The following is a 546,598-nucleotide window of genomic DNA, read 5'->3' as shown; positions in this document are numbered from 1 at the left end:
TTTAATCACATAATTTCCAAAACCGTTTCACCAAAGAGATTAGAGAAACCGTGTGTTTCTCTCTTCTCCTCAGTTCAGCTTCATGACTTTAGATTACATCTTAAGACTCACCTTTCTTTAGAAATTTTCCCAACTTACTGCTTCAAGAATATTTTTAAAAACAGTTATTTATTAAATACCTGCTACACACTCAGCACCTTGTGGTGGGAAAGGCAAAGATGTATGAAGCACAGTCCTTGCTCTCGAAGAGTTGCCATCTAGTTGGAAAGATGGGACACAAACACAGAGAATAAAATTAAGTATTAGGTTGGGTGGAGCAGGCTACCTCTAGTGGTCAGCAGAGTCAGAGGAAGATTTCCCTATGGGGTCAATAGGCTGAACTAGGAAGGTTAGTCCTGAACAAGGCCCTAGACTGAATTTAGGTTGGAGTAGACATTATAGGTGAGTAGTACAGGAGGAGCTGTGTAGGGCAGGTAAGGAGACTGGCCTGCCTGGGCAGAGCACTCGGGCTGCGGAGCTGTGGAGGTTACATTACATGGGCAGTAGGAGCAGTGGCTATAAGGTTTGGAGCACCAGACAGAGCACTGTAAACTTATTCTGATAGACAGTGGGAAGCCTCCAGAAGTAAGAAACATGCTGATGGCAGTGCTTGGGGCAATTTCTTTTTCCTTTCCTGGCACTGGTGTATAGTATTAGAATAGACAAGGAATACAGGTCAGGAGGACAGTTAAATGGCTGTTGCCATAGTCTAGGCATGATGTGATGAGGGTAGGGATGTGGAAGAGTTTAGAAAAGTGAATGAATTGAAGACATTTTATATGGGAAGAGTTGACACTATTTAAAGAATGGTTGGGTATGAAGTAGAGGAAAAGGAAAAAAATCAACTGACTCTTAAATTTCAAGTTCTAGGCACCAGTAGCACCATGGAGTCTTTAAACAGAAATAGGTTGGCTTAGACTGGGCATTAATTTATGGCACGAAGGATTGTATGTCCAGCTTTAGAAAAGGCTTCTGCTTGTCCGTTGGTAACCTCTTCTCTTGAGATTTTGTTTTGTTGATATTAGAATGCTAAGTGGTAAATTTAAAGGTGAGAAGAGAATAAATGATAGGTTAACAATTTAGTCTTGAAGGATATACGGATTTTCTTCTAAGATTAATGAACTATTTATGTTCCAGCCTAATTAACTGGTTAGCATAATGTTACCAAGACAAAGATCATGTGTTTTGTTGTTGTTTTTTGTTGTTGTTGTTGTTGTTGTTGTTGTTCCTATGTCGACTAGTTAGCTTTGCTCTGCTCTTTGGCAATAGATTTTTGCTCCTAATTATGAACTCACCAACATACAAAGTCATGCTGTTGACACCAGGGAGATTGGGAGTTTCAGAGAATGAATAAATGCAAATGAATTTCTGCTTCCAAAGAATGTATGTGATTATCCCTGTACCCACATATACCCGCACACATCCAGACACAAACATACAAACGCAAATCCAGATCTATGCCTTACCTACAGTGTTAGTGTATTTTTTTAGAGCCTTGACTATGTATTTCTTTATTGACTTCTTTACTCTTTAATGGTACATGTCAGAGAAGAAAGAAGAAACAACTGAAAATGAATGAAATAGTGTGTCTTAATACTTAAAAGGTTGGGTTAGGTTGGGTTGTAGAGCATGGGGTAGAGATAAACAAGTCTTCTTTGGCTGCAAACATTACTCTGGCGAATTTTATCTTAAGCATATGACATATGATTGCATACACTTAAATTTTAAACTCCTTGGCAAGGAAATTAATAAGATTAATTCTTTTAATAAGCATGTTGGAATCTATTTTTGAGACTGTTTCTAGGTTCCCAGATAAGTATAAAAGGAGCATCAAGTGTCTCTAATACCTTCATCAGTTGTAAAAGACAGAAAACAATGATTTTTTTCTTCACATTTGTGGAGAAGATGACCTCTTGGTTGGTCTGTGTGAAAAAGCATCATCAAATAGTAATGATAGCCATGTTTCCCTGAGAGGAAATAAGGACTTTCCAGCCCACAAACATGGCATTGCCACACACAGACCTGTCAGCAGCCTTGGCTTCATATGACATATTCCTACATCTCTCTCTCTAGGGTTTGGATCCCAAAGGAATGGCAAGAGAAAGGGTGAGTTGAGGCACTTGGGGCCAAGAGAAGCCAAACAGTGAGTTGATACCTTAAAGAACAACAAAGAGACCAAGTTGGTTAAGACAAAGTTAATCATTGGGTACAAATGGTAAGAGAGGATTGGAAACTGGCCAAACCGGGGTAGAGTGGAGCCAGAACAAGATTAAGGAGCAAAACGAGGGGATTCCAGGTTTACAGAGTAGGATTGCCTGTGACTTGTTTTTATTGACCGCTGGCTGAACGCTGCATGGGTAGTTTGGTTTGAGTTAAAGAATGGAATAGACAACACTAGATCCATAAACTTAATTGTAATGATATAGCTTTACATTGATTTGATTCCATAGTTTCTGGTCTCATGTTAAAAATAAGCAAATAGTAGATGTAGCAAAAAACTATGTCAGACAGAGAAAGACGAATACCATATGATATCACTTATATGTGGAATCTAAAAAAAATGATACAAATGAACTTACTTACAAACCAGAAATAGACTTTCAGACAGAAAACAAACTATGGTTACCAAGGGAGAAAGAGGAGAGGGAGGGATAAATTGGGAGTTTGGGATTAACATATACACGCTACTATATATAAAATAAACAACAAAGACCTACTGTATAGCACAGGGAACTATATTCAATATCTTATAGTAACCTATAATGGAAAAGAATCTAAAAAAGAGTATGTATATATGTATAACTGAATAACTTTGCTGTACACCAGGAAATAATATCACGTTGTAAATCAACTATTCTTCAAGTAAAAAAAAGAATAAGAAAAATACACACACATACATACACAAAGCTAAGACAATTTATTTTGGTTTGTGTGGAACATTCTCAGGCAGATCTGGGAGAAGGTATTTACCACAGCTGTTGAGAAAATGTTCCATTATAAGTCAATAGAATTTCCTATTGCTGAATGTGGAGAGGCATTTTGAATAACTTAGTTGGCCAGGCTGTTCTCACTGTCCAGATTAGGATGTCCTTAGTCTTCGTCACCGTTCACTTATACTGGCACTTTCCTTGTGTGTGTGGTGATAAACAGAGACCCCTATTAGAAATGAAAGTATCTGGCCAGTCCACATATTACAAACTGTGAGGAAAGAGTGGGGAAAGCACTAGCTGGGGAATGGGGCTGATTAGGACTTAACTTCTAGTCATGGATCAGCCACAAAATAACTAAGTGACCTTAGTCAAGTTACTTCTCTGGGTTTGATTTCCTCATGGAAAACAGTAAGGAGGTTAAAAGATAGGTGGCAACTCCATTGGTTTGACTGGTACTCATACAAAGGGGTTGATTGTACTTGTCTACCCACCTTTAAGTGTGTTTAAAAATGTCCGTAATAAAAAGTGAAAAAAAGTTGGCATGCACATAAAAAACAAATACAAATGTCATCCTGCCTCCTTCCCCTCCACCTAAAATGAGGAGGTTGAACAAGACGATAAAGTCCCTTTTATTCTAAAGTTCTGTGATTCATTTTGTAGTTGTACAAGATGGAGCCAGGATTGTTTCAAGCTGTTTTGAGTAGGAGCCTTATGCAATCAAAAATTTCTTCCCTGGAATGGTTTTTCAAATCAATATTACATTCTTGATCACAGTTCTTTGGTCAATTTACATGGAAATGTATATGTATTTCATGGGCTATGCTGAGTGGCTTGGCATGTTTTACGGTGATTTATAGTCTTTTCATATCAAAATCAATGTCAGGTCTCCAGATGTAGTTTGAAGGTAATATATTCACGTGAACACTTTCAGAATGGGCTGGAAACAACAGCCTTTTGGATAACTACATGATTTCCCATAAAGACATCCTTTATGGACAGGTTATTCATGTTCAGTCTTTGTGAAAATTTAAATTTCTCCATCAGTTATTCTGTCCATAACCAGCGGACCATCCATCCATCCATTAGACCATCCATACCATTAGACCATCAACTAATGATTTAATCACATTGCAAAGGGGAGTTGGATAGTTTTTCTTACATTGAAAAGTTCTAACAAAGTGCTGCACTTACTACGGCAGTGTTACCGGCATCAGCAATTCTACCCTTTCAGATTTATACGTAAGTAGGGAGTCATGGGCACTGAATAAAAGACTCACAGTAGCCTACATGGCAATGGAAGTGACAGAAAAGGCTTATTTTTAGCAGAAAGACCTACCAACAGCCTGATGATAGAACAAACTGTCAAGGCTTGGTTTTAGGATTATTTTGGAAATTCTTGCCATCTATGAAAACTACAAAAGCTTTTTTGTCAATTTGAGTGCAGTTTTTTTTTTTTTTTCACTATGGGACATAATTTATGAGCAGGGCTCTGTGACAGCTGGCATTTTGTGGCAAAGCTCAGTTCCAACATTATTAGATGAAATGTTAGTAGTAAGAAACAGAAATTTATATTCATGCTAATCCGCTAGCCCAGAATTTGAAGTCAAAAGTCTCTTGACATTTTAGAAATTGTCCTCAGGCAAAGACTGCCAAGGAGAGCTTTTCCTTTTAGGTAATGAGATGACTTGGCAGTACCTGACTTCTGTGAAAGGAAAATATGGTGGAAATAAAGTAGCAGCAGGAAGCCTGAAAACTCGTTTTGTTTTGAGGGATGAGTACAAGTTGCATAGTTATGGTTTTCTGTATCTCTTGCTTTCTGCTATATTTGGAAATGTTGCATGGCTGCTTCTCAAACTTAAACTTTGATCTTCTCATCACTGGTCAGAGAACATGCTATAGAAAAAAAATCAAAGAATTCCTACTCAGAAGATATGGATTTAAGTCTTGACTTCTTCATAGGCTATATGATATTGGGGAAGATCATTTACTTCTGTGAGCCTCCGTGTCCTCATCTGTTAATTGGGAATCATGACAAGATCAACCTCACAAGTGATAAATGAGATAATATTTATGAAAACTTGTATCACAAACTGTAAATACTGTATAATGATTGTAATTGATTATATCATTAGCAAATCTGGAATCTTAGCAAAGTCTCTCTAAAGCAATTGAATATGTAAGGGGCAAAAAGAATTTCTAGGTGAAGCATTCCTTAACTGGGAATGCTCTTCACAGACTGAGAACTCTGTGTGTGTTCCCTCTAGTGTCCTGTGTTTGTTGTTCTACTTGGGCATGGTCACACTTGCAAAGATCCCAAGAACAATATAGAGTTGATACATTAGGAATGTAACGACTTTAAGGCCACATTCCCACGCTCATTTCCCCTCAATCTTGCTTATCATCATTTGTTGATGTATAACCAGTGTAATCCTCTAGGTATGTACAATTGATATCCAGGCTCTGCATCAACCAACCAACCTACCTACCTACTTTCTTTTTTCTTTTCTTTTCTTTTCCTTTCCTTTCTTCCTTTCCTTCTTTCCTTTCTCTCTCTCTCTATCTTCCTTTTTGTTGTTTTTAGAGGAGATTAAATGAATTGAAGAAAAGACTTGATCTAGATAGGCTGACCCATTTCTTTCTTGTGTGTGTTTCAAGTTCTTCTAGAATACCTTGGGGAATTTGTTCAGTTTCTATAGCTGGACTATCTCACTAAAGTGCACCCAGGGGCATTAGTTACTAGTCTTGTGAAGTTGTTCCTCTCAAGGAAATACCTCTTCTAATGGGTCTCTCCCATTGGGAGGAGCCACATTGTATAACCTTACCTCTGGTTTTAACTACGTGAACAGTAAGAGCTTTGTAATCCCTCGCAAAGAGAATGGCTGATGATCTTAGCATCTTTGATATACAGTTTTATGAAAAAATACTATAAAAGTTTTCTTTATTGAGTGTGGTTTTTATCACTGCTGCGGTGACTTTCACTTTATTTATGGACGTTTATAAGTAGTGTTCCAAGTTCAGCTTTATGTTGGGCCATCTGCTTGGCTACCTTCAAGATCCCTCACTGCCAGGTGAATGGCAGTGAAAATTCTTGACATTATTTTGGTGACTGTAAAGAGCATACTTCAGTCAGAGTGGTCTTTCCTCCCTGTTTTAAACTTCCCTGCTTAGGTAAGTAGAACACAGTATGACTTTGCTCAGTGTGAATAAGGGTTGGTGTTTCTTAACTGATCGTCACATACCCCGCACACCTGTGTTTTGCTCACCCTGTTCTCTTTGTGGGCAGCATTTGTGTTCTGTCTTCCGTGTTACTTCCTATGAGGCTTAATGATTATGCAGGCCTTCCGTGGGTCATTACAAGTGTCAGATTGGTTTAGCCAAGTGGCCCTGACTAATGAACTCTGCATACAAGATAATCTCTTAACAATGCTGTCTAGGAAAGTCTTCTCATTTTGCGAAATAGCTCTGAGTGCATGCAACCCTAAACTCACTGCGCGGAGGAACAGAAACGCAAAACTACTGAGCCTAATAATGATTTCCCACATACATCATGGTGCTAGTAAGTAAGAAACATCAGCAGGGTCATAGGTACTAGGGTGGTTACCATTCTGTCTCTTGTTTCCTGACTTACTCTTTCAATAGTTGTCAGAAAAGTCTATAAAACTCTTTTTGATCATCACTGGCTAAGTGTAACAGACTGTATACGGGTGCTGCTCCTGAGGAAGTCGATTCCTCAGTAGGGACAAAAATGACAAGAATTAGAACAAAGGACATGAAAAATTAGAAAGTTATATGGAGATCTAGACAACCTTGTCTGAAGAAATCTTTTTTTTTTTTTTTTTTTTTTTTAATTCTCCTCACCCAAAACCTCATACACAGTTTACAGGAAAAGAATGGGCTTCAAGACTATCATAAAGAAATAAAAAATTATTAGAGAGGAAACTAATCCTGATGGGAAACACATGCTCTCTTGTTTTTGCCGTTTGGGTAGGTTCTGTGCTCTTGGTGCTGCACGTACTGTTTGAAGCAGAAGGAAATTGTTGTTCTGAAGTTTATAAAAGTCAGATTTAGTCATGCGCAGGGTTGGGGAGTTGGGTGCCCCCTGAGCCTCCCATCTCTGGAATACGTGAAAGAACAGGGGATTTTGCCAAGATCGGCTTTGCTTCCAGACTTTCCTTCACCACATTCCAGAGCAGAGAGAGTGAGTGGTGTTGGACCCGACCCACTGTCAGGATGTTTAGGATCACATGACACCATGCCGTGAGTTAGCAGGACTGGCAGTTCCTGGACTACTTTTATTTATATCCCATTAGGAGTTTTTTGGTGTTTTGGGGAGTTTTGGTTCTTTAAGAACAGATTTTATTCAGAGTATTAAGTATTAAAACCTTTCTTTTGTAATGAGCAGTTGTTGAAACACTTTCTCTAATTGCCTAAGCTCCTCCGTGGCTGTGATTTAAGCACATTTGGAAGCTGTTGCACTTGTGTCATGCCATCAAGATAGTGTTTACTTACTCATCTAGTTTTTATTGAGTAACCAAAGGAAAATTAATATTTTGGTAAGTACTTGGACAAACATATTAAAGGTTAATAAGTCTGAGGTTCTGAAAGATACCTCAGTTTTAGCCAGAGAAGAGCTTAGGCACTAGTATAATCAGAGTTATACAAACACGCTTTTCTTTTTTCTTTTGTGTGTGTGTGGGTATATATATATATATATATATATATATATATATATATATATATATATATAAATATAATTGAAGTATAGTCAGTTTACAATGTTGTGTCAGTTTCTGGTGTACAGCACAATGCTTCATTCAGTCACACATGAACCTACATATATTTGTTTTCATATTCTTTTTGCCATAAGTTACTATAAGATACTGAATATAGTTCCCTGTGCTATACAGTATGAACTTGTTTATCTACTTTATGTATATTAGTATCTGTAAATCTCCAACTCCCAATTTATCTCCCCCCCCACCACCACTGGTAACCATCAAACATGCTTTTCTGGTAAATGAGGAGATGTTGTTTGTTTTGACATGCCACAGCCGGACTGCAATATTATGCTTCTTGTCACTTTTAGAAACTTCCGGTACCAAAAAGAGAAGATGTACGTAAGGGTTCCCATAGGTATGAATGGAGCTGCTGGAAAGTAGTTCAGCTAGGAAGTGCGGCTGTGGAGAATGTGCATGAGAGCTCAAAGAGCCATGGCCCGTGAGTCTAGGAGTGGGGTTCACACACTGGGAATTAGGAACTCATCCAGCCTTCACAACTTCATGATGTGCCTGAATACTGTGCAATTAGAATACTTTCTTCATCCAGGAAATCAGGTCCACTGACTGATGGTTCCAGCATAATCACAAGATTTCTAAAACTTCCAGGACCAAATATTAACTAGGCCCTTTCTTGGAGGAATTACCACACTGACAGAGAAGCAGCCACCAGCCCAGGCCAGGCCTAGCCCTGAGTATCTTCATTCAGCAAGAGTTTATGGAATGCCTGCTAGATGCTGCTAGATGCCAGGCACTGGGCGAGGTGCCGGAGGAACAAGATGGAGGAGCCACAGTCTGACGTTGAGGCGCTCACAGACTAGGTGGGTGATGGATGTGTTCATAACTAATGATGAGTAAGGGTGATAGATCCTGCCATAAGGGTGTGAGTACAGTGCTGGGTGGAGGCACAGGAAAGAGAAAGTTAAGTGCTGGTTGACAACAATGAAGAATTTTTGCATTGGAATGGTCCTTACGGGTCCCTACTTCTACCCAATGCAGAACACTGTATCACCCAGCATCCCTGGCAGATGGTCACTTAGCTTGTGCTAAAGCCCCCTCTGAGGCAGCTCACTGCATTTTTGGGCATCTCTGTTTAATTAATTGACTCAAACTAATTTTGTGTGAGCACTTACTGTGCTGAGTCTGTTGTATCTGTTACCTCATTTAATCCTTCCCCAGGAGTAGGTACTTCTAATATCCCTCTATTCGGATGAACAGCTGAGGCTCACAGAGCTTAAGTAGTCTGCCCAAGTTCATACATCCAACAGTGGCTGGAACAAGCTCTTAAATCCACAGTCTGACTTCAAAGTTGTTCTTGATCTACCTGATACTCTCATAGATTCCTATTCCCTCATCTGCTGAGAAAAAGAACAAGTTTAATTTCTCTCCCTCATGATAGCTCTTCAAATAAATATTCCAGCAGAACATGCACTTGTCCCTGTGCCCCTTCCTCCCACATCCAGCTCTTCTCCTGTCACTCATTCTCTAAATTCTTTCAGATGTTCCTCCAAAGACATACTTTTCTGACCCTTCACCATCCTGGTCACTTATGGGGGCTCTCCTCTGTAATGGTGGCTTTCCTGAGATGATGTGTGCAGAATGACAGAGGCATTACAGATGTAGTCTGTCTACTGTGGAGTAAGGTAGGCAGCTCATCTCCTTACCTGAGAAGTATTCAGTGTGGCAGCAGCTGCATCACTTTTTTGGCTCAGGCTTAGTTTATTGTCAATATAGTTCACGGGTCTATTTCCTGCCCCCCACCTTTTGGCCTTAATTACATTTATCATTTGTAACTATGCCTCATTTGCAGCTTATTTTTTTGAATGTGCTCAATTCACATGATGAGTAAGTCATACCTTAAAAGAGGAACAGCCAGAAACAATTCATCTTCACCTACATAGAAGCTGGTTGGTGCACTCCAAAGAGGTAGGTGGCTAAGCAGTTTGCAAGGGCTTTTGTTTGCTCCCTCGACTCCTGAGTTTTTCTCACACTCACGAAGGCATCCAGTTAACTCCTGATGAAAGCCTGGGTCGTCTTACTCTTCAGGGAGGACAGGACATACTCTCCCAGGCTTGTGGCTCCTGCTCTTCACCATGTCCTGTGGGATCTTGTCTTCTTGGAGCTTCCATGAGGATAGGGAAGCTGGAGAAAGAGGGCATGTGTTCTGCTGGCAGGAGGAACTTTGCCAAGTGTTCTGAAAGACCTGTTCCAAATACCATTTTAGGAAGATGGCTTAAACATTCATTGGAGACTTATTTGAGGGCATCAGTCAATCTTAATATTCATTAGTAACTTGTGTAAATGTTTTAGTGGTGATTAAGACTTGAAAACTTAGATATCCAGTCTTAGAAAAGTTGCAGGGCCTCTGGTAATCCTGAAGTGCCACTGCAAGGTTTAGATAATTTGGAAAATTATTAGATTTTCAAGGTGAGCCAGATTTTAAATATAAAGTCTAGGGGCATCTGATAATATTTCAACAAAAATTTTTATAGTCACTTGAAACTGAATGGCTTTAAGCATGAAAGTATGTGTTTTGAGAACAACAACAACAACAACAAAGGCCACGTAATTATGAATGGCAATTTTTTTACACTGATTAAAATTTGAGGAATACAGTTCATTTTCCCAGGGCTTTACATGGTAGAGAGAATCACCATGGAAAATGGCTGTATTTCAAATCAAATGTTATGCTCTACATTCACGAGTTATTGAATCAAACCTAGAAGAACCATCTTTATGAACCATATTTTGATGCTTAGTTTTAATACTTTGAAAATGACCTCAATAAGTTGTTTGAAAATATTTTTATAGGGGCGAATGCAATCTGAATTCTAAAGAACAGCTCTTGCTCATGTTTATCTTTATGTTTCTTCATTGGGATAATTTGTTCTAGATCATTGATTCACGAAGTGTAGTCCCTGGACCAGCAGCATTAGTACCACCTCAGAACATGTTGGAAACGCAGGTTCTCATATTAGAGTTCTCTTTTCTCCGTATCCTTGCTAATATCTGTCTTCTTTTTGATGATGGCCATTATGACAGGTGTGAGATGATATCTCATTGTGGTTTTGACTTACATTTCCATGATTATTAACAATGTTGAACATCTTTTCATGTGCCTGTTGGCCATCTGTATGTCTTCTTTGGAAAAAAACGTCTATTCAGGTCTTCTACCCATTTTTAATTGAGTGTTTGTTTTTGTGCTCTTGAGTTTGATGAGTTGCTTATATTTTTTGGATATTAACCCTTTATTGGTCATATCATTTGCAAGTATTTTCTCCCATTTAATAAGTTTTCTTTTGATTTTGTTGATGGTTTTCCAGTGGACAAATTAAGGTTTTCTGTATACAGTATCATGTTATCTGCAAATAGTGACAGTTTTACTTCTTTTCTTCCATCTTGGATGCTTTTTACTTCTTTTTCTTATCTGATTGCTATGGCTAGGACGTCCAATACTATGTTAAAAAGAAGTGGCAAGAGTGAGCATCCTTGTCTTGTTCCTGAATTTAGAGGAAAGGCTTTCAGCTTTTCTCTACAGAATATAGTGTTAGCTGGTTTGTCATAAATGGCCTTTATTATGTTGAGATATGTTCCCACTATACCCACTTTGGTAAGAGTTTTTATCATGAATGGGTGTTGAATTTTGTCAAATGCGTTTTCCATGTCTATTGAGATGATCATGTGAATTTATCCTTCCTTTTGTTAATGTGTATCACATTGATTAATTTGCAGATATTGAACCATCCTTGCATCCCTGGAATAAATTTAAAAGACTTAAGTTTTTAAGTACAAGTATGCTGTCAAATGATACTCAAACAGATTTTTAAGAAAGAATTATCACTGTGTTACCTAAGGATTATGCTTGTTCTAAATATCACAGGCACTTTCAACTGAAGAACTATTACTTGTGACATATATATATATATATATGCTATAGGCATATGGTAAAATAACAGTACATTTTATAATAATTGATTACAATTTATTGTTTTTTCTAAAAGGGAGATTCTAAGAACTCCCCCCCCCCATTTTTAGCTGCTATGACACTTTACATACTATAAAATGTAGTATTTCCCCACTGTCTGACATAGTGTTGTGTCAAGCTGACCATTCTTACTCTGCTAGAGAATTCTTTATTTTTTTTAACTGACCTGAGGCTTAGTTCTTTTTATATACCATCTCCAGGATAATGAGGGTCTGTAATTAAGAGAAGCTCATAATGAGTCTATTACTCTTTGTGGAGATAGAGAGAAGAAAGTATTTCCATTTCATAGCCAAGGAAACATACATAGACAAAACCACCACAAAAGAGTGGATAGGATTCAAATTGTAAAGTAAAGATTTTGATTTCCATAGTAAAAGTGGAAATTTAATTTCCAAAATTAGTTTTGGAAACCTAAAGATATCACTTTTATTTGGCTAAATTGAGAGAAAGACAAAATGTGTTCTTTAGACCATTGCTGTCTAGTAGAAATGAAATGTGGGCTATATATGTATTCTTAAATGTTTTAATAACCACATTAAAAAGTAAAAAGCAATAGGTGCCATTCATTTTAATAATGTATTTTACTTGACTGAAGGTGTACAAGATACTATGATTTCACCATGTAATCATTACATAAAGAATGAATGGAATATTTTACAGCCTTTTTTTGTAATAAGTCTTCAAAATCACAGCACACCTCAGTTAGAACTTGTCATATTTTAGATGCTCAATAACCACTTGTGGCTGGTGGCTACCATATTAAACAGGACAACTCTAGAATCTCCTTTTTCTACCCTTGCCGGCCACTCCCACTCCCTTTCCCATGCAAAATACAAAATGTCTTTGCAGACATTGAGTTCTCTGTCTTTTAAAGTGTTTGTGCAGAGGCTAGGTAACCACTGCTCAGTGGGAATATTGTGAATAAAGACCATCAGATGGATGTTTGGACAGGAAATACCTTAAAATCCCTTGCAACTCCAAAGTTCTGTGATGCTGTGATACTGAAAAATGAATCATGGAATTTTGAGTTTGGAAAGAACTTTCTTCCATGTTAGCCATGCAATTTCCTGCCATTACCTTCTGATTTGTAATTTACCTTTTCTCTACTTCTAATATGAATAAAATGACCATATGCAGAATGCTATGTAGTTCATAAACCCTCTTATAAACATTAATGTTTATTTCTTCAATCATTTAGTAATGACATATTGAGTCTCCACAATGTATTAGTCGCTGTGCTGGAGCTGGAATGCATTAACCACAGTGGGTGAGAGAGGCATGACCCCTGTGCTTATAGAGTGTTTGAGCTATCCTGTTCCTATTCTTCCTTATCCCTGGTTTCTGGAATCCCTCTCCTTGTTTGGCTTGAATCACCAGGAGCCACAAACCTACTGATATGAAAATAGTGGTCTGATTTTGCTTTCTGATATGAAATGTCAAACCTCCCCAAAGGGCAGTTTTCAGTGAAGAGAAAACTGAGGTTGGGTTCACTGCTTCTCTGGTGTGATCGAGGCATTAGAAATAAGGGATCTTTTTTCAGCATTTAAGAGAAGTAGAATCTGCTGTGGTTGAGCTACATGTCACCTGGAATTGTAGTTTGCATTAAAAACTCCTTTGCTCTCAGCCAACTGCCAGGCAGACACTTAATCTCCTTTGATTCTCTGCTGCACTTTTTTATGCCCTATCCAAAAATTCTGAAAGAATTAAAGCTTCTTCTGAGCCATGGTTCATCAGTTATGATGTTCCTGCTTTAGAGAAAGAAAAAACCCAGAACCTTCTGGTATCAGAAAACCCGGAGTTTATCCCAATAGGAAAAAAAGTAAGGATTTATGACCAAGAAAGACCATTTATTGAAGTATTTTATGGATTTGATTATAATTCTGCCTAGTAAGTCTGAAAATTCTCCATCTCAATCTTATTTAGTTCTTTAATGATCTCAGTGTATTTTGTGAATTCAGTTTCTCAGTTTCTAGATACTACTGGCATGTCTTCTAGCAGCTGCGTGTTACCACCAGAGAGCAGCAGAGATTGGCAGTTAGTTAATGAGTATCCTAAATCCCAAAAGACACAGGAGCTTGACCACTTGATTTAATCTCATTAATTAAATGACAAAGAAGAAAAAGAGGAGGCTGAATAATAACCAGAACTTTCATTGGCCTGTCTTCCCACCCTTTCACACTTTCTTTCTCTGAGGTGTGTGTGTAAGTATGTGATTTTAATAATTTATGACATTGGTTGGGGAGAGTGTTTTGACTTTTCTACAGGCTTTGGAGATATGGGTCAAAACACAACTCTTATTCCACACTTATCCACACATAGACTGATCAATGAACCTGAAGGCAGGGAATCCAAAATTTTGGGAAGTGCAGTGCTGTTCCTCTAGACCAAGGGTCATCAAACTACTGCCCACGGGCCAAGTCCAGCACACTGTTTTTGTAAATAAAGTTTCTTTGGAACCCAGGTACACCTTTTGATTATGTCTTATCTTGGGCAGCTTTAGTGCTATAATGACAGAGTTGAGTGACCAAAGGAGACCATATGGCCTATAAAACCTAAATTATTTACTATCTTGCCCTTTACTGAGAAAGTTTTCTAACCTTGCTCTGCACTATATTTTGTTTTAAATTTAAATTATGGAAAGTATGGAGAAGCAGAAGGAGTCCTGGATTGGGACTTTCAACTATTGTTCTATTCCTAATTCTGCTACTTGGGTGAGTCCCTCACCATATCTAGCCCTAGTGTCCTCATCTGTAAATGGCGTTGGGGTGGGGGAGGTTGAACTTGGGAACATCTAAGATCCTTTCCAGATCCAAAGTTCTATGGCTTTTTGGTTGCCTTTGTTCTGACAGGTATATGACATATAGACAAGAAGTTTTTTCGGGGGTTATCATTTTTCTTGGTCTATGTTCCCCAGGCTCTACTTTTAATCCCATAGGATTTGTCAGATGACCGGGCCAGCTTGCACTACATATCAGGAAAGTCTGGAGTCAGACCTACATATCCTTGGAAATTGTGTTCATTTCACTTAAGAGAACAGGGGAAACAGTGAAGTCAGTGCTTAGATTCCTTACTGTAGCTAAGCAGGACTGCATTTTTCTTTTTCTGAAGTGTACATTTTGACTACGTCTCCAAACCTGTCTTTTATTGACAAGCTCTCTCTTTTTTTGGGGGGGTGAGTATAGTTATTAAATGTTGTACTAAATATTAACTCAACAATGTCTATAATTTTGCTCTTGAATATCTTGTTGAAATGTCTAGCAATCTGAATCAGTATTGATTTCCAAAATGTAAAAATGAAGAGAAGTTTGTGAAGTGAAAATTTAATACCATAAGTGGTTTGACATTTTAGATTATTCTATTTTTGATTTACTTATTGATTCATTAATTTAGCAACTATTCATTTAGTAATCTAATTAGTGTTGATAATACAGCAATGATATGGGAGGTAATTAAGTAGAAGTTACTCACTGAAAAATTTAGAAAACATAGCAAAGTGTAAAACAGAACCTAATTTAATCTAAGTATTTATATCTGCATGCTTTTTTCAAAACGTGATATTTACATAGCTAACATCCTTCAATATTAAGCCTAATATTTGTGTTTCTTGATTTATTTACTTATAATCTGTAGAGTATTTCTTAGCAAGATGACTTTTTGGCATCTAAAAATCACTTCTCAGGTTTTTGTGCCCCACATTTCTGATGTCTAGGAGCCTTTACAGTGCAGTTGTTTATAAATGTGTTATTACCTATATCACCTTAAGGACCTTTAAATCTGTGTTGCTAAGATGCTAGTCAAATTCTGCATCAAAGAAGGAAGAAGCTTGCTTTAAGAGGTAGTGATTATTATCTAACCATGTGCTCTGGTCCTTCATTTATGGGGATGAAGCTGTACCCTTAGCCACTGAAAGCCTTTTTAGAACAATTGGCTGGATGGAGCCCCTTACAGGCACACTCCCTTCCTTGTTCTTTCCAGGCTCAGAGATGTGTATGAAATATTTGGAGTTGAAATAGTTGAGTTCAAATCTCTGCTACTACCTAACTGGGTAGTTTTGGCTGAATCACTTAACTCTCTGAATGCCTTTGTCCTCATTTCTAAAGTAGAGGTAAAATATCGCCCTGCCTATCTCACAGGGTTGCTGCTGTGAAGGCAAAAAGGTAATGTGAGGGTTTAAATAAGAGCATGATGTCAAACCCTGATACCCAATGCAAGTACAAACTCAAGCTGGGGTTAAAATGAAGCCCAGCAGTCAGCGTGTAACCACAGCCCACAAGGATGGACAGTTGACTTTGGGGCCTTCAAACCAGTTTAGTCAGTTGGACCAACTGGCTTTGCCAGTCGAAGTTTACAAATTCACTAGAGTAGACTATTAAGTTCCTCCACTGATCAAATCAACAAATACATGTTTGATGTGAACTATGTGCGCGACACTGGGCTTGTGTTGTAGAAGAGCTAAAGAAGCTCTCTGCCCATAAGAGCTGCCTGTTCAGAAGGTAAAGGTATCAGCCAAGTGTAGCAGGAAAACAGAAAGCACGTTAGGTTCCCAGCAGAGGGATTTATGTGTTTAAATTTTTACTTTGAAGCAGTCGTAAACTTTCATGATCTTGTCACTTTTGAAGATTATAGGCCATTTATTTTGTAGAATATGTCTGAATTTGGCTTTGATGTTTCCTCATGATTAGATTCAGGCTACACGTTTGGTGAGAAAACACAGGAGTGATGCTGTGTTCTTCTGAGTCCAAGCAGGTGGCACACATTTTTGATTTTTCCTGTTATTGATCATGTTCACTTTGATCACTTTCTTATATGTCTGTCAGACTTCTCTACCATAAAGCTAATCATTTCCCCTTTGTAGCTACAAAGTATTTGAGGAGATCACTTACTTTGGAACTAGGTAAGTACCCTGTTTCACATCAAACTTTAATTAATCCATTTATATCAATATAAAATCTTGGTTTCATAATTTGTTCAATGAATTATAATGTTATCATTATTTTGATGTTCAGATTGTCCCTAATTTAGCCAGAGGGAGCTCCTTCATGCTGACTTCTGTGTCCTTTGGGCATGTCCCCTTCAGTCAGACCTGAGAGCCAGCTCTCTTTGTGATGTGTTCAGGCCTGGCCTCTGCAGCAGGTCAAAGGCCTGGGAGCAGGGATTCCGCATGTCGTTTGACTTCCCTCCTTCACGAGCAAGCATGGCCTCCTGCTTTGGGCCTCAGGTTTATGGAAGTCTGGTGTTGGCTCAGCACTTGGATGGAGGAGCAAAATGATATATAAACAATATGCTGCTTGTATGACAGTCAAAATGCTACCCTCTGTTCATGGGACAATATTCCTGTGCTCCTGCATAGAGAAAAAGAAAAACAGTGTTGTTATTATGGTTTGGTAGTTTATTTGAGTATTTTGCTGTAAAATGTCACCTGCTAAGGCTGAGTAAAGGTCAGCTTTTAGGTTTAGGTTTATATTGACCAAGTTTCTCACACATCCTATGTTGAGGATTAATTATATACATTCCAGAAGGTTACTCGTCAAATACTGGAGATTAACATCACAGACCTTAGGAGATAGTGTACAACGGAAGGTATGCAATGTTGCATCACGTGGCAGACACAGTACAGTTCTAAAGAGTGGACCCAGAAATCCCCAGGGGATTGAACTTTATGGAGTTTGGCCTCAGTATTGAATATATTGCTGACACATGCTATGTGTTATTTCATGCTTGTAATTATATGTAATTTGCTACACAATGCTTTGTTGGTATTAACCTGACAAGTTTTGGCCTATGGGGATTTGAGATGACATAGAACTTTTCCCTCCAGGTACTCGGATGTGAAACGTGTCACTGATGTTAGGAAAGGTGACAGGACAAAGGCTTGGGGGTCTTGAACTAAGAAATAAGAAGTGGGGCCTAGAGCTTTAAAAAAAACTATTTACGTTCATGACCATTTACATAAACCAACTTAATGGGCTCCCTGTAATTAATAATGACTATTCTATTTTCTTTGTGAAAGTAGGAATTGATTTTCAGATGCTGTCATTCTGCATATTTATTATTCAAGTGAAAATATTTTGTTTTCTTTTTCTTTCTGCCTAGAGTATCCTTGCCCTTCTTTCTTTTTTGAACCCTCCACCCCATTGATCATGATCTCACATGTCAGGTGGGTGAATGGGGAACATCGTCAGCTTTCTGAGTTCACAGATTGTATCAGCAGGGATCGGTACAGTAACATCAAATGCCCTGGTGCTGTTTGTCTCACATGGTACCTGAACCCCAGGAGGAGTATGAGCCTCAGGGTACATGTGTCATCTCTTGTTGGAGTGCCAAGTTTACTAAGATGTTTGGGAAATAACACAGTTTTTATATTAAAACATTCAGATTTATTACAGAGTAGAATATGTAATCTTCATGAGTCAAAAATATAGGACGTAATTGTGCCTGGCTGCCTTTTTTCAAGATGTAACCAAAAAATTATAATATTTAGAGTGTAAACTTTGGACACTTAAAACCCTGCTAAACCTTGGACAAGTTACTTAACCTCTTTTCTTTTCTGTTTCCTCTTCTATAAAATGGGGCTGATAGTCATGGGTAACTTACAGTTGGTAGAAAATTAAAGGTGCTTAGATTAATGTCTGGCACATAGTAAACACACAGATTTTAGCTGTGCTGCTGCTGGTGGTGATATGATCAGAGCATCAGAGGTAAAAATGAATGCTTCTCAGTCCCTAGGGGTGGATGTGCAGCACTGCTCTCGAGAAATTAAGTCCACCTCTGCCTTCGCCTTTATGGGTCTGGCGTTCAGAACCTGCTGAGCAATTAGCCCCAAGCACAGCTGTGAAGGGACAGTTGCCCTTGGATTCAGTGCTGCTTCCTGCATGGTACATAGTCTCTGGGCCACTAGGAGTTATACATTATGACAAAGAGAGAAACTTGGACCGGAAGGCTGGATTGGTCTTTGGGTGGGGCAAGGATGAAGAGTCAAAGGCTTTAGCATGAGTCTACAGGTGGTTCAGCTTCCTTAAGAGCAGCATATGAGACTGAGGTCAAAGGATTAGATCAGGATGAGAGACACGAGGCACACATCCTGTTACTTTCCTCTCCTGTGGCCGTTACAGACCCTACTAGCGGATCACCACACTTTTCCCAACAGAGCCTGAAGTGTGGCTTCAGAATCCTTCTCAATATGATGTGCCAGGTAGACATTACTAAATGATGACCACTTGATAAGTTTGGGGGTTTTTTTTGTGTGTGTGTGAGTGGCTCTTGAGAAATTCCAGGAATTTTAGACACTATTAGTAAGGAAATTTAGCAACAGAAGTAGCCTCAATAACTCAACTGCTTGAATGAGAGGTCTTCCATGACTCAACATATTTTAATCTCTATTTCTTCCAAACAACTGTTTTAATTCAGCTTTGAGGATGAAAAGAAGTAAGATAAAACTAATGCATATGGAAGCTGGAGTGACAGATACCAATGTCCTAACTTTCCCACTATATTTGCATTTTAAGAAGAGTTAATAAAAATGAGTGGATGTTACGCTGGAACTCCATCCAGTGTGTTTTTTCATAAACTTCTGCCTGATTCTGTCTGGTTGGTATTTTCACAGTCACTCACATCACTGCCAACAGAGGCTCAAGGGAGGAAAGCTCAGATCACGGGTGAGAAGGGTAAGGTCACATCCCTGTGGTCAGTGGGTGGAGCACAAACATGAAATGTTTTTACTTTTTTCCAGTCATTTCCACCAGCTTCATTAGATTGAATCTCCCTTCCCTGCTGTGTAGTAAAGAATTTAATTTTGCTCAGAGAGAGGTCTGGCCTTTGCCCTTGACTCCTGGGAGGTAATCTCTAAGCCCTTGAAATATTCTGCCTAATAAAAGTGTCTTTGTTCATCTGGGGACCTTGGGCCACACCAGATAACCTAACAATGTGATCTGTGGTGGGGATTTTGTGTCAGGTGGTATCAGCCCACTCTCTAGAGTGGCTGGAGAGCAGGTCAGCCAGGTGAGCCTCAATAAAGACTGTGGATGCCAGAGTTTGGGTGAGTTTTCCTGGTTGGTGCTACTCAATGTGTATTGTCATACAGTAGTGCTGGGAAAGGTAACACTGTGGATGCACTGGAGGGGAAGACTGGAAGCTCTGTGTGTAGAACTTTCCTGAACTCTGCCCCAGGCTTCTCTTCACTTCGCTCTTTTAATCTGTATTGCTGCATTGCAACAAAACGAAACCATGTACCTAACAGCTTTCAGTGAGTTTCATGAGTCCTTCTAGTGAATTATCGAATCTGGGGGTGGTCTTGGGGACCCCTGAACTCTGCAGTTGGTACCAGAAGTGAGGATAGTTTTGGGGACTATTCCCTAACCTTGAACCCACTAAGTGGCAGTTTCCTTCATGATACATTGGATAGATTCATTAACTTTTCAGATCCTTTGGTTACTGAGAATCTGTCAAATTTAAAGTTCTAATTTTAAAGTTTCAAACTCTCCCATCACTAGCCAGATTTGTGCTGGAGGAACTTGAGGTGAGGCGGGTCTTGGTCTTTTCTCCTAGTCCTGCACGCCTGTTCTTCTGGGATGCTGCCTTTTCTCCTTCTGACTCTCTAGCTCCTCAGGTAGATTGGGACCCTGATAAAAGAGAAGTCAAGGGACAAATGTCACACTGTGTTGGCTGTCCCTGCCTTTCCAGCTGACCCTGGGCAAATGCTGATACCTTCTATGGGGCAGGTGTTGCAGATGCTAGTTCTATTTTCAAGAGGATTCCCAGTTCTGCTTTTAACATGAGTTAAATATCATCCCAAACTATGCTGTGTTTTTAAAACTGAATACAAATCAGGAAGCCATCTGGAAAAACTGCTATTAACTCTCTTCAGAAGGCCAGACATCCTCCTGCGGAAGTGAAAAATCCAAGTAGTACAAATGAAAGGTACTCTCAGGCCTGAGAGTATCCTGAGCTCCTGTGAGAGCAACTGTGGACCTTCATTTTAGTTCCTATATTTAGCCTTCTGCACACAGGAGGTGCCAAATAAATGTCACTAACTGACTGCCGGAAGGACTAGGAGAGAAATTGGAGGTACTTGATGGTGTCAAACTTTAAAGTGGGAAAAAGCTATTCCATCCCATTTGGACAGTTTAGGGCAGCAGTAGGCTTGTGTACCTAAAGTATTACGTTTGTGTACAGCTCTCATATTTTCTTGCTGGGTGATTTTAGATAAGTTAACTATTTTGAGCTTCATCTCAATCTCTGGTGAAATAAGAGAATACAAGAACCTGATGTTTATTATGGAGGGATCCAATAATCTAATGGTGTATGTGGAAGTGTATTTTGCAACGTGCCATTCAAATTTTCCTTCCAGTATAATCTTAGATAGCTTTCAGGGCAAGTGTGAGGGCGGCTTGACAGGGAGGAGCAGGGCGGAGGAGGCAGAGTCAGGCCCAAGGCCTAGGGCGCCCCCCCGTCCCTCATCTCAGTCTCCAGAGTGTAAGCTGAGACTCTGCTCTTTCTGTCTGTGTGACCCTGGGGGTGGTTTCATATATTTTCATAGTACATTCTGGACACCATCTGCCTCAGAACCACCTGGGGTGATTGTTAGACACCCTCCTGCAGGCAGATCCCTGGCCCTCCCATCTGGATCCACTGCAACAATCTGACGCTGGAGTCAACGCACCTAAGTGAGTCTGATGCACATTCAAGTTTGAGACCTGCTGCCTTAAGCTCTTTGAGACTCAAGGTCTTCGCCCATGGAAGAGCATGTTTTATTAGATATTCTCAGGTCCCCTGGAGGGCACCAGAAGAATAAAGTTCACTTATTTCTTCATGATTTCAGAACTGTCATATTTTTGCCCTCAACCAAGATATCAGCTTATTCATTTTAAAGATTAAATGTATAGGTCCAGGGTGGAAAGTAATCAATGAATGGAAATAACACTTATTTTCTGGAATGATTTCTACTATTTTAGAAATGGAAATATTCACTATTTTTGGCTCCAGCCAAAAGGTTCATCTGCTGATGAATTAATCTGCGATGCAAGGCACAAGATGTAACTAACAGAATCAGCAGACATGCAGAAAAGGCCGTCTCGTGGTTCGGTCTGTTGGAAGGAACCCTCAGACATCGTGGAGCAGCACAAGTGTACTTAGGACAGAAAGGAGCACGTAGGGGACGGCTGACAGCAGACCAGGGACTGTCTGAATGCAGTGGAAGGAAACCGGATCCCCGCAAATGCTCTGCTTCAGCCTGTGGAATCGTTCTTTTCTCATTATCATCACCAGATGATAGTTAGGTCTTCCTTGGCCCCGGAGGCGGAGCTGGAGCTTACACTCACGGAGTGATCAATTTTCCTGAGGCAAATTCCTGTGCTGCCAGAAACAAGGGACAGTTTCCAGATGACTGATGCTCTCTCCTCTACAAAGCCCAGTTTTCCTCGTATGATGACCATATGTCCTGGATTTTCTAGCCAAGACTCAATTTCATGTAATTTTATTCTTTTCATTAAAATGATTAAATCTCTAATGAAATCTGACATAATTGATCCTCATTTATAAGACCATAAATAAATAAATAAATAAATAAATAAATAAATAAATAAATAAATAAATAAATAAATAAATAAATAAAAAATATATATATATAACATACATAAAGTCACAAATCAAAAAAAAAAAAGAGACTCTCCTTGTCAGATCAGACTTTCCAAGTTTGGTTCAGAAATCACGGCCATCTGAAAGGTCAGGAAAAAGGCAGAAATACTCAGTGGTGCTAAAGTGGGTACGTAGAAGTCCTTAACAGTGAGCATATCAGATGGATACAGGATAGTACTGTCTGCAAAGATAGCATCGATTTATTTTTATGTTTATTTTTAAATTATTTTTAATTGGAGTACAGTCAGTAACAATGTGTCAATCTCTGGTGTACAGCACAATGTCCCAGTCTTGCATAGACATGCACATATTTGTTTTCAAATTCCATCTCTGTAAGCATGTGTAAATACGGCTGCTCTTAGCTGGTGCTCTTCTAAAAGTGCTTTTGTTAGCAGAGTCCATTCTTTACAGCTGGGGAGCCACTCATGGTTAAAGTCATATTGGCAGATCGATTTAAGAGATGTAATTGTCCTGGAATTTCAATGGAAATATGTCTCCTGGAATTTGTAAGTTCTACTTTTCACTAAAACTTGAAGTGTATTTACATAGAAACACTAGTAACTAAAATATAACTACAGGCCATAGCAGGAGTATTAACTTATGTGTGAGTTTTTCTTCCTTGTGGTATTATGTTCCCACATAGCCTAGACTTCAAAAGTATGTCATTTTGAAAAATTTTCCAGTCTTTTCAATAACAGCACAGTGTTTACAAGAACCGTATTTATCTCCCTGTAATTTTATCAGCTAATAGAACAGTTCTTGAGAAAGCTGATTATCTTTTCTATGACATTTGGATTGGTGTTTTGCCATTTTAATTTGAGCTTATATGTGGCATAAAAATTGATTATGTGAAAAGGAGTGGGTTGCCATTGTATACCCAAATTGTGGTGCTATAAATAAGAAAAATCTCAATTAAACAACCTAACCTACCACCTAAAAGAATTAGAAAAAGAACAAAATTTTGATTGTGAAAAATAAAATAGAGAGAGAAGAAAGTAGCGAGACATGCCCTACTACCATTGGAGTCCTTTTCACGGATCTGTCTTTGCCTCCCATCTGTTGCTTTCTCCTGCCATATTTATGACAAGACTGACCAGCTATTGTTGGTCTGAGTTCCTTTTATGCTCTTAGATCCTGGACAGCACACCAACTACTTTTCGTTTCTTCTTCTTTAGATCTAAACTGAGCAGTTGATAAAAGGTGAATCACTGGTTCCAGATGTCAGCTCTAATTCATTTTTAGTTCCTCTCCCTCTTGGTGCTCTTCAAGCTGTTGAATATTTTTCCCTTTTGCTGGGTTTTGTAGATGACTATGATCTCTGAACCAAAAATTGAAAAGTGTGATCTGACAAGGGATGTCTTTTTTTGATTGGTGCATGGATGTATTTGAAATGTATTATAAATGGGGACAAACTATGTCCGATTTAGTTATCAATTTAATGAATTAATTTTTTTTTTTTGGTGCATGTTGGGTAAAAGGCCCATTCGATTCTTGAATTTCATAGGTCTGTGTGGAGGTGAGCCTTGGCTGTCCGCACGACCCTGGGCCCTGATGCCCTCCCTGCTGATGCTGTGCCACACCTGGGGCAGAGATACCTATGAGGCTGTCCAGGGTCTTTTCTCCTGCAGTTATTCCCTCTCTGGCCTCTGACCCCCTGCCAACCCCAGTGGCCTTACCAGGAAGCAGAAAGTAAGCTCCATTTCTCCTTTTCTTCCATCCCAATGCTAGAAGAATCCTTCTCACATCTAAGGGGCAGGGATAAGATTCTGCCTCCAAATTTTTGCCCAAGATATTGTGGCTGCACACCTAATCTTTTTCTCACCCTGGAATACAAAATCCAGAGAGGCTCACTCTCTACTTCTGTTTTCTGTGCTGCCAAAAATTTCCCTTGAGGCAGCCAGCTGGCTGGATGCTGAGATAGCAATGAGCTATGATAATCTCAGTATTTCAGAAGTCCCGCGCTGCGTTGCTGTGTGTGAGCTCTCTCTTTGTGTCTTCAAATTCCACTTCTGTCATTTTTCACAAGTGACTTTCCTCCCTCTGATACATACTCTAGAAACTAAGAATTAATCTGTAGTCCTGAGTGAGGCTTCCCTGAGGAATCTCCTTGCAAATGGAGTTTATTTACTGCTGACTGGTGTAAATCCTTCCAGACACCATTTTCTTCATTTTGGTCTTTTTTGTAGAACTTAAATTTTTGAAAGAAAATTAAAAACAAGTTTATGGGTTGAATCACGTCCCCCTCACCTCCTGCCAAATATATGTTGAAGTCCTAACCCCCATACCTGAGAGTGTGACCTTATTTGAAAATAGGGCTGTTGCAAAGGTTAGCTGAGATCATATGGGAAGAGTGGGCCCCTAATTCAGTACAACTCGTGTCCTTATAAGAATACGGCCATGTGAAGACAGAGTCAGAGGGAGGATACCATGTGAGGACACAGGATTGGAGTGATGCATCTGTGTGTCAAGGGATCCCGAAGATGGCTGGCCAACCACCAGAAGCTAGGAAGAGGCCAAGAAGGATTCCCTGCAGGGTTGAGAGGCAGTGTGGCCCTGCTGCCTTCTTGGTTTCAGCTCATGGCCTCCAGCATGGTGAGAGGACACATTTCGGTTGTTTTAAGCTGCTCAGCTTGTGGTGCTTTGTTATGGTGGTCCTAGGAAACTAAAGCATGAACCATTGATTTAGAATGTAGATATTTTGGGGGTTTAAAAAAAATCAAAGTTTAACACAGTAGTAAAGTACATAAAGTAAAAGGGCACACATGTTAAATCTATTGTTCAGGTTTTTAATATGTACATTTCAATAGTTTCTTCCATATACCTGTGCAAGTGTCATCCAGACCAATAGATAGAATATCTCCAGGACCCAAGAAGCCTCCCTTGGGCTGCTTCCTAATCCATCATTGTCTATGACGTCAAGAGATGACCGCTATTTTGACTTTTGATTTCCCTCAAAATATTCTCTATACATTCTACTTATTCTTGAGCTTTATGTCAACAGAATGATAAATATGTGCTCTTTGAGTCTGGCTTCTTCTGCTCAACACAATGCCTGTGTGATTTATTCTTGTTGTGTGTGCGCCTACAGTTCATTGACTTTAGATTTAAGAATAATATGGCTCTCCATATTACTTTGGACAGAAATGAACTCCTTGGTTTTACAATGTTTTGTTTCTTCCATGAATTGATTTAATTTTATGATAGAGTTTAATGATCTGGAAATGACTGAAGCTGTCAGCATAAGAGAGTTGCAATGACTCTGATTTAAAAAAATTAAATAGACATACGTTTAACATCTGCCACTTGGTAGAATGTAAGTAGAAACTGTAAATGAATGGTGCAAGAAGAAATATAAATGTGAATTGCATGCATCGCCAAAAAAGCCCATGGGGAGACCTTGCTTAATTCTAGAAAAAATCAGGAGAAAAATAGAAATATTTTTTGGTTCAGAAGGCTTAGTAGATCCCCTGTGACCCAGCAGTTACACTTCTAGGAATTTATCTCAAGGAAATAACTAGGTGTGCAAAAAGTTTAGCTACAAGGATATTATATTTACTGTTGCTAATGGGGAGAGGAGAGCGAGAGTGCAGGAACTGGTGGCAGGAATGAGCTAAACCCTCAGTAAACGAGGAAGGTTGGTTAAATAAATTAAGGCACATGTGCAAGTCAAAACCACTTTATTGTTTTGTTCCCATCTCTCCTCAAATTTAGTGCATTTTCATTTAAGCTCAGCATGAAATATTTTACAGTGCTTTGATGAACAGATACATACTGCTATATATAAAATAGATATATATGGCTTATAACAACCTAAAATGAAAAAGAATATATATGTATAACTGAATCACTATGTTGTGCACCAGAAACTAACACACATTGTAAATCAACTATTATTCAATAAAAAAATTACCTATGTGTTTTAGAATGTTGCATGTATATATGTTTATTGGTAAAGTTGTTATTAAACAATAGATATAGGATAATCTCATTTTTTATAATGATATTATGTAAATACAGAACAAAGACTGGGAAGCTAAATACCAACCTGTAAGTTAATAGCATTTACTTCTAAATGGTAGGATTATGGGTGACTTAAATTTTCTTCTTTGTACTTTTGGTTTCCCAAACTTGATAGTTTTTTTTTAATTGAAGTACAGTCAGTTACAATATGTCGATTTCTGGTATACAACACAATGTCCCAGTCATGCATATACATACATATACTTGTTTTCATATTCTTTTTCATTACAGGATATTGAACATAGTTCCCTGTGCTATACAGAAGAAACTTCTTTAAAAAATCAATTTTTATATGTAGTGGCTAACATTTGTAAATCTCAAACTCCTAAATTTATCCCCTCCCATCCCCTTTCCTTAGTAACCATAAGATTGTTTGCTATGTCTGTGGGTCTGTTTCTGTTTTGTAGATGAGTTCATAGTGTCTTTTTTTTTCTTTTTCTTTTTTCTTTTTTTAGATTCCACATATGAGTGATATCATATGGTATTTTTCTTCCTCTTTCTGGCTTACTTCACTTAGAATGATGATCTCCAGTCCCATCCATGTTGCTGCAAATGGCATTATTTTGTTCTTTTTTATGGCCTAGTAGTATTCCATTGTATAAATATACCACAACTTCTTCATCCAGGCTTTTGTTGATGGACATTTAGGTTGTTTCCATGTTTTGGCTATTGTAAATAGTGCTACTATGAACATTGGGGTGCATGTATCTCTTTGAATTAGAGTTCCCTCTGGATCTATACCCAGAAGTGGGATTGCTAGATCATATGGTAAGTCTATTTTTAGTTTTTTGAGGAATTTCCATCCTGTTTTCCATAATGGCTGCACCAAACTACATTCCCACCAACAGTGTAGGAGAGTTCTCTTTTCTTCACATCCTTTCCAGCATTTATTGTTCATGGACTTTAAAAAAATTTTTTTTAATTAATCTTTTTTTGGGAGAGGTAATTAGGTTTATTCATCTACTTATTTAATGGAGGTACTGGGGCTTGAACCCAGGACCTTGTGCATGCTAGGCATGTGCTCTGCCACTGAACTACATCCTCTCCCCTGTTCATGAACTTTTTAGTGATGGCCATTCTGACTGGTGTGAGGTGATACCTCACTGTAGTTTTGATTTGTATTTCTCTGATAATTAATGATACTGAGCATTTTTCATGTGTCTATTGGCCGTTGATATTTTTGAAATAATAAAATTATTTCTTAAAAAAAAAGAAAGAATTGGAAATAACTACCTGTTTTAAGGCTGTATGCACTTTATAACAGATTTGATCTGAAAGCGTGATTTGTAATGAAGCTTTGGTTCATTAGAACATCCACCTGAGATAACTTTAATGTGGCTCCCTTCTAGTGTATGTTATTTCATACAAGCAAAGCTTAACTTTCCTTTTTCTTGATTATGTTTTTTTGAATGTCTCAAGAAAAATCCTACTTTTTAATTGTAAAAAAGTGCAATGTGTATTCAAGTTGAGTGTACCATATGAACCTCATGAATGAAAACGACTTTTTATTTTAATGTGATGTAAAGAACTGGATGGAAAGATCAATCCACATGACCCACCCCACTGCTCTGCCTGCTTCTGGAAAGAAGAGGCTGTCTCCATCTTGGAACTCGGGAATGAGTATACTTACACTTACCACGGGGGAGGATACACTGAAGCGGGTAAGGAATTGGAAGAGGTATTTCTAGGCATTTCAGCTTTGAATAGTTCAAAGCTGGACCCCAGGCCATAATTTCAGAACAAGATTGAATGTGAAGAACAGAGACTACCAGGTCCTGTGGGAGCACAGGTGTCTGGGGCAGAAGCCTGGGGTCAAGGAATACACAGACAATGGACCATGCGGATAACTCTTAATTTGAAATCTGGGTTGTGCATTGGCCCTTTGTCATCTCTAATGCTTCTTTTTTGTATCCTTTAAAAATATTTTGTATATCTCTCTTGTCTCTTAGAGACAGAAGCAGATGTCTGGTTTGGTAAGACTCTCAACATCTGGTGTTCACTACAGTCCTATGAAATTTATTGGTTTTGTTCTCTACTGCCCTCAAATTTAGTGTGTTTCCACTTAAGGTCAATTAGACCTCTTGTATCCATCATATTAGTCTCTCAGGCCCTCTTTATCTCTGTCTCTATCTCTCTTTCACACACACACACACATGCACACACACATGCACGCATATACCCCTAAAGCCAGTCCAATGGAGATATTAAAGACTCAGATTTGCTACAACCCTAACTATAAAAAAATTTATTTATGGCTTCACTACTTCCCATTTAATTTCTTCATCAAACACTACTGTTCTTCAGATCAGGACTAAGAAAACAAAACCTTTCCCCTCCTCATTCGCAATCTGTTTTGTTTATTTGTTTCCTGCTGTAAACTTCCCTCCCCGCAGTGGACATGCTGATTCTCATATCCATTTTCTTCTGAGTCAGAGTTGGTGTCTGCATATTGAGACTGGACCATGAGACTTAGGCACCAGGCTGTATTAAAATGAGCTGCTAGAAGACAAACACACATGCATTTAGATGCACTTTTACCCAACAGAATTCTCGAGAACTATGATGCAGTTACCACCTTGGCTTGTGTGACCAGGAGGCCAAGGGTGGCTAGCCCTGCTGTTTGATGACTGCAGGTCTCTTTTCTGTTGGTATCAGGTTCATTGACCGAACTGATGATTACTAGTGAGCAGGGGACTCGATCTTAGGGGTCCTTCCTCTGCAATCCTGCTCTTAAGTGCTTCTGGCAAAGAACCCTGTATATGCTATTGTAAGGCATTCTCCATGAGCTTTAGTTATTTAGAATTCAGACAAGGAAATTTGCTTGACCTGTTGTAGTTTTTTTTTTTCCTGTGAGTTGCATTTTTTATATTTTTACCATTGATGTCTGCTTTTGTAATCTTATCTCTTCTTTTTCCAGTTGATTTTCCAGTGAATGTGACCAAGTTTGTGGTTATTTTCATGATCTACAGTGGCCAGATTTAGCAAGTAAAAATAAAGTGCATCCAGTTAAATTTGAATTCCAGATAAACAGAAAATAATTTTTAGTATATGCCATGCAATTTTGGGACATATTTGTACTAAAATATTATTGTTATTAATCTGAAATGCAGATTTAACTGAGCATTCATAGTTTATCTGGAAGCTCTGTTTCCATCTGACTTCAGAGCCTGTCCCTAATTGATTAACACCTTCTCAAAGAACAACTCAAGAGAGCAAGTCCAATTAGCCATTTTGTTCCCTTGGTGGTTACAGGTTGTTGGGGCAGAGAGTTGAAACCTCTGATGGAAGTGAGGACCACCTGTGGAACTTGATATGCTCTCCCCAACTTCCGGGACTTTGTACATGATGCTTTTTATGTCTGGACTTGCCCTTCCCTCTTCCTATCCCCCAACTCTCACTGCACCCTGTTTTTTTTTTCTTTTGGTGGGGAAAGGTAATTATGTTTATTTATTTACTTGTTTTAATTTATTTTTTAATGGAGGTACTGGGGATTGAACCCAGGACCTCATGCATGCTAAACATGTGTTCTACCACTGAGCTGTACCCTCCCCTCCCCTGCTCCCTGGCTCTTCCTCTGCCTTGCCTGTCTACTCCTTCTTTTAGGTTCAGTTCTGAGGCCATTTCTTTCCTCTGAGAAGCTTTCCTTGACTGCACAAACATGAGGAGGAAGTGCCCGTCCTCTGCGTGTTCACAGCACCCTCAACCTGCCCACCAGGGAACCTGCTCATGGCACTCGGTCTGTGAGGCGGGACTGTGTCTATCCAGGCCATTGCTGTATCCTCAACAGTGTCTACCATAGTCCCTGAATGAAAGAATGAATGAATGAATGAATACATCTGGAGGACTAGGTGTGGGGAGGGGTGGCTAGGTGAACTAAAGAGTCTCCAACAAAAAATTTCAGAAGAGAAAATGAAGACAAAAATGCTTGATTCTGGGAGAATGGAGCAAAGCCAGAGGGGAGGAATGATTTTAAATAAAGCAAATGCCTTTCATTCATATTGTTCTCCAGCCTAGACTCTATGGGGTCACACTTAAGTCCCAAGGTAAGGTGACCTCAAGAAAGAGTCAGAGGGAAGAGCTCTTCTGGGTGTTGACTGCATAAGTCAGCATTGGCTGTGTACTGGCAGCCACTCCAGGCACAAAGGTGGTGACGGTGGAGCTCACAACTCTAGATCCTCCAAGACAGGCACTTTCGCTTTTAGTGAGTCTGAGCAGGGCCGAGGAAAAGGGCAGACGTCCCTGGCATATACGAGCATTAGTTCCTGTAGCCCCTGAAGACTCCCAGAATTCTTTGAGAGTTATCTTGAGGGGACCAGCGTTTTGGCAGAGTTGATGCAGAACAAAATCAATTCTTGTTTATAACAGATGATGACCTTATTTTTACCCCGGGTTGGTGTGGCCTGGGAGACATTGACTATGTCCATATTTGCTAGCTTCTTTGTTTAGAATACTCATAAATAAAGATGATGGCTATTTCTTCCACATGCACTCTGCAGGATCATTCATAGTTTCTCTTTGCAATTAAATTGCAGACTCTAAAAGGAGTGGAGAATTTAATGAGGCAGAGGAAAATCTGATAAACTGGCCTTGTCCTCCCTTGGAGCAGGGTTATGACCATATGTCACATAAGGGTGTTATTTACTAGTATTTTTAGGAGAAGTGATTTTCTTCTTCTAATAGAAGACCTTTCAGATAATTATCTGTGTTTGCTTCTAATTAAAATAGCCTACAGTTGCACAAAATGGGAAAATTATGACCCCTTTTCCTGCTTTGAATTTAGACAAAATTGAGTGAATAGAGGACAAAATTACATCATGAACACATTCTAATGTCCCTTGGAATTGTATGATTTTTCTCTTTACTATAATAATGCAATGCCAACAGTTATATCTTCCCACTGAGACAGTAAATTTAAGGAGAAACAAATTTTTAAATATTTGCTTTTGGCTATAATTGAAAGGGAAATATTTGTAATAAGTGGACAGACGAGAGTTAAGATACTTAAGGTGAGAGGACTTTGTCAGCATCTCACTTTCCTCCCAAATCTATTTGCAAGTGTGAATTTACATAGAGGCTGTGGATCCTTTGGAAAAAGAGGCTGGAACTCAGACCCGCTCCCAGGTTCTCTTGACTTGGGCTATACATCATAGCCTGCTGGAGACTTTTAATCTACTGATCCGAGATGACCATTACTAGCCAATTAAATCAGAATCTCTTGGATGGGCAGGCATCACCTTTTAAATAAAATTTCCCAAGTGATTCTAATGAGGACACAGATGTGCAGCTATACAATATGCTAAGCAGGGAGACATCATACCATTCCTTCCTAACGTCTGCTTCTTTCTGCTTAAAAGTTCTTATGTGTATATCTTGCCTTCCCAACTGTGTTGCTGTCTCCTTGAGGACAATTACCATGTTTTAGGTTTATGTTCCTCTATTACCATGCTGGGCACACAGCATATACTTAGTAAATGCTTGCCTGATGGATAGAGACAGATTACCAATTTGCCATATCATCTCCCAGACTCCTCTTTCTTTTCAGAACTAAAAACAAACAAACACAAACACATCTCAACTCTGTACACCAGTGATGGTGATGGAGGTTTTGTCTACAGTGGAAGAATGACATGCCACTGTAGGGCTTTTTATTGCTGCATACATTTCTGGGCATAGACTACTGACTGCATAAACTATGGTTGGCCTGATGGAGTCAGGAGACTGGGTAGGAAGGTGAGAGTCAATGAGAGTATCAAAACTCACTCACTGAAGGCCTTCCATTCTTTTCAGAAGTAACTAGAGAATGGTGGATATACAGATTGTGTGAGATGTGACTCTGTGTTTACTAGAGCTGAAGCTTAGCATAAGGCTTCAATGAAGCCCTTAATATCTAATGTTTCAGCCTTTTTCTTTGGGAAAAAAGACACACTTTTTGAGAACTAATGTTTTCATGAAAGTACTACACCATAACCTAAGTGCATATTTCTCAACAAATTAAATTTCGTATGATTGCAACAATGGAGTAATACAAAGAATACTTTCAGAATTATTATGAAAAATATTTGTCCATAAATTATGCCATCTTAGTGTTTAATATTATCATTAAAGAGCAGAGAGGTTTTGCACAAAATAAAATGAATAGGAAACTTACCAAATGAGAGAAAATATTTGGAAATCATATATCTAATACGGGGTTAATACCCAAAATATGTAAAGAACTCATACAACTCAATAGCAAAAAAAACCAATCTGATTAAAAAATGTGCAGAGGATCTGAATGGACATTTTTCCAGAGAAGACATACAGATGGCCAACAGGTACATGAAAATGTGCTCAACATCACTCATCATCAGGGCAATGAAAATCAGACCCACAATGAGATATCACCTTACACCTGTCAAAATGGCTATTATCAAAAAGACAACAAATAACAAGTATTGGTGAGGCTGCGGAGAAAAGGGAATCCTTGTGCACTGTTGGTAGGAATGTAAGTTGGTACAGCCAGTGTGGAAAATAATCTGGAGGTTCCTCAAAAAATTAAAAATGAAACGACCAGATGATCCAGCAATTCCACTTCTGGGTATTTATCTGAAGGAAATGAAAACACTGACTTGGAAAGATATATGTGCACCCTCATATTCCTCGCAGCATCATTTATAATAACTAAGATATGGAAACAACTTGTGTTCACGGATGCATGAATGGATAAAGAAAATGTGATGTATATATTATTCAGCCATAAAAATGAATGAAATATTGCCATTGTGACAACATAGATAGACCTTGAAGGCCTATGCTTAGTGAAATAAGCCAGAGAAAAACAAATACTGACTGTATCATTTCACTTATATGTGGAATCTAAAAAAGCTCAAAACTGAACTCATAGATACAGAGAATGGATCAGTGGATGTCAGAGGCAGGGGGTGGAGAGTGTGAAATGAATGAAGGTGATCCAAAGATACAAACTTCCAGTTATAAAATACCTAAGTCCTGGCAATGTAACGTATAGCATGGTGACTATAGTTAATAAAACCATATTGCTAAGAAAAACCAAAGTTGCTAAGAGAGTAGATCTTAAGTTCTCATTACAAGAAAAAAATTGTAACTGTGTGGCGATAGAGGTTAATTAGACATTGTGGTGATCATTTAGCAATATATACCAATATTGAATCATTATGTTGTACACCTGAAACTAATATAATGTTATATGTCAGTTATAGCTCAGAAAAGAAGGAAAGAATAGCTAAAAGTACATTGGAGAATTATTTTAGCAGGAGTGACTACAATAGTGGGTCATGGCTACTTATGCCCGTTTCCTTTCCTGAAGTAAGGAGAATTTATAAGCTGTTAAACTTTTTATGCTCTGCATAAACTGTTATAAAAGTTTCAGATGTGTATTGAATTAATTTTTTTAACCACAAAAGATTCCAGAGAGAGTGGAGAAATGAACCAGAAATATTTTATTTCAAAAGCAACTTTCATTAATTAAAATGTCATTAACAATAGTTCAGTATATAAAGTTAATAACTTCTTTAATGTAACCATGTGTAGTTTGTAGACCCCAACCTATTTACCTGATTAATAACTCTGTTTTCCCTTCAGTTCCACTTAGTCAGTGTAGGGGAAAGCACAGATTTTTTCCCCTTTGGCTTGTGTTTATAAAAGAACTCCTTGCAATCTGCTTTATGTGCATTTACACATATGAAAAGAGGTGAAATATATTACAGAGCCTTTATTCTTATATATTAACTATGTGAAATTTAATTTCCTACCCATCAAAAAAATCTTCCCTTTTAATTAGTTATTAACTTCTCTTGTTCTTCTCATAATACACTCCTGAAATACCTTCCTACCTTCTACAAAATTCTATGAAACTTTTCATTATGTGTTAGGAAAACACTATTCTGGATCCAGACCTTCAAAGGCTTTTAAAAAAAGCAGTTTATCATCAAAATTAAAAAAAAAAAACAACACTTTTGTACCTCAAAGGACACTGACAAGAAAATAGAGACAACCGCAAAGAAGACAAAAAATATTTGCAAATCACATATCTGAAAAGGAACTTGTATCTAGAATATATAAAGAGCTCTTATACTCAATAAACAGAGGCAAATAATCCAATTAAAAATGGGAGAAGAGTTCAAATAGACATTTTTCCAAAGAAGATTCACAAATGACGAATAAGCACATGAAAAGATGCTCAACATTATTAGACATAAGGAAACTGAAAGTCAAAATCACAGCGCGACACCACTTCGCACCCACTAGGGTGGATGGTTATAACAGAGAAGACTGACAGGAAGTGCTGGTGAGGATTTGGAGACATTGGAACTCTCACGCATTGCTTATAGGATTGTAAATTGGTACAGCCACTTGGGAAATCAGATTGCCTGTTCCTTGAGTCGTGAAACATGGAGTTGCCACATGAGCTAGCAATTCCACTCCTAGGTACCTGATACCCCCAGGGAACTGAAACATGTGGCCACACAAAACTTCTACACCAGTGTAGACATAGCAGCGCTGTTCATAATAGTCAAAAAGTGGAAACGACCCAAATGACTGTCAACAAATGAATGGATAAATGAAATGCCACGTTATTTGTACAATGGAATATTATTGGGTCATGTTATGGACTGAATGTTTCTGTCTTTGCTCCTCCCCACATTCATACACTGAAGCCATTGCCCACAGCATGATGATATGAGGAGGTGGAGCCTTTAGGAGGTAGTCAGGTTTAGATGAGGTCATGAGAGTGGAGGCCCCAGGACAGGATTAGTACCCTTATAAGAAAAGGAGGAGACACTAGAGCTTCCTCTCTCCGCCATGTAAGGATCCAGTGAGAAGCTGGCCATCTGCAAGCCAGCAAGAGGGCCCTCACCATGAACCAAAACTGCCAGCACCTTTATCTTGGACGTCACAGGCTTCAGAACTACGAGAAATAAATGTTACTTAAGCCGCTCAGTCTATGGTGTTTTGATATAAGCTGCTTGAAATGACTAAGACGGTCATGTAAAGGAATGAAGTGCTGATATATGCTACCCATGGATAACCCTTGAAAACACTGTGTTATGTGAACGAAGCCAGACACAAAGGCCACCCCAAAGGGGGCAGGGGGGAGGAAGGGAGGCGGGGAGGAAGGGAGGCAGGGAGGAAGGGAGGGAGGGAGGGAGAGGGAGAGAAGGAAAAAAGAGCAGAGAGGGAACAGGTCCACTAAACCACCCCAAATTAGCTAATAGAGATTTAATTGGCATTGCCACTCATTTCTTCCATAGGAGAGATTATAAGGTTGTCAAAGCAGACAACCTTTTGCTCATGCAGCACCACTCTTTGTCTGCCTCTCACAGGTTGGGTCAGTAGCATTTGCTTAGACATGTGAACTGGGAAGAAATTTCAATAGAGGCTGAAACTGGTGTGGTAATACCTGAATGTTGTGAGCGTTGCTTTTTAAAAAAAACCACACTGATCTAATGTCTGTCTTTATTTAAAAAAAAATTTTTTTTTAGCAAGAAAAAGAATCCAAGGAATTAGATTCAATCCAATACAGAATTGACCCTTGAACAATGTGGAAGATAGGGGCATGGACCCTCCATTCAGGCAAAAATGCATGTATAAGTTACAGTTAGCCCTTCTTAGGCTCCCCTGTATACGTTGTTCCTCCATATGTGTGGTTGCACATCTGTGGATTCAGTCAACCACGGATTGTGTAATACTGTATTATTAACTATTGATAAAACCCACATATAAGTAGACCCGTGCAGTTCAAACCTTTGTTGTTCAAGGGTCAACCGTACTAGGTTCTTAGTTCTAAAAGCACTTGCAACAAAAACCAATTTTCTTTTTGTTGGGGATGGTAGTATTTCCTAATTACTGAAATTCCTTGTACCATGAAAGATTATGGACAAGTGTCATGAGGCTGCTTAAAATTTTTTTAAAAATTTCTTTTATTGTGGTAATATTCAGCATGAAATTTACCATTTTAGTGTACACTTTACTTTTCAGCGTACGGTTCAGTGGCATCAAATACATTCACATTGTTGTGTATGAGGCTACTTTTTGAAATGTATCTTTTACTTGGTAAGTTTTTTCCTTCAGAATAGAAAAGTGACATTCAAAGTTCCTGCACATGCATTGAAGTGAGGTCTTCTGAAATATATATATATAGAGAGAACTCTGACACCAACAAGATAAGGCTGAGTTATTTCACCTACTACTGCTTAGGTAAAGTCTGGATTAGCAAATTCTGGATGAAAAAAAGATTTCAGGTTCCAAGCATCTGTCATAACCAACGTCAATGGAAAATTCTTTCTTTGAGATTGCCCTGATTCCAGTATACTGTTTAATCCGCTTGGCCCATCTGTGTCATACTTGTTAAATTCTTTTACTAAATCTGGGCAGACATAACTATAGCACTCCTTTACTGCCATAGCTGTTTCCAGTGGTTGCTCTACAGGAATTCCTACTTCTTGGCCTCTCAGCAGTTGCTGAATGAAATACATTACAGCTTGCCCTGTGATTGGAACGTGCCTACCTCAGCTGCCAATCACATGTCCTTTAGCTACAGGATGGACAGGAGCGGCACCATCTTAATACCGGTCACCCTCAGTTTTCCTACTTGTTTGGATGCTCAGGATGCTGTTAATGCAGGCACAGCCTCCATGGCTGTGTATCAGCCTGGACTGAGGGACTCAAACAGGATTTCAGTAGTATATTCTGTTTTCTGGAGCATTTAATCAAGAGAAAGTAATGACCTTCAGGTTCTGCTTTAAGTATTTAGAGAACATTTGCTCCATAAACCTTTCCATTAGGTGACAGTCTTAAACCATACCATGGTGAACTGGCCACTTCACGGTACGTGTGGCTTTTTTCTTTTACTTCATCCTTTTTCATTTCTAATTTTATTTGGGCTCTCTTGCTCTTTTTTTTTAAAAAATGAGTCTGACTGAAGGTTTATCAGTTTTGTTTATCCTTTAAAAAACAACTCTTCTAAAAATCAGTTTCATTGATCTTTTCTATTTTTTGTCTCTATTTCTGCTCTAATGATTATTTCTTTCCTTCTTTTAACTTTGAGCTTTGTTATTCTTTTTCTAATTTTGTTAGATGGAAAGTTAGGTTGTTTATTGGAAAGTTAGGTGGTTGATTCCTTGTTTCCTGTGGTAGGCCTGTATTGCTATAAACCTTCCTCTTAGAACTGCTTTTGCCCTCTCACCAGGTGACACCTGATGCACCTGTAGAGGAGTATTCCTAATACAGAGGTCTAGACATCAAGCTTTAGGAGCAGAAAACTCCCATGAAAATATCATACCGGGTTTGTACATTAAATGATTATTTCAGAAGACAAGTACGTACGTATTAGTTCACATGTGCAATCAGAATAATTAGTCAATGAGGAGGAAGGAGTTAATGCAGCTGGACTGTGACCCAGTTTCCCCCTGATTACCCTGGGGTGCTCCATGTAGGATGGGGGGAAGAAGGCAGGTAACTCTGTGTAATCTCCTAGACAGTATGATTCTGGACCTCCAGCAAAATACACTAATGATGTATGCTAGCAGGAGGGTCTTCTCTATGGAATGCTCTCAGCAAGATGTCCTTGAATATTGACATGAAATCTCGGGTATAAAACAGAGATGTATCGTAAACAAAGTATTCCCTCACTGTGTGAGATAATCCCATAATCCTCCACCGGAGGACTCATCTATCACTCGGGGGCAGGGAACGTGCGTTCATCATAAGAAGAAAGGGGAGCCACCTTACTATCCCCAAATCCTTTCTGCTTTGTCTGAACCCTTGGATTTCCTGACTCTTTTACGTCATTATAAAAACTTGATACTGGGTAAGCTCTGGATTTGTGTGAGTCTGAGCCTGTGCCTTAGCTCAGGCAATAATCAAATAGAGCAAAGAAAATGATCCCAAGTAACCATGCCTGTCTTCTAAACCCACTTTCTATCCTTAACTTTTTCAAAAAAATTAATTTATGGAGAAAAATAAAAGAGGAAATAAAAGAAAAATTTTGAATCGATGTTTTTAAGTGTTCAATGGATTAATTTTCTATTTTTCTACTGTGGTTATATATGTATATAACTTAAAATTTACCATTGTAGTTACTTTTAAGTGTACAATCCAGTGGCATTAAATACATTCACAGTGTTGTGCAACCACCATCACTACCCAATTCCAGAACTTTTTCATCATCCCAGACAGGAACTGTGTAGCCATTAAATAATAACTCCCAGTTCCTCCTCCCCTAGTCCCTGGTAGCTCCTACTCAGTGTATTGTCCCCATGAATTTATCTGCTCCAGGTACTTCACGTAAGTGGAATCATACAATATTTGTCCTTTTGTGTCCAGCTTACACCTAGTGGAATGTCTGCAAGGTTCATCCGTGTTGTAGTATGTATCAGGATTTCATTCCTTTCTAAAGGTCAGTTATATTCCATTGTATGTGGTTTGTGTAGTCCACATTTTGTTTATCCTTTAATCTATCAGTGGACATTGGGTTATTTCCACAGTTTGGCTATTGTGAATGATGCTGCTATAAACATTAGTGTGTAAGTATCGGTTTGAGTCCTTGTTTTCAATACTTTTGGGTGTGTGCCCAGAAGTGGGATTGCTGGATCATCTAGTAATTCTATATTTCACTTTCTGAGGAACTTCCATACTGCCTTCCACAGTGGCTATGCCATTTTGCATCTCATCAAAGCAATGCAACAAGGATTCCAATTTTCCCACATCCTTGCTAACACTTGTTTTTTTCTTTTATGATTGCCATCCTAATGGGTATATCTTTTAGCTAAGTCTCATTAAATAACAGGTTAATAATATTTGACTACTTCCTGATTTGTTCCTATGAGCAGCTAGTTGCATCTTTCTGGCCAGTCTTGCCTCTGCAACAATATTGTCCGCAGAGAAAAAGTACCAAGACTGGACTGCTTAGCTATCTCTTTGGGATATCATTTCCCTCTTGTCACCTCCAGCCAGTGTCTTTGGGAATTGATGTGTGAATCATAGAAAAGCTTGTTGGACAACTTGGAATTCCATAGCATAATTTTCAATCAACAAAACCAGTTATGGAACAATAAGTCTGCTTCAACTTTCTGTACAAGGTCGTTCCCTAGTGTGTCCTCTTACTCTGGTTTGGCTGTTCCTGCAGGTGAAGAGAGATTTAACATGTCTGGCCTGACCCTTCCTCTGTTCATTATTCTATTCTTTTTGGTATGATTTACCATCTAGAAAGTTAAAAGGTATGTTTGTTTAAGGAAAGTGATTTTTATTTACTAATGTAACAATTGCTTATATCTCAAATACAATATTCAGTAAGTATCACAGAGAAAATTTGAAATTTGTATTGCTGATTGTTTAAGCCGTCATTGCCTTAAAAGTGCATGCACATTCTGAATGTCACAGATTGGTTTTTTCATTATTGTCTGCTCACTTTAGATCTTTAGGGCCTGTCTGCTTCTGTTACTGCTGAAGCCCAAACATTCAGACTGCAGTTGGCACTGCAGAGACGGGAAGCCAGGCTGGGGCCTGTTCTCCCTCCCGGTTGTTGATAAAGCTGTCAGCCAGGTTGCGGGGGCAGAATTCTGGCGAGACTAGTGCTCACAATTTCTTAAGCAGAGCCAACTGGCAACAGATGTCATCCAGGGAATGAATACGACACCCTAACTACCTACTACAGAAAAATACACACACACATAATAATATTTCATTTTGATTTTTCTGTGATATAGCATGAGCTACAGAAATCTCTAAATAGGGTCAATTAGAAGAAGCTGAATACAATATGTCCTTTGCTTAACTTTTTTCTTTTTAATAGAAAAACTGCTAAAGGTCTTAGGCCTGCCTTTCTGGCACTTTACCTAAACAGCTAGTTTTAGAAAATCAATCTGATGGAACTGGAAATAAAAAGTTAGATCCCTCACTTGAGAAATTAGGGTCTTGAGTTGAAATAAAAGTTTCTAGAGACACTGGCGATTTTAAGAGACTCTAAAGTAGTTTGTCAGCTATTGAAAATGCCATTTGAAGTGTGGCCCAGGGACCACCAGTGTCAACACCAAGGGGAACTTGTTCAAAAGAACAAATATCAGGTCCCTCCCCAGCCCTTCCAGAAAAAGAATCTGCATTTTAACAAGATCCCTAAGTGACGTGTAAGCCCATGGAAATTGGAAAAGCACTTGTCTAAAAGAATACTGTTGGCTCGTGAAAAACCCGGGGTTGGGGGGAAGGTTAGAGGCGCTGACCCTCGGGCAGTTGAAAATCCATGAATAAGGTGTAGCCAGCAGCCCCCGCCCTCCACCAGTAGGCGTGGTCCCACATATCTGTGGTTCTGCATTTGGTGTTCAACCACCAGCAGATTGTGTAATACTGCAGCCTTTCTACTGAAAAAAAAAAAAAAAATCCAAGTATTAAGTGGATCTGCTCAGTTCAAACTCTTGTTCACGGGTCAAGAAACCGTATTTCTGTGTTTCCATACAAATTTGAACTTTTTTTTTTCCAGTTCTGTGAAAAACGTCATTGGCAATTTGATAGCGATTGCATTGAATCTGTATGTTGCCTTGGGTAGTATGGCCATTTTAACAATACTGAGTCTTCCGATCCAAGAACACGGTGTATCTTTCCATCTGTTTGTGTCATCTTCAATTTCTTTCATCAGTGTCTTAAAGTTTTCGAAGTACAGGTCCTTTGCCTCCTTTGGTTGGTTTATTCCTAGGTATTTTATTCTTTTTGATGCAATGGCAAATGGCATTATTTCCTTAATTTCTTTTTCTGCTATTTTATTGTTAGTGTATAGAAATGCAATTGATTTCTGTATATTAATCTTGTATCCTGCAACTTTACCAAATTCACTGATGAGCTCTCGTAGTTTTCTAGTAGCGTCTTTAGGATTTTCTACGTATGGTATGTTATCTGCAAACAGTGACAGTTTTACTTCTTTGTTTCCAATTTGGATTCCTTTTATTTCCTTTTCTTCTCTGATTGCTGTGGCTAGGACTTCCAAAGCCATGTTGAATAAAAGTGGTGAGAGTGGACAACCTTGTCTTCTTGCTGATCTCAGAGGAAAAGCTTTCAGCTTTTCACCATTCAGAATAATGTTAGCTGTGGTTTTGTCACATTTGGCCTTTATTATAGTGAGGTATGTTCCCTCTATGCCCACTTTCTGAAGAGCTTTTGTCACAAATGGATGTTGAATTTTATCAAAAGATTTTTCTGCATCTATTGAGATAATCATATGGGGTTTTTATTCTTCAATTTGTTAATGTGGCGTATCACATTGATTGATTTGTGGATATTGTAAAATCCTTGCATCCCTGGGATAAATCCCATTTGATCCTGGTGTATGATCTTTTTAATGTATTGGTGGACTTGATTTGCTAGTATTTTGTTGAGGATTTTTGTATCTATATTCATAAGTGATACTCTCCCATAATTTTCTTTTCTTGTGATATCTTTGTCAGGTTTTGGTATCAGGTTGATGGTGGCCTCATAGAATGAGTTCAGAAGTGTTCCTTCCTCTGCAGTTTTTTGGAATAATTTCAGAAGGATAGGCATTAACTTTTCTCTAGATGTTTGGTAGAATTCACCTGTGAAGCCATCTGGTCCTGGACTTTTGTTTGTTGGGAGTTTTTAAATGACTGATTCAATTTCAGGGCTGGTAATTGGTCTGTTCATATTGTCCATTTCTTCCTAATTTAGACTTGGGAGATGGTATCTTTCTAAGAAGTTGTCCATTTCTTCTAGGTTGTCCATTTTGTTAGCATATAGTTGTTCACAGAAGCTTCTTATGGTCCTTTGTATTTCTGTGGTATCAACTGTAACTTCTTTTTCATTTCTGATTGTATTAATTTGGGCCCTCTCCCTTGTTTTCTGGCTAAAGGTTTATCAGTTTTATCTTTTCAAAGAACCAGCTTTTAGTCTCATTGATCCTTTCTTGTTGTTTTAGTCTCTATTTCATTTATTTCTGCTCTAATCTTTATGATTTCTTTCCTACTAAATTTGGATTTTGTTTGTTCTTCCTTCTCTAGTTGCTTTAGGTGTAAAGTTAAGTTGTTTATTTGAGATTTTTCTTTCTTCCTGAAGTAGGCTTGTATCACTATAAGCTTCCCTCTGCGAACTGCTTTTGCCATGTCCCAGAGGTTTCGGATTATGGTGTTTTCATTTTCATTTGTCTCTAAGGGTTTTTTGATTTCCTCTTTGATTTCTTCGGTGATCCATTGGTTGTTTAGTAGCGTATTGTTTAGCCTCTACATGTTTGTGGTTTTGCAGTTTGTTTCTTATAGTTGGTTTGTAATCTCATAGCCTTGAGGTCAGAAAAGATGCTTGATATGATTTAAATTTTCTTAAATTTACTGAGGCTTGCTTTGTGGGCCAACATGTTCTCTATCCTGGAGAATATTCCATGTGCACTTGAGAAGAATGTGCATTTTGCTGCTTTCAGATGGAGTGCTTTGAAAATATCAATAAAGTCCATCTTGTCTAATGTGTCATTTACAGCCTGTATTTCCTTATTGATTTCCTATCTGGATGATTTGTCCATTGATGTGAGTGGGGTCTCTTTAAATTTAAAGGGAGATTTCCTTTGATTCAAGTTACAAACTGTTTAAAATGCACGAGATGCTCCTTCTCCTCTTAACATGTAATTAAGTAAAAGAATACCCTAAGATAAACTATTAAATACTGTGTCTTCATTAAGTGGCTACTAATTAAGTTTTGGCAGTATATTAATCGAAATACTGTTTCCAAGGCCTTCTAAATTTCTCTACAATTTGCCCTATATCAGTTGTAACCTTAAAGTGAGTTTTCAGGGATATGATCCATTTTATGTAGGTTGGAGTGGATTATAAATTGGTATACCTTTCTGGATTATAGCCTAATTTCAGCTCCTCCATAGCCACTGGAGAGAGTCTGAGGAAGGTTATGAGATACATTAATAGGTTATTGTAACATCTTCTTAACTAGTTTAATAAACTTAAAGATTTAATTATTTTATTTTAGGTTTTATTTTTAGATTTTATTTATTCATTCATTTATTTACAAAATATTTATTAAGAATTGGAAAATTTTTTTTTCTGAAAGATTTTTTCCCCTATTCTTGAAGTGTTTTAGAATTCAATACAAATACAATTTGCATGAAGTAAAAACTTAGCAAATTAATTGAGGATGGAAAAAATACATTTTATTTCTTGTCTATTACTATTCAATATTGTGTTTTCTATTGAATTTCTATATGAAACAATCATACATTAAAACATACATATCAAACAAGGTAGTTTTTAATATACCTCTTTTAAAATTGGGGCGATAATTTACATTTCACAATATTTAGAATTTTCACCACTAGGTGCATGTATGTGACTTATTGCCTATAATATTAAACATGTTTCATTTTCATTCCATGGCTTCAATAAATAGCTCTGACATTGGAACAAAGGTTTAAGTCCATGTGTAAAGTCTAGCAATACTGGGGTCTTGACTTTTCTAACTAATTTTTGACTAGAAGTGTCCAAGGATGCGGATATACTGAAATATCTTTGCAGCTTCAACTTGGTCAGTATTTCAAAGTATGCTTTACAGAGCAATTCCAGTATCTTAGGAGGAGTGTATTAGCTCATGAAGGAATGTAAAGTTCCAGTATGTACAGAATTGCTTTACTGTTTAACTAGAAGACCAAAGATAAAATTGAACACCATGTTCTCTTCCTCATCTTTTTTTGGTAATGATCATCACATTTTAGCAAAATTAAGAAATCTCAGATTGTTTCATGTGCTGATAGTACTGTATCATGGCCCTGAACAGGTACACACACATGTGTCCTGCTCTTAGAAATAGAGAAAAGGATACAAGGTCATTTGTGATGAACATTCTAGTCCCAGATTATTCTAAAGTGTTTGCTGACAAAATTCATGCTAGAAAAATCATTTGGCCACCATGACAGTTGTGTGTGAGCTGCTTGTTTTTAAGAAAATATTCACAGACATTAAGTTGATATTAATTTCAAGATATTTTCATTGTTTTGTGCAATGTACAAGTAGAGACTGATGTGACTAGAATTTTTGTGTTTATAGAAGGGATAGAAGAAGAGAGAGTTCATAAACATTCCCAAGTAGTGTTTGCGATTTTATTAACTCTCACAACCTTTCCTAATGTCTCTTTCCTGGAAAAAATAAAGCATCCCAACAAGCAAAAGTTAATTGCTCAGGTTCATATTGCTAGACAACACAAGTTAGAAAACAAAGAACTTTCAGTTCTGACTCTTTGTAAACTGCTGAATGTTTACCATGTTCAAAGACTCTGGAATCTAGCTTCTTCTAACACAGTGGGCTCAGTGTAGAGTCTGAGGAAGTCCTAAATATTAGGAGGATGGAGAAACTCTGTGTCCTAGCACGCACCTCAATACTTCTTGTATGTCATCTTATATTTGTGAGGATGAAATATAATGAGCACCCTCTTGGGAAATAATGAGCTTACTAAGCACAAATTTCCTGACTCTTCATATTTCTGTGACTTGCTGGGCTGGAGGTTACAAAGGTCTGACAGTGTATCAAACATGGGCCATCAGCTTTCAAGGGTTGTTCATCTCTAACTCAAGGTGGTTCAGCTCTGACCCTCAGCCCATAAATATTACCACCATGTCAAATTTTTGTATAAATCCCAAACAAGTTGACTTTACTGTTTAATTCTCTGCAGAGGCACAACATCAGTATGAGACACCTAGAAAATCAACAGGCATTTTCTTGGTTGCACTTAAAAAATGGTTTTCTTAAGAAGATACACACATTTCTGATATGAATTCCAGAAGTGGAAAAACAATTGTTCTGAAAGTCAAATATGTAAAGACAGTCAATAAGATATATTAGTATATCTTGTCCCTTTAGGAACACTGCCACTTTCCCCTCAAGTCCAATTCTTTTAAGTTAATATAGTTTAAAAATTGAATTTTGGAAAGGAGTAGTTGACATTTGATAATTAAATATGTATATGATGGAAGCATGAAAAAAAAAAAACCCAAGAAAGACAATGGCATTGCTTTATTTCATGGAATAACAGCTGGGATGCTCATTTACTGTCTTTTTTAGGCTAATAAAATTTATTCTAAAACAGCCTTCCAATACCGCTATGAAAGCCAAAAGTATACTGGTTTTTTTTTGCTAGAAATCAAGTGACTTCTTGTAATGCTATTTTATGGAATCGGCTGATTATTTTACCATTTGGGCATAGAGATACAGTCTCAAGAGCTGTAGAAATTCAGCTACACCAAATTCAAATCACTCATGCTGTGCTGTTGAAAACATGTAACTCTAAATACGTCTTCCTTTTGTTGTTTACTAAAATCAACACACAAGTCTGCTGACAAGTGGCAGAGCATTTGACTGCAGAAAGTCAGCTGACAATTACCTGGTGCTTTGCCTGGTTTGGGGTGCTCATCTTTTGCCCATACTTACCACTGATGGTTTTTGAGCCCCAATAGTCCCCTCTCACCTCGTCATTTTTTCCCTAAAGGACTGTTGGTGGAATGAGGAGAATATAACAGGCCAGCCATTGATAATACATGAATTAGCTTGTCCATGGTTTGATGGAGAATAGGATAAAAATACTAGATACCTTAAATGTTAAAGAGCTCTCCTTGGGGGTGATTACACATTAACTTTATCACACATTAACTTTTGTGAATAAAGATATAAAGATATTTGGAACTTTTGCCACATGAAGCTGATGAGTACAGATCTGGATTTTATTACTTTTGTTTGAGTCTTCATGATTATGTATGCAGATAGTCCCAATAAGAGTATGAATTATAATGCCTGTCTTCTTGCTATTGTTGACTTCAGCATATGTCTTTTCATTAATTAGAATAATTATAATGATAATAGTGGAAACTAGTATTTATTTAGTGTGCTTACTATCATGGTGGCCAGTAACTATCATATTTTACATATATAAATTGAGTAATATCCTTAAAGTATTTATAACAGTGGGGAAGATGAAGGTGAGTACTGTTACTGTCCTCTTAGAAGAGATGAGGAAACTGAGGCACAGATAGGTTTAGTAACTTTCCCAAGGTTATACAGCTAGAAAGAGGTATAGTCAGGATTTAAATCCAGAATCTATTCTTTTCACCATTATGTTATATCGCTGTTCGCTCATGGACAGACCATGAGTGAATGCTACCCCTGGCTGGTGTGGATATTGTCTGCTGGCATACTGTGAAGATTCACACTGGGCACTGGCATGGGGATGCTAGTAAGTAGAATACATTTCCTGCATGATATTCTTGGAATGGAGGTGGTAAGGAATCATCAACATGGTCACGTGGTGACCTCAGCTCCTTCTATCCCTCACTCAGACTACCAGCTCGTGGCAGGAGAGTCACAGGTCGGCAATCTTGGGCTAATGGCATGTGCATGGATAACTCTTGTTCACACTTCCCTAGACAGTGTGCTGAAGACAAAGCACGTGGACACCATGACAGCTCCAGCATTACTTGGCAAAATCTCAGGAGGATAGAACAAAGATTTGAAATGAAAATTGTGCAAAGAATAGAATTGGTTAACTGTTTGGGCTTAGAGATTAACTTTTCTTTTATCCCCCTTAGTAGCTGCTGGGTAGACTCTGTGGTATAAATGAATTTAGAATTTGTCAAATTAAAAATTATAACCTTTCACTTTAATACAATATCACTTCCCCTACCCTAACCCTTTTTCATCTGGCTTGGCCCTTTTGAATTCAATTCAGTTAAAGTTTATTGACCAAGTTTCAGTATAAGCAAAGCTCTGTGAAAAATGTCATGGGTATTTTGAAAGGGATTGCATTAAATCTTTATATTGCTTTGGGTAGTATGGACATTTTAACAATATTAATTCTTCCAATCAGTGTACATGGGCTATCTTTCTATTTCTTTGTGTCATCTTCAGTTTTCTTCATCACTGTTTTCAGAGGTCTTTCACCACCTTGGTTCAGTTTATTTCTAGGTATTTTATTCTTTTGATGCAATTTTGAATGGTATTTTTTTTTTTAACTTCCTCTTGTGATGATTCACTGTTAGTGTACAGGAAAACAATAGATTTCTACAAATTAATCTTATATCTTGAAACTTTGCTGAATTCATTTATTAGTTCTAATAGTTTCCAAGAGTTTTTTTTTTTTATAGAACTAAAACAAATAATCTTGAAATTCAAATGGTACTACAAAAGACTCCAAATATTGCCAAAGCAATCTTGAGAAAAAAATTAAAGCTGGAGGTATCACCTTTCCAGGCTTCAGATTATACTACAAAGCTACAGTAATCAAAACAGCATGGTACTGGAACAAAATACACACATAGATCAACGGACTAGACTAGAGCGCACAGAAATAAACCATGTACCCACAGTCAATTAATCTGCAACTACAGAGGCAAGAATATACAATGGAGAAAAGACAGTTTCTTCAACAAGTGGTGCTGGGAAAACTGGACAACGACATGTAAAACAATGAGATTAGAATATTTCCTTACACCATATACAAAAATTAACTCAAATGGGTTAAAGACCTAAATGTAAGACCTGAGACCATAAAAATCCTAGAAGAAAGCATAGGCAGAAAACTCTTTGAAGTAAATTGTAGCACTGTTTCTTTGGATATGTCTCCTAAGGCAAAAGAAATAAAAACAAAAATAAACAAATGGGACCTGATTATACTTAAAAGCTTTTGTACAGCAGGAGAAATCATTCACAAAATGTAAAGGCAAACTATGCAGTGGGAGAAATATTTGCAAATGAAATGACTGACAAGTGGTTAATACACAAAGTGTGTAAAGAGCTCATACAACTCAATATAAAAAAAAAATCAATGAAAATGGGCAGAAGATCTGAATAGACATTTTTCCAAAGAAGGCATACAGATAGCTAATGAGCACATGAAAAGATGCTCAACATCTCTAATTATTAGAGAAATGCAAATCAAAACCTTGATGAGATATCACCTCGTACCTGTCAGATATCACCTCACACCTGTCAGAATGGCTATCATCAAAAAGTCTACAAATAACAAATATTAGTAAGGATGTGGAGAAAAGAGAACCCTAATATGCTTTGATGGGATTATAAATTGGTGCAGCCATTATGGAAAACAGTATGGAGGTCCCTTAAAGAACTGAAAATAGAACTACCACATGATCCAGCAATTGCACTCCTGGATATATAACCAGGAAAAACAAAAACACTAATTCAAAAAGATACTTGCACTCCAATGTTCATAGCAGCACCCTTTTTCAATGCCCAAGATATGGAAGCAACCCAAGTGCCCAAAAAGAGAAGAATGGTTAAAGAAGACTGAGATATCTATATATCTATATCTATATCTATCACATGATAGAATATAACTCAGCTATAAAAAGAATGAATTTCTGCCACTTGCAGCAACATAGATGGACCTAGAGAATATTATGCTTAATGAAATAGAAAGAGAAAGACAGATATTTTGTGATATCACTTATTTGTGGATTCTAAAAAAAAATACAAATGAATGTCTATGCAGAAGAGAAGTAGACTCATGGTTATAGAAAACAAACAAGTGGTTACCAAAGTAGAGAGGAAAGGGAGGAGTGGCAAATTAGGGCTATGGGATTAAGAGATACCAACTACTATGTATAAAAATAGATAAGCAACAAGGAGATATTGTATAGCACAGAGAATTATAGCCATTATTTTTTTCTTTTCCATTGTGGGATTTATTACAGGATAATGAATATACTTCCTTGTGCTATACAGTAGGGCCTTGTTGTTTATTTGTTTTATATATAGTAGTTTGTATCAGCTAATCCCAAACTCCTAATTTTATCCCTCCCCCACCTCTTTTCCCCTTTGGTAACCATAAATTTGTTTTCCATGTCTGTAAGTCTGTTTCTGTTTTGTAAATAAGTTCATTTGTATCATATCTTAGATTCCACATATAAGTGATATCATATGGTATTTTTCTTTCTCTTTCTGACTTACTTCACTTAATATGATAATCTCTAGATCCATCCATGTTGCTACAAATTGCATTATTTTATTATTTTTTAATGGCTTAATGGTATTCCATTATTTAGATATACCACAGCTTCTTTATCCAGTCGTCTGTCGATGGATATTTACGTTACTTCCATGTCTTGGCTATTGTATATAGTGCTGTTATGAACATTGGGGTGCTTGTATCTTTTTGAATTAGATTTCCTTCCAAATACATGCCCAGGGGTGGGATTGCTGAATCATACGGTAACTCTATTTTTAGTTTTTTGAGGAACCTCCATACCATTTTCCATAGTGGCTGCACCAAATTCCATTCCCACCAACAAGGTAGGACGGTTCCCTTTTTCCACACCCTCTTCCTTTGGAACTCTTGACAGTAACAATTAAAAATAATATCATTTGGTGTGGGTGGAGCAAAATAAATGTTGTTTGAGTACTTACCACCTCCTTATGAGAGACTTAAGTCTCTGAAGACAAAGACTCCCAAGAGAGAATAAATTGGTCACGAACAGGCCAGATTGCCTTAATTCACCTGCCAACTGCAAGGCAATTTTCACGCAACAAGAGGCACCTGGTCATGGATCAGATCAACAGGGCAAAGGTCATCTGCCTGGAGGTAAAAAATAAAGGAATCTCATGAAAGGCACACTCTAAAACAAAATACAACTCTCAGCACTGAAAGCACACCCATCAGGCTATTTAGGATTTTTTCTTTTGCTCTTAAGAAAACCTATGATGAATGGGATCCCAGTCATCTAAATGCTCTAAGGGTGATCCTCCTTCAGGACCTCAGCCAGTTCTGTGTTAAAAATTTATGATTCCTCCTCACAAGCATTTTTGACTAAATGAGACAACCTTACTAAAGATAATTTAGAATTTCAGTGGCCATTATGGGGAATTTTTGATCCTCCCAAACTTTTTTTTTTTTCCCGGACTAAATTAGAAGGCTTTGGCAATAGAACTAAACAAACTTAATGGGAAAGCTATTTTTATTGGTCCCTAGAGGCTTCTAAATGTATTCAGGATTCAAAAATTACCTCTTTACAAAATACGATTTCCAAGTTAATTGAAGCAAATAAACAACTGAAAGGAGATAAAAAATTATTTGCAGCCTCTTCCTGGGTAGCACCAGCCTAAACTTCCCTTAACCCCACTGCTCCACCTCCTCTGTATACACCTTTGCCCTCTTCTAAACCCTTCCCTTTATTTGAACTCTCCTTCTTCTCTAATGCTGAAACCTTACCAACTCTCCCTTTAAAAATTAGGTCTTCTGAGGATCCTACTAAACCATTAGCTTCTTTTTCTTCTTTTTTTATTGGAGTATAGTTAGTTACAATGTGTCCATTTCTGGTGTACAGCATGTTTGTCATACATATACATACATACATTTGTTTTCATATTCTTTTTCATTATAGGTTACTACAAGATATTGAATATAGTTCCTTGTGCTAAACAGAAAACATTTGTTTTTTAATCTATTTTATATATAGTTGTTAGTATTTGCAAATCTTGAACTCCCAGTTATCCCTTCCCACCCCTTTCTCCCCTAGTAACTATGTTTATTTGCTATGTCTGTGAGTCTGTTTCTGTTTTGTAGGTAAGTTCATTAGTGTTAAACCATTAATTTCTTACATCCCATGGACCAAAGCTGAACCTAGAGCTATAACAGAAGATTTTCCTAAGGTAACTGAGGATCCTCATAGATTTGCTGAAGAATTCAAGACTGTAATTCAGACTTATCAACTTGCCTTATCCAATCTTTATCAATTCATCCACATGCTTGTTGGAGAATGTTAAGCCTGGCACTGGACGAAAACTGCTAATTAGGAAAGTACCCAATCTTTAGAATTCCCAATAGGTCAACCACCAGCTCTTTTATATGACCAAGCTCATGACATAGCCAAAAGGTGGCACCTTGCCATCTCAAGAGCTTTCCCAAACTGGTAGACTGGAAAAAATTCCAACATGTGCTCAAAACCTTGCCAAATCTGTTTATGATTACTACAACAGACTGCAAATTGTCTTTAAAGAAAATTCTGGACTTGCTGTAGATATTAAATCCACCAGGGTGGCCTTTAAATCAATGTTTATAAATGGTTTAAAAAGGTCTATCTCTGTTAGTCAAGAGAACTTGCACAGAATGGGAAACAGTGTCCACCTCTGATCTTGTCAATCTAGCCTGCACCCTATGAGATGATTCCAAAGAGAGGCAATGAAAATTTTAAATCTTCAACTTCAACAAATGGAATCTCCCAAGAAAACTCTCTCTACCGGACCCTGTCATTATTAAAAACAACAACAACAACAACAACAACAACAAAAACTGACCATTGGAAAAAGGCTTGCTACCAATCAAAAAGGTCTAGACAGTTATAGCTTTCCAAGAGCCAAGGGTCAGACTCATCCCAATGATGGGACTCCGAGGAAACACAGGGACTTTTTTTCCCCAGTGTACCATTAAATAGGCTGTGGGAAACTACTCACTAGATTGAGGACAAATCCCTTAAAATATTAATCAACACAAAATGTTAATCAACAACTCTATCAATGCTCCAACCCCACTAAAACTAGATAATCTCTTCCTCAGAGGAATACATTTATTAAAATAGAGTCTCAAATGAACCACATGTCCTTATGTCTAAATCCTTTTGCTTGGGGTCATTGTAAGACAAACATTCATTTCTCCTCCATGAATCATCTCCTGTCCACTTACTAAGACAAGATTTCCTAGAAAAATATTGTGATGCCATTTCTTTCTCTTGAAAGGAGAAATAACTCTTAAGTTCAAAGCCCTTGAATTTAAATCCCTTGAATCTAATGTCCAAGAAAATCCAAACCCTTTTTCTGTCATAATGTACCTTACAAACCAGGGAAAATCAAACTTCAGATGTATCCCCATTATTAGATTTAGTGTCTGCTACTCTGTGGGCAAAATCCTCCACAGACACAGGCAGAATTCATCTTGTCCCCTCTATTAAGATCCAAACTAATTCCTCAAAGCCTCTTCCCAGAATTGATACCCTATAAACAGAGAAGCTTTGCAAATATTAGCTAGTATATATAAAACAGATGAACAAGCTATGATAGGTTTAAGACTTACCGTAGAAGACTAATAAAGCACAGGGTCTTACTACCCCTTGCTCCAGTCCTTTGACTGACTTTGATAGATCACCTATTAACCCTTAGTTACAAGAAACTCCCTTTAACAAATGTTAATTTCCTATGGAATATTGATGATTCTTACTTGAAAGATGAAAATGGTAAATATTGTTCTGGATATGCAATATCAACTCCTTTTGAGGTTATGGAGACAAAGAACCTCAGCTTTGACCACGTTAGCCCAGTGGGCCAAATTATGTGCTCTTACTTGAGCATGTACTCTATTGTAAGGTAAAACTGCAAACATCTATACTAATAGTTGACGTGCATTTGGAGTAGCCCATAATTTTGTAATATTATGGAGACAAGGTTTCCTTACTCCCAGCAGAGACAAAATCTTTCCACAGTGTGGTCCCAGGAGATGAAGACATCAAACATTGCACCATACAACCTGATATTTCATCTATTGGAAAAGACATCTCCAAAATGACGCTATTCAATCTGACCAGAAAGACCCCTACCAGGTGTTATTAACAAAACCCTGTGCAGCCAGTCTTCAAGGAACTCATGTGACTCCTGGATTCAGGTGTCATATCTAAAGAAAGTGCCACAACCTGACTGGTCCTGTACACGAACTCGTTACCTGAAATGGAAAATTTCTAGGGACTGAAGTGGTGTCTAAAGTAGACATCTTACCCAAGATATCCAGACCAGGGCCTGTGCAAATTTCCTTATTTTTAAAATCTTTCTTCTTTTTACTCTATGTTTAATTAAATCGTATCATTCAAGCCTTCACCTGTTCTTTCCCTAGTTTTCCTACCATCTTCTTGAGTTTTAACACATTGCAATTTCTCTGCTATTCCCAAATAAACTCATCTTTTTGATAATTTTGAGCTTGCCTCAGTGTACCTCTTTATTTAGGTCATTAGAGGCTAAGCAGCCAAGAACAATGCCCCTAAATTATGTCCCAGGAAGAGGCCCAGTGCTAATATTGCTCCACCATCATGAGCGCCAAGCTTTAAGCACTGAACCTCTATTCGTAGCACCAAAGGTGCTGCCTCTGGATATCAAAACCAGTACCACTATTTCTCCTACACTAGAAAGTCCATCTTTCTTCACCTGCTGCTCCACTAGGAAAGGTCACCCATGGATCTTATTCCCTTATGCCACTAGCTCTCAATTCAAAGTCCAGAGTGGGCATGTCTGACTTGTACATTGTACAGCTGACTGTGCAGTACAGCTAACCTCTAGCTTCAAGAAGCCCCCCTGCCACTGCCACCTCTCTCTAAAGGTTTTGTTGAAATCACTTGGAATTTCAATTTGGATTTTTAAAAATATTGCGCCCTATGTATTTGGAGGAATACTTTCTTAATTGTATTAAAATTACAGCCATATTATCAACAATTATTTAGAATTAAGTAATTTTTCCTCCACTGGTCTCATTGTTCTCTGCTGTTTTCTAGATACTATCTTGCCTTTAAAAAAAACCTTTTGGTAATTAAAATTTCTTTTTCTGAGAGACACCCTAAAGGAATACTTTTCAGTAAGAATGAATGAATAGTAAAATTTTCAAGTTTTCTACATCCAAAAGTGTTTCTCCTTTGTCCTTACATTCAAATGACAATTTGGTTCTATTTTGAATTCTAGGGTGATGAATTCTTTAGTGATTATACCATTTCTGCCTAGTAGTAAGTTTATAGATAACTGCCCTTGGTTTATTTTTCCTGTCAGTAATATATTTATTTTGTCTTTTCATTTGTTTGATTTATCTCTTTTTTTTGAAATTCAGAAATTGCACTAGAACATATTTTGGATATATTTTCTTTCACTATATCTTCTGATTATCAAAGTTCCTTTTTGCTCTGTACACTGGTTTTTCTTCAGCTCAGAAAAACATTTTTTTTTTCTGTGATTTCTTTTATAAGCATTTCTCTTCCATCCTCTTAGTCCTCAGTCCTCTCCAGAATCCCTAAGGTACGATGCTCAAAGTGTGGTCCCTCCAAACATCACTTGCGAACTTATTAGAACTGGGAATTCTTGCCATCCTTGAGACCAAATGAGCCAGAATTTTTAACGATGGGGCTCAGAAATTTGTGTTTCAACAAGCTTCTCAGATGATTTTGATACATGCTAAAATTTGGCTCTAGAAAGCCACTGACCACTGAGAGATAATAATAGATCATTGCTGTGAGGGTAAGTAGCCAGACTGAGCTGTTAACAAACAGTCTCCATCAGCTGCATCTATTTCTGGACAGACAGGATTGCAGAGCTCGTTTTCTGTTCTACTCTCTGATGCTCCAAGCTTAGTGCTCTCTATATTCTGGTGACAATGCTTTTTCTGGTTGTGCTTTTCCTAAGAAGTGTAATCCTCTTGCCTTTTCCTATACACCTGATGCCCTTTATTTTGAACTATTGTCAATAGCCTTTACTGCTTCTGCATCTGATAGAAACTAGATGGGTAGATACGGCTGGAAGACTGACTTGGATCGTGTTGGGAGGGTTGTTGTACGATGTTTGGCCAACTCACAGTACTCCTGAACTTCACTGATATGGGAGACGGGGAATGTTTGGGCTGTTATTCTCACACATGCAAGTTTGAAAGTGGTGTGTAGGTTGATTTTAAATGAGATAAAGTTTCACTATTTTATTCCAAAGGTATATAAATTAATCACATATAGATTGAAATGCAAGTGTACTGCTTAACATTGATTCTTGGTAATTTAATAATATTGCCAAAAGGCTTTTTGTAAAGCTCCCTTACAGAAGATAAATGGGAAGAGTCCAACAGGTTTTTAAATTCTTAAGTATTTTGATTACTAAAATGTCAGTATAACAGTATCAGCTTGTGAGTTATTAAATAGGATGACTTATAAATAGGATGAACATTCATTTCCAGTGTGGAGGAAAGGAAGATATGAGCTATGGGTGTAGGTAGTTTTTCCTTAGCTCTGTTACTTGCCAGCAGTCTGATCTTTGACAAGCAACATTTTCTCTAAATCTCAGTTTCCTTCTCTGTAAAATGAAGCTAGTAATACCTGTCTTACCAGATAGTTTATTAAATATGACATTTTCATTAAAAAGTTCACAAATGATAATTGCTGAAGAGGGTGTGGAAAAAAGGGAGCCCTCCTGCACTGTTGCTGGGAATGCAGTTTGGTGCAGCCGTTATGGAAAACAGGATGGAGTTTCCTCAAAAGACTAAAAATAGACTTACCATATGATCCAGCAATCCTACCTCTGGGCATATATCCAAAGGGAACTCTAATTAGAAAAGATACATGCACCCCAGTGTTCACAGCAGCACTATATACAATAGCCAAGACATGGAAACAGCCTAAATGTCCACTGACAGATGACTGGGTAAAGAAGCTGTGGTCTATTTATACAATGGAATACTACTCAGCCATAAAAAAACAATAAAATAATGCCATTTGCAGCAACATGGAAGGACCTGGAGATCACCATTCTAAGTGAAGTAAGCCAGAAAGAAAGACAAATACCATATGACATCATTCATATGTGGAATCTAAAAGAAGGAAAAAAGAAGACACTAATGAACTTATGCACAAAACAGAAACAGACTCATAGATACAGTAAACAATCTTATGGTTACTGGGAGGAAAGGGAGTGGGAAGGGATAAATTGGGAGATTGAGATTTGCAAATATTAGCTAGTATATATAAAACAGATGAACAAGAAGTTTCTTTTGTATAGTGCAGGGAACTATATTCAATATCTTGTAGTAACCTATATCAAAAAAATATGAAGAATATATGTATGTATATGTATGACTGAAACATTATGCTGTACACCAGAAATTGACACAACATGGTAAACTGACTATACTTCAATTAAAAAAAAAGATAGATATGGCATTTTAAGGAGAAAAGTACAACAGAGTGAGGACTCTGCACTCAAACTTAGGTTTGAATCTAGCTCTTCCACTTAGAAGCTACTTCTTAACGTCTCTGTATTAGTCAGGGTGGATTTGGCTTCTCTGCAGTAACAAGCAAACTCCAACTCTTAGAGACTTAACATAATGAATTTTATTTTTTACTTGTAATGCAAGCCAGGGATGGAAGAGGGGAGGGTTCTGTTCCATAGAGTCAATCAGGCTGATGATAAAGGCACTGCCATAATTAGCTGCATCTGGAAAGTGGAGGCTCCACACTGGCAGTAGGAAAGAAGAGAGGAACTAGAGAATGTATGTAGGCTTTTTACTGTAGGGAGTAACACATGTTTTCACTTATATTTCACTACCTGGACTAGTGGTATTGGTTCGTCAAATGGTATTACCTCTTAAACAGATGTTATGAAATTGCTCTCATTTCTGTATAACAATATGCTAGTATAACAAAATATTTGGAAGGACCTACATTTATTAATTTATGGCAAACTTTTCAGCAAAGTTCAACTAAAGGAAACTTCCACTTTTTCTCAACATATTTCTATGTTGTTTGAATGATTTTGAAAACATTATTTAATAAAGGGAATAGAATTCTATAACTAAAACACAAATGACTCAAATGTTACGTATTGTTTTCCCAGTTAATCTTGTCATGCTGCTTAACTGAAAGAAGACAGGGATATATAGGGAAGAAAATGGAACATCTGGTGAACTTTACTGTCTGTGTCAAGTTCTCGGTCCTGATTTCTCATTTGTAAGATGAGTCTGATAATGGTATCAACTCCTGTTACTTCTGTTTAGAACAATTCCACACTCACCTCTTTCAGGTCTCCCCTAAAACATCTTCTTTTCAGAAAGGCCTTTTCCACTTCTTTTGTGTAAAAGAGCCTCTCCAGCCCCCTCCCCCACCATATCCTCATTGTCTTCCTCACCCTCCCTCACTTTTCTACACTTCATGACTTACCACCATCAGATGCATCACATATTTACTTGTTTATTTGTTCGTGGCTGTACCTCCAGTATGAGCACAGGGACTGGACTACAGGAGACACTTGTATGTATCTATGCCTTTTTTGTTTGTTTACAAAATTCACAGCATTCTTTAAAAAAATTCATGATACAGATGTATATGGATAAAAAGTAAAATATTTGTTGAGTGAATGAATAGATACCCCATGTTGTTACTGCATGGATGAGATGGGCATGGGAAACCCTTAGCACAATCCCTGGCACACAGCAACTGCTCAATAATTATGTTGTTTAAAATTAATAATTATTTTTATTTTTGCTAAAAATAACAATTTTATATTTTTATTAAGTATTATAATTAAAATCCACTGCATAATTTTTGGGACACCATAAGACTCACTAAATGTTAGCTCTGATTATGAATAAGAATCATTGAAGAGCATATAGCCCAAAAGAACAGGTGCTCAGTTACTGATAGTTGATAATTACCAACTCCTGTCCTCTCCCTACAAACTCTCCTCTCTGCTGACGGCTGGTTCTCCCTAGGCCAGAGGTGTTTTGGACCCTTTCCTCAAACTCACCACTGATTCTATAAGCTACCTCCCCAGTCATGTGCAAGTGACAGTAACCTTCTAATTTGTCTTTTGAATAGTTTTTTTAAATGTGCATTTGTTATGCTTGTATGCAGAGTATAGCCCTTCAAATTTAGTGGCTCAGGCAAAGAAAGCTTTTTTTTTGTAGTATATCTTAACAGATGCAATTAGAGCAGGTATTTTAGCAAACCACATGCATCCTCAATTAAAAAAAAAAACAAAAAAACAAGAGCTTCCCTTTGCATTTGCCTCTGGTGTATATGATGCTAAAAGCCTCTCTTCAGTTTCTGCAGCTAGCTTAGTTAATGCTATTAGTTCTAAATAACACAAGTGTTTGCCATTCCCTGGTCCATTCTGTTGTCCACCTGACTTTATTATCTCTTGTTCATAGATTTTAGCAGTTTCAGTCTTCCAACTTATTTTCACTTATTCCCGGACTTAGCAGCTTTCAAATTTCAAATTCAGTACATTTGATTTCTTGTTCAAAAGAATTGTATACATATATATTTCTTTCTCTTCTTTTCTATTAAAGCATAGTAGATTTACACTACTGTGTTAGTTTCTGGAGTATATATATATATAGCTTACTGTAAGCTTTCTGAGAACAGGATCTGTAGCCTGGTACCCAACACGTAGCATTAGGTATTTAATAACAGTTGAGGATGAACACGAAATGATTTATTCCAAGGGATAGGCTCATGGTAAGTTTCACGGAGGAGATGATATTTGGGCTGAATGGTAAAAGATGGGCAAAATTTCAATAAGTAAAAAGATGAGGAAGATAACAAGGACTTTCCAATTGAGGAAACAACATCATCAAAGCATGTATGTGTAAAATTTCCTAACATGTTCGGGGAGTGGTGAGTAGCTGGATGTGTCACAGTGTTAAGTACCTAAAGAGATGTAATGGGAGACGGGGCTCAGGGGGAAGTTTGAGAAAGGTGTGGCAACCTGAGATTGAGGATGAGTTTTCACTTTGGTCTGAACACTGGGGGGCCACTGAAGGCATTTAAGGAGGGAATATAACCCTCCTAGGTTATAAAGAACCCAGGAGGTTATTTAAAAATTACAGTTACAAATAAACAAAATAAGAAATGAAAATGGAGAAATTACAGCCAACACCACAGAAATACAAATAACCATAAAAGAATACTATGAACAGCTATATGGAAACAAATTGGACAACCTAGAAGACATGGACAAGTTTTTAGAAACAGTCTACCAACACTCAGTCAAGAAGAAATAGATCATTTAAACAGACTGATCACTAGAAGTGAAATAGAATCAACAATATAAAACCTCCCTGAAAACAGAAGTCCAGGGTCAGATGGTTTCACTGGGAAGTTCTACCAAACATACAAAGAACTCCTATTGATCCTTCTTAAACTCTTTCAAAAGATTGAAGAGGAGAGAATACTCCCAAACTCATTCTATGAAGCCACCATCACCCTGATATCAAACCAGAAAAAGACACCATCAAAGAAGAAAATCACAGGCCAATATCATTGAATGAATGAATATAGATGCAAAAATCCTTAACAAAATATTAGCAGACAGAATCCAACAACACATAAAAAAGATCATACACCATGATCTAGTTGGATTCACTCCAGGGACACAAGCATGGTTCAACATATGCAAATCAATCAATGTGATACACCACATCAACAAAAGAAAGGACAAAAATCACATGATCAGCTCAATAGATGTAGGAAATGCATTTGATGAAAGTCAACACCCATTTATGATAAAAGCTGGAGTGGAAAGTGAGGCCAAGCTGGGACCAGTTAGGAAGCTCTAGCAACACACCAAGCAAAAAATTAACATGAAGAGCTGGATTAGGGCAGTGGCAGAGGCAGGGGAGAGGAAGAGATCACGGGGGTGAGGGGGGCAAATATCACTGAAGTGTAGTTGAAGGGATTTGGTAACCAGATTGGCGTGGGTTGAAGAGAATTTCTTTCACTTCAATAGCTCAAGCCTGGGTGACTGCGAGGTTGCTCATGCCATTACTGAGAATGAGGACTCAGAGGAAAAGCACATTTGGTCTGTCTTCAATTTTGCAAATTGAGCTTGAAGTCCAAAGGGCACAACTCAGTGTCAATAGCTGTCAGGAAGTTGGAATTTGAGTCACGCCCTCTGAAGAGTGTGTTATTCTTGGTTGCAGCCTACAAATCTCGTCTGGTCTAAATTTGGAGTGAATAGATTACTTTTGAGTGGTAAAACTGTGAACATTACAAAGACTCTCTAAACAAGTAGTAAAATTTTTATGGTACATTATAACACTCAATATTTTTCTTTGATTCTTTTCTGCCATGCCATTTTAATCCTTTCCTTCTCTTGTTGCTTCTTGAGGACCATTAACTGGGGGAGTAGTACTTTTCTTTCTGAGGTTCTTGCCCAATTTGGTGAGGTCCAAAGGAACAATATGTTAGGTACAATTTGAAAAGTTTTGCTCTGTTCTTAAGCTGGATCTAAAGGTTCAGGACCATGCATCTCTGAGGTATATGGCTCTGCTGTCTAGTGCAGCCTGCAGGTGTTTACTGCCATCAAAATACGTGACTGTGCCTCTAAATCAGGACAACCAGATGGTATTGCATAGTCCACTTCTAACAAAAGCAAATTTTGAATACAAAACCCAGATTTCAAAAACAGGCCTGGGCACTGTCCCTTCACTGCAGCCCCTGTTTGAAGCCAATGTCTCTCCTAACGCTGTCTTGGGGCTTTGCTATCTGTTTTTGTGTTTACTAAGCATTTTTGATCTATCAGTATACTTAGCTTTCCTGTTTTGTTAATTTACTATGTTAACTATTTCTTTTATTAAAGTATAGTCGGTTTACAATGTTGTGTTAATTTCTGGTGTACAGGATAGTGATTCAGTTATATATATATACACATATATATACACACACACATATATATATATATATTCCTTTTCATATTTTTCATTATGGGCTATTACAAGGTATTGAATGTAGTTCCCTATGCTATACAATAAGACCTTGTTTATCTATTTTATAAATATTTTTTATATGGTAGTTTGTATCTGCCATCCTGAACTCCCAGTTTATTCCTCCATCCCCCCTACCCCCTGGTAACCATAAATTTGTTTTTTATGTCTGTGAGTTTGTTTCGCTTTGTAAATAAATTCACTCGTGTCATTTTTTTTTAAGATTTCAGATATAAGTGATATTAAATGATTTTTATCTTTCTCTGTCTGACTTCACTTAGTATGATAATCGTTAGGTCCATCCATGTTGCTGCAAATGGCATTATTTTATTTTTTTATGGCTGAATAGTATTCCATTGTATACATACCACAGCTTCTTCTTTTTTAATTGAAGTATAGTCAGTTTCTGATGTGTCAGTTTCTGATGTACAGCCTAATGTCCTAGTCATGCATATATATACATATATTCATTTTCATATTGTTTTTCATTAAAGTTATTACAAGATATTAAATATAGTTTCCTGTGCTATACAGAAGAAATTTGTTTTTTTAACCTATTTTTTTATATAATGGTTAACCTTTGTAAATCTCAAACTCCCAAATTTATCCCTTCCCACCCCCTTCCCTGGTAACCATAAGATTTTTTACTATGTCTGCAAGTCTGTTTCTAGTTTGTAGATGAGTTTATTAGTGTTCTCTCTTTTCTTTCTTTCTTTTTTTTTTTTTTTGGATTCCACATATGAGTGATATCACATGGTATTTTTCTTTCTCTTTCTGGCTTTCTTCACTTAGAGTGACCATCTCCAGGTTCATCCATGTTGCTGCAAATGGCATTATTTTATTCTTTTTTATGGCTGAGTAGTATTCCATTGTATACATATACTGCAACTTCTTTATCCAGTAATCTGTTAATAGACATTTAGGTTGTTTCCATGTCTTGGCTATTGTATATAATGCTGCTATGAACATTGGGGTGCATGTATCTTTTTGAATTAGAGTTCCCTCTAGATATATATTCCCTCTAGATCCATTGCTGGATCATATGGTAAGTCTATTTTCAGTTTTTTGAGGAATCTCCATACTGATTTCCATAGTGGCTGCACATAGCTACATTCCCACCAACATTGTAGAATGGTTCCATTTTCTCCACACCCTCTCCAGCATTTACCATTTGTGGACTTTTTAATTATGCCCACTCTGACTGGTGTGAGGTGATACCTCATTGAAGTTTTGATTTGCATTTCTCTGATAATTAGCAATATTGAGCATTTTTTCTTGTGCCTATTGGCCATTCATATGTCTTCATTGGAGAATTGCTTGTTTAGGTCTTCTGCTCAATTTTGGATTGGGTTATTTGTTTTTTCTTATTAAGTTGTATGAGCTGTTTATATATTCTGGGGATTAAGCCCTTGTCAGTCTCATCTTTTACAAATATTTTCTCCCATTCCGTAGGTTGTCTTTTTGTTTTGTTTATAGTTTCCTTTGCTGTGCAAAAATTTAATTAGATTCCATTTGTTTGTTTTTGCTTTTACTTCTATTGCCTGGGTAGATTGCTCTAGGAGAAGATTGCTATGATTTTTGTCAGAGAACATTTAGGAGGTTATAGTGTCTTGTCTTATGTTTAAGTCTTTAAGTCATTTTGAATTTATTTTTGTGTGTGGTGTGAGAGAGTGCTCTAACTTCATTGATTTACATGCAGCTGTCCAGCTTTCCCAGTACCACTTGCCAAAGAGGCTGTCTTTTCTCCATTATATATTCTTGCCTCCTTTGTTGAAGATTAATTGACCATAGCTATATAGGCTCTCTATTCTGTTCCATTGATCCATATGTCTGTTTTTGTGCTAATATCATGCTGTTTTGATTACTGTAGGTCTGTAGTATTGTCTGAAGTTTGGGAGGGTTATTCCTCCAGCTTTGTTCTTTTTCTTCAATATTGCTTTGGCAACTCTGGGTCTTTTGTGATTCCATATACATTTTAGAATTATTTGTTCTAGTTCTGTGAAAAATAGAGCAGTTCTAGTTCTGTGTCCTGGGTAATTTGATAGAGATTGCATTAAATCTGTAGATTGCTTTGGGTAGTATGGCCATTTTAACAATATTGATTCTTCCATTCCAAGAGCATGGGATATCTTTCCATTTCTTTAAATTATCTTTAATTTCCTTAATCAATGTTTTATAGTTCTCTGCATATAAGTCTTTCACCTCCTTGGATAGATTTATTCCTAACTTTTTTTTTATATATATGATTTTAAAAGGGATTTTTTTTTAACCTTTCCTTTTCTGATATTTCATTTTTAGTGTAAAGAAATGCAACAGATTTCTGTATGTTAATCTTGTATCTTGCTATCTTGCTGAATTTGTTTATCAGTTCTAGTAGTTTTTTTGTGGAGTCTTTAGGGTTTTCTATACATGGTACACATTAACTATTTTTAAGTGTACTGTTCAGCAATGATAAGTACATTCATATTGTTGTGTAACCAGTCCCAAGAACTCTTTTCCTCTTGCAGAATGGAAACTCTATACCCATTAAACAATAACTCCCCATTTCCCCTGCCCTACTCAGCCCCTGCCAGTCACCCCTCTGCTTTCTCTCTTTATGAATTTGACACCTCTAGGTACCTCATGTAAGTGGCTTCATACAGTATTTGTTTTTTTGTGTGTGTGTGATGCTTCCCTGGTTTTGATCCATTGCCTTTGATCCATCTCCTGGGATTTGAACTCGTCTTAGGCTTGGTCACTTTGTGTACCCATCGACACTATAAAGGCCTTGACTCCAGAACCCCACTGGCAGCATTCTGCGCCTGTGCTCCTGCTCCTAAGGGAAACTGATATGCTGTGAGAGAATGTTTCAGCTACATAGAATTCCCCATGTCCAGTCTGCTCCTCATCAAATCATGGATCTGGAAGGAACTCAGCAGTCAGACCCCTGTCTTATGGCAAAATGTGCTGCCCACTCCCAGCTCTGCAAGCAGATTAAACAGCCACTGGCAAGAAAGCATCTTGCAAATCAAGAGTCCAAGAATAGTAACTCAGAGTTAGAATATCGCCAATGAGAAGAATACCACAACAGACGTTTAGTATTTATATTGTACTTTTCTTCTGAAGACAGTAACGTGCTTATCAGATATTACCTTAACAGTGAAGCAAGTCCTTAAGAAAACTGCAGTCTGACAACTTAAGCTCCCCTAATAAATGTCCCATTGGGTGACCTTATTTGATTTGAAACTGAAGGTGCTATTCTTGAAAACTTGGAAAGGAGTCTCAGTCATTGAAGCTGATCTTTCGTATCAGAGGAGTCTCTTTAAACCAGAGCCATGGTGGATCAGATTCATGGCTCCAGCAAGAATCTGAAGGGTTAGTGCACTTACCCAGCTCGAGCCCACACTGGGAGTGGGAGAGTATCTTGTTTTTTGAGCTCTCTGGATAAAGCCTTTACTACCTGGGCACTCCCTCATGTCTGACTGGTTCTTCATTATATCCCCAGCTCTTATCACAGTGTCTAATACACAGCAGGAATTCCGTTAAACATTTGCCAAATGATAAAAAAGAATGCATATGAGGTCATTCTTCTTTATTTTTAAATCTCCAAATCTTTTGTTTCTCAATCTGCAATTTTATCCCTTATCTATCATTATTAACCCTTAGGAAAGTAGCTTAGTACCCTTAAATAAAGAGTATTTTCAAGATTCCAAAAAGATTGAGGAGGTACAAATGGTGTCTGAAACCCGTATCTTCTACCTAAGTAACTTAGGCTATTAGGTCCCTGAGATTTCTTGTGATCGCCCACCAACTTAACTTACTCAATCAAACGTACTGTTGGAAAGCTGGTGTGAGCATTTTAATCGTAGGAGGAAAAGATAGAGAGAGAGACCAGGTCTCAGTTGTCTGTTTTTCTTTTTAATGGAAATACCAGGAACTGGAAATACACTGGGGCTGAAAACATACTAGATTCAAGGAACTGGTTAAGATAGATAACAATGCCTTTGAAGGGAGCCAGGAGCCCATTTCACTTTCAACTGATATTCTCAATACAGCCCAATTGGTGGGCAAAGCAATTCCCAGTGGGGACTTGGAAGGAGGTTGGAAACTCAAAAGGGAGAGGCAGAAGTGTGACCTGGCTCCCTGGATCGCTGGCCTGGAGCCAGATTCTCTGCTCCTTTTCAAAGGTGGAATTGAGGCTGAGAAGAACTCATAGAGAAGAAATGAGAATCTTATTTCGTTTGTTGTTTGGTTTGCTGTCGGTGGTGGTGGCTTTTGGAGAGAAGTGTAGCCACATATTATCCAAGCAGTCATGGACTAATGTGGGCTCTGTATTCCGGGCTGTAGCGCAGGGCTGACGCTGCTCACCACAGGTCTCACTCTTCCCACAGCCCAGTCCCCTTCCCTGCATGGGGTTTGGAGCCACTTTCTATATATACATCATCAGTCTTCCTTGTTAGTTTGGTGGCATGTTATTCCAAGACATATGAGAGGAAACCATTCTTGGGGAAGTAGGTGCAGATAGTAATCTGTAATAACACTTTTAATAAGACTCTCATTCCTTGTTCCAAGTTAATTTTTGTTTAAATTTGGCATCTATATTTCTCCACTGTGACTGGTTTTGGATTGGGGGATTTTGAGGAGTTGAAATCATGCCTATGAAATTCTCAAGATATAGTGCCTAGTACAGAGTTAATTCTTTGTTGAGTGTCAATGAGAGAGAAATGCAAAAGGAGACACGATGTGGTCTTTGTCTGGCAGGAGCTTTCAGGGTAGTTAGAGAAATAAAACAGGCACACATATGACAGTTAGTGAAAAAAGCTCTATAACATGAGCCAATTGTTTGGTATTAACAATAAGCATGTCTAACAAACTAATTAACAAATGAACCAAAAAATCATTTGATTGGAACTCCACTGAGGAAGGAAACTATGGCTGGATCCCAAAAGATGCGTAAGTGTGGTGATTATCTCTGTTGTTTTTCTCCCAACACTCACGCCCCCTTCTTATGATAATAATTCTCTGAGTTTGCTTTGGGGAAATTAACTGTCCCTTTGCCACTTTCAATCCATGTGTTTCTGGTGAACCCAACTCCACTCTTGGATCCGTGGGCATGATATGACCAACACTAAGCCATCAGTGACTGCCTCTTCTCTGGCCATAGCTGATTCAGGAATAAACACATGATCCAGTTCAGGTCGATCAGAGTTAATAAGACTCAACATAAGAATTTTTTGAATTATCAAGGATGAAGCTTCTCTTAATTGCAGCCATTTTGCTGTCATAAAGAACAAGCATGACTGAGAGTAAAGCCAACTTAGCGTAGGGAAGAGCTGAGAGATGGAGAGAAACAGCCTGGTGACTTTGAGTTGCTGAATCCAGCCGTGCTTGAAACACAGATTACTCTACATTTATATTATGTATACCAGTACTTTCTCTTTTTTGCTTAAGACACCTGGGTTGGGTTTCTGTCACCTACGATCAAAAGGAACCCGATTTGAGCTGTAGGACCAGGAGAGGCAGAAGGATAAAGCAATCTATTAAGAGGAAGGGTCTGAGTAAAGGGAAAGAGGCATATGATGCCCTGGAACAGCGTAGGGAGGCTTTCATGTTGGGAACAGAGGTTGATGCTAAAAGTAACCTTGGACATTTAACATAGGATCAGTTCATGAAAAGTCTGGAAGTCAGTCCTGGAAGTTTAGGGTCAGTGTGAAGACAGTGGGGGAGCTACAGTGAGGTTTGGATACAATGCTATATAGATCCACTCTTGGTTGACATAATTTCGTTTTCATCACTCCTGGGAGTATCTGAAATATGGATGAATGCTCATCATAGATTTACACTGATCAATGTTAAGTATGATAAAACTAGATTTACATGTTAGTTTTGGAGGAATTTGTATTTCTAGAGTATTGTTTTTCCTATCCAAGAACATAGCACACATCTTTCCATTTCTTCATATCCTGTTGTGTGTATTTCAATAGGATTTAACATTTTTGTCATTTAAATCCTTGTCAAATTTACTCCTAGTTATTTTCCCTTGTTATTGTCATTAAGAATGAAAATTCTTTCCCATTTTCCTTTCTCAGTGATTATTGCTAAACAGGGAAAATTTGTAGATGTAAACAAATTATTCTATACCCAGCCACCTCACAAATTCATATAAATTCTCTCCTGGTTTTTTTTTTTTTCTGTTTCTTTTTAAAATACAGTCTTGTCAGCAAAGGGATTATCCTTGTTTTCCCAATGATTTTTACATGGTATTTAATTTTTCTAAAACTTGTATGGCATTTGTTAGCATCTTCAGAACAGTGGGTAGTAATAGTGGTAGCCCTCCTCTCTGTCCAGTTCTCAATATTAAGAAAAATGGCTTCATTTTTTCGTTATTTATGATATCTGCTGTTGATTTTTGATAAATAACTTTTATTATATTTAAGAAATTTCCACTTTACTTACTGTCTCTTTTAGAAATGATGGTCTAATTTTGGTCTTCTTCCCTGGATTTATTGACATCACACGGTGTTCCTCCTGTAATTTCTTGATATACTTTATTATGCTGGTGGATTTTCAGATGTTGAATCTCCCTTCTCTTCTTGGAATAAGTTCTATTTGGTCATAATGTATTGTTATTTCCATGTTTTGATGAATCCTATTTGATAATATTTCAGTTCAAAGATTACCAAAAAAATGGGTCTAAAATAAGTATTTCTAAATGATCTACGTTAGAACATCTTTGTCAACTTTCCATGTAAACATGTAAATATTTGAAGTTGTACCTGTGTTGGGTTTCCCTTCCTACAGCCACTGGAGAAATCTTGTCTGGGCCTCAAGGCTTACCTCAGTGCTGTTCCATCTGTGAAACCTTTCCTTTGTCTTGACCTCTGCTGCATAAAAACACTTCTTTTTTTGTAAGTTTTTTAAAAAATTTGCATTCTTTTCTGTTGAAGTATAGTCGGTTTACAATGTCGTATCAATTTCTGGTGTATAGCATAATATTTCAGACATACATGTACATACATATATTTCTTTTCATATTCTTTTTCATTATAGGTTACTACAAGATATTGGTTATAGTTCCCTGTGTTATACAGAAGAAACTTGTTGTTTATCTATTTTACATATAGTAGTTAGTATCTGCAAATCTTGAACTCCCAATTTATTAAAGGATAACTTGGGATAAAAACACTTCTTATGCTAAATCTTCATGACATATTGTAGTGTCAAAGCATGATTTTCAAAACCTTAATATGACACTCATGTGAGTACACATTGAGCATTTGTCAAAGATTTACTTAACTCTTTGCGAGGGAACCAGCAGGATGATAAGCTGGTTCAAAACATTCTCTGTTTGATCAACAGCGAATTATTGAGTTCATTGGGGATGTACTAAAATAAGTTGGCTAAGTTGGAGACAAGTTGGTTAATGTCCTGAAGGGCAATAAAATCATAATGTGTAGGGTTATTTTTTTCTACTGAACAGAGGTCATTTGCATCTCTTCCAGACAAAAATTGATAACTTATTATACAACCTTGTAGAATCATATTAAATAGCAAGTCAGAGAAAGGTATATTCTCCCAGAGAAAGAAATAATCCTTGAGTGGGTCTGTTAGATGATGTTCACGGATGACATTGAAAAGATATGCAGGCTTCCTTTTGCCAAATTTCTACATTTTGGATATTTTTTTTCTTAACAGTAGTAAATTCCGTTGTAGGTACAATCTACTTTATGTTTCCATTATTTGCATGTCTGACCCATACCGGCACGGTGTAGAAAAGAGTATGTGGGTCTTGAATATCTCACAGAATTTAAGGTTTGAATCTTGACTGTCTAGGCCTGGCCCTTATCCCTGTGTGGTTTGTGCTTTTGGAGGAGGGGTCTGGGACAGCTGGGAGGCACAGTAAAAATACATGGAGGGCTTGGGGCACCAGGAGAAAGCACACATGGCATGTCTCTGGCATTCTCACATGGCAGCAACTCAGTATGACCACAGTCCACCAGCTTGAGGACACAAATGGCCACCAGGAGATGGCTAAGCCTAAGTTTCTGTTTGTGCCTCCATTGCTTACGTGGGACTTTTCAGACACTTACTAAGGGACTCTCTCCCTCAATATTTCTGAGTTTCCCCCAGAGGGGGGCCCATTTTATCGCAGAGCAATGTAACAGCCACAGTCATCCCAACCTATTCTCCTTCTGGGCCTTGGGCTTCCCTCTGGGTGGCGTTTGCTCCTGATGTCCCGTGAAGCTCCTCGTGGCCGTGGAGAATGTTGGAGAACGGAGAAACCAAGGGAACGCTCTTCTGATGCCCCAAAACTAAGAAGCTGTCTTTGCTACCACTTCCAACTGCAAGTCCCCCTTTCCTCCCATAACTGAGTGTCTTAACAGAACAGGTCCATCTGACCCATAGAATCTGGGGAGGCAATTTACTCAGGGATTGTGTACTTGGGTTCACATGCACGTTTACATGCTTTAGGGTAAAGAAGATTTTAAACGCCTGTTATTCAGTTATTATTTGAGTGCTAATTAGTACCCGTTGCTATAGGATAAAGATTTAAAAAGGAATATTCCTGGCCAATAAGAAACTAATTCAAACTATCTAGTTTAAGTAGGCTAAACATATTAAAAGGTCAAATGATTTTACAAAACCTATGAAATGTTGTAGGATGTAAACCCAGCCCAAGGCATTTGTTGTGAGGTTGTTGGTAGTGACTGGGGAACCACATTCCTGTCATTGGAGACAGCACTGAAATTGAAGGATGTTTTTCTCTCCAGAGGAGAAAGTGAATAGGGTTTATGTATTGAGAGCGAAGATGTTTGTGTGCTTATGTACAAAATATCTGGGAGTTCAAGCTGAAATCTTCCTGCCCCCCCGTGACAGGGTGTTTTTGTTGTTGTTTTAGCTTTTACCCGGCAAACATATTGCGCTGAAAAACAATTCAACAGCTCTCATTGTACCAACATGAATGGATGCCATGTGCCTTGTCTGATCCTGTAGTCCTTCACTCTTGCCTTCAGAACCACAAATATGCCGCTTCTTTAGCTATTTAGTCATTGCATTGTAGCCTATCACTAAGGAGAACAGTAGATTTAAAGTTCTAACGATTAGGTACGAAGTTATGGAGAGGAAAAGATGTTGGCGTGTAAGAGGTTTTAGGGTGCAAGGGGACTCAAAAGTATAGCTTCTGAAGTAACTTCTAACAGAAACCAGATCTGTCCTGAACGAAGTGTGTCTTTACTTTTAGAATTATTGAGTAGGACTGTTCAGGTTAGAAGACGGTGCATCTTTGAGAAAAGAATAAATCACCATTATTATTTTTTTTAAAGGCTTCCTATTGCTGCTGAGGAATCAATACCTCCCCTTTGTTTTATGATGAAATATTATATAACTGGGAAACTTAAAAAAATAGGGTCTTGGTGTCACTTCAGGTGAATTGAATTAGAACCTCTGGGGTAGGTGCTACTCCTCCTGTATTGTATGTTTTAAAAGCCCTCCAGGTGAGTTTGATGTGCTGCCGGGGTAGAGCATTATGGCACTACCCTAACTACTGCCTGAAATGGCCCTATGGTCACTTCATTGTCTTGGAAGTCATTAGGGTGTTATGATGCTAGTTCTTTAGCACAGCATCTCACAGTTGGGTAACCCAGACACTAGTCCCTTAGCCCACCTTATATGTGGGTGGTATAGCCAAGGAGCAAAACATCTGGCCAGGTCTATATGCAGAATTCTGACGAACTTCCAGTCCTTTACTTTGACTGACAGCCTCTGAAATTGTGGATCCTACCTGGTGATAGAGAATCATCTAGTTTACTTGTCTCTGTGCCTCATTTATAGGAATGCCTCCTAATAGGCATTTGTTTATGGTAACTTATGTGGTTTAGAAAACAAATTCCATAGTCAACTATATCTTTCTGTGTGTATGTGATTTTTATCTTTTATTAATTGAGCTTTTTCTGCTCCAAGATAATATGGATCTGTAGTTTCTAGTGGTACTTATAAAAATCTTTTTCATCTATATCTTAAATCACATGAAACATATTTGAGGTGGTCTTGTATTTTCTTCCCTGAAAAGTTAGCCAGTGTTCCAATATCGTTTATTAATGTCTCCACCAATTTCCCATTGATTTGAAATGGCACTGGTCATTTTTGTTTATGTTTGAACCTTTCCTTTAGGTTTTCTATTCTGCATCCTTAACCTTTTATTGGTTCCCAAACTATGTGTTGTTTCTGACTTTGAAGAAAACAACTTTAGTGTTCAATCATTAAATAAGATGTTGACATGGAAAATCTGAGATTTTTATCCCAAGAAGGTATTAGTCTTCTTCATTTTCCAAGATTTGTTAAAATCTATAATGATTTAATGAATTTTATAATAATCATATAGTTTTTCTCTTTTGACCAACTGATGTGATGAGTTATATTAATAATCTCTTAATATGATGCCATTCTTGCATTTTGGGGGATAAAATCAGCTATGTTACTATGTAAATTCTTCTAACATGGGGCTGGACTGATGTTTCTGAAACAGTTTACTTTATAATGAAATTAAAACATTGTTTGACAGAACCCAGCAATAAGTGGTATTGGTAATTTCCATAGAAAATGAGTTTTAAGATTATAAGGAGTGAATGGATAGTGAGGAAACAGGCAGTAGGTTTTAAAAAACAAGTTAGGAATAAAAATGAATTGCTAGTTTAATCCTTCTCAAGGCTTATAAGTTGAACTTGTATGTTGAAGGAGCAACACATTTAAGGCATAATCAAAAGTACTTTTATTCATGTACCATCCCTCATCCATTCTGTGAAGACAGTTTTCTCTTTACCTCTGCTTGAAACCTCATGCTCAAATATTAAGTGTTTTACTCCTATTCAAAGAGTCTCATTTCAGTGAATAAAATACTGAGAATCATGAAACAGTGAGAACAAAATTAAAACTTCTCCATCTGAGTTCCAGCCTTCAGTCAGAGTGCTGGGATCTGGTTGATTTTTTTTTCCTTCACCATGACAGCTTCTTTTTCCTCCCCCTCACTTTGCAGTTTAGTCTCCTAATCCCTCCAGGTTTGAAATATGGGGAATGGAGCAAAGGGTAGGGAGCAAGGAAGGTTTTACATGACTGGCCCCAATTTATGAAGACCGTGGCTTCCTCTAGCTGTCCGTCACAGGGGGCTCTGTGGGGCTTCACCAAACTCTAGCAACACCTTATCTGTGGTTCAATAACTAATACATTTTCTCTAGCTGGTTACTTAAAATTCCTCCTCCTTGTCTTTAAAATTCTGGCAGTGCAATGTTAGCCTTTTTGTGATGGGGTCCTCACCCCTCCAGACAGCTCTCTCGGGCAGGTTCTAATTCCTGACCATCCCTAGCCCAGGAGAAGCGCTAACACTGGGATTGCAGACTGGGATGGACTGAATGTCCCCCACCCTCAAATTCATATGTTGAAATCTTAGCCCCCAGTGTGATGGTATTAGGAGGTAGGGCCTTTGGGAGGTAATTAGGTCTTGAGGGTGCAGCTCCCACGATGGGACTGGTGGCCTTATGAGAAGAGACACTGAGAGCTTGCTTCCTCTTTCCTCTCTGTGTGTGAGGATATAGTGAGGAGGCACCATCTACAAGCCAGGAAGAGGGCCCTCACCAGACCTGGACTAAGCTGGCTCCTGGGTCTTGGACTTCCCAGCCTCTAGAACTGGGAGAAGTCAAGGTCTGTTGTTTAGGGCACTCAGTTCATGGTATTTTGCTACAACAGCATGAGCGGACTAAGACAGGCCATGCCTGCTCTGTCTTCAGAGCAGGGGCTCCAGCCTCTCGCTTTTAGCCTGGTGTTTGACTCTACTTTGTTTCCCAAACCAAAGGGACACATATCAAGCCCTTTGTGAAATAAAACTCATGTTTTATGGCAAGACAAGAAAAACTTAAACACAAAATTTCTTCTCTGCCCTATGGCCTCTTCTCTCCGCGCTGCTGTGCACTGTGTACCTGCGTTACACATGGAGCAAAACTCCTCCATCAGCAGAAACACCTGCTCAGCCATAAAGAATAACGTTCTCCTAGCACCAACAAGACAAATCCTTAAAAGATAACTAACATTCCTTCTTGATCTTTTAAGGGGTGACCATGTATGCTAAGATCTGGATTGTGTAAACTGTCAATAATATGTCATTTAATGTATAGCCCTCTGTCTCAAAAAACTTAAATAACTCTGCCTAATCTTTTGATGGGCAGAATAGTTCTCAGAGTTTTCTGAGGTGCTCTTCCTGAATTGTAATCCTCCAATTTGGCTCAAGTAGAATTTTCCATTTCTTAGATCGACTGACTAATTTTTCATCTATACCTTCAGGTGGTCTTCTTGAAGACCCTCTCTTGAGGTTTGGGGAGAGATAAGGACCTACTTCCCTAGGCTTATAACCCACCAACACTTCTCTGTAATGTTGGGTTTTTTTTTGCCATTACCTTCCTATTCTTTTCTAAAAGGCAGGAAGTGTTTGGTAAGCCAAGAGTTACACCACGGGTTCTTCGTTACCTCTTTAAGAGCCCCGCACAGCTCACCTGTTGCTTGGGTGTGGCAGTCCTGGGCACCTATCTCCCCGAGGTCTCAGCCAAAACAGACATGAGACAGTCCTGTCTTAAGATCCCGCTTACACAACAGAATATTTGTCATATTACTTCGTATTTGGTGTTAAGTAAAGACAGCCTAGCGAGACAAGAAGGGTCAGTCAGGGACAGTCAGGGACGCAGGCTCTGAAGCTCTGAGCTAACTCAGTCTTGTCTTATCTGAACCACATCAGAATCTGGTGGTTTGAGCCTGCACTGCCTCTTTCTCTTCCTTTGCACCAGTCACAGCTTCCTCATTCCTTCTGTTAGTTTTTGCCAGACATTTTTTGCAGACGCCACTATTGAACTTCGTGTGTCCATTTCCACTTTCCTTCTGGTGAGTCTTCTACTCACTGATTAGCTCCTTTCACCTGTTTCTGAAATCTGGTTTTCAAAGTGTTTTCTGGAAGACCATTCTTGAGCGAGAAGCCACAAAACCAGTGTTCTGTCATTCTATTTATTTGGTGAATGCTGCATGCATGCTAGATCTGTCTTTGGTGACTGACAGTGCATAAAGCACATCTGAGCGCTTGAGGAGTTCTGTAGTAAAGAAATTGGTTGAATTTTTTTAAAGCCAAGCACCTCACAAACTTACTTGATTCTAGATGGTTGTCACCCCCACTTGTCTGGTGGGACTTGTGTTCTCCCCAGGAAGCACTTTGGAAATGCTGATTTATGCCATGTTGCTGCTTGGGGCTTAGCTAGATTGTTGTCTTGCATTGTAGGTGAGGTCAAAGGGGAGTCAGGGAAGACTGAGGGATTACCACCTTCTTATCAACTTCTCCTGGTTACATCCTCCAGCTTTCTCTCACATTGCACCCTATTAATCTTTCTTTGTTAATTTCCTTTCATTGTTTCCATTTTAGAGTTCTATTTATCATAGAAACTTCCTATAGATATTAATAATTGTATCAGTTAGTTCCTCAGAATGATAATTTCCGAGGTTTATTCTTTAATATCTTATTAGTCATCCTTTTAGAAAAAACATTTTAAATTATGCTTTTACTAGAAAGTAGTGTTTATTTATTTTATAAAAATTAGCAAGTACAGATAAGCAAAAGAGAAAATGGTCACTTCTAATCTTATCTGACCTAGAGATATAACTGTTCACTGATATATATTTATATATATATTAAATATATGTGATATATATATCATATGATATATATAACTGATACATGTTTCTAGATTATCTTCTGTGGATGCATAGAAGTCCACTCTGTACATATTATTTTTATGTGTGGATGTGTCAAATACACATCTATAAGACTTTTATAATGGCATAACCTTCTAGTAGAGTATGTAGTTTAACTGATTCCCTACTTAGGTGTGTCAGATTGCTTTCCAGTATTTCACAATCATTGACAACTCTGGTGAAGATTTTTATGCCTAAATCCTCACAAAACATCTTTGATTATTTCTTTAGTTTCCATTAATTGGAAATAATTAATGGACTTTTAGGTAAAGAAAATGCACAAAACTCTGAGTCTTTTGCTGTGTATTCATAGAAGGCAAACCAGTTTATTATTCCATGTAAGTAATATTAATGTGTTTAAAAGACTTTTCATTTTAATGCATATCAGATATTTCCAACAGTGTTACCTCTCTCAGGTTGTTAGCTCTTGGTTAAGAAAGGATGGTGTGAAAGAGGAAGCACAGAATTCCACAGATTTGGGATAAAATCAATCTATGTGACTTAGCGTAATTTATTTAAACTCTCCAAGCCTCAGTGTCTTTGTGAGTAAAACTGGGATAAAAGTTTCATATAGGCTTTTTTGCTGGGGGGTTGAATTTTGCACACAGAGAATGTCTAAGTACCTTATACATACACGTAGATCACTTGTAGAATAGCTTTATATTCTAATTATATGTCATCCTTTCTCCCATTTAGTGATCAAAACCCTAGAAAGAATCATTTTCTCCATCTTAGACATACAGAGGACCGGCACTCATCAAATGCTTTCACCATCAGAGACAGGCAAAGTCATGCTCACCAGGAAGAACACTAGCATGAGGAATGCTGCTTTACTTGTGGGAAAATGACAATAGCGCTGACATCTGGACTCTGGTTGTCTCCTGTGATATTATGATATAATAAGAAGTACATGTTTGGTCTTTGTCCCTATTCCTGCCACGGATCTTGAGACCCTTACTTCCTGAGATTTAGGGCTGAGAGAAGCAGCTTTCGTTATTCACGATAAACTTTCACCATACCTGACTTTATGCTAATGAGGTGAGTCTTGGAGGTGCAGTGGTTGCCAGAGGAACCAATCAAGCGATTAGAGGTTTGAAACTTTCAGCCCCACCCCCTGACCTCCTGCGAGGGGAGAGTCTGGGGACTGAGTTAATAATCAATGGCCAATGATTTACTCAATCATGCCTATGTAATGAAGCCCTCATAAAAACCCTAAACAAAGGGAGAGCTTCTGGGTTGGTGAGCACGTTGAGGTGCTCGGAGGCAGCACTCCCAGACAGGGCGTGGAAGCTCTGTACACCCACCCTTAGGGCTTTCCCTGGGAATCTATTTCATCTGGCTGTCCCGAGTTACATCCTTCATAATAAACTTACAATAGTAAGTAAAGGATTTTCCTGATTTCTGTGAACCATTCTAGTAAATTATTGACCCAAGGAAGGGATTGTGGAAACCCCTGACTTACAGCCAGTAGTTCAGAAGTAGGGGAGGCCCAGATTTGTGATTGGTGTCTGATGTGGGCAGTCTTGTGTAATTCCATGTTTCATTTTTTGAGGAACTGCCACATTGTTATCCATAGTGACTGCACCGTTTTACATTCCCACCAGCAATGCACAAGTTTTAGTTTCCTCACGTTTTTTGTCAACACTTCTTTTTTTTTTTTTTTTTTTTTTATAATAGCCATCCTAATGGGTATGAAGCAGTATTTCATTATGGTTTAGATTTGCATTTCCCTAATGGTTAGAGTACTAACAGTACTGACAATAGCTAAACATTTTTCATGTGTTGTTGGCTATTAGTATATTTTGGGGGAAATGTCTATTTAAAGTCTTTGCCCATATTTTTAATTGAACTGTTTTTTTTGTTGTTGTTGCTGTTGAGCTGCTCTAAGTCATTTTAAAAGGGGTACTATTGAATATCTTTTTTAGACAAAACTCCAGTTTCCACATAATATTAATTTTCTGGAATTTCCTTATTATGCTTAAATGTCATTTTTCCTGTCAGAATTATTCTCATTGATATTTTTATGATTACTGGGAAAATGAGATTTTTGTCCTCAGCATCTGTGTTATGAAATGCTGATGACTGTACTTTCTGGCATGTGTTCTGATTAGTTGGACAACCCATTTTGGCTAAACCATATTTTAAGAAGTTCACATTTTAAAGGGTAAAATCCATATCTTCTGTCTAATTTTCCAAATTTAAAAAATAGTGATAGCCTCCAATTTCATATAACAGCAAATCTGCTTCTTTCCAAACTGGGTGTGAGAAGAGGAATAAAATATTATGACCATCAGCTGGGAAACAGTTCATAATCAGAGTGTGGTTTTGGTTTTTTTGTTTTTTGTTTTTGGCCTGAGTAGATAACAGAAAAGACTAAAATACTGAGAAGATAAGATTGAGTATTGACCTACGTGTTAGTTTCCTCTGCCTGCTGTGACAAGTTGCCACAACCTGGGTAGCTTAAAGCATCGCAGATTTATTTTCTTACAATTCTGGAGGCTCAGAAGCCCAAGTGTTTCACTGTGCTGAAATCAAGGCGCCAGTGGGGCCACTCTCCAGCTGGACACTCCAGGGGAGAATCTGCCCCCTTGCCTTTTCCAGCTCCCAGAGCAGCCTTCTTTGCATGGCTTCTTCCTGCATCAGCATCACATCTTGGCTTCAGTTGTTGCACTGCTGTCTTGTTCTGGTGTGTGAAATGTCCTTCTGTCTCTCTCTTATGATAATTCCCATGATTGCATTTAGTAGACACCTGGATAATCCAGGCTACTCTCCCCATTGCAAGATCCTTAAATTAATTACATCTGTAAAGATCCTTTCTGCCATATAAGGTAACATTCACAGGTTTCAGTGATTAGGATGTGGCTTTATTTGAAGAAATCATTTTCCAGCCTACCACAACCTATAAGTGACACTTGGGAAATTAAAGTGAAAAAGACAAAAATAGTTGTAAACATCATAGATGTCATTGAATCCTAGTTCTGTGCACAAAATTAAAGTTTAATATGATTCTCCTGTTTTAATCATACCAACTGCCTTGCTTTTTTTTTTTTTTTTTATAGTTTTGTTCTTAACCATTTGCTGTTTGCCTTCTGTTCCATGCTGCTGATACAGTGCAGAGCAGAAGCCAAGACATGGAAACAACCTAAATGTCCATTGACTGGATAAGGTTGTGGTATATTTATACAATGGAATACCACTCAGCCATAAAAAAGAATAAAATAATGCCATTTGCAGCAACATAGTTGGACCTTGAGATTGTCATTCTAAGTAAGTAAGCCAGAAAGAGAAAGCAAAATACTGTATATCACTTAAATGTGGAATCAAAAAAAAAAAGACAAACTTATTTATAAAATAGAACCAGACTCACAGACATAGAGAACAAACTTGTGGTTACTGTTGGGGAAGGGATAAATTGGGAGTTCAAGATTTGCAGATACTAACTAATATATATAAAATAAATAAACAACAAGTTCATACTGTATAGCACAGGGAACTATATTCAATGTCTTGTAGTAACTTATGGTGAAAAAGAATATGAAAACGAATATATGTATGTACATGTATGACTGAAGCATTATGCTGTACACCAGAAATTGACACAACATTGTAAACAGACAATACTTCAATAAAAAATGTATATACAAAAAAAGTTTATCAGTGACTATTGAGCCTAATCTTGGAGCATTTCTCTTCAGTTTTCATCCTTCACATTTGCTTTGAGGCACGCAGCAGAGCCCACTCATTAATAAACAAAATTCTCTTTAAATGCCTCTTTAAACACTCACTCATCTACTGGCTCGTCTTCTTCCATCGTAATCATTGCAACCAGTCCGTCTCTCTCCTTTGATGTCTCTTTCCCTCCTAACCCATGATATTGAATTCTTTGAGGTTCTGTGCATATCTGTTTGGTTTCTTCCCAGACCCCAGAGTCTTTTTTCTCTCTTGTTAAGGAGACTTGCAAACATTTACATTTAAACCTGAATTCTAACCATGTGCTTGTGACAGTCATCTGTTTCCTGCCCTCTTACATATCATGGACACAGAGATATTCTGATGGCATCTCCAATCCAGCATTTATAAAAACAAAACTCATCTCTCTCACTCTTCTAACCAGTTTTTGTTTTAATTTCCAAGCAGGTCAATGACACCACAATTATGCCAGAAATTTTGGTGTCATTCCTTAGAAGTAGGCATTGTTACAGCCTTTTGAAAACTGATTTTGGTTTGGTTGTTTTTCCCTCTGTAGTCTACAGCAGTGCTACTCAAAGTGTGGTCCATAGATCAACAGTATTAGCATCGCCTGAAAGCCTATTAGAAATGCAAATTTTTGGTCCAGTCCCAGACCTTCTGAATTATAATCAGTATTTTAACTGTGTTTTAGCAAGCTCTCCAGCTGAGTCTAGTGCACAGTGGTGTTCAGTAACCACTGGTCTAGAGTTGAGTGTAGACTGGCATCACTCCAGGCTTAGATCACTCCACCAGCTTCTTACTAGGTGAGTCTCCCTATTTTCAGTCAAATATTTTATGGAGAATTATTTTCTTTTTAATTCCTATTATTTCTGTCAATCTTATTTCATATCTTACAGTGTTATGTATTTGATGTGTCTGAAATATGTGGAAACTGGCCCAGAGGACATGTTCAAGGGGAACAGACATCTAGAATTGATTAATGCACTTCCAGGTTTTCATTCCTGTTTTGAGCAACAGGCTGTGGCAGGTTCCCACCCCACCCTTTTCTTTTCTTTTCTTTTTTGTAGTGCTCCCAGCTCACTGGACTTAGCTCCTTTTGTAGTAAACTTCAAATCTAAGAAAGCTGGTGACAGGAAAGAGAATAGGAGAAAGGACAGGGAGAGGACTGTCATCCAAACAATAAATGTGTTTGCAAATATGAGTAGGAATTTTAGCGTTGAGTGTATTTCTGAGGTTTGTCATGTATTAGTTGTTTTTTTTTTTTTAAGGAAAGTCAATAAAATTTCCAAGCCTTTAAACCAACCCCTAGCTTTCTTCATGCAGCTAGAATTCATGGCTGTGGCTTATTTGAGATAATCTCTCCTTTCCCATTTTTCAGTGTTAGTTAAGGCCAAGGACACAAGGAGGAGGTCCTTTTCTTAGATTATTGGCACTTGGAAAGAATTTGGATGGAAGGGAGAAGGTCTTCAAATAACTTAATTCCACACTTGGTATCTGCCCCATCACTCCTGAATATACTGATTTAAATAAAATTTAGTACTCCATGAATACCCTTTATTAAAAAAAGGAATTGAACATTTGTCAGTGTTGAGATACATGCTGGAAACAGAATGCAATGATGCTTGAGAGGGACTCTGTCCTGTTGCTCACAGTTTAAAGTGAGAGACAGACTAGTAAACAGACATTTAAATTTCAGCCCATGTCCATGTAATTGGCCCAAGACCTCTCTGCTTTTACAATGTTAGAGAAGCTCTTAATTCTGCCATACACATATTAGAGGTTCAGCACTGTGAAGACTGTCCTCTGACTGGCACGTCAACTGTTCGGGGAGAGTTGAGCAATAGGGCAGGAGGGTTTGTGCCGGGAAAATTGCAGAGACAGAGGTCTGAGATCGTTTTCAGTTATAAACCTTATTGACTTATTGTACGAGAAAAAAAAAAAATAGGAGTAGGGCTCTTACCAAATCGTGACTATTTAATTCCCCATAATTGTAAGTTTAATGATTTCAGCAGTGTGTTCAAGTAAGGGAGTTGAAATGATGGATCAACTCATGAATTCGTAGAATAATTTGAGTCACTCTGAACCAAGATAAAATTGTTGAAAGGTGTGCTGAGGTGGCTTACATCTTTGGCTGTTTTAGCTTCAAAAGCTATTTCAACTTGTGAATTTTCTTAGAGTTTTCTTGATGAATTAGACCGATGATTCATTCTTTTTCAAGAGACCGGTAAACTAATAAAAGTGAAACAAAATCATTTATTCAGAGGTTCCATCCTTTAATGAATGAAACTGTTGATTGCACATTGTCTATTAAACAACCAATAAGAATTTTATAGCTTGCAATCGAGACAGTATAAAACCATTGAGAACAATAAGGAAACAAAGTTGAAGACCCATGATCTAAAAAGAGGACCAAATGTTCTTTAAATAGTGCAATAACATTTCCTTCCTTCCTTCCATCCTTATCATTAAAGTGAAGGACCAAGGATTATCCTTTACAAATTTCTGAATTTGGTTAAATGTTATTCTACCCTAAATCTTTCTTGGCCACTTATAGGAAAATATGATATAGAACCAATTTTTCTTACATTTTGGCACTAATGTGCTTAATTCAAGTGATAGGAATGAGGTCAGATTTTAGATATCATTTCATGCACATATATTAGTTGAATCACATTTTAGTGTATCTCCCATTGATTTTAGGTACTACATTTATAAATCAATCTCCAACATTTATAAAAGACCAATGAGTATACAGAACACAATACTAGGGATGGGGTACATGATTGGAAAACAGTCTTTCTCCTAAATTCACAATGTTCTTGAGAAATTTAAATTGATGAGTAAAACCATGGAGAATATACATTTCTACCTGAAATAGAAACATTCAGTGGGCACTCTGCTAAACAAGTGGAACAATGAACAAAGTTATGCTCAACCATGAAGGCTTGAGAATAAAATCTGTTGCCAGTTTGCTTTGCTGAGTATCCACCATCTATCCAACCACACAGGTTGGTAGAGTTCCAGGCTGATGTTTACATAAAGTTGTATTTATATGACATTTAAGAACCATTGGCATGAATCTCTTTGAAGTTTATTGTAAGCAGCATAAATCAAATAAAATCTTATAAAAAAATTGTGGCAGCTTTCAGCTTCTGCTGGAACATTTCAAAAGCCCCACTTTTTTGGTCTCAATATAGAACCTCTGGAAATCAGAGGATGGTAAGTAGAGCTACCTGATATCTTAGGGTATCGTTTCATGCTTTTATTTTTATTGAGGTATAGTCAGTTTACAATGTTGTGTCAGTTTCTGGTGTACAGCACAATGCTTCAGTCATACACAGATATACATATATTCATTTTCATATTCTTTTTCACAAGCTACTACAAGATATTGAATATATTTCCCTGTGCTCTACAGTATAAACTTGTTTATTTTATATATCCCAGTCAGTAGTTTCATGCTTTTAACTCTATTTAATCTCATCCTCAACCCCACTTCATAGCAATCATTTGTCTTGTCATATCCTTTTAGAATTTTTTCAAGTACCTTAATCTTTAAAAATATTAGTTTCTGCTAATGTAGTGTTTTAGAACCTCTCTTAACCTTAGTCCTTTTGTGATAGATCTTATGCTCTTCTTTAATGCCATTTGAAACTCTAAAATAAAATACTATGACAGACATTGTTAGTAATAACCAAATATTCTTGCACAACTCTACGTTTCCCAGTTTCCTCTGCAGTCCGGGTGAGGCCATGTGATTCCTTCAGGCGAAAGAAACATAAATAAAGAGATGGTTTCTGGGCCAGAGTAGTGGAGGACCGACCAATGTGCTTCCATCATCTCTTTCTCTCCTGTATCTGTGTAACTGGAAATGGAGAAATCCAAGATGCTGGGATTGCAAGATTGAAGAGCCTGGGGCCCTGAGTCACTGTTTGGCCAGCTGGCCTGCACTGCATTGACATGAATGAAAAATAAACCCTTGTGGTTAAACCACTGAGATTTCAGGTTTTATTTGTTACTGAGGCATAACCAAGAATTACTTAAGTAACATCAGTATCTTGAATAACATATTAATCAGAGAAATGGGATAAAAGGCCACTTCACATGCCTCTTTCACAGTCACTGGATTCAAATCAGTGAGTTTCTGAGTGGCACTTCAGGACTACTTCCAAACAATGAAGTATTTTCTGCCTGGTGATAAGGATTTAAACTGCCTAAGGGAGCTGGTTCCCACTTATTTTTAAAAAATATATTAGGGTCCCATACTACTGATGACAAAAAAAACCCCTTATTAAAAATAATTTAAGCTATTGGTTTAAATGACTGAAAGTTACTCTTTCCAAAGCTTTGCTTTTGTATAATTTTTCTTTTTCAATTACAAAAGCAGCATATGCTTATTGAGGGCAAAAAATTTTAATAAATACAAAATAATAAAAAATTCCCCAAATCTCTCATAATCTTATACTCCAAGAGACGAATGCTAATATTGTTGGGTAACATTTTGTTACAAGCTTTCTGCTTTGTGTATGTAGGTACGTGGTCTTATTTTGAAGACTTGCAGTATTATACTATCTCCTTTTGGTTTTTCATTTAATTGTACCATAAACTCTTCTCCATGTTATTGAATATTCTTTGTAAATATTATTTAGGGTTTTATTTTGAATTTTAACTAGGAGTTCCACGAAATAGATTTCCTTTTGGTTAAGACGGTGGGAATTTTCAATCTGTTTATTTGTAGGATTGGTTCTGATAGCCACATTGAACTTCTGAGAACAAATGTGTGGAAGTAAGACCCTATGTGCTTGTGTGAGTGTGTGTATGTGTATGTACACACACACACATAATTACACACCAAATAGATTGACTGGTCTGACAATTCTAACTATCATCCACTTAGAAAAAGATGACTCTTATTTTAGGTATAGAGGAATTTGAAAAGTAGTTAACTATTATTTCAACTCAAGAAGCATTTATTGAGCATCAGTTTATGCAAGGTACTGTAAGTTAGACATAAGGAGATGATCACTCCTGCTCTAGTTTAATTCTTAAATAAATAGATTCTTGGCTTCATGTCTATTAGATTTGAAGAAACACCAGGCACGAAACTTGGATAAATTACACAAGATGCACTTACCTGGGTGATACAAAACAAAGTTAGTAGAGTCAGGTTACTCAGCAGAGACTCACAACTTTCTCCAAAAATAGGCACAAATCTTCTTGTCCCATGACGTTCGGAAGCCCCTGTGAACGCAGAGTTGCAGATGGTGAAGTCTGAGTGTGCAGAGCTACATTGTACTTTATGGAAGCATCACTCCTCCCCTTGTGTTCTTGCCTTCTTTGTAATGTTGAATTAGGCTACAGACTGTCTCAGCTGGGCGAGGCCAGCTTCAGGGGCGTGTGATACGTGCAGTTAGCTGCTTGGGATCCACACTCAGAGTGGGGTCTGTACTTGGGATTTCATGCTCTATTGGCACCATCTTAAAATTCTGGATAATTTATCTCTGAGTTTGTGTTTTACAGGAAAGTCTGATGGAACCATGAAACCTGCACTGGGGACTTGAAACTTTGGCTCATGTAAAGTCCCATCTCCTACCACCTCTCTGCCTCCCCAGCTTGGGTTCTCTGCCACCTGTCCCCTTGTCCCCATTTAGTGACTGATGTTGCATTCTGTCCTCGGTGGGGACCTTGGCACGGAGAAGGCCAGTTCTGGGCACATGTGCCCCACCCAGTCACAGGGTAGGGACCTAGGCACTGGTTACAATCCACAAGTGTTATCTGTGTCCAAGGGAGAGTAACGTTAAATAGCAAAATAACAACAACAAAAAACCCACCATGACAGGTCAGTTGAGAGACTGCAGAAGGAAAGAAAATGTTTTTACCTTGATTTCTGAACAAGGGGCCTCGAATTTTCATTTTGCACTGGGCCCTACAAATTACACTGCTGGTTCTGCATCTTGGTCAGGGGTGGGCCGTCAATTTTGGAGTTATATAATATTTGATTGCCAGACTAAAGTCTACTCAAGCCATAACAGACATTTCACCCTTTATTTGAAGCACTCTCTTTCCCCTCTTCCAGCCCCAGGCTAAACAGGCCTGACCCAAAACACTTTCCTGAATTCTAGGAGGCAGAACAAAGATGAGGATCAGTAAATTCATCGAGATGTCTCTGAATGTCATACAAACGGGCTGTTAGGCTAGGAATAGGACCTATTGGGCATTATCTAAAATATTTGTATGAAAAATCCTGTATTCGTGTCATGACTTCTCCGTTGGTCTGAAGTTAAGATAATATATCCATGAGTGCTCTAACATCTCTGCTTCGTGAACAGTCTTTATGGCTGTAGATGTATAAGAAAAAAATGAACAGAACATATTTTAAGCTAAAAATTGGGGGAAATCAAGTCTGAATTGGCATGAAAGATTGGCTTCTGAGCCATATACGTATTTTAAAGCCAAATCTACCATTTATTCAGGCATCTAGTCATTCAAAAAATATTAATTGATTCCCTTGTATATCAAGAGCTCTGCTGGGAGCTGGAGATGGGCTGGCAAGAAAAGAAGATGTGACTCCTGACTTCACGGAGCTTACAGACCAAAGGGCAGGAAGTGCATTCATAAAATAACTTCATGATCGAATGTGAAATTACAAGCCAAGATAAATGAGTGGAAAGAAAGGAACAGCCTATGGGAGCAGATAACAGAGGCACCTACCCTGGTATAAGTCGGGAGAGGCTTTCCTGTCAGGTAGAGGTTAAGCCAAAGCTGAAGACTCTGCAGGTAACCAGGTGGACATGGTTGGGGAGGGGAAGGCCTGGGTAAAGGTACTGTGGCAGGTGGGGCAAGTAGGACCATTTGAAGAATGAGAATGTCAGCGTGGCAGAGCTCAGAGAGTGAGAGACTTGTGTGCAATGAGCTGGTGCAGTAGGCAGGGGCAGACCGTGCAGGCCTGGTAGGACATGTCAAGAGTTTTGGTCTGCAACCTGGGAACAAGGGGAAGACACTGAAGGAGATTTAGCAAGGGCTTGGTAGAACTAGGATTGTGTGCAATATCAGACTTATGCTTTGTATAACATGACTCTCCCTGCAAATGGGGAAAAATAGTTGGAAAGAAACCCTAGGTGGATGTAGAAAGACCTGTTAGGAGGCTGATGCAGTAAGCAGTAAGAAGAGGGGCATTCATAAAATAACTGTGTAATTACAAACTGAGATAAGTACTCTGAAGGAAAGGAAAAGCCTCTAGGAACAGAAAATAAAGGAACCTACCCTAACATAGTTCCGGTGAGAGACCATGGCAGCCTGGATTAATGGGTAATAGTGGAGAAAGAGTTGTATGGATTCAAGAGACATGTAGAAAGCAAACTCAGTGATGTGTTGAATATAGGAGCAGGGTGGAGAAGGTGTCAAAGACAATTTTGAGTTTTTTGGCTTGCATACTGTGATAAGACAGTGGGGCCATTCATTGAGATAGGAAACAAAGAATCAGGTTCAGGGGTAAATATTATGAGATGAATTTTGAGATGCCACAGTCATTCAAGTGTAAGTGTTGAGGGGTTAGTTGTACATAAGGGTGAAATTTTACAGTATTGGGCTTATAGATGGGTGATTGAAACCTGGTAGATAATTATGTTCCTCCAAGGGGAGACAGAAAAGTGCTGTTTCTTGACAACAAAGGGAAGAAAGCATTTCAAGAATGCAGGACTGATTTAAGGTGTTGAATGTAGCCTTGCAGGTGAAAGAGGAGAGCATCTGAAACATCAGGGTCTTTACTCATATTAGCAAGAGCTGCTCGGATGGAGTGATGGAGTGGAAGCAAACTGGAAGAGTTGGGGAGTGAGCTGGGAGTAGGAAAATGAGACCACTTCAGCCAGTGTGTGCGGTCATCATAGACAGAAGAGAAGACGAGAGCTGGAGGGGGATGTGAATGGCAGGGCTTTAAACTGGTGAAACTTTGAGGATGCAAACATAAGGCTTTTGACACGACCGCTAAGAAACAAAAATATCCATGCTTATAATTTATGCCTAAGGTCCGCTGGTTTCATTTTCAAATGCACCTTTCCTTCGAACCTTCGATTGTAACTTGAGCTCTTTAGCACAGTAAGCATTCTTTTAATACTAACTCCATGACATTCATGATCACATGCCTTGTCCCTGGAGGTCCAAGGTGAACGCTGCACAAAGTTTCTTACAAAAATAAGCAAAATATGAATATTTCCAAATTGTTTTCACAACAGTGTTGTCTGATGCAATTCCCAAAGGTTACATCACTGGGTTTGAAGAAAAATTAACTTTAAGCTTTTTGTGATTGCACGTATTTGCTCTTCTAAACCATATGCTTTAAGAGCCAGTCACAATAAATGAGTAAGGTTTTGAATAGAGTTGGCAGAACTTTTTTCTTTTTAAGATGTGTTATGCAGTTAAAATCACAAATAGCAGTGCTTTTTTCAACTGTGTTTTCAGATAACTGGTTAGAAACAGTGAAGAAAGCCAGGGATCAGTTTTCAACTTCCACAAGCCTATTTTAAGTACTGTCTGTGAACGCCACAGGCGTTTTCGCATTTCTACTCTTTCGATTATAATCGATGGAGTCAGGTTTACAATTGTAGACACGTTTTGGTGAACTTTCTCATTCCTTCCACCCCATTATCACTACGGCATTTCTCTCTCCTTTCTTTTATACTTTTACCAGAGGTGCTCTGAATTTAACTGGGATGCTTCTAACATTTTTTCTTTCATTTCTGTTTTCATCTTCAAACTTTTGTTGATATCAGTTCAATTCTTACATTTATGTAAATGCCTCTCAAATTCATATTTTACTACAAATTTTTTTCAGACGCTGTTACTGCTTGTTGTGTTCTTACTGAATCTCCCAGTGTCTTTATCTTCTTCCCTCAAACCAGTTACCAATTTCCCATCTTGGTTTTCTGTTTCTGTGAGGTCCCTTTCCTGATTACCTGGGCTCAGACAAGGTCAAGGTCAGCCTTCATTCCTTTTCCCTTTGCCACCAAACCAATGAGACATAAAGCTCCTAATTAACTCCTTTCAAATAAACTACTTCAAGTACATGGCATCAGAACAGTAGAGAAAAGCTTCTGAAAAGCAGTAGTTTTCTGTTTACCCCTTCACCGCCTACACTTCCATTATCAGAGGAAATATACTTTGACTATTTTTTATTCTCCTAGTGGTTACTTCAAAAACTGTAGGTAACATGCTTATAATTGTATTTTTTAATTGATCTACCAACGTCATGTCTGTTGACTCCCCAACATAAGACATGTCTTTCAATTTATTACTTCTCTCTTCTTCTGCTGTTTTAACATTTATATTTGTAGTTTCGATTCTCTTATTTTTTTACTTTTGTTATTTTTACCTATGTAAGCATCTATTTCTTGTCATTCACTTTTGATATTGTTTCTTTGTAAATGTATGTATATAATATATACATATATTATTGTATGTGTGTGTGTGTGTGTGTGTGTGTGTGTGTGTATCTCCTCACAGCTGGGGTCCCATTACATTTCTTTCCCCACAGCTGCGATGTTGTTATTCCCAGACCCTGAAGGAACATGTGCTTTGTTTCCAAGTCTATTGAATTTTATTTTTTGTTTGTTAAGAAGAAATGATTATTAAGAAATTAAAGTAATAGTATACATTATGCTACTACATAATTTATATACTATTATCTAATGGTATACATATGTATATTTGAACATTAAGGCTTCATTTTTTAGAGCAGTTTGAGGGTCACAGAAAACTTGAGACGGTGTTACGGGTATTTCCCATATACTTTCTGCCTCCTCACGTGCATAGCCTGCCCTATTATCAGTGCGTCCATCAGAGGGGTATGTTTGTTGTGACTGATGAACCTACAACAACATGTCATTATCAGCCAAAGACCATACTTTACATTATGGTTCTCTCTTGGTGGTGTACATTCTGTGGGTTTGACCAAATATATAATGACATGTATCCACCATTATAGTATCATACAGGGTAGTTTCACTGCCATAAAAATTCTCTGTGCTCTGCCTGTTTATTCCACACTCCTCCCTAATCCCTGGCAGCCACTGATCATGTTATTGTCTCAGTAGTTTTGCCTTTTCCAGAATGTCATGTAGTTGGAATCATACAGTATGTAGCCTTTGCAGATTGGCTTCTTTCATTTAGCAATATGCATTTAAGTTTCCTCCACACCTTTACATGGCTTGATAGCTCATTTCTTTTTAGTGGAATAATAACCCATTGTCTGATGTAATGCAGTTTATGTATTATCCATCCACCTACTGAAACACATTCTGGTTGCTTCCAGGTTTTGGCAATTATGAATAAAGCAGATATAAACATCCATGTACAGGTTTTTGTGTAGATGTAAGTCTTCAGTTCTTTTGGGTAAATACCAAGGAACAAGATTGCTAGATTTTATGGTAAGAATATGTTTAGTTTTGTAAGAAATCACCAAACTGTCTTCCAAAGTGGCTATACCATTTTGCATTCCCTCCAGCTATGAATGAAGTTCTTGTTGCTCTGTACCCTCCAGCATCTGGTGACATCAAAGTAGTGTCAGTTGGAACTGGCCATTCTGATACGTGTGTAGGGGTATCTCGTTGTTTTAACTTGCATTTCCTTAATGTCATATGACATGGCTATATTTTCACATGTTTATTTGCAATTTGTATGTCTTCTTTGGTCAGGTGTCTGCTAAGGTCTTTGGCTCATTTTTAAATTTTTTGTTGCTGTTGTTTACTTATTGTTGGGTTTTAAGGGTTCTTTGTATATTTTGGATAGCGTTCCTTTATCAGACATGTCTTTTGTGACTATTTCTTCCCAGTCTGTGCCCTATCTTTCTACTCTTTTGACAGTGTCGTCTGCAAAGCAGAAAAATTTAATTTTAATGAAATTTAGCTTGTCAGTTCTTTCATTGATTATAACTTTAGTGTTGTTTTTAAAATGTCATTGCCATACCCAAAGTCATTTAGGTTTTCTCCTATTTTATTATCTAGGAGTTTTATAGTTTTGCATTTTATTTTAGGTCTCTGATCCATCTTGAGATAATTTTTGTGAGTCTAGACATCTGTGTATTTTTTTGCACGTGGATGTCCAGTTGTTCCAGTACTATTTGTTGAAAAGACACCTTTTTTCCATTGTATTACCTTTACTCCCTTGTCAAAGATCATTTGGCTATATTTATTGTGGTCCTAATTCTGGACTCTTTTCTGTTCCATTGATCTGTTTGTCTATTCTTTACCAATACTACATAGTCTTAACTTACTGTAAATTTATAATTAATCTTGAAGTTGGGTGATGTTAGTACTTCCAGTTTTGTTCTTAAATATTATGTTAGTTATTCTGGGTCTTTTACTTCTCCCTATAAACTTTAGAATAAGTTTGTCAATATCCACAAAATAACTTGGTGGGATTTTGATTGGGATTGCATTGAATCCACAGATTAAGTTGGGAAAATGGACGTCTTATCAATATCAAGTCTTCCTATCCACAAAAATGGAATATCTCTTCATTTAGTTAGTTCTTCTTTGATTTTGTTCATCAGAGTTTTGTGGTCTTCCTTACAAGATATTGTACATATTTTGCTAGATTCCTATCTAAATATTTTATTTTGGGAGTGCTAATGTAGGTGGTATTGTGTTCTTAATTTCAAATTCCATTTATTCATTTCTGGTATATAGAGAGTAATTGATTTGTGTATTAATCTTTTATCCTTCAACCTTGCTATTGCTACTTATTAGTTCTCGGAGATTTTTTTGTCAATTCTTTTGGATTTTCTACATAGATTATTGTCATCTGTCAACAAAGACAGTTTTACTTCTTCCTTCCCAATCTGTATACCTTTTATTTTCTTTTTAAAATTACATTAGTTAGGACTTCCAGTACAATTCTGAAAAGGAGTGGGAAGAGGGGATATCCTTGCCTTATTCCTGTACTTAATAGGAAAGCTTTGAGTTTCTCAGCACTAAGTATGATGTTAGGTGTAAGTTTTTTTGTGGCTTTCCTTTATCAAGTTGAGAAAGTTCCCCTCTATTCCTAGTTTATTAAGAATTTTAATCAGAATGAATTTGTTAAATATATGCATTCAATGCTATACATTTCCCTCTAAGCCTGGCTTTTGCTGCATCCTAGAAATATTGTTAAGTTGTGTTTCATTTTCATTTAGTTCAAAATATTTTTTAAAAATTGTGGGAGTTCTCCTTTGACCTGTATGTTATTTAGAAGTGTGTTGTTTAATCTCCATGTATTTGGGGATTTTCCACTTATCTTTCTGTTATGGTTTTCTAGTTTAATTCCATTGCTGTCTGACATTGTGTGAATTTTAGTCTTCTAAATTTGTAAAGGTATGTTTTATGGCTATCTTGTTGTCTATCTTGCTGAATGTTCAGTGTGAGCTTGAGAAGAATGAGTATTCTGCTACTGTTGGATGAAGCAGTCTGTTGATGTTGATTATGCCTAGCTGATCATTGGGGTTTTGAGTTCACTTACTGATTTTCTGCCTGCTGGGTCTATCCTGGAGGGCTGTTGAAATCTCCACCTAGAATAATGAATTCATCTATTTCTCCTTGCAGTTCTATCATGTACTTTGCTTCATGTACTTTGCCCCTCTTTTGTTAGGTTGATACATGTTACGGAGAATTGGAGAACTTGGAGAATTGACCCCTTTATCATTATGTGTTGCCCTCTTTTTTCTGATAGATTTCCTTGCTTTGAAGTCTGCTTTGTCTGAAATTAATACAGCTATTTCTGCTTGTTCTCTTTTGATTCATGTTAGCTTAGTATATCTTTCCCCAACTATTAACTTTTAATCTGTATGTTCCTTATAAAGTAGGTTTCTTGCAGACAACATAGAGGTGGGTCTTGTTTTTTGATCCACTCTGACAATCTCTGTCTTTTAATTGGTTTATTTAGACCATTGAAGTACAAAGTGATTACTGGTATGTTTGGATTAATATTTACCATATTTGTTACTGCTTTGAGTTGTTGCCCTTTCTATTTCTGTCTTCTACTCTTTTTCTGCCTGTTATTTTAATTGAGCATTTTATATGATTCAATTTTCTCTACTTCTTAGCATATGTTATACTTAAAAAAATAATTTTAACTGGTTGCCCTAGAGCTTGAAATATACAACTAATCCATATCCATTCAAATAATACTGTATTCCTTCATGGACAGTGTATTTTATAATAACTAAATAATGCCAATTCCTCCATTCCATCACTTGTATCATTGCTGTCATTCATTTCACTTGCTTAGAAGCATACATAAGCAAGCATACAATATGTACATAAACACACGTGGTCGAATACATTGTTGTTATTGTTATTTTGAAAACACCATTATCTGTTAGATCAATTAAGAATAAGAAAAGTAAGAGTTTCTGTTTTACTTTCACTTATTCCTTCTCTGATGGGTGGTCTACCTTTCTTTATGTTGATCTGAATTTCTGAGATGAATTTTTTCTTCTCCCTGAAGAACTTTTCTACTAATCATTTCTTGTAAGGAGGCAACAAATTTCTCAATTTTGTTTGTGTGAGAAAGTCTTTATTTCTCCTTCATTTTTGAAGGGTAATTTCACAGAACAGAATTGTAGGTTTTTGGTTCTATTCTCTCAGCAATATAAATATTTCATTCTGCTCTTTTCTTGCCAGCATGGTTTCTGAGGAGAAGTTGGATGTAATTCTTTTTTTTTTTCTGCTACAGGTGAGGTGTTTTTCCTCTCTGGCTTCTTTCAGGATTTTTTGTTTATCTTTGATCTTCTATCATTTGAATATGATATGCCTGGGTATAATTTTTTTTGGCATTTATCCTGCTTGGAGTTCTCTGATCTTCCTGCAGGGTGGTTTGATGTCTGACATTAATTTGGAGAAGTTCTCACTTATTTCTGTTTCAAATATTTCTTCTATTCCTTTCTCTCTTCTCCTTCTGGTATTCCCATTTATGCATGTGTTACAATTTTGTAGTTGTCCCACAATTCAGTTTTTTTTTTTTTTTCAGCCTTTCTTTTCTTTTCAGTTTTGGAAGTTTCTACTGGGATATCCTTAAGCTCAGAGATTCTTTCCTCAGCCATGTCCAGTCTGCTGATGAGTCTGTCAAAGGCCTTCTTCATTTCTGCTACAGCATTTTTTATCTCTAGCATTTCTTCTTGTTATTTTCCCCTCCTTAGGATTTTCATCTCTCTGCTTACATTGCCCGTCTGTTCTTGTATGCTGTCTACTTTATCCATTAAAGCCTTTGGTGGGTCTGAGCTGATGTATTAAATTAACAATATGCAGATTACAACCTGTTGAATGAGGCACAAGCCACCCACATGAGGTTGGCATGTAGCTCCCTCAACATCCAGGCTTCCATTTTGGGGAAGTGAAAACCATGGGGATATTTTGACTGAAGTTGCAGTTTTAATACACTCATGCAAAGCAAGTAAAGTCACAAGATTTATTATTAACAAATCTCAGAAATGAGGAGAGTGGTGTGTGTTAATGAGCTAGGGGAATGGTCTTCTATCCCACGTCATAAGCAAATAGGAGAAAGGAGGCAGCACCTATCACTTATAAGGTGGTTAGGGCTAGTGTAATACCCTCATCTTGTATTGCTCCTTTAATAATTATATAGTGTCCTTTTTTTTAAATCGTTATGGCCTTTGTTTTAAAATCTATTTTGTCTGAAATCAGTATTGCTACTCCTGCTTTCTTGTCATTTCCATTTGTGTGATGTATCTTTCTCCATCCTCTCACTTTCAATCTATGTGTGTCCTCCCTAAAGTGGGTCTCTTGTATGCAGCATATTGTAGGTTCTTGTTTTATTATCTAGTCTGCCGCTCTATGTCTTTTGATTGGAGCACTTAGTCCATTGACATATATGGTAATTATTGATAGATGTGTGTTTATTGCCATTTTGAACTTAGTTTTGCAGTTGATTTGGTATTTCCTTTGTTCCTTTCTTTTTCTTTTTGTGGTTTGATAATTTTCCTTTGTATTATCTTGGTTTCTTTTTAGTTTCTGTGACTCTTGTAAGCTTTTGGCTTGTGGTTACCCTGTTTTGTATGTGTGTTAACCCATTACTTTATCTGTTTTAAACTGATAGTGATATAAGCTCAAACCCATCCTACGGAGAACAAAAAAAAAAAAAAAAAAGAAAAAGAAAAAGAAAGAAAGAAAGAAAGAAAAAAGAAAAAAAAAAACACTATATTTTCTTGCTCCCCTCTCCCACCCTTCATGATTTTGATGTCCTCTTTAACAATGCCATGTTTATTCTGTTGTAATTCATTGTAGTTATCACCTGTCCAATTATGGTTTTCTCATTTCTGTAGCATCCTGCTTCTTTTCTATTCAGAGTAGACCTTTCAATATTTCTTTTAGCATAGGTTTAGTGTTGCTAAATTCTTTTAGTTTTTGCTGTTAAGTTACTTATCTCTCCTTCTATTCTAAAGATAGCCTTGCTGGATAAAGTATTCTAGGTTGCATCTTTTTCTCATTCAGGACTTTGAATATATTTTGCCACTCCATTCTGACGAACAATGTTTGTATAGAGATATCAGCTGAAAGCCTTATGGAGGTTCCCCTTGTAACTCACTCTGTTTTTCTCTTGCTGCCTTTAGAATCATTTCTTTATCTTTAACCCTGACCATCTTGATTATAATGTGTCTTGGTGTGAGTCTGTTTGGATTCTTCTTGTTGGGACCCTCTGTGCTTTCCGTGGTTGGATATCTGATTCCTTCTTTAGGTTTGGGAAGTTTTCATTCATGGTTTCTTTGAATACCTTCTCAATCCCTTTTGCTCTTTCTTCTCCTTCTGGGACCCCTATTATGCGTAGGCTGGCATGCTTTATATCATCCTATAGGTCCCTTATATTGTTTTCATTTGTTTTTCTCTCAGCTGCTTTGATTGGGTGACTTCTGTTGTCCTGTCTTCTAAGTCACTTATTCGTTCCTCTACATTATCTAGCCTGCTTTTTACAAACTTTAGCTCAGCTCTCATCTCAGCAAATGAATTTTCCATTTTTAATTGGCTCCTCTCTATAGTTTCAATTTCCTTTTTGACGTATTCTCTGTCTCTATTCACAATCTCTTTCAGTTCCTTCAGTACTTTGATCACTCCTTTTTTGAAATCATGATCTAGTAGACTATCAAGGTCAATTTCATTGATCGTTCTTTCAGGGGATTTCTCTTGTTCTTTAAACTGGGAGTGGTTTCTCTGCTTCTTCATTTTACTTTTATCTCTGGCACTATGGATTATGGAGTATCAGTTATCTACTGTGGTCCTGAAGGGTTTTGTTTGTTTGTTTAATTAATTAATTAATTTGTAGTGGATGCAGAAGTAAAACAAACAAACAAACAAAGAACCAAAACAAAACAACACCAAGAACAACAGAAAAGTTTTTAACATTTTTTATTGATTTATAATAATTTTACAATGTTGTGTCAAATTCTAGTGTAGAGCACAAGTTTTCAGTTATACATGAACATATATATATTCATTGTCACATTTTTTTCTCTGTGACCCACCATAAGATCTTGTATATATTTCCCTGTGCTATATAGTAAAATCTTGTTTATCTATTCTACATTTTGAAATCCCATCTATCCCTTCCCACTGCCCGCCCCCTTGGCAACCACAAGTTTGTATTCTATGTCTATGAGTCTGTTTCTGTTTTGTATTTATGTTTTTTTGTTTGTTTGTTGTTTTTAGATTCCACATATGAGTGATCTCGTATGGTATTTTTCTTTCTCTTTCTGGCTTACTTCACTTAGAATGACATTCTCCAGGAACATCCATGTTGCTGCAAATGGCATTATGTTGTTGGTTTTTATGGCTGAGTAGTATTCCATTGTATAAATATACCACATCTTCTTTATCCAATCATCTGTTGATGGACATTTAGGCTGTCTCCATGTCTTGGCTATTGTAAATAGTGCTGCTATGAACATTGGGGTGCAGGTGTCATTTTGGAGTAGGGTTCCTTCTGGATATAAGCCCAGGAGCAGGATTCCTGGGTCATATGGAAAGTCTATTCCTAGTCTTTTGAGGAATCTCCATACTGTTATCCACAGTGGTTGCACCAAACTGCATTCCCACCAGCAGTGTAGGAGGGTTCCTTTTTCTCCACAGCCACTCCAGCATTTGTCATTTGTGGATTTTTGAATGATGGCCATTCTGACTCGTGTGAGGTGATACCTCATTGTAGTTTTGATTTGCATTTCTCTGATAATTAGTGATATTGAGCATTTTTTCATGTACCTATTGATCATTTGTATGTCTTCCTTGGGGAATTGCTTGTTTAGGACTTCTGCCCACTTTTGGATTGGGTTGTTTGGTTGTTTCTTATTAAGTCATATGAGGTGCTTATATTCTGGAGATCAAGCCTTTGTCAGTTTCATTTGCAAAAATTTTCTCCCATTTCGTAGGTTGTCATTTTGTTTTACTTATGGTTTCCTTTACTGTGTAGAAGCTTGTAACTTTTATTAGGTCCCATTTGTTTATTCTTGCTTTTATTTCTATTGCTTGGGTAGACTGTTCTAGGAGAACATCTTTGAGATGTATGTCAGATAATGTTTTGCCTATATTTTCTTCTAGGAGGTTTAGTTTATCTTGTCTTATGTTTAAATCTTTGATCCATTTGGAGTTTATTTTTGTGTATGGTGTAAGGGAGTATTCTAGCTTCATCGCTTTACACGCTGCTGTCCAGTTTTCCCAGCACCATTTGCTGAAGAGACTGTCTTTATTCCATTGTATATTCTTGCCTCCTTTGTCGAAGATTAGTTGACCAAAAGTTTGTGGGTTCATTTCTGGGCTCTCTGTTCTGTTCCATTGGTCTATATGTCTGTTTTTGTACCAATACTATGCTGTCTTGATGACTGTAGCTCTATAGTATTGTCTGAAGTCTGGGAGAGTTATTCCTCTAGCCTCTTTCTTTCTCTTCAGTAATGCTTTGGAATTCTAGGTCTTTGACGGTTCCATATAAATTTTATTATGATTTGTTCTAGTTCTGTGAAATATGTCCTGGGTAATTGGATAGGGATTGCATTAAATCTGTAGATTGCCTTGGGCAGTGTGACCATTTTAACAATATTGATTCTTCCAATCCAAGAGCGTGGGATATCTTTCCACTTTTTAAAGTCTCCTTTAATTTCCTTCATCAGTGGTTAAAGTTTTCTGTGTATAATTCTTTCACCTCCTTGGTTAGATTTATTCCTAGGTATTTTATTACTTTGGGTGCTATTTTAAAGGGGATTGTTTCTTTATTTTCTTTTTCTGTTGATTTATCATTAGTGTAAAGAAATGCAACTGATTTTTGAACGTTAATCTTGTAACCTGCTACCTTGCTGAATTCTTCGATCAGCTGTAGTAGTTTTAGGGTTTTCTATATATAGTAACATGTCATTGGCATATAGTGACAGTTTTACCTCTTCTTTTCCAGTTTGGATCCCTTTTATTTCTCTCTCTTGTCTGATTGCTGTGGCTAGGACTTCCAAGACTATGTTGAATAGGAGTGGTGATAGTGGGCATCCTTGTCTTGTCCCAGATTTTAGTGGGAAGCTTTTGAGTTTTTCACCATTGAGTACTATGCTGGCTGTAGGTTTGTCATATATAGCTTTTATTATGTTGAGATACATTCCCTCTATACCCATTTTGGTGAGAGTTTTTATTATAAATGGGTGTTGAATTTTATCAAATGCTTTTTCTGCATCTATTGAGATGATCATGTGTTCTTTGTCCTTTCTCTTGTTAGTGTGATGTATTACATTGATTGATTTGCATATGCTGAACCACCCTTGTGTCCCTGGGAAGAACCCCACTTGGTCATGATGTATAATCTTTTTTATGTGCTGTTGGATTCTAGTTGCTAATATTTTGGTGAGGATTTTGCAATCTATGTTCATCAGTGATATTGGCCTATAATTCTCTTTTTTTGTAGTGTCTTTGCCTGGTTTTGGTATCAGGGTGATGGTGGCTTCATAGAATGAGTTTGGGAGTATTCCCTCCTTTTCAATCTTCTGGAAGAGTTTGAGAATTACTGGTATGAGTTCTTTGTATGTTTGGTAGAATTCCCTGGTGAAGCCATCTGGTCCTGGACTTTTATTTGTAGGGAGATTTTTTATCTACTGTGGTCCTGAAGGGGTTTGTTTGTTTGTTTAATTAATTAATTAATTAATTTGTAGAGGATGCAGAAGTAAAGCCAAAAAAAAAAACCAAAAAAACAAAAAAGCAAAAAACCCAAAACACCAAGAACAGCAGAAAATTTTCTTTAAAAATTTAAAAGAAAAGATTTGAAAACAAAAGTATAATCAATAACCAAAGAACAAAACAAAGAGAAATAAAAATCAAACTGAGAGAAATTAAACAAATCAATTAAAAATTTTAAAAGAAAAAAATTTAAAGGGGATTTAGAAAGTAAAAAGAATAAGTAATTTTAAAAATTAAGAAAAAAGAGAAAAGAAGAAAAAGGAGGATGTGTTCCTATGTTGACTGTTCGCTCCTAATAATTTTGCTGTGAGGTCCTTTTGAAACATGGGTGGTTGCCAAGTCTTCCTTCTATGCCTTTTGTCTGTTACCCCTTTGCTTGGGGGTGTGGCTGGTATTGTGGCCACAGCCTGCCCCAGCTATTGAGCGGGGCCTCCTTACTGAGCGGGTTTTGTGGTTGTTACTGCTCCTGCCCTGGTCTGCTTCACAAACTCTGCTCGCTGTTTCCAGAGGGCCTCAGGTCACGCCCCAGTTTGTGCAGCTCCCAGCTGTTGCAGCGCGCAGTAGGTGAGCAGGTTGCACCCCCCTCCCAGTACTGCGTCCTGGCACAGCACCCGTGCACCGTATGAGCCCCTGTTCAGTGCCGCTTGCCGCACCGCCTCGCGTCCATGCGTCGTCTGTGCTCGGTAGGCGGGGTCGCAGGAAACCAGCCTACCAGCCACACCAGCCCTCGCCGCGCTGTGTGCCGGAACTCCACTCCCTGTAGGTGTGTCTTAGAGGCTCGAGTTCACCGAGGCACGGGGCAGAATGGTCCCCTCTGCCTGGGGCTGTAAACAAATCTCAGTCCTGCCTATGAGACTGTGGGGCCACTAGGTAAGGATTCGGGTTTCAACCCCACCTCCGCCTGGGAGCTGCACACCGGAGAATATGGCGGACGCGGCTGAGCCCCGCCCCTCTTCTTCAGAGAAGAGGCCGGCAACGGTGCGGCCGCTCTGCCGAGACAAAGGCTGTGGCACCCCTCCTCCCAGGGCACATCAGCAGTGTTGCTTGGCTTTTTTTTTTTTTTTTTTGTATTTTATAGGGGACCCAGGCTGTTCTGCTCTGTATCTCCTCAGGGCTGTGGCACACAGCACACTGCAGTGCCCCAAGGTTGCCTCTGTACAGCCAGCCCCAGTCCTCCACCCGGCTTGGGCAGCCTGACGCGTCCCACCCCTGCTGGTTCATGTCTAGGGCTGGGGGGGTCGCAGGGACCCTTTGTGCTTGTTTAACTTAGTTCTGTCGGTCAAGGGCTATTCTGTACAGATCCAAGCCTTGGAAGTTCCCCCTCTGTCCTGCTGAAGGTGGGTCCGTGGATGTGAGTTTGGTGTATTTCTGGGAGACAGTGAGCTGCGAGCGTCCTTCTACTCCGCCATCTTGGCTGCCTCCCTCTAGTTATTTTAAAAGGTGCTCTGGGAAAATCTCAGTAGAAAATTGTGGCAGGAATCCTAAGCACAAGTCCTTATCTAAATGTCCAGACTCTGGGTATGAGAGTGGTTGTTATACTGTTGAAATAGTTGAGACAAGCAACTCAAAATAGCTGTTTTCTCATCACAAGTCTTTAGCATAGAAATTATAGTTGTTTTAAGTGGCTGGTCTGATAATTCCAAATCCCTGCCATGTTTACTTTTAATACTTGCTCTATCTCTTCTATTTTTTTGCATTTTAGTATGTCTTGTAATTAAAAAAAAAATAGCCAGCTATGATGTACTAGATGAAAGGAACTACTGTAAATAGGCCTTTAGTAGCATGGGGATAAGATATGGGGAAAGGGGGAGCATTCTATAGTCCAGTGATTAGGTCTCAGTCTTTTAGTGAACTTGTCTTTCTGGACTGTGAACTTCACAAATGCTTCTTTTCCCCAACCTTAGGTGAAACAGTATGGCCTGAGCAGTCCGGGGATTCCCCTTCTCCCACATGGAAGACTAGAGACGGCTGGAGTTGTGCATTTCTTTTCCGCCAGGTCAGTTGGGCTCTGATAAAACTTTAGCAGGTTAGTCTCTAGTAAAATAGTTTCTCTCGAGGGCAGACCTTATTAAAAAGAACAGCATGTTCTGGGCTGGTTCACATTGGTTCCTTTCCCTGTACCCTGCTGGAAGCATATGGGGATTTTTTTCCCTCTGGTATTTACTATAAGAACCTGGTCAATATCCTAGAGATAAACCCATGAAAATATGAGGCTCCCCTATGACAGATCTTCCTCAAGTGTTTTACTGTCCAATTTGTTCACTCAGAGCCTCCAACAATTCATCAATTATAGTTCTGGTTTTTCTACCATAGCACTGGTTCCTGTAGAGATTTCAGCTTGTGAGTTTCTGCCTTGTAAGTTGTGCTTGTCTGAATTCACTTTGTCAGTCTTTCCAATTTGAGGGGCACAGTTTGCCCCATGGTTTTGCTTCTCTTGTTCATCTAAGAAAATTTGTTAATATTTCAATTTGTTCGACTTTTTATTTGTTGTTAGGATGGAGTAGTGACTTCTAAACTCCTATGTTATACCAGAAACCAGAAGTCTTGAATTCTCTTTTCTTATACTACACCAGTGCCTTAAGACTATTTCCTGTTTCAGTTTGCTGCATATTTAGAATGTGACTTGTTGAAAGGAGGAAGCTTTGTGATTCTTATCCTGCATTATATTTTGAAACTGAGACTTAATTCACACATCATAAAATTTAACCTTTTAAAATATTCAATTCAGTGGCTTTCAATGGCTTTTAGTACATTTACAAAGTTGTGCAACCATCACCACTATCTAATTTCAGAATATTTTCATCACTCCAAAAAGAAACTTGTTTAGCAGTCATTCCACATTCCTCTCTACCCCAGATGCCGGCAACCGTTAATTTACTTTCTGTTTTTGGATTTGTCTATTTTGGGCATTTCATATAAATAGAATCATACTATAATATGGGTTTTTGTGTCAGGATTCTTTGACTTAGCGAGATATTTACACCCATGTTGCGGCATGCTCATACATATTGTAGCATGAATCAGTATTTCATTAGTTTTGTGACTAAATACTATTCCATTGGATGGATATACTATATTATGTCTATCTGTTGATCAGTTGATGGGAAATTTGGATTATTTCCATGTTTTGGCTATTACAAATATTGTTGCTATGTATATTTGTATAAGTTTTGGTATAAACATAGGTTTTAATTTCTCTTGGAATCGAATTGTGCAGTCATATAACTCTGTTTAACCTTTTAGTAACTAATTGTTTTCCAAAGCAGCCGCATCATTTTACAATCCCACCAGCATTGTTTGAGGGTTCTAGTTCTCCACACTCCCACTAACACTTGTTCTTGTCTCTTTTTTCAACTATAGTCATCCTAGTGGGTGTGAGGTGGTAACCCACTGTGGTTTTGATTGGCATTATGCTAACGACTAATGACATTGAACATCTATCTTTTTTGCATTTCTTGGACATTTCTGTATCTTCTTTGGAGAAATTTCCGTTCAGATGCTTTGTGCATTTTTTTTGAGGGGGGAGGTAATTAGCTTTATTTATTTATTTATTTTTAGAATAGGGACTGAGGATTGAACCCAGGACTTTGTGCATGCTAAGCATGTGTTCTAGCACTTGAGCTATACCCTCCCTGCTCTTTGTGCGTTTTTAAATGGGTTGTCTTAATGATAAAATGTTAAAAGGGTTTTTTTTTTAAATATATATTCTAGATACTAGTTTCTTATCAGATGTATGATTTGCTGTTCTGTGGATTGTCTTTTCATCTTCTTGATAATGTCTTTTGAAGCACAAAATTTCTAATTTTAATCAAGTCCAATTTATCTGTTTTTTTCTTTTGTCATTTGTGCTTTTGGTTTCATGTCTATGAAACCATTGTCTAATCCACGGTCACAGAAATCACACCTCTGTTTTCATCCAAGAATTTTACAGTTTTATCTCTTAGGTCTTTGATTCATTTTGGGTTAATTTTTATATATTGTGTGAGATAGATGTCCAACTTCATTCTTTGGCATGTGAGCATCTAATTGTCCCACTGGGTGAGCTCTGAGTAAGGTCAAATAAGGACATCTTTGTAAGTGGGGTCTTCCAGGGGATGACCAGACAGGTCAGAGAATGACAATTCTCTGTGCGGGGGGGGGGGGGGCCATGGAGTGGGTTCCAGGTTTCTGGTTTTCACCGTGATCATGGTTGCTGGTTTTCAAGGATGCTGCAGAGCTGGAGAGTGGGCGATGAGAATAGGGCAAGTTAAAGTGCTACAAAACTCAGTATATTTACTGATATCCAGTCACTCGTTTTGAGTAAATGCTCCCTGGATTACTTCAAGGCTTTGGTTAATTTCAAGAGTTCTAAAAAAGTTGATTTTGGCATGTTTCACCAGTGTTCTCATTGCTTTTATGAAGGAAAGCTTTTTCAGATGTCCTTACTCTGCCATTTTTCACTGATGTCATCCCTGCTCTAGTAGTTCTTTATTACATTCTTACCATTTTCTAATCTCTTAGTCATATTGAGTCTCTGCCCCTCACCCACTTTGGAGATCGAAGTCTGTCCTCCTTATCCAGTCTTTTGACATTCTCCCTGAGCCTACAGCATGGATTTGATCCTGATTCTGGATTGGATCCACTGTTTTCTAGATATAGTACCTTGTTCTGTCTTTCTTTGATCTTCATTTTTCTGAAAAAGATTCTTAAGTAATTTCTTGAGAAGGTGATACATGAAAAGAAACAGGTGTGTATTCTCGTGTTTGTGAAATATCTTGTTCTTGCCTTGACCCTTGATTGTTTGGCTAAGTATTGAATTTTAGGTTTAAACCTTTTCCTCAAAAATTTGAGGGTACCGATCCTTTCTGTTTCTCTCATCTATTGCTACAACAATGATGCATAACAAAGTACCTTAAATATAGTAGCTTAAACACATCCAAACATTTATTACTGCTCCCAATTGCATGAGTTGTCTGGGCAATTCTTTTGGTCTCAGCTGAGATCCTTATGAGTTTGTGGTTAGCTGAGAGTAGCTATGTGACTGCTGATTTTAAATGGAATCATATATTTGGGGGATTGACTAGCTGTAGGCTGATCTAAGATGACTTTATCTGGAGTGACTTAGCTGTTTTCCATGTCGCTCTCTTATTTTCCCTGCAAGCTGGCTTGAATATGTTCTCATGATAGTGGCAGGGGTCCAAGAGAAAAACGACATAATAGAAGCTCCTTTTCAAATCTCTTTTGCTAACACCCCATTGTTCAAAGTAACTCATGTGGTTGAACTAAGAGTCAGGTGATAGAAGACTACAAACTTACTAAGCAAAGGGTTTGATACAGTGAGATTATTATTTTGAGCCATTAATGCACTTAATTTATCAGTGTTCTAGCACACAATGTTGCTGATGAGAAGTCTGGTGCCAGTCTAACTCTTGTTCTTTTGTTCTTGTTTTAAGATTTACTCTATCCTTGATCTAAAATTTCACAATAGCATATCCAGGTACATTTTTAAAAAATATTATTAAGAAATAATTTTAATGTATACTTGGTGGGTCCTTTCAGTTTGAAGATGTGTCCTTAAACTCTGAAATTATCCCCTTTGATAACTTTTCTTCTCACCATTTTCTTTTTACTTTTTGAGGTTTCTGTTAATTGAATCTACTGGATTGGTTCTCCATGTCTCCTGTCTTTGCTATGGTCCATATCTTTGTCTTCTTATTCTGGGAGATTACTAAAAGTTTGTTTTCCAGTCATCATACTAAATATTTTATTTTGGCCACTTAAATTTTTTTCTAAGAATGTGAAAAAGTATATATATATATTTTTCATGTTCATTCACTATGCTGTATACCAGAAACTAACACAACATTGTAAGCTATACTTCAATAAAAAAAAATTTAAAAATTTCTAAAAGCTCTTTTTTATTCCCTTCCTTTCTTATTGCTTTATGTTTTAGTGTTATGGATGTAATTTCTGAGTAAATTATAAATTTGCTTTTGTCTTTAAAAGCCTTTTTCTTTTATACCTCGAACTATTGTTCCTAACAAAGTCTTATAATTGATATTTTTTGTTTTTCTCTCTCTCTTTTTTTTTTTTTTTTTTTTGAGGGAGGGAGGTTCTTTCTGTTTTTATAAAGTTGGCTCTCCTCATATATATACCTGGTAGTCCTCGGATCTTCATTTTCATTCATGATTAAAGTGTAGGAATAACTAGCATGTGCCTCCTTAATTATTTTGTGAATAGCTTTATTTTCTAGTTAAATGTCTTCTCTGAATGAAAATTCTTACCAAGAATCTATGTGGAGTGAGTAGCTTTTTATCAACTGTCTTGCTTTATTTAATATGAGGGCATGGAGTAAGGACAGTGCTGTAAAATGGAACAGCCCCTACTCAAACACACAGGAAACTTTTTATCCTTTCTGTTGCTCATTGGACACTATACTGGTTTGTATAGTGAAGTCTTCCTGTCTCTTAGGTATCTAAGTAGACTAAAGGGTAGGAACTCTATTAAAACATACTTTACCTCACAAAATCCTGATTTGCACAAGACAGTTTGGTAATAAAATTGATTAACTAACCTGTTTTCAGAAGACTTTAATACTTAAGCAAGCTTCCTTTTTCTACTAGAAAATATTAACTGATTTACTTGGTTAAGAAAAAAATCTCACTTCCAGTTTGCTCTAAATTCTTTTTCTTACTAAAATCCCCTAATTAGTTTAGGTATTTCCCATTCCTATAACTAAATTTATTTTGCAACTTCAGAGTTTCCTAGGATTTCCCGTATTGTCATAGATATCTGCAAGACAATCTGGGAAAATTTTTGACGTAGGGGAAGGAGAACATGAAGAGCTACTGAAATTCTCATTATTTTTAACTGTGTTTGGAATTGAACTTTATTGATTAGAAATTAAGTTTCAATTACTGTATGATATGTACCCATGGAAATCTTAAAATCAGTGTTTTCTAAGTTTTTGTTTTTTCTCTTTTTTGTAAAGTTATTTTGGAAAAATTCAATAATATACAGATGTAGGGAGTATTATCATTAGTTTATATATCCTCACCCTGAATTATCAACAGTTCCCAGTTTTGTTTCATCTACCCTCTGCTACTTTTTTTCTTCTGGAGTATTTTAAAGCAAATTTTAGTTATTATTTTATTTCACCTGTATTTTTTTTTCATAATCACTATGGCACGGTCAAAACAAACAAAATTGAAATTTCTTAATGTCATCTAATAATATATAATTAAGTTTGTCTTGTATCTTAAAGATATCTTTTTTATTTTTTAGAATTAGGATTCAAAAAAGATACATTTATTGCATTTGGTTGTTATGTAAGTGCCTATCTGTGTCAGAGTTCTTTTTCCCTTGTCAGTGATGTGTTAGATCACTGCCGCTCAGGCTTTAATTTTTTGCCTTAGGACTCCTTTACACTCTTAAAATTACAGAGGACTCCAAAAAGCTTTAATTTATGTGAACTCTTTATTAATTTGTTTAATTTGTGTTTAATTTGTTTATTTATTTAATTTGTTAATTGGTTAATATATACTAATTAGAAAATAAAACAGAATTTAAAAACATATTAATTGAAAATATTTTAAATAATCTTTTTCATTTAGAATAATAGTAGTAAACCCATTGTATGCTAACATAAATAAAATAGTTTTATGAAAAGAAGTTATTTTCCAAAACAAAACTGATTTAGTGAGAAGTGTAGGTTCCCACTCTTTCACTTTTTTGCCAATCTCTAATGTCTGGCTTACTAGAAGGCAGCTAGATTCTATATCTACTTCTGCTTTCAAACTGCTGCGTTATGCTGTTTTGATTGAATATATATGAGTATATATATATATATACAGATGAGCAAATATATATATATATATATATATATATATATATATATATATATATATATATATACATATATACATATACACATATATTAATCTAGCCCCAGTTGTGAAGTCCTGTAGCTTTTGAAGAACTCCACAGTATACTTGTCAGACAACAAAAGTGCAAAAAGCAAAATAATATCTTAGTGTTATTCTAAAAATAGTTTGACCTGGCCGATTATATGAACAGGTCGCAGGGACCTTGGGTGGGCTTCTCCTTACACTGAGCCAGCATGGCTCTCCCCACTCCCCCCATCACACAGAGATATTTGTCTTGCTCTGCCCCATTTAATGGCTTTAGGACTGAAGTGTTTGGAAAGAAGCTATAGCAGGACAGTACAGAAATCTTGAACTTGACTTATAAGTATTGAGGTTGATTGTGGTATTGATGAACTAACTCTGAAACTTCTATGTGTATCATATGAGAGAGTATATGATTTAAAATACTGACATAGGGAACAAGGGTTCTTGCTGTAAGGAGAAGGAGAGACAATATGGAATTGGAAAAGTGAGGAAGAATCTTGTGTTAATGAATTTGAATTGGAGATCTCATTATGAACTAAGCAATATGAATTTATAATATTTAAAAAATGTATTTCCTAATTCTGCCCAATAGAAGGGCAGGAAGCAGTAGCACCACAGTCCCAATGAGCTTACTTGGTGCCCAGATCTTGTCTTCTGAATTCCTGCTTTGGGGAAATGCCTGATTACAGTCCTGGGGGAGGGGCGCACAGGTGAGCCTTGAACACCCTGTGGTGCCAGTAAGCTGAGTGTGCAGTGACAGGTAGGACCCCCAAAGGATATGGGAGCTTCCTGGAGGGGCTCCCACTGGACTTAAAAGAGTGTTTTACTATTACTTAGATATTTCATATTTGTACATACTTACCAACTCCTTGTATCTGTGGCTCTTTGTACAACTATAAAAGTAAAAGAAATTTACAAATAAGCAAATAATATTATAAAATTGAATATAACTCAAATGAACTATTTTAATGTGCTTATTTTATTGAAACTAAATTACCTTTTTTTTAGGTGTAATGTATTTACTTTGTGTATTTGAGCTTCAATTCTACCAATGCAGAGACTGCCTGCTTGTATAAGTATGTTGTACAGAATATCATTAATAATTTCAAAGCTTTTCAAATAGTTCACCATAATCAGACTTCACCCTTCACCAAAATTCTAGCAAGAAACAATTCTAGATGCCATTGTAAATAACATATCACTTTAAAGTTTTCATGTTGATTCAAGACAAGATTATCATTGTGTTGTTATTGAATTCTGTATTACAGTGGCATTTAATCAAATTACTAGAGAAAAAAAATCTGAATTTCTTGATTTTTGCAGATGTTGAAAATAGTAATAGTTTAAACACTGCTCTCAGGTTGAGGTCAATCTGTAAATACTAGAAGTGATTAATGCATCCCTTTTAAAAATGACATGACTGTAACTCAGGTTTCCTTATTCCTTTTCTTGATCCTTAACTGGAAATTTTAAACTGTTGAAAACTTCTTTTATATTAAGTTCGGATGTGATTTGTCTCTTGCTTGGTGTGAGTACATTGATGCTATTCCTCATAATTTGTGACAATTAATACATTTTGCCACCATACCATGTTGGTTTTGTATCAAATAGCCTTCAATGTTAATCTCTTAAACTGAAGTCTGCTTCTCTGAAAGACATGCCTTTCAACTACAGATTTTCTTGGTAAAAGGGAAATTGTCTTTATAACTGGTAACAAGAATTCAATGTGAAAACAGTGCAGAGCAGTTAGCTTGACATTAGATGGTAGCAACTAAAAGCAGTTAGCCATGCTTATCTCCATATACAAAGTTAAATTATGTGGTCATTCGTGCTCCCAGGATCGTAATTCTTGGGGAGGCAGTATTCAGCTTTGAGGTGGTTTTTTGGATGATGCAGAGAAAAAAACACATGTTTTAAAAATTGCCAAATAAAAAAAATAAGCTTTAGAAACATTCCTAGAGTGCTTGGAGACAGTTCACAGTATCCTCTATTGCATGCATGTGCGCGCGCATGCACATGAGAACCACCCCCCCCCCCCATATCCACAGAAAAATAAGACTTTTGGAGATACACAAATGATGTGAATTTGGAACGATGTTTGGGAAAGGTGTTAATTAGGCCTGTTTTCTCATGGTCATAATCCAGACACCCCAGTTAATTAGACAGAAGCACTTCCCGTTGACATTCATTCACCAGCTTTCTGTATTGACTGTGGCACTTTCCTCCTCTGAGAGGCTTTTTCTAGTGCTGATAGCGTACTGAGCCTGTCCGCAAACCGCGGGCTGCTCTCTAGCACTGCCTCCACCAATTAAACTGTTCTGAAATCTTTTAATTCCAGTTTCTGTATTTTATTATACAATCTAGTATATACTTGTTATGTTATAATTATATACATCTAGTTTGATGTATACATCAATGAAATAAATATTGGAATGAGAATTATTTTTAAGGAAACTAAGATGAATGCTTTGGATGTTTGGATGGAAAACCATGGCACTGTGCTTGCTGCCTAATTAGGTGTGAATGAGGTAACTGAGACTGGAGGGAGTGATCACACTAATCTAGAAAGCGTTTTCACTCCTACTGCTTGACAAGGGACCCTGTGTTCTTTCCTGCCCTGAGACTCATTGGAAATTTGAATGTGATATTGTGATAATTTTCTTTATATATGAAGATAGGTAAATAAATGTATATTTTCATGTTTTAGTTAAAATGTGTAAAGTACTAGTCAATTTTTGATTGCCCACATCAATCAACTTTTCTTTAAACAGCTACCTACCAGTCCTGAGCATATCATATAGTCCCATTACCTCAGTCTTTAGTCCCAGCTGGAAAATAAAAAGTGATGTTAGGATAGTTTTTCAGTTTTCTCAGATGAGCTTTTAAAACACATCCTAGTGTTTGCTTTTTTTTTTTTTTTTTTTAAGAAGATGATACACCCATTTGGTCCCTGAGAAGGGAAAGGAAGAAATTAGAAAAGACTGCAGTAATCCAAAAATGTTGTAGATGTGTCATTGTTCTTTACTCACAATAGATGCACAGTGAAGATTTGATTGGTTAGAAATGAGTAGAGCCAAGACATTTGTTTTAAAATCTAAAAATATTTGGAAATTCTTCGTATCTCATTCTGAGGCTGGTCTTTGAATAGTTGTATTCCAGTCTCCTCATGTCTTCTGACTTGTACTGGAGAGACCTGTCTGAACAAGGGATAATCTTGCTGTGTGCTTATGGCTACAGAGAAGTGAAAACTCCTCTTGGCTGAGGACTTGGGCTTTAAAGAAACAATCATGTGATGAGTACGATTCTGTAACCCCACCACCTCCTCTGTAGAGCCCACGTTGTTCTGACTAACACCCGTGTAGGTATTTGAAGGTGTGCTGTCCTATGTCCTGCTTAATTAAGTAGCAGAAAGTCCTGTAGACTCACAGCCGAGGTCTTTTTAATAATTCTGAAATAATACTGGGGAGATTTTATCTCTGAAAAATAAATACATGCATGACTCACCATGTGAAAATGGAAGGTACTTTTTTCTCATGTTGGAAATCAGTGGAGTTTCTCAACTCTGGTTTACTTTTCATAGGCTATAATATCCCAGTTTTGAGAATTTCCAATAACTCAGATTACAGCACAGCTGCACCGTTTGGAAAGCAGCTGCCTAAGGGGGTGGATCTTGTCATGCTTACTTTAAAGGATGTTTGTGGTTATTTGACCAAATGAAGAGCTTAATCAAGGATAAAACTTTGTATTCTGTCTCTCCCTTCTCTATATGCTGCCTAATGTTTTTTATTAAATGACTTGTGCTGATCATTACAAAGACTTGGTTAATGTTAAAATAAAAATATTTTAATCCTTGGTTGGACAACTTGACATTTTCCCCTTTCTCTCCCCCATTCATCCCTTGAGAGCGGAGAGCAATTACAAACGTATCTTTTTGCAATCAACATAATTATTTTGTTGAACGTATTTTTCGGTAAATCGTTGTGCTTACCTTTGGAAAGAGCCTGGGATAGAATTTTCTTAAAGCCTTCTTTGTGTAATATATTTTTTGAAAAAATAGACTCATTTTTTTTAGAGCAGTCTTAGGTTCAGCATTTTGGAAAATGTACAATGACGTGTATCCACCATTGTAATATCATACAGTGTAGTTTCACTCTACTAGGAATATAAAAAATCCTCTGTGCGCCACCTATTCATCCCTCCACACGCCCCTCCTCCCAGCAACCACTGATCTTTTTTATTGTCTCCATAGTTTGCTTTTTCCAGAATGACATGTAGTTGGAATCATACAGTAAGTAGCCTTTTCAAATTGGCCTCTTTTACTTAGTGATACACATTTAAGTTTCCCCCATGTCTTTATGTGGCTTGCTGGTCTTTTCTTTTTAGTGCTGAGTAATAGTCTGTTGTCTGGTTGGGCCTCAGTTTATTGATCCATTCACCTACTGAAGGACATCTTGGTTGCTTCCAAGTTTGGGCAATGGTGAATAAAGTGGCTATAAACATAGGTGTGCAGATTTCTGGCTGGACAAAAGTTTTCAACTCCTTTGGATAAATACTAAGGAGTGAGATTGCTGAATCATATGGTATATGATTTATAAGTATATTTAATTTATAAGAAATTGTTAAACTGTCTTCCAAAGGGGCTGAAGTATTTTACATCCCCACTAGCAATGAATGAGAGTCACCGGTGAAATATATGTTTAAGTACATCTATTTAAAATTTTATAAGAACCTTATAAAATGAGTATTAATGAGGTTAATACTCAAAAGTGATCAGACTCAAGGAGATTGACTGTCCTGAGGCTAAGAAACTAGTCTTAAGTCTATTCTTTCTTCTGTGCCATACTGCCTCTGCTAAATATAAGCCATGACGGACACATAAAACATTTATAAATCCATTAAGCTGAACTATTTTTCCTAAATGATCTTGAAATATAATCAGACGTTCCATGCACTACTCTATGTACGTTGAAACTGAGGTCTAGCTTGCTGAAGTCATATGTTCACGGTGACACAGCTTATTAGTAGTAGAGCCAGTTTTGTCCCAAGTTCTCTTGATTTTGAATTTTGGTTCGAGTAAGGCTGATTTTCTTTTCTTTTCTTTCTGGATGCACATGTACTTTATTTCTTCTGATTATCTGCCAGTTTTTCATGGACTTTCACATTGAAAAGCAAAAATATTTTTGAAACTGTGTATTTTTTTTTTTTTTGGTATATTTATTCCCCAAATAAACCTCTTCTTTTCCTGCTACTGGATGCAGATGCAGATGTAGATGAATGCTCCCTTGGTCAGTATCAGTGCAGCAGCTTCACTCGATGTCATAACATACATGGTTCCTACAAGTGTAAATATAGATATACTTTTACGAGGGTGATGGACTGAATTGTGTGTGTGAGTAATCCTCGTCCTCCAGCTCTAAATCCCAGTAGGAAGTACAGGATTACACAAAGGCCATTACTAGAGAAATCAAGGAGAAAGATTAGTTATGAAAGAAATATAACTTTCATAGCTAGTAATACTAGTCTGTGCTTTCCACAAACTATAAAATCAGTTGCTCAGGTATTTTAAAAAATTTAAGACTCAGTAATGCATTCTAATCTTAAAAGCATTCAGTTTCTTGGCTAAAATCCCACAGTAGCTTCCCTTTAGCTGGCAAGAAATTATTGAGTCCTCCCTGAGAATTTGATTTTATTATAATCAGAAATAAATGTATCTTTAAGACTGATTTTCAAATATTGCTTATGGGATTGTCTTGCTACATTATATTGGCTTTATTTTTTAAAAGTTTTGTTTATTTGCTTTTTTTGTAAAACAAAGTTGCTATATTTGATCATATATATCATTTAATTTACAGATAATCGATATCTGAATAACTTGGGAAACTTGAGCATTTTATTTTGTAAATTTATTTTTAGAGGATGCTGGGATTTATTTTTATTTATTTTTATTTAACTTTAGTTGATTTACAATGTTGTGTTAGTTTCAGGTATACAGCTTCAGATTCTTTTCCATTTTAGGTTATTACCAGATATTGAATATAGGTCCCTGTGCCATGCAGTAAATCCTTGTTGTTTATCTATTTTATATATAGTGGTGTGTGTATGTTAATCCCATACTCCTAATTTATCCTTCCTCCTCCCTTTCCCCCTTTGGTAACCATAAGTTTGTTTTCTATGTCTGTGAGTCTGAGCATTTTCAAGTGAGAACTCACACAGAAAATTTTCTAGTGTATGCATCATAAAAACAAAGAGAAATTATTCTAGTTGCCACAACAGATTTTTCCATTTACTTAGAACTCCGCCAGTGTGGCTAATGCTTAAAAAAAAAAATCAAATATTCATATTCCTATTCCTGCTTTTCTACTGCTGTCTGTTTCTCACATCCAAGTTCAATAAATATTTGTTGGTCATACACTTTGTGCCAGGCTGCATGTGAGTGAAAGTATATGGTATAATTTGTATCTACTCAACTCTTACAGCAACTCTGCAGAATGAACATTAAACTTCTGGGAAAATAATATGGCTTCCTTTCTGTTCTTTAACTCCTAATTATCCCATGAATGTTTTCCTTCTTACTTTTTTGGGGGGGGTGAGGGGAAGGTAATTAGGTTTATTTGTTTATTTAATTTAATGGAGGTACTGGGGATTGAACCCAGGACCTTGTGCATGCTAAGCATGCACTCTACCACTGAACTATACCCTCCCCCCTACCACTGAGATATACCCTCCTCCCTGCTTTCCTTCTTGCTAATGGGCTTTGCTTTGATGCTTACTCTAATTTTCATATTTTATATCTTCAAATAAGATGGCATCATTTCCCCTCCATAAAATGTATCCTACTGTGATTGATGCCTTGGTTTACTGAACCTCAAAAAGATTCTACACCAATTTCTTTCACAACCCCTACATTTCAGCTCTAAGTCCTCCAAGCCAGCATATTTCTACCACATAGCACTTGATCAGCACATTAGGATTACAAATAGATTACGGAAAAGAACTCCAGTACTGATGATGATAAACATCACTTAAAAGTAACTTTCAGATAAAAACTAAAAAAAAGACTTGATGATTATTATGATATGTTAAAGAATCCTAAGTAAAAAAGATGAATTTTCTATTCATCTAAAGATGAATGAGTAGAAAGGGAAGTGCTAGTACCCATTCTGTTCTCAAACTCAGATGGGTTTAGTCACCCACTAGATCGAGCACTAGTTAGGAAGCAAGCAGTAGTGCTTGAAGCTCATGTCTTTTCTAACCTCAGTTCCTTCATCCATGGCCTTGGAAGCAAGTTCTTACAGTCCTGTAATGTCCTCCTCACCCCCCAGGCCAGGTGCTGCTTGGCTGTTATGCTGTCATAGTCCAGGGACTTTAATCCTCAACCTGACTATGAGTATAGTTTAGTATGTGTATAGTGTCTTGTTTATTTCTAAAGGCAAAGGAAGAAAGCTGGTGACCTTTCTGTATTCTCACATCAACAGCCACGAGGCATTTTAATTTAAGAGGAAACAAAATCTGTGACCCACTTCTAAACAATTGGGACTGATTAACCTCTGTTTAAATTCCCCTAACTTAAAATAAACAGTCTGAAAATAAGTTCCCAGACATTTTCCGGTGGGAAGTAGAGAAACTTATCATGTAAATACAGAAAATGAAAAGAGGTATTAACTGCATAAGTGCTGGTGCAAACTGGGGGAGAGTTTCATTTAAAAAAGTTCTCTTGGCTCTCTTGCGTAAAGATCATATCCTCATCTCACCTGGTTTCAGCCATAGATGACTTTTGCATGTGAATGAAACCAAAAAGAATCTTGACAAGTATCTATATTTTACATGTGTATAACTTCACAAGGAAAATACATATTTGTTCTTTGTGGAAACTGGGGCTGCATCTCCCAAGTGTGGAGAGTCAGCCATAGTGTTAAATCCAGAATCCCTAGTCAGGACTGATCTGAGAAGATCTTTAACCTAACCCTCCAAACACTTGAATTCTTATTGGACATGGAGTTTGACAGCATGTGGCATTCTTCACAGTGTTCTAGTTTGCACAGTTTGGGGCCATGGAGAGTCCTAGGTCAAGAGTCAGGAGGCTTGACTTGACTATTAACTAGTTGTATGACCCAAGCAAGCTGTTTAACCTCTCTGCCTCAGTCTCTGCTGAAGAATAAAGAAAAGGAGGGGAACCTGTCTTTGCTGGGGCAAAAACTCCATATGAGTAAAATGTGTTGTAAGTCATATGCTTCTATAAAAACTCAAGTAGAATTAAGACATCACCATTGAAGAGGTTGGCTTAGTTGATGATGCTATTATGAATTTTCATGGCAATGCAAACATAGTAAGCTTTTCCTTTAAAAATTATTATATCTATAAATTGAATTTCCTTACAGAATAAGGACTTAATGCATTTTTTTGATAGAACATAGTATATTTATAATTATTTGAGGAATCTTTTGATTATTGTTTATGTGTATTTATTGCTTACCAAATATCTAATTAATCTATTCAGCACATAGCATTTTATATCACTAATATGATTGCTTGTCAGTTAGCTAAGGATAATTTCAGTTTGGAACCAAGAACTCAGACTATTGTATTAACTTTTTTCTTTTGCTTTAACTTACTTATTCTAACTTTTCTTAGTTGAATGTCATTTGACCAAGTGTTTTAGAGGCTTTTCTTCACAGATATTTCAAAGTATAGCTTTTTTAAAAGTCTATTTGAAACTTATCAAAGACTTTTAAAGTGTAACTCAACAGCCTATAATGAATTATTAGCATTTTGTTGATAAGGGAAACAGTAGTAGATTGAATCTATCAGAGGAAAAGATGGGATTTATATAAGAGGAAGTGGCAAAGAGAAGGAATAAAAGCCTTCAGAAACCACAGATTGTTTTCTTTTCCTTGGTCAGGATGTGGATGAGTTGATAATGAGTAAAGAAACTTTTCTTTTCAATTGCTCATGGATTCTCCAGAAGACCTTGGGTATTTCCCTATAACAGGTTGCTCTGCATTATGTCTGTTAGAGACCTTCATTAGCGTCTCCATCGCGGTTTCGCTAAGTGTGCTTCATTTTTCTCATCACGTTTTTCGTGATCGATCGCCTTTTAAATATAGCTTCAGTACTTAGTTGTCTTCGTTTCCTATTGTTGCTGCAACAAACTACCACAAAATCAGTGGCTTAAAATGATTAATTACTTAAAATTAAGTTCTATCTGATCTATAACATTATAGTGGCTTCAAGTGTACAACATAATGATTCAATATATATACATATACATTGCAAAATGATCACCGTGTCTAGTTACCATCCATCACCACATGTAGTTACAATTTTTTCTATGTGTGATGAGAACTTTTTAAGACCTACCCTCTTAGCAACCTTCAAATATACAACACAATATTGTTAACTGTAGTCACCACGCTGTGTGTTATACCCCAGGACTTAATTATAACTGAAGTATATACTTTCTGACACCCGTCATTCACTGCTCCCCCCCCCCCCCCCCGCTTCTGGCAACCACTAATCTGTTATTTAAGAGTTTAGTATTTTTTAAAGATTCCATATAGAAGTGAGATTATGTGATATTTTACATTCTCTGTTACTTATTTCACTTAATATAATGCCCTCAGGGTCCATTCATGTTATTGCAAATGGCTTTTGTTCTTTTTAATGGCTGAATAATATTCCCTTGTATGTGTATGTATCTATATATATACATCTGTATCTATATATCTCACATTTTCCTTATCCATTCATCCTTTGATGGATACTAGGTTGTTTCCATGTCTTGAGTGTTGTAAATAATGCTGCAATCAACATAGGGGTGCATATATCTTTTTGAGTTAGTGCTTTTATTTCCTTTGGATAAATACCCAGAAGTGGAATTGCTGGATCATATGATAGTTCTGTTTTTAATTTTTTGAGAAACCTTCATATTGTTTTCCAAGTGGCTCTACTAATTTACTTTCCCACTAACAGTGCACAAGAATTTCCTTTTCTCCACATCCTTATTCACCCTTGTTTGTTGCTTGTCTTTTTGATAATAGCTCTTCTAACAGGTGCAAGGTGATATTTCATTGTGATTTTGATTTGTATTTCCCTGATGATGAGTGATGCTGAGCATCTTTTCATGTTCTTGTTGGCCATCTGTATGTATTGTTTGGAAAAATTCAATTCTGTCCATTTTACAAATCAGATTGTTTTTGATATTGAGGTATATGAGTTCTCTATGTATTTTGAATAATAAAATCTTATTAAATATATTATTTGCAAATATTTTTCCTCTTCCATAGGTTACCTTTTCATTTTGTTGATGGTTTCCTTTACTGTGCAGAAGCTCACTCTTTCTTTCTTTCTTCCTTCCTTCTTTTCTTTTCTTTTCTTTTCTTTTTACTTCTTCCTTCCTTCCTTCCTTCGCTCCCTTCCTCCCTCCCTCCCTCCCTTCCTTCCTTCCCTCCCCTCCCTCCCTTCCTCCCTTCCTTCCTTCCTTTCTTAATTTTAGATTTAGAAACATGCAGTTTATTTTTCAGTTGGACTTCCAGGCTTTTTACATAAAACAAACAGAAAACAACAACTATGTCACCTGTGTTTATGAATATGAGCTTGCTCTGATTTTCATAAGACATAGGGAATTCAGTCTGCTTCCCTCTGATTATTGAATTATACACAGGCACATGATGTACTGGAAAGCACTGATTTGGAAATCAGGAGGCTCCAATCCTGTATTATTCTTAGTTTGGGCTCTGTAATTTTGAATGAGCTGCTTCCTTTCTTCAAATCCTAGTTACTTTTTGTACAATATATTCCTGTAGCTTATTTTATATGTAATATACTGTATCTCTTACCCCCCTACTCCTGTATTGCCCCTTCTCCTTTCCCTCTCCCCACTCCTAACCACTAGTTTGTTCCTTATATCTGTGAGTCTGCTTCTTTTTTGTTATATTCACTAATTTGTTGTATTTTTTAGATTCCACATATAGGTGATATCATACAGTATTTGTTTTTCTCTGTCTGACTTATTTCACTTAGCATAATGCCCTCCAAGTCCATTCATGTTGCTGCAAATGGCAAAATTTCAGTCTTCTTTATGGCTGAGTAGTAGTCCATTGTATATATATATATGCCACATCTTTATCCATTCATCTGTTGATGGACACTTAGATTGCTTCCTTATCTTGGCAATTGTCAATAATGCTGCTGTGAACATGGGTGCACGTACTTTTTCAAATTAGTGTTTTTGTTTTTTTGTTTTGGGTATATACCCAGAAGTGGAATTGCTGGGTCATATGCTGGTTTTATTTTTAGTGTTTTGAGAAAACTTCATACTGTTTTTCATAGTGGCTGCACAATTTACAGTCCCACCAACAGTGTTCAGGGGTTCCTTGTGGAAGCTTTTTTGATTTGGTATCATTCCACTTGTTTATTTCTGCTTTTGTTGCCTGTGCTTTTGGTGTCAAATCCAAAAACTCATCATCAGGATTGATGTCAAGGAGCTTATTGCCTGTGTTTCCTTCTAGAAGTTTTACAATTTTAGGTCTTATGATCAATTCTTTAATCCATTTTGTGTTAATTTTTGTGTGTGGTGTAAGATAGTGGTCCAGTTTCATCCTTTTGCATGTGGCGGTCCACTTTTCCCAACACCATTTTTGAAGAGACTGTCCTTTCCCCATTGTATATTCTTGGCTCCTTTGTTGAACATTAATTGACTATATATGTGTGGGTTTATTTGGGGGCTCTCTATTTTTTTCAACTGAACTATGTCTGTTTTTATGCCAGTACCATACTGCTTTGATTACTATAATTTTGTATTAATGTTTGAATTTGGAAAGTGTGATGCCTCCAGCTTTGTTATTTCTTCTCAAGATTGCTTTGGCTATGAGGGATGTTTTGTGGTTCTATATAAATTTTAAGGTTGTTTTTTCTATTTCTGTGGAAAATGCCATTGGAATATTGATAAGGATTGCATTGAATCTGTAGATTGCTTTGGGTAGTATGGACATTTAAATAATATTAATTCTTCTAGTCCATAAGCGTGGAATATATTTCCATTTATTTGTGTCTCCTTCAGTTTCTTTCATCAGTGTCACAGTTTTCAGAGAACAGGTGTTTCACCTCCTTGGTTAAATTTACTCCTAAGTATTTTATTCTTTCTGATGCTATTGTAAATGAGATTATTTTCTTAATTTCTTTTTCAAGTAGCTTACTATTAGTTTATAGAAATGCCACAGATTTTTGTAAATTGATTTTGTTTCCTGCAACTTTATGAAATTCAGTTATTAGTTCTAACAGCTTTTTAGTGGACTTTTTAGAGTTTTCTATATATAAAATCATGTCATCTGCATATAGTGATAGTTTTACTTCTTCCTTTCTGATTTCCATGCCTACTGTTATTATTAGCCTAATTGCTCTGGCTGGACTTTCAATACTGTATTGAATAAAAGTGGCAAGAGTAGGTATCCTGATTTTGTTCCTGATCTTAGAGGAAAAAGCTTTTCATATTGGCTATAGGTTTTTCATATAAGGCCTTTATTATGTTGAAGTATTTCCCTCCATATCCATTTTGTTAAGAGTTTTTACCATAAACAGATGTTGAATTTTGTCAAATGCTTTTTCTGTACCTTGTCTTGAGATGATCATATAATTTTTATCCTTTGTTTTATTAATGTGATGTATCACATTTATTGATTTGTGGATACTGAACCATCCTTGCATCCCTGGAATGAATCCTGTTGGATTGTGGTATATGACAACTTTTGTTATGAGTGAATTTTTCTTGGTTTTCAGAAGACCTGTGGTGCCAGTTTTAGACAATGGTCTTATGAGCACAAGGAAAGGAAGAACTACTCCCACTTCAGTGAGCGTCAGCTGGTCTGGTGGGAGGAGAAATAGAAAGTTGAAACTGTTACCTTCTCTGGTTACTGCCTCAGTGATGCTAGTCACTGCCTGAATACCTCATTAAAAAAAAGACATTCAGTTTGTATTCTGTCTACTCAGACAGTGCAAGAAATTCTGGGCTTCTTGGGGCAAGGGTTTCCAATGGAGTTTTTGCTGCACTGACCAGCAATAGCTGGTCAGCACAAGGATGCCTTCCCTAATGCTCAGGAGATGCTGAATCCTAACCATTGCTTCTGAGGAATGTAGACCACCCAGTGCTGATGCTCTTTTATATTGTGATGTTGTCCACAGAGGAGGGCTGACATGGGGTTCTAGGAGATGAGCAGCCCAAATGAAAAAATGTGCGAGGAGTTGCCATACTGCCAGACAGACTTCAGCAGGAGACACCATGGGATTAATAACACTTTATTCTATTGCCACAGGGTGGTGCACGTGCCTATGATGCACCTGTCCTGCTTTTTATCTGTTCTCTGCCAGCACATGAGCAACATGAATTTCTTTGTTCATTAGGCTTACAGAATATCTCTAGCGCATGCGTACTTCTATTTTCTTTGTTATAAATCTTATATAATTGACACATTCCTACAGCTGTTATTTACTACATACTACAGACATGCTCTGATTGTGGTCTTGAGTCCCATGGCCTTAACTCATCTCAAGGCCAGCTCACAGATGTTAAAACTGTCCTTGGCCAGTGAATGGCATCTATCTCTGGGGCAACATTTACAACACAACATGTTACTTGCAGATTTGAACATAAATTATTAAGTTCTGGTTGTTACCTGGAAACCCAATGATCTCCATGGCCATGTCTTAATAAACTGTGCTAATTGCATACTTAAGAGTTTTCTTCCCCAAGCACTCCTATGAATTTATTCTTTTCATTGTGCTACAGCTCTTGAAGCTTTTGTTCCAGGCTTCTGTCCTGAGGAGTCAGTCACAGGAGTATAGATTTGTTACAACTGACCCAGGAAGTTTGACCATTATAGGACTTACCTTAAGCACATTTTCTGGGTGATTACATTGTATGAAAGTACTGGACTACATTGTATGAAACCTGCAGGCTACTGGTTTGAAGAGATGGATGATAGATGACTAACTAGAAAGCTTCTGGAAGAATCTAAGCTTTTATAGCCTGTACTTCCTTATGAAGATTACATTTTGAGAGGAAACAGACTTTATAGTCCCCAAAGTGGCTGCTGCGTTGACCTTAGGTGTTACGTATTTCTGTAGGCTTTGTTTTTAAATATTTGTTTTTGTCTGTCTTGACTTTCTATGGTTGAATAAAAGATTCTGGTTTAGATTATTCCAGAATAGATTTTTTTTTTTAAATTAAGGAACTACTGTTAAGGCAAACCTCTGTTTTGTTTAGGGGTACCAACCCTTTTTTATCACAGATTTTTTTATTTTGCGGGGAAAATATTGTTTCTTTATTCTTTATTTATATAGTGATACTTTTAGATAGATATCTCTGTGAAGTTAAAACAAATGATTTCAGAGAATTTAGAAGTTTCTAAAAAGAAGGTTATTTAAGGTTTTGTAAACTTTTATATGAGTTACTTGCTATTAGATAAACATTCTAAGGGAATATTTTTCTTCGATTATTTTGAGCTTTAACATGCTTCTTTCTGTTAATCCCTTGAGCTTATGGTTTTGACATATCAGACCAAGTTATTAGGGGATTTAAAATAGCTTTATCAGCCTGAGTAAGTAGGAAAATTGAGGAATTTCTTAGGTAAAATGCCACACAACCTGATTTCGTTGTGGCTTCTTGCAATAAAGTAACTACCAAATGCAATTATAACCACAAGCTTATTTAGGTAGAATGCAAATAGTTAGTTCCTAGGACCCTGTGCTCTTTTTCAAACTAATTATCGCCACCCCTCCACAGTTTTATTAAGATAATTGACAAATAAAATTGTATATAATTAAACTGTACAATGTGACAATTTGAAATACATATACATTGTAAAATGGTTACCACAGTCAAGTCAACACATCTATCATGTTTTCTTTCTTTTTACTTTTTAATTTTAGTTTTAAAAATTTATTTTAGATAGGGGAGGGTATAGCTCAAGTAGTAGAGCACGTGTTTAGCACGCACAAGGTCTTGGGTTCAATCCCCAATACCTCCTATAAAAATAAACAAACCTAATTACCTCCCCCACCCCTGCCAAAATAAAAAAAAAACACAGTAATAAATAAATAAAATTTAAAAAACTTATTTTATTGTGAGAACGTTGATTTATAACATTATATGAGTTTCATGTGTATAACATTACATTTCTACTCCTGTATACCCTAAAACAAACTCACCATCAAAATTTTAGTTTTCATCCATCACCTTTCAGTTGATCCCCTTTACCCATTTTGCCCTCCCCCCATATCTCTGATAACCATTACTCTGTTCTTTGTATCTATGTGTTTTTTGTTTTCTGTTTTTGGTTTGGTTTGTTCGTTTATTTATTTGTATACTTATCATTTATTTGTTAGTTTTTTTATTTTCCACATATGAGTGAAGTTATACAGTGTTACAGAACTGGCAGGCCAGCCAAGAAACAAACACCACTTGGAGGGTTGGAGTACTCAGATTTATTACGCTGGCGGGCTCAGAGGGGCTTCTGCTCCGGAGCTCTGAGCACCTCCAGGAAATGTAAGTGAGGTTTTATAGGGTCCCTTACAAGCTCGTGGTCCATCAACCAATAGAGTGAGTACAGCTAGGCAGTATCATTAAAGCGTAAACAAAGGGTCATTTGCAGTAAACCAAAACCTTTCTAGTAAGGTGAAACTTAAAATTCGTGAGTTAGCCCAGCCCAGTCTTGGCCCAGCCCAACCTTTTCCTTCTCAGCAGTATTTGTCTTTTTCCATCTGACTTATTTCTCTAAGCATAATACCCTCAAGGTCCATCCATGTTGTCACAAATAGCAAGATTTCATCTCTTTTATGGCTGAGTAGTAGGTCACTCTGTGTGTGTGTGTGTATGTGTATGTATGTATCGCATTTTATTTATCCATTCATCTCTTGATGGACACTTAGGTTGTTACCATATCTTGGCTATGCTACTGTAAATAATGCCATGATGAACATAGACGTGCATAACATTTTTTCTTTTTGTATGGTGACTGCACCATTATACTCTGTTTCTATTAACATACATGTAATATCGTATGATTTATATTTGTATGATAGTATTTGACTTTCTCTCCTGGCTTGTTTCATTTATATGATATCCTCCAGGTTTGTCCTTGTTGTCACAAATAGCAGGATTTCCTTTTTTTAAATGGCTCTTACCAGTTCAGCATTACCCTGATATCAAAGCCAGCCAAAGACACTCTTAAAAAGAAAGTTATAGGCCAATATTCTTGATGAACACAAATGCAAAAATCCTTAACAAAATACCAGCTAACTGGATTCGACAACACATTCAATGGATCATACACCATGATCAAGTGGGATTTATCCTTGGGGTGCAGGAATGGTTCAACGTGTACAAATCAGTAAATGTGATATACTACATTAACAGAATGAAGGCTAAAATTCACAGATCATCTCAAACTAGGATGCAAAAAAATTTGACAAAATTCAACATCCTTTTATAACTTAGTTTTGATAGTTTAGTAGAATGATGCTGATAAATGGCTCTAGAGTTTTGTCTGAATGATGCTAAAGGAACTAATAGGGTTCCTTTTGAGATACTTTAATATCATTGTCATTATGGGTACTAACCTGAATATGAACTTGTACTTTAAAAAAAGTTCCAATCTAGACTTTTTTTTTTGGAGGTGGGAGGTAATTAGGTTTATTTATTATTCTGGAGGTACTGGGGATTGAACCTAGGACCTTGTGTGTGCTAATCACACACTCTACCACTGAGCTGCACTCTACCACGGAGCTATACCCTCCCCACCCCGAACTTGTACTTTTTAAGTAAACTGTTCTATCAAGTCAGAGATCAGCTTGTCAGCCATCACAGCCATTTTAACTGATAAAATTAGCCAGAAAGCAGGGTTCTTTTGTTCTAGGATTTATGGTTAAAGAAAACTTGGTTACATAACTCTTAATCATAGAGATTTTAACTCTTTGAGGAAAGTATGTAATAAAATTATAACTGGGGAAAAAAGTGAATCAAAATTTCAGAATCCAAAAATAGAATTATAGATTTTTTGTAAAGTATCTGGCATTAGTATCTGACTCTTGTATTGGGCTATATTAGAAATACATTGTACAGTCTGTATAGTATAGTAAAAGCAAATAGTAGAAGAAAAAGCAGGGATTCTTGATTAGTTTAAAGTCTTCACTGTTAGATGGAAGATACTTTTCAGCAAATCTCTGAAACATCTGGGCAGAACTCAAGGATGCCCCTGGGTTGGTGCATGTTGCAAACAAAGGTTTGAGCCCAGCAGATTTTTGAGTATCAGTCATTCTAAATGACTAGTCAGTGATTGAGTTCCAGATTCTTTCTGGATGACATTAAGTAAGAGGAGGGGAAAAAAGGTACCATATGTGGGAGGAAGGCAAATGGTATGGGAGATCCAGTAAAGACTCAGACATACTTCAGCTAGTTGCTGCTTACTTTATAAAGTGGTAGCTTTCATTTTTGGTGACCTTCTTCTGTCTGATAAATCTACTTCCATGTAGCACTACGGCTGCTCAGGACTACCACTGACAATGTTACGGAAACGACAGGCCAGCCAAGAAACAAGCACCACTCGGAGGGTTGGAGTACTCAGATGTATTACGCCGGCGGGCTCAGAGGGGCTTCTGCTCCGAAGCTCTGAGCACCTTCAAGACGTGCACATGAGGTTTTATAGGGTAAAGTACAAGCTTGGGGTATTTGGCCAATAGGCATGGAACAGCTTTAGCAGCATTATCATCACAAAAGTGGAGACGGGGAGGCAGCAAACCAACATTCCAAAGCCAGATATGTATCTTTGAAAATCCAGCTGGCTAGCAAAAACACATAAACAGCAAACCAACACTAATTAACCTAGATTTACAAGTTAGTCTAGCAGAACTCAGATCAGTATTCCAATACTTAGACTTGTTAGCCCAGCGCAGCCTCTCCTTCACATTCCTAGACCTGTGAGTTATCTTGTTAGACCAGCCCGGTTTTTCCTTCACAACAAAAGAGGAGAATGGGCAGACGTCTGACTAGGGAGGGAGGACTCAGACTACCCTAGACGTGGCTGATGGCCAGCAAAGGAAGGAAGGATGAAGATAATGATATCTTACACAGCCGTGAAACCTAGCGTACAGTCTCCTTGAGGTAGAAGGCTATGAATTGTTAAATTTCAAAATACAGTCAGCCTTCTGTATCTGCGCCTCTGCATCCGCAGTCAACTACCTGCGGACTAATTTCCCTGCGGATTTTGCTTCTCCAGAACCTGCCCAAGGGAGGGCCGACTGTACCACAGCATTTTGTATGTGAGATATGAACATCTGCGGATTTTGGTGTCCGCAGGGGATGCGGACCCTGTGGATGCTGAGGGGCGACTGCCATGTATGACGTTGCGTGTGAAGTGGAGGCCAGGTCAGAGGGGAGAGGGTTTTCTGGGCGACTTCACCCAGAAGAATACAGTCGTTACAGCGTTAGTAGCAGATTTCCAGAGAGTGGTGTTTGGGTTAACAGAAGTTTGGACTTCCGTATGAAATTAGATATGCTACTTACTCATGAATGGCCATCAAAATACAGTTTCCCTTACAGTGTTGGAAAAGAGAGTTACACCCATGACACATTTCCTGAAAGAATTACCTGAGAAGTCTGTGAAAGAGTGCCTGCTTGTCGCCCTTTTTTTTTTGGAAGCTCTCCAGCTTTTTACCTCCTTTCCTATATTTTGAAAATTCCTTGCCACAGAGGTTCTGATGGGAAGCAAAGCCTATCTCTCACTACAGACGCTGAAAATTCTTACCATCATAGAAACAGAAAATTCTCATACAGTGCTTCTCTAGCTCTTACGGGACTAGTCAATCAGATACAGAGGTCTGGGATGTTCAGTTAGGAGTTCCTGGGGCCAGGGTGGAGGCACAGGCCGGGAGGGGCTGTGTGAGGGAGGCAGCAGCAGTGTCTCGGGAGGGGCTGCAGCGCTGGGGGTTGGGGCGGGGCAGGGTGGGAGCTGCTTGTCCTCCTGGCTGGTCTGTGCTGTGACTCTGGCTGTGACCACACCTGCAGAGCTTTCCTTTGTTTCTGCCTGTTCTGAGCCTGATTTTCCAGTCTAAATAAATGGGAGATACCAGTACCTTTTAGCAAACTTTTCTTACCCCCTGCTTAATTCAGGTCAATTTGGTTTCCATTCTTTGCAATTGACTGTATAATACACAAGGGAATCGGAAAACCATCTCCCGTCCCTGAGCAAGAGCACTTGATGGCGTTTAAAAAGCTGGAAATTAAATTGAGCTTTTTAACTACAGAACTTTTTAAGGCCAAGCACCACTCTGGGAAGGGGAGGGTAGAACATTGTTCTGTGTGAAAAACTCACAAGCTCTGAGCAGGGCCAAACAGCAAAGGAATCTGACCACAGAAGACTGCTTGACTACTTCTCTTTCCTCAGGAAGTCGTTTCTATCTTCTCTTACTTACCAGGCTTCGGTTCTTGCTTTGCTTTTATTCTCTGCTAACTTGTGGTCCTAATGTGAGGCCTGGCAAAGAGTAGTTGCTGCAGGAGTTGTTGAATCACTTTTCATGGTTCTGCAGTTTCTTGACTCTTGGAAATAAGCAGCCGAAATAGTTTTAAAGAATGATGAATCTTTGGTTTATTTCTATCTGAATGCTTTGAAATCACCCCCTAATTAGAAAATAGACTGTAATTTTTCATGGAGTCTTAAAAGATCCTTTATGTATCTTTTGCTTTGCAAAGAACTCTTTGCTACTGCAGATGTGTCTTTGTGGTTTTACTTTTGAGTGATTAACTTGGGATAAGGGAGCCTTTTGAAGCATTTACTTGTGAGTTCAGAATGTAAATACATTATAAGGACTGCTGCTGTAGGGAGAGTCCTAAAGCAAAATAAAACTTAGAAACTTGAAAGCAAAATGGAAGGACCTTGTTTTATTTAAGGAGAAGAAGGAGAAGGAAGAAAGAAAGAAAGAAATGTCTACAGCATCATAATTGGAACCCAGTGTACTTGGAGCCAGATGGCTTGCCCTTGGCTTTGGAGGCCAGTAGGCTATTCTCCAAACATCACAGCCTGAGACAGCCTTGTAATCAAAGAGGAAAATAACTGAGGAAAACTTTGGAAAGCCCCTAGTCTCTGTGATGTTTGTTCCGTTGGCTACCTGGTAATAGTAAGACTTTTTCAAGTTCTTTCCACAGTATTTGGAGCTCTAATGTTTGTCCCTTGTCCATACACATATTAGGTCACAAAAACATTGTTTAACTTGACTCTGTAAAACACCTGTATAGAATCAATAAATTCTAAAACTTTTCAGTCTATCAAGTAATTTTACAGCTTTTAAAAATCCTGATTCCTTGGACGCACCCAGGACCAGGTTAGTCAGACTGGGGTAGAACCTAAACATCAATGTTTTTTAAAGCTCCCCATGTAGTTCCAATGTGCAGCCAAGGTTGGAATGTCTGATTTTGGCGCAAGTTTATATGTTTTAACTTTCTTTCATTTTAACTTATTAACTTACTTTCCATTATTTTTAATATTTCATTAAACATAAGAAATTATATTCATCAAAATCCACCCCTAAGAAAATGAAAACACAAGCTACAGATGGGAGCAGGTATTTATAACACATATAATGAGCAAAGGGCTTACTTCCAAAATATGCAGTGAATGCATAAAAACCAGGAAAGAGGCAACCCAATAGTAAACCAAAGTGACAACTCAATAGTAAAATGAGCAAGAAATTGAAAGGCATTTCACAAAGAGAATATCCAAATAGCCTACTTTTCAGTAGCTGAAAAAATGAAAGTTAAAACCCTAAGGAGCTACTGATTCAGGAAGACAGATGTGGGACATGAGAAGGGCTGTGTCCCAGGCTTAGGTCGAGCTCCTGGGATGTGCCCCGCCAAGCGTGGGTCCTTGGCTTCACGCAGGAAGGAATTCAAGAGCGAGCCAAGGTTGAGTGAAGGTAGATTTATTCAGAGAGATACATTGAAAGGCAAGAGAATGGCCACGAGGTGTGAGGGTTGGGTGCTCAGATTAAAAGTAGGTTCTGTCCATAGACAGAATGCGGGACTTCTCCCAAGAGGGAGAGAGAGGGGCGGCCGCAAGGCGCTGTGTTGCTGGTTTTTAATGGGCTTGGTGGCTTCATATGCTAATAAGTGGAAGGACCAGTCTAAAGGGAAGGGGCTGGGATTCCCAGGAAGTTGGCCATTTCCCACTCTTTGACCTTTTGTGGCTAGCCTTGGGACTGCCTTGGTGCCTGTGGGCGTGTTATTCCCTTGTTAATATGTTACAATGGGCGTATAATCAATCTCAGATCTACTAAAAGTTAAATCTCTCATCATCCTGAGCCTCAAGGCCTACTGGGGGTTGACTCTTCCATTTTGATGTTAATTGCTGTGGCATTCCTTGAATGGCTGTGCCCTGCCCCCTGCCATCCTGTCTCACTACCACTATACCTCCAACAGGATGGCTAGGATTAAAGAGACCAAAATACCAAGTATTGGTGTGCAGAAGGAATGCTGGGAAGGGAATACTCATATATTGCTGGTAAAATTGTATAGTGAAAAAATCACTTTGGAAAGTTGTTTGGCAGTATCAAATAAAGCTGTATATATACCCATCCATGTCCTATAATCAGCAGCTCCACTCTTAGTGGAACCCAGCAGAAATGCATACACATGTATGTACATCAGAAATAGATATGAGAACATAAAGAGGTATGTAGATGATCGGTACACTATTTTATATGGCCCAGTACTTTGCTTTTAGGTCATGACATTGTTAATGCAAAAGGGGAAGGGAAAAGACCCCAGTTCTCGTCTTACCCAAAAGATAAGAATTCAAACAGGAGACAGAAGCATTGTGTAGTGAAAGATTTTAAAGGTTTTATTTAGCAAAGGGAAAGTCCACCTCCAAGAATGGGAGGCATACTGATCCAAGGGTGGGTAACTATGGTCTTTGTTTGCCCCTTGTCTTATTTCCTCACTTAGAGGTGGTCTCTTGATTGATTGATGGCTCTTGCCCCTGGAGTGCTTAGTTATGCTCATCCCCCTTTTCACATGTCTTTACCTTTAATGCACTGAGAAAAACCCATGATGGAGCCTAAACCGCAGTTTTAATTATATTACAGTGAGCACTGGGTCATGTCCAGTTAGGTCCTTGTTGCCACTGTGCAGTTGCTGCTCTCGGGCTCTAACCGGTTTCTTGCTGGCACTCATTCAGGGGGAAGTAAAGCCCCTTTATGCTGGAGGCAGGCATACCACCATCTTCCAGACCATCCTCCCTCTCTTCCCGCCTTATCTGCCCGGTGCCCCCACTTATCCAACTTCCTAACAACATTAAACTATCGTCCTAGGGGAGAGTGACAGTTACTTCACTGATGCTCCACTTCTCTGGAGCAAAAAGGGTGTCAAAAACATGACTCTTTTTAGCTTCACAGGAACTATATTGAAGTTTGAAGCAAGGAGTTAAATGGTAGCTGAAATAAATATTAGTTAAACAACTTGCTCCCTGTTTTCCTGAGATTATTTGAAGTGGCTATTTTACTTTCCAGCTACCTAGCTCAGGATATGCGCCCATTCTGAAATTTTGCACTTGGTAATGAAGTATAAATATTTTCAGCGACTAAGAAGGCACAGAATTAGAAGGCTCTGAAATATTAAATTATCTTTATGTTGATTCTGTATGATCTTAACTATATAGATATATTAATATTTATTGATAAATTTCTTCTGCTTTGTTTTTTGAGAGCATCTTGGTTATTCTTAGCCCTTTGTATTTCCATGTGAATTTTGGAATCCGCTTGTTAAGCTACACACAAACACACACGCACACACACACACACACACACAATTCTGCTGAGTTTTGATTAGCATTTTATCAACTCTTAGGCCAGTTTGGAAAGGACTGACAACTTAAACAATTGAGTTTTCTATCTAAGAAATGCCATAACCCTTATATGGTCTGTTAATCATAGTAGCGTTTTTTCATACCTTTTGCTATATTTATTTCTAGAGATTTGGTATTTTTTTACACTATTATAAATGATAACCCTAAATATTTCATTTCTGTTTGCTGTTGGTACAGAAATGCAATTGGTTTTTGTCATATTGATTTTGTATTTGGCAATTTTGCTAAACTCATTTATTTTTTTCTAATAATTTATTGTAGGTTATTTTGTATTCTACAAGCAGCTCATAAGCAAATAATGTTGGCCTTGTTTCTTCCTTTACTGAACTCCAAACCTCTTACTTCTTTTTCTTGCTTTATTACACTGGCTAGAACCTTGAGTACAAAGTTGAATGGTGGAGACAACGAGTATCCTTCTATTGTTCCTGACCTCAGAGAGAAAGCTTTCAGTATTGTACCATTTTGCGTATGACATCTGCCACAATTTTTTCCCTCATTAGATATCCTCTAAACTATTCTATTTCTTGTTTTCTAGGAATTATATATAGAATTACATCAAATGGTCTTTTGCATCTATTGAGATGATCAAATAAGTTTTTTCCTTTGCTCTATTATTGTAAACATTAATATTAATATCTAATATTAAATCATCTTGTATTTCTGGAATAAGCTCTGTTTAGCTATTATATATTATTCTCTTTTTTATATCAGTTAACTAAAAGTTTGTTTAGAGTATTTTTTCTTTAATAGTTTTAAGCAAAATCTGCCTATATCCAGGTTGTGGTGACCTTGTTTAAAGAGGGGAAGAAGTCTTTCTTTTTCTATTCTTTGGAAAAGTGTGTATAAAATAAGTGATTATTTAATTAAAATAGTTGGTAGAATTTAACATTAACCTATCTGAGTCTGTAACTTTGGGGGGAAGTTGGGGAGAGGTTTAAAATCACAAATTAAATTAAAAAATTAAAGGGTTCATAGTGTTTATTTTTGTGTCAATTTCAGTAAATTACATTTTATTTTCTGGAAATCTGTCCATTTCATTTAAATATTCAAACTTAATGGCATATATTTATATCCTCTTATTATAATGTTAATATCTATATAATCTTTAGTGATGTCCCATTTTCATTCCTGATACTGGAAATTTAGGCCTTCTCCTACTTTCTTGACCATTTTCATCACCAATTTAAAAATTTTATTAGTTTTTCAAAGAATTAGTTTTATCTTATTTATCCTTCTGATCAAAAGTTTTCCTGTTTTATTAATTTCCACTTTCCTTTATTCCCTTCCTCTTAATTTGGGGTGTGATTTGCTGGTTTTTATTTTTAGCTTTTTCAGCTTCTTGAGGTAGATATTCAGATCAATTTTTAATTGTTCCTCTTCTCTAATATATACATTTAAAACTATGTTTCCCTCAGAGCATGGCTGTAATTGCATTCTAGACACTTTAGTATATAGTATGATCATGGTGGTTTAGTTCAAAATGATTTCTAATTTCCATTTGATTTTTTTAATCCATGGATTATTTAGAAATGTGTTACTTAACTTCCAAACAATTGGGGGTTTAAAAACTATTCTTGTTTTTGATTTCTGGTTTTAATCAGTTGTAATCGGAAAACATACGCTACATGTAGCTGTTCAGTGTTGCAATTCAGAGCTCAGAGAGTCTCAACAGCCTCTTCTTGTCTTTGGCAATCCCTGAGCTCCTGTGTTTTTGTCCTTGGCTTTATGAAGCTATCAAGTGCTTTCTTAGCTCCTCAGCTTCTTAGTTGTCCCATGTAGAATCAGTCTTCATGGAAAAGTAGTCCCAAATGCCTGGCTTAACACCCACCACCAATTTCTTTCCCCTATATCTTGGTCTGATCATTTTTATTGCCTTGTTAAGGGCATTTTAACATAAAATCATTGTCTCAAATGATTTCATGTAGAAATTAAAAAAAATTTTGTTTTATCTTCAGTGGGAGAGGTGGTCCCAATTACTGGAAGCAAAATATTCAACCTTTACAATGACCTTGTGTGGGAATTCATATCTCAGTTTTACCAATGAAATACTAACATATAGAGAGATGAAAATAAAATGGGATTTTAAGAGGTCACGTACTATAATAGAGCACCAACTTTCTAATAACCTTTAGCACCTAAATTAGGAGTGGAAATATCATAAATATCGAATGGAAAATAATTTACACATGTCATACATCCAGTGTATGTCAGTGAAAGATGAGAGAGAGGCATCTCATTAGTAGAGTAATTACGATTTTGAAAAGCATCTGTCTTAAAAATTTTGCTTTTTGTTTAGCAGCAGTCTCTTTCTGCTTACTGATATCTTTAGCACAGGTGATAGAGCTGTAGTCTGTGATGAAGCGCCCAGATGATAATGGTGTGCATTCTTAAAAATGGTAGCTGTAATGAGAGAGACTCAGGAAAGGACTTGCGGTAATTTTTCCAAGGAAACATTTTATTTACCCTCTCTGAGCTCCTTGCAATAGCTTATTGCTGATTAGCTGGAAATTCTGCCTCGCAGGTAAACAGGTACACACTTGAAGAATGTAGCTTGTTCATTCTTTTCAGTTCCTAGGAATTAGGAACCCTCTCTTTTAAGCAATAGAAAAGTGATGAAACTAAAACATAAATTAATTGAAATGAATTTATTAAAAACTCTGACTTAAGAATAAACGAATTCAGCATGACTTAAATCACCTTTTCTTCCAGTTTCTTTCACAAGTTGTTGGCAGTAACCATTTTTGAAGCATTTATACAATTTAAGAAAGATTAATACTTGTTTATTTTAAACATTTTTTTCTGATCATATGCTTATTGTGGAGAATTTCAAAGCATAAAGAAAGAAACAGTATAACCCATAATCTTGCCACCTGGGAGAAAAACCCCACATTTATCATTTTAAGATACGTCTTACTAGTTTTCTCCATGCATGTATATTTTTACAAGTATATTTTGTAAATTATTTTATTTTTTTCAGCTCTGTTGAAATGTAATTGATGTATAACATTAATGTATAATCATCACAATGTGTTGATTTGATACATTTATATACTGCAAAATGATTACCATTGTAGTGTTAGCACCTCAATCATGTCACATAATTCCCATTTCTTTTTGTGGTGAGAACATTTAGGGTCTATTCTCTTGGCAAGTTTCAAGTGTATAGTATAATATTGTTAACTGCCATCACCATGCTGTGCAATAGATCCCATGACCTTATTTATCTTGTTAGTGAAAGTTTGTACCCTTTGATCAACATCTTTCTGTTTCCCTCACTCTCCCAACCCTGGTAACCATCAGTTCACTCTCTGGTTCTATGAGTTAAACTTTTTTTTAGAAGCCATGTATAAATGAAATCATATAGTATTTGTCTTTCTATGTCTGACTATATTTTGCTTAGCATAAAGTCTTACAGATTCATCCATGTTGTCACAAATAGCAAGATTTCCTGTTTTTTTTTTTTTTTTTTAAGGCTGGACAATATTCCATTGTATCTATATACTACCTTTTCCTTATCCATGTCTGTTGATGGACCCTTCATGGTTTCCATATTTTGACTATTGTGAATAATGCTGCAGTGAACATGGGGGTGATGATTTCTCTTTGATGTACTGATTTCATTTCATTTGGACATAAACCAGGAGTGGGACTGGTGGATCATAGGGAAGTTCTCTTTTCAATTTTTTGAGGAACCTCTATTGTTTTTCATAATGGCTATCCAAATTTACTTTCTCACCGAAAGTGTACAAGAGTTTCCTTGAATCCTACCTCACTAGCACTTGCTATATCTTGCCTTTTTGATGCCAGCCATTCTAACAGGTGTGAGGTAGTAGCTCAGTGTGGTTTTGATTTGCATTTCCCTGATGATGAGTGATGTTGAGAACCTCATTACGTTCTTGTTGGCCATCCCTATGTCTTCTTTGGGAAATCTCTATTTAGTTCTTCTGCCCATTTTTAAATCAGATTTTTTTTTTCGGCTATTGAATTGTATGAATTCTTTGTATATTTTGGATGTTAGCCCCTCATTAGATATATGATTTGCAAATACTTTCTCCCATTCAGTAGGTTGCCTTTTCATTTTGTTGGTGGCTTCCTTTGGTTACCAGAAGCTTTTTAGTTTGATGTAGTCTTACTTGTTTATTTTGCTTTTATTGCCTGTAGTTTTAGTATCATATAAAATAAAATCATAGCCAAGACCAACATCAAGAATCTTTTCCCCTGTGTTGTCTTCTAGGAGTTTTATGATTTCAGGTCTTACAGTTAAGTCTTTAATCTTTTTTAGTTAATTTTTTGTGAGTGGTATAAGAGGAGTTCAGTTTCATTCTTTTGTGTGTGGCTAACCAGTTTTCTCTACACCATCTATTGAAGAGACTATCCTTTCCCTATTGTTTATTCTTGGCACCTTTGTCAAAGGTTAGTTGACTGAATATGTATGAGTTTATTCTGACTTCTTCTTTCTGTTCCACTGTTCTATGTGTCTGTTTCTAATGTAAGTACATAACATTTTGTTTACTACAGCTTTGTAGTGTAGTTTGAAATCAGGAAGCATGCTATTTTCCAACTATTTTTCCCCTCAAGACTGCTTAGGCTACCTGGGGTCTTTTGTTGTTCCATTGCAATTTTAGAATTTTTCTTTTTCTGTGAAAAATACCATTGGAATGTTGATAGGGATTGCACTGAATCTGTAGATTGTTTTGCACAGCATGGACATTTAAACAATACTAATTCTTCCAATACATAAACTTGGGCTATCCTTCCATTTATTTGTGTCTTCTTTAATTTTTTTCATCAATCTTTTGTAGTTTTCAGTGTGGTGATCTTTCACTTCCTTGTTTAAATTATTCCTAAGTATTTTATTCTTTTTGATCTTACTGCAAATGGGATTTCTTTTCCTTAATTTCTTGTTCAGATAGTTCTTTGTTAGTGTTTAGAGGTACAACTAATTTTTATATTGATTATGTGTTCTGCAGCTTTATTGAATTAGTTTATTAGTTCTAACAGTTTTTTTTACTTTGATGGAGTCTTTAGGTTTTTCTATATAAGATTATGTCATCTGCAAACAGAGACAATTTCACTTCTTCCTTTCCAGTTTGGATGTTTTTAATTTCTTTTTCTTGCCTAATTGGTCAGGCTTGGACTTCCAGTACTATGTTGTATTGAAGTAGGGAGAGTGGGTCCCTTGTTTTGTTCCTGATCTTAGGGGAAAAGCAAAAGTTAATTAATTAATAAAGGAAAAATTCATACCAAAACTTACGGGATGATACAGATTCAGCAAAAGTAGTGCTAAGAGGGAAGCTTATTGTAATAAACCCCTAAATTAAAAAGAGAGAAAGCTCTCAATAAGCAACTTAAATTTACACCTCAAGGAACTAGAAAAAGAAGACCAGACTAAGCCCAGAGTTAGCAGAAGGAAGGAAGTAACAAAGATTAGAACAGAAACAAATGAAACACACACCAGAAAAAAAATAGAAAAGATCAATAAAACTTGGAGTTGAGTTTTTGGAAACAAAAATTGACAAAACTTTAACTAGACTTACCAATTACAAAGAAGACTCAAATAAAATTATAATGAGAGAGGAGATATTATGATGGACAAATCAGAAATACGAGGAATCATGAGACTACTATGAACAATTACATACAAACAAATTTTGAATAGCCTAGAATAAATGGATACATCCCTAGAAACATATATCCTACCAAGACCTGAATCCTGAAGAAATAGAAAACCTGAACAGGCCAGCAATGGGTAAGGAGATTGTATCAGTAATTGCAAACCTCCCAACAAAGAAAAGCCCAAGACCAGATGGCTTCACAGCTGAACATACCAGATACTTAAAGAAGAATTAATGCAAGTCCTTCTCAAACTCTTCCAAAAAACTTCAGGTCAATATCCCTATAAATAAAGAAGCAAAAATTATCCACAAAATACTAGCAAACCAAATTCAACAGCACATTTAAAAGATTATACATTATAACCAAGTGGATTCATCCCTGGGATGCAAAGATAGTTCAACACACATAAATTAGTAAACATGATATACCACATTAACAGAATTAAGGGTAAAAATCATATGATCAATCTTAATAGATGCAGAAAAAAAATTTGATAAATTTCAGCATCCTCTCATGATAAAAGCTCTAGTCAAATTAGATATAGAAAAAGGAACCTCAAAAACTCTAATTCAAAAACATACATGTATAATGTGTATGTGCAGTCAAACTGTAATAATTCTACCTATTAAAACTGAAAAAGGAAAAAAAGTTATTCTAAAAAAAGGATAACATGCACCTCAATAATCATAGCAGCACTACTTACAATAGCCAAGACATGGAAGCAACCTAAATGTCCATCAACAGATAAATAGATAAAGAAGATGTGGTATATGTATATACAATGGAATATTACTCAGCCATAAAAAAGAATAAAGTCATGTCATTTGCAGCAACATGGAGGTTCCTAGAGATTATCATATTAAATGAAGTAAGTCAGACAGGGAAAGACAATTATATGATATCACTAATATGTGGAATCTAAAAAAAAATAATACAAATAAACTTATTTACAAAACAGAAATAGACTCAGAGACACAGAAAACAAACTTATGGTTACCAAAGGGGAAAGGTGAGGGGGAGGGATAAATTAGGAATTTGGGATTAAAAAATACACACTACTATAAATAAAATAGATAAGCAACAAGGACCCACTGCATAGCATAGGGAACAGCATTCAATATCTGGTAATAACCAATACTGGAAAAGAATCTAAAAAAGAATATATATGTATATGTATAAGTGAATCACTTTGCTGTATACCAGACACATTGTAAATTAACTAGACTTGCATAAAAAAATACTCAATATTTTCTTTGATGTAAAGAACTTTTTTTAAAAAGGTACCTCAGCCTAACTAGGGTCAAATAAGACAAGGCCACAGCTAACATCATACTCAACTGTGAAAAGAACTAATTATTTAGTTTTGTGTCAGTAAGATATATTTATCAATTGTATTTTTTTGGTAATTTCATTGCTTTCTTTATTTTTTTATCTGTTATGTTTTTATAAATTTCTGTTTTTAATCTGGTTGTAGTTTATAATTGAATGTTTTATTCATTCATTCTCCATCTTCCAGGTTATTATTTTTACTAAAAGCAGCTTTATAATGCTAATAAGTCATACATTTGGTATACAAGGAACAGAATTTTATTTTGTCCAACTTATCTTTTGCATATTTGATTTTTATTATTGATATTTTAGTTAATGGGTAATTGAAAAATATAACTTTCTTGATTTTTATATCTCAACTGAAAACCAAGAGCGTTTCCTAGTGTCTTCCCTCTTTGGTGGGTTGTGAATTCCATCTTCTGTCTGTCTAGCACTGATCAACTGCTGAAATCTTGGCTTTAGGCTTTGGCGGCTTAACTGGGTTTTTTTGCTTGGGTCTCACTCTGCATGGGAAGGGCTTAGGAGTTGGCAAATGCCTCAAGGCAAATTTCTGACTCTTCCGGAGTTCTCCTCTTTTATCCCCCTTCTCTCTTAGGCTTTGGCCTCTGGTCTGTTCTTCTCAACCTGGTGCAACTGCTCCAAGCCCCAGTCTCCCACTTAGTGTTTAGAAACGATGGTTCAAATCACAACGCCTCTGAGGGAAAAACCAGTCATCAATGTGGGTTTATCTTCGTCTGCCCCACTTTTCTTTGGGATCTTTGCCCTGCAACTTCTTGTCTTGGTTGCTCTGATGCCTTCACAGATGCTTTCAAACATTTTTAAAAGTCTTTTATTCAGCTTTCATAATTGTTTTCGGCAAGAGAATTGGTAATGAGAATACAAGATTTTCCCCTTAATGCATTCTTTTCTTATAATGATCAGTTGCTTTTTAATTGTACTCTCAGCTTTTAGTTTGTTGATGCTACTTTATAAACTTATCTCTTGACCTACACTTCAAAAAGTCTGCTTTCTTTTAATTTATTAAAAATGAAAAGTAGAAAATTTCTAAAAATATCTTCAGTTTCTTACTGTAAGTCAGTTTCTTACTGTAAATCATTTTATGTGTATGCCCTGTATCCCTAAGGGACTTCCTTTCCTCATGCTATTTAATATTATTTGACTCAGTCTTGAAAGAGAAGAAATCTGCCCAGGTTCTGTGTTTGGGAAAAACAATTTACAATTCCTGTAAGTCCCCGTACTATTCATTTGGGTGTGGAGTAAATCTCTCATATCTTAAACTGAAGGGGGTTGTTTTTATTAGATATCTCCTAGCCAGATTTCAAAGGTCAGTGAATCATTGGTTTAGAATGGCTCCGCTAGTTTGTCTCTTGTCTTTCAGCTGAGTTCACTGACTCAGAGGGAGTTTATTCCTGAATCATTAGAGAAAGACTGCAGCTTTCATCCAAATAGTATTTGGGAAGTAACAGTCCCAAATGTATTGGCTTCCTTGCCTCTTCCTTAATTCACCCCTGCCTCTTAAATACTTCACATCGGAAGATACAACATACCTCATGCCACAAAAACCTACAGTGTTTTTATAAGCCCCAAGAACCTTGGGTACACAGGGTTATATAAAATGACAGTTTTAGAAAGAGAATGCCTAAGAAGTTATTCTTGTGCTGCAGTCGAGTGGCTGCCAAGTGTGGGATAAGGAAAAGAGCAGGGCTTTTGTGTCAGGCAGTCTTGGCTACCTCGACCCTCAAGCTTCTCAGCAGTGGAAAGGTAATTTAAAGCTTCCTCACTGTAAAACTGGTATGGTAATGTACGCTCCTCAAAGGACTATTGTGAGGACAAACAACACAATCAGTATACTCTTGGTACAAAGCAAGTGCTCCAAATACTAGCTATTATTATTATTTTTATTTTATTATTATTATTTATTATTATTACTATTCTGATAATAAACATTAGTAACTTCATTTTGGACACCAAATTCCTTTGAAAAATTTGTGTATTTTGTATATTAAGCAAGATTTTGTAATATTTCTAATTTGGTGACATGGGGGACAGGGTCAAGGGGCTAGGGTGTGGCGATGAAAGAAAGAAACCTGGGAAGTTCCTTAGACCCATCTTTGCAACATGAGTGATCCAGCCCAGCTATTTGAGGGGCAGATCTCCCACACCAGAGCCTCAGCAAAGCCCTATTGCAATTATCTGTGCTATTTTCCCCAACACTTTGTAGTCGCTGCCATTTTCAGACCTCATTTTAATGAAAGCCTTCACAAGCTGACTTCAGTTTGTCATCCTAGCCAGGCCTCCTACCATCTACTAGCAGGTACTCTAAGTGACAACCACACAGGGCAACTGTGATAGTCTCTGAGTATGGTAACACTTCCTCTTCCATACATTTTTTTTTTCATTCTGTTTTCCCAGCCTGCCCATTCTTGATTGCCCTTTCTCCTTTGTTATTATCAACATGAATTCTTAAACCCTTCCTCCTTCACAACTCAGCAAAAGCAACTTCTTTTTCTTTAGCAGCCTGAACAAGGACATATGTATCGTTCAATGGTATATGATGAGAATACTTGCAAAGGGCTTTCTTTTTTTAAATTTATGCAACAATCTGCTTGGATTTTTTTTATTATATTAGTTTCAAGTGTGCAACATAGTGATTCAATATTTTAATAGATTATATTCCATTTAAAGTTATTATAAAATACTGGCTATACTCTCCATGCTATACAATATATCCTGATAACTTACTTATTTTATACATAGTAGCTTGTATCTCTTAAGCTCCCATCCTTGTCTTGCCCTCTCCCCTTCCCTTCCCCCACTGGTAACCACTAGTTTGTTCTCTATATCTGTAAGTCTGTTTCTGTTTTGTTGTATTCATTTGTTTGTTTCATTTTTTGGATTCCACATATAAGTGATAATATACAGTATTTGTCTGTCTCTCTCTGGCTGTTTCACTAAGTGTACCTTCTGGGTCCATCTATGTTGTTGCAAATGACAAAATTTCATTCTTCTTTATGGCTGAGTAATATTCCATTGTGTGTGTGTATATATATATATATATATACACACATATATATATACACACATACATACACCACATCTTCTTTATCCATTCATCTATTGATAGGCCCTTAGATTGCTCCCATATATTGAATTTTGTGAATAATGCTGCTATGAACAGCGGTGCATGTATCTTTTCAAATTTGTGTTTTCATTTTCTTCAGATGTACACAGAAGTGGAATTTCTGGATCATATGGTAGTTCTACTTTTAGTTTTTTGAGGAATCTCCAGTTTCTTACTTTCCTTTGCGTTTTATGGCAGTGAGGTATAATTTTTTTTTTTAACCTGGTAGGCATTCAGTAAAGGCCATTAAAAACAGAACTCAATAATCTTATTTAATGATAATGCTTTCTATTTAGATGCCACTGATGAAAGACAATGTTTACACAGACAGGAAATAGCAACCCTCAAAATCTGTTAGTTATGATTATGTTTGCTTGCATAGTCAGTTGTGAGTAGATGGTTGTTTAAACTAATGTTGCCTTAGTTTCTATAGACCCAAGAGTAATCACTGAGTCAGAGAAAGACTCTGTTATTATAAGACTTAGTAGTTCACACTACACAGAATGCCTCCAAATTTCTTTCAGGGAATCAAGAAGTCTATATCTAGATCTTTATGCCCTATCTCCAGATAAATAAAGTTTTCATTCTCTTACTTTCAGAATTAACACTTCCTTTATTCTTGATCTTGGTTAATGATTTTACTCAGTTTCCCAAGTCAGATACCTGGGTTTCATCCACTTTCTCTTTTCCTTTATTCTATTTATAATCCCTGCTGAAGTCTATCAGTTTGCTTGAAGTTTAAAAATAAAATGCACCTCTTACTTTTTTTTTAATCATCTTTTCCTTCTTGGAAAGAGTAGAAACCAGTTACCTGCTCATATCCCTTGCCACAATCTCCTTCCCACTCTAGTCTGTTTTTAAAATACTTGAGTATGTAAGCAATGCCAATTAAAAAAATTATTCAATAATACTATCCCTACTATTTGAAAATCTGTTAGATTCAAGTGGCTAAATTATGGAATTGAAACTCCTTGGCTTTGACCTAATCTGTCTTGTCAGCCCCAGTTCCTACTAACCCTGTCTGTACAAGAACACACCAGATCCTTTAAGGGTCTTTTTGGCTCCTTTGCCCAGAACAGCCCTTCTTTGCTGTCAAGTTGCCACTCAGCTTTCAAGATGTAACAAAATACTAATTCCTAGGTAAAAGTTGCTCTGTCTGTGGGGTTTCTCAGGCCTTTGTTAATGTATCTTCCATAGTTACTGCCCTGGGTGGTTATTTGTCAGTTTGTCTTTGTCCTCCTCATGGAGCTTAAACCCTGTGAGAAAAGAAATCCTAAATTCTCATCTTTGTAAACCCAGGTATTGCACAGTATGTAATAACAGTAGGGGTGCAATTTAATTTTCTTAACTTTGGCTTTGAAATTTTAGCTACATGTTTAAGGGCATAATGAGAACCCTACAGGCAAGTTAAGAGACCTGAGTTCTAGTCCTGGGTTGGTTATTAACATAACCTGCGTGTGTCCCATCATCTCTTTGTGCTTTGATTTTTTTTTTCATTGGTCAAGTGAGGAGATTGGACTAGATGCTCTCTGGGGCCCTTCCTTTTCTGAAAAATGACAATTCTTCCTGAGGAGGCGTTTATATTGATTTGAGCAGATCTGCTAGTGGTAACTTAGGGCACATTCTTAATTTATAACTGTTCATTTCCTCTTGTTCTTTTCCTGTACTTCTGACCAACCACTCATTCTGATTCAATGAACTTTATCGCAGAATGAGACAATAGAGAGTCACAGTTTAGACATGTGATCTTGGAATCATACGAGGGTCTCGCTACACACACTGCACACAAAATCCTTTAATTAACCACGTGAAGTGTATTAGTCACATGCTCTTGAGAAAACTGAAAAAAAAGAAAAAAGAAAAAAAAGGACCCATCCCAGGCCCAGATGTGCCCTTGGAAAAGACTGGGCCAACAACAGAGAAGGAGGGGTGAGAATTTCAGCCATGATTACTCCCATCTGTTGCTCTTTAAAACCAAACCAAAAAAAAAAAAAAAAAAAAGTTTCCTAAATGAACACTAGACATGGGGAAAATTTTAAGAAGTTGATATCAAGGCTGGACTAACTATGTAGAATTAATAGCTTACTAGCCCTAAATTTCGAGATGGGATTTTAGATTGCAAATTTTGTTGAAGTCTCAACTGCTTTTCATTTCTTTTCTGCTTTGGCTTCATTCTTCTTAACTTTGAGGCTTCTGTGATAAGTCTAGAATACAACCAAATACTTTGGTGGATAAATCCACCCCACTGAGCTTAGCTGGATCAGAATTTTTCCACACAAACTTTTGGACACTTAATACGCTGATCCAAACAGGTATGAAGAAGAGTGATACCAACTTTCTTTATGAATTTAAGGAATAGAGAATAACTGTAAATTGGGAGAACTCAGCTGAACCCATGTTGATTTCATTTTTTAAAATTGAAGTATAGTCAGTTACAATGTGTCAATTTCTGGTGTACAGCACGATGTCCCAGTCATGCATATACATACATATATTCATTTTCATATTCTTTTTCTTTAAAGGTTATTACAAGATATTGAGTATAGTTCCCTGTGCTATACAGATGAAATTTGTTTTTTTTTGTATCTATTTTTATAAATGGTGGCTTACATTTGCAAATCTCAAACTCTGCAACTCTCTTTATCCCTTTTCCCCGGTAACCGTTAAGATTGTTTACTATGTTTCTGAGTCTGTTTCTGTTTTGTAAATGAGTTCATTAGTGTCTTCTCCCCCTCCCCCTTTTAAGATTCCACATTTAAGTGATATCATATGGTATTTTTCTTTCTTTTTTTGGCTTACTTCACTTACAATGACAATCTCTAGTTCCATCCATGTTGCTGCAAATGGCATTATTTTATTCTTTTTTTGTGGCTGAGTAGGATTCCATTGTATAAATAGGCCACAGCTTCTTTATCCAGTTACCAGTGGATGGACATTTAGGTTGTTTCCATGTCTTGGCTATTGTATATAGTGCTGCTATGAACATTGGGGTGCATGTATCTTTTTGAATTAGGGTTTCCTTTGGATATATTCCCAGGAGTAGGATTGCTGGATCATATAGTAAGTCTGTTTTTAGTTTTTTGAGGAATCTGCATGGTGTTTTCCATAGTAGCTGCACCAAACTACATTCTCACCAACAGTGTAGGAGGGTTCCCTTTTCTCCACAGCCTCTCCATTATCATTTGTGGACTTTTTAATGATGGCCATTCTGACTGGTGTGGGGTGATATCTCATTGTAGTTTTGATTTACTGATAATTAGTGATATTGAGCATTTTTTAATGTGCCTATTGGCTATTTGTGTGTCTTCACTGGAGAATTGCTTGTTTAGGTCTTTTGCCCATTTTTGGATTGGGTTTTTTGTTATTAAGTTGTATGAGCTGTTTATATATGCTGGAAATTAAACCTTTGTCAGTCACATCATTTGCAAATATTTTCTCCCATTCCATAGGTGGTGGTTTTGTTTTACTTATGGTTTCCTTTGCTGGGCAAAAGCTTATAAGTTTAATTTGGTCCCATTGTAAATTTTTGCTTTTATTTCTTTTGCCTGAGTAGACTGCCCTAGGAGAACATTGCTAAGATTTATGTTAGAGAATGTTTTTCCTATGTTTTCTTCTAGGAGGTTTTTGTGTCTTGTCTTATATTTAAGTCTTTAAACTATTTTCAGTTTATTTTTGTGTATGGTATGAGGGAGTGTTCTAACTTCATTGATTTACATGCAGCTGTCCAGTTTTCCCAACACAACTTGCTGAAGAGACTGTCTTTTTTCCATTGTATATTCTTGCCTCGTTTGTCAAAGATTAATTGACCTTAGGTGTGTGGGTTTATTTCTGGGCTCTCTATTCTGTTCTATTGATTCGTATGTCTGTTTTTATGCCAATACCATGCTATTTTGATTACTGTAGCTCTGTAGTATTGTCTGAAGTCTTGGAGGGTTATTCCTCTAGCTTCATTCTTCTTCTTCAATATTGCTTTGGCAGTTCTGGGTTTTTGTGATTCCATATAAATTTTAGGATTATTTGTTCTAGTTCTGTGAAATATGTCCTGGGTAATTTGATAGGGATTGCGTTAAATTTGTAGATTGCCTTGGGCAGTATGGCCATTTTATCACGATTGATTATTCCAATCCAGGAGCATGGGATATCTTTCCATTTCTTTAAATCGTCTTTTATTCCCTTAGTCAGTGTTTTGTAGTTCTTCATGTATAAGTCTTTAACCTCTGTGGTCAGGTTTATTCCTAAGTACTTTATTGTTTTGGATGCGATTTTAAAAGGGATTGTTTCTTTACTGTCTTTTCCTGCTATTTCATTGTTAGTGTAAAGAAATGCAACTGATTTCTGTATGTTAATCTTGTATCCTGCTACCTGGCTGAATTTTTATCAGCTCTAGTAGTTTTTGTGTAGAGCTTTTAGGGTTTTCTATATATAGTATCATGTTCTGCATATAGTGACAGTTTTACCTCTTCTCGTCCAATTTGGATCCCTTTCATTTCTTTTTCTTTCCTGATTTCTGTGGCTAGGACTTCCAAGACTATGTTGAATAGAAGTGGTGAGAGTGGGCATCCTTGTCTTGTTCTAGTGGGAAGGCTTTCAGTTTTTCACTGTTGAATATTATGCTGGCTGTGTGTTTGTCATAAATAGCTTTTATTATGTTGAGCTATGTCCCTCTGTACCCACTTTGGTAAGAGTTTTTTAATCATAAATGGCTTTTGAATTTTATCAAATGTTTTTTCTGCATCTGTTGAGATGATCATGTGATTTTTGTACTTTCTTTTGTTGGTGTGGTGTATCACATTGCTTGATTTGTGTATGTTAAATGATCCTTGTGCCCCTGGGATGAATCCAACTTGATCATGGTGTGTGATCTTTTATATGTGCTGCTGGATTCTGTTTCCTAACTTTTTGTTGAGGATATTTGCATCTACGTTCATCAACAACATTGGCCTGTAACTTTCTTTTTTGGTAGTTTCTTTGTCTGGTTTTGGTATTAGGGTGACGGTGGCTTCACGGAATTAGTTTGGGAGTACTCCCTCCTTTTCAGTCTTTTGGAAGAGTTTGAGAAGGGTCAGTGTGTGTTCTTCTTTGTATGTTTGGTAGAATTCCCCAGTGAAGCCATCTGGTCCTGGACTGTTATTTGTAGGCGTGTTTTTTATTGATGATTCTATTTCATTTCTAGCATTGGTCTGTTAAGTGGTCTATTTCTTCTTGATTCAGTCTTGGTAGACTGTATGTTTCCAGAAACATGTCCATGTCTTCTAGGTTGTCCAATTTGTTTCCATATAGTTATTTATAGTATTCTCTCTCTCTCTTTGTCTTTTTTTTCTTTTTCTTTCTCTTTTTTTGTATTTTTGTGGTATTGGTTGGTAATTTCCCCATTTTCCTTTCTTATTTTGTTTATTTGTGTTCTCTCTCTTTTCTTCTTGGTGAGCCTGGGCAGAGGTTTGTCCATTTTGTTTACTCTTTCAAAAAACCAGATCTTGGTTTGATTGATTTTTTCTGTTGTTTTTTAATCTCTGTTTTATTTATTTCCTACTTGATCTTTATTTTTTCCTTCCTTCTGCTGACTTTAGGTTTTATTTGCTCTTCTTTTTCTAATTCTTTTAGCTGATAGATTAGGATGTTTGCTTGAGTTTGTTACTGATTTTTGAGGAAGGCTTGTGTTGCTATGAACTTCCCTCTTAGGACTAATTTTGCTGCATCCTATAGATTTTGTGTGGTTGTGTTTTCATTGTCATTGATCTAAAAGTATTTTTAAATTTCTTCTTTGATTTCATCACTTACCCACTGGTTTTTTTAGTAGCAGCTTGTTTAGTGTCCATGCTGTCATTTTTTTCTCCTTTGTTTTTCCATTGATTTCTAGTTTCATGCCATTGAGGTCAGAAAACATGCTTGAAATAATTTCTATTCTCTTAAATTTGTTGAGGCTTCTTTTGTGCCAAGTTGATTTTGCTTTAAATAATTGAACAAAGAAAGGCTACAATACAGGATAGAGTTTATGTTATTTGCTACTCTTACCTTTTCTGGATGACAGTGGAGTTTTTGACTACATGGACCCTCCAGTGACTGTGGTATTAATAAATAATTGAATGAACCAACTGAAGCCTCATAGATATGTTAATGAAATGTTGATGTGTGGAGATTGTGAAGGACTCAGGTGCTGAGAATGTTTTTTACTCTTTGACTTAATTTTTTAATTTGTGTGATCTGAATCAAATATCATTATGTGACCATAAAGGGAGAAATGTTAGAAATATTATCATTAATATGAAAAAGAAAAGGATCTCTGTCATTGCTTCTTGTCAAAGAGATGAATTAGGGATGTCATGACTGAAAACAAAGAGGCAAACTTTTTGTTTTTTGTAGTGATGTGAGTATATGCATAGAAAATCCAATAGAAATGAACTATGAAACTTTGAACATATCAGCATGGTGGCTAAATTTTTTTAAAATAGAATTCCTGTGTTAGTAACAATCAATTTGAAAACATAAAAACATCCATTTCATGGAGTACCAATTAAACAACCAAAAGATAAAAGATACTTTATGAAAGAAATCTTTAAAAGTGAAAGAAAATCTGAATACATTGGGAGCTGAAATCATCATTTTGCTATGTGGGAGGACTTAGAATGGTAAAAATGTTTCTTCTCTCCTAAATTAATTTATAAAGTCAATGTAACCCCACTCAAAATTCCAGCAGGATTTTTTCATGTAAATGAGAGAATTAAATTCTAAAATTCAAATGGAAGAAATGGTCAACTCCGGGGGACACTGTTCATATTGTAGTCTATGGAAAAGTTGTCTATTTTAGCAGTAAAGGGGCCAAAAACATCCAGAACTTTTGAAGAACATGGTGGGTGCATTCGTCCTACTAGCTGTCACGACTATGGAACCATGGTGTTGAATCGGTGCAGCGATGTACAATGGAGCAGGAGAGAGCCTAGGGGAGACCTGTATAGTTACAAAACCCTTGAGATGGCATTTAAATCATTAAAGAAATAACAGACTTTTCAGTTGATGGGGATGCCAATTGGCTCTCCATATGGAAAATTATAAAATTAGATCTCTAGCTCAAATTGCATACCAGAATGTAAAAAAAGAAACTTTAAAACATTTAGAAATAAACATGAAGAATATCTTTATAAACTTGGGGTAGGGAAGAATTTCTTAAAAGAGATGAAAACCACAAGCCATAACATAAAAGACAGATAAATTTGTGTAAATTAAAACAAACACCTTTTGACAAAGCACATTATAAACAAATTTAAAGGTCAAGTGGTGGATGGAAAGAAGAGATATACAACACAAATTACAGAATATTAAGATCCAGAATACTATATATGATGAAATAGAAGGCGATGTTTATTTCCCCAAAATGACTGCTCATTTTGAAAAGAGGACTTATCAGAGTCTTTCAAGTCTCTGAAACGTGCAGACAGCCCAACCCCACCCTGTCAGTGCTGCTGGTGCATATTTGTAGAAGGCCCAGGTTGGAGCAGGTTAAAACAACAGAACAAACAAAAGGATATCAAGAAGGTTATTACAGATTATTTATTCCTGGAATACAGCCCCTCAAAGTGCAAGGGTTAGATGTTGTAGGAAACTGGCCTTCTAAAGACTTTTTACATTGAATAATTTTAACTAAAAAAATTACCCCAAAGATCATTTTTAGAATAGTAAGATCAATCAGTTTCTCAATGGGAAAATGATGGCACATTCAAATTAGGACAATTCAAGGAGCATCTATAAATCAAAAGGCTACTTATAAAAGTAGGCTGGTGGGGTGTAAGGAAAGTGCAAGGAAGCCAGAGTTAGCAGGCTCAGAACCCTGCCCACTCCTAGGTCTGCAAGGGGAAACCGAGGGGGAAGGAGAGGTCTGTGGATGGGGAAGGAGAGTCATCAGGAGCAGAGTGCCTTGAGAGGAGCAATGACATTCTGTCCGGGGATGCAGCCAGGCTGCGGTGACCTCCAAGACAGGGAGCCAGAGGAATAAATGCCCCAGCCTCACTCTCCTCCCCACTTCTCACCTCCTGCCAAGCCTTCCATTGGCGGCCCCCAGCAGAAAGCCTGAGAACAAGGGATCCTGGGCTTGTGGCCCACACAGGTCATATTTCCAGGGCAGAAAGCAGGATGGAGAAGGAAGGGGAGTGGATCAGAAGGGGCAGATGAAGATAACTCATGCAAAAAGCAACCCAACACATGATCTTACAGTGAAAATCACGAATAGCAAGTGGTATTTGGTAGTTTGGAGCAGTCTTGAGAGTGTATTAAACACAAGTTCAAAATTTATCTGACTAGAAGTAGAAGTGGTCTGCTTTAGAAAACTATAAATGATGCAAAAGTGGTTCAATCATGACAAACCCTGATGTTGTATGTGCTCGTTAGAAATCTGAATAAAATTGTTAATGAAATGTGAGGGAGAAAGCAATAGTCTTAAAGTAACTTATTATGATTAATGTATGATTTAAAATATGCATTTGATATGACATTTACATCAATATGATATATAGGCATATTGATGATTTTATCTTAATACATAAATATTTTAATATTAAAGTTGTACAAAACTTTTTGTATTTCATTTGGAACACTGGGAGACATAGCCTTATATTTGGAAATGCCTTATATCGAGACACATATTGGTATATAAAGAACTCTGGGAAAAATGATAGGTAAGTGTAAAATGGACAAAAGATATGAACCAGCAGTGCAGAGAAAAGGTAAACAGACAATAAACATAAAAAGGATGCCTAACTTAAATGGTGACGTAGTAATTAGTGAAACTTGTAAACAAGGAAAAAGATTAAAATGAGATACCATTTCACACCCATTTAATTGGCAAACATCAAAAAGTCAGATGTGTGTAGAAAAGATCTTACCCACTGCTGCTGATGTGTTAATAGTTCCCACCACTTTTTGAGACATTTTGGCAACAATATCTAGTGAAACCATAACCTAAGACACTCTTGATCTAGGTCTAGATTGATCTAGGTTGATCTAGAACCTCTTGCTCATGTACATGGGAAGATATGTAAAATATCTTCATGGTTATATTTTTGTAATTGTGAACTGGAAGTAATTTGGTATCTGTCAATAGGGGAGTGGATAAAATGTGGTTTATTTGTATGTTGGAAAATTAAAAGCAATTAAAACAAACCAAAGCTATACATATCAATATGGATAAATCTGAAAATTAAAGGTAGATGAAAAAGCAAGTTTGAGAGTGATTCATATTATAGAACAACATTTGGGTAAATCGAACCCAAAACAATGCTATAATTGTTTTTGTATTCATAAATGTAGTAAAGATATAAAAGCTTGGACAGGTAGGGATATATGCCACATTCCTCTTACTGGCTGCTTCTGGTAGGAAGACAGGTGGGACTGGATGAGTGTCAGTAGCTTCAAAGAGTATGTCTTCACCTGAAATACCTGGATATTTGTTTATATTCTGATTAGATTTAGACTCAATTCCTTTTATGTCCTGAAGCAGTCTGAACACATTTCCTAGAATCTTAGTGACAGTCAACAGAGTTTTACTGTGTGGAGACCAATGAAAATTTGTGTTCTTAGTGTTGTGATTTTCAGGGTACATTATAAAATTATTGATTGGAGAAATTGTAACCATTTTCTATATTTTATTTCTCCATTAGCCTGTAGTCCAGTAGGAGGGCTTTGGGAGATCTTGATCTCAGCTAGTGGAATAGTGGGAAGACAGATGCAGTCATGCATGTGGCCAGCTGAGAGCAGATAAATTACAAACATTGAGTTGTCTTTTCACCAGTGTAAGGAGGGGACAAGCATCTAAGATGGAAACAGTGTATAAGAAGGAGATGAAAGACTTGAATAGCTTTCCAATTCATATTATCAATTATATTGTGACACTTTTTAAAAAAATTTTATTTTTAATTTTAATTTTTAAAATTGAAGTATAGTTGGTGGTTCAAAATGTTGTGTTAATTTCTGGTGTACAGCATAGTGGACTCAGTTGTACATATACATATATATTCTTTTTCATGTTCTTTTTCATTAGAGGCTATTACAAGATATTGAATATAGTTCCCTGTGCTATACCTTAGGACCCTATTGTTTATCTATTTTATATATAGTAGTTGTATCTACAAATCCCAAATTCCCAATTTATCCCTCTTTCCCCCTGGTAACCATAAGATTGTTTTCTGTGTCTGTGAGTCTGTTTCTGTTTTGTAAATAAGTTTATTTGTGTCGTTTTTTTAAAATTCCACATATATGTGATATCATATGGTATTTGTCTTTTTCTTTCTGGCTTACTTTACTTAGTATGACAATCTCCAGGTCCATCCATGTTGCTGCAAGTGGTATTATTTTATTCTTTTTATGGCTGAGTAGTATTCTGTTTTATAATTAAATATTTAACTTATCTGCACTCAAATATAATTATCACCCATATGCAGAAACTGAACAAATTAATTTTAAAAGGTCCACCACTGTTTTTTTTTTTTTTTTTTGAAGTATAATTGATTAACAGTGTTACATTAGTTTCTGGTATATAGCATAGTGATTCAGTTACATATATGTATATATATTCTTTTTTATTATAGGTTGTTATAAGATATTGAATATAATTCCCTGTGCTATAGAGTAGGACCTTGTTGTTTATTTATTTTATATATAGGAATTTGTATCTGCTAATCTCAAACTCCTAATTTATTCTTGTTCCCCTTTTCTCTTTGGCAACCATGAATTTGTTTTCTATGTCTGTGAGTCTGTTTCTGTTTTGTAAACAAGTTCATTTGTATCGTTATTTTAAATTCCATGTATAAGTGATATCATATGGTAGTTGTTGTTGTCTGACTTAACTTCACTTAGTATGATAATCTCTAGGTCCATCTCTGTTGCTGCAAATAAACGTCTACTCACCCTTAATTCTCTGTGCCACTCACTCTTGTCCCACCTTCCCATATACTTGTTTCCATCTGTTAACCTGAACTACAGTGTTCTCTTCTAGGTCAGTTTGGTTCTCTGAGACCTGAGCTTGAATTGAATCTTTCCATCTCTCCTGTTGCATGGAGCACCCACTGTGTGTCAATTTCTCATGCCCTTTCCCACATCTCTTTACGTAGTTTTATTTTCTTACAAAGCTTTTCCAAATGAATCCCACCAGCACTTTCCCCCGTTTGAATACTTCCTGATCTCTTCCATTTAAACTACTGTTGTAATTATTGCATTGCATTAAATGTATTCTGTTTGTACATACATTGTCTTGTCTGTATTTATTAACAAAAACTGACAGCTTGCCAAGCACACCTCACATCATCATGGGGACAGAAGTACTAATATGCTATTCCCTAATGATCCACCAGTTTCTATCTTCAACCCTTATGTCTTCTCTGAGATGCTGCCTATTCAACATACCATTTGGATGTCTCTGAGCACCTCAAACTTAATATGAAGATCCATTCCCCACAAGACCTACTCCTCCCACCGTGTTTTCTGTTAGTTAATAACACTCCCATCCACTAGGATGTACAAATTGTATTGTCAACCTTGAAACTGATCTTCTTTCCTTATTTCTCATATCCAAGTTTTCCCCAGGATGTGTCAGTTTTGCTTTCTATATGTCCCACAAATCTGTCTGGATTCAAGCCGCATACTATTACTGGTCACCTGGACTGTTGCCATAGCTAGTTTACTGATCTCCCTGTGTTTTCTCTTTCCGTCCTTCAGCATGTTCTGTGTCCTGCAATCAGGGAGTTTTGCAAAGTGCAAATGCAGTCACTTCACATACAAACACTCAACTGCTGTTCTGAGGCTAAACACCAGAATCCCTTCTGTGGCCTGTCATACCCAGTAAGGTCTGGCTCCCATTCACCTAACACCCTCTGCTCCCACCACACTGATATTACACAGTATCATTTCCCCTTAGTTCTTGATGCCTGGATTGCCTTCTGTGACACCCTGCTCCATCTAGTTGATCCCTATTCCTATTTTTTCAGATTTCTCCTCCTTTGCCACTTCCTTAGAGAAGCTTTTCCTGATCTTCCTGACTTGGTGAAATCATCCTATTAGTTGTTATCAGAGCACTCAGGGCCTAATGTCCTTCTTAGCAGAGAGCACAGATGTAATATTCATTTGATTCAAGTATTTTCCCCACTAACCCTGCATGTCTCTTACAGTAGCCACTAGCCACAAGTGACTATTTAAGTTTAAGTACAATTAAATGAAATTTAAAATTCAGGTTCCCAGTCACTCCAGCCACATTTCAAGTGCTAAAGAGCCCCGTGTTGGGCACTGGTAGCTACCATATTGGGCGGTGCTGAGTCGAGAACGTGTCTGTCGCTGCCGGAAGTTCTAAGGACAGCATGCAGCAGACGGTCAGCTCTTCAAGGACAGATGCTGTTCTTTGTTTCCTGTCGTCTATCTTTCTGTCTTTGTCTTTGCTTTCCAGGAGCCTAGCAACATGTCTGGCCCATAGCAGCTGTCCAAAAACATTTGCGAAGCAAATGAAAAAGTGAGTTAATGAACGAGCACCTCAGAGCCTTGTGAGGCTAAAGTGGAGCAGTCAGGAAGGTCCCAGGTTGTGAAAACTGTCTCCGAGGCTGGCGTTAGTGACCCATTGCTCCCTGAGGCCCCAGCGCTTTCTGCTCTTCACGTGCTCAGAGACGGGCCTGCACAAAGCTTTATTTTTGCTGTCTCAAACCTGTACTTGGTAAAGCCAGGTCTGGAGATCCTCCATGAATATTTTATAAGAGAAGGTGCTCTGTGGAAATGAAAAAGCACCTGACTGAGGCTGTCTTTGTGCTAGCAGATGGTTATCAGTTTTGGCTGCAAATGACTGTCATGTCTGAGATGTGTTCTTTTGCCTAAAGGAATATGGCAGATGGTGTAAGGGCTCACGTTTCTTATTTTACTTTATTCTAGTTTAATTTTACTTTTAGTGGAGAGTTAGTGAAGTACAATACAGTCTAAAAAACTGTAAGGAGGGACTCTGATTTCAGAAACCCATCTTAAAGCTGGAAAACTTCACAAACGGTTCTAGTGCTTTAATTGAAAGAGAAAGAAATTATGGCCCATGGGCCAAAATCCAGCCCAGTACCTGTCTCTATAAATAAAGATTTATTGGAACAAAGCCACACCCATTCATTTATTCATCGATCTCTGCTTCCACCCTACAGTGGGCATGTGTAGCCTACAAAGTCTAAAATATTTCCTTCCTGGCCCTTTACGGGAAATGTTTGCCTACCTCTGCTTTAACTCCTGCGGGATCAAATGTTGGATTGTTTGAGCTTTGTTGGCAATCAGTGGGCCCAGCTGTCAGAATGGTCACTCTGGTCAGTTGTTTTCTTTACCACCCACCTTCCTACCCCTTGTTCCCAATACTTTTTTTTCCTTCAAAATCATGAAGAAAAATTATGGAGCTGGTCTATCTTTTTGAGGTCAGCCGGGTGGGTTTCAGGCCCTAGGGAAGAAATCGTGGGTAGGATTGAGCCTGCTGGGCTGTGTGGATGGAGAATCATCAGATGTTGGCACCAGAAAAATGGAAGGTTGGCCTGAAAAAAGGTAGTTGATCAGAAACACATACTGACCAGAGATGAACCCCAGGGAGTGAAGAGGATGAAGAGTGGCTCTGTGAGGCTGTGTGGGGCCCTGTGAAAGAATGGCACCTCGAACACAAACAGACTCTGCACAGGGAGAAGCCTTTAGGTCAAGGGAGTCATTAGGAAAGTGGACCTGACAGCTGGGCCCGGAGAGGGAGAAATAAGTCAGAAAGACTCTAGGAGTTTCCAGAGAAGCCCAGTCAGGAGTCGAGTGGTCATCAAGAAGGTGGGTTTGAACTGGAGCTGAGGTTAGAGCTGGGGTGGAGAGAAGCAGGGTCTAGTGGAGAGATGGGGGCGGAGAGAGCAGCCGCGCTCACAACCAGACTTCTGATTTTACCTCCAAAAGAGGGCGTATGTGAAGTGAATGAGCACCATGCTTCAGTCGTACATGAATATGCATATATTCATTTTCACATTCTTTTTCACCATAACCTACTACAAGACATCGAATATAGTTCCCTGTGCAACACTGTGAACTATTTGTCAATAAAAAAAAATTTTTTTAAAGAAAAGGAAAAAAAATAAGATGGTCAAGCCATGAAAAAAAAAAGTGAATGAGCAACACTGGCAGGTTTGAAAGAAGGCAGTGAGGTTTAAACTTTTAAAAAATTTCTGACTTGTGTGTGTATTTCATATCTAAGGGCCCACAAAAAAACTACAAGTGACAGGCCACATAGCGTAAATTCTGCAGCCAGGCTGCTTTTGTCCAAATTTTGGCTTTGCCACTGGCTAGCTGTGTGACCTTGGGCACGTTACTTAACCTCTCTATGTCCTAATGTGCTCACCTATAAAATGCACATGCCACTGCTACTACTTCTTAGGGTTGTTTTGCAGACTAATTCAGCTTACATTTGTAAGTGCTTATGACCGTGCCCAACACACAATGAGTAGTGCTATAGAGGTTTATTAAATACTAGTGGCCTCTCTCTTGCATCCTCGGAGATGCCCTGGCTGGAAGATGAACTGAACACAAACACTGGACATGACTTGAAAACGTCAGTTCCTGTAGAAACCTGTTTCCAGTGGACTATGTCATTGGTGTTAAAGAATTTGTATCCTTTAACTAGATGGCTCTTTATTGTGCTGGAGACTGGTCCTCATTTTAGAGTTGTCATTTTCCTTTGAACACATTGTAAAATAGAAAGAGTGTCTGTGTGGGAGTTTTATCTCATTGACCCCACTTCCTGCCTCGCAAAATAGTATAATACTGAGCAGGGAAGAAAGTGAAAGGATTGGTGAAGGTGAGGGAAACACAACTTAGGCAGATGGGAATGTTAGTTTGTTTTTATTTTTTTTTAATTAAAAAAAATTTTGGGGTCCTGATGGGTATGTGGGTTTCTTTTTGTGTATACACTTATATATATATACTTTAACATTTTTTATTGATTTATAATCACTTTACAATGTTGTGTCAAATTCCAGTGTAGAGCACAAGTTTTCAGTTATACATGAACATATGTATATTCATTGTCACATTTTTTTCTGTGTGAGCTACCATAAGATCTTGTGTATATTCCCCTGTGCTATACAGTATAATCTTGTTTGTCTGTTCTACAATTTTGAAATCCCGTCTATCCCTTCCCACCCTCCGCCCCCTTGGCAACCACAAGTTTGTATTCTATGTCTATGAGTCCATTTCTGTTTTGTATTTATGCTTTGTTTGTTTGTTTTTGTTTTTTGTTTTTTTTAGATTCCACATATGAGCGATCTCATATGGTATTTTTCTTTCTCTTTCTGGCTTTCTTCACTTAGAATGACATTCTCCAAGAGCATCCATGTTGCTGCAAATGGCATTATGTTGTCGGTTTCTATGGCTGAGTAGTATTCCATTGTATAAATATACCACTTATTCTTTATCCAGTGATCTGTTGATGGACATTTAGGCTGTCTCCATGTCTTGGCTATTGTAAATAGTGCTGCTATGAACATTGGGGTGCAGGTGTCATCCTGAAGTAGGGTTCCTTCTGGATATATGCCCAGGAGCGGGATTCCTGGGTCCTATGGTAAGTCTATTCCTAGTATTTTGAGGAATCTCCATACTGTTTTCCACAGTGGCTGCACCAAACTGCATTCCCACCAGCAGTGTAGGAGGGTTTCCCTTTCCCCACAGCCACTCCAGCATTTGTCATTTGTGGATTTTTGAATGATGGCCATTCTGACTGGTGTGAGGCGATACCTCATTGTAGTTTTGATTTGCATTTCTCTGGTAATTAGTGATATTGAGCATTTTTTTCATGTGCCTATTGATCATTTGTATGTCTTCTTTGGAGAATTGCTTGTTTAGGACTTCTGCCCACTTTTGGATTGGGTTGATTGGGTTGTTTGGTTGTTTCTTATTAAGTCATATGAGCTGCTTATATATTCTGGAGATCAAGCCTTTGTCGGTTTCATTTGCAAAAATTTTCTCCCATTCCATAGGTTGTTTTTTTGTTTTACTTATGGTTTCCTTTGCTGTGCAGAAGCTTGTAAGTTTCATTAGGTCCCATTTGTTTATTCTTGCTTTTATTTCTATTGCTTGAGTGGACTGTTCTAGGAGAACATTTTTGAGATATATGTCAGATAATGTTTTGCCTATATTTTCTTCTAGGAGGTTTAGTGTATCTTGTCTTATGTTTAAGTCTTTGATCCATTTGGAGTTTATTTTTGTGTATGGTATAAGGGAGTGTTCTAGCTTCATAGCTTTATACGCTGCTGTCCAGTTTTCCCAACACCATTTGCTGAAGAGATTGTCTTTATTCCATTGTATATTCTTGCCTCCTTTGTCGAAGATTAGTTGACCAAAAGTTTGTGGGTTCATTTCTGGGCTCTCTGTTCTGTTCCATTGGTCTATATGTCTGTTTTTGTACCAATACTATGCTGTCTTGATGACTATAGCTCTATAGTATTGTCTGAAGTCTGGGAGAGTTATTCCTCTAGCCTCTTTCTTTCTCTTCAGTAATGCTTTGGCAATTCTAGGTCTTTGATGGTTCCATATGAATTTTATTATGATTTGTTCTAGTTCTGTGAAATATGTCCTGGGTAATTCGATATGGATTGCATTAAATCTGTAGATTGCCTTGGGCAGTGTGACCATTTTAACAATATTGATTCTTCCAATCCAAGAGCGTGGGATATCTTTCCACTTTTTAAAGTCTCCTTTAATTTCCTTCATCAGTGGTTTATAGTTTTCTGTGTATAATTCTTTCACCTCCTTGGTTAGATTTATTCCTAGGTATGTTATTACTTTGGGTGCTATTTTAAAGGGGATTGTTTCTTTATTTTCTTTTTCTGTTCATTCATCGTTAGTGTAAAGAAATGCAAATGATTTTTGAACGTTAATCTTGTAACCTGCTACCTTGCTGAATTCTTCGATCAGCTTTAGCAGTTTTTTTGTGGACCTTTTAGGGTCTTCTATATATAGTAACATGTCGTCGGCATATAGTGACACTTTTACCTCTTCTTTTCCAATTTGGATCCCTTTTATTTCTCTCTCTTGTCTGATTGCTGTGGCTAGGACTTCCAGGACTATGTTGAATAGGAGTGGTGATAGTGGGCATCCTTGTCTTGTCCCAGATTTTAGTGGGAAGCTTTTGAGTTTTTCACCGTTGAATACTATGCTGGCTGTAGGTTTGTCATATATAACTTTTATTATATTGAGATACATTCCCTCTATACCCACTTTGATGAGAGTTTTTACCATAAATGGGTGTTGAATTTTGTCAAATGCTTTTTCTGCATCAATTGAGATGATCATGTGGTTTTTGTCCTTTCTCTTGTTGGTGTGATGTATTACATTGATTGATTTGCGTATGTTGAACCACTCTTGTGTCCCTGGGATGAACCCCACTTGGTCATGATGTATAATCTTTTTTACGTGCTATTGGATTCTACTTGCTAATATCTTGGTGAGGATTTTTTTTAATTGAAGCATAGTGATTTTACAATGTTGTGTCAATTTCTGGTGTACAGCACAATGCTTCAGTCACACATAAACATACATATATTGATTTTCATATTCTTTTTTACCATAAGTTACTATTTGTTTGTTTTAAATCTTAGTAAAATACACACAACATAAAAATGGCCGTCCTCACCATTTTTAAGTATACAATCCAGTAGTGTTAAGTACATTTCCATTTGTTGTATCTATATGAGATGAGGGATGTTCACTAAACTTACTGTGATTATCATTTCATGATGTATGTAAGTCAAATCATTGTGCCACACACCTTAAACTTATACAGTGCTGTGTGTCAATTATATCGCAATAAAGCTGGAAGGAAAAAAAGAAAAAAAAAGAAAAGACCTGTTCTAAACAAAAGAAATTGGTGAGAGCAGTGTTAATAATATTTATGACTTAACTCATCATATCCAAAATACTATAATTTCAGCATGTAATAGATATAAACAGTTACTCATGCCATGGTTCATATCCTTCTTTCATATTGTCTTTGTAATCCAGTATAAGCATTTGTCACTTACAGCACATCTCAATTTGAATGCTAAATTTTCATCGAAAATCATTGATCTGAAATTGAAGTTCATAAAATTTACAATTGAAAATGTAGTCTCACATATCCAAGTTATTCCAGACATGCTTAAAAGTTGTCTGGTAATTGAATCAAGCATCAGTTTTATATTTTAGTTAAAACTAAATTAAAAAGCCAGTTCCTACTCATAACCCAAGTCTTACAAAACACCTGACCAGTGTTCACCAAAACTGCTAAGATCATCAAAAACAAGGAAAGTCTGAGAAACTATTACAGATCAGAGGAGACTGGGGAGACTTGGCACCTATATGTGATGTGGTATCCTTTTTGGGACCGCAGAACAGGAAAAGGACATTTGAGGAAAAACTGGAGAAATGTGGATAAAGTCTGGAATTTAGTTAATGGTATTGTACCAATGTTAATGTCTTAGTTTTGACAAATGTACTGATTATATAATACGTTAACAGTAGATAATCAGGTGAGGGGTATATGGGAACTCTCTATACCATCATTGCAACTTTTCTGTAGATATAAAATTATTCCAAAATAGAAAAATTTAAAGTAAAAAAAAAAAAAATACATTCTCATTGTTGTGCAGCCAATCTCCAGAACTCCTTATGTCTTGCAAAACTGAAACTCTGTACTCATTAAATAACAGCTCCCTCTTCTCTCCTTCCCCTGGTCCTTGGCCACCACCATTCTACCTTCTGTTGCTGAGAGTCTGACTACTTTAGTTACCACATATCAGTGGAATCATGCAGTCTTTGTGTGATTGTGACTGGCTTATTTCACTTAATATAATATCCTCAAGTTTCATCCATGTTGTAGCATGTGTCATATCAGAGTTTCCTTTTTCTCAAGGCTGAAAAATATTCCATTGTATGTATATGACCCATTTTATTTATCTTTTCATCTCTTGTTGGACACTGGGCTGCTTCTACCTTTTAGCTACTGTGAATATGCTGCTATAAATATGAGTGTACAACAGGCAGATGTCTTTATGAAATTCTATGATCTAGCTCCCTGGTCTCCTTGCTCCCCAGGATATTAGGATAAGGTTGGACTCTGTACTCGGTATACCTGGGTTCCAAGCCTGGTTTTACCTCTTATGAGCTATGCATTTTGGGGCAAGTGACTTAAGTTCTTTGATCTTGTTTCATTCTCTGTAATAAAAGAATAGTGGTATTTTTCCTTCTCTCTGGGTTACTTCACTTAGTAGGACTAAATACCATATGATATCCACTTATATGTGGAATCTAAAATAATGGGACAAATGAATTTATTTACAAAGCAGAGGCAGACTCACAGACATAGAAGATAAACTTGTGGTTACTGGGGACAAAAAGGGGTGGTGTGGAGGGATAAACTGAGAGTTTGGGATTTGCAGATATTAACTACTATATATAAAATAGATAAACAGAAAGGTCCTATTGTATAGCATAGGGAACTATATTCAATACCTTGTAATAGCCTGTAATTAAAAAGAATATGAAAAGGGATATGTACTGAATCACTATGCTGTACACCAGAAATTAACACAACATTTTAAGCAGACTTTACTTCAATTTAAAAAACAAAACAAAAAAAGGGAATAGTGATATTTAAACACAGAGTTGTTTTAGGAGTTAAAGACCTTGCACAATGTTGGCTACATTGTAAGAATTCAATAAGTTCATTTCCCGCTTTCCCTTCAATTGTGCCATCTCTTCTGTGAACTCCTGTGTCTCTCCCCTTCCTTTATTCTTGCTTTATTGCAAGGAGAGCCACAAACATTACCCATGAGTCCTGAGGGTGGATTACACTGACACTAAAAAAAATTTCCCCAGGGTTCCAGTAGTGTTGGTCCAACCTCGTTTGACTGAGGAAATATTGCTCAGAGTTTCAAGGTTCTTTTGGAAGAGCATTGACATAGCCAAGAAACCTTATGATCCGGTCTTTAACTTGACTTTCTTATTTAAAAGCAGGGAGTTGCACTTTTTTATTTCAAAAGCAGTTTCAGATATTTGAATTCAGTTCAATATAAACTTCGAGGGAGGCCAAACTTGACCCACATGTGTTCCCTGACGCCTAACTCAGTTGGGCCCAACGGCTTGACCTTGATCTAGTAAAGAAAACAGGACCTTTACTTGTTTATATTGGCAGTAAATGTTTGATTTCATTTCCCTTGGAGAGTGTCATTGAGATAAAGGCCTCTGCGTGGTACATTCTAAGAACATCATAGTATAGTGACTATACCAGTAATGGTCTATTTACTTGAGCTCAGTTCAGTGGTATAAATATTACTTTAAAACGTCAGAAAAAATATATCTTTAAATATTTGGAAACGTATACAGAGAAAATTTGTGATTTTAGATCTTGGCAAAAAACTATAAAGAAATGAAGTGCCAGATTTGCTTTGTTGGAAAAGTTAAGTTTAACGACTGTCTAGAGAGAAAAAAGTAAGAGAATGACTTGAACTTTGGTGAAGAAAAATAGTGTAAAATAAAAGAAATTTTGGTAGAGGTGACATCAAAATCGGACAGGTAGAAGTGATACTTGTTCTCCAAATTCCACACATCGAAGAGTGCAAAACAGCATTTCAACCTCATGATTCAGTGTGACGTTAGCTGGTACTAAAATGAACAGCCATACTTGAGCTTATTTATTTTCAAGTTCATACAAATGCTAAATAAGAAAATTAAGTTAGATTCATAAAATGTTTTGCTTTTGCAAAAACAAGGCCCCACAAACACAGATCATGGTTATTGTTGGAAATCCTTTTTCACTGTATGTGAATGTTTAGTGTAACATGCTTGCAGAGTAAGTTGGGGAACCTGAGAAGTGTTCTGAAGAGCCCTGGGAGTTGGAGTGTCATTGTCTCGAGGGTAACAGAATTCCAGTCTCACTCACAGGATAGGGGTGAAAACAGGGCTAAGGTAAGCAACAGATGGTCCCAAATTCAGTGAACCCTCTGTTATGCTGGGACAAGATGATGTTGTAAAGTCTACTGAGTGTATCTTTAATGGAATAGACTCCATCCCCTACCTGGACTTGGTGAACTTTGAAACAAGGCAGTAGCTGGGCAGTAGCTGATGGTGTTAACCCGCTGGTGCTTATCTTCAGGAGAAGCTGTGCCGCCAGGTACTGGAGGTGAGACCACTAGTGGAGGACTGGCAGTATTGCAATCTCTTGTTGTAAGGAAGTTGCAAGTCTTATATCTATGCTGGCCAAGGTCCCAGGGAGGATTACAAAGTCACAGTTCCTTCATTTACTCAAAATAAATATTTTGAATGATTATTGTTTGCTGGGTATCATCTAAGACCTGGCTTCCAGAGAAGATTAGTAAGTGCACAATTCCTGTCCTCAAGAAGCCTACCTCAGGATAAATTGCCTGTTCAGTGGTGTGCAGAGTGTGTTCTCTTTATTTAAAGGTAGAGGCTAAAGACAGAAGATGTGTGGATACCTCTGACCCATAGTTTTATCAAGTGGAATTTGAGGAGAGGGAAAGGAGAAGTTCAAGTTAGTGTGAGCTGCTTCCAGAAAGAGTCAGGATGAATCAGCACAGGATAGAGTGGAGTTAGTGGAAATCCAAGGAGGGGACTTAGGAGTGAAAGAGGATGATATCAATGAAGCCAGAGGAGGTCCCCAAAATGTAACTTACTGTTAGTCTCAAGGATACATTGTGTAAATAATTATATGGTATTGAGGCAATTATCTTTGTGAGAGCTGAAGAGGACCTGATCTGTCATCTAATGAACTTACTCTTCTTTCAGCTCAACAAAGTGGAGCCTAGAGGGGTAATTGGAGTTGCTTTAGTTGAAAGAAACAATTAGCCATTTTTTTGGTGGCAGAAATACACTTAAAATATCCATATTATATAGAATTAGAGATCGCCCATATGCTGATGGCTTCAGAGATCTTTCCAAGATCACATTTTATCTAAATCCACCCAGTGCTTTTCAGAGATCTTCTCTAAATGGTCTCTTGACGTTTGACACTAATCAATCTTTCCTATTTGAAACTTCTGGCTCCTTTGGTGACACCATATCCTCCTGCTATTTCTCCTGTTCTTCTGGCCAATCTTTCTCAGTCTCCTTTTTGCTTCTCTTAGTTTGCTGATCCTCTACATCCTGCTTCCTGGGGCTCTGTCCATCCTTTCTACTCTTATTACCTCCATACTCCTTCTGAGCGATTTAATTCACTGCCATGATTTCACTTTCTGTTTGGAAGTTGATCATTTCTAAACATAAATCTCAAGCTAAGGTCTGCCTCCTGGATTCCAGCCTATTGAACACCTCTACCTGGTTGTTCCATGTGAGCCTTAAACTCAATCAATAAACATAAAACTGAAGTTATCATTGTTTCTCCCCAACCTCACCCTGGGCCCCCAGTCTCTTCCTCTTATATTCCTTACTTTGTTTGGCACCATAATGCTTAGGCTCCTCAAATCACAAACCCAAGGTTCATCTTTGATTTATCCCTCATGTTCTGTTGAACATTCTTTTACCTCTGTCATTTCTCTCCTCACTATCCCTACTGCTGTTAGGTTGAAGAACCATCCTTTCCAGTCTGGATCAGCAACCTGCAAAAAACTAACTGTCCTCCTCGCCATCGTTGTTGCCCACCCCTTACTTCTATCACATAAGACTCAGGGGGATCTCACTGAGGGAAAAAGCCTATCCTATTATTTTCCTGCTAAATATTCTTCAAAGGCTTCCCACCACATGCAGGGTCAAATCCAAAATCCTTAGCATGACACAAGGTCCTTTGTGATCTGCATCTAGACTTTCTTTTAGTCTTTTTCTTTCTTTCTTTCTTTCTTTTTTTTGCCAGTCCCTCCTTATGTCTATCTCTTGGCATTTCAAAACACCTTCTATTCTTTGAATTTGAACTGCCGTAGTCCCTATTTGTCCTTTTACAAAGTCAAAGATGCTTTTCTCAACAATGTAGTGCATTTTCACTCAGCCTTCAAACCCTAGTTCAGATACGATCTTATTCCAAAATCCTCTTTCTTCTCTGGTCTGGTTGTTTTTTCCTGTGTTGCCCCTCAGCATCCTATGCTCATCCCATCCCAGCAGTTCTGTGCTATTTAAATTTTATGGTTTATTTATTGGATCCTTCTCCATCACCTCTGGACAAGGTTCTCATTGAGAGCAGGATCTCTGCCTTCTCTCTCTGTTTAACCAGTCCTAGCAGAGTCTATGGTAGGCACCAGGTGCTCACAATTAAACAAAAAGAGGAAAGGTTTCTGCATTATTCTAAATCAAAGCAGGCTGGAGAAGCATATCGGAGTCAACTGGAAACCTGGATTGAAGTTCAAAACCCATATTCTCATCGAATGTGCCCTGCCCCTCCTTATAGCATGTCAGAATCTTTAAGATGGTATATGTATATGATTGAAAGTAAGAGAAACTACTAAGGAGATAAAGATGCATATTTTAAAAAATCTAGCAATACAGGAAAAACTATGAAAAGATGCTCAGCCTTGCAGTGGAACCATTTCATACCCATCAGAGGAACAGAAATGAAAAACATGACACATCAGGTACTGGTTCTAATATGGGGAAATGGGAATCCAAACACTTCTGGTGGCCCTTTGGAGGGTAACTTAGCAGTAACCTGTGAACTCAAAGATGTGTATGTCCTTTGGCCAGTAATTGACACTTCTTGGTCCATATTCCAGAGAAACGGTGGCACATGTACACATGAAAGAAGATGTTTGGAAATAATTATTGCTTCTGTGTGCAGTGGCAAAAACATGGAAACATCCTGAATATTCAATAGGAGAAGAGAAAAAATGGTGGCAAAATCATTTAGTGGAATAGCATACAGCAGTTAAGATGTATCAACCAGCGTTGTCAGTATCAACATGAGTATATATAAAAAACATAGGGTAGGATAATACAGTGTGATACCATTTTTAAATTAAAATATGCAAAAAAGTAAATTTTTTAAAATATATTTGGTAAATGTGTTAAGATATGCAAGGAATATAAACACTGCATTCTTGCCCGATTGTAAATAAATAGTGGGGACTGGAAAGAAACATGGAAATGTGAAGACAGGCTCTATTTGTTAGGATGATGGAATAATGCTTGTTTTCTTAGTTTCTATTTGTCTTACGCGGTTTGGGCTATAGTTCACTGTAAATTCTCTATTCCCATAATTGCTGGCATTGGATCCTCTTGAGAATTCATCCAGTTGATCTGAATGGGGAACTGTCTACAGCCTTGCTGCTCAAAGTGTGGTACGCTGACCAACAACATCATCGCCTGGGCGCTTGTTAGAAATGCAGAATCTCAGGCTCCACCTGAATCGGCATCTGCATTCTAACAACATCCTGAGGGATTCCTGTGCACATGTAAGTTTGAGAAGCCCTAGACTACAAGGCAGAGCAGTGACTCTCAAGGGAGGGCTATGAGGGGAACAATTTTGTCCCCTAAGGCACACTTGACAATATCTGGTGACATTTGGCGGGTGCTACTGGCATCTCATAGAGAGCGATCAGGACTGCTGCCAAACAATCTACAAGGCACAGGACTGTCTCCCCTAACAAAGAATTATCCAGCCCCAAATATCAGGATAAGAAACCCTGATGTAGAGGAAAATTAGTTTCGCCAATTCCAATTTGCCCAATTCAAGAAATTTAAAAAAGCACTAAATTCTGAATAGGTGTTCCTTCTGGCAAGACACGGAGGAGAATGAGATTAGGGAAAGTAACTGTAATGTTTTATTTAAAGTAAACTACAGTTAAAGAGGTTGAATAGCTTTGCCAAATTATACCAATTAGCCAGACCTCTAGTAGTCTAAGTTAGTGTAGGAATAGATAGCAAAAATTGGACCTGAAAGATTAAAAAGTAAAAATGTGTTTTTTGGAAGGGATACAGATCAAAACAAACTCAATGCCTTATGTAATTGTGGGTGGGTACATAAACAATTTTTGTTTTTGGCCAAGTCGCAAAGACCTGCCTTGACTCTCTGCTATCAGAGAAGTGTTGAAACATTGTCTACACTAACTTTCTGGATACGCCCTACTTTAGTGGTGCTGTGTAAACAGCCTAACTGGCACTTTCAAGGGGAGCCATAATATGAGGGCAGCATGTGATGGAAATTCTATGTTCCCTTGCTCATCCAGTCCTTTTCTACCCGACCTTTAAATGTTTTAGTTTGTCACGACTCCAACCTCTTAACACTCTACATTCTTGCACTAAGTGATCACATCTATTTTCACATTTACACCTCAAATTCAGGGAGCTCATTTGCGCTCTAGACCTCAAATAGCCAACTACTCGCTCAACATCCCACTGAAAACCCTATGGACAATTCAGAGCCCGAGTCTAATGCTGGATTCATTCTCTTTCCCCCCCACCTCTTGCAAACATATTCCTGCTGTGTTTCCTTCCCCGCAGTACAGTTTCACCATCCACCCAGCAGCACCTCCCCAAAACCTGGGAGTCATTTTTGGCATCTCCCTCTCCCTTATCCCTTACATCCAATCTATCCCTAAGTTCTATTGATTCTGCCTTATAAATACATCTCAAATACATTGGCATTTCCACAAATTCATTACTACTCTTGGTTTTTCCTGGTCTTTGCATCCTCACTGGCCTCCTTATATATGTCAGCACCCACTCCCTCAACTCCCTCATCCATATTTGACTAGCCTCCACCCACTAAGTTGTTCTCCATACAGTATCTGGAGTGATCTTCTCAAAATGCAAATCAGAATGTATCACTTCCACTTAAAGCATTTCTTAGTTCCCCATTGCTGTTGGGGGTCCATCCATAATCCTTCCCAAGCACTACAGGACCTGGTCTCTTCCTGTCTTGGAAGCCACATCTTCTTGCAGTCATCTTTTCTCACTCTTCTCTGATCCAGCCTCCAGCCACAGTGCTGCCCCTTTAATTCCTCAAATGTGTTAAGCTGTTTCCTGTTTCATAACTGTTTTAACTGATCCCAGCCACCACTTCCCAATCCCCCCACCCAAGAGATGCCTCTTCATTCTTTGGCTCTCAGCTCAAATATCACTTTCTCAGGGAAGCCTCCATGACCACCTTAGGAGAGGTTATCTGTAATACCCAACTCCGTACTTGCTGATAGCATTTCGCCAAAAAATAATTAAACACTCAGCTGCATGACTGCTTGTCCCACTAGACAGTAAGTTTCACAGGAGCAGGACAGTGCTTGCTGTTCACTGCTGCCTCCCCAGGACTAACTGGGATAACAGTTTTAAATGTTTTAAAAACCTATTTGGAATTAAATATGTAGATATGACTTCATTCTGTGTCTGAGTGTTTTCTGAAGCTTGGAAAGTGATCAAATCCCTATGCCTGTTAGATAAGCTTACTTTTAGAGGTTGTAGAGTTTGTGCCTGGGAAGACTTCATTGGAACACCTTCTAGAATGACCCCTCAAGTAATCCTTAGTCAAAGCACATTAGTTGTAGGCTGGTGAATGAGGAGGAGAGAAATTTTTCCCATGATGGTGTGACTGTCTTGCCTTTGGTATTGAAAGAGAATGGAGATTGGATTTCGATCAGCCTCAGATTCTCAGTTCTTTCACTTAAATGTTGGCTTATTTTTTTAACTGCCCCAGGCTTCTGTTTCTTTATTTATGTAATGGACCCTATCCCCTTCATGTGATCATGTATGAGATACCATAGATTTATTGAGATAACATTTTTCAAGCTCTTAGCATGGTGATTGCTCCTAGTAGAGACTTAATGAATTCTAGTTCTTTTCAATTTTATTTATTTCTGTATACATTGCTCAGTTGTCTTTGAGCTGGGATCCAGGGCCCCAGATAATTGAAATCAGAATTTTGACACATAAAAACCTCTTCTTCCTAGAGCTTATTTTAAGAGATGATTTTGATAGACTTAGACCAAGTGAAAGATTATATGACCATAGTACACATCAAAGTGCCTTTGTGCATTTGGACAAAACTGATAATTAAGCAAGGAAAAAAGAAGAACTCTCATATGTAGAAGATTGCTAGCAATATACTACTACGTTGTAAGAGGAGAATGAAGCAAAGCCCATCCTACCAGGACTGGATGCCGTTCGGTCATGACCTTCCTGAAATATGGTAGTAGATGTCTTCTAAAGAGTAGCTGGAAGAAGGACCAACGTGCATCCTCCTGCATGTTGATAGAGTGATTCATCCATCCCGCAGCTCAGTCATCTCATAAGTGGTTGAGTGCTCAGGATATGTCAGGCAACATGCCTGCAGCACCAGTCCAACAGTAAACAAGACACAGTTCTGCCCTGCTGAAAGTAGAGGAGGAAGGGGAGGAAGTGATAATAAACTAATATATATGACATCAGGTAGTGATAAATGCAATAACACTTAGAAAAGAATAAGGGGTTAGAGTGTGTGTGTGTGTGTGTGTGTGTGTGTGTGTTGGAGGTGTGTGGTCTTTTATACAATGTGGTCTGCAAAAGCCTCTAAAAGAGATTTGAACAGAGGCCTGAATATATTGAGGGAGCAAGATTCGTGGGTCCCTGGGGGAATGGGTTTCCAAGCATAGGTGACAGCAAGCATGAAGGTGCTAAGCAGTGTGCTTAGTGTATCTCAGAAATGGCGAGGGAGCGGGTGCAGGGGGAGCACAGCAAGGAAGGGGCAGTGCGAGTGAGGGCAGGGTGGGGGCCAGCACACCACTCTGAGATTTTCCTTTGTGTCCTAGAGACATGAGAAGTCATGGGGAGTTTTGAGCATGATCTTATTTACCCTTAAACAGGATTGCTCTGGCTGCTACAGGAAAATAAACTGTTGGTGGGGGGCATGGGCAGAAGCAGGGAGACCGATCAGGAGGCTGTTAACAAAGCTAGATGAGAAGTATGTTCCCCTCAGTACTAGTTATGTTGATAAAATGTACCTTCATATGACGCTTATTTAGAAAACAACATTCTACCAGCTACTGACTACCACATTAAATCCAGCCTGTTTCTCTTTGCTTATTCTGTCGCTTCCCTCTGTCTGCTACCTCTCAAATGTAAAAGCTTAAACTAGAGTAATAATCATGAAGGTGATGAAGAATAGCCGGATTTTGGATATAGTTCAAAGGTAGAGCTGACAGGGTTTGGTAATGGACTAAACGAAAGGTATGAAAGAAAGAGGAGTCAAGAATGGCACTTAAGAATTGGGCCTGAGCAACTAGAAGATTGGAAGAGATGGGAAAACTGAGAGAGAGGCAGATGCAGGGCACGCTTCAAGGTCTTTTTCATTCTCTAAGACTATCCTATTGCGACATTTTCTGGAAGGAATCCTATTTTAGGCGTTTCAGCCATCCTCTTCCTGCGGTTCTGTTGACTGCTGAGGGCTGGGCCCCATGTGATACAGGAGCCTGGCATGCAGGGCATTCTGTAAGGGAAGTGGGAGGAGTGTAAGACAAAGATTGCACCTATTTGGCTGCTTAACCAAGGGTGAGCCCTGTTTATTCAAACACACTCCTGACTTGCTGTCTCCCTAGAGGTCCAAAGCTGGAGTAACAGCTGTGGGTGATTCCCAACTTGGCAGAGGCTGCAATAGCCATTAAGGCTCCAAAAAATGAATCTCGAACTTTTCCAAGTTTTGGTTAGTAAAAGCATAGCACTGGAAGAAGGAAGAACTCAAAGAAGGTCATAGCTGGAAGGAACCTTTCACTAGAGTCCAAATGAAGACTCAGAGAAACATGAGGCTCAGAGAGGTTACGCAGCTCCTGCAGGGACATGAAGAGCAGTCAATACAGGACTAGAACCTGGTGCACAGCACAATGTCCCAGTCTTGCATATATATACATACATTCATTTTCATATTCTTTTTCATTAAAGGTTATTGCAAGATATTGAATATAGTTCCCTGTGCTATACTGAAGAAACTTGTTTTTTAAGATCTATTTTTATATATAGTGGTTATCATTTGCAAGTCTCAAACTCCCAAATTTATCACTTCCCACTCCCTTTACCCGGTAACCATAAGATTGTTTACTCTGTCTGCGAGTCTGTTTCTGTTTTGTAGATGAATTTATTAGTGTCTTCTTTTTTCTTTTTTTTAGATTCCTCATTTAAGTGATATCATACGGTATTTTTCTTTCTCATTCTAGCTTACTTCACTTAGAATGATGATCTCTAGGTCCATCCATGTTGCTACAAATGTCATTATTTTATTATTTTATATATTTTTATATAATATTTTATATTCCATTGTATTTGTATACCGCAGTTTCTTAATCCAGTCATCTGTCAATGGACATTTAGGTTGCTTCCATGTCTTGGCTATTGTATATAGTGCTGCTATGAACATTGGGGTGCATGTATCTTTTTGAATTTGAGTTTCCTTTGGATATATGCCCAGAAGTGGGATTGCTGAATCTTATGGTAAGTCTATTTTTAATTTTAAAGGAATCTCCATACTGCTTTTCATAATGGCTGCACCACACTACATTCTCACCAGCAGTGTAGGAGGGTTCCCTTTTCTCCACACCCTCTCCAGCATTTATCATTTGTGGATTTTTTTAATGATGGCCATTCTGACTGGTGTGAGGTGATACCTCATGGTAGTTTTGATCTGCATTTCTCTAATAATTAGTGATATTGAGCATTTTTCCATGTGCCTATTGGCCGTTTGTATGTTTTCATTGGAGAATTGCTTGTTTAGATCTTCTGCATATTTTTGGATTGGGTTGTTTGTTTTTTGTTATTAAGTTGTATGAGCTGTTTATATATGCTGGAAATTAAACCTTTGTCAGTCACATCATTGGCAGATATTTTCTCCCATTCCGTAGGTTGTCTTTTTTTGCTTATGGTTTCCTTTGCTGGGCAAAACCTTGTAAGTTTAATTAGGTCTCATTTGTTAATTTTTGCTTTTATTTCTATTGCCTGAGTAGACTGCCCTAGGAGAACATTGCTAAGATTTATGTCAGAGAATGTTTTGCCTATGTTTTCTTCTAGGAGGTTTATAGTGTCTTGTCTTATATTTAAGTCTTTAAACCATTTTGAGTTTATTTTTGTATATAGTGTGAGGGAGTGTTCTAACTTCTTTGATTTACATGCTGCTGTCCAGTTTTCCCAACACCACTTGCTGAAGAGACTGTCTTTTTTCCATTATATATTCTTGCCTCCTTTGTTTAAGATTAATTGATCATTTATTTCTAGGCTCTCTATTCTGTTCCATTGATCTATATGTCTGTTTTTGTGCCAGTACCACTACACATTACTTTTAATCCATGTTCACGGATCCCATGGCTTTACCCAGAGAAGGAAACTGGAGGTTGACTGAGCTTCCTGGTCTAAGCAAGTAAAGAGTGGCAATAAAAGTCCTTGCTTTCCTCTAGGGAAACAATAGTACTTTTGCATTTATGTAAAATTTCACATTCAGGAAATGATGGATTGTAGGTATAATGGAAAAAATGGTGTAATGAATGATGTTACTACCATAAGTATGGGGAAGATTAAAATTATCTACAGATGACTACTATAAAAATAAGTTTGTGGTATTTTAATTTCATTGCCTTCTGAAACTGTCAGCAAAAGGCAAAATAGGTTGATCTGAATTTCAGTCATCTTTTTCAGAACATTGAAGGAGGTGCTAAGGAGTAGTAAAATGTCCAAAGTAGACTACTGGGGAAGGAAGGGAGAGTGATAGGAGTGGTCAGCCCCTGAAAGATGAAAATTTGATTTTTTCCATTGAAATATTTTGATAATCCAGGTGGAAGTTTGTGAACGGCTCCACACTGGGGCCGAGACTGTCTCTGATTACTAGAGTTACCACACCCACATGCCAACAAAGGTCGTTGCTCACATAAACCCCAGTCATGCTCTTAGCTTCTGTGTGTGTACGTGTGCGTGTGTGTCTGTAAAATCAAGTAGGCTGGGACAGCCCAGCCTTTTGGTGAAAGCTTGCCATTGTTTTAGTTGTTATGCTTGATACTCAAGCATAATACTTAACTTGATTTCCAAGTTCATGGAATCTAGACCTCACTGTGATTTAGGTACCTACTCAGTTCTATGCTAGTTGATCGATATCTGATGCTTCTTTTCTTTCTTTCTTTTTTTTTCTTTAGGAGAAAATGATTTTACAACTCTGTAGATTTCTTACCCTGGTGTGTTCTAAAGTGGAATATTTCTTTTATTTCCTCCTGACTCATTGCCCTGAGGTCTGAGGTCTTTGGTTTCTGAGATACTGATCCCAAAGGACTCAGGAGGAATATATCCTTCTTCTTTGGAAGCCATGTGCTCAATCTCTGATAATTAAAGACACTGAATATTTTGCTAGGAAGTGATGTGACATTGTTATTTCCCTCCTCTATCTGGCTGCCTCTGTGGGGAGAGTTCAGTGAGTTGCATTAAACAACTTACAAATTAAACTTCAGTGATTTTCTTCCCTGTTAAATCTAACTATACTTTATTCTTTCTCTTTCCTAATTTTTTAAATTGTGCTAATTGATTTAGCTCCTACCCTCTGCCCAGGAGTACGCAGTTCCCCTCAGGCATGGCACACATTTTTCCTAATGCTTCAATTTTATTCTGAAATATGGAGGGGTGGTGGGGTGTTGAATTTTATATTCCTGAAGATTTTCTAATCTACTGGTGGAGGCCAAATCAGTGAATCCTGCCTTCCTGCTTTCCTATGGATATATTATAGATCATATAAAAATTACTTAGATTTTTAAGATAAAATGTAAGACTAGAAAGTTCTTAGTATGTGGCAGGCTAAGGCCAGGCTTCTAGTTCATTATTTTGGACTTTTGGGTTTCTTCAGTGAACAGCTGTGAGGAAAGCTTTACAACATTCTCTCAGTCTCAAGACCCTGTCTTCTGGATGAAGGACACTATGTTCCCAAATTCCAGCTGAAGTATCTGTTGTTTTTGTTTGCCTCTGTTTGTCAGTTTGACCTTGCTCCTTCTCTCCCTTTCTCTCCCCCTTTATAAATAGCTATATGCATTTGGTTGGGAATGACCAAAATATGGATATCAGTTTTTAGGTCATTAGGAAAGTCACCGCCTCAATTAACCAGATGAGTGAGCTGTACTTTTTACTTCACTATAAAATAATTCATTTTAATGTAGTTTTAAAACTCTCTTGTGTTCTAAGAGCAACTGTTAGTAACTATGATGTTCAGCTATTAATAAAGGCAAATATCAGTATTGTAAATTGCATCGTTTCATTTCTTTTTATAATGTTCATTTCAGCAGTGTTTTCTGTTACTGATGAAGACTACCTTTTTTTTACCTTATTTTTTTTATTGAAGTGTAGTTGATTTACCATGTCAGTTTCAGATGTACAGTGAGGCGCTTTAGCTGTATATATATTTCAGATTCTTTTTCCATCTTATGTTATTACAAGAAATTCAGTATAGTTCCTTGTGCTATACAGTAGGCCCTTGTTTATCTATTTTATATATAGTAATGTGTATCTGTTAATCCTAAACTCCTAATTTATCCCTCCCCTGCCCTTTCCCCTTTGGTAACCATAGTTTGTTTTCTATGTCCAAGAAAGACTAACTTCCTGAAATAAAAAAAATAGGCCACACCAGGAGCACATCCTTGAGATCCAGAGATTGGTGATTCCATAAATGAAACTGATCCCATGCTACACAGCATGGCTCCTGGGTGTAGAACTCAATGAGACTTAGGGATAATCTGACAGCTGAAGCCACCCCGACCTCCAGATTATGCCATATTAAGTCTGTTTCCATGGAAAAGCGGAGGGGAGAAGTAGCCTCATCAGTTATTCACTTGAGAGCAGTCTCCACATCAGCTAGAGAGAGTGCATGTGTAGGTGGCCATTGCTCAGGACCTGTTCCCCTTGCTCAAACAGGTATTTTTGATGCCCTGACTGACTCCCTGTCTGCTCTCAACTGCAGAGAAACTTTAGGCAGTCACTGTCCTAGGCTGTGTGCGGGTCCTTTAGTCCTTCTATGATGTAGAAGGCCTTGTTGCTGGGGCTTTGTATGGTCTCCTCAGCTCAGCTCAGGGTGTTGGTGTCCAGAGACAGCTGGCTCATGCTGCCCAGACTCACACCAGGCTAGCTTTTGCTACCACAAAGTGTGATTTAAACATACAAGCAGATATGCATATATAAATAAAAAGATTACATTTTCCTCACAGTTCTGTCACTCACCCAAGGAAACATGGTGGGGAAAATTACTTGGAAAAGAAAATCAAGTTTCAGTTAGAATGATTCGTGATGAACAGGGAATCTGAAGAGGTTTGGGATCCTGTGCTGAGGTGAATTGGTGACACACATCTCCCTCACCTAGAGACCCCCCCAACCCCCACCAGCCTACAAGGGACTAAATCTGTATTTCCCTGTCAGGACAGACACGTTAACACAAGATAGTTCTCCAAATCCTCATTCACTCCTGTTTTGACTGTGAGAGACTTAAAAAAATTTTGCTCTTCATGACTTGCTTCTTTCTCATTTCCACACAATGTTGTAACAAGGTCTCAAATTGTTTCAGACACAATATAGTAGTGATTTGCGTAAATATCTAAGGAAGCAGCCTCATCTTATCAGCCCATAGTCTGCAGACCAGGTATTAGATGGTGAGCACCTCAGGCAAGCCTGTTCGCTGTGATTGGTGGGAGCAATCTCAGCTTTGAGTACCCTTGATTTGACACAAGTGCTTTCTGCTAGGCTTAAGTTCCCTGACTTCTCTTTCTGAGCTTTCTCTATGTCAACGGTTTTGGCATGAAAATATTTATTATATAACATTTTATACATACAAAAGAATATGTAACATATATACGTTCTGAGGCAAAATAATAATGAACATTTGTGAATCCACAGCCAAGTTTAGAACTAGAACATTAGCAATGCTGTTGCATAAGCATGTGTGTTTTTGTCTTGCCTCCAGTAAGTGGAAACTGCTATCTTAAAGTTTATGTTTATTTATTCTATCCTTCTGTTTTTTTTTTTTCCCACCTGCTGTTTTGGGCAGTCTTTGTATATATGTAACCCTAAAGAATATTTCGTTAAATTTTGCTGTTTGAGCTTTATTAAAATGATATCATTTTCAAAATAGTCTTTTTCAATTTTCTTTTGTCCTTCAACTTTGCAATTCCTCGGTGTTATTACATGTAATTGTAGTTACCTTTTATTCACTGGCGTATAATATTCCTTTGTGAGACTATACAAAAATGTATTTCCTGTTGATGAATTTTTGGATTGGTCCCTTTAAAAAATTATGAGCTTAAGCTACCACAAACATTCCTTCCTATACATGCCTTTGGGGGTGGATATGAAATTACTGGGTCGCAACGCATGCTAATATTCAACATTAGTAGAAAATGCCCAATTGTTTTCCAAAAAGGTTGTGCAGTTTCCCTATCTATCAGCACATGTGTAATGACCCTTTTTGATGTATATAGCTTTGCCAATAACTTTTATTGCCAGGTTTTACAATTTTTGCTAATCTAATGGATGTAAATTGGCATTTTATTAGTAACCAAGAAAATACAAATTACGGTGCCAGAGAGATTAGGCATTAGTCATATGTGTACTGACCATTTCTCCTTTCTCTCTGTGAAATAATTGTGCAAGCCTGTTGCCCATTTTTCTAATGGGCTGTTTTTCTTTTTCTTACCAATGTGTAAGAATTTTTATATAATTTTGTTACTTAGCCTTTGTCATTTGTATGTGTTATAGATAACATCTTCTAGTTTGTGATTTATCTTTCCACTTTGTTTACTTTTGATGAATAGAAGTTCTTAATTTTAACTTGGATGAATATATTAATTTTTTATTCATGGTTAGGGCTTTTTATGTCTTAATATGACCTCCACTACCTTCCTAATATGGGACATTATAAAGATATTCTTCCCTATTTTCTTCCAAAAATCGTAACAATTTTGCTACTTAACCATCTGGGATTGATTTTTTTATATGGTTTGAGGTAAGAGGCCCAGATTCATTTTGTTTTCCTAGGGAGAAGCATTTTTCTTAATACTATTTATTAAGTAATTCTTTCCTTTCCCAAGTATTCTGCAAAGTAACATAACATTTCAGATTTCTATGTTTGTATCTATCTGCCACAGGACTCTTTGTTTCATTTTGAAAAAATCCTTAAAAACAAACAAAATCTCTTGTTATACATTGGTATTAAATTTTATCAAGCATTTGTTCCCTGCAAAGTTGAAATCATATTATTTTTGTCCAGTAATCTGTTAATGTGGTAAAAAGACATTAATAGACTCTGTATTAAACCACCCTTGAATTCCTAGGATAATCCCAGCTTAGTCATGATTAGTTTTTTTTCTAAGCTACTGGGTTTGGCTTGCTAATATTTTGTTTATAATTTCTGCATCTGTGCTTCTGGGTAAAATTTGCCTGTAATTTTCTTTTTTTGAGCCATCGTTCTCTGGTTTTGGCATAAGTTGTATTTGCCTCAGAATGCATTGGGGAGTGTTATTCTTTTTTTCTTCTCTGGAAGAGCTTGAGATGATGTTCTTTGGAAGTTTCATAGAATTCACCTAAAAATATCTTTTCTGTTGTTTTTTTTTTTTGTTTTGTTTTGACTGGAAAATATTTTAAACTATGAATTGAATGTCTTTGAGGGTTATAGTATGTTTTGGCTTTCTACTATTAATTGATGCAGTTTTGTTAATTTATTGTCTTTTCCTGGGAAAAGGTCCCCTTTAGGATCTCTGCCTTAATACAGGAATCACATAAAGTTTCCCAGCCTTATTTCTGCTTCAGCCTCCCATCTTGTGTTTTCATAGCTACATCTCCTATAGAAAGCACTTTTAAAAATAATTTTCACAAAAGCACTAGTTGGATTACAATTGTCCTTGCTGATCACGCTGAGGGAGGCATTTGACCTCAGGACAATCTCTCATTGATTTACAAACCTAAACTCTCTAGCTACTTGCACACATTATTTTTCAAGGATATCTGGGAAGATCTTGATTATGCTTTGCCTGATTTGTGAATGTCTCAGTTATGAGAGCAACACCCTCCCCAATCTACCCAGGGAAAACATGTCCCACTTGGCTAGCCATGGAAACTCATCTCCCTCCTATAGCTCCTGGGATGCTGCCCTAACTCTAAATACCTCCCGATGTACGAAGCAGTGTGTGGCATGTATGTGCATATCAGTACTCAGTGGTTATGAGGAACCAGTTTCTAGAAACATAATAAATTGATGTTTATTATATAAAATAAAACTTATGCATTGAATTGGAATTTCGTGCATCTACAATATCTCTTTGTTGCTCAGCTGCTGCATCTGTCAACAGTTCCATGTGGGGAAGCTCAACCAGTCATTTCAAGTGGCGAATATCCACCACAGCTTCCGCACGATGCTCATTTTATTAGTGATCTGCCAAAGTTAAAGGAAGAGTCAACAATGAGCCAAGTTCATATTTCTGAGGAGCTAGAGTAAGACTTGATTGATTAGCCATAGCTTGACTGATTAGCTGTTTTCCTTATACTAGTCATTTGCCTCACTGCCCCTAACCCTCTCCTTGCAAATTTTAGCAACTGCTTTTAACTGGGGAGCGACAGGATCTGCCTGCCTCAAAAGGCATGCTGGGCTGTGTTCAGAATACACTGAGTGGGTAGATTCCCAGGAAGGAATTGGTAAACTTCTCTTACCCTACTCCCCCATCACCACCTACTCCTTCCAAGCCCTGAACTCCTCTTTTGAATGCTATCTGACCAGCAAAGCTCACTATTAGTTCACATGAAATGCTTTTCTTAGAAGACTTGATGAACATTTAATTATTCTATACTCTTTTTCTGTTCTGAAACAGAAATCGTATGCCAGTTGAAAAAGAAACTTTTCTTTCCCGTGTACCACTTCTAATTCTACACTACATATTTTGCAATCTTAGGAGCCAGGAGAACAGTAGGGATGTTTTAGAGCAGGAGTCAGCAACTTTTTCTGTAAAAAGCCAGATAGAAAAGATTTTAGAGTTTGTGAGCCAGATGATCCTTGTTGCAACTGTTCATCTCTGCAGCAAGAACAGCCATGGACAAAATGGCCATACATAAACAAACAGGCATGGCCATGAGCCAAGACAATTTTGTTGACAAAAACATGCAGTGGGCCAGATTTGACCCGTGGGCCAGAGTTTGCCAGCCCTATTTCAGAGGCACAGTTTTAAAGGGACTTTTCTCAGGATTTTTTTCTATGACTTGCTTTAATTCATTCATCTAAAGTGGAGTTTCTCAAAAAAGGTACTATCGATATTTTGGACTGGTTAATTCTTCGATGCAAGGGGTTGTCCTATGCATTGTAGGGGGTTTAGCAGCATCTCTGATCTCTACCCACCAAATAGATGCCAGTAGCATCCCATGAATTGAAATAACCAAAAATGTCTCCAGACATAGTTAAATGTCCCTAGGGGCAAAATTGCTCCTTGTAGAGAATCACTGATGTAAAGCAATGAGGATGACATATCATAATTAGGAGATGGAAATTGTTCAACTGTCAGAACATACAGCAAGGAAGGGAGTGTCAGGGATTGAGGCCAAGAGGTAGTCAAGGCAAAGATCCCTCAGGGTTATTCAGACATCCTTTTGAAGGCAAAGATACCACTGAAGGGTTTTATGAAGAGAGGTGTCATGGTACATTTGGTTTTATGTCTTAGAATGGTCATTCTTACATCAGAGAAGAAAATGGGTTAGGCAGAGCAAGACTAGAGGCAAGAGAGGTCAGTAAGAAGACTTAGCTCCTGAGATTTTGACTGGTACATCCTCAAAAATGTTGGTCTGGTCCTCGGTATTATCAAATCCTCATGAAATTTGTGTAATGCTAGCAAAATGTACAAAAGATAAGTGCCATAAAGCCAATTAATACTTATCAAGGATATACCTGACCTTAAAATCAAGCTAAGTTATTTTTAGAACACTGATTTCCTTCCTGCTGGGAAAAATTACCTTAGGAAACAAAACCAACAAGGAGCCTTCTCAGCTGTGACTCTAGAGTCAGGGAAAGGGTGCTGACTGTCATTATGGAATGTGCTCAGCAAGTCACTGTAGCCAAATGGATAGGCCAATTTCGTTTTAGGGATCAAGAATTGACTCTCAACTTGGAAGGAACCTGCAGGTCCAAAGTTTGCTGAATCCACTTACAACATCATCTATAATTAGTTATGACACCTCTACTTAAACAACTTTGACTGTAACTTGGCTCCCAAGAACACTCATGATTATTTTGCAGTCTGTAATTGTTTATTTTCAACTTCTACAAGATACTGGGTATTTGATATTTCTTTCTAAAGACCTGGAATAGTTGCATAGAAAGAATGTCCTCTTCTCTGGGACAGTCTTGGGAATGTGGGCAAATTCTCATCTCAAACTTTCCTTTGTTATGTTCTGCCCTTAATTCCAGTTAGTTTCATGATTGTGATATCCAGTTATATTTATTAAAGGACTCCACTCTCCAGGCACCATTGTAGACAGTGGGGATACAAGGATGAGGAGACAGAGTTTCTATCGACAAGGACCTTGCAGTTCCATGGGAGATGGGGAAGTGAATTCCGACATTAAAATAACAAGTACAGTTGATATAATTCATAGACTGTGATGCACTCTTCATCAGCATTGAGGGAGGGACATGAAAACCTCTTACCCAGTCACTGTGTAAAATTGAACTGTACTTTGAAGCAAATTATCTAATGATGCTTTTTAGCAACAGGAAGTGTCTTCTGGGTCTCTTATTGCTCCTTTTGGCTGACAATGGGTTCCAGCCATACTTCCCTAATCAACTCCCTCTTGATTCCAATCTGACAAAATGTACAAGTCACAGAGGTGCTTAAGGTGTTCATACAGGAGACGTATCTGTTCCGACCATCAGCCACCACCAGAGAGACATCATCTTCCTGATACCTTAAACCCATGAAAACCTCAAGTAGGGGAAATCTCAGGGCTGAGCAATTTTATAATACATGGTTTCCACTCTAACAAACTAGAAGATGAGCTAGAAAATTAAACAGTAGCCTTGGTTTACACGTCATAGTTTAGTTCTTTTTTTATGTGCTTGACATCATATCCATCAACCTCATCACCCATAGTTTGATAACTCAGTGACGTAGCAGGAACAACTTCCTTTAAATATGCAGTTGTGAACATTTGCTCAAGTACTGCTACGTACCCCCCGGGAAAAAGAGTAAGCGAAGTACTGTAAGCTGGAAGATAGATAAGAGTTGTTAGATTTTTTGTTTGTTTCTCTCACCATCTGCCACATGCTTTGCTGCTAGCATAATTCTTTGGATAAAATTCAGTAAATTTGGTAAACTTAAGAGAAATCAAAGTGAGAGTTTTTCTTTTAAACTGCTTTATTTTCCAGTAGTAAAGAACCATTATAACCAGTGTTTAATAGCGACATACCTTTGCCTCTACTGGCATAAAAATATTATAACATTTAGTTTTATAAACTTCAGTTCTCTAGATTGTTAAAGTCTGAAGGAGTAGCAGTTCATCTGATAGAAGGCATTTTGTTTGACCTTAGTGAAACAGAAGGAGAAATATAAATAGGAAAAAGCACTTAATTTTGTACATCTAAACATGCTCTTCACCTCTGTGCTGAAAAATAGTATTTGTTGCACTTAGAAAAAAAAGCTGATCTTTTTTCCTAGTAAGAATTCCAGGAAAAGCAAAAAAAACTTGTTAAAACACTTAATCCTTCTTTTCTGTGTGACTCACGATTTCCTTTTTGCTCCTGACAAACATAAGTATCTTTGTATCTAAGCATCAGCTTGTCTAAGGCCTCGTCTCCTCCCGTCACCCCAAGATAGAGCCATGGGGACACTTCCAAGAGTCAGCTCAGGAGAATGCATACACTTGAAACCCACACCTGTTAAGCCCCCATCTTTTCCAGAAGAGTTTCTTACTCAGTTTTAGACTGAGAGCCTTTGTGAAGGAGCCCAGAAAAATTTCACATTTCCTGCTTCATCAGCAACTCAGAGCCAAAAGTATAGCCCCAGTTTCTTCCAAGATCTTTTATAAGCAAAGAATCATGTGCTCTGCAATCATTCTTCTTTCAGGATGCCTCAGGCTTCACACTTGGGGGATAAGGAAGAAAAGTACGTACTCTCCTGACACTTCAAGTCCGCTTGATAGATGTTTTGGAATGCTCACTGTTTTTTCAGCTAGATTGTGATTTCCTGAACACCAAGTTGGGATGCCATGTTAAAATGCACAAGTCTTGATTTGGCAAATGACATTACTATGGTTGTATAAGACCAGCTACAAGCAAAATGGTGCTTTCACTTATGTGTCCCATCGCTGTTCCTTGCTTCCATTTCTTGGGCCATTCCTTATCTTGATACTGCCCTCCCCCGGGCTTCCAAGATGTCATCCTGGTATTTTTTGTTTTTCTCTCCTCTCAAAATGGTTATGAAGAAAGTATTAGGAGTCCATTCAAACTGACTAAAAACAGCTAAAAATTTCTCCTTCCCAAGTACATTCACATTTAAACAAGTCCTCAAACTAAATGCCTGTGTTTTGCAGTAGATTGAGGAGATGGAGGCCAGGGCTTTCTACTAAGGCAGTGGTCTAACTCTGATGCTAGTTTTTTGTTTTTTTTTTTTAATTGAAGTACAGTCAATTACAGTGTGTCAGTTCCTGGTGTACAGCACAATGTCCCAGTCATGCATATACATATATATATATATTCACTTTCATATTTTTGCATTAAAGTTTATGATAAGATATTGAATATAGTTCCCTGTGCTATACAGAAGAAATTTGTTCTTTAAATTTATTTTTATATATAGTGGCTAATATTTGCAAATCTCAAACTCCCAAATTTGTCTCTTCTCACCCCCTTTCCCTCAGTAACCATAAGTTTACTTTTTATGTCTGTAAGTCTGTTTCTGTTTTGTAGGTGAGTTCATCTTTTTGTAGATTCTTCTTGTAGCTTCTACATATGAGTGATATCATATGGCATTTTTCTTTCTCTTTCTGGCTTACTTCACTTAGAATGACAATCTCCAGGTCCATCCATGTTGCTGCAAATGGTATTATTTTAAATTTTTATGGCTGCATGGTATTCCATTGTATAACTATGACACAGCCTCTTGATCGAGTCATCCAATCCTAGTTGTACTCTTCATGGTCATCACTGGGCTGATTCCACATTAAACATATTTCCCCTTTTTTATCTCATTCTTTCTTTTATTCATGAAGTAGAAGGGGACAAAAATAATCTAAGGAAAGTTATTCTTTTTTGCTCCCAAAGCCAGAAGTTCCTTAACTGTATCACATACCTGTTATGCAAAATGAATATGCAAAAACGAACATTTACTTAAACTGAAAAGATAAACTGAAAGAAAAGAGTAGATATTAAGTCCCGCTAAGTAGAATAGACAGCTAGAGCTAAGTCAGGGGATGGAAACGGCAGACTAGGGCTATGGGATTTAGGGAATTTTTATTGAATTGGAGGTAATAGAGGCCAGAAAATTGAGCACAATTTAGAAAACTGATACATTGGTCCAAGAGTGAGGGGAGGCGACACACACACACTCCGGACGTGACTCTATACAGGGGACAGTGCCTCTTCCCTCTCTTCGCTTTTTCTCCACGTGCCATTTGGAAGTTGGGGACCACCGACTTCTGTTTCTCTGCAGTTGTGTTGTGGGTGATGGCACATGACAAAGGGGAATAATGTTAGCTCCTTGTTCGAGGGATCGTTGTTGAATGTCTGCATTAGAAGGGGTGCTGGGCTTTCCTCCGTGGCCGCCAGCAGCCGCTCTGCTCTGAATGAGGCCTATTTAGGTACCAGCCCTCGGTGTAGTGTTGGAGGCAGATCACACTCACCTAAACCTGGGGCAATATTATCCGCTGTGGCTCAGCCTCTGTGATTGATGCAGGCACCATTACTGGTTGGTGCTTTTCTGTTACCTTGGGTTGTGTGTGTGAACGACCACTATGTGTTGTGACGTGGTCTATACCTTGTGAATAACATTAATGGTTAAACGAGTGGGAGACCTCTACTTTTTACCTACTGGGTTCACATCCAACCCCTCCTAAATCCACCTACTGCTACCAGCTATTTATTGAGATGCTTAGGAATAAGGAAAAAGTATTTGTAGAACATTTTGTCATTTTAGTCCGTTTAGTCTGCTATCACAAAATACCAAAGACTGGGAAGCCTCTAAACAACAGGATTTTGTTTCTCGCAGTTCTGGCAGCTGGAAGTCTGAGATTTGGGTGCCATCATGGTTGTGTGAGGCCTCCTCCTGGGTCACAGACTTCTTCTTGTATCCTCATATGGAGGACAGGGTAGGGATCTCTCTGGAACCCCTTATAAGGGCACTAATTTCATTTTTGAGAGCTCCACCCTCATGGGTTAACCACCTCCCAAGGGCCTCACCTCTTAATAGCATTATCTTTGGAGATTAGGGCTGCAAAATACGAGTTTTGTAGGGACACAATCATAGCAGGTATTGCAGAAAAAGGACTTGCTTATCACAGATATGGAAAAATAGAAGAAGTGTCACCATGTTTCTGTCATTTAGAGACAATTGATTTTTTATATCCTTTCTTTTTATTCTATATGTATTTTTAAAATTATTTTATCTATATTATAAAATGTTTTATAAACTGCATTTTTTTTTCTCTTAGCATTTAGAATTTCTCTTATAGCCAATATCATGTGGTTTTTAGTGACTAAATTGTGTTTGCTGATTAGATTGTGCCTCAATTTATATAACTACCCATTTTTTAAAATGTCTTATGTAGTTTGAGACTGTTATAAACATTTTAATTTTCATAAAAATGTTTAGATTAGCTTTATATTTTGGATCATTAATTTGGCATGTATTTCCCAATGTGAATTCTTAAGTCAAAGGGTATGAACATTGTTTTAGGCTCTGATGGCTATTGCTAGAGAAGCATTAAGAGCTATTTCTTAGTTTGGATGAGTTGGTTTCATTGATTTTGGTGAAACCCAGTGACAAACATATTGTAGAAGCCGTACATTCAAGATGGGAAGAGGAAGCCAGTGGAGATATATTAACGCACCCCATCCATCCACAATGAGAATATGCAAGGTTTCCTCAGGTAGAACCAACAAGTAAAGGGTTTGAAAACATTTTAACTAAAACTCCATTTTTTTTTTTTACTACTTTGTTGTTCTAACCATTTTAACTTCACCAGGCTAACATATTTATGTTTAACATAAGTACTTTTCCTTATGTTCTTTGAATCATCTTGTCTTAGTGATTTTGGAGAAACTCCACTTCCTTGGGGAAATTCACAAAGACTTTCACATCCTAATACCATAACCTGTGAATACGTTAGGGTACATGCCTGTAAGAAATTAAGGTTGCAGATGGATTGTTTGCTAGCCAATCGATCTCAAAATATTATCCTAAATTATCCAGGTGGGCCAAAAGTAATCACAAAGGTCCTTAAAAGTGGGTTAGGGAGGCTGAAGAAAAGTCAGAGAGATGCTATGTTGTTGACTTTGAAATGTAAGAAGGGGGCTATGAGACAAGGAATGCAGGCTTTGGAAGCTGGAAAAGGCAAGGAAACAGATTCTCCCCTAGAACCTCCAGAAAGGGATGCAGCCCTGCCAACACCTTGATGTTAGTCCAGTGAGCCTCATGCCAGACTTCTGAACTTCAGAACTATAAGATATTAAAATTATGTTGTTTTTAGGCACTGCATTTGTGGTAATTTTTATGGCAGCCATAGAACAAAAACACTTAGTTTTCATTTCTAAATAGAGTTAAACTATGTTCCTTTGTCACTGAGTTTTCCATTTTACATTATTTTCATTTTATCTTCCACTTGTTGATTAATCAAACTGCCATTATGAGGAAGTAAAAGTTCTTACTTTGTTAGTGCCTAAGACCTTGCTTTCCAAGATGTATTTCAGTAGGCGAATAGATAAACAAACTGTGCATTATCCAAGCAATGGACTATTATTCAGCGCTAAAAAAGAAATGAGCTATCAAGCCATGACTAGGACTTCCAGTACTATGTTGAAAAGGAGTGGTTTCTTAATGGGAAAGCTTTGAGTTTCTTACCATTAAGAATGATGTGAGCTGTGGTTACTTTTGTAGGTATCCTTTATCAAGTTGAGGAAGTTACCCTCTATTTGTATTTTACCATGAATTTTATATCGTGAATGGTGTTGGATTTTGTCAAATGCTTTTTCTGCATCTATTAATATGATTTTTGTTTTAGTCTGCTGTTGTGTGATGGATTACATTAATGGATTTTCAAATGTTGAACCATCCTTGCATACTTGGGATAAATCCCACTTGGTTATGGTGTATAATTCTTTTTACACATTGTTGGATTTGATTTGCCAATATTGTGTTGAGGATTTTTGCATCTATGTTCATGAGAGATATTTGTCTGTAGCTTTTTTTCTTGTATGCCTTTGTTTGGTTTTAGCATTAGAGTAATACTGGGATCACAGAATGAGTTATAGAATGAATTAGGAAGTATTCCCTCTGCTTCTATTTTCTGAAAGAGATTACAGAGAATTTGGTGTAATTTCTTTAAAAATATTTGTTAAAATTCTCCAGTGAACCTATCTGGGATGCTTTCTGTTTTGCAAGGTTATTAATATTGATTCAATTTCTTTAATAGACATAGGTTTATTCATATTGTTTATTTCTTCTTGTGTGAATTTTAGCAAATTGTGTCTTTCAAGGAAATTGTCCATTTTACCTGGGTTATGAAATGTATGGGCATAGAGTCATTTCATAGTATTCCTTGATTGTCCTTTTACTACTATAGGAATGAGTTACACTCTTTATCTGCCTAGGAACAACAATCTGGTTGACAGAGAAAGACTAGATGCTTGGAGTCTGGCTAATGGTACTCCAGGCCTGAGACTGGTAACCAGATTTGTCTGAGAGTGTTAGTTGATACGGCACATCCTGTGCTGGCAAATGAGTTGGGTCATTTGGAATGAGAAATTCCAAGTCTTCTCAGAATAATTCGGAGCCCTGTCAGCATCATCTCATATGATTGGCATTCTTTGAGTCAATTTAATATCTTCCCTGAGGAGTGGTGCTGGAAATGAGGCATTTCACAAGCCAGAGGCCACCAATTTTCTGTTCAGGAAGTAACAGCTAATGATATGAAGAGTGAGCAGTTGCCACATCTCATCCCATGAACTCTCTGTCAGACCCTCCATGTTGCTTTCTCCATGTCTTTGTATTTCAAGCCTTGTTCCTGGAATTAATGTCAGATGTTTGCAGTGAATCATACAATACTAAGGAAGGCTGTCTCCTTTCACTTCAGCAAGGAGAAGTGGGGAAATACATGTTCTCAGTATTTGTCTGGGATAGTAATTAAGAGGAAATTCCCTGAAGGATTCTAATCTCTTCTTCAACTAGGCCTGGAATCCTGCTCATTAATGAGTGAGTCTCCTGTGGCCTCCGGGGGAACCTCACCATGTCCAATGGGATATAAAGAGCTGAGCCTTAGAAGATTTGTCTTGGTCTGCAAGTGGTGTTGAACTAGAGACAACTTAGGGATGCATACATAGGTGCTTCCTTGCTCCTCTTCTCTGTTCCTTTAAATTCTGTGTTGAGGCTAGAGGAAGAATAGGAAACTGAAAACTAGCTACAGGGAATGGGTGGATTTAAAAGAGAAGGGAGTGTGAACATAAGGTTCTCTATAGCTTTTGTGTCCCTAAGGATTAGCTTAGGCCTGGATTCCACTCAAGTCCTTAGAATTTTCCCAGTTTTAACTTCCTGCCTACCTTTCCATCCCCTTTCCACTCCTCTCAAGAACCCAGTCTTCTTGTTTTCCATCCTCCAATCTGTCCTGAATGTTTTCATGAACTCTAAGGTGTAATGGCTATTAATATACTATCTCACAATGTTACCATCTTAAGGGATTTTCACATTTTTCATCAGATAAAAGAATTCTCTAAAATATAATTAAAGATATAAGATAGTCAATCAGAGAAGAAATTTTGTGTTTTAAGCCCTCTGGAGATTATGATACACACTTAAGTTTGTAAATCACTGAACTGTGCGATTGACTTGGGCAAGTCTCTTAAGTTGTTTGAATTATGCCTTCTCTGCCTCAGACTTTCACAGGGCTGTTAATGAGGACCAGATGATAAAAATGTGTGGTTTGGGAAACAATTAAAAGGTTGAGTGTTCCTAGGGGATTGCTAGAGGAGTAACTACATCATTTGGATTTTTTTTCTGATTGGGTTTTGCAAGTGGTGATGAGAGGGAAACCAGCTCTTCTAGAAAAAATTAAGTGGAAAATTTTAGAGAAAAAAAGTGTTGAACATTTAAGCAATGACTTCTATTTACCAAAATCACCATCACTATCATCACTATCACCATCATCATCATGATCTTCTTCATCTTCATCACTGTCATCATTCTAATTAGACAACTGCTAAATTGTGCTTTCATAGTCCCATTCTGGCCAGTGTTTTCCTGTTGGTTTTAGATTCGAATTACAACAGAAAATCCTATGTATATAGTATTCCATTCAACAATATCAGAATATATATTTTTTCAAGGGCAGAAATATAGACCATGTTCTGGACCATAAAGTAATTTTCAATAAATACAAAAGGATTTAAGTCACTTAAAATACTTTTCTCAACCACATTGGAATTAAATTAAAATTAATAACAGAAAGATCCCTGGAAAATCCCCTAGATATTGGAAACAGTGTTCTAAATAAATCATGAGCAAAGAAGAAACCAAAAGCAGAATTAGAAATATTTGTAACAATGAAGTTGAAAATACAGTATGTCTCAATTTGGGTTGAGCAAGAGGAGAAAGAGAAGACACAAATCAATATCAGAAATGAGGGTGGCAAAATTATTGCAGATTCTACAGATATTAGAAGAATAATAAGGGAATATTATGAACAACTTTATGGCAGCACATTTAACCACTTAAATAAAAGGTCAAATTCCTCAAAAGACCAAATTAACAAACTCACTCAAGAAAAAACAGATAATCTGAAAAATCCATGTATCTATCTATAGAATTGAATTTTTAGTAAACCAAATCAAAAAATTCCCCCAAAACCAAAAACTAAGACCTTCCCATAGAGAATGGCTTCACAGACAATACTACTTGATTTTAAGGCTTACTATAATGCTGCAGTATTGAATACAATGTGTTATTGGCATTAATATAGGATGAATAGAGCAATGGAACAGAATAAAGACTCCAGAATAAACCTTCATATATTTGAACTATTGATTTTTGATGAAACTGCAAGAGCAATTTAGTAGAGAAAAGTGTAAACTTTTTAGTGAATGACAGCAAATCAATTGGATGTCTATAGGCAAAAAATAAACCTGAATCCATATCATGCATCATATGCAAAAATCAACTCAAAATAGATCAAAGATTTAAATGTAAAACCTAAAACTAAGAAATCTTATTAGGGTTGGATTTGGCAAGGTACTTTTAGCTATGACACCAATAGCACAATCCATAACAGAAAAATTGTACAAATCAGACCTCACCTAAATTAAGAACTTCTGCACCTCAAAAGACACTCTTAAGAGATTGAAAAGACAGGCTGTAGATAATGAGGAAATATTTGCAAAGTATGTATCTTGTAAAGGACTTATATCTAGAATTTATAGAGAAATCTTAAAACCTGTAATAAAACAAACCATCCTCCACACCACCAAAAGTAGGCAAAAGATTTTTAAAAGATGTCACCAAAAAAACCCCCCACAAACAAATGGCAAACAAGCACATGAAAATATTCTCAGCATCATTTGTCATTAGGGAAATGCACATTAAAATAAAAATGAGATGCCATTATATATCTATTAGAAAGGCTAAAATTAAAAATTATGACATGCAAATGTTGGCAAGGATGTGGAAAAACTGGAACCCTCATACACTGTTGGTGTGAACATAAAATTTTACATTCACTTTGGAAAAGAGTTTGGCAGTTCCTTCAAAATTTAAATGAACATCTACCATTTGATCTAGCTATTGTACTCGCAGGTATTTTTGCAAGAGAATGAAATCATGCATCCATACAAAGACATACATGCAAATGATCACAAGAGTCTTGTTAGTAATAGCCAAAATTGGCAGTAGCCCAAATGTCCATCAGCAGATGAATGGGTAAACAAATTGTGGTATATCCATTCAATGGAATACTACTCAGCATAGGAAGGGATATTGATATATGTTATAACATGCGTGAATCTCATTATAATGGAACTGAGTTAAAGAAGCCAGTCAAAACAGAGTACCTACTATATGATTCCATTTATGTAAGACTTCCAAAACTGCAATCAAAAGTATTATAATAGAAAGCAGATCAGTGGTTGTGTGGTACTGGGTGAGAGGTGTGGAGTGGAAGGAGAGTGGGATGGAAAAGGGCCACAAGGATTCTTTTAAAGGTAATGGGTACATTCATTATCTTGGTTGTGGTGAGGGTTTCCCAGGTGAAAACATGTCAAAATTAATCAAATTGTATAAATGAAATATGTGCAGTTTGTTGTATGTGAATTACATTTCAAAAAACTATTGCAAATAAAATAAAATAAATCAAATATAATAAAATATAGTAGGAAAGGCCTTGGTTTGAAGAATAATATACTCAAATGCATTTGACTCTTTTTAAGGGTACTTTAGACACTGACATGCTACTTTGAACAATTTATACATTTCCAAGATAAAAGATTTAGAGTAGTGAACCTAAGCTTTTAGGGGACCTAACACATAAAATTCTGTGGAAATATGACTTTTGAAAAATGACTGTTTGAATAACAATTTCATTCAATGCCTCAATTAGTCTTTGGTAGCAAATCAAGTGCTTGGAAAAGGCACTTTCAAAGAAGTTATTAAATCTTTCCTGTCTACTTCCCAGCTTCTAAATGGAGGTCTCTGCTGAGAAGCAGACTTGCATGTAGCGTGCTCTTCCTTAGGTTAGGTGTTCACATACTTTCAGCTGCAGTGATTACAACCACCACCATTACAAGTACCAGCAGCCAGTAGTGAATGAGTGCTTGCCATATGCCAGGCATTGTTCTAAATATTTTATGTGTATTAAGCCATTTAATCCTCCCAATAACCCTATGAGGAAGAAAATACTATCCTCATGTATGCAGAAGAAACTGAGGCACAAAGAGGTACAAATATCAAATTATCTGACTAGCAGTGGCATAAATGAATACATTTTTGTTTATTTACTCTATAACTTCTCTATAACAAGTACACTGATAGACCATTCCACGATTGCTCCTGGGGTCAACAAACTAAGGGCCCTAGGTGAGTTTTCTTGCACTTTTGTAGGTCTTTCTATCATGGCCACAAGATGGCTACCCTGCCACTAAACATCCCTTCCTCACTTAATATTCAAAGCAGGAGAAAGGGGTTGGGAAGGAGCTATCTTCTTGTATGATTTTTTCATCAGAGAAATACATATTTGCTAGAAGCACACTCGCAAAATCTCATCAAAAGTTATTGGCTAGAACTTGTTCACATAGCCCTTCCAAGCTGTATTCTACCATGGGAGGCAAGTTCTCTCAGAGAGGAAAAAGGGTCAGGAGAATGACTGTTGGGTTGGCAGCTAACACTGGCTGGGCCACTTTGATGTATCCTGACCGCAACCCTAGATTACATTCCCAGTGATGGCTCCCTGACACTTCAAGAGCTGTAAATGTATAGGTGAAATTCCTTTTTTCTCCTTAGTTTCTTTCTCATCTTAAGAAGAACTTCCCATATTGGTTAAAGTTTACCAAAGACAAATAATAAAAGCATATCATATTTATGTTGAAAAGAGAGATACAGATCCAAAAGAGAATGATTTATTCATTCAGTCTTTCATCAATTAAATCAATTAATTTATTGAGTTATTCATTCCACATATGAATGTTGGTCATTCTCCACTAGTGGAATTTGATGTTAGTTGACATGGTCAAGATCAAGGCTGTACTACAGAACTACAGTGATGGAAATGTTTTATCTGTGCTGTCCCATATGGTAACCACTAGCCACAGGTAACTTACTAAGCACTTGAAATATGGCTAGTGTGATGAGGGCCTGAATTTTTAGTTTTAATTCATTCAATTAAAAAAATTTATTATTGTATTATTTAACTGTTTTATTTTGGCATGGGGGTTAGGTAATTGGGTTTATTTAATTTTAGAGGAGGTACTGAGGATTGAACCCAGGACCTCATGCATGCTAAACACACACTCTACCACTAAGCTATACCCTCTCCCGATTCAATTATTTTTTCAGATTATATTCCATTATAGGTTATTACAAGATATGAATATAATTCCCTGTGTTTTATAATAAATTCTTATTGATTTTATGTATAGTAGTTAGTATCTGCTAATCCCATACTTGTACTTTGTCCCTCCTCCCTTGGTAACCATACATTTGTTTCCTATGTCTGTGACTCTGTTTCTGTTTTGTATATAGATTCATTTGTGTTATTTTCAGATTTTACATATAAGTGGTATCATATAGAACTTGTCTTTCTCTGTCTGATTTACTTAACTAAGTATAATTTTCTCTAGGTCCATCCATGTTGCTGCAAATGGCAATATTTCATTCTTTCTTTATGGCTGAGTAATAGCCATTGTATAAATATACCACATCTTCTTAAGCTTATTGTCTGTTGTTGGGCACTTGGATTGTTTCCATGTCTTGGCTATTGTAAAGAATGCTGCTATAAACATTGGGGTGCAAGTATCTTTTTGAATTAGAGTTTTCATTTTTTTCCAGATAGATACACAGGAGTGGGATTGCTGGATCATATGATAGCTCTATGTTTAATTTTGTAAGGAACCTCCATATTTCCATAGTAGGTACACCAATTTACATTTCCACCAACAGTGTAGGAGGGTTCGCTTTTCTCCATACCCTCTCCAACATTTATTATTTGTTGACTTTTTGATGATGGCCATTCTGACTGGTGTGAGGTAATACATCATTGTAGTTTTCATTTATATTTCTCTAATAATTAGAGATGCTGAGAATCTTTTCATGTACCTGTTGGCCATCTGTATGTTCTTTGGAAAAATGTCTATTTAGGTCTTCTGCCCATTTTTTGATTGGGTTGTTTATTTTTTTGATATTGAGTTATATGAGCTGTTTGTATAGTTCAGGTATTAACCCTTTGTTGGTCATATTGTTTGCAAATATTTTCTCCTATTCTGTAGGCTGTCTTTTAATTTTGTTTATGGTTTCCTTTGCTGTGAAAAAACTTTTAAGTTTAATTAGATCTCATTTATTTATTTTTACTTTTATTTCTTTAAGAAATAAAAGAATTTTACTGATTTAAGAAAATATTGCTATGATTTATGTCCAAGAATGTTTTGCCTATGTTGTCTTCTAGAAGTTTTATGGTGTCATGCCTTATATTTTGATCTTTAAACTATTTTGAGTTTATTTTTGTATATGGTGTCAGGGAGTGTTCTAACTTCGTTGATTTATATGTGGCTGTCCAGTTTTCCCAGCATGACTTGCTGAAGAGACTCTCTTTTCTCCATTGTATATTCTTGATTCCTTCATTGAAGATTAATTGACCTTAGGTGTGTGGGTTTATTTCTGGGCTCTCTATTCTGTTCTATTGATTCACATGTCTGTTTTTGTGCCAATACCATGCTGTTTTGATTACTGGAGCTTTGAAGTATAATCTGAAGTCTGGAAGGGTTATGCCTCCAGCTTTGTTCTTTTTCCTCAGGATTTCTTGGCAATTCTTGGTCTTTTGTGATTCCATATAAATTTTAGGATTATTTGTTCTAGATATGTGAAAAATGTCATGGGTATTTTGATAGGGGAAATTGCTTTGGGTAATAAGGCCATTTTGACAATATTAATTCTTCTAATTTAAGGGCATAGGATATCTTTCCATTTCTTTGAATCATCTTTAACTTTTTTTATCAATGTTTATAGTTTTCAGTGTATAGGTCTTCCACCTCTGTGGTTAAGGTTATTCATAGGTGGTTTTTTTTATGGACATGGTTTTAAACAGGATTTTTTTTAACTTTCTCTTTCTGATATTTCATTGTTAGTGTAAAGAAATGCAATGAATTTCTGTATATTGATCTTGTATCCTGCTACCTTGCTGAATTCATTTATTAGTTCTGATAATTTTTGTGTAGAGATTTTAGGGTTCTATATATAGGGTTTCATGTCATCTGCAAATAGTGACAGTTTTACCTCTTCCCTTCCAGTTTGGATACCTCTTATTTCTTTTTCTTTTCTGACTACTGTGACTAGGACTTCTAATATTATGCTGAACAAGAGTGGTGAGAGTGAGCATCCTTGTCTTGTTCCTGAATTTTGCAGAAAGGCTTTCAGCTTTACAGCTTGAATATTATGTTGGCTAGGGGTTTGTCATAAATGGCTTTTATTATCTTGAGATGTGTTCCCTCTGTACCTACTTTGTTGAGAGGTTTTATTATGAAAAGATGTTGAATTTTGTCAAATGCTTTTTCTGCATCTATTGAGATGATCCTTTGTGTTTTGTCGTTTGTTGTTGTTGTTAATGTGGTTAACACATTAATTGATTTGTATATGTTGAAACATCCTTGTGACCCTGGATTGAATTGAATCCAGGTTGATTATGATGTATGATGCTTTTTATGTATTGTTGAATTCAGTTTGCTATTTTTTTCTTGAGGATTTTCATATCTATATCCATCAAAGATACTGGCCTGTAGTTTTCTTCTTTTGTGCTCTCTTTATCTGGTTTTTCTGTCAAGAGTGTTCATAGAATGAACTTGGACGTGTTCCCTTCTCTTCAATTTTTTGGAATAGTTTGAGCAGGATAGGTTTAAGTTCTTTGTATTTTCAGAAGAATTCCTCAATGAAGTCATCTAGTGCTAGACTTTTGTTTGCAGGGAGTTTTTGTTGTTGTTTTGTTTTTGTTTTTGTTTTTACAGTTTATGTCTCACTTCTAGTGATCAGTCTATTCAAATTATATGTTTCTTCTTCACTCAGTTTTGGCAAGCTGTATGTATCTAGAAATGTGTCCATTTATTATAGGTTGTCCAATTTGTTGGCATGCATTTATTCATAGTAGTTCCTCTGCCTTTTCATTTTACATAACTTTCTCTGTCTGTATGAATTTAGGAGGAACAGTTATGTACTGTGGTCTTGAAGGGATGTTTTTTGTGGGCACATCCCTGTGTAGGCTGTGTGTGTCCAATGTCTTTGGTGTGAGGGCTGATTTCAGGATGGACACCAGCACATCTTTCCACAGGGTGTGCTGGTCATTATCCCCTTGGTAATGGGGTGTGGCTGGTGTTGTAGTGTCTAGAGCCTGTTCTGGATGTGAGGCAGGGCTTCGTGGCTGTTGCCACCCTGTCAGGCGTGGGGTACACTGCCCAGTTGTTGGAGTAGAAGCCCTGAGAATCAAGCTTGATCAGGCTCTGTTGCCCTTGAGTGTGTGCCCTCCTCCAAAGGAGGTGACAGCTGAAGCAGTGAAACCCATGCAGTCACAGCGAACTGTGCACCATCTGTGCTGGCAACCAAGGCTCCTCTCAGAAGCAGTCCCTTTCTCTGTTGTGTTCCTCCCAGATCTGGTGCAGGGCTGTGGTGTGGAGTGGCTGGGCTGGTTATCTGGGCATCATGGCTGCAGGAATTGAGGTGGCTGCTCTGCCACCTGAGGTCTGGGCTGCCTCTGTGGCAGGCCTCTCCCAGGATCTGGCTGCCCCAGGTCTGGCCCAAAGCTGCAGTGTAGAGTAGGTGTCGCTGGAGGGCTCTGGCTGGGAGACAACTGCTGTGTACTCCTGAGCGAGCTGACATTGGCCATCGCTGCTGCCCAGACAATACCCCGGGCCCTCTGGGCTCCCTCTGTGTAGCCAGATGAGTCCTCCCCTAGGGTCTGTCTGCTCAGTGTTTAGCCACTGTATGCTCTTGCGGCGCCACCCCGTGTACATGCTGACAGTGGCCTCTGTGGCTCTGCCCAGATTACACCTAGACACCCCAGTCTGTTTCTGCACAGCTAGTCTCAGTTTCTGCCCAGATCTCATGCCAGGCTGTGGTGTGGGACAGGGCCAGCGTGTTTGCCTGTTTGGATCGGAAAGTGTAGTGAGGCTGCAGGCTCTCTGCACCCTGGTTGGATACAACCAGCACATGCTCAGTCCTCAAGAGTAGAATCTAGGCTTTCCCAGACCTTCTGTCTGTCTTAGTGGATTTCCCAGCAGGCAAGTAGGGCTGTCTCCTCTGTGCAGGACACCAGGGCTGGGATGCCCAGATTGCAGCTCAACCTGCTCACTCCCTGGGGTGAGGGTCCACCCGTGCGGACCTTCTCCTCCTTACAGATCTTTCCCACGGGCACAGGTCCCCAACCCAATGCCTTTTTTCCTGTCCTACTCGGTTATGTGGAGATCTTTCTTGCAGCTTTGGTTGTCCATGAGTTTTCCTGCCAATTTCCAGTTAGTTTTATGTGAAAGTTGTTCCATGTGTAGATGTATTTCTGATGCATATGTCGGGGGGAGGTGAGCTCCACGTCCTCCTACTCCATCATCTTGATCCCCCTCCTCAGGGTGTATTTTTCTGATTGGATATTTAGAATGTGTCCTTCCCTTTGGAATACTGTCTTATAATTTATTTCAGTGGTAGCTATGGTGAAAAGGACCCACAAATGCCTATCCTAAGAAGGAGATGTGCCCTTAAATTGCCTTCAAAGGGGTCCTTCTTTTTCATTTCTTTATTTCATTTATTTTCTCATTAGAGACATTATTCCACAATGTAATTCTCAACATCAATTTTGCAGTATCTTTTAAGCATTTAATTAATTCTGCTTGCAGCCTGGTTGTCACACTTCAAAACAGTGCAATAAAGTTGGGAAGTATCCAGAGACGTGTCCCTGCCATTAAACAACAAGTGAAAACAGAGTTTAGGAGGCCATGATCACGGCTGTTTCATCCCAGCCATTAGTACACAGTGGGTCTCCCGTGTACCACATGCAATAATGTGTAAAGTCAGGCTGCTGGCAAAAGCCTCCGTCTACGATGTGTTCCCAGGACCACCATCCCACGTGCCCTACCTACCGCTGCCTCCTTACATTCCTCATGCTCCTGAACTCCCTAATGCTGTACTCTACTTTCGGAACCCGCCTCTGGCACATCCTCCTTCTCTGGTTTAGTAACTTATATTCCCCATTCAGCACTTGACTCCTTCAATTTTTACATCATTTGAACCCTAAACAAGAGATATTCCCTTTATCTGCACAAGCCCAGCTCTGCACTCAGCACTTCCCCAAAGAAAGCAGAATTTAGACAGAACAAGGAAGGCAGACTTGACAGCTCAGAGATGTGCAACTTAGGTCTTAAAGAAGCCTGTTTTTCCAGCTTAATAGAAAGAAAAAACTCTTTACAGTCTTTTATAAACACAAGTTGCTAATTCTTTCAAAGTTATGAAGCCAAAAATCTAGAGTCAAGATGCTTTTCAACCGACTGAAGAATGACCCACAGACATCACTTAGGCATTTAAAGGGTGGTACCTCCCTTGCTATAAAAAGCATTGTGGAAAAGAACTTCATGCTCCGGTCAAAAGTACCCCCACTGGAGCAAGATCCTCCTCCAGTTGGACCGTAAGTCTCATTCTGTACGGCAATTACGAAAACAATGTTTGGGCTGAAAACATGGAACACTCGGTTTCCCATTTCAAATATGAGTCATAATAAAAATGATTTTTATTAGCATCCCCTAGAAAACCACAACAGATCTTTGCATTTTATTTGTCGTAGATACGTAAGCCGTTAAAAAATCTCCTAGCATAGAACACTGTGTATGAGAGTCTCAAAAGTGTAAACAAATGGGTAAAATGATTGCCCAGAGTTTACGTGCAGAATTTGAAAGATTTACGAGTTTTGGTGGACGTCTCATTTGAAATAATGGAATTAATGTTGAATAGTTACAAAGCCAAAAACAACCAAAAACTATGACACTTATTTAGAGTAGTGTTCTGGTCATCCTCCTGCCTTTTACCCACTTTCTCAAAGAGAAAATACAACTAAAGAAATGATGCTATACAACTGTTGTACCAGAGTTCCATCAGGGTCTTCTACCGTGGAGAAAAGGAAAGCAGACAGAGCGTCCCCAGGTTCCCACTTTGCCTATCTTGACATGTGTTTTTGACACAACTCCTGTGTATGGAGTTTGTTTATTACCTCACCTTGTTCCAGAAAAAAGTGAAAGCAACTCACAAAACCACATAAAAACTTGCAAAATAAGCAAGCAAAAAAGGTGGGGATAAAAAAAAAAAGCCAAGAGTGATGCCAAAACATGCACATTGCAAAGACCTGTATGCACTTAGTATGGGTGGGGAACACATTTGGTTCTGGTCTTCCAGCAGTCAGCACAGAAAGAGAACAGTGTCACAAAATAAAGGCAGTTGCCCAAAAAAGCATTATATATATATATATATATTTTTTTTTTTTGACATGGAGAGCAGAAGTTTTTTCCCCAGAGTTTTTCTAAAGAGGGTACTATATGATTTAACAAGCAAGGACAGCAGCACTCTTAAGCACAATAGAGTGTCGTGGCAGCTTACCGTAGACTTGAATGTAGGTGGTGGCACTATACCAAAGATTACCTAGTACAATGTTATGAAGTGGCTCAACCCTGAAGTCCAGCACTGTGAAGGGTTGAGATTTTACCATATGTACAAGCTAACATGCACAGCTCCCAGATGCTGGCAGGAGAACCAAGGATGCTGAGTCAAAAGACAAAGGACAGTGAGCGTATTGACTCCCAGCAATAGTCGTAGCCTGAATATCAGCATTTGTGCTCATTCTAGGAGCCCCAGCTCCCGCAAGCCCACACAAGGAGGTACAGGTGATACCTACACGTGCCACAGGTTGTATTATAAGAAAGAAGCCCTGAGCTTAAGGAACCTGAATCTTTGATAATAGGCAGTAAGCACGTGTTCCCTTTATCATATGGGTCAGTAAACAAAATCCCATCTTCCAAGGCTGTTTGCTCTGCAAACATCATTGCAAAGATAGTCTGGAGCACAGAGAATCATGCTCGTAGGACATCCAGAAATGGGAGGTACTCCCCCACCAACAACTGTACATTCCAAGTCACAGTCTAGCTTTCTCTGGCTTGATACCTTTAGACCATGAGGAGGAATCGATGGATTCTGCTTCATGTGTCCCTTATTCATCTTGACATACTGCCTTCTTAGTCTTGTTACTGGGTCTGGTGATCGACAAAACTGTCATGGTCCCCTGCCTTCACAGAACGGAGAGAACGCAAATGTAGTTTCTGTGTTTCTCCAGAAGCTTTTCCTAAGTGTTCTTCCTAAGGATATTTTGGTAATAAACTTTATTTTTCAGAGCAGTTTTTAAGTTCACAGCAAAACTGAGCAGCAGGCATTTAGATTTCCTGTATACCTTCCCCCTGCTCCCACACATGCAGAGATATGCCATGTATCCCCGGCCCACCCATTGCCAGCACCCCCTGCCAGCGTTTGTTACTGTTTGTCGTGACCGATGAGCCTATAATGACGCATTGTGACCCTCCAGAGTTCATGTTTTACATTAGGGTTCACTCTTGGTGGTATACAGTCTTATGGGCTTTGTATAAATGTGCAAAACAAGGTTTCCCACAGGTACTGGTGACAGTGTGATATTCTACAACCTCACAAGTAACGGAGCTTCACATTTTTGTGTTTCCAGAAAAATACAGACACAAGTGCCTGCAGAGGCATCTGAACCAGGACCCAGGGTCCACGTTCTCTAGGGAAACCTGAGGGTGGCGTGCAAACTCCTGCAGTGTCACCACCTCCAAGGTCCCATGGTTGGAAGGTAATGCTTCCTTAAATACGGCTTAAGTCCTCCAGTGGTTACGTGACCACAGCCCTGATGTCTTCTTCCAAGAGCAGGGCCCTCACACGCCTTCAGGAGGGTGTGTCTGCTTCCTGTTGGGGAGGGGCTCCAGCGCGACAGAAAACTTTTAGTTTGTTGAGAAGGTGAAATGGCTCCTCTGATGTGACTTGTTTCTTCAGGACGTGCCTCCTCCCAGATCTGAGGAGAGCTCTGCACTTTCGCTGTCTTCACTAAATGTTCACTGTCCTACTACCTAAGTAATGCAATCACCTTTTTCTGACAAAATCCTCCTCAGAGACCGCCCTGGATTTAATTAGCTCCCAATCAGTTCCAATCTAGAAATAGCAATGGCTAATGTAGGCCTGAGGTGGCCCGCAGGCCAGGCAGAGGCTGATTCCTGAATCCCCCTACCTAACCCTTGGAACAGCCCCTCACAGGGTTTTGAAGAACTAGCCTTTTTTTTCCCCCCAATATTTCTGTTCTTTTTTTACCCCCTCAAGAAAAAAAAAACAAACTACAAAACAAGCTGTCATTTCCTGAGAGCGCAGTGACCTCACTGGCTTAATTGATGGCAGTAGGTGTAGAAGCAGAATCCGCAGTGCCAGCTGGACAGAGGTCCAAACGCGGGTTGGAGAGAGCTGCCTATTCAAGTGAAAAATTAGAGACGAAAAGGACCTGTTAAACAACCCGATCCCCCCGGAGCCGGTGCCAGGGTGTTCCTGCGTGAGCGCTCAGTGTGGGCCCGCTCCAAGTGACTTTCACAGTGTGCCTTCTCACGCTTTATTTGGAAGACGGGGCTGTCTCTTCAATTTTACTTTTTTTCTTTTTACTAAGTTTTTTGACTAGAATTTCATTTGACCACCGTCATTCCAATTCCCTTTTACTGTTTTGGTTCAGCTACAGCACCCTCATGAAATAAACTATTTTTAAGGAGTTGATATAAATGTACCAACGATGTTGAAAGTACTTGATTAACTCGGTCATTCCAGCAATGCCCGTGTTGGGGGAGTGTGATGCGGAGGGAGAGGACACAGACGGGCTCTGGAGGGGGGTGTACTGGGGTAGAACCATAGTTCTGCTTAATTGGGGCAGGTTAGGATTGTCATTATTTTTTGTTGTTTTCAGTGATTGTCATTTATTAGATGCGTCCTGTGTGTCAGGTGCTGTGATAAGTACTGTCCCAAAATCCTGCTAGCAAATTTATGAAATTGGTACCATCATCTTATTTCTGAATTTAGAGTTTACTAATGAAGACTGGAAGCTCTGCGTTCAACTGTCTGATTGAAATTAAAATGCTCTGTTGCTTACTAGCCCTGTGACCTTGAACTTTTCACTGAACTTCTCCACACCCAGTTCCTCTGTCTGTAAATGGGGGTGATGACAATGCCTGTCTCCTAGGTTATTTTGAAGAATAAATATGAATATATGCGAATTGATCAGATCAGTGCCTGGCATGGAGCAAACACTTAAATGTAACCCATGTTAATGAGATCTAGATGGAGAAATTTGTTCAAAGGCACATAGCATCCAAATTAACACCCAGTCACCTCTATTCCAAGCCCATCCAAATTATTACCCATGAGAACACACTAGCTTGATCAGGGCACCTAACCTCTCTGAGGCTTAGTTTTTCTCACTGGTGAAGTGGGGATAACAATGTAAGTCCTCCTGTGTAGTTGCTGTGAGGACTAAACTGCAGTAATGTAGATAAAGACACTCTTACAGAACCTGTCCCAGAGCTGGGGATGGACTAGTGACAGAGGTTTCTCTCTACCTCCACATCCGTATCTGCAGACTATCTGTATGTATATATCTGTGCGTATCTATGTGTGCACATATGTATTATATATAATGAATAGTTTGGAGCCAATGACTTACTCTTAAAAGTTTCTCATGGTATTGGAACTTCAGAACAGTTCAAAGTGAATTTTTATGCATTTACTCCCATTTGAAAGAAGAATTGGATTGGTTTACTAGATAATTAAAAACAGTGTCCTTCCTAATAAGGTTTCATTTTATATTTTTAACATTCCAATGGTTTTAAGTCTGTCTTTTCTGGAGTTGTAAAAACAGTCCATCAAATGTTTCAAAATTGCCTAAATCCTTTTACTTTCACAAATAGAAATTGGCCGTAATTTAATTTATATATCACAGAGGGAAGAGAAGAGACAGTTAGAACCTAGCAGGAAATGTGATGATATGTTTTTGCTGTTGTGCTTTTTTTTTTCTTTTTCTTTTTGGTGTGTGTGGGAAAGGGTGTGATGTCATTTTGTCTCCACCCCCTGTGAGTAAGCCCACAGCACAGCTAAGTGCAGCCGCCCGCCTCTGTCACTGGGAGACCGTCCACTTAAATGCAGCTCCAGGGTTGCAGGACACCCACCAGCATCACTCCCCGTGTGAGGTGGCAAATGCAACATGCTGTCCAGCCTGGGGTGTCTACTCCTCTGTGGAAGTATTGCACTAGCCCTGGGAAATGCACAGAAATTGCCAAAAGGCAAGTAGCTCTGATGTTTTGTGTTTTAAAACTAATCTTTAAGAGAGACTAGTTTTTAAATGTTGATGTTACATGTGATCTGCTTTACCAGGTTGGGGGAACAGAATTATTCTCGGAGGATCAAAATTCAAAGGTGTGGAGAGATAGCTTAAACTTTTCCTTTCTTCCCCCACCTCTGCTATTTACTTTTCAAGTGGGTCTCTTTGTTGCGAAAATGAAAACCAACTTAACTGGGCTTAGCAGTTGTGCACGATAGATTGAATGGTATTGTTTCAAATGTTTGTAAATTGAATCATACTGTATAGATGGGTGTTGTAGTCTGTTGAAAAGAGTTGTTTGGTGCTTTTATCCCCCTCCTCAGAGACTAAACCAGTGGTAGCTTAAGGCTTAAAAGAAGCTAATTTGAAACCTTGAATCTATTGTGTAAACCTCACACATACCTGTTAACTTGGAGGCTGAAGGGTTCTAGGCAGGGTGCACCGAAGTATGGTCATGTGCTGATTTGTAGGCACTTCTCTCCCGCAGAGTTTGGAAGAGGGATTAATTTGATGGACACGACACTCCCCCTTTTCCTGGCTAAATTGCTCTCATTTTAGTGTTGGTATTTTGTTTATAAATGTCATCAGAAGAAAATCAAAATTTCTTAATTTAGGCCCTAAGAACAATCTCTTGAGCCCATCAGCACCCAAAGGAGAGCTTGCCTCTCTCAGATCTTTGAATAGAATGTTGCATGTATTTTTTTGTTCTTTTGCTAAGACACTTTTCTAAGCCAACTTCAGGTCTGTGAAGGCTTTTTATGGTTGCAGGCTGCTGTAGTCAGCAGGATTATGAAAAACAGACTGGAATTTACCGTACAGTTTTGATGGGAAATATCAGAGGCATTTCAGAGCCGCAGGCTTGTCAAAAACCTGGTGTGCATAGGGTCAGAAAGAAAGATTGTTCGTGTCACGATATCCAAAAGATCCTGCTAGGTGCTCCCACTGCATAGTTTGCTCCAAGATCATCTTGTCCCAAGTGAAAACTGTTCTCTCCTCCGTGTGTTAAGTGAAACTTGAATCCAGAGTGTGAAGGCTGAAGGGTTTGGCTAGCTGATATTTCACATGATGATATAAAAAGCAATAAAAAAAAAAAAGGCCGAGTAAACCTCCTCTACTCTAATAAGATAATTATGCAAAAAAATGCACACTATTAGATCTTTCGCTTCTATCAAGAATTTTGTTTCTTGATCATAGTAAAAGTGTTCAAGTAACTCAATAACGAGCCACAGCTATTGAGAATTAATTCTTCCCACCGCTGCAATATTTAACAAGGACCCACCATCTGAGAGAAGTCTGGAGGTTCTCTCAGACTTAGTATCTACAGATGGTTTTATTTTGCCTCATATTTACTGTGTACAGATGATAGTCTTAATTTTGTTACTGCAGACTTCTGCAAATTCCAAATGCTTTGATTATCGTGTTGCAATCATTAGATACAAATCTCTTGACACAAGTTCCCTTTATTTGTTCTGGTGAAAAAAAAAATGAAGTTGTCAAAAAGAGCCCTCAAACTTTTGTCTTGTTCATTGCACTTTAATCTGAAGTATTTCCATCCAGATTTCTTTTGCAATTAAAAAAAAAATCCATAGGTTTAATAATTTGGAAAAAAAAAACCCCATCCCTGTCACATTAAAATAATTATGCCATAAAATAAGTGTCAAATCTCCTTGTCTCTAAGGCTATCTTTTTTTCTTTTATGGAAGATACTGAGGAACTTTCTTTTAGCTGAAGTCACTTTCTTAAACTGCATTCCAGGAATAGGTATGTGTCCTCAGTAGAGGTTTGGGCTAGGCGTCTGTCTCTCCTCCCGTCAGTTACTCTGGGAGCATTCATGTATTTTTCTGTTTCGGGGAAGTCACAACAGGCTTTAGGACTTGACAGGCTCTGAAAATTTCTCTGTAGAGGAACTTACCCCACTTTTTAAACACATTGTTTCTCAAACTCATTTGACTAAGAATCCTTTTTCTAGTGGAATAGCTATCATATCTTGCCAGGGGCTTATCTTTCACAGAGCACATTTGGGGAAATACTGAACTAAATTAGAGAAAAAGAGATGAAAGGTTTTTCTGAGGGTGGGTATAAATGAGTGGTGGAGTGCGTGCTTAGCATGCACGAGGTCCTGGGTTCAATCCCCAGTATTTCCATAAAAAGTAAATAAATAAACCTAATTACCTCCCCACTGCAAAATCTAATAAATTTAAAAAAAAAAAGATTTGCTTTTCTTTTTCCTTCCTACTTTAGAGTTAGTTAAATATCATTTGTCATTTAAGACGAGGATAGAATTTTGGAGCCAGAAAGGACAAATGGTCACCTCGTCTAGTGGTTCCAAGAACTTTGGATTTATGGACTCATAAAAATACACATATATTTTTAATATTAGGTTGCCATTATAGAGGATATACGTGAATTATGCCATGTGCGAATGTTCAAAGGAGGGGAAATTCCACGTTGCTCATAAAAGCTAGCCAATGCAACAGATTTATAAAACAAATCAATTTATACAAATAAGTCCATTGTTTTTATTTTTCTAATTTCACGACAGATTAATGAAAACCCCGTAATAAGCCAATATTTGGGAAACCACCGACCAACGTAATCATTTATTTTACAAATGAAGACAACCTAAGGCAGAGAGATTTAGTTAACTTCCCCACATTGATGACAGAGCCAGGGATGTGGATCCCAGGTTCCTGACTTGAAATCTGTGTTCTGCCCTGTTTTGAACTAAATCTTAGGAGTTATGTTCTGGAGTAAACATGTGAATGCTACCCTTCCCTTGAATAAAATGGTTTCTTGTAAAGATCATAAACATTATCTTGTAAAGATCATAAACATTATCTTAATCTTCACATTTTCCACAGAACGTATTTACTCTGTGTGTGTGTATGTGTGTGTAGTTGATCAATATAGCTAGCTATTTATAGGAAAAGGAAATTTTTTCTTAAATAAGAAATCTCTTGTTACATGTCTCACACCTATTTGCATACATAACCACATACTTTGGTACAGAAAACAAGATCCTGGAAGAGTCTTTCTTACTTTTTAAAAGTTTAGTATAAAGTTTTAACAATTGTTAATGAACTTCTCCTCCCTACCCCTTCATGACTATGTTCTTTGGGAAATCAATTACCTTTGCTAAGCCTCAGTTTTCTCATCTGTAAAATGGAAATCATGATAACTCTCTCATTGCATATGAGGATTAAATGAGATAAAAGGTGCAAAGCTTTTAGTAAAGGCTCTGACATATAACAAGTATTCAGAAAATCTTTACCGAGTCACAGAAAGGTGAGTCAATACTGAAAAAATGTGCACACCGAATAATATGTGATCTTGTGTCCAAACCATCCTGCGAACCTCTCGGAGGCTGACAAATGAAGTGGCACATTCTTGGCGAAAGGTGGGGCCCGGGAGTTAAGCATTGCTCTACAGGACAATGAGAGAAGCCCTCTACTGTCTTCCAGCCTGACCTCTCTCAACCCAGCGTTTGATTGTCAAGTTCAAAGGCTGTTTTCTTCTACGGAAAGCTGCACCTTTGTCTGAAGATCAGCTTTTCGGCGGGGACTAGTAAAGCCTCCTAGACCCTCCAGGAGAGAGCTGCTCGAACCTGTGTTTTGGGAGGAGAATTAGACCATAACACACAGGCCTTGGAGAAGAATCACCGTGTTGTTTTACACCCTCAAAAGCCCCTGTGCTCCAGCTACCTCTCAGATTCTTTATTCTTGGCACCATGGAACTGTTTTTTGTTTTTTTTTTTTCTCTCCTGGCATCCAGGCTGAAATAAAAACCACAGAGAACAATGTGTGGTGAAAGGAACCACAAAAGCTTCTGATGGGACATGAGGGGCCTGACACACCTCTTTGCAGAAACTCCAGTGTCCTGAAGGTTGCAGTCAGCCAGAAGGCAGAGGCTACTATTTCTAAGCAGCTCTGTCAGTCCTCCTGAGGTAGGGGTCAGGGAAACCACAGAGGAACATTCCAGATACAAGTGTGATCTGATGGCCCCGAGGGCATGAGGCTCTTGGCTGCGATTCTTGGCCGGTGCAGAGGGAAGAGGCAGCTGGCTTTTGGCCTCAGGTCTCACCTGGCAGCGTAGAGATCTCTGATTCCAAGGATGAAACAACCCAGGCAGATGATAATAGTAACAAGAACGCTCGTAGCTATTAATAACTCTTACCATTATAATTATAGAGGACATTCTCTGAGCTCGTATTGTTTGTGGTAATTTAGGGCTAAATATTTTGAATGTGGAAAACGAATTAAATTATTGAAGTTCCCCTATAAAGCTGGTGTTTTATAACTCTCTGTTTCCAGAGTATAAAATTGTGCTTCCGAGTATTTAAGTGGTTTGCTCAAATTCACACAGCAAGCAAGTGGCAAAAATCTATACCACTAATTTCTGTGTAATTTCAGTTCCATGCTCTACGTAAAGATATGTCAATTTGTTCAAGTAACAAACTATATTCCAGGTATATGCAGAGCACTGAGGCTGGGAAGACACGGCTTGATACGTGTCTTCAGGGAGCTCTTTCTGGTTGATGGAGGAGACAGGGATGTAAAGGTGTAATTACCATGGAGTGAGATCATTCTCAGATTTGGCTAAAGCAAAAGAACTTTAAGAACCAGAAGGACCCAACTCAGACTGGAGGGGTTGAAAATTACAAGAGGATAAGGTACCCAAGTCGAAGCCTGGGGGACAAATAGACACTGGGGCAAGGAGGAGGTTAGTGGAAGGTTCTTCCCAGTAGGGAAAACTGCATGGCCAGAGCCCAGGCTGCCCCCAGGGGCCTGGGCTTAGCAGGTGTTAAAGTACTCAGAGGGGAAGCCAAGGCCGAGAAGTCTGCACAGGATGCAACTATGTGTCTTCCTTGCCCCCCTCTGCCTTGATTCCCCAGGCTGGTTACAAAGTAGAAACAGAAGGTTGCCTTTGGAGTAGAGGGCTCTTGTGTCTTACTCTAAACTTTCCCAGCCACACACTTGGGGTCTATCTCTTATTCTCCATCCTCCTAACCTTACTTTGTCAAAACAAGAAGGTATCACTCCAGTGCCCCTGTTCATTTTTCCAAAGCGTGGCTGACACTTGCAATGGGCCAGGGAGGGTCTCTACCATCTTAGGGCAGGGAGGTTGTGGGGAGTGCCAAGAACTCTGGTGGGCAGGGTTCTGCTTTTATTAGAGTAATGTATTTATTGTAGGACTGTATTAAAGAGTTTATTGGGGAAAAGTGGTTTCACTGCTAAACAAAAACAAGTTTGAAAACCACAGGAGAATTATTTTAGCATCTTTTAGAGTTCTAAAAATTTTTTTGCAGTTGTATTGATTTGTCTGTTCAGGCACTGTTTATTGAGTGTCTACTAGGTAAAACTGAATGAGATCCAGCCCCTGCGATAAGAGAAATCTGTATTAGGAATGTAAAAATTGATCAAGTATAATTTTTTGATGGTAAGACTATCATTTTTAGAATCCAGTGCTTAAAAATAAGGTTTCTCTGTGTTAATTATATGTTTACTAGTTTAGTTTAGTCTTATAGACTACGTCAGGCTATGAGATACTAAATATTAAGGAATTTTAGTCTCTTTCTCTCTCCCTCAAAAGTTAATGGGGTACAGGGTAGCACTGGAGAATAGAGTGATTCATCCATGCTGTACTATAGAAAAGACAGTTAAAATGTTTTTATAGGTTAATGTGAGTTGACAGAATAGGTGTCCAAGACAAAAGTGAAGTGTCTAACGAAAGAAGGGCCATTAAAGAGATGTGAGCCACCATTCTATCTGGCTCACCATCCTCAGAAGATTTCCCCTTTGCCTGATTCCTGATTGCTATTTATGAAAGTAGGTATAAGAGAGATAATATTGAAAGTAAACTGATGAACTTAATAAAAGTGTACATGTAAAATTAAAAATTGGTAAGATAATCTAATGTGAGATGTTACTAGCATAGTAAAATAAAAAGATAAAAGTAAATAGTATCAGCCAAACAATGAACATGGCAAAAATAGAAAACCAGTGGTTTCATACATACATTGTTAAAATAACATTTAAAGACTATGATAACAATTAACCATATTACTCTGTATCAGGCTGTTTAATGCAAAGTGCTTATATGAACTATCTCATTTTAACCTGATATCTATGAAATATATATTATTATGCCCACTTCACAGATGAGGAACTAAGCCTAAGGAATATGTTAGTTATTGATTGCTGTATAACAAATTAAGACAAGCTTAGTGGTATAAAACTACACACATTTATTATTTCAGTTTCGGTTGGTGAGGCATCTGAGTTTGGCTTAGCTGGGTTCTCCCCTTCAGGGTCTTTCACAAGATTGCCACAAAGATGTTGGCCAAGATTCAGGTCTCATCTGAAGGCTCAAGCGAGGAAGGGCTTATTTTCTTTCTACTTTTTTTTCAAGTTCTTTTGGCTGTTGGTAGAATTCAATTCCTTCAGGGTCCTTGGTTTGGGGACCTCATTTCCAAACTGGCTATTGGCCAGGGGTCACCTCTGTGCTTTGCCACACTGGTCTCTCTATTATGGTCAGTACTTCATCAAAGTGTATAAGCCTAGACGTGTGTGCAGACAAGATGGAAATCACAATCTTATGCAGCCTGGTCATAGAAGTGACAGCCCATGCCCTTCACCATAGTCTACTGGATAGAAGCAACTCCCGGGTCCTGTCATGCAGGTGGGCTGCACAGAAGCAGGAGACGGGGATTACTGGGGGTTATCTTAGGGTCTACTCGCCACAGATTGGCCAATAGTTGCTTGAAGTCACATGGCTAGTAAGTGATATAGTGGAACTATGGATACAGGAAATCAAACTCCAGAAAATATACCAGTTTGAGCATTAACACCTCATCCAATTCCCGCAGAATTCAGTCTTTGGTGACAGGTGCCCAGTAGGCAAACTGCCAATTTGTCTGGCACTACAGTTGGAGTTGTTTGTAGGAAATCACCGAGAGTTGAGATAAATATCGTAAGGGTATGAAGACTCAAGGTACACACTCAGCACCCAACATGAATCTTATTTTCTGTATATACGAGTCCAGTCAATGCCTAGATTCCTCTCTTGATTTCCTCTGTGGTACATCAAGTGTGGTCGATCCATGTGGAACAGTATGCAAAGTAAATTCCCCCCAAATAGAAGCTTGCTTTCTTTTTAAGACTCAGGTGTCATCATCTCTTAAACAAAAGAGATAACATAAGACAAAACACAGTTTTTCTTTAACAAAATGTGCAGATACTAAGCAGCTAACACCTGTGAAGTTGATGATGCAGTCCTCATAAAAATATACTTCTGAAATGTCACTGAGTGACTTTTCTGGCAAATGGAGGAGTTGTTATAAGGTTGAATTAAATTTGTGTTTAGAGGAAGAAAGTATACTCCTAGCAGTGGATGTGATGGTGATAACTAGATAAACTAAAGGAGCTTCTTTCAGATCATTTTTGGTGTTAATTCCTCCATATGCTCTGGGAATCAAAACACAAAATTTAGGTTGTAGACAGAATATATTCTTTTTTTTTCTTGATTGATTGATTTATACACCTTTGTTGTGGTATAGTTCCTGTGCAGTAAACTGTATGTATTTCAGATGTACAACTCAATGAATTTTGATAGATGTGTACACCCACGAAACCACCACCACAGTCAAGACGGCTGACATTTCCATCACTCCCCAAGAGGTGAAACTTTTGAATTCCCAGTCTATCCCTTCCCACCTGCTTGGTTCCCACCTGGTAACCATAAGTTTGTTCTTTATGTCTATGAGTCTGTTTCTATTTTGTAGATAAGTTTATTTGTGTCCTTTTTAAAAAATTCCACGTATAAGTGATATATGATTTTTTTTTTCCTTTCTGGCTTACTTTACTTAGAATGATGATCTCCAGGTCCATCCATGTCCTGCAGATGGCATTATTTTATTCTTTTTTATGGCTGAGTAGTGTTCCATTGTATAAATATGGTACAACTTCTTTATCCAGTCATCTGTCGATGGACATTTAGGTTGTTTCCATGTCTTGGCTATTGTATATAGTGCTGCTGTGAACATTGGGGTGCATGTGTCTTAACATGAACCTTGTAGAATGTTTAATACTAGAATACTCTGTGGATTTTTTTCTCTAGCCCACAGTTTCTTCTTGTGTTGGGATGGTCCCAAAGGCCTGGAAGGTACATAAGAAGAAGGATAAACTTCAAGGTCTCAGGCTACTTTATAAAAGCTCTGTGAACAGCAAGATTGAATCAGGACATACTCTGCTGCTCAGAATTTTAGCTTGGGTTGCCCACCAAGAAGCTTCCACAGAGAGATCTTTATAGCGTGTTGTAGGTTTCCCTGATCTAACAAAACCCTGACTTATATTCCTAGTAATTTTGATAGAAATTTGAGAGTTTAAAGCTAGAATGAAGTTTTCAGGCCTTCTCAATACAGCGAGCTATAAAGTCAGCTAATGTCTCTCGCTGTGGGATTCTGTAGAAGAATGAAAAGATGTGATGACTTCATAAACTTTCATGACTTTTCTCTAATCAGAGACTCTACATTTAAAACCCATACACTAGAAAATCAGGCCAAATCCACCCACTCCAAGTGCCTTCCAGTCAGATTAGAAATTAATCTTAAAGAAAATTGGGATCTAATTCAGGCTTCATCTGAGACATAGCAATTCAGTGTTTTCTTTTAAAGTAAATTTAGCTCTGCATGCAAGTACCATAACATCTAATCTCAGTAGTTGTAACCTGCACATTAGAATAACTGAAAGTTTAAAAAAATTTCAGTCCTATTCTGCTTCCTTGCTCAGTTATGATTTAATTGGTCTGGGATGGGAGAGTTTTAAAAATTCCTCATGTGGCCCAAACTAAGAACTACTGATCTATGGGTTTTGAAAATTTGCAGTGCTTGATAAATCTTTCTGGATGAGTGCAGGGTAAAATTTAAAAGTTGCAAATGAATTATTTTGCTGTTTGAGTTTTAATATCAACTTAAAGGTGATTTTTATTTTGTGCTACTTTGTTCCTGAATTATTTGGAAAAATTTTGAGACTTCCTTCTCCAGCTACATAAGAAAATGTTTAAAACTGAGATTAACATTTGTTTTTGGTGTTAGACGTAAATTCTAATGTATGCTTTTACACATCTCAGAGGCTAGGTCTGAGAAGTTGTGGCTAATTGTGTTTTTCAGGACTGGACTTAACATTGATTTAGTCTGTCATTCGGTTAACTTAAAAAATCATCATATTAGGATTATAAGGCAGATATTTCCTGCCTTCAATGAATTTGAAATTAGTTCTGTTTAAGACTAATACAACTTGGCCACTCAAGGGCCATTTTCTTTTAGATGAAGCTGTTGGTGTCTTAAATTCTTTATCCTTATGAAACAACCAAAATTTGCAGGAGTTAAGCTCTCCCACTGTGCCATGCACTAGTTTAAAATGATATAGATGCACATAAAGAAGAAAAAAAAATTCATGTCATATGTGAAGAAAAACAAAGCACCTCATAATCCCCATCAATGTAAAATACAAGAGTTAAACAAACATTCAATAAATTGCCCCTTTCAAAAGGTCCGAATTATGTGAATTGCCTTTGGAAATGGTATCTTTAATTGTGCATGTTAACCATACACTCCAGCTCATCTTCTTTCTGTTTTATGTGAAGGATAATTTATGAGCACCTAGGATGAGTTATGATCTGAAAGGTCTTTGAAGTGTATTCCACCATGTCTCCAAAATGAAAGGTCTCTCCTCGCTGAGTGGAGAATGGACCCCTGCTAAGATGAAGCTGGGGTACATTGCTTCCAACAAGAGACGAAAGGGCAGTTTCAGATTTCCTTTCTCGTTCAATGCCATCCTTTGGTTTTTCCATTGTTGGCTGATAAGTAAACATTCTGGTTTTCCAAGGGCCCTGCTGAGAGTCCACTGTGCACACATGTGTGTGTGTGGGCGTGCAAGCCCTAACAGGCTTTCCTTTCTGGGAGCAGCAGATTCTGTCATTGAAGGAGGGGTTGGGGTGGCTGCCAAAGTCATGCTGGCAGAGAACTCTGGAATTCAATCCTGTTACAGATACGCCGGCAGGGGATACAGGACAGAGTTTCCATCTCCTTTCACTTTCCCATATGGAGTTAAAGTGTCTCTGGCCAGTAAGTTTGGAGTAAGGGATCAGATGATCTGAAGAATGGCTCCACCCTTCCTCTCCTGGCTCATCCTCTTCAAATACCCCAATGATCCTGTTGTCACAGAATAATTCTCTAATTACCAGAACTAGAAGGAAAGTGATGCTTGCCATGTTCTGCCATTGAGGTTTACCCTAAACTGTAGTTTCATGAAAATTGGAGGATTAAATATTGGAAAACAGGGCTAGTGGGTAAAGTACAGGAGTAAATGTGAGCCAGTCAAGAGTGACCTGACCTCTCTGAACATCAGATCTGCTTCCCTGCAAAAAGGGAATAATAAAAAAATACCCATTCTATTTTTGGTTTCCATTAATAAATAATATTAGGGTGATTTTGATGGATTTTTGGCAGTAATTTTCCAAACCTAAGTAAAAAGGGATGAGAAAGACCAGCCACAATTTTGAAAACTCTACCTACCATCACAGCTAGAGAAAGATCTAGGTGCTCTTGTCTCCTGGACACTTCCTGAAAAGAGGCAGAGCTCAAAGAACGCTCGGTGGCTGGGTATCAGAGTCTTGTGTGTCTGGGCCCGTGATGTGTCAGCCTCACAGTGACCCAGGGCCTGAGGAGGAGGACCAGGCACTCTGGGTTTTTTTAAACACAATTCTTGCCATCAGCAGCTCCTGTTCCCTTGTCCAGCTCTCCCGACAGGGGTTTGGAAGCTCTTTGTCAGAGAAGATTTACCTTTTATCGTGAAAGATTTGGGAGCACTTGGTCAATTTGTCCTTCATATATGTTTGGGATGCAGTTCTGTGTGATCTGCCTCCTCCCCGATGCCTGCTGCAGTCTGTCTGGTCAGTTCTCGGGCGTCAGGTTGGTCTGATCAGATGACTGATCAGTCCTCTCAGGAGACTGCTTTTTTCTCTGCCTGCCTTCGTTTTGTTCCTAATCCTCTTTCCCTTCAGCCTCCTTCTCTCTCTCTTTCCTTTAAAATTCCCTCCTTTCCCCGTTCCCCATTCTCCCAACACCGTAAGAGCCCCCAGAACATTCTCCTGGCTTCCACCCCCCACCTCTGCTGCTGGCCGCTTTGGTCCTTGTCCTCACCTCACAGCTGACTCTTCATCTGTTTGGATTCAGCAGGACTCATCCCTTTAAAAGACAATGCACACTTTTTATTTTTTTCAAGGCAGGAATGTCATTCTAAATGCTCCACTTAATTGAAAATATTGTGACTTCCTGCTCATTTTTCTTGGCATCAGCAAGCTTGCAAAATGCACAAACTTACATTAATCTGATAAACTCTGTGCATGTCAGGTAGGACGAACTATATCCTATGTTAACACCACGGTTCATTCGTAGATGCTTTTGAACATGATGCACGTTGCTCTGTCCCTTGAAGTATGGCAACAGCATACGTGTGATAAAAGCCAGGTACTACAGTGTTCTTTTGTAAGGTCACTTTTCTCTTTGTTCCTGGATTTTTGTCCTGTGGAAGTGGTTGGTGTTTGATATTTTAAAGAACTTGCAGAGAACTTGGCCTTTACCAGTGGCTCGCAGTGGACCTTAAGTTCAAATGCCATGTGTCCCCTCATTTGACTGGTAGCCAACATTGCCATGAAACTGAGCTTCTGTGTCAACTGTCCTCATGAAATGTGATCCTCTAACTGGCAACTGGATTCTAGCTGCAGGCATTTCATACCATTTCCACATACCAGGCTCCCTCTTTGATCTCTGTTTCTCTGGCTCTCTCTTTCTATTTTTCTTTGCAGTCCTCAACAGATGACTTCCAAATTTTCCTCTCACTCTGACAGCCCTCCCGTTTTCTGCTCTCATGTCTTTTTCCCGTTCCCATCTTTGTGCCTGGAAGACCTTCCACTGTCTATGCCATAGAAACTTGATATGTTCTCTTGGCTTGTTCAACCGTGACCCACAGTAATAAAGACTAGGGGAAGAAATATACATACAGGTATATAAATTTGGGCTTCCAGATCCAGGTGTGTGTGCTTACACATGTATGTGCCATGCTGCACTATTGTGCTGGTTCTCCTTGTAATACAAATCAAAAACAAATAAATATGAAAAAGATGAAAATCTGAGAATGGATAAAATTTGGTGTCATGCACCACTGATTTTTTTCATATAACTCACATTCACTTTTCCTTATTATAAAATATCTTACCTTAGTGTATTACATTTGTCACTATTAAGGAACCAGTATTGATACATTGTTATTAATTAGTCCATACTCTTTTCAGGTCTCAAGTTTTTTTTGGAGGGAGAGTAATTAGTTTTTTTTTTTTTAAAGTAGGTTCTGGGGATTGAATTTAGGACCTCGTGCATGCTAAGCACATTCTCTGCCACTGAGCTGTACCCTCCCCCCACCATCGATGTTTTGATTGACCAACATACTGGTATTAGTGTGGTTTAGGGTTTTGCTCTCATTCAGAACAACCTAGTTGCAAAATTCTTTATAAACAGCCTTTCACTGGAGCAAGTGATTGTTTTTGTTAACCTGTTTGGGGAACAGTAATTCAACTTAAAAATATTGATATTACAATTGTATCACCAGACTAATAAAAAATGTCCTTGAATCACTTAAAGAAGTAACAATACGTCATGTTCTAGGTTAGTCAAAACTCCTTCTCCACATACTCTTGGCAAGAAATCCCTCTCCCACAATTTTTCGCCAACATGTCAGTGCTTTCTCAAATATGTTCAGGTGCCATTCTCAGCTGTTTACAAAGAACACCGTTTAGTTTTAGGCGACCCTAAATTTGCCAGCTGAATTGCATTATATAGCACTTGTTCTTAATCAGCCATTCAATCCAAGCTTCTGTTTTTACTTATGTCAGAAAATTAAGACAACAAGTATTTACTGTAGTGTTTTCCAAAGTCGTCATAACCCATGGCTCACATGTCATCTGTGAGGTTTTTGTGGTGTCCCAGAAACATCCGCCTTGAACACTCCTTTTCATGGCCAGAGGTTCATAGGCTGCAAAGGAACCACAAATATTAACACTAAATAAAGTCCCTGTAAATTATGTTATCAAATCATTTATTTTTTTAACATTTTTTATTGATTTATAATCATTTTACAATGTTGTGTCAAATTCCAGTGTTCAGCACAATTTTTCAGTTATTCATGGACTTATACACACTCATTGTCACATTTTTTTCTCTGTGAGTTGTCATAACATTTTGTGTATATTTCCCTGTGCTATACAGTGTAGTCTATTCTACAATTTTGAAATCCCAGTCTATCCCTTCCCACCCTCCACCCCCCTGGTAACCACAAGTCTGTATTCTCTGTCTGTGAGTCTATTTCTGTCCTTTATTTACGCTTTGTTTTTGTTTGTTTGTTTGTTTTTGTTTTTGTTTTTTAGATTCCACATATGAGCGATCTCATATGGTATTTTTCTTTCTCTTTCTGGCTTACTTCACTTAGAATGACATTCTTCAGGAACATCCATGTTGCTGCAAATGGCATTATGTTGTCGGTTTTTATGGCTGAGTAGTATTCCATTGTATAAATATACCACCTCTTCTTTATCCAGTCACCTGTTGATGGACATTTAGGCTGTTTCCATGTTTTGGCTATTGTAAATAGTGCTGCTATGAACATTGGGGTGCAGGTGTCATCCTGAAGTAGATTTCCTTCTGGATACAAGCCCAGGAGTGGGATTCCTGGGTCATATGGTAAGTCTATTCCTAGTCTTTTGAGGAATCTCCACACTGTTTTCCATAGTGGCTGCACCAAACTGCATTCCCACCAGCAGTGTAGGAGGGTTCCCCTTTCTCCACAGCCTCTCCAGCATTTGTCATTAGTGGATTTTTGAATGACGGCCATTCTGACTGGTGTGAGGTGATACCTCATTGTAGTTTTGATTTGCATTTCTCTGATAATTAGTGATATTGAGCATTTTTTCATGTGCTTTTTGATCATTTGTATGTCTTCCTTGGAGAATTGCTTGTTTAGGTCTTCTGCCCATTTTTAGATTGGGTTGTTTATTTTTTTCTTATTGAATCATATGAGCTGCTTATATATTCTGGAGATCAAGCCTTTGTCAGTTTCACTTGCAAAAATTTTCTCCCATTCCGTAGGTTTTCTTCTTGTTTTATTTCTGGTTTCCTTTGCTGTGCAGAAACTTGTAAGTTTCATTAGGTCCCATTTGTTTATTCTTGCTTTCATTTCTTCTAGGAGAAAATTTTTGAAATGCATGTCAGATAATGTTTTGCCTATGTTTTCCTCTAGGAGGTTTATTGTATCTTGTCTTATGTTTAAGTCTTTAATCCATTTTGAGTTGATTTTTGTATATGGTGTAAGGGAGTGTTCTAGCTTCATTGTTTTACATGCTGCTGTCCAGTTTTCCCAACACCATTTGCTGAAGAGACTGTCTTTATTCCAATGTATATTCTTGCCTCCTTTGTCAAAGATGAGTTGACCAAAAGTTTGTGGGTTCATTTCTGGGCTCTCTATTCTGTTCCATTGGTCTATATGTCTGTTTTGGTACCAATACCATGCTGTCTTGATGACTGTAGCTCTATAGTATTGTCTGAAGTCTGGGAGAGTTATTCCTCCAGCCTCTTTCTTTCTCTTCAGTAATGCTTTGGCAATTCTAGGTCTTTGATGGTTCCATATGAATTTTATTATGATTTGTTCTAGTTCTGTGAAATATGTCCTGGGTAATTGGATAGGGATTGCATTAAATCTGTAGATTGCCTTGGGCAGTGTGACCATTTTAACAATATTGATTCTTCCAATCCAAGAGCATGGAATATCTTTCCATTTTTTAAAGTCTTCTTTAATTTCCTTCATCAATGGTTTATAGTTTTCTGTGTATAATTCTTTCACCTCCTTGGTTAGATTTATTCCCAGATATTTTATTACTTTGGGTGCTATTTTAAAGGGGATTGTTTCTTTACTTTCTTCTTCTGTTGATTTATCGTTAGTGTAAAGAAATGCAACTGATTTTTGAACGTTAATTTTGTAACCTGCTACCTTGCTGAATTCTTCAATCAGCTCTAGTAGGTTTTGTGTGGACCATTTAGGGTTTTCTATATATAGTAACATGTCATCAGCATATAATGACACTTTTACCTCGTCTTTTCCAATTTGGATCCCTTTTATTTCTTTCTCTTGCCTGACTGCTGTGGCTAGGACTTCCAGGACTATGTTGAATAGGGGTGGTGATAGTGGGCATCCTTGTCTTGTCCCAGATTTTAGTGGGAAGCTTTTGAGTTTTTCACCGTTGAGTACTATGCTGGCTGTAGGTTTGTCATATATAGCTTTTATTATGTTGAGATATGTTCCCTCTATACCCACTTTGGCGAGAGTTTTTATCATAAATGGGTGTTGAATTTTATCAAATGCTTTTTCTGCATCGATTGAGATGATCATGTGGTTTTTGTCCTTTTCTCTTGTTGATGTGATGTATTACACTGATTGATTTGCGTACGTTGAACCAGCCTTGTGTCCCTGGGATGAACCCCACTTGGTCATGATGTATCATCTTTTTTATGTGTTGTTGGATTCTATTTGCTAAAATTTTGGTGAGGATTTTGGCGTCTATGTTCATCAGTGATATTGGCCTATAATTCTCTTTTTTTGTAGTGTCTTTGCCTGGTTTTGGTATCAGGGTGATGGTGGCTTCATAGAATGAGTTTGGGAGTATTCCCTTCTTTTCAATTGTCTGGAAGAGTTTGAGAAGGACTGGTATGAGTTCTTCTTTGTATGTTTGGTAGAATTCCCCGGTGAAGCCGTCCGGTCCTGGACTTCTATTTGTAGGGAGGTTTTTAATTGCTATTTCTATTTCCTTTCTAGTGATCGGATTGTTCAAGCGTTCAGATTCTTCTTGATTCAGTTTTGGTGGACAGTATGTTTCCAGAAACTTGTCCATCTCCTCTAGGTTATCCAGTTTGGTTCCATATAGTTTTTCATAATATTCTCGTATGATATTCTGTATTTCTATCTTGTTTGTTGTAATTTCTCCATTTTCCTTTCTTATTTTGCTAATTTGTGCTCTCTCTTTTCAAATCATTTAAATGGCACTAAAAGCTAAGCATTAGCAGAGTTAAGATCTTCTTAGGGTTATCTCTTCCTGGGGATTTTCTTATTTCATGAGAGTGTTTGCTTCTTTAAAGGGGAGAAATATGTCCCTTCATTTATCTGCTTTTATCTAAATAAAGTCTCTCTCCGCCTACCCTTCTTCCTTTATGGTATTTGCATCCTGCATCCATGCACAAGGCCTGATGGTGGAAGACGACTGGATGGGAATAGGAAAAGAAATGTAAATTTGTTCTTATTGAGGTACAGCTGTTTAACACACCTGGCGATAGTAATTCTCACACTATCTTGAGGCATGAGGAATCACTGAATGCAGTGGTCCTCAAGCTTGAGGAAGCAGTGGAATCATCTAGGAGGATTGTTAAAACTCAGAATGTTGTGCCCATCCCTAGAGTTTCTGATTCTGTAGATCTGCGGTGAGGTGGTCCAGAGAATTTGCATTTCTCACAAGTTCCCAGGTGACGCTGGTGCTGGTGGTCCCAGGACCAGGTTTTGCAAACCACTGATGGGGAATCTGCTGACTGTGCAGAGTCCTACCTCCCCCGTCCCCACTTTCACTCCCTCTGCCTTACCGTACCATACCACACTCTAATTTAGTAGGTCTGGTAATATGCGTGTTAAAGAGCTATCACTGATGATTCTGATGAGACTAACTGTGTGTGGGGAAAGAATACTGACCTTTTTTATATAATCAGTACCAGGCACTGGGGCACTGATTCAAAGAAGGTGGTTAGAAGGAACTCAGCTAACTTCCTATAGTTCTATAAATCTGGAGAGCCTGTGCTTTTCATTTGTTCAGTGTATGAAACTTGTCTGTAGAAAATGTTTAGCCTGAGACAGTGAGAGCCTTAGTTCTTGTGATGAATTTCTGTCTGCTTTTGTATTCAGAAACCATCTTGCCCCATAACTAGCTGGAGCCTAAGCAGCATTCACCATTAACTAACCTTGTTTAGTGATGAGTAATATTTAAAACTGGGGCTAGAAGGTTTGGGTGACATTGTGAGGCATTAGTGAGAGTCATTCTGTTTGTGTATACGTATGCTAAAGTTAATACCTAATGTTGGCCTAAAGTTTCTGTTAAGTGTAACTCAGACTCAAGAAAGCCCACTATAAAATATGAAGTTTACTTTACTGGTTCAATCAAAAAAATATAACTGTGAAACTAAGGGTGAGTTTGATAGTTCACATGAAAATTGTCTGTTATTTTGACTTACGTAGACTGTTAACTAGCCTGCCCTTCAGCTAATATTGGGCATCAATCTATTGTTGAACATTAGCTATGACATTTGTATTTGTCAGCCAGCTGAAAACATTGTGTATGTAGCCTGCAAGTTAGAGTTCCTTTTCTTAGTCCCAGGAGTCCATAAAAGTCTTCAAATTGTATGTAAAGTAGAGCATTTGTGGGTATGTACTTTTGGGTTTGGGGAGCAAAGGGGAGGCTATTGGCCTTTAGGTATTGAGATTCTTTAAAAAGTTTCAAAGCCAATGAAAGTTAAGAACCACATGTCTAGACAGATGTTAGAATTAGGATGCATCAAGTGTGTGGCTGGAAGGATTACCACCATATTCATAACACATGCAGAAAGGTCTTCAAAATGGTCCATGAAAAATCTCAAATTCCATAACCAAGATGTGAAGACACAGCTTATTTTATGTAATTGATTCTGATATGGTGCAAAAAAATTTAAATGTAGGAGTATAGAATCCAAGATGACCCTCAGTGGTCCTCACATCCTGTATTTGCCCCTTGTGGAGTCTCCTCCACACGCAATCACGGCTGGCCTGTGTATCCATTAGAGTACAGAAGAAGTGAAGGGAACATGTATGACTTCTGAGGCTAGGTCATAAAAGACATTGTAGTTCACACCTTGCTCTTTCTCTGGATCTCTAAACCTGGAGAAAGCCAGTTGCCACGTCATGAGAACACTCAAGCAGTCCTGTGAGGAGGCCCACGTGGTGAGGGACTGAGAAATCCTGCCTGTAGCCAGCTCAAACTTACTAGCCATGTGAGTGAGCCATCCTCCACCCCTTCAGATGACTGCAGCCCTAGCCCATATCTTCACTGCAACCTCATGAGAGATTCTGAGTAGTAACTACCTAGCCAGGCTGTTTCAAGTTTCTTCCTGATCCACAGAAACTGTGTAGATAATAAATGTTTATTGTTGTTTAAGCCACTGAGCTTTTGGGTTAATTTATTACGCAATAGTAGGTAATTAATAAAGGGGGTGTATTTGCAGCCGTTTTTATTTTAATTTAAAGGACTATTTAAGTCAAGTAAAAATAGAATGAGATACATAGATAACTTTTATTGGCATACGGCTTTGGAAATGTAGTCTTGCCTACAGGCAAAAGATAAGTAGATAAGTGGAAATGAATTCTAGAGGAGTATTTTTGGATCAGTTACCTTTCCTAGGACCACAAAAAACTGGGCATAAATACTGAGCAAAGAGTGACTGGGAAAATATGCGAACAAATTTTTTTTAAAGTAATCATAGAAAACATTTGATAGCTTAGAGCAGCTGAAGGACCATGTTTCCTAAGGCCTTGATAGATGGCCTTGTCATTCATCCCAGATGTGATTTCAGGACTGGCCTTAGGCCAAGGGTGGGTCTGTACTGGTCCTGCCACCATTTAGGAGAGTCAACCTGTCCCCAAGACAGCTTAAGGAGAACTAGATCCAAGGTCCACCCTGTAGCTGACCTACATCCCTGAATTCCCCTGAGGAACAAATGGGCCTCCTGGGACAAGCCTGGATCAGGCCAGAATCTCATCTCCTTGGCCTTAGCTTTGACCTCATGCTGAAGTTTATGCCATGGATTTCTCCTAATTATATCTCCAGGGTAGGCCTTTGTGAAATTTCTTTTCTCTTATAGAAAAAAATAATTTTATAAGCACCTGATGTTATAATAGGCATAATAAAGATATAAAGAAGAAAAATGGTTCCTGTCCCTGAGTTTCTGTCCTAGCAAAAGAAACAGATGAACTAAGCAGGATAATACAATGGAATAAAGGCTAAAACTGAGGAATGAATAAAGCTGTATTGGGGTATGGAGCAAAAAAGGGATTTATTTTGCTTGGAAGAATTGGAAAGACTTTGAACAGGGCCTTCTCCATCATACTGCAAAATTTTTATGGCATTTCCACAAGTGTTTATTTAAAAAAATACTTCCTATAGGGAATGTCTTTTTATGTGGTATATGTGGAGGGTGAGCAAATAGTTCTAACCCCAAACCAGAATGCAGAGTAAATATGAAAATATTTTGACAACACAGACAGCATGTTTGAAAACTAGGGCTCTCCCAGAACATTCAAGATTCTAATTGTATTTTAACTCTAATGTGTTTCATTAATGGATACTATTGGGGCTTTAAGCTGGACTCATTTGCTCCCTTCAAAAATACCATTGTTTTCAAAATGATTACAAAGAAAAATTACAGATACTTATCAGTTACTAAGACCTTATTAACCAAGCATGTAACAACACAAAAAATTGGGTAGGCAGTTTCCATCCAGTTGGCCAGTTCCTTGGCCAGTCAATATCTGGATCATTTGGATGATACAGGTAACAAAGGACCTGCTTGGCCCCTTGTCCCGGACCAAATTCCAGGCTAGATCTGGAGTCTTCTATTCTGTATCATCATTTGGGGACTCACAAGACCCCAGGTGGTCTCTTGCTTTCATGCAGATTCAAGGCACTATGGACCTGACCTTCCCAGAGCATTTATCATAGTTGCCAAGGAAGTGCTGTTTTAGCAGTGAAAACAGCTCGTTTCCTGCCGATCCTTTATCTACTCTTGATAAACACACCTACCTAAGAAAGCAAAACATTCAGGTCTTGGAAGCAGACTCTTCTTGTGAAGGATACTGTGGGCAAAGAAAAAAGTCAAAGAAGGCAAGAAATTGAGTCAGATTTGACACCATCATCCAAACAGGCACTGTGCCACTGGGAAAGTCATGACTGTGACTAATGATCAACCATTTTAGAATCCTTTTCTCACCCTGTCCTTGGAAGTGAGGGACCCCTTCTTCCTCACTGGCCCTTCTCCTCCAAGGCAGCAGCAGGGCTCACTCCTAAAGTGACTTCTCCTCTTGACTCATTCATTAGAAGTGGGAGCATATTGCTTTTGGGTTCAATTTTGTTATCTTGTTCACAAAAGTTTTGTTTCATTGCAATTTAACAAAATAAAGAGGTAACTTCCAATGGTTAAGGACTTTTATCTACATTCAAATGTAAACATTTTTGACTTTCTCAGTACCATTATTTCTTTTTCCTAAGACAACATAATTATACCAGTGTTCTTTAAGAAATTTTCTATGCTGTTTTTAATGTGTCTAATTATTAAATAATCTTCAGACCAATATATTAAGAGTGACTAAGTTATCAAACAGGTGAAATTTTTTTGCCCATACTCTCTACAAACAACCTGTCTGTTCTGTCTGAGAGAGATGGGATCTCAAACTACACCGAGGGCAGGCTGACATCCCAGAATGCCCCTCTCTTGGGACAGTTGTTATTCTACTCTGCACCCTAAAGCTAAATGTGATTTATTTTAACCATACTTTCAGCTAATTACTAAATAATCTTCTGCAGCAATAGCTTACTCTAAAGGAAAAGTAACAAATGACTTTTTTTTTAAACTTTTCTAAATTTTAAACATGCCAGAAAAGATGTCATTTCTGTTTCCTATTTGTCTACCTCATTGGTTTCATCCAGTCTGATCAGTTGTTATATTTTGTCAGTTTTAATCAAGATACAAAACATTTCTGTCATCCTAGAAAATTCTGTTGTGTTCCTTTGTAGTCAATCCCTCCCCCGAACCCCCAGCCCTTGGCAGCCACTGTTCTGATTTCTGTCTCTACAGTTCTGCCCTTCCCAGACTGTCCTGTGATAGAAGCCTGTGTTATGAAGCATGTAGCCTTTTTTGTCTGGCTTTCTTCACTGAACATAGTGCTTTTTTGATATATCCATGTTGTTGCACATATTAGTAGCTTGTTCTTTTTATCAGTGGAACAGTATTCCATTATATGGCTGGACCACAATTTGTTGACACACTCACCAGTTGATGGACATTTGGGTTTGTTTTTAGTTTGGGGTAATTATGAATAAAACTGCTATAAACATTTGCTTACAGGTCTTTGTGTGAACATACATTGCCATTTCTTTTGGCGTGGGAGTGCTTTATCATATATTAAGTGTATGCTGAACTTTAAAAGAAATGCCAAGCTGTTTTTAAAGTGCCTATAGTACTGATTATGGCAAGTATGAAGATTTCAGTTGCTCCACATCCTTGCCATTACTTGATATTGTCAGGTATTTTTGTTTTGTTTTGTTTTTTCTTTAATTTGTGCTGTCCTAATAGGAATAAGTTAGATTTTGAATCTATACCTTTACATCTTAGAGACTGGTCCACACTTGATGAGTATCTTTCTTTTTTTTAAAAAAATATGAGATCAATTTTCTTAGAAACTGCAATTTTTTCCTTAAAGATAATAGGTAAATTAATTTGCCCAAATCCACAGTAATTTCTTATGAGATAAGATAAAATATGGAAATTGGCTGCATTTGCCTGGTACACACAGAGAAAACACTTAATAAAGTTTAGTCTTATCTGTCTCTCCCTCCCTATGTCTTACATTCATGACTCATCATCACCCAAACATTAAAATTATGCAGTCTAAATCAAAGTGTCACATAGTTTTTTTTCCTTTTTTTTTTTTTTTTGCCCTTTTCAGCTTAAAGCATCAAGCCTTCTTTAATCACTTGAAAAGACACACTTTGAACGGCAGTGCTCTGGACAGGAGAATGCTAAGTAAATCTGGGCATCCCATGTAATGAAGAAACGAAAGCCCTTCCTTTTTATCTGTAGCAAAGGTGTAACTGGAGAAAGGCATGAGGCAGAAAAACGATCACTGAACTTGGAAATAAAGCACCTCCAGTTTAGTCTGCTTCCAACAGGGTGGGTGACATTTGAGGAAATAATTTAATTTCTCTGGGTCTTAATTTTCTTACCTGAAAATCACAGAGCATTATACAGTCAATTTATTGTTTTGGTTGGGGGGAATTAGGTTTATTTATTTATTTTTAATGGCGGTACTGGGGATTGAACCCAGGACCTTGTGCATGCTAAGCACGCGCTCTACCACTGAGCTATAGCCTCCTCCACATACAATTTTTATCACCCTGTTAGTTGTGTTCTATACAGTTTTGGCAAATGCTAAATTAGCAAATAACGAACAAGCCATTATTTCTAGGAGAAACACAGGGTTAGGTTCCTATGAGCCTCTGGTCACATTTTTGTCAGCCAATCAAGACATTGTGTTTCACGTGTTTCTGTTTAAAGACACTTTACTTACTGTATGTTGTGGATTTACTTAGCATTGAACTCACACCCACAGCACTGTAGCTCATGCCTGAGCAGAACTTATCTAATGCACTTATTTTCTCCATAAGACACGTCACAGCCTTCTTGTCCTTATGACACTAGACAGCACTTCAGCACTACACTTGGGGGCCATTTTAAACAGTGAAATCACCAAAAAAAAAAAAAAAAAAAAAAAAAAAGCACCGAAGTGGGAAAAAATACAGCACTAAATAGACTGTGCATGGTATTCTTGTTTACAGGCTGAGAGCTGGAACAAGGAGGAAGAGGGGCACCCTTTCCAACCTCAGCTGGGAACAAGAATACTGTGGGGCTCAATTTTTTTTTGCCACTTTGTGCATGCCCGTGAATGACTGCCAAAGTGCTGGGAATATGGATTTGGGGGTTACAAGTAAATTTTGGAGGGGAGGCAAAATTCACAAATACAGCTTCTGCTGATAATGAGGAATGACTGACTGTATTTGCTACCCCTGTTCCACAGGGTGAATGAAGTGAATGAAAAGGCGATGCTATTATTACTGCTTAGCATCAGTGTTTCCTCCAGCCATGGGCTACGGAACCTAACACTCATTAGGGAAAAAAAGAAAAGAAAAGAAAAGAAATCTCAGTACTTAAATATCTCTTTCACTGGGCCTTAAACACCATAAGCAGATTAGGGAAACCAGACAGCCAAGTGGAACTGCTTATTTCCCTTAAAAAAATATGCATTGACAAGTCTTGATCGGCAAAAATAATACCTTCATTGTTGGGGTTCTGTAAGGTGGGTGAGGGCTTGTTGGAACCTGAATGTTTTTGTGAACATTTGCAGCTGTCTTGTAGGATTCTTTATACACGGAGTGGTTATCCATCACCTCTATTCTTGGCCCAGAGAGTAGCTTTCACATCTCAAAGTTGCGTTATAAATATTTGTGATCACCAGTTTATTTGTAGATTCCATTCAGTACAGATTTTTTTTTATGTAAAAATTTGATTTTGCTTACTGTAATTTCTAGAGTGTGAGTCTCATTTTCTAAAATGTAATACAGATGCTATTTTAATGGCAATGGCAGCTTTATTAAATCTAGAAAACTCTAAATACATCAATGCCTTGAGCTAGTGAGGTGAAATGATCGGGTTGCAGAAAGGTTTTCTTGGGAATCCAGTGCTTTAGGGAAGGATGACGTGTCACCCGTTTGCCTTTCTTTCTATCCTTTTTCTGGAAGGCACACCCTTCTCAGCTCACATTTCTGTGATTCTTTCACTGACAAAGTGTGAGTTGATTTGACTGGCAAGAACCCTCACGCCTCCTTTCTGTTTTCATTTCCATTTAAAAAATCTATTTTTAATGACCTCATTCTTGACTCATTCATTTAAAAAGAACACCTGCGGTTTTGCTGGGACAAGGAAACACAAATACCTTGATCAACAGGTGAAGAAACCTCCATCAGCTTCCGTTGAACATCTGTCAGGCTCTTTACTTGCGGGTCGTTTTCATTTCTATTGTGTGATATGATCCTATGCAAGGCATTTGTTGTAATTTGGAGGAAAAATCCAGAAAGGGTGGTAGGCATAAATGTGCAAGTGGAAGCACATTTTATCTATGGGGCCCACCCACATTCTCAGTGTTCCCTCCAGAGCCCAGTATCCGAAGACTTCTGCTGCCCCACTCCAGTCTTGCCTTCTCTTTTGAATGCTCCAGATTATCCCATAACTACTCCTTGTCAAAATTTCCCCAGTCACTGCCCTGTTCTTGCTAGCCGACTCTTTGCAAATCACCTGATAGTCACTTTCACAGTGAAGCGTTAATGGCTGGGAATAGCTAACTGTCTTACTCCTTTGAGGGGTTTGCCTTTCATCCTAAGATGCTTGTATAAATAAAGCCTTAATGCAAGGTAATCGGGTCTGTCTTCTCTAATGGGAAGATTTCAACCAAGTAGGATTAGAGGGGAAGAATTTGTTCAAGACGAGAGCCCTCCTTATGTCTCTCAAATCATGTGCAATAAGTGTCAACGTGTTCTGTTTATATGTCCAGTGGTTCCTGGAAAAGGGACCAAGTAACATCTTCTCTGCAGAAAGTCTGACTGTAAAACAAGTGTTTGCAGGGAACTTGCAAGTCACGCTGGGAGAAGGCTATATATTTAACCCAGAAAATAGTATTAACAGCCACCAAAATTTCTTGAAGCTGTTATAATGACCATGAAAGCAGATTTAAGATCTTTTTGCTCAGTATGACAATGTCCAGGTCATACTAAGGGAAGTAAGCCAGAAAGAGAAAGAAAAATACCATATATCACTTATATGTAAAATCTAAAAAAAGTGAGGCAAATGAAATTATTTACAGAACAGAAACAGACTCACAGACATAAAAGCATATGGTTACCAAGGGGGAAAGAGGGGAGATAAATTGGGAGTTCGGGACTTGCAGATACTAACTACTACACATAAAATAGATAAACAGCCAGGTCTGACTGTATAGCACAGAGAATGACATTCAGTACCTTGTAATAGCATATAATGAAAAAGAATATGAAAAGGGATATATATTTATATACACACATATATATATATATAACTGAATCACTATGTTGTACACCAGAAATTAACATTATAAACCAACTATACTTCAACAAAAAAAAAAAAAAAAGAAAGAAAGGAAAAGGATCTCTTTGCTCAATGGACTCCATAGAGTAACTCAGTTTAAATTATGATTTAAAGAAACAACTCTTGGTGTGGAGCAGGTGGCGTGAGCACCTGTAGTGGGCCATGCCCCAATCATTTCGTTTGGAGACTGAGATGGAGCCACACTTACTAACAGGTGGGGCTTCCCAGCCCTCGTAGTCCCCCTTTGCCCACTTGGACTTCTTCTGCCGCCTGCACGCTCTGCAGGAGAGAGAACAGCACTGCGGGTGCCCGGGAATCTCAGGGCACTGCTCCGGGAGGGGGAGGTAACAAGCCAGGAGCTCGTGCCCGGGTAGAGGGAGACCAGAGGGGCCAAGAGCAGCCCCTGGATGGCACAGATGAGAGAGGTTTAGGGTGAGACCACAGATGAGCATCGGGGAACTCTCTCCAGAGTGAGTGAGAACAAAGACATTTAATACACTTTGCTGGGCTCCAAGTTCTTCAGTTCTGTTGAATATTTGAGAGGGACAAGAGTAAGACTTCGAGTCCCAGTCTGGGTCCATGTGTCTCTAAATGTGACATTGCTCTGCCACTGGATACCTGGGAGTTGGACTTCATGTACTTCGTCATAATTTTTAGTGTGTTTGCTTTGGGATAAACTCTAGAAATTTTCCCAGATGTCCAACTGGACACAGAACTTTTGACAGAAACAAATCAGTACATCTCAAGAGCCAAATTGATGCTTCTGATTTTCCACTGAGCACTGTTACAGAATAAGAAGCCTACTTTTTGCTTCAAAGCAAGAGGAATTCCTTCAGTAAAGATTAATTTCCTTCTATAGTTTATGCTGTAGGAAAATAAGTATGGATAAGAGTGTCCTTTGTCTTTTTATAGCATAGACCTGACAGCTACAGAGGCCAGTGGCTGTTGGGTTATGTGGCTGGAAGGGGATTCTGGCTGCAGCAAGACTTGAGGGGGATGGCCACGATTCAGCTACATTTGTACTTGTGGGAATGCAGAGAAGCCCTCTGCTGAAAGAAATGCAGTAACTCCTTATGCAACATGAAGTTTGCAAATAAAGATCATTTAATAATGATTTCCTTTGAAGAATATTTCGAATATAGCTTTTTGTTTGAGGCTAATCTTACAGGAGCAGGAAAAAAGGAAAGAATGCATTTTTCTTTAAACCTTAAAAAAAAGCTTTCCTCTGCTAAGATTATTGGGGATTTCCTCTGAGTCTTGGCAGATGATTTACAAAAATGAGTTAACACCCTCAGACGTGGATTCTTCCTACTCCACCCTGACTCTGTTCCAGCAAAATCCATTCTTCTTTTTCAAAAAAGCATGTTTTTTTTTTTCTTTTCTCTCTTCTTGGTGACATAGATTTACTTATCTGTCTGTTCTGAGCCATGTCTGGAGATTTGAAGATACTAGAGTTTCTTACCTTCCTTTTCAAATGCACATTTTGAGGACAAGATGCTGTTCTGAGTATAACATTTGTTAAATACGTGATTGACAGAATTTTTTTTTCAAGCTTATAATAAAAGTGTCAAGGATCTGCTGCTGGCCATGTTTATTGGAAGTACTCATCTCTTTACTTCTTGTCTTTTGCTCTCTCTACATTGGGCAGCACTGGGTACGTAGTATAGGGCTGATTGGCAGACAGGAGGGTCCCAATTCTGGTAATGCCACTGGTTAGCACTAGAACCCTACTGCAGTTACCTAACCTCACTTGGCCTCAGTTAACTATGCTTTAAAATGAAAAGTGTGTTTTACAATCTCTGAACTCCTTTCTCTTTCTAAAACTCAGGGTGGTGCCCTCTGTAAGTAAGAGCGCATTGGGAATTGCCTTTGTGGCTCATCGTGACTGCATGTGTGGACTGCTTGGCTCTCACTCGGGTCTGTGTCTTTCTTGCTTCCTGGTTTGCATCACTTAGATCATGTCTGTGCCACCCCGCCCTTTGTGTCAAACACTGGATCCACATAAGATGAGGCAACCCTGACCCTGCTGGTGAACTGAGAATAAATAGATTACTCCTATGGGTTTGGAAACGCTCAACAAATCCCATGGGGGAATTAGGCACGAAGCCACGACTGCAAGAGAAACTCACGTTCAAAGGATAACCTGTATTTATTTTAGGGCAGCAAGTTATATTTAAGCTCTGTGAAATATATCATTTCTTAACAGTATTCTGAGATTTGAAGCTGTATAGTTTAGTAATAGAATAATAGGCTGGAAGTAACTTCAATCACAACCAGAAGCTGGATCAGGTAAGGCCAGATTATTCTACTAGAATTCCCCAAGGTCACCATGACAGTCCTTGCCTGTCCTCCAACACCACAGAGCCCTATTTTGATGCCAGCTTCAACCATCTGATAATTAGCCTCTTTCTAATCTCATTCATTTTGGTAGATTTCAAAAAGCTATGTGACTACTTGATGGGGAGGGTATAGCTCAGGGGTAGAGTGTGTGCTTAGCATGTATGAGGTCCTGGGTTTAATCCCCAGTACCTCCATAAAATAAATAAACCTAATTACCTACCCCAAAATACCAAAACAAACAAAAAACTATGTGGCTACTAACCTAGATAGCTGCAGTTTTTTTATGTGTGTGAATGTATATTTTTTATGAAAACGAGGCTAAACTGAAAACTATTGGCCAATTGCAGATTTAAAATTTACCTATTAGAAAATGTTCATTGAGATATTTTTATTCCTCAACTAATATAAGAAAATTTAAATGTCAGGCTAGTTGTAATCATTCTACCTATTGAACTGTTTTTGCATGGATTGAAATCAGAAAGTTGCATAGTGACATGGGTACACTGCCATAAAACTGGAATTAATTACTTTCATTGTTTATTTACAGGATAAATTGTCCTCCAAAAGGTAGAGAGGCTCAACCTATCTGAGGCAGCATTTATTTCAAATAATATTTGGTTTACCAAAATTCTAATACAACAAAAACTTGATCTCTCCCTAGAAATTGATGGGACTGTAATGGGATTTACCTTTAGGGGTTAGAACCCAAAACCCCAGAGGGGACACAGTTCAAGCCCTTCCTTTCACAGTTAAGAACATTGAGGTTTAGGGACATGATAAAATTGTCAGTCAAGGACAAAACTAGGTCTGCCAAAGTAACTTTCCATGCCTGAGTAATCTTCAGTATTGTTAACAATAAAATGAAAGCATTACAGATTATAGAGATTTAAAATTTATTGCACATGTTTGGGTTCTGTAGGGCAAGACCCTGTGTTCATCATGGGTGGGGGATGGGGACAGTGGGTCAGGCACACAGACAGAGCGTATGGTTTTCTAGAAAGGTAATCATAAAGACAGAGCCACCAAGCCTGATGTTAAAAGTAACAGCTTATCTTGAAAGAGGAAGAACAACATTCTCAGACCAGTCATTTCTATCTGTGATGGTTCAAGAGAAGTATATTTGAGTCTTTATGTTCATAAAATTCCCGTAGCTTAATCGGTACTGTAGGTTCATGAGTTTAACTAAGTAAGAAAATATATTTAACAAACTGTCTCAACTTCACATTTGCAATCCAACCTTGTGATGATAAAGACTCTGCTTAAGTCTTTTGTTGTTGTTTAATTATTTCACTTTAGATCAGGGGTCAGCAAACTTTTTCAGTAAAAGACTAGATAGTAAATGCTTTGGGTTTTGTGAGCCATACAGTAGTATTTGTCATACTCAACTCTGCTGTTTTTACAAAAACAGGTGGCAGACTGGATTTGGCCCATGAGCCACTATTTGCCCTTTAGAGAAGGATATTAAGAGATAACTTTGCCTTACTTGCTTCACTTCACCAGAGAGAAGTTGGCAAAAGCCATGCTGATGGATAAAGGTCTTACCCAGTCTTTCAGGGGACCGTTAGAAAGAAGGGTTTATTGAGAGCAGATCTCTTGCCTGTACTCATAGCGCACACATGATGTCATGGGTCTCTATTTGTGACAAAACAGCTGTGCAGGATGGAAGCAGTGTTGTGAGTTCAACAAGACCTCTCTCTTAAGTTTGGAGAACAGAAACATTCTCAGGATGATAATGTTGATCTTGCTGTCATGTCACCTTTTTAGGATTAAATTAGGAGGAAAGCTAGACCTAGTGCATGGCCTTTTTGCCCATCTTTGGCCTTGGGTGAAGTCCTTCCTTAACCCAGGGACATGGCAGATGCATGCATTTATGTGTTTCAGACACCTCTACAGTAATTGTAGCATTTATCATTTGTAAAGGTGATTTAGAACATGAAATTGAGCATGTTGGGGACAGGGACTTTGTTTTATTCCCAGCTGTGATGTTTTGGCAAAATCACTTGACCAGGCTGGGTCTCTGTTGACGTCATTTGTTAGATCTTTAAAGCTCTTCCACCACTAACATGTCATGATTCAATTTTTTAGAATATTGCTTAGAACACAGAAGTTACTCATAAATGCTTCTTTTTTAAAAAAGAATGATACATAAACTTAATCGTTCCCTCACTAAAACCGGTTCTTCTAATGGTGAATCAAATACTTTAATTTCATAAAAGAGTAAAAGCTTCCCATGTTTTCATGTCATTACTGTAGCAACTCTGCTAGGATGTACTTCGGTCCAGCAATAATTGACCTTTTTGAAGGACATTTGCTAAACCTGTACAGTTGCATTTTTTATGAGTCCTGCTATTAAAAGAAATTAGAGTGCTTAATTGTTTGAGCAGCCCAGAATTCTGTCACCATACCCAATAAGGTTTTTGAATTTTCTTAGGTCTTGACACAGAACTTGAGAAAGATGGAACTTGAAATGAATTAGGATTATGGGCCAAAAAGTTGCTTTACCTTAGACCTGTAAATCTGCTAATTCAAATGTCCAAAGTGTGGCTTTATATTCACACTGAAAAAGGTTGGCTTGTGTGTGCAAGAGGAGGTAGGCCTGGGAAACAAGCTACAAATGACCAGTGAGAAGCCTTCAGCCCTGGGTTATCTATGATCATGGCACTCACACCGTTAGAAGGTAAATAATGCAATTTGGTTTCCTGTACCAATAGGAATATTTACCACAAGATAAGAAACACCTTAGTTCTTCATCAGTCTTTCTACCTTCATAGGAATTAGCTCTTCAGCTCTTTTTCAGTATGACAATTAGACAACTGGAGCTGTAAGTCAGGGACGCCTCTACCAGTGAGGGTAGAGAGGCTGGCAGAAACCAGAAGTTGGGGTGGATATGCTAAAACTGGAGGCAGGAGGATGCTGGAATTTTGTTTACAGAAGCTCCCCCACCCACCCACTCAGTCCAGGACCAATAAAGTAGAAGCTTGCTATAAACTATTATTCTTTTCAGATGCTTTTAATGTCTCAAGTCCTTTCTAATTAAAAATTAAATCAACAAGAAAAAAGAAAGAGAGAAGAGAATATGAAGGAGGAGGAAGAAAGAGAGAAAGAAAGGAAGGAAGAAAACAAGAAAAAGAAAAAGAAAGCAAGCTTGGGGGGATGGTACCTGGTTAACTGACATTTCTGAGCTATTGACTGCTTCTTGTGTGCCAGTTCTCAGGCACTGAGGATAATGAAGTGAATAAAAAAAGATAGTTGTGATTTCATGTAGCTTTCATTGTAGTGAGCAGGAAGATGTAATTATATAATAGCATACTAAATTAATAATACAAACTGAGATCAATATTCTTCATGAATAAGCGCTCCCAAAAGAGAAGGCAAATCTAGGCTGGGGTGTCAGGGAAGGCTTCCATTGGAAGGAACTCTTAAGCCAAGTCTGAAGTGATCTCCCAGATGAGGAGAAGAGTGAGACTCAGACCCTCCTTAGGAGAGGAACTAGCTCTGAACAGATGCCTTGCTATGGATTGAGCAGGTAAGATGGAGGAAATGAAAGTTGGCCAGTGGGACTGGAGGGCAGTGAAAAGTGGAGAGTGCTGACAGGAGAGGCTGGAGAGAGAGATGCAGGAGCATCTTGCACACTGGGGATCAACTACATCGGAATTGTTGTTGATCATTGTAAGAGCAAAGGCAGCTTTGAAGTGTGCTAGGCACAGGTGATGTTACCAGAATTAGGTTCAAAGGCGATTTCTCTGATCACCAGCATGGAGTCTGTTTTAGTAGTTGTAGTAAGAGATGGTATTGATTTGGACTATTGTGGTAATTTAGCAGTGATAAATAGAAATAAATGGATTTATGAGATATTAAGGAGGTGAAGATATACAGATGTTATAAATAGGTATTTGGGGAGAAAAGAAGAAAGCATTAAAGACGACTACCAGTTTCCTAGCCTGTACCTATCGTGAGCACAATGTAGTGGTTGAGAACATGTACCCTAACCTTGCCCGTGTTTTCAATCCCAGCTCTGCTACTTGGGTACTAATGGGTGGTCTTTAGCTGATCCCTTAACTACTCTGTCTCACCTTTGAGATGGGGATGGCACTAGTCACCATATCAGAGAATTGTAGTGAGGATTAAATGAGTTAATGTATCTAAACAATGCATGAACGCCATCATGATAAGGATAACGGTCATTCCATCAGAGAACAAATACTTGAAAAGAGTCAGTTATAAGGCTAAGAACATGGGTTCAGTTTTAGGCATGTGGAATCTGAGATGACTTTGAGTCATCTGAGTGAAGAGTGTTGAGTAGACAGTTTCACATATGGATCTAGACTCAGTGACAAGTCTGGATTAAAGTTATAAACTAGGAATCATCAGTGTGTCAATGACAGTTCAGATCATAGAAATGAATAAAATTACTGTGAAAAGGCTTTCAGAATGAGGCTCAAAATCCTCCAATATTTAACGAGCAGGTAGAGAAGTTTGAGATTACAAAGACACAAAAAAGAGTAGTCACAGAACTAGAAGAATTGTTTGAAGGAGAGTGTGATCAACATTATGTGATGCTGCTAAAGCTGTAGTAAGATGAGAATCTTGTGACCTAGAAAATACAGTCACTGCTGACCTTACAGGGAGCAACTATGTCCTTACAGATTTTTTGCCTGCTAAATCTGTCCGTTTCTGATAGAGGGTTGTTGAAGTGTTGAGGTCTCTGACTCTGATGTGGATTATTAATCTACATCTCCTTGATGTTCTGTCAATTTTTGCCTCACACAGTTTGACCCTGTGCTGTTAGGCACATATATGTTGAGGAGTGTTATATCTTCTTAGAGAATTGACCCCTTTTTCAATACGTAATGTCCCTCTTTATTCCTAATAAAATTCCTTGCTTTGAAGTCTGCTCTGTCTGAATTTAATATAGCTACTTCTGCTTTCTTTTGATTAGTGTTAACATGATATATCTTTCTCTATCCATTTACTTTTAATCCATATGTAGCTTTACATTTAAAATGGGTTCCTTATAGATGACATATAGCTGGGTCTTGTTCTTGATCCACTGTGATGATCTCTCTTATTTAGACCATTGATGTCCAAAGATTTTTTATATATAGTCTCAAATCAATGATTTGGCAGGTAGAACAGACTTACTGATGGTAATTTTTTTTAAATTGAAGTATAGTCAATTACAATGTGTCAATTTCTGGTGTACAGCATAATGTCCCAGTCACACATATATATTTATATGTATACATACATTTGTTTTCATGTTATTTTTCATTAAAGGATATTACAAGATATTGAATATAGTTCCCCATGCAATACAGAAGAAATTTGTTTTTTGTCTATTTTTATATATAATAGTAAATATTCAGAAATCTAGAACTCCCAAATTTAGCCCTTCCCACACCCTTTCTCCCAGTAACCATAAGATTGTTCGCTATGTCTGTGAGTCTGTTTCTGTTTTATAGATGAGTTCATTAGTGTCTTCTTTTTTCTTTTTTTAAATTCCACATATGAGTGATATCATATGGTATTTTTCTTTCTCCTTCTGGTTTTATTTCGTTAGAATGATTATCTCCAGGTCCATCCATGTTGCTGCAAATGGCCTTATTTTATTCTTTTTTATGTTTGAGTATTATTCTGTTGTGTTTGTATACCATAGCTTCTTTATCCAGTCATCTGTCAATGAACATTTAGGTTGTTTCCATGTCTTGGCTATTGTATATAGTGCTACTATGAACATTGGGGTACATGTATCTTTTTTAATTAGAGTTCTCTCTGGATATATGCTCAGGAGTGGGATTGCTGGATCACATGGTAAGTCTATTCTGAGTATTTTAAGGAATCTCTATACTGTTTTCCATAGTGGCTGCACCAAACTGCTTTCCCACCAACAGTGTAAGAGGGTTATCTTTTCTCCACACCCTCTCCAGCATTTATCATTTGTGGACTTTTTAATGATGGCCACTCTGACTGTTGTGAGGTGATACCTCATTGTAGTTTTGATTTGCATTTCTCTGATAATTAACAATACTGAGCATTTTTTTCATGTGCCTATTGGCCATTTGTATGTTTTCATTGGAAAATTGCTTGTTTAGATCTTCTGCCCATTGTTAAATTGGGTTGTTTGTTTTTTGTCATTAAGTTGTATGAATTGTGTATATATTTTAAGGCTGATTTATGTGAAAATGTCATAAACAGAAAGTTTTTAGTTTTTAAACACAAAATTTTACAAAAGGACAGTTTGACTTTTTGCATCATAATAGTGGCAATAATATCTGAATCTGGGTTTATAACTTGCTTTACCACTAATTGTGAATTAGGCTGTTTCCTCCCTCTTTTCACATTTTCTTCTCACCCTGCTATGCCACCAGCTAGGCCTACTGTTGTATCCAAACATCCTCTGCTACCATGTCTCTTTCCCTCTCTGTCCCTTAATGGTGCTTGTTGCGGCCAACCTCACACTATCTGACAGTGAACTTCACTTCCTAATATGCATGATTTATACCTGAGCCCTGGGATAGACCATGCCTTACTCGTCTTCTGTTTCTTATTATCACAAGTAACTTCTATCTCTAGGATTGATTCTTGATTCAAAACTGGAAACTCAAATATGATGGTGGGCAGCTGGGGTGAGGCATATTTCTTTGGGTAGAGCCTTTTAGTGCCAGAATGGGCCTTTGCGTCCTTATTGCAGTGAGGAGTTGGTGCTAGTGCTGCCTTTGCTAAGCCTTGCTGTTCATGAAGCCTGCCTTTGAGTGGATGATGTAAAAACACTGTGTTAGTTTTCTATGGCTGCCACAATAAGTTACCACAAACTTAGCAGTTTTTAAATAACACAAATTTATTCTCTTACAGCTCTGTAGGTTGGAAGTCTGGGTGGGTGTGGTTGGCTTCTCTGTTCCAAGTGTCAGGAGACGTAAAAGTGTTGGCTGCTGTGGACTTGTTAACTGGAGGTTCTGAGAGGGAATCCACTTCCAGGCTCGTTCACGTTCTTGGTGGAATTAAGTTCCGTGTGGTTGTAGGACTGAGGCCCCTGTTTCCTTGTTGGATGTTGTCTGAGAGTCATTCTCAGCTTCTAGGGGCCACCCATATTCCTTGTCATGTGACCCCCTTCCTTCATCTTCAAAGCCAGCAACCACAGGTTGAGTCTTTCACATGTTTTGAATCTCTCTGACCTCCCCTTCTACTTCATCTGTCCTGCTTCCAGCCAGACAAAGTCCTCTGCTTTTAAGAGGTCATGTAATTAGATTGGGCCCACCCAGAAAATCCATGAAAATCTCCTTACTTCAAGGTCCATAACCTTAATCATGCCTGAAAAGTTCCATTTACCATTTTGTATAACACATTTTTTCTTCTGTATGTAATAGGTCCTTTTGCCCTGGTTGCCTCCCAGTTTTTGTCTTTGTCTTCAGCAGTTTGAAGATGAGATATATCTCTATCTCTGTCTCTGTCCCTGTCTCTATCTCTATCTCTGGTGTTGTTTGTATTTATTCTGTGTGATAGTTTCTGAGATTCTTGGGTTTGTGGTTTGGTGTCCATCATTGATTTAGAAAAATGTCAACTCTTTCTCTCTTCAAATATTTTTTTCTGTTCAATTTTCTTTCTCTTCCGAGTTTCCAATTACATGTATGTTGAACTGATTCTTATTGTTCCTCTTAGATGCTCTACTTTTTAAAAAGTTCACTTCTTACTTTTTGATTACCATGTTTTTCATTTCTGACATTTCAATTTGATTCATTCTTACACTATTCTCTTCTGAAATTATCTGATCATACATACTGCCTGTCTTTTCCACTAGAGCCTTAAACATATTTATCAAAGTTATTATAAATTCCATCTGCTAGTTCCAATATGTGTGCCATATCAGAGTCTGGTTCTGTGGATTGCTTGATCTCTTGACAGTGTGGTTTTTTCTTCTTTCTTTGTACGTCTCACATATTGTTTGTTTGTTTGTTTTAAACCTAACATCTTTCTAGGACAGTAGAGACTAGGAAAATAGTTTTTATGCCTGAAAATGAGCGTGCATTTTCTTTTGTTAGGCCTTAGGTTGAGACAATTGTGTCATGAGTTGAACTATTGTTGCCATGATTACTCCAATGCACCACAGACTTCAGATTTCTCTAGCATTACCTTGTAAAACGAGAACTGATTTTTCAGAGGGTATTTCTTATCGTCTTCTCTTTGAGTCTGCAGCTCAGAAAAGGTTTCTCTCCATGCTCTTGGTGCTCCCCTAGCATTCAGCTGGTGGGGTCCTCGTTAGTCTGTGCTTACTAGACAGTTGCTAGGGGGTCTGGATGGGTTCCGTCTGCTGTTCTTATCCATCCTGTGTTAGGAAGGCGCTGCGCCCTGTATGGTAGAGGTGGGTCCGCCTCACCCACGGTGGAAATCACTGATGGCTTGGGACTAGGAGGTATTCCTGCCCCTCTCCCAGGAATAGAGGTTGTATTCCCATTCCCTTCTCCCAGATGCAGTGGCTCTTCACCTGTGCTTAGAGCATCAAGGTTGTCTTTCCTCCCATGGAGTTGGGCTTGTGTCCACAGGAAAGACAGAAGAGAAAGATCCAGGTGGTATTTTCTGACTTTCCCACGGTGGCTGCTATAGCCCCCTCCCCACCCCCACCCCCACCCCAGGCTTGCCCCGCAAAGGAGGCTTTCTCCGGGCCCTCTCACTACTTCTAGTCTTTCCTGTAAGCAGCCATGAGGGGCATGGAGAAGAGCCTACAGGTGGCTGCAAATTCTCCCTGTGCCTGTGACTCCCAGGGGTTCCGTATTCTCTAGAAGATCCACACTCGGCCTTTAGAAATTCATTAAAAATTTTAACCAAATTCTTCTTACTAGCTTCTTTGGCAGTTAGTGGCATCTCTCCTTGGATGTGCTTATTTTTCCTTAGATGTCAGTTTTCCCTGCAACATCAACTCTTTTGATTATTTTTTAAACACCTGCAAATTTGAAGATTGTTTAGGGGTACTCTTTTGGTTGTTGTAAGGGTGGGAGCGATGTTTTGTTCAGCTTTCTACATCCTAATCATAATTTCAGTGTTTTGGAGAAGTTTCAGAACACTTTTATCCTATCTTTCTGTTTTAAAATTACAGGTATGCTTACTCCTTTCATTAGTTTTCCCCGCAGAGTACACTAGAGGATATTGGTGATATGGCAGAATCATCCTGGATAAGAACACCAAGTTGCTCGTCCCTCTGGTGAAGTAGATCCTCAAAGTATGTTCTCTCTCACAGAATGAGGCTGTAAAGAATATGCTGGTGCCAACTGGAGCTTTGTGTCTCTCTCCCTCATACAATCTCTCTTCCTCTATTCTGTTTCATTTCTTAGTCCATTCATTGTTTGTAGCACCAGCCACGTATTTCTCAGTTTAGACAATTTTTATGAGATATTCCACAAAAAAATAATATGCAATTATTCTGAGTCCCATCTCAATCTTTCCAGACCATGAGCTGAGCTGTGTGCAGTAAGGCCTCAGATCACAGTTAAAGTTTGGTTCTCCTTTGGCAAGTAAGTTACCATCTCTGGGCTTCAGTTTCCTCCTGTGTCTGGTTTCCTCCTTTTTCACTGGCCACTCCTCAGTCTCCTTCGCTGATTCATTCTCATCTCACCCATCTCTTAAATTGGAACATCCCAGGACTGAGTCTTTGGATCTCTTTTCTCTCCTCTCACTCCCTTAGTGATCTCATCTCGTCTAGTGACTTTAAATACCATCTAAACACTGATAAGTTGAAAATTTTTATCTCCAGCCCTGACCATGTGCTTGACTTCAGGCCTGTTTATCCAAGTCCCTGCTCAGTATCTCCACTTGACTTTCCAGTAGACACCGAGGTGTCAGCATGTCTAAAACTAAGCTCTCGAGTCCCTCCTTCCCCAGGCTTGCTTCTCCTACAGTCTTTCCCAGCTCAGTTAAAGACAGCTCTGTCTTTCCATTTATTAAGGTTGAAAAAAAGTAGAGACATTTGTAACTCCATTTTTGCTCATGAATCTCATGTTTGATTCACCAGCAAATATTTTCAGCTTGACTTTCAAAATTTATCCCAAATCTTTATTTCTCTGTTTTTCTCAGTCACATGCTCTCCCACCCTGATTCAAGCTACCACCATCTCTCACGTGGGTCCCTTGTATTATTGCTGCAGTGCCCTCACTGGTCTCCTGCTTTTACCTTTCAGGATATTCTCCCATGACACTCACAGTCATTCTGTTAAATATGTCAGATGTTGTCACTCTTCTGCTCAACACCCTCCAATAACTTTCCAGCTTAGATAAAGTTCCAGATCCTCCCTAGAAGGCTCTGTGCATCTGGCCCAGTTACCTCTGGCTTTTCTTCTTACCGTTTCCTTCTTGCTCTTCTTCCTACAGCCACAGTGGCCATGCATGTCCCTTTTTCTCTGGCCCTTTGAACTGGGTATTCCTTCAGCCTGAAATGTTCCTCCCCCAGATATCTGAATGACTGACCTTCTCTTTTTCTTCAGGTCTTTATCCTTAAGCAAAGCCTCCTAAATATACCTAAGACTGTATTTCCTCCCTACCTGAGCCTTCTGAACTGCTTTCCTGATTTGCTTTCTTCCCACAGCATTTATCTCCCCCTATACTAGTCAGGTTAAGCCAGATTATGCCTCAACAAGAAACAAGCCCCAAATCTCAGTGGCCTTCGAATGACAAAAATATACCTCTTGCTCAATTACATGTCCACTGATGATGGCCATGGCGCCTGCTCTTTGTAGTTATTCAAGGCTCAGGCTCCATCTGGTTGATTGCTTCCCTGCAGGAGGTTTAGAATGGGATTGGAGGGTCTTGCACCAACAATTTAATGTGCAGTTCTGGAAGTGGCATAGGTCCCTTTTGCCCTCAGCCTACTGGGTGAAAATTAATTACATAGTCATGATTAATTTCAAGGATATGGAAATATATAGTTATTTCTTGTGCCCAGAATTAGAGGGAAATCAGGTTATCAAGAAACAGCAGCGATATCTGCCCTACCATCTGACATATCACATGTCTTAATTACTACTTGTCTAGCTCTTTTCACTAGAATGTGACGTCAACGAAAAACATGGCTTTTTGTTTGTTTTATTCATGACCACTTTCTCAGCTCATAGAAAAGAACTTGGCATATTCTAGATGCTCAGTAAATATTTGTTAATGAATGATTGAGATTCTATAATGATTTAAGAAAAAAAAAAACCTACTTTCCCTACAGACTTGTCAATAGATGCAAAAGATTCCACATGTATTGTTAATCCTACTACCCATTATTGTTGTTGTTATATGATTCTAATTAGAAGATGTCTGGGAAAAGAAAAAAATTCTAAATTATCAAAATAATGGAAGATTCAAACAGAGAACATCTAATTTGAAACCTTATGAAGAACAGAAATACATAGGTCAAACATCTAACATGGTTTCCAATAAGTTGTTAAACGTAATGGAAATCTTACCGAATCTTTTATGGGGGAGGTCACAGAGTGAACACCTTGCAGAGGGAAACTGGATCAGCAGTGTCATTCATGAAGTTCATTTTTGTTTTTCAAAAAGTCCACTCATCTTCAAGGAAGGAGAACCTCTAGGGCCAGTTCTGTTCCCTGTCCCACTCAGATGATGCTCAGGTGACACTCATCTGTAACATGCACTGAGCATAGTGCTTTTGTCAGGAGCTTGTTCCTTTCTTGAGCTGAATTTATTATTTTCTTGGGCAGACAGCAAGCCCTTTGAGCTAGAAATATGCGGCAGGGATTCTCAGCATCCAACCGCCACCTCTTTCTGCCTGATGACACGTGTGTTGATGGCTCTCTGTGTGGCTGTCGAGAGCCTTTGCTGAGTTGATGAGGCGAGACAGGTCCTGGTTTCCCTGCCCTCTCCCTTGCCAGCCAAACTGTATGATTCTGTGGGGGAAAAAAAGTTAAAAAATGAAAAGAATTACAAATGCATTTTACTTTTGCCCCAGGCTTGGTGAATGCTTGTTGTTTCTGATAATAATGAGAGTTGCTGGCAGGTGTTTCCACGCATGTTTTTGTGTATTGTGGATTTATATGACGATTTATCTGGCACTTTCATGGGGGCCCAGAATTGTGGAGGAAAAGGGTTTCATCCCTTAAGTACTAATGCAGATTAATATCTTGCCCCCTAAAAGGATAAAAGTTTCATGCTGAATTAGTGCTGATTATTTACTAAGACTGTCTACGTGTAATATAAAGGCCTGTGGAGCTGTTTAGATCTTGTTTTATCTCCTATCACATGTTTTTGATGGGAGTGGCTGACAAAGTGATTCTGTACCACAGTCAGTTTCTTACTGCTTCATTTATTTCATTGCAAAATTTCGTATTTCAATTATAGCAGCGAAGGAGAGAGGAGAAGAATAAGAAATGAAGAGAGGCTCCCAGGGAACAGTCATTCTAAAAATAAATGTAATGAAGGGAACTTAGGGAAAGCGTGTAAGTGAACATGATCCTGAAATTGATTAGAAGTGATTCTGTGACTAATGGCTAGCCAGTGAAATTCTATCCAAGGGGCAATTCCAAGATTTCATAAATCCCAACCCTCTTCAGCCTTTTTATGGTTTGGCCAAAAAATCAGAATCGTTGCCTTTTTGGCCTGAAGTTAGAGCTTCCTGTTTGTACTGTTGATTCCAAGTTTTGGTTTATTATGCCATGTTAGAAAATAACAGTAAGTCTTGCAAATGACCATTGAATTATTTCTAAAAGGCAGATGTCTCATGTATATTTGTAAATGCCGTGTTTGAGAGGAAAGTATTCTGATAAAAACCAGAAATGCACTGCCTAGGATCGCTGTGCCTGGGCCTTTGTTAGACAAATTAGTGTTTGGGAAGGAGAAAGGTTCTCGTCCTCCTAAGAACTAATCCTCAGTCTCGCTCCAGCGTATCTGTCTAATGTCATCATGACAGAAAGAATCAATGCCCTTAATTTCAGGTCCTTTCCAACTCTGAGATTCCATGTAACTATGAACATGAACCTTCCATTTCAACCACACTGGCCTATTTGCTTTCTGTCACTGTGTGCAGGGTTTAGAGTCTGACATGAGATTCTGCTTCTACCATTTTCTGCCTGAAATGCTATTCCAAGTCCTGCTTGTCATTTGGCTCTTATTTTCAAAGCTCAGCTGAAGTCCCACCTTCCCCATGAACTTTTCCCTGGAGAGGAATCTTATACCCTCTAAATCCAATAAATGTCAAACATGACTTTATATAACAATAGTCTCTCCAACTGTCTGGTAGCCTCCTCCACGGGGAAAAGTGGTATTACCTGCTCTGAGAAGAATTCCTCAAAAAACTCCTTTCTTCCTTTGCACATGTAACTTTCTGGGTGTAAGCCTTACCAGGTGTTAGAGTTAACACCGAGGAGTCAGTATCCCTCATCACTGTGGAGCAAAGGTGGGGAGCGTCTTACTAATTTTTGCATGTGCACTAATCCTCCTGTGCCTGAAACTTTATTTTATAATAGTCTGTTTTTTCCCATTTATGAGGACAGCCTTATTCTGACCTTTATGCCGTGAACATTCTGGAGTTTTCTACTGTTTTGGTGCTAGAGGTGGAAGGGGGAAGAGGTAACATAACAAAGCAGGATTGTGTGATTATTAATCTGGAAATATTAAGAGGGATAGTGATTGGGGAAGTGATGAGTTTGGTGATTATAAAAATGGGTGAGATCGGATGGGTCTTTTCGGGCTAAGACTGTGGGTATTATGCAGGGTCAGAAGACACAACGGCTTCGTTACCCAAAGGGGGATGAGGTCACCTTACACAGGGTTCGGAAGAAGTATGTATTTGAAGGGTGAAAAACAAAAAACAACCAAAGACAACATCAAGGAAGCAGGATGAGGTTTTAAAAGCTGGAAATGGAAAGAGAGAAACAGAAAAAAATTAGAGCAAAAAAGCAGCTCAGGGGAACTAAGTGGTATTTTGTAGAAATAAAAGGACAGATAGTATGGAAATTCTTCTTGACTGTGTACAGGAGAAACTGGTAATTCAAGGTTGAGATGGTGTTGTCTTTATATCCCCAGTGTGTGGTGTAGCACCCTCTTCATGGGCAGCACCCTAAAAATAATTTTTTTTGAGATGAATTGAACTGGGAGAGGGGCAATTTTTACCAAAACTTAAGGAATTCATTTGGAGACCAGAGATAAAAATGCCTTTTCCTCTCAGAGATCAGAATTCCAATAGGAAGAGCTGGGATTTTATTCAATAGTATACAGATGGGGTAAGTTAGAAATAATAAGCAATGATCTTATTTTAAAAAGGCTAGGAAAGAGGGTGAGTATGAATTGCTGGGAAACACTGATTCACTGACAACCTGTTTCAAGTGATTTAAATGGTGTCACACCATAATCTCTATGTGGTTTGTCCTTAAGAGCCTCTTCCATTATAATAAAAGTATTATGTTCTGAATGTCCTGGACCAAAGTGGGCAAGATTTAGTAGGGAGAAAAAAAGAGGGAATGTCATGTTTTTCCTCCAGTTTAGCTTTTCAGGAGAGAACCACTGCTCCAAAATCCCCGGTTGATAGTGAAGTCAAGTCGTAGGCATCTTTGCATTTAGATTTCTCCAGGTTGGATGCCAGCTTTATCGTGTGGTATGAAAGATGACTCTGGAAGGGTGACTTGGGTGCCTAGGACTGTGGCAGAAGTAGGCAAGGCAGAGCAGAAAATTGGATTTTGTGGAAGATTGGGATGGTTAGGATTTGGTGTCATCTGTGACAGCATCAGTAGTTCAGTAAGTTGGGAGGACTGGAGCTGAGAGACTATTCAGAACTAGAGGTGCAGATTTCAGAGTAAGCCCAGCGACTTGGTAGTTAACAGCTAAGCTATTCCTGAAGCCAGAGTGTAAAAAGAGTTCTCTGAAGGAGCAAGAGACTGAATCTTAATGACTTGCCAAGTTATGAGGGCCAGAGGAGGAAGGAAAGAAAGGGAGAGACGGAAAAGTGTTCTTAGAAAAATGAGCTCTAGGATACCATTGTGTCGGAGTAAACTCAAGGTGGGTACGGGGGTGGGTGGCTGGGTGCATGCATGCGTGGGTGCACATGTGAAAGTACATATATTAAAGTGATCAAAGGTGTTATGTTGTAGAGAAGTTGTGGAGAATGGGAAGTTAAATGCCTGAGGCATTTGGAATTCTCCAATCTGCACCAGACGTTTCTCACACATTTCTAGAGTCATTAAAACCATTGAAATTGTTCCCTTTTTTTAAACTTATATTTCTTCATTCACTGTTTCTTTTTTAAATTTTTTAAAATGTTTTGTTGGTGGGGATATAATTAGGTTTATTTCTTTATTTTCAATGGGGATACTGGAGATTGAACCCAGGACCTCATGCATGCTAGGAATGCACTGAGCTACACCCTCCCCCTTGAAACTGTTTCAATGCTAGTGTGGGAAACAGAGTTTCAGCTGCTCTCCCGCGAACACTCTATATATGTAAATGTTAAGAATCAGTCCACCACTGCTCATTAGAGGGGACAGAGGTGTACCTCTTGCATCTACAGATGAAACTGAGTGTGTTGGGTTCAGTGTCATGGCCCCAGGCCGTGTTGTCCCAGCTCCATGAAGCTGGACATCATGATACTTTGAATGCCTGGTATGAGATGCCTGGAATGGGCTGGACACCACAGAAATTAAGTACATGCAGTTTTTGATGTCTAGACTCCTTAGAAAACTACCCAGTCAGAAGAAAGGTTTCCATGTGGGAATGATATAAAATGGTGTCAGATTTTATGATCTACTAATTTTAAATTAAAGAGTGGATGGAAAGACTGTTGAGCAAGAGATTTTTTTTTCTATTTTATTTTATTTTTAAAATTTTTAACTCTGATTTTTTTCATTGAAATGTAGTTGATTTACAATGTTATTTTCATATGAACAGCAAAGCGATTCAATTACACATATGCATACATACATACATATTTTTTCAGTTTCTTTTCCATTACAGCACATCACAAGAAATTAAATATAGTTCTCTGTGCTATACAGTAAGTCCTTGTTGTTTATCTATTTTATATATAGTAATGTGTATCTGTTAATCCCATATTCCTAATCTATATACCCCCTCCTTTCCCCTTGATAATAACAGTTTGTTTTCTATGTCTGTGAGTCTATTTCTGGTTTATAAATAAAATTTGTATTTTTTTAAGATTCCACATATAAACAACATCATATGATATTTGTCTTTCTCTGTCTGCATTACTTCACTTAATATAATAACCTCTAGTTCATCCATGTTGCTGCAAATGGCATTATTTTATTCTTTTTTATGGCTGAATAATATTCCACTGTATAAATATACCACAACTTCTTTATCCATTCATCTGTCGATGGACTTTTAGGTTGCTTCCATGTCTTGGCTATTGTAAACAGTGCTGCTGTGAACACTGGGGTACATATGAACAACAAGAGATTTTGACAGCACATGCCTTATACAATATCTTGTAGGGTGGAGTATCACAGATATCAACACCCACTCATCTTTACTGTTCTTCAGTTTGAAATTCCTTTCCTCCTGTTCTCTGGACAAGTCCTTCTTGACATTTCAAGACCCGGCTCTGTTGCTGCTTCTTCTATAGGGCACCATTCCTGACCCACTCACTCCTAATTAGTCAGTGTTCTTTTGAATTACCTCAGCTTGAGTCTTACTCCTTTATGTTTATGTAGAAGTTATTGTGTGTTTTGGTAACTCTTACAAGTCTATATCCTCTAATATAATCCATTTCCTTGTTTCTTTAAACAAACAATCCATTTGTTTATCTTAGCATTCCTATTTAGTTAAAGTGTTGTATGTGTTTGTTCATTCATTTGAAAAATATTTATTGAATATTCTCTTTGTGCCAAGGACAGTGTCCTTGTTAGCTTACAATCACATATATGCCACATCTTTATTTATAGAATGAATATTTGGTTGAAATTCAAGAAACTTGAAGAATTCAAAGTACATCCAAATTGAAAGAACCCAGTAATAACATCTCATTGATGACAATTATTACTGGGTTGTACTGTTTAGAAACTGCTTTTCACAAACTATTTCACTGAATCCTACCAGCAACTCTGAGAGGGTATATATGTATGATTATCCTATTTTATAGGGAAGAATGTGACATTCAGACATTAATTATTCATATAAAAAGGGCGATTATGGATTTAACTTGGGACTTGAACACAGGTTTTCTGGCTCCAAACCTCGTGTTTTCCCACTATTCAGGCCTCCTTCCCTAAAGCACCACACCTTATAGGACCTGGCAAAGAATTTCAAGGACATGGAAATATTAGTGCTTACATAGTCAAAAATGTTAGCAATAATCTCACAAACAATACAATGAGTTTATCCAGTTGTCATATCGATTCACTATGACAGCTCTCAAATGTAATGAAAAACTAGGCTCAAACTAATTGTAAAAACTTTGTAAGATCAAGCTCTCCTGTATATTGAAATTACTGAGATGATTGTTAAACTCTGATAACTCCCTGAGGTGATGTGGTATCAGTTTATCTACTGTCAAAGAAAGATCCCTATGAATTGGTTAAAAGATAGCATAGTCATTAAAAATCAGAATGCAGAAGTGTATTTATGTTAATGAAAGTACAGGTTATAAAATGGCACTTAGAATATAACCTTATTTTTGCATACTGTCATACATCATACCTGGGAAAAATATCTGGAAGGGCATTTTCTTTACTGAAGACCTCTCTGCCTGTTAAGTAATGAGTAATTAAAAAAAATTTATCTCTTTTGCAACAGTTCTGCAAAATGTTAATTTTTTAATTTTCATCTTTTTCATTAAAATAAGTGGGTATTATTTGTATTGTTTTCAAGTTAAAAAGTGAATGCAGGAATTATTACTGGAGTGGGGTGGAAACAGAGATGCAAACGTTCCAGGAGGAAGAATAGGAAACGTGGTACCAGCCTGGGGTGGACAGCGCAATAGAGGGGTGATGTGGGAAAGACAGAATTACATTAAACGATCAGCAGCTGAACTCCCCATCTCTCCCTGCCAATAGTCAATTAGAGTCAGTTGCTTTATTTTCATTTAGTTTTTGGCTAAAGAATAGAATTAATAACAATCAATTTTTTTAAAAAAAAGAAGTAAGACTTTATTTCCTTGTTTCACAAACAAAACTGCCTGCATTGGTCTCAATAACACATCTAATATTTGCTGGAGGGACCTGTATTTATTGAATTCTGTTTAAACTGTAATCTAGTTGTAAAATATCTTTGGTATTTTTTAATTAAAAAATAGCATATTTTTCCTGATCAAATCAAATCTTGCTGTTTTTCACTAAGGCATGTGAGGGAAAGTTTCTACCATGTGGATATATTTATATACCTGTGTAATATTTACACTTTGTATTAGTCATTTCTCAGAAATGTGTGTGTATGTGAAGCTTAGTGGGAGAAAATAATTAAGGTTTGCTTTGAATACACTGATAGATCTTTTAAGGTGGCCCAAAGGGTCCCCATCTGCCCTCTGACGCTTCATTGCATCCCTTTGCCCCATCACCTCCCAGCCACACTGACCTTCCTTAGGGTCTCTAATGCATCAATTACTTCTGCCCTCAGCACCTCTGCTCCTGCGCTTCTGACTGTGTGAGAATGCTGTTCCCACCCTCTGTCCTCACTTCGTGTGCACACTGATACTTTGGTTGATTCCTGCTCATCCTTTGGACTTGTTGCCTCCTTGGGTCGTAGCAATTTGGGAGCTATGGAAGGTCCAGGCATCTCGGCAGCGAACCCTGGGTTTTCACTCTAGTCTTCCCTTGTGTCAGTTTCCTGCTACCAGTAAGCTGTCTTGCCCCATAGTCTTTATCTTTTTCTCAGCTTTGTAGTTTCTGTTACCCACCAGTTTACTATCTCAACTTCAACTTACTTTGGTCCCTCATTATGTCCCCTGGCCTCTCTTCTTCTGCTTCCCTTACAACTTAAGTTAATTCATCCCACACCAGGCAATGGTGTGACCATGATGACTAGAATTATTCACATCTTCAGTATTTAAAGAGTAACCTCCCATGAATAATATTTGGAATACTCAAAGGGCAAACTCATTTCTTCATTTTGTAGTTTAGAATTTGGAATAGAGAGGGGACAATTCACCTCGGCTCCTAAGTTATAAATAACAAGGAAAAGAAAAAAAAAAAAACCCTAATTTTGTCACATAAAAAAAGAGTTATGAGGAAGGCTTCTTTCCTATTTCTGCAATTTTAAGTCAAGAAGATTTTTTCCCCCTGAATAGTTTATTTGGGTAGATTTTCCTAACATTTTATAAATGTTATAAAATTCTATTTTACATACCTAGTCTTAAGCTTGAGTCACATCCACCATACAGGCTTGGAAATTTTAATAATGTCAGATCACTAAGCAATGATACCAAGCCATCTTGGCTTTTTTCCCCTCACCTAGAAAAGTTCAAGTGCTATATTAGTCACAAAACATCAGAGAAGTTAATAATGAGATATATATACATAAGAGATATGACCAGAAATTTCAGTATCCTTTCCATATTGAAAAACATTTTAGGCATTCAAAAATGTCTAATTCTGTTTGAATTTTAGTTCATTGAGAAAGAAGCAATGACAAATATTATTAAAATAGCAATAAATCCCAAGTCACCATAGATAGCTATTTATTTACATAGTCAGAAGAACCTAAGTCATTTGGTTCACAGGGCGAAAGTTTGTATCAAATTTCACTTTAATTTTAGGTGTAAATAATAGTAAAATTAACCCTTCCAGAAGTGGTTAATTCTCTGGTGAACAAATACTCACAGAATTAGTATAGTCTAAAATATTCTTAAACCTGGAATGACTAGAGATTGAGCAGACATCTGGGTAATTTACCCTGCATAGTAATCATCGCTAAGAATATCAATGACCATTGTACTGCTCTGCAGAAAGCTTATTTCTTGCTTTACGGAGAAATTGGAGTTACACTATTTTAAAAAAATTATTGTAACATGATGAGCGGTCTTGTCCTCATTAATGACTAAGGAGAAATCCCAGAGTTTAAAATTATTAATTTTGTTATGCAACATATGTTTATTTAGTGGTAGTGATAAAATAATATAGCTCATTTTTTGGATGTTCACAATCTAGTGTCCTCAAGCAAGAGTAATATTCATTATCTTAAAAATTAACATAATAACAAAGAAAGAGATTCACCAATATAGAGAACAAACTAGTGGTTACCAGTGGGGAGAGGGAGGAGGGAAGGGCAATGTAGGGGTAGTGGATTAAGAGGTACAAACTATTACGTATAGGAGAAGCTACAGGGATATATTGTACAACATGGGGAATGCAGCCAATATTTTATAATAACTATAAATGGAGCATACACTTTAAAAATTATAAATCACTATGTTGTACACCTGTAACTTATTTAATGTACATCAACTATATTTCAGTTAAAAAAAACTTTAAAAAAAATGGAAAAGTTTGTCAGTCTGTTAAAAAGTTAAACATCAAAGTTACCATGTTGCCCAGCTATTTTCTACATAGTTATTTCCCAAGAAAAATAAAAACATATGTCCACACAAAGACTTGTAGCCTTATTCATAGTGGCAGCATTATTCCTAGTAACCCAACCTGGAAACAATTCAAATATCCATCAGCTGAAGAAATGGATAAACAAATGTGATCCATAAAATGAAATGCTACCAGCAATTAAAAGGAATGAACAATACAACACGGATGGATGCATCTCATAAACATTATGCTAAGTGAAAGAAGCCAGACAAAAGATTACAAAGGATTGCATTTATATTAAATTACCAGAAAAGCAAAAAGCAGGCCAGTGGTTGGGTGCAGCTAAGGATGGGAGAAGTTATTGACTATAATGGATACAGGGAAATGTTTTAGAGTGATGAAAATTGTGGGGGACTCAAATTCTAGAAGATTGCCAAATACAGTATACATTTAAACTGTATACTTACAGTAGGTGAATTTTATGGTGTGTGATTATGCCTCATAAAAGCTCTTAAAAATTATATGCAATGGTAACACACATTCTTTCCATATGCCTATGAGAATATCTACCCTCTATTTCAAATTTGAGGTACATTTTGGAAGTCATGTGAAAAATAAATATTATCTGGAAATTATTAGGATAGTGTTTTTATACACAAGTTGATTTTCTGAATTATTTTCCTGCATTTTAATAGGAAGAGTATTTTGTCTAGATGAGATATTAGAGACATCCTTGAATGTGAGACTGAGAATGAATTTGACTTCTCCAGTTCATTCTACAGAGGAGGAAAATGAGCCTTGGAGAAGAAGGTGACCTAGGTCAAACACAGAAAGGCAGCGTTGATACCAGAACCCCTTCAGTTTCTTCCACAACATATTGAAGTGTGATGCCCCACTATGGGGTTGTTAGCAGGCTGTCCTTCCTAGAGCCTCCTCAGTCTCACGGCCCCCACGTTAAGACATGATGCCACCTGATCGCACCCTCATGATGGTTTAGTCATTTTCCTCTAGCCCATGGAAGGCTTTCAATGCCGTGAGATCTTAAAATAAGCAGCTGCATATCATCAGCACGGGGTATTTATTAACTGGACAAATTACAAACAGTTCCTGAAGATTCCAAGTGTCTAAACAGTGATGGCGGATGAAACAGTTTGTCCCAGCTCCATCTCGTGTTTTTATTTGTGGGACTTAGCATAAATGAATGGATGCCAGAAAGATGTCAGAAAGTTTTGTTACTGTTCAATGGCTTCTTACAAGATGGCAAATTTTTCATTTTTACAAAAAGTGTCACTAATCTGCTCCATCAAGCAATGTTTCAACAAGAGATACATAATCTTGTACGTGCAGGATTTCTAATACTGCTGCTAGAAGTTGTGCATTTTCTGCTTTGTTCTAGAAAGAAGCTCTTTGATTAAATTCAGCTTCTACTTGGACAGTGGAATTCACGTGTGTCCATATTAGAGTTATTAAGAGACAAAAAGAATAAGAAATATTGGTCCTGATGGAAAAATTGACCAAACGCAATGATATTAATCAGCTTGAATGACAGCTTTTTTGGTTTTTGATACTTGATCATTTTGAGATTGCAGGATAAGCAGTTTTTTTCCCTTATGACACAGGTTTAAGTTTATCTGGTTTCTTCTTAGTGAAAATCATTCATAGACATAGAAAGTCAATATTGTTGTCAAAGTGACTCACTTGTACCTGATGTTCCATTTGCTGGGAGTGAGCGGAAAGATTATCAGGGAACTTGAGTATCAGTGACCAGTTCTTAGCCTTCCAGTGGAGATGAAATCATCACATAGTTCTGTCTGTATTTACCACTGAACATTTATGTAAGTCTTATAATTAGGTGTCTTTCGTAAATCAGAGAGTTTATAGTTTGGTTTACCTGGTAAATAGCATAATGTATATTCTTGGAAAGAAAAAAATATGTGTATATCTATACACATATGTATGTATATATGTACATATATTTATTTTCCTTTGTTCTTAGATAAAATTTTATTAAAGTATAATGAACATTTTTTTAAAAAAATCAGTAAATCAAGATATTGATACCCTGTGAAGCACCAGAAGATGTAAAAATGTTGGTTTTTATCATTATCTGAATACTACTCAGTGAAAATAACAACAAAAACTATTGATACATGCAACACAACTGATAAATCTCCAAAGAATTACATTGAGTGCAAGAAGCCTTACATGAAACAGCACATATTGCATGATTCTATTTAATTGAAGTCTAGAACAGGCAGAACTAATCTACAGTGGTAGTAAAGATCAGAACAATGGTTGTTTCTAGGAGGATGGAGTGGGAATGGACTGTCAAAAGATGTGAGGAAACTTTCTGAGTTGACGGTAGTATTCTAAATCTTGATACAGGTTTGGGTTTATATAGATGGCATTTGAAAAAAATCAGCAATGTATAGTTAAGATTTATGTATTTCATTTATATGTAAATTTTATCTCAGAAGAAAAATATAAATATTGAACTCTACTTAATAATATGCATACTGAAGTGTTTAGGAGTGAAGAATACTAAAGTGCAACCTACTTTGAAATTCATTGAAAAACTAGATGGATTGATGGATGGATAAAAGGATGGTGAAATGAAAAAATACGCATTAGAACAAATATAGTATAATATTGATCATTGACTCTTAGTGGTGTCTCTATGTGGGTGCACTGCACAATTCTTACAACTTTTCTTACGTTTGAAATTTTTAATAATAGAAGCAAAGATGAGTTAACATTTTAAGCCTCTAAATATTGGTTAGATTTAAAGACACATAATTGGTGCTATAAGTCAGAGAAATTTTACTAGCAGTTAAGAACATTTTACTGTTTTCCTAACGTTTAATGTTTTGTGTCTCCAACAATTATAATTCTAGAAAACTATAATTCAGAGTTCTTTCAAAGATCAAAACCTATGTAAAATTTTCATGACAGGAAATTTAACAGGGCTGTGGGTGAGGTCCTTTTTCTTTCACACTGTATTGCATATCTGTAAATTGCTTTCAAAAGACATTGGGCCCATTAATTTTCGTTTTGATGCAAAGAGTGATGGTTCTCGAACTTGAGTATGCATTAGAATAACCCAAACAGCTTGTTGAAATACAGGTTACTGCCCTACCCTCAAGTTTCTGAGTCAGGAAGTCTGGAGTGGGGCCTGAGAATGTGTATTTATAACAAGTTCCCAGGTGATCCCTGATGATGTAATTGGGGGGACCCCTCTTTAAGAACCCTGGCATGGAACCTATCTTCCCTTCTATTAGGAGGGCCTACTGTTACCATTCCTTACTTTAAACAGCAAGACAATGTAAGCAAATCACCTCTAGGATTTTCATGAAAATCAAGCAGAAAAAGAAAAGAGAAAGGACCTGAATTTTGTTAAATCCCTTAGCCTGTTTGATTTCTTCTTTTTCTTTACATGTATTGAAAAATAATAATTACTAAGAATCTACCAGTTGTCTAAAGCAGTACGAAAAAGTATTACAAAATAGATTTTGAGATCTACTTTCTTATCTGCATTTGACATAGCCTCATGGCATAAAACCTATTTCTGTGACTAGTTAAACAAACTTAAAGGGACCCTTTTTTAAATATATCCCTTCTTTTTTTTCTTCACATTTAGGGCTGGCCTCATGGATATATATGACTTGCGCAGTCACACAAGGCCCTCTCTTTATTTTGCTTTATGTTTAAATTGAAGTATAGTCAGTTTACAATGTTGTGTCAATTTCTGGTGTACTGCACAATGCTTCAGTCATACATATACATACATATGTTCGTTTTCCTATTCTTTTTCCTTTGAGGTTATATATCCTTTCATCCCCCTTCCATGAGACCTAGAGCCCCTTGACCGTAGCTGTATTGTGCAAATTGTTCTAATCATGCTGCACTGAAATAGTTGACTTATTCATCTGCCTAGTTTACTAGAATCCACAATCTTTGTGATCAGACAGGTCATATTTGAATTGGTATCACTAATGCCTAGGACCTTGTAGTGAATGAATGGATAAAATGAAAAGCAGTTGAGAAAAGAAATCCTTATTCCTCAAATTCCCCAAAGTCATAGATTTCATTTTGATTTTTTAGTTGTTTGAAGTGAACCATGGCACCGCCCCTCTTCCCTTATAGTAAATACAGTGTTATTGATTGCATGTGACTGCCCCTCCCACCCACCCCCTGGAAAAAAACCCAGCATACTCCAGACTTTAAAGACTAATTTGGGGAGAATTAGATCAAGGGAGTGTATGCAAGTGACAACTGTATATGTCTTGGGATGAAAGTATTCTGAAGGATGAGAAGCTGTTGACTTAGGAGGCAGTCTAGCAGAAAGTAATTTTCCTGTTTGGCTGTTGGTTGGGTTATAAAGCAGGTAGTGAAGTTTTTGCCCTTTTGGTAAAACTGTTAGCCCCGCCAACTGGTGCTGAAATGTCAACATTGGCAGGTCCAGTCTGTCTCATTCAGTCATCCAAAGTCACCAGACGGTGAAGTACTGGCCCGAGGAATCAGGACACTGGGAATTCTGACCAAGGTGGAAACTGGTTGTTTTGGCTGACATGGAACTCACTTATACAAACAGCTGGGCAAACAGATATAAAGGGCCCCCGGAGGAAGAGAACATTTTTCTACTCAGATTTTTGGCAAAATGGCATTTCTTTAATTCAATAGCAAATATCCTCTGTGAATTTGATGACCATGATGTCCTCATAAAAAGTTAACTAGTTGACTCCTGGCAAGTTGTAGCTCTATGAGAATTGTCCGGTGTGTCTTATGAGGGGAGCTCTCCAGGTGAGCGGGACCTTTTATTTCCTAAACTCTGGGAGCACATGCTGCATGTGGGAACATGTCCTGCAGCCAGCAGACTGGCCACAAGTCACTGAAGAGGGGACAGGCTATTCTGCTTGAGCTGAAGCAGAGGTCACGGGAGGCTCTGGTTTGAGCTTCCTGCTAACACTGATCATGTATGCGTAAAGTCAAACTGAGTTTTATCTAAAGTCACCCATTCTCTGCCTTTGGCAACTGTCTGCGTGGATTATGGGATTTTAACCACAACTCTTTCTGTACTTTTTTTTTTAAATGCCATTTTTCCTTAGATTTAAATGATCTTGGAAGTGGGGAAGGTGTAGCTCCGTGGTAGAGTATGTGCTTCGAATGCACAAGGTCCTGGGTTCAATCTCCAGTACCTCTGTTTTAAAAAAAAAAAAATTGATTTTTAAATAAATAAATAAACCTAATTACCTCCCTCCTAAAACAAACTAAAAGAATCTTTCTTTATATATATGTAAATTATTTTAATTAGGATTTTTTCAGATTTTTCAGATATTCCCTTACATATTCTTTTATTTATTATGTGTTTTCTTATATTATAAGACACACAAGACGGGATGTCTTCTGTTCACCTCTAAAGCTGTGTGCTATTAATTCATGATTTCCTGAATACTCAGAATCTCTTTTCCTCTACTGTTCTTATTTAGATCCCTGATTCATCACCTGAATTGTGTATTTTTGGTGAAGTAATTACATTTGTAATGTAGGGAGCACAATGGCCAAAGTGTTTGTAGCTGAGTCCCTATCCTCCTTACACCAGGCAACCTGCCACCCAAAGCCCCTCATCACCAGTGACAGCAGAATCGGAAGGCAGGGAAGCTAGAAATCAAAGGCATGGAAGCAGGAAGGCAGGGTGGGTGCAAGCAGCGAGAGGCGTATGGGAAGAGAATAGAGAGTTTCAGTCTAGTTACTCGTATCAAATTGCCCATTATTATAAGTAGCAATTATTTTTGTGTGGTCTTGGTGAACGTGGTTGCTATATAGAGCCATAAATAAAAGATGGTGTGAATGGGGCCATTTAGAGTTTTGCAATGTGCAACTTAACTGTCAGTGGGATCCCTGTTTCTGGAAGACACATTGTAGAGCTGCTTGTGTTTACTACAGACTAGCTCTTTGCAAGTTCTCAGAAATTGTCTATTGGGCCTTGGTGAAGGGTTGGGAAGAGAGTGATAGAGGATCTGTGGGATTTTGAGGAAAAATTCCGAATCTGGAGATCCAGAGAGCCAGGGTACCATGAGCCATATGGGATTGATAGTTAGAATATAAGAATTTGAAATTTTAAAAGGATTTTGTCTAGTATTATTCTGTGAGTGTTTTTAATTATAATTCTGCATACACACCACCACCACCACCACCACCACCATCATCACCAAAGCAATTTAATTCCTTCCACCTATCTTGTCTGGCAAGCCATCGTGCGCTGCAGGATGGGCCTGGACTTTCCTTATCTCCGTAACCACCTTGCACAGACTTTCCTTCTGGTGGAAGTTCGTTCACGCATCTTGCCATTACAGCATTTGCAGAAGTAGTTTTTATAATACCCAATATTATTTGATTAATAGCAACATTTAGTCTTCATTCTAAAAATAGTTAATGGAAGCTGCCAGGCTTTTCTTATTATGGAAAATTTCTAGTTGTATCACTGGCTTTCAGGTGGTGGTTTCTGTGGTTGTTATTGATAAGAAAAAACCATGTTATAGACTATTGACTATACATCTCTGTGGAAGGATCAGGAACAACTGAAGATAACTGTCAAATTGCCTTGGTCACTCCCTTTACCCTAAGGCCATCACAGGAAAATAAATGAAATTCCATGTGAGTTTCTTTCTACTTCTAATGCCTTTCCTTGAATCATGGTACCAGGCCAGGGGGAGTCATTTGCACCCCACTATGTTACATGATATCTTTTTGAGTCCCTAAGGATTAAACTGAATGTTAAGTTATTGACAAGCCCTATGTTAAAATTATAGTTTGTATAACTTAGCATTACAGTTCGACTAAATACAGTCTGTGCCATTGGCTATGGTTTCTTTCTTTCTTTCTTTCTTTTTCTTTTGGAAACTTTTGAATGTGTTGTCAGATAGTCACTACCCTGCTTCATACGTAAACTTCAGGTGTGGCATCTTAATAGCTCCTTATTGGGGTGCTCTGATCATAAAAGCATTGAATTGTTTCCACTTGCAAGCCAACTGTCCAAGAAGAACATGGAATACACTTGAAACTTAGAATTTTCAGTTCTTGGGGCATAATAATGCCTGAAAAGGACTTACTGATTTTATATATGTACCATTTGGTGAGTGGTAAATAATATTAGGCACTATTAAAACTACTTTTACCAGTGCTGTAATGGCAAGATGCTTGAATGACCTTCCATCAGAAGGAGAGTCTGTATAAGGTGGTTACAGAGATGAGGAAGATTTGGCTCATTCCACAGTGGCATGATGGCATGCCAGGGAGATTCAACTGTGTTGAAATGCTGTTCTGTTCTGTTTTGTTGCTGAATCAGATCCCATTGTATGGGTAAGCCATAATTTGTTTATCCATTCAACTGTTGATGGACATTTGGGTTGTTTCCAGTTTGGTGCTGCTTTGAATATCTGCATACAAGTCTTTGCATAGACTTATATTTTCATTTCTCCTGATTAAATACCTAGGAATGAAACTGATGGCTTATTTGGTGATTGACCAATAGTTTTCACAAGTGGTGAAACCTTATGAAACTTTTAACATTTACACTCAAAATGTATGAGAGCTCCAGTTGCTCTAAATTCTGCCTAACACTTGTTACTGGCTGTCTTTTAAATGTTAGCCATTCTTATGTGTATGGTATCTCACTGTGGTTTTAACTTGTATTTGCCTGAAGGCTAAGGATGTTAGCCTGAAGTTGGTAAACTATGACTGGGTGACCAAATCCAGCCAACTGCCCATTTTTATAAATATAGTTTGATTGGAACACAGACACATCCATTTGTTTACATAATGTCTATCGCTACTCTTGTATTGCAATGGCAGAGTTGAGCAGCTATGGTAGACAATATCTACCCTGCAAGGTCAGAAATATTTACTGTTTGACTTCTTCCAGAAAACATCTGACAACCTGAGGTTGAGCATCTTTCCGTATGCTTATTGGCCATCATGTATCTCCTTTGGTGTGGGATCCATTCAAATCTTTTGCCCTTTATTCTTAAATGTTTTGTTTTCTTATTGAGTAGAAAGAATTCTTTTAAATATTCTGGCTACAAGTCCTTTAATAGGTAAATGTATTGCAATATTTTCTGCCAATCTAGTCTTTTCCTTGTTAGTCCTTTTACAGCTTAAAACTAAAATTTGATCAAAATCTAATATATCAGTTTTTAAACCTATGCTTGTGTTCAGATATGTTATATCTGAACTGGTGGAAACTGATTTAATTATTTTTATGTCTTAGAAAATTTGATCTGATATAACAAAATAAGTGACTGAACAAATACAGAGGTTTGCAATGTAAATATAATGTGTGTAAAAAAAAGAAACATACTGTGGGTAAGAATAGGGTTTATTCTTTGATCCTGAAACAGCTGAGTCATTATTTTATTGACATAACAATTAAAGCTATGCTTTTAATTAATATCTTATGAAAATAATTGCTGATCTGATTATTCCCAAACTTGCTACTTAGTGTTTTACAACACTGAGTGCTTATGAGGGAAGTCAATCATTGCTACTACACTAATAGATATTTTTCAGTTTTAGAAGAGAGATTTAGCATTTTGCAGTTTTTCCCTTGAAGTGATTTTATCAACTTGATCAACTTCATATCAGCAATTTAGACCGCATTCTGAAATATTTAGGAAAGTATTAAGACAACCTTAAGAGAGATTAGACATGGGAGAATTCCTCCTACTGAGTGAGTTGTAATGGTTACTCCTTTGTCGCAGATCAGCCACTGGATGTCCAGGGTAGTTCACCTGGGTTAGCTAAGTGCCATGCGGTTGGGCCATGTTTCTTTGCAGAGTTGTACTGAAACGGACCACAGCCACTCAGAATTCTGGGCTCAGCATTAAATGTCAGCCCCACACCTGTGCCTACAGCAATACAGCCTGCCTCCTCTGGTTGATCTGGAAGGTTCTGTGAACTTGCAGTGCTCTACCTTTTGTCTGATTTTTTCTCATCTCCCTGCCCTCCTAGCTGTTTTTAATGCCACAGGGCATGCATTTTCTTTTACAAATTAAAAGGGGATTAATTCTAATTTTGTTTTGAAAGGCATTTTTTTTCTTTTAGAATTTCACAATACCCTTTGAAATATTTAGAGACACCCTAGTGTGTTGTAAACAGAGGATTAGAAACAACTGTCGTAGATCCAAAGTTCTGCTTTGCCAGCGTGCATTTTTTTTTTCTCAGCCATTCTAGTATTGCTTTCCTGAAACATTCACATTCTTCATTTTCTCTCCTCTTGATGCTTCGTTTCTCATATACGGCACAATAAAATGTCCTTCCATCACTCTTCTCTGCACTCCTGCGCTTTCCTCCGTGATCTATATGCTGCTTTACTTATGAATGTTTTCCTAGTTGAGTTTGTATCATGTTGTATTTTTTTTATTATTATCTGTACCTTAAGTCATTCATCTGAGGTCCTCATACTAACTGTTGAAAAGTAACTGTCACTGCATGACTAGGTTTCCTAACCATTCAGCCAGAATTACTCAGAGTGAAGCTAAACTTATCAAAGGTGAAAAATTATTATAGAATGCATTGATACATACTCTAAAATATTGGGGAAGTTGTTTAAAAATGTATAATTGAATATGGGTACAGGCACTCATTTCAAGGGACACAAACTTATTCGGATGAAAAGGACAAAAATTGCATAGCCATTTTGCTGGGCTCTGAAAGGGTCAATAGAAAGTAATAACTGAGTGAGCAAAGGCGTGTAGAGGGAATCCATGCTGGGTGACAACGTGAGCACAGGTGTAGGGCCAGGGCCTCGTATGCACTGCAGACTGGGAGGAGGTTTATACTGGCCAAAGAGACACGAGATGTGTTGGGAAGTAATGAGAAGTCACATGTGGTGAGATAATGAAGGGATCTGAGTTCCAGCTCCAATAAGGAAATGGGAGGATGGTCTCAAAATACTATTCAATTTGTGATACTGTTTTGAGAAAAGATTTGTTTGTGTGCATCTTTCTCTTTCAGGACTTTTTCAAGTTTAGCTCCAGAAAGTAGTATGAATTGGAGTTTTGGAGAAAGTAGGTCAGATGAATGCCAGTTTATTCCAAAATTTCCATGATGTTGATATCTTCATTGACATAAATTATTAGCAAAAAGGAGAAGGACTGGAGTCATGAAAATTCCCGGCAGAGGAAGTGAGAACGCTTCCACCAACAAAATGGTTAGAAATTCTGTTTCCAGCCTTCCTTTTCCTCAGTTGGTGCAGCCATCCTTTCTGCTTTCCAGGAGGAGAAATAATGTGGTACCTCAGGCCACAATCCATGAGCAAAGGTCTAATGTGATGGTGCTGTGACTCTTGGCTCTTAGTCCAACTGGAGAGCAGCCTAAATACACAAAGATTCCTAATCTCTTCTTCCCAACATTGTGTTAGAAATGGGACAGTTGTGTTTTGATTTATTGTGAGATCTGATAAATTTCTACGGTAGCAGAAGATGTGTTTGACTTGTATTTGTTCTGTTTCATTGAGCAGAATGGGTAACTTGAGTTAATCTGGGCACATAACCAAGAAGAAGAACACTGCCTCAGCCAAAATATGTGTTATGTCTGAAGTATAAATCACCTCATCAAAATCTAATGAAGTTAGGGCAAAACATTAGCAGTTAGCATCACTTTGGGCATTTTAGTTGAGGGGTTGGCCACTCCTTACTCTACTGGGTCATGACAAAGTTCTCAGTAAAAATGAGAGCAGGAGGTCCAGTCTAGGGAGAACCTAAGATCCAGTTTTGACCGTGCACGTAAAGTGTAGAGTGCCAGAGGTGTGGCTGCCCTCAATTTTTTCCTTTGTGCTATAAGAGAATTGGACTAGATGAGTTGGGGATGAGTCTTGCTCGGGTTTCGGAAAAGCCACTCAGTATCCCTGAGTTTCAATTCTGCCACAAGTATGGGAATGGCCATCAGAGACCCAAAAAGGACGTAGAAATTTCATCAAATTCTTGGGAAGTACAAAGTACTATGTCCACACCTGGAAATGGTAGTACTGGCTGTGGACGTAAGAGAGTAGTTCCCACAGTCTGATATCCAACACCAGGCTGTTTTTATTTTTTCGAAGACCTAATGGAATCATTCTATGTAGCTGTATTGAGGTGGTCCAGGATGACTTTTGACTGAAATAGTACAAATTTAGTGTGATGACTTTTGGAAGTCCATGCTGTTCAGGGGGGCTGACTGGTATGCAGTCTCTGATAAATGAGAAATAGAATGTGAATTATTAAGTTAGTAAATACAATCTTCCTAATAGGTAAAATTTTTTAAAAATATGAAATCCCTGTGAAATAAAGAAAGAAAATAATTGAGGTCCATGATTTCTTATCTAAAACTCTTGAGGCCAGACACATTTTAGAATTCAGAAAATCCTTGAATTTTTGAAATGTACTAGGATGCCTAGACCATGTATTAAGTAACTGCTTCAGTGGAGTCTTGATCAGCACCCCTTAATTAACACTTAGATATTCCTACAATTAAATATGTGCATCAGTTACACTGACTATTCAGTGAGATTAAAGAAAGACTAAATGAACTCATTACAGTTCAGATTGAAGTGTTTTTTTTTTAATTGAAGTATAGTTGGTGCCACAATGTGCCAATTTCTGGTGTACAGCACAATGTCCTGGTCATGCATATATATACATATATTTGTTTTCATATTCTTTTTCATTGAAGGTTATTACAAGGTATTGAATATAGTTCCCTACGCTATACAGAAGAATTTTGTTATTCATCTATTTTTATATATAGTGGTTAACATTTGCAAATCTCAAATTCTCAAATTTATCTCCTTCCACCCACTTCCCCCCAGTAACTAGTAAACAGATTAAGTTTTGTTGCCAAATTAGTTTGACATGAATGTACAAAAACTTTACAAAGCTTTTTTGGATTTCTGAACTGTGGCTAAAGTGTTATTGATGGACCTGATTAAGTAACCAATTATTGAGAAATTACTATGTGCCAGCTTTAAGATAGTGCCATTTGCACTAGCCTTTCTAAACAACCTGTCAAAATAGACATTGTTATCCATTACCCATAATTTACAAATCAGGAAACAAGGCTCAAACCCAGTTTCGTGAGTAGCCAGAGGTACACTTGTAAGTCAGTGGCAGGGTTGCAGTTTGAACCCAGCTCCTTCTGGCCCCAAGGACAAAGACAGTGTTGTTTCCTTATTGCTTGGTCAAGACCTTTGGTTGGTATGATTGTCTGCCCCTGTTGCCTACATTGTTAAAAAACAATAATAATGCCTTGAAAATGTAGGGTTTCTCCCCTTCCTCTGCAGCCTCTTCGGGAAGGTTCACCCAATGATCATGTATAAAGTAATGATGCCCAGGTGGATCTGTACCCCCTTCCTGAGCATTACACTTAGGTTGTCGACTTCCTGTTGGCATTTCCATGTAGTTGTCTCACCAATCCAGCAAACTCCAAGTAGAAGTAAGCATCTTTCTTCTCAACCCTTCTCCTTTCAGAAGTCCCTATTCTACCATCTCAATTACCCCTAAGCCAAAACCTAACCACTTCCCTCCCTTTCCAACTCTGTTAATCACTAAGTCCTGGGAGGGTGCAGCTGGAGACCACTGTTGAGGAGGCTGGGGCTTTTCAAACTGCAGTAATTCAACTTACTAGTAAGAAATTTCAGATCCTTTTACCATTCCCAGACAGTGTGTATAAAATGAAGGTTCTGAACAATTGTGGACAGCCAAAATAGTCTTAAATCCCATTTACCTCTCAATAATAAACCTACCAAATATAAAACCCTAAAGTTTTACTTTATACTCTAGAGTGCTTTATATGTTATTAAGTCTATTTTCTTCGATCTCAAAATCTCCTGTATTTTAGCATGTAGGTGGATGTGTTGTGATATTGAGTAGCTCAATAACATGTTTTCCAATAACAGTGCCTCTAGGAACTGACCTTTGCTCCAAATTTTTCTTGGGGCTTGAAAGAGGTGAAGTAACAGCCACCTATTTTTTCGTTCCCATCTTTAGGTAAAAAGCCAAACCTGAAAGTCCACATCAACACCACAAGTGACTCCATCTTCTTGAAGTTCCTGCGTCCAAGTCCTAATGTGAAACTGGAAGGTTTTCTCCTGGGATATGGCAGCAATTTATCACCAAACCAGTACTTCCCTCTTCCTGCAGAAGGGAAATACACCGAGGCCGTAGTCGGTAAGATGTCTGGGTTTCAGGCATGGGAAGAAGAAGTAAAAGGTAATGAGTAACACTTGATATGTAATCTTAAAGGCAAATACCATTTCTTCTACGTCATCAGCTGAACCAAATACCAGAATTACAAATCATCTTCATAATTGTAACCCGTAGCAGAACTCTTTACATCAAAAAATATGTAATGCATACTCTGTATCTACTGCAGAAATCAATAACTTCATTGGTATTATAGCTACAATCCCTGACTACATAACTAAAATTGCATAGAGGAAAAATTAGCCAAAATACCTGGGCTTAAATTTCTGTAACATAGCTTGTTTATGGGGATTAATTTTCCTCCCTGCTGTGTCTTTACTTTCTTCTGGTGAAAAATATCAACTATAGCTTTCTGGATGTCTCTTCATTAAGAAGCTGCCTTTCAAAAGGAAAAAAAATGGAATACACTTAAAATTTTTAGAGTTTTTTAGATGAAATGGTTAAAGCTTTTGTAGGTATTATAAAATTTTACATTTCCTTAAAAAATGTTTTTAACTGCATCAAAATATAATTTAAGGATGTGGCACCTTCAGACCTTCTCCAGAAAAATTATTTGCAAATAAAAGGTTTTTTAACAGGGTATTTCTTAAAAAGGGATCATTTATTTTGAACTCTGTCAAAGGTTTCCTGACCTAAGATAAGATTTATATTTTGCCCCACTGCTAGGATTATTGCTTAAAAACCTTCCTACGACCTTCCAGAGTTTAATCCTGCACCTTGAACTACTGTAGGACCGATGTGACTTTCCTGCATATATGGAGGGGATGTTGAAGGTGAATCCAGATTGTCCTGCAGCCCTTGTTTCCTCTTAAAGAAGTCTCTGTTTTACTTTAAAATTAGGGAAGAGAGTAGCATTATGAATTATAAGTCTCTAGATTAGACTTGACATAAGATAAGCACTTTAAAGCAAACACACTACCTTTTGTTGCCCCCCAAAATATGAGAATTGTTTGCACTTTGACAAATGTAACAGCACTAACCTTAACCATATAAACCATAAAGAATTTGAATATTTGCAAATATTCCCCCACCATGTTCACTGTTAACTATAAAAAGTGACCAGAAGCTATATACGTACCCACACCACAAATAGAAGCAGATCTACTGTTCCTTTACTTAGTGAGCATTAGAAGTTATATATTAATGATCATGTTTTCTCCTTGATTATGTAGATTGAGAATTTAAGGAATAGTAAACTTCCTTTCCTTATGAGGTAGAAGGCATTCAGTCTTAAAAGTGATAGAAAGATTGCTCATGAAAACTGTGCAGAAAGCTAAAGAAGATTTCTAGCACAAATATACCGACCTTTCACTAGTTCAGTGATGAGGGATGATCAAAGGACTAGGTACCCTTTCATTTATTAACAGCTGTTTTCATCCCTTCTAACTTTTTATTCTGAAAAAAATTCAAACACATAAGGAGAGAGAAACCTATAATGACCCTCACGCCTCATCGTGCAACTTGGACACATATCACTGTTTTGCTACCTCGTTCCATGTTCATCATACATGCTATTTGGGGGGGGTATTTTAAAGCATAACTAGATATCATATTTGTCAAATCTGTGAACACTTCGGTATGCATCTCTGACAGGTAAGAAATATTTTAAATAATGCCTTGCCTTTATCACATTATAACAATAATTCCATTATATTGTTTTATACCTAGTCCATACTTAAATTTCTCTGGTGATTTTTAAAAATGTCTTCTTAGAGTTGTCTCTTTTTGGAATCAGGATCCTACAAGGTCTATATGTTGCATTTGGTTGTTATATCTCATAAGCCTCTTACTTTGTAACGGTCCTCTCTCCTTGCCCCTTTTAAATGTCTTTGATTTGCTGGAGTAATTGGATTATGAGTCTTGGTCTACATTCTATATTTAACTGGTTACTTTCATGTATTTTTGAACTGACTCCTCTATCCCTGTATTTCCTATGAAAGACATTTAGATTTGGAGGCTGTATTAGATTTGGAGTCAGCTTTTGAGGGGGGGTGCATAATATTTTATAGGTGGTACTGTGGATTTCCTAACAACTCACCAAAGAGATGCATAATGGCTGGTGTCATACTTAGTGATATTAAGGCTGGTTGGTGTGTTTAGGTGGCCTCAGCCTGATCCTTCCATTGTAAAATTCATCATCAAATTTGTCCTTAATGGTTTTAGCATCTAGCAATGATCATTGCCCATGTCTATTCTTCTACACATGAGTTGTAAAATGGCAGTTTTACATTCTAGATAGAATCCACCATTCCTGCTGCATTTTTTAGCTGAAATCCTACATTAAAGAAGAATTTTATTTACTCTTTTACTTTCCTTATATATGTTTTGAGAAAGACAGGAAAAATTCTCATTGTAATAAATTGCTGCCTTGGAAACCTGCAGTGGTGACCAATGATATTGTTGTTTGTTTTATATGTTTTATAATCAGTAAGAATGCATTGGGTTTTTTGCATTGGTTTTTAGATATTTAATTGTTTTTAATCAATGTGTCAGTTATCCACCCTTATGATTCTTCCCACTGTCTGGCTTGAATATGGTTGGTTGTTTAACCTTGGTTCACTATTAAACTGTGAACTTCTTAAAGTCAAAGTTTATGCCTTATTCTTTGGTTATTCATAGCAGAATGACCTATGTTGAGTAGATAGGCAGTAAATATTTGTGGCGCTGAATTGAATTGAGTCAAGTCTGTGTATAATATTCAGGCTGGAAGAGGCCATGAGAGATCGCTGAATCTAGGCCCTTGTCATCAGGTTAGTATATACCTAAACCATCCAAGCCATATAAAACAGATCATTTGTATCTTAAAGGCCTCTAAGCACAAAGATTCCCAAATTTCTCCTGGAAGGCTATTCCTAGTAGCATTTTTAGAATTCTTACCTTATCCTATAGATCAGTATGTTCCTTTTATTTATCTCCTTTCTCTTCCAGTCTTCTAGTGGAAGCAGACAAAAACATTCCTCTTAGAAATTTCCTCTTCCATCTTTCTTTATGCCAAGGAATTTGTGTGCTTCTACTTTTATTACTTCAAAATAGACTTGCATTTCCAAATTAAACTGTTATTCTTTGGTTGCTTAAATTGACTATTTACAGTCTTTCTTAATGGTATGGGTGTATTAATGGCTCTTAAATGATTAAGTAGCTGTCTGTTAGTTTTCTATTGCTATTCTAACAAATTACCACCAACTTGGTGGCTTAAGATATCACAGATATGCTATCTTACAGTTCTGTATGTCAGAACCCCAGAGTGGGTCTCTCTAGGCTAAAGTCAAGGCTGTGGGCAGAGTGCATTCCCTTTTGGAGGCTCTGAGGGGAGAATCTGTTTCCCTGCTTTTTGCAGGTTACAGAGGTGCTCACATTGCTCTGCTTCAAATCCAAAAAATAATACAAATGAGCATATATACAAAACAGACTCACAGACACAGGGAACAAACGTGTGGTTACCAAAGGGGAAAGGGAAGGGGGTAGGGGACTAAGAGATACAAACTGCTATGTATCAAATAGATGAGCAACAAGGCTATATTGTGCAGCACAGGGAATTATAGCTATTATTTTGTAATAACTTTTAACGAAGTATAATCAGTAAAATGCTGAATCACTATACTGTATACCTGAAACTAATATAATATTATAAATCAACTATACTTCAATGAAAAAAAAAATCCAATACCACTGGGCCAAGCACTGCTCACACCACATTGCTCTGGTGTCTTCTGCTTTCCTCCTCCACTTCTAAGGATCCTTGTGATTATATTCAGCCCACCTGGGTAATCCAGGCTGCTGCCTGTATTTTAAAGAAAGGGGATCAACAATCTTAATTGTATCTGCAACCTTAATTCTCCTTTGTCATGTCACCTAACATCTTCACAGAGGAAGATGATTAGGTTAAATCTGGAGATGAGGATGTGGGCAATCTTTGAGGTCCATGGTTCTGCCTGGTACAAACTGTGTGTTTGAAGTTTGTGTCTCTAATCTATTCCCTTTCTGCCACCAATTTACTATGTGGTCATTCTTAATTCTGCTCATCTGTAAAACAGTAACAAAGTCTATTTTTCACAGATGAGCTGTGGGCGTGTTAGTGAATTCATAAAGTGATGAGTTGAAATCCCTTGGGTGCAAGGTGCTGCACAAGAGCAAAGAATTCTTTTTTTTTTTTTTTTTTGTGGGAAAAAAGCATCACTTACAAGCTCTCCTCTTTAAAGGAAGATAGATAGTAGTGTTTGTTCAGCGGCGCCAAACTATACCCAGACATTGTAACTTTCATTTTTGAAACAAATACTAAGTGCCACTTTGACTCGTTCCACTTGTTTTGATGTATTTAAAAGATCCCACCATTGAAATGAGAAGCTGTTAATCATTCAGAAATACTCAAGTTAACATTTAGAGATATGTGGACTTACACTCCTACTAAATAATCATTTATAAGCATTTCTACATTTATTTTAATATCTATCTGATGTCTGTCTATCTGTCTATCTATCTATTTTAGTACTGACAGAGGCTTTTTCAAAAGTCACATTCTGGTCTTAAATGTAAAACTAAAAAACATAAAATATTCCCTTTTGCTATTTTGGAAGTTAAGATTCATATGAGATTTCCATAAAAATTTTGCTTCTGTAAGATCATGTAAGATTTTTATAGATTAATTGGAGGAGTAGAAAAAAAATAGTATTTTCCCAGGTGACTATCATTAACTATTAACAGCCACAAGAGTCCCACAATGATGTGTTAAAACACGAGCCACGTTATCTGCTAGATTCCCATACCCTTCTTTACCCACATCATGAATATTCTCATTTCTGGTTTAAACATCCAGTTTTTCCTTTATTGATTTTATGTTCAGCTGTTGGTAATTTTGCAAATGTCCAATAAAGTAAAACATGAGAATTTTTTAACATTGAACCTTTATAGACTCATACTTTATAATGTTCTCTTGACAGCTGAAAAGACTTTAATCAATGTCACCTGGGAAGGAAAAAGTTCCAGTCCATCAATTTTGTCGAGCAAGTTAAGGAGCTATTTTAGTATCCTTAAGACAAGAAAAGCTTAAATTGAAAAAAAAAATCATATGTATTTATCACTGCCAGGAATTCTGATGAAAGAATTTGTCTTCCAACCAGGTGATAGGACTCCAGAGGGGTTTTAGAGGGCAAATTTCTTTACTCCGGTGTTCTCACAGCTGCTAACCCTTACATTCACTGCCTTAAATAGCGTGTTTCTCACCCCCAGCCGTGGATCTCTCAGTCACTCACCCTGCGCCATCCTGCCTAGAGCCTCTCAGACTGATTCCTGCACTAGGGACGAGGGGGGCATAATACCACCAGCCCTGTAGATGCTCCGCCCTGGAGAGAGCCAGGGCTAGAATGTGAACATCTGCATTCTAGGAAAGGTCGTCCTCTGCCTGGAGAGGCAGCGTGACGTGGGGAAAGAATATGTATTTTGGGAGTCCGACAGCTAGGTTCAAATTCAACACTACTTACTGTGGGGTAGTTCTGGGTAAGTCATTTAACTTTTCTCAGTTTCTTTTTTTTAATTTGTAAAATAAATAATCTTTCAGGAGTGTTGTGAAGACTGTAGATAATTTAGATAAGACTAATGTAAACCCTAGCAGAGTAGGTATGTTTTATAAGTTAGGTTAGTTGGTATAACAAATTGAGTGGTGTTGGATAATTTACCTAACCTTTCTGAGCTTTGTTTGTTTCAGTTGCTAATAATGAATGAACTAAATCACTACTAAAGTTCTGGTCAGCTCTAAGATTTTAGCGCCTAGATTTAAAAACTTTTGTCTAAGTGATAGTCCTATGGTTTTATTTGTTTGTTTGTTTGGAGGATGCGGTGGTCAGTAAAACTGTAGAGGGAGGAGATTGTTTTAGCAGAGCTGTCAGTTACTGAAAAGAAGTAACCATAACCATATTCATTTCTCTACCGCAACTAACAAATGTTTTCTTGGAAGGGCCAACTCCCAAAGCAGATCAAGAAACAAGAGGCAAAATGTAGGGCTGTGATGCAGCAGCCTTGGCCCCCACACAACTGTTTTCCATTGACATGATCATCTTGCAGTCATTAAGGGGAATTCCTGTTTGGTACAATTGGCTGAATAGAGTAGGCGGGTACCTCTTAAGAGTTTCACAGCTGTGGCCTCCAAAGGAGAAGGTGAATCCTCGATACAGCTGGAAGGGTCTGTCATCCCCAGATTTCACTTTTCTAATCTTTTACTCTAATAAAGCAACTTTTTAGCAAGAACATAGAAAGAATTTTGACCTCTCCTACTAAATATAGCTCAAAATAAGAGCCTGACACTTTCCTTTACTTAACTGGTGGTAGTTTTATTTTATCAAGTTCAGGTCAAAATTTAATCATTAGTTTCCTATTGTGAGGTTTCTTGCTTTTATTTCACTGGGGAAAATTAATTAGAAATTTTTTGAATAAAATTTATTTACAGTGATTCAGATATGAATGTCAATTACCTGCTTATAAATTTTATGCAATTTATATTTCTATAGGTTAACACCCCTTACAAGTTTGACCCTCAATTTTTACATCTGTACAGAGAGCAAGAGAAAATTCACACTTTTCTCTCATCGTTGCAACCCCTTAGAGCTTCTGCTGTCCTTCTCTTTGTCATAAAATGTCTGAGCATGTGCTGTTCATTTTTATGCAAGTGGGATGAAATACAGAATAGCAGAGATTGCTACTGTTTATTACATTGAAGGATAAATATTACCTAATGGCAAAAAAGAAGTGAATATTTTATTGTGGTATGTACCACAAGGAAGGTGATGGATTCATTGAAGAAAAACATCTGGAGGTTGAAAATAACTGAAGGAACTATATAAGGAATTATGCTGAAAAATACCTAGTGAAAAGGAGCAGGATAAACTAATAGGAGGAAAAGATACAGTGTCAGTCATTGAAACCAGCTCATTCCCGCTCCTCCCTGGCAGGATCCTTAAAGAGTTAGCAAGAGGCTGTGAGCAGAGAAAGTAAAATAGCAGCCTGCAGTGAGTACACGGTGGCCCCAAAATGCAGGTGAGAGATGGCAGTTACGCAGGGGTAGGTGGTATAATTAGTGCCCTTCTACACGTAGGGAAGCTGAACTTCTGCAAGGTTACGCAAACTTCCTAGAGTTACTCAGCTAGCAAGCAGCACTAGGGTTTGAACCCAGAAAGTCTGGCTCTAGAACCTGAGCTCTGAACACTGTTCTCTACTGCCTCTCAAAACGTAGGAAATTTTTTCTCTTCTCTTACAATAGAAAGTACACGTAAGCCTTTGATTTGTTGCTTCTGTAATGTCCTTTAAACAGTGAACAGGAAAAAAGGGGCCATGTATCATGGAAGGAGCCATTGGCTGCCTAACTCATTAAGGCTTTTTTAAAAAATTATTTTTTATTGAAATGTAGCTGATTTACAATGTTAGTTTTAGGTGTACAGCAAAGTGATTCAGTCTTATATATATATACACATACACATATATATATACACATACACACATATATATACACATATATATATATACACATACACATATATATACACACACATATATGTACACATACACATATATGTACACATACACATATATGTACACATACACACATATGTACACATACACACATGTACACACACATGTACACACACATGTACACACACATGTACACACACATGTACACACACGTGTACACACACGTGTACACACACACATATATACACACACATATATACACACACATATATACACACACATATATACACACACACATATATATACACACACATATATATACACACACACATATATATACACACACACATATATATACACATATATATACACATACACATATATATACACTTACACACATATATATACACATACACACATATATATACACATACACACATATATATACACATACATATATATACACATACACACATATATATACACATACACACATATATATACACATACATATATACACACATACATATATATATACACATACATACATATATATATATATTTAGGTTCTTTTCCATTACAGGTTATTACAAGATTTTGAGTATAGTTCCCTGTGCCATATAGTAGGTCCTTGTTTATATGTTTTATATATAGTAGTGTGTATCTGTTAATCCTTCATTAAGGTTTAAATGAGTTAAAATATGAACAGCATTTCCTGTGTCCCCAAAACTTGTTCTCTTCTGCCCGTTCCATGACCACCACCATCTCTCTTTATTATGAGCTGTCCATCTGCTAAGCCCTACCAGAAGGCCACATCTGGCCAAAGCAGTCAACATTTATGTCTCTCTCCATACGTATCCTAGAGGCTGAGAATTTTCTTTTACCATCATTCTTCATAAATTGTTATTTATAAATTGCATCTTGTCTGTTCCTACACTCCACCCAAATAGAAAACTCCTGGGAGCTAAGAACTCTAGAAGCCTTAGATATTTTTTTTTCACCTCTAATATTGTCAAAAGTTAGAAGCATGGTAAATGAATGAATCAGTGAGAGGCAAGGGAGAGACCCAGGATGTCTGAAAACAGCTTTGGTCACATTGAAGATGGATTTTTCTCTTTGGTTTAAAACTATTTTCAAAATGTCATCTAATTCTAACTTAGTTCTTTCTCTGGAAATGCTTTTACCACTGGGGAGTATTTGGCTTTAAATCTTCAAGATTAATCCAGATTTTTCATTTAAAAAAACAGGAGTCTCAAATCACTTGATTTTTCTTCACTGCAGAATTGAGCAGAACTTGAATAAGCTTCAAAGGGGATTTTTTAAAAAAAGAAATTGGCCTAGTGGGTACCAATTTCTTAATAAATTGTATGCCATCTCTTAAACAATTCTCCATGAGTTTATACCAGAGAGGCTTGTTTGATAATAGATGCCCATTTCACCTGTCTTGATAAAAATAATCTTTTTAAAGTTCTACTTTTTTTCTATTGGATTCAACTGTAATGTTTTCATGGTCTTCCTGTCCTGACCAAACAATAGATAAACTTGGAGACAGTTTGTCTTTTCTTGGAACAACAATAAAAGAAACTCACAATATTCCAATATAAAGTACAATTTTTTCAAGTGTATTGCACAATGCATGGAGCCCAAAATCTAACTTTTAAAATGTATTCTTAATTATAAGGGTTCCCCAGAGAGCTGATGGCCCTTTTGTCATGGGTCAAAAGTGTACCTCTTCCCAGACTGATTGCGAGAGGCTTGCTGTTGAGAAGGGGTCTTAAATGGAAAAACAGTTGCCAATAGAAGGATAAGTTGGAGGGTGGTCTGGAGTAGATATCAGATAATATTAAGACTTTACAGTTTTCTTTTTTCTTAGGAATACAACTCAGAACCAAGGACAACAATCAGATCTTAGTTTCCTAACTACCCACATATTATTTCCTTAAACATTTTACTTCCCTGGACCCTTGACACTCTTGGCCACGTACTGATCCCTCCTGAAGGGTTATGCCATGAAGGCCAATGTTTGGTTACATTCTGGTTTGGATTGTTCCATTATCATTATTTTGTTCTTGTTTTCACTAGTATCATGTGTCACCAGCTAAACAGTGAGCTGCTCAGGGTGAGATCTGACCTCACCAGCGCTCACATAGTCCATAATCAGGGTTGATAGATCTGTGAGTGTCGGAACTCACTACCCAAGGTCTGCTGGGAGTTGGTAGGCAAGCCTCCCAGGCAACAGAATTAAAAGTGTCTTTTTGCCCAGGGTGGAGATCTCTAGGTGGGGGGAAAATTATTCAACTGGCTTAAGGCATTAACTCTACCCTAATTCTTAGGCATGGTTATAGTTTATACCTGCTATTCTGGCAAAATTATTACTAGTGCCCCCTCCCTTTATCTCCAAAGTGTCCCAGTTTAGTTAAATTGTATGCTTAATATACATGTGGGAGAAAGCCTTGAATTCTTAGCATCGTCTCCCAGTCTTCCAAGCCAATAGCTCAGCCTTTTCTCTGCCCCTTTCTCTGGGGACACTCCTCAAGGAGAAGAGGTTTGCCGCAGGCTGGCCCCGATGCATCCCATTCTGCAGGCTGGGTGTGTAGTCGCTGCTCACCAAATGCTGGAGTGGAGGTTCTCACCAACCCGCTGACAATGCTGAGCACGTAAAATGTGCTGAGTCAAGGGCTTTACAGAAGTGGGTCATTGCCTCCTCACAGCAACCCTTGAAGCAGGTGTTGTTAGTATCTTCTTCCCAATGAAGACAGTACATCCCCGAGAAGTTAAGAAATCGATGGGTGACAGGCTGTCTGCAGAGCCCGTGCACTTGCCCGCCACACCTCAGTGCTTCCCCATGGCAAGAAAGTATTCTGTTTCCTTTGAACCCTATGTAAAAACTCCTTTCTTGGGAATTATTCCTGACCCCTCCCCCCCACATGGTAATGCTAACTAGAGCATTTAAAAAGAAATGCTTTTAATGCTTGCTGATGTGAATGCCTTGGCTTACCATCCGATAAGATAGCTAACATGACCTAGATTTCTTGTTTGAAAGGAAAGTATCCAAACGAAGTCCTGGTTTTTTCAATCATATTTCTTGTAGAGATAATATTAACGAAGTGATGAATTCACTGGAAAATGTGTGGGTGTACAGGCTCTCTTTCAAGAGCGAGGCCTTGCCAATCTTTAAACGAGTTCCCAGACAACACCCTACACTGAATTTCTCTGTGGGGTGCACATAGAAAACACAAGCAAGGAAAAAACTGCAGGCAATGAAGGCAACAATTTTAATATCTAACAGGTCTCTAAACTAGGAAAGGATGTGTCCTGGCTGTGGTGGCAAATGGGTGAGAGCAGTTAGTCATTAAGTATTTGTTTCCAGTGTCAGGGAGAGAATTTGTCAGAGCTTGAAAGGGAGGCAGGGTGACCTGGGGACAATGGCTGAGTGAGAAACTCCAGACCGAAAGCCAGGACGACTGGAAATGAAGATCTACCTGGTACATCTGAGTTGTGGCTGGGCGGCAGAGATGGGGGAGGGGCGGGTCATGACTGGCTTCACGGGCATGTGACCAGTGCACTCAGAGGAGCCCTGCACGGAAGTTTAATGCTTTGCTGTCTTGAAAATTTTCACAAGTTTACCCTTCAGTTTTATTTGTCAGTGAGATCAGGTGGGACAGTGGTGCATGTGCTGAGGGCTTGATGTCCGGGCTCTTGCCTTGGCTCCCACTCTCCCCTAATTTCATTCTCAACTGCCTGCTCCCTGGCACCTCTGCTCCTGGACCGTCCCCTCCCCACCTTCCCAAACTTAGCAACCACTGCTGCCCTCTGCTTTCTGCCACACGTGGGTGTGGATGTGGGGAGTGGCTGGTGGGCACCCCCACTTGGTGACATCTGGCAGGATGTGGGGCGGCAGTCCCGGCCATGCCACAGTGCATTAGTGGGTCTTTGGCCAATGCCAGCTTCTTTCCCACCCCTATTCAGGTACACAGTTTGTCTTGGGTCTAAGGTTAGAATCCTTTGGGGTCTATGGGTTCCTTTGGGGAAGAGAGATTGGCTTTTTTGCCCTTGGGGGTGAGATGTGGGGTCAGGTGCTTTGATCCAGAGGCTGCCTCTGTTGAGAAAGGGTCCCAGGCAGTCAGGTGAGAAGGATTATGATCAGGATGAGGGGGAGTGGAGATGAAGGTCTGTATTAGCACAACATCAAATAGCCAAAAAATACTATGACAGGTTGAGACCGAGTCCATGAAAGAAAGGAAAAATTTTATATTTTGGTATCTTTAATGTTACTTTTAAAGTAGAGGATCCCACCTTTTGATTTTTGCATTTGTTGGGTCCAGAAAGTATGTGGTCAGTGCTGGGCGAGGTGTGTGTTTTCAATGGCTTTGCCTCCCCAGCGCTCACTAAGAGTAAAGGAAAACTCAGAAAAAGTTGCCAGCAACATTTCCTCATTGAAATGTCTTTGAAATGTTCCTCTGGAGGGGTGGACATAGCTCAGTGGTAGAGTGCATGCTTAGTATCACAAGGTCCCGGGTTCAGTGCCCAGTACCTCCATTAAATAAATAAATAAAATAAAACCCAATTACCTTCCCCACCACCAGCCCCCCAAGAAAAAGAAAAAGAAAAAATAATCTGAAGTACTCCTCTGTTTGGAAAAAGGGTACATCTTTCCTTCCAGGTGGCCAGCTGTGAAGAGTAAGGGAGTGTGGCCGAGCCTCTGGGAGAACCTCTTCCCCTCTCGAACCTCTTCCTTCGACGTGCTCCTTTTCCACATCCTCTCTTCCCATCAAAGCTGAGTTCTGGCTTCATATTTAGAGACTTTGCTCTCGCAGCAGTGAGGAGATGAGGGGCTGCTTCTCACTGCTGCCATCAGTTCTGAACAGCTCCTCTTAATAACCTACACACCCACAGGAGCTGTCAGCTCCCTCCAGAGCAGGTCTGTGACTGAATGTTCTAGAATCCCACCAATGGCAGATGTTCCTGTCTTCTTTGCCTTAGCAGTTGCTCTGTGGTCCAGGGTAGCTGCACCTTTAATGGACCATTTAACCTTTACTGTTGTCCTACCCTGGGCACTAGGGCCATCAGGCTGCCTCTTAAGGGCTTGAGAGAAGCCAGAACTGTCTCAGAGCCCTGGGCCCTAGCACAATGTTTTGTCAATATAGGCACTGGTTCATTTGCCAACCGATTTTGTAACATGTAATGGAAAATAATTACTAAACAGTAATTAGTTGGATTTGCTTTAAAATGTGGTTTATTTTCATTTGAAAGGATAAGGATTATTCTTACACACAAACCCACACACTTTTTATAAGAAAAAACTTCAAAGGAAGAAAAAAATCAGTTCTACAAATAGGCTTGTCAAAGACTAATTCAATGAGTAAAGTTTACCAGCTTTTCAAAAGATTATTTGCTTTTGCTGACGGCGATTTCCCAGACCCATAATTACTTTTTCCTCTCTCCCTGAAAAACATCAGACTTCACCTTTACTCTTGCCCGAGGCAGTAAAGGGATAGAGAAATACATTCATCCACTCTATCAGAAAATCTGTCTTGTGCAATTACTATGTTTACAGGTTTAAAAGTACAGAAATGAACAAAATACAGACTGGGTCAGGGCCAGATCCAGTGTGATCCTCAGCCCACCACGTCTTCCTATAGGACTTGGAAATAATCTAAAAGGTGGACAACTTCTATTAGTTCGTGATGATTTGTATTGCTGTAGACATTCGTTTTATGTACAGTTAAGGGCAGTGTGCTAGTAATCTACTTATTTCCTGAAGAAGTTGTACCACATGCGGGGTCGTCAATCTCAGCAACTGAGTATTTGTCTAACTTGAAGCTCTCATCTTTCTCTAATAGGTAAATCTCATTTGAAATCTCTTGTCAAAAGTTCTGAAACAGTCTTAGAACCATAGTTTGACTGTACAAAGTGTTTTAATAACACTTTGGGGGGAGCGTTGTAAACAATTATGCATTAATAGTGTCTAGTTTAATGTTCATAGTAGTAAATATTTTTATTCTTGAGTCTGCCAGGAATGGATTTTTCTGTTATGTCTGGTGTCTTTGAAAAAACAAAAACAAAAACACTCTTGAAACGCCATTAATTTTCCATGGGATCTAGAAATAAACATTCAGTGTCTATTAAAAAAAAAGAACTTATTAGAAATGGCTAAACTTTTATGTTCATAAACTTAGCAAGCACAGTACACTTAGAGCAGTACTGACATTATTTGTAACTACTGTCTGCTATCTGGACTTCTGGCTTCCAAGAAGCTTGGCAAAGCTATGATGTAGCACATGCCCAAGTAGATACCAGGATTTCCCCAGTTTTCTATAAACATGCCCCATTTGTGTTTTTCCAGAAGGGGCATTGAATTTCCTGAAAGGACATCAGTGATGTCGTTGCTCAAGACTGTCAATGGCCACTGGTCTAGCTTGTTAATATGTGATGAGTTTAGAGTTCCTTAATTATCATGGATGTGTTTTGTGGTGAGTTTTGTTAATCCTACCCTTTGGAGGGAGGCAACAACGATATTTGAGCCTTTCATTTCCTAGTAACCAGGCTTCAGAATGGGTGTGGACTGCCATTCAAATACCAACCCTTTGTACCTGGTTGCTGAAACCAATTTGCTGTTGTGTTGGTCAATGTGTAGTGGTTACTTTGTCTCTGGAATGTGAGGATGGGTAGGGGTTGGGAGCTGGGTTGGTTACACTCCTGAAATTGACAACTGCTGATACTCATCTTTCAAGCAATGAATAGACAAGTAGCATTTCTTTCTACCCTCTAACTCCACACCAGACTGCACCCCTCTCTCTCCGGGAGGCTGCCTGCTTCCAGACCCCCTTCAGGGACCAGGGAACAGTGTCGGCAGTACAGGCCAGGCTCTCAAGACAGAGCTGCAGAGCCAGGGACTGGGGCTGGAGCTCTGTTCGCTTACCTCCAGCGTGGCCACACGTAAGAGATTGTTTAATTCAGAACTGACTAGTGCGTGAGTGGAACTCGCTGCCTGAGCTTAAAACACAAGGAGGCTTTTCAAGGGTATTTCTCAAACAGACATTACTCAGTGTTGACGCAATAAGGCACGGGAGCTGTCTGCCAAATGTTAAAAGCTAAAGGGAATATTTAAATTTGGATTGTACCCACTCAGGTCAGATTACAGCTAAGTGTGGCATGTGGACACTTGCAGATACAGAGAAAAACCAATAGTATTTCTGTGAGGTTTCCATGACTATAGATAATTTTTTTTCAGGTTTTGTGGATGATTTTATTCTACTTTAATAGGAGTCTTACGATGTGCCACATTGATTTTTAATAAAAAAAAATAGTTACCTTATGTTATCAAAATCAAAAGCACCTTTAACTGTAAATCACACCACTATTTTATATAAATCTAAGAAAGAATAAAGCTGCTGGTTAATGAGACTGCTTTTGTATCCCTGAGGGCTTATGTTTATACTTCTTAAAAGAGCTTCCTTTGACTCATAGGTATATAAATTTTATATAATTATTATTTTTGTAAAAAGAGGTAATTTTATTTTTTAATAAATTCTTTGTTACAATAGCTTTAAATCCAAGAAAAATTGCTGGTATAGTACAGAGAATTCGTGTACTTCACATCCAATTTCTCTGACCCTTCACATCTTATGTTAATATGGTACATTTGTCACAACTAATGAAACAATATCGATACATTATTAGTCGTTCTTATTTGATTTTCTTCCTTTTTCTCTAAGCTCCTTTTCTGTTGCAGGGCCTCATCCAGGATACCACATCATATTTTGTCACGTCTCCTTTGGCTCCTATAGGCTTACTTTCCCAGACTTTCCTTGTTTTTGATGATCTTAACAGTTTAGAGGAGTCCTGGTTAGGTATTTTATAGAATGTCCTTCCATTTAGTTGTGTCTGATTTTTTTTTTTTCCTGTTTACGCTGGGGTTTGGGGAAGGAAGAGATCTATCACTTAAAAAAAATTAAGAGGAAAAATAAGCAAGAGAAAAGGTAAATCATTGCTAAGTACTCTTGACTTCAAGACGCCAACCCTTTTGCCTCACCCTTCGACTCAGAGTCATCAAGAGCCTTGTTTTTCCACCACGTCACTCTGTGCCAGCAAAAACGGTGGTGATGCCGTGTTTTGGAAACACTGCTCCACTGGGTTTTCTTCCAAATCACTGACCCTCTTCTGCCAGTTTTGAAGCTGTCACTTTCTTGACCTTACTGAAAGGTGTCAGGCAGTGACAGTGAGGACACGACTGCCCCCAGCCAAAGGTACCACACCACTGGTTGTAAAAGCCATCTGAGAGATTTGAGAAGCTGGAGGATGGGTATGTCTTAGAACCAATGAAGTACAGTATTCCAAATTTTTCATAGGCCATTTCTCATAAAACAGCTTTATATGGACTATTGGCAAATTACCACTTGGGGTTCAGGCATGAGTACGTTGATCTTATGTCTCCAAATCAAATTAAAACTAGTCAGTCAACTCCCACCTGATAGATTAGTAAAAACAACTGGACAGTGAAAACCCAATGTATTTTCCTTAGGACTCTATCACTGCCCCCAGCTTTCAAAATTCCGCAGAGTGACTGGTGCAGTCCCCCTGGAGGCCCATCCACCTTCCACATGCAGGGCGGCTTCGTTGCATTCTCGGCCACCTCACTGCACTGAGCCCTGTTGTGGGCTGGTCCTCTACCCCCGTATCAAGCGGCCCAAGTCCCCGCTTGCGCCAGCGCAGCTGCTCAGAGGAGACCCCTTCTATGAACAGGCCCCTGGCTCAGTGCCCAGTGTTCTCCTTGCTGGGTCCGTATGGCGGCAGCTCAGGGGTCTCATTCTCCATCCCGGCGGCATTCCTAAGACTCCATTCCCCTCAAAAGAGCAAGAGGAGATTCCAGCCTCCACTGGGGACCCAGAAGGGAGAGTTCTCTCCCCCTTAATGGGGATGAACCAAGGATTAAGCCTCAATGGTCTTAAACCTCCAAATCACAATAGAAATAATCTGGCTTCTTTTTTTTTTAATCGAAAATAAACCTAATTACTGACAAAAGATGTTTATGGACCATCATCTTTAACAGGCTCAAAGTTACCTGGAAATTCATGTTGATCTTGAAACACCTCTCTGGGCCTTGAGTGTCTGAGATGGTGTCTGCTTTCCCTGACTGAGTCCAAAGGAACCCAGACCTTGAAGGCAGAGTGATGTGAGCAGAGTGGTGGCTGGCCCTCTCCTGTCAGAGGAAAGCCTGCATACCCTCCGTGGGTCTGATCTGTAGCAAGACATTTGCAAGCCAGCTGTCTTTAGAGTGTGGAGAAGGTGGCTCTCTGTACCTGATGGTTTCAGGGACAGAGGGAAAAGAGGGCACTAGGCCAAAAGATCTTCTCCATTTGATACTTGATGCCCTGTGTGTATTTAGCAAAGGACAGATGCTTTTCTTACATAATTAAAATAGAACAGGTCACGAGTAGGGGTACTGTATTAACATGACTTTGCTCAGGCTGTGTGTAAATGGTTGTTTTTGTGATCCTTTCTGAGAACAAATGACTGTAAGATGGAAGAGGACAACCGTGTTCAGTAAAGTGAGGAGGCATCTCAAAGAGGGGCATGAATGTGGGAACTTTCCGTTGTTCCAACTCACTGTTCTGGCAAGGCTGGCCTTATGTGTAAATATTCCAGTAATACTTCCAATCCACTGCTTCATTTTAGTTATTCCCACATCATTGGATGAGGAGAACATGTAATATAGTTGGTTACATCATTCTTTAGGTAAATAAACAATCTATGTCTCAGACATTCAAAAATGCAGAATCTGGTTCATTTTTAAAAACATAAAATCACAGTGTAACATTTTAAAGTATATAGTAATAAAAGGGACAGAAAAATGAAAGTTGAATATTCTGTTAAAGCCAGGGAGAGTTACTCAACAGAAATGTATGTGTAAGGCCCTTGACGTTTAAAAGATGTGGTTCAGATATTTTAAGATATATTTTATCATGTTAAGGAAGTATTCCATTGACTCCGTATTAAGAGTTGATGTCAAATTTTGTCAAATGCCTTTTCAGCACTTGTGGAAATTGGCACTGATTTTTTTCTCTCCCTCTTTATGTTACATATTGTGCATAATGTGTTTATTATGTACAATAAACTACACTTGGCCATAATGTATTATTGTATTATGCTGCCAGAATCAGCTTGTCAGTATATTTTATAGGATTTTTTGCATTAATATTTGTGAGCATGTATTGTTAAAGAAAAATTATTCAGTGACACTTGTTAAAGATGGCAAGGAAGACGATTCAGTGGGGAGGAGGTTCTTGCAATAGGTATAGGATCTTTAGTCAGGGAGAGATTTGGCTCAACTCCAAATACAACATGGAGAAGTGGGAATTATAGCCAAGGAGTGAGTGGACAGAAAATTACTAAGAGGAAACATCAGGGGTCAGGAAGGATTCTGGCTAAACTGACCTAACAAGGTTCTTGTTGAAGGCAGGCCAGGGTGGTCAGGTGTTCAGGTATCACCTGTGAGGGGATGGAGGATGAGGAACCTGACTGATGTTCAGGTCTAGAAGATGGGGGATTCTGGCTGAACCATCTCAGCAGGACTCTTTCTAAAACCGGACCACATGGAAATGAATGTGGAAGCCCAAAAGTCAGGGTCTCGTTGAGCAGGAGCTCAGAAGAGCCTGATTTAAGTTTGGTCAAGGGAGAATCTTTGTCAGGATGGCGTGTGATTTTCTTTTTTTGTGAATTTTTGCATTTTGAAACCTTTGGTGCTTGCTTTTAAAAAAAACGGTTTTGGACATTTTCCTTTTGGACTATGTCTTCAGGGCTCTTAGGACACAAACTTCTGCTTTTAAGACCCCATCATGATCAGCATCATAGCTGCCATTGAATTAGAACTGTCTGTAATTAATCATCACTGAAAGCCCCATGAGCCCAGGTACTCTGATTTTTCCTACTTCGCACGTGAGGAAAGCGGGTGCACTGATGTTATGTACTTTTCCTCGTCCTGGTAACTAGCTGAGTGGATTTGATTGCAGGCTCCAGAATCCATGCTCTTCCCAGAAATTTAGTTTGACGTGAAACCAAATTATTTAAAAAATGGCAGAGGTAAAATAAATTATTTTGTTTTTTCAAGCCCCTTACCTGATTTCCTTTTGGATCATCCTGGCTTGTTGGATGGTGGTTTTGTGGAAACTTGCACGGCAGGAAAAAAAAAAACCCTCCCTAGAATGACAGCATCCTAAAGCAGTGTGGCTTGCAGTGCAGATGTCCCCTAATAAAAATGTGAGAATTAGGATTTATTGAGCAAAGTGATTATGGGAGGATTATTTGCATTACAAAAAAAAATCTAGGACTTTATAAAGGATTTCGGTAGCACCTTTCCTTAAGCAGGATGTTGTCCCTGTCCTCCACCATAGGGCATTTAAGATATGAAGCAAATCAGATGACTTAGTGTGCAACATTGTATAGGCTTAACTGTCAGGAATGGAAAGTTTGTTAAGGTAATTGCATTCTATATAAGTTTTCTTAATAATACACATTTTCTAAATAAAGAAGTAGTAGATTTTGGCATGTGTTGCCAACATTTATAATCAGGCTAAAGTGTATATATTTCCAGACCGCTACAAATCCTCAAAGAATTTCATAGTGCAGAACAGAAATAGAAATCCTGTTTTTCAGTTGTTTTATTTTTCCATGTCTGTGTTACCAACTGAGTGTAAAGGCTGCTGAAATACAAAATTTCAGCATCATTTGGAAGTTTTTAATGAGCAGTGAGAGCCAGCATATGCACCCAAGTCCTGACGTCTGTTCCAATTTGTAATTGGTTGTAATAGCCTATACTTTATGTGAAATGACTGCAATTATTAACAAAAATTACTTTAAAATTGCTCATATAACCGTATGTCTTGGATCATGGCACTATCTTTGGCTTCTATATGGGTTATTTTTCTAGATTTTCAGGACTTTTTAAACAACCAAGGCATAGTTGAATCAATGTGTATCAAGGAGGGAAATGAAAGGCTAGCCCTGAGCCACTGCCACAGTGGGAACAATTTTAGAAAAATGGGGATTTAGCTTTGTTTTCTAGAAGTGAATTCCAAAGACTTATTAAAAAGGGCATTTTGGGGACAAGATTAAGATAGCTACATAATTTGCAGTGAAATAAAAACACAGGGTCTGTGGTTCAAAAACAAGGGGAAAGATGTCATTAAATGTACTGAAATATAAAGTTTTTTCCTTTCTCCCACTTTTTCTCAACTCATCATGGTGCTATTTTATTTGCTATATAATGTCATTTAAGTAAAGAAAAATCAGGACTTTAAATTATTAGTATAAATATTACCATTATCTTTTGTGCAATGCCTGTTTTAAATGCAACTATAAGAGCCTTTAACTCCTAAGCAACAAAACTGAAATTACATAGTTTGCATTTTGCAGTTCATATGTGCCTACGTACTTTATTCTAGCCACACCAGCGGAAAGGCACAAAACTAAACTTTTTTGATACATGCGCATCCTACTAATACTCTGCTTGTGAGTGAGAGAGAACTGAAAAGAAGGAATCGGGTGTTGCTCTAACTTTCCCTTTTCCCTTTGGGTCATAATTTTCAGTGTAAGTGGCTGGCTAACACAGGGAAGAAATTTGAATAAGAAAGGATGTGATAGAATTCTTGGTCATTTTTGTTGCTTAAAATGCCATTGTCTTCTTTCTGCATCTGAAGCAAGTTCTGGTTCTAATGGAAAGTGTGGCCTCACAGGGCTGTTGGTGTCCCCTCCCCAGGCTTGTACTCAGTCATCAATGCAATATGCTTACCGTACTCGGCCTCTGAGTCTTACTGGACTCCCACACGTCATGGGCCCTTTGGAATGCTATGCTAGTGGGCACCTTGAATGCTACACGTGGATGGAAGGAAGTACAGACATGCTCACACTCATGACCCGTTGGATGGCCCTTGCAAAACACAGATTCAAAGATAAAAGTGTTAAGAACTTCAAGATGGTGACAGCAGGCTATTCAACCAAGCATGGAACCCTTCTGAGCATGGGGTCCTATGTGACTGTACATGTTGTCCGTAAGGCTGCCTCTGTCTCAGAGACTGAGTCTGTAAGTTGGGGTAAGAATAGTACTTGTCAGGTAGGATTGCCATGAGGAGTGATAAGTGATGAATACAAAGTGTTGAACGAGTATTTGGCATGTGGAGAATACTCAGTACACGGTAGTTTCTTAATACCTATATTGTTCCATATCCCAAATAAAATCCAAAAATGTTATTGTATTCCTACTAGACAACTTGACTTAGGTTGAGCTTTCCTTATATAACCTCTGCTAAGCAAGACAGGCTTTCAAACAGGTGAGACTGAAACACGGTGAACGTTCCTTGATCTGTGTTGCGGTCATTAGGCACCAATACGATAAATGAGCAAAGCTCTGAGGTCAGTTCAAGAGGTTACCTGGTTTACCTTTTGCAGTGGTAATTGCTGTGGCGATTATAGCAAATAGGGCTCTGTGGGGTGTCCAGGAAAAAGACAAAGGCTTGAGTCATTAAACGTGGTGGAATTGCCAGGTTGTCTCTGAGAATGAAGTCAGCCCTGCAAAGCCTTGGGCAGAGAAGGCCTCTGTTCCAAGCACATCTTGGGAAAGGGGGAGAGGGGAGACATTTGAATAAAAACAAAACAAAGATATGAGATCTGCCTGGACAAGTAGAAGTGAACTCTGATTGACTCCAGCATCCAAATGAAGTTTGGTGTAGAATAAGGTTCAGGATCCAAAGTTACTGTAGAAATATTGTAGATAATACCCATCAACCAATTGATTAATCCAGTGGAACTGTTTATACAATGTTATTTTGTATGTCCAAAATGTCTTTGGCTTACATATATACTGTGTATTTAAATCAACCATTCATCTTGAAAACATCAATTACAAAATTCTCCAAGAAATTATTAGCCCTTGATTGAATTAGCACATATTGGTTGTTTAAATATTTTCTTTAAAAGCTAAATATTTTTAAAAGAGATTTTATATTTTCAATTGGTATATCTTGGGTGAAAATTAGATCAACTTGTGACTTTGTCTAAAAATTGTTTATGAAAATGATTGGTTGGATATGGTAACGGGGTAAAAAATTATGCAAACAGGATAAAAATAGGACATTATAAATATTCAGATCCCCAAGAAAGTGAGTGATTTTAGATCATACAACAGATGACACCCATGTGTCCTGAGCAAGTAGGATTTTCCCTGATTTTGAAGCACCAGGCTGACCCTGCGTGAGGAATAGGGTAACAGAAGAGATACGAGCTGATTTTTCAAAAAAATCTCTTTGCTAAGAAAAGGATTGATGAAACTGTGGCATGAAATCTGTGTCTGGCTTGATACTTTTTATGACCTCTCTCCCACTCCTGACCACTGGGTTTTGAAAATCTGGATTTAATTTTCTTTTAAAAAACCCAATGGCTGAAACTATCCCAAGAAGGGTGAACTTTTGGAATTCCTGGGCCCTGTCACCCAATGGTGCTGTGGGTACGATGACTAAAGCTGGGGAACATTGAGTCAGCAATGGGTGTGCTGTCCTGAATGCTGCTCGTTCTCAGAGAATCTCACTGATAAATAATATGCTTATTGTTTCCAGATGCGGAGCCGAAATATCTGATTGTCGTGCGACCTGCTCCTCCCCCCAGTCAAAAGAAGTCATGCTCAGGTATTTTTTTGTTTGATTTTTTAATTATTATTATCTTTAGACCATGCCTTTTCAAAATCCTCACCAAAATATTAGCAAATAGAATCCAACAACATATAAAAAAGATGATACATCATGACCAAGTGGGGTTCATCCCAGGGACACAAGGGTGGTTCAGCGTACGCAAATCAATCAGTGTAATACATCACATCAACAAGAGAAAGGACAAAAACCACATGATCATCTCAATCGATGCAGAAAAAGCATTTGATAAAATTCAACACCCATTTATGATAAAAACTCTCGCCAAAGTGGGTATAGAGGGAACATATCTCAACATAATAAAAGCTATATATGACAAACCTATAGCCAGCATAGTACTCAACGGTGAAAAACTCAAAAGCTTCCCACTAAAATCTGGGACAAGACAAGGATGCCCACTATCACCACTCCTATTCAACATAGTCCTGGAAGTCCTAGCCACAGCAGTCAGGCAAGAAAAGGAAATAAAAGGGATCAAAATTGGAAAAGAAGAGGTAAAAGTGTCATTATATGCCGATGACATGTTACTATATATAGACCATGCCTTTTTGTCTCTGCTATCCATGGAGCCCAAGTGCCTTGGGGATGCCTTAGGGATGTAGATGGGAAGATGCACAGCGTCCAGCAGGCCCCCTGTCAATGGATGACCCTGCCTGGGGAGCAGCATAACCTGGTGGTAGGGGCTCCTAGGATTTATCCTGGCACCACCACGTACAAACTGCAGGAGATGAGGCAAGTTACGGAACCCCTCTGCTCTCCAGTCTGCTGCACAGTAGGGTCTCGGTGAGGACAAGTTCAGGGACGTGCGACATGCAGGACAGGCCTGGCCCATAGCCAGTGCTCGTGTAGAGTTCCCTCCCATTGGGCTGCCTCTATTTTGCGAAGTGTGAACACTTTCAGACTTTTGGGACAAAATTTGATGTCTAAACTTTGCTGAAGGAACTGTGAACATTTCAAAAGCATAACTTACTTACATATGTGTTAAATGGGTGGGAACTTAGATTTTATTTACTCTTCATCCTTCTAAATTTCTTGTATTTAGTCAAACAAACAAACAAAAAAAGACTCTTTCGTAAAACAGCAGCACAACACCCATCTTCCCAGGGCTGAGAAGACTTGAAATAGGAAAGAGGATATTGTGTGTATAAATAAGTATAAACATTTCCGTATGACTAAAGGAAGACTGAAATCCTATGTTGTATAAGTTTGGGAGGTGAGATTTGTAAATGTTAGCCACTATATATAAAAATAGATTAAAAACTTCTTCTATATTGCACATATTGAACTATATTCAATATCTTATAATAACCTTTAATAAAAATAAATATGAAAATGTATGTATGTATATGCATAATTGGGACTTTGTGCTGTACACCAGAAATTGACCCATTGTAACTGGCTGTACTTCAATTAAAAAAAAAATCCTATGTTGTACCAATTTTACTGCTTAAATTTCTTCTCAGGTCAAATAAGCAAGCCCTTGCCATTAGGAAGGACCAATAGAGCTGTGAATATGCTTTTTTTTTCCCCTTTTAAAGATTAAACTATAGTCAGTTTACAATGTGGTGTCAACTTCTGGTGTACAAGGAAATTCCAAGGAATTTAGGAGCCCTTTGTCAGATGCCAGGTCAGATAGATGTATTTCTTATTATTTTACATCCACCTACAAAAATGAATATAAGCAAAACAGAGCTAGACTCACAGACATAGAAAACAAACTTATGTTTACCAGGGAGAGGGGAAGGAGGTGGGAAGGGATAAATTGGGAGTTGGAGATTTGCAGATACTAACTAGTATATATAAAATAGATAAACAACAAGTTCATACTGTATATAGCACAGGGAACTATATTTAACATCTTGTAGTAACTTACAGTGAAAAAGAATATGAAAACAAATATATGTATGTTCATGTATGACTGAAACATTATGCTGTACACCAGAAATTGACTCAACATTATAAACTGACTATATACTTCAATAAAGGAAAAAAGTCCAGAACATGTTAGAGCAAAGGCAGTTAATCTGGGATCATTGCCCTTATTTGATGTGGCCACCCCCAGTTGTCACCCTATCCCAACCCAGTGTTTAACCTTGATTAACTTGTGATTCATCAATATGCATTTGGATTAATTTCTTATTTTACTATGTTTCACATTAAATGCATCTGTATACATCATCTATACCAATGTTAATATTATCTCAAAAGTGAAACCTCAATTAAAAAAAATCACCATACATACCTGCAAATACATTAGAATATTCAAGAAGTTGACTGCTTTCTGGAAAAATATGAGTTCTTGAGACATATCTCCAGCAGCTAAAACAAAGGAAAATAAGCAAGGAAGAATATAAAGTCTTTCAAGAATTACTTATAAAAATCACATATGGACTATGCAAGCAAAGGAACAGCTAACTACAAAAGTTACAAATAGTTCAGAGAATCAAGAATAGAAGAAAATCCGTATTTTGTGAAGGTAATTTGATTCTGATATCAGAACGTGACACAGATGACACAAAACAAAACCACAAACCAATTTTACTTGCTACTCTTGGCATCAAAACCGTATTTTATTAAAATATAAATTACTAATTAAAAAGATTTCTGTGTACAGCAAAATGTTTCAGTCATACGTATACATACATATATTCCTTTTCATATTCTTTTTCATTTGAATATGCTTTTCACTCTGATGCCACATCCTTCTAGCTCTGTAGATAGAGTTGATTCCAATGCTTTGCTTTGCTTTTTCATGTTCTAATGGGAACTGTTCTCCAAATAATTATTTCCTAATCATATTTATCTTTTATGGTACACTGGATGTCACGCAGAAAAAAGGGATCTTTTTTGTTTGTGATCTTTCTTTAATGGATGAGAAATGTGGGGGGAGCATACAGATATTCAAATACACTGAGCAAAGGAACCCTTCACAGCTGTGTGTCTGTCTCCTAGACGTATCAGCCATGCCTGGCTACCAGAAGTCATTTGCCACAGTTCCCTTTTCTCCTTCTGTGGGTTTCCACTTTTTAGAGAAGCAGTAAATGTTCGAGTGTTTTGAGGAATACAGATTCCTTTTCTAGGCCTCTTAGATTATCCCATAGTGCAAGGGAAATTTCAATCAGTACTTACAACTTACTAATGATAGTTATCCAGGCAGCTTTCCATACATGTTAAAAAAAATGGACTCTCAATATTTTGATTTCAAAATATTTAGCAATAAAGTCAGGAAGCATGTGTATGGTTCTGTGAAATTCTGGCTTCATAGTCACTAAACTTTTTTTTTTTTTTAATATAAATGTGATCATAAAACAAATATACAAAAACAAGTAAGGAAAGTCAAGAGAGTCATTGTATCTTAGCAGCAGTTTATAACTTCATTTCACTTCACTTGGGGGCTTCAATGACACTGGCCTCAGTGATTATTTTTCACTATGTGATGACCAAGTCAGGAAATTGTTTCATCTTGCTCAGGATGTAATACCCCACCTTTCCTTTCAGGCAATGGATATCATTTTTGTTTTTGTAATCTGCAATTGAGTGATGTAATGAGTAATGGATTAGCTTCCATTCATTTTATATTTGTGTTTGCCGTGTAAATTTTAATTATTTAATCATTTTCATATTAAGATCCAAACATTGTGAAATAACTATTTGATGGTCATGTAGACCTTGGGTTCCCCTTGGGAACGAAAAATAAATCTTTTCTCTAAGTGGCATTATCTTTATCCATTTTTAGCTAAGCCAGCGATGTAGCAAAAAGAAAACCAGGTTACAATTCAGGAGACCTGGATTCAGGTCTTGATTTTGCTCTCAGTGTGACATTGAATGCCCTTGAAACTATTCTGGGCCTTGTTTCTCATCTATAAAATGAGACAGTTGCATTGCACTAGTGAAAATCAACTCAGGGGCAGAAAAAACCATATCAGAATCACCACAGGGCTTTTTCAAACTACACGTGCCCCCTACCCTCACCTCAGATTCTAATCTACTGTACTTGGGGGCCAGACTTAAACCCGCTGAATACCAATCACATGAAGTACTATTACAAGTGGAGCTGGAAAAATTTACGGAGAAGTAAATTTCATGTTTGCAACCAACTGGTCAACAACCAGGCTTGAAAATTATTTTAAATATCTTTTAAAAATTCATCTATGTCACAATGAAGTAACTTGCCACCACCAGGTTATGTATATCATTGTCACAGAGGGCTTTTCTACAGGAGTAGCAATTTGTACAACTTACACCTAACAGAAGCAATAAGCATGGCACGGTTTTCCAGGGCGTTGGGTTTAGATAACGTTCCCTGAGGTCCACAAGCTCCCACCTACTTTATAAAGGCCACAGGCCTTCTTGCTGTTTGGCTCTTACTGCAGTAGATGGAGATAACACAAGTTCTTCTTACAGCAAATGCAACATACATAGTCTCATGAAATGACAGGGGGAATCAATGGAAATACAAAGCATATATAGTGTATGTTAGTTCTATGTAGTTTTTTATTGGATTTTAAATTAATTAATCATATTGGATTTTTATTGACCCTAAAAACTTTTTTTTGAGCCAGTGTTATTTTCCATGATGAGGATCTTCCCTCTTCTTTTTCACTGTCCTCTCATTCCTGTAGTTTCAAATATTTCTGAAAATGCAACTGTCTGCCCTTCTGTATACCTGAAAAGAATCTATAGTGAATTATCAGCATCACTCTTGGCATTGCCCAAATCCAGTTAGTCTCATCAGAACAACTGTGCTTCCTGTATTGTTTCTACTCTTCTGACATTATTAAAAATACGTGCACCTTCTGGGTTTAGATACTCACTGCTTTAAAAAAAAAAAAAGCTATTGCAATGACCTGATGAGGGATTTTACACTTCCAAATAGGTTTAAATATTATATATATGACCTACAACCTAGATGGAAGCTTTCTTTTATTCTAAGATGTTATTTCACACTAATTCATAGTCCTAAACAAATAAGCATAATTTTATTTTGACTATAAAAGACAAAAAGTGAGTGTGTATATACTGATATGTATATGTATGTGTGTTTAATTTATTCCACTTTGTATTCATCCCTGACCCACAAGAAAATAAAAGGTAGGAATGGATATAGTTTACACGCTTACACACACACACAGACACACATAAATCTCAAAAAATATTTCTTCTGATTCATGCTTAAATTCATGGGCAAAACATTAGCGATATTTATGCACTGTACGAAAGGAACTTAGTGCTTTCACATTCTTCATCATCTTGCTAAATCATCTTTATGCATTTTACCCAAATCATGAAAATATAGAAAATATTACCAGAATTAACCTGTCCGTTACCTCCACAGGGAAAGCACGGTCTCGCAAGCCTCTCCAGCTGGTGGTTGGCACCCTGACACCGAGCTCAGTCTTCCTGTCCTGGGGCTTCCTCATCAACCCTAACCACGACTGGACGTTGCCAAGTCAATGTCCCAATGACAGGTAATGCACCATAATGGAGGGTTTTGTTTTGCATCTGAAAATTGGCACTTGTTTTCAATAGGATCTGCATATGCTTTAGAAGAATGTGTAAATACTGGGGGCATCAGTATTTACAGATCACCGATTGGCTGTGGAGCCTGTTCTAGGTGTGAGGGGCCTGAGTTCATTAGTCAGGGCCCCTACCATTCCGGGAGTTATCATCTACCTGAATAGAAAACACATGCAAGTATTTTTCGTTTCCAAAGAATAAACTAGAAGGGAAAATAAGCCAACTAGCAAGCGGAGCTATCAGAGGTAAGTGCAATAAAAGCTCAGAGGATGAGGTTGAAAGCGATTAGGAGAGGCTGCTAAAAGTTGCAAAAGTTGATCTTGGGTTTGCAAAGGCTGTATCTTTGATTTGACAATTGAAGAAGAGCTAAAAACAGTAGTTCTCTGAGTGTGATCCCGAAACAGAGCAGCATCAGCATCACCATCACTTGGGAACTTGTCAAAAATGGAAATTCCCACTGAATCAGAGACTCCGAGGGTGGGGCCAAGTCATTTGTGTTTTAATAAGCCCTCCAATTGATTCTGATCCCCACCTAAGTTTAGGAATCACTGGCTTAGAAAACCAGAGAGACACACACAGGAGAAATGTAAGTACAGCAAAAATACAGTTGGAAATGAAGCTACCATCTTCTTTGGCAGAACAAAATAAGAAAAGTCTAAATATACTTTAAAATTACTGCCATTCATCCATCCAACACAGGTAGTTGGTATTGTCTATGTGCTGGGCGCTGTGCTAAATGACCCATGATTCTAAATTGGGTATGAAATGATACTTGCTTGTCATAAATATTTACTACATGAGCTTCAAAATTCAAAACTTTGTATCTGACATTCAAGAAGTTCAATCTTCAACCAAAGCATTTTTATTCAAAAAGTTTTTTATTTTAAGTATTCAAAGTGATTTTTAAATTTAAAAAAAATTGTTTCCTTCCCTTCTTAAATGAAAGACTTGTTATTGAGATATAATTTAAACCCAGTCAAATGCACAGATCTTAGGTATCCAGTTTAATCACTTACAAAAAAACAAGGTGTATAATTATTTACTCTATACCCTATCAAGAAATAGAACACTTTCATCACCCCAGAAAGCACTAGAGGGTTTGTCTACTCTAGAATTCCATATAAATAGAATCATAGACTATGTTCTCTTTTTGTGTCTGTCTTATTTATTCAGCATGTTTTTGAGATTCATTCATGATGTTGCAAGTATCAGTAGTTAATCCCCTTTTTCATTCCTGTGTAGTATTCTATTATGGGACTATTTCAGAATGTATTGGTCCATTTTCTTGCTGGTGGACACCTGAATTCTATAAATATTATTGTATAAGACTCTTGTGGACATATCTTTTAATTTCTTTTAGATAAATACCTAGAAAGTAGAATTGCTATGTCACAGGGAAGATGTGTATTTGGTTTTGTTTTTTTTTTTTTGGCCTACTTTTTTCATTTAAATTCCCACAAGCAGTGCATGAGAATTCTGATTGCTCCACATCCTTAACAACATTTCATGTCATCAACATTTTTCATTTTAGCTATTCTAGTGCAGTCATTTCTCATTACCATTTTAATATGCATTTCCCTTATACTAAAGAAATTGAAAATTTTTTCATGTACTTTTGGGCCATATATCTTTTTTGTAGTGCTTTATTTTTATTTGTGTAAGTTGGATGGAAAAGAAAGAGCTTTAAAAATGTTTACAAGTTCTCAGAAGTACCTTTCATGTGACTTTGATTAGGAAATCTAAACTGAGAAAGGAAAAAAATTAAAATTTCCTTCATATGCCCATGGTTCTGAAGGAAGAAATTCTTGGAAAAAAGACATGTAGAGGATATGCCAAGACTAAATTTTTTGAAAAATAATTTTGAGCTATTTCAAAGAATACGAAAAATTTCTTATTTCACCCACTGCTAAACCCATAACTTACTTGTTTGGAAAATGGATTCTTGAAAGAACTTGCTTTCTTGTGATAACTCCAGTTTCTAGTGGATTGTTCCAGGGTGCCAGTGCTGAGAAAACAAACATTTATGGGTTGCTTTCTTTTTCCTCTTCATTTTTATTTAAGTCTCTTATTAAAAAGAAAAAAGGAAAAAAGGGAAAGAATGGGTGGGTGGGAGGGAAGGAAAGAAGAAAGGATGAAAGGAGATTTGATACCCTTGTAACAAATGTAGCTAATGTTAATGGTTACTTGCTTGATACATCCACTTGCAAATTCATATAGCGTAATTTGGATATGATTTCTTCCCCTATCAAGTCTTTCCTTCAGTTTCACTTGGTCCTGCTGGCCTCTTCATGAAAGAACTTACTCTAATTGGTAGATGTTGCTCTGGTCTGACAGCACAAAGAGATAATGCATGTGGAAAAGGTAGAGGAACAGATGGCCTGGTGCAGCTACAATTTTATCCAAGGCAATTGACTTGAAGGCCCCAGATACTCAGACCATGGGTGTACCGGCCCTCCCCACCGTTGCCCATACACTCTGGCTCAGTTCTTCTCATCAGATAGATGGACTCGTGCGTGTCAAATCACAATATATTTAAAAACAATAATTCCACCTAGAATAAAGTTTTCTTTAAACGATTCAATAGTTACATGTCAAGATGCTTGCCAGCTTCCATATCTGAGTGAGTAGGAGAATCTTTGACAGCAATAGGGAAATGTTAGGACACGCGTACATGGGGAGAATTAAATGGTAATGACACAAAGCATTTAGAGTGCTTGTGAGTTTCATTTACCCATGACCTCCTTTCTCCCTAATTAGAATAGTTAATAAAGAGCTGACATTTTAAAGTCTTTGTGGTATTTGAGGGAAAAAAATAGTAGTCCTTATTTAAAAGCTCTGGAAATACAGTACACATGATAAACACCCAAATAAATCCAACCAGAACAATTCTCAATTAGTGTAATGAGATGCAGACCTAGAGAAATCCACACTTACATGATTATGCAGATGATTCTTCTAGAATTCAGACTCCTCCAGGAGGTTAGAAAAAGCAATAATAGTTAGAGTGAATGATTCCTTCTTGAAAACTGGAAAATTAATACAGCTCAAGTTTTTCTTCAGAAACAAATTCTGACAAAACCATGGGAATCCGAATGCCCTTGGCTGGGTACAGAAACACCACCCAGTGTCATTTTAACTCATTTAACTCTAATATTTGGCACCATGTGTAAAGTCTGATTTCTTTAAATGAAAATCATTTCACATTGGTTCATATAGCTTCATATATCCTATGCAAATGTAAATAATTTACTGGGAAAGTTTTTACATTATACTTTGAGTTTTGACTTTATATATCAAAGCTCTTGTGTAGTGAGTTTCCAATGAGAAAATTTCTGTTTTCTGTTGTATTTGCTTTAAGCTTAGAAACATTAATGAAATGTCACTTTATCCTTTGTGGTACATTTCCATTCCTATTTCCATAGGGTGCCCATGGGTTGCCCATGTTTTTAGATCCTTTTTGGAGTTCACATTGGCGAAAAGATGTACTTCACTGACAGTTTTTATTCTTAATGGGCTTTGAAAGGAAGAACGTATGTGTTTGTCCCCAATATATCTAAGGTCAAAAGAAAGCTCTCCAAATTGGCCCAGATGAAGAGCAAAACCTCAGTTTATTTCACCATTAATAGCATATTTTTTCCTTCCCCTGTTTCCAACTTGTTAAAGTGTTCAAGGTTGCTTTAGTTCTCACTCCTTTGCCAACTTACTAAGCTTTACGATGCGTTTAGAAATCATTTTCGCGTTTTCTAATACTTTGACGTTGCACTTACTTGCTTTTAAAGTAGAATGAAGGTCCTCCTTTTTGGCTGGTCCAGAGCTGACTCTGGCTTTCCTTTTCTTTATCCCAAGTTTTTTTAAGAAGCAAATCTTTTCATCGTCTGGGAATCTCACTTGATTGGGCCCAGCCCCTTGCTGCCCGTTTGTCTTGCTGTGTAAATTTGAAGCTCCATGAAGACAAGGGACCATGTGTATCTTAATCACTGTTATCTCCCCAGTCCCCGGGCCAGCAGCTAGCGCGTAGTAGGACTTCAGTAAATGCATGCTGAATAAAAAATAGTGACTTGTCAGCATTTTTACGTTTATGTCTTACCATTAATCCAAACTTGTGACGAAGTTGAACTCATACTTTTTTGGTGGTATCAGTTCCCTTGTCTTATTACTTTGTGGGGTACTGTAATGCTTGCACTCTCCCTAATTTGAAACTTCATTCACTTTTTATTTTTCATCTCCCATAGTATTGAGGCCCAGAGTTATATAGTTTTTGCCCTTGAGAATTACTCATATCAGTATCTTTATCTTCTACTTCTCCATTTTCACATCAGTAATTCCAAGCCAGGTACTGTTTACGTTTCTTTTCATGTCCCAACCCATCCTGCTTCTGCAACACTGAAGAAATTTAGGCTATCTGCCATCAGCTCATTCTTTCATCCCAGATTTATCTTTACCTCTCTTCTGTTCTTACCAAGGAATATTCCTTTTTGGGGGGGGGGTAATTAGGCTTATTTGGTTATTTTTTAACAGAGGTACCAGGGATTGAACCCAGGACCTAGTGCATGGCAAGCGTGTACTCTACCACTGAGCTATACCCACCTCCACCCCAGAGCACATTTCCGACTTCAGACACTGCTCATCATCCCACCCCTTCCACATTCTGTAAGACTTTGCCTTTTCACATTTGCCTCTTCTCTGATACTGATGCCCTGCCTCTGGCTGTCAGACATGCTCAAGATGTCCCTACCCCAAACAGCATCTTCTGTTGACCCTGTTATAGCTTCCATGCTGCTTTGCACTCTCTTGTCTTAATCCTGAAGCTTCTCAGACTGATCTGCTCTCATAGTCTTGATTTCTGTATAGTCCAGACAGTCTTCATTCCCTTTCACTGGTTTCCATCCTCTTTGTACCTTTCCGCTGAAATTTCTCTTGGTGATCAATTGCTGGATCCAGGAGAGTTTTCTCAGTTCTTAACCTTTTAAACCTCTTTTACGGAATGTTTGGCCATCCTCCCAGTCCTAAACTCTTTCTTTCGTTGAAATTTTTAGATTTTTCTCTTACCCTCTTCCTCTTCTCTTTTGCTTACTTGTTATCCCATCTCAGATGTGGAGTAGAGATCTTCCCTTACCTATAAGCCATGTCTTTAACTATCACCTCTGTGTAGAACAATGATTCTCAGACTTTGATGTGCTTGCAAATTGGGGGGATGCTGTTAAAATGCAGGTTCTGATTCTTAGGCCTGAGGAAGAGCCTAAGATTGTACATTTCTAAGAGCTCCCAGGAATGTCTGATGTTGCTCTTCTATGGGGAATAGTAGGGGTGTTGAAGATGGAAATAACTTACAATGCTGAACCTCTGACCTTGACCCGTTTCCAAAGTTCTGAGAGTGTATTTTTAGTTGTCTGTGGAATATTTTCTTTAGAATGACCAGGTAACAGTGTTCAGCACCTCAAACTCAAGCTAAATGCATGTTTTCAGTACTACTACCAGAACTCCTTTTTCATCACTTTAACTTCCCTCTTCTTAAGTGTGAAACTGATTTTTATTTACACTTTCCTTGCATAAAGAGTCTTGTCAACTGTTTCATAGAAATAGAACTTTGATCTTTTCCATTTTTTTCCCCCTTCGTTCTATTTCTTCTGTAATTCACTCCTTTGTCATCCTATATCTGGACTATAGCATATTGAGATTCCTCCCTCCTGTTTTCCTCTAATTCTTCCACTGCTGATAAATCAGCCTTCCTTCACCCTGCTTAACTTTATTTACCTGTTGAAGAATCTCTACCAGCTCCCCACTGCCTGGTAAAAGAAATCATAGAGTCTCTCCAAGAATCTATCTCAAGGAATATGTGAGTCATGCTCCTGAGATGAGGTTTACATCTGGCCTACTCTTCTTTCCCTGCATCTGGGTAGAAAGTCCTGCTTTAAGTCATCCCATGGGGATGGGATTTACAACACAGCCTGTCTAGTTTACAAGTTCGGGCTGCAGGGTGCCAAACCCAGACACCCTCGGCACTCTCTCCTTTTCATCCTGCCTTCTTTAGTCATATTCACATGTGCATCTGCCTCCCCAACTCCCCATCCTGTGAGCTCATTTTTGAAGTCATGCCTGGTGTCTTACTTGTCTTCCATCACACACACAACCTAGCATCACATGTTATAACAGTAGGTCTAAACGTGCATAAATGAACAAGCAAGTGAAATGTCAAGAATGAGCCTTGAAAAAAATCTAGCCTGTCCATTCAACCCTTGAACATTCTCTGCAGCATCTCTTGTCCGGAGGCCACAGTGACCACCTCCAGGGGTGGTAACACAGCATGAATGCTCGGGGTGTAAATTCTTGTCAGACTGACCCAAGTTCAAACTTCTACTCTATTAGCCGAGTGTCCTTGGACAGGTGACTGAAATGCTTTAAGCCTTGGTTTTCTCATCTGTAAAATGAGGATAATAATAGTAGTGTTTCATAGGGGTGTCAGAATTAAATGAGATGACACATGTAAAATGAAGCTATGCTAATATAGCGTCTGGCATGCAGTGAACACTCTGGAAGTGGGGCCATTTGCTGCTAGACTTCTTGATGGTTTTGATATTAGTTACCTTCTGTGATAATTGCCACTTCAGACGAGCGATTCCGTTTTAGATAGCGTTAAAATCTCTAGAAACTTCTTTCTTTTGTTGAGCTTAAACCAGCCAGCAGTGGGTGATAGAGATTTGGGGAAATGGTTTTACTGGTGTGAAAGTTATTACAAGAGTCCAGAGATAGTACAGACCTGAACTGGGCCCTTGAGTGCTGCTTCGGAGTGGAGGACGGCTGAGCACGGGGGTTTCATCCAGGGAAGTGGGACTGCACTTGCAAACTGATTGGACCGGGGGAGGAGGAACGTGACATCAACAGGAATAGGAAGAGATTTGGGAAAGATGGGTCGATTTTAAGGTAGTTATGAAATTCTTGGATGATTAAATCACTGGATTTGATCATGAGGTTTTCCTCTACTAACAGGTCAGACACTAGACTGCAAAGAAATATAGGCATTATGGGTGGGAAGAAAAGGGAAGAAAGGAGATGACTTTTGAGAAATTGTGTTTTAAAAGATAAAGGCAGGGATAAGAAGTATTAATTTTATTTTTGCTTTGATATAATGGAAAACATTTAAACAGCATTTTGAGTCAGAGAAGACTTGTCGAAGAATTGAGAGAAAGGATGCAAGAGTGGATGGAATAAGAAAATGGAATAAAATTACCAAGACACTTATTTTTTAGAAGAAGGAAGAACCCTGGAATCGGAGAGGCGCATGGGGAGAGTGAAGGGGGAGAGAGAGTCTTTGAGAGGAAGGAAGTGGGGATTGAACTTGTCAGCAGTCACAGTCTCAGTAAGGCAAGAAGCGAGGATACGGACAACAGGGGCAGCAGGAAGTGTCCTTTGACATGAAGAGAGCAGAAAAATGTGTGTGTGGAATCTGTTTTAGGAAATATAGTAATTAATCACATAGAAATAAAAAAAATACTGAAAAAACTAGACGAAGTCCCAAAGATGGCCAACTGTGTGCATCTATCCAGGCTAGTTTGTGAAAGACTCAATTTCTTTTGACATTATTCACTGTCTCCACTTGGTATAATTCAGTGCCAGTTACATCATATATTTTATTTATGGGGTTTCTAGCCTGTGTTCTGCCTCTGTGTTTTATTAGAATAGAATGCCTCATATGTAGCTAGAATAAAATTTTAGAAGCAAAAGATTCAAAGATTGTCTAATCCACCCCCCTGTTTTTCAGAGTAGAAAACTGATGCATAAGTGGGTGGAGAGACTTCATGGAGGTTGTGCTACTAGCTTGCAGCTGGCAAATATCCAAGTCAAGCCATTCTCTGCCTTCTCTATTACCATGAGAAACCATGGATTTTTAAGTTACAACAATTATTGTTAATTTTGAAACTATTGGGGAGATCTGAGCACAGACTACTATCAGTTGAACCAAGCACTAACCTCAGCAGTTCTTTACCACTTAATTAGGATATGAGATGCTCTTGTTTCTAAAATCCAAATTGCTAGGCAGGCTTTCCGGAGGTCTGCTCTAATGACACACACTGGCTGCTACTTCTGTCTTTAATAGACTCGTTGCCTCTCCATGCACATGTGCCCAAATTTAATTAACCACAGAAAAAAGTACAATCAACATTCAATCCTGAATGTCCTCAGACAGTAATGGGAAGTCTGTGGTTATACGGCATGATAAATAAATACACAATAAGACAAAAAATAAAAAGCCTTGACTAATGTTAAAAGGACTTCTGATTCCTTTTACTTTGCTTCCATCCTGGGTTGTTTTTACCTGTCTTTTCCCATCTCCTTTTGCCTAGCACCGCAGTAGAAAAATAGTCCAATGCAATACAAGAGATACTAGCTTAGGAGTCAAAAAACAGTCATTTGGTTGGCTCTGTCACTGATGACCAGACTTTAGATACTTCCTGGCCTATCTTTTTCTTCTATAATAATTCTTGCTCTGCTCATCGTAGACTTCATTACATGGATAAATGGAAATAAATTAAAAAATCTTAAGCCCTCTGCAAATGTGCAATATAGGCATATATTGTACTTTCCTTCCATTTGCATTGATTGTATAAGAATGCTGAATCCTGGTAAGTGAAATCTCATGCAATGCCATATTGCAAAATATAATTGTAGACCTACTGGCTTAAATGAGTATTTTTTGGTGATGGAGTTTTTTGGCCATTTAGAGCAATTATATTCTAATTTTAGAACGATCCTATGAGCACCTAAATATCTGGTCTCTTCATTCCACAGTATTTATGGAGTACCTACTCTGTGCTAGGTTGTATAGCATTGTTTATTATAAGACCTATATTTTGCCTTAAAATCAAGAAAATTTATTTCACCACTGAAGAGTTGGGTAGTCTTTTAAAATCTAGAACTTGCCTATTTTATACCATTACCAATTAAGCCAGTGTTGATGAGGGGAAACTAACTGAAACAGAGGAGAAGGTTTGGCTGCTTTTATATTTATTTTTCCTGACAAACTTGGTACAAGAGAGGGTATTTAGAAAGCTCTGTGATCAAAATTTTAAAAATTTACAGGCTGGATTTTTTTTTAACACGTTCTTAGAACATTTCTGTCTCATTTTAATCCTAGGAAGATGATAGAAAATCAAACTTACCAGGAATTCTGGAATCTGACCTTTGGTAATTCTGTTAGCAATGCCCCCTACCCCAACCTGGCTCATGCAAGCAATTCAGGACATCAGAAATATATCCAGACTAGAGAAGTTTAGTGGTGGAGCCCATCTGGTTGGATTTCAGCTTCTCTGAACCTCCCTCAAGTCCTGTAATAACCAGGGCAGGGAAAAAACAACAACAGAAATTCCATGTGACGTACTTGTCATCAAATGTGTTTCAGAAGTCACTGTTGGTGTTTTAACTCACAGCACACAGGATTAGTATTGTATAACATTTGTTCCCAGTAGCAGTTAGTGTTTTGGTTGGAACAGCCTCCTTCCCTCGTTCTGATGTTTGTGACTTGGGAATGGGGGATTGGAGCCCAGAGAGCTGCTCTTACTAGAGAGAAGCAAGCTGATGAATGATTTCAAGCATTTCAGTGGTTTGTGACCAGTAAGACAGTGGGCTGAAAATACAAATGCATCTCTTCTCTGCACTTAATGCAACTGTAGTCCCCTTGCTGACCTCACGGGCGTGCAACCCATACAGTTTCATAGGTTTCACCGCTTAAAAGGGCCCATGCTTGCTTTAATGCTCTATTGTCACTGTCTTAAAAGTCTTCATCCCTTTTGAATAAGGGACCCCATGTTTTTCATCTTGCAATGACCCCCACAAATTATGTGGCCAGTCCTGGCCCTTGTTTCCACAGATTTTTGATAATTTTTTTTGTATCTAGAACTTGTGCCTGACACTTAGGACACAATAAATGTTTTTAGCATGAGTAAACAAGACTTTTAAGTCTTTAAATAAAAGTAATTGACATGAATCTTAATCCATTTAATTTTGCTGGGTTGAGAAGTCAGGGAGAGGTACTAAATTTTTGAGAGAAAATTTAAAACGTACAAAAGAATCTAAAATAGTATAACAAACACATATGTTTCTATCATGATACGTGACAGCTATTTTCTTCTGTTTACTTAGTTTATATGCATGCTAAGCATTCCCTCTACAACTGAGCTATAGCCTCTCCCCTCTGTTTACTTAAAATGTTTGTTTAAGAATAAAAAAACAGATCAGGTTTATCTATTGGCCCCACCTCTAGTCTCATTCAGCTTCCTACTTGCCCATAGGGAGCCAAACCACGACTGTGTTTGTCATCGCTTTCCACTGCTAGGAATAATCCATGGTAACGTACTTGGTCTGAGTGTTTTAATATTTGTGTAAATGGTATGAAACTACATGTATCCTTTTGTCATTTGCTATTTTCCTTCAAAATTTTGCTTGTGAAATCTATCCATATTGCTACATGTAGCTCTAGTTTAATCATTCTCATTACCCTGTACAGTAGCAATGCAACCCCCTTTCCTGACTTGCTGCCCCATCAGTGGGCTGTTTAGAACAGAGCCAGAGGAGTCATCTTCTATTCTGGTTCTGCTGCTGCTGTTGGTAAAATCACCAGCTGGGTGACGCTGGGCAAGCTAAGTGATGTTTCTGATACTCTTGTTTTCACATTTGTAAATTGGGACACACAATTTTTACTAGTCAAGGTGTTTTTGTGGCAAATAAATGAGAAAATATATTGAAGACCTACCATGTGATAAAGGTGCAAAAAAGTAGTGGTGAGGATTATCATTACTTTGCCGTGTGTACTTCTGAATGTTATAAAGCCCTAAGCACATGTGTAGCAGTGATCTTGAGTTTACATTATTTGATTTTTCTCTTTGTACCCTTAGCTTGGCTATTGGTCTTGATCCTTTTTTTAATAATAAGGAAATGTCACCCTTGAAATGCTGTCCTGGATGTGTCTTAGAGTCTATGCTTCTCCTTTTACAAATACCTCTAACTCACCTTCCATGGAGTAAAAAGGCTTAAAACTCATACACTCATGAAACTATAATGTTAACTAGTTATAAAAATATGCCTGTGTTCTTCTCTATGCATAACAGAAAAAAAACCAAACATCTACTGTTTTCCAACCTTCATTTTGCAAAGTAGCAAATAATAGAACTGAGAGATCTGGAGTTTTGTCCGACTGTGACTATGCTGTACCCGGTCCCCTAACTTGCTGTGAGAAATTAAAAACTTAAGCACACACTGAGCAATTTTTTCATGTTCTTTGCAAATTTTAAAAAATCTAAACAGAAGCCAATATTAAATCTTCAGAGTAGATGGGAGTCTGTGATGTGTGAAGAAATTTGAAGTAGATTCTGAATCTCCTTGTGGTTTCATAGCGTATTTTGGTTATTCAACAGATTTTATACAATCCGCTATAGAGAAAAGGATAAGGAAAAGAAATGGATTTTTCAACTCTGTCCAGCCACTGAAACAATCGTGGAAAATCTAAAGCCTGACACGGTTTATGAATTTGGAGTGAAAGACAATGTAGAAGGTGGAATTTGGAGTAAGATTTTTAATCACAAGACTATTGTTGGAAGTAAGTATCTGGAACTATTTGAGTGAGCTTTCTGTAATTTTCCCCCTAATTTCCAAATTTTAAATTATTTCATTAGCTGTATACTATGATATGAGTCAATTCCCATCAGGTATATTTGAGAAAATACAATGAACAGAATTGGAACATTGGTATTTCAGAATCTTTTTTTATAGTGAGCGGGTTTTTAAAAAAAGAATAAATGATAAGCTAGTATTTGACAAGAACAAATCATTGAACAGTTTATTGGCATTGTCATATTTTAAATCAGTCTCGGACCTGTGAACACCAACTGAGCCAAAAAACCCTCCTGTGTGCAAATGTCCAGTTAGAAAGCTGGGCCAGTGGAAATGAACGCGCAGAGCTTGGGGGCCCGGCTTTCATCCTGTGTGTCTTCTTCCGATCACTGGGATCAGTGTTTGAAATGACAGCAAATAAAATACTAGGCTCGAGTTAGAGCAGGAGTCCTAGTTGTCTTCAGAACGATTAGGAAGGCCTGATTTAGGAATAAGAAGAATGAAAAGCATGTCATTCTCCTCTTGTTTTTGTCAGGTAAAAGCAAAGTAAATGGGAAAATCCAGAGCACCTACGACCAGGTCCACACGGTGGTATGTACCGGCTTACTTTCAAGAACATTTAAAAAAAGTTGTGTCTGCATTATACTTTTTATTTGAATAAGGAAATAGTCCTATGATGATGTATTGAAACTGAGTTAACTGCCTAGCTGTAGGGTGCTGGGTCAAGTACACTGTTTCAGGAATTAGTTTCTTTTTCAGAAAATAGAGGTGGAAGTATGAGACCAGATCATCTCTAATTTGTTCAAAGCTCTAAAATTCTGATGTTCAGTCTAGCTGTCCGGTTTTTCGGGATTCCAGGTATTTTGAGGTTATGCTTATTATCTCCTGTCCTGTGGGATGTTTTTTTACTATAACATGTTTCGAGAGCGAACTAGTACATGCTCTCCTTAAACTGTGATTGTTCAAATCTTTCCTCTATTTTCTATCATTTCCTACTTACAAGCAGCTCATTTGGTTTTGTAATGTGCCCAGTCTCTATTCGGTGCAGTAAAGGTTTGTGTATTTCACATGCCAGTCTAGAACCCTTTCCTCTGTCTAGAACCCTCTTCTCTCTCACCCCAGAAACTCAGCCCCTGTTCTCCTCTTTCCCTCCGCTTTTCACAGCCTATTCTCAGGACACATCGTATCAGTTACATACTGCCTGTTACAAAAGTAAGCCATTGTCATAATCATCACAGATATGTTTGCCTTTTAAATCACATGCCTAATTATAAAGTGAAGGATATTATGTCACTGAGCGGGTAGAGGAGGCACTTTGGTGAGAAAATGGGAATTTGATGCTGTCTTTGGTCCCTGCGAATTGGGAGTACCTGGCCAGGGAACAGGCACATGAACAGGCAAAGACTCTACTCATGGTTGCAGATTTGCTCTATTCAATGTGTATGTGATGTATGTGGATGGATAGCTTTTTATGTCTAATTAAATAGTACACAGAATAACCCACTGCTCATGTAGCCCAGTCGTGGAAAAAGTTAGTACATACCTCATTGAATCTTAAAAAATGCAAAATTTTCTCAGTGAGAGAAAATGGGTTTGGATAAAATAGAGCTGAGAATTATTCCTGATATGGTAAGTGTTTCTTGGGTTTGACTTGGCAGAAAAGTGTGTACGTTGGAAAATTATTAACAAATCATGATTATTAGATTATTAGGATTGCCCAGGAAAGTATTTTGACATATTTCAAATCATAACATAAGGAAGGAGATTATAGATAAATTCCCAGGCCTGGACCAATTCATTCATTTTTCTTCCTTCCTTCCTCTCTTTCCCTCTCTGTTTGATTATTTTCCTAATTATCTGATATTTGAAGCTTTATAATATATAAAATGCAAAAAGAAATAGTAACAAAATTACCTATAACACTGCCAAAGACCTGTATAAAACCATTTATGGTCTATTGTTAAAACTTTAGAACATTGGCTTTTTTTTTCCCAAGCATGTTTTCATTATAAAATTAGAATCTCATGCTATGGCATATATATATATGTGTGTGTGTATGTGTGTGTGTGTGTGTATGCAATTTTATCTCACTGCTTTCACTTAGCCAAAATATGGCATAGCATGTGTCATGTTATTAAATGCTCTTCATATACATAATTTCAAGTGCTATGTATTACATAATCTAAATACACTTTGAGCTGCTCGGTTTCCAATTTGTAGATGTTTATTTCTAATAGTTCAATTGTAAGTGATGTTATGGTGAACATTTATGATCATAAATTTCTGTTCACATTTCTGATTGTTTCCTTAAAATAGATACTTAGAATGTCATCAGTTAGTAATGGTAGCAGTTTAGATTTTTAACATTTTTTAAACTTCCTAATATGTTTGGTCAAATTTCTTTCCAAAAAGGTTTTTATCAATTTACAGTCTTGCCAGCAGTGTATCAGAGTTATCTTGCTCTAGTACCCTAATTACAGCATTACGTGTTTCCATCACTAAATTTTCGGCTAATGGAATCGTGTAAAATGGTTTTTAAGTTCTGTTTCTGATTGCTGACAAAGCAGCACTTTACTTATTTATTAGCCATCTGCATTTTCCATTTAATGACTTTAGTTTCAGTTCTTTGTTTATTGGGTGTCTTATGTTTTTGTTTTTTTTTTTGATTGAATAGTTAGAAGACTTTAGAAAGAACATAGACTCTTTTTGTGATCTCATCTAGAAACATTATTCTCACATTTGTTATCAATTTTGTTTATGGGAATTTTTGAAATAGGCAAGTCTTACTTTGCATAATCAAATTACTTGTCTTTTCTGTTGGCATATCTTCAGTTGCCTTATATTTGAGAAAGCCCTTCCCTATCCAGAGATCAGATAAATATTTCCCCATTTTTTTTTTTAGTTTTATAAGTGGTTTGATTTTGTAACAAACTCTAAACTATGTGGATTTTATTTTGCTGTATTACACTTAGTAAGGTTCTATATTGACGAGGTTATATATTTTTTCCAAATAATGAACCAGTTGGCTTAGCACCAAGTATTCAGTTGTGCCATTCTCTAAGGTCCTTTTGGCTTTGTCTCTCTTAAATCCAATCACAGGGAATAGAGTTGTTCTTCCAGTCTCTTCTAGAACAATCCTCACTGTTGTTGTGAATGGTTTCCTAGGAAGCATATCTTATCTCCCACCCTCTTGGCTCTCATGCTTTGTCTTACATGTGACTCAGTGATGTCATTTCTTTCATTCCGTCTTTTCAGCAGTCATATCCCAATATGGGTATTTCTTTTGGCAGAATATTTCATTTAGGATGAGTTACTCAGCAGGATTGGGAAAGATGATTGACGTTTTACTCCCAAGAAATTTAATACCCTTTCCACATCGTAAATAGCCATGACAAGAAGGTCCAGGAAGAAACTTCCTGCATCGATGACACAGAGCCAGACATTTTATCACTTCAAGCTGTGAGGCGGAGTACCCCCGACTCCAGCCAGCTCTAATGACCTGTGGTTTGAAACTCTTGGTTATTTCCAAAGGAAAACCCAAGTTAATTGAAAAGATATTTTAAGGTTTCTCTGTGAGGCTTTCTTTTTACCTTCTGGACAGCAGGAAACATGTCTCCCAAACTGCCTTCTGTGCTCTTGGGTAACTCTGGAACATGGGGAAGTTGAAAAGGGAACCACTTGTCAGAGTCTTTGACCATCTTACACGACCACTTAGAATTGATTCTGAAAGTTGATTTGATTAGAAGTATATTTTAATCCAAATAAAGTCGATATCAATCCAAATGTTTACCCCATTCTCTGAGACTGACCTTAGAAGGGAGTATCTCAAGAGATAGGAAATTAATTCCAGAGTTTTAAGTAATAGACACCTTGAAAAATGTTTTTATTCATATGCACGTGCTCACACCTCAAACTTACATGCAGTGAAACTCCTTAACACCTTCTAAAGAGAGATTCAAAATAGGGTAAACAGGCTATTCATTTTTAACACATAAATAATATTTAGATTAAAAATTTGAATGTTAAGTACAGCCCCATCTTAAGCCTCTGGTTGTATTACGTATTGTAATTCTTGTTTCTAAGCATGCGTTCTGTGGGCCAGTCCCAGTACACTTGTGCCAAAGGACACTTAGCAGGGATCTCTTCTGATTGGTTAGTGCCTTTGTTCTACTGCTTGTTAAATACTTTCAATATCACCCCTGCCTATACCTCTAGAAAAAATCAGGTGTGCATAAACAAAACCATGATTGTTTCTGTACAAATTGTATCACTTGAGATCCATGTAATTGAGGGGAAAAAAACACATGATAATTGTGCTATTTTCTTCATGTTGAGAATCAAGAGCACTCTTTTATCAAGATGAAACATAACATTTACGATTAGGTTTTATTATTACTTAAAATTTAAAAAGGGATAATGACTAAGAGGACCTAATTTTAATATATATATATATCTCCGTATGCAAAAAAACTGAGTTATCTAACTAGATCACTAACAATAAATTTTTGAAGTACATAGCATTTATTAACAGATATTTTAAAATATTGGCTTAATAATGATCTAATTAACTCAAGTCTCCTTACAATCAATGTTCCCCTCATATATGACATCTATTTTCACCCTTCCATTTTTCCCATCAGAGATCCACCTGCCTTTCTCAGAAGCTGTGTCTATCATTTGCAAAAAGAGAAGTGGTATCAAATTTTAAAGTATTACAGTTAGCAGATAAGTGAATAGAGAGAAATACGGTCTGGTCCCTACTCCCACTCTAAGATTGTGTGCACTGAATACATCAGGTTTCCCACCCTTAGCAGTGAGTGTCCTAAACAGAAACTTGAGAATTTTACATCTAGACTAACAACATCACCAAAGACGTATGTCTGATTTCTCCCTAGCTGACCAGAAACATGAGACTTTTGCAAGTAGGATGTTAGATTCACTTTTAGTCAGATGTTAGATTGAATCAGTGTATTTCGTAACTTTCGTTAGAACACCCTAAAAATGAATTAAAACCAGAATGTGACATTCCCAAGTTTTTCTCATGTGATTTAGCCCTTGAGTCATCGAAATTTGATTTTGAGCAACCCTTAGCCACTCCCCAAAAGACAGTTCTTTATCTCCAGGCCTGAAAATAAAGTTTAATCTACAATGGATATACTGATGCCACAAAAATACCAAGCGGGTAAACCTGTAAAGAATAACCTGCAAAGAGTAGCATCCTGGTGTTATCATTGCTTTTGTGAAAGCTGATTTGAAAAATAACATCAGGAGGAAGTTAGTGTAACACAGGGTGAATCAAAAATCCCTCATACTGTGTGCTCACGGCTGCTGTGGTTATTTCTAGATGAGCGTAGGCTTTCCCTAGCCAGGACTGAAAAGCAAGCTGAATTGATCATCAGCGGCATTTCCTTTTACCACTTCAGCATCCTCCCCGCGTTGTATCTCACCAAGTGGATACTTAGCCTCAACATCCCCAGAAAGAGGGTAAAAGTGAATCCCCTTAATCAGTCACCCTGCTTGAGATGCAGCACAACCTGGGTTCTTAAGGGACAGAATATCTTGAAACTTAGGGGGGAGAAAAAAACCATCTCTTACAGGCTAGGAGGGAAGTAGGCTTGTTTCCTAACATATAGTCAACATTTAAAAAATAATTGCTGAAGGGAGAGATGAGAGTTGAGGAAGGAAGTGGTGATGGCTGTTTGCAGCAGGAATGGGTCAGCCAGCTGCAGAGAAAAGAGCCAGTAAGGAAATGACCTGAGAAAGAAAACATGGTCTGAGGGTGGTGTCCACGGGCAGCAGTGCTGTGCTGGGGCCGCCCCAGCCAAACTGTGCAGCAGCCTGTGGGTTGTGGGACTTTGCCTCACATCCCACCCCCGTGCCCCACACCAGCTACTCGGAGACTCCTCTGCATGTTGACAGATGCTCGTAACAGCAAGCCCAGGACGGCAAAGAAAAGTTACTGGTAACTTCTTTAAAAAAAAACACTGTACATTAAACAGCTTAACTGAAATTGAGTTGTAATTGATTAAACGTGTTCACTTAGAAATTATCACAATATTTTATTTCTCTGAGAGTTCAGGTAAAAGACATTTCCCTACCCTTTTTGTAAGAGGACTCAGGGAAAGAATTCAGTGTGGGTTTCTTAGTGGGAATTTTAGAGACTTCAGCATAGACACTTTGGGCAGAAGGACTTTCCTGATGTCCTGTAAAAAATTCCTTACAGAGTGGCAGCTGCTTGCTCATTAGTCCAGTCTTGGTGCATCTTTGGATTGTGGATTAGGCAAGAGAATAATTACAGGTCTAGAAAGAATTGGATTCTGCAGCTAAATGATGTCCTTAATTTTTGGCAGCACATACTATACATATAGTCTTGTCATCATCTTAACAGAATACTGATCTGTACTCAAGAACTCAAACAGAAACTTTGTTCCATTCATGTGAAGAGTGAAATATTTTCCATTTGTTTCAGTCAAAAACTTGTTTAAAACAAATCATTACAGCAAAGGAAGTAAGAATTGGGATAACGCAGTTCAAACTCAACACAGCAACACATAGGTGTTTCCACTAGAATGCAACGTGTCTGAAAAACACCACGTTTTGCAAAATGTGCATTAGATGGCGAACTCGTAGGGCAGATAGAGGACAAGCCATTCAAAACTCTGGAACTGTAGCCACAGCTCTAGCAAAAAATGATTATTCGTACCTGGAAAGACAACCTGGCTCCTCTAGGAAGCATCTCCTGTGGAACTGGAGGTTGCCTCAACAGGGATTTTAAATTCTCAGAAAAGATAGTGACCATGTGTGGTAATCCTTTCACTGGGAGTAAGGTAGACACAGGAGGCAGTGCCATGGGCCTGACTGTCCCTCTCTGGGAAAGGGTCCTGTAAGCAAGTGCTCTTACTTAATTTTCTTATGGTAAAGCCAAGAGGTCCTCTGCCAGTGTGACATCAAAGCTGAACCCTTTTTTTTCTTTCCTGCTAAAGGTTATACTTCTATACTTACTATTCCCCCCACCCCTTGCCTGGGAAAAAATTGTGTATACATTATAATTCTTCTATTTCCCAATAGTGTGTGAGCTGTGCAGTACAGAAGCATATATAGTAGCTAAACAGACTGCTGATTAAAATAGCTTTCCCTAATTATAAATGTAATTTGCCCTTGTGAGGAATTTGGAAAGTACAGAAAATGAAATTAACATCAGCTTATAAGAAATAGCTACTGTTAAAAAAAAACCAAACTATAATCTATTTCCTTCTGGTCTTTTGTCTCTACATATTTGTTACACACTTAGATTATACTATAAATATAAATTTGTACCCTTTCTATTTATCTTATGCATATTTTCCCACCTTACTATATAGAGGTCAAAAATTTGAACCATAATTTATATAGCAAAACCTCTGCTTTTGGCGGATGAGGTTGTTTTACATGGTGGTAATAAACACATTTACACACAAATGATGACTGTATCTTTGATTAACCCCATAGGCTAGGTTGCTAAGTAGGAAATTACTGGGTGCCTTCGTCCACTAGGGCTTCTATAAGGAAAATACCACAGCAACAAACGTTTACTTCTCACAGTTGTGGAGCCTGGGAGGTTCAAGATCAAGGAGCTGGCGGATTTGGTGTCTGGTGAGAGTTCGCCTCGGGCTCACAACCATCTTCTCGCTGTGTCCTTACGCGGCGGAAGCAGGGTGGGAGTTTTCTGGGGTCTGTTTCATAAGAGCGCTAATCCCATGGAAGAGGATTCCAAAGCCTCATGACTATTTACTTCCCAAAGGTCCCACTCCCAAATACCATCACACTGGGGGTTAAGTTTAATACATGCTTTGGTTGGGGGACAGAAACATTCAGCCTACAGCACTCGGTCAATATATGATGCAAGAAGTAAAAATACTTCTTTTAAAAAATAATCTGGTAAGAGTAAACTTTTTGTATTTTGTGGGGGTTTTTTGTTTTGTTTTGTTTTGTTTTTAACATAAGGTCTTTAATACAAGAAGGAAAATAGCCAAGAGTAAGCATGGCATTGTGGCCCTTCTTTACTATGGGCCTATTGTTTTTTAGAATGGAAGTATGTTAGCAAAGCTCTTTTTCTCATAGCTGTAAACACCTATGTGACTAAGTATCTCATTCTACACATCCTGGATTGTCAGCAGTTCTGGTGCCTGGACTATCTGTATCATATACGTGGATTAAATCAAGTGTCAAAACATCAGTGCCGTGCTTATCTCTTGAACTCAGTCTGTTTCTTCTCTATATTTGCTGCCCTGCCCTTGTTCTGTTCCTGCCCCTCTCCCCTGGCTATCTTATCCTTGGCTCACATCATGTCTGGTGATGACTCCACCATAAAGTTCACACTAAACAAGTCCCTAGTTCAAGTCGCTCTGTGACCTTAAAACTTCCCTTGGGACAGCTAAGGCAGTTTGGGAGAAGGAAGAATGCAGAGTCCTTGGGAATCTGCCCTTCCAGTTTTGAGGTCCTCTGGGCATAAATATGTACAGAATAGTAAAAAGCACAGGCTTTGGAAGTAGAAATGCTGGCTGTGAGTCTCAGCTTCGCCCCCTTGGACCAGGGAGTGCTTGGTGTCAGGAGCTCGTGGTGGTTGTGTTGTCTGAAGTAGCAGCAGCCAGGAGGCACAAGCAAACACTGGATGTTAATTGGTTTTAAAAGACAATACTTACCTTCGAATCTTTTTGAGGTCTAATGTAAAGACAGAATTCGGCTGGGTCACATCTCAAATGAAGTGAAAATAAACACGTAGGCAATCCAGAGGATTTAGTTTCTTTCCACTGCAGTTTGTAAGTAAACTAAACTAATGGGAGTTTTGAAGAAACTGCTTCTGCCAAATCTTCAGACATTTACGGGGGAACCAAGTGAGTACAATAAAACAGAGGCAGATATATGTACTAAAGCTCTTTCCAGCAACTGTTAAGCCAGTGTCATGGGAGACTTCATTGAGTACAAGAAAGGGCTACTTCCAATTCTTTGATTTATTTTTTTTTAAGTTCACAATAACTCAAAAGCTGACTCTTCCTCTCTTTTCAGCCATCGTACATCCCAAGGAAACTAATCCCAGTAACAATCATCAAGCAAGGTAATCTGTGCAAGTCTGCTCTGGATATGTGTTCAGAACTGTTCTAATACACTTTTTGTTATTGTTGTTAATGCTGCTTTTTTTTTAATTGAAGTATAGTTGATTTACAATGTTATGTTAGTTTCATAATCTACTTTTTAACTGAGATAGTTACACATAGCATGTATTTTTTTCAACTTTTCTGATTATTTTTCAGGAAAAAAGTTGGAAGAAATCAGTAGGATCTAATAAATTAGAAGTTAACAGATAATTTTGACTTGTATACCTATAGGTCAAGTCTCAGCAAGGCATGTTAGTTAGACAAGTAGGACAAAATAGCCCTAACAAAGTATGAAATTGTAAAAAGCCAACGAAACATGTGTGGCTTTGTTCAGGACTAAGGTAACTTCCATCATTAATCATTAATAGGATATTTGAATTAATGAAATGGTAACGATTTAGTGGTCACATTAGGGAAAGTAAAGAAATCCAAATTTGAAGAATAAGGTCTTATTTCATTTCAGTATACAGTCGTTTTTGTTTTGACTTCCCGTTTTTCAGGTTATTAAAATGACTTCATTATTTCCAGAAAGTTTCTTGGTAGAAGAGATTGTGTACTTAAGATAGTTCTTCATTTTAAGAAAACACGATGTCCCAAGTGTATTCTCAGAACCGGATAATATTGGAATCATCCTAAGAGTCTTTGCTTTGAGAATATACATTTTCTAACTTTCATTTATTGGGTCATTTTGTGCTAGTTCTTTACCTGGAGGAGCCTGCAGGGAGGGGAGTGGAGAAAGGAAATTTTCAGCTCATTAGAATGGAACATGATATGATGGAATAATAATGGCCTTTTGTTACTTGAAGGCACAGGTGTTATGATATGCCTTCTAGTCCTTTTCTTGGCTGTGTAACCAGCCCAGTGAGTTCCTTTCTATTAAAAAGTTGTATCAGGGCCTCTGCAGTGCAGATGACTTCACAATGTAAGCTTGTTACTGCTTCATGACGATTTCTTTTTTTGCATTCACACTATTACCTTTTGATATTTCAACAGTGATTCAGAATGTCACTCACAAGGCCTCAACTAAATCCCCAGATAAGACTCCCTTCGGAGGAACAATACTGGGTGAGTTTATCTTGAAATCTACACCTACAATAAGCTAGTCAGGCTATTTTTTTTTTTTTTTGATAATTAGGCTGTTATGGAATTTTTCACTGTGAGCGGTTCTGCTAAATTGATGTTGGTTCATTTCCTTTCAGTATTTAGCATCCTGGCTTGTGTGCATTCCAGGCTACGATCCAAGAGATGCTACCTCTATCATGGTGCGTTAGACAGCTCTAGCCTGTGCCTGGCAGGGATGCGGGTGCCCATCCTATCTGCCCCGCAGGGTTGTTGCAGTTATGAGGGTCTTTGTCATAGTGAACTGCTCTTTTAAAAATTATCATTAATAATGGTGTTTGTTCACCACACATTTTAAGCAGCCAATTTACCATTTTTGAGTCTATGGATTAAAAGCCAGAGTATTTTGGTACTTCAGTTCTGAATATGAAAAAGATTCTGTTTAAAAGTTCCTGTCATATTTTTTCTGTCATTTTAAAGTTTGGAGTAAAACTGACTAAGGAAAATAACCACTGAACTTCATGGTTTCTAGTATCCGATGCTCTGAGCTTTGTGTCGTGACACGTTTTCTTTTGTTTTATTCTATTTTCTTGCAGTCCACCTTGTTATTCCAGGTCTCAATGAAACCGTTGTAAAACTTCCTACCTCCATAATGTTCGAAATTTCAGATGCAGTCAAGACACAATTAGGTAAGCAGCAAAGATCTATATTTGGACTTTGCAGTGACTGAAGACTAGCACTGATAGTCTTAGGATAGCCAAGGGATCTAGCAAGTAAGCTGTTTGGGGACCTCAAAGTAACAAGTAAGGAATAGGCATGTGCACAGTGAACAGGAATATAAAATGCTACAGTTACAGGAAAACAATACAACCATTCCTCAAAAGAATGAATATAGAATTACCATATTATACAGCAGTTCCACTTCTGGGTATATAACCAAAAGAAGTGGAAAACAAAAGTTCTTAAAGAGATACTTGTACACCCATGTTCTTAGCAGCATTATTCACAACAGCTAAAATGTGGAAGAAATCTAAGTGCCCATTAACAGATGAATGGATAAGCAAAATGTGGTATATACACATAATGAAATACTATTTAGCCTTAAAAAAAAAAAGGAAATTCCAACGTACACTACAATGTGGATGAACTTTGAGGACATTGTGCTAAGTGCAATAAGCCAGTCACAAAGGATAAAAAGAATGTATGATTCCACTTGTATGAGGTACTAGAGTGATCAATTCATAGAGACGGAAGGTATGATGATGGTTGCCAGGGACTGGAGGAGGAGGAGAATGGGGAGTTAGTGTTCCATGGTACAGAGTTTCAGTTTTACAAGATGAAACGAGTTCTGGAGATGGATGGTAGTGATGATTGCACAATATTCTGAACGTATTTAATACCACTGAATCGCACACTTAACAGTGAAGACTGTAAATCTTTTACCACAAAAATTGGAGGAAAAAAAAAAAGGCAGACAGGTTGGAGTGTTGGAGGTATTCATATAAATCCCATTCTGTGGGAAATGGTTATTTTATATTTACATTTATGAAAGGAGAGTGAACATTTATCAGATTATCCAAAATACACACATTCTGTAGGTATAAGAGTCCAATGGAGTAACTGTTATGAAAAATACTCATTGTGCTCTGCTGTCAGGGGGCCACTAGATAGATGGTTTCAGTGAGAACTGATGTAAAGGTCAGGTCTCTTAGAATTATGTCCCTGGTATTGATACTGCTTCCTACTTCAAGAAAGAACCTGATACGATTTTAGTGTTTAAAAAACATAACATTTGGAGGAAAAAAACAGCAAAACCCTTTAAAAGGAGCCCAGGAGACAATTGGGGTGGTCACTGGGCTACACTAGTTGCTGCATTTGAGTATCAAATTGGTGTGGATTCTCTCTGTAGCAGGAGACCACAAACTTGAGGAAGCACCAGAATTCCTGGAGGGCTCGTCACACACAGACTGCTGGGCTTACCCCCAGGTCACTGATTCAGTAGGTCTAGGGCAGTGGGGCAGAGAGTTTCCATTTCTATCTAGTACTCAGGTGATACTGCTGGTCCAGAAACCACACTTTCTAAAATCTCTGGAGAACTTCTTGGGTGGGCCACTGATTAATATGGAAGAAGATGGCATGATGGGGTAGAAACTGAACAAGACTTAACAATGTTTTCCCTGAACTTGATGTACTGGCTAAGAACTTTCACACTTACATAATTGAATCTTCACATTTTATGGATGTGGAAACAAGTCTCTGTTTGACAACATTCATTCAACAAATATTTATTAAGCATTACTTGGCGCCAGAACTGCAGATTGCCGGGGACATAATGTGGAGGTACCCAAACGCGGGACCTCTGCATCCAGGGACCTCAGACTTCATTTCTCTTCCCTCGTTGGAGGTCTGACTTACTGGCTTGTCTGATGCTGGGCCATCAGATTGTAACAGTTTTAAAAGGTGAACTCTTAACATTCTCTTAAGCTGTTAATTTGCAAACCTCCTAGATGAAGGAGGAGCAAAGCCTTAAGTGGGTAGAAAAGCATGAATTAATAGACTATTAGACTTACACTTTGAGAAAATTTTTCAAAATTTATGTATCACCATTTTATTAAGAGGTGAACATATTTGTTAATACATCCTTGTGATTTTGTGTCATTCTTACATTTTTACTGTAAAACACTCACACCTGGTAGTGCTATGGTGAGTTATCTCCAGGAATGTAGAGAAATGATTCCAGGTTTCATTTCTTTAATTTGTGCCTCAGACCTGATCACCTCCTGTGTAGCTGTAAAACCCTGAGACTCAACCCCACATCATCTAATGCTGCTCTGCAGGCTAGGAAGCTTCCAAATGAAATCCCCATAGTGAATTGCTACTGGAAAAATGTGGGGCGAGAGGATGGCTGTGTCCCAGGGACACACCCCGCCAAGTGAGGGTCCTTGGCTTCATGCAGGAAAGAGTTCCAGAGCGAGCCACAGTTGAATAAAGGTAGATTTATTCAGAAAGATACATACTCCATAGACAGAGTGCAGGCTATTTCAGAAGGCAGGAGAAAAGCCACAAGGTGTGGGGGTTAGGTGCTCAGTTGAAACTAAAAGTAGATACACACTCCATGGACAGAGTGCAGGCTGTCTTGGAAGGCGGGGAGTGAGAGGCCACAAGGTGAGGTGTTACTAGTTTTTATGGGCTCGGTAGCTTTATATGCTAACAAGTAGGAGAATTATTCCAACTGCTTTTGGGGAAAGGACTGAGATTCTCAGGAATTGGGCCACCACCCACTTTTTGACCTTCTATGGTTAGCTTCGGAGCTGTCATGGTGCCTGGGGGAGTGCCATTTACCATGAGGACTATTTCCTTTTTTTTTTTTTCCTTCTTTTTTTGCAAAGTTCTACATACTGCCTTAATACCAATCCAGCCTTTTTGTCTTCTTTAATTGAGAGAATTAAACGGATCATTTTTTGGTTTGCTTTGCTTTTTACTCTTTTTATTCTGATATGATTCACTAAAGCTCCAGGATTAAGTGTGATTTTAATGAAGACAAGTTCTATGTGAATAGTAAATATCTTGTTAAACTTTATTTCTCAGGAAACACCTATCTTAAAATACCACATGGCAAATTTCGTACACATTGTAAAGACTAGTATGCAGTATGTTTGAAAGTGACCAGTAAATCCATCAAATATATCACCTTAGACTGTGTTCACAATTTACATTTTAGATTTACTGGTTTTATGGAAAAAAATGTGAGCATCAACAGTTCTTTATACCAACAAAGGAGCAATAAACTTTCCTGAAGTTATTTATCACTGCAATTCAGAAAAGTCCTATTTTGTGAGAGGTAAAGCCTAAAAATATCTTCCTTCCAGCAGGACCCAAAATGGGCCATCAAAAAATAAGTAGGGTTTGTTCTAAGAACACATGGTGTGACTAATGAGAGAAATAAACAAGAAAGCTAATATTACACACACATTTCCCAGAGACATAAAAAAGGGTTTGCCAAAGCGAAGACTTAGCCTGCCAAAAATGAAAGGAAACAACTCTGTTGAAAAAAGGTACAGAAGAATCAGGGAGGAAAAGGGACTTCCTGGGTTTTAGGCTGTGTTCTGGTGGCCTTTCTCTGCTGTTGCCAAGACTGCAGTTGTACGCGATGGTGTTGATGAATACTCACGGCTTGATAGGAGTCATGAAGCGTCTCCATTCAATTATCTTCCCCTCCTACCAACTTCTCTGATGTCTGAAATGCCATATTTAGAAACACCACCTACCTCTATAAGGAATTGGTGATGTGTAAAGAAGACAGGTATCTCTGGGAAAGGTAGTTGATCATTTTTCCTTCGTTAACAGCCTCATTTTAGGTGAGTGGGGTCACTGGCTAAGGGCATGCTTTGAACAGAAGGAGCTAAAGCAAAGCACACCAGAGCATTGTCTGCAAGTCTAGGATCTGGAAGTTAAAATAAATAATTTCCCCAAATAAATTCAATAAATGACTACATGGTCCTAGTCAGCTAGGGAACCATGAAGAGTGTTGGATGTTATACAGAAAGGAGAGGTTTAGCAAAGATACCCTGAAGGAAAAGAGGACACTGAAAAAGAAGAGAGCATTAAAGGAAAACTTTCTGGTGCGAGGGAGATAGCTCAGTGGTAGAGCATGTGCTTAGCATGCATGAGGTCCTGGTTCAATACCCAGTGCCTCCATTAAAAAAACAAAGCAAACAAACAAACAAAAAAACCCTTCCTATGTACACGCTGAAAATAATAGAACCAGAGCTCATGAATATTTATAATCTGTTTGTTTTTCCCATGCTAACAATCACAATGGTTCTAAACCTAAGCTGTGACCACAAAAGAAGCAGGAAGAAAAATGTTGATAAAATTTAGCAATCTGAAAAATAGAATTTATCATAAAATGATACTGGATCTGTTTATTTTTTTAGTTATTCCCAAAAGAGAGTCCCTTTCCTTTATGCCCTGCTAAATCAGTTTGAACAATTTTAGTTAAAACCTCTGTGTGCAGACACGCTGTGCAGCTCCGCTTGCACAGGGATCAGAACACACACTCTGCTGGCAGCTGTGGCAAGTATGGTAGTACTTGTGCCTGTTTCTAGCATTTTCAGTCACTCTCGAAAATCATTAGCTCTAGGACTCTCTTGTACACTTCCATCATTCAGATTGAAAATTGATTTGCTTCTATCAACTTTGTAAAAGGGATGACTTTAGAATTGTCTTTTAGTCCATCAGAAGTAAATAAATATTTTGTGCCCATGTTAACTGAAAAGAAGAAAATAGCCTTTTCAGCAGTGTTACAAAATCTGCATCCTCAAAGAACTTGGAGGGAACAGATGAGATCAGTAGTTCTCAACAGAGGGCGATTCTGTCCCCCAGGGGATATTTGGCAGTGTCTGGAGACATTTTTAGTTGTCAAGGCTATGGAAGTGTGGAATCCAGTGGGTAAAGGTCAGAGATGCTGCTGAATATCCTACGGTTCACACGAAAGATCCCCCCCACACCAATAAAAAATTATCCAGCCCAATACGTTGGTAGTGCCAATGTTGAGAAACCCAGGAAGTTCCTTACAGTCTAAGAAGGCTTAAAAAAAAAAAAAAGTCCCATCTGACAATAATCAGTTCAGGGCGAAGTGATCAGGGTATCTCAAAGATGAATGAATTCTTTCATGCCACTAGACTGTTTCAAAATATTATAACTAGGTCATTCATTCAGTGTGCCAAAGAGCTGAATCCAGTTAATCCTAAATGCGTTCTTTAAATGGAGAATGTCTTGATCGTTAGGAAACCCTAGTAGAGAAATGTGCTTTCTTTGAAAAAGAATACCTAAATTTTAGAAGGAAGTTTCCCGAATAGTTGTCAAAGAGGAAAAAAAAAAAACAAAACCAGATTTTATTTTTTACACTTAATTCCCATACCAGCCGAAAGAAAGATCTGTGTTAACATGTGGCTCAAATAAATAAACGGCCGGTATTCTTTTCACCACAAATATCTTCAAATAACTCAGTTTCCTATATGTGTTATTTATGTTTTTCTAGAACTTTAGTGTGATAACCTATTACATTTGTTACCATACATAATGGTAATTTCTATTCGTTGACTTTTTTAAAGGAAATTAGGAATAACTGAAAAGAAAATTCCAAGGAGTATTTGCTGTACGACTTTTGCCTTTGAGAAACTCTATTTACGAATCAGAATGACTTGAGAGTTATCCAAGTACTGTCTTGTGGGTTTTTTTCTTCATGCCAGTGCCAGCTTAGATCTTAAAGAATTATCTAGGGTTAATGAGAAGGAATTCTGAAGACTGTCGTCTACAAATACTAACCCCTGGTAGAAATGCATAATAAATGTATTGGCTGCCTGACTGGATGGGATAAGAGCATTATTTCAAGATATGTCTTGAAATAATCTGTTGCTTGATTGTTTCGAGTGAATTGGATTTGGACACTCTATTATGAAGAAGTGAGGTAAACTGTTTGTTCTCTGGCTTTTTAGCTAAGAATGAAACCTTGGCATTGCCTGCTGAATCTAAAACGCCAGAGGTAGAAAAAATCCCAGCACGGCCCATAACAGGTAATGAGATCCCTGTGTTATTAACTTTGAAAAAGTAAATAATGTATTTTTCCAAATAGTAAATGATTGACAAGACTATTTTTTTTTCAGTGAAGAGCCTGTAGGAAATTCATTTTAATTATTAGCACACAACAATAGGGGATTCTAGATGCAAAATGAGCTATTGAATTATATAAGTAATACGTAATGTGGAAGCTGTATTTTTCACTGTAAGTGAAAGTTGTTACCTCAACATTCTGAAATATTTTTACACTAAAATGTAAAAACATGGTTTGGGTGTTTTCCTTTTACAAGAAGACATTAGACCATTTTTCATTTCTTCACTTTCACAAATGATTAGTTTAGCAAAATGCCATTATCCCTCACAAATCCATGGTTTGATAAGTGTGAAAGTACCCTGGAATCGTTTAATAATAATGTCTCTTGAAGACTCACAATTTTTGTGTAGAAAATATGTAATAGTTCAGTAAAAATCCTTTAAAGAATAAATACAGTATGCATTTTCCCCATAGTTTATCAGCCGTTACTAACAAACATTCATCATTTCTTCTATGAATGAACTGCCCAAGTCCAGCCCACAGGGGACACATTATTCTCTGAACCACAGAGTTTTTGCCAGAGCAGTACCACCTCATCCAGTACTCTGTGAAACAAACATCTGGCAGGAAATCCCCCAGATCCACATTGAGCAAAGTAACTCCAATCTAAAGTGAATTTTTTAATCCATAAAGTTGCTGTGAATTGAAATATCAGTGATACTTACCTGTTACTAAACTCTTGGATTCATAACTGGTCCAGAGATGATAAAGATTGGTGGAGAAGTCAAATAACTTGATTTCAAGAAATAAAAATATTTCTGATGGAGTAAGAAGTTTACGGTCCTACCTAAAGGAGAGAGATGACCTTCCATCCCCCACCTTCATGGGAGTTGGAGCAGAGGTAGTATCTGATGCTGGAATAATGTATCTGAAGGAAATTTCTGGGTAGTTTTCTGATTTCAGTATAATTGGTCAACACCAAGAAAAGCAGAGGCATGACCCAGTGGAGAGTCCATCAATTTTTTTCCCAATTATCCTTTCTTCTCTTGGCACAGTATCTGATGGGAGAGTCTACAGATTTCTTAGTTTTCTGCCAGACTCTCCTCAGAATTTTCCACTTCAAAAACACTTAGGCGAACACCATAACTTATTATTCATTGTTATTGTGTTTATTTTGTGTCCTTCCCCTAAAAAATTCTGGTATCATGTAGCTCACAATTCATTCCAGATCTCAGTGATCCTGGTTCTTATTTCTCAAAAACTATTTACCTGCGGGTCATCTTTGCCTTTGAGTTAGCACTTGAAACAAACTTGTGTCTCGGCATTTGAATCCTTATCATTTCAACCCACTTCCAAGCTTTGCATGTTGACTGCAGTTGGGAAGAAAGAAATCTTAAAACGTAATACCCTTTTTTGCCCTGGGTCATTCTTTTATCTGCCCAGTTATTAACTCATTTCATAAATATTTACTATGTGCTTGCTTACTATACCCCAGACGTTGTGCTAAGACAGAGGAATTAAGTTATGATTAATCTGATAAGTGCTTCCATGGAGGTCAATTCTGTGCGCTTTTTGGAGGATGTGGAAACTGGACAAACCCAGAAAGGAAGGCTTGGGAGGAGTTTGGGCACTGGGGCAAGCCAGAGAGCCCTTAACTTAATTAACTTGAAGACAATTGGTCTGTGCAAGTATCAGCTTTAATTCCAAAGGACAACAAAAGTGCCTTATATTCTTCAGTTGTGCCATCATTTTATCTTAATTTGTAAAGTTGTCTTTTTTACCTTTCAGTGACTCCTGAATCAGTTCCAAGAACCACTAAACCCACTGTGTCTAGTGCATTAGACATTTCAGAAACAACACTGGGTAATTCTAAGAACTTTTTTTTCTTCAAAAAAAAAAAAAAAAAACCCACCTCTCAGCCCTCATAGAAAAGAAGAGTAACCCCAGTGCCTTGGCTTTCCCACCCTCCCCACTTTTCTCCCCCATTACTGGCAGTAGTTCATCTTCCTATTTCTTGGACCAATTCCATTAAAGAGTTAACAACATGTCTTGATCCTGGTGACTAATATTCTAGGAAGCTCTGGATGGTAGGTGCTAACTGCACACCCTTTTTACCAGTCCCTTGGGATGTCTAGAAAAACAGAATGTCAGGTTTCTAACTTACAAAGCCTGGAAAGGTGGAAGTCTTGACTATGTCTGTGCTTTCCATTTTGGTTGGCTTTTCCAAGTCCTGTGTGTACTAAACTTAAGGAGAATCCCCGAAAGTGTCCTGTCTTTTAATAAGAATTTCATGCCATGCAAGTTAGCTGCTTCTTGGCCCAAGAGAATCTAACTTGCTTTATTCTCTTCAGAAAAAAAGGAACAGCATGTACGTATTGTGTTCAGTACTTGTGATGTTGATCTTCCATGCCACACCATGGCCATTTGAAGGTACACCTTCAAATTATAACAACTATGTAAAACTTTTCCAGGGAAAGCCAGCTATTTGCATGAAAGGCATCAGCTGCCCAGTGCGCCCTCTGTTAGGAGCATGCCTACACCATACGGCTAAACCACAGCATCAAATCCCGACTCACAGAGTCTCTAACTGAATTCTTCTTTATTGCAGCTCTCAGGGAAAGGACCCCCGAAACATCGCAGACTATTTTAATACCTAGGTTTGAATTCCCACTGAGCACTCTAGGTAAAAATTATTAAACAATGCAGCTTCTTTTTACCTTGGAAATTTTATGCATGGTTGAAAGAAGTCCTAAGCTAATTCATTCAAATTTATCTCCTCACAGGAAAGAAGGCACACATGGCTTATAGAACAGTAAACTCCCCAACACCAAGCCCTTAAATGTTATAAAATCTTTATTTTATAATCTAGGATCCTAAAGAGTCCTTCTCTATGACAAATCCTTTGGTGATTTTCCTTTGTGGTGGTCATATTTTGATATTATATTTGATTCTCTTCATTCAAAAATCATTGTGTCACTGAATAAATTATTTTCTGTATTTTTTCCTAAGTATCTTTTTACTCCACTGTTTCTCTTGAAAAAGAAGATACGTTTATGATATTTCTGCAGACTGCTTCTTAGAATTTTTGGAATTTGAGTGCAATAGCAAAAAAGTTCTTGGGGGAGCTTAAATATAAAGCCATGTAGTTACTGAAATTCGATTTTTTAAGGCTCTTAGAGGGACATTTTCTGGTTCAGATTTATGTGGTTTAAATGAAACATATCTGAGAGTATACATACACATAGCTAAAGAAATTGGGATACTAGTTTAATAAGGGTAAAAAGAAGAGCCCAAACTCCTCAAATTTTGTGGCTTGATTATTAAAAATGTAAAAAGAAGCTTTCTCATATTATCCATCATTGAAACGCAGGAGTAAGAGGTGGATACTAACAGTCCCTTACCTTACCTGAGTAGCTTGCATTTTCATGTTTGTCTTCGGTTTTTGCAAGCTTGAGATTTTAGAAAGCTTTTCTCTTACTTGCTCTTCAAGTCGTAACATTTCTTATGTGTTTCATTGCAGCTCCAAAAAGGCTTCCAGAATTTCCTCAGGCAAAAACACCTTTCCCTTTTGAGAAACCTGGGGGAACCTTGGGTAATAACAGCACCTTAAGTCTGGTATTAGAAGTGGGTGGTGATTGCTTCATTCTGTAGGACATGATTACTGGATTCTACCTCCGCACACCTCAGTGAGCTGATGAATTCAGTTAACTCAGCCAGACAAGTGGTTGATTTGATTAAAAAAACAAACAAACAAAAACCTATTGGCTTTTCTACAAATTCAGTAACAATCATCAATCTGCTATTTCCATAATAGTTTTCTATCCTCAAAAAGATTGAGAGTATGACACCAAATTTTGGTCTCTCTCTAGTCACTACTCAAATGCTCTGGGAGCATATTGATTTCTTCCTGATGTACAATGATTTTTAATTGGATCAGTGTGTGCTTTTCCTTTCAGGCTACTGGTGGCCACTTAACCACACCAGCAACCTATTCCTGTCTCTTTCTCTTCTCAAAAAAAAAAAAAAAAAAAAAAAAAAAATTTCACCAGTGAATTCCGTTTCTTTTTGCTGTAGCTTCAAGTGAAAAACCGTGGATTGTGCCTACAAGTAAAACATCTGAAGATTCCAAAATCCTACCGCCTCAAACTGGTAATTGCATTCTTTTTTTAAAAAAATAGATTGGAGCACAGTGTTGGATAACTTCTCTTGTTTTTGTTTTTATAGGTTTTTTTGGTGATTATCCATATACTTTGTAGTAAATGGTAAAGCTGTCATTCTTGATACTTAGATGAATTTCATTTTTTTTCCAATACAAAAGCAAAATGATTTTGCATTCGTTTTAAAGATCTGTGTTTTCATGTCTGGATATATAATTAGAAGTCTGGCAAGGAGAGGAACTGCAAATTGGCTCACTGAATTTCTAGAGATCTCTTTGGTGTCATGAGAGCAGTAACAAAAATAAGCACCATCATGATCTGATTTAACAGTATGAATTTAATATTTCCCTTGCAGGTAGATATTTGCTTCTGTATCAGTAAAATATTCAGTCAACATTTGAGAATTTACTATGTGTAAGATATTATTGCTAAGTCCTAAAATCTGTAAGCATATTGTGATACAGAGGAAAGACCACAGCTCTTGGCACAAGTACTAAACCTTGGTTCCAGTTCTGGTTTTACTACCAACCATATATTTTTTATTTTTCTCTACTTTCCTGGATCTAAGTTTGCTCTTTTGTAAACTGTAGCACTTGGCTTTTTTCTCCTGAGACTTCTTGTGTTCCAGCACTAAAGCAGATTGAGAGAAATAGCTTCTCTTTTTAAAAAACAGATTTTTCTCAAAGAGTTTTCTCCTTTACATCTTTTCTTTGATGTCTAGCAGTCAACTAAAGAAAATATTCAACATAAGAAAACCTTGCAAACCACTTTGTGCGATTATTTCCATGATTTTTGTTTTACTTATTCGTATTTTACTTTAATGAGCCTTCTAGTCGTGATTTTTTTTAAGTACAGATAATTAGTATATAATATAATTAGAAGTTGATGTCATGATGTTAAATACACCAACACTCTGTGGTATTCTCCAGCAAGGAGACCAGCAGAGGATTGGTTTGAGGAAGGATGAAAATGAGCTACAGATGCATAGATCTTCGTCAAATTGTCATTTCTCTAGGAAGTGTAAGGTTTGATCTTAGCAAAAAATACAAGGATGGTATCAAATGAAGTCAGCATGTCTGTTACAGTCTCCCCTAGTTTTCTGAAATGGGAAAACACTTGAAAGTTGGTGATGGTTGTCAGCCAATCCAGAGAAGCCTCAAATTCTAAGCCCTGGTTCCCCTTGTCACAGACCCTGAAACTCTAGTGCAGTTACTTAATGTGGGTGCAAAAACACCTTCAGCAGTCCGGGTCACCTGAATCTGAAACCCAGTTTCTGGGTAGAGTTTTAGCCTGAGCCTCTAGTTCTGTTGAACATCCCAGGGGCGCAGCGGCACTGACCGTGGAGCAGTGGCTGGTGTGGGCGTGCGTGATGGCTGAGCTGCTGCCTTGTGCCAGGCCTGGCCTGACTCTCACGTCCTTTGTGAGTATTACGTCTCCCGAACCAAAGACTTTTGGGCCCACTGGACTAGATGAACTCTTGGGTCCCTTTTATCTCTTAGCTTTAGTGTTACAAACGCAGGGAACATAGAATCTTCCTGGGTTTCATTAAGCAGCCTCTAGATTTTTGGTGTCTGTGATTATTTAAGAGCAAACTGGCCAAAATCTCAAGGAAACCATTCATGAAGTTGTAATGCCTGGGACACGAATGATATATAAAGCCTGAATGCAAGCAAACAGTGGGGCATAGGGAGACTGTGTTGGGGGTTGTAGAGTTACAGAGAGACAGAGTTAGATGAGATTGGAAATCCCAGTAAAAGGAAGGTTCCTTTGGCCTTTAATGACAGAAGAGGAATATTCTGGTGTCGCCGTGATGGAGTATGAATAGTGGCCAATGCAGCGGGAAGCAGTTTCATTATTCAGCTGCCTCTCTCCTGCCAGGGCCACCTTAGGCTGCCAGACAACTTCCGAAACCTGTCGACTGCCAGCTGTCACCCTCTAGGTGACGTGCAGGAGCTTGGCACGGGCTGTAACAGTTCAGTAGGTGTGATTGCGGACATGAGCATTAGCCACAGGAGCGTCCTAGCCTGTCCTTACAGCAGCCTTTAGTTTTTATATCTGTGCCACTTGGTATGATTTTGGCCAAGCAGCATTGGCGTCGCCGGGGAGCTTGTTGGAAAGGCAGAATCTTGGGCTCTACTTCACATCTGTTGAATCAGGATCTGCTTTTTAACAAGCTCTCTAGGTGGTTTGTGTGAATATTAAAGCTTGGGGAGCACCTCCTTGTCACTGTAGTCTGTAACATTTTCCATGGTGTGGGTAAAAATCATCCAGTGTGGTCAGTTATAGAAGAGAGGGCCTGGTTTCTCAAAGTGGGTAATTAAGTACCTCTTGTTTCTGCTAATGCTTGCAACACTCCTGTCTAACTCTTGTATTAAGTGTTCTATGGCAGCTTCCTAACAGGTTAAATTTCAAAGTAAAATTTATCAGGTGTGTTATTTGTGATTTAAAGAGTTGATACACTCACACAGTCCTTTCATTCATTTCAGCCTTGTTTCTTGATTGATTTTGTGTGACTTTACACATGCACTAAGTTTCTATTTCCTATTTTGTTTCAACCTATATGATTATTTCCCAGTTACTCACATGACTTCCTAATGCAGTTATTTGAGAATGAAGACAAGAGAGGTAGAGGTAGTACCTGAACACCGGTCCAGAAAGTCATTGGTCCGGTTTTTGTTGTTAGATCTTTTGAAGAAATGATATATTTCAGCTGGTATTAATGACATTATTATAGCAAAATGAATACATTTTGTTTTCTCTGTTGGGGTACAGTGCATCTGTATTTACTATGTCAATTCCTTTCAGCCAATGACCACCAGGAACACACCTGTATTTGAACAAACTTAGGTTGATCTACTTATTGTGACAATGGAGAATGCAGACCAGGAGGAACTGTGGATTTCTTAGTAAGAGGATGTTGGAAAGACATTATGGGATTTGGTTTTGTACTAGGTAATTTTGGGGAGGGTTTAAGGAAGTGAAGCTTTGCTCTGAATTGGTTGCTGTCAGAAAGTGGGAGTAATCCCTGATTGAATATCTTAATAATTCTTAACTAAAAGGCAAGAAAAGAGGAGTGAAACTGAAGATGTGACTGATAAAGACATGAACCAGAATGCGGGGACAGTAGTTTCTGTGTTTGTGCATTTGTGTTCCACACAGTTACAGAATGGTCTGGTTTTTGTCTTGGTCCATCTTGGTCACCGACTGAACTTGTCTGATGGTGGTATTCTTTTAAATTGTCAATGTCAGCAGGAGAACACAACAGCCTAGCTGTGGCCTGGCCAGCATCCCGATGCCAAGGGCTGCTTTTCTCTTTATCAGCCATTAAATGGTTTATCATTACCTTTTGTAAAATTCATTTTGCTTCAGCATGTACTAGATTTGTTTTCCACATTTACTTCATATTCTGTATCAAATAATCAGAATGCACACTCTCAGAAAGATTTCTGTATTACTTTTAAATCTAAAAGGATATGTGGAAATTCTAACATGCACGTTGAAATCACTTCAATAGTTTATGGCAAGAGTGGGACAGGTTATTGGGAATTTGGAATAGCCTAGGAAATCCGAGAGGTGTAGCCATCAGATGTATTCTTCCCCACTTTTGGCCTATTGGCCCTAGTCTTTGATTAGTGCTACGTTTTGTGATCTCATTATTTGGAATTGTAGTTGATATTAAACCTTCTCTAAAGTATGTTTAAGTGGGATTGATTGATTTTGATTTCCCTGGCACATCCAATTTTCCTTAAAGTACAGAAAGGAAATTATAAAAATCTGCTCTATAACTATATGACAGGATGTAAACTTACTTATAAATTCTGTATTAAGAGAGTTGGTCACATTTTAGAAATACTTAAGTGCTTGTAACAATCATTCAGAAAAGTTAATCTTTCTGGTGATGTAATAGAATTGGTCTTGGGTTCTATTGGAAGATAGCCACTTGACTATGATTTCTGTTCCTATAGAGTGAGTTCTAGAAAAGTTCTCAGTACCTTTCACCCCTGGATAAATTGTGCATGCATGTGTGCATACTTGTTGGATTACTTCTCCACTGGAATAATATAATTTTGTATTTGCATAGTAGTGTTCTATTAAGAGATTCAAAGGGTTATATATATACCACCAGATTGACCTTCCAGAAGTCCCTGGAAGCAAAGCAAGTTATCATTTTCTTTTATCGTAAGGAGATATGTGAGAGACTGGTCTCTGAGCAGGTAGAGGAACAAAAACTAGATCCTCATTCATTTCTTTCCTATGCTTCTCTCCAACAAACCACTCCAAGTTAAAAGTGAAACAATGTCATATAGCTTGCTTTGAAATTTTTGCAGAATAGCTTCACAGCAGAATAAATTCCATGTTCTTATTAGGACCAGGTCCCTTCTAGATTTTTAAGAGACATCAAGTGGTCTGAGAGAAAGGCTGGCCTGTCCCAGAGTTCATTCTCCTTGTGAATGTGATCACTGATCTGTGAGCTATAGGGTGAGACAGAGCTGGGTTAATAAACCGATAGCTCAACAATTTGCCACTTATACATCTGCAGACAAGTAATTTAACCCCCGAGAGCTTCAGCTTCCCCATCTATAAAATGGAAATAATATAATAATTTTCATTGGATTGTTATGTCTTAGGAATAATGTGTAAGTCACTTAACCTAACTCACAGTACTGAGGAAGCCCCACTAACATTTCTTTAATACAGTTGGCCCTTGCACTGAATGCACCCTCTTCCCACTATGCTACACTGTCTATCCCAAACTTCCCAAATTGCCGCAGACACTCAATAACAACAATAAATTTTTTAATTGATAAAAAGAAAGAAAAGAAGCAAGGGAGAAAATACTCTAAGCTCATACATACAAAAACATACCAAATGATTCTTGGGTCTTCATTTCACTTGTGTAAAAATGTTTAGGAAGGATGGAAAGGACACGTGCCGTGTGATTTGAAGAGGCCTTGCAACCTGTGAGAATGGCCTGATGATGTCCTGTTAACCCCACGGCAGAGATGCTGAATCGTATCACACGGCTGCACCATTTGGTTAGAGTGGAAGCCTGCATCATTCTGTAAACTGGACTCTGAGGCCTTGGCTCAGGGAGTAAAATGATACCACGACCAACTCGATGTGTTGTCTGCGGGCATCAGAAGTGGGAGAAGCAGCACACATGTCGTGTATACATCCCTCCATAGATGGGGCATACGCATGACTTCTAAAGCCTTTTATAATTGGAAGAGGAGGATGGAAATCAGTGTTGTGTTTCCGGCTGGCTAATGCTATCAGTGTTAAGCCTCTTTAACTTACTTGGTCATTCCCTTAAAAACCATCATTTAGTACCAGGAGGAATTTTAAGCCAAAATTAAATCAAGAAAATGGTTTCTTTTATAACCCAAGATAATCCAACATGTTTATTTTCATCTTTAGAAAACTCTCCTGCCTGTTCTTCCCCTAACATGTTCCGACAAACTGCTTTTTCCTTCTCAATGTGTCGTAACGTATCATTTTGTGTTACTGTAACTTATTAAGATGACAGTTCTTCTGGCACAATTATTTCCCCTTGAGCAATAAACAGTTATCTTTAGAGATGTCTCTTGACAGAACTAAGGATGGTCAGCCTCAGTCTTTTCATTAGAACCCACTTCGCAAGCTCCCTTTAGGAGTTCATGGCTAATTATTTTTGGTGTTTAATTCTTCCTGTGTGTACTTAAGCTCTATAAATGACTTAAAGACTTGAAAGGTGAAGTGATCAGTCTACTCAAGGAGTGGTCTACTCGTTGGAAAGTTCTGGCCCCAGGTTTGCTCAGTGGGCTCGAAAAGAGGTTGAACTCTACATTTGGACCTTATTGTCCACCCCTGAGGTGTTGATTAGCACAAGTCTGGCCCCCAACTGGATTAAGCCCTAGAGAGGGAAAAGAAAAATTGGAATAAATGGTGGCGTTGATACTTTGAGATCTGGAAAATAGAACTCAAGTATAGCAGATGGTTTACAGATTTCCTGTGGTCTCTTAGAGATTTATAGTCTCAGCCTTTGGGTTTTCTTTGTGAGTATTTTCTCGCAGTCAGGATTTTCAGACTTCAAGGCCAACCAGAAAGATATTTTATGTTTCCATGAATTGAAGAGAGTGTTATTTGCTTATGTGAGTGGCACTGGAAACTCTGTGTGTGGTGTTTGTGAATACTCTTTTCATCCAGCTACTTCTTGATGGTCCTCTTGTATTTTCTCCTTGTTTCTTCCATATGTGCTTAGGAGTCTGTTTCCATGCAGAGTATGGCCACACAAGCATATGGCAGGTAATTGTGTAGCAGAGGAAGAGATTTGTGCGCATGTGTGTGTCATAAAATAAGTAAAGGACCTGTTCATTTATTCTCCTTGATTTGTACTAAGAGCATAAACTACCCAACAGTCAAACTCATTGTTCACTGTAATGGGAATCTTACAGATTAATTCCATGGAGTCTCCCTATGACCCAGGCCCTGGGGTAAATTTTGCATAAAGAGCATGACAGAACAATTTATGTCCTAGTGAGTTCATGCAGGCTTTCATCTAAGTACTTTTAAAAAGAAATCTTCCCCATAGCTATTAATATTCATGGAATTTGGATAAAATAAACGGATAAAATCCTGATAACTGGACATGCTTTGTCTATGCTGCATTGATTCCAGAGCAATAGCAAAGTATTTTTAGTGTGAATTTTGCATTTAATCAATTTTTTAAGAGAGAAAATAAAATGTACAACCAATGAAACAGAATTTAGCAATGCAATTTTAGGAAGTTATAAACAAATGGTAATGTGACTTATTTCATATCGTTGTTGTGTTTTCTGTGAAATATAAAAGTAAAGTTTAGTAATCATGATTACAAGTTACTATTGTTTTTTGAAAGAAATTTGCTATTTATAACCTTTGAATTGGAAATAACTATTGTACTCACATTAGATGGTGCAAATTTTGGTACCATTTCTGTTCTGTGAACGTAAGATTAGAAATAGTACTTAATGTTGAATAGCTGAAGCATTTCACCCACTAAAGTAAACATTGGTGATAGAAGATGTTTGCCCCAGTGAATCTCAATTTCATTGTCTAGAAAATGGAGATACTACCCCCTTAGCTATAACATGGGGCAAATGTCTACCTCATCTATTTTTCAGGTATGTTTAGAGACTTAAATAAGCTAATATATGAGAAAGTGCTGTGCCAACTGTAAAGGGCTGTCCAGACATCACGGTGGTAGCTTTTACGAAGTAGAAAGACTGAGCTGTAGGCTTTGTGCAAATAACCTCAGTGTGACCGCTCTTTTCTTCTTTGGAAACCTCTCCTTAAGTTGCCATCTGACTTCATGTATGTTTATACTTTTTTTTTTTTCTGAAGTATAGTCGTTTTGCAATGTTGTGTTAATTTCTGGTGTACAGCATAGTGATTCAGTTATACATATATATATATTCCTTTTCATATTCTTTTTATTATAGGCTATTACAAAATACTGAATATAGTCCCCTGTGCTATACAGTAGGACCTTGTTGTTTATATCTTTTAGACATAGTGTGTATCTGCAAATCCTAAACTCTCAATTTATCCCTCCACCCCACCTTCTCCCCCTGGTAACCATAAGTTTGTTTTCCATGTCTGTGAGTCTGTTTCTGATTTGTAAATAAGTTCACTTGTGTCGTTTATGTTTATACTCTTTGAAGCCACTTGATTTAGAGCTGGCACTACCTCATTGCAAACGTATAGCATTATGCTCACATCACCTAAAGGCCAGTGTCGGGGCTCACTGCATTAAAGGCCTTTAGTTCAGGACAAGAAGGACTAGATGCAAATCTTGGTGATTGCTGACACATTAGTGACAAGACCAGTAGCTCCCAGCCAAAACCACTCACACCTACATAAAACTGTGCTCCTTTAGCCAGCATGTCATGAAATCTTTAAAAATTAATAAAAAATTAATACCTTCTCTTTTGTTTTACCTTTTCTTTTAAAAGCAGCTTATGATGTTTTCTCAAGCTCTACAACATCAGATGAGCCTGAAATATCAGAGCCCTACACAGGTATACCCAGCCTCTCAATTCATTTTTTGGATGCCAGGTGTTCTGACAATACCACACCTGGTTCCCTCTGCAGAGTGAAAAAGCGTTCTCTTCCAAGCCTAGAGGAGGGAAGGGGCAGTCTGTGTCAGGGAGATGAATTCTACCCACTTCTCCCATTGAGTGATTATTTCTTCACATCCATCAGTAAATTCTACCACGTGTGGGAGATGCAGATAGATTAGGTTACCACTGAGGCACAGTGAAACCATGGCCTGTTGCTCTGTTGTTCAGAATCATCCTTAAAAGATTTTAAATTCTTAAAGAGTTTTCTCTAGAGCAGTGGTTCTCCAGTGGGGGTATTTCTGCTCTCTTCCCCTCTACCCCCGAAACTTCTGGCCATGGCTAGACATATTTTGGATTGTCACAAATGGGGAAGGCGTTACTGACATTTAGACACCAGGGATGCTGCTAAACCCTTACAATGTACAGGACAGCCCCCCACAACAAAGAATTATCCAGCCCTTAAAGGGCAGTAGTGCCGAGGTGAGAAATCCGGCTCCAGGACATGTCATTCACTCATCTGCAGAGGTCCAGCTGGGTCTAATCTTTGGCCTTCACTTACTGCCCCATCTGCAGTGACTTTAACGCAGTCCAGTAGCTCCTTTTAGCAAGCGTTTGTTAAGCGCTCACTAAACAAGTTCCTGCAGGAGATTCAGAGTAAATAAGACTGGTCTCTGCCACACAAAGACATATGTCTGGTATTTTTTGCATGGCCTTAGCTCTATGCGTGCCCTGACAAAGGTAAATAATTTTAAACGGCAGCAGAAAATAAGGAAAAAAATGAAATAGAATGCTTAGAGTGGGTTCAACCAGTAGTTAAGAAGCAGAGGGAAGGAACCTGAAAAACCAGTTGAAAACAAGTTGACTATATGAAACACGGTTTTATCATGGTTTCTAACATTTAAAATATGTACGTTTTTAAAAGTGAGCTCATCTTCAACTCCTAATGAATCACTAGGTTAAAAATATTCAGCAATCTCTCAAGTATGCTTGATGTTTTTCCCCATTTGAAGCATAATTTATTACTCATGAATTTGTATTTTATTCCTGGGGCCTTCTACGGCTTTTATAAATGTTGACATTTATTCCAACAGCAACAAGCGATCTGTTTCTGGATTCTGTCCCACCTAAAACTTCTAGAACTCTTGAACAGCCAAGGGCAACACTGGGTAATGTTTTTAACAGAAAAATTGTACTTTGTTTTCCATCAAAAGAAAATTCATGTGAATGCCTTTCTTCCAAGTGACCATTTCATTCCATCACATCTAATCATTTATTTCTTTCCTATTTCTGAATATAATACAAATTTTTTTCCTATAATGCAGGCATCTTGTTTCCATTTTGGGCTCTCTCTTTCCTTTTTTGAACTGTATAGATGATATGTTTTCCATCCTTAAAAGAATGAAAAGCTTTGAAAGCTGCATGGACATCTTCATCACCCATCTCATCCCATCTCATGTGTTTGTGGCCTGCATCACCTGTCTCCCACGCATTGAATCTGCCTGGAGTCAGCTGCTGAAAAATTTCATTCTGACCTTTCCCCCACTTTAAATGATCATTTCATCCACCAGCTTTCAAGACCACATGCATTTTTCATCCTCCGTCATGCACTGGTAGCATGTGCTTTGTAACACCATCTAAAAGCATGTTGAACCTCTTAAAATGCCTCATTTTAACTGGAATTACTTGGTGGGATGGGGGATTTGTGTTTTCAGCTCCAAGGGAAACACCGTTTGTTCCTCAAAAACCGGAAATCTTTACCAGTCCTGAAATGCAACCTACAACACCTGGTAACTAATGACATTTATTTAGTTGTGTATTTTGAAAAAATAGATAAAGTGATAAGAAGAATCAGTCATGTTGGCCTTTTCAGAAAATTTTCGGCAGTAAATATTTCCCTTCATTCTCTACCATGAAATTCTTTAAAGAAGTGGGTTATCAATTGTACTTAGCCTTGTGATGATCCTCAAAGAATCTTCATAATCTTGGTGCCTACATATATATTTTTTTTAATTGAGCTAAAATGAATCCATAATACTGATTTCAGATGAACAACCTAATGATTCAGTCTTTGCACAGATTATTTTGAAGAATTATTTCCTTTGTACCCTTCTTTCAAATTTTCCCAACCAGAAAAATAGCAGTGAAATTATAGATGATACTTGTTTTAAAAGATATTCTCTTCGGTTAACGTTTAGATACCACTTGGTCAGAGTATTTTTCTCAAAGTAGTCTAAGTATAAAGAGAACCAAGTAGGCTCTGTAGTCCTGGCCGTGATGAAGAAAGATGAGTGAAAGCGGGGAACTCAACCTGTATTCTATGACAAAATTATTGGAATCATGAAGTTCATTAACTCCTGGTGAGGTTAGTAATGACCTACAGAATTAAAGAAGTTCTAAAATTTCCATTCTCTAAATTCCAAGTACTTGTGCTTCTCCCCCGCTGTGTGCTAAACCATCTCTTGAGTTCTTAACTGTACCTTGTATTCCTAAATTCCTCCCTTTCTGGGACATTTAACTGAACAATGTACCTTCCATTTTCACATAGACATTGAATTCCTTTGGCCCAATCAACACTTACTTATGGAGCACCTACTGTGTATAAAACACAGTGTGGGGCATTCTAGGGATACAAAGAATTAAAAAGCAGTTCTTGTACTCAAGAGATTTACAAGTTTATAGCTACAGTCTGATTGATTCCTGAGGAGTATCATTTATCAAAGCTCTACTAAATCTTCTTTCAGCTCCCCTGCAAACTACATCTGTCCCTTCTACTCCTAAACGACGCCCCCGGCCCAAAACACCAAGAACTAAACCTGGTAAATAATTGTCTCTTTAACCTTTCAGGACATTTAATTCCAAATAGATATTGTCTACCTCCTTATCATAAAAAGAAATGCTATGATTCTATAGATTAAAAGTTCTTTATAAAATCTGAAATTAACTGAAGATGAATAATTAATGCACAATAATAAAAATCAAACATTTTCAAAAAGATTTTATTGAAAATTATCTAAGTGATGTTCTTGCATGTAAATTTTGGCATAAACCTAGAAACAAGCCCTCCTGTTACAGCAATATAGAGTGTAATTTATTTTCCTGGTGTGCATCTGTATTTGAGGGTTTATTAGGCTACCAGTTCTTGTTTTTGGTGCAGAACACGTTTTCAGGTTTTGTACTAGGGCGATGGCTGAGATGGAGAGGACGTGACCCTGCCTTTCTCATTGCTCATAACCTTCAAAGATAATACATCATAAACAGAGAGTAACGTAAGATTATATACTCTGCTTGTGACGTTATGGTACTTTGCAGAAGCTCAGAAAAAGAAAGGAAGAGTTGAGGATGTATAGCCTTAAAATATGTGCAGGGTTTAGCCAGAGGGAAAGGGGAGGGGAACAATGTATGTTATGGCCCAGAGTTTGAGGTAGAGGTAGTTTATCACCTTAGAGGTGATATTCTTCATTGTGTAATGATAAACTCAGAATCATGCTCAATAAACTGGGTGCTGCTTATTCCATAGCTTATTTCCATTTTTTTATACCCTACACTATTATGACTGAATTTAAAAAGTCCTTCCCAGAACCTTTACTCACTGTGTACTTCCTAAACACTGACTAAATATGGTAGGATTTTAAAAGGGTCGTTCAGTTCCTCCTTGGAGGATTTTTTTTAATTGTCTCTAGAATATCTCAATATTTTTTTTTTTTCCTTTCCATCACCAGAAAGAACCACAAGTCCTGGAACAATTACATCTAAAATTTCTAAAAGCCCTGAACCTACACGGACGACACTGGGTAACAATATATCCGTAGTAGATGTGTTACTTCATTTCACATGGAAAATCCAGTATCCCCGCCTCTATGTCATGTCTCAGTCACTATTCTAATAGAAGCTTTTCTACAATACGACATATCTCATTCAGTACATCAACTGCATGGCTGCTATGGTTTTGGATGGCTGGCCCGACAGTTAGTGGATATGAACTCAGCACTTAGACATCATCCTGTACCTTGGAAAGCTATTAAACCTCTGGTGCTTTCTCATCTTCTACCCAGTCATTGTTTTTGAAGTTGAGTCTTATACATAGTTCTCTATTTTTTGGAGTAAAGCCCTCAAATTCAACTTGATCTGGAAAAAAGCTTTCTAGTATGATATTAGTAAAATTTCTTTATGCTTGCAGATCATAGTGGTACACCTATCAGTAAATACCAATTTTAAAACATTTTCTGGTGCTTTAAAGATTTAGATACAGTGGAGAAATGTGAAGTAAGGTACAAAATCAAGACGCTGATTCTGTTATTTTTTAAACCATGGGTTAAAATCACTGTCTTACTTTGTGTTTTTACTGTGACTATTTAGCAGCAATGCTATGTCTCTTGAAATGTTTTCTCAAACCAGATGAAAATTTAGTACTGTATTTTCATTAAATTCTGCTTGTGAAAGTTTATTTTAATGGAATAGTTCTAAAATCATTCCAGGTGATGGGTTTATTTCTCCTTAAAGTATAGGTTTTCCTTTTATGGTTTTAGACACTGTAATGCCTCAATATTGATTTGTTGATTATTTTGTTTCTTTATTTTTCCAGCTCCCAGTAAAACACAATTTATTTCTTTGAAACCTAAAATTCCTCTCAGTCCAGAAGTGAAACACACCAGACCTGGTAATTACCCCGAGTTTTATTTTGATCTTCCAAAAGTAGGATTGAAAAATCATTTTATGCCACTCTTTGGAGCAAGAACTTCTGCTTTGCATTTTGATATTTGATACATCTTTCCATGAAAAGAGCAAAAATGTGATGAGATGATCTCATTATAACCGGCCCCTCTGATATTATCACAGCATTGCTCTGAGCTACATGGTGGATTACTATGCTCACGACCATCACAGAGAAAACACAGAGATACAGTGATGTGTATGATTGAGGACTTCCTTGTCTAGAACTGCGAAATAGTTTCCAGTGCCAAAGCTGACTGGAATTTAGATCACACTGAACAGTAGCCTTTTAGCTGAGAAGTGGAGAAGTCTTTCCATCCCCTAAGAACTCTGCCTTGTTTGGGGGACTTCTCAGTTCTCAGGCTGCATGACCGGCAGTGGTTGTATTTTAATGTTCTATGACTTCTTTCTAAATGGAGCTGATTTCTGAACACTGACTTCTGTTTGCTTCTCAGGAGGTATTAGTGGTGTTTTGCTGAAGAAAAGAAGGCTTTTTTTTTTTTTTTTTTTTTTTTTTTAGCAGGGAGGGGTTATTCTGTGTGTGTAATTAAAAACAGAGACAGGTCCCTGCATAAGGATTGCAGGACATATTAAGTGATCAAATCTTCATTTTTCCTCTCTGTCCAGAATCTAGACAGCAGTCTTCAATGTTGATTTATAAGACTGTATATGGGGAACTTTGTCACTACTCATCATTTTCATCAAAAAGTTAACCCCTTAGCTCTGAGAAGAATCTATTTCTCTCTATAATGTTCAATGGATTTTTCATTAATGTGTATTTACAAAGTAGGATTGTTAAATCAAGGGATTTTCTGCTTAAGTGGGCATGATTTGTTCTTTGCAGTGAAATGGGTAAGGAAGAAAAATGTAACTTCTCAGAAAAAGAATTCTCATGACTCCTTTTAAAGAGGCAGTGAGATTTCCAGGTGTTGGAGGTGTCAGATGGAAGGAAATGAGGGATTAAGCAGAGGGAGTATAGATGATGCTGTGACCATGGGTGAGCGCTCCAGGTCAGAGAAATGGAATGAAGTATTCTGACGCCAAGAGGTTATTTGGAGAAAGAAGCATAGCTAATAAAACTCAAGAGCCCTAGCAGTTTAAATCAAAGAACTCTGACAGTTAGCTCTCAGAGAGAAGGGTTTAATGTACATTTGTTTAAAAGTTATGCCCAGAGGCCTTTAGAATGAGGTAGTAACTATTATATTTATACTATATTTTCAATAGGGGGCCATTACCAAGCAGATGGAGAAATATTCCTCTATGTTTGAGTCACCAAGTTTTAATAAATGTTTCTCCAATCTAATTATTTCTGTTATTACCAGATAAAATTTGAAAAATATTAAAAAAGTCTCCAAATGTTGATTACCATTTACACATGATAAGTGGTATTATTAATTTTAGTTATTTCTAGGGGGAAAAAAAGGTTTCTGAGGGGAAATTGTTTAATTCAAGTTAGGGCAGGAGGATGTGTTCTCATCACTCTAAGGTATTTGAGCAAACAGACTTCTTAATTTGACATTTCCTTTTAAAATGTGGGAAATTATTTGGAAGCCATTGAGTTTATGTTCCTTTGATCTCTACCTTCTAATCACCTAAGAACACGCACACTTCTCCCCCTTACAGCAACTACCAGTACTTAGAATCCACCTTAAACTTAAGCCAACTCGAGCTGACTTCAAGTAGTCTGTGGCAACGCAGAGTAATGGCTGGATCTCCGCAAACTATTGCTTGAGTTTTAGCTTTTGAAAATGCATTTACTTTATGGCAGCCACTGTTATAGCTCTGCTGAAGATTTCAGTTTCTAGCCAAGGTTCAGGAGAGCAAATAAAGCACCAAAAGCTTTCGGATTTGAGTCATCCATTGGCTTTCCCAGCCCTCTCCGCACACTCCTGTTTTTCCATTTCACTTTCCATCAGGCTGCTTTTCCTTTGGTTTTCCTTTGTGGTTCAACTAATGAGTAAAAACCCACATTGGTGTTGGCTTGTTTTAGAGGCAGAATCCAGCAGTTTCTTGAGAATCCCAGCCATCTACCGTGTGCCAGCTTGTCTGCCTCATCCAGTAGGAATTGTTTCCTTCTTAGTGAGTTGTTAAGAGTGTAAGAACATTCAACTCTTCAAGCCCTTAATGAACTGAAAAAAAGGGAGAGACCTCCGATTACCGGTGTTTGTGGCACACAGTTCTCCGACACGGTGGGTGGAATTGTAAATTGTACCCCTCGTTAGTCACAAATCCATGAGCGGGTTTTTACTTTTCTTTGTTTTGTGCTCGGGTGACTGGCAGTTATTTGCATGCCATTCAGCTTTTTTTATGGAACATTTTTATACCTTTATCCGTAACACCTTAACGCTGTGAAATGAGGAAGTCTTATTAGAAGATCTGTTTGTTTTTCATAAATACAGACGCTAATATTTTTATATGCAGCTTATTTGGAAGCTTAGTTGATGGGGTTCCAGACCTATTTGGTCTCAGTCTCAGGAATTCAAAAATGCTGATTTTTCTTTATGAAATTCAAAAGACAGCCTTCACAAAGATTAAAGAATGCTAAAAGATGCTACAAGTAGAAAATCTTTTTCACACTTGTAGAAGGCAACTTTGTAGAAATTAAAACATAAATTACAAACTTGACGTTTTAAGAGAAATTTTTGTTTTTGCTCTTTTTGGGTGTGGATGCTTTTTTTGATATTTATTATATTTAATTACTGATATTTATTTTCCTTTTCTCCTATAGAATCTGAGACACCCTATACTCCCTCCCCCCACCCCCAAACACTTTTAAGATTGCTTTGTGTATTTCTATCTGATACATCATTACAGCTTTGCCACTTCTCTGTTGTGATCTATTTCTGACAAGTTCTTGAGAAATCAGAATTCTTTTTTTGGACACAGACATTCTAATGAATGATGCCGCCTTTCAGTAGCACCTTGTGCTACTATGCTTTGCTTTCAGAATAAAGGAAAATTCTCTTTCTGAATTATTTATTGTTATATATTCTTTTTTAGTTGCTAAGAAGTCACTACTTGCTTCCCCCAAACTTTCTGTACCTCTAGAAATATCAGCGATAACTCCTGGTAAATGTAATATAAGAAATATCTAAATGCAGAATGAGTTAAGTTCTGTTAAGCTGTTGCATATTAATTATTTTCTTTCTGTAAGAAAAAAAGTCCATCTTCACTTTTCTGTTTCAAAAATTTGAGTTCCTTTTTATTTTCTTCTTGAAAGAAAAGAATTCTTTTCTGTAGAGTAAGAAACCTATGGTATGATCTACTTTTTAAGAGCCCAAACATTGTAACCAAACTATATTCAGCAAAGTATAATTTATAATCTGAATGACATTGGAGAGTTTATCTGTCAGACTATTTAGATAACATTGTTACTCATTTATTCAGCTTGTCGTGAAATCTGAGATTACTTTCTGACTTCTGTTGATTTGCTGATTTCAATAGAATAAATGTCGTATGTAAATCAATTTGTTCACCAGCAGTAGATGCTAATAAATCTGGGGAACACCATCTGAACACTTGTGGCCCTTTTTAGCCCATACATTCAATTCCTATTTTTTGTGAAAGAATGTCAGACCCAGTCAGGCTGAAAATCATCCCAAACAGAGCTCAGACATGGTTGCAGGTCTGACGGGTCTGTGGTCTCTTCCCATTTCCTTGGATGAAGCTAACCTTCCTGCATGAAAACAAGATGGCAGGTGAACCTCTTGGAGAGGCTACCCTGACCTCTCTTTAAAGTTGTATCTCCTCAGGCACGCAGAGGAGTGGTGGGGAAAACAGTTAAAAATCGACAACAAAAATTAGATTTCTCAGTTCTTTCTTCTATTGTAGCTTGGGGGGAGGCTGTGGGGTGATTGAGCTTTACGTCATAAGCCAATGGAATCTGATTGTTCACCAGTGAAAATTACCCTTGTGCTGGTAAAGGGTATTTAATTTCTACCTTAAGACGGTGCTTTTCAGCGTCCCCTTTAACACTTGCTTTCATTGCAGCACTGGAACCTGAGACTCCACCACCACCACAGTCACCAATAGGTAATGATGTTTCCTCCACTGAGTGAAAAAGAACTACCTTTATTTCACACCCTCTGCATTCAGCTTTGTTTTAAGCTTTGGCCTTTTAAAAATTATTTCTTCATTGTCCTTCAGATCTTTCTTTTCACCATGTGCACTCTCTGCCTGTGTCGGACTAAGCAGGGGTTTTGAGGCGGCCAAGCAAGCTGTGCTTATTTGGTCAGTCCCATTCCTTATGGTCCCTCCTTGTATTTGGGGAGCGTGCCCCGAGCTTGTTGTAGCCTGGCTATTGCCCACAGAGGTCCCTGGCTTCGCTAGGGCGTATTTGTCCTTTCACTGTGGGAGGCGTTTTTCTTACTTTTACAACTCTAACATTTGCAGATTTTCTTGAAAAGCATTGTGGTCTTTCCAGATCGAAGTATCTCAAGGTGTCACTAGGAAATTCATTAAACAAGAGAAAGAGAAAAGCACTCACCCCAATCTTTATAGCTTCTTTTTCTTCAAGAGAGCAAGACATGTGTTCTGCTGCTGCCATCTTGGCCAGTTACCTACATTTTCCTTCATAACATGAGCAGTTGGTTACTTTATTGCGTTCACATCTTCCAGATGAGAATCGTGCCCCCTTTTTCCATTTGTCTTTCCAAACTTAACTGACTGGCTACATTTTTGTTCATTTTGTCTAGAAACACAGGACTCTATTTACATAAAAAAGCAATTTCTTACATGGATTTAAGTTTCACCGTTTGCTCAGCTTCATAATTAAAATTAAGCATTTTTCATATTTACATACAGTTCATCATTTTTTCCTTTGATGTTGATTCCTTCTTGATCATTTTTCCTGCAGTCTTAGAACCTGAAACACTGGGAACTAAACCTTCAACAACAACATTAGGTAATGCAGTGAGTCAGTAACTTTTGTCTTTTCTTTTCTTGACTGCTGGAAACTTTATCAACAGGCTCCCATTAATGGGTTTGTTCGTTAATGTTTATTTGCATATGTGTGTTCTCTGTTCTCTCAGAGAAAAATTTTAAACCCTAGTATTTAAAAATTATACATCTCATTCTTAAAAGGTTGTGTTCCCTGAAATAATTTCTGAATTCAAAGCCTTTTTACACATGTTACTGATTTGCAGATTTTTCAGTGCTAAAGTGAAAAACATCTCTTTTCGAATCTTAGGCCAAATTAATTTTAATTTTTATCCCTAGTGACTTCTTAAAAGTAACTTTTCTCATGTTCCCATTGAACATACACTTAAAAAAAGAAAAGGTTATGAGATTGCCTTCCCTAAGCTGTACAAAGTTCTGAGTTTTCCAACTTAGAGGAATAGAGAGATCTCTTGAACAGTTATTTATAAATATTTGGCCAGAAAAACCCCCATTATTCAAGACTCATTTAACTGGGTAAATAATAATGGAAAGTTGCACAACAGAAATACGCATACCCGTAAGAAATCAAAGGGCTTCAGTGTGCTCCTAAGGTGAACGTGGTATTGATTGTCAGCTTGTAGAGCTACTGTTCCCGTATTAACTAGCTGATTTTCTTTCTTCAGCTCCACCAAAGACCAAACGACCAGGTCGTCGCCCTCGCCCTCGCCCTCGCCCTAAAACCACACCTAGTCCAGATGTGCCCAAGTCCAAACCTGGTAAATGTGATGTTCAGGGTTCCAACTAACATAGAAAGTGAAATATGGTGGTTTCTGGTAGGGTAGCTCCCTACCACCTAAATAGCTGGGCTTTAGGAACCTGTGTAGTTGATTTTTATATGTAAGCATCTATCCTTTCTATATTCACATTATATGGATATTTTATTTATAGTTATTAAGTACACACAGCAGCAGTAAACTGGCCCACTACGTGGATCATTAAAGTAGGGCCCCTGAAATACCTTACCTGGGCTGCATATTCATGGCAGATGAGGAATGGGAAAACAATGGGGACAGAAGGGGGAAATGGGAAAAATAAAAAGGAAGATGACATTCAGAAAAAGTACACCATCTAACTACAGAATGAAGAGTAACATTTCTTTCCTCGAGATGCTGCTTCTTGACGTAGTGTTTTTGATTTTTTGCTTCTGTAGCTCTGGAACCTGCTACGGTACAACAGGAGCTCTTGGTGCCCACGATCGGTAATTTGCTCCCCTCCAATCACTTACCCGGGTTGTGGCTTTGGCTTTTCCTCCTCTCCACCCAGGCATGACTGCAGTTCTGCGCACCATCACAGTCTCATTCCATGCTTTTCCTCTCATTTCCCACCTGGGTCTGGAGAGCCTGCAGCTAGGAGACTTCTGGAAGAATCTGTGTGCTTATTTAGGGAAGGTCTGTGGTTTTGGACACAACTTCCTGGTTTTCCACAAACCCTCTGTCCTCGTATCACATGTGCCATTGTATTGAGAAAACCATCCACTCTTTCTCAGGGACCTCTGTGCTCATCCTGGGCTTGACAAATGGAAACATTTTATTCCAGGGCCATGATGACCATTTCATTGCTTTACTCAACTTGTAAGGCTTTCTCCTTTTTAAAAAGCTGCATGAAATAATGGCTTCTTCAGCTCTTCTGTTTCCTTGAAGAATGTTTTTGAGTATGTCTTGATAACCAAAGGCGCACACACTATTCTTGTCTTGGTCTAGGGTCCAAGATAAAAATATGGTCTTTGTTACTTGAGAATGTTAAAAGTCCCAAGCTGGTTTTTATTACTTTTGGTACTAGTGATGTTTGAGTATAACTATTTCATATAATTTCTCAGTAGTCACAATAAATCTGTCACTGCTTTACTTTAGAAAATTCCAGAAATCAATAGCCATGTAACATTGTGTATAGCATCAAGTGTTTATGGAATATTTTCCAGGTCCCCTATTAAGCAGGTTTCAAATTCCTACCTTACAGTTTTTATACTGAAAAAAAAACTATCAATTAAGAAATAGAACTATTATACTTGTCATTTTGGAAATTACTTACATAGAAAAAAGTCTTATAGTCCTCCTTATTTTTGCTTCAAGATACATTTAACATTGCCTGAAGATTTTTTTCTATCAGAAAAATCAGTAGAAATGGACACGTTTCCCACCCTTCCCACATTCTAGGAATTAATTTTGTTGTGTATTCACTGAATTTATATAGTATCTTTACTCAAGCTACGTGCGCTTAATCATGACAGCTATAGCCGTGACCATAATGCTCACTTTAATACCTTTTTCTTTGGCGTCAAAACCATTCAAAAGACCTAAAACCATATGCAGACCCGATGCACCTCAAATCCAGCCCAGTAATCACCACTTTCAGTGCCTTGATCCATGACTGGGAAAATGGTGTGTACGTAACGTTAATCTTGGCGTTCACAGCTCTGCTTTGATACTAATTACAGCACCTTTTTTCTTCAGATTCAAAACCACCAGAGCAATTACCTCCTATACCCCAAACCACAGCAAAACCAGATATACCACCATCTAAATCCGGTAAACATAATTTCCCGTGCTTTTGTTTAAGAAGCTTTTCCTTTGGGGATGTTGCTGAAAATGCTTACAATTAGTCATATCATATAAAGCATAGAAACTCAAATACTGTGATTTTGCTCACTGTCTTCTCAAGGTAGCCACACTGATGTTTTAAGTGTTAAATCAGCAAATCAATGTGTGGGAATGAGTAAATTTTACGTCTGACTGTCTGATGGATTCCATTTTCTTAAAGCATTTTTAGGCTTTGTTTTCTGAATTCAGGTTTGTAGTGAACAGAAGCCTGGTTTTTCTGTATCTGGAGCATTTTTGAAAGTGACTTTAGTGGCCACCACTAGGCAACGCTAGGGAGGGTGACACTGGGTTCTTCCTTTCTAGGAACATGGAGATTGGCTTTCTCTAAAATACTTTTTTGGCATTTTCTACCAAATAAGAAGATATTTATATAACAGTTCTGAAAATTCAGTTGTTTTTCAATTGAACTTTTGTCCTAAGATTCTTTAATAAAATTCTAATTTACTGAGAGAGGATCTCTCATAATAAATAAGCCTATCGAGAAGGCAGTTTATAGCAACTTGGAATAAACCAGGTTCTGTACCCCGTGACTTAATCATACCTGTAGGTTGAGGCTTCCTTACCTGGATTACTCATACCTGTTTCTTTTTTATGACGCAGTCTTTGAGGATATTACCTTTGAGACGGAAGCTCCCTCCACAACCATAGGTAACGCTGGATGTCTTCCTTCTTGGTCCATGTTTCTCTGAGCTTGCCTCTCTCATCCCTGTCATTGTCTTTATTCTCTTGTGTAAATAATTGTGGTTCATCACCTTTTTCATTTCTTTCCCAAAATTGTTTAATATTTTCAACAGGGACCTTCTTAATATCGTTGGGCAGTCTTACACCTGCTGCTCCGCTTATAACCCCTGAGGGTCGTTCTTTCTTGGATCACCTTAGGAGGTGGCCAGATGACCTGCAGCCCTCGATGCTGTCAACAGTCACAAGTGCTCTTTCCATCCATCCTTCAAACCAGGACATTTAAAATCTCTGCTTTTATGTGTATATAATTTATGACGTGGGAAGGGAACAACGAGACAGCTGGTTGGGGCTTGAGAAAATACGTAATTGTCTCCTCACAAAAGTCCTTTCTTCCTTGACTCTATACTGTTTGAATGCACTGGACCTTTCTGTTGACAAATTCGTCTTGTGGTGTTGAGTTCCAAACAAAATAGGATCTCCTTTTTTGTTTGAAGGCAGTCAGCTTTGAATATTGCTTTTGTCCTGTTGTCCTCGCTTTCCATCTCTTCTGGATGCCGTGTTTTCCATTAGTTCAGAAGATGCTCTCAGATGTGGCTTAAACCAACTTGGTGCTGTGTTATCTTGGCGAGTCAGCAAAAGGCAGCCTCCATATAAATGCTGACAGAGTTTTTGGTGATAAGATATTTTAATGTTACATTTAATTTTCTGGAGTTAATGAAAAATAGAGACACTAATTTAAAACCAAGGAGTCATAAATCTTAATTTCATATCTATGTATAATTCAGTTATTTCAGCATATTATAGAATTACAGGAATCCTGCTTATCCAGACAAAAAGTTGAATTACTAACTTTTTCACTTTTTTCTTAATCATCCTTGTTCCTCAATTGAGTAGCTATCTCCTAAGTCCATCTGAAATAAATGAATAAATAAGGACAAATTGTAAGAAAGAGTATCACATTCTTTTGTGGAAAAAGTTTTTATTTTTCATAATGGTTACAAATCTCCAATAAACGGACTGATTAAAAATATTTTTAAAAATTCTCAACACTACCACCATTCTCAAAAAAATACTAAAAATAGTGGTGAAAGCTTTTCAAATACTAAAAGAAGTTTTCATAATAATTTTTCAGAGTAATTTAAAAACCATATCAAATGAGATTTTTTTGGAACCATGTTTCGAATATAGATGCAAGCAGTTAATTAAACACCCAAAAAAGCACGTTTCATTGGCTTCACGGGGATGCAAAGTGCAAGGGACACGGCTATTTTGTGAGACAAATGGGTATCAGAGTACAGCCAGTTATTAGAGAACAAATACTATTTTTCCTGAGTTCATAAATTTTTTTAAACATTACAGGATTAAAAAGATTCATTTTCAAGACAATTTTCTTCTTTTCCTACGTTTCTTAAATCTGCATTGTTTATTGTATTGCTTTTGGTCAGTTCCTGCCACAGACATTGAACATGTAACTCTGAGAACCGAAGCTCCTCAGACAACATTAGGTAATGACCTTTTATGTCTTTAACCCAGAGCCTTTTCTTCTCATTGTCTAGTCTTCTCCAGGAGTATCGTGACCAAAGGGTTTCTCTTTGATGGATTTTTTTCATCATCCTCTTTTGTCATTCAACTATAGTCTTCATTTTAATGCACTGAAGATGTTTAAAATAAATCACTTGGTTAGAATATAAGCCTGTATGAAGCTAGTGCAGAGTATGTCACCCATATTATCCAATTTTATCAATGCTTTACAGAGCCTATGATTCTGCTGAATTTCAAATACAGTTAGGAGTGTCTGCCCTATAAACACTAGGTATAATTCTGTGGCCATCAACAGAGAGTTGTTTTAAGATTTGCTAGGCATTTTTATTGTCTACCAGTGATTTTAAAAAATGAGATATGCTTATTCTAATCATGTTTAATGGGATGTCTGCCTAAGCCAAGTGATTTCTAAATACAATTTCCCGAACACAGGTGAGCCTGGGACCCTCTCTAACGTGATAGGGACATGCTGTGCTTCTGACTTCCCTTGGGTCTAGTTCCTCTTTGAAAATCTGACACTAGCAATAATAGTAAAGTTTTCAGATAATTAATACAATGCTGTATGTTTTTTCTCAAAAGAACTTTTGATAGACACCTTCACAATTTTTTGCATATAGATGACAAAAAAATCCCAAACCAAAGGGATAAATTTCTCAAGACTTAAGAAAAACTAGCAAAATTTTAGAAAACCTAGAGCCATGTATAATCCTTTTTTTCTGGAGTCATAAGATGACCATTAACCAGTTTCCTTTCTTCAGCTCCAAAAACATCACAAAGAACAAGACCCCATCGTCCAGGACGTCCACGTCCTAAATATAAAACCACACCGAGTCCAGAGACACCTCAGACCAAACTAGGTAAATATGTGGTGGCTGGTGCCTGTGGAACCCTGGTGGATGTGACACTGGGGTGGCAGTGTAACTCGACACCTAATCACCCTGTGACCCCTCAGGGTGAGGGCTCAGGCGGCAAGTGCTGTAGTCAATACATGTCACTTCCTCATGCTGTTTGGTAGCTTCTTGGTATCTGCGTATTTTATTTGCTTCTCTGACCCGTCAGTTTTCTCTTTGATTCTGACTCAGCAAAACTTACCTAGTTAAGTATCTAGCCTATTTAGTTCACTTAGTCTCACCTTTAATTATGTGCCGCACTAGCCTCGGTGAGGAATAGTTTAGAAATAACAAGTGCCTTCACTTCTTTGAGGAAGGAAGCTGCTCTTGTGTGAAACTGCTCCTAAATGGATATGAAGGAATATGCGCAAAAGCAACGTATTTATTGAGTTTCACCAGCTGTTAGCCAAATAGTTAATTCTTAGAGAAGTGAAGGATCCCTGGGCTAATAAGTGGAACGTGGACCTTGAAATGTGTGTCTGTAAATTTTGTTGGAGGGGTGAGCAGGAATAACCAGAAGCAGGAAGGTGCCAGATGTGTGGGTGACAGCAAAACAGATATCACTTAGAAGTGGAACCTGAATGTCAGAAAGGAGAAAGGCAGTGTTCACTTGGCTGGCACTCAGACATTTTGGTTAGTGATGCTACTTTTAGATGAGTCTGCAAAGAGGACCTTGAATGCATGACTTCAGTGATTGGATTTGAGCCAGTTGGCTACAGCATACTCTATCCTCCCTGGGTCAGCCCTTTTCAGTCCTGAAAACAGAGAAATGCACTGACAAGGTTTGCAGACTGAATGATTCACTGTATCCTGCTCTGTTCTGTGCTGTTGTTTTGACAGAGGTCTTAGTCTTTTTCCAAAGTGGACTCTCAACAAAGAAGTGCATTGTCTATTTTGGTTATTCATTACAGTATCTGCTTAAATGTATCAACAATTGCATCTATCCTGACTTACGGCTTTGTTACCTAGCATATAGGGTCTTAGATTATACTTTGACATTCTTTTCCATAATTGTTAACCATAGTGTTATTAGACAGATGCCTAAAGATTTTTCTAAGCAGAGTCTTCTATTGTATTATCAGATGATATAAAAAAGCAACACTTGTAGATAATCATGTGGTGATACTAAGGACCTAACCATTTCATAAGAACAAATATCTCTGTACCCTCACCTTGGAACTTTAAAATTTTTGCTTTCTGGCTATAGAACCAATGCTACCCTGTAAAGATCATTTTCAAGGGAGTTGGGTGACTTTCCTTATGTGTTTAACATTTCTTTTCTTAATTGCTTTTAAACATTTCTTGCCACAGGCTTTGAACCTATTAGTCCTTAGACATCTTTAGGTAATGATCCTTTATGTCCTTCAGCAGGTGCTCTTGTGTATTTATTGTCAGACTTACCTGTGGTACCACCGAGATGATGCCGTAATTTGATGTCATCCTGTTGCTGTATTCATCTTAAAATATAAAAGGCTTTCTTTCTAATGTTAATGTCTATGGACTAAATTCAAGACAGCTATCTGCTCCATCTCCCCGCTTGTAATTGCGTCATGTCAATCTGAGTTTCTGTTTAAAGAACGCTGTTTGCTAGAGCTGAGGTCCAAATGTAATTCTCCGTAAATCCCTAGACCACCAATGCAGTATCAGTTATGATACCATGGAGTTTCTCCAGGCATCTTTATCTCTAGATTTTAAGTACTGCATAATTTTTTTTAATGTACGTGATGTTTCATCAAATTTTATGTACTTATTCTAATAAATTACCAAGTAGAACACTTGCCCAATCTAAGTTATTTTAAATTATAAGGGAATAATCTAAGATGCTGTGAATTTCTCTCATACCATCATAGTTTGGCAGTAATCTGTATGCAGGGACACTTGCAAGAAGCTGATAATTTCTCATCTTCGTTTCTTAAACATAACTGTAATGTAATTTTTAATCTCTAGAGCATTCTCAGTTAGAAAAGAAAACCTATTAATATATTAGAGGGGAAAATTTCAAACTGAAGTAACAAAATTGTCTCCACTCCAAGGAATTCTGGCAGGTTTTAGAAGCTTAGCGCCGTGTTATATCATCCTGAACATATATAATATTCATAGTTAATGGAGCCATCAGCACTGTATTAATTGTAAATTTTCTTCCTTCAGCGCCAACAACAACAACAACAACAAAGAGACCCCGTCGTCCACGTCCCAAAGCTAAAACCACACCCCGTCCAGAAGCAGCTCAGACCAAACTGGGTAAATATGTGGCTTTGGGGTTAAGGAATCCAAGCCTCTACCCTAGTTGGGACCCTAAATTCTATGCATAAAATTAGTACACGCCTTATATATTCTTAATGGTAAAAGCTACTCTTACTATTAAACCCTTCTATATCCACATAACCATATTAGCAGCTAGGAGACAGAGGTAGGAATTATCTTTTCTTTCCCTATCATTTTGTACTATAGTTGTAAACAAAAGGTTTTCCTGTGTAAACAGGTGGAAAATAGCATAAGGCAGCATGTTGATACAAATGTAAGATGATTTTTCAAATAGTCCAAATGCTTATGCTAGACATATAGTAAGTATTTGGAGCAGGAAAAGATCAAGGATAATTAGGGGAAAAAATTAGTACAGAATTTGGATGAGTGGAAGGATGAGGCAACAAGACTCATAATAAACAGGGAATGTGCTGAAGGAAGCCGGCGTCCCAGACAGAGGATGACTTGTTGATACACATCTGCTGAATGGGCCCTTCGGATGAATTAAAAGGGGCTGGGATATCTACTCAAGAGCTCAAGTGTGATCCAGTGGGCTTCAGTGATCCTTACTTCTAGCCAGGGCCCTGCTTTTGCTCTGCTTAGCACTGGAGATGCCGAGTCCACTGTGATACCACAATCTGAGAGGTTGTTTCTCACCTTAATGTATTAAATGCCACTGTTTTCACTAAGGACTTAGTCACCTAGTGAGTAGAGTCTGGGCTTCTTTTCAGCTCTGTTCTATGTGTGGAGGACAGAACCCAGGATAACCCCCTCGTCCCCATCACCACCCCCCTCCCCAGAGTTCCTGCCTCTTGGTGTTACAGCTTTTGTGTGTCATCCATCCTCCCCCTCCCCCTTCTCCCTTAGAAGCATTATTGTTACCGGTAGGATGACTTTGCTGACATTTCATGCATTCACAAAAATCTCTTTGATTTCTTTAATTACTTTTGATCAGTTCCTGCCACAATCCGTGAACCAGGTATTCTTAGGACTGAGGCTCCTGGGATGACAGTAGGTAAATGACACATTATGTCCGTCAGCATCTGCTTCTGCTCATTTCAGACCCATTTCATCATTTCATCACCATCATAACCTCATCTTCTCCTGCTTCACAAGACTCATATGTCATCCTCTATTGTCATTTATTTACCTCTTAATGTATTGAAAAGTGTTAAAGAAAAAAGCTCATTGGTTTTTAAGAGAGTCAAGTAGGAACTTAGTTGAGAATATTTATCTGCAAGGCGATGCATTTAAATTTGTAGCCACTCACCCCCAGCTAACCTTTTAATCACATTCTGTGTTACTGAGTTTCAGACATAGGCAGTGGAGGCTCGGGGTGGGGTGTGTGTCCTTGACCTGAGCTGAATACACTGTCACAGCTGTTATAGTGGGACGTGACACCTGTGCAGGTCTCGATTCCTACCTGTTCACTACCTGCATTGTCTTTATTTTGCCATTTTAAGTCCTGATACAGTCTTTTTTCAGTAAGGAGTGAAGTAGAAAATATGCCCAGGGCTAGGAAATGGAAATAAAAGCACCATCATCTGTGTAAAGTCACCCTATGCTTTCCTTACCATCAACACAGTTAAGTGGATTTTTGTAACCTTTTTTCCTTTCAGAAATCTCAGTAAGGATTTCCTTAGTCCATGTTTCTGTGGGATTTCTGCTTTCCAGAGTAATACAAATGGTACAAAGAGGCAAAATCAAAAGAGGGGGAAATATTTCAAATTCAAAACAAAAATGTCCTGAATCTCAAGAAATGATAACAAGTATAGTCCTTTCCACAGCTTCTGGAGCTAAAATCTCACTATTAACCTGAGTTTTCTTCCTTTATCTCCCAAAGTGCCTCGTCGACCTCTTCATCCACCTCCCAAATCTAAACCCACACTGAGTCCTAAAGCACCTCAGGCAGAACTGGGTAACTGTGTAGATCTTGGGGAAGGAATCCTGAGCCCATCCCAGTGGGGTCCAGAGACGGGGAAGGGGCAAGTCAGGGTCAGCGGCCACTTTCCCTCTGGAGTAGCAACCGGAGCCCAGTCTGAGTCTCAGGTGGTAGCCCAGCTCCTTCCGCGTGTGACTTGCAGTCCCCTCTCTCAGTGTCTGCTTCACTGGCTTCTCCTTCAGTTGCATTCATGCTTTAAATATGGAATGTGTGTGGTAGACTGAAACAGCTACAGAGGAAACCTGTGTTTGGGCAAATTGGAGGTTGTTCTTGGTATCTGTAAAAGTTGTGTAAGTCATGGTACAGCCCTAGGGCAGGAGTTGGCAAGTATTGTCTACAAAGGGCAACGTCGTCAATACTGGGGGCTTTGTGGCCCAGACAGTCTCTTAACACATTTTTCTCTCATTTCCCTTTGTTTTTAGAATGAACACTTAAAAATGTAAATGGGAAATATGCGAACAAACTATGGGCAAGATTTTGCCTCTGAGCCATAGTTTGTCAACCCCTGGGTTGAAGAAATAATGAGCGTGGGCCAGCATAGTTAGGAAAGACTTGAGCACGAAATCACTGTAGGTTTGTTTGACTGCAGGATAGGGGATGAAGAAGGTCTGAAAGACAAGAAGTGACAGGAGACTAGTGAGGGCAGACAGAGTCTTCTCTGACCGATAAACGATCTCGGGCTTCTACATGCTCATCAGAACATTGAAGCTCCTGTAGCTGACTGGGCTCACAGGACTAGTTGAAAAGGAATTTTTCCTGTTGGACTTAGGACTTTGACTTTCATAGGAGAATCATCAGTATCCGTAGCCGGTAGGCTTTCCCTGGTGGAGGGACAGAAGGATACGGACCAAATGGCTGCCTCTCTTAAGGATCTTAGTTGGGCTAAGTTCATGGTCTCTTTCCAAAGAGGAGTTTTTGGCAAGACGGGTACATCTGCTTTGGTCCATTACTTAGACGAGGACCATCACAGATTGTGAACTTCTGGGGCCCTTCTCAGGGACAGTTATCTGAGTACGAAGACAACCCCTCCTAAGGGATAAATGGTACCTGAGTGCAAATAAACCGGGTCCCTCTGAGACTGTATAAATGTTTAACATTTCTTTTCTTTTTGGTTAGTTCTAGCTACAGTCTTTGAACCAGTTACTCCTATAAAAGAGGCCCCAGCGACAGCATTTGGTAATGCCGCTTTCTGGTTTCAGCAAGTGCTTTTTCTGCTCGTTGCCAAACTTCTGCTCTTTCCACTCCATTGCTGTTCAGTTACGTTCTTTTTCTTGTGAGTCAAACATGCATTAAAAAAAAGTTACCTCTAGTACTAAAGAGAGCCATACCTGAATCTAGCAAGGGATATTTTCCTCACCTTTAAATTGCTTAAAAATTTTCACTGCCACTTACTATTTTTAGCTAAAGCAGAGGTTTGTGTTAAGGTAAATTTTATCTGTTTAGGAGAACTCTGATGCTGACCTGTGCTAATCAGCCCATGACAGGGAAGTAGCTGTATACATCCTTTGTACACCAGCCTCTTTTTTTATGTGCCTGTTTTTGTTGTTGTTTAAACATTTGGGTAGTATGTTTTCAGTGAATTGTCTAACAGATAATATGATCAAGTCTAATAAGTTTACATAGTAAGCCCCTGTGTTAAGGTGAATCTGACTGCCCTTATCCTCCACCATAGTTTAGATGGTTCTTAACCTTTTTAATGCAGTCAGAGACATCTAGAATGTGATAAAAACACCAATTCTGACTTTCTGAATTAACTTCATTTTATATGTCAACTTTGTCCCCAAAATACTTCCAATATGAAAGGAAGATACAGCAGCAGGGTAGGGGCAAACTTTTCAGACTAGGAACTTACATTTCCTGAAGCAGACTGAAATCTACCAAGCTTTGGAAAACTTAAAGATTTTTTTTAAAAAAACCTAGTATTTGCAGAAGCATAAGCTTTAAGGAACTAAACTTTATCGTCGCTACTTCCAAAAACTTCCCAGTGGACGTATAATTCACAACACAAACCTAAAACCACCACAAGTCCAGGTGTAGCTGGGACCACACCAGACCAAAGCAGGGTCCTTGGTTTGAGAAGCCTGGTAGCCTGTCACTGGCTGAAAATGTACCACCATACACCCCCAGGGAGCAACTGTAAAGAAATTTGTGGCTTCACAATCATCTTAAACATAACTTTAATGTAACTCTTAATGTCTAAAGTATTCTTAATTATAAAGGAACACCTTTCAATCTGTTAAAGAGGAACATATCAAACTGAAGTAACAAAGCTGTCTCCACTCAAAGAAACTCCAGCCAGTTTTAGAAAGCTTAGAGCCATGTTACATCATTCTATTCAAGTTAATGGAGCCATCAGCACCATATTAATCCTAAATTTTCTTCCTTCAGCGCCAACAACAACAACAACAACAACAAAGAGACCCCGTCGTCCACGTCCCAAAACTAAAACCACACCCCATCCAGAAGTACCTCAGACCAAACTGGGTAAATATGTGGTTTCTGGGTTAAGAAATCCAAGCCTCTACCTCAGTTGGGACCCTAAATTCTAAGCACATAATTGATACCGGTCTTTATACTATACATTCTTAATGGTAAAACGTACTCTTACTATTAAACCCTTCTATATCCACATAACCATATAGGCAGCTGGGAGACACATCAAAAGTAGGCATTATGTTTTCTTTCCCTATCATTTTGTGCTATAGTTGTAAACAAAAGCTGTATCTTTTGTAAACAGGTAGAAAATAGCATAAGGCAGCAGGTTGATACAAATGTAAGATAATGTCTCAAATAGTCCAAATCTTATGCTAGAAGTAGAATAAGTACTTGGAGAGGGAAAAGATCCAGGATAATTAGGAAAAATTAGTACAGAATTTGGATGAGTGGAAGGATGAGGCAACAAGACTCAATAAACAGGGAATGTGCTGAAGGAAGCCGGCGTCCCAGACAGAGGATGACTTGTTGATGTGCGCCTGTTGGTAAGGCCTGTAGGGTGAATTAAAGGGGGCTGGGATGTCTACTCAAGAGCTCAAGTGAGATCCAGTGGGCTTCAGTGATCCTTACTTCTAGCCAGGCCCCTGCTTTTGCTCTGCTTAGCACTGGAGATGCCGAGTCCACTGTGATACCACAATCTGAGAGGTTGTTTCTTGCCTGAATATATTAAATGCCACTGTTTTCACTAAGGACTTAGTCACCTAGTGAGTAGAGTCTGGGCTTCTTTTCAGCTTTCTGATCTATGAGTGGAGGACAGAACCCAGGATAACCCCCTCGTCCCCATCACCACCCCTTCCCCCCCTCCAGAGTTCCTGCCTCTTGGTGTTACAGCTTTTGTGTGTCATCCATCCTCCCCCTCCCCCTTCTCCCTTAGAAGCATTATTGTTACCGGTAGGATGACTTTGCTGACATTTCATGCATTCACAAAAATCTCTTTGATTTCTTTGATTACTTTTGATCAGTTCCTGCCACAATCCCTGAACCAGGTATTCTTAGGACCGAGGCTCCTGGGACGACAGTAGGTAATGACACATTATGTCCGTCAGCATCTGCTTCTGCTCATTTCAGACCCATTTCATCACCGTCATAACCTCATCTTCTCCTGCTTCATGAGAATCTTGTGAACTTGTCAATTGTCACTTATTTACCTCTCAATGTATTGAAAAGTGTTAAAAAAACAACTCATTTGTTTTTGAGAGAGTCAAGTAGGAACTTAGTTGAGAATATGTATCTGCAGGGTGATGCATTTGTGGTGTATAACTCATGGTACAGCCCTAGGGCAGGAGTTGGCAAGTATTGTCTGTATAGGGCAAGACAGTCAATATTGGGGGCTTTGTGGCCCAAAATGTCTCTGATGCACATTTTTTTTCTTTTGGTTTTTCTTTTTAACAACCGCTTAGAAATGGAAATGGGCTGTATGAAAACAAGCCATGGACAAGATTTGGCCTCAGGGCCAGAGTCTGTCAATGTTTGGTTTAAGGAAACAGTCAGGGTTGGCCAGAAGAGTTAGTAAGGACTTGAGCATTGAAATCACCATAGATTTGGTTGACTAGGAGATGGGGACTGAAGAAGGTCAGAGAGACAGGACATGAGAGGAGACCAGTGAGGGGAGACAGAGGTTTCTCTGACTGATAAAAGGCTCTGAGGCTTCTACATGCTCATCGAAACATTTTTACTGAAGCTCCTGCAGCTCAGGGTTCATAGGACTAGTTTAAAAGGAATTTTTCCTGTTGGACTTAGAACTTTGAGTTTCACATAAGAATCGTCAGTATCCACACCTGGTCGGCTTTTCCTTGGGGAGGAACAGGGGGATACGGCTGCGCCGCAGACCGCATGGCTGCCCCTTATCTTGTTCAATTGAGAACCCTAGTTGGGCCAAGTTCATGATCTCTTTCCAAAGATGAGTTTTTGGCAAGATGGGTAGGTCTACTTTGGTCCACTACTTAGACAAGCATCATCACAGAATGAAGAACTCCCGGGACACTTCCCAGGGACAGTTGTCTGAGTACAAAGACAACCCCTCCTAAGGAATAAATGGTACCTGAGTGCGGATAAACCACGTCCCTCTGAGACTGTATAAATGTGTAACACTTTATATTTTAATTATTATTATTATCAGTCAGTTTGCTACAGTCTTTGAACCAGTTACTCCTATAAAAGAGGCTCCAGCGACAGCATTTGGTAATGCCGCTTTCTGACCTTCCGCAAGTGCTTTTTCTGCTCTTTACCAAACTTCTGTTCTTGCCTCTCCATTGCAGTTCAGTTAAATTATCTTATGAGTTAAACATGCATAAAGCAAGTTACCTCTTGTTCTAAAGGGAGCCAGGCCCAGATATAGTTTGGGATACTTACGCCCTATTAAGTTATTTAAATTTTTTTTCATGCCACTTAATGTTCTTAGCTCAACCAGAATTCTCTTGTCAGGTAAATTTTATGTGTTTAGGAGAACCCTGATCCTGATCTGTGCCATCCAGCCTGTGACAGGGTACTTTTTACCCATCCATTGTACACCTGTCTTTTTTGTCTATCTGTTTTTTGTTGTTGTTGTTGTTAAGTTAAACATTTGGGTAATATGTTTTCAGTGAATTGTCTAAAAGACAATGTGATCAAGGCTAAGAAGTTTAAATAGTAAGCACCATCCTTAAGTTGAATCTGACTCCCCCTTACTGTCCACCTTAGTTTAGAAATGATTAACTTTTTAATGCAGTCAGAGACCTCTAGAGCATGATAAAAATGCCAATCTTGACTATCTGAATTAATAACTTCATTTTATATGTCAGCTTTGTCCCCACAATGCCTCAAAACCAAAGGAAGGTGTAATAGCACGGTAGGGGCAAACTTTTCAGTTGAGAAAGATACATTTTATGAAACAGAGGAAAATCTATCAAGCTTTGGAAAACTTAAAGTTTTTTTTAAAAAACCTGTAGTTTGCGGAAGTGTAAGCTTTAAATTAACTAGACTTTATCTTTTTCTACTTGCAAAAGCATCCCAGTGGACATATCATTCACAACACATACTTAAAACCACTCCACGTGCCGGTGTGGCTGAGATGCAACAGACCAAAGCAGGCTCCTGGGTTGAGAAGCCTGGTAGCCTGTCACTGGTTGAATATGTAACACCATACAACCCCAGGGAGCGAATGGTGAAGTGATTTTTGGCTTCACAGTGATCTTGAACTTTTTTTAATGTAATTTTTAATCTCTAGACAATTCCCAGTTATAAAAGAAAACCTATCAGAATACTAAAGAGGAAAAGTACAAACCCAAGAACCAAAGTTGTCTCTGATCAAGGAAACTCCGGCCAGTCTTAGAAAGCTTAGAGCCCAGTTACACCACTCGCTCAGAGTTAACGGAGCCGACAGCACCATGTTAACCCTAAATTTTCTTCCTTCAGCGCCAACAACAACAACAACAAAGAGACCCCGTCGTCCACGTCCCAAAGCTAAAACCACACCCCGTCCAGAAGTACCTCACACCAAACTGGGTAAATATGTGGTTTCTGGGTTAAGGAATCCAAGCCTCTACCTTAGTTGGGACCCTAAATTCTAAGCACATAATTGGTACAGGTCTTTATGTTATATATCCCTTAATAGTAAAAGCCACTCTCATTAGTAAACCCTTCTGTATCCTCACAACCATATTAGCAGCTGTGAGACACATAGAAGTAGGCATTATGTTTTCTTTCCCTACCATTTCCTACTATAATTGTAAACAAAAGCCTTTCTGGTATAAACGGGTAGAAAATAACATATGGCAGCACATTGATACAAATGTAAGATGATTTCTCAAGTAGTCCAAATGCTTATGCTAGAAGTGCAGTATTTGGAGCAGAAAAGATCACAGATAATTAGGAAAAAATCAGTACAAAATCTGAATGAGTGGAGGGATGAGGGAACAGGGAATGTGCTGAAGGAAGCTGGTGTCCCAGACAGAGGGTGACTTGTTGATACACATCTATTGAATGGGCCTGTAGGGTGAATTAAAGGGGACTGGGATGTCCACTTAAGAGCTCCAGTGTGATCCAGTGGGCTTCAGTGATCCTTACTTCTACCCAGTCCCCTGCTTTTTCTCTGCTTAGAACTGAAGATGCCTAGAATATGAAGAATGCCTAGAATATGATACCACAATATGAGATGATGTTTCTCACCTTAATATATTAAATGCCACTGTTTTCACTAAGGACTTAGTCTCTTAGTAGAGTCTAGGCTTCTTTTCAGCTCTGTTCTATGTGTGGAGGACAGAACCCAGGATAACCCCCTCGTCCCCATCACCACCCACCTCCCCAGAGTTCCTGCCTCTTGGTGTTACAGCTTTTGTGTGTCATCCATCCTCCCCCTCCCCCTTCTCCCTTAGAAGCATTATTGTTACCGGTAGGATGACTTGCTGACATTCCATGCATTCACAAAAATCTCTTTGATTTCTTTGATTACTTTTGATCAGTTCCTGCCACAATCCCTGAACCAGGTATTCTTAGGACCGAGGCTCCTGGGACGACAGTAGGTAAATGACACAATATGTCCGTCAGCATCTGCTTCTGCTCATTTCAGACCCATTTCATCACCGTCATAACCTCATCTTCTGCTTCTTGAGAATCTTATGTTCTTGTCAATTGTCACTTATTTACCTCTTAATGTATTGAAAAGTGTTAGAAAAAAAACTCATTGGTTTTTAAGAGAGTCAAGTAGGAACTTAGTTAAGAATATGTATCTGCAGGGTGATATATTTGTGGTGTATAACTCATGGTACAGCCCTAGGGCAGGAGTTGGCAAGTATTGTCTGTAAAGGGCAAGACAGTCAATATTGGGGATTTGAGGCCCAAATAGTCTCTGATGCATTTTTTCTCTTTTTTTTTTTTTTTTAAACAACAAATTAAAGATAGAAATGGGCTGTATGAAAACAAGCCATGGGCAAGTTTTGGCCTCAGGGCCAGAGTCTGTCAATGTTTGGTTTAAAGAAACAGTCAGGGTTGGCCAGAAGAGTTAGGAACGACTTGAGCCATGAAGTCACTCTATATTTGGTAACCAGAGAATGAAGGATGAAGTATATCAGAAAGACAAGACATGAGAGGAGACCAGTGAGGGGAGACAGAGGCTTCTCTGACTGATAAAGGCTCTCAGGTTTCTAAGTACTAATCAGAATATTTTATTGACACTCCTGCATCTCAGTGGGTTCATAGAACCAGTTGAAAAGTGATTTTTACTACTGGACTTAGAACTTTGGGTTTCACGTGAGCATCATCAGTATCCATACCCCATACGCTTTCCCTGGGGTAAGGCAGAGGGATACGGCTGCACCACAGAATGAATGGCTGCCCCTTATCGTCTTCTCTTAAGGACCCCAGATGGGCCAAGTTCATGATCTCTTTCCAAAGATGAGTTTTTGGCAAGATGGGTATGTCTACTTTGGCCCATTACTTAGACGGGGATCATCACAGAATGTGAACTTCTGGGGCACTTCTCAGGGACAGTTATCTGAGTACAAAGACAACCCTTCCTAAGGGATAAATTGGTACCCGAGAGCAGATACACCATGTCCGTCTGAGATTGTATAAATGTTTAATATTTCATTTTTTACTGTTGTTATTTTTGGTCAGTTCCAGCTACAGTCTTTGAACCAGTTACTCCTATAAAAGAGGCCCCAGCGACAGCATTTGGTAATGCCGCTTTCTGACCTTCCGCAAGTGCTTTTTCTGCTCGTTGCCAAACTTCTGCTCTTTCCACTCCATTGCTGTTCAGTTACGTTCTTTTTCTTGTGAGTTAAACATGCATAAAGTGAGATACCTATTGTTTTAAAAACTAGAAATCTATGCCTGGATCTATATTTACCCACCCTTTTAACCTATTTAAAAATTTTTCATGTCATTTAATGTTGTTAGCTCCACTAGAGTTTTCTGTTGAGGTAAATTTTATCTATTTAGGAGAACCCTGATCATGATCTGTGCTAACCAGCCCATGGCAGGGAAGTCTCTTTTCATATCCTTTGTATAGCTGCCTTTTTTTATCTGCCTCATTTTTTTGTTCTTTTGTTAACATTCAGGTGGTATGTTTTCAGTGAATTGTCTAACAGAGAATGTGATCAAGTCTAATAAGTTTACATAGTAGCTCCTCCCTTAAGGTGAATCTAACTGCCCTTACCCTCCACCATAGTTTAGATGGTTCTTAACCTTTTTAATGCAGTCAGAGACATCTAGAATGTGATAAAAACACCAATTCTGACTTTCTGAATTAACTTCATTTTATATGTCAACTTTGTCCCCAAAATACTTCCAATATGAAAGGAAGATACAGCAGCAGGGTAGGGGCAAACTTTTCAGACTAGGAACTTACATTTCCTGAAGCAGACTGAAATCTACCAAGCTTTGGAGAACTTAAAGATTTTTTTTAAAAAAACCTAATATTTGCAGAAGCATAAGCTTTAAGGAACTAAACTTTATCGTCGCTACTTCCAAAAACTTCCCAATGGACGTATAATTCACAACACAAACCTAAAACCACCACAAGTCCAGGTGTAGCTGGGACCACACCAGACCAAAGCAGGGTCCTTGGTTTGAGAAGCCTGGTAGCCTGTCACTGGCTGAAAATGTACCACCATACACCCCCAGGGAGCAACTGTAAAGAAATTTGTGGCTTCACAATCATCTTAAACATAACTTTAATGTAACTCTTAATGTCTAAAGTATTCTTAATTATAAAGGAACACCTTTCAATCTGTTAAAGAGGAACATATCAAACTGAAGTAACAAAGCTGTCTCCACTCAAAGAAACTCCAGCCAGTTTTAGAAAGCTTAGAGCCATGTTACATCATTCTATTCAAGTTAATGGAGCCATCAGCACCATATTAATCCTAAATTTTCTTCCTTCAGCACCAACAACAACAACAACAAAGAGACCCCGTCGTCCACGTCCCAAAACTAAAACCACACCCCATCCAGAAGTACCTCAGACCAAACTGGGTAAATATGTGGTTTCTGGGTTAAGGAATCCAAGCCTCTACCTCAGTTGGGACCCTAAATTCTAAGCACATAATTGATACCGGTCTTTATACTATACATTCTTAATGGTAAAACGTACTCTTACTATTAAACCCTTCTATATCCACATAACCATATAGGCAGCTGGGAGACACATCAAAAGTAGGCATTATGTTTTCTTTCCCTATCATTTTGTGCTATAGTTGTAATCAAAAGCTGTATCTTTTGTAAACAGGTAGAAAATAGCATAAGGCAGCATGTTGATACAAATGTAAGATAATGTCTCAAATAGTCCAAATCTTATGCTAGAAGTAGAATAAGTACTTGGAGAGGGAAAAGATCCAGGATAATTAGGAAAAATTAGTACAGAATTTGGATGAGTGGAAGGATGAGGCAACAAGACTCAATAAACAGGGAATGTGCTGAAGGAAGCCGGCGTCCCAGACAGAGGATGACTTGTTGATGTGCGCCTGTTGGTAAGGCCTGTAGGGTGAATTAAAGGGGGCTGGGATGTCTACTCAAGAGCTCAAGTGAGATCCAGTGGGCTTCAGTGATCCTTACTTCTAGCCAGGCCCCTGCTTTTGCTCTGCTTAGCACTGGAGATGCCGAGTCCACTGTGATACCACAATCTGAGAGGTTGTTTCTCACCTTAATGTATTAAATGCCACTGTTTTCACTAAGGACTTAGTCACCTAGTGAGTAGAGTCTGGGCTTCTTTTCAGCTCTGTTCTATGTGTGGAGGACAGAACCCAGGATAACCCCCTCGTCCCCATCACCACCCCTTCCCCCCCTCCAGAGTTCCTGCCTCTTGGTGTTACAGCTTTTGTGTGTCATCCATCCTCCCCCTCCCCCTTCTCCCTTAGAAGCATTATTGTTACCGGTAGGATGACTTTGCTGACATTTCATGCATTCACAAAAATCTCTTTGATTTCTTTGATTACTTTTGATCAGTTCCTGCCACAATCCCTGAACCAGGTATTCTTAGGACCGAGGCTCCTGGGACGACAGTAGGTAATGACACATTATGTCCGTCAGCATCTGCTTCTGCTCATTTCAGACCCATTTCATCATTTCATCACCATCATAACCTCATCTTCTCCTGCTTCACAAGACTCTTGTGTTCTTGTCTATTGTCATTCTGTTACTGTTTAATATATTGAAGTGTAATAACAACTCATCGATTTTTAAGAGAGTCAAGTTGGAACTTAGTTGAAAATACTTATCTGCAGGGTGATGCATTTGTGGTGTATAACTCATGGTAAAGCGCTAGGGCAGGAGTTGGGAAGTATTGTCTATAAAGGGCAAGATAGTCAATACTGGGTATTTGTGACCCAAATAGTCTCTGACACATATTTTTCTCTTTTTTTTTTTAACAATCACTTAAACATGGAAGGGAAGTGTGCTGTATGAAAACAAGGCAAGATTTGGCCTCAGGGCCATAGTTTGATTCGTGGTTTAAAGAAACAGTCCGGGTTGGCCAGAATAGTTTGGAAGGACTTGAGCATTGAAATCACTAAATTTGGTAACTGGAGGATGAAGGATGAATAGGGTCAGAAAGACAGGACATTAGAGGAGACGGACCAGTGAAGGGAGACAGAATCTTCCCTGACCGATAAAAGCTCCCAGGTTTATAAGTGCTGATCAGAATACTTTATTGAAGCCCCTACAGCTCAGAAGGTTCATAGGACCAGTTGAAAGTAATTTTTAATATTGATCTTAGAACTTTGGGTTTCACATGAGCATCATCAGTGTCCATACTGGGTACACTTTCCCTTGGGGGAGGGACAGAGGCATACGGCTGCATCACAGAATGAATGGCTGCCCCTTGCCTTGTTCTCTTAAGGACCCCAGATGGGCCAAGTTCATGGTCTCTTTCCAAAGAGGAGTTTTTGGCAAGATGGGTAGGTCTACTTTGGTCCATTACTTAGATGAGCATCATCACAGAATGAAGAACTTCTAGGGCACTTCTCAGGGACAGTTATCTGAGTACATAGACAGCCCCTCCTAAGGGATAAATTGGTACCTGCGTGCAGATACACCATGTACCTCTGAGATTGTGTAAATGTTTAACATTCATTGTTTTTTTTTTTTTTTTTTGGTCAGTTCCGGCTACAGTCTTTGAACCAGTTACTCCTATAAAAGAGGCTCCAGCGACAGCATTTGGTAATGCTGCTTTCTGACCTTCAGCAAGTACTTTTTCTGCTCGTTGCCTAACCCTCTGCTCTTTCCACTCCACCGCTGTTCAGTTACATTATTGCGAGTTAAACATGCATAAACAGGTTACCTCTTATTCTAAAGGGAGCCAGCCCTGGAGCTAGTTTGGGATATTTACCCGCCTTGTGAATTTATTTAAATTTTTTTTCATGTTATTTAGTGCTCTGAGCTCAACCAGTGTTCTCTGTTAAGATAAATTTTATCTGTTTAGGAGAACCCTGATCCTGATCTGTGCTAACCAGTTTGTGACAGGGAAGTCTCTTCATATTCTTTGTACACCTGCCTTTTGTTTTTAATCTGCCTACTTTTTTGTTGTTTTGTCAACATTTGATAATACATTTTTAGTGAATTTTCTAACAGATAATGTGATGAAGGCTAATAAGTTTTCATGGTAAGCCCCATTCTTAAGATGAATGTGATTCCCCTTTACCCTCCTCTATAGTTTAGAAATGATTCTTACCCTTTTAAATGCAGTCAGGGAACTCTAGGATGTGATAAAAATCATTCTTGGCTATCTGAATTAATAACTTCATTTTATATGTCAACTTTGTCCCCTAAATACCTTCAATAACAGAGGAAGATACAATAGCATGGTAGAGGCAAACTTGCAGACTATAAAGATACATTTCCTCAAACTAAGGAAAACTGATCAAGTTTTGGAGAACTTAAAGAAGATTTTTTTCAAAAACCTATAATTTGCAGAAGCTTAAGCTTTAAAGTATCTAAGTTTATCTTCTACTTGCAAAAACATGCCAATGAACGTATCATTCACAACACAAAGTTAAAACCATACCAAGCCCACATCTAGCTGAGACCACACCAGACCAAAGGAGGGTTTTTGGTTTAAGGAGCCTGGTAGCCTGTCACTGGTTGAAAATGTACCACCACGTACCGCTAGTGAGGGAATCGTGAAATGATTTTTGGCTTCACAGGGAGTTCATGTTTGGAAGAGACATAATCTTCTCTCTGATTCTAGGTAGTGGGGGACGTGTTACACTTTTCAGTGTGCAGGATAGTTGAGCACAATTATTTTACTGCATGAAAAGCCTAGAGAATGAAAATACGGCAGGGTGTGTTTTCAAAAATCAAGGTTTTTCTTAGGTACCTAAACATTAAATGTTAGACTTGTTAAATCCTTTTTTCAAATGGACAGTATTTAATATTTTACTTCTAACTCATGTGTAATCCAAAATGGGTGCCTGTAGTTCTTCCCTAATTGGTGATTGAGGGACCCCAAATTCTTCCATCTCATACCTCTATAGCAGGTCTTAAAGAAGTAAAGTCAATATGGATTTCAATACATCAGGGAAGGAGTTTGGGCCTTGAAATCATATCAGAATTTGCACAAGTGGAGAGGTGAGCATGAGCAAAGATGAAATAATAGGATGTATGTACATGCAGCCGGAGGTGGGCAGAGTTCCTGCTTCTTCTAAGTGCCAGGCAAAACATTTTTGTTGGGATGATGCATTTGAATGACAATGTGGGAAGTTGAATGAGATTGATGTTGTTCTTAATGAGCATCAGAAACCTCTTCTTCCCACACTTGGATAATGTTTGCTGCACTGAGAGTGGACACATGCTTCACTGGATGCCACAGGATGAGCGGCTGCCCCTTACTTAGTCTTCTTGTTTGGACAGAAGTCACAAGATCTTTCCAAAGCTGAATTTTCTCAGCAAGATTATCATAGCTATTTTTGGCTATTAGTGTAATGTCTGCTTGGTTCTTTGGGAACTTTTTCTGCAACCATTATTTGATATACATAGAAGATTTTTTAAATTCAGCATCCACAGAAGTATAGGTTAGTTTTTCATATGCTTCTTGAGGTTTGTTAGAAATGTATTTAAGCAAATACCTAAAATTATCCTAAAGTCTACCACAGTAGATTCAGATCATCAAGCACTAACTACAGGAACTGTTTTCCTCTTGTGCTGCTAAACAGAGACCAAAGGTAATTACTATCTCGTAAGATGAAGAAATCCCTTACTGAAGTTTGGGCAAGTGTGAGCAAAACAATTGATTTCTTTTTCTGTTAGTTTGTAAGAGCTGCTGTACCAAAATGTCATAGACTAGGGAGCTGAAACAGAAGAAATCTATTTCTCACAGCTCTGGAGGCTGGAAGATCAGGGTATTAGCAGGTTTAATTTCTCCTGAGGCCTCTCTCCTTGGCTTATAGGTGGCTACCGTCTTACTGTGTCCTCCCCTGGCATTTTCTCTGCATATGCACATCCTGGGTGTCGCTCCCTCTTCTAAGGACATTAGTCCTGTTGGCTTAGGGCCCCACCTTTATGACCTCATTTAACCTTAACTGCATCTTCAGAGGCCCTATTTCCAAATATAGTCACCTTGGGAGTTAGGGCTTCAACATAGATTTTGGGAAGACACAACTCAGTCCCTAACACCTTTCATTCAAAAAAATTTTGAAGGTTATTCTAGAGGCAATGTTACAGTGGCAGGATTCATTTTGAAGTGAACAATATGGCTCTTCATACACTAAAGATTGAACTCTTTTGTTTATTACATTCCTGTTACAGACCTTGAACCTGTTACTTTTACAACGGAGACCTCTGGGACAGCACTAGGTAATGACCCTGTGCCCCTCCCTGGTACTTCTGCTGCTCGTAGGTCCACTAAGTCTCCATCCCCATCATGTGGCTTTTCCTCTTTCACGCGATGACCATCCTTCATTGCCATTCAGTCACTTTCTTCATCTGAAGAGTGCGGAAGCCTCTTAAAAACAAGTTTCCTGTTTTTACGAGAGCAGGCATGAGCTGAGTTCAAAACATTTACCTGCCACGTAGCGTATTTGACATTGTCACATTGTCTTGTGCTTCGTTGAACAGTGTTTTGTGTTAAAGCTGAGTTTACAGCAAATTGGGATCTATTTCTGACCTAAGCTGACCAGCAATAATAGCTTTTCTTAAGCTCCTTTGCAAATCTAAGTTTCTAGACTTTTAAAAAACTGTTTGCATGGTATGTTTGTTTCTTCGTTGGTGTTTTACGTACTGATGTGTTTTACTACTAATTTGATAGATAGGAAATTATCCAATTCTGAAATTTTAAATTGTAAGCCTTTTCCTTAGTGTGACCCTCTCTTCCCCTCCCCTTGCACCAGAACTGAGTCTTCCTTCTTAATCATTTTTCCCAATGAGGAAGTTCTATGAGTATCTCATTACAAGTGCTAATTTTCATGCCTTGAATGAGTAACTTGACTATATTCATGAGTTTGCCTCCAAAGTACCCTCTGATAAAACCAAGATGCTTTGGCATAAAAGGAGTGAAACTTTTAAACTACAATTTCATGGAACTTTGAAAAATCTAATAGGGTTTGGAAAAACCTCTCCTTTAGCATCCAGAGCCATAAGACATAGAATAACAAAGGCTATTCTTTCTTTAGCTACCAAAGCATCGCAAAGACCTCTTTGTCCACATCCCAGACCTAAAGCCACTTGGAGCACTCAAGTACCTCAGACCACACTGGGTAAATGTGTGATTCCTTGGTTTAAGGGTGAGCCCTAGTAGCCTGTCCCAGTGAGAACCCAAAGCAGTGCCAAGCTCTTATTCTCTCTAAGCGTGACGTCATGCGGTGGCATCAGTGATGTCTCCTCTACCCAGGTGTCTGGGAGAATATGACTGGATGAGATACAGTTGGTACCAGAATACCTTATTCTTTCCATGTGAGAGTCTTCTTTGATATACATTTAGTATATTTCTTACTGTCGAATTCCACTTGCATCTTAAAGGTAAAACTTCTTTAGCAGAGCCTGTAGATTCAGTTCAAGTGAATAAACAAATTGTAAGTCCCTTGCATATTCCTGGACCAATATTGGCAACTGTGGGTGATGTGCTAGCTGTAGGAGACTTACTTTAGTTCTAAAACAGTAACGTTGAGAATATGTTTGCACGATATGAAGGGAAAGATCAAAGTGGACTGGACTTGGACCTTGGACTTGGGGCCCACTACAGAATTTGAATGAGTGGAGGGAAACGTGGACCAGGGCAGGACAGGACATGTGGTGGTTAGGGGCTGGGGCGGGGGGTGCCCAGAACAGACTGTCCTACTTCAGGTGGTCAAAACATGGCCGTTGATGATGCTGCATTGGGATGGGTCCATTTGACCAGTTGAAAGAGGATTTTGAGGACCTGATTCAGGAATTTAGGTTTGACACAGAGACAGCAACTGTCTTTGATTTCCACTTTTTCTGGTCTTAGGCCAGAGAGGTGCTCTACTGAGTTTTACAGCCTGAGTAACCATCTTTATCCTGCTCTTTTATGTGCCATGGTTTGGGCAGAGGTCTCAGACTCTTTCCATAGATGAATTCTTGGCAAGATCATCAGAGTCTACTTCAACCAGTAATTCTTACGTCTGTTTCAAACTTACACTGTCTGTTGTGCCCATGTTTACTTGAAAACAGTAAGTGCTCATTTTCAGCTTCTACAGGAGTACGGGTTGATCAGATTATTTTAAAGAGAGTTTCTTTTCTCACTGTTAGGTAAATGCCTAAAAATATTTTCCAGGATAGAGTTTTCCATATTAATTATAATCCATTAGCTAAAAACTAGGAGAATTTTATGTTTAAGATCCTCGAGATAGTTCCAAGGCTAAGCCTAAGACTGACCATGACTATAGTTTGGCCAAATCTTCAAAGAACAGTCATCTACTCTTTCTCTCAATTATTTTTTGTTTCTTTGTTTCTGTAGAAAGGATGATACACAAGCAAGTTTTGTTGGGATGTGAATGTTTTAAGTTTTCATGTATTTTTAAATCTCTTTGATTTACTGTTATTATTTTTTGGTCAGTTCCCACAGACCTTGAACCTGTCACTCTTAGACCAGAGGCCCCAGGAACAGCATTAGGTAATGACACTGTGTTTTCAACAAGCTTTATCCTGTTTATTGTCAGACCCAGGGTTTCATCTTGCTTCGTGTGACAGTGCTTTTATTGTTTGTGGTCGTTTATCTATTTTCCTCTTAAAATTATGAAAACTCATAAGTTACCAGCTGTTTTTCATAGAACAAGTCCTGCAGGAACTTACTTCAGGATACTTATTTGCCATGTAGCCTATTTGAAATAGTGCCATTCTGTGTTTCATTGCAGCAGTCTTTTTGGTAAAACTGGTTTTCAAACTTATCACAGATCTACTTCTTATCTAGACAGATAAAGCCATTAATAGCTCTCATAAGGCCAAGAGGATCCATTCACTGCCCATCTATGTTTCTACCTTTTCCCTACTTGCATAGTATTTTGTTGTTTTGTTTCTATTTCGGTAATAATATGTTCTTATTTTACTAGTTAATATGGAACAGGTACCAAAGATTGAAAGATTAAATTATGAATCTCAGATTTAGTGAGACCTTCCTTCATTAACCATTCAAATTGAGCACCAGTTCTTAACCTTTTTGTTGCCCAATCAGGCTCCTCTGTGAGACTTTATCATTCCTAATCTTTATTTCTTAAATTAAAAGGTGATTTTTGTCTTCAAAAAATATTTTATGATAAAAGATGATATAAAAGGAGCTCAGTCTCTTTCCAAAGGTAAGTTCTTAGCAATAACCACACATCCCACTTGGGCTTATTAATTAAAATCAAATAATCAAAGATGGAGGAATAAGAAAATAGATACCTGACTTAGGTATGGCCAAATTTTAGGAAATCAACTGTTTACTTTTCTAGTTTAACTGTTTTTAAAAGTTGCTATGTAGTACTAGAAACTTGAGATTCTTTTTGAAGTAAATGTTTTGAGTTTTCTTTTATTTAAAACAATCACTTGGCTTATTTGTAATACTTTTGGTCAGTTCCCACTGCAGACTTCGAACCTGTTACGTTCAGAACTGAGGCTTGGGTGACAACAAAAGGTAATAACACATTCTGATCCTCAGTAAGTGCTTTTCCTTCTCATTGTCAGGTTCATTCCATCAACATCATAGCTACAAATTCTTTTGCTTCATAAGCTCCGTTATATTGTCACTCCGTTATATTCTTCATCCTAAAAACACTGAAGACTCTGACTCTTAAAATAAGGCATCCCTTGTTTTTAAGAGAACCACGCATGAACCTAACTCAGGTCAACTGTTGTACATGTAACCATCTGAAATTGCTTTCATCATCTTATGTGTTTCTTAACCAATGTTTTGTTAAAGCTGGATTTCTAAAGCAGTTCTCTTGACTCTAATAACTGTTATGTTGTCAGGGGGGTTCTTTGTGGATCTAAAGGTCTACTGTTTTTTTTTTTTTTAACTATCTGGTATTTGTTCTTTAACTGACATTTTAGTTAATTACATGGTCTGATTTTAGTAAACTGTCAAAGAGTTTGTACCTGGCTATCACCACTGCCAAAATATATTAGAAGTGATTCTTATCTTTTTTATTCAAAGAAGAGTTCTACGAATGATTCCTCACTTCTTGAATAAGTAACTTACTTTTATATATGACTCACTCCCAATGAACTTTCAATTGTAAATATATATATATACTATTATAATAAGGGTGAAAGCTTTAAATTAAAAAGTCTATAAGCCACATTTCCTAAAATAGGAGGAAATGTAGTAAGTTATATTATTTAGAGCCACGTGTCATGCTACCCATAGATTCTGAACTACAGACTCCATAGTAACTGAAGGTTTTCTCTCTTCAGCTTCTAAAACATCAAAACGGACCCGTCGTCCACGTCCCAAACCTAAAACCACACCAACTCCTGAGGCACCTCAAGCCAAGCTGGGTAAATGTGGGTTTCTTGTTAAAGGAGTGAGTCCTTGCAGCTCTTGGGAGTCTGGGATTGACACTGGTAGTGAGAGTGATAGCCCAGGCGAGCTGTCTGTGGGGAGACTCACAAAGTGATCTGCTGCTGCCTCCCACAGTGAGGTCACAAAGGAGAACATGATGGTGGAGGCTTGTGTGGCAGCTGAATACCTTGTGCTTTATCCTTAAGGACTTACTCTCTTACTGTGTGTTTTTTTTACTTTTTCTTATTTCATTCCATTCTTAAAGACAAAGTGTCTTAAATGGAACCAAGTGTTTTTGTTTCAAGAAACAAACATGAAGTGCCTTCCATCATCCCACAGCCCATCGACAGCTGTGACAATATCACCGAAGTAGGCAGCTTGTGTTTACTTCTCAGTCTGTAGTATCGTCAGATTCAGAACCTGCCCCAATGTGAAACGTTAAAAGACTGAACCAAGGCAGTATGTCTGCACAAATTGAGCTGTGTTTTGCAGGGGTTGTAAGCATCTCTGAGCTTAAAGAGAGGAAAGTTTGTGAAGGATGGGAATAAAGAGTTGGAAAGTAGTTGAGTCTTAAAATCATGGAGAAGAACAGAGAAAGAAAGAGAGGAGATAGAGAGACCAACCAGAGATGACAGGCTTCTGGCACAAGGGAGGTTCTGCTTCTAAGTGATGATGGTAGTGCTGAGTTTGGAAGGGTCCATTAGAGCAGCTGAGGAAAGTCCTTGAAGGTATGACTCAGAAGTCTGGACCTGACCCTAGAAGCATCAGTGGTCTCTCCTGTGACAGTCTCTCCCACCTATACAGGGTGCCCATTTTTATGATTAGAGCAGAGAGTTGCTCTACAGGGCTCCATATACTAGATGTTCCTTATCCTGATTTGCTGAGTAACTTTGCCTCAAACAAGGTCTCAGCCTGTTTCCAAGTATGAATTCTCAACAAGCTCTACCAGGTTCACTTTGCTTAATTCTTTTCTATGCCTCCTTTCAAACATAAAAGCTATTTTATCTAGGCTTCTCTAGACATGCCATTTTTTTTCTTCCAGTTTTATTGATATCTAATTGGCATACAGCACTTAGAAGTTTAAGGTATACAGCATAATGATTTGACTTACATACGTCATGAAATGATTACCACAATAACTTTACTTAGTTTGATCCATCATCTCATATAGATGCAAAATTAAAGGAATAGAAAAAATATATCTTTTTCTTGTGATGAAAACTAAACGTGCTTTTATCTTAAAACTTCTACAGAAAAGCCAGCAATTGCCAGAATAGTTACATGAATATATATTTGGTGAGATGTTTAAACAAGTTTCCTAGGTCAGTTTTCTACAGTGATTGGAATTAGGTGCTTAGACACCTAGGAGAATGTCGTGTTGATTCTATTGAGATATTTACCAGATTGTGTAGGCTATGAAACTGTCTCATAAAAGAACATTTATCTAGCTTTAGGTGAACAAATCTTTAAGAAGTATGTAATTTCAGAAAAAAATTTCAGATTGTTATATACCTATTGAAGCAATATTTTACTGGTGAGATTTAATTTGCTGACTTTTCACAAGTGTTTATTTTATTGCTTTTGACTGGTTCCTACTAAAGATCTTGAACCTGGTACTCCTAGAACTGAAGCTCCAGAAATCTTCGAATAGTGCTTTTCCTGCTCATTGTCATACCATTGTAGCCACAAGTTCTCCTGCATCTTGCAACTATGCTAAGCTCTGTGTCAAGTTATCTGTTGAACTTAAGAGAACTGGGTATATACTAATTTCAGGATGTCCAACTGCCAGGAAACTGCTCAACATTGTGTCATGTGATCATGTACATTTGTTAGAACAACACTGGCTATTTTAAGCTTCCTTCCAAACGTGAACTTCCATCTATCCCTTATTTTGATCACTTGCTTTTTCCTCATCAATTGTGATAATACCATGTTTCTTTGATCATGTTACTTTTTATCAGATTAGGATCTATGTGATTATTTTTGTGGATCTGTTGTTTCAGGGAATGATGTTTTTAGTTAATGGTCAAATATTTAAGTGTGCCTAAGTCTTGAACACTTAAATGATGGGTTTTCACGAGAGAGTAGGCTGACTCTCCTTCTCTAACAGGGCTTGACAGAGTTTCTTTATGTTTATCGAATCAGGGACCACTTTGAAGTTTTGATGACCACACTCTATTCGTCACATTGCTCCTTATCCGTCCAAACATATGAACTCATTATTATACACATGAGTATTGAAATAGTAGACAAAATAGTGGACATTTATCTCAACTTGCTTAGAAGCATAAGTAGACTGATAAATGCATTTTCTAGTAGAGTTAGGAAAGTATATATTATATAAATGTATAAAAGACTTGTCCATCAGAATCTTTATACTAGCAAGAGTCAGCTAATCAAACATCTACAATTCTTGCTGACCACAGTGGTACTGAGCAAGGTGCAATGCTATGTCTATTTATGAGATTAATGGATAGTAGCCACAATTTGGTCAAATTTGCAAAGAGCAAGTGTGTGTCTCTTTTCTCTCAGTTCTGAAGCTTAAAAATTGACTTTATTGAAGTATAGTCAGTTTACAATGTGTCGTTTTCTGGTGTACAGCATAATATTTTGGTCATACAAATACATACATATATTCATTTTCATATTCTTTTTCATTATAGGTTACTATAAGATATTGAATGTAGTTCCCTGTGCTATACAGTAGAACTATTGCATCTTTTATATATAGTAGTTTATCTATTTTATATATAGTAGTTAGTATCTGCAATTAGTCTTCAAATGAGTTTTTAAAATCTCTCATTTACTTTATTATTTTTGACCAGTTTTCTCTACAGTCCTTGAACCTGTCACTCTTAGAACCAAGGCTCCAGAAACAACATTAGGTAATGATATTCTATGTTCCTCAACACTTTTTCTCCTGCTCATTGTCAACCCATTCCATCATCATCATAATCACATTATCACCAGCTTCATAAGACGGTCTGATCATCCTTTGCTGTTCTTCAACTTTATTTTTCTTTTTATTAAGAGTATTGAAGATTCTAAAAAGAAGCTACCTGTTGGTTTTAAAAGGAAAGCATGGACAGAATATCTGTCTACCATGTAATTTGATTTGAATTTGTGTCACATACTTTTGCCTAAACTGTGATCACATTTAAAGCTGAATTTAAAACAAATTGGTAATGTCTTTGTACTCTCTACTAAATCGTAACAATTTCTTTGGTACCATGGATTTTTTTACATATTTAAATTTGTTAGTGTGAACCACCTACGATTTGATTATAGTCCTTACCTTTCTTAAAGTTACAGATTTACAAGATTCTTTTATGTGTGAGTTTTACCTCTCAAGAATCTTCAGTGATAAAAGAATTAACAAAATAGGATAAAGTATTTGAATCTTAAAAATATATGCCTTAAATTTCAAGAAAATGTAACATAGTTTAGATAATCTAGAATGTTATTTCCAAAACCACCTTCACTAGAGTAATCCAGCATTTCTTCCTTCAGCTTCTAAAACATCACGAGTTCGCCGTCCACGTCCCAGACCTAAAACCACACCAAGCCCTGAAGCACCTCAGACCAAACTGGGTAAATGTGGTATTCCATGGTTTGAGGGATGAGCCCTAGCAGTCTGTCCCAGTGATGTCCCAGAGCAATGCCTCTGATGGACAGTAATATCCTTCATGTTCCCTAAGAGTCAAGGCATTGAGGTATGGTTAGCAGTTGCTTCCTGGATGAGGTTCTTGGTGTCTCTTATTTATAGCAAGATTGGCATAATCACTTCTGGTTATTTATGGCTATATCTACATCTAAATGTATGTGATCTATTTATTATAGCCAAGAGTACATAAACATAGTTATTTTTTTCCGTTTCCCAGAAATGCAACATTACTTTCATATTTTTTTTCCTGTATATCGCCTGAACAAACCAAGCTTTCATATTAGAACCAGAAAATCAAACACCCTTCCTAGGAAAGCCTCATGTTGATGATACTAAGATTCATAGCAGAGTTCGAAGGTTGTGCTTACCTTCTGCAAGGAATTGTTTCTAGCTACAGAGACAGCTTTCTGTGAATTCAAAAGTTCAAAAAAATTGCTTGTCATTTGAGCTAACATTTTGAAAGAAAAGTTAAAGACTTTCTATGAGTGTTTAAACTTTCCTGTGTTCATGTTGTTTTTGGATAGTTCCTGCTACAAGCTTTGAACCGGTTGTTCATAGTTCTGAAGCTCCAGAAACAACATTAGGTAATGATTTTTGTGACCTCATTAAATGCTTTTCCACTTGCTAAAAAGCCACTTCATCACTGTCGTGGCCAGAGTGGCTCCTGCTTCCTTAGGCTGCTGTTGTAATTCTGTTTCGTACTTCGTCTTATAAGTAGTCAGGAGTCTTAATTCAAGTGCTACCTGTTGTTTTTAACAGATGTCCCTGGATTCAGCTGAGGAGATCTATCTTCCATGAAACCCCCTTTAACATTTTATTATGTGATTCAGTGAAAAGTCTGAAGCCCAGACTGTTCCGCTAAATAGTTGGTATTTAGACCTGTAAAATGATAATTAAGTACAATGAAATTTCTCTGAGCAACTTACTTTCTATCAGATTTTTGTGATATTCTCATTATTCTCTTCCTATTTTGAAGAATGAAGTTTCCTTGTTAAATTTAATTATCAAAAAAAAAAGTTGCTTCCTGAAAGTATCAATTCTAGTGAATAGAAGTTAAAGGCTTCCTCATCATCAATGCATGTGGCTTTTACTTACAGTTCAGCATTGGTTCTGAACTTGTACTAAGCAGGAATCTCTCTGAGTATCTAATTACACATATTAATATCTATATCTTTAACAAATGTTGGTATTATTTTGGTCTAAAAGATCCTCAGTGATAAGGAACAAATTAGCTTGTTAAAATAAAATTTTTCAAACTTTGACAATAAACTCAAGAAAATCTAATATTTTAGAAAACATTGGTCCCTGTACTTTGCTGTTGATGGTTTCTAAACCTACAAATACAATAGCAGCTCAAGATTTTCTTCTTTTAATTTTGAAACGTGGGGGAAAATATCCTTCTGCCAAGCTTTAAATTTCTCAAAGCTTCAGAGTTGAAACCAGGAAAATCTAATGATTTTGGTTTAAACAGTCCTTCCAGCCCATTGCAGATGTGTCCCAAAAGTAACAGTGTTGTGGCTTGCTAACTGGCACCTCCCACCTCCATGCCCTCTAAGAGAGAAGGTGCATAGAGTGGTTAGCACCTCTACACTTGCTTATTGACCAGAAGGTTCACGCTTGGAGGAAATCTCTAAGGTAGTCAAATGCATAAGGATTTTCTCTGACAAAAGATGTATCCTATTCAGTTCTCTGATCACTCTATTCCATGCAAATCTTTTTAAAATAGCACTCTTTCTTTGGCTTAGGTAAACAGACATTTTCTTGCCCTCTGTGGTCCCAGCACCATATTAGCAGTTGAGTGGCATGGGGTGTGGAACAGAGGTGGAGATCAAAAGTAAGGGCATGTTTTACCTCTTGAACAAAGTGCAATATAATTGTGAAGAAAACCAGTTCTTGAGTTTTTCTTAGCTATAAGACAATTTGCTTATACAAAAGCAGCTTGTTTGGTTAAAAAATAGAGAAAATATTTGAAGGAGTCAAGGATCTATGTGGGCTGAGAGAGAATAGTTGGGCTTTGAAATAACTAGGATTAGAATTAGTGGATAGAATGGTGAGAACAGCAAAATAAAACCAAAAAATTTAACACCTACTGAGGATACCCAATGGGGTGGTCAAATTGGAACACAGAACAGAACACTACCAGATGATATGGAACATTTTGTTAACGTTACTGTCATGAAATCAGCTGTAGGAAACTCTTAGAAAGCCCTTGTGAGAATTTAGATTCAGATAACAGTAGTCACTGAGAACCTAATTTTTTCAAATAGGCTCTTGTTTTTTCTAGAAGGATGGTGAAAATCAGGGATCAGCAAATCAGTAAATTTTTTAATATGAAGAGTTAGATAGTGAATATTTTAGACTTTGCAGATCATTCAGTTTCTGTCACAACTACTCAGTTCTGCTATTGGAGCTTGAAGATAACCAAAGCCAGGATATAAGTGATAAGTAAATATGCCTTGAATCATCTTAGTTGGTAGGTGTGGTTCTGTTGCAGTAAAAATTTATTTGCATTTCATACCAGTCTTACATGTCACAGAATATCACTGTTAACTTTTTTCTAGCATTTAAAAATGTAAAAACCATTCTTAGCTCACAGGCCAGGAAGAGGGCTGGATTGGAGAGGGTCAAAATTTGCCAATCTCTGTTTTAAATAACTCATATTCTGCATGTCTCTCCATACCCTGCAATTTCGAAGACCTACATGTTGCTACCTTTGTCTAAATCCTGTGAAATAAATTATCCATAATTACTTTGACAACTTACACCCTCTTCTTTCAGCTCCCACTGAACTGCAAACTCTTATCTTGAAACCAGTGACATCACCAAGCCTAGAAATAACACAAAGTCAAACCGGTAAATAGATCATTAGATCTGTTTGGGTACACCATGACTTTCAGGGGACACACTCCAAGTGTTATATTTCCAAATATTAAAAAATGCAAAAGGAAATACGCATTTAATAACTGTATATTGTACATGTTCTTTCCATGATTGCACATATTGGTGTTAAATTAGTAGTACATTATATTTATATTAATTGTTTTATTCAACTGCATAGAAGTACTTACCTTCATTTTATTGTGTTTGCTCTGTATCATATTAGAGAATAATCATGTACCTAATTAAGTAGTCAACAGAGCCACTTAGAAGAATTGATTTTGTTACTCACCTTTATTTTTCACTAAGTTACAAACTTGTGGTTCTCTTTAGTAATACGCTAAATTTGTGCTCTGCTATGTGAAAAGAATGCTCACTTGTTAGTGACCACTAAGGAAGGGGAAAGTTCTTAATTCAGTGAAGATAACAAAACTTCACCTTACACAATATAAGCCTGAACATTATTACCCTTCAAAATTAAAAACAAAGTTTTAAAATGTGGTTGCAACCCTTTGACGTTTACTTTGAAACACTGGATCTTATTTTTTTTTTTCTAGTGTAGGATTGTAATTCCTTTTCATCCCCTTTGTGTATTTTTTAATTACCTAAATGGCATTTTGGTGTTTATGTTGATGGTGTAAGATTGATTATTCATGATAACCTACAACACTTATAAAATTATGAATTCAGTTCAGTTATTAGAGCTTCCTTTAGTGTTAATAATATTATTGTTATTATGATAATAGGTGACACAGAGCACTTACAAGTCCAAGGCACTTGCCTAAATACTTAGTTTGTATGAACTCATTCAATGCTCACAACAACCCATCTGTGATCAAATGCACCATTTTGTATTTTTTGCTAGTTTCTGAAGTCCTGGGATCGGTTACATTTAGCACTGAGTCATCAAGGGAAGCGATAGGTAATCGTGTTCCTTAAGGGGAAGTCAGCTATATGCGCTTTTCCATCTCATTGCAGAAGTCATCTTGGGATGTTCTCATGCTTTGTGACATTTCATAGCTCCTCACGTCTTGTCTGTGCTCATCCAGTGAATCTTGAGAGTCAAATGTTGTATGCAGCACATCGCGTTTGTGTCTGCTGTATTGCTGTGCAAGTTTCACGGTTTCCTCACTTAGTTTCCTCTCACTCTGAACACACAATTTCATTTTTTAATATTCTGATCACTTTTTTAATATGGATATGCATGTCCTAGTTTTCATTTTCACGTTGTTTTTAGGATTCCTCCTCATTTCAAAGGACTCACCGTATGTCTTTTTCTGACTAGAGTTCTTTTTAAAAAAGTATGTAAAGAAGTGAAATTATCTGCTTTGCTCCAGGTGGAAATTGCTGTAGACCCTGCCCATTATCGTGTGTGTATGGGGGGCAGGGTGTCCCACAGTGCACACTGCCTTCATTTTTGCCCTCTTAAATTGTAATCATCTTCATAATCTACCTCAATGTTATTTCTTCTCACAAATGTATCTACTGAAGAAAATTAACCTCTATTCTCACATTAGCCAGTATTCCATTTCAGAGTGCTGTGGGTTGTCCGTCACTAACCAGCCACTCCCTGCTTCTTCCCTAGCACTGACTGGAACAGATTATGTATATCCTGCTGCCAAAGCACCACTCAGGCCAGAGGAGACAAAGACTGAAGGTGGTAAAGGTCTTCATGCTTTGATTCATTTATTCAAAATAAATGTTTATTAGCACCTGTTGTGTTTCATGGAACGTGAAAGTTCAAACTAGGGTATTTGTTCTACAACTGAAAGGCTTTGAAGAGCTATAGCTTCCAAAATTCTTGGATTTAAAAAATAATAGTTGACGCTCTGAAAACAGAAATAAGTGTCAGTTTCTCTGTGGTATGTAAATAATGAGGCAGAATAACATCGGATGGTCAGTTAGTGACAGTTAAAGCGTAAATATTAATTGGAGGATTGGGGTTATAGAAAACGATTTCCCTCTTGGTCCTCTTTCTTCTTATCTAAGTCCATTGTCCTGTCTGCGAAAATAGGATGCAAATTCTCAAGAGAATTAGGTGTGTTGATATTCAGGAAAGACATATTTGACTATAGCTTCATCTTACAGTTTCTTAAATTGTTCTCCTTTGTTTTGATGCAGCTGTGGAATCTATTACATATGTGTCTGAACCGCCCGAGACCACGCTAGGTAATGACACATCTCAGCAACTTTTGTCCGCGTTGCCAGCATCACAGGAGAACCCAGGTTCTCCGTCATTGTGAATTCATGTTGCAGCATCAGTCTTTGTCATGGCACTTAATTTTCTTTCTAGGTGCTTCTCTTCATAACCATTGTCCACAAAGTATCTTCTCCCATTCAGTTTTGTGTTTAGACCTTGGTCTCTCTCTCAAGTCACCCAAAGTATCGAATCTAAAGCATCTTCTTTCTAACATTGAACATTCTGCCAGCTTGGTATTGTGTTGAATATTACAGATAATATTTTGTGTGTGATAATCCATTTATACTTTCTGCCCAAGCAACATACTTTGTATTAACCCTCATTTCATCCCATTCATTTACATGTTTTTTTTTTCCATTAGACAAGTAAAATTCAGTGCTTCTTAAACGGCTTAGGCTTTAACAGTTTTTAGTACTGTTTTTCTCTTTATGGGTAGTATTGAATGTATCTTTCTAGCATTGTTGGGGAGGTACTAGGGTGGAGTGCAGTTTTAAAAAATAAGGATATTTGAAAGTATTTTGTAATCTGGCATCTCTAAGCAATTTTTAAATGCATTACGACGGAGTGCTATTTTGCTGCAGACTTGCTATTTTCTTTCTTTTTCTTTCTTTTTTTTTTTCCCAATCTTTTTACCATCCTTTCTGTCTTCTGTACTCAAGGTGTGTGAAACATTATAGTAACCCTGGGTACTTTCCTTCAGTTACCATAGAAACGTCACCTCTGCCTTCCCAAACTGTAATCCTACCCAGCCCAGATGAGCCTCAGACCGACGCGGGTAAATACATTTTTTGTATTTCATGTAGAAGGTGAGTGTTTGCAGATTTTATAAGAATGGAAAGATAATACGTGGGCACCATTACTAGTTATCAGAAGCCCTAACTTAATCACTGCTCACAGGCTTTGATGGCTGATCCTGCGGTTCTGTGCCCCACTTCTCCTTCTGTCCACAGTCTATAGCCAGTCACGTAGCAGTGTTGTGAATATTCTTTAGGGCATAACTGAAAAGCACCTCTCAGCTACTCTGCAAGTTTTCTATACAGGAAACAGGACTGTTCCTGGGGAAGAACATTTATATTCTATTTTAAAATATAAATGTATACCCTAATTTTAAATAGTTTGTCATCTTGACTAATTTTACAAGGTCTCTGGCCATGTAAAAAGGACTTTAGGCATCTAACTTGTGTTTGAGAGTAACAGAAGCTTCCAGAAGTGGGTTTCACTGTGCAGTCCACATGAAGGGTACAACTGGCCAGTCAGCATGTCGTTATTCAGGTCCCTTACTTGTTTCTACTGCTCCTTCCTGTGGTGGTTTGGCCATTTCACTGCATCCAAATAAGAGAAATCTTGAATCAAACCAGTTGCTTGGCAAGTCATAAAGATTTACTTGATGGTGGAATCTGACATTGAGGAAAACAAATCATCAGCTTGGATAAATGTGCTGCTTCTTACAAGGGAAACTTCCCTCAATCTACAGGCATTCTTGGCATAGCAGTTTGTTAGAAATAAGCCCAAACTTGTATTTTGGTAGCCATTAAACTATTTCTTAGGGTTCTATTTCCAAAGGAGATATGGATATTAATTTCATTCATTGTCCTCTGAAATATCCTGTTAAACTTTGCCTATTCAATTCTGCAGTTTAATTTTTACCAAACTTCCACACTGACTGCACTAACTGGGTATGTGTTAATCATCTGTAACTTTTCCAAAGTTGTTTTCAGCAGCTGTAATCAATATGATTGAAATACTGAATTGTGAATATTAGTAGTGATACTAATCTCATTCATTCTGAATCATTTTTTGTAGAATTGCCTCATGACATCCATCTCCCTGCAGATGGTCTCTCTTAGACCCTGAGGGAAGCAGATAGCCTATCAGTAGGAACCTCAGCAAGCAAAGGGGTTGAGAGAATATCACAAGACTACAGAAACTCTCGCAGTGTAGAATTTTAGGGTTGGAAGGGCTCTTAAAAATCCTGTTACTGTTGATGAAAAATCTGAGCCTGTAGACCAACTGATGAGCAAAGGGAGCACTAAATCTCCAGGTTCCAGGCTCCTAAACCTGTGTCATCTCCTGCGTAGCTTGTTCATCTCTCTACAGGCGAGAAGAGTCCACTGACACCACTGCAAGCCTTGTGTATTTTAAATATCAGGAAGAAGTCTCTACAGACTCTTTAGAAACTTCTTTTGTCTAATAACACTTACTTTCAGCAAGATTTTCTTAAGGTGCCTGAAACTCCATCACCATGAAAACCATTTTGTTTCTTCTTACCTCTCTTTATCCCAAACACACTTAGCCCAACCAAATGAGTTATTTCCACAAGCTGCCACCTTGCGTTCGATAATTCTTTTCCTCCAGCAGAATATAATTTTAACTTTCTTGGTGAAGAAATAATTGATTTTTAACCTGAGTATCCTGGAACTTCTTTGGGAATTGCCCAGCAAAAGAATAATTTTCTTCAATAATGTATCCTTTCTATTTCTATTCAGTTTTTTTCCCCATATGACCAGTAAAAATTGTGTTTTGTTTAACAAGATGAATTTTTTTCCCATTAGCATTTACTATTAAGATGCATTCACTTTTTAGGTACATTTGGAATGTAAAAATGTATGCTTTTTATTTTGAAGAAATCATATCTCTTTGCACTTAAAATATTATACTGGGATATTCTGATAGAATGATATTACCTAATAAAAAAGGGTGAATTCTTTTTATTAGGAAATTTATTTTTAACCTACTTAAAATGTACTTGAAGTAGATATTTATAAAATTCCAACAGTTTCATTTTCCAGCTGAATATCTCGGATACCAGTTAATGTGCCTTCTTGTGTTTTCCATTTTAATAAGAAAATTATCTTCCTATATTTTGTGGCTCTTTGGGAGATTTAATTGCATTAATTACTGTGTATTTAGGTCTTCAGTCACTCAACAAACATCTTTAAAATCCTAGAGGCTTAGGTATTGTGATTCTTAAAGAGCTCAAGAGCTCCAAACCTGTATCCTGTTTTTTTAGCTCTCAAGGAGATACCGCGAGCTCCTCCTAAACCAAAAACATCTCCACACCCACGAATCCCACAAACACAGCCAGGTAAATGCGTGTTTTATATTCTAGCCTGAAAAGTTTGATGTTAGGGGAATTACTCTGTTGGCATTACAGCCAGTTAAGTTTTTAATCCTTGTAAAACAAGTCTTCGTTTGAAATCTAGTAAATGTTTACATATATTTTAGATATTTACATAGATTTACATATATTTTGTGTATTTTAGATATTTAAATATTTACATAAATTTTATCCTGTTTATCCAAAAGGATATTATTGGGGTAGCTTAGTCCAGAAAGCTTCCGTATTGTTGTATTATTTGAGAGCGTGATGGAGAAGAATGGAATTTCTTGAAAGAGTAGCCTGCCTATTCCCTTTGCCTCTCCCAACTTGAGAAACCCTTCCATGGTCCTTGAATATCCTTCCCCTGCCAATCAGCTAATTTTTTTTTTTTTTTTTTACCTTTCAGTAGATTTTTTTATTCTATTTTTTTATTGAAGTGTAGTTCATTTACAATATTAGTTTCAGGTGTATGGCAAAAGAATTCAGTTGTACATGTACATTCATGTATATATTTTCTTTTCAGATTCTTTTCCATTATATGTTATTACAAGACAGTTTTTTTTAACATTAATTCATGAAATTTTTTAACATATATCCTTTCCTATAAGGTAATGATTACATAATATTGATTTGATTGTTTTGCTATAAATTTTGGGAAGGACCCAAATAAGAGTCAATATAAACTATTTTTTATTCTATTCAAGAAACTCTTACTTGAATAACTAACTCTACCCTAACTTCTCAATGAAGATCTTGTTCAGTTTCTCCAACTGCCTTGACAGAGCACCATTTTGGGCTACCAGAAACTTGACATGCCTCAAAGAAAGCTTATCTTTTTCTCCTTTCATTTTTTCATTTACATCTGTTGCAGATTCTCAGTATTTGCCATTCAGTTTTTATTCTTTTTCTCATCCGGCCTCTGCAGTCCATCTGTTTTTCCAAACATCTCTAGCATTGATGCCTACTTCAAGCATCTACCCAGTCATGCCTAGTCCATGGTCATTAATCAACTGATCTCCTGTTGCTCTTCTCTCCTAATTTAAAATTTTATCACTCCTTGATGCTTAAGTGATTGATTAATCCATTTCATCAGTTAGTCACTCAACAAATATCTGTGTGCCAGACAATGTGCTAGACACTAGGGATGTGAAACAAAATTTCATCCTTCCGTAGTCAAGGAAGTTACACTCTAGGCGAATCACTAAATTTATATTTATCATTTATACATGGCCCACTTCCAAAAAAAACATGAGATTCACCGACTCAATTTGCTAGGAAAGGAACCCTCACCATTACTAATGGTCTGGGGAAAGGAAAAGGAAAATGTTAGCAGCATCAAAATTACACTTGATCCAAGAATAAAGACAGTCTCTTCAGCAAATGGTGTTGGGAAAACTGGACAGCAGCATGTAAATCAATGAAGCTAGAACACTCCCTTACACCATACACAAAAATCAACTCAAAATGGATCAAAGACTTAAACATAAGACAAGATACGATAAACCTCCTAGGAGAAAATATAGGCAAAACATTATCTCACATACATCTCAAAAATGTTCTCCTAGGGCAGCCTACCTGAGCAATAGAAATAAAAGCAAGAATAAAGAAATGGGACCTAATTAAACTTACAAACTTCTGCATAACAAAGGAAACCATAAGTAAAACAAAATGAGAACCTATGGAATGGGAGAAAATTTTTGCAAACGATGAAACCGACAAAGGCTTATCTCCAGAATATATAAGCAGCTCATACAACATAATAAGAAAAAAACAAACAACCCAATCCAAAAATGGGCAGAAGACCTAAAGAAGCAATTCTCTAAGGAAGAAATACAAATGATCAATAGGCACATGAAAAAAATGCTCAGTATCACTAATTATCAGAGAAATGCAGATCAAAACTGTGATGAGGTATCACCTCACACCAGTCAGAATGGCCATCATTCAAAAATCCACAAATGACAAATGCTGGAGAGGCTGTGGAGAAAGGGGAGCCCTCCTACACTGCTGGTGGGAATGCAGTTTGGTGCAGCCACTGTGGAAAACAGTATGGAGATTCCTCAAAATACTAGGAATAGACTTACCATATAACCCAGGAATCCCACTCCTGGGCATATATCTAGAAGGAACCCTACTTCAAAAAGACACCTTTTGCATTAAGTTAATTGCTATCTTTTCTGAAATGAAGATTTCAAAAAAACTCTTCATCCTACCCTTAGTCAAATTTTGCTGTTTCTTAGATTTCATTTTTCTTTAAGTATCTGGAATTCTAACCAGTCGATTTCTAGAGCTTAAGGGTTTTCTTTTCCATCTAACTCCCATTTCAGTACTTTTTTTTTTTTCAATCAGTGGTCAGGCTTATACTTTGTCATATCTTATGTGTTAAGTATGACTGGGAGATGCTGAAACCAAATGACTCATGATCTGAGCTCTCTCTTTCAGCTCCTCAGGTGTTGCAGCGTGTTACTCTGAAGCCAAGGACATCACCAAGTCCAGAAGTGTCCTATACTTCACCTGGTAAATGCTTTCTTTCCTATATAAGCCAAATGCATTCTATTGTCACACTCTGCTGTAATGAAACATGAAAGCTGATGGATGTGAGGTCACTATTTCAGTTATGTTCAGGCACCATGTTGTAGCATGCATGATATGACAATTTCGGAATGTTCATAACAGTAATCTAAGTGCTCATATAGTAAGCCACTTACACAATTAAAAGGCAGAGAATTATGCCAAGGGTAGAAAATTTCTTCTAGAATTAAAGTTTTCTCATTTTCTGACTTCTAAAAAATAACCTACCAATGTTAACTATGTTCTGCTCATGTTTCACCAAAGTAAGATAAATAAAGGATTTGGGATTTTTCCTCAAAAATGATAAAATGTTTTACAAACAGAGAAAATGATGTTTAAACATTTTCTCAGGTTCAGAAATTTTGCACTGTCCAGCATTGAAAGTTTTTTTTTTCTTTTAAATTCATTTTTTACCAGTCCATGGAGCAATAGCTTGAGTTAAGAAATAAGAAATGTGTTTCACACACCAAAAATGATTTATTTAGCTACAAGTCTATTTCTTGCCTATCGTTTGAGAAGGCTTTTTTTGTCCATGAATGGAAGAAATAACCTCACATTTGTGCGAGTAGTTAGAGTGGGGACTGCAAGAACCCACGCATTTCTCTAGTCTTCAAGTGACCACAGCAAGCCACTGTTAGCTTCAGTAATTAGTTCACTAATAAGCCAAACCAAGTTAATTTTTAACTAGAGTATCCAAGAATTCTGTAAGTTTTTCCTCTTAGTTTTTAAGGGTTCAGTGACTATAAATTCCAAGATGCCCTGTAGGCATATAGAACATCTCCAGAACCAAAGGATTTCTGAGCTGTAGCTTGAAATGATGGCATTTTGGAAGCGAGTGAGTTCACTTGCTATCATGTTTCCAGGTTGTATAAGAAGAGGGTGTTCCTGCCTGCTGTTGGATTGTTAAATTGTTGCAAGTGGTAATGGACTACAAAAAGCCTCTTTTGCCCTGAAGTCTAGAATTTAAATTTGTACAGCTAAATGCAGCAGTCAGTATAAACACCACTAAGAAAAAAAAAAAAGCTAATCTTCCCACTTGCAAAAGATCTTCTTGTTTTCACTTGTGGGAAGAATGTGTAACAGAAATTGAGTCATTACAGATGACAACAGTAGATTTGAGTAATTTTATTCACTTTTCCTTTTTGTTAGAGAAAGTAGTACTGTTGGTCCTGATATGTAATCTCATTAAACCAGTGTCTCTAATAGTTAAACTTTTTCTTCTTTTTTTTAACGTCTTCTTTTTTAAATTCCATTACCACCTAATTTTTCAGATACTCCAACCCATAAGTTTGAGCCCTGGTAAAACGGCACAAACACTTCCCCTGAAGCCTTCACTGGGCTGATTCTGTTGACTCTCCAGTTCCAAATGTTCAGTTCGAATTCTGTCTCTTAACCCGGGGCCGATCCTGCCACTGTGTCCATCAGAGGTTCCCCTGCTGGTCCGGAGGTGTGATGCTACCAGAATAATCATAAGTCAATCATTACTGCTTTTCAGTTTTCTTACAAGTGTTCAAACACAGGATTCAACCCATTTTGGGGTTGTATCTAGGCTCAGGTTTGCATCCTAAGGAGCCCAAGACCTTGTTTACCGGCTCCTCAGAAAACAGGGTAAATTACGTGTATATTTGATGTGTACTCGTATCCTAGAGAGACACTCTAAAAATCTAAAAATGTGAAATGTAGTCCTGAAATCAGGACAGTTATATTTTATCATGATGTTTATCTCAAAATGTATTGCGAGACAGCCAACGTGACAAACTTGAATTTTTAGGCCTGTATCAAATAAGTCAGTCTCAAATGCTCTGTGCAGCTCTTCCATTCTGTAGATTCCTGGGCATAACATATGTTTCATCCAGTTAGGGCTTTAGAAAATATCTTTCAGTCACTCAGTTATATTATCTACTACACTTAAGGAGGAACCTAGACAAACAGCCCACACACCATGTCCAGAAATAAAGCAGAACTGACTTTTCTTCTGATCCATCATTTCCTTGACATGGCTTCTCCTTCATACCATCCCTTTCTTGCTCTCATTGCTTTGATCTAAAACTCTGCCTGCCCTGATGCCTGGCTCAACAGAACTGTGCCTTCTTTGTAGATTTGTTCTGCACCAAGGGCTGCCTTGGCTTTGTGGTGACTCTTCTGGTCCACAGGTATTTGGATAGACTTTAGTCATTGGGAAGAAACTAGGAGAAAAAAAAAAAATCTCAATTTCAGCAAGCTAACCAATCCTACAAATGTTCTATAAGTATTCTCTTCGGCAAATTCTAATTTTCAGTCACACTTCAGCATTTTTGCAGTTAGGAAAGGAGGGACTAATGCTAAAATGTCTTTTGGAAATGGAATGGCTGGGACCTAGACAATGACTGAATGGTGTTATGGAGAAAGGGATGACACTGTGGTTTTTAGCTCTGGGCTAAAAGGTGGTCAGTGATAATGCCATTAACTACAGCAGGGGACACAGAGGAGGAATAAAGGCTTGTGTTTATATGTGCTAGGTTTAGAGGGCCAGCAGGACTGGTGGTTGAAATGTATTTTGGGATTTCTAAACAGAAGTCATTTTTAGGATGCAGATTTGGGAGTCATTTTTCTGCATATGGAAGGTTCTTAAAACTTGTGAGCGGATGATAACATCCAGGAGGAAGTATAGGCTGAGAAATTAAGAGATGGGAGATCAGAGTCTGAGGGGACACAGTTATATTTAAGGAGTGCATAGAGGAAGAGGAACCAGCAGAAGTTGCCGTCAAAAATCAGAGAGTACAGGAAAGAGGGACTTGGCAGGCAAGGCAGGGAAGGGTGGCCACCAATGTCAGTGAGGTGGACAGGGGTCAGAAGGGCTGCTGGACTTGACTGTCGGGTCCAGAAGCCTGCATCTGAAACTCTGTGGGTCCATGCTTCAGAATTCAGCAATTTTCAGACTTTAGAAAGGTGAGACAGCACAGTCAATCGCCTCAGGTCAATTCTAGTCAGGTTTTTCTGTCAAATAAGTGAAGAGAAAAAAACCTTTCCATTTGCAGAACATTTTGAACTTGAGAACTCTGGCTGAGGTTGTGTGGATCCACAGTTGCAGGAGATCAGACCACAGTGGGTGAAGAAGATGCAGCTAAATGACCAGGAAGCGCAGGCAAAGTTTTAGATTAAAGAAATGAGAACAAGAAAGGGATTGTTTGAAGGGGAAGCCACGTCAAGGAAATGATTATTATTTTTAGGATGTTGGAAGATGTGAGCTGTTTTGTAGGTGGAGAGGGAGGGACTCATGGATAAATGGAAATACTGACTAATGGAGAAAAATATAAGATAATAGAAATAATGGAAAGTAAAAGATCCCAAAGGAGATGGGAGGGAAGGTGGCCCAAGAGCACAGGTGAAGCTCAGAAAGTGGCCTCTGAAAGGGCAGGAACCTCACTTCCTCTCAGACTGGACCTTAGGGTACAAGGTTAGAATAAAGGAAGAGAGAATCCAGAGGTGAAAAGGATGTGTGGTCTACGTGTATTACTTTTCTAAGAGAATCTCTTTGTAGCCTGTTGCAGGGGTAAACTTACTGAAGACTTCACGTCTGCCACCTGTATCTGAGTGACATGTTCGTTCTTTCATCTACTCTGGCAAAACATTCATGCACGTTCACTTACATTTGTCCATTTTGGACATTTCCTTTCACAATTGTCTTGTTAGTTGAATTTTTCTTTGGAATGGTGCCCTTTATTCAAAAAGATAGTTAATACAACCAGTGAGTTAATTGGTTAGTTATATAAATGATAAGTTGGCTAATTCAAAAGGATCTAAAATATAATAATGATAAGTATCCTTGTACGGAAATCAAAACTGCCTTCTCAAGTAAATTGTCATGATTTACATTGGTAAGGTTCCCCCAGCATGAGAGATTTCAGTTTTAGGAACCCTGCTCTTATTCAATTTAATATGCAGAGGAATGCCACATCGGGGAAAAAAAAGACTTGGCATTTCTTGGAGCTGCCGTTGACCAAGTATGAGAATGATTCATATCCCTTTCCTGTGAATATTTCTACTTCTTTCCTTTCCACTGATTTCACCTGCTTTAGAAAGCCTGCCAAGGCAATTATTATATCATCACTTCATGGTTAAAAAGTGCCAGTTGCAGCAGCAGGAATCCCCATTACCCTCGTCTAAATTCCTCAGTAAACGAAGGCAGGCAGTGAGTGATGTCTTTACAGTGTGGTGGGTTTATGGGTAGCACATTTCTTCTCAGCTTCTCCTTCCCTGAGTCCCACACCTCTCTGTGCACTCCAGCTCTGTAACCATTAGGGTGCTTATAAACTGCAGGCTGCTTTGTATGGTCATGACCTTCCCAGAGCCACATCAAGCACCTTCTTCCTCACCCTCAGATAAGCATTTTGTTTGATTTACAATTGGAAATTCTTCCTCTTTTCTCCTTTGAATCCTTAAAAATACTACAGAGCATAAGTAAAATGGTCACTGTTGTGATGGGTTTTCTCTAACTCTGTCCACTACTAAGCTTTTTGAAGTTACCTTTTTTAATAAAAAGAAAACTCTTGACTTCAAGTTCCCCTGGTTGTTCCCTTTTAGCACATGGAAGTTCTAACTGAGCCCGTTTCTTCTCTGTGTACCAGATTCCACAACTATGATTTCACTGGGACTTACTAAGTGGCTTAAACTAAGAACAGATGTGATATCCAGGTTAAATGTGGCTCCCCAAAAGTCCCAGAAGAGAATGTCTGTTTTATATAACCTCTTTCCATACTAATGGTAAAGTGGTGCTTGGCCACCTCATGGTACAAAAGTTTTCTTCATCTTTGCCAGTGGCAGAGTTCTAGCCAGAATCCTAATTTTTTCCTCCCAGCGTCATATAAGATGCAAGAAAACTACACTGCATACCAAAGGATTTATGAATTCAGTGTGGTAGGAAAACGTTTCATTGAGTGAGCAGGGTTGAGAAGGACCTCCTTGTGGGGAAACTGAGTCAAAGAAATACATAATCTTGTTCCAGAAAGCAGATTTGCCATAGAAATCTGGTACTAGCAATAGGTAGCTCACCCTGGTATTTTTTCCCCAGTGAGAAATAAGATATCAAATTTCCAGCCTACTGTTTTATTTTGCCAAAATAGAACTGGACACAGGCATTAAAAATACAGTGGACATCAGGACTGACAATGGGTAGATTTATCATTTAGCACATTTTCTCCTTTGTTTTTGTGTTAGCACCTATTATACTAGAAGCCATGTCACTAAGAATGCCAAAAATGTCAACATTTGCGTAGCACTTACTACATAACAAGCACTCGTGAACTTTACATGTGGTATCTTCTAATGAGTGGCTGATTCCTTCTGCTCTGTTTTCTCCCCATAGAAACTGTTAGTGCCTGTTAGAATAAAACTCTGTCCTCCTCTTACATATTCAAGAATTTGGCCTTCTTTTTTTTCCTGTTTTCCTCAACTTGCAGGCCATTTATGCACTTTATCTAAGATAATGTATTTTCTCTTACTATCAGTGGAACTTTAGCAGGAATATCATATGGTAGCTGACCACTTCGGACAAAAACTGACGTATTACTTTGAAGACAACTTGAGGGAGACCTACCTCCTTGTGTAACTGTATCAGTCGTGTCTTCCTCCTTTCCGCACCCCTCAAAGGAATCTTCAGCATGAACTGTAACCAGCTTTGTTCTCCTGCCTCTGGAACCTTCCCCGTGCAGTGACACTTTCCCATTTTGGAAAGAACGGTCCTCTTCTTGGCTTAGCTCTTTGACCGTTGTGAAAACACCTTTGCTTCACTCATGCTTCCCAGGATTTTTTATCTGGGGGTTGTTTCCCTCCAGGCATGACATTTAGAGTACAGTGTTTTATCATCTTTTTCTTTCAGTTCCAAGAGATGTGCTCCTTCCCCATAAACCAGACACTGAAGTCTCTCAGAGAGAAACTGGTAAATAAATTGTTTTATCTTCCCAGTTAGGTAGTATATTTTTCAAAAAAATCTTCCTGAGGTAAATATATTTTTGTAATGATTGTGATGTGGAAGAAGTTCAGAGAAAATTATGGATATAAGATGTATATTTCTTTGGAGGAAGGTTAATCACACGATCTGTTTAAAATTTTTTCCTCAGTAGGGAATAGTATAAAATTGGTTCATCTTCCATGGAAGTATTTTGGCTGAATAGTAGATCATACTAAAATTAACCTTTGTTTTTTTTTTTTTATTGAAGCATAGTTAGTTTACAATGCTGGGTCAATTTCTGGTGTACTGCATAACATTTCAGTCATACACATACTTCAGTTAAAAAAAAGGTTAAAATTTAAAAAAAATTGTAAGACATAATTATTAACTGAGCCAACCACTTTCGTCTTCTTTCAAAATATAAACAACTACCTTCCAACTGTGAATATACTTTTAAGTAAGAAATCTGGGTGCCTACTCAAAAATTTTCCTCAAAGTGACAGGGAATAAGAACTTCAAAGTTTTAGCTAAACCAAGTTCCCTGGGTGGCATCTAAGATACAGAATTTTCTCATATTTATTATGAGTCTAAGAGAATGTTTAAATGTTCAAATGGATTCATGTAGAAACACAGAAACCAGCTTTATTTCACAGGGTAGTGATCCTCATAAACCGATTTCTTTGGTTTGTTTTTGGCCTAGTTCTGCAACCTGTTACCTTTGAAACTGACCTCCCAGAGCCAACGATAGGTAATGGTCTTCCCGCTTGACCCATTCTCATTGTTTGCTTGGCTGCCATCAAGATTGCTGGTCTTTCTCAAGTGATCACGTGGAAACGTCATCTGTTCTCCATCCTCTTCATCATTTCATCTCATTATTTTTACTCTTTCCAAAACAGAAAGGCAATGGTTTCACTGTTCTAAAGGTGTGGTCTGAAGACCAACTTAAGGTAGCTCACTACCAGGTCCCTCGTCACCTACCTCACCTGTCTCCGTGTTCTAAATGATTCCACCTTATTCCTGTCTGTCTAGTTAACATTTTCTGCTGGTTTAGTGGTTCTTGGCTGTGGTGTTACAACACCCTAGCATGTTGTGAAAGGTGCTGGCAAGTAATTATTGTTAATATTGGTCAAAGTACTGAGATTTGCCAATGGTTTGTTTTTAAAAATAAACTTGAGCAGCTTCCAGATGGTGGTGGCGGTGATGGCATTCTTTCTCCTGCTGTAATCCTGTGCACTCTCTTGGGTGGGAGAGCTGCAGCCGGCACAACCAGGACCACTTCTAACCCACCCCACCTTAACTGCGTACCGTCATGGAGTGTGCCAAGCACCAAATGTCATTTGTTATCTACCCTGGTGGAAAAAAACAGTTGAGAACCATTATTCTAACATTCCACGATCGTTTTCCTGAAGGTTCTATGCACACTTAACTTTCTTCTCCATGACTCACTCAACGTTTTCATTTTTCTATTTCAAATAAAGGAATCTCATATAATATTATTCTGGCTGGGTACTGGCCTTTGAATCTAAAGACTGACAACCTTGGTACTTGTTTTTTGCAGCTCCTTTAGAGACACGAGGCAGCCCTTTCATTCCTATGATTTCACCGAGTTCTAGTCAAGAGGAGCTGCAAACCACTCTGGGTAAATTTGTTTTGCTATTCCACCCCCCTGTGAGGGCTTACATTTTAGGGATTGTCCTTAAGGAAGCCATGCATACAGTGTGTTCATGTGTTTCAAAACCACAGAGGGTCTCTTTTGACCATCATAAAAAAAACATTTCACTTGATTCTTTTACATTAACTGTGTATTTGTCCTTCTAATATTTATGCTGATTTTAATATGAAATGAGAATACTTTAAAACATCTTGACAAAAATTTCAAGCACTTGAAAAAGAAGAATGTTCCCTAAGTATATTAGTGCTATACTTTTTTTGTTGCTTTTTCCAAATATTTGAAACTTTACTTGGGAAGAAAAATTTCACCTAGTATTTAAAATTTCATGGGTGCTGAGCAACAGGAGTCCCCAAATAAAACTGTTTTAAAGGTGAGTCTATCCCAGAGAGCTTGCTGTCTAATATGAAGACAGGATTTAGCAATAGTTGTGTTTTCTCTTACCACCCAGGGTTCCACATGTATTTTGAAATTTAAGCCACCTAACAACATTGTCAGATAGTTTCTCTTACTGGCCCCCATTTTAAAGATTAGAGAATTGAGGCATAGAGAGATTTAAAAATCTAGCCAAGTTATACAGCTAATGTCAGAGCCAAACTGGAAGCCACACACTCAGTCACCAGAGTTCCTGGAATTCACCCCCATGTTCTACATTACAGTGAGTACCAGAGAGAAATGAGCAGCATGCTGAACAAGCAAACTACTAGGGGTATCAGGGAAGGCTTCGCAGAGGAGGTGACATAGATGCTGGGTCTTCAAGTCGGAATGAGACTGAAAATTAAAGGTGTGAAAGGTCCTTTCGGGTTAAAGGCAGATGAGGAGGAGGCACAGGTCAGGAGTGGAGACCATACTGCTCTGATGAGCATGTGGGTGGCCTGGACAAACGCAGATGGATGAATGAGTCAGGAAGGTTGGTTGCGATGAGCAGGCTGTGCTTTCGAGGAGTTGAGCATCAATGTGTCCACTGTGTGGGAAACCCCAGTTTGCCTGACAGTTGGCTAAAAATGAACCAGAAAACAAGAGTTCCTGGCTTGTGTTTGTTGGCTCCTCTGCCCTGTCCAGGCTAGGTCCCATGTGGCTGTGCTTAAATCAGTGGCTTTATTTCCCTCCCTTGATCCCTTTTCAGATAAACCCACCCTTTGTGTGTGTCTGCAGAAATGAAGTTACTGATCCCATTTTAAAATGAAATCCTTTTTTGAAGGGAAAAATTAAAACTGAATGAGCAAATATATCCTAATGACCAAATACTCTTCTTCTGCAGCCCAGGCCCTCAAAGTTGACATCACCCATGATGGCAAAATCAAAAGTACTTATCAAGAAGCACTGCTGGTTATGCTGATTATCTGCATTCCACTCCCTGCTTGTTTGTTTTTTTTTTAATATGTCTTAGTTTATTGTGACAACTATCACAAGTGTCTCTCTTAGGAGCAGACTCCAGATTATAAGACAAGCAGAAAATAAGATAACAACATACTATTTGCACCAAGTATTTCCTTGGATCCATTTTGTGGCAAAGTGATCAGTGTAATCTGCTGTGTCTGTATGATGCTGTAACGACTTCAAGATAATACGAGGTAGAAGTATTGCCACACTTTTTTTTTAAAAAAATTTTGTCAGGAGTAATGTGTCTGCATGTCAATAAGTAAACTTTGATTTTCACTTGAGAAAATTTGCTCATTCAGCTTTAATTTTTTTCCTTCAAGTGTGTATTTGCTCATTCAGTTTTAATTTTTTCCTTCAAAAAGGATTTCATTTATTCTTATATGGTGTAAACACATTTTTTCATATGATCTGTTTTTTTTTCCAGCTCATCGAAATAACTTGAGCTCATGGAATAGGGAGGAAACATGAAGGCAATACATAAACATGAAGACAGGAGGCATATCCAAGTATATAGCCGTGTCCAGTGACCCTAAATTAAAGCTTTTGGAAATCCTTACAATAATCATTGAAATAATAGTACAAGAAGACAATAAATACAATAAATGAGAGCTATTAAAATATACCATTAACTTTGAAATAAGATGATTGCTAGGCAGAGTTACAGATACAATTTACCCTTTTATCATTGCATAGGGAAGAAGAGTATGGGTTTTTGGGGGGTTTTTTTTGACATGTACATAATGATAATTATTTAAAGCCCGCCCTCTTACTGTGTTTTCCCCAGCAGAAACAGACCAGTTCACCCAAGAACTCTTCACAACTAAGATTCCACGAACAACTGAAGTGGTGAAGACAACTCCAGGTAATGCTGTTTCTCCACCTCTGGCTAATAACTTTTCCTCCTTTTTTTTTAAGCAGGAAGCACATTTTCTTTTAAGAATGTAATTTTTCAGGGGGTGGGTATAGTTCAATGGTAGAGTGCATGCTTAGCATGCACAAGGTCCAGGGTTCTATCCCTAGTACCTCCAGTAAAAATAAATAAACCTAATTATCTCCTCCCCACCCCACCCCCCAAAAAACCAAAACCAAAACCAAACAAAAAAAGAACATAATATTTCATTACAGTGAGTTAATTATTTTTCATTTCATAGGTACAGGATATCAGCCAAGTAGGAATCTATGTGAATATCAGTTGAATGAAGACAGTATATTTAGTTAGAGCTTTACTTTTTTTTTTTTTTTTTAGCACTTTCTTTTTTTCTTTTTTCTTTTTATTTTATTTTGAGGGAGGTACTGCTGGGGCTTTACTGTTGACTGTACGGTCAACTGCTTGATGCTGATAACTAAGAAAGCTTCCACTTGTTCCCCTTGCTTGACCTTCTTTGCCTCATTTTCCACATCAGATAAGTAAGAATCTTCATCACCTTCCTCCTTCTCCTCCTCCTTTCTCTCCCTCTGTCCCATCTCCCAAACTTGATGAATACGTTGATACTGCAGCCTGAGAAAGGAAATTAGTAACAAGAAAATTCATTTTTTAGTGATGGCTTAATATTAAAACATCCAGGAAGGTTTTCTCTGGGATTTCCTCATTTTATTTCTTCCTCCTACTTTTTGAGACATGAACTCACCCACACAAATCTCTGTTTCATCTCCGTGCTCTCGGAAGTCTCTCCTTTTTATCTCTCTGTCCTAGCTGGGTTGTAATCAGTTGTGGATTTCCAGTATTTTCGTGTTTTCTTTCTTTTTTCCTTAACTACCTTCTTGTGCCCATCTCTACCTCTAGCATACAGGAGGAAACCCCCCCAAAAAAATGTAAACATTTTTTAAGGATTTGGGAGACAAATTTATTTTACTAAATTGTCAGTTGTAATTTGGGATGGAAATTTGGTGAAAGAAATTTAAAATAATATGAGGAGATGATAACAATAAAAGAAATCTAATTTTAAGGTATACATTTTATAATAAGCAGAGTAGTACTTATACTAAATAAATACGACTGAGAATACACTCTATGGTATAGGACAGTTCTTGTAAATTTTCTAAATATTTTTAGCTCCTTTGGTTTAATTTTTATGTTTTAAATGTTTATTATTTACTTTATTACCTTTTTATTTATTAACCTTTCTTTATTTAAGTATACACAGAGGTAAGGCGCCTAATATAATGACAGCCCTCCTAAAGTCTTTTCACCACCCTCAGCCATTAACAACAGATGTTCAGTCCTGTTACATCCATTCCCCACCCTGATATGTTTATTTTTTAATGTTTTTGCAAACCTTTAATGTCTGGCTTAATAGAAGTTAGCTAGAGTCTCATAATCAAACTCTGGTGCTCTTATGGTAAAACACACAAATGTTTATAGTAAGCAGGATAAATACAGACCCTATTCAACTCAGGCTGTATTGCCAAGTGAGAAAAAGATTTCAGCTTTTTAGAGCTTTGTAGATTTCAGAATTGAGGGCAAAAACATAATAGGCCTGTTCTGTTCTTGTTTTTGCTTTTCCTTTCTTTCATGGGAAGATCAACACTGTGTCACCAGTACGAGTATATGTGGAATTTTCATCAAATTGCTTCTTGAACATGGTTTTATTAGATGGGTTTCACAGTTGATTGGATGTATATCTAGGATCTGAAATCATTCTATGATTTGTCTTAACATATGTATATAATATACTGTGTTTTAATTATTTTCTTATGTTCTGAGGAGCCTTAGCTTGAGCCTAAACTATGCAGCTCTGAGATTCATATTTTTCTAGACTTGTGCCAAGGATCTTTAAAGGGGGCTCACCAGGAATTTCTTTCCAACTTGGTCCAGCCCAGGAACCCTTCTGGGGAGTAGAGGGTCAACTTCAGTAATGGCACACTGTGTCCTGGGATCTCCCTCAGGCCCAGCCCTCATAAATGTGTGCTTGAGCTCTGTGGAGGAGGTCAATCCACTGTATTACGTTTGGTTTGTTGTGTTGTGTTGTGTTGTGTTTTGGTTTGGTTTTGACAGCAGACATTAGATACATAAGACAGCACACAATAATTTGAGATGCTGTAGGGGTGAAATTGTTCCTCTTGATCTGCACACCCCACCCACCCACATACCAGGACCTGTGTGGCTTTTTGTTCTCTAAGCCCAAGGGCTCCAAAGAAACTTAGTGCCTAAAGGCATGAACCCACTGGTAGAATCATCAGCACCTTTTCTCTGCGGCATCCTTGCTCCTTTGTCTGCTGAGACAATTCCCTGCAGCTAGAACGGAAACCCTGATGTATTCAAGCTCCTCTCCTGTGCCCCTCTCATCTCAACCCCTGGTAGAAATCCACTTGGCCAGAGCCATTCTGGGGACATTTTGATGACTGATTCCAGCTCCCCAGTCCTTACACCACCCAGGGAAAGTTGTATCCACTTTCCCCTCCACCTGGCCCTTCAGGGCACTTCTCCTGTAATCTCTGTTTGTTTGTGTTTGATGTTAGCTTCATCAAGGATTTTTAATGCTCTTTTAAAATACTGTTTATGAAACTATTCAGATATTAAGCCATCTTTTAAAATTATTTTTATTACTAGTCACCCAAAACCCTGTGGAGATGACATTCACAGTGTTACATTCTCATAACGCTTCTTTGTCTGTTTTTAAATTTAAAATTAAAACCCTGGAGCAGTTTTCTTAAGGCCGTGTGTTATGTGGTGATGAGCTATGTGAGTAACTCACAGCCTTAAGTTATATGTCAGCTCTTTTATACAAAGTTCTTTCAAGATTTAAGTAAAGACCGTAAATAAAACAAAAATTCTGATACTGTGAATTTGAAATAATGAATGTAAGCTGATTATTTCTAAGTTTTTCTAAGGTTTTAAAACTGATATATATTCTAGAATGAGACTAAGAAGAGCCATGGTTCTTGTATTTCTTTAAGCAAAAGCAATCTAACATCGAAGAAATGTAAAACAAATCTGCAATATGTTACATTGACAGGGACTCCTACCACTCTCAAAGAAAATTTAAGAAAAACACTTGCAAATCATCATCACACATTTTAGGGTGTGTGAGAATTGACTGTTTTTATAACATCAGTACCTCTGTTCACGCTAGTTATTACACTTTGCAAGGCCCCTGTTAAACCTACAGAGAATTTCAGTATGTGTCTGCTGTTTTTGGCCTGAAGTGTGGCAAAATTCTGCTCATCAGTCTTCACGGTGGAGGCTTATAAATGAGCTACATTATAATCTGTTTTGCAGGTGTATTTTTTTTTAATGTGGTAGGCAAGGCATTTGCTGATTTATAGTTACATAAATACCCACTCAAGATGTGAAGAAAATCATTGAAACGATGTAATCTACTTACATAGTTTTCGAGAAAAACTTTTTCCAGTCTTAGCTAAAGCATTACCAAGAGAGTTGGTGGCCGGACGCAATGTGTGTGTCAAGGGGGCAGAGGAGGAGAGGGAAGGATAGACAGTTTCCAGGATGAATGCACATTTTAAAAGCTTAGGAAGCAAAACGAATTCAGCTGAGTTGTTTGTGAATTTGCCTGATTACAGCTGTCGCTAATTTCTAAGTGTATTTGACAAGTCTTCCTTAGTGGTCTTCCCTGTGCCAGTAACAAGGGGGCATGTTGGTCCCAGGGCTGTCTGAGTTCTCAGTCTTTGCTCATCGTCTCTTGATGGGCAGGACACCAGAGGTCATTTTCTCTTATTCCTAAAGCTATTAAGCACTAAGTGAGTATTTATTCACTTAAGGGTTTGTGAACTAAGACAGATAGAGACCACGTTTCTACTCTTGTTCTCATGTACTTAAACCTATTCCTCTCTTTGCCTTTAAGATTATTTGTCTTCTTTGTCAAAATAATGTTCCACAGTGGCTGCCTAATTACAAGTTGTGAATGGATGGATGGGTTGTTGGACAGATGGACAGACACATGGATGGATGGATGGTTGGCTTATATGTTTACTGTGTTAAGCAACTATGTGGTGAAATAAATGTCCTTGAAAAACAGGGACTAAATGATGACTAATCCTGAACACACCTTACCAGTGGCCTACCTCACTTTATGTGCATCTTTGATTTCCAGTCATGAATATTTTCATTTGTTTTGCTTTCCTTTAGCGTCAGTGCTGTAATGCGTAATTGGAGGTTTAAGGATGTTCTTGATACTCCCATACAAAATGTACAAAGTTGCTGGTCTGTAGGGTGCTGACTTTCCATTTAGTGGGCCTCTCCATTTAGTGGGGTGTTGGTTATTAAATATGAAATGTTTCCTCTGTTTCAGCACCACACAGATTGTACACTACGCCTGTGAGGCCCAGAACACCCGACAAACCACACTTCAGACCTGGTAAGTTGTTTCTGTTTCTGACGATCTAAATAATCAGCACATCTAAGAAGACATCAGATGTGCTGAAACAGCCAAATGTACCAAAGGAGAGATACCCTTAAGGTGAAATAAATGACATACAGAAATCCTGATCCTTGTGGATAAATAGACAGATAATGATGAATTCGTGGAAGTGACAAGACTTTGCTGAGATTTTTAAGGATAATCAGATTCAGAGACCACTACAGAAACTTAGCCATATAAAAGCAGTTTTAAAATAGCATTTGTGCATAACTCGCACACACTCTCCCCTTCTCCTTTAGTTTTCCATGGCAGTTACAGTTAGCATGAGCTGTGATGTCTTGCATGTTTTCAAATGTCATCTTTTAAAAGAAGATGGTCTCTTCCAGTACGAAAGGCTCTTGCTCGGCGAGAATATTTTTACTTGATTCTTTCACATGATAAACAACCAGACACATTTTACAGTTTGTAAACAGCAAAAATAAAGTGGTAATTAAACTGGAAAATACTTTAAATTTATTAAATTCACCAAAGGATGTAGGAGCTCACTTACGGGAGCTTATTAGGGAAAAGTTAACCTGAAGGGATGACGTGGTCCAGAGGCCAGAGCCTCTGGTGTTTCTGCCCTTTTATTTCCCTCTGTGATTCTAAGAAGTCTTAAAGTTCTAAATGACAAAATTGGCTTGTAAACTAACATTCGTGGTGAACATCTCTCCAGACACATGGAAAAAAGAAAAACATACATTTTTCTACCCTTTAGTTTACGGAGGAGTCTATATATGTATTTGTATATATATATATATATATATGTTTGAGTTATCCTCCAACTCCTAAAGGTAATAGGTGCAGAAATCTTTTAAAAAACAAATACATCTCCATGGGACTGTTGTAGCACGATGGCTCTGGAGGGCTTAATATGTGGCTGGTAGTATTAAGCAGTCTACAAGATAATGAAACAGTAACAGTAATGGCTAACAGTGACTGGGTGCTTACCCTGTGTCCTGTGAGGTACAGTGGAGGAAGCTAAGTCAAAACAAGAGCTTGGAAGTGGATTCTGTGTTTAACCATGGACTTGTGGCAGGCCTGAGGGAGCTTCTGTACCTAGAGACTCCTCCAGAAGGACCACCACCTTATGTGTTATGAATTAAGGCTTTAAAATAAATACACCTAAGTTTTGGGTTTTCATTAGGCATATGTAGTCCTGATCTTTTTTCAGTCCCATTTTGGAATCTATCTAGTACTTACAAATGAAGTAAGATACCTGTCATTCAGAAATTTAAATTCCCTTCTTTTTTATTCCAGCCTAGTGATCACCTCAGAGTCCAAACTCAGATGTCTATTCCCAAATTCAAGCCTATAATTTTTATACCATAATTGTAATTTCTCTATTCTGAACAATAGTTTTTGATGCACCATCATATTTTTATTGCCTAGTTAAATGACTTCCAATTCTTTGGAAAGTTTTATTTTCCTTGGCTGCAAGTTTTTAATAAGAAAATGTCTAAACTGTTTATTTCCTGCTTATTTGTAGTTTTGAATAAGACGACTACGAGACCTAGTAGACCCAAACCCAGTGGGATGCCCAAATGGGATGGAATGGGAACAGGTAATGATTACAGAGTTATTTCCTTTTGATCCTGTTAAACTGTAAATGTTTTCATTCAGTTTTTATAATTTATTGAATTCACATTTCAATTTCTTTTTTTTATTTTTACCAGTTTTAAAAGTTCTTAATATAACCAGTTTTGGAAGTTCATAGACTTGACAATTGTAATTAATTCCAAAATCAAAATTTCAAATGTCTTTGAAAACATTAAAAAAGACTTTTTCATTTTTCTAAATGCAATTCACTAAATCAGCTACAAAATACAGTCTTGATTCTTAAAAAGATCCTGATTATTCCAAAACACTTTGCAAATACAGGCCTGGTCTTTAAGACTGTTATCACTTGGTTTTCAAGTTTATAATTTCACAAGTACCATTATAATTTTTTTGAATACCTGCATCTGTTAGCCACCTAGAATATGCTATTTAAACAAGAGCAATTAGCAGTTGATCGCCCAGATTACAAGCATATTAATGTTTCCAAACCACTCAGCTTGGATTCAGTGACACTGTCCTGATCCAATCTGATCTATGGAGGTAGACATACAGATAAGTAGGACAGTGATCTGATAAAAGTTCAAACACCCAACTCACTAAGTGGATAAATGGTAGTTATTGAATGCCTTACTATGGGATTGCATTGTTCCCTTGAAATACTTTTTAAAATAATGCAAATCTTATACCAGGTTCTGTGAAAAAACATGAAAATTACAGTTTAATGCATATTACATGTTTAATCAACCCATAATGTTCCCTAATGAGAAAGAAATGTGAGTAATACCTGAAGATGTGTATTCAATCTAAACACCATTTAGATTTTATTTAGTTTTTGTACTAGGTTATTACAATGTCAGAAGTTCTAGGAATTCAATTCCCTTCAAATCAATTAATGAGGCAGATGCTATAAATTCCTAACTCATGAAAAACAAGAAAGCATTCCAGTATCTATTTGTGCTCAGCTGCTCCTTAAGTGGGATTAGGCTGTGCCTAGTGTCTCAGGTAGATGTAAACAATCTGACTCTAAATAGAGCCACCTTCTTAATATTCAAAATAATTCCCTGGAGTTTGCCTAAGTAGAAATAGAAGGCATTTATGTCAACAAAGCAAATGAAAGAACAAGTAGCTATGATCAAACTTGACAGCCAGCCATTAACCTTCAGCATAATCACACCTTGATTCTCATTAGGAAAATGCTGATTGTCTATCAGAGGGAAAACAGAGCATTATTATATTTTAGTTTATCAACAGTATAAATATTTTTCCAGGGCCACTTGTAATACAAAATGACATCTGTTACCCTCTTGTGTAGATGAAGTCAACTTTGTAATAACTCATCTATCTCATCTTTAAAAGGTTTGTCTCTTGCCAGGGCTGCTTCAGTTTTAGTTGGTTGGTTTCTGTTAGAAATAGGTTGGTGGGCACAGGTAAACAAAGCTGAGTTCACTGTTTCCCTTTTCCTTACTCTATCACCGTCTCCAACCAAAATGTGTTTCACCTGCTCTATGTTCTAGTGTTTGTCTATTAGAATCCTTCTTTAAGGAAGGACTTGCTGCCCACCTGCAGGGAGTAAAGTCAGCAGACAGCATCCCACTGTCAGCTCCTTCAGGACCAGCCTCAGCTCAGAGAGTCTTAACTGGAGATTTGAGTGGTCCATCACCCTGTCTACCACATCAACATTTAACAACCAAATGATACTTACCTTAGGAATGCAAGGTTGGCTCAACATTCAAACAAATTAGTACAATTTACCACATTAACAGAGCAAAGGAAAAAAATTATCATCTCAGTAAATATGAAAATCAACCATTAGACAAAATTCAAAATCCATTCATGATGAAAACTCAACACTAGAAATAGAAGGAATTTTCCTCACTCTGATAAAGGGCATCTGTAAAAAACCTACAGCTAACATCATACTTAATATTGAAAGGCTGAATGTTTTTCTCCTAATATCCAGAACATAAGCAAGGATTCCTAACTTTTTTATCACTTCCTTTGAAAATAGAAGTGGAGTGTTAAGCTAGTGCAATAAGGCATGAAAAGAAGTAAATGGTATAAAAATCACAAAATCACAGATGACATTATGTAGCATATTTTAAAAGGAAAATTTAACAGCTCTAAAACTCTGCCTGGGGAATATTGTTTTGAAAAATTGGTGAGAAAAAGAGTATTTTAAAATCTACTCTCTTTAGTTTATAGACTCACATGGATTCACCTTACTTTGATTCTGCATAGTTTTGATTTGATTGGTTTACAGAAATACAGATATTCACAGCAAGTTTATTTTCTTTCCTGACCTAGTCCTACTATCTCATCTATACTCATTTCTAACCTCTATTGAGTCTTAATAAGATTTAATGAGACACCATTTCTATGTCAAATGATTCATTATCCAACTTTGACATCTTGCCCAGATCTTTATTGTCCACCTAATATATATTTTCCTATAGTTTTTCTTGCTGAAGTTTTCAGCCTAGATATTTTACATTTTAAAAAGATCAGTTGATAAAGAATCCGCTTAGGATTTATAGGCCATATTCTTCATGGTCTTAGGCCACTTAGGGTTGTGCCTTTGGAAGACTAAAAAAGGTTCTGAGGCCTCAAAACCATGAACCTTTGTTTATTTGAGCCTCTATAAAAATCTTAGAATGATTCCATAAACCCCAGGAGTCTTTAAACCTTCTTGAGCCAAGTTTCTTACTTTATAACATCATTATAGATATTTACCCTGGCTTAAGTGCATTTCATGGCTATATGTATAAATATTTCTCCACCTTAAAGTTAGAAAGTAGCCTGCAGAGAATGCAGTTGTAGGTAGGTCATCTTTCCAGCACTCTACTTTTTCAGGATTTTCAGAGACACGTCTCAGCTTAACTGATGTGTTCTGCATATTATAACCTACTTGAGATCTGACTCCAGAGATGCAACCAGCACGCACTAGACAAGGGGACTGAACAAAGTACAATCTCACGGGCCAGATCCAGCTCATTGTCTTTTTTGTCAATAAAGTTTTATGGAAACATTGCTTGCTTTCGCAATACAATGGCAAAGTTGAATAGTTGTAACAGAGGCAGTATGGCCCACAGAGCTGAAAATATTTACCATCTGTCCCTTGGCAGAAAGTTTGCCAAACATGTGCTGGACAATCTCTCCAGCTTTCTCTCGATAGAAGGAAGCCACTGAGCTGTACACTTCTTTTATTCAACCAACATTTATTGAAAGCCCATTATGTACCAAAGTGTAATTTGGAAACGACCTTGGCACATATGGTTTGGCAGATATGTCAAATACCTGAACCCTAGACTCCTTTCTCTACTCCTTTCTCTCCTAATGAGGAATCCACACTTCACTGGCCCCACATTGAAGTGTGCTTGACAACCAGATCACAAACTCCTCCAAGGTGAGGAATGTGTTTGTCTGAGCTGTGGCTAAATCTTCCAGTCTGCTGGCTTTTCACCCCTGACTTTTTAGCCAGGTGCTAAGATTTGGAGACGAGGATGAGGAAACCAATCACCCGTAAACACCCTTCCTTTTCAGTCACAGGGAATTGTCTCTAATACATTGGGAAATTGATTCCCAGTTTGCTGTGTTTGTTTGCATAGTTTCTGTTACCATGGTTAAAAATTCCCGAAGTGTTACTTCATTTTTGACAATAAATTGCTAAGGGGTGAAAAATTCAGACATTTTTGGAGAATTCCCATATGGCCATTGGGGGCTCACAGTGAAGTTCAAGTCCTGTTGCTTCCAGAGCCAACTCTGCCCTTGAGAAAACAGTGGATTAATCCTGCCTGAGGGAAAAAGAATTCAGGTCACAGCCTGGGCCAGACTGGCTGATTAGATGCCAATTCCTGAGGATTCTTTCTCTTCAGTATCTCTTGCTGGCTCCCTCCTTTGCCCTCCCATTGCCTCTCTGCTACTTTTGGCCTTCATTTGCTCTCCTCAGTTCAGGGCACTAGACATTCATGGGTCCCCAGATTCCATGTTCACACTGCTGCCAAGCAAACCAAACTCGGTGGAAGCAGGGCCAGACCTGGAGTTCAGTCTCCTGTCTCCAGTCAGTGCTTTTTCCCTGAGTCTAACGGCTGCCTTCTGAGTGGCTCTTACCAACGTGCTCAACCACCCCTGGCTTTCTCTGTTTCTTAGCTGGGCCAAGTCCAGTTTAGCAGCTGACACTCTGTTGATCTGGGGACTTAGCTTCAAGGGTCCTAACAGTATGATGCTTCCGTCTCTACCTATACGAAAGATGACAGGAAACGGTTGGTTTCCACTGGTTTCTCCCTTAATTAGACAAGAGGCTGGGGATGTTTGTATCGTTGGTCTTATTCGTAAAGTGATGCTGCAGAACTTTGGATTCTCCCCTGCGCCTCCATTTCACCAGCCTATGGCGCGGTGCACCTGCATGGTCCTGGTTGGGAAACTATGCCAGCTTTGCATCACTCCGAGTCCCACTCACCAGTGGCCTGGTTGAGTGGCACATGCTTGTCAGCCGTGGCTATCTAGCCCTCACCCAGTGGTGGCACTTCAAACCACCCACAAGACAGAGTATAGGGCCCAGGGGTTAAAGTCACTTAGAGGCATTGTGAGGAGTAAGAGAAATATTAGGGGGATAAAAAGTCACCAAGTAAATTTGAAGATTTAATTGGTTTTATTCAACAATTTCTGAATTGCTAGTTCAGAAGGGCAACTGGCTACTAGAGGGACACTCCGAGGGGTTGAAAAAAATGAAAGTTTTTATAGGAAGAAGCATGGAGCCAAGGTGGGTATTAGCAAAAGAAAAGAAAGACTTATTTTTAGGCCAGGATATCTTCTTCTGGAGTGGTGGGGTGGGGGGAACGGCAAGGGTTTTATCTTCTTCTAGGGGATGGACGGGGCCCAGGCGACAGATGACCTCCGCGGTGCTGACCGGTTAGTTGAGATTACATGTCTGGGGAAGGTCAAACTGCGGGCAAGTCAGGTATTACATCTAGGCTTGGTATCATGGGCTTCAGGCAAGTGATGCCACGTGGAGCGTGTGGTTTTCTGTTCAACAGAAGGAAGAAGATGACAGGAAACAGACAGCAGTCTGTACTAGGCCAGTTAGTGCTGAAGAGCTTGGCTGTGGAGCTGTGTACACGTGGGTGGGAATGGCTGCACTTGAGCTGTGAGTCCCTGCGTTCAAGGGGAGTTGCTTGATCTCCCCTTGCCTTGACTTTTTCCATCTGTGGGGCCAGGTCGTGTCTCCTACACAGAGAGGTTGTCAGGCTCAGGCCAGGCAACGAATGTATACGGTGCTTATGCAGATTGAGATCAAAATACTTTGCTTTTTATGGGTGGAAAGATTGGGAGAAAGGCTGTGAAGAAGGATCTACTGAAGGCGCATGTAGCCTACTAGGCGTCTAGCCTTCTAAAGGATGTAATACAGGGTCACCTCGGAAAATCATGGTAAATCAGATCTCACCAAGCCAGGTTATCCCGGTGACACAAATGAGAGGACGTTCCATTCCCCTCGGCCACGCCCAGAGGAACCACCCAAGTGAGTCATTTCCTGCTCCGTTCTTGCCCCGTTACCACTGCGAGGGGGGCCCAGGAAGAAGGCGGATGAGCCGTTTGTTCTCACATGCCTGTTGGATTAGCCACAAGATAGACATTGACCCCAGAAATATTTTTTCCTACCACAAATAAACAGCTTTTGATTCCTGGCTACATCCCAACATTCACCGTGATTTTATATATTATCTCTTATTCAAGCCGCAGAGGGTGTGAGATTGCAATATTAGGTTTCATAAATTAATGTGAATCATAATTATTATAATTATGACAGTAATAATTGTTAGTAATATATTAATATTGTATTGATTAATGTTAATTATATTAGTTATAATTAATAATTTCATTAATTAATGTGAAAGTATCTTCTAATTTTGGGGAAGCAAAGCTTCAGTTATATGTTTAATCAGTATATCTCCCCGTGCATTAAGTAAGACTGAGTGTGTAATGTCCCCACAGAGTCCTGGAACATGATGCTCAAAACAGCATTGCGGTTGTGCTTGTCCTTGTTAATGTACTAACTACTGTATTAATTCAATGTTTCATTCTTATGTTTTAATATGTGAATTATCATCAGGTCTTTGGAGTGTGGATTCTTTTTTAGGATGAGCCATTATAGCTAATATAATATTTACTTTTCAGATTCTAAAAATTTCTTTTTATTCTTTCTCAATGAAGACTGCTAGCCACTTCAGGGAAGATTATTTTATGATGTAAAATAATAATAATTTTAAAAAAACATAAGATGAAACCTAAATTGGTTCCCTCTACCCTTAGGATTGGTACCCAAAATCCTAGCAGGGGTATTTATGTGAATGACTTAGAAATAACCACCAGATTGTGTTTGAGAGACTTAGGAGATAAAATATCACACAAAGTAATTTTCAGATCAGTTTCTTCCAAACAGCAATTTGGAGTTCTAGGCCTGCCCAGACTTAATTTACAAACCTCAGAGGTATAGATCCAGTCTGTGGCCTAACCAGCTTGCTAGCCAAGGCCTCTCAAAAAATATTTTTAAAGTCAATTTATTAAGTACAAACCCAAACACGTTGGAATTTTAAGGGTTTTATGGGGGTCAAGGAGTTAGAGGAAATTTTTTTGTTAAAAACCACAAAATGTACCCATGAATATTGGCCAAAAATAGCCATTCATTGTAGATAAAATCCTGGTAAGCCAACACCATCCAGGAAGGCAGCACAGGGTGGGCATGATGGAAAATTAAAACAAAACCATCATCCACAACCACACACTATTTTCTCTTCAGACAAAATATCACAACCAATGAATGTGATAAGGCTTTACTTTTTTTCCCTATATGCAGATGGGAGAAGCCAATCAAAATGTCTGGGCACAAGACGCCAGTACCCTTGCTCTGCAAAGAATGCACCTTGTCACTGACAACTCTACCAAGTTTCCATGAAGAATATTTAGCACATTATTGCTATCTATTTATTTTGTCATTATCTCTGCTCACAGGGGTCAAGCAGACGCCACTGCCATCCGGTGCTGGTAGAAATGTGTCAGTGGACTCTACTTACTCCACAAAAAAAACAGGTAAGGAGTGAGGCACTGACTCCCTCACTCAGCTCTGCTCTGTAATGTGTAACCACAGTATCATTTGTTGCAGAAAAAGAAAAAAGAAAAAAGAAAAAAAAAAACAGCATCCGCACAGTCCCCAAAGCATCAGAACCATGCTAACAAACACTACATGGGTATTGCTAGACAAACATACTAAAATATTGCCTTCAGGGGAATGAAAATGCCTTGTGCACAAACTGAATATTAATAAAAACTGCCAATGGGGCACCAATTTAGTAATTACTTTACGTAACGTTCTGAGGGGCCACCATGGACAAACGCCGAAGAATCACGTGGATTCTAATTTTCATTGTATACAAGTTTTGCTCTTACGTGATTTGTTATAATATGCTTTTGCCTGAAATGATTTATGTTCCTAGTTTAAGATGGTACTCTGTATAATAGGTCAAAATTATGAAGCTGGAATGTCTTTGAATTGAATAAGAACTCTGTGCTTTTTAAAAGGATGCTGTAAAACCTGTTCTGTTGTATGAATGCCTAGACTACAGATTTATAGATTTATATCCTGTCACCACCACTCACTGTCCCCGAGCGCACACACACAACATGCACACACATGCACAATTCCTAATATCCAAGGAAGTGTTTAAAGCCACAGGGCATTTCCCTGGATTGTGAATTCTACTTGAAGATTTATTATACAAAAAAAAGATGAATTTTTAAGCTATAACACAAGACTTAAAAGAATAATTGAGTTAAGGTGGGCTGTTCTGGATGCCTCTAGCCTTGTCAGCCTTTGTCATAAAAAGGTATCTCTTCCTTCTGCCCTTAGGCAAACAATTTAGAAAAATGTCCCTTTATTCTGGGCTGGCAGCCTTGCCCCAGGGCTCATGGGTGGGTGAGTGAGCACAGTGGGTGTTAAACTTTGCCTCCCGCTTACAGCCCCCTGGCCAGTTGCCCTTGTGCAGTGCACAACCCTTGGTACTGACCCTGCTCTCCATGGGAACAGGCTTATTGTTTCTGCCATCAGGTCTACTTTGTTATAATCATTTGAGAAGTTCTGAAAGTGTTTAATTATAATTTCATAATAGAGTTGGAGGATGGCTTGTAGCAGACACTAGAGGAGAAATTATATGCTATACCAGTCTAAAGCTAAAAGGGTGTAAGAACTGTAGTCTGAAAATCAAAGGCAGTTGGAGATAATGAAGCTTGGAAATGCTACTGTTGAGTCTGTATGGGAAATTCAAGATGTTAAATTCTATACATCTGTAAAGTTTTTGAAAAGGCAAATGCACTGATACATTTTCATCTCTAATTAGAGAATATTTGTGTACACTAATGTGCTTCATTATCCCTGGGTACATTACAAACACTAATTTAGAAGAATGTCAGATAATATTACTCATAGGCACTTTTGTATAGAATCTACTCTCTGTCATCCAACTGCTACTTATCAAACACTATATTTTTTAAAACCTGTGATTTTTTATAGAGTAAATCCTATGACCATTTTATCTGTAATGTAATCTCTTAGCCCCAATCCCAGGCACTCGCCGCCCACTCTTGCCACCTAGACCCATGCCCCCACGAAGAAAGCCTTTACCGCCAAATAATGTCACCGGGAAGCCAGGAAGTACAGGTGGGTCACAGAGCTTCCTTCTCCCTCCCTGATTTCAGTTTTACTAGCCAAGCACAAGCCTTTCTTGGTGTGCTAGCTCAAGCAGTTGGCAAGCCCTTGGTGCATGTGACATGTGCCTGTATTGGCTCCTAAGATCAGACTCTGTAAATTACAGCTTTGAGGACTCATATCCGGATTCCGGGTGGGAGGGGTGAAAGAAACCATCCTTGTGCATCTGGGCCAGTTTGCTTCTTGGAGGCCGTGTGCTTGGAGCTGAGACAGAAGCTGACTCAGGTTCTTCAAAAAGTGGATTATTTTGAACGAGATGATTTTTGCTACCCGCCCACCAGGAGTAATGGAAAATATCATCCACTTACATTCTGTCTCTTGAAATAAAATCCTATACATCTCATTGAAAGCTCCCCGGCCCACCAGCCTTTATGTGGACCTCAGTGTTATGGTGCCAGGGGAAAGACTGGGGACTGAAATATTCAGGGTGATGGGGCAGGTCTAGCCTGTCAAGAAGGCAGGAATGTATTTAAAAGTCAATCTGCCTCTCACCTCTGTACCTTGGCAAGTGTTGTCTCCTTCCCATAGAATGACCCCCCCAGTCACCGGTGACGCCCATGATTCACCTTTTTCTCAAAGAAGCCATCTCTAGCTCCCCAAACTAGACTTAGCATTGCTTCTCTGTTTCACTTGTTCTTGATAGAAACCTCTGTTAGAGCAAAGAGCAGATTGTTCTATACCTGTTTGTGGACTAGTCTTCCCCTACTAGATCATGAGCTCTGTGATGACATAGGACCTATTCTCTGAATTCTCAGAGCCCAACCACTGCTTGGCCCATAGAGGATGCTTAGTAAGTAATTGCTGAGTGAATATATGACTGAAATTAAGAATCAGAGAAAACTGACCAAGTTCAGAGCAAAGATTCGCCTTAATTCTCTCAAGGGTTCTTCTGCTGGACCTGCCACCAAACCACTGTGCGTGCCCTGTCTTTCCTCTCTCTTCACTCATGTCTCCCTCCTATGTATTTTTTTTTTAATAGAAGCAGGATACAGGTGGTAAAGCAGCTATGAAAGATTAAAGTGATAAGGATTTATGAGAAAGAGAATGGATGTCACTCTTTTCTCAGGATGAAGGGAGGGGATGGAGATAGAGAAGTTTTTATGAGGTGCCATGGGCACAGTGAACTCTGGAGTGTTTCTCCCATCAGCTGAAGGAGGAATCAGCCTCTCATCCCTGCCTCTGGTGCCTTCTTGAGTCGAGGCCCAGGGACATGGGCCCAGGGAGAAGACCAGCTTTTCCTCATTGATTAGAACCTGGGGCAGCTGTGACTCAGGTTTCCGCAGCTTTGGGGTCAGACTGGATGAGTCACAGACAGAAAGTGGTACCTAAGTGTCCCCCATGGAAGAGTCCGGGGAACCTCCCACCACAAAGCCCCTCTGCAAGCCTGTGTGTCCTCAGCTGCAGCTCCATGTGCTTGGTTCCTTCCAAATAAAATCTTGTTCTCTCCCATCAGTCTTGCCTCCCCATTCTTACCCAGCCCACCCCCCACAACTCTTGCCATCCTCCTCTAACTCAAAAGAAATGGTTACATTGAGGAGTCAAACAAAACCAGGGCAGTTGTACAGATTTGGCCTGATGGCCCTCGCAGAAAGTGCATACAGAATTCAGGAAATTAACTCAATGTTCTGGGAGTCCTCGAAACACTTGTCCATGAATCCATGCTGGGCCACGGTCCTGGGGTCAGTCTTGTACCCTTTGACTCTTTACTATCTGAGAATGATTCTTCTTCCCAGAAGGATTATAAAACCTAGTGGGTCCATGTCACCTAAAAATAATGTCCAAATCCGTAGTATGCAAGGCCCTTCATGATCCGCCTTCCCTGCCCCTCCACCCTCCGCTGCCTCTGCACCCTGGAGAGCTCCTGGCTCTCTCACCCCTTCAAATTAAACATGCCAAGTGATTTCATGCCTCCCTGACTTGATTCTTCCTGCAAGCTCCAACTGGAATACAGCTCTCATGCCTACTGCCTGATCACTCCTCCTCTTCATTGGCGCATCCTCTGGGAAGACATTCCTACCCTCCCCCTACCCAACACTCATCTTCTTCCCCATAGATGTGCCCTCTTGCTGACCTTATCTGATTCTTTCTCAATATCGATAATGCATCACTATAATTGGCTCACACATCTCTCCCGATCAAGGACACCAGGTCTTGTTTTCTCTCCAATCCTGGCACATAGTGCCAAGTCACATGGTAAGTGCTTAATAAATATTTCTTGAATAAGTGAATGGAGAACTTGGCAGGGATCCCTCTAAAGCCTGACTACTTTGGCTCTGCATTACAGGAATCATTTCATCAGGCCGAGTAACTTCCCCACCCTTGAGGGCAACGTTCAGACCTACTGAAGCTCCCTTGGAGAGAACAGAGATGGATGGAAAGCTACCAACAGCTCCTGCCTCAGGAGAAGATCTTGGTTAGTATGTCAGTCACTGCCCACTGGATGCTTAGCTGTGAAGTACTGAAGGATTTCAAATTAGAGAGAAAAGAGTTCCAGTTTTCGATCATCTATCTTACTCAATTTTGTGATAATTATGAGACTTTTTAATTTAAAAATTATGCTTCATTTTAATACTTTGTTATAGAAGGTACTCCTTCCCTTTGCAGATGCAGAAGAAAGTGCCCAAGATCTTTAAGAAAGTCTTCCTTAAAAAGTCTAGATTAGCCAATGCTTCTTACTAAATCACATTTCATTACTAATTACACATCTTAATTTATCTGTGAACATTAGCTACTTGGTTGTAATCTTTAAATAATTACTTATTACACTCCAGAACACTTGCAGCAGGACAGAAAAGACTTTTATTGTAGATGACAATGATAGTAATAATAATAATAATAGAAATCAAAGTTACAAGCAGTTGACTAGGAGGCATATTAAAAACTTGTAGTCTTTACTACTTTTTCATTGTATCTTCCATTCTCAGGTAATATGACTGACTTTAGCTCAAGTCCAACAAGAGAAACTGATCCTCTTGGGAAGCCCAGATTCAAAGGTATGTGTATGATTGGCTCCAAATCTCAATTTTAACAAAGCTATTTTTGGTGGGTGTATGAGTCAGCTGTTGCTGTGTAATAAACAGCCATAAAAATCTTAGTAGCATACTGTGATAAGGATTTATTTCCTATGTGTCTACAACTCGCCTGGGGATCAGCTGATCTAGGATATGCTTGGCTGGATGGTTCTGCTTCTAGCAGCAGGTACAGCTGGACCTCTTATAGGTTGGGCTCAGGTCTGCTACACATCTGCTCATTCTGGTGCCTAGGATGAGGGATCAACAGGAGTGACTCAGGAGAAGCCATTCTCATGACAATACAAAATGAAGAGGGGGGAGTGCAAATACACAACCACATTTCAAGCGCTTTCTTATGTTACACCTGCCAGTATCCATTAGCTAAAGAATATCACATAGCCATATCTCCAATCAAGGATTGGGGGAGTATGCTCCTTCCATGGACATAAAGAATATTTTTTAACAATAATCTAATCTACTGCAATAGGAGAGGTATTATGTGATATAGAACTCAGCATTTCCTTTTGTAATATGTTTTTCTGAAGTATTAAATTTGATAAATTTTAGCATGTGTATATATCCATGAAACCATCATCCCAATCAAGATAATGAATACATGCACCACCTCCAAAAGTTGTATCACGTACTTTCATAATCCCTCCTTCTCACTCATCCCACCCAACTTCTAGTCCCTGGGTAACCATCTGCCATATTGTAGTTAAGTATATATTTTTGGAATTTTATATAAGTGAAAAAATACAGTATGAACTTTTTTCTCTGATTTCTTTCACCTAACATAATTATTTGGAGATTCACCCAGGTTGCTACAGGTATCAATAGTCTGTTCCTTCAGCTAGTATACTATTATACAGATGTATAATAATTTATTAAATCTGTTCATGACATTTGTGTTGTTTCTAACATTTTTACCTTACCAATAAAGCTGTTGTGATCATTCATGTCCAAAGCTTTGTATAGACATATGCTTTCACTTCTTTTCAACAAATTCCTATAAGGGAAGTGGCTAGATCATATGTAAGTATATATTTAACACTTTAAGGAACTGCCAAACTGGTTTCCTTAGCAGTTGTAATGTTTTACCTTCCTGTCAGCAGTGTGTGAGAGTTCCAGTTCTTCCACATCTTTGCCAGCTCTTGGTATTGTCAGACTTCTTAATTTCAGCCACTTTAGTGTGTTAGTATCTGATTATGATTTTACTTTGCGTATCCCTAATGACTAAGGATGGTGAGCATCCTTTTGTGTCCTTATTTATGATCCATATATCTTTTTTGATGTGTCTGTTCAAATTTTTGTCTATTTTTTATGCAGTTACTTATTTTCTTATTGTTGAGTTATAAGAGTTTTTATATTTTCTGGGTGGAAGACCTTTTTCAGATACATGCTTTGCAACTATTTTATCCCAGTGTGTGGCTTCTCTTTTTTAATTTTAATGAGGCTCAGTTTATCAGTTTGGTTTTTTATAGATTGTATCTTTGGTGTTGTATTTAAGAAATCACTGACTAATCAGAGGTCACAAAGCCCTCCTCTGTTTCTTTGTAGAAATTTCGCCTCTGTTTCCTTCTAGAAGGGTTCTACTTTTACATTTAGGACTGTGATCTTTATTGAGTCAAATTTTATATATGATACAAGATATGAATGCAAGTTTATTTTCTTGCTTATGACTATCCAATTGTTCCAGCATCATTTGTTGAAAAAACTATTCCTTCCCCACTTAGTTTTATTTGTACCTTTGTCAAAAATCAATTGTCCATATATATGTGGAACTGTTTTGAGGTTGTGTAGTCTATTCCACTGATCTGTTTATCTACCTTTCCATCATACCACCATGTCTGGATCACTGTGGTTTTATGATAAGTGCTGCAATCAGGTTGTGTTAGTCCTCTAACATTATTCTTATTTTTCAAAAGTTGTTTTGGTGACTCTGGTCCTTTTGTATTTCCATCTGAATTTTAAAATGAGCTTCTCAATGTCTAAAAAAGAAATATCCTACTTAGATTTTTATTAGAATTGTGTTGAATGTGTAGTTCCATTGGGAAAAATTGACAGCTGTACACTGTTAAGTCTTGCTATCTATAAACATGGTATATCTTACCATTTGTTTAGGTCTTTTCAATTTCTCACACCAGTGTTTTATAGTTTTCAGTGTAAAGACAACTGTGAAAGTAGTATTTCTTATTTCAGTTTCTAATTATTCATTGCTAATACATAGAAAAACAACTGGTTTTTGTACATTGATCTTGTGTTCTGCAACCTTGCAAAGCTCTGTAAGTTTTTTTGGTTTTTGGGGGGTTTTTTGTTTTGTTTTTTGTAGGTCCATTGGATTTTCTACATACAGAATCGTGTCATCTGAGAGGAAAGTTTTACTTCCTCCTTTCCAACTTTTTTCTTGCATTATTGTACTGGCAAGAACCTCTAGTAAAATACTGAATAGAAATAGTGAGGATGGGCATCTTTTTCTTGTTCCACATCTTATGGGAAAAGCATTCAGTCTTTCACCATTAAGTATGGTGTTACCTGTAGGTTTTTCATAGATGCCCTTTATTGGGTTGAGAAAGTTTTCTTCTGTTCCTCCTTTAGTGAGAATTGTTATGCTAGATTATGTCTAATGATTTTTCTGCCTTTCTTGGGATGATTATATGGTTTTTTTTTAGTGTATTAATATGATAGAGTAATTGTTCTTGAATTTTAGGCTAACTTTTCATTCCAGGGACAAATTCTACTTGGTTATAGTGCATTCTCATTTTAATGTACTGTTGGATTCAATTTGCTAAAATTTTGTATGAAATTGTATTCAGTGTGGGATATTTGTCTATAGTTTTCTTGTAATGTCTAGGACAAGTTTTAGTATCAAAATAATGCTGAACTCTCCTCTTCAATTTTCTGGAAGAGTTTAGAATTGGTATTGCTTCCCTAAATATTTGTAGTATTTACCAGTAAAGCCATCTGAACCACACATTCTCTTTGTGAGAAGGATTTTTCATATAATTTACTTTTGTTAAAAGATATGCAACTGTTCAGAATATTTTGTCTGTAGTGAGCTTTGGTAATTCTTGTCTTTCAAGTTACTGGTCTGTATCATCTAAGTTGTCAAATTTATTGGCATAAAGTTGTTCATATTCTCTGATTATTATTTTGATATCTGTGTAATCTGTATTGATGTCACCTCTCTCATTCCTGTTATGATAATGTGTCTTTTTTTCTCTTTTGCCTAATCAGTCAGGCTGTAGGTTTATCAATTCTTTTGATCTTCTGACAAGTTCAACCTTTTGTTTCATTGATTTCGGTCTGTTGCTTTTCTGTTTTCTCTTTCATTTATTTTACTCTGATCTTTATTGTTTCCTTCTTCTGCTTAATTTGAGTTTAATTTTCTCTTCTAATTTCTTCAGGTAGAAGATGAGCTTATTGATTTGGGATCTCTCTTCTTTTTTAATATGGAATTTAGTGCCACCAATTTTCCTCTGGATATTGTTTAAGCAGCATCCAAACATTTTTGATATGTTGTGTTTTCATTTTTACTCTGTTCAAAATACTTTTTAATTTCCCTTTTGGTTTCTTCTTTGACTTATTAGAAGTATGTTTTTAATTTCTAAATATTTCAAGATTTTCTGGAGATTATTGTTACTGATTTCTAATTTAACTCCACTGTTGTCAGATACTCTGTATTACTTGAATCCTTTTAAATTTATTAAGACTTTTTATGGCCCAGAATATAGTCTATCTTGATATATATTCTGAGTGTACTTGAAAAGAACGTGTATTCTGCTATTCTTAAGTGGAATGATGTATGTGTTTGCTAGGGCTGCCATACAAAATACCATAGGCTTGCTGGCTTAAACAACAGAAATTTATTTTCTTACAGTTCTGGAGGCCAGAAGTCTGCGAGCAAGGTACCAGGTTTGGTTTCTCACATTGGAAGTTAAGGCTTCAACCTAGGAATTTTAGGGAAACACATTTCAGACCATACAGTGTTCTGTACATGTCAGTTAGGTCCAGTTGCTTGGCTGCATTGTGCAGTTCTTTTATATCCCTAATGATCTTCTGTCTGCTTATTCTATCAGTTAATGAGAGAAGAATGCTGAAATCTCTGACTCTGATTGTGGATTTATTTCTACTTGCAGCTCTGTCAGTTTTTGCTACATGTATATTAAAGGCCTGTATTTAGGTATAGACCTAAATTACTTAGGATTGTAATAAACTCCTAATGAACTGATCCTTTGTCATTATTAAGTGACTTTTTCTGTTTATGGTAATATTCTTTGCTCTGAAATCTGATTTGTTGATACTTCTATATTCATTCAAGCTTTCTTTTGAAAAAGGTTATCATGGTATCTCTTCTTCTCATCCTTTTACTCTTACCCTATTAGTCTCTGTATATTTAAAATGTTTTTCTTATAAGTAACATATAGTTGGGTCTTGCTTTTTCACCCAGTCTAACAATCTCTGTGTTTTATTTGGGCTGTTTGGAAACTTACAGTTAATGTGACTAATGAGATGGTTAAGTTTAAATTTATCATCATCTTGCTGTTTGTTTTCTATTCTTCGTTCCCTCTTTCCTTCTTTTTCAGCCTTCTTTTGGACTGGGTATTTTTATGACTCCATTTTATCTTTCTGGTTATCTTATTAGCTATAATTCTTTGTTTTGTTATTTTAGTGGTTGCTTTGGGGCTCATAGATTTCATCTTTAACTTGCCACAGTCTACTTTCCAGACAACTTCACAGTGTAAGAACCTTACACAAGTATAGAGCTTTTCTCTCCTCCTGGCCTTTGGGCTGTTGTCATTATACAGTTTACTCTTACATATTATATACATCACACTAAATTATTATTATTTTTGTTTAAATAACAAATTATTTTGAGATAATTAAATAATAAAAATATCATGTTTACTTACCTATAGAGTTACTGTTTCCAGTGGTCTTCATCCCTTTGTGTGGAGCCATATTTCCATCCGGCACCATTTTCCTTCTGCCTGGAAGGACTTCCTTGAATTTGAATTTTTCTTGTGGGATGAGTCGGCTGCTTATGAATTCTGTCAGCTTTTGAATGTCTAGAAAGTATTTTGCTTTGCTTTTTGTAAAGATAGTTTCAGGGGGGAGGGTATAGCTCAGTGGGAGAGCTCATGCTTAGCATGCACAAGGTCCTGGGTTCAATGCCTACTACCTCCATTAAAAAATAAGTAAATGAATAAATAAACCTAATTACCTTCCCCACACTCAAAGAAAGAAAAAGGAAGGAAGGAAGAAAAGGAAAAGAAAAAAGAGAGATTTTCAGTCGTTACAGAATTCTAGATGACAGGGGTTTGGGTTTGGCTTGTTAGTCTACACAGTCATTGCTCTACTGCCTTCTCACTTGCATTCTTCCCAGTGACAAATCTGCCACAATCCTTATCTTTATTGTTCTGTATGTAACATGTATTTTCTTCTCTGCTTCCTTTAAATATCTCCAGAAATTTAATTTGGATCTCTTTTATATCTTCCATTTCTTAATTTTATGACCATGTGGATTATAGTGATAGTAACTGTTCTATTGTCCTTGTCTGATGATTCGAATATCGACCCAAGTTCTAGGCTGGCTTCAAATGATTTATTTTTCTCCTCATGGTGGGTAATATTTTCCTGTAATTTTACCTGGTTGGGTGCAGAATATATTTTTCATTCCTAGAATTTTCTTAGATTTTATTCTGGGGTGCAGTTAAATAACTTGAAACCACTTGATCCTTCTGAGTCTAGCTTTTAAGATTTACTGGGTGGGAACAGAACTGTGTTTACTGAGGGCTGATCATTCCTCACCACAAAGGCAAGACCCTTTTGAGTACCCTTTCCAGTGCCCCATAAATTATGCAGTTTAAACCGTGCACAGGGGAGCCAGGTTTCTTTTGGATATGAGCGCAAGCTACGCCTATTTAGAAGAGTAAATCAACAATAACATGCATGTCGTGCATCCCAAAGACAGGATTCCAGATTTTCACAGATTCAGACCATTCACATCACTGCTTTCATTCCATCTGCTTAAAATGTCAGACCAATGTCCTCAAGCAGATAATTTTATTTATGAGTTCACCTCCACCTTCCTTACAAGCTCAAAAAATGCTCAGTGTCAGCGTCGTCTCTCTCTTAGGTCCTCACGTGCGGTATATCCAAAAGCCTGACAACAGGCCCTGCTCCATCACTGACTCCATCAAACGATTCCCCAAAGAAGAGGCCACCGAGGGGAATGCCACCAGCCCCCCGCAGAACCCACCTACCAACCTCACTGTGGTCACTGTGGAAGGGTGTCCTTCATTTGTCATCTTGGACTGGGATAAGCCATTAAATGACACTGTCACTGGTAAGATCATGGCATGAGGACTGTCACTATGGTGGGAAGCTGACAATGCAATACCTCAGTGTGGTGCCTTGAGTCCAACTATGACCTGCGAGGCATAGCTCAGGAGTAGCAGGTCCTAGCAGACTCTGCTGTCCCTGTGGCACACTGTTATCAGTAGTGTCATGAGATGGGGAAAGATAATCTCTGGCCTGTCTATGGGCTCCCTGATAATTTGGCAGGTCTCTTTAAGTTGCATACCTTCCATCGAGATGAGATTTTTCAAAACCATCCAGACTCGATATACCTTCACATTTCATTACCAGAAAATTACAGATAACATATGGGAAGTTACCACTGCTGATAGTATTTAAGTCTGTTTTCCTTTCACCATCCCAATTTCTAGATGGACCTAGAACTTTCAAGCAGGCTAAAAGTTATTTCAGTCATTTTTGTTAAATTTTTTTTTTAATTCTATTCCTGGTCAATTTTCTGCTCATCTCAGAAGATTTTAATTCTGCTAATCACTCACCCAATTTCTTTAAAAATGACTATAAAAAATAAGTTGTTCTTTGAATTTGTTGTACGGGATTTTAATTCTCCATAGTGAACAGGATAGTCAAACTAGAGGGGAGGGGTGGGTGGGAAGACTAGCAGCCTAAATCAGCTAGAAGATACAGCAAACAGCGTGAGTCCACAAGGTTCCCGCTGCTCATGTCCCCTCCCTGTGCCTGGGGCAGGTGGACAGTGAGGGGAGGCGCCTACCCAGAGGCTGTCAGGGGGAGTAGAAAGCAGTACACAATGCAAGGTGAGGAGAGGGGAGGTTCAAGGAGCTGCCAAAAAAGTTTTCTGTGAGTAACGGAGGAAACAGCAGCTCTTTCTCCTCAGACACAATCCTTTGTTCTGGGCAACTTTCAGTGTAAGCAGCTTATCTTTGCTTAGCTGGCTTTAAAAAAAAAAATTTTTTTTTTATGTATTTCCTTTCTCGTGCAAGGGTTGCCTTTGTTTTGAGAAGCAGCCGCTGCCTGTGGTTCCTGGGGATCTGACTAGTCTTGCTTCTTTACTTGGAACTACGCCAGTAGGTGCTGTCTTCCCAACATCTAAAAATCAATCTCTAATTATTGATTATCTACCCATATTAAAAAGTTCAAAACTCTCAATTCGTATGCAATGCTAGTAAGGAGTTCCTGTGATAGTCTGAGGCTTAGTTCTCACAAAACCAAATGATCTATAAAATTTCACTTGCCTTAAATACAGAGGACATCAAGTTAGAACTGGTTAATCTAAAGTATCTGAAAATCTATACATATTCACTTGAGTGTGTCAGTAATAGCTGATTCAACTTTTTAAAGCAGAAGGATTTTCTTTTCTAGATTTTCCTTCCATCATATAACTTTTTAAAAATTTACATGACCCTGTAATCTCAAAGAATCATGAAAAGCATATACTTTAACCAATTACTTTTATAACATTATTACGAGATCTTTCACTAGATACTGGACTTATAATAATAATTTTCATGGATAAAGACCACATCTATAGCTATAGTATTTTCTAAATAGAAATAAGTCCATACCTAACCATTACTCACCTGGTCTATATTTAAATGTTGGACCATATGCCCTAATGATCTGTCCTATTTTTTCAATTTTTGTTTATTTCTTTGTGTTACATTAAATACCACTTGATTTCACATGTAATCTTTTATAAACCAGCAGCTTGGATAAGAGAGAGGTTAATTCTCACATCACTGGAAAATGGTTTTGCAAGAAAGGAGTGAGAAAGATAAAAAGAGACTGAAACATACTCTTCATTCCCAGGTTGACCTCTGTCAGTAATTGACAAGCATATATTCACCTCTAGTAAAAACATCCAAATTCAGATGCTTCTCCATGTCTCTTCTACACCAACATAGGTGCACCACAGAAATTGGCCATAGCCTGGGTCCTTGGACAACTTCAAGTTATTTAAAAGGTGTCATTTCATTCTACGTCAAGAGCATCCTGACATAGATTTAAATTGCAGACCAGCTGTGTTCTAGATATCCAACATAGGTGTATAATTAGCCTCTTTGAACTTTAGGGTTTTTATTTAATAATAATAATGATAGTTTGCAGTGTTAGCAATTTATTGTGAGTATAAAACTTAGAGAGTTTGTTCAGCATAAATTAGAAGCTGTTAAATTACTGTTTGTCAGCAATAACAGCAGGAGGGCTGATAGACGTGGTATTATCCTCATTATTATTTTCATGGTCTATTGACAAGAATGCGTTGTTCCCAATCTTTGTAATAAATAAGTATTTTCTAAGTGAATTATCTCATAATAAGGCAATAAAACCCTCCGAGGGGAAAGAAGATACCAATTATTCAGTATTAGTTCTTTGTAGATTTTTTTACGTCTTTACTGTTAATGAAATATTTCTAAAATCCTCTGTTTTAAAATAAGAAATACAGGCACATACTTTTGTGTTGGTGGTGGTAGATTTTTATATTGTTGGTGGATTTGTGAAAAAGCCATTATCACTTTAGAGCCTTAAAAATGAAAGATATATTTACGAAGCCCAAGAATATACATTCTAAAGCTAGGATTCTGAAAGAAATTCTATCTTTTAAATTATGAAGATAACTGCAAGTTCATAGAAACATGTCCTTAAGTTAAATTTATGCAGATCTCTAAGTAGACTTTAAGGGCATAATTTTATTTTTAATAAAAGGGTAATTATCAAGGGGGCAATGTAAACAGTATGTGCAAAACTTATGCAACTTACATAAGCAGTAGGTGCCAACATCCCATAATTCTATAGTTCAAAATAACAAGTTATAGGAGAGTATAGTTCATTATTTAGTTAATTGTTATTTGCTGCTATGGTTTTAAACTCAAAGTTTTTGCAGCAGTACTGTGTATTCAGTAACGCTGTCCCCAGCTATATCATAAATCCCTGTTGAGCAGGAAATGAGCTTCTACTAAACCACCATTCCTCATATAGTGCTTTCCCCACACTGGGCTTTCCAATGATGGCAGACTATCTGACTTACTTACCAAAATCGTGGGGTACCAGTATCCAGTGCTACCATAGGTGCGTCATCAGTCTTCACAGTTACCAGACCTTTCCTGCTCTGGTAAAGAGAAAACAGAAATGGTCAATGAGGAACTCCCACAATGCTCTGGGATCTTCATCATCTGCTGACAGTCCCCATTTGGAAGTTACTAATCTGTACCATCAGTCTACCTCTAGGACCGCAGTCTCAGTTGCTCACTTTTATGAGAGTGACTTTGTTATGCTGTTAGCTTCAAGAACAGTTAAATCTTCAGAACGTAAAGACTGTTGGCTTTTTTGCTTTTCAGAATATGAAGTTATATCCAGAGAAAATGGGTCATTCAGTGGAAAGAACAAGTCCATTCAAACTACAAATCAAACCTTCTCCACAGTAGAAAATCTAAAGCCAGACACAAGGTAAGCCACCAGCGCTATTCCAGGTGAATTCTGAGAGTGCAGAAATCGTAGCAAAGGAATGAAATGACATCATCCTTCTTGATCTTAAGCTCTGGTTTGCATTTCGTTCTTTGGCTTTCTGTACACAGTGCTAGATAGCCCTAGAGTCGTAGTTTGCAAATATGCAAGTTATTGGTGAGGATACAAGAGCTGACAAGATGGTCGTGTAAGTTTACAGTGTAGCTGGGAACATTGAAAAGTAGAAGGCCATTAACATCTAACGTTGATATTAAATACCAAAATTTAGAGGACGAAAGGTCTGTAGACCAGAGACAACTGGAGTGTGCCTGGTGTTCACTAGAGGGGAAGCACAGAGGAATCTGGCTGGCACGCGGAAAAGGAAGGGCAAAGAGACAAAACCCTGCGAAACATTTCGGCAAATGTAGGTGAAAGTTTGTGATAGTTAATGCTTAAAACAGATACAGGCTAGTCCCAGACATAGCACTTCTTTTCTTTTGGGTCTTTTTATCATAGACAAATAAGCACAGATTTTTGAAAATGGAATTATGTAAAATTAACATTGTTCAATAACAAACAGCTTTTCTCAGCATCCTGTATTGCACATTGATATCAGGTTGTTTATATTGCTGTAGAGTTTGTGATTCCTTTTTAACTCTCAAATACCCAATATTTTATCAGTTTATTATTGCAAAAAAGTTAAAAGCCTTAGATAGTTCTAGAAATATGGTAGGAAGTGTTTGGGTTTTTTGTTTGGTTTCATACGGCTAAATCATCAAATGCGTTGCTCAAAGGGATTCTCCAGTGGATACAGACAAGCATTTTCTTAATAAACCAACATGCTAAATTCATTTCTGGACTAGATTTCACTCTCTGTGAGAAATCACTTTCTTTCCTCAAACTCTAAAACACTGTTTGATAAATTGTCTATGATTTCAGTATAAACCAGCAACAAAAACAACAGAAAAAAAAAACCCAGAAAAACCAAAAAACCTGACATCCTAAGTTATAATATATCAAGCAACATAGATCAGTTTTCAGAGGAACAGAATCAGATTTTCCCGATTGAGTATTTCATAACTTGATAAAGTTCCTCAGTGTTAAAAAGATCAGCAGAGGTGAAGACTGGAGCTTTAGCATCAGAGATTTTTTTTTCATGTTTTATTTCTCGCATCTTTCATGGTGGTCATTTAACTGAACTGAATTAGGCATTGAGTGTGACACCCAGAAGAGCCTATTTTGGCTCTGACAGCAGTGAGACTCTTCCAGTCTTTTCAGGGGAAAAGAAAGCATCTGATTTACTATGGGGGGGTTGCTGTATGCAAACTGTAGTCCTGTATTGCAAAAATAACCCTTGTCTACAAGTGTGTTTATTTTTCTCTAAAGTTCTCTATTTGAGTTGTAATATGGAAATTTTTGCAACTGCTTATTTTCTTAAAGATATTAAGTTAGCCAAAATAAGTATTTTTACTGAAAAATTTAATTAAAAGCCCATTTGATGATCTTGGTTCTGTTTCCTTAGCCAGATTAACAGGGAGAGAGCCAATTTTTACCATAACGTATTTTAAGGAAAGAGTAAGAGAGAAGAGGTCATTTAATTTGGACTTTCATAAGCGGATAAATAGAGTGCATCAGACTCAAAGACAACCTTGTCAATCCACAAATTTACAGAACTTGTTTTTTCTCTTCAGTGTCCTGCTTTTTACTCCGCTTGAGAAAAAGTGAGGTGTGTGGTACACAGAAAGTACACTGAAGGGCATCCAGTTTCTCAGTGCTCACTGTGTCCCTTTTCTGAATCAGGCTACTCTCCGATTTCATAGTGCGCCTCCCAGCTCATGATCAGAAGTAGAACACAGTTATTCCAGTGACATTTTAAACCTGATTTTGTTTGTAGAAGGCTCGCATATGCATTCAGCTGGCATTTACTGAGTGCCAGCGATGTGCTCAGCCATGTGCTTGGTGTTGTGCCAACAAACAGGAGTAAATGTGGTGCCTGCCCTTGAGGAGGTCCAGGCTGGTGGGGCAGGTCACCAATGAGCGATTATTCTATACGAAGTGCTGAGAGCACTGGTAGAAGTCCACACCCAGGTGTGGTGGGAGCCCGGAGTAGGCAGCGCATCACCAAGTCTGGGGGAGTCAGGGAAAACTTCCTGGAGAAGGTGACACCTGGGCTGAGGCTTGAAGGATGTGGGGGAAGGGGGCACCCAGTGACATGGTAGGGGAAGGAGGGTCAGAGAGAACAGCACGTGTCAGTGCAGTGGCCCGAAATGGCATGGGTGTATGCGGCGTTCACCAGGGGGAGGGGTGAAAAGTGGACGGAAGCTGTGGAAGCCAAGTTATGGAAGGCCTTCTGTGCCAGATCAGGACGCTTGGCCACAGGACGGGGAGACCCTGAAGGATAGGAACTGGGGAGTGACTTACTCTGACTTTCATTTTAGTTTTCATTCTTTTATTTAGTCAAAATAATCACTCAGTACTATAGCTCTTTATAATGAGTAGCAGTTGGTAGAACAAATCTAACTAAAAAGAACTTTTTGTTAATTTCTAGCAAGAGTACCATGTTGGCATCTGACCTAATTGGTCAAATAGGTGCATAAGAGAATAGCGCCTTTGTGCTGAGCTGGATTTCATCCTGGAATCGCAGGACCAGTCAGGTCATGGGGTTCACGTCTAGCTTCTGGTTGTAATTGTTCTGGACTCGCACTCCTTGTTTCTGGAGTCTGCCTCAGACTCAAAGACAACCATGCCCCCTTTATCCCACCCTCAGAGGATGTGTCTTGCTGTCTGTCCTGTCCTTCGTCAGTGCACCTTCTACGGAGGACCCCTGCCGCCTGTCCTTATCTCAGGACAAGCAGAGCCCAAAGGTGGCCCTTTCTGGATTTGTCTTTGGAAAAATCAATATTAAATTTGGTTTAGGAATCACTGAATTCAGACACCCATGCCAACTTTTATTACTTAGTGTAAACTTAGGGCCATTAAGTGTGTCTGTATGTGGCTTATTTAAAGTTATTTTTAGTTTGGTGTGATTGAATGAAATCCATTCATATATGAAGATTGTTCATGTTCTAATATATGATTTGGAGGTGGGGGGAGTTAATTAGGCTTATTTATTTATTTGATGGAGGTCCTGGGGATTGAACCTAGGACCTCATGCATGCTAAGCGTGCACTCTACGATTGAATTATACCCTCCCTTTCAAATACAATTTGACCAGGATTATATTGACAGTCCCTAATGGGTCATGATTTAAAAGTTGTGTATCAGTAGTTTGAAGTAAAGAACATTTTTGCACATATAATACACATGGATGGCAAATATAATACATGTGGATGTAAATGTGCTCTAATGAAAACTGTTTCAGCTATCATATGGGAAACTTTGTGGAGATCACGTAGTCCAGGAGATCCTAGTCCCCAGTGAGCCTGTGAACACTGTGCTCTCAGAACAGACGTATGCTGGAGATTAATTTGTCTTTATCGGGCAAAAATATTTTGACCTGAAATATTAAAGTTATATGTTGGAACCCCTATTAGTCAAATAACCAAATAAGTTAAGGAAGAATAAAGTGAAGTTGAACCATTTCATTTATTTTGAGATTTCTGAAGCCTAAAAGTAGCTGAGAAAACAAAACTGACATTCGTGAAGCATCATAACACAGAAAAAAGAACCTTCCAGTGTAGGACTTACACCCACCTTCTGCAAGTTAGAGAAGGAGAGAAGTCCTCGTGGAACACTTGGGATGCGAACGTGACAATGAAGGATGCGATGGAATGGGGTGGGCTGGCAAGAAGAGAGAGCAGCAGCAGGATTGGCTTTCAGACGAAATCCGCGTGCACAGCTTAGGTGAAATGCAGGGAGTCCTCAAAGCACCTGCTCACAGAAGCCACAGCAAGGGGAATAAAGTCACGAGTTCCCACATTTGGGTTTGTTGGCTTTTTCGATGCAGGCTTTTTTTATACGTTCTCACATTGTCAAGGCCAGGTTTCTTTCCATTGTATCTTCTCTGCCCCAACCGTGATCCAAGATTAATGCTAATATAAAGCTACTCTGTAAAATAAAGAGGAAGTACGTGCTGGATGCAGCTAGCAGGTGTTTTTTATTAGCATTAAGGAATGAGGAATGACTTTAGTCACATTTCAGTGTTTGTGGAAAATTTTGAGTCAAAATATATGGGAAACTCCCCAAATAGACAAACCTGAATTATAGCTGTTAACATTCCCCCATTAAGTTCTGGAATTCCCTATTTAAAAAGCTGGAAGATAATAACTTCTGAAAGATATCTGTAGCATTGTTCTAATTCCAGGAGACACATAGAAATAATTGATTGTAGTAGCATTTCCCATCATCTGTCCTGACCGAAAAAAAAAAAAAATGCACTCCCAAACCAGGTGATAATTACGGGCTAATCACTACACACTGACACGGGTGGAGCAGAGCTTGGTATGAGAACATTTAACCCAGGAGAATCAAGGCAGAGAAAATAGACCTACAGAGGGGTTTTGGTTAAAAATTCTAAATGTTCACACTATTCTAAAACCAAAAAGATAGTCCATGATGCTGCCCTTTCCTTCTTACAGTGTTTGTTACCCTTTTCCCTGCCTGATTTTTTGCTGTTTTTTGCTTTTGTTTCTCTGCCTTAAAGTTTATTAATTTTTTAATATATTTTTATTGAAGTATAGTCAGTTTTAATGACTTAGGCGGGTTTTGATTTATTGTGCAGAAGCTCAAAAAATAAGCCACAGGTAAGGGACCATCCAGCAGCCATCCAGCTGCTGGGAGATTTCGGCCGCTCGCCCAGCGAGAGATGTTTCTGTAGAAAGGGGAGCCTCTCAGCTGCTCTGAGAACTCTGGGTGCAGCCCTGAAGGCGGCGTGGTGGCGACCAGCCCAGAAGATACGTGTGCACAGGGAGAGGGGCTGTTTGTGGGGAACCAGAGCTGTTTTACTCAAGTCAAGCAGCAGAGCTCTGTTAAGAGAGGCAAACAGCTGTGGCACAACTCCATCGCTTTCTGTAGAGGATCCATCTCTCAACCCCACCCCTAAAACACAAAGAAAATGTAGAGATGTTAGTGTCCAGCTGAATCAGCACCCATCTAGCTCACTACCCAATATTTATTTTCCACTTATTTTATTCCCCATGAAACCTCATTGTGTGGCTCTTGTTTAAAAGAAAAATATTAAGAAGAGCCTCTCCTGTCTAGAGCCAACTACTTTGTTTGCAAAGACCACTATGATTATATTAAGTTCTGTGAACAGCAGGACTGATAAAGTATATGGCTTTAAAAAAATCAGTCTTAAGGATGAGTGTAGCTCAGTGGTAGAGCATATGCTTAGCATGCGTGAAGTCCTGGGTTCAGTCCCCAGTACCTCCATTAAAAAAATAAAAAACAGGAAAAAAATAAAGATAAAAACTAAGTGTTACACCATTCCTTAAAGGGAAGTGTGGACACATTGATCTTGAAGTCTCTCCCAGCTCTAAAGTGATAAAATCTTATGCTCTCAGCAGCCATGCACAGACTCAGTGGGAAAACTGGAACTGAAAATAAAACCAAAACCGAGGTCAGTTGTACGGCAAGTAGAATTGTCCTGAATAACCATTTTTGCTTTGAATCCTTCTGTGGTCTGTAATCTGTTTTCGGACAAATTATTTTTAGCACACATTTTGGTAATCCATCCATGGGCCGGGTCCTTCCTGATGAACTGGTTGGACACTGTGGCTTGACACACAATCACTGTCCACTTAAAAAGCCCTTTAACCTCACTCTTCTCTTCATGTGAGCCCATGTCTCCCGTCGCTTGGCTGAAAACACTGAAGAATCCACTTTGTATGCCAGACGCACATGTGGCCCAGCAATTTCCTATGGAAAATGTACTCTGTCGGGTAATTAAGATAAATCAAGTTTACTTAACGTGCTCAAGTACTTCACCGTCCTCTGTGGCGTGAGGATTCTGGAGAACAGTCCTTCCTCTACGGCCAAGACCTCCCAAAGTCTCCGGTAGTTGACAGCAAAGACAGTTTGGGACTGTTGTTTATGTTGTTTGACTTCATGCAGTCTTGGCACTGAGAATAAACTGGAAGAGAGGCAGCAGCTTCTTGTAAACTGTAAATCTGATTGAACAAAGCAGGCGTGTGGAATGGCCATTATGCCCTTACTCATAGTGTCTTTTGAAATTCTGGCCTCTGCCATCTGAATTAACTTTCTAACATCTCTTCTCATGGACTTCGTAGAAAAGGATAAAATTAAGCTACTGGAGCATCAGGCATTTTATTTCGTTTTATTGTCAATATGAGTAGCAGCAGGACAATTGCTTCCTCATTAAAGTGGAAAGAAATTGATTTGATCGCTCAGGATTGCAACTTTTCATCAGGCAAAAGAACAGCTAAGAGCACAGGATCTGGCTGGTCTATAAAGAGAGCACTTCTTTTCACGACACCAGATTGTTTTCATTACTTTTCACTTTAAATTCCTTAGTATCTAGGGAGGAGGTGCGAGATACTCATAGCAACACTGTGGAATTAGAGTACAGCCCAGATCTGGAATTTGTGTGTCCCCCGCAGAAATGGGAGACACAAGAAACGTCCCTAAGGATCTACAGGGCAGCTCGTTAATGACCCCAGATGCCTGCTGATGCCCTGCTCTCCTCCCTTCTTTTCGACTTAGGCTTATTTTGTCCTCTAAGTGTCCCTGCAGCTCTGCCCTTTGCTTCTTACCTATGTTCCCAGGCAGCACAATGTCCGCACATGGCAGGTGTCCAGAAATGCTCTCCACAATCCTGCAGTGCCCTCGGAGAACTGACTGACAGATTTCCCCCTCCCCATTCCACTGCCCCATACCTTTTTTTTTTTTTTTTCTCATTCCACTTTTCCCTTTCTCTCTGTCTGACTGAAACCCGACCTGAATGGGGCCCAAATATTTCAAGATTACACTAGGGGTTCAATCAAGCTAACCAAACAATTCAAACCAACAAAGAGCTACAGGGTGGCCTTTCTATATAAAAAGTGGTTTGCTTGAGGTTTATGAGCTTTTGTTAAGTTTATCAAATAATGAAAACTACAATTCAAGCTCTATATTATGGGCAAAAATAGAGGAAAAGGGTTATAGAGGAACAAGGAAGGGAAATGACAGAAAGAAGTGTCTGCCCTAACCAGACCTGGAGGTTAGTCTCAGGCTGGACCCTGCGGGTGGGAGCTCCCTGCCTCTGACAGTTTCGCCCGTGAACCACAGATGCCCTTTTTACATCCTTTACAAACACAAAAGTATGTGGACATGGAAGAGTTCTCCCTTGAGAGTTCTATGGCAGTGTTTGTCAAGTTCCCGAAGAACAGAAGCACCTTTAAAAAAAAAAATTCTTTCGAGCTACAAATAGAATACCAGAGAACATTTATAATGACTTACTTGGTGACTGGTACCATGCTTTTCCGTGCATCATCTCATTTAATCCTCTCCAAAAAACTCAAATCCTTTTATGCCCTTATGAGGCAATAATTACTATAAGTAATAGTCTCCTGACAAATACAATTATTATCCTCATTTTTATACATGACGAAATTGAGGTTCAGAGAGGTTAAGTAACTTACCTTAAAGTTACACATTAGTACGGCTGTGAACCCAAGTCTTTCTGGCTCCAGAACCCGGGGCCTTACCCACAGCACCACGCTGCCTGATAGGGCAGCCGGGAAGACTGTTTTTGTTTGCATCCGTACCTGCCCGGGAAGAACCAGGCATGGCTTCTGCCTGGAGTGGTATTCATTTGGCTTGTCCTCTGCGAGGCCCAAAGCTTGACTGCAGCCGTCACCTGGACTGTACTCCACTTACTCATTTGATGAAGGAGGTCTTAGAAGCGGCTTTTTTAATTTAATTTTCATTTTGATCAGAAGAACATGTGTATGGTTTTAAGACTCAAATACTACTAAGCAGTTCATTCCTATTCCTAAATGCTTTTTGCTGGAATCAACTGTTTTCAATAATTTTGCTCTTTTTTTCAGCTTTATTAAGGTATAATTGACAAAATGGTAAGATATTTAAAGTGCACAATATGATGATTTGATATACATACATTTTATAAAAGGATTCCTCCTGAATTAATTTAATATCTCCATTACCTCATATTTACTACTTTTTAATTGGTGAAGACATTTAAATTCTAATCTCTTGGCAGTTCAGTTATACAATAGTGTTATCAGCTATAGTCACCACGTTGTACATTAAATCCTCAGACCTGATTAATCTTACAACTGAGAGTTTGTACCCTTTTACAATGTTTTTTTTCCCCTGTGATCACTTTTCTGCCCTCTGTGATGCTATGCAATATTTGTTTTTCTCTGCTTGGCTTACTTCACTTATTGTAAAGCCCTCCAGTTTCCATGTTATCACAGATGACAGGATTTCCTTAATTTTAAAGGCTGAATAATATTCAAGTGTGTGTGTCCACATACATACATATAGCTGACTCTTGAACAACGTGGTTTTGAACTGAGGGTCCATTTGTACATGGATTTTTTTTCCCAATAAGTATAGTACCAGTATTTTCATTTTCCAGATCTGTAAGTGTGGGAGAAGGTTTGTATTTGATTAGAGATATCAATATGTGAAATCAAAAGAATTGGGGTTTGAGTCCTGATTCTATCCAAACTGTTTCAGCTTCCTGCCCTTGGATGAGCCATTTCTCAGTTCCCTCATTTTGCAGCAGAGATAGCAGTACTCAGATTTTCGACTGCCCCGGGGGGTGTTGGCACCTATAACCCCCCTCATTGTTCAAGGGTCAAGTGTGTGTGTGTGCGTGTGTGTGTGTTACAATTTCTTTATCCAGTCATCTGCCAATGAACACTTAAGTTGTTTCCATACCTTGGTTAGAGTGAATAATGCTGCTATGAACATGGGAGTACAGGTATCTCTTCAAGATAATGATTTCATTTCCTTGGATATACACCCAGAGGCGGGATTACTGGATCACATGGTAATTCTAGTTTTAATTTCTTAAAGAGCCTCTATACTGTTTTCCAGAGTGACTGTACCATTTACATTCCCACCAACAGTGCACAAGTGTTCCCTTTAATCCACATCTTCACCAGCATTTGCTGCCTCTTGCCTTTTAGATAACAGATCACCCTAACGGGTGTGAGGTAATATCTCATTGGGGTTTTGATTTGCATCTCTCTGATGATTAGTGACGCTGAGCATTTTTTCATGTGCCTATTGACTATTTGTATGTCTTCTTTGGAAAAAAATGTCTTTTCAGGTCCTTTGCCCATTTTTTAATTGGGTCATTTGCTTTTTTGTTATTGAATTTTATGGGTTCCTTATATATCTGGGATATTAACCACCTATCAGATGTATGTTTTGCAAATATTTTCTCCCACTCCATAGGTTGCCTTTGCATTTTATTGATGGTTCCCTTTGCAGGGCAGATTTTTAGTTTGATGTAGTCCTGCTTGGTTTTTTGTTTTGTTTTGTTTTTGCTTTTGTTGCCTTTGCTTTTGGAGTCAGATTCAAAAATCATTGCTAAGATTGATGTCAGGTTGCTTACCTCCTGTTTTCTTTGAAGAGTTTTGTGATTTCAAGTTTTATGTTTAGGTCTTTAAACCCTTCTAAGTTGACTTTTGTGTGTGGTATAAGATAAGGGTCCAGTTTCATTCTCTTACATGTGGCTATCCAGTTTTCCAACACTATTTATTCAAGGGACCACTTATTCAGCTCTTAGTTTTGTTGATCTTTTCTTTTGCTTTTCTGGTCCCTATTTCTTTTACTTCTGCTCTGATCTTTGTTATTTCCTTCCTTCTACTAAGTTTGGGCTTAGTTTGTTCTCTTTTTCAAGTTCCTTGAGGTGTGAAGTTAGGTTGTATATTTTTTATATCTTTTTTCTTAATGTAAGCACTTATTACTATAAATGTCCCTCTTAGAATTGCTTTTGAGTCAGCCCATAAATTTTGCTATGTTGTCTTTCCATTTTCCTTTGGCTCAAGATATATTTTGATTACTCTTTTGATTTTTTTCTTTGACTCATTGGTTATTCAATAGTATGAACTTTCCCATTTCTCCTTGTAATTGATTTCTATTCTCTTATCATACTGCCTAGAAAAGATACTTTATATGATTTCAATTTTCTTAAATTTATTAAGACTTGTTTTTTTTAATTTATTTATTGGTTGGGGGAGGAGGTAATTAGGTTTGTTTGTTTGTTTATTTATTTATTTATTTAATAGAGGTACTGGGGATTGAACCCAGGACCTCACACATGAAGACTTGTTTTATAGCCTAACGTGTGACCTATCCTGAAGAGTGTTCCATGTGCACTTGAGAAAAAAGTGTATTCTGTTGCTTTTGGGTGGAATGCTCTGTATATGTCCGTTAGGTTCATCTGGCCCAACATGTATGTTAAGTCCAATGTTTCCTTATTAATTTTCTGTGTGGATGATCCACACACTGTTGAAAGTGTGGTGTCGAAGTCTTCTGCTATTATTATAGTTTAGTGCTATCTGTTCCCCCCACAGATCTGTTAATATTTGCTTTGTTTTTTTAATTGATCTTTGTTTTTTGGGGGGTTTTTTGCCTTTTTTTGGTCCAACTTGGTTTTTTGTTTTGTTTTGTTTGGGGGGGTAATTAGGTTTATTTATTTATTTGTTTGTTTATTTATTTTAATGGAGGTTCTGGGGATTGAACTCAGGACCTCATGCATGCTAAATACACACTCTACCACTAAGCTATAACTTCCGCCCAATATTTGCTTTGTATATTAAGGTCCTTCTATGTTGGGTACATAAATATTTGCAAACGTTATATCCTCTTGATGAACTGACTCCTTTATCATTATATAGTGACCTTCTTTTTCTCTTATTAATCTTTGCCTTAAAGTCTACTTTATCTTATATATAGGTACCCCTGCTGTCTGTTGGTTTCCATTTGCATGGAGTATCTTTTCTATCTTTTCTCTTTCAGTCTGTGTGTGTCCTTAAAGCTGAAGTGAGTCTCTTGTAGGCAGTATTAGATGGATCTTATTTTTCTATCCATTCAGTCACTGTATGTCTTTTGATTGGAGAATTTAGTTCCATTTACATTTAAAGTAATTACTGATAGGTATGGACTTACTGTTGCTATTTTGTTCATTATTTTCTGGTGGTTGTAATTCCTTTGTTACTTTCTTCCTCTCTTGCTCTCTTCCTTTGTGATTTGATGACTTTCTGTAAAGTTATGCTGTGATTCTGTTCTCGTTATTGTGTGTGTATCTACTATTGGTTATTACCATGAGGCACACATAAAACGTAACAGTCTATTTTAAGCTGATGACAGCTTAACTTCAAACACATACAAAGGCTCTACTTTTTTATCTTCGCTCCACATTTTATTTTTGATGTCACAATTTACCTTTTTTATACAGTGTATCCATTAATAAATTATATTATAATATTTTTCTTTTAATTCTTATATTAGAGTTATAAGTGATTTACCCACCATGATTTCAACATTAAAGTATTCTGAATGTAACCATATATTTACTTTTGAATTTTATACTTTTGTGTTTTCCTGTTAGTAATTAGCATCCTTTTGCTTCTGTTTGAGGAACTCTAACAGTTCTTGTAAGACCAGTGTAGTAGTGATGAACTCTTTAGCTCTTGTTTGTCTAGAAAACTCTCTCCTTCAATTCTGAAGAGCAACTTTTATGAGTAGTTTGTTTGTTTGTTTGTTTGTTTTTAATTTCAGCACTTTGAATATATCATGCCACTCCCTTCTGACCTGAAAGTTTCTGCTGAAAAATTTGCTGATACTGTTCTGTGAGTTCACTTGTACATAACTAGTTGCTTTACCCCTGTTGCTCTTAAGATTCTCTCCTTGTCTTTAACTTTTGACAATTTTATAATTAATGTGGGCCTCATAATCAGTGTGGGATATAGCTGGGGCAGGGTGCAGGTGAGGAGGGAAGTGTGCTCCTGTATCCATTAAAAACTGCTTCTTTCTTTGCTAATCCTGTGGAACTTGTAAATGCAAGCCTCACTGGCTCTCAGAGCCAGGCAATGTGGAGACCTAGCCCCTTGGGCAGCAACTGCAAAAGCTAAGGTGTCAGTCATTTATACAGACTTCTTCCAGGGAGATACTAGTGACTTGGTTTTACTGTTGGAGTGGGTTGGAGGGAGAGGGCAGGGAAGGTGTCTGCTAGCTTTCCTGTCTCTGGGGGAGGATCACAGCCAACCCCTAAATTTGCCTGCCGTTAGAGGCTTCACCTTCAGGTATCAGCCCTTCAAAGTATGCAGGTAAATCCCTTGCAGAGAAAGATGGGAAGATGGGCGTTTTTGCCTGCTTTCTCTGTGCGCAGCCCTGGGGGATAGCTAGTTAAGAACCGCTTCTTTACTGTGGTGCTCTGGGACTCATGAATGCAAGCCCTGTTGGCTATCAGAGCCAGGTGATCTGGGGACTCATCCCTTCAGACGGAAGCTGTAAAAACGGGCACAGACATGTTTCCTCTCCACTAAGCCCTGGGGGCATGGCCATGATGGGTGCTTGTGCACTTGGGAAGTACAGCTTCTTTGCTATATCCTTATGCGTCGCATAAACACAAGCCCTACTGGCTTTCAGAGTTTGGTGTTTAGGGGACCCATCCCTCAGGTGGGAGTGTTAAAAGTTGGGGTGTTGTGTGTGGGGTACAGCTGACTGTCCTCAGCTGTACAGTCGATGTGTCTGTGGGAGGAGAGCGCAGGAGGAGATACTGTGTCCCCATCTTAGTCAACCCTCTCTCATTTTCAATTATCTTAGCTATTTCTTCTGTTAATTAAATCTCTAGTTTTAGACTGACCATATCTCCAAATGGTCAAATTCGCAAGTCGTGTATTTGTTATGTGTATTTCTTTGTTTATGGCAACATCTCCTGGAACCCCTCACCATCATTATTTGCCTCTCTCCTGTGTTGAATCCTCTAATTCCTACATCCCATGTCTTCCTTGTTTATTTACTCCCTTGCCTTCTGGCATTTCTTGAGAAATATATCCTGAGAAAAGGTTATGGAAGAAAATATTTTTGAGTCCTTTTGTGTCTGAAAATATCTTTCTTTTACTCTGATACTGTTGCTCAGCCACACATATATTTTAGGATAAAATGGAGACTCTTGAAGGCATTGTTCCATTGTTTTCTAACTTCCAAAGCTAAGATGCCACCTGTCATTCTGACTCTGAATCCTTTGAGTGGGACCTATTGTTTTCTCAGAATATTTTAAAGATCTTGTCTTTATCACAGTACTCTGAAATTTTCCAACTTGTGCTTGTCTTTTTTCTTTTCTCATTTTGCTGGACAAACATTAAGCCTTTTCCTGGAAACCCATCTCTTTCGATTCTGGGAAATTACTTAAAAACTTTCTAGGATAATGTTCTACCCTCCTTTTCCCCTCCTCTCTCTTCTAGAACCTACTAGGGTATTTTTTGGTTTTTTGGTTTTTTTCGGGGAGGGGGAAGCTGTTATCAGGTTTATTTATTTAATGGAGGTACTGGGGATTGAACCCAGGACCTCGTGCATACTAAGCGCATGCTCTACCACTGAGCTGCACCCTCCCCTAGAGCCTACTAGTTAAGTATTGTGTTCCCTGAAATAAGCCGCTAATTTCCTTATTCTTTCTTATTTTTCGTCTCTTTTTGTTGCAGTACTTTTAAAATTTCCTTAATTTTTATCTTCCAAACCTTCTATTTAAAGTTTTATTTATTCTGTACTTTTTATTTTTAAATAACTTTCTTGTCCTCTCTGAAATTTTTGCATAGCTTGAATCCTTTACTTATTTCCTATGTGCAATCAGTACTTTCTCTGAGACATTATTACGCTCTTATACCTATAGTGTCACAAACAGTGCGACAAAATGTGCTTCTTGGAAAAGATTTTTTCCTTTGAAAATATTTTGTCTAATCAGCCAAAAACATGTGCCTTTTAATTTCCATGCTGTTAATTAAACTTAGTTTAAAGCGATTTCTTCCAAAACTTGTTAAGTGTCATAAAATGGTGGCCAAAAAAACCCCCGAAACATGAAAAAGTAGTTTATCGACGTTTGTGGCCGTACTACAAATGAAGCTGAAGTGTAAATAACTGAAATAAAAAAACGTGGAGATAATTTCAGCCATCACACTTGGCCAAAGCACAGGGCTTTTTGGCAGTGGCCTGGAATGTGGAATGCACTGCCCACTTGAATCAAAGTCCAGATGCCTGTGATTTCTTTTTTCCATTTTCAGATCACCATCGTGGGGTGATTTTTTTTTTTTTTCTTTTTTATAAGGTTATCAGGCTTCTGAGCTAGAACCTACACCTCTGGGAAATATTCTATGCCAAAGTATCCCGTGTATGTGCAGTTTATTTAAATGAGTCACATGGGTGGTTTTATACTGACTCTTACTGCAAAGGATAAAGGTAGTTTCTATCAGTTGGTTAGTTTACAACATGCTTTGATGTGCAGTCTCTCACTATAAAAACCCTGCACATTTAAATCCCCATATCACAAGGTTTGGAAGTTTGGAAAAGCAAAGACAGTAATAGAATAACGGTTAAGACCCTCATTTTTCTTAACTAAAAAATAGGACACTCCCTACTCTGGGGGTTTGGTGTGTGCTATTATTGTGTGTCATGTAGCGTCTGATACATAGTAAACACACAGGAAGTAGCTGCCATTGTAATGCTGGAATCTGCCTGCCTTAGAGATTCTAGAACTGTCTTTACTACGCTGCTTCAGTATTCAAAACTCTGACTGCTGAGCCCCAGAAAGTTCTCCTGTGACTACTCACTTGGTACCCTTTGTACCAAATTGAGAGCTATCACCCTTCCGTTTTTCACTTATTTATGTCTTTTGTGTGTTCTGCACTTACTCAGTTACAAACTTCTCAAAAAGGGGAATTATCTCCCAGAAGCCTTTTACAGATTTGAGACTCACAGTATTATCAGCTGACTCAAGTTGGTTTTACATTCGAAATTACTTTCCTGCTAAGTCTGCTCCTGAAAGGAACTCTCAGTTTCAGGCAAACAGCAAGTAGCTTTACTGTTTGAATTTAAAAGGATTTGCTCTGCTTGCATATTTGATGGATGAAATTTGTCAACTGTTGCACAGCAATTTAGCGCATAATTAATTCTTAAGAATAGACTCAAACATCCTTATAACTTCAAGGGATCTGGGCTCATTTTGTGTTTTGTTTTTTAACATAAAGGGTTAAGGGCCTGGCCCATATGAATCTCCACATTTTCTGTGTGTATAGAGGCAGAGAAGAGTGTCCTTGTGTCCAGCTCTTCATGAGGTGGCACTACCATGCCTCTGCTGTGGATATATCGTGGCTTCCTGTGATCCGCAGAAGACTTGAGTTCCAGGAGATGACTGGGAACTCCTTGTAACAAAATATCCTCATGTGCACCTGCTTCCATAGCTTCGTCTAGAAGTTCTCCAGTGTCATTGGGCACAGGATTCACCTCAGGAATGTGCTATACTGACCTGGAACTTGTAAACACTGATCAAAAATTGATTCAGTGGCTAGGATGGAGCAAGAGATCTGTGTTTTAAACAAACTTTCCCCACTGCAACTCTTATCTTGTGATCCTGACATAGGCAGTTCAAACCCCACAACAAGGAACATTGCCTAAGTCTAAGGCTATACCCAGGGTTGGGATAATGAGTAAAAAGGAACTGTTGCAATTCTTTGCTTCCAGGAAGTAGCTGAAACATTTAAGGAAGCTGAGGCTCCTTGTTACTGGTATTGGCCTGGGTCCACCACATACCTCTTTCCTGTGTGTCCCATTAGCGATCTGCCCAGTTATTTCTACTAATTTGGAGTTTTTAAAAGACAGCTATCTTTTTTTTTTTTTATTAACCTAACCCTTTTCTTCTAGAAAACAATTAGAGAAGCTGTTTGGAAAGTAAAATTAAAGAAATTTTTCTTTCCTGAAGCCCCTTCTAGAACATACGTCCATTCACCATCATGATGGTTTCAAGGTGGAATCAGGAGAAATGTCAGTATGACAAGGACATGCTGTTTCCTACCCCTGAAGACAATGTTACTTTTTTTTCCCCCTAAACAGCTACGAATTCCAGGTGAAACCCAAAAACCCACTTGGTGAAGGCCCCGCCAGCAACACAGTGTCATTCAGTACCGAATCAGGTAACCACATCAACAGTAATCCCCAGCGAGGACATACAGGGCCACACTGGTTTGCACAGCCTGTTTGAAACCCAGCTAAACACTGGGTAAAGTGCTTCTTGAGTTTCAAAAACCATCCATTTGAAAAAGCAAACTGATGAAGGTACCTTCAAGGAAACACCACTTATTTTTTTCCTCATTTATCTTGATGTCAGAAAAAAAGGTAGGCATATCAGTTTAAAAGAAAAAATCATGGAGTCAGTCTATACTCAAAAATCATGAACTCCTCTCTATGCCTAGAATCAAAGCATCAGACCTGCTGAGCCATAGTATCTAGAAAGGGAATTCATTTGATAGTTTTTATGATAAACGGCTATGAAATTTTTTAATTTGGCCTATGCTCCAACTCCTTAGTGAGATACGTCTTTACTCCATCTTGGTGATTTTAGCATCAGTGGTTTTTGTATGAAACTAAAAGAGGAAGAATTTTAAATGAAAGTAAAATCTAGAACAGCAAGACAGACTCTTAACTACTCAAATCACAGAAAGATACCGCTGAGTACTTGGCAGAGGAAATTCTCCAATGGAGAACAATTCCCAAAACAAAATACATAATTTTCAAGCTCAGACTTTAGCAAGAGTGTACTATTTTGCAAGATTTCTTAGCAACTTTAAGCGCCCAGCTCCTTCACTATCCCACTGGAACATGGACCAGCTCACCTAATAACATCTGACTTTTGTGTTTGCTGTTTCTCCTCAGCCGACCCAAGAGTGAGCGAGCCAGTTTCTGGTAAGTACCTGTCTCAATGAGAACACAACTACATGCTTGACTGCAATGAGTCAACTAAACAGGCATGGCAGAATTTTAGTCATGATGTTTTAGTCCACTTAGTCTTCTTAGAATATCAATCAGGTGTGAACGTTTACCTAAAACACTCAGTAACACTGAGAGCCTATGTTGTTTCAGGAACAAGCTGAATATTTTGAAACCTGCTTTTCATTTATGTAACAGATCAGCTTAAAATTCTGTTTAATAAGTCAAGATACAGCACCACCATTTCCACTTTTAGTAGGTCACATTAAGGCAACTGCTTAAATTGTATAATATGCTACAAAAAAGAAACCTACATTTGCTCCTAAAAGGATGCTGTCTACATTTAGCAAGTCAGAGGCTATTTAACATTGACATGTGCTGCTCCAATATTTACCTCACTACTGACAGAAACTTAATGGAGGGGTTACGTGTTGATCACATGTTAAAATTCCTAAATCTTTGGCCCCGATATTTAGCTTTAGAGAGAATCAGGTATGGGCAAGCTGACAATGAACTTTGCAAACTGCTTTTTTTTAAAAGCTTTTAAGACAGCTCTTCAGTACCCAAAGTCAGATACTTAACTCAGACCACGTGTTTTCCTTTTACAGCAGGAAGAGATGCCATCTGGACCGAAAGACCCTTTAATTCAGACTCTTACTCAGAATGTAAGGGCAAACAGTATGTCAAAAGGACATGGTATAAAAAGTTTGTGGGGGTGCAGCTGTGCAACTCCCTTAGATACAAGATTTACCTGAGCGACTCCCTCACAGGTAAGCAGGGCCACCAGTGCTGTGAGCCTGGTCCTTCAGGGACTGCTTTGCAGCATTGTGTAGCCTGGTCTTTTCTATGGACAGTTCGACACTGGGTGTGATGTAAACACAGATTTTCTTTTTCAGCAAGATGTTATTGGAATCTTAGGATTTGAGACATGCTATTAGCAGGAAAATAATGAAAACACAATTGAAACAGTGCCATCACGGCAAACTTGAATGTAGAGAAACTAGCCACACTTGAGCTCAGTTTTGTTACAGCCAACCAAGGATAAAAAGCTTACTGCTAATGCCTGTATCTAACAATGATCATGGAAGGAATAGGACGTATTTAAGATTCTAATCCTGCCAGAGACAAGAGCAAGATTAAAACACTGGGCCAGAAGGGCTATCCGCCCTTGCTCCAGACTCAGTGGGTTAATATTTTCTCTTCTATAGTCATTCAGTAAAAATTTAAAAGAAATAAGACTGGCCCCAACGTAGGAAGGTAGGCATTTGTTCAGTCATTCAACAAATTCATCTGCTTTGTTCAGACATTGCTTTAGGTGCTGGGGACAAAGCAAGAAACAAGACACATTCCTGCTCTTTGTAGCTTAGTCTAGTGGGGAGAGACTGGCAGCAAATGTGTAAATTAGAATTTCATCTAGTGCTTTGAAGGCAAAAAGGGTGAGAGAAAATGGCTGAATGAAAGCTCCTCTAGTCAAAATGGTTAGGAAAAGCCTCCCTAAAAAGGTAACACTTGCGCTGGGAAGAAAACTGCGAGAAGGAACCAAGCAAAGGCTGAGGGATAAAGAGCAGAGTCAGCAGGAGGAGAAAGGCCAAGGCCTTCGGCAGAGGGTGCCCAGGTGGTCCCGCCAGTGTGGCCGAGGCTTGGGCAGGGGGCGCTCAGGCAGGCGCGAAATCACATGGAGCTTTGAAACCAGGTCAGGACTCTGGGTTTTGTTCTGAGTACAACAGAAGACTGCTGGAGAGGTGATGGAGGGGGAGTAACATGACCTGAGTTGCATTTTTAAAAGATGACTAATCTCTGGGAGGAAAAGGGGAGGAAGGATAGGGAAAGGCAATAGTAAAAGCAAGGATGCCAGCTGGGAGGTGATTATGGAGATGATTCTAAGGTTCAGTCAAGGGACACTGGTGGCTTGAACTAGAATGAAAGGGAGGAAAAAGCACAAGAACAGGGAAGGTGGATTATTTGAAAGAATTTGATTATTTCAGAGTTGTCCCATATCAAAGGGAGGAATACTTCATGATCCCTTTAATTTTGGTTCTTCAGGAAAGTTCTATAACATAGGCGATCAGAGGGGCCATGGAGAAGATCACTGCCAGTTTGTGGACTCGTTTTTAGATGGACGCACAGGACAGCAACTCTCTTCTGACCAGTTACCCACCAAGGAAGGTAAGTTTTTTGAGCCGCCTCATAAACATGAGGCTTTCACAAATCCGCCCCCAGAGCATTCAAGCTGAGGAGAGCTATCACTTTAAAAACAATTCTGTAGTACTACTGCTCTAATGATCTGCCTAGGAAAGACCTTCCATGTAAGACCTTAAAATGAAGACTTTAGTAGAAGTTTCTCAACCTTCCTCCCATTCCTTAACTCTATTCCTTAGAGCCTTTCGGGAAATTACACTCAGCCATATATAAATGCATCCTACCTTAGGAAAACCTGAATTTGCAAGAACAGCTATAAAAGAGCAGCATTTCCCAAACTTTAATCACTCGTGTATTGTTACCTTTATGGTTTTTGTCATACAGAGCACACAGGCAGGTTCTTTTTTAATTCCTTTAAAAACTTTTAAAGATGACTTTATTACTACCATAGATGGGAAAAGGTATTATTTGCTTTATTAATAATTATGTAAGTATAATTAATAGAACAATTCTGCTGAGAAATGACTACTTTAACTTGCTAAAGACACATTAGCCCCAAGCTGCTTAATGAGGATTGAAAAGACTGAAAATTAATTTAATCCTTGTCCAGGCAGGGTAGGAGAAGGTAAATTAAATATGCCATATTACTCAGGAACTGCCAAGAGGGGTTTGTTAAATACTTAGTATTATCTGACTAGTCTTTTCAGCAATGCATTTTGTGCACTGGCACATAGTAAAAGATGACTTGGTGAGATCTGTGACCTCATTAACGAAAGGTCAGACTGCTGCAGCCTCCCAGGAACTGGATGTTCTGGAGCCACTATACTGTCATTGTCTCTATTTCTGTAACATTTTACATTCACAGCTAAATTTTTAATCGTTCAGTGTAGGGTCCTTGAAGGAAGCTTTCCCCAAAGTTGAATTCTTAGAAATTCAGCAATCTGAGAACTACCCTTCTTTTGTTTCCTAACACTTTAGAACACACTTTCACCCAGATGACTTCACAGACCATCACTGTGCAGGAACATGCAGAAAGTACACTTTCACATAAGGCGGCGTGTACTGAACCTCGCCTGTGACACGCAAACAAAACACGAAACCCTTCCAACTCCTGCCCCTTCTCAGCTTCGGCTCTCCAATACCACCAACCATCCTACCCTAACTTACTAAGGCAGGTGTCACGGAGTTCCACGCGCCCCTGATGTTTAGCCAGCCGTTACTATCTCAAGAAAGACACCAGGCCTTGGTTGTTAGCCATTTTCCAAAATACCCCGCTTCACCTAGAGTAACCTTCAGGCACCCTTCAATCTGTGAGCAGTGAGGACAAAAACAACATAGCAGCTATTAAAATTAATTATTTTCCCTCATAGGCTATTTCAGAGCAGTTCGCCAGGAACCTGTCCAATTTGGAGAAATTGGTGGTCACACTCAAATCAATTATGTCCAGTGGTATGAATGTGGGACCACAATTCCTGGAAAATGGTAGATGCTGCAGTGATGTTCTGTCTCACCATGGCCAAAAATAATTGGAAACAGTATGGTATGTGGTATGTGTCACATGCATTTAAAGCTCTTATGTTTACTATGTATAAAAGTTTAAAATCTAATTAATAGCAATATTAGATGTTTATTAGAAAGACTGCTAAGAATATTTATCAGGTTTTACAAAGTCATTTTAAGAAAGCAAGATATTAACAGAATAACATTTTGGGGAAGCTGGCTCCCTGTTCATGGTATTTTAAGAGATCATTTGTTTATTATTTATCACACTGTTGTAATGATGTTTTAAGATACTTTTATAACAAAATTAACATCAAAAAACTAATATACTTTTAAAAAAATTTACTTTTATTGTGTATTCTTCCCACTGGTGAGTTAATTCCATAAATCTCTACTTGGTTTAACTTATTAGAGCAAATTATCTTCATCATATATATCTGTGGGGTGGGGAAAGTCTTAATATTCACGTTTATTTAAACTTCAACTCTTTAGCAACAGCTGAACAGCTTTTCTGAAGCATTTAAATAGTTACCTATTCATGCTAATATACACTTCCTTAAATATTTGCAAATTACTGAAAAGACTGAATCAGTAAATTTTATTTCAGCTGAAAATGGATTGAGAATCCGATATATCATTTCAAGATACATATTTTGTTCTTTCTCTGCCCTTAAATGTTACAGTGTCTAAATGTTCTTTGTCAAACTGTCCGTTTAAGCAGTTGCACTCATACTGTTTTTAACATCATTCTAATCAAGCTGTATACGGAAGCTGGCTATAAAGTCTAAGCACGCAAGGATAAGACGTGATGAGATCCCTGCCATTTTACAGGCCATTTTTTACACAGATCTTTTAGCAATGAATGTATCAAAGGTTGTTTTCATAATGCTAACTCAATCTGTATGAAAATCTCATTTTTATTTAAAGTACTGTTTTCCTTCATTTGGAGAGAGGCAGGGAAGCTGCATTGTTGCCCTCATTCTTTTAAGGACCTTTCAGTGCTTACCTTTCCACGTGTTTCAATTTTATCAATACTACATTTTATATTTTTCAAACAAGTAAAACCTCTGCAATAAAGAGATGTACTTTTTATTTTTAAGACGGATTCTGAATGGTTCATCTTTATAAGGAAACTCAAATTATTTGGGGTCTACCAAGCCTTTTAATACTGAATCTATTGGGTTTTTATATAATGCTAAACTGTCTTTTTTGAAAAATGTTTTAAAGTCTCATTGTTGTAAGCCAAAGTCAGGACAAAACCAAACAGCACTGTACTTCTCTAAATATAAAACTGTAAGTTAAAATGTCTGTATTTCATTTTAAGACCAAAACATCAATAAGGATTTCTGTTTCTTGCCTTTTTTCTCATGTATATATAGTGTCAATGACTAAATTAAATTACAAGACCACTAATGGATTCAATCAATCACTTTTATTAACCTATCATCAATGTTACATTTTATACATAATATCTAGTCTTCTCAAACGAATCTACTTTAGTACATCATGTTAATAGTAAAAAGCCAAGTAAGATGGCTAAACTTCAACCTAGCGTTTTAGTATCCTCTGGACAAGGCAAGCGAGAAAGTCAATCACTTGACACACATGTAAGAGTAGTGTTCCAAAATAACTAGGAAGCTGCTACACTTTTAAGCAGGGGAGGAAAAAAACTTTCATTTTGGTCTTTTTTTTTCCCAGCAAATTATACTTTCAATTAACAGCAACATCATAAAAAAATGCTTTTTAAATTTCTGAACTTCAATACAAATTAAAATTGCAGCACTGGAGTCTTTTGGGAGGCAAACAGCTGGCAGCTACATTCATCAGTGTAACTGAGCCTCTTTACCGATACCCTGGTCCAGGCTGGGTATAGCCTTGACCAAAGGGAGGCCGGTTACGCGCATAAGGGTTAGGCCCACTTGGAAGAGGGGTCATGGTACTTCCAGGAGGTGGAGTAAAACCTGGTCTTGGTTGATAGGCCCCAGGCTGGCTTGGAGCCATTCCGGGCTGTGTGGCAGGGGCCACGGTATAATTAGCAGGCTGAGAAGTCTGGGCACTGTAAGTCTGTGGCGGGTAACTGCTCGCCTGGTACTGCTGTGGCGGGTGAGCAGGCATCTGCTGCGGCTGACCGGAAAAGGCAGGAGCCGGTGCCTGCGAAGTTGGCTGCTGGCCGTATCCCTGGAACTGCTGAGGTTGTTGGGGTCCAGTCTGCTGACTATAGCCTGCTGAAAAGGTAAAACATACATATTTTATTCTTTCTTTTGGTGAATGTTTTCCAGAGAATGAGTCTTACTGCTATGGACCAAAAATGATGAGAAATTTAACAAACTTAATCCTAAGTATTTATGTAACAAGTAGAGTAGGTAGATTCCATCATTTAATACTATTTCAAGACCACATAGTATAAAAGAAGCACTTTCTATACAATTCTTTAAACCCTCTAATCTTAAATTAAAACCATTATTTACACATTTCTTCTACTTCAACTCCTCCTAGACTATATAATCCCTGACAGCAAATTCGTGTTCTGGCGTAACTCCCAGTATAGAGTAGATGTTCATATGATAAATGTAGGAATTAATGCAAAGGCTAGTCATTAACCTTATTTTGAGGGGAGGCCTATTTAATAACAGTACCAAATAAAAACACATTATAGAGAATGAATATTTTTAAATGAAACAGCGGTGCAACAGAGACATCTTACTGTACTAATGAGATGCTTTAAGGTTTAGTCACTGTATAAGAACTAAGCCATTTAAGAATAAGCATTAAATGCCCATTTTCACAATCCTTAAAATCTTCCTTTTAGATTTGGTATCTGATGTTTTTGCCTTTACAATTCCAAATTCTGGTTCAGCAGTAACAACGTAACACACAGAAAGCATATCATATTGACCCACAAAAATCAACATCTATATTCATTATTTACTAGGATGTAAATTTTTTTTAAAAGAAAAAGTCTGCTTCACTAAAAACTTTTATCTCTACCATGAAACACACCTGCAGCTACTTGCAATGAAACCTCTCCATTGACTGGAATCCTGTCAGCATTAAATACCAGATACATAAGAAAATTATTAAAATATGTACAACCCTGCATTAAAAAAAATAAAAAGGATTGAATGAATTTGAGTATATTCTGAACTCACCTTGAACCTGGGTTCAAAATTTACTCATGAAAGAAATCTTTTTGACATAGTCCATGAACAAAACTGGAAAAGGTCACAGAGGGAAACTGCCAAACCAGCAGAGTGTCAAACATGGTCCAGTGTTACCACCACCACTTACAGTCTCCAAGCAGAGTATTTAGTTGACTATTTCCATATCTCCCAAATTCAAGTTAATAGGACTAGCAGGATCAGAAATACAAAGATAATAATTTGAAAAGAACTAAATTTTACTCAGTGACGACCTAACTAAAATCATTAAAAGCAAGCTTAATTTTTTGTTAGTAATTCATATATCTAAAGCATTTTACTCACAGTAGTATCCAAATACTGAACTAATGTCAATTCATGATAAAAACTTGAAAGTCATACAACTTCTGTCTTCTACATAATTTTTTTTATTGTAAGTTTTTGGAAAAACAGAAGGACTCAGCTTTTATATTGAAAATATCTGTTCAACTTAAGATTGTGAGCAAAAAAAAGCTGTCTTTTCATCCTGGCAAATGAAATCTAAACTGCCTTTTTAACAGAATCTGGGGACAACCATATCCTTTATTTCTCAGGAGAGGGAATAACCTAAGGGCCTAAGATGCTGTTTCATTAGCAACCTACAAGTCTTTGACCATAATGTGGCAATACCTCTATTAATGTATATAGTCTCCCTCCCCACCACCATCCCCTCCCTTGGAAAACAAAATCAATGAGTAACTTTGGTGAAAAACACAGAAATGGCAAAAAAAAATGGAAATTCTGTGGTTTTCTGAGTAAGTGAATAGTACAAGACAAGGAGTCATACAGTCCACAAAGCCTAAAATATTTACTACGTAGCCTTTTATGTTTGCAGGAAAGCCTGCCAACCCCTGGTCTAGAATGGAGAACACAGAATGACAGAGGTAAGCAATTTACTGTGAAGTCAAGTGTACTGGGTTCTGGTCTAGCTCCCCCACTAAGTGGCTTCAATGCATCGCAACTCCGTAAACCCTCATGCCTCAGGTAGAAAATGAATGGGTGGGACAGGATCAGTGGTCCCCACCCTGGCTGCAGTTTAGAATGATTTCTGATGCTTTTAAAATATCAAAGCCTGAGTCCCACCCCCAACCAAATGAAACAAGATCTCTCAGAGGCCGCTGTAAATTTCAAAACAAAAAACAAAAAACACCTCTCCAGGTGATTCTGAGGCACAGTGAAGGCTGAAATCCCCTGGATTAGATAACTAGGTCTGTTCCACTCTATTATTTCCACAAATTATATAATTTGTAACACTAGTTTCTGTTTAAAGGACTACATCCTAAAAATAACCTTCCCCCAATATCACAGTCCAAGTTTAATTCAGTCCACCTATTTTATATAATTAAAAACTAGCCACTATAGGTTAAATCACTCTACAGAAATACAATCCAAATAAAAACTGCTGTGTGTGTCGAAATACGTTAAACTCCAATGATAGAATTTAATGGTCTAGTTCAGGGGACAAGAAACATTTTTCTGTAAAGGACTAGACAGTAAGTAATTCTACGCTTTGGGAGCCGCAAGGTCTCAAACTTTTAACCCCAGAGGTGACGTTTTCACACAGCGAGTTTGAAGCAGAGTAAGAAAAAAACAGCATATTCTTGCTTTAAGAATAGTTGTCCCCTGTCATTTTTTATTGAGTAAAACAATTAGGCTTTTTTGAGTGGAGTTTCTTAGAATCATTGATGGCAGCCATCTACTGCATGGAGGTTAATCTCAGATGATACCTAAGTTAATATCTATATAAATGAGGTAATGTGTACAAAACTCTTTAAACTAACGCTCTAGATTTATGCCTGGGCTCCAGGGATGGTTCTTACTAGCTATGATGTATTGACTCCAGGTAAGCTGCTTAATCTTTCTGTACCTGAAAAAGGGACTGCTAATGAGGCTGACTTCCCCCTCCATGTATTTACTGCCTGTTTTTCTCATTTTTGTATTGTAAAATTAATCCTTTAATTTTTTAAAATTTAATTTTTTGAAATTTTGATACTTAAATCTTTGGCTGTAAAACAAGAGTTGAACACAAATTCTCAGATATAACAAATGTAAAAATTACGTGAATTATAACCACACTATTCAAAGCTACACTGAAGAGATTTTTATGTTCTTAGTTAGTTGCCTGAAATGTTTCACACAATTCTACTTTTAGGGCCTGTTTTTGGTATTCCTACATACTTTTGGGAGATTTAAAAACCTAAGTAGCTCAATTTGGTTCTTATTTTATAAGATCGCCTCTTTCCATGTATGAGAGAACTGTTAATAGTTTTACAGGTACTAAGAGTACACTGGGATTATGTGTCACATATAATGGAGGAAAAAATACTGCATTTTTGTAGTTTTAAATCACCCAGGAAGTACAGGAGGAGATAGCTTTGTATTAAAAACTTTTTTATACTACAAGTTATTACAGAAATCACCTACTATGACTATAAGTTTTACTTGCCCACTGGAAAACTGAAATGGTGATTTACAATAAAATATTTATGCAAAATATTTTAATAAATAAATGATTTTCCCCAATAAATACTTCATAGCTACTATAACAATGCAAAGTATTGCAAATCAAGGGATTAAGAGGAAAGAATTAAAATTTAATGAGTCTAGAAACTGCTCAAAACCACGAGCCAGCGCCCCCTGGACATGTGCTCACCTGAATACTGGACACCGTACGGCTGTGCCGGCGCCGGCGGCTGCTGGGTGCCGTAGCCCGCCTGCTGTGGGTACTGCTGGTACATCTGACCTACAGAGCACAAGACACAGGGAAAGGGGCAGGTTTAACTGAGCAGAAGAGAAATTTTTTTTAAGACACATTTAATTCTCTCCCCCTTCACACAGAAATACACTGAGTACCAAGACACAAGAATGTGTCTGTTCCCTCTTCAGATGTCTCCGAAGAAGAAGAGAATGAACAGTTTAACAGATAGATGTGGACACTCTGCTGCGGATTAACTTGCAGCAAATAACACTAGTGGTTACTTCATAAAGTCCAGAAAAACAAATGTTTTCAAACCCAAATGCCAACAGATATGTACTGCTAATGTTCAGTAAAAAATCAAATGAGTCAAAATTCAATAAATAAAAATCTGAAAAAAGGGACAAATACCATTAATAGCTCCTAAATCTTTCCCAAAGCCCTGTCTTTTGATATCTAAAGGCTTGAACCTTTGTTGCCATATTAATGGACTCTTTGGTAGCAAGGACCTACATCTTTCATTCCAGGCCTCAAAGACACACTTGGCATTTGACAACAGTTTGCTTTTCATCATCTGAGTATCATACCCAATCATGTGGCCTCTGCTAAAGCTGAAGTGGTTCCCAGTTCCCCTTTGAATAATGGCACACGTGTTTAACCCTGGTGATGAGTTCTTAGAAATGGAAGTCTTACTTGGGGTCAGCAGACCATAGTTTCTATGGAGAAACCTTTTAGATAGATACTGCTATTACAGGTGATTTCCAAGCAAGCAAGGATTTATTGGTTCATGTCTTTATCATGTCTACTACTTTACAGTTGTTCTAACAGTGGATTTAGCCAGATCTAATGCCTAGAGTAGCAATAAAACTTGCGTTGTAATATCTAGCTAATATTTAAATTTTTTAAAAAAATCTAGCTAGTATTTAAATGTTTAAAATAATTAAATGTTGCTAATTCTTTAAAAAATACTCAAACTTACCTGCTGTTAGTCAGAAGACTATGGGTAAATAGCATACTTATGGGCAGAAAAAGACAACTAGTGAAAAAAAGTCAGTGCATTACCCAGCGCCATTCCAACTGAGGAGCAGTGCTCACAGGCTGAGATCCAGGGACAGAACCCACGCTACCGGGCCGGCTGCTCAGCCCGACGTACTGCAGCACTAAATGAGCTATGCCTGTATTTATAGCCAGCTTATTTCCCAGCAAGCAGCTGTATGCTTTTTATGATAGAAATAAAATTTGCTTAACTATTTTCCAGTTAAAAAGTCAACCTCATTAGCAATCCCTATTTCAGATACAGAAAGATTAAGCAACTCACCTGGAATTAATACATCACAGCTAGTAAGAGCCATCCCCGGAACGCAGGCATAAAACCCTAGAGCATTAGTTTAAAAGGAGTTCTGTACACGTTATCTCATTTATGTAAATATTAACTTTGGTATCATCGGAAAGCCTGAGATTAACCTCCATATAGTAGACAGCTGCCAGCAATGATTCTAAGGAACTCTCACTCAAAAAAGCCTAATTGTTTTCCTAAAAAAAAAAGACAGGGGACAGCTATTCTTAAAGCAAGTGCAGGTTCTATTTTTCTCTTACTCTGCTTCAAATTCATTGTGAAAACACCATCCCTGGAGTTAAGAGTTTCAGACGTTTACTCTCTCTACATAGTATTCCTTTTATTTATTGTAAACACACTTCACTCAAGTCTAAAACGGGACTCAGTCACAGTATTGTCACAATATTGTGAAACTTAATTATGAAGTATGTGCTTAGTGGTAAAAAAGGAGGAACAACTTAGTATATTTGAAGAAAGAGACAGCTACAGGATCTATTAAGTGAAAAAGCAAGATGCCAACACAGTTTAGAGTAAGCTATGATTGGAAGAAAAAGTATGTGTGTGTGTATATATATATTATATAAAGTATATATATATAAAAGCTATGTTTTGTGTATTATATTTAGAAAGAATCAATGGTAGAAAAAGGTTAGAGTCATAAAAAACATTTTCTAAGGGGAGAATGAGAATGGGACGAAGCAAAGAGTAATGGTGAGCCTTCTGGGACTGTACTTTGTTACACGGACTGGCAGCCAGCCTCCATGATTACCCTCAGTGACTCCTGCACAGATAGAGCATATGACAAGGGGCTGGTATCCTTTACATTTTTTCAGAAATTAACAAAGATTAACTCCACAACACAAAAATAAGCAATAAACACGTGAGTGTCCATTCTCTCGTATAGTCCCCTCACACTGAATAGTGCTGACCTATATACCATTAGAATACTGCACACATGACAGTGACATTTCTGAGGACAGGCTGTGAAAGACAGCCACCCACTATTACTCTCTCTTGATCATTCGTTGTGGTGGGAGCTGCCACGTCATGAGGTCATCCAAGCAGCCTATGACGTCCACGTGGTGAGGAACTGAAGCCTCCTGCAACAACCGTGTGAGGGAGTCCTCTTAGAAGTGGATCCTTCAGCTCAGGTTAAGCTTCAGGTGACTGCAACTTCATAAGAGACCCTGACCTAAAACCACCAAGCTAAGCTGCTCCCACATCCCTAACTCTCAAACTGTAAGATAATAAATGTTTTAAGCATCTATGTTTTGGGATAAATTGTTACATAGCCGTAGATGATGAATATACGTAGTTTTGACTTTAAAAACATGCAGGGTTGACAGCTATAGAAAAAAGAAAATCTTAAGACACACAAATGGGAAAGTGAACCCTGTTAGACTCCTGATTTGAACAAGCCACCGACTGTAATAAGGTAATCAAGAGACAAGTAGGGAAGTTCAAATATGTATGTATGTGTTGACTTTAAGAATCACCTAATTTTGTTGCGTGTGATAATGACATGGTGGTATTGCTAAAAAGAAAAGGTTATCGTCTAGACAGGCACACTGAAATCATCGAGTGAAAAGTAGCAGAGGGAGTAGTAGGTAAAAACGAATGCGAAAATACCGGTAAGTGTTGAAGCCACGTGATGGAAACATGAAGAGTTGATTATTCTAGCTCTACTTTTACATACGTTTCAAAATTTACATAATAAAAGCTACTTTAAAAGTCTACTCAGCTTATCATTATATTACCACATGATTTTATAGATTTTAATTATATCCTTTCCACCTTTTTAGTTTGTCAAAGAGCAATACTTCCTGGTCTTTGATGATTTTTAGCGCTCTTCTCTGTATCCTCACCACTTATCTATGTTTTTGGCAACCACTCAACTGCATGTGGCTTTCCAGTAACAGAGGCACTCACTTTATCTGAAAAAGATAATACTGTCCATTTTATTTCTATTCATGATGCTTAACATTTTGTTGATCCTTTTAACTGAACAACACATATTAAGATTAAAATTCTTGAAAAAAAAATGTACAAATCCGATGTCCCTTTTATCGAATTTAAGAACCGAGAATTATTTACTTTTAGATTATTTCACATCTAAGAGATTGCTATGTTAATCAATTATACGTAATAGATTTTTTTGTTGATTATTCTGCTCAAATTATGATGAGCAGTTGATCTAACTAACTGGTGCTGTCAGGGACTCACTACACATCACACATCATAAAGTATTCATTAAAGTAGTCTATAATTCATGTTGGGAACGTATAAATAACTGCTACACTAACCTAGAGCTGTGCCACCCAGTACAATCGACACTGGCCACACATGGCTACTGATAAGCACCTGAGCCGGGGCTAGTCTTAACTGTGATACGCTGTGTTTCAAATCAGTGTCATACCCCAGATCTCCAATAAGCAGTATGAAAAACAATATAAAACATTAACTTTTTAATAATGATTACGTGTTGATACACTGGATAGAGTGGATTAAATAAAATGTATAATGAAAATTAATTTTACCTTTTTTTAGAAACTTTTTTTTAATGTGGCTAATAGAAAATTTTAAATTACATGTGGCTTCCACTGTATTTCTTTTGGACAGCACTAATCTAGAGATTCACCTCTAGAATGCTAATCTATTGATTAATGTCCCATTATAATAACTTTATAATTTTTTATGTTGTAAGTTTTAATGTAAACTAAAAAAAGTAACATTTTATAAGGTATACAATTAATGCCACCCTAAAGGAATCCATTCATATCATATGGTCTTAATCTGATGTCTCCGGAAAATGGAACTTGGTTGCTAGAGTCAGAAGTGGGAGAATTTTCAAATTTGCACTGTATATCCTTTCATATTTTTAGAATTTTACCTATTTGAAAATAAATTTGCCATTTAAACAAATCCCTAATAGAATAATTTGAGATATTGTTAGTACAGCCTTAAATCCCATTCCTTTATAAGTGAACAGAAAACATTATTTGGTACAATTACCCTTCCAACTTCCATCCTACAACAGGATGTACTGCTTCAAATGGGACTTTTTTTTTTTTTTTTTTTAAGAAATGTTAGTTCACCTGATACAGCCATTAAACTCCCATCATATCTCTGGCACTCTGCTTTTGCCTCCCTGTTTCAGACACATCTGCTTCAATTCTAGCTTGTTCCAGTTTTGGCAGTTGCAACCTGGTACAAAGGAAAGACTACAGGCGGTTGAAAAAAGGCTTAAGCAGTAAGAAATTCTTCCCAGAACCACTCATACATCAGCAAACTGCCACCTGCTAGTCCAGATGACTAGCATGCACCCAATGGGACAACTCTAAAAGTAAGGCCACAGGATAATTGGGACTCTACTACAAAAGTGCTTGGTTAAAAAAACAAAACAAGTTCATACTGTATAGCACAGGGAACTATATTCAATATCTTGTGGTAATTTATGGTTAAAAAGACTATGAAAACAAATATAGGTAGGTTCCTGTATGACTGAAGTATTGTGCTGTACACCAGAAATTAACACAACATTGTAAGCTGACTATACTTCAATTAAAAAAAAGTGCTTGGTGCATTTTAGGCTACAGATTGTTTGTTTGTTTTAATGTGATTGATAAACTCAGTCACTTACGGTGTTGAAAAACTTGCTTTTGGTGCTGAAAATACATCATACCACCACCTGGCCCCTTTATACAAATAGAGCACCATCTGGTGTTTGTTTTAAAGTAGAATGTGTGTTTTTAAAAGTCCTACCATGCATGGGCAATTCAAAGAAATAACTCTTCAACATCTGGAAGGAACCCTAGATCAGTAACCATGCAGCCACATTCTACAAAGCTTCCAAGGGTTTCAGTGAGGCACCTCATGCTTGCTGTCCTGAGCTATGTGGCCCCTCAATCCCCTTCAACCCTGGCAATGACCCCTTTACCTGTTAAATACTGAGCTTTCAAGTTCTATGTCATTCAGGACTAAAGACATTCTTTTAAAACCACGGGTTTAGTCCAATTTAAAATTTACAGTGGGAGGGTATCAAAACCCAGAGACTGAACTGCTCATCCAAGGATGTACCATTTAGAGAGGAAAACTTTGATTTAAAATACATTGCTTTTTCCCCAAAAAATATATTTCTAACTGCACAAAAATATAAAGGGCTATTTATCTTTTCAAAACACTACTTAACTAAAGTTATGCTTTACCTCTATTCTTCAAGTCATTTTAAATCACAAAAATGATACGCAGTTGCAAGAGAGGAAGGGAGAAGGAAATAAAATTGCACCTAAGTAGATTACAAAATAAAGTGTGACCTCAATGGGTCACTTCTGCCCTCATGGTCACCACTAACTAGTGACTGGTATGAATCCTTCCTGATCATTCACCCTGTATTAATATTCATATGAACACTTTGTTAGTTTTTTTTTTTCCTTAATAACTGGAAGCATACCTGACATATTGTTCTATTTGGTTTTTTTAACCCCAAAGCATACTACGTCAGTAAATCAAAACTTTTCACAACCGGGCTCATGGCATGAACGCCTGTGTAAGCTTTTCATCATTAGCAACAACCACACACAAACTCTAAGTTCTATTTTACCTTCACTCTGACCTGCTTGAGTCTGAGCTCCTGTATATGGTGGCTGCTGTGGCTGAACTCCTGGCGGGTGAGCTGCGGAAGAGGAGGAAGCAATGCTGTCGGGAGTTCCTGAACGGTCTTCTGCAGGAGCACTGGGTGGCCCTGGATGGTCATGAAAAGTCAGTTCAGTTTCTAATACAAGACCTTTCCCCAACAAGCTCAATTAATAAATTTGGTTAAGACACTAAAAATAAAAGTACTGTAGAATAAGCATAAGCACAAATACAGCCTCTTATATTGGTGTATATACTTTTTTTTTCCCTTTGCTCCAGTCTCTTAAGAATCCAAAGATACAACTGGAAACCCTTCCCTGCAGTGTGGGGTGCTACATTCCTGAGTCCTAAACTCCTGCAAAAACCAAAACTCAACTCTGCCATACCAGTATCTTCTACTTTATGCCACCTAATTTTTAGACCAACCAAAACTGTCATTTCATTCTTCAGTGGGTCTCCACTGCCCAGAAATTCAGTTCAGCCCTCTAGTTTGGTATTTAAGGGTCCAAGCCCTCACAATTCCTCTTCTCATATGCCCCCTTCATCTAAACTAACCTATTCCCTATTCCTCCAATGATGTATCTAACATTCCTTCTGCCTCCATCTCATCTATCACTGTTCCCTCCACTGTCCCACTTTCATATACCTAAATGTAACATTCCTTAAAACCCAGTTAAAACTCCCACTTCTGGTAAGCCTTCTTCACCCATAAATACTTTTTTCCACTCGTGAGCTTCTATGGAGTATACTTCTATTATGACCCTTACCAACTCCTACTCTGCTTTTCTGATCAGGTCCCACCTTCCCTCTTAGGCCAGGAGCTCTTTTAGCCAGGATCTTTTCTGGTTCTTTCCATCTGCCACACAAGGCCTAGCTCTCTCACACATGGAACACTCAAAATTCTTCCAAAATAATGAACAAAGAAGTAAATGGAGCGAAGTTAAAAAAGATATTCTGCAGACAGCTTCTTTAAGTTCTTTTTATTTGGGCAATAACAGAAGAGTGGTTAAAAACACAAGTTTTAGAGCCACACTCTGCCTAGGTTCGAATCCCAGTGCTGCCACTTAGTAGCTGTGTAACTCTGGGCATGTTACTTAATCTCTTTCTGTGGCTCAGTTTCCTCATCTGTACAAAAGAAATACTAATTCCAACTTCGTATGCTTACTGTAAGGATGAGTTACCAAGTACTTTTAGCAAGCGCTTGTAAAAGAGACTACACAGGGAAAGCGGCAAGAAAGGGGTAGGGGATTAAGGGGTACAAACTATGTATGAAATATATAAGCTACAAGGATATACTGTACAGCACAGAGAATAGAGCCCTAGTTTATAACTATAAATGGACTATAGCCTTGAAAAATTGTCAATCTCTGTGTTACACACCTGAAACATATAATATTGTATATCAACTATACCTCAATTTTAAAAAATATGAAAAAAAGTGGTAATACAGCAAGAGCTTATGAAAGTAATGACCACTTAGAAAGCTCCACCGAAGTACTTTCAATTACTAGCAGACCAATTTCCCCGAGGGCAAATCTCTGTCCTCTGCACTGGTGTAGCCCAGAATTTAGCACTGCCGGAGGCGCACAGTTGGGAACTGATAGTCCAGATACTGATGAGAATCCAAACTAGGATAACAGCAGTGGTAATGCAAGAGAAACTGATGACTACCAGAGTAAAATGGACGCTGCTCCTGTGTACCACTACTTTACTGATATTTATAAATACGCAGACAAACACACACACACATCCCTCTTAAGGATGACACATATAAGACAAAGTTATTTTCCTAAAAAGAATTATTTGACTTCTCCTTTCTCCTTGTATGTAAGTTATTAGTTAATGTTGCTCATCCTGTGTTTTTAACACTTCATCCCTCCACTCCATGTCCACAATCACTCTTGCAGCCAAGCTTTTCCACCATATCCAACCTGAATAAGTAAAAAGTATCCTGGAATTTTCTATGTGTACAGCTTTTCTTACTTCAATGCAACATACAAAGCTACCAGAAAAACGGCCTTCAAATAAAACGTCAATATTATTCATATTAGTCTGGTCTACACTATATTCTAACCAAATTTTTAAGCCTGACCTCATACATAACTCTTCACTCCTCCATCTGGCATATCTTGACATCTTAAATATTAAGAAGCTTTAATATTAACTCATATTTCAGTTGCTCTAAAAATGTGTTTTTCAGATGTAACACTTGCCTGATGTCTTCTTTTGCCAAGAACATACATTAGATACAAGTATTTGTCTTTTTCAGAATTTTACATAACTCTCCTTAATAAATAACCCCATAAAAGTCTCAAAGAAAAAGAAAATTAACAGATAAAACCCTATCTTTCCAGTTACTGATAATGGCAAAGTAAACTACTTGTGGAAGGGTTTAACTCCCAAATAGAAGAAAACAGTTATTTGAAATTACTGGAAGTCAGTGTTGGCAGAAACCAGACAAGAGTTCACCCCAATCGAATTACAACGGTAAGAACTGCAAACCCTGATCTCTGCAGTTCCAACAGCAGAGAGCCACAGGGTTAACTTCACAGCTGGCCAACCAACTAGAAATTTGAGGTGAAAATTCTTAAGAGTAAAAGAGCTACTTGAAGGAATGAGACCTGAAATCTGAATATATGCTCAGCCTAAAATCCCCAACTGGCCATGGAGTTAGGAAAGGGGAGAGTAACCTCCAACAGAAAAGAGAACAAAAAATAAAACAAAATAAAAAATAGCACCTAGAGCTGAAGGGACTGAGCAGAGATATCAGCTGCTATCAGCTGCTGTACCCCATGGGGAGAAAGAAAGGGTAGTCTGAGTGAATACAAGTTAACTCCCTGCTAGAGCAACAATAACAAAAAATCCTCACAAGAACCTAAAAGAATCCCAAGTCATCACTGCTGAAATAGCTCAGCTGGAAGACTGTTAAGACTGAAGAATCCCAAGTTCCTACAATATCTGAACCACAAAGTACAGTTTTCAATCAAACACTATCAGATAAGCAAAGAAAGAAGAAAATGTGATCCATACTCAAGGGAAGAAGGCAGGCAAAGGAGACAGGCATCAAACAGGCCCAGATGTCAGATGCAGCAAACGTTTCAAAGCAGCTTTATAAATACCTTTAAAGAATTAAACAAAAGTACCTTAAAGTGAAGTAAAAGGGAAATACAATCTTAATAAATGAAAAGGTAAGGAATCTCAACAGAAAAAAAAAATTAACTACAAAAAGAACCAAATGGAAATTCTTGAGCTGAAGCACAAAAATTGAGGTCAAGAAGTCACTAGGAAGGTTCAAAAGCAGGTTGGAAATGGAAGGAAAAAAATCAGTGAACTTCAAGTGAATTCAATAAAAATCATTCAGTCTAAAAAAGAGAGAAATGAGTGAAGAAAATGAACCTCAGAGACCTATGGGACAATATTAAGCTGTCCAATGTATGTGTAATAGGAATCCCAAAAGAGAGAAAGCAGGAAAAATGCTGAAGAAATGATGGCCAAAAAATAAAAAAGCAGCACAGTACAGATACTATTTTAAGGTTAAAAATACTCATATAAAAGGACTTTCTACAACAAACAATTTAACCAGAAATCTACATTTAAATTTCCCTAATTTAAGATCAGAAGAGAGAAAAAGACATCAAATATAATTTAAATCCTGCAACAAATCTGAAATAAGATTATAAAATGGTTCAGATTTAAAAAAAAATAAACCCTCTGAATTTTACTTTCAATAAAATTTACCTGAACCAAACAGAAGTTATTCTTTAAAGGAAAGAGTTCTATTGATTGGGAGAGGGCATGAGAAGGCTATCCAGGGTGCCAGGAATCAACTACATCTTGATCTAGTTGGTGTTTTACACATGTAAACGCTTACTGAGCTGAACCCTTAAGATTTGTGCACTTCACCATATCCAAGTTTTCTTCTATGAAAGAAGAAAAAAAGGAAAGGGAGAGAAGGAAGGAGAGAGGGAATAAAGGATGGGAGGAAGGAACTAACTTACCTGAAACCTGATCATCTGTTAAGCCAAACGCTGACATGACATTTTTATTGATTTCATCTTGGTTTTTTAAAGGATCAAAAGCTGCCATAACCTGAGTAGACTGTTTTCCAGAAGAGTCAGAAGCAGCAGGCTTTTCTTCCCTACCATCCACAGTATCTATAAAAGGAATAAGCAAAAACTTGTTTCCATTTTATCTATACTGAGTAAGGCCTAAAAAAATACTGATAGGAAAATATGTATGTGCAAATAGTCTGGAATGTTCAGTATCCCCAAATAGAGGATTATAGATAATTTTATCTTTCTCTTTACACATTTTTATATTTTTGTTTTTTAAATCAGGGGAAAAAGGGTCAAAACAAAATGCAAGATAGATAAAATTTTTTGAAAAAGCTGTTATTTATGTCCTTCCCTAAGAATTATCAGATGAGGAAAAAAAAAATAAGAGCTCCTTAACAAACAGAAAGAAACATTTTGCCCTTTTTTGGGGAGTCCTATGTTATATATCCTAGTATCAGATACATACTATGCACTAAAGCTTTATTTTGTAAAATGATAAGCTTAACTAAAGTTATGATATTGATTTTTATGTTTTATTTCTACTTGCCTATGGTTCATTATTAAAGTACATGGAAATCTAATGCCATCACTAATTTGCTATGTCTTCCTTTAAAATACTTATTAAGTTACTTTTTAAAATCTTTACAGATGAAAAATATGCGTCTGGGATTTGCTGAAAATAATACGATAAGGGTGGAGATGTATGGGAGTATAGATGACATGATACCATGAGTTGATTAACTGCTGAAGTTGGGTGTGGGTTCATGGGATTCATTTTGGTATTATGCCTACTTCTGTATATTTTTTAATTTTCCCATGACAAAATATTTTGAAAAACAGAATTTTAAGCATATGAGCAAGGAAAATTTAAAACCATGCTTTCCTCCTAAGGATGCTAAGGTACTAAACAGGCATTTATACTACTGCCTAGTGAAAGAAAAGGGGTTCAAGAATAACCTACATTTTACAAATAAGAACTTAAGAACTTAGGATACAAAAAAAGATATTAAAAATGAAACAAAATAAACAAGTAAACAAGAAGAATACTGCTAACCATTTACTCAAATAACAATTAATCAATTCTTCTCTTTTACCAACCGAGTAAACGAACATCAGTTATTAGACTAACTCTGTGGCCAAGACAAAATTTATCTTGTGAAAAAGTCTAAGTAATAAGTGGAATATAAGCACACAATGGCTTGCAGCCCTCATTTATTCCTATCATTCCTCAATTACATTAATATTTCCAAAATTTCTGGAAGGAAACTGCTCTGAGTACTCCTTTAAAATAAGTCTGCCAGTCATCCATCTTCCTCACCAATTTCCTTCCACTTAATTCCAAGGCTATATCCCAAGAGCATATCACACCAATCTCACGATTATTTCCCCTCCCACTGCTACCTTCCACTACCTATGCATCCTTCCACTTACTGCAAAATAAATCCATCAAGAAACAAAATACATGTCCACTAGCCCGCTGGTTGCTCCTGTAGCTAATGCAGAACAAATGTAACAGGTCAATTCGGTATTTAGGGTAGTGTACACATCATTTGCTTCACAGAGAAAGCAACTGTCTAAGAACCATTACAGAGGTAGAGCGCTGAAAAACACAGGTAGCCACATGTTTCTGGATGAGGACAAGCAACGTGGTTCTAAAGAGTACTGACAGCTGATTGGTAGTTTTGTTTTGTGAACTAGACTGTCAGTTTCTGATGTAGCTTTTGGGGGGCTTATTTTATACTTTTTTTTTCTTGAGAAGAGTATTAAATTAGAGTATCTTCTAAGAGCTTAGAAGCTTAGGAAGTTTCATTAAAGGTAGGTGGTCAAGTGGTAAGGGATTTACTAAGTACAGGGGAGGAAACAAAAAACAAGTTACAACCATCTATAAAAATAAATCCAGTATTATTCAGTTCATTAGATGATTCAGATAGCATACAATGACTAAAAGGATGGCCACATAAAGAAACAATATGTGATATAATTTCCAAGAGGCAGAGAAGAAATCAACTATAACATCTTTTATATTAACATAGGTGAGAGGCTAAATAAAACATATGAACACATGGAAATAAACTCATAAAAGCAGTATGTGGCAAGAAATAAGTGAACAAAAAGGTTTCACCAAAGCCAAAAAGCTTATAAATCTATTCCTTAGAGCAGGACATAGGTTATTGTAAGTCATTTCTGCACAGTACTGGCACTGCTTGTTGAATTTTGATCTAGATTTTATAAACAGATGCTTAAACCCCATGAAATTACATGCATGCATATATATATATATTTGTTGTATCAGCATCTATAATTTCTTCTAGAAAAATGTTCTGAAGTTTTTTTTTCAGATTCCTTGACTTTAAATTGGAAAGAAAAGGCAATTTGCTTTGACCTGAAATATAAAAGGTTTCACTATAAAGAAGACAGGAAGATCTCATTTTAGTATTTCAGCAAATTTCCAATATGTTCTGAAATCAAGAGGTGGAACTAGAAATTACTAATCCATCAATAAATACTTATCAAGCATCTACCCGTAACAAAATTCTACATGGCTGGAGGGAGAGGGAAATTATGGAAAATGTATCTTTATTTAACTTATAACTAAATTAAACAAAACTCCAAAATTTAAACAGAGCCAACAAATAAAATAATCTAAAGGCTGCAAGGGATTACACAATGCTACTTTTCACAAAATCATCTTCTTATATAAGCCCCTTATTTCCAGTCATCCAGATTCTATAAAATATTACTATTTCACAATATGGACAGTTTTAGGCATATAAATTTATGCATGTTTGCACAAAAACACAAAAACTGTAAGAAAAAAAGTTTATTTTTAATGTGCAACATCTAAGAATATTAAAAGTTGAAGAAAGCCAAGTTTTTTAAAATCTACTTTCAAGCCATTCTTAAATTTTAGTCTACATTTTATAATATATTTGGTCACAAAACTAATTTCAGTTCCAAATCTGTCAAGAAACCTTGCTTTATCTCATTATAAATAGTTCATGTCATCTATAAAATGGAAGACAATATACTTTCTTTGTATATTATGAACACTGCTTAAGATAAACTTTATAATACACCATGTGATTGTATCAATCTAAAATTACTTTTACTTGAAACTACTTTATATATCACATAAAATTCATGAAATGATTTCCATTCCTAAGGTTCCTTAACTATTACACTGAAAAAGGTTCACAAGTCAAAGGGGTTTGAAAACTGACCTATGTTGTAAACCCAGGTGTCTAAGACCAGTTGTAAGAGAATTACTCAGAGAGCACTTTACCAGTGGGATCCACGGGCCCTGCCCTCTAGTAGGTCTCTGATGAGATTCAGGAACTGGTATAATAAAACCTCCCAGTAATCCTGATGAACTTCCAGGTTTGGGAACACAGATAAGAATATTACCACAGAGGCATAAGTAGTAAGTAAGAAACGGTGACACTGGAGGTGCCATCCCACTCCTGCTGAAGAAGAGTTAAAAAAAAAAAAATCTGCAAAAAGATTTAAGAAGAATAAATCAGAATAAACGGATTCACACTCTACCATTTTCAGGAATGTTGGTGGACGGTCCTGGCTCTCCAGGCGGTTCCAAGCTATCCAATAAGCGATTCACTTTATTGCGAAGTTCTATCAGTTCTCGACGGAGGTATTTCACCTGACTTGATTCAAGGGGTCTTGGTTGGCCATTAACTGGAATAAAAGCATGAATTTTCTTAAAATTAGAAAATGTTCTTGAATAAGGAAAAAATACACAATAAAGAAAAATTAAAATAACTTCTTTAAAAAGTTTAACAAACTTAAACAAGATACCTACTGATTTCATTCAAATAACTTTTTAAGGGAAGGAGTCTTCATTGCTAATTATTTGCTTTTTGGAAAAAAGAAATATTCATCAGTCTTTATTGACACCAGATTATGACCCATAATGGTAGAAAAAAGGTATATTATTGGAAGAATTCAAATACAGTGAAATAAATTAAAATTACAGAAAGCTTTAAAATATTTTTAATAGAAATTATATACCTTCAAAAGCTCATTTTATTTCACATAATTCTTTTATAGTCTTGAAACAATACAAAAACACCTCATTAAAGGTACAATATGACTGTTAAGTCTGTTAGCCTTTTTGCCTACTTCTGACCCAGAAGAAAAATTAGCTACCTAAAATAACTGACCTAAAAAGTAACCTATTAAAAAAAATTATGCAGAATTCACGAATCCACATCACCACTGTCCTTCAAAAGCAGGACATAAGCTACAAGGTCAGAGATTATTAAATAATCACTGGTGTTTTTTTTCAAACAAAGGCAGTATTACCCCTCATTTAATTATATTTTTTGTCCAAATGACTGTTAGCTGACTAAAAAAGAATCCTTCATCCAGCAACAGACTGTCACCATTGAGATTAATTCAAAAAAAAAAAAAGACACAAGGCTCTGAATGCAAACTTCAAGATATGAGTTCAAAAATTAAATTAAACTAAAATGTTTTATGAATTGTCAGTACAGCTATATACAAATTCCTAAGATTCCAAATTAGAAAAGGAAATCTATTTGAAAATAAAGATTCAGGAATATTCTTTGTAAAAGATGGGTTTTTTGGTTTTTGGCTTTTTGTTTGTTTTTTATTGAGGTATAATCAGTTTACAATGTTGTGTCAATTTCTGGTGTACAGTACAATGCTTCAGTCATACATGAATACATATATATTCATTTTCATATTCTTTTTCACTGTAAGCTACAAGATATTGAATATATTTCCCTGTGCAATACAGTATAAACTTGTCTATCCATTCCATACTGTAAAAAGATGTTTTAAACATCAAACAACCAATATAAGCTTTTAGAAGACAATCCACCAGGATTTTTCATACTCCCTATATAGTTATGAGGAAGTTCAATATAATCTACCTGTATCAATTAATTATTGGCTTTTACTGGGTACTATTGTTTTTATCTAACACCTGAGAAGGAGAAAGGCAGCTCCTGATAGCTAGGAACTGGCCTAGTACTGTAAGACTGGGCTTCAGTGTTGCTAGAAGCTGGCACTCACAGGTAGGTTATGGTGTTCTCTTGCTGAACATGAACAATTTCAAAGAACACCAACAGTATATCAACTATACGTCAATTTAAAAAAATAAAAAACAAAGAACACCAACAATCAGAGATCACTCTGGGACTGTGATAGCTCCAGACAAAAAAGAAAGCTAGTCCTTAACCATGTGAGAACTTAGACAAAACCAAGGACACTGAACAAACCACAAAAATGACCAAACATCCCTGGCTAATATGAATGATTTCTGCTGTTTTACCAATTGCAGCTTTAACTTCAATTCACTCCCACCTTCTGGACAAGATTTAGTCAGATAATCATAGACCACTTCCACTTCCAGACAGCATCCAATCTGGAGCAAAGCCCCACTCCCTTGAACCTTATCTAGAATTACCTAACACAAGCCCAAGCCCTAAGAAAATTCCTTTTTAACTCATTTTTTTTTACTGAGATATCCCACTGTTCTCCATGGTGTTCATTCTCCCTCATTGCAATATATCAAAGTTATGCCCCTTTTCATTCCTAATATCACTTACTTGTGCCTTCTTTTTAAAGTAATCTTAATAGAGGTTTGGTAGCTGTATCTTTTCAAAATTGCTGATCCTATCAATGCCCCAACTTCTGGTTCATTTCTGTTCTTTATTATTTTCTTCCAAGTTACCTGGACTTACTCTGTTCCTTTTGTATTTCGCTTTAGCATACTCTAAAAACTCTGTCATGTGAACTAGTCATTATTTCTAATTCTCATTATGACTTCTTCTTTGATTTGTTATCTAATAGCACATTTTTATCTACAAAACCACGGGAGTTTGGGTTATCTTTTTTGTCCAATGGTTTCTAATGAGACCAGAGTGTAAGATCTCTAGGGTATTCCTTCTCTGATATTTATTGAGACTCATTGGAAAACCTAGTGCATGGTCAACATTTATAAATGTCCATATGCACTAAAGAAAAACTGAATCCCTTCCTGATTGCTAGATGCACAAGATCAAGCCTATACCTGATTTGTTCAAATTTTCTCTATCCTTACTTATTTTGAGCCTGCCTTATCAATCAGTTTCGGAAAGAAGAGTATTAAAAGCTCTCCAATGATTATGAATTTTCCCTTTTTCTATCAATTTTTTCTTGAGGAAAAAATCTAAGGCTATGATGCAGAAGTACTCATAAATGTTTATCTTCCCAGGAAATTATTTTTTATCATGAAGTGACTATTACTAATAAAACTTTCACTTAAGAGTCTGTATTACTGACTAGCTTTGAGTTTGTCTAGTATACAAACTTTTCTAGCGCTTTACTTTGAAACCTTGCATAATAAACTTTTAGAATGTCTCATAATCAGTATGTAACAAGACTGTTTACCTCCAATAAAAGCCTGTCTTTTAACTTGTATATTTAGTCTGTTTACATGTACTACAGTTAATATTTTGTGCTTTCTATTTATCAAGCTTCCTCTCTGCTTCTTTTCCTCCCTCCTCACCACCTAGTGAACCATGTCAGTACCCTGTTTCCTTCTTTCCCCTTTATAGGCTATTTCTAGTCTTTTGATAATCACTCTTACATTTTAGACAAACTTCAATTTAAAAAATCTACAGTTAATTACTATCCTCCTCCAAACAATCCAAGTCTTTAAAAGATTTTAATTCCTACCATCCTCTCCTATCTTACATGTAATTATTGCTCAGTAATTTTGTCTCATCTTATTTTTATATTCCTAAAACTATTATTTTTTAAAAATCAGTGTTTATTTAAATTTACACACATTAACCAGTTTATTCGCTCAATTTCTTGCATCTTTCAACATTCTTCTGGACTTAATTTCCTTCTTGCTGATAAACTACTTTAAAAACTTCTTTTAACAAGGGTCCACGAGTAGTAAATTCTCAGTCTGTTTGAAAATGTTTTTAGTTCCCCTTTTCCTTAAGTTTAACACACTACAGAATGTTACTTTTCTACCTATTTCTTTTCTCAACAGTTGAAGATGTTTTTCTACTGTCTTCTAGCTTCTAATTATTACGAAGAAGTCCACGACAGTCTAATTGCTCTGTAGGTGATCAGTCTTATTCGCTGAGGCTACTTTTAAGATTATCTCTTTGTCTTATATATTCTCCAGCTTCGTGACAATGTATCCAGTGGAGATTTATTTTTTCTTATCCTGACCAGAACTCACTGTGCCTCCTGAAACTGATGGTTTACATCTTTTATATAATTCCAAAAAATTCTTTAGCCATTACTTCCTCAAATATTTCCTTTACCCTATTCTCTTTTTTTAAAGGCTTAAAGGAAACATTCTGGGCTTTCTCATTCTCAAATTCTCTCTCTCTGTATTTCTGTGCTCTCTTCTGTAACTTCTTCAGACTACCTTCCAGTTTAGTAATGCCCTCTGCAGCTGTGACTCATCTGCTGTTCTACCTCTCCACTTAGTATTTAATTTCAATAACTGTAGTTTTCATTGCCAAAAGTTACCTTAAGTTCTTTTTAATCTGTTTAATTTTTTCATAGTGCCTTATTCTTATATTCTTATTTCTTCTTTTATGTCTAATTACTTTTAACACATTTTATAGATCATCACTTTCAATGACTGAAGTTCTTAGAAATCTAATCCTACTATTTAGTTGTTTCCAGTTCTGAACTCTAAATTCATCAATAGGATTTTATCTATGAGAAGCCTATCAACCTGGACTGAGAAATATACCCCAGAGATTTTTTGCCTTTGTTTCTTTTAATTTTTTTATGGTAGTATCTGGGCTTGGGAGTTTCCAAACTGTGCAGATAGTTTAAGTTTAAACCCAACCCACCTAAGGACCATGGTTATGAATCCTCAAGGGAGCCTTTGTAAACCCCTGACAGCCTAGGGCATATGAGTTTTCTTTGTCAATTCCTTGACCTTCCTGTATCAATGCAGAGGTATCTGTCTTCCATGATACTCTTTTTTGAGATCATAGCCAATGAGGGTCTAGGACTTACGGCCTACACCACATAGTCATAAATGACAAGTCCTTACATTATATAGACCAAAACCTTCACCATCACCACCAAAAGCATCCCAACTCTCAGGCCCTGGTTTTTACTGACCTTTTTTTTAGTTCCTGACGTTTTCCTTACTCTCCTGAGCAAGCTCAGGTACATAATTCAAAAAATATATTTGAAATAGTTTATCTAGCATGTCCTCAGTGTTTCTGGAAGGAAGGTTTTCAGTTTATCTAATCCACCTGATAGCTGGCCAATGGTGTTAATTATTTTAGATTCAATATTGTAAAAAGATAGTTTTTATTTTTAAAAAAACATTTACCAGTTTTTTTAATTAGCATTTTAAAATGATTCATATTCACCATTCCCAGATGGAGATGAAATACATACAAATTAAATCAATTGGCCATGATCACACTTCATGGAACTGTGTCACATAATTTTTTTCAAATGCTAGCCAAAATAACCACAAAAAGGGGCCATATTTTATTTTTCACATAATCATGCTACCACTTTACAATCATTTCTGTCTTGTCCCTTAAGAGTTCTGCCTTGCAAATCTGTCAAGATCTATAACAAAACAATATCTAAAAGATTAAAATGAGTCATATGTGTATTTCTTTTATCAGAACTCTATAATCTTTAAGTGCTCCTTGAAAAATAATGTGTAAAATGCATCAGGCCTGTATGTGAAACTATGAGAATAACTAAAAGCACACTACATCATAAAAGATAATTATATAGTCTTAGAGAATTAAACTTAATAAAGGTAGTTTTAACCCTGCAGTTCTGATACAGCTGAAAAAGTTATCACTTAATTCTGAGGCTTTAAAAGAAAAAAGATGAAAAGTTTTTAATAAAAATACAATGAATAAAATAGTAAATTTATTAGATAGGAAGTTTCCCACTTACCAAATAATGTCAGTTTCAGTATCCTACTACACTGAATTGCAAAGGAAAGGTCAGAACTATCAAAAATTGTTATAAGATCTCCATCTGAAATTTGAAAAAAAAAATTTCAGACTTGCATCAGTAGTAAACTAGGATATATGTTCAATTAAAATACAAAACGTAGATCACAGTGCATAACAAATACCTGAAACAAACATCAAAGGATCTAGGAAAGACATATTTGCTTAAAAAGATACTAAAATCAATTTTGCCTATTACTTTTACAGCAAAGTACTTATCATATCTTCATAAGAAGAACCAAAACATAGCTAAGATTTATGCAATTAAGAAATCTACTAGTCACCAGGAGATTACAGTTTAGACTGAAGTATTTTCCATTCTGAAAATTTTAAATATATTTATCAGAAAGCAAAGTAATAATGATTCTTAAGGTTCACATTTTAATTCTAAATACAGTAAAACATCACTGACACAAATGGAAGAAAACCATATAAAGCAGTGACTAAAAAGGTTGCAAAACAAATTTTTGCAGAATTGCCCTAATAAGTGGGTAGACTCTTTCAGGTCCCTGACCATTTTAATACTAAAATGAAAACTACCAATTCCTCCCAGAAAAAAACATTAATCTACACAAGACTGTGAAATCTCCTAGATCCCAAGGATAAAGAATACTATAATTAGCATATCAAATGCCTGTTCAAAAGCTTTCAAAGGGCTAGGAAAAAAACTGCTAGAGAGAGAAAGAACAGAAAAACAGCAACAACATAGAGCTGGTCAGGGGCTTCTGCGAGGTACCTTCACAGACACAGCTGAGGGTGGAGGGTGGAGTTTGGTCCTGGGGAGGCTGAGAGGATGCCCCGAAAATGCTCAGCTACATCAATTTTAACACTGATTAAGCAGACTGATTTTGGATAAAGATGGCAATGAAAGCCGTAACTGAGGATTTTATTATTGTTTTTAGCTTTTTATAACCAGACCCATTTCTTGTAACAAACTTATTTTCAACTTCAGGGATTCTACTCATAAGCATATTTTTAAGAAAATTAAGTAAATATGCAAAAGAGGGAAATTTTTTGTAACTGTCTTTTTCTTTTCTGAATTCCACAACAGAAATAGATTATCTCTGATGGCAAGAACTTATACCTAAGCCAGCCCTCTACCCTAGTGCCCAACAGTTTATGGAACACAAATCTGTACAATTCAAAACTCTTAAAAACATGATGAAAAACAAATTCAGCACAGGAACTAGATGTGGAAGACAAAGTTTCAACAATGAGGATACCATAAGCTAGGGGTCACAAGCTGCAACCAATCGGCAGTGGACAAATCCCTGTTTATAGGACTTCAAACTAAGAATGGTTTTTATATTTTTAAAAGGTTCTAAAGAAAAGATGAGACAGAAACCTTATGTGACCCACAATACTACAATATTTATTTTCTGATCTTTTAAAGAGCAAGTTTGCTGACCCTTGCCCTAAACACAAATACGAGAGTTAAGAGAAAGCCAGTAAAACAGTGAGGTCAGTTTAAGATATGCCAAGTTTTAGCTAAGAGCAAATAATCTTCGGTAAAACAGAAACAGTTAAATTTTGAGTTGTAAAGTCAGGGAGGAAGAAAACGATCAAATTAAGGCACACGTCAGGAAGTCAAAGACTGAAGTCAATGTTTCGTAAGTAGATGAAGATTACTAGGGAAGAAAACAGGGAGAAAATCACTCTCCTTTTTTGTTCCTTAACATGGTGACCCTCAAAAATTAGTTTTGGGTAACATTAGATCATACATTACAAAAAAGAAAGTACACTTGTAGCTAAATGATTGGCTTAGCTGATTATCAATTTATACTCCCCTTCCACAGTGTAAGTTGTTGGAAAGTGCCTGTCCAACCAGGGATATTTCCCAACCCACTGACACCTCAGCACAGCTATGTGACTGGGGTCTGGCCAATGTGATATGAGCAGAAATGACAGACACCATCTCAAGGCCCAGAGAGTACAATCTCCCATGTGATCCTCTACACTCTGTCTTCATCCATCTGCTTGCCGAACGTCAATGCTCAAGGTGAGCTTGTAAGCCATGCATTGAAGATATCAGAGCTTCTGTCAACCTAGGTCCCTGAATAATCTCTTGAGTGTTAAACCACTGAGATTTTAAGATTTCTGTTGTAACAGCTGTCATTACTTCAAGCCAATACACATAGAGAGACAGAGAAGAAGCTATTAGTGATAAGAAAACTGAGACAGCACAGTGTCAGAGATATTAAGGGATAAGAGTATTTTAAAAAGGATGGTGTGGGTAGCAGTGCTAAGTACTGAGATCAAGGTGAAATAAACTAGAAATAAATTCAGTGGTAAGAAAAAAACTGGTAACTGCCCAAAGCATAATTTCAGGAGAGATATTAACAAAGACAGGTTTAAAGAAAAAGAAATAAAGATAGTCTACTACTATAATTTCACTGTCTCTCTGATGAAACATTTGCCATGTAGAATCCACCTCCATAAAAATAGTTTTGTAGTCACACGTGTCTGGGAACACTGCATAAACTGACAATGTACATCAGCATACTATACATGCTCTGAAAATTCCTGCAATAAAGAAATACACTTGTCTTTTTGTAAACCAGCTTTCCCATACTAAGCTGACCGTGAAATCCTTCCTCATTCAATACCTACTAATATCCCTTTCACTTTGGGAAATATGAGTGAAAGTTTGGTTTTCAAAGCAAACAGGAAACCAGAATTGCACAAGTCATAGAGAAAAAAAGTGGCTTCTAAAAGTATGTAGAAAGTGTCCTATCATTTAAAACCTCCTTCTAATAATAAATCACTTAGCTATTTTTAACGTATTAAAGATGTAACTAACTACATGAACATCCATTAAATAAAAGAAAGTGGCATTCAACTACCAGAATTTTTATTCTGAGTTCAATAAAAAATGGGCAAAAGAACACATATGATACTTAGATTTTAAAAATTAACTTTACATTCTTACCTTCATCTTTATACTTTATTGTAACTTCATCATTACTCAGCAGTTTTCCTCTGAAGACTCGCTGCATCATTAGCACTAATTCATCATAAGTAATATCTTCATTATGAATGGGAATTCGTCGAATATCCTCTCCAAGCTGAGCTTTGATGATTAGCTTCCCACTCAGATCCAATTGTCCATTCATGGTGGACTCCAGGATGCTCTGTATGTATTATAACTCTAGAGAAAGACTGATAAAATGGTTTTGATGATTAAATAGCCATAAAACATATTTTAAAAGTTGTAAAGCAAAGGTACTGTTAGAATCTAAGAAATTCTGGCCTTCAAAGGAGATCCACTCTTCTAGTGTTAACATATTCATGTTAAAATGGTCTGGAGGTAACTTTATTATGTGCATAAGAAAGTAAATTTCATTATTTTATGCATATTATTATTTTACCTACACATTTAACTGCTAATCTAATTTACATTTCTAATTTCACATGTCTAGAACAAACTCCTGATCATCTCAAAATCTGCGTCTCCTGTAGTCTTCTCTGTTAGTGACAGTTCCTTCCAAGCTGTTCAAGATTAAAAAAAACTTAGTTCCTCTCTTTTCCTGAGGCCTTAATCCATCAAATTACCAACAAATCTAGTTGCCACAACCATTAAAGTATCTCTAGAATCCAGTTATTTTAGTACCTTCACCTCTATCAACTTAATCCAAGCCACATCACCTTTAGTGGATTACTGCAAAAGACACCTGACAGGTCTGTCTGCTTTTTACCTTTGTCTGCTATTTACCTTTGTCTGCTATTAATCTGTTCTTAATATATCAGAGTCATCCCGTTAAATAAAATCTAGTATCACTACTTCAGAGTCTTCCAATAGAGTTCCATCTCACTCTTGGTAAAAGCTAGAACAAGGTCATGATCTGACCTCTGGCCCCTGGCCAAGTATTTAACCTCATTTACCACTGCTCTCCTTGGTTACCCTGCTACACTCAAACTTTACATCCTCCTCAACTCAATGCTTTGCACTTGAGGAGTCCATTGTCAGGACTCATGCTCCCTTTATCTCAAGCCCTTTCCACACCACTCACATGATTCAGATCACTGATCAAATGTTTATTTCTCAGAGGTTTTCCCTGACCATCTAACTTAAAATGGTGTCACTGTCACTTTTTTACCCTGCTTCAGTTTTCTGCAAAGCACTTATCACTACTAGACATGAAAAACCTACTAATTTTGTATTGTCTTTTCCACTAGAAAGTAGGGAAATAAATGGTTTCATTCACTGTATTTTCAGAGCCTAGAACAGTGCCTAACACATAGTTAATCATTCAATAATCGTTAAATGTAAGGGAGAAATAAATACTGGCTTCCAAACCCTATTAGCCTATATATATTAAATGCTAACCCTGAGAGAAAAGCACAAGTGTAACACTAAAATAGTCTCAAATTTTTCCTGCTAAAATAAGAAAGACCTCATGAGTATTTTCTCTAATTTTTCTATTTTGGGAACTTGAGGACAAAGAACAAGTGAGTGATACCCTCCTGAGCTTTCTAATAAAACTGTCCACTACTGTTTCTGCATCTTCCACAAGGCACTCCTCCCCAGACCTGAGTGTGTGTGATTAGACTGCACACTTTAAGAATAAGACACAACATATGAAAGCTGAGTTGTCAAGTGTTTATTAACTTTTTACTGCAGTTTGGGAATCCATCCACCCCACACTGTCAATTAGCGTCACTTGTGTTACACAGTTGGAAGCGTGCTGCCATTGATTTGAATCATTTACTAAATTATCACAAACAAAAAAGAAAAAATGAAAAAAAGACAATGTGAGAGAACTAAATACTAACTTGCTACAGAATTTTCCCTTCTTGGGTTTTACTTTAATCTTATTTCATGTTATTTAGTGTGATTCTCCTGTAATAACTTTGTAATCCTAAAATTCAAAATAATGTCTGAGGTCTCCAGCAATTTAACTATTACAGTGTAACAACAGAGCATACACTTATGCTTAATTAATGTTAATATTTATTCTTCTCAAAGCCTATCTCTTCTTCCCAAGACCAAGATGTTCCTGAGTACATTATCTGTAACTACCGCGCATGTCCCTATCATCAAGTCTTTCCTCCTCCTGCCCCAAGCAAATGCTCTCAGATTATTTAAAGCACCCTACAATCTCGTACTGGCCACAGTCTGGTTTCAACACCGGCTTTTCTGCTGGTGGCTTTCTGTTTCCTCCTCTGAAATTTGTTATTTCATTAACATTGTATTTAGTTTTCATTAACTCTTCACATTTTGTGTGTGAGTATGTGTGTGTGTGAAAGCACCCTACCTGGCCCCCAACACATCAACGCTTTAAATACTTGAAGTTTTCATGAATCCTAATTCATTTCATGAATATTACACATAAATGCCCTAATATTCTTCATGTAAGTGCCCTATGTCCTTCCAATTAACTACTCCTCCTTATGTGAATGTCTCTAGATCCCCCTGCCATCCTCTGAACAAATTAATGAATGAATCTTTAATGCCCCATCTTAAAATGGGACACTAAACAATGAATCTCACACTCTGAGGTCAATTCAGAACAGTGGATTGTGTTCCACCATCTGGATGCTGAGCTGGTCTCAACATAAAATAAGAATACACTTAGTTTTTTTTACCTGACAATGGACTCCTCAAGAAGACCCTGATTAACTGAAACCTCCATACAACTCCTTCACCTTTCAGCTAAACAGTGCCTCTTCATTTGGGAAACCCTTGCTGAAAACCTATGTGCCAAGCTCTGAAGTATAATAATTCAGCAAGATGGTAAAGATTCCACCTTGCTTGCCTTGCAGCCTGAGAGGAATGAAGAACTTCAACAAATCAAGTTACCTTCTCTTACCTACCAGATGTGTAAACCAGCAGTAATATAGCTAAGGCCTGGGGATTAGCTTCAGCAGGACAGTGCTACCTATTCTTAGAAGCATTTAATAGTGCCGGCTATATAGTAAGTATTTAAAAGCTTGTTTCTGTTCCCTAACCAAAAAATGAATGCCAAATAAAGTTCTGATAAAGGGATTGAGAGAAGAAAGCTGAGAGAAGAAAGCTGAACTATCAGGTCAGTTCCTCAGTCAAAACTTCACACTGTAACTTCTCTACGTGGCTAGAAGTTGACTCCTACAACCGACATACTCCTAATTAAGACAAATTTCCAACACTGAATGTAATTGATAGTATATCTTTTTGATTGTGAGGGGATTGTCGCTTAGTTCCAATAGATCTGGAAACACGAGTCTCTTTTACTTTGTATCTGTCACGTTTCCCTGCAAATTCACGTATTGGTTGGTGTTTCCCATAGACTGTAAACTCCCTGCAGCCAGGAACCAGGGCTTCTTCCCTGAGGTTGACCCCAGTTGGTGCACTCATCTCCGCAAGGCACGTACACAAGTTTCACAAAAATAAGGGTACCACAAAATTTTCCCTTCCAGGGAATATCCCATCCCCACATTTTTTTATGTAACAGTAGAATCCAGGTCCTCTTTTTCTCTACTTCAGTCACAAGGCAGAAACTGGCATGAACTCTTTTTCTTCTTCCATCTTGTCCTTGCCTCATGCCCTCTGAAGTCCAGAAATGCCACAGCCACTAACTTATGAAACCTTCCAACAGGAACACTGTTCTCAGAATCAGAGAATAAAGTGACGTGGCCACAAAACACGTGGCCTCGTTTTATGACAAGGCCACAAAAAGCCTGCCTCTTGACCAGGATCTAGGTTCAGTGGCCAAACCTCCAGCCCCACTAACCCTGCGGTTAGGGCCCTGCCCAAATTCAGAGAGGCCTGCTTAGGAACCTCCAGGAAGTAGGAATTTCCTTTAAGAAATCCTAAGCAAAATCAACCCTTGAGTATTTCAAAGAATGCAAGGAGCCTCAAATCCTGTCTGACCAGAGGCAGTGTAGCAAGATGGTAAACATTCTCACCACCAGCTGTGACCTTAGGCAAATACTTCTCCAAGCTTCACTTTCATTATATGCAAAATGGGAATATCTAAATTTGAAGGATCCTTGTGATGATTAAACGAGACCACTTATCTCATTTGAGACGGCTGGCAAAGAAAACTCTTAAAAGTTAGTTGTCATCACCACTATCAAATCAGGTTGGGCTTCCAGACGACGTCTGGTTAGGCACTGACACAGCCAAGGAACAAGGCTTCTCCTAAATGACCCGAAACGACTTATTCCCATATGCGCCATTCTCCACCCTTCTCACCCTCCCAAGCCCCTCTGAGAGTTAGGCGCTCCACCACCCCAGGCCTTTGAAAGTCCCTCTCCCCTCCTTCGGGCAGTCCGACCCCTTGGAGACAGGCCGAATCGGCGCAAGCGCACCTGCTGGCCCAAACACCCCCTAGAGCACCCCCCACCACCCCAGGCCAGCTACGCTGCCACGGTGGCCAGCAGGCCACTCCTTCCCCTCCCCATCCTTGGCCTCCCCTCCCCCACGCGAGGCCCCGCCCGGCCTTCCTCCTCCTGGCCTCCAGCCCCTTCCCACGGCCCCTGGGACCCCCACCCGCCCGGCGCGAGCCGGCTAGAAACCAGGCCCTGCCAGCATTTCCACGTCTCCCGGCCCGCCTTGCCCGAGAGTTCGGCCGCGCCCCCATCTCCAGCGGCCATACCGGTTTGCTGAGACTGCCACTGCCGCCCCTGCGCGAGGCCGCCGCCGCTGGGCTCTGGGGCGTTGGGGGCAGGCTGCGGTCCCGGCCCACTCGACTGCCCTCCGGGGCCGCCGCACCTCGCTGGCAGGCTCGCGCGGGCCCCGGCCAATCGCACGGACCCACCAAGCCTAGCGAGAGCTCGGGCCCAGTACGTGGCAGGTGGGGAAAGAAGAGGGGCGGGAACAAGAAGAAAATCTGTCCTTTCGCTCCGCCTCACAGCAAGCAGGCCAACCCAAAACGCATGCGCAGCGGCGGGGAGAGCGGGAGGGCTGACGCCAGGGCCTGCAGGGGCTTGTATGCCTGCTTTCTCACTGGATGACAGTGTAGGAAGTGCGAGCCCCACGGACGCACGCATGCGCGGGGCGTGACCAGGCACTTCCGGTTTTCCCGAACGCTCGTTTCCCGTCTGTCCCCCGTGGGCGGGGCGTAATTTGCTGTTCTGGACTCTGAGAGCCGCTTAATTGTGGGCGTTTGTCCAAGTTTGGGTGTTTTTTGTTGCTTTGTGGCCACTGTAGATCTCCTAGTCATCTCTCAAAAAAACTAACCCTTTTCCCGCCTTCTTTATGCAAACTCATTCATTCATTACTGGGCGCCTACGTTCTGCCAAGCTATGTACTGGGAAATGGAATGAATCAGTTTGTGAGCAAGGAGTTCCCAACTGCGTTTCCGAGACAGGACAAATGTATGTGGGTAAAGGGTAAAGGCTGGGAAATTAATGCCGATTAAAGATTCCACAAGCCTTTTTGGAAATGAGACTTTGGAGCGTACCTTACGCACTCTTCCTTTCTCTCACCGAAAACATTTCTTTTGAATATAGGTGTTTATGTAAGAAGTTCCCTGGCTCAGACTGAAGCCTAAATTGGGGGGGGATGGGGGATGGGTAGTGTTATTTCAAAAGCTGCAAGGAACTTCTGCCTTCTAAAACGGAGGCCAAGCAAAAAGCAATTTGAACTTACCTGGTCCCCAATTGTTCACCAGAAAGGTAAAGTGAATTCAGATGAGAATGTATGTTCTTTTAGTACTGTAAAGAGTGTGATCTTTTTGCAGTTATAAGTCTGAAAAATTGAGAGTGAAATATGTGAGTTTAGAATGCTCTTGCCTCTGAAATGTATTTTCCAACGCTGTATGTATGTATTGCTCTTTGAGCAGTTGCTTGCAGGGATTGGGGAGCAGAAGACTGCAGAAAGAATGAAAAAAGTTCCACATTTTCTCCAAAGACTGTTCTTCATTGCTTGTTATTTAGAATTGAGTCATCCAGATTTGGAGAAATGAACTGCAGTCCAATAATAATATTCTGATGTCTTTGAAAAGGTTTGAGACTGAATAAAACCACACAAATACGGACACAGGTAAAATATTCCTGAAAGAAGTAAATAATACGACTGCCAGTCTTCCTAAAGGGAGGTCAGACCCTGGGGCAGGAAGTAAGGAGAAGCTTAGTGTGGAATGGGGGAGGGGGGAATTTCCTCTCTCTAGGCTCCCAGGAAAGGGGCACTCACCCAGGAGTCTTGCCATTAAGGAAAAATAAACTGATCCCTGTTACACTGGGGCCAGCTGGAAGCTGGGAAGAGAGGGACTCATAGGATGGTCTTCCAGAGGGGCTAGGGCCTGTGGACTCTGAAAGCAGCTTAGGGATCTTTATGTTGTAATTCCCTCATGCTTCATCCTCAAAAATCAGTGAAATCTTGTTTAATGTTAAAACCTGTTCCCACCTACCACTGGGGAAATTGAAAGATGGGGGAGTGATTATTTCTCAGGTCAGAGCAGAAGCAAGAGCTGCCTAAGGCAAGAAGTGAGAGTAGAACATCATTTGGAAGCCAGATCAGAGGCTCAGGTGACATGGGACAAGGACATCTTTACAACAATTAAAATATTCCCCTAGGATTCTCCAGAAATATACATTTTAAAATTTTCAATGAAAAACTTTATAGAAGATTTTGCCTCTTGCTATCCAGCTGGATGTAGGCTTACAATACCATGATTGGGCATGAAATCAAGGATATTTGAGTTTATTTATATGTCATATGAGAACATGAAATTATCATCTCAGTTTGTCAAACTGCCTCCTTTAGGTTATAAATACCTTTATAACCAAATCATATCCTGCCCATTTTCTTGTTTCAGTCTAATACTAAATTATCCACAAAAACTTCAGTGACCTTTCCTGTTCCTGATCACATATAATGATTACATTTTAAAAATTGATTTAAGAGCATAATGAACAGTCGGAAATCAACACCCAACCCAAAGATTAGAACATTACCAATAAACTATAATTCCCTATGTGCTCCTCTCCCATATATACAAACAGCTCATACAACATAACAACAACAACAACAACAACAACAACAAAAACAACCCAATTCAAAAATGGGCAGAAGACCTAAACAAGCAATTCTCCAATGAAGACATACAAATGGCCAATAGGCACATGAAAAAATGCTCAAAATCATTAATTATCAGAGAAATGCAAATCAAAACTACAATGAGGTATCAGCTCACACCATTCAGGATGGCCATCATTAAAATGTCCACAAATGATAAATGCTGGAGAGAATGTGGAGAAAAGGGAACCCTCCTACACTGCTGGTGGGAATGTAATTTGGTGCAGCCATTATGGAAAACAGGATGGAGATCCCTTTAAAAACTAAAAATAGACTTACCCTATGATCCAGCAATCCCATTCCTAGGCATATATCCGGAGGGAACTCTCAATTCAAAAAGATACATGCACCCCAATGTTCATAGTAGCACTATATACAATATCCAAGACATGAGAACAACCTGAATGTCCATCAACAGATGACTAGATAAAGAAATTGTGGTATATTTATACAATGGACTACTACTCAGCTATAAAAAATAAAATAATGCCATTTGCAGCAACATGGATGGACACAGAGATTGTCATTCTAAGTGAAGTAAGCCAGAAATAGAAAGGAAAATACCGTATCACTCATATGTGGAATTAAAAAAAAAAGACACAAATGGACTTATTTACAAAATAGAAACAGACACACAGACATAGAGAACAAACTTATGGTTACCAAGGGGGAGAGGGAGTAGGAAGGGATAAATTGGGAGTTTGAGATTTGCAGATACTAACTACTATATATAAAATAAGTTTATACTGTATAGCACAGGGAACTGTATTCAGTATCTTGTAGTAGCCTATAGTGAAAAAGAATGAAAACTGACTGAAACATGCTGTACACCAGAAATTGACATATTGTAAACTGACTATACTTCAAAAAATAAATAAAACTAAAAGTTCATTTGTTTTCTTGGAGGAATAGTTCCTTTGAGGAAGTATGCCACAAATTTTTATCTATTCTCCTATCAAAGTGTATTTAGGTTGTTCCCAAAAGTTTCTGCTGTGTGCCTCTATGAACATTCTTGTGTATGTCTCTTGTATGATAGTATCTTAGTTATATGCCAATACATGGATTGCTGAATGGTAGATTATGCAAATATTTAGCTGTATAAGATAATGCCAACCCTCCATATCATTAAGATTGGGGGGGGGCAGTGTAAATGCTATCTTTTTGTGGTCTTATTGAAGACACTAAAGACTACATTATAACCCTGACTTTTTGTACCAAATATTTGACAATTAGTTCTTTATGAAATCTTATGTGATTGTTCTGTATCCTCACTTATAATCCTATTACTACCACCCCAACCCCACCCAACTTGAGAGCAGTGATTATATGTTCTCCCTATCCCTGCCAGCATCTGGCATTTATTGCCCTATGTGACTAGTAGGCATGCAATGAGTAGTTGTTGAGTCAATGAAATAGTTATTGCTGTTTGTGTAATGTTCCCACAGTTGCTGATACAGGTTTCTGTACTCAGGCTCCCAATAAACACAGGTGATAATGGGCCACAAAGCAATAACCTGAACTGAACCACTTACCACCCTTATCAAGAACATGATTTCTCCCTCTGTATGTGTAGACACTGATTTTAGTTACTGCTGCCTTTCATCAGAGAAACCAGAAAGGCTGTCATATAACTGTCATTTACTAAGCACTTATGATCACATTTATTGGGATAAGCATCAATCAAACCATTAAGAAGACTGTTCTAGGAATTCTATAAGCACACCTTTAAAGTGCTATTAATCAAAAAATACCTTACCCTCTGTTTTGTGTGTGGAGCTTACAAAGGTACTGAACCAGAGTAAATTGAACTTCATGATTACCTGGCCCTCTGTCCTATGTCCAGGTAAATTTGGTTTGAAACAAATATCAAGAATAACCCTGAATCAGAAATGTGACAGTTGAAATGTGGGAAGAAAGGAGAAGTAGTGTAAGGAAATACTTTGGCTTCACCTGTAGCAAGGGGAGAAATGAGGATTCTGCATTTGAAGGTTACTGTCCAAGTTTCAGAGACATCTGAAGAAGGGTTACAGTTGTATTATGGTTTTGAGAGAGGCAGTCAACTCACTTACCTACCACCTGCTCTTTCTCCCTGAAGTCTGTGTGGCTAGAACTCATCAAATAGAAGGGGGGAAATCCTAAGAATGAAAAAGGGAGGTTCTTCAACTGGATGGGAAGTGGGACAAAGACCATGAGCCTTGGAAACAAGTTGGATGAAACCTCTGTTTCATAATGTTCTCCTTTAGTAATTAGTACAAATGATTTTGATAATTTCAATCATCTCAGCTACCCTCGGTGAAACCAAAGAAATGGTAAGTTCCTCCTTGGGTGAGAATTTCATAGAAGTTATGTCCCTCCCTAAGAATCAACTGTTTTGGCAGTAGTCAGCTAAATAGGAGAACACCAGACAGAAGGGGAAACTCATGAGGACCAAATAGGGACCAGCTGGTCAGCTGAGATTCCCTAATATTGGCCAAACAGAAAGATCTGTTTGTGTAAACAAAGGAAGCTGCTACCCAATGCAGAAATAACAAAGGAGAAAAGAATGTTATTCTCACTGTATACCTCTGAGTGAGTAATTCTTAGCACCAGCTAAGCGAAATCCTTCAGTCTGACCTGCCGGCTGCACATCCGTGGATAGTCTAAAATGTTTCTGCATTACCATGGGGCTCTACGTCCACCTCTCTTCAGCGAAACTGCTCCTTGAAGGCAGTTCTTCCTAGATTTTGTATTCCTAGAGTCCGGCCCCTCTACATATTCAATACATATTTATTAAATGAAAGAAAGAAAATTAATTTCCTCACCATTTTATAGAGCAATCTTCCAGAAACAAGGAGCAGCCATCACTGGTGAGTTCCTAGCAGTAGAGGATTTTATCTCTGAGTAATCTGAAATTTATTACTTTTCTTCACTCATGTCTCCTGCAGACAGTGCTGAGTGACCTCAGTGGACTCTGTCAGAGTTTAGATTGAAAGACTAAGTGCCCCAGATGTACGAGGAGATCTCAGCAAATTCCATTTGATTAAGAGTAGCTTTTTTTCAGCTCTTTTCAGAAACCTAGATGTCAGACTCTAGAAGTCATACCTGTCAAACCAAACTGTGTACTTGGAGGTGGTTGCATCTCTAATCTAACATTTATGCCAATGATCTTGTTTTTAGTCCCTCCATATAAATGCATAATTAAACAGGGTGTTTTCAAAACACAATTTCAATGAAGAAAAACTTACTCATAATAAAAAAGCAAAATAAAACCACAATGAGATGACATGCTTCACATATTGGATAAAATTTTATAACACTTTATAGGAAAGGGTATAGCAAAAGAGACATTCATACTTTGATGTGGAGGCATAATTGAAACAAACTATTTAAAGGGTAGTACGTAATAGTTATCAGCAGCTAATATACCCAAACCTGTAGGACCCAGCAATCCCACTTTTAGGGTGCCAGAGAAAAAACTTGCACATGAGAACACAGATACCCATCAGCGCGTTTTTTTCAAGTAAAAGACTATAGAGCAATGAAAGGAAATGTGCACATAATACAGTTAGATCTCAAAAACACTTTATTGAGTGAAAAAAGCAAGTTTAAGTCATGTTACCATGCAGAAGAGAGTTAACATAGCAGCCTGAGACTGCTATTCTTAGAAAGACCTGCTTGCAAGATGTGAACTTGGAGCATTCCCACTATTCTTTGGTAAGAAGGGTGCACTGTGCCTAAACTGTACAAACACATGGTTTATGCTGAACACCTGCTTACTTTCTGGGAGTCTGGAATGTTGGTACCTGCCAGACAGAGTGTGCCTTTGTGATCTGCCCTGAATAAAAACCTGGGCACTGAGTCTCTAATGAATTTCCCTGGCAGACAGCATTTCATTGCTAGAGGAATTAAGCACATCTTGCAGGACCACACTGAAAGAGAACTTTTGGAAGCTTGCACTTGGCTTCCCCTAGCTTTCACCCCATGTGACTTTTTCCTTTGTTAATTGTGCTTTATATTATTTTTCTGTAATATGCCAGAGCCATGAATACAACTTTACATTGAATCTTATGAGTGCTCCTAGTGAGTCACTGAACCTGGGGGTGTTCTTGGGACCACCAAATCAGATCCTTATAGCATTTGTGTAAAACAAGAGAAAAAAAGCACACACACTAGACTATGACTTTCAATGGGTATACAATTTCGTGTATATGTATTTCTTAAAATCTGAAAGGATACACAGCAAACTTATTTCAGTTGTTAACTGTGGGGAGAAGGGGAAGGCAGAGGAGAGAAGGGGGCTGAGACTTTGTCTGGTATGCTCTAGTTTATTTTCTTTTTTTAAGGAAAATATACTCATGTAATGCGTAGATGGAAAAAATATTTTAAGTTGATTTCAAAATAATTTCAGCCTTCATTTAGAGTCACAAAATTTTAGAGCTGCTACAGAATTTAGAATTCACCTAGTGCTGCCCATTACAAAGATACAGTGTAGACATATGCTTAGAGAGGCAAATGTCTTGCTTTGCGTGACATAACTTGTAGCTGGGACCACAACTCCCAGTCCAGAATGCTTCCCCAGTCTGCTATTGCTTGGTAAGTACTATGGCAGAAAAATCAATCTTCTTTTTTGTTATTACAAAGGTCCAGAAGGTCTCAATTGTTATATTGGGTTTCATAGCAGCTTATATCAAAGTTCAGCACATTATCAATGCCATACTTCCACGTGTAACAAAACTCCACTGGAAGAAGATAAGAATTGGACTATAGTTCCCTGGGAAATACAGCTTTTAAGAGATGACAGTATTAGATCACACCACTCTGCATTGCTTTTCTTCTCCTTCTTTGTTAAAATAAAGGGCTAACATATCAAGCAATGGGATTTTTCGGAAACACAGTCAATGGCTTGCAAAAAGGATTTATGACCTATTTCTACTTTTTGAAACAATTCAGGACTTTAAATACTAACCCCCATATATTGCTACTGCTAAATGGTAAAACTACTTTGGAAAACTGTCTGGCAGTTTCCTATATAGTTAAATATACACTTATGCTACGACTCAGCAATTCTACTACTCGATACTTCAAGAGAAAACATGTCCACACACAGAGTTTAGGAGAATGTTTGTATCAGTATTATTCATAGTTTTCAAAACCTGGAAATGACCACATGTCTCTCAACTGGTGAATATATAAACAAAACGTGGTCTATCCAAACAACTGAATTCTACTCAGCAATAAAAAGAAACTGAAATACACAACATGGATGAGTATCAAAAACACTATGGTGAAAGAAGCCAGACTCAAAAGAGGGTGTGATTCCATCCATACGGCATTCTAGAACAGACAAAACTAATCCATGGTAGTAGAAAGCAGATCAGTGGTTGCCTGGAGCTGGGATGGGTGAAAGGTTTAACTGGGGAGGGATGCATCACAGGGTGAAGGAAATATTCTTAATCTTGTTTAAGGTGGTGGTTTCACAGGTGGACACATTTGTTAAAACTCATCTAATTGTACACTTAAAATGGGTGTATTTTATTGCATGTAAATTATATGTCAATAAAGTTCATTTTAAAAATAAAAAAATAAAGCAAACAAACAAAACAGAAAATTAACTCTAATAACCAAAATGAAGGAAAACCACTTCAATATTTTAAAAAATCCAACATTGCACACTGACTATACTTCAATAAATTATATATACATAAGAAATTTAAAAAGAAAAAGAAAATGTATCAATAACCAATTTCAAATAGTATTGAAATCATTGTGTTTTTCCCAAGAAATGTATTGTTTGTTGAATTGTTAAGAGATATGTGACCTGTGTGATCACAGGTGATCATATGTGACCCATCATACGTTGGGTGTTAGGAAGCTTATGGTCTAATCTGTGGCCCATTCTTAGCAAAAATTCAAGACCACTATGAATGTTCCTTGGGTACTAATTTCATCTCTCGCTTCTTACTTTTTGCTCCTACGATTATTTTCTCTTCTTCCTGATTTCCTTACTTAGCTTTTCAGCAACTTTCATATATTTTTTTCAATACACATTGTAATAGGTTACCTATATTTAACTGAAGTAATACAGGTGATGCATGTGTAACATTTGAATCTCTCCGAGTTGTGTGTGTGTGTGTATGTGGGAGAACAAACAATTGCTAATCTTCTCCAAGATTTAGTGTTTTATTTTCAAGAAAGGTGGATGGACACAAAGAGACAGAGAACATATTTGAGAGGAAAAAATAACTTTCTCATGGAACCCCACCCAACTGCTCTACACTATAATGAAGGGTTAGAGATGTCATGTGTCTGTCGTACAGGATTCATTTGGCCTCCGTTGGCATATTTATGGCCCTGTTCTTCGTTTTAGAAGTTTCTGTATAATCCCTAGTATATTCCTCAACACAAAACGGTCTGCCTGTATGAAGACATTTAAAGTCAAGAAATGCTAAATGCTCCATAAATCTTTTGGATATTTTGAATAAAATGCAGAGTGAGTATTTCATTATATTAAAAAGAGAGGAAAACAATAAACTAAGGGGAAATATTTTCACCAAATGTAATAGTTGAAGTGCTAATAACCATAATAGAAAAGCTTTCATATAAATTTGAGGAAAAAAATAACAGTTCAATTGATAAATGGACAACACATACAATTTAAAAATAAAATTCCAAAGTAAACAGTGTATAAAAAATGTTTATGGTACTCCAAATGTGGGTGACATTATAAATTAGTGCAATGTTGTTGAGACAATACAGTAACTTATACAAGGAACTTAAACATATGCCCATTCCTTTGACACTTGTGTCCTAATCCTGAGAATTTATCTTAAGGAAATAATTAAAAAGAAGGAAAAATCATATGTCATTACAATATTAAAAATTTTCATTATTAATCATATGTCACTACAATATTAAAAACTGAACTGATCTAGCTATCCAATAATAGAACAACTTTGTAACTTTTGTTAAATTATACAATCAATTATTAAAAGAACTAGTTAATTTTAACTGAAAGTACCTAAAATTTCATTTACTATTATTATAGCTATTTAAATTCTTCTGTATTCAAACAAAGAGCATAAGGGAACATGGAAAAACAGACACTATTGATAGCTTAGGGAATTATGAATTTTGCTTTTTGGAAAACTATACTTTGTAAATATCTTCTAAAATTGCCATAACATGGTTAGCATGATGTTTTACAAATGGAAACAGGAAGCCATTTCCTCTCTTAGTAACTGGCCCCTCCCTCTATAGCCCCATCCTTGCACACTGTTCCCTGTGGAGTGGAACCAATGCTGGTGGCTCTGTCTTCGACCTCACCTGAGGAACCAAGTACTGATGGTCCCAGCATCATATTAAGGGGGCTCCACAGAGCCAGAAAGCTCCAGTGGTTGATAGACTGGTATGATCCAGTCAGCACTTTTGGACCAGGTTTCCCAAGCGCTGGCAAAGAATACCAAGCAACAACAAACAGAGCAATGAGCTTGAGAATGATCTCCCTTTGTGGGTAACAGGAAAAAAAGAGGCAAGATAAACTTCAAAATGGAAAGGGTAAGAAAAAAAGCAATCCATACTCTGACAGTTAAACAGTGAGCCCTGAACTGTTAGTTATGACTCAGGAAAAGGAAATCAAAGGTCCGGGTGGTTGTTCCCCGAAGAAACTACATATGCTGCCACAACTGAGAAGGATACAGGGGACTGTTTTCACACAAAGTAAACCAGAAACAGGGAACATTGGCCCCACAGAATATCATGAAAACCAGTTCTGCAGTACCCTGAGTCTCTCTTCCCTACAGTTGTCTTTTTAAGTAACATTAGCCTTCGGCTCCTATAGTCCCTATCCTTGCTCTTCAACTTCCAAGGTTCCAAATAATTTCTCCCTTTTCTTACCCACCCCATTCAAATCTTGCTCAGACAAGGATCTAACAGGCTCATTCAGAGTAAGGGAAATGATTGATAAGCCTGCAAGTGGTTGTTTTCCCAAGACGTACTCATATTTTGCCAGAAGATATAGTGGGACCAACCTCAATGTTTTGCTGCCAGCATCCCATCCTCAGTGTAACTGTCCACTCTCCGCTCCAGGATATCCTGTCAACCAGCTCATCCCCCATCCCTCCACTCCACAGTGGGTATGTGACCCAGGCTGGGTCAACATTCCCTGCATATAATGCCTGTGGGCACACAACTGTCAAGGTGTGCCAGCTCCTTGGTCCTTTCCTCTCCCTGGCCCTGCTTTGCTCTGTATCACAGGCGACTGAGCCCCACAGGTTCATGGCTGCAGCCAATGGGAGACCCCAGCGTGGAGCTGCAGGGCAGGAGGAAGGGGGTGCCAACGGCCAGTTTCCAGCCATGAAAACTCAGTGTGAGGATGAAGTCAAACAGAAGGACAAAAAGCCACGAAACAGGGAGAGAAAAAGAGAATCCCTACACTTTCTTTGAACTCCTTGCATTTGAACTCTACACCTAAAGTTAGTGGGTATTTTATGTCCCAACCCAGAACACCTGAAAGGAAAAGAGACTGCTGATAATACTGAAGATAGGACAACAGGCCCAAATTGCAACTGGCTCAGGCAAACCAGAACATGGAACCACCCTGCCTAAAACCCAACTCAGCCCTCGGACTTTACAATTAATTGAGCCATTAAATCCTCTGACACTTAATCTGAGTTGGATCTCTGTCACTAAACAGATTCCTAACCAGTGCATGAGGTAAAGGCTTAACACAACAGAATTATTTCTAAGTGGCAGGATTTCAGGGTAGGTGGGCCACAGCAATACCCACCTGGCTTATCCTCCACAATACGCATGTGAAGCTCGCACATTCATGGTGCAGCCATTCCAGGAACATTATATGGAATTTTGGTTGCTCTACCCCCAAGAATGCTGAAAAAAGTGCAAAGAAAACTAAAACCACCCTCAGGCTAAATGGGACTCTTTGGTGATTTTTTTTTTTCATATTTAAAGTGGCCTTTACTTCAGGTTTATTTTCATCTGAATATAAATTTCAGGACATACAGTAGGTCAACTACATCTTACAACTTTCCCAAAGTCCGGCTCCTATCTAGGGACAGCAGTGTCACACCACTAAAAACACTGGCCTCTGAGGACTGTTTTACTTCTATATTCTTTTTACTTTTTCCCACTATCCTTTAAAGTCTCAATTATACTACAAATGCAATAGGCTCTTGGCTCACCTAGAAATCCAACAGTCATTTATATTAAAAAAAAAAATGTCCTTTAGAGCGTGGTAAGAAGGATATGCCGCAGCTCACATACCATTTGTTAGTCCCTTAGATCAGGGCACTCACAGCAGCTGCCTAGTTTATGACAAAACAGAACACAGCAATTTAAAGGCTGTATCTCCTGAGTCCAGCGGGAATGCTCCCCACCCCAAGGGAGGTCATTTTTTATCTAGAAAGCCATTCATAACACAAGTGTTTGAAACTCCATGAGTAGCTAGATCTTTTAAAAGCCATAAGGGGTGACTGTGACTAACTCTTCATTTTTTGAGTCTCAGTGTCATTTCATCAATAAAAGGGCAGATAAAGTAAGTGGAAGGAATTACCTAGATGCTTTATTTAGTAACTGGCTAATTTTTCTCTATCTCATTGCCTACTTCTCATAGGGCGAACTCTTCTGAACACAAAATACGCTTTTTTAACAGAAGGTTAAATTGTTGCAAAATTCTTAATTGGAAATAAAATCATAAGCACATACAAATTTAAAATATTCACAGATCAAAAATATGATACCTACAAGCAACTCCCTGCAGTGTTCATCAGGAGTCATTTTGTTCCAGCGGGTAAATTTTTCTCTTCACATCCTTTTCAGTAAATTGTAAACGAACTTGTTTTAGGTTCTACATTTTTATCACAGGTGTCACATAGACTATGGTATGGGGAACAATGATAGTCAAATTATCCTGAATGCTGAGTAGAATTCTTCACCTCATTGGGGTAAGAATCTATTGAATAACAGAAAAACTGCCAACTCCATTATCCCTGATGATAATAAACAACAAGTTTTACCTGATTCTTAGCCTGGAGCAAAGTAAACTGAGGGAGATTTTCTGGGAAAAGACAGAGTAATAAAGGAAGGAAGTAGAAAAAGTGAAACTTACATGAGTTGAATAAAAAGAGGAACACGAGAGGCAGCAGTTTCACTGTCTAAGTGCTTGGGTTTGCTTGGTCACTCTGAGAGCGCGTCTCGTCCTTGTTAAGTTCAGATGGCTCCAGCAGCCTGAAGTGTTCATTCAGGGCTGGAAACGCCCTGAGCATGTTGTACATCCTCATGCGCAGCCTCAGGGTGGTCACGGATGGCAGCGTCTTCACTCTCCCAGTGGATGACAACAATGAATTCAACAGTTTGGAAGCTTCATCCTGGAAGATTTTTGTTCTGACAGTGTAGAGGAAAAAAATCTGCAACCCCTGGCAGATAGAATCAAAGTTTAATATTAGATAAGTATTGAGATACAGAATCAGAGAAGAGATTTTATTTCACCCTGCCACGCTTCTCATCATGCACAAGAACTTGAGTTTCCCAGCCAGCAGCTGCTGTGTACTTTCTTGTCTCAGAGGGTTGAGGCAATGTTCTTCTCATATCTAAGTGCTACACGGAAGAACGTACGTCGAAGCCCTGAGTTCAGGTCCCCATTTGCCAAATGTTAGCTGTGCAACCGTGAGGTTTCTGTTTTCCTCCTGACACCAACCAACTGGGACACCAACCTGGTGTCTTCCAATTCAGTTCAGTTCTGACACCAACCACCCAGAGTTAGCGTCAGACTCCACAGGTTAAGGGCTCAGTCCCACGAGATTTCCCTCACTTCACATGCCAGTCACCAGTGTTGGGTCCCCAGGTTGTCCGCACTTCTGTCGACCTGGTTACAGCCTCCCCACTTCAGGTTTGACAACCTGCTAGAAGGACTCACATAACTCACTCAGGAAGGAGTTTCACTTACTAGTATCTGTTCATTATAAAGGATACAAGTCAGAAACAGCCAAACAGAAGAGATTATAGGCAAGAGCAGGAAGCTTCCATGCCCTTTTCCAGTGTGTCCCCCTCCCGGTACTTCAAACTGTTCACCAACCTGGAGGCTCTCCAAACCCCTTTATTTAGGGGTTTTTATATAGATCGCATTACACAGGAATGATTGATTAAAACATCGGCTACCGGTGACTGACTTAATCTCCAACCCCTCTCTCGTTCTGGAAGTTGGTGGGTAGAGCTGGAAGTCCTAAGCTTCTAATCAAGTCTTGGTCTTTCTGGCGACCAGTCTCCATCCTAAAGCTATCTTGGGGCCCCAGCCACTGGTCATCTTATTAGCATACAAAAAGCACCCATCCCTCAGGGGACTCCAAGGATTAAAGGAGCTATGTGCTGGGAATTGAGAACAAAAGACTAAATATTAATTTTTTAGTACACCACAGTAACTTTGTTCTTTTTCTGACACCTATGATCTTCAATTTCCTAACAGAGGCAGATTGACTATGGGTTCCCTAATTCTTCTCACAGTTCTAAAATTCTGTGATTCTACATTTCTTGGGCTTTTAGTAACATAACTAGAAGTTTGGTGCATTTAAGGACAAAAAAATTTTTAAGCACTTCTACCCATTGCTTTTCTGTACTTTACATATGAAGGCCAAATGTGCACAAGGAGTTAAGCCACAAAATAACTGAGTACTATTTTCTATACATTTTAAAATAAAATCTACCACTTACTGAAGTCCTATTAATATCAGACACTTTCTTTTAATTCAATCTTTATCATTTAATCCTTCTCATTTAATCATAATATCAACCCTGTGAAATAAACCTTAACTATCCCTATGCTAAAGATGAGGAAACTATAGCTCAGATAAATAAAATAACTTGCCTAAGATTATCCAACCAGTAATCAGTAGAGCCTGGAATTGAACTATATGTTTGGCTCCAAAATGCCTCTGTTCAATACACTCCAGACTCTCACTTGTAACTGTAATAGAAAGATAATGTAAAATGTATTATAGCATTTGAAAGACCCCTGTTGTAACTTCCCATTAATATCCTTTGTGGGAAAAAAACAGATCAAAAACATCTATAGTTGAGTTGAGAGTATTGTGCCAAAGTTCATTTCTTGATTTTGGTGATGTTATATAGGATATTATCATAGGGGAAAGCTGGCCAAAGGGTACATAGGAACTCTGTACTATTTTTGCAACTTCTTGTATTAAACTATTTCAAAATAAAAAGTTATTTTTTAAAAATCCATGGATGTCTCCCAGGTTGGCAGCTATAGGGCCCCAAGCCTTAAAAGGATGTATTTCCTGAATCATACCCTAGAAATACTGATATAGGAGACTTCTAGTGCTCCGGTGAGATAACTCTGAGAGTTTGGCTAAGAAAATCAATACATATTGGCAAGAGATAGATGAGTTCTCTGGCCAAAAGCAGGAAGATAAACTTATATACCCAACAGGTGGTACCTACCTCCTCAGAAGAAGGCTTTAATGACACAAGGAAGCGTGCAAGGGGACATGGACTTCAGAAGGACAAAAGTAGTCACTGGCCAACCTGATTGTTCAAGGGAGAGAAGTTTTGTTTGGGGGACATGAAAAATCTGGTCTCTAGAGAAGCATCCTCTTTGTGGTGTACACTATTTCACCTGGCTTTTCATCTACTGTGAAAGAATCACACAAGCATGTTTCTTGCACTATAGAACTGATTATCTAGTTGAGGAGATGAAACTTGTACACCTGAAAAGTTAACTTTTGAGTACAAGGGAAAAAGGGACAAAAGAATTTACAAAACTACAATAATTCTATTTTATTTGATAAAAATATATGTATTTATTTAATTCATAGTTAAATTAATAAAGCCATCATTTCAAGGGATTAAAGCCTGTAAGTAAATAATGTATGTGGATTGTACCAATGTCAGTTTCCTGGGTTTGATTATATATTATAGTTACATAAGATGTTATCATTGGAAGAGCTGGGTGAAGGCTACATAGGAACTCTCTGTATTATTTTTATAACCTCTTATGAGTCCAAAATTATTTCCAAAAAGAATTCTAAGGGATGAAATAAAAGTGAGGAGAACCAAAAAAAATTTTTAAATAAAAAGAATTCTGACCTTTCTAAGATTTTTTTCTCACAAGGTAATATCTCAGTAAGTCTATAGAATTTCAATAAAAAAAAAGATTATTGCCAAGAATTAAATGCCAAACTAATTTGAGGTTCACAAGTCATGGTACCTAAAGAAAAACTATCAGCTAGGAAAATCTTCATTATTTACTAACTATCCATTAAACAATTACTCAAAAATACTCTATCATTAATGAGAAATTCATTAAAATTTAAAAGTCAAAATAATAGGACATTCCAATATAGAAGGGCTGGCAAAAGACACTGAAACTATTTAACTATAACAGAATGCAACTAGCATAATTATCAAACAAAATCCAAATGTTATAAATATTCCTTGAAAGAAAATAATGTAGACAATATAATTTAATAATAATAATTGTTTGATAAATTTTAAATTGTACCAGTAAAACCAGGAGACAAGAAGCAGCTAAATTGTGTTCATACTATTACCTTTAAAGAGAATGATCAAAACACAATGTTTTACTCTGGAAATTGAAAATTGTTTCATAAATTGTAGTAACAGATAATAAACAAAAATAATTAACAGGATGAAAATGTTCTAATAATAAGAGAAGGCTAAGTAAAAGAAAATATAATTTATATAGCACAGTATGTAAAACTAAGGAAGAAATCATGGATACATGTGAAAAAGGGAAATAAGATGTCAGAATAAGACCAAACATATCTGTTTTGATAGCTAATATTTAGCTAAAAAGATAAAAGGTTAACTTTTTAAATGAAATGGAAAAACAATGAGAAAATGATTATAAAAATACAAATCTAAATGTATGGGGTCTAAAAAGAGGTAAGTAAAAAACAAAATGACACAAAGTTTAAAGACAAAAGAACTAGCATAATTAGACTAGATAAAATCAAATAAAAGCAAATTAGAAGTTGCTATATTAATACACAAAAAATTAGATTTCAAAATAAAATGGGACTGGGAGTGACTCATTATACTGATAAAAGGTATAATGCATCAGAAATATACAACATTCATAAATTTTAGAAACATGATAATATGGCATTAAACTGTATAAAGACAAACAGCTAAATGCTATAAGAAAAACTAGTAGAAAAATAAGTGACAACGGGAATTTTATAAAGACTTTCTCAGGCTTTGATGAACAAGTTAAAGGTAAATAAGGTTTTATAAAAAATTATTTGAAAACTATAACACCTTTAAAAAGTACGTATGTGACATACAGAAGTATTGCCAGAAGGTAATCACAAATAAATATTAAATCGTAATTTTTTTAAGCTAATAACAGTCTATGTAAAATTTTAGGAATCATCCCTTTGCTTTCAGGGTTAGAGGTCTGGCGCTTAAGGAGAGAACCTTTACTAAGGAGCACTTTTTCATGCCTCACGAAGGTGGTCCAGTGATCACATTTGTTCACACAAGTGATCCCGGTATGAGGTGGGGGCGTACTTTAAAAGAAGGGTACTTTCCATTGTTGGTGGGAATATAAATTGGTGCAGCCACTATGGAAAACAGTATGGAGGTTCCTCGAGAAATGAAAAATAGAACTACCGTATGATCCACCAATTCCACTCCTGGGCATATACCCAAAGAAAATGAAAACACTAAAAAATAAAACAAACTAGTGAATATGACAACCTAGTGGTTATCAGTGGGGAGAGAGAAGGGGAGGAGGGGCAACATAGGGGTAGGGGATTAAGAGGTACAAACTACCATATACAAAACAAATAAGCTACACGGGTATATTGTAGAGTACAGAGAATATATAGCCAATATTTTAAATAACTATAAATGGAGTATAACCTTTAAAAATTGTGAATCACTATGCTAAACACTTGAAACGTATACAATATTGTGAATCAACTATACCTCAATTAAATAAATAAATAAGTAAAAGAATGGTACTTTCATTATATTGAAATATAATTCAGTTTGCCAGCTAAGAAACTCTATATAAAGAGAGACAAACCTTTGTAATACTTTTCAACAGAGTAAACAGCAGTATTTGCTATGGGAGGAGGCATAAAGTAAGAAGCACAGAAAGAAATCCCTGATTCCAAGTCTCTGAATAATGCCTCCTTGCTTTATTTTAAAGTTCTGACACTCTCCACAAATAACACACAAATACAAAAGAATAAAAAGAAAAACATTATGAGGTCAAACAGAATTATTTTTATTTTCACCTCCCATTTTGATTTATCTATATTTTTGCCATGATGAAAATCAGAAGGTGACCACAACCCTTAGTCTAAATATTCTTATAGCAGATGCTCCCAAGGTATTAATAGCATGGTTCCCAAAGAAAAAAAGGATATAAATCTTCCTTTATGAAATCAATGCCACTTAGAATCATGTCAAAACAATGAAGTACTTAGAAATAGATTAAACCAAGGGTAAACCTAGACACTGAAAACCATGGCATTGATGAAAAAGACTGAAGAAGACAAAAACAAATGGAAAGATATCCATGTTCTAGGGTTGAAAAAACTAATACTGCGAAAATTTTCTTTTACCCAAAGTAATCTAAAGATTTGATACAACCCCTATCAAAATTCCAATGGTGTTTTTCACAGAAATAGAAAAAAAATTATCCTAAAATTTGAAATCATCATCTTGAAGAGAAAACTTCACACCCATGTTCACTCCAGCATTATTCACAATAGCCAAGATATGGAAACAACCTAAATGTCCTTTGATGGATGAACAGATAAAGAAAATGCATGATAGATATAAACATGGAATATTATTCAGCCAATGAAAAGAAAGAAATCCTGCCACTTGTGACAATACAGATGAACCTGGAAGGCATTATGATAAATGATATAAGCCAGAGAATGACAAATACTATCTGGTATCACTAACATGTGGAATTTTTTTTTAAAGCCAATTTCACAGAAACAGATAATAGAATGATGGTTGCCTATGGCTAGGAGGAGAGGTAAGCAGGATAATGTAAGTCAAAGAGTACAAATTTTTCCATTATTAGAAGAATAAGGATCTAATGTACAGCATGGTAACTATAGTTAATATAGTATTGTGTATTTAAAAGTTGCCAAGTAGTTAAGCATTATCATCACATACACACACACATTATTAACTGTGAGGTGATGGATGTGTTATTTTGATCTTGGTAATCATTCAACATGTATATGTGTATCAAATTGTCAAGTTGTAAACTTTAAAATACAGAAATATAGTTGTCAGTTATTCCCAATTATTCCAGTAAAGTTTTTTAAAGATAAGATAAATAATCATAAAATTTCAAAAAAGAGACAAAGAAAAAATTCAGCAAACCCAACAGAGGTCCAAGTTCCAGGAATCACTGTAACATGCACCACACCAGTCACTGTGAGAACCTGCTATGAACCTGTTGTATCAAGGAAAGGGACAGGAGATATTTCCCAAGCTAGTTGCTCAACAAAATCTCTCCTGGTCAGAGAAGAGGGACTAACATGGTCCAACCCTACTGCAATTACATTCTATGAACTCCAGGCTCAGGAAAAGATATAGTAGGTTAGTCATAAAAAGCTATTTTTCCCCTTCCCTAACAAAGTGTATTAAAAATAGTCTCCTAAAGGTAACTAAGCAATGACCTTGAGGGAGTTTTAAGATAATAAAACTTTGGTCCAGTGTGGTATCATCTCCACCACCCGATGGCTGCTACTCTTAGACTAATGCACACCATACCTGAGTAGTGTTGAAAAGGCAGAATATGTAGCTGAAGACAATCATGACACTATCATCACCAATTAGCATTAAGTATGCCAGAATCCAGGTAATTCCAAAAACAACCGCAATAGATAATGTGCTAAGAATCTTCCTTATGGATGAAACCTTCTTTGTGCTAGGTAAGAGAAGGCAAGAAAGAAAATATGGTTCATGCAGCTTTGTACTTATTAATATCACTGTTACCCTCCTATTGAGAATACATATTTAGCTGCCCATATACACTATTCACTGAACAATATATGTCTCAGGTGGAAAAAAGATGTTATTCCTATACCTATGGCACTCTGGATAAAATACAGAATAAATAAATATACTAATAAAGGAATACACTTAAAAGCTCAGGCATAAACAGTTCCTTAAATACTATTGCAGGCAAATTTCACAAAGAATCAACTTGTTCTTTAAAATAGAATTTTATTTTAGTGATTATTACTACTGATCAGCCAGTAAGAAATTCCTTTTGGGGGCATCTGGGACCTTCCCATGCCATAGGCTGATATAGGAATGAAAAGTTATCAAAATGTAGATTGATCTTCTTCCCTGTCATGGTAAGTCTGTATCCCTAGAATCTGAGTTTGGCCATAAGACTTATTTTGACCAGTGGGACACTGGCATTTGTTCCACAGATGCTTGAAAGCATTCTGCTCATTAGAGCATGACTTTTCTTATTGCTCTTTGGAACCCTGAGAGCACTATGGTAAGAAGCCTGGCTGGACTGGTCTAATAGAGGATGAGAGACCACATGGAGCAGAGATGAGCTTTCCCAAGTGAGCAGTTACCAGCCAACCACCAACCATCAGGCATGAAAGTATATCATCCTAGATTATCCATCAGCATTCAAGCCAGCCAAGACCAGAACAACTACTTGACCAACATTCAAATTTATGACAAATAATAAGCATTGGTCATTCTAAGCCACTAAGTTTGGGGATAGTTTGTTATGCAGCAAAAGCTAATTGATACATAGAAGATAATTTGTTAAACAATTAAATTGTAACCTGATCTTCACTGTCACCAAGCCAATTTAAGAACCATGAGCTATCAGCCAAAATTTAGAAATACAAATTTGGTTGACTTCTGTGGCCAAACTGATACTGTTTTGTATACAGGAAATATAATCTAATTTGCAATTAGGCTAACAAGACTGTACCACAGTTTTCCTGCATTGCTAATAAAACATAGGTTTGAAAGGTTATCAGTGATATCTTTTTCCCATATTTCCCCTCAACATGGGCTCTAATTTATATAGGAAAAATGAGACTCTTGACTGGTAAAGTACACATTTAAGATTACGTTCCTGCTAATGATGGTTGTTTTCACCCATCTGTTCATTCAAATGGATCTATTTGGTGTCCAACAAAGGTCACAGATGTGCTTATAGTAAGTCTACTTGACATAAGAAGAGTCTGTACAATTAAGCCTGAATTCATAGAACTGTGTTCTAACCAATCCATGCTGTGGGAGATGGAGGTGGGGAGGGGGATGTACATGTTTAACAGTTTCTGTCCTCTGTCTCTCCAACTGAAAGGTCTTTCTGTTTATCAGGGATGACCATGAAAATGCCTACTGGAGGTCAGAAAGGTTACAGACAGGAGAGAAGCAGTCGACATGAAAACTGACAAACCAGAGACCACACACCCCATCTTGATGGGAAATATGGACCCAATGTTGCCAGATTGTCCAATTTTTTTCAAGAGGAAATATAATTTTAAGTGAAATCTCCCAATGTTTATGTTTGCAACACATTTTTTAAAATGTAAAGCTATTATGTGATTCAAGTAACACATGTAAAATATAACCCAGTTTCTAGTTCATAAAGTGAAAATACAGTTACCAGCATCCCCTCACAATTCTCTTATATTTTTAATTATTCAACTCTGAGTTCCTGAATATTTGGGGTGGGGGGAGAAATTTTTTCTTGATGTCTTTGGATTTAGTTTTCAGTTGGGCTCATATAGCACAGAAGCATGTTATGTAATGCAACAGACCCACACTGTAGTCTTGATGTTGGAAGATGAGAAGATCCACTTTCCGAGACAAGTTTAAGAGAAAATCTGTCCTAAAAACCACATATCCCTGCCATTGCCCCAGGGTCTGAAACTCTTCTAGGAGTGGGGATGTGTTACTGTGCTTACTATGTCATAGCTGAGTCACGCCTGCCAGCTTCTCATTCACTGGGAATCTTACCTCGTCAGATTCTGGTTATTCTTCCACAGCACTTTGACTAAGATGATAATAAATATTACTACATTGCTGATGAGGATAATGGTCACAGGTACGATGAATGACCACAACAACGGACTTGTTATAAAACCATTGCCTTCTTCAACTGCCAGCCAGCAGCTAAGGAGAGAAAAAGAAATGATTTCAGCAGACTATAAAAGGTACACAAACTCTTCTCTATGGTGTTAACACTACTGACATCCACTCGACTGAAAGACATGCTGAAAGTCAATATCCCTTCACCTTCTATATATTTGAGATGATTTTCAAGAATTTAACCCACTAGAAAAATAAAATGCATTGGTTTTGCACTATTTCTCTATGAGACAGTATTGACTAGTGAAAATTAAGTGGCTTTTGAGTCAGGCAGTCTTAAATTTAAATGTCACTCTCTGTCACTTACTAGGTGTCTGACTTTAGGCAAGTTATTGTTTTATTTTTGAATATGTAGCATACCCAGATGGCTCAACATTTTAAAGGTACAAATCATCATAGAGAGACAACACCCCCTCCTACAACTATCCCTAGTCACCCAGTTGTTTTTTTTTTTTAATCTCAGTGGTAATCAATGTTTCCTGTGTATTCTTTCAGAATTAGGCTATGCATGCATCAGCAAAAGTGTATCTTTTCCTGATTTTTAAGCAAATGATAACATATAATACTTCTATATCTTACTTAACAAAATATCTTAGAATCATTCCATATCAGAATATAAAGACTGTCCTCATTATTTTTCACAGCTGCGTATTATTCCATTATTTTATTATACTGTAAATTACTTAAATAGTCTCTTATTAATGGGCATTTTTAAAGTTTAATGTTTTAAAAACATTTGAATAGTTCTTTAACCTCACCACATCTGTTTTTGCTTTTTTGTTATTGGTGGTGGTGGTTTTTGCGGGGGGCAGTTTCTCATCTGTGAGGTGTAGTAATCATCTCCTGGCCTTGATGTAAGAATAAATCCATTCATTTAATAAGTATTTACAGAGTACATGCTATGGGCCAGACATTGTTCTCTATACCCAAACATTAATAATGAATGAAAAACCAAAAATCTTTTCTTTAGTGAATTTCTTCTAGTGCAGAGAAATAGATAAAACTAACAAATTAATAAAATATATACTATATCAGATGGGAGCAAGTGCTGTGGAGAAAAATAAGGCAGATAATAATAAGGGTAGGCATTACTATGGATCTGTATATGTGTGTCTGTGTGTCTGGGTGTGTGCACAGGGGAGCAGGGGAGGGAGTGTTTCATTTTAAATAGAGTGGTCAGGAAAACCCTTATGGAAAAAAGTAATATTTGAATAAAGATCTGAAGTAGATGAGGGGGAAGGGTGTTTTAGGCAGAGGGAACAGCAAGTGCAAAGGCTCTAGGTTGAGAGCTTAAGAAACAGCAAAGAGGCTAGTGTTATTAGAACAGAGTATGTAAGTAGATAAGATTAGTGAAAAGATGCAAATTACGTCAGGGCTTTACAGGTGATTGCATGTACTCTCGGCGAGAAGGAGAAACTTGACATGATCTGTCTTTAGTCTAAAAGTGTTACTCTAGCTAGATGTAGGGATAAGAGAAGAGCATGAACAAAAGCAGGAAATCAGCTAGGAGTCTACTGCCATGATCTGGTGGCTTCGACCAGGAGAGGAGATGCTGAGAAACAGTCTGATTCCAGGTGTATTTAAAAGTAAAGCAAAGGGATTTATTAATGGGTTAGATGTGAGAGACAGGAGAATGAAGGGTGACTCCAAAGTCTGTGGCCTGAGTACCCGGAAGGATGGAACCACCATCAGCTGAGCTGGGGCAGACGACAGGAAGAGAAGATGTGGGAAGGCAGACCAGGGGATGTCCTACTGCACAGCCAAGCGGAGGTGTCAGGTAGGCATTTGGGTCTTAACAAAATAATGTGAGAAGCCCTGGCACATATTTAGCGATCAATTAATGTATGTTTTCTTTCCCCTGCAGGTAAAACACCATTATTATTCATGCCAAAGGATTTCTAAATTGTTTTATATTGCAATGTCGGTATAATTTAAATTATCATAAATCTATTCTAATCTGAATGATCTAGAAGGAAACCGAGAAGATGTTCAGGTCTCTGTAATGAATTCAAAAAATGAAAAGGAGTGCCGCCAACCTATTAATGGACAGAACAGGTCCATCCTTAAATAAAATGGTGAGAGAGAGCAAAGTTTATCTCCAGGATTTCTGCTTCCCTGTCCTTTCATCTGAGGACAATCCTCCTGCCATCCTCAGTCTCACAATTCCCCAGAAGAAATAGGAAGGCACTTGGCTAAGACTTTTAAAAAAATCCTGCTGAAGGTGTTGCAGTACTGATTTCAGACAAAATAGACTTTAAAACAAAGGCCATAAAGAAAGATAAAGAAGGACATTTTATAATGATTAAAGGAGGGATACAAGATGAGGATATTACACTCGTTAATATATATGCACCCAATATAGGAGCACCTAAGTACATACAAGAATTACTAACAGAGATAAAGGGGGATATTGATGGGAATACAATCATAGTTGTAGATTTTAACACTGCATTAACATCACTAGACAGATCTTCCAGACAGAAAATAAACAAGGCAACAGAGAAATTAAATACTACAATAGAAAAACTAGATTTGGTGGATATTTTCAGAGCATTACACCCCCAAAAAATAGGATATACATTCTTTTCAAGTGCACATGGAACATTTTCCAGGATCGATCATGTACTTGGGCACAAAAGAAACCTCAACAATTTTAAGAAGACAGAAATTATCTCAAGCATCTTTACTGACCACAATGCCATGAAACTGGAAATCAACAACAGAGAAACAAAGGAGAAAAAAAGGAAAGCATGGAGATTAAACAATATGTTATTGAAAAAGCAATGGATCAATGAGGAAATCAAAGCTGAAATTAAAAAATACCTTGAGACAAATGATAATGAAAGCACAACCACTCAAAACCTATGGGACACAGCAAAGGCAGTGCTAAGAGGGAAGTTTATAGTGATACAGGCCTTCCTCAAAAAAGAAGAACAATCTCAAATAAACAATTTAACCCACCACCTGAATGAATTAGAAAAAGAAGAACAAAAAGCCCCAAAAAGCAGCAGAAGGAAGGAAATAATAAAGATCAGAGAGGAATTAAATACAATAGAGATTAACAAGACCATAGAAAAAATCAACCAAACCAAAAGCTGGTTTTTTGAAAAAGTAAATAAAATCGACAAACCTCTGGCCAAACTCACAAAGAAGAAAAAAGAGAGAGCACAAATTAGCAAAATAAGAAAGGAAAATGGAGAAATTACAACAAACAAAATAGAAATACAGAATATCATACGAGAATATTATGAAAAACTATATGGAACCAAACTGGATAACCTAGAGGAGATGGACAAGTTTCTGGAAACATACTGTCCACCAAAACCGAATCAAGAAGAATCTGAACGCTTGAACAATCCGATCACTAGAAAGGAAATAGAAATAGCAATTAAAAACCTCCCTACAAATAAAAGTCCAGGACCGGACGGCTTCACCGGGGAATTCTACCAAACATACAAAGAAGAACTCATACCAGTCTTTCTCAAACTCTTCCAGACGATTGAAAAGGAGGGAATACTCCCAAACTCATTCTATGAAGCCACCATCACCCTGATACCAAAACTAGGCAAAGACACTACAAAAAAAGAGAATTACAGGCCAATATCACTGATGAACATAGACGCCAAAATCCTCACCAAAATTTTAGCAAATAGAATCCAACAACACATAAAAAAGATGATACATCATGACCAAGTGGGGTTCATCCCAGGGACACAAGGCTGGTTCAACGTACGCAAATCAATCAGTGTAATACATCACATTAACAAGAGAAAGGACAAAAACCACATGATCATCTCAATCGATGCAGAAAAAGCATTTGATAAAATTCAACACCCATTTATGATAAAAACTCTCGCCAAAGTGGGTATAGAGGGAACATATCTCAACATAATAAAAGCTATATATGACAAACCTACAGCCAGCATAGTACTCAACGGTGAAAAACTCAAAAGCTTCCCACTAAAATCTGGGACAAGACAAGGATGCCCACTATCACCACTCCTATTCAACATAGTCCTGGAAGTCCTAGCCACAGCAGTCAGGCAAGAGAAAGAAATAAAAGGGATCCAAATTGGAAAGGAAGAGGTTAAAGTGTCATTATATGCTGATGACATGTTACTATATATAGAAAACCCTAAAAGGTCCACACAAAACCTACTAGAGCTGATTGAAGAATTCAGCAAGGTAGCAGGTTACAAAATTAACGTTCAAAAATCAGTTGCATTTCTTTACACTAACGATAAATCAACAGAAGAAGAAAGTAAAGAAACAATCCCCTTTAAAATAGCACCCAAAGTAATAAAATACCTTGGTTAGAATAAATCTAACCAAGGAGGTGAAAGAATTATACACAGAAAACTATAAACCATTGATGAAGGAAATTAAAGAAGACTTTAAAAAATGGAAAGATATTCCATGCTCTTGGATTGGAAGAATCAATATTGTTAAAATGGTCACACTGCCCAAGGCAATCTACAGATTTAATGCAATCCCTATCCAATTACCCAGGACATATTTCACAGAACTAGAAAAAATCATAATAAAATTCATATGGAACCATCAAAGACCTAGAATTGCCAAAGCATTACTGAAGAGAAAGAAAGAGGCTGGAGGAATAACTCTCCCAGACTTCAGACAATACTATAGAGCTACAGTCATCAAGACAGCATGGTATTGGTACCAAAACAGACATATAGACCAATGGAACAGAATAGAGAGCCCAGAAATGAACCCACAAACTTTTGGTCAACTCATCTTTGACAAAGGAGGCAAGAATATACATTGGAATAAAGACAGTCTCTTCAGCAAATGGTGTTGGGAAAACTGGACAGCAGCATGTAAAACAATGAAGCTAGAACACTCCCTTACACCATATACAAAAATCAACTCAAAATGGATTAAAGACTTAAACATAAGACAAGATACAATAAACCTCCTAGAGGAAAACATAGGCAAAACATTATCTGACATACATTTAAAAAATCATCTCCTAGAAGAAATAAAAGCAAGAATAAACAAATGGGACCTAATGAAACTTACAAGCTTCTGCACAGCAAAGGAAACCAGAAATAAAACAAGAAGAAAACCTACGGAATGGGAGAAAATTTTTGCAAGTGAAACCGACAAAGGCTTGATCTCCAGAATATATAAGCAGCTCATACGACTCAATAAGAAAAAAATAAACAACCCAATCCAAAAATGGGCAGAAGACCTAAACAAGCAATTCTCCAAGGAAGACATACAAATGATCAAAAAGCACATGAAAAAATGCTCAATATCACTAATTATCAGAGAAATGCAAATCAAAACTACAATGAGGTATCACCTCACACCAGTCAGAATGGCCGTCATTCAAAAATCCACAAATGACAAATGCTGGAGAGGCTGTGGAGAAAGGGGAACCCTCCTACACTGCTGGTGGGAATGCAGTTTGGTGCAGCCACTATGGAAAACAGTGTGGAGATTCCTCAAAAGACTAGGAATAGACTTACCATATGACCCAGGAATCCCACTCCTGGGCTTGTATTCAGAAGGAAATCTACTTCAGGATGACACCTGCACCCCAATGTTCATAGCAGCACTATTTACAATAGCCAAAACATGGAAACAGCCTAAATGTCCATCAACAGGTGACTGGATAAAGAAGAGGTGGTATATTTATACAATGGAATACTACTCAGCCATAAAAACCGACAACATAATGCCATTTGCAGCAACATGGATGCTCCTGGAGAATGTCATTCTAAGTGAAGTAAGCCAGAAAGAGAAAGAAAAATACCATATGAGATCGCTCATATGTGGAATCTAAAAAACAAAAACAAAAACAAACAAACCAACCAACCAAAGCATAAATAAAGGACAGAAATAGACTCACAGACAGAGAATACAGACTTGTGGTTACCAGGGGGGTGGAGGGTGGGAGGGGATAGACTGGGATTTTAAAATTGTAGAATAGACTACACTGTATAGCACAGGGAAATATACACAAAATGTTATGATAATTCACAGAGAAAAAAATGTGACAATGAGTGTGTATATGTCCATGAATAACTGAAAAATTGTGCTGAACACTGGAATTTGACACAACATTGTAAAATGATTATAAATCAATAAAAAATGTTAAAAAAAATCCTGCTGAGAAGTACTTTCAAATCTCTAGAAGCTTCTTTGGTGACTAAGCAAGTGGCCATCAAAGTTTTAAATTAAAAAGATGGACACATTTCTGATCCAGGCAGCCTAGAGAAATATAGTTTAAAGGGGGAGGAAAAGATAAAGATAATGGACAATCCAACTCTATTGGATAAAGGCAGACTTGCAAATTATGAAATCATTGGACAAATATTTATTTTTATCAGTATGAGTCTTGAGTTGCTTAAACTTTAGACAATACACTTTCTGAGAATTAGTATTTGTACTATAGACATGTCTGTGTGTGTATGCAGACAAATGTCTGGAAGATTCCTCAGTTACCTCACACAGATGGGGAGACCTGGATGGGAAACAGACCTGGATGTCCCTGGCCATCAGGAGGTGGGCACTCGGAAGGGACTCCTCCTCACTTCCTCTATCTTTTGGAGAGACAGCCATGCTGGATTTGTTCTCAAGAGCCTCTCCCTTTGTTATTCTGAATCTAATAACCTAGATTTTGAGAAACAGACTGCTGAGGAGATAGATGGTTCCTACATGGAGATTAACCCTTGTAGAAGTGGGAGTTCTAGAACTGAGATTGGAGAGTCCAGGTTGAATCCAAAAAAACCCATGGACCTGAGGTCTGGAGAGCATCACAGATGAGAGCCTCAGATGAAGTGGATGAAGTGTTTAACTTCTTGGTGACTTTGTCAAGAAACGTGGGAAAGACAGCTTTAGCAGACACAGCATACGCTTCTAAAAACTTCTCCCTCATGTATTATAATTTCTCATGGTTACCTCAACCCTTCAGGCTGGTCAGGAAACAACCTACATAGTGGTACAGAGATCTGAGGGACAGAACAGCAAAGAGGAGTGTGGCCTGCCCTGCAGTCACCCCCTAACTGGGCCCTTGCAGAGACAGCAGTACGTCAAGGGAACTCGGTTAGGGCTTTCAGGTAAGACTGGAAGAACTGGGAGGCATGTGGAGGTGTAGGGAGTATACTGAGGTGTGACTTCTGGGAGGATAACTCAAGAAAACAAAACAAAACAAAAAAATCCTTCCTCCTTCTAAATATACCCTGAAGAAATGTGACCTTGATGCAAGTGTATAGGGTAAAAGGTGGGGGATAAGAGCCCAAGAGGAAGCTGATATTACACATCCTTTCTTCTCTTCTCAACTCTTATTATCAGTCACCTAGTGTCCTCCCTAACACCTAATACTATACTCAGGAAAAAATCTGCTCTCAATTATTTACAGCTTGATGTGAATAAATTTAAGACAGTGGGCTTCTTTCTCCTGAAGACTTCTATAGAAGTTGGTCTAGCCCTGTGGCTAGGTTAGAGCAGGAAATTAATAATAATGCAATTTGAGATGAATGGCCTCTCCCATGAGATATTTGCATCCCACTCCTGATCTCTAGCTATGGAGTTAAAATTCTGAAACTCATTAAAATGTATTTAACCCCAATTAAACAGAGACAACAATGTCTGGAGTATTTGGCTCCTAAAATCAAGCCAGGCAGTTAGCTCTCTATTCTACAGTTGGTCTTGGTCAGCCCTGGAAACAGGTAAGCATCCTGACACCACAACCTTCCCTGGGATTTTGTTCTGATTTTAGTTGGTTTGGGACTTAAGGTAAAATCTGGGAATCAGAATGGTTGAAATTATAAAATAAGAAGGGAGGAAAAATTAAAGAGCAGTTGCCATTTGGTAGCAAAAATACACACATAGTTCAGTCCAGCTTCCTTTTCAGTCTCCCCACATAAAAAGCAAACACTAAGTGAAGTAAGCCAGAAAGAGAAAGAAAAATACCCTATGAGATCACTCATATGTGGAATTTAAAAAAAAAAAAAAGAAGAAGAAAAGAACATAAATACAAAACAAAAACAGACTCATAGACATAGAATACAAACTTGTGGTTGCCAGGGGGAGGGGGTTTGGAAGGGACAGACTGGGAGTTCAAAATTTGTAGGTACTGACAGGCATATGTAGAATAGATAAACAAGATTATACTGTAAAGCACAGGGAAATATATACAAGATCTTGTGGTAGCTCACTGTGAAAAAAAATGTGACAATGAATATATGTATGTTCATGTATAACTGAAAAATTGTGCTCTACACTGGAATTTGACACAACATTGAAAAATGACTATAACTCAATAAAAAAAAATGTAAAAAAAAAAAAAAGCAAACACCATACAGACAGGTACTTCCATTACTGACAGTTAATTATTCATGCTGGAGTCACAGGGAGCATTTATGTGTGATAAATCGTCATGAAATATGCATTATAATCATATCAATATAGGATTGGTTCATAAGCATGGAGAGTGCTCTGCAGGTTATAGAATCTTTTCATACTTGCTTGACCCTTTATAGTCACCACAGAGCAGGTATTACTATTATTGTTATTCCCAATTTCTAGACGAGAAAACAAAGATAAGGGGTTACTAAGGATCACACGTTTTGTGTACTACGATTTTCAGACTTAATCAAAGAAGACAAAGTTAATATTAAAAAGTTCAGATATAGAAATTTAGAGGCACAGATTTCAAAAGTTTCTGCTGTATAGCACAGGGAACTGTGTTCAATATCTTGTAATAACCTTTAATGAAAAAGAATATGAAAACAAATATATGTATGTATATGCATGACTGGGGCATTGTACTGTGCACCAGAAATTGACACATTGTAACTGACTGTACTTTAATTTTAAAAAGAAAGTAGTTACTTGCTTTACAAAAGGATTTATCATAGGAAATTTTCATGTCACCATATTTAAAACATAATGTGTTCTTGAAGAATTTAAAATAGACACATAATACGACAATTACAAAGTGAGATGCAGATGTACAGGGACACTTGGACTCAGTGTCACTGAATAGTTACACTCTTATATCAAAGAAATGGATATTTAAAAATATACAAACTTACATTCTCTCTTGCCGGTATTCCAATTCCCACTGTGAATTATTCTTATTCTGAGAATAAATAATTCCCACTGTCATAGCCACCACTATAGCTGGGACTCCTATGTAACAAAGAGAGGCATAGAATTAATAATTTACCCAAGACTGGGATTAATTATAAAACACCATGAATGAACTATACATCTGACCCTTTTCAGGATGTATTGTTCTTTTCACTATCACAGTGTACTAAATGATCCTACAACTGTAGGTCAACAGTGGATGCCGTTTTTCTGTGTTTTCCTTTCCCTTTTATTAATAGTTATACCTACCAACCCTGTGCTATTTCCAATTTCCTTGTAACTCATACCACAATCTATACTCTTAAATGGCCTAATTTCTCTTTCACTTGAGTAAATTTAAATTTAGATAATACTAAAATAATTCTCCTTTACTAGAACACAGTACATTTTTCAAATTATTTCTCTTAAACAGTCACTCTGATTGTCTTGAAACATTTTTTTTGACACATTTCTTTTAAAGTAGCTAGGAAGTTAATTATATGTGACATTTCAAGTCAAATTAATAGAGATGTTAAAGGAAATGAACAGCCTGAAATTAGCCTGTGACGTATCTAGCAGGGCTGCCTTGATCACATCTGCCTTCTTCACAGAAGACACTCCTTCACTAGGCAGAAGGCACTGTTAGTGACTGCTGGATTTTCCATCTTCCCTATTTCAAGTCCTTGTACTATTTATTACACCTTCAATAGGCGTTTAAATTAAATGATTTCCACAAAATTAAACTCCTGAGTAAGTGGAGAAGCAAACACTTACCCCATCCAATTAAAGAGATGTAAAGAATGAAATGTTGAGGAAGAGGTTTCATGGTCCTAATTAGAAGGAAATAGAGCTGCGCAGCACTGATTCCTGTCCAGGTGAATGTCACTAACAGAAAATAGTGCAGCAGGATAGCAATCGCGGTGCACGTGGGATTCGAGATGACGACAATGTCCTGTCTGAGCACTTCATTGCTACCAAAGTCAGTATTACTTGTCTTTAAGTTCTTATTAGAGTTTTCAATTCCAAACAAAAAGAGGAGGTTGAAAATCAACATTGATGTGCACAGACAGACCAACACCCAGGTTACTGAAGTTTTTCTCACTTTTCTGAAAATAAATAAGCAAATACAATTAAATGAATAAACAAAACAATTGCAAAAAAGAAAATAACTCTATTGAAATAGCGAGGGAGCAAAAGAATTTTATCCAATGTAAATCCAACTCATAGCCCAGTGGGCCAACTGGTAAACCTACTCAGAGATGCATACTCCCCTCTTCTCTGATTTCCACAAAAAAGTGAGTTAGAGAAAGTAGGTTGATATCTCCTTTCTTGAAAGTGTGTTCTAATCAAAGGTGATAGCTGCTCTCCAGAGATGACCCTCTGTGAACTCCACTTCCCGGTATTTATGTCCTGTGTAGCCCCCTCCCAGGGCTGGCCTGTGACTTGATGTAACTAACAGAATGCAGCAGAAGGCCTGACAGCCAGGGCCAGCAGACACAGCAGTGCTTAGCATCCACCGTATGTTTGTACTTCTATGGCCCACAACAAGGTCTTCTAATGTAAAACATACCCAAGGACTGTTCATTCATCTGGAGATAACAATTTCTGGGTGTAGAATCCACTCTTTAAACTCATGACATGTCACAATTCTCTGTATATTATGGTATACAGTCCTGTAATAAAGGAAGTTATAAAATTTCCATTCACTACCATCTAGATCCTTCTGGATTTTTCAGACTTCAAGGAATCTTGGAGTATCTATTTTCCCTATTACTGTGCTTAAAGTTCTAACATCTTCAAGTACTTGTCTATTTTCTCATGTCTCAGAACTTGATGAACAAGTCTGTTTGCTAAAATTATATAGCCTTTATGATTTTATACCATGACCTTTCTCAGTCTTTGGATTTCCACACTGAATAAAAAGCTTATAGCTTAGTGGTAGAGTGCCTGCTTAGCACGCAGGAGATCCTGGGTTTAATCCCTAGTACCTCTGTTAAAAATAAAAAAACAAACCCTAATTACCTCCCCCCCAAATAATTAATTAAAAAAAATTTTTTTTAATTTTTTAAGATCTTATATTAAAACAGAACTCTGTCCTTCTTGATATTTCAGTTGAGATTTTCTGGATAATTCAAAATTTCATTAAGTCTTTTGAAAAGTTGAATGATCAGAACTGCAAAAAATATTCAGAAGAATCCGTTTATATATAAGTAAAGTTAGTTTCTAATTTTTCTCCAATTTTGAACATAAATTATAATCCACAGAGAGGCTAATTTCAGACAGGCTATTTTCAAGTGGGTCTTCTGTATATTACTATAGTCTGTGCATTTTTATTATATGCACAGAAATATATAACATATATTATATGTATAATTATATACATTATCTATGGCAGCAAAGCTGTGCTAAAAACATACTGACAGAGGATGCAAAAAAAATATGATGACAGTTGGAAGGAGTGAGATTTGAGGCAAAGAAACTAGTGATGCAGCTTCCACAACTTATTCACATGAGACCAAATAATCATCCGTTCAAGTGTCTTTTCAAATGAAAGACAGATACAAGAGCCATTTCATTTTACACGGCAGACTTGTAATTATATGGCATGTAATTTTCCTTCCAGGCACTCACCACAATTTTCAACTACATACTTATTTCCATATATATTTGTACAATGTCTGTCTTCCCTTCTGAGAATGTAAATTCCATAGGAGATGGGAGTTTATCTGTCTTGTTCACAGTTTTGCGTTCAGCTCCTCACATGTTGTTTGGCACACAGTAAGCCCTCAATATAAAAACTTTAAATGAGTGGCAAGAGACTCATTAAGTGTGAAAGGTAATGAAGAGAATCAGAAATAATTCTTGCTCTTTGGACAAATGGCTAATGCTAAATACGGGGCAGAGAAACTGACAGATGTGCTGGATCATCTTGCTGTGCCTGAAATAAGAAAATGCTTCTAGACTGACAGGGACATGACAGAACAACGTGAAGGGCTCCCTCTGGCTTGGAGAGAGAGAGTACACTTCTTGACGCAGGAATTCAGTGACTAGATATAGAAAGAATGACAGATTAGAACATCATCGTGCAACCACGAGTGTAATAACATATTCTAGTAAGGAACATCAGTGAATATGGAAACCACTGAGTAAAAGCTGGGGAACAGGATACTGACACAGTCTTAAAGAACCACCTCATGGATTACCTATTATTTACAAAGGGAAAAAAGTGAGACTTCACAGTGTAGAAATCTGGCAGACGCTACTTTAAACAAGGATGCAAACTTAACACACCAGTAATGGGACAAACTGACCTCATGCACTTCCTGCTGTGTCATAGTAAAAAGACTTAATAATGATTAGAATTCTCACCAAAAATATTTAACCTGTATCTAATTAGGAAAATTTCAGACAAATTTTACATCGTAAAATATTCTACCTTCTATAAAGTAACTAACCTGAACACTTCAAATATTTGAATATCATGAATGGCCAAAACAAACAAATAAAAAAAGCAGAGGAATTATTCTGGCTAAAGGAGACTAAAGAGAGATGATAGCTAAATAAACTGAGGGGGGGGGGAGAAAAACCAGCTATAATGGACATTACCGTACAACTAGAGAAATCTAAATATGGTTATTAACACAATAACATTACATTAATGTTAAATCTTGAGTTAAATTTTCTGAGTGAGGATAATAATCTTCTACTATGTAGAGTGCCATTGTTCTTAGGAGATACATACATGCTTAAAGAATTTAGAGGGGAGGGTATAGCTCAGTGGTAGAGTGAGTGCCTAGCATGCACCAGTTTCTGGGTTCAAGCCCTAGTTACTCCATTAAAAAAAAAAACTAATTACCTCCCCCAACAAAAAATATAAAAAAAAAATAGTCTGGGGGGAGGGTATAACTCAGTGGTAGAGTGACTGCTTAGCACGCACAAGGTCTTGGGTTCAACACATAGTATCTGCATTTAAAAATAAATAAATAAATAAACCTAATTACCACCCCTAAAAAGGAAAAAAAAATTTTTTTTAAGAATTTAGAGATGACAGTCATGATATTTACAACTTACTTTCAAAATTTCAGGGAAAAAGCAGAAAAAGAGAGAAACAAAATACTAATAATTGGTGAATCGAGGTGAAGGATATATGGGTATTCAGCATTCTCTTTCAAATTTTTTGTAGATTTTTAATTTTTGTAAATAAAACTTCAGGAAAAACCTTTAAAACAAAAAATTCCTGAATCTACACATCTGAGAAAGCAGTGGTGAAGGAATTCAGTAGGGAGAAGTAATTCTGAAGGAAAGATGAATTCATCGCGAGACACCTTGAGTTTGAGACGAGAACCAGGGGGGAATGAGCAACAGACCCATTTACTCCATGGGTACTCTTCTATGCTGGGCCAGGGATTGTGCTCCACCCTGGGGATGGAGTTATGAAAACAAAACAGGACAAGCAACAACAGCAACAACAAAATCAGAGGCGGTCACTTTCATCATCAGTGTATCCTTATGGGGAAAGCAGTAGGCAAGCTAACAAATGAACAAGCTCACATTTACAGATTGTTAAACATGTAGCATGTGATAAAAAATAACGAGTGCTGCACAAAATTGGGCCTTGACTGAAGGGGTCAAGGTGGAAAGAAATCTGTGTGTATAGATAATTTATTAAATTAGATTTTTTTAAACTGTGTAATTCAAACCTTTCAAAAGTTCCACCACTTGAAAACTTAATATACTTTAAAATTTACTTTTATTTACAAAAACTTGCTGTTTAGCAATGCTTCTTTCTTTCATAGCTGTAAATTGGTAGTTATGTTTCTATTCAATACTAAGGAACCGTGGCATTAATGAGCTAGGGGACCATATTAATTTCATCTGACAAACTTGTAATTACATGGTATGTAACTCTTCTTCAAGGTACTTAACCACAGTTTGTAATTTTATGTTTATTTGTACGTATTTCTTAGCCTCTCCAGGACACAGTGTCCTACAAAATGAGTGTGTTGAACCAGATCTGATTTCTCTTCTAGGTTCCAAGGACTGTATTCTGGTGAGAATATGCTCAGAGGAGGTAATATCAGGAGAGCAATTTCTCTCACGAGAAGAACCTGCTTCCCTTCTTACCTGGTGACAACCTGAAATAGAACTGTGAGAACCAGACCAGCAGTGGACAGCACACATCCAATAGTGGAAAACACGTCTAGCGATTTAGGATATTTATAGTCTTTTTTGAAACTCTGGAAAATAAGTTAAGACTCATTATTTTTAAATAACCATTCCTGAAATGTCTATGAAAGTCAACATCGTGAAGAGACACATTGTTTCAAATAGCCAGATTTTTTTTTTAATTTTAGGGTTTTTTTTTTTTTTTTTTTTTTTTGGTTAGGGGAGGTAATTAGATTTATTTATTATTTTTAGAGGAGGTACTGGGGATTGAACCCAGGACCTCATGCTTACTAAGCATGTGCTCTACCATTTGAGCTATACCTCCCCCTCCAAATAACCAGATTTATTGGTCAAAATAGCTAGATATGTCTTTTTTATATAAAGCTGTGATATATTTTAAAAGGAAATAAATTAACCCCTTATCTCCAAGCAGTTTACATGAAATAGAGGCTTGAGAACAGTTATCTATCTAATTCAGTCTGGGAAAACATATGTACTATTCGTCGATGTCTAAAACCAAAGTTGTTTGCATTAGATCTAAGTTGGCTAGAGTTGCTTTATTTACCCATTACATTATCTTTATGTTTAACTATACTCCAGGGGGAAATCTGGATAGCTAAGCTAATGCACTAAAAATAAAGTTGCAGAAATACTTTTATGGACATAGAAAGATGTTTTCACATAATCCTGTTCATTTTTTTGGAAAAGGAGGTCTAACTTTTATGTAATATATCTATATTATGCCAATATTTTAGTTATATTCACAGGAAAGTATACTCCATGTGAGGATGTACTCTTAGAAATCGGAAGAAGCAATACAGTGGTCCCTGGGTGGGTAGGATGTAGGAACATAATTATTTTTGCTTATCTGTACTCTCTAATGTTTTAAATTGTTAAAAATTTAAAAAGCTGTATATGCTTATTCATAAAACATGAAAGTAATATAAGACATAATTTTTTTAAAGTGCACATTCCCCTTGACTGCCAGTATCCCCCAGTCTTCCTCTTGAAATCCTCTCTTCTCCAGAGGTGATCTTTTTTTAGGTACTCATAAATATTATCTATGTCTCTTGCGCAAATATACAGAAGTTTGTTAACATAACAGGATTATTCTCAAATTGCTATTTTAATTTAAGATATCATACACATTTTCCCATATCAGTATATTTCTGTTTAGTAAGTAGACTTTCATTCTACATGCAATAAGTATGTATTTCTTTGTAGAAAAAAAAGAAAAATAAACTTCATTTAAAAAATAATAAAACAAAAATTTCATGTTACTTCTTATGTGCAGTATGCTAAGCAGATGACAAAGAATCACAGAATACATAAATCTTCAGATCTTAGAAATCATCTATTCACTCAGCCTCAATCTGCTCTTACTTTACATTTAATTCTGGGGCAGGGTATAGTTCAGTGGTAGAGGGCGTGCTTAGCGTGCATGAGGTCCTGGGTTCAATCCTCAGCACCTCCATTAAAGAGTAAGTAAATAAACCTAATTACCTCCCCACCGCAAAATGTAATAAAGTTAAAAAAAAAAAAGTAAATACATATAATCCTAATCAGACTTTTTAAAATTTTGCATCACAAAACTAATTACAAGCATGAGTAGGTAGGCACTGAAGTAGATTCAGATATTGGTAAGAATAGTTGAAAGTCTGACCTCAAAAAAGGAGAAAGATAACTATGACAACAGAGTCTGTATCATTTACTATGTAAAGCAATCTGAGCTTTTCACAGCTATTCGATGATACTAATGATCTTAAGACATCAAAAAATTTAAAATTTTATCTTTACTATTTTCTGAGTGTGAAAGCAGATCTCACTATAGTACAAGTTAGAAAATGAATAATTAAAATCAATTTTAAAATATTTGGTAATTAAAATAAGAAACTATAGTTATCTCAAAAACATATTAAAAGCACGTTTCTATAATCTGCTCCCCACTGGCTTCCCAAATATAGGTACATCTTAGCTACTGGGAAACGAAAACATCTGCTTCACTTTGCAAGATTCATAGCGTTACCGGCCCCTTCGAAAGGATAAGGCACTCGACATCCCTCCCCATTCCACTGCACATAAAAACATTCCATCCAGGATATAAACTAACGTTTTTGTTTTCACCAGAATAATACTTTCTGGAGAACAAACAGGGTCAGTCCAAGAACTCTGAGGCGTATAAACAGCTGCACACCAGAGCTGACTACTATCAGTTGTACAGGGTAGCATCAGAGTTACAAGGAACACACAGAGGAACTATGGGACAAGTGGAATTAAAGAGCTTTTCCTCTTCTATCTTATACCGTAAATTTAGCAATTTAAATGATTACAGTGGAAAAAGCTTCAGGTAACTGATTTAAAGTACCCACCCATTGTTAAGTACATACTAGACCTGTCCTCAGCTCACAGCTACACAGCCTCACCTCTGGCTGTAGCACCTTCGTGCTTCAGACATGTGCGGTAATGTAACTGAATGGGTCTGTCAACTCCTCTTCTGCACATGGGCTCCCTTCTCATTCTTAAGTACACTGTACTAAAAGCATCCATCCAGAGACCATACTGCAAAAAATTCTATTCTACTTGCCTTTACCAACACTTCCCTTTTTAGTCCTGTAACTCCATTCCCTGTTTTTCCATTTAATCTGAGTTGAGTATCTACGTAAACTAACCCCCAAATAATCTCCAGTCAGCACATACCAGAACTGTGTACAAGGAAAATTCTTGTCCGGGAAGAGACACACCCTTACCATTAATACAGCAAAATTAGTAGTGTGGCTGCAGCGGCAGTGCAGGAACCCGTCAGTGACTCCTTCTTTGTGACAGCCATATGTATCCCAATCCTTCATGGAAAAATTCCAATAGACGCAGGCATAGGAATGAAGCTGGAATTCTGTTTGGTTGTACTGTGAATTGATAAGACAATTGCAACTGATTTTTCAAAATGCTTAACTGTAGGAAAAATTAAATAGGCTAAGACAAGCATATGAGATATCAACTGAATATGTACAAAGCATAGCATCTTCATTATAGATTAGGGAGAGGGAAAAGGATATAAAATTCAAATTAGTTAGTTTTGCATTTAGCTAATCTGACAAAAATATGGATGGGGGAAAATTTAAGTGAATAATGTCAAATAATCTTTCAAAGAGCCGTCCTGTGGATTTCTTTTGTCCACACTATCCCTGCTTCTGTAATCAAGAGTGGGCTGAATTTTTTTATTTTTGTTAATGGGAAAACTCACCCTTGGACTGAAGACCATTTCAACAGAAGCACTCTGATCTTCCACGTCTTCATCAGTTTTGCTTGAGATAATTTTTTGACTAAAATTTGATTTAGTTATAAAAGTTTTTGATTGGAAGAGTTTGTTGTTTTGATACACTACAAAGCCACATGCCTTGGCATTAGCTGTGAGGGGAAAAAAAGACACTAAAATCAATAAATGAACTCTAGGGTAAGTAAGAAACAAAGCCCCAAGCCATAATTGAACTACATGACTGCTTAATATTTGAGTGAAGTACAGAAAAAATGGTTTGCTAGCTGCCTTTGCTTAATTACAGTATGCAATTAGCATATATAATCTGTGCTTGGCCATTCGACCCACATTAATTTTTTTTCCCTGATGTTAAGATTTCTTCTGTTCTAAATGGGAACCACAATTCCTGCCTAACAACCTCAAAAAAATATTGGAAGGCTCTCACGTATAAGGTAAACATTCTTGCTTTCTATGCAGTAAGACAGAGTGAACACAATGTACAGGTAGCTCGAGCCACGTTGTTTCACCCACTGGCAAGACACAGAACAAGAAACAGCAAAGGGTGAACATCAGCACAGCTGTGTCTAGAGAATTGCTCTGTGAGGTCTGCCTCCTACCCAAAGGGACTGAGTGGGGACCAGTCTACTAAGGCACAGAGCCAGAGCTCATGTTGCGCATATCAGGGACTCCTTCCGTGGAGCCAGAGACCTTTCATCATCTCATGAACTACTGGTCTCCAATACTTCATGACAATCATTGGCTTTTCCCAAGGATGGAAGATTACTGTGAAACATTTCTTCAGGACATTGGAAAAAGTAGTCAGCTGTTCCTCAAAGAGATCCCAGAAGAGCGTGGCTGCAGCACAGGGCTTTGCAGTCAGGCTGCCGATGGCAACGGTCAAACAGAACCACCTAAGGAACGCCTCCTGACACTTGATACAACTCTTGTCCATATTTAAGATTACAGAAGCAACAACAATAAATATACACTTTAGCTGAATTAATTCCCTAAATTCTGTTGTTTCTTATAAGCGATATAAGGGAAACTAATACAGAGGTGGTGAGATCGCCTAATCAGTCTTGTGGTCTGAAGGACTGGCGGGCAAGGCCCTGACAGCCCCCAAAACGTCCTCCACAGCCAGCCACTCTGCTCTGTCCTCTATGGGAAATAAGGATGTTGGTTTCTGGGGTGTTTTCAAGGCACACTGAACTCACCACACTGCTCCTCTTGGATACTAGGTGACAAAGTTACCCCTAAAAATGCAGGAAGACTTCTTTTTAATCTTATTTTTATAAAAGAATGACATGCTTAATGTAAAATTCCAAACTATGCAAGTATATAGATTTGAAAAATGAAATTCCATACCCACCCCTCTCCTCATTCCTCCAGTATTTCGGTCATTTATTAGAAACTCATCATTTCATCTAGATAATCGGATTCATTAGACTAAATTATATTTACCGTTATCTTGTAATTTTTAAAACTCTATTATTTCTAGATATAACCTTCTATGATATTTATATATGTTCTCTCTCTTTTCTTGATCAAATTTGTCAGAAGCTTGTCTATTTCACAGTCTTTTCATGGAATCAATTTGTTATTTTGTTGATAAAGCCCAGCATTTGTTAATTTCTATTTTTATTAATTTCTGCCTTGTTATTTATTAACTCCTTCCCTCTGGATTTCTTTACATTTATCTTATCTTTTATGCTTCTTTAGCTGAGTGATTATTTTTTAACATTTTCTTTTATTATCTAATAAACTTATCACAGAGCATACATTTTCCTTTAAATACATCTTTGCCTACATTGGTTTTGACCTATGGAGTTCTCACTGCAAGTAATTTTCAAGTAATTTGTACTCTGCACTTTAATTTCCTTTCTAACAATGGTGTTTTAAAATTTGTAACTGGATAACATTTTGGCTATTCTTTTGTGGTACACTTCTAGTTTTATTGCATTATGGTCATGAACTATGTCCTGTGTAACTTTTATTTTAGAAAACATATAAGTTTTTCTATGTGGCCTATTAAATGGTCAGTTTTTGAAGCACTCCATGGATATTTGAAAATTATTTTTATTATCTATTGTCTGTCTACAAACAAAATTACACACACACACACACATATATAAAGGTCAAGTTTAGTATTTTATTTTTTTTTTGTCTACTTGATCTTCAATTTCTGGTATAGCTGCATTAAACTCTTTCCCTATAATACTGGTTTGGTCAGCAAACCCCTGTATTTCCAATAATTGTTGCTTATGCATTTCAATAGTGTCTTTTTAGGGGAAGAAAGAATTAGAGTATAGATAATTTTGGAGGCTTTTTAAACTCAACATAAAAACATGTTCCTTTCCATCTACTCTGAGTCTTTGTCTCTCAACAGTGTTACTTTAACCTATTTGACTATATTAATAGTTTATATAAAACAAAAAATTAAATCCCTATCTTTCATCAAACACAAACATAAATTTTAGGTGAACTGAAGACCTAAATGTAAACACAAACACTAAAAGCTTTCAGAAGAAAATATAAGAGACTATTATTGTGACTTTAGTATAGCAAAGAATGTTTTTTAAGTACCAATTATAGATGAAAAGATCGATACCTGGACTGCATTATAAATTAAAACTTGAGCACGACAAAACATATGAAACACCAAGCAAACAACAGCTATACACTGGAGGGAAGATATCTGCAACTTACATAACCAATAAGGAATCACTAACCAATTAGTATATATAACCAATGAGAATTTTAAATTTAGTCTCTCTAAAATATGTACTTTCTAGCATTGGATATTTTTATTTGGGGAGAGAATAAAAGTAAATGTATGGGTTTGGTTTTATTACAGTCAAATTAATTAGTCAATTTTTTTTAGACTCTGAAAAGCACAAACATTTCAAGTTAGACATAAGAATTTCTGAAGGGCCATATGCAAGATGACTAGGAGCTCATGGTGGACACCAGACTAGGGGAGAGAACTGAAAATTGGTACTGCTAGATGATGACTGTGCCAATTATATAAAATATCCCAAGGACAGATCTATAGGGTAAATTTGAGCCTGTGAGTACCATACCACTAGTAAAAATGGGCAAAAATGTGACTACATATTTTTAAGGTATTTTGAAGTTTAAAACTGAACCACTTTACTAGCTAGATTTTTGTTAGAAGACAGATTTATGTACACAGTCACAGCATTTCAATTCTGCTACCCTCCAAAGGGTTTTTGAAAAGAAGGAAAGGGGGTAAAAAACAAAGAAATCATCTCTATGTCCTAGAACAGTAGAGGTGAGATTACCATAATTTGTCAGAGATCAAACGTACTCAACCACAAATTAATCAGTGTGAAACTAAGTGAACATTACTTCTCCCTTAATGGATTCTAAGTTATTAACTCCATGAATTTGAGTGCATTTCTTAATGTCACATAGTTTGAGACCTACTTTTCGAGGTGTTGAGCAAGATCTGAAGTTCGGTCTGTTCATTCAGATTTAGTTTGTCCACGTTTGTATTTAGAAGTATGTTACCAGAAACCAGAGAATTGCTAGTTCCTATGAGAAGGAAAAAAGTAGAATTTTATAAAAGTCTACATTTTCATCACTAGAATAGAGCATTTTATTCACAGTTGGTAGCAGAATGCTCTCTGCTATTACAGGAATGGGAAACAAGATAGCTCACCTTTCAGCACAGTGAAGAGAACACCTGCAGGCCCCGCAGCACCTTGTGAAGAGAAATTAACAGATTGCACTGCTATATTAGGTTGCACCACTGATGTGGTGCTTCCCAAAGACACGGAATACATCTCCATTTGCTCAACAAGCCTGCATAGAATAAAACACAACAAAATATTCTAGAGATCCGCCATAAAACTGGTTGTGTGTGTTTCACGTTCCAGTAGAAAGGCATGACCACAGAACTTGTGCAATCACAACAACATTGGCACAATCCCCTGAAAAGAACTGATTTTCTTTTCTAGAGTCTTGTTTTGTTATATGCTCCTTTTTCTTAAGTTCTGATGGGCTGTCCCCACTGAAGGGTACCTTGGACATAGATGCTAGAAAGGTGGAGTTCAAGAATGACAGATTTCCCAATGGGAATAGTCTTTATTACACTATTCTTCCCACAAAAGGATGACGTTGCCACCCACCATTGGCCAGGCATATGATTCTTATTTCTCCAGTGGTGAGACTCAATTTCCACTTCATCAACTCCCTCCTCTCACCCAAACCCCTTGGGTTCCCAAGCATCTCCTGTAAGTTCATACGGAACTATGGGAGAGCAGAGCTCTGAGCTACGCTGCAGGTTTTCATAGCATTACTTTCTACTCTGGATAAGTTCAAAGATATATCAGATGGAAGACAGGGACTGGGGGCAAGGTCTGTTAATTTGGTGTTCTCCAAAGATGAGTCCTAAGACTGTTTCCTTTTCTTGTTTCCCATAAAAAAAAAATTGTACTCTTTCTGTACTTGACATAACAAAATATCTCTATGATAACTGGTTCAATCTAGTTTTCCCAGAAATGAAAGAATTTCATTAAAATGTAATGGTTTTTATTATGCCTTTTTGCTTCATCTCTTTTAAGAAATAGATGTTACAGTCTAATTGAAGCCCCCTTTGTAATCTTTCTGATCTCATCTTACTCCCTCCCCAAAGTGCAGATAGTTTTCAAGAAGAAAATGAGAGCTACTGAGTCATCACATTGGGATTATTATTATGCCTGGTTTTCGCTTCATGTGAAATATAATAAAGCTCTGTTCAACAACTAAAAAAAAAGTGATTGTTCTTTATTCTAAATCTTTATTTCTGCCACTAAAATATCTTTTTCCTTTCCCAAGGGAGATTTTTTTAAAGAGCTATATTTTTAAATAAAGATCACTTCATATATGTGATGGTAATTCATATGGAAACAGTCAAGTCAGCTTCTCTATTTCAAAGGTTTTCCTTTGAAAAGGTTTTCAGAACATCATTTTCTGTAATTTTCAGCAATTCATACTTTGTATTTCCCACTTAATGAATAACAATCATACTCTAGAGCTGCTTTCAACAGGAGGAATACCTAACAAAACTCCAATCTGCTAACAACACAATTCATGCATTCATTCAACCAACAGTATCTGTTGAGCACCTACTAAGAGGTCAGTACCCGTGAAACACTGAGGATACTAAGGGGAGCTCCCTCAGACACTTGAAGGCTAAAGACCTGCTAGATATATGGGGGTGTTTGCCACTTTTAAAGGGTTGCTCTAGCCACAGTCACTTCTAAGGCCATTTTTCCTTCCTCCTTTTATCATACTTGATTAGATCACAGGCGCATGCCTGTCTCTGAGTTCCCAATCTGGAGGCCAGAAATGTAAATAAATCCTTTTGAAAACAAGACTGGCATTTTGCCAGGTTTTTGACCTAGAAATGTCTTTCTCAAGGACCTGGGAACCATCTCTTTGAAATGGAAACACCAAGAGAGTTAGCGCCCCTATGGCCCACTTTCCGCAGGAGGGTAGGAGCTTAATTAACTTCGGTGGGTGGGCACCTTGCTCCAAGTTGCAAAACTACCCCTTTCCTTTCATAAAGATATGAGAGTTTGTTTTCCCTCTGGTAAAGTCAATTAGCTAACACAAATGGCCACCTCAATTACCAGGTTAACATAGGATAAACTATGTATTATAAGTAGAGCTGTCAAGCTCTCTTAATTAAGGACTAGTTATTGTCTATCTGAGAACATGTTTGTAATGAGTTGCATCTGCTTGGCTACATAAAGAGATCAGACTCCTCTCTGTCTTTGCAGGCGCTCAGGGGTTTGCCTGTGATGCGTGTCACATTTAATGCCTTTAATGGTTTAATGCCTACCCAATCAGTGTTTTCTTTCTCTACTGTCTTTGTAGGGAGCATTTCTGGGTTGAGAGAAGATTTTGTTTTTAAGTATGTCTCCCCAATATCATGATCAGCCTTAAATTATGAGAGAGCAGAAACTGTAAGTCAAGATGAGACATACATGTTTATTGAGTCATGTTAATGATGAAGACAACTGCTAACCTCCTTTTTCAGGACTTACTACGGATAAGTCAGATACTATGACAGTGGTATGTATGATCTCATTTGAGCATCACAAGAATCCCACTGAAGTGAGTCCCCAAACTGCTCCCATATTACATGGAAGAATCTGAGGCTCTTCAGAGAGATATGAAGTAATTTGGTTGCTGCATGTAGCCACTAAACAACAATGCTAAGGTTTGAACCCAGAACTGACTCCAACAGCCACAACCGTTACATTATCCCAGAGGGGACCCACAAACTGCTCTACTGAGACCTTCAAAGCTGCCTTGGATGCCCCACTACACCCCTGCTCCAGGGTCCATGGGGCCCACCTGTATTACGATCCTGTTCTTAGGTTCCCATGAGACTTCATATGCCTCTTTACAATAAATCCCTTTTGGTTAAGGTAACTTAAGTGGGTGTAGTGTAAGCAAAGAAACATGCTGGAACAGAAATGCAAAAGAAATATGCAAGGTAGATGCACAAGGTGGCCAGTCCTAGGGAAACAGTTTAAGTATAAATATAAAAGCAAAAGTAATCTACAACATAGGAATCGAAAAGAAAGAAAGCAGGTAGAATTGAATCCTTGTTTATTTGTTTTCTTTTAATGTAGCCTTGGGAAAGCTAAAGAAAGCTTAATCAAAATATACCAAGATCTCAGTAAGTGCTGAGCTGGGCGAGAATGGATGGGGGTCGGGTTGGGGGGTGGGGGCTGTCAACGTGTTTTGCAAAGTTATGCTGTTATTTGCAGCTCCATGCACTGAATCAGGAGTTGGAAGGGCTCCCACTGTGCATGCAGTTGTCCCCGGGCCATGACAAACTAAGGCTGGGAAAACAAGACCTACTCTAAATCATCCCAGTTATGCTCTATCTCCCAGGCCACGGCCACCCCTGGAATGAGGAGTTAACATTTATCACTCCATCTAGTAACTGAAGATCACCAAGGCTTTAGTCTGCATTTCAGAGAAGTCAGACATTTAGTGCATCCATGAGAGAAATAAAGACACCTCTCCATTAACGCTTTAACCTAGGAAAGGAAACAGCACTCTGTTCGGTTTTCTTTCCAAATTGGAAGTGGGCTTACGTTGCAAAGGAATCTTCATTATCATCAGCAGCAGCTCTTTGAAAAACATCTTCACTGGCATCTAGAATTTGACTCACTGTTGTTACAGCAACTATTTTTGCCTGCCAGAAGAAGGCACCGATCAGAGAAGACACGTATCATCATCATCATTCCCATAGTTATCATGCATTATTATGGCATCAAGTAGCACCATTGTACGGTAATCTGGAGGTGTTTGTCAAAACCAAAGGCTTAGTTTTTAACCCACGTAAGATGGCAGAGAGAATAAAGATGCAGCACAGTGAATGAGTCAACTAGGAGGCTTGGGTCTCTGAATTTGACCTCACAGCAAAGTCTTTTGCAGAACCTTCCCCCTACCCCAGCCCCAAGAACACAAAAGCAGATGCTGAGATACAGAAGCAGAAACAAAATAAGAAGAGCACAGGGCTCTTCAAACCATTACAGTCCGCAGTGCTCAGTGAAACGTATTAGTTAGACTTAGTGTAACTATTATATTTAGTACCTTTTAGACTTAGTAAAATTATTTCTAGTTTTCTTGTAATTAAAAATTTAGGAGTACATCAGAGAGGATCTCTTGGCATTTGATTACAGTTTAACTGCCTTCTTTTGGAGGTACTGATACCCTTCTGTCCTTACAGGCTAACCCTTCCAAAAATTCTACATTTGGCAGTCATTATTTTTCTTTCAATTCCATTTTTATTAACTTGTGATTTGAATCCCACTTTCTTTCTATAGGACCTAGGATAACAAAAATAATTTTTTTAAATAAGACTTTTAAAGGGAATAGAAGAAAGGAGTAGATAGTTTCAGGCCATGCTGATACCCAGCTAGGAGACACTGGGTCATTCTATAGGTGGTTTACAGCCCTGCTAGATCAGTACCCAAGCTGTGCCAATTGGTAAATGCTGACTGTAGTTTTTCTTTTCAGGTACCAGAGTTTAACAAGTTATGGTATCAGAACTGTAAAGTACAGTTAATGTTTTTGGAAAGCCAAAACCAAAATGCAAATATGTTTAGCAGAAGGATCACAGTTTAAAATAGTGTGTTCCAAAGTGAGTTCCTTAGAACTCTAGTTACTTGGAGTTGAGTAGTGATTGTTGAGGTCAATTGCAGTTGGTAAACATTAATAAAGTGAAATAGACTTGTTCAGAAGATTTAGCTTTCCAGAAGCCTTAACAGATTGATTTTCCAAAACACTTTAACCTCCCAGAAGATTTAACTTAATGATGATCATTGTAACTATCCTGAAAGAGAGTAGTTGGACAAGGAGCCCTTTTATATTTCTTTGAGTATCTCTCAGAAAGAGTGCTCTGCAAGATGGTTTTAAGCAACCTAAACCATGCCCAAGTCCATACTGTGGAATAAGCACTGGAGGTGGAATGTCTTTCTTTCTTCCCCTCCCCTTTTTTAAAACCATGTGAGTTTTACCTCAGGTATAGCATTTCTGGATGCATTAAAAATCTGTCCGGCCACTCTAGTAGCAGAAGTGATGTTCTCAGGAGTTAATTTACTGGCATCAGATGTTAAAATCTGGGTTTCATCAGAAATATTTTGCGATTGTGTTGCAATGTTGACTACCTGTTAAAAAAACAAAAAGCTCTAACTTTATACAACTAGGTCTTAACACTTTGCAAGCAACTTCAGATGAATAAACTGGAATTTAGGTGATCCTCCATCTCCTGAACATCACGTGCACTGGGTTTTTCAAATTTGCTTCTTTTCTTGCATAAAGGACAAAGTACATGCAGGCCAGTGGCTTCCCAGCCCTTACTACCTGTCAGAATTAAGACAGGCTGTCTTAGCTAGACCACTGCTCCTCAAGGTGTGATCCGTGGACCAGTGATGGCCAACTATTGGTTACAGGTTCCACAGGGAGATAAGTACAGAACCTGAGAGAAAGTGGTCTGAAACTTACATTAACAATTCTATGCTGTTTCATCTGATAACTTTTAAAACTGGATTTGCATTTTATATGTTACTTTTCATTTCATTTTCCTAGTAATTCATTTTTATGTATTTTGCAAAATTATGGTCTGCAATGGGTTGGAAATTTTTCAGTTGGCTTTTCAGCACAGAGAATTTGGGAAGCACGGACTTAGCAAACTTTTCCAAGTACCACTTGGTCTCCCGGGCTCTGGGTAGTAAGGCTAAAACACATTAATCCACATTGTCTTCAGTGGAGCCAAGGGTCAATGTGTGTGTGTCTGTGTGGCTTAGTTTTCACTAGGTGGCAGCATCACTTCAAAAATCAAAGTCACAGGCTAATCATGCCCAGAGAAGGGTCACAAGCAATATCCAATCAGTAGATAGAAACAACATTCTCATTCAACAGCCATGTGTTAGGCACTTTGCTGGATGTTTTATAGGTGTTATCAAATCTTATACATGCATTCAGTAAGTGCTCAATAATTAGTGTGATTAGCTGTATTATCTATAATATGGGAAGAAACATCTAAGTCACAGAAATTGTACAAGGACTAAATGGGATAACATATGTAACTGGCACCCAGAAGGACCACAGAAAGATAAATTTCCTTCTCCTCCCTTTCCTTGGCCCCAGGTATTAGTAATTCCTCGCATTTGCATTTGGGGATATCCTTAGTCACAATAATTTAATTGGCATGAAAACATATTTAGTTAGATGTATTTCCCTTCATCTGCTTGTGGATACAGCTCTGAGACCAGCATCAGACTCTAGACTTTCCTGTGACAAAAGATCTGTGGTCATAGTTTGTTTCTCTTTATTCTGATACAGTAGACTATCAGAATCCCTTCCTTTTGGTCTCAAATGTCAAGGACCTATTTTCCATCAAAACTTCAGTGGTCTACAAATATGAGGCCATTAAAAATATGCTATAGATTATCATTTGCTGAACTTTGCTGAACCAACATGTCCAGCTGTCCCTTTTCACAAACAGGTATCAGCTTAAAAAAATAAGAATGGTTTTAGTTACTACTTCTTGTTATTTCTAATTGGAGAGTTTTTAAAGCATTAATTTGACCATCAGATATCTAAAGAACAGAGAACCCGTACAGAGTCTGAACTTTTTCCCCTTATCCATCTCACGGACCATACGGCATACCTGATTTTCCAGAGTTTTCAGATTTACATTGCAATTTCCTATTGTCACATTTTGTAATTCTATCTCTCCGTATTCATTAAGACTGCACAGCCGGGTTGCCATTGGATTGCCCGCTTTAATAAAAAGAAGAAGGGCAGAGGGATAAATTAGGTGTATGGGACTAACAGATACATATATACACATGTATAAACATATATACATATATAAGGTAAACAACAAGCACCTTCTGTATAGCACAGGAACTATATTCAGTATCTTGTAATAAGCTATAATAGAAAGGAATCCAAAAAAGCATATACATAAATATATATACATATATATATATATAACCAAATCATTTTGCTGTACACCTGAAACTAACACAGTATTGTGAACCAATTATGTTTCAATTTAAAAAAAAGGAAAAAACAAAGACAATGTTTGCAAAGATGGGCACAGAAACCACCCGCTCCAGTACACATAAGCCTTTCTCAGTATTATTTTACTTTACTCCTTAAATGTACATTATTCCCTTAAAATGTTATTTTACATTTACTCCTACCATCAAGAGATGAAGTATATTCCTTCACTTCCTGAATTTAGGCTGTCCTTACAACTTGCTCTGACCAACAAAATGTGGCAGAAATGACACTGTATGAGTTTCAAAACCTAGATCCTCAAGAAGACTTGAAATTTTGGCTTTCACCCTCTTTGAACACCATCCTGAGACCATCATATAAGGAAGCAGGTCTAATCTACTAGAGGATGAGAGGCCACGTGGAGGAGAATTGAAGCCCTCCAGCCAACAGCCAGCACCAGTGCCGCATGTGAGTGAGGTCGTCTTGGACCTTCCAGCACAGTCCAGCTGCCACAGTCAACCCACAGGACTATGAGAAATCTAAATCTTTACTGTTTTAAGCCAGTAGGTTTGGAGTGATTTGATACAAAGCAATGGAAAAGTAAATCAGACAGTTACTACAAGAATATTTTAGGCAGACACCACCTGTCTTGATTTTTAAATCTGGAATTCAAAAGACCAGCTGACTATTTCCTTCCTTTGAAGTCTGCAAGGAAGGTTTGCCTTCCAACAACTTGGGATGTAAGGACTTTGACCTGGATGCAGTGGTGGATACTAGGCTGAGAGACCAGAAACAACACAAAAAATTCCTACTAGATACTGAATTACATGTTGATGTTTCCTTCTTTATCCAAATCTTGGCAACATGTGAAAGGCAAAGAGTTCTAGTGTATTGCAGCATCCACTCAGTATGTGGTTGGCTCTTAATAAACCCTTGTTGAATCATTGGGTTTGTTTCCTAGGATTATCACCTGAGCCTCCCTACCTCGATGTCCTCCTATGGTTAATACTTAAGGGACTGTTAATAGATAAAATCACCTTCAGCTGTCATTAGCAGGACAGCTGATCAGTAGGTGAACATTCCTCAGAACCAGCATTGGGTAGCTGCTTCACGGGGCAACAACTAGAAACACTGAAACCAGAGATTGCTTCCACAACATGTAAAGTAGAAGGTTACAGTCACTCTTATACGATGGCTTCACCTCTACTCTATGGCATAATGAAAATTTCAAACATATATGTAGGATGTTATTTTTTTATGTGGCCATAGTTCAAATGCATCTTTTCCTCTATATTAACAAGTATGAACCTGCCTACTTAAAATCGTTGAAAAGTATTTTGGTCATTTGCTATATAAAACCAAATTGTTAGAAGTAATTATTAACATAAAACTAAAAGCAAATCTGCTGATATTTGGAATCTATATATTTTATGGGCTCAATCTGAAATTCAAATTTATGTATAAGACACATTTTCATAATAGTTACTCAGAAAAGAAAAATAAACAACCAAATGAAAGTGATTCTCTTGTCCCAAAAAAGTAACATATATCAAGCAAGTATGATGTCCTTTGATGGGTATATTACTGGTTCCTGAGTCAGTAGCACACAGTAACTTTCTATTTTGTAAAGTATGATGAAATATTTAAAACATATAAAACATATAAAAATTAAGACAACAGCTATCTATGGACATACCACACAGTGTAGGGAGGAAGTACCAATAGAGATGAAGCCCCCCTTTTACCTCCTGAGCTTTTATGAAGAGGCTGGAAGGACCTACGTAAAAGTAGAACCAGGAATACTTAAGTAAGCGTGATATATGCGAGCAGAGGCAATTTAGACTCTGCAAATGGAATGCTGGTCCAAATAACCTCAGAATAAATAAGGTAAAGAAGAAACAGCAGTACATGTAATTTATTTACTGTTTCAAAGAACCCCTGACACACACAGAAATAAATATCTCAATAAAACATTTCCCCAGGGTCATGCTGACAGAAGTTCTGTCAAACACTTGTATAAATGACCTAGAATTAGCTGTGCTGTTGAGCTATCTGGTTCTGCAGGGAATGGATGATGACCCGCAGGAAGACGTGAGAGGTAGGAGGATTGGTCAGATGAAAGTCAATGCAAACAAAGAATTGCTAAAACATTTAGGGAAAAATCATATGGCATCATGGGCTCTAAGCTGTCAGGAAAGGGATCCATGAATTTAAAGGGGTACTCTCAGAAGACATTATTCAGTCTGGCATTAAAATCATACATGTCATCAAAATCCTGGATATCATCAGGGAGCATATTAGTATCAGAAAATTGCATTTGCTCCTTTATTCTCGGAAAGCCTCTATGCAAGCAAAGTTGTCATGTTTCAGGAAAGGTATGATGAGCTGAGACTGTTCCAAGATAGATAACTAAAATGATCAAAGAGATGAAGGGCTACTGACTGTGCACAGACTTAACTGCATCTCCACCGAGGATGAAGTCTCAAAGTAGATATGGGGTAAACCTACAGTTTTGCTAATCTTTAAAATTGAGATAAATTACATACCTCAAAGAGCAGATCTTAACCTGATCAAACCCCAGAAGATAAAGTAAGACAAACCAATTGAAGAAGAATTCAAAGGAATTTACTACTGATTTATATATTTCAGTTTTTAGGAAAATTGGAATTATGTGAGGTAACACCCAAAACCCTGAACATCACCATCCTGAAAGGGAGCCAAGCCCTTCCACAAAATCTTCCTTGATGCCTCCTCTAGGGACCTAACACTAGCTGGAGGGATGATAGGAATGACCCAGCACAGCAATTCACATGCCTAAATAGAGGAGATGTTTGGAAAAACACATACCATTTACAGTGCTCGTGTCACACGTTTGCAAGGAAAATCCGTATCTTCCCACAGGGATTCTGCCAAAAGTAAAACTCCCATAGGTACTGTTTTCACAGAAATTAACTATAACAGAAAGAAAAAATGCTTTTCATCATAAATTCATCATTAATCAAAATTTTTTCATTATAAATTTTCATCACTTTTCTTTTACAAATTTCAAACCAGATGAAAGTCAAAGTTCCAAACTTATCCAGCATAACTTGAAAGGTAATAGAAAGCTTAAAGGACTCACTGACAAGCCAGGAACTACATACTTTCTTATATAGTTAAGTTACTACCATTTCAATAACTAGTATGTTAGATAACAAGTTTCAAATAACATGCGCACAATGTAGAACTTAGTAGAGGTGGGATGTGATCACTAATGCATCAGAAAGGATAAGGGCTCAGATTAGTTGAAATCTTGAAAATTAAAGATAAAGAGCCTACAGTGGCAAAAGGCAGCATGATGATGTGGGTTAAAGCAAAAAGCCAGTCACGGGGTATATGGGAGACACTGGCTGGTCAGAGTGTAGGAAATTATAGGGGCGAGTTTCTAGGGCCCTGAATCCTAAGCAGGCAGCAGGAGGCGTGTAGTGTGTTGCGGAGCACACTGCAGATCAAGAAGCGGCTTTGAACACTGATTCTGAGATACCACTGACTGAAGTCAAACCACTTTAATAACATCTCTTCAAGAGAAAGAAACCACTAATTTAATAACGTTTCTTCAAGAGAAAGAAAAGACAAGAATTTCATCTAAGCATATACTTGAATAGAAAAATGCATCTTGATTTCAGAAAAGTTTAACATGTTAGAATAGTGACATTTGAAGTGGGGTAATACAGCATATCACCAACTGAAAGGACCTGAGAAAATCATATTATCCATTGCCCTGTAGCAGACACTGCAGCCAGAAGGAAAAGCAACTATGAGTTTACAGAGAAACTTGACAGATGTTAAAGAGACAAGATGTGTTGAACATACAGGTAAACAGCACAAGAAGGAAAACTCAGCTTTTACTATGGAGCTAATAAACATATCTTAAATCCATCATCATTATGCCCATTGTTACTATAATCATTAATGGAAGTTTCAAAAAGCTTTGCTGCTGTCCTTATTAACACGGAAGTCACCTAAACCTCGAACCCTCGTATTATCCCAAGTAACTTACTCATTGTACATCTCAGTCCTTTCCAGTCTTCTGGACAAATGCATCTGCCATTTTCCCAGGTTCCACCATTTCTGCAGAATTCTATAGGGATGCTTGTTTGAGTGGTGAGTGTTTCTAAAAAAACAATAAATAACAGAATAGTATATGAACTGGTTGATTAGTTTCTCCTTTGGGGTCTGTGGCCTTTAATTTCTTTACGTAACATCATTACTTCAAGTACCACAGCTGAATAAATAGTCTTTGTAGTATCACCAAAAAACATATATATTGAGAATCTACACAAGTTATACAATGCTTACTAGATGTTATGCATACCAAAAAACTATGTTTGAAAGATACAACACCTTGCCCAAGGAGATCAGAATCCACTGAAGGAAAAAGAAGACTATATAGATGATATAGATAAGACTAGACAGATGGATGGATGGATGGATAGATAGATAGGTAGATAGACAGATACCAACCAAGTCAACATGCAGATTTCTAAGCGCTATAAGAACACAGAAGAGGGGTGAGAGGACAGAGGTAACCTATTCAGGGAAGTCTTTCCAGAAGAGGTGGCATCTACATCAGATTTTTAGACTAAATCTAGAAAAGCCAGATAAAGTGGGTGGCTCCAAGTAGGCAGGATGCCAAGAGCAAAAACACAAAAACACAGAAAGTTCTAATGTGTCCAAGGAGCAGAGAAAAGTTGAACACATCAGAGCATTGGTTCTACATGGAGCAACAGCAGGTCGGTCATAAACTGGATTGTGAACAGCTTTATAAACCAAGCCAGAAAAATGTAATCCTGCAGGAGCCTAGAGAGAACTTAAAACAAGGGAGTAACATAACAAGGGATGATTTTAAGGAAGATTTCAAAAGTAATACGGGCTTTTGGGACAGAAGTTAGGAGGCAAAGAACACCAGCTAAATGAGAACCTGATCTAAAACAGTAGCTCTAAGGAAATTAGGTGTCAGGCGATTCAGGAAGCCCACCTGAGACAGGACTGCTTGGTGCTAGTGACTAGATATTTTGAGTTGGAGACACTGGGGACTCTAAATTGGAAGACAGGGTGGATGGTGAACAAATTAACTAAGCTTAAAAATATAGGAGGCAGAGTTTCAGTTCCAATAATAATGGAGTATATTGTATCATATTAACCCTCCCACAGATAACAATTTTAAACTCTGGACAAATATAAAAAAAATAACTACTTGAGGACATTGGGACAGCAATAAAAAGCAAACAGAAAGTGAAGGCTATTCCAAGTTTACACAGTCTTTCTAATAAGGGCACTACCCAGCCTGTATAGCAGGAGTGGCTGAAACTGGCAGAAAGCCACAGTCTTAACAGGTCGAGGTACGACAGGAGACTGTTTAGGGCCACCACACAATTGATGCTGATAGGAAATATCCCAGAATGGAGGGAGCCATATAGAGGGGAGGCCAAATTCTGTGTGTAAATTCCCATCAAATCTGGAGAGGAAAAAAAAGCATTAAAAAATAAATAAACAGAGCTTCTGGGACACGTGGGTCACTATCAAGCAGCCTAACCTATAAGCAAATTGAGCTCTAGAAAGGGAGAAGAGAAGGAATAGGGCAGATAAAATATCTGAAGAAATAATGGTCAAAGCTTCTCAGACTTGGTTAAGAACTTTAACTAACAGATCCAAGAAGCTCAGCAAAGCACAGACAATAAACACAGGGACAACTGCACTTAGACACATCATGGTCAGACTCATAAATCTCAAACGTAAGGAGAAAATCCTAAAAGCAACCAGCTCCCGGCCCAGACAGTTTTACTGATGAACCAGGGAAGAAATACTACCAATCTTTTAAAAACTCTTTCAGAAAACAGAGAAAGGGAGAAACTTTCCAAATGATTTCACAGTGCCAAGGTAACCCTGATACCACAATCTGACAAAAACATTACAAGAAAAGAAAATTACAGACCAATAAACCTCATATACACAGATGCAAAAATATTTTTGAAATAGTAGCAAATCAAATCCAGCAATATACAATACTGACAATTCATCATGACCAAGTGAGATTTATCCCAGGATCACAAAGTAGGTTTAACAATAGAAAGTCAATTCATTTAATTCATCATATGACAGAATAAAGGGTAAAGACCATATGATCATTTCAATAATCATAAATTCAAAAAACATTTCAATAAAGGGGGGCAAACATCACCTGCTGTATTTTTTAAACTCTCAGCAAACAAGGAACAAAAGGGACATAAAAATCATCTATAAGGAATCTACCACTAACATCATACTTAATAGTGTACTATTGAATGCTTTCCCCCATTGAGACTGACAGAGAAGAGTTTAATATAACTGCTGTAACCAAATTTATGGTTACCAAAGGGGAACATGGGGTTGGGGATAAATTGGGAGTTTGGCATTAGCAGATACAAACTACTATATAAAAAATAGATAAACAGCAAGATCCTACTGTCTAGCACAGTGAACTATATTCAATAGCTTGTAATAACCTGTAATGAAAAAGGACATATATGCATATAACTGAATCACTATGCTGTACTTCTGAAACTAACATAACATTGTAAATCAACTATACTTCAATAAATATATATATATGAATAAAAACAAGGAAAAAATAACTGCTATAACCACTTTTATTCAACATTGTACTGAAGATGCTCACCAGTGCTATAGGCAAGAAAGAGAAATAAAGAGCATAAAGTTAAAAAAGGAAGAAATAGAACTATCTTTTATTGCAGATGACAACATCAAATACATAGAAAACCTTAGGTGTCTCCAAAAAGCTACTAGAATTAATAAATAAATTTAGTAAGGCTGCATGATACAAAATAAACAAAATTATATTCATTTCCACACACCAGCATTAAAAAATGGAAAATAAAATTGCTCAATCATTTCCATTTAAATTAGCTTAAAAGTCATAAAATTTTTGGAAATAAATTTAACAAAATATGTGCAAGATCTCATTACTGATAGAAATTTTTAAAAGCTCTAATTAGTGGAAATATATACCATGTACATATGAAAGGCTCAAATAAAAATTGAGGGAGTTTGTCACCAGTAGATCTGCCTTGTAAGAATTGTTAAAGGAAGTTATTCAGAAAGAAGGAAATGATATAGGTCAGAAACTTGGATTTACATAAGAAAAGAAGAGCACTAGCGAAGGAATAAATGAAGGTAAAATAAAATCTTATAGTTTTTTTACTCTTAATTTATCTAACAGATAACAATGTGTTCAAAATAATAGTAGCAATGATGTATGAGAAAATTATAGCTTGCAGATAAATGAAATGAACCACCAAAAAATGTTACAAAGAAAGAGAAGGAGGAATTGGGAATACCCTGTTACAAGGTACTGGCATTACTCATTAGGTCATATGTTGTTATTAGAAAGTGAACTCAGATTAATTGTAAATGTACACTGACTTCAAATTCTAGGGCAAACACTAAATTCTTTTAAGAATAAATGGTATTACGAAAGGAGAGAAATGGAATCATATAAAATGCTCAATTAAAACTATAAAAGGCAGAAAAAGATAATGGCAATGGAAGAAACAAAGAAAAGAACAATTAAAACAGTTACAAATATGGTAGTTATTAATTCAATATATCAATAACCACTTTAAATGGAAATGATAGAAATATACCAATTATAAGACATAGACTATAAGGTCAGATAAAAAATAAGACCCAACTATATATTGTCTATAAGAAGCCCACTTTAAATGAAAAGAAACTAATAGATTAAAAGTAAAGTTATGGAGAAAGATGTATCATACTAATACTAACCAAGAGAAAGTTGGAGAAACTATGTTAATTTCAGACAAAGCAGACTTTTTTAACTGAAGTACAGTCAATTACAATGTGTCGATTTCTGGTGTACAGCACAATGTCTCAGTCATGCATATACATACATATATTCGTTTTCATATTCAAAGCAGACATTAGAGCAAGGAAAATTATGAAGAATAAAAAGGAACATTATATAATATTAAAGGGGCCAATTCTCCACGAAGAACTAACCATCCTTACTATGTATGCGTCTAACAATAGAGTGTCAAAATAAGTGAGGCAAAAACTGATAGAACTGCAAGAAAAAATAGACAAGTCTTCTACTGTAGTTGGAGACTTAAACACCCCTCTATTAATAACTGACAGATTGAGCAACCAGAAAATTAGTAAGGATGTAGTTGAACTGAACAGCACCATGAATCAACTACATCTAATTGACATTTATAGTACATTTCACCCAAAGGTATCATAATACACATTCTTCTCAAGCTCACATGGAGTATTTACCAAGATAAACTACATTCTGGGCCATAAAATACATCTTCACAAACGTAAAATGACAGAAATCATACAAAGTATTCTCTCTAACCAAAATGAAATTAAAGTAGAAATCAGTAACAGAAAGATAACTGGATTATCTCCAAGTATCTGTAGATTAAACAATACACTTCTAAATGACATGTGGGTTAAAGACGTCTCAAGAGAAATTTTAAAATATTTTTTATTAAATGAAAATTAAAGTGAGATACAGTGAAAGAAATGCTTAAAGGGAAATTCATAGCATTCAATGCATGAATTAGGAAAGAGGAAAGGTCACAACATTGTAAAATGACTGTAACTCAATAAAAAATGTTAAAAAAGAAAAGAAGAAAGATCTAAGATAAACCATCTAAGGTTCCACCTTAGGAAACTAGAAAGAAGATCAAATTAAGTCTGAAGGAAAAGTAAGAATACAAATAATCTTTTAAAATCAGGGCAGAAATCAATGAAGTTGGAAAGACAAAATTAATAGAAAAAAGTAATGGAACTAAAAGCTAGTTACTTGAAAAGACCACTAAAATTGATATATCTCTAGCCAGTCTAACCATGAAAAAGAGAGAAGGCACAAATTGCTAATATTATATATGAAAGAAGGGTCATCACTACTGATCCCATGAAAAGAATAATAAAGGAATATTGTTAATAGGCATATGCCCACAAATTTGATCACCTGTATGAAATGGACCAATTTCTTTAAGGACACAATCTACCAAACTCATACAAGGAGAAAAATGTCATCTGAATAGGTTTATATTGATAAAGAAACCAACTCAATAATTAATAACCTTTCAAAACAGAAAGCACTAGGTCCAGATGGGTTCGTTGGTGAATTCTATCAAACATTTAAGAAAGAAATGATATCAATCTTGTACCCTCTTCCAGAAAACAGAAGCAGAAGTAGCACTTCCTAGCTCATTTTATGAGGCTGGCATTACTCTAATACCAAAATCAGACAAAGCCATTACAAGAAAGGAAAATTATATATCAATATCTCTCATGAATATAAATGCAAAAATCCTCAAAATACATGCAAAATTTATCAACTTGAATCCAACAGTGTATACAAAGAATTATACACCATGATGAATTGGGACTTATCCCAGTTATGCAAGTCTGTTTCAACACTGGAAAATCAACTAATGTAATTCATTAGATCAACAGGCTAATGAAGAAAAAACCACATGATCATATCAATAGACACAGAAAAAGCCTTTAACAAAATCCAACCCAAATTCATGATTAAAAAAAAAAGCCCCTTAGCAAAGAAGGGATATAGAGAAACCACATCAACTTGTTACAGAATATCTACATAAAACTTACAGCCAACCTCATATTAATGTTGAGAACTTAGATGCTTTCCTCTAAGATTGAGAACATGGCAAAAATGTCTCTTCTCACCACTCCTACTCAACATTATACTGCATCAACTTATGCAATAAGGTACGAAAAACAAAAAGATACTCAGTTTGGGAGGGAAAAAAATTAAAGTCTTCATTCATGATTGTCTACGCAGAAAATCCCTAAGATTTTCACACACACACACACACCAAAAAATAAAAACAAACACAAAAACAGCAACAACTCAAAAACCTCTTGGAACTAGTAAGTAAATATAGCATGATTTTGACATACATGATCAATATGCAAAAGTACACTGCTTCCCTATATACTAGCAATGAGCTACTGGATTTATATCTTAAAACACAGTACCATTTACATGAGCACACACGAAAAAAAAAGAAAAGAAAAAGAAAGACATACATAAGTATAAATCTAACAGATATGTATATAATCTATATGAAGAAAATTACAAACTTCCAATAAAAGAAATCAAAGAAGCTCTACATAAATGGAGAGATATTCCATGCTCACAGATAGGAAGACTAACTATTGTTTAGATTATCAATTTTTCACAACTTGATCTATAGATTCAATGCAATTCCAATCAAAATTCCAGCAAATGATTTTGTGGACAACAACAAAATGATTGTAAAGTTTATATGGACATGCAAAAGTTCCAGAATAGCCAACACAATTAAAGAAGAACAAAGCTGAAGTTCTGACAATATGTGATTTCAAGACACCCTAAAAGCTATAGTAATCAACACAGTATGCTATTGGCAAAAGAAGAAACAAATAGATCAATAGAACAGAACAGTCTATAAACACACCACACAGATATGGTCAATTGATCTTTGACAAATGAGCAAGGGCAGTTCAATGGAGAAAGGACTGTCTTTTCAATAAACGTTGCTGGAAAAATTAGACAACTACATGTAAAAAAAGAAAGTCCAGATTCAGACTTACAGCTTTCACAAAAAAACTCAAAGTGGGTCATAGATCTAAATGTAAAATGCAAAACTATCAAACTTCTAGAAGATAACACAGGAGAAAATCTAGGTGACCTTGGGTTTGATGATAACTTTTTAGATAGAACACCAAAAGCACAATTCATGAAGGAACTGATAGTTTGGACTTCATTAAAATGAAAAACTTCTGCTCTGCAAAAGACGTTGTTAAGAGAATGTAAAGAGAAGCCACAGAATGAGAGAAAATCTTTCTAGAAAAAACATGTAGACAATTATTGCTTTCTTCCCCTTAGAAAATATGGACAGGTCTGTGAGGTAGTTCAAAAGATACCTTCTATGGCCCATTCTCTCAAATGTAAATAGGGAGAAAATATTTCTAAATCACATATCTGACAAAGGACTGGTATCCAAAATACACAAAGAACCCTTAAAGACCCAACAATAAGAAAACACCAGCCCAATTAAAAAGTGGGCAAAGCATACGAACAGACATCTCTCCAAAGAAGATATACAAATGGTAAATAAGCATATGAAAAGATGTTCAACATCACATGCCACTAGAGAATTGCAAATGTAATCAACAATGAGATAACATATTTTCTGATTCTAATTCCATACTAAAATCCAAAACATTGTCAACACCAAATGCTGGCCAGGATGTGGAGCAACAGGAACTCTCATTCTTTGCTGATGGGAATGCAAAATGGCACAGGCAGTTTCTTACAAAGCAACACACAGTTCTACCATGCAATTCAGCAATTGTGCTCCCAAGTAACTACCCAAATAAATGAAAACAAAATGCTGAATGTGAATGTTTATAGCAGCTATATATACAATCACCAAAACCTAGAAGCAAACAAGATGTCCTTCAATAGGGGAATGGATTAAAAAAAAAAAAAAAACAACCCTGTAGTGTATCCGTACAATGGAATATTATTGTCATAAAAAGAAATGTTATTATGATGCCCCCCAAAGATATAGATGAATCTTAAATACATTTAACTAAGCGAAATGAGCCAGTCAGAAAAGGTTAAATCCTATATGATTTCAGATGTTATTCTGGAAAAGGCAAATCTATAGAGATTGTAAAAACATCAGGGGTTGGAGAAGGGAGGAATGACTATGTGACGCACAGTGGATTTTTAGGGCACTGAACTAGTCTGCATGATACTGTAACAGTGAATAAGACTGAATCCGATCAACTATTTAATTAATAAAAATGTATCAACATTGGTTCATCCTCGTAACAAAAGCAACACACTAATACAAAATATTAATGGTGAGAGAAACTGGAGGGGGAGGAGTGATGAGAGAGGGAGAAACTAAGAACTCTGTACTTTCTGCTAATTTTTCTGTAAACCTAAACTGCTCTAAAAATAGTCTAATAGTTGAGAAATATAAGATATGGATCCTGATTTCAAAGAGCTTACAATCTAGCAAGAGAAATTTAATTGTAATTGCTATGTGACAGACTTTTCTATGTAACCAAAGAAATATGAAAATATTTTTAAATTATAAGACTTCAAATGCACAAAGTACAGAAAACAATAAAACATCTCCAACTACCCAAAATCCAATTTTAATAGTAACTTTATCTCAGATTTGCTTCAGATTTTTTTAATGAGCAATAAAACTTTGCAAAAAGAGCTGAAATCCTTTGAATTCCTTTCTATACACAAATAATAATTTCTATTCATTTTCTCTAATCTTTCTTCTGCAAGCAAATGTGAATCTAGTCTTATTTTCTCCCTCTTTTCTGTAGCTTACCCTTGCACATAATGAATATCCAAAATCCTTTCAAAATCGTTCATAGAGAACTTTCACATCTTCTTTTACAGCTGCATTATATTCCGTTGCATGACTGTGCCCTAATTTAACAAACTAACCTCTTATTGATGACACTTGTGTTGTTTTCAATTGTTGCTTCAAAATTGCATTGTGTATTTTGCAAATGTACAAATTCATCTCTAGTATAAATTTCCAGAAATGTAATTTCTGAGCCAGAGAGCACACACTTGTCATTTTGCCCCACAGGGGTTATATTAATTTGTATTTTAACCAACAACGCAGCCATATGCGGGGACTGAGACAAAGTACAATGAAGACCTACATACCATGTATATAATAAAGTAAGCAGGTTGGAGGGGGTAGAGCAGTGCTTAGCATGCAGAAGGTCCTGGGTTCAACCCCCTGTACCTCCAATAAATGAAAATACTTTTTAAAAAAATCAGGGACCCCCCTCCCCCGCCCCCCAAAAAAGAAAAACAAAAAAGTAAACGTAAAACTCGATTTTAATGCCACGATAAACATACCTTCGTCAGGACCTGGAAGTCCAGGTCTGAATTCAGAAATTGTGGATCCCTTGGAGCCCCACGTCAGAATGTGGCGAGCAGATCCGGGCTGCAGCTTCCCTCTCCGTCTTGGCCCGCACTTGGGGGACCTTGCGCTCACGCACGCCGACGCCCCAGCCCACACCCCCCAGCTCTTTTCACACCGCCTCTGAACAGGCCTGTGAACAGCCACCCGTCGCGGTCAGGGAGGCACAAGCAGTGCGGCCGACCTCTTTGAGGATGACTGGGGAGACGCAGGCACAGACCTGGGAAGCCGAGCAGGGGTCTGAGGACCCGGATGGAAGAGCGTGGGCTGGCCTGGGAGGACCTGGGTGGGCGTGGCCGCCTGGCCTCACACTTCTCTGTGTCGTGGCCCCTTTATTTTTATGCATATGGCTTCAACATGCCTTTTTTTGTCTTGACGTATCTCGCCGTGAATTTATCTATTTAAATTCATCTTCTCAAAAAACTAGCCTTTGGTTTTGTTGACCTCTGCTCTTGTTTCCTGGATTTATATCGCAATTGATTTAGTCTTATTTTCATTACTGCCAAACATTTATGTTCATGACTGCAAAACATACTTCCTTCAAACTGGCTCTTTTTTTAACTTTTTAAGTTAGAATGCTTAGATCACTAATTTTCATTCTGTTGAGCTTTTTAATATATACCTAACATCATAAATCTCATTCTAACTATATTTTTAGCTATGCCCAGAAGTCGTGATATAGAGAGCTTCCACTGGCTTTTTAAAATTTTTTTAAATTCTCAGCTATTACCTCATTTTTCTTTTTTTTTTTTTACTTTCATCTTTTGACTTTTTAAGTATTTTGTAATTTTTATTTTTTTTTTGAATTATTTAAAATGTTTTTTTTTTCTACATGTACTGGAATTTTCTTGGCTTTTTATTCAGTGCATTCTTATTGTATCGTATTGTAGTCAGAGAACATCATCTCTGGAACTGGTTCTTTGGGACTCACCAAGACTTTCTTCTGAAAATAATATATATTCACCATTGATTGTGGCAATTCAAATATACAAATCCACTAATAGTATCCAGTTCGTTAGATACGTTTTTCAAATTTCTGAATCCTTATTGATTTTCTCTGCTTGATCTATCAGTTTCTCACAGGAAAGCATTAGACTCAAGTTCCCCAATTGTAAATTTGTGTATTTATCTGTATAATTTTGCCATTTTGCTTTATATATTTTGAGTCTGTGTTTATGTGATGCATATAGGCACAGAATCATTGATCCTTCCTGTGTTGGATTACTTCTTCTGTCTCTGAGTAGTAAAACTTTTATTCTTCATAATATTTTTTGTCTTAGAGTCTATTTTTTCTGATATTAATATTGCTAACCCAGCTTTCTTTTGGGTTGGACAGTATTTGCCTAGGGTTGATTTTATCATCATTTTCTATTCACCTTTTATGTGTCTTTAAATGTTCACTGTCTCATAAACAGCACAAGCTACATGTTGGTTAGCTTCAATGACATCTATGACAATATCTTTGCTTAAACAGGTGAGTTTAAAGTACCTAAATTTATTGTGTTTGTTATTTTTATCTTATTTTTCCACCCATCCCCGCTCACTTTTCTGCTTTCAGTGGTATTATTTATTTTCTCTATTTCATTGTTTTCTAGTACAGATGTTCCTCAGTATCAGCAGGGGATTGACTGGTTTCAGGACCCTCATGAACACAAAATCCACGAATGCTCAAAGTTACTTTATATATATAAAGTGACATAGTATGTTCAGACCTCCCTTTATCTGTGGATGCAAACCTACAGATATGGAGGGCCAGCTGTATTTTAGTAACCACCTAGTTTTTAAATCCCCTGTAATACTAGTCTTTTAAGATATAGAAAACAATCAATGGTTATTTAGATCTAGCAAAAAGTTGTCAGTTTCTTCGCTTGCCATGATGGATTTGTTCCTTCTAGGTTCAATTTCTTGCTTTCTGAAGCAGATGATTTCATCATTCTTTCAGTTAGGGTCTGTGAATGATAGATTCCCCAAAGTTTACCTGAAAATGCTTTTATTTTACCCTTACCCTTGATTGTCAGTCTCATAAGGTATGGGATTCTGGGTTGGCGTCACTTTGAGAATATTATCCCACTGTTTTCTATAATTTGTTGTTGCTGATTAATTTTTCTTGTCTAATTGTTATTCATTTTTTTCATTTTTAAATCACTTTACTGTTTATGCGATAGTCACATTTGAATTGGCAGAACTGTTCCCAAGACAGACAGGACAGGGACCTGTCATTCCAGGAAGAAATAAGTGAAGGTTTTCATAAAGCTTGAGAAGTACCATAGTAACTAACACAAGGATGGCTGCAGCAATCTCAGATAACACTGCCAGGGTGAGCAACTGGGTAGGAATAAGGCCTGGGACCACTGCTGTTTCCTAAGGGGAATTTCTCTTTTTTTTTTTTTAAATTGAAATACAGTCAGTTCTAAGGGGAATTTCTTAATATGCTTAGTAAGAAGATCACTTGTAACACACATATAAATGGAGTAGAGTGACACTTCTGCAGAATAAATTCTACAAGTTCCTGGGCAGGTTTTCCAAATCTCACTAGTTGCTGAATAATGATTCTGCAAAGATAAACCCATAAACAGATATTCAGGGAAATTTTACAACCAGTGAAATTCTTAAGCCACACATACCAAACCTACATACTGTGAATTAAAATGGTGCTGTGTTAGGGCTTCTGAAAGAACCACAGTTGGAAAGCTTATTCAAATAGTAGATCCTCATCCTTCTCTTCAGCCAGAAGATTAGCAGGCTCCATCACTCTCCAGCTGCCCTCCGTTGCTCCAAGCCCTTCTCAGACTTTTCCTTGAGAATCTTTTCCTTCTCTTGTATTTTCTTTAACCTGTAGAACTCTTCTCACTCTCTCCCATCCAGCTTTGTGATGATATAAGCAAGGGTATGTTCAGTCTGGGGAATGATGACATGGTCAATGGCATTTACACACCTGCTGGTTATCTTAATAGCTTCATCCATAGTAATAAAGGATGTCTGTTGCAAAGATAGTTCCACCAGTAGATCCACTTCTTTGGCATAATTCCTCTTCAGTTTATCCAACTGTGTGCCACCTCTGGCTAAACCAGTCAGTTCATAACTGCCAAGTCCTTCATGGTAATGTTCAAATACAGGCAAAGTAACAATGCTACATTTTCTTTCTTTGCTCTAATCTTCACTTGGGCTTTATTTACATGTTGGATAACTGTGATGCTGAAGTCTCCTACTGTGAACTTGGCTTCAGCAAGGGAAAAGACAGCTTCTATCATCACTGCACCCAGCAACATTTGAGTCTCTGTTATCTTCTTAAGGATCTGTCAAAATCGAAGAGCTAACACATCAGATTTTATCTTCAGGGGGTTTCGACCTGTCTGTCTCCTTTTAACTGATCTTTCACAATAGTCTGGGCCATTCGCCTGGGAAAGATTTCAGTTTCAGTCTTTGCTCAACATTCTGACAATGACTGTTCGGCTCAGGTCCTCACTGGGCAATCGTGGCTGCAGCAACCCCAGCCACAGAGTCTTTCTTTACCAGAATCAGCTGGTTGTGTCTAATTGTTATTCATTTTTTAAGGTTTTTTTTACCTGATGCTCTGCAGTTTTACCGCGATATGGATTTGTTTTTGTTTTCCTTGCTTCAAATTCAGTCACTCTTCAAAGAAAATTCTTACTTGTTCCAATTTTGTCTCTCCCATATTCTCTGTTATCTGGAATTTCTGGGGGATCCTGTTGAAATTTAGCCTTATATACATCAAGTTTCCTAGTCTTATTTCTTAGTTAACAATTCTTTATATTGCTCTATTGCAGTATAGGTAATTTCTTCAGATTTTCTTCCATCTCCCTAGTTCTCTCTTTAATAATTTCTAACCTTTTAAATCTACTCATTAATTTTTTTTATTATTATCACTTTATTTTTCATTAAAGAAGTACTATTTGGTTCTTTTTCAAATTCTATCTTTTTAAAAGTACTTTTTCTTTTATTGTGATTTTTCCTTCTGTATTTTTAACTTTTAAACCATTTTTAAAATATTTTATATTCTCTTTCAGATGGTTTTGTTATATACAGTTCAGGAAGGGTTAATCCTGTTGGCTGCATTTCATGTCTCTCCATCGTGGTTCATTTGTAATTTTGGACTGTAAATTCACCTTTATCTTATTTATTGTTCTTCCATGAGAGTTTTATGGATTCTATTTGTGACAATATTTCCAAAGAAAATGTCGTGATGACTTCTGTTCTGATCTTGGGGTACCATCAGTAGTTGTCAACCTAGTTTCAGGATAATGTCTCACTGGGGCTTTCTGCACTGAAGGTAAGACAAGTGCAGATTCTGTAGCCTGGGGTTTCAATTACTCGTAATGACTTTTTTTTTTCTTTTCCTACTCTTGTCCCTGAACAGATGATAGAGCTATTTAATGCTTCTCTGGGTTAGTGAGCAGAACTTTTCTAATCTCCTTTTCATGGTTGAAGCAACTTTTTAAGGCTTCAGGGTTTATCCCTGTGGTTCTGGTCCAGCTTTTCCACTTCACACAGGATGGAAGTCATGCTTCCTATGACCATGTGTGCCTTGAAGCCACAGCCCCCAGACTCTAGGGCTTATGCCAATGTCTGCCCACCTTTAGGGTATTGATTTTCTCTTTGTTTATAACACCTGGAATTTCCCTTCAAGACAGAAAGCCTGCTATATTTTTGAATTATTTTTACATTTTATTCATAATTTGTTTATATATGTTTATGTTTATAAACAGGAAAGACATCTATCCATGTCTACGCAAGTCTGCCTTTTTGCCATTACTCAAGAATCACATCTTATACTTACTGAGTATTCTGACTTCCTTTAGAGAAGGGCTACAGCTCCTATCTCCAGGTCCTAGCACAATGCCAGATGCATAGAAAGTACCTGACAAATATTTGCTGTCTGGCTTATTTGCCACTTACATTTTGTTTGAGAACATCAAGCCCAGGCTCGACTGTCCACTTCTCAGTTATAATCACATTTTAACACCTTGTGCTCCCCAGTTCAGGGCCCTATCCTCTGAAATACCTGAATTACCCACAAAATATAGCAAAAGTAGTATTAGTATTTTTAAGCCACTGTGTTTTAAGTAAAGAAAATCACACCCACAGATGACTGGATAAAGAAATTTTAGCATATTTATACAATGGAATACTACTCAGCCATAAAAAAGAATAAAATAGTGCCTTTTGCAGCAACATGAATGGACCTGGAGATTGTCATTCTAAGTGAAGTAAGCCAGAAAGAGAAAGAAAAATACCACATGATATCACTTATATGTGGCATCTTAAAAGGAAAAAAAAGACACAAATGAACTTATTTACAAAACAGAAACAGACTCAGAGACATAGAAAACAAACTCATGGTTACCAGGGGGGAAGGGGTTGGGAAGGGGTAAATTGGGAGTTCAAGATTTGTACATACTAACTACTATATATTAAATAGATAAACAAGTTTTTCTGTATAGCACAGGAAACTATATTCAATATCTTGTAGTAACCTATAATGAAAAAGAACATGAAAACAAATATATATATGTATATGTATGACTGAAGCATTATGCTGCACACCGATTATTGATACAACATTGTAAACTGACTATACTTGAATTTAAAAAATAAATAAATTTTCAAAAAAGAAAGTCACACCCAGAAAGATTAAGTGGCTTGTGTATATCCTAGAACTACTTTCTTAGAATTATGGACTCACCAAACTGAGAACAGCTGTTCATTAGCCCAGCTTCCTCATTCTACATAAAGAATATGTAGAGAGTACATTCTCCGTAAAGAGTAACACTTTGCAGATGAATAATTGCTTGGTAGCTGAGTGGGGACTAGAATTCAGGTCTCTTGGTTAGTGATCAGGGGCTCCTGGTCCTTCTCGCTGTGGCCACCTTCACCACAGGGGTAACAGGAGAGTGAGCATCAGCGTCATTTTACCTGAGGATCCGTATGCTGGAACACATTTAATAGCAGTATTTTTCTTTTACAACACCAATGTGATGATAATAATATTTCCTCACATTCTTTTAAATTGTAACAAGTAATATTTCCATAAATACTAGCCCTATTTTAACCTCTTTCCTATACATCATGGAAAATTAAATGCAGGACGTATATGACACTCACACTTCCTGTTGCTTGAAAAAGTAGCATAAAATATTAAAAATTCCAAATGGAAAACATGAATTGCATTTCTTCTCCCAAACTAGACAAAATTAGAATCTATTTTGAAAATTCTAGTTTGATTGAGTGGGAGAATAAAAATACCTTTCCTTACTCAAAGACATGTCTGGCTCAGAGTCTCCAGGGCTTTAAAAATCCAGGCAACTGTCATTTGTCCCAGGCCAGGAATTTGACATATTTGGGTGAAGATAAAGTTCACTCTTAAATGAGAGGACAGTGTTTATGTAAGTTTATTCCCTTGTGGGAAGAAAATTACCTAAAAATTTTCAATGAAATACATAGTCTTTACTTAAGGTAAAGGTTGTTCAGTATTAACTACCTGTTTACATATTCTGATAAACCAGTTAACTGTTTTAATAAAAGTTTCCCCAATGGTCTAGTAAAGTAAAAACATTGAAAAATAGATGCAGGAAGATATGACAGTTCTTAGAACTGTTTCTTTTTCTGTTTTGAGCTAGTCAGCTGAACTTAATGATTAAACCTATTGTAGACCTTCAATTTGATAAGTTGAGTTTCGATCCAAAGGTCCATTCTAGGTCAGTGCTATCCTTTCGGGGTGTAAATCAGGGAGTGGAGCAAACTGTGTGCTAAATTACCTAAAAATTCTTAAATTAAAAATACTAGCAAACATTTATTGAGTGGTTGCAGAGTACCAGAAATCATCCTAAACCTGTAAATGTATTAACTATTTAATTCTCATAATAGCCTGATAAGGCAGGGTTTAGTATTACTCCCACAATAGGAAAACTGAAGCACAAAAATTTTGAGTAATTCGGTCAAGTTTACTCAGTAAGTAGCAGAAGCATTGGGATTTGAATGAGGCTTCATAGCTTTCTCCTCTCTTACTCATGTAGTTTTTTTCCCCAACTCTCACGTACACACTCTTCATCACCATGTTTCACACAAATGTTCTTCAGTAACATATGTTACTGTTAGAGCAGGCAGATAACTAGATATGAGCAGAGAAGGGGGGACGCAGGCCAAATGGCAGGATTTGGGCAGAAAGGAGGAGCATGGGCCAAAAGCAGGAAACCACACACCATGTAAGCACCAGGTCCTTAGATAGAAAAAGAAAAGCAGGAACCTCTGGGCTAAGTGGTCACACTTTTGGGGGTGATGAGTAGCCTGGAGGCCAACCAAGAAATGTGGAAAACGTTAGGAATCTATAGTGTCTGAATGTAACCTTCTGCTCATTATGCCCTCATTTCAATAAAACTAGCCCTGCAGATTAGAAGTACCCGTCATGCACTGATGCCATGACACTTCTGATCCAGACTAAATAAGGACAAAAATCCCTCCTTCCTTGGGGAAGGTGGAGTTAGGGTGAAAATCAGGGAGCACGACCCCAAACCCTTCCCTCCACAATGAAAATTCCGCCTATTCATGTTTACAGCCTATGTAACCAGCTTACCAAAGAAACTCAGGGCAGCTGCTCACCTGAGCCTGCTCGCTCTCCCCTTGAGAGTGTAACAACTATTCCTTAATATATCCCCACTTCACTTTCTTAACCTACATGTCCCATCTCTGAATTCTTTCTGGGGCGGGACAAGAACCTGGACACTGGTTACATACACCAGCAACATTACCAAGGACCACGGATGGGGTGTAGTGCCAACTGGTGCGTGTGGAGGCCCTGTGATCCCCAGCCTTCCAGCCCTTAGGCAACTGCCTGCTCCTCTTTGGGAGATAAACTCCTGGCAGGTGTTTGCCTTAGCAAATCGACAGCCCTGAAATAACTAGCCTCCCCATAGCTCAGGCTGACTTGTCTCAACCCATGTCTCCTCCTTATCAGAATCATAAATTCCACTGCCTTGCTTGTGTTAGTCCATGTCTCCATCTTACTGGAGTCATAAATCCACTATCCTCCACATGCCAAAGCCCCTTACCTCATTTATAGCCAGTCAGAAGTCTGTTCCCCTATTCCTTTGGGTTCAAAGCCCCTTCCTCAATAAAAGACCCTGTACGTTCACACTTGGTGGACACGCATGAAACTCTTGCCTGTGTGGCCTGCTGTTGCCTGTAGCAGCAAACCTATTAAACATTCCTTTGTTCTTAAACTTTCCCTTGCCTTTGGTAAATTCTTTTTACCAACCTGCGTCACCAGCCCAGCTGTGTCCCCCAACATGGGGTTGTATTCAGAATTCCAACTAAAAATATTTAATACCTGGAAATCAAGGAAAAATCCCATAAGCCAATGTTCTAGCCTCTTTAGTTAAGAAAATGACTTTAAAAATTAGACCAGCAACTTAAACACCAGTAATTCTGATGTTAAAATAATTCACGCCCCTCAGCCAATTACACAACAAAATCTCTTCCAAAAACAGAAACAAAAACACTTCCCTTTCATAGGAATTATTTTTCTTGATTTAGCAAGTGATTATAAGAGGGCATAAGACAGGAAATTGATAAAGGAGCGGAAGAGAGATTTACAATAGCAGGATTAAGACTAAATAACGCTACAGCTGCCTAAAACCCAACTTCTTCCATCCTGAAAACACTTCTCTGGACTTTTTTTCAACCCCAAAATACCACCTGTCCTCCAGAAAGAGTCAGATGAGTTTGATTTATATCATGTTGGCTCTTGAGGGAGTACTGCGATTGAGTAAAATGAAAGCCAAGTATCTATAACATGGGTATAATAGTAACTACCTCAAAGGTGGTTGTCAGGATTAAATGAGATAAGACGCGTGAAGTTTTTAGCATAGTACCTAGGATACGATAAAAACAAAACAAAACAAAAAACCCCTCAATTGTACATTTTATAATAATGAAATACACAAATAGCATACAGCCACATTAATGTTCATTCTATACTCAACCAATAGCAGCTTTGATTCAAATTGAAAGTTACTTAGAGCAGAATTTAAAATTTTTTCTATTTTTTTACAGGGAGGCCATTACTTTTTCATAAAAAAAGAGAAAGACATAATTTTTATATAAACATATTAATCATAAATAATATAAACATATTATTTATACTGAAAATAAATTTTGAATGTGATAAAATTAACTTACCCCAAATTGTATGTGTATGTGTTCATGTATATTTTTATAGCTTTCATCAGTTTCTCAGAGATATCCATGACCCTCTCCTTAACAAATAAATTTAAAAGCAATTCATCTCCATACCCAGACAAAGAAAGCAAAGCAAGACTATTCAATACTTACATGTGCCAACTAAAAATTGGCACCTGCCATCTGCCTCTTTAAGGATTAAGTCAGAAGCCACTGCAGTCACTGACTTTCAACACATCCTGACAGGAGTCCAGGGTGGAGATCAGGGATGAGGCACTCCGTGCTCTGGGGAAAACTGGCAGAATAGGCCCTCAGATAGATATTTTTGTAACCGAGCAGGACCCTGTGGGGCCTTCCTGGGACAGACCTCTCCCCCATAACCTCTGCTGTATGTCCTCTCTTCTAATAGTATCTCATGTATATTTCCTGAGTTTTTCAGATGCTAAAAACCACTACCAAAGGGAATAAGTTAACTACTTGATGATAGAGAGCAAGTAGCTCCAGACCTTCTGGCGCCTATGGATTGATAGTGTTGACTTCCCTGTTACCTCAACATCAACCAAGCTGAGAATTTTGCACAGCTGATCACTACCCTGTGACTTCCCTTCCTTACCTGGCCTTTAAATATGCTTTGCTGAAACACTTCGGGGAGTTTGGGGTTTTCTTGGGCATGAGCCACCCCGTCCTCCTTGCTCGGCCCTGCAATAAACATTTCTCCGCTCCAAACTCTGACATTTCAGTCTGCTTGGCCTCATGGTGTGTCAAGAACAAAAACTTGCCTTCTGTAACATTTTCAGGAGATTTTTATGAGCCCAAATTTTGTATCTCCTCATATCTAGAAAAGCACTGAAATTGTTAATGGTGATATCTGCTCCTCATGACTAGCAGCGAGCCTCTGCCTAAATGTGTGCTTGACTGCATGTCCCTCCCTTCACTTAAGTCATATATATACTGGCTTTCCCCACTGCCTTAGAGCTGTCTGAGATGCTGTCTCCTGGGCTGTACTCCTCATTTTGCCCCAAATTAAACTTAACACACAGCTCTCAAGTTGTGCTTTTTTTTTTTTTCCAGCAGACACATGAGATGGGATGAGATGGGATGGAAAGGGGCAGACGAGAGTGGAGTGGGATGGACCAGAATTTACCAACTAAGACAAAATCTGAAACAATGTGTAAGGCAAAACAGTAACAGCACTCAACATTCACTTTCTCTCTAAATGACAGCAATAACCCCCTCCTTTTCTGCTGGGTTTACCCCCAAACGGAGGGATGTTCCCTTATGTAAAGAGCCACCAGAAAAAAATTTGCTTAGAACAAGGAAGTGTTTGTCTTTTCTGTGGAGCTGGTATGCTGTTATGGTTAACCATGGGTTCTTCGTTATTTTTTATCATGGCATTTTGGGTCTTAGTCCTCAGGAAGCACAGGGTATGTTTTGTATTTATTTTTAGCAACTCCTTCTAGCCTTTGACTTTCATATGCTTTTTTTAAATTGAAGTATAGTCATTTACAATGTGTCAGTTTCTGGTGTACAGCACAATGTCCCAGTCATGCATATATCTATACATATATTCATTTTCGTATTCTTTTTCATTAAAAGTTATTACAAGATATTGGATGTGGTTTCCTGTGCTATACTTTCTATCCCCTACTTTGTCCTCTTCCTTATAATGTTTTTGTACTTTGATCCTTGTTTCAATGGTTCTATTGTACCTGTGTTCTTTACAAGTCACCACAAATTTCCCTTTAAAGTAGATGTCATTAAGGAAAAGAAAGAGGCAAGAGAGGGGGAAGACAGGAATATTTCTTTAAATATTTAAAGTATAACCTTTAAATAAGGCCTTATACATTTAGCAGCCTCAACAGGGTAAAACTTGAAGTTCATAGTTTTTTTTTAAACTTCAAACTATTTTACAAACCTTAAATAAACAAAACACATTCTCCCCAACTTTAATTTTCATTGTTTTTGTTCTGATAAATTTTCTTTTGCTAGTTCTCTAAATCCTATTAATACAATATTCTCTATATGTATTTCTTTAGGGAAAAAAATACCCAGATCCATTCTCAGCTACCACTCCATCAGCAGCCAATATATTTGACTTCTTTTGTCTTCAACAGTGAATCTTCCCAGCCTTGCATCGTGCTCCTGCTGGTTCCCCCAACCTTCTGTCCTCCATAGTTACCTCTCCTGCCCTTTCTTGATGGGCATTATTTACCCTTATTTACTCAGTTTCACTAGAACTGTCTCTGTGTTTTACAAAAGGGATTGCTCGGCACACCAGGCTTTGAAGTCCTTTATGTCCAACCCCTCAGGGAACAAGGGAGCCAGTATTAGGTTGTGAAAACTCTCTGTTATGAGTTTCTGGGGACTTTCCTGCAATATCAATGTTGCACACCATTTGTCCGCCCTCATGCCCCCTTTCCCAGGGTCAGCTCTAGCAGACAGCAAGTGACTGGCAAATACTTGTTGAATAACCAGGAAAATTGTTTTCTAAATGATCTTAACTTTCAAGTCGTTTTCTACAGCTGAAAATTTGGAACTTTGTGTGCAAAATATAAGATTGTTTCATTTACAATCCTAGTGAAAACATTCCTAAACTTCCTTCTTGAAATGAAATTTCATTCTGAGCATGTTTGGTTCTATGTGTACATGGACTTCTGTGTGTGTGTGTGTGTGTGTGTGTTTGTGTGTGTGTGTGTCCATAACTATTTTCCTTTCTTGGATTTAGCTAAACAAACATGAACAGATGTTATTAATGATTTTAATTATTACTCTGCTATTCATTTAGTCAGGAGTTAAAAGAGCACGAAGAGGCCAATTCAGCCATGTCATTTGTCACCCTGCTCTCTCACACTCACACACACACACATTCATGTACACACAACCATATGCTAGCCATCAATTGACCCTCATCTTCTATATTGCATAAAACGTGGGCAGCCGCAGCCTAGACATGTCACTTGCCAGTACTGGTGTGTCAGATGGCAGGGACAGAGGCTCAGCGCCTTCTCTTGCTCTGAGTTAAAACTGGCAGGACGACATTACCTCTCTGGATCCTGATCACAGTCCTCCAGATGGCCAGTCCCAAAACGATGGCGGTCAGCAGCCCACACACAATGGCCACCAGTGCCTTGAGGTCACACGCACGGCAGGAAGCCATAGGGAATCCAAACCGCAAATCCACTCCTGGGTTGAAAAACAACCAGCTTCTTTTCTTCCTGAGCCAAGATTTAAATCAGAAACTATTTGAAAAAATAAAAAGAATTCCTTCTTTCAGGATTCTATCAGGCAGATGTCCTCATTTTTTAGGATTCAGGAAGTTAATAAGGCAGGAGGCAGTTCAGATCACCTAATAAAAGGCACATACTCTGCTTGCAATTTCCTCGTTCTTTACCGAACGAGAACGTGAAAAAAGTGATTGGAGTTATGGGGAAAGGAAGATAACTCAGGGCAATAAAGGAGAAAGGGAGGGAATAGCTCCCAGGGTCAAAGTGTAAGCGTCCTGACAAGCAAGTGAGGAAGGGAACAAAAAAATTTAAAAAACAGAGAAGAAATTAAGGAGATGGTGAACCTGGTGGTCACCTCTGGCTCAGCTGCCTGTGTTTTGTTAGGATGCGCTAGCAGAGGTAGACCAGCAGGTGCTCCAACGAGAGGTCAAACAGTGATACCCACACCTGAGTCCAGTAAGGAGCCCTCACTTTGACAGCTACAGTGGTGAGTGAGCATTACTGGCATAGGGTCAGTTATGAAAATCCATCCGTTATGGGCTGAATTGTGTCCCCCTAAAAATTCATATGTTGAAGTCCTAACCCCTGGTACCCCAGAACAGGATCTTATGTGGAGACAGTCATTAC

General features: G+C 37.8%; 3 protein-coding genes, 1 non-coding gene and 1 pseudogene across 57 annotated transcripts; 1 reads left to right on the top strand and 4 right to left on the bottom strand.

The window, feature by feature from the left end:
- Positions 1–198,395: 198,395 nt before the first annotated feature.
- Positions 198,396–439,518, top strand: ABI3BP (ABI family member 3 binding protein). Of its 50 annotated transcripts, none has more exons than XM_074362090.1 (71): positions 198,398–198,583; positions 259,550–259,729; positions 281,833–281,901; positions 287,258–287,390; positions 298,848–299,029; positions 299,579–299,634; positions 308,089–308,137; positions 309,171–309,242; positions 309,833–309,925; positions 315,737–315,814; positions 317,641–317,715; positions 318,461–318,535; positions 319,373–319,444; positions 319,927–320,001; positions 327,986–328,048; positions 329,182–329,256; positions 329,803–329,877; positions 330,832–330,906; positions 331,810–331,881; positions 332,673–332,747; positions 336,791–336,832; positions 337,656–337,703; positions 338,362–338,454; positions 338,889–338,936; positions 340,189–340,263; positions 340,936–340,983; positions 342,462–342,521; positions 343,317–343,415; positions 345,597–345,689; positions 346,648–346,707; positions 348,751–348,810; positions 350,023–350,118; positions 351,090–351,149; positions 353,521–353,610; positions 354,567–354,626; positions 355,720–355,779; positions 356,989–357,078; positions 358,048–358,107; positions 359,200–359,259; positions 361,843–361,890; positions 362,706–362,789; positions 364,109–364,165; positions 365,105–365,164; positions 365,944–366,033; positions 368,857–368,916; positions 369,542–369,622; positions 370,220–370,279; positions 372,474–372,548; positions 373,438–373,494; positions 374,158–374,238; positions 374,694–374,741; positions 375,473–375,547; positions 377,783–377,857; positions 380,315–380,389; positions 386,301–386,360; positions 387,073–387,120; positions 387,931–388,011; positions 390,209–390,286; positions 394,674–394,739; positions 396,271–396,345; positions 403,347–403,424; positions 404,944–405,048; positions 407,381–407,509; positions 408,021–408,089; positions 414,247–414,456; positions 417,779–417,887; positions 433,908–433,987; positions 434,727–434,756; positions 435,389–435,550; positions 436,824–436,946; positions 438,290–439,518. In XM_074362090.1, the coding sequence occupies exons 1-71, from the start codon at positions 198,505–198,507 to the stop codon at positions 438,403–438,405; spliced, it is 5,670 nt and encodes a 1,889-aa protein (XP_074218191.1). In that variant the 5' UTR covers positions 198,398–198,504; the 3' UTR covers positions 438,406–439,518. The 50 variants fall into 50 exon arrangements, with proteins under 50 accessions (XP_074218417.1, XP_074218318.1, XP_074218328.1 ...); XM_074362116.1 differs by having other exon boundaries at positions 327,983–328,048; positions 374,158–374,232; XM_074362101.1 differs by having other exon boundaries at positions 327,983–328,048; positions 390,212–390,286.
- A 314-nt stretch (positions 439,519–439,832) lies between these two features.
- TFG (trafficking from ER to golgi regulator) lies at positions 439,833–471,167 on the bottom strand. Of its 5 annotated transcripts, none has more exons than XM_074362380.1 (8): positions 470,881–471,167; positions 466,233–466,462; positions 463,245–463,328; positions 457,857–458,003; positions 454,257–454,412; positions 450,239–450,367; positions 444,249–444,338; positions 439,833–440,641 (listed from the first exon to the last, which is right to left on the bottom strand). In XM_074362380.1, exons 2-8 carry the CDS (start codon positions 466,414–466,416, stop codon positions 440,262–440,264), a joined length of 1,170 nt encoding a protein of 389 aa, XP_074218481.1. In that variant the 5' UTR covers positions 466,417–466,462; positions 470,881–471,167; the 3' UTR covers positions 439,833–440,261. The 5 variants fall into 5 exon arrangements, with proteins under 5 accessions (XP_074218481.1, XP_074218475.1, XP_074218478.1 ...); XM_074362374.1 differs by having other exon boundaries at positions 450,227–450,367; positions 470,881–471,166; XM_074362377.1 differs by having other exon boundaries at positions 439,833–440,644; positions 470,881–471,162.
- Positions 471,168–479,443: 8,276 nt separating this feature from the next.
- Positions 479,444–546,328, bottom strand: ADGRG7 (adhesion G protein-coupled receptor G7). Its single transcript, XM_010966386.3, has 16 exons — positions 545,790–546,328; positions 524,540–524,653; positions 523,348–523,452; positions 520,163–520,275; positions 518,508–518,657; positions 517,080–517,180; positions 513,644–513,786; positions 513,409–513,516; positions 509,950–510,113; positions 509,456–509,611; positions 506,667–506,779; positions 502,317–502,648; positions 501,506–501,602; positions 492,309–492,464; positions 490,080–490,236; positions 479,444–483,712 (listed from the first exon to the last, which is right to left on the bottom strand). Exons 1-16 carry the CDS (start codon positions 545,902–545,904, stop codon positions 483,452–483,454), a joined length of 2,385 nt encoding a protein of 794 aa, XP_010964688.2. The 5' UTR covers positions 545,905–546,328; the 3' UTR covers positions 479,444–483,451.
- On the bottom strand, positions 506,961–507,033 carry TRNAT-AGU (transfer RNA threonine (anticodon AGU)). The gene has a single exon. It is a non-coding gene; the product is annotated as a tRNA-Thr (tRNA).
- LOC141577482 (V-type proton ATPase subunit D pseudogene) lies at positions 531,155–542,065 on the bottom strand (annotated as a pseudogene).
- Positions 546,329–546,598: the final 270 nt, after the last annotated feature.

The sequence above is a fragment of the Camelus bactrianus genome, chromosome 1, assembly GCF_048773025.1.
Source record: "Camelus bactrianus isolate YW-2024 breed Bactrian camel chromosome 1, ASM4877302v1, whole genome shotgun sequence".
In the NCBI taxonomy this organism is placed as follows: domain Eukaryota; kingdom Metazoa; phylum Chordata; class Mammalia; order Artiodactyla; family Camelidae; genus Camelus; species Camelus bactrianus.
This window is presented reverse-complemented; position numbering and strand designations above follow the sequence as displayed.

Excerpts from the sequence above, each read along its gene's own strand:
- ABI3BP (XM_074362086.1), top strand. The coding sequence starts at position 198,505 with ATGCTGTCCAGCCTGGGGTGTCTACTCCTCTGTGGAAGTATTGCACTA. Across the intron at positions 358,108-359,199 it reads GGCTCCTGGGACGACAGTAG|TTCCGGCTACAGTCTTTGAA; the intron begins GTAATGACACAT and ends TTTTTTGGTCAG. Across the intron at positions 436,947-438,289 it reads CCAGTTACCCACCAAGGAAG|GCTATTTCAGAGCAGTTCGC; the intron begins GTAAGTTTTTTG and ends TTTCCCTCATAG.
- TFG (XM_074362369.1), bottom strand. The coding sequence starts at position 466,416 with ATGAATGGACAATTGGATCTGAGTGGGAAGCTAATCATCAAAGCTCAG. Across the intron at positions 463,329-466,232 it reads AATAAAGTATAAAGATGAAG|ATGGAGATCTTATAACAATT; the intron begins GTAAGAATGTAA and ends TTCAAATTTCAG. Across the intron at positions 454,413-457,856 it reads CACCAACATTCCTGAAAATG|ATACTGTGGATGGTAGGGAA; the intron begins GTAGAGTGTGAA and ends TTCCTTTTATAG.
- ADGRG7 (XM_010966386.3), bottom strand. The coding sequence starts at position 545,904 with ATGGCTTCCTGCCGTGCGTGTGACCTCAAGGCACTGGTGGCCATTGTG. Across the intron at positions 502,649-506,666 it reads CTATTTCAGGTTGTCACCAG|AAAAGTGAGAAAAACTTCAG; the intron begins GTAAGAAGGGAA and ends ATTTATTTTCAG. Across the intron at positions 501,603-502,316 it reads CATCTCTTTAATTGGATGGG|GAGTCCCAGCTATAGTGGTG; the intron begins GTAAGTGTTTGC and ends TTTGTTACATAG.